Raw genomic sequence first — 576,716 nt, forward strand, 5'->3', positions numbered from 1 at the left:
CAAAAATATTTGTGGATGGAATGATAAGATATCTGGGATTTGATTCAAAATAATCCAGTGGGAGAGGACTGTCAGAGGGTAAAGATGAAACAAGATTGGCCTAACCAAGGGGTACACAGAGGTTAATTATATTAATCTCTTTACCTGTATATATGTTTGGAAGTTTCCATTATAGTAAACTTTTTAATAAAGGATAAAATAATCATTGCTTGAAATATAGCACAATATCTCTTATACAACAGATACCTTGAATAACATAATAATATAGTCACCTTAATTTTAAGAACAAATGGTCGTAAGCATGGCTTTGAATACAAACATAGCTATAGGTATCAAAATGACAGTACCTGAAGAAAAGGAATTCTCTCATGCTTAATTTAATCTCATTGTTCTCTTTGCCTGGAATTGGGAATAGAAACTGCTTCGCTGGCTGAATAAATCATAACTATCCCCAAATAGTCTTCATTACTGATTTCAATAAGCATACCCCTGCATTCTAAGAACAAGTAAAGGAAGTTTATAACCAAGTACTTCTTTTATAAGCATTCATTTTAACATATAAATCTTGATTATGTTAAGGTAGCTGAGCAGCAGGAAACCGGTGTTAAACTGATTTTCAGACTGGGTCTTCAAAACCTTTTTCTTTTCCGTCACCTAATTTTCCTGGGTTTTTATTGGGGGGGGCAAATTTTGGTATTAATAGATAAAACCTATTTAAGTTCTTTGCACCTAGTGATGTATATGACATCAATGAATGTTTAAACCAGAGAATAATTTCAGTGCTGATATGAAAATTAGGCCATTAAGACTAACCAATTTTTGTAGAAATTACAAGAAGGTGACATTAGCAATTAGAGTAGGATTACAGTTTAGACTGGAATAATATGTTAACGTGGGAAGACATTTCTGAACATTCTTACTAAGTGCTGGGGGGAATGAGAGCTAGGAGTTCCCCACACAATAAAACGTGAAGGACGGGTGCAAATTCTTAGAAAATAAAATTTGCTCTACCTCCCTCCCCCAGCCTTAGTTAAATCTTATCGTTTTGATTCTATTTATCCTAGCGTCTGCTGTGTCTCTAGATTTTCTGCTGTCTGTTATGGCATCCAAGTCAAAATGAAAGACAGGGGGTGTCCGGTTTAGGCAGACAGGAGATGAGAGATGTTCCTGAATCACTGGCTACACTCCACTGAATACACAAGAACCATACAGCCGATGTACGCAGGAACGGGACGAAAGTCGTGTTACCGCGGTGCCAGATCGCACCTGCGCGGGGCGTGCAAGCCACCGACAAGCGCCCAGGCTTGCAGCCTTCGACCACCTCGGGGGACTCCAGTCCGCCCGACCCACAGACGCCCTCCCTCCTTCTCTGCGAGGGTCCCCACCTGCACTCCAATTCCTGCCGGCCGGGACCTTCTAACCAGATGGTGACTGAGGGCTGGTCGTTCCTCAGTCCGGCGTCCCCCACCCCTCCCTCGCCTCTCCCCAGGCCGGTGGCGCCCAACAACCTGGGCACATCAGGGCCCCTTTCGCGCTGCCAGGATACAGTGCCCTCACGGGGCGCAAAGCAGAGCGCAGGGTCCAGATTCCGGATAGTAACTGTGGCTGGGCGGGGCTTCGCGGGGCAGGAGGGAGCCCACCTCCACCGCCAAGGGCGGGCGGCAGGGAGGAGGCAGCGGCTCTGGGCCTGCAGGCGGTCGGGGTTCGTGGTACCAACGACGCCTATGCGCAGGGGTGCCTGGGCTGCTGGCGACCACGAGTGGAAAGAGCGAAAGAGGGAGGAAAAACTCACTCTCAGGACTCTGCTGACTCCTTACGGGCGACCTTGGGTTAAGCGAAGTCCTCGAGTTTGGCGAGGGCCGGTACACTTGCCAGGGCCAGGCCGGTGCACTTGCCAGGGCCGGGCCGGCCGTGACCTTTCCGTCGCTCCGCTCAGGCGCTTCCTAGGGAAACGCAGAGCGGAGCCGGGGCGCTTGGGCTGCGGATATGACCGTGCGCGGCCTTGGCGTCCGAGTCTTGCGGAGAGAAACGCGCTTCCTGGCGCGCGAGGCTGGATCCGGGAGCCCGGATGTACGATCTGTGACCGCGGCCCTCTTCCTGCCTCAGCCTCGGCGACCCACTGGACGCCCAGGCATAAGAAGGTTGCTGACGCCCAGGGGGCTAGTGGTTGAGAAACCCGACAGAGCCCGGTGCCACCGCCCAAGGTCCTCGGGCGAGTTTCTTAATTTCTCTAAATCGCAAATTTCTTATCTGTGTAATGGAGATTCCATAGTGTCTTCTTCATTGGGTGCTGGGAGGGTTAAAGGGGAATCCATTGCCCCGCAGACAGGAAGCAGGAAATAAGGATTAGCCGCTATTGTTACTATTATTAGTGTTATTATTAGCGGGCTGGACCTGAGGGAGAGTCACTTTTCCTCGTTTCTCCTTCTGCCCTCGCCCGGCCTGTCTGCGCCTCCCAGCTCCTTCGCACTCCACTCGAGCCCTTTGGCTCCGCTACACAGGCAGCTCTGGACGCTTCCAGTCAACCCGTCCTCAGGAAGACTATCCCGAGGGTAGGAGACGACCCCGACCCTCCAGTCCTTTGCGTAACTCGGAAGCGCCGCGCACGCGGGGGTTTAATATGGACCAGCGTTCTTATCCAAGCCTGGGGCCGAGGCCAACCGCGAGGCGGACAGAAGCCCCGGACCCGGAAGGTGCCCTGACGCCCCTACTCCGACCCCCCGGGGCCTGGGAACCGGAGCTGCGACCTCGAGCTCGACGCGGTACAGGACGCGGCCCGACCTGCTCACCGTGCCGAGCACCACGCGCCCTCGGCCCATTCCCGCTGCCGGCCGCCCTGCCCCGGGGGCTGCGCCGCCACAAGGCCGGCCGGAACGCGCTAGCCCGGCCCCGTAGTAGCAGCGGCACCCGGCGCCGGTCCGTTCGGCGAGCCCCAGTGAAGGCCGGAGCTCTCCGCGCAGTCGCGGCGCTTCGTGCAGGTGGACCCGAGCGCCACGTGCGTTAGGAGAAGAACGTTTAATTTACTCTTCGACGGAATCGATATTTTTCTTGAAGATTGATCGTTCGATATGGTTTCATTCGGTAATAATTAGGACCTTAGGGGCCGGCTGGGGCCGGATTCCGGCCCGCAGTCACCCACGTTCGTGGCTCCGCTGGTCTGGCCTGGGGTCAAGGGAAGGAAGTAAACGGCGTCTCCTGCAGGGCGCGCGGGAGAGCCTCAGGGTCGGCTCTGGGCTCATCCACGGCTGTACCCGGCGCTCGGACGTTTGTTGATCGAATAAATGAACGAATGTAGGCCTGGAGTTTCCACACAAAGGGCAAGAGGAAATTGGAATGTGAACGGGTGTGTTGTTGGCGTGAAATAGGCTCCCTTTATATTCTCCCTTGTTTCCAAACTCTTAGGTGAGCCTCAACCCGCAGAATTTGCTGAAAGGATCTTAAAGCTGAGGTAATGAGGGCGAGACAGACTGAGTTCACGATTTGGCAAAGCCTAAGTAGGGAGAGGGGGATGAAGGGGGTTTGGAGGATCTCCTGCAAGCCCAGGATAGGGGCCGACGTAGTCAACCGGTGGTGCTTGCCCTACGGGCGAAGGCTGCAGGTGCAGAGCGAGGGCAATTGAATCGGAAGCTCGAGAATGGCGGCTACCAAGGGTTGGGCTTGGGAACTTTCCAGAACACTCTCGGAACGAACTACTGCAAGCCAGGAGTCAGTGGGGGTCGTAGGCAGAAGTTCCGAGTGATGGGATGGAGATGAGAAGCTGGAGTAAAAATGGGCCAATTAAACGGCTGTGAAAATGTGTGTCTCTATATGTTCCCTCCCTCCTGGAATGAGAAATTCAAAACTGGGGCTAAAGAGTAGATGAGGGGGCACGAGCCTCTTACACTCACGGTGGCGGGGGGAGGGACTTCCTCCAAACCCGTGCGGAATACAGTTCTTTTGAAACGTGAGCCCTGGTCAGGACTTTGAGAGCTGCAGGGTCTCTAGAAATTTGCGTTCTCTGGCGGGAGTATTTCTTGATGGACCTCTTCGTCTTGTTTGCCTCCCACCCAGTCATCTGAAACCGAATACAGTGAGACCTTTCTGGTTGCAAAGTTCAGACATTTTTTCGAAAGAGAGAGAAAGTTCTTTCAGTTCTAAAGAAAGGGAATAGAAGTTCCTAGAAGGTACCTGACCTGGGAGTTTTTTAAATTGCAAATGTCCGGGATCCGAGTGCTTCATTTGATATTCCCCTTTTCTCTGGGCCCTAGTTTTGACATTTCTAATTTTTTAAATTGCCTTTTATTTTTCCCGAATAAACTTTGGCCACCACATCTAAGATTCATGTCAAATCGCCCTTCAGCTTATTCAGGAGAAAAATCAACGCTTTAGAAAGATGGAAAGTAAATGGAGAATATATTTAGATGACCTCTAATTATTTTTCACTTATAGATTTCATACATACTAAATCCCATATTTTAAAAGCCAGAATTTTTTCAACTTCAAATATTCGGAAGTTTTAAAAAACATTTTGAAAATGGATTGTTTCTGACGTCTATAATGAATATGAATTGTAAAACAATTGTTTAACTGGGAGGAAAAAACTAAGTTTTAAAATAAGGTCCATTTAGAAGGCGAAGTAATATAAAATAAACAATGCTGTGTAATGATTTAGCCCTTTATTTAGTCCATATAGTTAGCTTTAATTTTAACACCTCTCCACGGAAGATGGCACATCAGACATACAGATCAGTAATAAATCCTCTGAAATTAAAATTCTGCTCATATTACACATTGATTTCAGGAAGACAAAAAGGGCACAAGGATTCTGCGCTGGATTTGGGAATAATACTTGCAGTTCCTAGGGAACGAAGATGGGGGAAACGTTATGCATTGGACGATTTATTTTCTTTGTTTTTCTTTTAATAACAGAACAAAATGCCCCACTCACGTTCATAGTTCCTCTGGAAATGTGCAAATCGGAAAAGCCTTGGAAGTCACGACTGGAGGCTGGAAAAGAAATGTTCGACGCTGACGCCATCGAACATTTACGTTCAGGTTGTCTTAAGGGAACAATAACCACTTTTCCTTTGTAAGTATTTCGCTGCGAACCGAAATTAGTGGTTGCTCCGCTGTAGGATGCAGGTACACACTCTTGGTCCCGGCTGTGGAAGGTGGAGTGCGCCAGGGCAGGCGGCGAGGAGATCGTGACCCCGGGTGGCTCCGCCCTCCAGGTTGGCTCCCTGTCCGCCCCAAGGAGTCGGGTCCAGGGCAGGTGTGGGTGCTATTCAAAAGGCCGGTGAGGTCCCCTCTCCGCCCGAAAGGGCGACCAGCGACGTCAGCCTAGAGCCCTCTACTCCAGGCTGACACCCCAGGAGCGCCGCTGTGGCGGACAGGTGCCGGCCCAGCAGAGCGCCCTTGCTGGGAGCGCAGCCGCTGGCAGAGTCCTGCTGCTGCTGCTGCTGCTGCTGCTGCTGCTGCTGCTGCTGCTGCTGCTGCTGCTGCTGCAAAATCGTCCGGGCAGCGGATGCGGCGGCGGCGGAGACGTGGAGCAAGGGGGCAGCGGCCTGAGGATGCAACAGGCACGACGGGCGCTGCAGCAGGTGGCGGTAACCCCACGGGGTCGGGGGCAGACTCTGAGCGGCGCCTGTACCAGCTCCCCGGACCCCTTGCAGGATACTCTCGATGCTGAAGGAGGTGCATCCGCCTGCCGGCCGCGACGCCGGCCCCTTGCCCTCCTCCCAAGGCTGGGAGCCTAGCGTGGGCTGCAGCGCCGGAAGGGCGCTGGGGGTCACCAGATCCGTGCCTTGCGCTTTCCTGGGCGCCACAGCGTAGGCCGGGGCAGAGAGTAGCAGGTAGCGGAGGGGATGAGGATGCAGCAGCGCGCACGGGCGGCTTCCGGGAGTGGAGGCGGGATAGGCCCCCGGGACAGGTTGCGGCGGGGCCGGGGGCCCGAGCAGCATGGCCGGGTAGGGGGTATGCAGGGCGGCGGGCGCAGCGGGCAGGGGGAAGGGGTGGTGCAGGTGGGCTCCCGGAGGCGGGTGGTGGCGCTTGAAGCGCTTCCTGCGCCGAAGGAAGCTGCCGTTGTCGAACATGTCCTGGGAGGCGGGGTCCAGGCTCCAGTAGTTGCCCTTGCCAGGGTGTCCCGGCTCCCGGGGGATTTTGACGAAGCAGTCGTTGAGCGAGAGGTTGTGGCGGATGCTGTTTTGCCAGGCGGGGAACTTGCGACGGTAGTAAGGGAAGCGGCCACTGATGAAGGCGCAGATGCCGCTGAGCGTGAGGCGCTTGTGTGGGCTCTGCAGAATGGCCATGGTGATGAGCGCGATGTATGAGTAGGGGGGCTTCGCCGGCTGCGGGGCGCCCGCAGAGGCCGCCGCAGACCCCATCGGTGCCCCGAACTTGGGGCCAAACTCGGAGGAGTCGCTTGGGCCGCCGCCGCCGCTCTCGGTGCGCTCTCCGGGAAGCGCACCCGCGCCCGCGCCCCGCCGCGCCTTCTGCGGCTCCGGCTGGTGCAGCGGCTCTAGGAGCCGCTGGCTTCCCTCGGGTTCCTCGTCTTCCTCTTCCTCCTCCTCTTCTTCATCTTCCTCCTCTCCCAGGATATCGATCGCACCGTCTTCCCTATCGGAGCCCCGGAGGCTGCGCGGAGGTGTGGAGCGAAGGCGCTCCGCTCTTGGCAAGTTCATGAAGGAGCAGGTCTTGCAGATGCCGGAGAGGTGGCGGCCGCTCACCTGGCTCTGGGTGGGCTGGGCTGGAAGCCTGTGTTAAGAGTGTTCCAAGAAGCAGAGACGCTCGAGGTTACCCTTTTAGGTGGTGTTCTTTTTCTTCTGCCGATTTCTCCTTTCCTACACCATCCGGCAAAGATGCACTTTGCCTTTTATTGAGGCTTCTTCTGAGTCCTTGTGTGGTGGACTCCCCCGTCCCCCTTTATACCCTTTCTTGCCCTACCTCAGAGCGCTCTTCCTTCCTCCCGACGCCGTCCAGTGATGAGGGTCCTTTGAGCACTACCCGACGCGGCAAGAGCCTTCAGCTGGCCCCCTCCTTAGCCAGCAAGGAAGGTGCTTCACTCCTCAGGCTCAGCCAGCCAATTGCGCCAGGAGTTGCATAGGCTCTGTTAACGCACTTTGAAAACCGCGCAGATGAAAAAGGGGGTAGGAAAGTATGTACCCGACAATCTAAGGCCACCTCCATATTCAGGCCTCTCTCCTGAGGATAAAAATAGGAGGTGGGAGAGGGCACTAAAATATACACGGTGTTTGGCTGTAAAAGAATGTGTAACAGTGAATATGTTTTTGTGTTTCATAGCTGGTTAGTTACCCACTTTCACTGGTGGATTGTGTCCTCCACTCAGAATGAGGAGCTGAAATATTTTTAATGTTCTTACTACATTCCGGAGCTCAGAGTGGAGTGTGAGAGGGTGTGGCCTCGTCCCTCCTACCGGACACCTCAGCTTCCCAAAATGCTTTTCCTGACCCAAGTTTTCAGAAAAGACTGCAATGTCCTGTCATGAGGTTGTGGAAGTTCAGGGTGGCGGGAAAGAAAGCAGGAGGGCTAGAGAGAAGTCCCCTTCCAGCAGTGATTCTCAACTTCTTTGAACACTTAACCTCAGTATGAAGTAAATTTTACACCACGATCTTGCAAAGACTTATATAACTAAAATGAGTTTCATAAAACAAGTGATCAGATATTCTTTCATTTCTTTTTTAATGGCCACGACCAACTAAACTGATTTTGCTGCATACCAACCAGTACAAACCCAGTATGAAATATCCTTTTCACAAAAATGGCCCAACAACTCCAAAGTATACACCCAGTCTGAGACTCCGTCTCTTTCTCTCTCTCCCTTCTTCCTTCTTAAAAAAAAAAGCCAACATTAAGCACTTTTTACTATAATAATAAATTCTAATCTTGAAACTTATAGGAGGCAAAAAAGGGCTGCAGTTTCAGCATCTTAAACTAATTCACCAGGTCATCATTCCTTTCTCACACTAGAGAACAAGATGACAGAGACGCTCTGTTTAAGTCACTTGACATCCTTGGAAGTAACATGATTTTTAGATTGGCTTCAGTTAAATTAGTTCAGAGAATAAAGTAGCAGTGCAGTGCAATATCATTTAATGTGTGTTATATCACTAGGTATCCTATGGTAAAATACTAACAGTATATACTCATAATTTAATACCTACTTGTGAAAAGAATTTGAGGTGGCATCTAATAAAAATTCAGCATAAAAATATTGTATTATGCCATTGACTGTTACATAGTATATCTTCTATTAGAGTTTGTAAAATGACAACAAATTTTCAGTGAGAAATCAGAAGCCAGCTAATATAACAAAAAATAGCTTAAAGGAGTTAGTTTCTTCAGGATAAAATTTTGAAAACAGCTTTCTTACAAGTCTTTTTTAAAGTCTTATCCTCTATTTCTGAGGTGTTTACCCTCTAAGGCTTCTCAGTTGTATGTAGTTTGTTGAAGTAGAACAAATAACAGAAGTTTTCGAGCCTAACAGATTTGTGTTTGAATCCCAAATTAACCAATTACTACTTGTGTGACCTATTAAACTAAGCTTCAGGAGGGCTGGGACAGGTGTCTTATTCAGCCTTAGATTCCCAGATGCCTCCTGCTCAACCCCCTGTAGGTAAGGCACATTTCTTCCATCAGCATAGGAATCCGATTACCTGGGAAAGGGAGCATTGTTAGTTTTCCTACAGTCAACTTCTATGGGGATTTGGGTTATTTAAAAATGAAAGGAGAAAAGTAAGGGCACTAAAAAAAAAAAAAAGGCAAAACCACCCCCAATGATGGAAGTATGTCAAAGAGGGCACTGGGAGACAAGAAAGAGCTGCCAATGGCCAAAGCTGGGGCAATCAGAGCATCAAAATATAGTATTAGATTATTAACCAAAGCATAAAATATTCATGTGTCTATACTGATAAAAAGTAGATGACTGAGTAAATTAATACATGGGGGAAAGAGGCAAATCTCCCTTGCAGAAAACTTCCAAATACATTATGTAGATATTCCACCCGCTAGGAGGTAGAGCATAACCCCCCAGTCTCTTACTGTGGGCAATGCACAAGGACTTCCTTCCAAAGAGAACCATATGAAGTGGGGGGAGGGGGAATAAGTTACCGTGGAGAAACCTGACAAAGGTTTCAGCCAGGTGTCAGGTAATCAATGTCAACATCAGCAGTCATAAATCAGGTTGATAGTATGTACCCTTGATATGAGGTGATAAAAATGGGAGACATGACTACCCATGTAGTCATGGTGGGGGGGTGGAGGAGGGTGGATGGATATGGGAATTCCCTTCTACTATCTGCTCTGCTCCATTTTTCTGTAAATGTAAAACTGTTCTGAAAATTCTATTTTATCAAAAAATTAAATGGGAGAAAAAGGGCCTAGTAGCCAAAAAGTAGAAACTCAAATGTCTATCAACTGATGAGCAGATGAACAAAATGTGGTAGATAAATAGAATTTTATTCAGCAATAAAAAGAAACAAAATGCTGATACATGCAACAACATGGACGAACCTTGAAAACATTATGGTGGGTGAAAGGAGTCCAAACAGGCAAATCTAGAGACAGAAAGCAGACAAGTAGCTGCTGGGGAACAGGGGCAGGGGGAAATGGGGATTAACTGCTAATGAATACAGAGTTCGAGAGCTATGAAAATGTTCTGGAATTACTGATAGATAGTGGTACTGGTTGCCACTACCTGTGGATATACTAAAGCCATGAATTGTATACTTTAAAGGGTAAATTTTTTTGCTAATTATATCTAAATAATATTAATATACAAAATATATCAATGTAAAAATAAATAGCTGTATCAAGGAAAACTAACTTGAGTTCTTTGGAGATACTCCATTATGGCAAGTAATTCCTTAAGGAAAAAAAAAGGGTGGGGGGACTCTTCCTGTCCCACCTGATTAATTCTTTAATGTTGTGTTACTTTTTGCTCATGAAACACTAAAACATTTAACATGGGGTCCGGTGCATAGTGGGCACTCAATAATATTTGGAGATTACTTCTTTCCTAACACTGAATAGGTTTTTTTTTCCTGAACAAATCTATCAGGGGGTCATAAATGCCATCCGTCCCACTTGGAAAAACCAACCTCTCTAAACTACTGTACAGTAAAGAGGATGTCTGATCTCTCTCCATTTTGCTCTGAAAGTTAAAGGCAATTCAGTTATCAACCAAGTTGATTCTAACTTTAAATAAGTTGATTCTAATATTAAGACTAATTCTGAGAAAAAAGTCTAGTTCTTCTTTCTCATCAAAGTAGGGCAAGTTGCTAGACATTCAAAGACAGAATTCACTTCTTTCAGTATCACCTCCACAATGTATGGCATTTCTAGAACTGGGAAAGTCCTTTCAAAGAAATCTTAAAATATAATTTTCCACCTACATTACTAATCCAAAGGAGACATTTATTCAATTTGTAGCAAGCAACCAAGCCCACAAATGTTTAAAAACCTTTTAGCTTTATTTTGTCGATAATTCCCTTCAAACTTCATAATCTATTAGGAATTAGAGACCCTTTCAATCCCTGGCCTTCCCTCACCCCCTGGGCTGACCCTTCCCACAGCTATCTTACACTCAGTACTAATGTTCTTGCCCCTTTCACTAAAAGCTGGAAAAGCCTAGGAAAGAATCATGTAAGAAGCTGTGCAGAAGCTTGAATGTATTATCAAGTCTTGCTGGAAAAGGAGAATTTACATTTACTGAAACTCTATAGTCAGGGTACTTTAAGTTTAATCCCTGAGAGATTTGCACCTGAACTTTATGAATAAGGAAGCAAAGGTTTAGAGAGACTTAGTCATTTATCCTATATATTACTCAGTAAACTATAAACTTACAGATGAACTATGCCTAAAACCTGATTATCATCATTACCATAATCATAATACCCTGAAAATTTTCTATGGTTAGCAGAATAATGGCCCATGTTATTTATTTGTTAGTGATTTCCATTATAAAAATAAAATCTTCTCTCGAGGATATCTATTGGAGGTTCCAAACCCCTCTGAAGTACAGGTTAAACTGGTAATGTCTCTGATCACTGAAAAATACTTCATTTTGGGAAAAATAAGAACGAAGAACAGGGTAATGCATATTTAAAAGAACTTATAAATAACATAAAAATACAGTAAAAAAAAAAATCTAAATTAAAATAGTGAGATGCCATTCCATCCAGAATGGCAAAGGTTAAAATGTGTTAGCTAGGTTTGGAAAAAAGGGTACTTTCATACACTCCTGTTTTACGGCAAGAAGGTACAGCCATTTGGGAAGGCAATTTATCAGTATCTGTTAAGAACTTTAAATGTGCATATCCTGAAAGCCAGTGATTCCACCCTTACATATCTCTTCCAGAGAAACATTCTCATATAGAAACAAAGAGGCGCACATAATGATGTTCACTGCAGCACTGTCTGCAATTTCAGAAACAGGAAACAACTAGTTCATCTGCCACGGTGATCACAACCACATCACTTGTCCAGCTCAAAGCCCTTCAGCCACTTCCCAGGGCTTTCAGAATAAACCAAATATTTTGCTCTGTCCTGTAAGCAAAAAGCCCGGCCCTGGCTCACAACTCCAATCCCACCTCCTACCCTGGCTTTCGAACCTTCCACCACACTTGCCTTCTTCCTGGTCTTCCAGCACACTATACGGGTTCCCACCTAAAGGCCCTCTCCACTGCTTGCTCCCTCTGTGTAGAATCTTCTCCCTGACTTTGCATCAATGACTCCTTTTAACTCTGTTCTCAACTTAAAAGCCACCTCTGGCAACCTGGATGAACCTTGAGGTTCATTATGCTAAGTGAAATAAGTTAGAGAAAGACAAATACTGTAGGATTTCACTCATCTGTGGAATATAAAAAACAAACTAACAAAACAAATAAATGAGCAAAACACAACACATGGATACAGAGAGCAGAGCAATGGTTACCAGAGGGGAAGGGGAAGGAGACTAAACTGTATGGAGAAGGATGGAAAGTAAATTTTTGGTGGTGAGCACACTGTAGTGTATACAGAAGTAAAAATATAATGTTGTACACATGAAACTTATATAATGTTAAAAGCTAACGTCACCTCAATAAGAAATAAAGTTTTTTAAAAAATGACAATTTTCACCAAATTGTACTACAGATTGAATTCAATTCAGTTAAAATCCTAGCAGCCTTTTTGAAGAAACTGACATGTTAATGATAAAATTTATATTGAAAACAAAAATACCTAAAATAGCTCTAACAACTCTGAAAAAGATAAACAAGATTGGAATATTTACACTACCTAATTTCAAAACTTACTCTAAGGCTAAAGTTATCAGGACAGTGTGGTAGTGCCATAAGGACAGACGAATGAAAATAATGTCCATGAAAACACACACACACACACACACACACACACACACACACACACACACACCACGTGATTTTCAGCAAAGGTGCAAAAAGCTCATTCAAAGGGCAAAAGAGTTTTCAAGACATAACGGTGGAACAATTAACTTGAAATGGATCATGATGCTACATGTTAAGAGCTAAAATTATTAAGTTCCTAAAAGAAAGCATAGGAAAGATCTTTGTGACATTGGGATTAGCAAAAAGTTCTAAAACAGCCCCAACCCACCAAAAACAAAAAAGCCACTTCTCCTCAGAAAGGCTTTTCATGCCCACTCATTCTAAACTCAGTTTTGATTTTTATCAGCCTTCTTCAGGCACCTCATATTTTCTCACTTATTTATATCCCTCCATTAGAATGTAAGCAATACAAACCTGGCTTTTAACCATCATGTGCAGTTTCAGCCCCAGCACTAATACTGGGCAAACTTGGAAGCTCTCAATGAAAGGTTTTTTTAAAGAAATGTATTCTATGCTATACTATGAATTTCTGTCCAGCAGTTAAAGACATATTTATATGCATTGTCATGGAAAGATCTAAGATTAATAGTTTTTTTTAAAGAGCAAACTGCATTATAATATGTAAAGAATGATTTTTTATTTAAAACACACATTATAAAAATCTTTCCTTGAGGATATTTATGGCAAGTTTGTAAGTTTCCCAAAGAAATTCCTTAAATGATAGCTTTATTATTGGAAAATAATTCACTTTGGGAAACAATGTAAACCATAATGTGTGCATAAGTGAAAAGAAACATCTAAAAGGATAGACATTAAACTGACAACACTGCTTGCCCAGAAGTGACAGTGACTCAAGGAGAAAGGTCAGGAGAGACTGACTTCATCTGTAATGCTTGTGTTTTACAACACAAATGTAGTCATGCAATACTTTTGTAAAGAAAAATATTTAAAGATTAATACATTATAAAGAAAAAAACCAAATATTTATCAGTTTAAAACAGATTTTTAAGAGTTTAGATTAATATTACTTCAAACATGTCTCCCACAACAGTACCATTAATTATAAGCCCTTTCTCATGGCCTAGAACAGATGAATTTAAATACTTATTATTTGCCAATGAACATTATGAAGTATTATCATGACTACATTAATTATAAAACAAATTGAAATTGTTAGGAAGGAGAAAACATTTATCTATGCTCTGTTGTGGGCCAAGAGCTGAGCTGGGTGTATTACAAACCTATTTAACCCTCACAACAAGCTTGAATGTTTGATATTATCACTGTCCACTTTAAAGTAAGAAAACTAATCTCAGAGAAATACTTTGCCCAAGATTATACAGCCAAGAAGCAGCAGAGCTGGAATTAAAGCCCTAGAATTAAAAGATCTGACTCAAAAATCAGCTGACTTTCTATCAGGCAATTGGCTGCCACAAAATAAGCGTATTCTCTCAACCACAAGTTAAGAGAATAGATTCAGGAGGCAAATGGATGAACATAGAGAAGTTATATTAAGAGTACAGGGCTTCCCTGGTGGCGCAGTCGTTGAGAGTCCGCCTGCCGATGCAGGAGACACGGGGTCGTGCCCCGGTCCGGGAAGATCCCACATGCCGCGGAGCGGCTGGGCCCGTGAGCCATGGCCGCTGAGCCTGCGCGTCCAGAGCCTGTGCTCCTCAACGGGAGAGGCCACAAAGGTGAAAGGCCCGCGTACCGCAAAAAAAAAAAAAAAAAAAAAAAAAAAAAAAGGTACAGAACACAGGGGACGGGAGATAGATAATCTAATCAATTAGCCTGCCTCCAACTACTGGAACCATTCAAGATACACAGATGTAATTTTGACTTAAAGTTCTGAAAAAATATTCCAAAAGCCATTCTGACAGCCTTCTGATATTTAACAACCATTAACTCTTCTTTAAATTCCATTTAATGCCTTTCTCTTACAATCTGAATATAGTTAAGCTGACCTGGCCTTTAGCAGGAAGAAGAGAAAGGTAATCCATTGTATACTTACACGCCTACCATTTATATAAAGATTGTTAAATTATCAAAAGTTAAATGCATTTACATCTGAAGTTTTATACCTTGTCACTTTTTAGTTTATATTGAAAAATAAAGAAGTTTAAAAAAAAAAGATGAATTTAATACCAGTAGTAAAATCTACTTTAAAACTAAAATCTACTCTAAAATTAAAAGCTCTACAATTGAAATCTTTGAAATATATTACAAAGTGAATGGCTGAAGTTCCATTACACTGACTACCAGTAAGGCTTAGAATCTGACTAAGAATAAGAGAAAGTTTCAGTTAATTTCTTTGATTTAGGTTTCTTCCACTTATAAGTCTCTACCACTGTAAACCCTTTATTTCCTTTAATAAAAATGGTGACATTGTTTTTAAAAATTTTTGTTATTAACAATAAAATTACATCCACGCAATCAGCTGAAGTTCTAAGGGAAAATAACAATGTTGAAGTAAGTTTTCCCATTATTATTATTATAACTTCCATGAGTGAGAAATTCAGCATATGTAAACTCCAAAGCCAATTCTACAAGATATGTTTATGAATCATCTGTCCACAAAAAAAAGTCAGAGGACAGTGTATTTTATTGTATGAATATCAAATGTTTTATAATACTGATTTACTATGTTGTATGTATTCTATAAAATAAATACTATTTTAAAGTTTACACTGGAATTCGTAAGAGAAGTAATGCAAAGAATAGATGCTTGAAATACATCCAATAGGAAACTTATTCCCAATTTTATCATCCAGTCCTTTTGGTGATGCTTCTAGTGTTATGGACAAACTTGATCTTCTTTGAAATGTGTTGTTCATTGATTTTCTGTTTCAGTCACAGTAGCTATAAATAGTTGTTTAAGAATATCCTTATCTAAATTCCTGCCTGCAAACAGAACAAAACATGGTATGAGTATATGATGCTTATTAAAATGACACAGTTTACCTATCAAGTCCAGATCATTAAATGCTTCATGATCTTCAGAAATTTATAAAAACAACAGTAATTAATGATTCCTTCCTTAACTTTCTAATTAAGTCCCTTAGAACCAAGTTGGCATTTGGATTAATCACTTTTCTAAAATTATTTGAAGAAGAGTAAAAGGCTTAACCAGTTCTTATGATGTTATCTCATAATTAAGACAAATACATTAACCACAAGCTTATTCAGATTTACAAAAGAGGTTCAGATTGGTTAGTACTGCTTACGTAGCACATTATATCCCTTTCTCTCTCTCTCTCTCTCTTTTGCTTTAGAAATTTAACTGTTTATAAGGGAAAAGAATCTGAAAAAAATAGATATATATGTATGTATAACTAAATCACTTTGCTGTACACCTGAAAATAACACAACATTGTAAATCAACTATACTTCAATTTTAAAAAAAGTTAACTTTGTCACTTACCAATAAAGACCAATCGATTTGTTCTCTCACTGTCATCTTCCCAGCTCACTGCTGTCTCCTCCAGATCATACAGCTCATGGACGCCCTGGACAATCACTTGTTGTGGTTTGTCTTTGATCGACACCAGCCCCTGCTCAGAGGAGAATGAGCAATCAGCCACAGTTTGAATTTAAAAGCAGAAATCGAGCATCAATGTTAATGGATTAATTACTCCCATTTCTTTTTAAAATACAAACTCATAAAGGAGATGCTGTTAAAATTACTTAATTCCAGTTATTTGTGCATTAAAGTGTTTCCTAAATCCTCCAATTTTTAAAAAAGGCTTCTGCACACATTTTTTTTAAAACAATCCCTATTTCTAATGCTAAAATTAATATATGTAATTAGGATGTTTATTCAGTGTTACCACAATGAAAACTGAAACAACCAAATGATAAAACATGTTATATCTCAAATTCTACCAATTATTCTACTTTTAAGGATTTTATACTTGTTTCACAGTTTTAGTGGGAAAATTTGAGCAGTTAAAGGATTTTGGTGATAATCTGTTTTTGAATGGGTTGTAATAAATGGAGTAGATAATGATGAAATAAAGGTAAAGAAAAACTATTATATTTATCTGAATAAAATTCATTTAACATTGCTTTGCAGAAATGAGGAACAAATTATCTGATGAACTGGCCTAGGGGATGAAATAATTTCTCTGAAATAATGTTTGTTATACATATTTATTATAAAAATAATATATATATTGAAAAATAGTCAAACCACTGTCATTCCCACCACATAATTTTTGATGTATTCATGTATTTGGGGTACATGTTCTTCCAGTTTTCTTTTCTTGTGCAGAGTTTTGTTTTCTGCTTTTCAAATCTGAGTTTTAATATGTAACAACAAACTCCATGGAGAGAATTACCTAAGCATCAATTTTATACTTGTATAAAGACTTTGAAGTTGTCAGCTGTTATTAGAGTTAACAGTTTAAACATGTTGATTATTTTCAGACTAGTATAATACTTTGTAACAGCAAAGAGAAGGTCTATGAAGAGAAAGGCTGTGGTGCCTCAGATGTCCCAGCGTTGCTGTGATGAGAGGAAGGCCAAAAGAAGAACCAAGGAGGACAGCTGCAGAACAACTGTCATACACGAAGGACAAATCCAGACTGGGATGGTGCAAGGTGAGCCACTGAACTCTATACAGAGGTCTCGTTGCTGCATTAGTATAAACGCCCAAATGATTGCTTTTCTAGGTAACCACCCCCCATTCAGTACTAGGGGATAAAAGCAGTTACAGAATGAAATATGATCTTCCAATTAGGATCACAGAATGTAGATGGGGACACAGTCATAAAGAAGCAGCAGGATCTGGCTTAGTTCCTCTGCGGGGGAACGACTGGGAAATAGATTCAGCTGTGCTGCTCTGCAGCACCAATCCCAGGTGGAACCAGCACAGGGAGTGAAGAAATCTAAACCAAAATAGTTTCCCGGTCACTGTACTGGCCCTAGGAAGTCGGCTGCTAGCCAGAGAATCTAGCTACTAACAGTAATGATAATAAACAGTAATAATAAAACCTTATGCACACTTCTGGAAACACAGGAGTAGACACTCAAATGACTGTTGATTCGTTAAGCACACAGCCTAGAACCCACTGCTCCCTGGAAAAAACACCTTTTGTAACATAATACCCAAATATCAAGTAATATGAAGGGATTTCCAAACAGAGCAAGAATTCTTCTAGTCCTCTGTAACACTGTCTCACAGTATAACAAATGTTTAGTGTCTGCTAAATTCATCAAGAAACGTAAGGTTCAGCTGCGGCAAGATTTCTAATATTACTCCTCTGTTAATGAAGCTCTCTTAGAAAAATCAACACAAGAAAACTTTCCACTAACCAAGCTGTGTGCCAAGGGGAGGAGAGTTTTAACAAGTCAAGCTCATTAGCTAGATAACCGCTCTGAGCACCTGGCAGTAGAGAGCAGGGGGTAACGTTTCAAAGCACACAGGTTGTTTTAGCTGCAACACTCAATGAAGCTGTGCAAATAAATCATGCTTTATGCAATGACTTCCAAAGCTGCTTTTCAGAAATGGAAATAAGGAAAAACAGACAAAGGTTATTTGGACTAAAACTAGTCCTTGTGTTTAAGACTAAACATGGTTTTGTGTAACAGCAAAGAAAGGGACTTTGTCCAAAAGTATAAAGCTGTAAGCTATGTACTGCACCTTTAGTCGTATGACCTCCATGCAGTCGTCATCCCTGTTTCTCACATTCTTTTCCCACAGAAGATTCTGTATCAAGTGACATATTTTAATAAGATCAACCACTGCTCATAGGAACAACTACATAGCAAAACAATTGATAAATCATTAATCAGTTAAAATTGCATTCACCTGAATATAGACATTTAGACTTTCTTCCTTTGCATTTCCTGGTACTTCGAATGTGACTGTAATAATACTCTGTAAATCAAGAGATAGTCAATAATGATTTTTTTATAGTAATGTCAAAATATTTTTTTAAATCACAAGTTTTAAGATGAAAAGTAAGGAAACATTCATGGGCATCTGTGTTGCCTTAACAACTATATTAGGTATATCTTTTTCACTATATTTGCTGATTTTTGGTATCAGCAACTCCATGTTCTATATTCTGCAGAGTTAGTCAATGGCTTAGTATTTACACAGAGAAACTCTTATGAAAGGATACTCATTGTTTAATTCATTCTTTACAAGATTCTCAGCACTAAGAGAGAGGGTAATACAGAGAGCGTATCAACTATGTACTGGACGAGGTACTTTTGCCTGGGTCACTTTATTTCATCTTTTCATTTACTCATGACAGCAATCCTGTGGATTAAAGATAACTATTTCCATTTTATAAATTGGGGAAGATGAGGCTTAGAAAAAATAAACTACGAAATGCAAACATTTTCTGGGAAAAATAAATATAAGTTAACAGATTCAGTTTCTCTCTGACCAAACACATACCAAGGGAAGAAGAGTTCCTAGAGATGAGAATGATAATATAATGTCATCTTTGGTTTTAGAAGGTTGACATCAACATTTATAGAATGTTAACTCTGAGATTTATTTTTCCTCCTGAGCTTGATAAACCTCTCACTGTCCACTCTAAGGAATCAGAAGCTTAAGATTTCCTCTAGCTGAGCACATAATTAAAATCCAAACCTCCGTTTGCCACAGTAACCCAAAATTTCAAAATTAATGATAAAAATACACAAGGGCTAAGCATAACACAATAAAAGCACAAACACCACCTTGGATAATAACATGCTGAAACCAAGCTTTAAAACAGGCAGGACGAACACACTAACGCACAGCTTTGCATAACTGTCCAGAACCACATATCTTAACAAATAATACTTAAAACTCCATACCAAAATGTAGAGCAAGTCATATAGCATATCAAAATATACAGCAAAACGTTGCCAAATGAAACATAATTTGTCAGTTTCAAAAGACAGTAGTAATTCAACTTTCAAAAATGCTTAAAATGTATTTTATTCAAGTTGGATAACTTGGCTTTTAACGTTGGGAATGTCTCAGTATAGGACTCAATATTGTCTTATTCTTAGCTTAAAGAATTTTGTATCAGGAATGATTTTCGCTTTTGGCAAGTTAGAGATACGACAATATCTCTAAGGGGTACAATTAACTGCAATGTGAAATTTTAAAAATGGTTTTAAAAATTAAGACAATGCATCCTGGGGCTCAAGGAGGGAGAGATACTTTTAGAACTAGATGTTTTTCTGTACCAATAAACTCTTCTCATATTAGACAAACCCTAAAGAAGACGAAACCCATAAATGCCCAGTGCAGAAGATAAGGGTCACAATGCATAGTTCACAACTGGCTCTACTAATAAGTATACATAGAATTCCACCTGGGTTTTCTCATCTACCTTACCACCTTCCAAACCCAGGTCCTCTTTATCAGGATGACCAAGAAAACCATGAAAAATAGAGAAATGCATTAAACATCACTCAGTGATAAAACTGTAATGACATACATAATATGTCCTAGGTATTACCCATTTCAGACTTCTTTTTGAACCTAAAAAATGTTTATTTTGAACCTAAAGTTAACTCTCCTTTCCCCAGACACAGAAAGAAGCAGAAACCTGAGGCAATAATTCAGAAAACTGAAGCAAAACAAGGTACTGCCCCTAAAATAAAATTTAGGAATAACTCCCAAATTTTTGTAGTTTGGTGTGTTTTTTCTTTAACCTACCAGGTTATTTCCCTCAGTTTTCTACTCTTTTACAAACAATACCTAATATGCAATAATTTCTATATATTTTTTCATCTGGAAAACTAAGCCCACTAACATGCTTGATCACAAAACCTCTGTCACCACACTCCACTCCTCTGCTCCTCTTTCCCTGTATCACCTCTGCTGTGATATCCTGCCATCAGGTACATAGCTAAATATTTGGTGTTTTCATCCAAATCAGTTTACCTTCTAAATTTCCCTATTTCTAGGTTCCTCTTGTCTATCTAGGCTTGTTTCCCATCACTTCTCTCTCTCCTTACTGCTCACCATCAGTTACTTAGGCTATTCATGCAAGCCTACCTGTGCTCGTTTTATACCATTTCCATTCTCACTGTAACCAGCATGGATCAGGCCCTAATCACAGGGTATCTGGACTTCTGCAATATCTTCCTGCTTGGTCTCCTGACTCCACACTCCAATCCAGCTCACCGGACACTGTCCAATAGCAGAGCATGAGTTCTCTTTGTCTGGCAAATCAAAGCCTAATACCTTAGGTCAGGATTCCAATACCAAGCATTCACCAGGACTTCTGCACTAGAATACTGCTCTTCTAGAGCACTGTCACTTTCCCACTTTTAAAGATCTGGATTGCTCTTTCCCTTATTTCTTCCAGTCTAAAAAAACACAAAAAACAAAAAACCTCCTAGTTTAAGGCTACTTTTTAGTGTATAAATCAGAATAGCAGTTACATCTTTGGAAGAAGAAGGGTTACCAACTGGGAAGGGACACAAGGGAACTCTCTTAACAGTTTTGGAAATCTTTATCTTGATCTGAGTGAGAATTACAGAGATATGTGTTCATGTGTACATATGGACAGCTATATAGGCACAAATGTAAGTAAAGATACATTGACTTGTACTCTAAAACCCTGTATGCTTTATGGTAAAAAAAAAAAAAAGAAAAACTATCTTTCATGAAGCTTCAGATCCACTAAACCAAATGAGACTGTTCATGCTTCTGAAACCCATAGTCCTTGATCTGCAATATTATATTATACTCTACCCTATGTTTATATATCTAAAGCAGGAAAGTGCATCAGAATCTCCTGCAGAGCTTTTTTTAAAAAAATAGACATGCCGTATTTACTGGTAAAATAACTTAATGTCTGGGATTTGCTTTAATACATACCAGCAAAGGTGATGGGTATTTGCAGGTTCATTATACTATTCCACTTTTATTTATGCTTGAAATTTTCCATTAAAAATTTTTTTAAAACACTCCAGCAAAAGAAATGTTAGGAAGATGGATAAAATAAAATCGGCAAAATGGTAAAAGCCATTGCAACTGGGGCATCTGCACAGGGGATTGATTCATTTTAATATTCTCTCTACTTTTGTATATCTTTGAAAATTTCCATAATAAAATGTTAAAAATATACATACACATTAATTTGCACATACCCAAGGTCTACTCCTGGAGATGTGAGAGATGGGGACCACTGAATGTCCAATATTTTTTAAAAGCCTACAAGTGATTCTGACCTACATCCCCATTTAAGAATCACAGCTTTTCATTCTTCACTGAGCACCCACCATATACCACATCCTGTGCTAAGCAATAAGGAATGTATATTTAGGAATTTATAGACTACCATAAGGGAAAAGCACTTCAACCCAAACTACAAGACATTATAAATGCCACGACAGGGGTACATTCAAGATACTGTGGGTATAGATAATGGCCATGATAAAGGTTCTTGAAGGTAAATACTACATATTCTTCATCTTCTACTCCTATGACTCCTAGTATGATGTCCTTCACCTAGAAGAATGTGATGTGCTTCAACTTCTTTATGACTAATACTGAGTATCATAAAGAATTTTTCTAAAAATTCTACCTCTAGGGACTTGTAACTTCTCATTCACTCATTTGAAAGATAAGTAAGATATACTGTGCTCACAGATTAGAAGAATTAATATTGTTAAAATGTCCATACCACCCAAAGCAATCTACAGATTCAATGCAATCCCTATCAAAATACCCTTGGCATTTTTTTTACAAAACTAGAACAAATGATCCTAAAATTTGTATAGAACCAGAAAAGACCCAAAAAGCCAAAGCAATCTTGAGAAAAAACAAAGAGGGAGGTATCACACGCCTTGATTTCAAACTATATTATAAAGCTATAGAAATCTAAACAGTATGGTACTGGCACATAAACAGACACACAGATCATTGAAATAGGATACAGAGCCCAGAAATAAACCCACACTCATATGGTCAATTAATCTATGACAAAGGAGGCAAGAATATACAATGAGGAAAAGACAGTCTCTTCAGTAAATGGTACTAGGAAAACAGGACAGCTACATGGAAAAGAATGAAACTAGACCACTTTCTTAAACCGTATAAAAAATAAACTTGAAATGGATTAAAGACTTAAATGTAAGAACTGAAACCAAAAAACTCCTAGAAGAAAACAGAAGCACTACACTCTTTGACATAGGTCTTAGCAATATTTTCTTGGATCTGTTTCCTCAGATAAGAGCAACTAAAGCAAAAATAAACTACTGTGACTACATCAAACCAAAAAGCTTTTGCACAGCAAATGAAACCATCAGTAAAATGAAAAGGCAACCTACTGAATGGGAGAAGATATTTGCAACTGATTTGTCTAATACATGATTAATATCCAAAATATACAAAGAAATCACACAATTCAGTATCACAAAAAACCCAAACAATCTGATTAAAAAATGGGCAGAAGATATGAACAGACATTTTTCCAAGACATACAGATGGCCAACAGACACATGAAAAGATGCTCAATATCACTAAGCATCAGGGAAAAGCAAATCAACCACAATGAGATATGACCTCACACCTGTCAAAGTGGCTATTCTCAAAAAGACAACAAATAATAAGTGTTGGTGGAGATGTAGAGAAAAGGGGACTCTCATGCACTGTTGGTAGGAATGAAAATTGGTACTGCCACTATGGAAAACAATAATGAAGCTTCCTCAAAAAATTAAAAATAGGACTACCATACAATCCAACAATTCCACTTCTGGGTATTTATCCAAAGAAAATGAAAACACTAAATTGAAAATATATATGCCCCCCAATGTTCATTGAAGCATTATGTATTTACAATAGCCAAGATATGGAAACAACCTAAGTGTTCACCGACTGATGAATGCATAAAGAAGATGTGGTATATGTGTTGTGTGTGTGTGTATGTGTGTGTGTGTGTGTGTGTGTGTGTATACACACAATGGATTATTACTCAGCCATAAAAAGACTGAAATCTTGCCATTTGTGACAGTATGGATGGGCCTAGAAGTATTATGCTAAGTAAAATAAATCACACAGAGAAAGACAAATATCTTATTATTTCACTTATATGTAGAAACTAAAAAGCACAACAAACAAGCATACATAGCAAAACAGAAACAGACTCATAGATAACAGAGAACAAACTGGTAGTTGCCAAAGGGAAGGGGCAGGGGAATAGGCAAAACAGGTGAAGGAGACTAAGAGATACAAAGTTCCAAACTGTAAAATAAATAAGTCACAGGGATGTAATGTACAGCAGAGGGAATACAGTCAATAATACTGAAGTAACTTTGTATGGTGACAGATGGTAACTAGACTTACATGGGGATCATTTCGTAATGTATAAAAATACTGAATCATTACGTTGTATACCTGAAACTAGTAATATCTTATTCTGTAATAACACTGTAGGTCAATTACACTTCAATAAAATAAATGAAGATGAATATTCTATTAAAAGTTTTGCAGAGAAAAATGCCACAAACATGGTAGTATAGTTTCCATAAATATGAGCCAAAATGAAGACAAATGAACAAGTATGCTATTATCTTGGCCCTATTACAATTAATGACTCAAAAAATAAGTAACAGTCTCAAGATAAAGGAGAGAATGCCAGGCACACTGCTCACTCATATGCCCCTTTTTCACCGTGTTTTAAGAAGTTACCCTTTTTTTTCCCCTTCGATTCCATATATATGTGTTAGCATACAGTATTTGTTTTCCTCTTTCTTCTTTTTTTTTTGCGGTACGCGGGCCTCTCACTGTTGCGGCCTCTCCCATTGCGGAGCACAGGCTCCGGACGGACAGGCTCAGCGGCCATGGCTCACGGGACTAGCCGCTCCACGGCATGTGGGATATTCCCGGACCGGGGCATGAACCCGTGTCCCCTGCATCGGCAGGCGGACTCTCAACCACTGCGCCACCAGGGAAGCCCTGTTTTCCTCTTTCTGACTTACTTCACTCTGTATGACAGACTCTAGGTCCATCCACCTCACTACAAATAACTCAATTTCGTTTCTTTTTATGGCTGAGTAATATTCCATTGTATATATGTGCCACATCTTCTTTATCCATTCATCTGTCGATGGACACTTAGGTTGCTTCCATGTCCTGGCTATTGTAAATAGAGCTGCAATGAACATTTTGGTACATGACTCTTTTTGAATTATGGTTTTCTCAGGGTATATGCCCAGTAGTGGGATTGCTGGGTCGTGAAGAACCTAGGGGTAAGACGGGAATAAAGACACAGACCTACTAGAGCATGGACTTGAGGATATGGGGAGGGGGAAGGGTAAGCTGTGACTAAGTGAGAGAGTGGCATGGACATATATACACTACCAAACGTAAAACAGATAGCTAGTGGGAAGGAGCTGCATAGCACAGGGAGATCAGCTAGGTGGTTTGTGACCACCTAGAGGGGTGGGATAGGGAGGGTGGGAGGGAGGGAGACGCAAGAGGGAAGAGATATGGGAACATATGTATAACTGATTCACTTTGTTATAAAGCAGAAACTAACACACTATTGTAAAGCAATTATACTCCAATAAAAATGTTAAAAAAAAAAAGTTACACTTAAGCTCCACCATCCACAACTTGCTTAAAAGAAAGATGGTTACAGTGAAAATATACTTTCTTTGTTCCCAGCATCTGCAATATCTACCTCAGGAATTATAGTTTTAGAGCATGAAAAACACCTTAAGGAGTTCAAATTTACAGTGCTACCTGAAGGTGAAATCAAAGTCAATTTTTATTTAAATTAGCCACGGATACTAGACTTTTCCTTAATCAGTTAGTTAAATATAGTTAAAAATAGGCTGCATAAAGAACCCCCAGGCTGCTTTTATATAGTAATTCCCTTCAGAAGAACTAATCAAAATATGTTGACTGACCTGTGGAATGGAGAAGCTAAAAAGCATGATTTTCTAAGATTCTAAGTAACTCTGGTTTGATGAACTCCTATTACGTATTAAGAAACTAGATTAGATGACCTCAAAAGCATTTAAATTCTGAAAACTGTCAAAATAGTTCAAAAATGCTTTATAAAAAAGAATTCTATTAAAACAATCCTAAACAGAACAATTTAGTTAAAGAGATACTTTAAAAACATTTTTTAAAGATTTTTTTACCTGATCAAGGTGAGGTTGCGTTGTTGGCACACTCTGAAGTTTTCTCTGCAAACTAAGAATAACTGATTATAAATTCAGAGCTCAATACACTTCTGATTTAACCTTATATATTACTGAGAGATACAAAGCTAAACAAAGGAGAGACTTTCCACAACTGAATCTATTACACAGCTCTAATTTTACATGCTGTTTACATATTCTAATAGACAAACACTGGCAGACTGTTTAAAAACTTTTCTTAAAAATGTATATACATTTACATACATATATATACACATAACAGAGATAAAAACTAACCTTTAGCAACACTATTTGGTGTGGTTAAATATGTTAAATAAATTTCTTTTTTATTTCCAAAAGATCTAATACAGGCCTAGGAAAATATACATAAGCATTTTACAATTGCTCAAAATTTCATCAACTCTCCACATGCTTCCTCAGATGAAAATAATGCTGAACCTAAAGAAAATTAGAAGGGTAAATTTTTCCTTTATCAATGTTTTCCCTTGAATATACCTACTTAAAAAAAAAAAAAAAAACAGTATCCGTAAATGTAAGCCTTCTATACAGTCAGTTACCAGTAGTTGAGAGAAAACAAAAGGTCAGAATCCTAAAAATGCATTGTTCTGATATGGAAAGAGCAAAAGATCAATATGCCATAGATTATAACTATAACAACTGCAGCATACCTTTAGAGACTGATGGGGGTAGGTCGGGAGGAGGAAAAGGACTTAAAACCTTGCAGATGTTTTGCCTTGAAGAACAGTGAGGGGTAAATTAGTAACAGCAAGTTTAGGAAAGAGAAAAGGCTTGTAGGAACTGTTGGAGGGAATGAGTCTCCTTGGGGGGTCTTAATAGGGAAAGTGTCAAATTAAATCCTTCCCAGCTGGTTGCTCAGGAAAGGATTCTCTTGTTGAGCATCTAAGCACAAAGAAAAGTTATGCAGAGGCGTTATCCAGAACAAGGCTTCACCTTAAACAGCTGCTTCTTTAAGTGTCACTAACGCACTAAGTGTGGAATGAAATGACCTTAGAAAATGTTTGAAAAATTCTATGTTCTTTCCCTGTGTTCAATATTTAATGTTGGACAGTGACTGCCTACAACTTCCACAGGGAAGGAAAAAGTTTTCCTCTACCTCTTGAGTCCCTGGCTGGGTCTGAAAATTAGACTGACGAAGATTAACAACAGAAAAGCATATACATTTATTTAATAAAGGTTTTATTTGACAAAGGAACCTTCATAGGGAAATGAAGACCTGAAGAAATGGTTAAACCTGAGTGTTTTTGTGCTAGGTTTGATGAAGAGTGAAAAGCCACAGAAAGATATGACAGGACAGAGGATGAGCCAAGTGTAGTAAACTAGGGGAAACTCAGAGAGGCCTATGCCTTCAGATTCCTCGTGTCTCCCTTTGTCTTCAGAGATAGGATGCTGTTTTCCTCTGGGTGGATAGAGGTTACCTTTCACATAAGGGTGTTATGACTCATCTTACTTCAGAGGAAATGGGAGAACATATTTGCAAATCATATATCTGATGAGGGGTTAATACCTAGATTATTTAAGAACACCTACAATTCAGCCACAACAACAAAAAAAACCAAATAATCCAACTAAAATATGGGGAAAGTACTTGAACAGACATTTCTCCAAAGATAATATACAAATGGCCAACAAGTAAATGAAAAGATGCACAATATCTAATTGTTAGAGAAATGCAAATCAAAACCACAGTGAGCTATCACCTCACATCCATTGGGACAGCTACTACCAAAAACAACAGAAAATGACAAGGATGTGGAAAAACTGGAACACTTGTGCACTGTTTGTGGGAATGTAAAATGGTGCAGCTGCTATGGAAAACAATATGGTGATTCCTCAAAATATTAAAAACAGAATTACCATATGATCCAGCAATCTCACTTCTGGGCATATATCCAGAAGAATTTAAAGCAGGATCTTGAAGAGAGATTTGCACACCCAACCCATGTTCATAGCAGAATTATTCACAATAGTCAAGAGGAAGAAGCAACCTAATGTCCATCAATGAATAAATGGATAAAGAAAAAATGGTATATACATAAAATGGAATATTATTTAGCCTTTAAAAAGACAATGTTGTCACATGCTACAAAATGGATGAAACTTGAGAACTATGTGAAATAAGCCAGTCATGATAAGACCAATAATGTACGATTTCACTTATTTGAGGTACCTAAATTAGTCAAATTCTTAGAAACAGATAACAGGATGGTGGTTCCCAGGGGCTGCAGGGAGGGGAACACCAGGAGTTGTGATCTGATTGGTATAGGGTTTCAGTTTTGCAAGATGAGAAAGTTCTGTAGATCCACTGCAAACAATGTGAATATACTTAACACTACTGAACTGTACACTTAAAAATGGGTAAGGATGATTAAAAAAGATATCGATGTCCAGGGAAAAACCATTTGTTCTTCTTTCCCTATCAAAAGGATCCTCTCTGGGGAAAGAGGCAGGAAACTGATCCATCACTACGGGAAAGGGAGTATCTGTGGGAACACACTGAACTAAAATTTTCTATGTATTTCATACATTTTCTCATGGAAAGAATTACACATAGTGGTTGGTAAAGAAATATTAACAATAAGTTTCTAAAGTTAACTACCATTTACACTATAATTTCTGTAGGAGAATACACGTGATTCCCGAACATACATTTAGCAAAACTTTCAAGAATGTAATCATTAGGAATGGTCATGTATGCCAAAGAAATGACAGGAAGCATAAATCAAATGTGCATCTGTGTAAATCATTCCTGTAACTCCTATAACTGTGAAATAAAAAGTACATTATAATAAAAGTGACCAAAATACAGGAAACATACCTTATTCCAGAGAGACTGTCAAAGGCATGAAGATCTAATATACTTGAGAGATCAACTCTATAAGAAAGAAAACCATTTTGAAGTGTTAATTTCTGTAAAGTATATTCAATTAATCAAAAAAAATCTCTATTCTGCTAGAAATGCAGACATAAATGTTAATCAGTATATACTATTTTGGGAAAAATAAAATGACAGGCAAGGAACAAAAAGCTGTTGTAAAAAAATTTTTATGGAATTTATAAAATTTTAAAAATTGAATAAATGGTTTAAGACCAAGGCAGAAAATTACTTGGTTATTGCTTCAATAAATTGTAGTGGTTTTTTTGGTTTGTTTTTACCTTCAATTATCTTTTCAATCCTGAAAATTTGAGCTTTTCAAACTATATTTTTATAACCAAAAAAAAATCAGTTAAAGAACTGAAAATTTTCAAAAGTAGCAGTTTATTACTCAAAAGATGAAATGAGGGAAATTGAACAAATGGAAATAACACAGTAGTATAGGTACATTGGAATTTCTGTATTTCTTTTACTCCACCTCCCTGCTTTCATGATACAACAGGTAGTATCATAAGAATATGAGGAGTCAAACAATCAATGTATAAATATTCACTCTAGGACCCTTATCTACATCTAAAGAATGTGGTTTGATTTTATTTCCTTCAGATGGGGTTGCATATAGACTGAAACTTCCCAGTTAGTGCTCTGTCTGAATAAACACTATTTCTATTATAATTATTTTGTGGTAATTAAGCCTAATTTATTAGGAAAGCAGAGATTAAAAATCAGAAGAGATTATATCACAATTAGCATTAGGTTTGGTTTAAATACATAAAAGTAAATTTATAAAGACTAGTGATTTGAGTTCCAAATTTTACGTCAGCCTATGAAACAGTAAAGGACAGTGATTTCTCCATAATCAAAGCTATAATGAAGGAATGTTTGAAGAAAATGACAACTATAATTAAGTCTCAAAATCATACTCCAGGGATTTGCCAAACATTTATTAAATTTTCTCACAAGGAAAACAAAACTTTGCAAATTCAAAACTTTTTCAAATACAAAAACATGTAAAAGCCATCCCCTTTAACTTAGGGCTGACCAGCTGTGTCTGCTTTGTTCATTCTCAACAGGCTGCCATATATTCATACTTGTGGCAATGATACTGTTAGATTGTGAACACCTCTCCTGGCACAAGGCAGACAAATTCCCATCTTATTAAAAGAAGAATACTCCAGAGTTCTATATTAACAGACTGTAACATTTCAAATTCTGGACATTCTAGATGAACAGAATTAGGAAAATAATCAAGCAAAGAAGTAAATGTTCCATAAGAAATTTTTGAATATCAATTTACATAAGAGACCAAAGCCTTAACATTAAACCTATTTCCTTTCACACCATCACAGTTGAGCAAATATTTATACTGACAGGTGCCAAGTGGATGAAGTTTTCCACCAAGTTTATCACCTTTAACTTAGGAATAGCTTAAAGTTTAAAAAGTTTATACATGCTAATTGTGTAAATATCAAAATTCAGGTCAACTGTGTGAATATCAAAAGTCAGTTTGAAACACAAGTTTCTAAATACACTACAGTTTTCACTGCAACAGTGTCCTTGAGAATACATATCATAGATTTAGAAATAATTCTGCTCTGTACCCAGATTCTTTTGATATTTTCAAAACAGATAGGATCAACAAAAGACCTATACAGGTTAAATTCTACAGAGAATAATAAAATATCAAAGTCTCTCACTGTATCTCACCAGATTCTCAATGGAGAATAAAAGAGGAAAAAGTCTAAGGTTCCAGATGAAAGTTGCCATGGACTTTAGTACCACCATCAAAAGTAAATTCCTTCACTCATCCAAGGCATATAACTAGAAAACTAATTTTCATGGCATCAAATTTTATTTAACTTCCCCCTTCAGAGAGAAAAACATCAGATCTTTTCCAAAACATTAACACAGAAAAAATAAATGGACTATTACCATCATGTAAAAACTGAATGGGAGAATGAAGCAAACAGAGGGGAAGGAAAAAAGTTCCAAAGCTCATCTTTTCTCCTAATTTCTTGAACTACCCATGCCAGGAGTATCTAATCTTTTCTCTATGAGGAGCTTTCAATTATCCATATGTCTAAAGACTGCTTTAAGTCGCTTAAGACCAAGGACAGGAGAATGAAAAAGGAAGAGGGCTCTGGCTGTCTCAGGGGAGGGGAGTTCAGCTACTACTCCAGAGATATAGTCGTCTTTTCAAAGTTCAGTGAGTCTCAGAAACAGGGGCCACCAGACCTACGAGTTGTTGATACCATCCAATAGTAAGTCTTGAACTGTAGAGCTAAATTTCCAAATGCCCTCCCTAGTGGCATCTCAAACTCAATGTTTACAAAACGGAACTAATCCCCTTTACCAAACCCACTGCTATCACTACCCTACCACCTCCCAAGAGTCATACTGCTTTTTTTTTTTTTTTTTTCTGGTACGCGGGCCTCACTGTTGTGGCCTCTCCCGTTGCGGAGCACAGGCTCTGGACGCGCAGGCTCAGCAGCCATGGCTCACGGGCCCAGCCGCTCCACGGCATGTGGGATCTTCCCGGACCAGGGCACGAACCCGTGTCCCCTGCATCGGCAGGCGGACTCTCAACCACTGCGCCACCAGGGAAGCCCTCATACTGCTTTTAAAATCCTTCATTAATTCCTTGCTGCCTACAGGAGAAAATCCAAACCACGTGTCATGGTGTTCAAGACCCTTTGTGGTAATTTCTCCATCTCCACAGTCATACCTCTTTTTCTCTCCACAATATAACACAATGTGTTCTAACCATTCTAAAATATTCACAGGTTCTGGAATACAAAATCTTCCTTATGTCAAGAAAGCCACTGCTACTCTTGTCCATCTGGAAAACTCTTATTCATTCTTCAAGATTCAAGTCAATGATAACCTTACCAGTCAAAATATTCTGACTCTTCATCAAGAAGAGTTGAATAGTTGTTCCTCTATCTTCCTGATCTTATAGGATCCTGTGCATTTAATGTTACTGTTATATTGATAATATTTAATATATTGATTTTTGCTTGTTTTCTTGCCTCTCCCAAATGAGTAATTTTAAAGGCAGAGTTTTTACCTATACATTGCTTAAATCCTCAACATTCCATGAAATGCCTAGCAACTAATAGAATGATCAGTAAACTGCTGAATTGATTAACTTATTATTGATCAACTGGACTTTGGTTTTCCTCTATCCAGTCCACTTAATCTCCAAGATTTAAAAAAAAAGTCTGGAAAAGATAAGAATGGCACTTCTTCTAATCTTCCACTCCTGAAGTCCATCAGAACTTCCATTTGCCTCAAAATCAACTTAAGTCTCACCAATGAGACCATACTATGCCATTCTTATTTCTTAACTTAAATACTCAAGGTAAGCCTTTTCTACACGTTTATAGCAGTTTTATGACTGTCATTTTACTATTGTAAGCGTTTGCCAAACACAAGATGCTTAAGAGATTAAAATTTTTTTAAGAAAGAAAATTAAAATTTTTTCTTTATTTAAGAAAGCTCCTAGATTCTCAGATGTACTGGCAAAAAAAACTGATTTACAATATTTGTAAATACAAACTGAACAAATGCTATTACAACAAAACCACAGCTATTTATGGGTATGATTTTTAAAAACTTAATTAAGCATTATGTGGTTGTCTTTGTGTCATTTTGTAAAAAGCAGAAAATTTAAGAAGAAAGAAAATGGTAACGCAACAGGAAGAAGACAGATACCAAGGAATGGCTCATGGTATGAGTTAGGTTATCACAGACCTTCTACACTGGAATTTGAAATGAAGGGAGCACATGTGGTATATGCTTATAGAGGACTTAACACTAAGGCATTCTTCTGCTACCTCTACCAGCAGAGTGGCTTCTGAGAATGCATGCCAAATTAATTCCCCAGCTGTTCACATGCATATAAGCAGCTGCTGCTGTTACTGCCTAACATTATGGTAGTCTGTCAGCACCTCTAATCTCTACCATGGCAAGACAAGCCACTCAACTAAGGCCTTTCCTGTACTTCCGAAGACAGAATCTCTGAATTGAGAACTGGGTGGCACTAGACTGCCAGCTGTGAGCCTCAGAGCTTCTAGCTGCATGTTGCTGGGTCTATCAGCTGCTAAGCCATTCTTGCTAAAAAATAAGGTTAATAAAAATACCTCTGTACAGAAATTTTCTGAAATCATGATAGCACTCAATGCAAAATAGAGTTCAATCTACAGAAATTCATTTTACAGATGTTTTAAGAACACATCTGTTTTATAAAGTAAGGCACATCTGTACGAACAAAATTAAAAAGAGAGAAGAACCTATAGGAAATCAAAATCAAAATATTTAAAAAGAATGCATCAGGAACTTAAATGTAAAGGTTCCATGTATTTTTACATGACATTATTTTTGCAACTATTAAACACTCAAAAAGTTTTTAAAATATTAAAAAGGCATCTAAATATCTCAAATTAAGATAAGATTCCTAATAGTATACTTTTTCAGATTTCTATATTAATTACTTCCTTGAGTGGTTCAAAATCCTATGTTTTCTTCCTCATTAAAGCAAAAGCACAGTTACAGTGTAATCATGGCTCTGAGGTCTTAGTTACAAGACCTCAGTTACAATATATTAACTAAATATGCCAAACTAATTTATAAAGAGCATTCAAAACAACCTTTTGGGCCTAATTTTTTTTTAATGCACATGTATCTTCCTTATATTAGAATCAAACATAGTTATCGATTACTTAATATTTATTAACTAAAATTATTTATTGTTAATATTAGTAACAGCTTTTAAAATTACCTTGATTTTTGTGTTTCTAAAATTTTTCCCAGTCCATTTGTTGATCTGAAATAAATATAAAAATGAGGAAAGTAAAAAAATGTTAACTTTTTAAAAAACCATTCTATCACATTATTTCTAAAACATGAAGTAAGCATATACAAATATATCCTAAAGCTAGAGAACAATAAAAAACAAACTTACATTTTTCATAGTTTAGTTTTTCCTTCTAATCATAAATCAGGTACATTCCACTTATGCATTAAAACATGATATGCAAAAATCTACTGCACAACTGAAAGATTGGGGGCTACTTTGTGATTTATATAAAGACCCTTCACTTTAGAAAAAATGATTTATAAAAGGCCAGTAATTCTAATATTCTTAAAATGAGTAGATAAACTTTTAACTGACACCTAATTGTCCTCAACACACACTGTGGAAATGGCTATACACACACTAGATATAAAAACCTAGTTACGAGTGGCTTTGACCCCAGCCTGTCCTCAGTATTCAGCCATACATCCAGTTTTGTTTTGTTTTGTTTTGTTTTGTTTTGTTTCTGCGGTACGCGGGCCTCTCACTGTTGTGGCCTCTCTCGTTGCGGAGCACAGCCTCCGGACGCGCAGGCTCAGCGGCCATGGCTCACGGGCCTAGCCGCTCCACGGCATGTGGGATCTTCCCGGACCAGGGCACGAACCCGTGTCCCCTGCATCGGCAGGTGGACTCTCAACAACTGCGACACCAGGGAAGCCCCACATCCAGTTTTTTAATAGAATACCTCTTCAGTTCTCTAGCTAGGATCTCTACCTACTCTGCCAGGCCTCCCCTTTCTGATACAAAGATAATGAAATACGGCTCCCTTTTGTATGGCGCCAAAAATACTTATTAAATCCTTTGCAGTAAACTGTACACCTCATCTATTTATATCATCAGTTCCATTGCCTTTAGGGTTACTTGATGAAGATATGTGCTATTTGTTCAAGTTTGTTCTCATGGGTAAGGCTTCCCAATGATTCTGAGGCAAGTCTCTCTATTAATTCACAAAACTCTTAATCTTCTCTTTTGAATATACTCTATAACCTGAAGGCTATTTCCTCTCAAACATGTTTATCTTCTTCCAACTCTTCAAATCTAATTCTGAGTAAGTCGCAAGTCTGAGGTACAATGGAGGGTAAAAAGCCCAAAGGGTCTGTAATTTATCAAAGTGCTTTGTCAAATTCTTTTCTGGTATTGCTATACAGTACAGGCTGGCAACAAGCTGGCTAATGTCAATACTGCTCGTATTAGAGATCCAGCTTACATAGTCAGTATGGGGATAGAAGTGCCCAGTAGTAACAATTTCTCTTTTTATGCCAAAAATGTTTGTGACATAGATTATGTTCCCCATTCTACAATCACAATGATGCATAGGATTTTGAAAAGAGAAACAAAATTTAGGAGACCAGTGTCAAAAGGGGTAAAAGAAATAATCTCCATTCACCACTTTCATCTTTCTAGACTTTTCAAAAATATCAACCATCTTTCTATTTCTTTCATTTTTTTATTCACTGTAATGGAAATTACTATATAAACTAAAAAAAAAATCTACAATCTAATAATGATAATAATAGCTAACAGAGCACTTACTATGTATCAGGCACTGTGTGAAGCTTACCAACAATGCCTCAAACCAAACGCAGATTCCAAAGTCCATGATTTTAAACATTATTCAATACTACACAGCACTACCTACCCTCCACATGGAGACATTCTTACAGCTTTTTATAGTAAAATCTAAGAGGATATTACTACTAAAATAACCCAAATAAGAAGAAAAATATGAATTCTTTCTTCTGCAATCATTAACCACTGCAGCCAAAATCCTAATGAGCTTTACCTTTACTGATTCAATTCATAACATATATTATATGAACTGGCACTGACAAACTCAAAATCTGATGTCAGCAGATTGTACGCACTGAAGATGACCAATAATAAAAGCTATCAAACGTTTCTCTGTAGATGGCTTTTATCAGTTTAGGTCTTACAAAATAATTAAAAGTCCCTGAACTCTAACCTCATTTGAAAAGTCCAAATGACTGTTGGATCTTTTAACACATATCTGAGTACCATTCATATTGTCCTATGTTGATCAGCCTCGGCCACGGACACTGAAGACATTAAAGCTAGCTAGAAAACAGGCATGGTTAGATGACAGTTAAGGAAGACCAAAGTCAATGAGGGTTCAGGGAAAAGTGAAACCACCTGAGACAGGGAAGACTTTGCAGGAAGGAGGGAGAAAGAGGTGGGAGGAAGGGATAAGTTCCAGAGAATGGCTAAAATAGCTTAAAAAAATAAAAGAAAAACAGAGAAAAAGAAGGAATTCAAGGACTGACAGAGTGAGAGTTGAGAATACATTAAGAGTAAAGAAAGGATTTGGTAAGATACCTCCATGAGAAAATAAGTAAACCGTCCTGGGTAAAGTTAGGGCACTTCATGTAGGGAAGGAGTCAAAGAGAAGACAGGAAAATGAGGAGGGAGTCAGAAGACCCTGAATATCAGTCATGAACTTTGAACTGTAGTTGACCATGGAACAACTTAGGGGTTAGAGGCACCAAGCCCCCTCACCATCGAAAATCCTCATACTGCTATCTCTGCCTCAAAAACAAAGGAATTGATAAATGACTTACCCAAGGGCAAGAAGCTGAAAGGGTTTGAACAGAATCAGGACTCAAACCCTAGTTCTTTTAATTCCACATATTATGATCTCTAATTGAACACAAACTTTTCCCCATACTTAGTTAACTTAAAGATCTGTACAATGAAAACACGGATACTATGTTTATTGGAAAAAAATGCACGTATAAGTGGACCTGGGCAGTTCAAACCCTGTGTTGATCAAGGTTCAACTGTATATTCTGTAAGCAATGGGGAACAATTTTATATACCACTATTTACATAACAGCCAATTAGGCAACAACAAAATATGTGATTCCCTAATGATACTTGAAGCAAGTCAACCTTGAACCTTAAATTTCTACAGGGCAATAATGGTAAAAATATTCCGTACAGCACATTTTGAATTTGTAGGTACTTAACAAACATTTCTAATTTTGTACCTAACAGTTGTTCTTAATTTGTTTAAATCCTCTTCTGAAACCAAGTCTGTTTTATTGAGGATGATGATATCCGCCAAAGCAACTTGCCTAAAGTAGCAAACAAATAACAGATGTCAAGAGAAATGTTAAGAAATTAAAAATAAATAAGAAACACCTCCTCAAGATCAATTAGCAGCTAAGAAGGATATAGTACTCTATGTAATGATTTAATTTACTCCTAAACTATTTATCATCCTTCAACTAGTAAGGATGAATTGTATTCATCACTATATAAACTCAGATTTCAAATTATTCATTCAAAAAATATTCACTAAGTTCTCTTACTTGCTACTCTGAAACTACAAAGATAAGCCTCAAAAAGTTTACAATCAAGGATAGTTTACAATTAGGATGATTTTCAACTCATGATTTTCTTTGTAAAAAAATGCATAAAATTCCGATATCCAATGTGGTACGAACAAAGACACTCTACTTATTAAAATATTCCACGTAATAATTACCATAATTTTCAAAGAAATACAAAGAACAAGTTCACTTAACAAGTTCACTTAACATTAATACTACATTGAACATTAATACTACAAGTTCACTTAACATTAATACTACATTGAACAGTTTTTTTACATTAACAAGTTCACTTAACATTAATACTACATTGAACAGTTTTTTTAAAAAAACTACACTTGGATCTTGAACAATTATCTTCATCACTACGAATATTTATTTTCTCTGTAAAACAGATAAACTACAGAAATTCAAGTTAAAGAATCCAGTTGACACGATGCTGGATAACAAAATAGCTTACTATAATTAGAAACTCTATTTTCTATTAACAGGAGTAGTAAAGCTGAGGATTCTTTAAAATTTCCTCAATTCTTCAGGAAAGTTTAATCACTAGACTATTTGTTCCCAATACTGGTTTTATGCTACCTGAAGGTATAGCTAATTATTTCAAAGAACAACCAAATTCTCAAAAATAAATCAACTTCAGTTCACTGAAAAGCGGGTTTCAACAGTATGTACATCACAATCCCATTTTTATTCAAGTAAATTTCGTAAGAATAAAGATTGAATGTGCACATCTCAAAATATAGACAGCTGCAATCTTCAAATTGGAGGGCTCCTATATTTAACTTTTTTTTGGCTTTTATAACATTTTGCTCTTTTCTATTTGGCTTATATTTTCTATAACAAACATTTTAATAAGGAAAAAGTTGCAAAAATATTTAAGTTCAGTCTAATGTGAATCATAGCTAAATATCAAATGAAGTGTTCAGGCAGGATTACAAAACAACAGAGTACCATATTCTAAAATGATAGGGAATCAATCACCTACTTGCAGTCTATTATTTATGTCAAGATCATCTGTAGCAAATCTTGGAGTGGAGGGAGACCTCCCTTTTAAACCCAAGAGCGTATTTAGTGACTGTTGTCTATCCCAAAACTCTTTTCCCATTAGCAAGAATATGCTTAGGGTAGGCAAACCAATTTAAATATTCATAAGTCTAAAGAGAACCCAATTAGGAACATACAGGTATTTAAACAAAAAATGTTCTAAATGCCAAATTGCAACTATTTCCATATTTATTCCTCTGTTGCTCTGAGTAACAGTGAACAGTTGAATCAACTGAATTACTGTTAAAGAAGACAGGAAGTGAATCAACTCTTTTTTTTTTTTTTTTTTTTTTTGCGGTACATGGGCCTCTCACTGCTGTGGCCCAGACCAGGGCACGAACCTGCATCGGCAGGCAGACTCTCAACCACTGCGCCACCAGGGAAGCCCTCAACTCTTTTTTAATAATCATTTTCAATCCCAAAGAAATTGTATGAGAACAAGAAAATATTTTTAAACGTGAACATCTTCCAAGTTCCTCACAAAAAACTCCTGTGCTCAGCACTCACTTTATGCTATAATATAGTTTTAAATAGAGAAAAGATCTTCCTTGACTATGTTTTTATGTTTCTCAGCTTGTTTTGTTTTTCATATCAATCATTTTCTTTTTCCATTTAGCCAGTAATCAATATATACTTTAAATAAATGAATACCTAGAAGCTTCATTGATAAGGCCATCAGGTTTTTCTTCTGCTAAATGCTAAATAAAAACAAAGTTTGAACAAAAGTTACTGTGGTGTAACACATAACCTAATGTCAACACAAAGGATTTTACTTTAGGGACTCCTTGCTTGCCTCTAATAAAAACTTCAACAAGTTCTATTACTGAATACCCAAATTCAGGACTAACTTTTCTATCTGAACGCATTTTCCTCCTCATTTGTAATTTTTTCCCTACAGTGAACCTGTGAGGTGTGAGGGCTTAAACTTTGTCCCCTGACCTCTTTCTTCTCGTAAATGGAAAATCCTCCAGATTTAAATAATGTCATAAAAACACAGCACATTATAGTTCAGATTCTAGGCAATTTCCTTTTTACAAAACTGTCTTTGTTCTAAATATTCATTATTACTTATTTTAAAAAAAGAGATAACCACTGAAATTGTACTTTTAAAAAGTCTACTAGACTTTCCTTCATCCTACCCCACCCCCCAGCCCCCACCGCAGAACCATACACACTATGAACTCATACTGGGCCCTTCCAATGCCCTAGAAACAAATTAGCTGTGGGAAGGACACAGCCCTTATACCCAGCATAAAGCAGGTTATCATTTTGAAACCCACACTTGAATGATTTGGCCTCTCTGGGCAACTGTTTAGTTTGCACCCTGCCAGAGTCAAGCTAGTGCCAAAAAATACTTTGATGTTGGCTTAGAAGCCCACGAGGTCATTTTGATCTCTCTGGAAGTAGTTATTATTTTTCCATAATCTTATTTATATCCCTAAAGTCACCAGTGTCATAAGGTTCTTCTCTGAAAAATGTTCCACCTTCATTACCTTAACCCTCAATAGATGTTTCCTGTCACAATAAAAAGCTGCCTACTGATGTCAGAGGCAATTTGATTATATAATACTTTTTGTATTTGAATTGAACTCCACAAATTATTAAATCCTTTTACAAACATTATCTCATTTAGCCTTCATAACGATTATGGGAAATGGCTATTCTCAATTTATAAAAAAGAAGCTAAATCTAACACTGTCACCATCATGGGATACCTTACCATAGGGTGATTTTTCAAATATGAAAATGGCCTCAACAGAAGGAAAATGAATATAATTTTTAAATCTTTGTGAAAGCTTTTTTTTTTTTTTTTTTGCAGTACGTGGGTCTCTCACTGTTGTGGCCTCTCCTATTGCGGAGCAAGGCTCCGGACAGGCAGGCTCAGCAGCCATGGCTCAGGGGCCCCGCCGCTCTGCAGCATGTGGGATCTTCCCAGACCAGGGCATGAACCCGTGTCCCCTGCATCGGCAGGCGGACTCTCAACCACTGCGCCACCAGGGAAGCCCTGAGAGCTTTTTATGTCATATAAAATCAGTCTTGCAAACAGCGTTACACAAATGTTAATAACTGCATAAAAGTATATGTATAAAGATTACCTAAAAGTTATATTCAAAATTATTTCATCAAATCAGTTTTACAATTCATGAAGAGGTAGATCATTAAGGTATCTGGATAGTTTGGGACCTAAGAGCAAGTTGGTAATCATTTTATTTAATAGTCTTGGTAAAATCCATAGAGAAAACCTTTTTTCTTCTAAAAGTTTGCCAAATTTTATTTTTGGGGAAGCTAGCCTAAACTAAAACTAGAGTAATGATGTACTGATCTCTACTTTAGGTACAACCTTATAAATTCAACCGCAGACCCACTCTAAAATTATGGAAATCACAGAACTTGAAGAATATTGTATTAAAAATTGTTTCTTATCAAAAGACCAAGTTTACTATTTTTGCTAATTACTGTCGGCCTGAGGCTATAACAAATCCTTTCATTACGTCCTCTAGAGAATAAGGGCTATTACCATCCCAGGAATAGTACCTGGCACCCAGGTTCAACAAATACTTATTGAATGAATTCTAGTTAACACCTCCTATTTGTTGACATAGATACATGGATGTTGTTATCTGAAAAGTTCTACATAATGTGCAGCAACAACTCCCTTTCTTTTCAGCAGTAAATCTGTTTAATAAAGATGTATTTTTAGCAAGGTATCTGTCTCTGAATGATCCTATAATATGGAAGTTCTTTTAAATTTTTGAAATATTTGCAAAATATTGTATTTTTGACTTTTTGGAAGATTTATTTATATATGAATTTGGGACTTTTTGGCTGTGAGCTGGAGGTGTATAAAAAGATATGGTAAGAAAATTAGAGATTTGTTTTTGAATATCCATACCTAAATGTAACTAATAAAATAGTATTAATATTTCACAAAGTAACTCATGTTTTTAATGCATCTAATCTAATCTCCAGAAGATTAGAAATTTTCACTCAAAGCTAACGGAGATGGACTAACATTTCATGACCTCTAGGAAGTCAAGAAGTATCAAATATAAAAATACGTTAAAAGTCCCCATAATAAAAACCTGCCAATAGGTACAACTCTATTAAGAATATGATATGTAATAAACATAAAAAAGCAGAAGAGATAAATGTCCCTGGTTCTATGCACATATGAAGGCTATACAAACATAAACAAACAATAAATGCACACTAACATTTATTTTCTCTGGATATCAGCCCATTTCCCTTATGCAACTTCTCACCTTCCCAAATCAAACTTTGCAAAAAGACTAAAACCAATGTTTGTTATTCAAAAGGACATTCTCCAGTAGCACATTATACACCATTAGTCATTAAGTCAGATGACTCCCAGTTACAAAGTGAAAAAATGGAAATTGTGACATTCTATTTTACCTGTACAGGCAATGAAGGAAAAATTTTTGCAAAATTTTTTTCAAAATAGTGTGTGTGTGTGTGTGTGTGTGTGTGTGTGTGTATGCATGTATCCCCAACGGATTCCTCATCTCTGCTTAGAGACTGTGGCTTTTGCTTATATATCAAGAAAAAGACCAGAAAAATTTTGGTACTAATTAATCCAACGTATCAAAAAGCTTAAGGTTCCACCCTCTAACTTAGCACAGCATAAGAAAGAAAGGAATCCTTTGAAATAACACCATCGTATGACACAACTTCATTAAGGGCTTTTCTGCAGAAACAGAAACAAGCTGGAAAGAAAGAAGAAAGGAAGAAAGAAAGAGAAAGAAAGAAAGAGAAAGAAAGAAAAGAAGAAAGAGGAAGGGAGGGAGGGAGGGAGGGAGGGAAGGAGGAAGGAAGGAAGGAAGGAAGGAAGGAAGGAAGGAAGGAAGGAAGGAAGAAAAAACACTGTTGTTGACCAAAGTGGAAAGAAATCTAGTGTCAAAGATGTCAGTGACATTTAAAAAAAAAAAAGCAGCAGCTATTTCTTTCCAATGGATTGGTTATAGATCTAACACTATTTTAGCTTTTAAGAAAAGATTATTGCATAATGTCAGTCTATTTATTTTCTTGTCTTTTCCAAGCCAAACTGTTTTCTGACTGAATTGTTTCAACAGCTTGTGCAATATAACAGAAGAACCAAAAAGAAACCTCTGACTTGACCTTTTCTGTGTAACTTCATTCATTGATTCTATTGCATTAAATGCTGTCACTTTTGTAGAACTGAAAAGGACAATGTCAGTAGCCTGGGTGTCAAGTCCTGAGAATAGAGAGCTGTCATTTGAAGTTGTCCAATTATTTGCCCATGATTAAAAAATGAATATTTCAGATCAATGGGTGACAATCCCATTAGAGTGATAGCCCATGATATCAATTACCACTTCAGTTTCAATTTGGCTGGCTGGCCACAAGGTACCATTTCTCAGCTCTACTTCTGATGGGCTGGCTCTGTGAAGCATGACACCCTTAAATTGCTGCCCATTATCCAAGTGTCATTACTTGTACTGACTCAGAATTCTCTGAATCACAAGCAGCTACTGAGGTCAAGCTTTGCAACCAGAGGAATTAGACAAGTTGGCAAATCCTTTATATAAAGGAAAAGTTATTTATTTGGCACCTGACTTAGAAAATCTAAAGTTTCCATTATCCTGACAGTATGTCAGTTGTGTAGGTATATTGATTTAATAATTTAAGATGTTTTATCAAGGTGGGAGGGGGTTAAACGTTTGCTGTGTCTGCATTATTCAGAATGTTGGTTTGGGTTTTTTTTGGCCTCTATCACACTCCTGGTAAATTCTATTTAACTCCTTTCCACATCCAAATATACATATAAAATTATTCCCATAATCATAAATACATAGAGTTTGATTTTGGGTCTGGTACTGTAAGTCTATCAAAAAAAAAAGATCCTACTATCCATCCTGAAGATATCCCAAATTTGGCAATAAATCTATATAGGAGATGGATTCAAACATGCCCTTTAATAAACATTCAGAGTGAAGAATTTGACTTTTTTTTTTTTGCTTCCTCTGTAAACATTTTGCTAGAAATATCATGATTTCAGAACAGTTGGAATATTTCTGAGTAAAAACTGTAATATCTGGGGTCTTTCTTTGGTTCTTAAGACTATTAATAAATTTTGACTTAAAAATCTAAAAAGGAATCATCTCCCAAACTTCTCAAATTAGGGTGCTCTATCCCTGAGGGAACTGAAGGGCCAATGAAGGGGTATTGGTAACCACTTGACAAGCTTGCCATACTAATTAAAGGTTTGGAAGAAAAACAAACTTGTTCAAATTAAGAAATTCAGATATATTGTCGGGTAGAATACAAAATGGACATGAATTTTTAAACATTAAATTTAAACTTCTAAGAAATGATTACTTTGGGCACTATTCATATCGCCAGACTGGGTCAGGAGATGGAGGATAATTTCACTCTCTTCTGCCTCTAGTAATTTTTCACTTGGAAAGTTGAGAAACACCACTTTACTTTATGCGGCAACATGCATTTTAAAATCTTACTAAGTGCATTTTGTGAACTGAAATTCATTTAAATGCATTTCAGGACCTTGCTAGTCGCAAAACATTCACAGCAAGATGCCTTTTAAAGGAGAGTTTCTCCTCCCTAAACCTACGCATAAATCCTGATTTCTTCAAAATATGGGAAAGCAATATATTTTTTAAAAACTCAATTATCTGCAGCTTGTGTCTGACAGCAGTTTAACAAGAAAAATAAGCTCTCATATGCTTTATCAAGCTCAATTTCCTCTATCAAACAGAAAAACTTATCAACATTGGGGCTGAATCCTAGTGAGGGGTTACACATACCCAAACTTTATCCTGTATTACCCTTATTACAAAATATTACACTTCAAACTTTTATCACATCAAGCCAGAGAAGCAGAAAATAAACATTTAACTTAGAAACACAAAATAATAATTAAAAGACACACACAAATTTCATCTATTGTTCAGGATACTTTAAAAAAAACTTTTTTTTTTTTTTTACCATAAGTATTTGCTTTATTATTCTTCATGCTTTTTAAACTTCCAAAATATGATATATTAAATTAAAAATGTAACTCACTGGCTTAAGACACACAGTTTCTGATAATATTACTGCCACTTTAAAAAGTACTATCTTTTATATTTACAGTAGAAAAATATTTTTGTTAAGGATATTTCAAACAGACACAAACATAGAAAAACTAATATAATCAAACCCCATATAACCAGCTCTTAACAATTAGTAACTCATAGCAATCTTTCAACTTACATTTAATCCATATTTTGAATCCACAACAGTTATGATACCTAAAAAGGAATAAATCTTTTAATCATCTTTATATTTAAGAATTAAAACTAGTCTATTTCAGTTCACAAATGTCACTCAATAAAATACTGGTTTTTTTCTCTTGCCAGCACAGCAATTTAATTCAATTCCATTAGTAAGCAGATGCATTTCAAACATGAACCTAGCACTATTTTAAGGCACTAGATGGGACATAATAAAAACAAATATTTAAAATTAAACAAACAAATAAAAAGGAAAATAAGATTTCTCTGGCCTTTAAAAAGCTTACAATCCAAAACATGAGACAAATTTCATAATATAAAGTGGAATGTGATAAATTACACAAGACAGCTTATCTTTATTTTCCCATAATCAAAATCGAGACTTTTCTTATTTAAATTATTGCTTAACAAATCTGAGGCATCTTAGAATATCTCTCACCAATCTAACTCACACAACTGTTTTATCTAAGGTGTACCTAAGTTTCCAAATGATCAATTCGTTTGGCAATCTCTGAATTTATATGCTAAATAGTTTTTTCGAAGGACAACAGCAGAATGAGTTTGATGACGCCTAAGGAATTTAACCAGCTACATTCCATATATATTAGGGCCAAATGATGAGGCCCAGCTTCAAACATTCTTAAAGTTCACCCCTTAGTCTATGAAAAATATGGTCTACAGAAAGGTGAAGAATCAGGTGTGGGGTGTTGCAGGGAACATATCTGCCTAATCCAGAAGGTTTCTAATGTGTCTTAAATGAAGTCTACGAATAAGATTGCCCAAAAGTGTTATGGTAAAGAGAGCAAGGGGTAGGGGGCTTTGTTTCATTCTTATTTTTAATGGAAAATGAAAGCAGAAATTTGATCCTCATACTATATATGTTATTTAAAATAAAAAGCTCTAATATATACTGAGCACATAAATTAAACAACAGGGAATATAGAAAATCTACATAGTATTTTAAAAGGAAAACCTTAATGGAAGCACTAAACTGGTAGTTGAGATTATGATTGATATATAGTTCTACTACTGTCTGGGGCTTCAGAATCAGTATGAACAAAGACTTATTTCATCATCAAACTAAACAAGCTTAAAAAGAGTACCAATACAAGGAATTAAAAGTATAATATGAATAAACAAAAATGATCTTAACCATAACATTAACATTTTACTTGAAAATTTTTTTTTAAATTAATTTCTAAACTTACCATCAAGATAAATATCAACCCCTAATTCAGCATCAACCCAAAACATAGAAGCTACAGCACCTGAAAATATATGATAATATTCATCAAATAAAAATATTTCTTCAAACTAGGAAACAAAATTCTATCCATAATGTTTTAATTTGCCCCAATGGAATTAGCAGGCAAACACATATATGAATTAAATATGGGTTTTCAATCTTCTTAAGGAAATTACAGTGATAGAACCATTTACTATTTTATACCCATTTCTTCCCCTCTCTCTACTTCAATAAACAAAAAAAACCCAACTCTTATTACATACAAACCCAATATCAAGCTTTCACCAATGCCATAATAATTTACCAATAAATAATATCAAATAATTTGGGCAGAATGGCTGTGCGCACACAGGTCTTATTTTTATTTTCTCCCTCCTGAATATAATAATCATACAGTTCACAAATAATTATCTCCCTAAAGTAAAGCAAAGCAAAACATAGATAAATCCAAAATCACTTGTCCAAAAATTTTTTTAATTTTTTAAAATTTACTTGTAAGTTTTACAGAAGAATAAAAGTAAAATTATACACTCTATGTCCTTACTAATAAATCCTTACACTATTTATTAGTACTGATATAAAATTTGGAAATTTTTTTTAATTGAGGGAAAATAATTTCTAAATAAGAAATTAAAACTTGTTTTTGACAAAAACTGGTTCAATACCAAACCACACACCCTGATTAGTATGCCACAACACAAGAAAAAAGAAAACTGACAGTAAAGAAAGAATTTGATTTTTCAAAACATCACAGGTCCAGTTAGTGACAGAGCTGTCTAAAAGGATGAGTCCTGGAGAAAAACAAGGATAACTGAACTCATTCCAATGTCTAAAGCTGTCCACCTACCATGATGAGATGTGGTCTCCCAAGCATCACTCTGTGTCAACAATGAAATACCTGTCAGCAGTTTACAGTGATTACTCATGCAGGATATAGCAAGGGCCACAAGATCTAATGGTTTCCTGATATGTATTGATTTTTTCCCCAAAACTTAATAGTTTTCCAATTTGACTGAAATAGGATTTGTGAGTAACAGGGGCTGAATCAATGCCTGTCCTTTTCAAGGAAATTACTTTACCATGACAATTATTTAGCTTAGAACTGGAGAGTGTCAGTCTTCTAAACAGGAAACAACTGAATTGTCAATAAGAATTTTCTTCACTTACTTGGCTAACAACATGATATTAATTAATGGAGAAAAGTAAATCTATTGTGAGTATCATTACCCCAAACAATAAGTTATTTTTTAAAAGTATAAATTTTTTTCACTCAGTAAAATTCCCAGCACTGTACATAAATCTTTTTTTAAATTCACTGATTTCTATTCGGAGAGCTTATAAGTGCGACAGTTAACATTTGCCTAGCATTAAGTTGAACTGTAAGAGTGTATTAGAGCTTTTATTCTAAATCTGATGTGTATCTTTGGCTTAATACTTACTTAACAGACTACAAAAGAAAGAACTACTTAAAATTTGGATGCAGGTGTTTAACACGGGGGAGTAAAGACGAGAGAATGAAGTTAATTAGTGATTCTAAACCCAGGGTAATTTTTCTCCCCAGGGAATATCTGGCAATGCCTGGAGAAATTTTTGGTCATCTAAACTACACGAATGCTACTGGCATGTAGTAGGTAGAAGCCAGGGATTCTCTTAAACATCCTACAATACACAAGACGGCCTCCTAAAATAAAGAATTATTCAACCCAAAATGTCATTTGTACCAAGGTTAAAAAACCCTGAGCTAAATTACAGAATCTCCCTTCTTCAAAACCTAACAAAACAAAAAATAAAAATAAACAAAATAAAATTTTGAAAGCCAAATTTTATCAGCAGCAACCAAATATACAACTTCCTGCCATAATTTCTGAATGATAGTAAAAATAAAAAACACAAAGTTCTATGTGATGTATGATAGTTGTTAATTCTACCCCAATACTCAACAAGAGGTTATAGATAAGTAGTTTACAAAATCCTAATATTTATCAGAAATAGCCTTCAAAATGGTGAGAAGTAGAACTGAGGGAGAAATAAGCAATACAGGAAAAAGCCAACAAAGAAACTTCAAGGGTAACATTTTCTAACCATCTCCACACTTTCAGGGGAGGGGGTCACTTTCTAGGGCTCAGAGCAAAATGAAGAGAGAAGTATGAAGCTCAAGGATGTCCCTGCAAAAGGTACGGGAAATATATTCATGAGTAGTTTGAGCTAATACAGGAGGGGAACACTTGGTATTGTAGGAGAGCAGAGCCTAAAAATCATATTGCCCATCTGGCTCTCGCAATCACTTCATTTCTCTCTGCTTCCCCATCCCCGCTCCCAGCTATACCCAGCTTTCAAACTAAGGCTCAAGAGAAAAACAAGTTTAGGTAACATGGACCTAATGTCATGAACACCACATCTAAGTAGACAGTTCTCTGAGCCTCCTACATCAAGCATAAACATGGTAACAAAAACTATGCACGTTACTACAGATTAAAAGAAGCAGAAAGCAGATAAAAGGAGGGATAGAATAAAATGAACAAATGAATGGGGAATACAGATGGCAAAGAACCTGTTCCGGAAGGAAACATAATTGAAGAAACCAAAGAAAATTCCTAAGGGCTTCTTTATAATAAGAAAGATAAAAACAATATAATCTTAATTAAAAACAAGCTCTAGGGAATTCCATGGCAGTCCAATGGTTAGGACTTGGCGCTTTCACTGCTGTGGCCCAGGTTCAATTCCTGGTCAGGGAACTAAGATCCTGCACGACGTGGCCAATAAATAAATAAATAATTTTTAAAAAGATGAAAAAGAAACAAGTAAAACTATTTTTTTAAAAAAAGGAAAGAGCTTAAAAAAAATTCTCCAAAGCAAAATAAAACAGAATAATATGAAAAGGTAGTTTATAATGCTGAAGAAATAAAACTTAGGGCCAATGTACCATTACTTAATCAATTAATTCATCAACAGACATTGGTGGAAACAATTACGGGCAAAAAGGAAGATTTGAGATGATTACAGTAAATGCAGAAGCAAAAGACATATCAAAACAATTACAAGATAATAAATATGGAGAACAAAAGAAAATTCAATATATGAAAAATTCGTGTCATAAAGAAGAGAACCCAATAATTTGACAGAAAAATTCTTCATGGTAATAAATAAGGAAAATATCCCTAAATGAAGCACTAACCCTACAGACTAAAGAGTATATTGTAATCCAGGAAAACATGATTATGAATGACACCTAGATGTATCTTGGTTATATTACTGAACTTTAAAAATAAAGAAAATGTTTTTCAGGCATTTTAAATGAAAAAGCAAGTCACTTTCAAGGAGGCAGGAAAAAAATCAGATTTTTCTATAGTAAAATTCATTGCTCCAATATAATAAAATGACCACAAAGTTCTAACATAAGTGTTCTCTGAGGATATTACCTCCTGCCAAGTTGTTTTTCAAGAATGAAAACCACAGGCAGACATTCTCAAACACTAAAGGAAACAACAGCATTGAAACTCAAAGAATAAAGCACTCACAAATCCTTCCCAATGAAAAGAGAAAAATACTGCACAAGGAAATCCAGCCAATCAAAAATACTATGAGATCATGATGCAACATTTTCAAAGTTCTGAAGGAAAGAAATTGTGATACGAAAATTTTATACCTAGCCAAGTAATCCTTCAACTATATATATAAAAAAAAAAGACAAGCATTCTCAAGCAATGAAGTATGCGAGATCTAAAGGAATACAGCACTGAAAGCTTGAAAAGATTACCTGACCATGAAATTCAGTCAATCAAGAGATTGATCAACTCAGGAATGGAGGAGCCATAGTGCTGGTAAAACAGTTTAAACACAGGACTAAACAAAGTATGACAGAATATAAATGTTAGAAACCTTGACAACATAGCAAAGAATACAATGAACCAAAACCAAATGGGAGAAGGCGGAAGTGTTTTAATTCCCTCATCCTTTATGCCAGAGAGTCAATAGGTACTACCCTGAAAATTTAAACATGTAATTTAAAAAATAACTTGTCCAATTTATGTTCTTTATAATTTTTTTTTCCTTAACTCATATCTCTTACAGTGAAGAAGCATTTATCTGACATTCAGCAATTCTTTCACTTCTTTTAAGTTCTCTTCTTTTAGGTTCAAGTAGAACTACATTAATAATTATTTAGAATAGCACAAAGAATGTGATCCTATTTTATAAAATTACTTCTGCATATTTACACATGGAGTGGGGTTTCCCAAACTTATGCATGTGTAAGAATCACCTGGGGGGCTTATTAAAACAGATTGCTGGGTCCCACCCTTAGAGATTCTGATTCCATAGATCTCAGATGAGGCCCAAGAATCTGTATTTTTCCCAAGCTACCAGCTGAGGCTGATGCTGTCATTCAACATACCACAGCAAGTAGCCCTGGCACAGAGAAATCCTTGGAATAAAATTTACCTGCTTGTATTTTACAGTAGTGAGATATAGGACAACATTTTTTTTAACTTTCTTCTTTGTATTTTCTTAGTTACTGTTCAAATTTTTTTTAATGATCAATGTTTCATTTCTACCCAAACAATAAAAATCATTATTCTAAAGAAAGAAGAAACATCAAACTGTTTATACCTACAAAAGCTTTTTGTACAAAAGCTTTCTCTGAGATTTTTATTTAATTTTTACTTCCTCTGAAAAGCTACACTGTGTTTTAGTAAATTCACCTACTCTCAAAATTACAAGAATTTTTCTCTATGCAGTGGCTACAATGAAAGAAACTGATATTTTCTATTTCAAAAAGAGGCACACAATATACTTTCCCATCTTACCAGATTTAAATTAATATTTAACATCAATGTAATGGTCCAAGTCCTATCATCAGTCAGACCTCTTGGAAATGTACGAAAATGTATGAAAAATTCATGCCTACTGTAAGGACCAAAAGAGCCTAACTCAATCCTAATCTGAAAATATAGGGACAATGTTATTACATAATACTTCAAAATAAAGTAACAATTGATTACATTTGAACCTTCAGTACACTCCAATATTTCTTTTAAACAATTATGACCCCTTCAATAAATTATTCCCAAACAATTCTTTAATACGGTTTTATGGTACAATGCCATAGACCCAGATCAAAAAACAAATAATGGTATGGGTCAGCCTTACAAAACTAAATGTTCTGCATACTTGGAATAAAGATGCTAAGGAACAGAAACCCATTGTTAGAAACAGGTAGACTTTGTGTAGCTTTCAACAGGGAAGTTTGGATGTAATTCCATTCAGAGGTAAAAATTTCATAATCATTATTAATTGCACACCAGAAAAATGGCTTGATTTAACTCTCTACCTTATGACAATATTTACAAATAAAATTATTTCAAGTTTAATAGTAGAAAAACAAAATGCTAACAATTAATTTAAAGGGAATAAGTATTTCTGGGATTTAACTCCAAAAGTCCTTAGATATCTCTAAATGACCCTCTATGAAAACTGGATTAAAAAGCAATCAGGGGCTTCCCTGGTGGTGCAGTGGTTGAGAGTCCACCTGCCAATGCAGGGGACACGGGTTCGTGCCCCGGTCCAGGAAGATCCCACATGCCGCGGAGCGGCTGGGCCCGTAAGCCATGGCCACTGAGCCTGTGCGTCCAGAGCCTGTGCTCTGCAACGGGAGAGGCCACAACAGTGAGAGGCCCACGTACAGGAAAAAAAAAAGCAATCAGAATTAAGATCTCTGTAGAGCAGAACCAACCAAATATATACTAGAGGTAGAATGTCTCCTTTTTCCCTACATTTTATTAGATTTTCCTTATATTTTTAACAACTTTTGTTCATGCCAATAACCCTAAATTAATCGATAGAACTTCAAATTTTATTAGCATGTTAAAATTACCAAACACTTTGATCATCATTCATCTGCCAAAGAAACATGACAACTCAGTATTTTTTCTCCTTTAAAGCAAAATTAACAAATTTTTAATCTAGAGTAAAGCTTTAATACTCATTTTAGATATTCCTCTAGTCCATTTTAAATGTTTAAGAACTATATTCTGGTTATTAATAATGACATTTCTTACCAGGATCTGCTAATCCAGTGGTCTCTAACAGTATGTAATCAAATTTCCCTTTCTTCTGCATCAAATTCTCAATAGCTTTAAGGCCACTGTCCCTGGAGAATGCCAAAAGATGATATACATTGATTGCCTGAATATTTTAAAGTGATCATCACAAACATTTAAAAATATATTTAGCAACCAGGGATAAAGATCTCTTTAGGCATGTGGAAATTTACCTCAGTCCCAAGTATTTACCAGTTTGGGGGAGGGGAGGGAAATGGATGCATATATGCTGACAGGTAACAAGAAGTCAGATACTTGATGAGTTAATACTTTAATTTTATTAAAATTAAAAGCAGAGGGAATTTTAATATACCTGACTAAAGTAAGTCAGAACCTGTTATTTTTATAGCTTTATGAAAGAAAAAAATCCATACAGAAAATGACAAAATTTAGGAATTACAGTAGCTTAATATAACAGCTAAAGGGACACTATAATTAAATACCTTTCAATTCTGTTCTGAATTAGAGTAGCAGGCTTTAATTTCCTTTTTTTCTTAATAATATCAAAAGTGCAAGAAAATATTTAATTTTAATTGTCTAAGAAAATCTGTTAAGTTTTAGCCTTGTTAATACACTTAACTCAAACACCTAAGATAGTAAATGATGTAGAAGAAATTTAATTCACTAGAATATACAAAATCAACCATATGGGTATTAATTTTCCTAATTTGGTCAACATTTGAGTGACTACTATGTGTCACTCCTTTTCTAAGAGCTGTTATATTGGTGAATAAAACACTGTCCTTGGAAACAACTATAACTGGTGGAACAGGATGTGAGGTTTTTCTCTTTTTTCATGGTCATTTATTTTTGTTTTTAGAGGTTGAATTCTTGGAAATAAGACCAATGACTTATTAAATTCAGAATAATCATTTTTTACACATTAAATGAGACTTTCATTCATCACAGGGATTATTAATTAAAACCTGACATCAAAAACAACAACAAAAACTCAATAAAAGGACCACAGCATTAGAGCAGATAGAAAAACAAGGCATCAAGAAATGCTTTAAGAAAATGCATACTAATAAGTCGTTTACTTGAAAATACAGTGAAGAAGATTATGTAGATTCAGTTAATTTACATAAGGAAATCAAAGCTAGAAATATAACCAATAAACATTTCCAGAAGCCAACAAGCACACAGTAAAAACATTCCTCACTTTACGGAACAGCAGAGGCAACCGTTTCTAAGTTCCAGCCATTCTTCATAGAGTTCTCCACCTTGGCTGACAGCTAAGGATTTCTCCAACGCACTTCCTAGAATGATTAACAAGAAGCACTCTTTAGATTATGTCCACTAGTCAACCAAAAACAAAGATGAGTATACTCAATAATGGAGCAGATTTCAAAGCAGACAATACATTTCGTAACTTTTATTCTTTCCTTCTATTCAGGCTGCCTCAATATTTTAAACTATACTACTCTAGATTATTTTAGCTTTTCTTTCTTTTAGAGAATTTAAACCCCTAAAGAGGCAAATGTAAAATCTACTTCCTCTTTAGGCCTCTTACTAGCCTGCTCCCATTTCCTAATAAAGTAGCTATTTTAAAGGCGTTCTTTCTTGTCCATGGCCAACTCTCTAGACAGACCAGTATGTTTATATATTGGTTTTTATATGCCCTTCAATCTCTTACCTATGTTTTCTTTTCATTCTTCCTCTAAATTGTTTCTGTGTCTACTAGACAGACTGTTCAGTATTCCCCATATGAGTTATACCCTTAGTTCATTTTGAGGAAGTTTTGCTTGGCCAGGGTACCAATGTTCTCATTTAAAAATTAAATTTTAATCAAATACACATACATTTCCTAGCAATGCTTACTTGAGAAAGGATAAGGTATATTTGAGAGCCTGAGATGCTTGTTATCAAATAAGAATTATTTAAAAGTCTTACTTTTCCTCCAGTAAAGAAACATACCCAAGCCAGGAAAGAGTTCTAAATATCCAGTAAAGCAAATGACCAACAACAATAACAAAAACCTGAATAATTTTTCACTTACATATATTTTTTGTTTATACTTCAGTTAGGCAATGATAAAGAGTTTTGAAAGGGGCTGCTACAGAATTCAGGGTGTAGAGAACATTAATAAAATGAAAAGGAAAGTATTACAAATGCTGTAAAGGACAAAGTTGTGAAAAAGGTCCAGAAAGAGTGAAGAAAGATAGTGAGAAATAATAATAAATGTAATCAGTGTCCAACAGAAAATCAGTTAACAAGAAGTTAGAATTAAAAACTATGATTAAAAAATCTTAGGATTTTTATTTTTGTCTAACAAGACTCTTTAGTTTACTGAAACTATCTTCGGTTTACTAAAACCAGAAATAAAGTTCAACTAACAGGCCTCCCATCCTGTTAATAATCCTAGCTCCTTTACCAATTTGTAACTGAAAAAAAAGTATAATTTAAGAAATACCCTAACTGAAGTTATATTTTTTGGCTAAACATGAGATTTATTAAAATTCACACTTCAGAAGAAAAGCTTATAAAAGAAATCAGAGAATTGTGTCTAACACTGCTGTATACATTTTTTTAAAACACAGTTCAATATTAAAGACAAAAAAACTGGAATGTTAAATATACACATTTTCACAGATAAAGGAAGTTGCTTGAGGATGGAGACCACATGTTTAACTTATTTTTTAAATCTTCTGCTTTAACTTTTGCAGAATAATAAACGTTCAACAAGATAAACTTATAAGCCTGAAGCATTTTCAAATATATTTCAAAAGCTGCAATTATACAATACAGTCAGTACAAAAGGACCTTCCTAGTTGGTACAAAAATCTTCCTGAAAGATATTCTTTCATATCCTTAGATTTTTACTTCTGGAGATATTTATTTTATGCAAAAATCTAATTTAATTCTGTTGGTATGAATTCTAAAGTTAAACAAAATAAAATTTTAAAGAAATTATCTTATTTCAGTATCTCGAATCCATACAAAATAAAGCTTAACATAAATGAATCTAATTTTTCCAAAACTATCTACAGCAATGTGTTCACATTATCATGTCTTGCCTTTTCATTTTAAAATATAGAATATCAATTCACCAGTTGAATTAACTGTCCAATAAATTCTTGCAGCATGGCATTTACTGAACTTTACTTACCTTCCCCGAATTCATTTAAAATCACTGCTATTCTTTTACTATGTTGTTCTGTCAAAATATAGTTCAGAAGTGTTGTCTTCCCAGCACCTATAAAATATGTTTTAAATAACAAAATTCAAAGACTAATTTTAGAGACACAAAAAAAGATATAAAGGGACTTCCCTGGTGGTCCAGTGGTAAAGAATCCGCCTTACAATGCAGGGGACGCAGGTTTGATCCCTGGTCAGGGAACTGACCCATATGCCGCGGGGCAACTAAGCCCGAGTGCCACAACTACTGAGCTTGCGGGCCTCAACTAGAGAGCCTGCGTGCTGCAAACTACAGAGCCCACGCGCCCTGGAGGCCACGCGCCACAACCAGAGAGAGAAAACCCGCACACCACAACTAGAGAGAAGCCAGAGCGCTGCAATGAAGAGCCCATGCACCGCAAAGAAAGATCCCGCGTGCCTCAACAAAGATCCCACATGCCACAACTAAGACCCGATGCAGCCAAAATAAATTAATAAATTAAAGTCTTAAAAAAAAAGATATAAAGAGTCTTAACACTCTTTAAAATTTGCATGCTATTCAAATATTATTTAACAGTGGTAAAAGAAGATTCTAGAGGAAAAGATTAAAGTATCCTTTGAAAACTATTAAAAATGCTTTATGCTAACATAAAATTTTATAAATATTTACAAATACTCCAACAAGGTGTGTCACATAGATTTCTTTGACCTCATATGACAAAAAAAATATACCTTCTATATAACTTACACAATTAATGTAAGGGCATCTAAATTTTCTATTAAATAAGGAATTATTGAAGTAAGGGCTCCTAAGGAATAAAGTACTTGTGTAGTTTATAAAACATAAAATATTTAAATCCCTTCACACGATGACAATGTTTCTTAGTCAAGAATATATGGTTTACTTCCCCAGAATTTACACATAAAGACCTTTCTTTTATTTTAACATTCACCATTAACCAGACACAAATTCAGAATATCTATATGGCTACTTTTAGTATGCTTAAAGCAATCTATAAAATTGATTACACACACACACACACACACACACACACACACAATGGAGAATGGACCTAGGAAATGTTAACAAAAGACACAATAATCAGTATTAGGAAAGAAAAGTTCATAAAGCTATGCTAACTCTATCCAGTAGGTGGCACATTATACCTAATACATTCAGCTCAAGCAGAAGAAAAACTTGTCTTGTGAACCATACATACCAAAGTCCATGGAGGAGAAAACAAACAAACAAAAAAACCCTAACTGCATGCACATACTAGTGCAGTTCAACTGTATAAATATGTCATTTATTTACCTATTTTTCTGCTGGTGCGCATTTGGGTTGTTTCTAGTGTTTTGCTATTACAAATAATGCTGCTAAGAACTTTTACAGGTAAGCTTGTACACATCTTCCGAAGTACATTTACAAGATTTCTAGGGTATAACTAGGAGGGATTTACTGAGTAATAGGGTATTAATATCTTCAACTTTTTTGGGTCACATTCGTATAAAGCTATCAAAGGGATGGAAGGCTTATATTTAGCGGGCTTTAGGAAGCTCAGTATCACTAAAGGTTGACATTTAGAATGGAAGGGACAGACCTTAAGGACACAGGGCAATGAGAAAATTCTTAAAACCAGTCCAAGTGTGAGACAGGTGCCCTGAGCATGAGTGCTGCACTAAGCAGTGGCAGTGAAATTGGAAAGGAAGGAGTGGATGTAGGAGACCTAACAGAATTACTAGGGCTTCATAATTAACCATATTATGAAGCAAAAGACGTTAAGACACAGTTCCGTACTCAAAAGTCTCCTATGGACCAGATTTTATACTGAGCCTTGGTGAAAAGTGCACAAGACACAGACAAACTCTCTCTACCTTCAGGAAGCTTAGAAACATTAAAGGAAGTGGGAGAAGGAGGGGAATTCAGAGCAATAAAGAAGCAATTATGTCATGGGATAACACATTCAATAGATATACAAGATGTCAGGGAGCACCTAAGAGGGACATCTAGCCAGAGGACTAACAGAAGAAAGTATTCCTGGGGCCAAGACACTTGGCACATTGTAGAAGTAAAAGTCGCTCGGTGTGGCTGGGCCACAGTTTCGCAGGCTAAAGAGGTGGTCAAGAACCAGATTGTAAAGCTCTTGTAATTCATGTTAAGGAATTTGAACTTTAACCCAAATAGAAACCACTGAAGGGTGTGACAAAGTCGATTGACATTCATAAAGATCATTAAGGCTCAAATACAGAGAATATATTAAAGGGCAGCATGACTCAAGACCAGTTAGGAAGCTTTTAGAATATTCCAGATGGTTGGGCTCACAGAAGCAACCATCATTCATGATGGGATGGTAACATGAAGTTTTAGACATGCTGAGTTTGACATGTCTGTGGGACATCAAAATAGAAACCAGCTGGGTATGAAGTTAAAAGGATGGACAGAGAGGGAAAAAAATAAACTTTAAAGGAGAAGCCAGAGAAGTAGGTGGAAAATCTGATGAAAAATGTGATGGAAACCAAGGGAACAAGAGTTCAAGAAAGAGAAAATGGTCAAGAATAAGTAAGGAAACTATCCCCTAGATTCAGCAACAAAGTTGCTGGCATTAGTCCTCACTCCTAAGCTTCAGACCATTATCTCCAATGCTCTTCTGATCTACCAGTGAGCAAAATGGGGAAAGACAGGAGGGCAAGTCTAAACTATACTGTTTCAGAAAAGAAATTTGCTCAACTTCACAGTAGAGCAGCCTCTGAATAACAGTGGGAAATTCCTTTATTAATAAATAAACTCCTTTATAAAATTAATCCTGAGTAAAAGTGAAAATAAACTTAGTCTACAAAGCAACAAAAGAGAAATGCCAGTGATTTAATTCCTATTTTTATATAAAAGGCCCTCAGGTGCACCAAGTTTGTACTTGTCTCCTGCAGCATCTAGAAGTGGTACTATTTTCCCCAGATCGTTTCACTTTATCTATATTTCTTAACTTTTTCCACACTTTTAATATGGTATTTATTCTAGCCCTTCTAGTTAACTGTAAAGTTTTAAAATAATACTTCTCAAACTTTTCCAGTAAAGTACCTCTAGTGTAAGGGCATAAACTGTCCTTCAGGAAATTGTACTATGTTTATAAAGCTATGAATTCAAGTGATCCCATGAACTCCTGAAAGTCCTCACTTTGAGAAATATAGCCTTTGAGAGCACAGTAATTTTATTCTTACTCTTTCTCCTACAGTACTTTACAAATAGACCTCAAAAAAAAAATGTTTGAGATAGGAGTACTTTACACGAAAGGCTGGAAGAGACTGGCTCGTGAGGAAGAGAACTATACTGAGGAATGGTCCTCCGGTGTCGGGCATTTTCAGAAAGGTCACACTTTAATTGGAACAGAGTTATACGGTAGGTATTTCTTGCCCCACTAAGCAGAAGAGAAAAGCAAAGTCAGACAGGTGACTGGAACTATTTCCGTTTTCAAGTGAGGCAGGTGAACTTTAGAAATACAAGGTAACTTGTTAGAGGTCACATGCATAATGAGGGGCGGGTCCGTGCTTCACACTGCAAAGCCAGAACTAGTTTCAAAAATGCGAGGCGAGGCTAATTTTCAATCTCACTTGATAAATGTGACCCTAACTTAGAGGGGTCTAAGCATAACCTCTGAGACAAAAAGCAACCCAGTCGGAGAGCAACTGACCCAGCCCCTACCTCAGAGACATTTGCTGTCGGCCAGAAGGCCCCGATGCCTAAGGAGAACAGGCACCGTCAGCCTCAAACCCACAGGACAACAGCGTTCACTGCATTTTCTGACCGGGACTGTTAGTTACCTAAATACCCGGTGATAATTGTGACTGGGATCTTAGCGCCGGGACCAGACGTTTCCTCCTTCTCCTCTCTTTGCTTCGTCTTAATGGGGACCAATTCAGGACAATCCTCCTCCGCCTGCTCCTCTTCCCCATCCGCAGAGCCAATACCATGAAACATCCTGGCAAACAGCACAGCACACCTCTACCTAAGAGAAACACCTGGAATCAAAACGCCGGCCCGCAGCTGCGCATGGTAAGCGCGCGGCGCGTGCTTGACGTCATCATGCCGCGACGCGTGGCGCCTCCTGATGCCGCCCACGGTTATCACCTGGTCTCCGGCTGAGGACCGCCTCCCCTCTTAGACACGCCCCCAGGAGAACTGGGCAGGTCCCTGGGGCGTGTTCTCTGAACCGGACCCGAGCGAGGCGGACTTGTTGAGCCCAGACCTTACGTCGTCTCTGTGTGCGCCTTTGTCCTTAAAAGCTAATGGCTGGTTGATGGTAGAGTTGAGTCCCGGGTGGTTGGAACCTGGAGTGAGTAGCCTGTCCTAAACAGCTCTCATGAGGAATAGGCTTTATCAACTTGACATTTCTTAGTATCATTAAAAATTTTTTTTAATTGATAGGAGAAAGAATGGGAAGCTGTTAACACTGCAAAGGTAATTGTAATTTTTCTGCCTGAACTAGTGAAACTTTTTTCTTTTTTATAATTGCAGATTTTACATGTATATCCAAATTTTTACTACGTACATGCATTATTTTTATTTATTTTGTCTTCTCATTTTTTTATTTGGACTCAGGTACCCTGAGTTCATTTATTATATTCTTTAGTGCATGACACTCTCATCAATAATCCATGGATAGTCTGGACAAAGAATGTCACCTGCCATATCAGTAAACAAAGGCTGTTGCAGCCATCAAGCCATTAGCCTCTGGAGCCAAACCAACAGTGCACCCTGAGGGGACTCAGGATGGAGAACAGGATATGGGCCCTAGATAGTTAAGGTGCATATCAAAGGAATGATTTCATTAAGCGCAGACTCTTTCATCTTCCCATACATAGAAGAGCACTAAATTCATTAACTTGAGATGTCTGGTTTTCTTTAATTAACAGTAATCTTTTGACGTTCTAACTACCTGGTTTGGGTTGTTTGGGTTTTTTGTTTGTTTTTTTGTTTGTTTTGCAAAAACTCCTAGATCCTGGCTCTTCCTTTACATCTTTGGAACAGTCCCTTAGAGCTGTCTGAGAGGCTGCTCCCAGGCTTAATTCCTCATGAATAAAACATAATTCTCAACTTTTAGTTTGTGTACTTTTTTTAGTCTACGGTAGTTCTCCTTTATATTTACATATATATTTATGTATATTTACAATGAACTCCTTTGACCTCACCTCTAACCCAAGAACATTACCAATAAGTTACACCTATTCATGTGGCTGTCTCCTATTCCAACCCTCTGCCTCTCCTCTGAGATAGTAAGCACTCTCATAGTGGTTGATCATAGGTGACTTACTTCCTCTTTTCTTTTTAGTTCTATCACTTATATATGTACTTAGACAATATGATGTTTAATTTTGCTTGTCTTTGAATTTCATAAAAAGAGTATCGTACAATATATAATCTCCTAGGGTTAGCTAATTTTCCAACTCCACTGTTGTATTATATTGTTATATGACTCTGCAGCAACTTATTTATCCATTTCCTGTCAATCATTTTCAGGTTTTGCTCCTATGAACAGCATTGAGTGACGCTTCAGCATTACTGCCTGAACAGAAGCTGTTACAGGTGTGACTTCCTTCTCTTACATACTTCTCAGGCAAGTTCTTGCAGATTCCCTTACATGACTCTGGCTGAACATTATACTAACATCTCTTATCTCTCACCAGGAACAACGTGTGCCCTTTAGCGGCTCAGTCAAGAGGATGGACAAGTACTGCTGTAACAGTGTGTAGCCTCAGTCAGGAGCAAGAAGAGTTTTATACAGTGGTCAAAAGTTAAAGGCACCCCAAATGTCCATCAGCTGATGAATGGATGAACAAAATATGGTATAATGGAAAAGTATCTCACAAGAAATAGAGTACTGATACCTGCTACAAGATGAATGAACCTCAAAAGCATTATGCTGAGTGAAAGAAGGCATTCACAGAACACCACATATTGTATGATTCCATTTACATGAAATGTCCAGAATAGGCCGATCTATAGAAACAAAGTAGATTATTTATTATCAGGGACTAGGGGACTGAAGACAGTGACTGTAAATGGGTACATTTGGGGGCTGACGAAAATGTTCTAAAACTGACTGTTGGTCATGGTAGCACAACTCTCTGAACACACTAAAAACCACTCAATTGTACACTTTAAATAGGTGTATTGTACGGTATGTGAATTTTATCCCAAAAGAGCTGCTATTTAAAAAAGCCTCCCAGGAGTTCCCTGGTGGTCCAGTGGTTAAGACTCCAAGCTTCCACTGCAGGGGTCCTAGGTTCAATCCCTGATCAGGGAACTAAGATAAATAAATAAAATAAATAAAAATTTGAAAAAAATAAAATAAGAGTCTCCTCTGTGCATCAAAATGTGGTGGTGACTGTGCATTTGCATAGAAGCACTGCCTTCAGGTCTTGCCTCCAGCAGTTTCAAGTTCTGGCCTTCTGAGTAGAGTTATCATTTGTGGTAATTTCCCAATTGAGACATACCTAGGTATGAGTATAAAGATTAGAGCTTAAAATTTTTCCTTTAGTCTTTTTCCGTAGTATTCTTCAGCAAGATGTCTATCCATGAATTCTATGGAGCTCTACCATTTTCTTTTCTGACTCTAGTAACTGGACAGAATTTAGGAAGCACGTGTCTGAAGAGGTGAGGGATTTGATTTATTTAGTTATATGGCTTTCAATCTCAGCTCTTCTTGCATGTCTGAGTATGACTGTTTTTACTTCTATCTTAACACAGGACACCAATTTTATCCATTCTATTCTGAGTGAGACGTTGTTGTTGTTGTTTTTATTTAATCCAAAATGCCTTTTAAAGTAAGTTTTTAAATGTCCTAAGTATAATATTATAGAATCTATCACAATCTCTTCTATTCTATTCTGCAATCTATTACAATCTATTCCAATGTAACTTTAAAATTTCCTCATTTTTGCGTTTTATTTAATCACAGTTGCTTTAGGGTAAAATGATAACAATAATAATAATGTGTGGATCCCTTACTAAGTGATAGGCATTATGTTAAACATATTAAATGCATTATCTCATTTAACTCTGCAAGATAAATGTTATTTTTATACCCATTTATAAGCAAGGAAACTGAGGCTTAGAAAAGTTAGATATCTTGCTCAAAGTTGTACATTCAGTAAATTCAGCCCTGCAGCTCCATGCAGATCTTCCTGACACTAAGTCCCATGCTCTTCTAAACCAGAGATCTGCAAACTTCTTCTGTAAAGGGCCAGGCAGTAAGTACTTTAGTCAACAAGAAAATTCAAGGATTTTATGTAGGTACTCATAAGAGAGAAAACAAATGTCCACACGTTTTGAAATTTGAGCCTCATATAATTTTCATGTCATGAAATATTATTCTTTTAATTTTTTTCAACCTACAAAAAATATAAAAATCACTCTGAGCTTGCAGGCTGTACAGAAAGAAGCAGCAAGCCATAGTTGGCCAACTACTGATCTAATATGCACTGCCTTGTTAAGCTGAATTTTGCAAAAACAGATCACCCTTGCTATTTTAAACTCAGTTTGTAAATCATTCACCATTGCAACCACTCCCCATCCTCAAAGGGTTAGGTACCATAGTATACTACCATACTAATATTCAGAGGAAGGTAGGTCTGAAACTGAGAAGTCTAAACTATTTCTCCAAGGACACTGATACCCAATTTAAAGAGCACCTGACTCTTTGCATTGTGGTAAGAGCCCTCTGTTGGCGCAGAGCTGGATTCCAGCAGCTCAGCTTTGTGGCAATAACCTTGCCATATGTCCTTTGGCATAATTCCCTGCTCATCCCTTTTGCCTCATTTTTCTCCTTTGAATAATTATGATAGTTGCCACAAGAAAAAGTAAGGACTGTAGCTACATCCAAATCAGAGGAAAGCTAAAAATAATGCCAACTTGGTATTGTTTTTTTCTCTCAATTTTGCAACTTCCTGCAAAGGAAAGAACAACACATCAGTGACCAGCAATAACTATTGGCTTAGAGAAAAGGAAACTGAGGGTTTCAAAATTAACCCAGTTCCTCTTATCTAGCTGTGGTTGGTAAATAAATAAATATTTCTTAAATGCTAATATTTATTGATTTATTTGCTATTTTTCATTAGGTGCACATGAACTTAGTGGGAATATCTCTGAAAGGCCAGAGGCCAGTGGTTTTTATTCTTGTAACTGCCTTAGTTAAGACAGAATAACAATATTCAAGTATCATATAGTCCTCTGTTAAGATATAAAACCATTTTATGCACATGAAATAATATTCCTTCCCCAAAATATTGAAGGTGACTGGCAGGTGAAATAAGTACATTTCTGTGTTTTTAGGGAGCGTGACTTTCATTTAAGGCTGTCAGTAATATTATTTGAATTCATTATCTTAGGCTGTTAAACTATGCTACTTATAAGGCTTAGTTTATAGTCCAGTCACTTTTAAATCAGCTTCCCACAAAATCTTTAAAAAAAAGAAAAGCACCATTCAAAGCCTGCAGGCTGGCCAACTTGAGTGGTGCACTATTCTCTCTAAAATATACTATCAGGCAAAGAGTGGGTGTCGAGCAAAACTAGAAAAATGTTGTGCAATGATTTATATTGTAATGGTTTAGGAGACAGTCTAAATAATATCCTCTTCTACTGTCGATAGAAATTTAGAAGTGACATTTGTGGCTTTATTTACGTTTCACTTTCTAACTTCTATGGTTTTAAAGAAGTGTATGCCAAAATCCATAGGCACCTGCTCATGATTGCTTAAATGTAAATAAAAGACACAGAAACAAAAGTGAAAGATCTCCGTTCTTCCTTCCTCTTACTAATCCTCCAAATTTCCTCAAAGACTGTTCAATTGCACTTAACTGAAATACTGTGCTATCAGCAAAGCCAGGGCTTCCTGGTTTCAAGACCAGTGTCTTTGGAGTCCCATAGCTCTGTCTCTCAATTAGGCATTATGACTTCACTTATGGAGGAAGATTCATGAACTTTCTTCAGATTGACTTACTTACTTTCCTCTTATTATTTTAATGTTTTTGTTCTGCCCTTGAGTCTCAGTGTAGGCTGGTCCAAATACATAGCAGCAAATATTTTCAAGCCACACAGCCACTTCCATATCTCTGTCTCAATCACATAATCTTTCTATGGGAACTTCCTTCACATCAGCACCCTTACTCCTTCTGCAAGCTACCTTTATTTTAGTGGTCCTTCCAAACTTATGTGCATAATAATTTGAAATTTCCTGAATTAGGTACTGTATGTTAGGTACACCCCCCTCTTCTTTAATAATAGCAGACCCCCTGAATTTTAAGCTAGGTACATGGCCTCTTAGGATAAAGATTACCCTTCCTAGTCTACCTTGCAACTAAGAATGGTCATGTGATGAAGTTCTGGCTCGTGGACTGGATGAGAAGTGGTGTGTGGCAGTTTTGTAGAACCTAGTGTCCTTCATTTCTTCTTTCTCTTGCTGCCTGGGATACAGAAGTGATGGCTGGAGCGATTCTTGGTTACTAAGAATGGGAGCCACACCCCAGAGATGTGGGAGCAGAGACCTGGAAGCAGCCCACACCCTGGCGTGGAGCTGCAGGACAGGAAAATGAACTTTCGTGCTGTTTAAATTTCTGTTCATGCTACTGAAACGAACTCTAACCAATAGAAGGTTTTACTTGTTTGTCTTTAAAATAATATAAATAACACCTGAATGTATTCTAATTAGAAAAAATTCAGACAGTGCATGTATATATGAGATTGTACTTATTTACAGGTGTGTGTATGATGACATTCATGCAGTATGTTTGAAAGGATACACATCACTGTACTAATAGACAGGGGCAATGGGGGAAGAGGAGAAATGGTTATATTTTATTTTTTAATACATCTTTGTATCATATTACTGGTTACAAAAGACAAAAGGCATCTATAATTTTTAACACAAATACTAAACATTTTTAAATAAATAAGAGATATATCAACAACCTTTTTATGGGAGGCAAAATTTTAAATAGCTATCAAACTCTTAATTTTATATGCCTTTTGACCTAGGAATTCTATGGCTAGAAATTTGTCCTACATATATACATATGTAGACATTTATGACATTTATAGTAGGTGTGTTGTAGGTAAAATGTTGGAAAAATCCTAACTATCCACCTGTAGGGGAGTAGCTAAATAAATTTGGCACATCCATACATTGGAATACTATGGTAAAGCTTTGCGTTGTATTTACATATGAAACTGCTAGAAGCATCTTTGTTTTGGACAGCCCCCAAGAAAAAGACAGAAAGAAGAGTCTGAATGAAGCTTTCTGAATAACAAGAGAATCTATACTATACACGATGGATTTGTTTCTGATCACAGGTGTGGTAAATTCATGTACAGCTTAATTGAACAAATTTAATCTCCCATAACACTTGTATTCTATAGATTAAATAACCAATTATGATTTCCTTTAACAAACATGTTTATAAGCTTTATGGTCATTACATGCTTTAAAGTTGAAGGTGACATTCCTAGGAGATTAAATAAAAACTTTGAAGCTAACAATTGACTCACCTGGAGAGCTATTTGCTCTTTTTCAGTAAACATTGAAGAGAAAAATTAATATAACAGGGATTAACATATACACACTACTATATATAAAACAGATAACCAACAAGGACTTATTGTGTAGCACAGAGAGCTATACTCAATATTTTGTAATAACCTATAAGGGAAAAGAGTCTGAAAAAGTATATATATATGACTGAATCACTTTACTATACACCTGATACTAACACAACATTGTAAATCAATGATACTTCAAAAAAATTAAAATTAATTTAAAATTAAAAAAGAAAGACCATACTCATAAGCACACATACGATAAATATGTCACAATAGCAATAGCGCACACATAGACCTTTGCCCTACCTGGCCAGTGCTCCTTGTTTCCTTGTTCATTGTGCTTCTGTGGTCACCAGAATACAAAACATTCACTTTATTATCTTAACTGAACAGAATAGTAACCAGATGAGTACTTTGAATTCTAAAAACTCTTGTGTCGATAAGATTCTGCCTTTCCAAGTTTTGCATCAAGTATCATTGTGACCCATAATTTCTCTTTTAATATTAAGCAAAGCAGAATCAAGTTTTTAGTTTAAAATGTTTTCTTTTGGGCTTCCCTGGTGGCGCAGTGGTTGAGAGTCCGCCTGCCAATGCAGGGGACACGGGTTCATGCCCCGGTCTGGGAAGATCCCACATGCCACAGAGCGGCTGGGCCCGTGAGCCATGGCCGCTGAGCCTGCGCGTCCGGAGCCTGTGCTCTGCAACGGGAGAGGCCACAACAGTGAGAGGTCCGCGTACCGAAAAAAAAAAAGTTTTCTTTCACTAGTACAAAAGTCACTAAAAAGATATATTCTTAAGAAGAAAAAGAAAAGTACAGAATAGTGCAGTTCCACTGGGAAGGGAAGAGCAGGAAAGAGAATGGTTAATATAATAATATTTAGTTTTAGTACTTCATTTAAAAATGTCTCTATCTCACCTTGTTTTCCTGCTTACCGCTTTCTGAGCAATGGGTAAAATTCTGGTCACTACTTCACCATTCATTTCTTATCAATCCATTGCCACTTTCCCAGCTGAAAGGTAAAACATCCTTTTAACCTTTAACTTTTCATTTTGAAACTACTTCAAAATAACTTACAAAAGTTACAAAAATAGTACAGAGATTCCCACATATACCCTTCATCCTGTTTCCCCTAATTTTAATATCTCACACAATCGCACCACAGTTATCAAAAGCAGGAAATTAACATTGACACAATGCTGTTAACTAATCTACAGACCTCATTCAAATGTTGCTCGCTGTCTTCTGTTTGCCCGCTAACATCTGTTTTCTGGACCGGGATCCAGCATACGATCTCACATTGCACTTAACTGTCACATGCCCTACCTTAATCAGGAGTATTTCTCTGTCTGTCATTCCTGAACTTGACAGTTTTGAAGAGTGTTTGTCAGTTATTTTGTAGAATGTCCCTCAACTTGGGGTTGTCATATGCTTCCTCAGGATTAAATTCAGGTTATGCATTTTGGGCAGGAGTACCACAAACCGATGGTATATTCTTCTCTGTGTATCACTTCAGAGGCATGTGATATCCATCCGTCCCTTTACTGGTGATCATTTAACTCTGATCATTTAAAAGTACTGTCTGCCAGGTTTCTCCACCATAAAGTTACTGTTTTCCCCATTGCAGTTAATAAGTATCTAGTGGGAGATACTTTGAGACTATGTAAATATCTTGTTTTTCATCATACTTGTACTTTAGCCCACTAATTTTATCATCCATTATTCTTTTTTTTAATTACAGCCTTTTTAGGGTATAATTTACCTAGCACAAAATTCACCCATTTTAAGTGTACAATTCAAGAGTTTTAATACATTTATCCAGTTGTACAACAATCGCCACAATCTAGTTTTAGAACGCTTCCATCATCCCCCAAAGTTCCTTTGTGTCTGTTTACAATCCGTCTTCTCTCCACCTTGGGCCCCAGGTAACCATTGATCTGCTTTGCGTCTTTGTTTATACAATACACTAATCTTTTTCTCATTATTCATTTGCTTGACTTTCTACCCTGTTCATCTGCATAGGAGCAGACATAGATAGTTTACGAATGAGAAAACTTCAATCTAACACATTGTTTGGTATTTGACACGGGACATTGATCAGCCTGAAAGTCAAGAGAAATGATGAATCATTCACTGACGTCAAACTAAAAATGGCCTTTGGAAATTCTATATATTAGTAGGAGCTGAATGATCCAGATGCTTTAGATCTTCAATTAATTCATAAGTTTTCTCAATTAAATTCCCTTTCTGAATATGCTAAGTCAAAGGCACAACATTTGATATCTTACAAGTGTTCAGTAATTCTGATTTTATCACATCAGCGTGACTTGGGAAAATTATTAAGGTCCGGAGGTTTTGTTTCTTCGTTTTGTTTTGTTTGGCTTTGGTTTCTTAGTGTTATAGGTCTTCACTCCTTGGTTTGCTGTTTAAAAGTGTTTTCATCAGAGCCAGTTTAACTAACTCGATGCAATATAATTTCAGGGCTAGTATGTCTTTCCCACACCCTCCAAGTGAGTATGAAAAAGCTTCATCATTTTAGAACTGCCAGCTTGAACTATATAGACCAAATGTAGCTCACAGTTGGGTTTTTTTTGGTATTAAGCAATGTTTAAAAAATCAGGACATTTCCATTTGTAAACATTTACGTATTTGGCTTTTCTCGAGAAATCCTTAAATCTTGTGATACAAGGCTCATGTTTCCATAGCTAGAGCTAAGCAGTAGCAGTCCACTTGAGGAACAGAGCACGTGTTCAGAGCACATGCTCTTCAGTTTGTCACATCCCACCAGTTCCTTATTCAAACTTACCAAGACTGCTTCCCTCAGTTAAGCTCCTTGCCCAACCCCGTTCGGCATTTGAGTTTGCAATCCTAGGTTGAAACCTGAACAATAATTGTTGGATTTTTTTTTAATTGAGCCAAAACAGACAGAATAAAGCTCACTAATCTTTTTTTTTTTTTTTTTTTGTGGTACGCGGGCCTCTCACCGCTGTGGCATCTCCCGTTGTGGAGCACAGGCTCCGGATGCGCAGGCTCAGCGGCCATGGCTCACGGGCCCAGCAGCTCCGCGGCATGTGGGATCTTCCCGGACCGGGGCACGAACCCGTGTCCCCTGCATCGGCAGGCGGACTCTCAACCACTGCGCCACCAGGGAAGCCCAAAGCTCACTAATCTTAAGTGTACAGATTAATGATTTTTTTTTCATATAACCACAGATATAGGAAAATTTAACTTTTTTTTCATCCTTCACCTACACCTACACCTAGTACAAACACTATTTCTATCTCCCCACACTTTCAATATGTTTATGATGGCTGAATTAATATTAATTTTAACATTGTTATGACTGTGTACATGATGTTCACAGTTGAGCCTCAGGGTGTCCTATGAATATATTTTTCTTTCTTACTCAATTTTTTGTTTTCCCTGAAATTAATAGCTTTTTTGTTTTTGTTCTTGTAGTTTTGTTTGTTTGCTTACTATTATGTACTTATCACTAATTTATCTCAAACTCTTAAACACTTTAAATATCCTTTTCATATGTTCAAAAGGATCAGGTATTCCTTTAATTTCACATTCTTTACAAAATCTATTCTGGGTTCATATGACACCTTGATCTTGGACTTCCAACCTCTAAAACTGTGAGAATAAATTTCTAAGCTACCTAGTCTGTTTTATCTTTTTATGGCAGACCTAGCAAATGAATACACCAGTGTTTTGAAATTGCACAATAATATACCTTGAAGTGCGTCTAATTTCATTTATTATCTAGGCACTCAGTAGCCCTTACAGTATGTAAATGCATGTCCTCTCCTTGAACTTTCTAGAATTATTTTATTGACGATTTCCTTTCTTTCATTTTTCTCTGTCTCTCTCTTTGTGGGACTGCTCTAATGCAGCTTTTGAACTTCTTATTCTGGTCCTATCACTTTTTTTTTTTTTTTTTTTTTTTTTAATTTTTCGGTACGCGGGCCTCTCACTGCCGTGGCCTCTCCCGTTGCCGAGCACAGGCTCCGGACGCGCAGGCCCAGCGGCCATGGCTCACGGGCCCAGCCGCTCCGCGGCATGTGGGATCTTCCCGGACCGGGGCACGAACCCGTGTCCCCTGCATCGGCAGGCGGACTCTCAACCACTGCGCCACCAGGGAAGCCCCTCACTTTTTTTTTTAAACTCTTATTTTCCACCCCTTTGTCTTTTTGCTCTACTTTCTGGGAGATTTGCTCAACTTTATCATTCAAACTTTCTTTGAATTTTTTATTCTGCTAATCCCCAGGTCCCTTTTTTTATTCCCTTAATGTTCCTTTAAAAAATAACATAATATTCTTGTTTCATGGGTTCAAAATCACCTCTTATCCCTCTGTGGATATTTATAATAGTTTTCTGATCCCATCATAGGCTTGGTTTCTTCCAGTTGCTTTTTTGTTTGTTTGTTTTGGTCTCTACCTTTCAAGTTGGTTCTCCTTAGGTGTCTGACAATCTTTGGTTGTCTACTCAAATTTAGGAATGAGATACTAAAAAAGCTTCTTGGAAGTTCTGACCCCATGGGTAAACCTTATTGACTGTCAGCTTCAGTTTTGAGTCATCTGGCTAGGTCATTTATTGGGGGCACTCTTGATGTCTTTCCTCTCAAGGTGGTCAGATGCCGGAGAGAAATTACCTCAGTGCTCTGAAATTAGAACAGAGGTAAAAGACTTGGGATTTTATTGGGTTGTAAATGTTTCTGTTTATGGTATTGAATCTCATCCCCAAATGTGCCAAGTGTTCCCTGAAAGTAATTCTATTTTACCATATGCAGCCTCTGACAGGCTGGGAGAGGGACAGTTATCTGGCTATACAGGGTTGAATAGAAGGTCTATGGATCTAACCACTTCTTAAACACACTTACAAACCAATCCCACTGTTTTTAACCCAAGCTTTATCCACATTTCCAGAGGTACTTGATATTCCCAGTCTTTTGGGAGGTCTTTGATGTAATCAGGTACTTCCTAGCTTTTTCCAAGGCAAGGTAAGGTATCATCTTTCTCAGGTCTATTAAATTGGATACCTCTTGTCTACATGGCTTCTAAATCCCCAAATCTTATTGTTCTTATCTTCCCTCCTAATCTCATTGTCATTGTAGATTTCTACCTTAAAAAGCAATTCCTTTACTGTCATTTTACTTGGGTTTCAAGTAAAAGCCAAAGTAAATGCATATATTCAATGGATCACCCCAAATCAGAAGTCAGTTTTGCATTTTTACAAGGGAACTAAAAGCTGGCTCAGGAGTGTTTGAAGACAAACAGGCCTGCTTTATAATTTTGCTACTGGCCATCCCCACATTCAGTGTATCTGGTTGACAACTGTATCCACAGAGCAGAAACTACAACTCTGACTCATGCTTTTATCTGAGCAGCCACAAGTTCATTCACTTTTATAGTTCACTTGTCAATTGAAAAGGAAACTCTAATTCTAGTAGCTTTAATTTTGGCCAAAGGAATCTTGCAAAATTTCAGATCTTCCTGGCTTTAGTCAAAAGTATTTATCTTCCCCCAACCCCTGGTTTTCTTCTGAAATAACACAGCGTCCAATTTTTGAGTGCTCAGTATGTGCTAGGCACTGGGCTAGCATGCATAATTATCCCATAAATGGGATAATTTACATGCATTATCCCATTTAATCGTCCCTACAACCCTGCAATGTCCACATTATTGTCCCCATTTTGCACAGTGGGAAATTGAGGCTCTGAAAAGTTAAAGGGTTTGTTCAGCTTCACACGTCTGTTAAGTGATGAAACTAGGGTTTAAATTCAAGTCAGCCTGAGTCCTGACCCCCTTTCGCTCCACTATGCTATCTTAATGATAATTTCTTTCTGGGATTCTTGCGGGTTCATTTTCATGTCCCCAGGTCATTTAATTATGTTCCCTTCTCCTTTTCCAATCCAATTCCCATACTATATGCCCTATGTCAGTGAATGGCATCCAGCTGCTTCTGTCTTTCCAAATGTCTAGACCACTCTTCTAACCTGTATCTGGCTACCTTCTTACCCACCTTACACATCACTTCCTTGGGAAAGATTTCATGACTTTCCAAGGATCAATTTGGTGTCTTTCGTATGCTTCTGTAACACATACAGAATCCTGTTTGCCTGATTAAAGCAGTGAGTATCCTGTCTAGAAATTATTTATTTACTTATCTATATCTCAACTCCACTAAACTATAGACTCCTAAGGACAGTGGCAACATCATCTTATTTGTGTGACATGTCTATAGCCTAGTGCAATGCCTGGCACATAGCAGGTGCTCATTAAATATCTTGTTGAATGAATGAATGAATAAACGAATGAAGTTATACATACACCTCAGTCTGAATGAAAAAAACATTTTCATTTAAAATAATGTTCTAATGAAATTTTAACATATGTCAAACAGGATTTCATAAAACACACACCTTTAACACTTTACATTTACTATTCAGAATACAGATAATATTTTAACTCCCACATTTAAAACTGTAGTGTGGATCCATGAAGTAAATGTTGACAAGTTTGCAAAATACTTTTTGAATTTCATTGTAGAATTTTAAAATATGAATTTTAATTTATATATAAATTAAATGTCATCTTATTCTCAGATAGAAATCTGTCATGCTTTGAAGTCTTCTGTTTTAATTGGGGGAAAAAATTCCATTATATAATGGTAAAGTAAAATGCAAGGAATAATCAGAAAAGCATTTATGATCTCCAGTTGTTACTGTGAATGGATCTGTTGTTATTTTTCTTGAGGCCTATGTGATAAACCTCTTATCATAATTCCTGAGGAAATAGAAATTCATACAACTGTTATCAGAATTTATGTAAAATGTTTCTCAGAAGATGTGATTTTCCAGCTTAGATATTCTATGATTCAAAATCAGCCAAATTAAAAGAGCAGATTGATGGGATAAAATACAAAGAATGGGGAGAAGCAATAACCTGTTTCCCTGAAAGAATATAACCTTTTACACAGTCTTTTAAAAATTGTAAAGGGGCTTCCCTGGTGGTGCAGTGGTTGAGAGTCCGCCTGCCGATGCAGGGGACATGGGTTCGTGCCCTGGTCCGGGAGGATCCCACATGCCGGAGCGGCTGGGCCCGTGAGCCATGGCCGCTGAGCCTGCGCTTCCGGAGCCTGTGCTCCACAATGGGAGAGGCCACAACAGTGAGAGGCCCGCATACCGCAAAAAAAAAAAAAATTGTAAACAATTCAACTGCTTTGTCATGGCACCCCATACAAATCTCTACAGTGATTTGAGAATCCACCTGTGGATTCTATTTAGAATCCGGGAAGGTCTAGGAAGCCACAGTCAACCTCTAAGCTACCCTTGAGGGAAAAGAGTCATTGACCAAATATTAACTGTCCAGATATATTCATAGCATGGCCACACAGTAATGAGAATGAATGGTCTCCAACTGAAGACAACAGTATGGATGAATCCACAAACAAAATGTTGACCAGGCAGAAAAGCTTCCATTTACACAAACTTCAAAAGCAGATAAAACTGATATATGGTGTTAATAGGATATTAGTTGCCCTTGTGAGAACTCAACTAGCAAAGGGTAAGATGGGGGCTTCTGGAAGCTAGTAATATTCTCTTTCTTGAGCTGGGTGATTATTACATGAATGTGTTTACTCTGTACATTTATTGCTGTGTACTTATCTCTACATCTATTATACATTGAAAAAATTACTAGCAAAATAAAGCATCATCTGTAGCATTTTCCAGTAATCTACTGCAGTCTCCAAGAGCTCCTAATCTAGGGAAGAGAATGCCCTGAACTATGGCCTTCCTAAATGTGGCTTAATGGCAGGATCTAAGACTATAGTAACAATATGCTGAAATGTAAGTTCCACTGGGATAAACAAATACAACAAATAAGATATTCCACAACCAGATCAGATGGTAATATGCAGAATTTACCAAGGAAATTCTGAGAACCATTTCCATGAATCTTGGATCCCACAGGATTTCTAAAGTGTTTTTGTTTGTTTGTTTGTTTTGTTTTTGAGAAGATTTTGCCAAGGAGAGTTCCCATTTCTGCCTGTGGGGACAGGAGACATAAATGAGGGAGGGCTGCAGCTTCCTTCCAAGGCTTCCAAGACATATTTTAGAGCTTGAAATGACAATTTTATTGCAGCTGGGAGACACACAAGTATGCTGCCTGATGCCTGACCAAGGATGTTAAAGTGGCCTGGGACACAAAGGTAGAGGTTGTGTTGGGATCAGCCAGGATTGTCAAGCCAAGGAGTTGATGAGCAGTTTCAATGAATCGGGTGTGGGCCACATGGAAAAGATCCAACCAAGGGTCATTTGGGGACCCATTAAGTAGGGTCACTTAGAGAGTGGAGGACCCTAGCAGCAGGAAATTGGAGGGGAGCTGCAAAGGAGTCACAAGTAAACAGGAGGCACAGAAATGAACAAACCAAGTAAAATGACTTACAGGAGAGAAGTCTCTAGGAAAACAATCTTCCAAAAGACCTAAAAAGATCCAAGGAAAGAGTCAGCTTTGAATAATAAGAGCTTTCTTATACTCACCATTCCTCCAACCCCAAGAGGTCAGAAACTAGCTAGTCAGCTGTGGTGGGAGAAGAAAAGAAAGGAAAAATAGTACAAAGTGGAGGGAAGAAGGCAACCATGCATGCTTCCCCTCCTTTGCCTCTGCAGGCTGCCAGGCTCAAGCATTCCCCAGCTGGGGGAATATTTGCCATTAAATTTAAGGTGGAGTTTTGATCAGTATCTTGGGCTGGACGTTCTGGTCTCAGACTTGAAACTATGTTTGCAACCAAGAACTTTGACCTAAGAGTAAGAGAATGGGACCTGTCCACATTCCCATATGGGATTGGCAAGGTTTATCCCTGCTGAATGCACTTTTGAAGAGGCAGTGGGAAACCATAATAAAGATGTGTTTTGTTTCCATTTATCAGTCATATATTCACTGGATGGGTTACATGGACATTTACATTAGTATACTCAGTTTTTATTTTTTTAATCTGTTTTTTTAATTTTTAATGAGGTATAGTTGGTGTACACTATTATATAAGTTTCAGGTGTACAACATAGTGATTCACAATTTTTAAAAGTGTACTGAATTTTTTAAAAGTTTATTGCTGAATGATGATCTGGTCCTGGACAGAGAACCGTGTCAGGATTCTAAATGCACGGTATGCCTGCTCATACAGGTTGCCTATACTAACTGACGTTTCTTCAAGCTATCCCTCTCAACTATGTTAAAATAAACCAAGCTAAAACTTCATCTGATAATGGTTTTTAATCTTATACCCTTTGAGGATATTTGCATTTTATTTGGTAAGTCTCAAGCAGCTTTGGTATATAACAGAATCATCTGGAGACCTTGGCAGACTTATAGAGGTCTATGCTTCATCCTATTTCAATGAGTCTGGGCCTCTGTGTTTGTTCTTAGCTCTCCAGGTAATTCTAATCTTCTCAAAGTTTGAGAACTTTTGTCTTGAAAGACATAAATTGTTAGTGGTTGGGACATAGGTTTGCGGGCATGGCAGATGTAGTACCTGAATTTAACATCTATATTCTGCATATTACTCTCCACCAGCACCGTGCTGCTACACTGTTATAAGAATTACAAAGATCACATGGTTGAATTGTACCATAGTATGGCATCCAATCTGTGGTCCTGCCCAGTCAGTGGTGTGCGAGGACCAGGGGACACTGAGTCAGGAAAATTTGGACAAAGAATCACCATGCAGCCTGCTTTTCCATCTTTTGAAAGTGTCCTGGTGCTTGTCATGCTACCTGAATCCTTATGGTAATATGTGGGGCTATAGGGTGGAGTGAAGTGACTGGGAGGATATTGAAGAACACTGAAATGGGAAAAAAGCATTTCAAAAATGCATATTGAATTCGGTCTCGTGTTGACAGTCACCCAGGGCCACCCAACAAAATTTCTAAAATTCTGTAAACTTGTCTGGTTTCCATTTTTCTCCAAATAGCTCAAGGTATTTAGAGAGATCATAGTTCCTTAAAGAGAGATAACCTACAATGATAACATATTACTCAAAAGAGTGGACACAAATCAACAAGAAAAACTCTAAGGCTTTAATAGGCAAGTGGGACAAGATACAAATAGACACACAAGAAAAATACAACTCTATAATGAAATAACATGGAAAAATATTCAACTCATTTAACTAATAAACACATAATTTAAAATTTATTTTTAGTTGAGTAAACTTGCACAAATTAAAAATGAATGCCAGTGTTAGTGAGCGTATAATGAAAGAGCCTCTTATACATTGCTTATAAGTTGCCACAAACTTACAAAAGCCAAAATTATGTTTGTAATTTTTATATCTTTAACTTTTTATTTTGAAATTTTTTCAAATTTACAGAGCAGAAACTTCTACATACTCTTCATCTAGATTGATTTAGTTAATTTATTATTATTTACAATTTTATTTTAGTATTATAAACATTATTATCATTATCATTGTCATCATCATTGATGACCATCTGAGAGTAAGCTGCAGACATCATACGATTCTGCCCTTTAGCATAAATACTTCAGTGTACATCTCCTAAGAATAAAGCTATTGTCTTTATTTTCTTATGCAACCACGGTGTAAGTATCAAATTTAGAAAATGGAATTTTGATACAGAGTCAAATACAGAGTCAGCTGGCACATCTTGCCAATTGCCTCAGTAATTTTGTTTATGGTGTTCTTTTCTTGATCCACCATCCACTCCAGCATCCCTCATTGCCCTTAGTTGCTCGGGCTGTTTTGTTGCTTTTAAGCTGTACCAGTTCCTCAGCCTTTCTTTGTCTTTCATGGCACTGACATTTTTTAAAAGATTGGCAATTGTTCAACAGAATGTCCCTCAATTTAAGTTTGTCTACTATTTCCTCATGATTACATGCAGGCATTTCTAGCATGAGATTATAACTTTGACCTAACAATTTCCACTTCTGGGACTCTATTATGAGGAAATAATAGTAAATATGTAAAAAACAATTTAAAAAACAATTTTAATGTTGTGTCTACATGAGATGATGGATGTCCTCCATCCCCTAAACCTGTTCTGGTAATCATTTTGTGATGAGTGTAAGTCAAATCATTATGTTGTACACCTTGAATGTATACAGTTCTGTATTCAATTATCTTGCAATAAAACTGGGGGAAAACCCCAATTTATATGGCTCCAGAGCAATACAAATGTCAAATAATAATAAAATCACAGCCCACATGTTCTGAGAGTACATACTCGATAACCAGCAGTATGTTCTGTCCTTTATGTGTTTCGTCTTATTTAATCTCAATGAAATGAGTCTGGCAGCCTCTGTTCACTGCCTATCCAACAACTACTCTCCCCTTTGTCCCTCTTCTGTTTTTGCAGCTCAAGAGAATGAATCAGAGTAATTCTAAGCCAAACATAATCACCCACTTCTGTTTCTAGATACTGTTTCCCTGCTTCCCATGCAGTCAAGGAGCAGCCTCTGAGCCATCTCTGGCTAGTGAGTTCTCAGGGCAGCTTTCCTGGAGGACTTCTGGGAAAGGCAGAGTTTCTCATGGAGAAAGCCTTAGCCTCTTTCTTTCTCTCTTCTTGGGGTGCTGGTGTGTGCTGTGGCTAATCGGAGTCCTGACCTCATGGCTACAAGTCCAGCTTGTAGTCATGAGGTCATAAGAGGGATGACTAACATGACCAATGGACTGAGTAGGGCAGAGTGGAGGGATAGAAAGAACCCGGGTGCTTGATGGTGTTGTTGAGTTACTGACCTAGTTCCTTCCTCCGGTTTACTAGGGTAATAAACTTAAAGATTAAACTACTTTTATTTAGACTTTTAGTAATTTTCTTCTGTAGACATTTCAAATAGTGATAATAATAGGAATAATTATATGTCACTTACTATGAGCGTTTTATATTATTTAATCTTTTTAACAATCCTGGAATTGGTACCACTATTAACCACATTTTACACATGAAAAATGTCAGCTGCAGCCTAGAATAGAAGCCCACCACTAAACCCCCCCAGGCGTGGATCAGAACCCAACTTTTCCCCCTGTAGGGACAGTGGAAACTAGGGGAAGGAGAAAGTGCAACATTTAGTGGATGCCTGGGAAATTGCCCAGACATGACAACAAACCAAGGGATGGGTAACTGATTCTCCAGGGAGAAGATGGTAGATTGATGGGAAAGTGGCTAAATAAAGAGGCAGTAACCATACACGTGTGGGGCACTCCAGTGAGGGGCAGAGGTAACCAGACCAGAGGACCAGCACCTGACTTTCTGTCCCCCATAAATCCTCCCTCTCTCCATGCAATATGACTTTGGGAAAATTGCCTAAATCCTGCTGTAAAGAGCAATTTATTTCTTCATTAGTGTCCAGTGTATGTGTGCTCAGGCTGAGGAAGACGGGGATGGCAATGCCAGATCTGGAGACATAATCCTTACCACCCTGTGTCTGTACTCTATGGGACAGTCCTTATCATGGATTGCCAGGTGGCAATGACCTTTATAGAAACAGCAGTCCCTTTTTGGTGGTTTTCACAGCCTTTGGGATAATGTCTGAATTCTGTAACAGGACCCTCACATTCAGGTCCCGCCCACCTTCCAAGCTTCATTTCTCGCCACTTCTCTCTGCACCGCTGGACTCCATCCTACTTTTGACTCCTGGGATGGGCACTGGTGTCTCCTGGCTCCCTGCCTTTGCATGTAGTGCTCCTTCTGCCTGGAATATCCTGAATGCACTCTTCTCTGCCTGGTGAATGCTTACTTGTCATTTAAGACCAGTTTCCATGTCACTGGGTCAGTAAAGTCATTCTTCCTCAGCGTCAATTTCTCTGCCAACACCCTGTCCACAAGAATAAATCATTTCCTGTCTGTGCTTCCTCACTCTCACAGAGTTCTGTGCAGGAAAACATTCCTGCATTGTCCCACGGAATAAGTCTCTTCTTTCCTTGGTAACGTGTACCTTGTACCTAGATTGTGAATTCTGGGAAGTCAGGGAACAAGTATTGTTAATGATTTTGCCCCTAGTATCATTTAGTTCAGAACCTGACATATGGGAACCACTTGGTAAATGTTTGGGGGATTAATGGAAGGCACATAAATGATAATGAGAGAATTTATTCATTCATTCATGAATTAATCCAAGGTCCTTCTAGGTATAAAATGCTATAGTATGAATATTCCTATTGAATATGAAATAGCATTGTACATTAGAATATGGCCTAACTCCTACATTTAAAATACTATACATAGTAAAGTAACCATATAAGATACATGTATATAATATGTGTGTATACAGTAGCACCCCGTTATCCAAAGGGGATATGTTCCAAGACCCTCAGCGGATGCCTGAAACTGTGGATAGTATTGAAGCATATACATACGATTTTTCCCAAACATACATCCCTGTGGTACAGTTTAATTTATAAATTAGGCCCAGTAAGAGATTAACAATGACTAACAATAAAATAGAACAGTTATAACAATATACTGTAATAAGTTATGTGAATGCAGTCTCTATCTCTCTCTAAATATCTTATTGCACAAATTCAATGCCTTTTCCATATTAATAAGCACATATCACATACCGTGGTCATAACTTTTGCAGTCTGAAGTGTGATAGCAAAACTAGTATGAATTTCTTTGTCCTTCTTCACAATTTCATGGAGAGAAGATTCATTCTTACCATAGATCTTAGCAAACTCAACATACAATATTTTTTCTTTCCTTATTAATTTAGGAACTTTCACCTTTTCCCTTAAAAGAAGCACTTTATAGCTTCTCTTTGGCATATCTGGATTCCAGGTCACTACTGTTGTACTTTGTGGCCATTATTAAGTGAAAAACATTGCTTGAACACAAGCACTGTGATACTGCATATATAACCAAGACGGTTTTATATATATGCATATATATAACTGACTACTGGGCAGATACACTGGACAAAGGGATGATTCATGTCTGTGGTGGGATGGAGCAGGACAGCGGGAGATTTCATCACGCTACTCAGAACAGTGTGCATTTTAAAACTTATGTTTATTTCTTGAATTTTTCATTTCATATTTTCAGACTGGTTGACCGAGGGTAACTGAAACCGTGGAAAGTGAAACCATGAATAAGGGGGACTAATATATACATATTAAGGGAAAGTTTCTTAGTTTTATTCTTTTCATATTTACAGATCTCTTATGACAATATGAGGAATGAAGTGGAGAAAATTAGAAACTCCAAATTCTAATATCTGAGCTATGGCTGGATTTAAATACTAGCAAACAAATCTTTCTATATCTGTCCTCAATTACAAGATGATAATAAAGAGATCTACTTGCTAGTAGTAACCTATGTGCTAGTTTGATTTCTCAACCCAAGACATAACTACAAAACAGTGCTGGAAGATATTCATAAAAAGGCACAACTGAAAAGCTCAAGAGAGTAAAAAAGGCTCTAACTTCCTTCTGAAAGACACATGAACTTGGCCACTCCCATTCAAGTTCAATTTAACAAATATTTATTGAGTGTCTGCTGTTTTTTCATTCATTTATTCAACAAGAACTTATTGAACACTTACTTTGTACCAGGCATTACTCTAGGTAATAGAGATAGAGAAAGGAATAAAACAAAAATCCCTGCACTCATGGAACTTATAGTCTAGAAGCATGAGCGATAATAAACTTGCAAATAAATAAAATATGTAGTATGTCAGATAGTGACAAGTGCTATGGAGAAAAACTATGCTATGAAAGTTGGAAAAGGAGCTAGGGAGGGTCAGGATTAGGGAAAGGGGCATTGCAATGTTAAGTAGATGGTCATGGAAGGTGACATTTGAGTGAAAGCTGATGGAGGTCGGCTTGCAAAATAAGGAAGGAAATGCACAAATGTCACCCTTTTCTCTATAGTCCTATGGACCTTGCATTCCACTAGGCTGTGTTTATTGGTAACGACCTATTTAACTAAACAAAGGGTGCTGTCAGACTGAATGAGACACTCCTTTAGGTAGAGGTGGAAACTGACAACTTGACTCAAACTTTAAAGGATGGGGAGAGACTGGATGTGACATCTGGTGGGGATGGCAGAAGAATGACATAAGCAAAGGAGGCCCCAGGCAGGAAGAACACCGATTTCTCTAGCTGAAGATCTTCCTTGCTTCAACAAAGAGGTAAGGGATAGAGTTACTTACATGACACGGAGAAGCCACTATAAGCCAGTTGGAGAAGGTCACACTTGGTCATAGAGGCTATAGGAAGCCACCAAAGTTAATTGAGCAGGGAAGTAACATGATGAAACGGTATTTTAGTAAAATTAATACAGTGGTAGAGTCAGACTGGATTGGAATAAGGAGAAGCTATAGGCAGGGAGCCATTTAAAATCTTATTTTTGTCATCCACACATTAATTTATAAGGGCTGGGTCAGAATGGAAGCAGTGAGAACAGTGATATTTATGAAGGAGTGATGTTTATATAGAATAAATGACAGGCCTTGTTAGCTGATTAGATCTGAAGGGTAAAGAAGAGGAAGAAGTAGAGCTGACACATTATAAAGAGAAGAGCAGATGGGGTCATTCTATGACTGAGAATTTTGTGGTCCAAACAGGGTGTGACTTGCTCAGGATCACATAGTTAGTGAAAACCTGAAGCCAGAACCCAGATTTCTTGCTTTCCCCTCCATTAAATGATTCCAAAGCTTTTAACTGGCAAGTGGGAAATAGTGCCACCAACAGAAATGAGTGATTATGGAGGGACAGCAAGCTTATACAACTGGGTAGAGGAGATGGAGAGTTTCGGTTTTATGTTTGTGGAGTTTGAAGATATTTAAGTGGAAATATCTGGGGGGTTGGAAATGCCCCGTACTAGTCTGTGATCTCGGGCCAGTCACTTAACCTCTCTGAGCCTTGGTTTCCCCAGCTGCAAAGTGAGGATAATGTTATTACTTAAGGGTTGTTATTAATTAATATTTGAAAAGGGCTTGATACAGGCCCTGGTACAAGGTAAGTGTTATTTGTCTGTTGTAAAAAATAAGTAAGATGCAATGTAAAGAAAGAGATTGGCTTTCTGAGGAGGTAAGAAGAAGAAGATATGGAGAAAACTACAGGAGAATTTGGGATAATTGATATAAGGTCTGTCATAGAAGGGAGGAATTTTATAAAGGTGAGAAACAAAATCAAATGACACAAAGATGCAGAGAAAGAGGAAGGTCTAGAGATGTCACATGGTGTGGAAAGAAGGAAGCCTTTCAGAGTGGGCTTTGGACAGAGTGGCAGTTAGGAAAGAAGCCCTAGAGGGAAATAGGAGGGAGTGAGAAATGAAGCAAGGCACTTAGCTATTTTTGAAGTTTGCCAGAGATCTGTGACTGTACCCAAGAGCAGATAGAATATTTAAAAATAGGCATTTGCCTAATTTAGTGGATAACACACTCATGGTGAATTACCAAAAGGCTGTTAAGGAAATCTGGAGTCATTTCTAACCATCATTTCTAACTAAGGAATTGATGGGATGGAGGATAATGATGCTGGCTTTACTTTCATAGTTACGTACCAAATGCTAAGGTGAATGAGTTGAATGCAGCATAAGCTGACATAAGATGGGAGATTTTAAGATTCCTCCCCCCCTCCCCCCCCACACAAAACTTTTCCTTAATTGCAAATTCTGAAAATTTGAGATACTCTCATTACATTTTATTTATGTTGTGTGGACAACAATATATTTTGCTCTGTATGAAAGTGTATGTCACCATCATTCAGAAACTAAGAGAAGCCCATTCGAAAGGCTGACTTAGTACACGGTAGACTGAAGATTCTAGTATAAAACAATTTTCTACAAATCATCTATTTGTTCCCAGTTTGAAGAGGTATTGAATTGTTCTCTTAGTATTTTTCTATGTACATCTTTGCTTATAAATTCCAGTGTGGTAAACATACCTGGGAGAATTTTGAAAGTCAGAAACTCCACATTTCAAAAAGTTTTCTTTTCTTTGGGTCTCGTTTCATAGTCTATGTAATGTCTCACTTATGACCTGTGTCTTATACTATGCTTAAAGCCATTGATACTTGAAGTGGGGAGGGGGAGGAGAGTTACCTAACCAGCTCTGAAGAATTACTAAACTACCTGAGCTAGCTGAAACCAGAGAAAGAAAGGCAGTCTATACTGTGTTCAAAGTTCGGTGCGAATTTTACACAGCACATCTCAATTCAGACTAACTATAATTTCAAGGGGTCCATAGCCACATGTGGGTAGTGGCTACCTACTGGACAGTAGTGCAGCTTTGAACCAAACGTATCTCGATTTCGTATTTTTTTTAAGGGTCAGTTGACAAACAGAGGCATTACATACGGAGTGCTCTAGCAGAGTAAAACTTAGAGCAAGTCGGTAAACACAGACTTTTCCACTCCAGTGAGCACTGGGACTTTTCTGATATTTTTCTTGAGTTTGGGGCTGGACTTCTTCATACACTTCTCGGTCTGAAGCTGAAATAAACAGGGTTGCAGCATATGCTTGAATCACAGCAAAGTGCTGTGCACTGTTTCTCCAGAGAAAAGCATTTATCTCCAGGTTTAAAAAAATTGTTTATTCCTTGCATGGACTCGTATTTATTTAAAGTCACCCCAATAAGGATGACGGACATACCGTTTGCGAAAGTTGGTATGTCTCCCGAAGTTCCCACCAACGTTTTTTTTTTCTTCTTCTTGTTAAATTTAAGCTGCCTGCTCCAGGGCATGGTGCGAACACTTAACAAGGCCTGGCGCAAAGAATTCCAGGGTTGGTTTCCCGACCTCGCGCCAGCTGTGCGGGGCGGGCGGAAGGCGCGCGTTCCCAGCTCTTGCCCACAGGCCTTTGGCAGCCTCGCAGCTTCGGGCAGATGGAGTTTCCGGCCTCGCTCAGTGGTCGCCGGGTCATCCGCCCGAGCTCCTTTCTGCCTGAGGTCAGGGCCCCGGGAAGAAGCGCGCCGGCGGTCCGAGCATCCGGAGGGCAATTCCGCGGTGGGTCCACACCCTCCTCGCGCTCCGCTCCCTGGGCGCCGGGCCGGGCGCCGGGTGGCAGGGCTGGCCGCCGCAGCTCTGAGGTTGGGCCCTCCCCCGGGGTGATTTCAGCGCTGAAGGTGGAAATGCGGAAGTTTCCAGCTGCGACTGACAGATGAGGCTCGCGTCCCGCTCGGCACGTGCTGCTGCAGCCCTGCGGCGCACCGGGCCCCCGCTGGGCGCCTCACGAGACCCTAGAGGCCGAAGAGCTGCCGGCACGCCATGGCCACGCTGCCGAGCGCAGAGCGCCGCGCGTTCGCGCTCAAGATCAACAGGTAAGAGGCGCCCCGCGGCGGACTCGCGGCCGCACCGCCCCAGCTGGTGGAGTGCGGCGCCTGGGCAGCTCCAAGGGGTGGGGGTGGAGGTTGCCGCCGCCAGAGTCCCAGGGAGTCCGCGGGGAGGGGTGGCGCCCGAGACACGGCGGGGGGCCCGGGGCCTCGAGGCGGCTGCGGTGGGGCCGTTGAGCGCGGGATGGCCCGAGGGCTGGGCTCAGCCAGCTCCTCCCCGAGAATCCCAGTCCCCCTGATGGTCCTGTCACCAGTGCCTCTTCCCGGAGCCACGTCCCCAGCCCCACCTCGCCCGCGCCGCCCTCGGGGTTGACAGGTGGCCGGGCCCGGGTAGTGGGAAGGACGCCCGGTTAGCAGTGCTGGGCACGCCACGGAGTTTCTCATAAACTGCGCCTTGCTTTGAGGCTGCTCCGAGAAGGGGCGAGAGAAGAAGTGGTTGAAATGAGGAGAGTTTTGCTTTGAGGCAGCTGCTTCAAGATTTCGGTTGTTCTGAGGAGGACGCTTTCCCCCCTCGTTTTATTTTTCCAGAAAAAAGTTTGGCTCCTACTGACATCGCTATTTTTATTCTCTGGTCCAAAGGAGCCATGAACTGGAAAAAGTGATTTTTTAAATTCTCCGTTTAAATAAACAAAAAGGAATGGCCTGTGGTTGACATTTTTACATTTCTAGCACTCCAGCAAAGAACTAAGGACATAGATCCAACCCACCATCCAATTCATAATGAAAATTGCACAAACTAAATGCAAGCACATCTACTGCTCTCACTAAAGGTGCTTTAACTGCAGTTTTTCCTCCACTGAAAACTGCCGAGAAGTGTTTGGAGACATTTTTGTCGTGCCCTGAGAAATCTAGACTGTCTGGTTAAAAGATAATATGAAATTCATCCTGAAGGGTCAACTTATTATTTTACTACCCTCATTGCTCTAGGATTAGTTAGTCTTCTTTTAGCTGAGCCTGTGAAAGGCTAGTTCCACAGTCCATTTTTGTGCTGCTAGACTGTGAAGAGGCTTCAGCCACGGGGAATTAGAAGCCTGGAATAATAAGGTGGTAAGGTCTTGCAGAGGGCATATTGAGCTTTACTGGCCTTTTTATTTCCACCTGTTGTGTAGCTGTGAGCAAACCATTTCTCTTACCTTACTATTTCTTCATCTTTAAAATGAGTTTAATTATTATTGTGTACTGTGTATTAATGTTGGAGGCCAAAAGGTAGTAGTCAAAAGGCATAAAGTATATCAGGGATTTCCCTATGGGGATTTTTTTCTGCAGCGGGTTTTGTGCCTGTTGCCATGCAGGAGGGGCAGTTCGTTTGGGGGCTGAGGGAAATCAAACTGAAGTTCCTGATGGATGTACCACTTGTCATAGCTGCTGCTCTTCTGTCTCGGTGCATTTCAGGTCAGGTGGTATGACTGACAGAAATATGTTAGAGCCTTGGGGTTGGGTGGAATTAATCTGAGGAGAGCAGTAGAACCTGCACTGATCCCTACAAGGCAGTCTTGAAAGCAGCAGTGGGGTTGGTGTAGCCTGGGGCTTCAGAATAAAGGCCCTTTCTGACTTACTTAAAATGGTATGGATGATCTTATTTGCAAAGCAGACATAGAGACACACAGAGAACAAATGTATGGGTACTGAGGGGTAAGTGGGAGGGTGGGAGGAATTGGGAGATTGGGATTGACACATATACACTGTTGATACTATGTATAAAATAGATAACGAACGAGGACATACTGTATAGCACAGGGAACTCTACTCAGTGCTCTGTGGTGACCTGGATGGGAAGGAAGTCCAAAAAAGGGGGAATATATGTGTATGTATGGCTGATTCATTTTGCTGTACAGTAGAAACTAACACAACATTGTAAAGCAGCTATACTCCAATAAAAATTAATTTAAAAAACCAATAATACCTGTGTAACCATGACAAATACTAGTCTGTTAATCCAATGAAACAAGATAATCAAAACTGAAATAAAAACAAAGATTCTAAAAAAAAAAAAAAAGAATAAAGGCCCTGGCTGGAATCACATCTGCTTACCGATTGGCTCTCTGCACCAGACTAACTGTGTGACACTGGGCATGCTATTTAACCTCTCTAAACTTTGAGTTTTTATATGTTGAATGGAGATATTCATCATATCAATACCTACCTTGTATGTTGAGAGGATTAAGTGAAATAATATATACAAAGTGCTTAGAGTGCCTGGCTCAGAATAAATGTTAAATAAATGCTAGCTGGCTTCATCCACATTACTATCAGCTTCATCATTGTTGTCATCATCTCCATTGCCACCAACTTGAAGATTCTAAGAAAGAAAGGTAGGAAGGAAAGCTGAAGCTGGAGAACTTCCTGTGCAGGGACCAATGGGCTGGGAACAATGATGCCAGTAGCAGGTTGGAGCCCCCTTGGGGCTGAAGTTCTTGCTCATATGTCTTCCATCTCTGTGCTGAGGATACCAGACACACCCAGTGGAACAGAATGCATGATGCAATCTGACCAAGAAAGGCCCCTCTCAAGTTAAATAAAATTTAAAATGTTCCCTAATCCTCAGGCAAAAATAAGGATTGGATATTCCTGTTTAAGGGGTTCTGTTTTCCCTTTGGAAGCATTTTGTGTACTGTGTAGAGAGTTATGCAGAAGAGCTTGGCAGAAATTATTGTTCAAAGGAATGGATTAATAAGGGCATACCTAGTATTAAGATAATATTAAAATGCACCATTTATTGATCATTTAGTATGTCCCAGACACTGTATTATGTGCTTAACAGATTATATTGTTAGATTCTTACAAAAACCCTATGAGACTCACCTGACGTCTCATACAGAAGAAGAAAATGAAGCTTGGAGATGTAGTTGCACAGGCCATGTAATTTGTTCAAGGCCATGCAAACATCAGACGCAGAGCTGGGATTACAAACTGCTCCAAAGACTGTTCTTAATTGGGCATGTGCTATTTTGATCCACATTTCTTAAGAATTTCCTTTAAAAGCAAGTAAGTAAGTAATTAAAAAAAAAAACCTTTCAGTAGCAGCATTGCAAATTGTTCTGATCAGTGTTTAACATGTAAACAAACTGTGATGTTTTGCAGTTTTGAAGTTGGGAAAGAAAATATTTTCCCTTGCATGCCTATGTACTATTCTTTTTTTTAAATAGATCAACTTAAAAAAGTCAGGCAATGTTGCAAATATGGCCATCAGTACATTCAGCATATTTTTCACCTTTCTACCCTGAATGATACAAACTATCATTAAAATATGTTTGTGGGGTTAAATCAATGTGCTTCCTATAAAGGAAATACTCATATCTGATATATTAAAAATTTTACTTGTAAAAAGCTGAGTTCTGCCCATACCAGCCTAAAGAAAGAGTGAGCAGACTACCTCACAGTAGGAAAAGAATGTTCCTCATTGTTCCCAAATTCTTTGGCTTCCTGCAAGCAGCATTGCCCAGTCTAGGGGCAGGACCAAAGTGAAGGAGGAACCTGGGAATGCCCACCAGTGCCCATTCCCCCATGATTGCCCTGGCTCTTTCATATTCTTATGAAACCTAAATTTCCATGTGTTGGAAATCATCATAGGATTTTTTTTTTGTTTCATTTTGAGCACCAAGTGTAATTGTATGATGTGATTGTATGATGTGTTACAGTTGAACATCTCTCTAGAACCCACAGCTTGGGGAGATACAAGAGAAAAGATCTACCACTGAATTTTTCTAAGCTGGAAGAGTAAAGTTTAATTTCTTATAAGTGTTAGATATTTGTCTTCGTTTCAGTTTAATTGTCACTAACTTCCTGTGCGCAAAGGAAAGACTACATCTGAATTAAGCAGTTCATAATTATGTTTGCATTGGGGAATTCAGGCACTGCTGCATTAAGTGTCATAATACATTCCTTGTATGAGCGCCAAGTCTTATCAACTACCTTTCTTTCTTAGTAGCGTTTAGGGCTTTCGTGTGTTATAAAAATTATTATTACTATTCTGAAAATTCATTAAACAAAATCTTAGTTTCTTTCAAACACAGGATATAGAACTAGATCAAATATTAAAGTAATGTAAGGACCTTGGGTAAAGAGAGGAAAAATGCACAATGTAGAAAAAATATTAATGATCCTCTGGACATTAAGGATTGAAAGGGGTAAATAATAATGACTTATGCTTGTATAATTCTTACTGTATGGCAGGTATGGGTCTATGCATATCATAACTCATTCACCCCTGTGATGTAGGAACAATTACTATCTCCATTTTACAGATGGAAAAACTGGGCACTAAGGACTTATGAAAATTGTCCAAAGTCACAAACAGCTAAGACCAGAGCTGTTATTCAAATGCAGGCAGGCTTGCTTCAGAATCCTCTCCCTAAACCACTATACACCATGCTACTGTCTCAGTTTTTTTTTTTTTGCGGTACGCGGGCCTCTCACTGTTGTGGCCTCTCCCGTTGCGGAGCACAGGCTCCGGATGCGCAGGCTCAGCGGCCATGGCTCACGGGCCCAGCCGCTCCGCAGCATGTGGGATCTTCCCAGACCAGGGCACGAACCCGCGTCCCCAATGTACAAAGTGACATTGACATTTACAGTGTAATGAGATCATAACATGACATTGTAAATCAAGTATTCTTCAATAAAAAAAGGACAATCCCAATAATTTTCGGCATAAAGACCAGAACAAGAAGGCGGCACTGAGCTGTTCCTGAGAAGTGTTTGCTAATTTTGTCTGCAAAAATGATGCAAGCATAAAATATATGTATTCATATGTCTAAATGCACGTCTGCAGTGAAACAGTGCTATTCTTTAGTAGTGATGGCAGAGCAGGATGTGGTTGCTTTCAGAAATTGCTTCATTCATCGGACGTGTTCTAGACCAAAAACCACGAGAAAAGGCTTCAGGCAATTGAACTCAGAATTTCGGTCTTTCACATTCAGAATCATTTTATTTTTGGATTCTTGGAAAAGCTCCACTTGAACTTCAGTCATCTAGTACAATAGAAAGAACCTTCTGCCAGGGTGAGCTTTTCAATTGGAGTTCTTTGAGCTCTGACAATTCACATGTACATGTAAAGTCAGTGTTTACTTCTGCATGGCAAAGAAAATATAATTATGTCATGTGGTTACCTAGGGAGAGAGGAAGAGTTCAGGGGACCAGGTCTCACATCTCCACTCCCCACACAGAGCTAGTGATGGAATGAGATGATGTTAAAAACACCTCAACCTTCCATCCTCTGTAACAGACAGGGATGTGAGTACTCAGACTTCTTGCTGGAGGAAGCTAAGAAAAAAGAGTGCTTAGTTCTTTTCAGTGGTAAACACCAGGTGCTTATTCATGTTTTGGTCAATAATCAGTGGCTAAAGCAACAGGAATGTGCTATTCCTTTTCCCAAGAATGTTCAGTCTAATTTATTACCAATCAGCAGCTATAAAGGTTCTCTAGGCTCTAGGAAATTACAACAGAGTTTATGCAGTTGTGGTTAAGTGTGGTCCCTGTGCTTCTAGAGTTTGCACTTTAGTAGTATAGTTTGCTATATTGACAACTTGGGGGTACGCAGAATAAAAACAGAATGATATCTCTGAAAGTATATAGGAAGGCCTCTGTATGCAGGGTGCGCTGAAATCAAACAAACTGGCAAAGTTGGCCTAGGGTATAAGACCATTATGTTATGTCCCACTGTGTTTAGATCAGATGCAGGATCAGAAAAGCAGAAATGGCAATGGCAGAACCAGTGTTTCATCCACATTCTGTTCTTTCATCCATGTTCATCATTAAAAGTAGGAAAGTACAGCAAGCAAAAATTTCTATTACCCATAAGTTATAGCTCTTAATATTTGGATGTACATCTTTCCACTTTTAGAAAAATGAGATCACATTGCACATGTTTTATGCTGTATTTTTTAAATTTAAAAATATGAACTCTCCATGTTCATCCATGTAGAGCTACATTATAATTTACATAGGCTGTATAAAATTGTGTTGATTAGATATACAGTGATTTATTGAATTAATTCTCTATGATTGGGCCTTAAGATAGTTTCTAATTTTTTTATAATAATGTACAAAGCTTGATGAACAGTTTTATGTATATATCTTTATGTGTTAGTGCAAATACTCCCTTAAAATTTCTAGAAGTGGCATTGCTTGCTTAAAGGAAAGAAACATTTTTCAAGCTTTTGCTGCACATGGCCAAGTTGCTTCCCAGAAAAGTTATACCTATTTACACGCCTGCCAGTGGCCCTACAAGTTCTCATTTCCTCACATTCACACCCCCGCCTGGTTTTATCATTCTTTTAAGACTGTATTAGAAATCTTGACCCCTTCTCTTCAATGTCTCTTACCTCTTCCTATTCAGCTTCTCTCCCAGATCCCTGTATGACCTCTGAAGTCATTCTTTAGGGATTAAAATAGTTATGCAATATAGACACTACCAGATGTAAAATCCTTATGGGGATATTTGGGGCTTGGTAAAACTGAATGGTTGGGCTGATTATCCCGTTTGATCAGGGAGATGTAGTTCCTCTATTGTACCACACCTCAAATGAGACAAACTGGGAAGAAAGGCCATGGATAGAAATGTTTTTCCCCAAATCTCTGCTTTGCCTTGTTGCTACACAGGGCAATACTCAGCACACAGCAGACATCTTCTTTGTTGGAACTGTTTGAGTTCTCCGTAGTCAGTTCTGTGCTGTGTCCTCTGAACACTCAAGAGAACTTGGGGTCTCATCAAGAAGTTACCCCCCTGAGGCCCTGGGTTGTTAGGGTTAGGGGTGCTTTTTGTCCTCATGCAGTAATTTACACCAGAATGGCCATCCCCTTTCCCTTTTGCTCGTAGAAAAACTTGGGTTCAAAGTCCACTAAAAATGCACTTTATCCTGCTATTTACCGGAAGCGTTGTTTCAAGGCAATGCTGGCCTTCTGTTCTCTATGGGGACAGGATTGCCTCTGGTTTGCTTTACCTACTGGTATTTTACTCTTTCATTCTAAATCACTACCTGTTCTCACAGTATCCCTTTAGAAGGGGTATCCAATTTGCCTATTTTTTAAAATTAACCTTTACTGGAATATAGTTGATTTACAATGTTGTGTTAGTTTCTGCTGTACAGCAAAGTGAATCAGTTATACGTATACATATATCCACCCTTTTCTGGATTCTTTTCTCATATAGGCCATTACAGAGTATTGGGTAGAGTTCCCTATGTTCTGCAATAGGTTATTATTAGTTATCTATTTTATATATAGTAGTGTGTATATGTCTCCAATTTGCCTATTGTATCTTGTTCTCTACCCAATAATTTCATTCAACTCACATGAATTTTTTGATTGCCTATGATTCTCTCTAGGCATTATGAGAAACAAAAAAAAAAAACCCAAACCCCCAAAACAACAAGTTTATGCCCCCAGAATTCAGCTGGAGTGAGCAGATTCACATAAGTGAACACAAGAGATGGTGTTTGGTTGCATGGCCAGGTGAGGGTTAAGGGCAGGAATGAAATGTTGACATAACTCAGAGGGGAAGGAAGGAGTAGCAGCCCTAGAGGGTGAGGGGGTGAGGCCTCAGCCAGGCCTGAAGGACAGGGAGGTGATTGACAGATGAAACTGGTATAGTGCGAAGAATGGGTTCGAGGGGGCTCCACGAGAGGGGTAAGGAGGCAGTTGCAGTCATTCCGACGTGAGGTGATGTCTGGGATTAGGCTGGCGTTAATGAGCATGGAAAGCAAAGGGTCTGCGTCAACAGATACTTCAAGGGGAATCAGCTGGACCTGAGAAACAACTAAATATTTATTCACTGGCTCATTTCATGCATATTGATTGTAGTCAACTATGTGCCTGGCAGTGTGTGTTCTAAGAGGTGAGGATAGAGCAGTGAATAAGCAGACAAGGTTCTTGTCCTGAAAGAAGTCATTTTTCCAATGGGAAGACAATAAAGAAATAAACCAGGAAATGAAAAGGAAATAGCAGGTAAGATATGGTGCTATGTATTTAGAGAATGTAAAAAGGGCCATGTCAGGTGTGTGGATACCTTAAGATGGAATGGTCAAGGAAGGCATCCCTAAGGAGATGAGCTCCGGCCAGGACCAGGCAGGGGAGTTAGTTAGCAAGTGCCATACCCAGGGCAAAAGTAAGGCTGATGTGTTGGAAGAAAAGAGAGCCAGTGTGTCTGGATAGAGTGAGTGAGGGGGGGGTGGGGGTGGGGGGTGGTAGAGATGAAGAGAAAAGTAGGCAGAAATGAAATCACAAAAAGAAACTTAGGGCTTCCCTGGTGGCACAGTGGTTGAGAGTCCGCCTGCCGATGCAGGTGACACGGGTTCGTGCCCCGGTCCGGGAAGATCCCGCATGCCACGGAGCGGCTGGGCCCGTGAGCCATGGCCGCTGAGCCTGCGCGTCCGGAGCCTGTGCTTCGCAACGGGAGAGGCCACGACAGTGAGAGGCCCGCGTACCGCAAAAAAAAAAAAAAAAAAAAAAAAAAAAAAAGTCCTTAGAAGCCGAGGAAAATGTTCAAATGTTATTCCAAGTGCAATGGGAAGGTTTTGAGAGCAGAGGCACGATGTGATTGACCTCTGTGTTTAGAGGATCACTCTGGCTCCACTATGGAGAAGAAATGAGCAGGAGCAAGGCCAGGTGAGAGGTAGTACAGGGTCCAGGGGCAAGGTGACTGTGGCAGGACTGGAGAGCCGAGAATAGAGGGAGAGAAGCCGCCAGCTCTGAGACATATTTTGGAAATTGGGCTGATGGATTAGATGTGGCATGGAGAACAATGAGAGAAAAAGAGGAATCAAAATGTCTCTCAGGTTAGAGTTATGTGTGGATGTTGATGCTTTTAACAGATAAGGGCTGGATGAAGAATAGGCTTTCAGGCTGAATCAGGAGTTTAATTGGGGACATACTAAGATGCATATTAGAAATTCAACTGGAATTACCTAGTACATAGATTTTTGTGTTTTTTTTTTTTTTTTTTTTTTTTTTTTTGCGGTACGTGGGCCTCTCATTGCTGCGGCATCTCCCGTTGCGGAGAACAGGCTCCGGACGCGCAGGCTCAGCGGCCATGGCTCACGGGCCCAGCCGCTCCGCGGCATGTGGGATCTTCCCGGACCGGGGCACGAACCCGTGTCCCCTGCATCGGCAGGCGGACTCTCAACAACTGCGACACCAGGGAAGCCCCGCCACTATGATTTTTGGATTATTTGTTAGCACAGCAAAACCAAGCCTACCCTGACTAGTACAGATGAGCATAAAATATACAACATTTCTAGTGGGCAGTTTGAGATACAAGCTTGCGGCTTAAATGATAGGTCAGGATGGAAAATATTGATTAGGAAGTCATCGATAAGATGGGGCCGGGAATGAAGAATGGACACATTTTCTAAGTAGGGACGTAGACTGGGAAGAGAAAAGGAATGGGCCTAGACGGTCACTGCTAGTTGGTGCAAGAGAAGAGCTATACGGAGAGGAGGAAGAATTTGACTAAGATGTGGCAGACTGGGGTGGTATCAGAAAAGGGAGGTAACAGGGCAGTTAAACAGGTCAGATGCAAAATTATGAGGACAAAGAAAGAGGCATCCGATTTGACTCGATGGTGATCAGTGTGAACCTCTGAGACAGCAGTTTTAGTGGAGCTGTGGGGAAGGAAGTCAGATTTCACAGGTTATGAAGGGAGTCAATGCAGAGGAAATGGAGGAAGTTGGTAGAGACCACTCCTTTCAAAAGTTTGGATCAAGCAGAGGAGAAGTGGGGCAGCGGTAACCAGAGGCTCTAACAAGGCTTTGACTTTCACACAAATATCACACGCAATGCTAACAGAGGATTCTTTCATCTCAGAGAGAAAGCATGCAGTTGTTGTTTTTTTCCCCCTATAAAATAAGTCTTACATGTGACTAAAGACATTTAAAATACCTGATACTGTCTAATATATCATAAATTTTGCTTGGCACTAACAGTAATTAAGATAGTCAACTTAGATATTTTCTTTCTGGGAGATTTTGAAACTCAGTGGCACTGTCATATAGTATCTTTAAGAACATGGTTATCCTTTCTGTTTTATTTTCTTTACATTTATCTTCATACGTTTGAAGTACAAAAATGATAGAAAGAGTACCAATATTAGCTACATGTTAAACAAACCACATGTTGTGCATTGAGTTGTGTCCCCTCGAAAAGATTCCTAAGTCTTTGTGAACGTCATCTTATTTTGTAAATAAGGTTTTTGCAAATGTAATCAAGTTAAGATGAGGTCACACTGGATTAGGGTGGACCCTAAATCCAATCACTGGTGTCCTTATGAGAAGAGACACAGAGCCACACAGAGAGGAGGCCATGTGAAGACAGGCAGAGAATGCAGTTATGTCACCACAAGCCAAGGAACACCAAGGTCTGCCAGCAACCACCAGAAGCTGGAAGAGCAAGGAAAGGTTCTTCCCTAGAGCCTTTAGAGGGAGCAGGTCCTGCTGACACCTTGATTTTGGACCTCTGGCTTCCAGAACAGCGTGAGAATAAATTTCTGTTGTTTTAGGCCACCAGGCTCATGACAATTTGTTATGGCATCCCTAGGAAACTAATAGAGTACCTCAAAGTTTATTCACTTAAAGCAACAGCAGTTCAGTGTTTCTCATGATTCTGTGGGTTGGCAGTTTGGGTTGGGCTCAGCAGTTTGGTTCTGCCGGTCCTGCTGTGGGCATCATGTGGCTGCAATTCCCTGGTGGCTGGACTGAAACTGGAGCATCTAAGATGGCCTTACTCACAAGTCCAGGGCCCTGGGGGGCTGGCTGTCTCTCTGCACATGGTCTCTTTTCCTTCAGAAGTCGGCTCCGTATTCCTTACATGGTAGAGGGGACATTCTAAGAGGATGAAGATGGAAGCTGCAAGGCTCCTTGAGGCTTAGTCTAGAGCTCCTACAACATTACTTACACCACATTCCTTGGTCAAAGCAAGTCGCAAGGCAACCCAGCTTCAAGGGGTAGGGAAGTAGACTAAGTTTCTTGATGGGAGGAGCTGCAAAATATTTGTCCATTTTAATCTATTACAGCCCCCAACAAAAAAAGTGATCATATCCCATTTCAAATTGTACATATTTAAGCCAAAGGTCTTGTCATTCTCTGTTCAGATCACAATACCCATTTCACTGGCAGAGAAACTGAGAACAGATTAAATCAACTCCTTCAAAGTTACCAATGAGTCATGCTTTGTGAGAGACTTTTTTGGCCCATGGAAGACAGCTATATATCCGCAAGAGCTAATCACAGTCCTGCCTGGAGGCAAGTGAATAAACAATAACTTCTTGGGTTTCTCTTAAATCCCATAATGACGTTGATGGAGCCCAGATTGCAGAGCTCTCTTGTCCAGAGATGAAGCAGCAGTTTGAGGATATCAGAGAAGGAAGGTGCTTGAAAATTGCTATGTGTCATTCAAAGGAGCAGGATTTGAGACTAAATTAAATGCCTAGGAAAAGGGCCAGTGAGCTCTTTATCCTCAAGAGTTACCAAATGGGCTTAGAAATTCAGTGACTGCTCTGGTCCAGTGTATGTTCTGGCCTGGGAACGATTAATGAGAGTAGAAGAAAAGAATGGTGCAGAGAAGCAGAGAGATCAACCTGTTAGGAAGGTATGTGCTGTGGTCTTTCTTAGAAGGTTCTCCCTTTTATGAGTTAGGATTGCTTTTAGCTGCTGCAAGGAACAGACAATCCCACTAAACAGTGGCTTAAATAAATCAGGGGTTTACTTAGTTTTCTTGAGTAGGAAGAATTCCGGTGGTTGGCAGTTTAGGCTTGGTGTGTTAGTCCAAAATACCACTGGAGACCCAGGTTCCTTGTGTCTTTGTGTTCCACCATCTTTAGCGTGTGGCTCTCATCCTCATAGTCAGAAGATGGCTCTTGAAATTATACGCATTGAAGGAATATTGAAGACAGAAAGAAGAGGAAAGGCCAAAGAGGCATGTCAGCTAACTTTGCTCTCTTTTCAGGAACTTTCCCAGAAACTCCCACAGTGACATTTGCTATATACCTCATTGATCAGATCTGTTACTCTACTTATAAGAGAGGTTGGCAAATGTAGTTTTTATTAGCCCGGCACATTGCCACCTCCAACAAAACTAGGGTTGAGTTAGAAGGAAGGGGATAATGTCTATTGATGAGCAACTTAATGGTCTTTGCCATTGCTCCCAGCAGTTGCTCTGGGGACAAATTAGTGACAGAACTTCCATTGTGGCAACATGGTGCTTCCATCCCATTAATACTTGCAGCACATTCAAGCTCATCTAATTCCAGGACCCTGGCCTAATGAGGAGGGATATCCAGGCTTATAGGTCTAGTATTAAATTAGCTGTTGTAACAAATAATCCCAAGACCTCGGTGGATTAACCCAACAAAATCTTATTTCATATTCATGTCACAGTCTGATGCAGGTCAGGTGGCTCTCCTCCAAGCAGTGACTCAGGGACCCAGGCTGCTTCCACCTTATGGCTCTGCCATCAGAAAAATTTTCAGGTTTTTCTGATAACATTCAGCTGTTGGCCAGGAGGAAAAGAGAGTGAAATATTGTGCCTCCAGTTCTTAAATACCTCAACTCAAAAGTGGTACACATCACTTCCACTCACATCCCATTGATAAGGACTACTTACATGTCTATTGATGTGCAAGGAAGGCTGGGGAAGAGAGTTCTTGTCCAGCAGCTACTTTCCAGCAACAAATCTTCACTGCAAAAGGGGAGCATGAATCTTTGGGGGTCAACTAGCCATCTCTGCTACAGGGTCCCAATCACAAAGGAGGAGCCATTAACAAAATATCAATAAATGTATGTGTAGGACTGGTTTGCTCTGTGTTTGGTGGATAGATAAAAGCCATTTAAGCAAATGCTGAAAGCACCTGAGATTCTAGGAGGAGATAATAAGAATACAAGGCATAATTATCCTTTTAAGGCAGGTGACTGATAGTTAAAAAAAATTTATTTTAAATCTAATTGCAGTCAAGGACACCAGAAGTGCTATGTACAGCTGTACACTTATTGGAAACTCTGCAGATTGACAAGGAGCCAAGTTGCTCAGCCATTTTTTTTTCCTGAGAACAATCAGTTTTAACACACTTTAGGAAAAACCACAAGATGAAGATATTTTTAAAGCTTTTGAGTGATTAACTTAGAATTAATATTTCACTTGACAGGAAATAAGATGTTTCAGATGTTAGAGAAAGAAGCATTCTAAAACTTTGTATTCCCACTGAGGAGTAACAATGTCATAGTCCAATCTCCCCTCTGTGACAGGAGAACTTTGATGAGAAGCTGAGTCACTTTACTTTTCGTGACTGGTTCCCTTTGGGTCGGTTGAATTCTCTTGTTTTTTTTGCCTTTTAATCGTTTTAATAATCTGTGAAATCAGTCTTCCTTATTCATGTTAACAGTTGTAGTAATAATAATAATAACAACAACCCACAGAGCTCTCACCACAGAGAGAAAACAGGTTAAACCTTTGAGTCAGGATAGGAGGAGGCAAACAAGTCAGATTCCTGTCTCAACCCCACTGATTCCCAACAGGAGCATTTTTCAGAAGTTCTTTAACTTCCCCGAGTCTTAGTTTGCTCATCTGTAAGACAGAAATATTAATAATACCAACATCAACAGGGTCAAATGAAATAGCATCTGTGAAAATGCCACATAAATCAGAGAGTACTGCATGCATTTTAATAAAACATCTGTAAAATGGGAATAGGTGCCGTGTTTCTGTGATCAGTCAATGAGGTGACATATGTCATACGCCTGGCACAGGGTCTCACACTTGGTCACACAGGGCCTCAGAAAAGAAAAATAAAACACATATGGACGAAGTAAAATACACTGGAAACGAGAGATGGAGAAATGTTAAAAACAGGAACAACAACATAAAATAAGGGTTCAACTCATTTACATGTACTTTTTCCCCAAAAAGTAACTCTTTATAGAAAATCTTGGAAGTTGTATAAGACTATAGAGGGAATTTGGTAGAGTCACTTAGGTAAAGCATGTCATGTGATCACCAGGAGTGTTTATATGAGAGATGGGAAAGAAATAAAATGTTGAAAAAACAGAACCATTGAGGAGAAGTGATTCATCCTGAAGAGTAGCAACGGCAGTTAGAGACTGGAGACCTACAGACATGCTTCCTATCCTTTCCTAAAATGAAAAATGGCTTTTTATTACAAAAGCTATATTTGTGAATTATGGAAAAAGCAGAAGTGCACATAGCAAACAATTCTTTTTTTTAAATTAATTAATTAATTAATTTTTTGGCTGCATTGGGTCTTCGTTGCTGCGTGCAGGCTTTCTCTAGCTGCGGTGAGCAGGGGGCTACTCTTCGCTGCGGTGCGTGGACTTCTCATTGCAGTGGCTTCTCTTGTTGCAGAGCACGGGCTCTAGGTGCACGGGCTCAGTATTTGTGGCTCAGAGGCTCTAGAGGGCAGGCTCAGTAGTTGGGGCTCGTGGGCTCAGTAGTTGTGGCTCGTGGGCTCTAGAGCGCAGGCTCAGCAGTTGTGGCGCACAGGCTTAGTTGCTCCGTGGCATGTGGGATATTCCCGGACCAGGGCTTGAACCCGTGTCCCCTGCATTGGCAGGCGGATTCTTAACCACTGCGCCACCAGGGAAGTCCCACAAACAATTCTTAAATGAAAATTATTTCTGGTTTTTTAATCTAAAGTTAATCACTTTTAATAGCTTGATATATATAGTTTTCAGATACACACAAATACATGCATCTTTTTTACGGAGTTGGAAGCATGCTTATATACTGCTTTTTTATTTAAAAATATATAATGAACAACTTTTCATGTCACTAAATATTTTTGCATTACACTTCTAAATGAATGCATAATATTCCATTGTGAGGCTAGTTCATAATTTATTTAACTAATTCTCTTTTGATCTACATTTATTTCAAGTTATTCACCACTAGAAACAGCACTTCACTAAATAAATTTATGCATTCAAATTTACTTACAACTTTAATTATTCCTCAGGATAAATGCTAGCAATCAAATCACAGACTCACAGGTATCCGTTTATATATATATATATATAGAGAGAGAGAGAGAGAGAGAGAAATATTTCCTTTATATTGTTGTCCTTCTGGAAGGTTTTGTGTGACATCTGTCTTTAAAATGAAGTTTAAAAATATTTGAAAAACATAGCATCCCTGAACTTCGCCTTAATTCGTGGGGAAAGTTATTGAAAGATGGTTTGTTTTCAAATAAGTATAACTGGTAAGGTCAGTCTTTTATATATGACATTAAAAAAAAATCAACCTCGAAAGATTGAACTGAAGCCATTATTATGGTTGAGTCAGTGAACCTGCAGGTAAATCTGATTTGGACGAATACTATTAATTCATTAGGTTTCCTTGTGGCCTCAGTTGTTAAAAATAAATGCTTTCCTGGATAATCTTAGTCCTATTTGAGGCTCTCCTCATAATAAATACCAACATTTCCAGCTATAACCAGGAATCTATAAACTGTCCCTTTTAAGGCAGTTAAATGTATATTTTCTCAAAGAGAGTAAAGTTATATAGAATGTAAGTTCACCTAGAAAAACTATTAATTTATTACTTACAAATTCTTTCTTATTGCCAGAGTTATGTACTATTTACATTTATCTATTTAATTTTCTATTGTGTCCCCTTATTAAGTCCTTAATAACTAATTCATTCATTCATCCATCCATTCATATGACAAATATTTGTTGAGCACTTACTATGTGCCAGACTCTATTTTAGACTTTGGGGCTGTTGAAAGACCCTACCCTCATAGAAGTTAGGTTCTAATGGTGGAAACAGATAATAAGTGCTCAGATCAATACATAATATAACGTCAGGTGGTGTTAATCACTGTTAAGAAGAATAACACAAGGTGAGGGTTTATGAAGACACTAAGTCATTTTGAAACGAACCTGAATATTTGAGTCACACCAGGCTCCAAATGCCCATTCTACCACTTCCTAACTAGTGTGAGCAAGCTACTTAACTTCTCTGGGCCTCAACTTCTTTATCTATTACAAAGAAAGATAATGTACTCTCCTCTAGGGTTGTTATGAGAATTAAATGAGACTATGCAGAAATTACCATATAGGTGTTTGATAAATGTTAATTTCTCTTTCCTCTTCTCCTTTGGAAAAGGAAAGTGATTTGGTATAAATAGTTGAATTCTCATTTGCGATTAAGAAATGAGCAAATTATTTATTCCATATTAAAGGAATTCTTTTGTTTTCTGAGCAAAGTTAAATAGCAACTGCTCCTCTGCAGTTTAAAAAAATTTTTTTAACATTTAAAAAAAATGTTTCGTTTTGTTTTCTGAGCAAACTTAAATAGCAGCTGCTCCTCTGCAGAGAAAGGCAGCCTGAGCCTTCATATCAAGTAGTCCTGATGATTCAGGTTTTCTTTTGCCTGAACACAGCTGTCCTGGGCTGCTACACACTCCCCGCACGGCCTTAGAAGAATTCATACATTTCAACTTTCTGGGTCTCAGTTTCTTCAAGATGGAGTTATAATAGATGATTTCTAAAATCCCTTTCAGAGTTAACATGACTTTGTTTGTTTATAAATGCTTCCCCCACTAGATCCACTCAAAAGGATGAATGCCAGGTCCCAGACTGTCCTTGAGAAGAAATTTGGGACCCAAGCCAATAACAAATGACAGCAACTTAACTATGACTTTTTCAAAATTCTGTTTTACTGAGAAGTAGACAGATCAACTGTATAATTTGTCTTCACTGACAGAGGAAGACTGTCAATGAGAAACTGAGAAATCAGTGGTATATTTCTTGTCACATCAGAAGGAAAGAGATAGACACAATATGATCAATGACTATTATTTTTAAAAATGAATTCTTGCATTTTTTGAGCACTTCTACCATGTCCTTCACATGTGTTACCTTATATAATTCTCATAACAGCCTAAAAGGTTCAAGGTGTTCTTATTATCCCAGGGATGTAGATTTGGAAACTGAGGCTGTGAGGTTATACAGTTTTCCCAAGGATATAAATAGTAAAGCTGTGGTGGAAACACAGGTCTAGCTGAGACCGAACCCATGTTCTTCACTGCTTGCTTCTTGTTACTGCCAAGCATTGCTGCCAGCAAGCCACCTTTCTTGCTGAAATAAGTTTTCATCGTGACATTGCCATGGAATTTGTCAAGATTATTTTTTCCACAAGCCATAATGTGTTTCGTTTCGCCTCAGACGAGTCAGAGGATTAACTTCCAAGAGAGACGGACTGTGTCCACTCCAAACACAACTAGAGGTAGCCTTACAGCATCTGAAAATCCTGTGCTGGTGTCTCTTCATCACAACTTGAATATGATTTTATGGACTTTTTTCTATCTTTCCATTAGAGTGGACCAAAACAGACTTGATTTTTTTTCTCTGAAATTAGCTATGAACAAAGGTGCATTTTCAAACTGAAGAGTCTTTTTTTTTTTCCTTCTCCATATTATCAAAACTAGAAACAGGGCTTCCCTGGTGGTGCAGTGGTTGAGGGTCCACCTGCCGATGCAGGGGACACAGGTTCGTACCCCGGTCCGGGAAGATCCCACGTGCCGTGGAGCGGCTGGGCCCGTGAGCCATGGCCGCTGAGCCTGCACGTCCAGAGCCTGTGCTCCGCAACAGGAGAGGCCACAACAGTGAGAGGCCCGTGTACCGCAAAAAAAAAACCACACACACACACAAAAAACAACTAGAAACAATCCACTAAAAGCACTGCCCAGACTCAGGGGCTTAATTAGCTCAGTGGTATAATAGATGAAACTTGAGTTTTAGATGGAGGAGAGAATGGGGTGTTGGGAGGTGTGGGGAGACCTCTTTATGTTTTGGTGTAACAAACACAGCTCCATTCACATCTGACCCCTTCAAACCAGTGCCCATTCCCATCCCCGAGTGCTGCTGACGTATGAACTGCACCACACCCACAGATGGAGAGTCAACTGCTGTGTTCATTCTCTGGGAAAATGTCATAGTGTGGAGAAAGACATGCCACCCTGGGGATCAGACTTGGGTTCTAGTCTCTACTACCAGTGAAATTCAAGTTTCAGATACAAAGAAGAAAGATCTGATTGATCCCCTGACAATTCAATATTTACTAGTTGATGCATGCTTTGTTTAATGTCAAGATTCTCAGGGTGCCCTAGTTTGAACAACAGCTGTGTTCCCAACTGCAGAGCTGTTTTTCTTTCTTCCCTACCCTTCCCCAGAGGCCTCAAGTGGCTCCAGATGAAATGGGGTGTGTGGAGGGAGCGGGGGAGGGGGATGGAGTTACTTCATTTATCTCATTGCCCAAATCTAGACGACTCTGACAGCAAAAGTATTTTCCATCTTACCCTCTGGAAGAGTTTGTCAGTGAAAGGGACTGCTTGGTCCACAGCCCCCCTTTTTCTCCACAACTCCATCATCCATCCTCAAAGATGATCTGTGGTACCTACTACTCCAAAATCTTAACTTGGTCTTTAATATTAGCTTTCAAAGTTTTTTCACCACCGTCCACAGATAGAAATACACGGGGGCTTCCCTAGTGGCCCAGTGGTTGAGAGTCCGCCTGCTGATGCAGGGGACATGGGTTTGTGCCCCGGTCCGGGAAGATCCCACATGCCGCGGAGCGGCTAGGCCTGTGAGCCATGGCCTCTGAGCCTGCGCATCCGGAGCCTGTGCTCCGCAACGGGAGAGGCCACAACAGCGAGAGGCCCGCGTACCACCAAAAAAAAAAAAAAAAAAAAAAGAAAGAAATACACAGTACATCACAATCTCCCCCTTTCATACACACAGAACACTCTCTTCTCCTTTCTAGCATTTGTAATCCTAAATTTGTATGATTATTTCGTGCCCCTGCCGCCCCACCTGCCCCTAGTAGACTGGAGGCTTCAGAAGGGTAGGTTTTGCTAACTTTCCAACGTTTAGAGCTTAGCATAACTCCTAGCATATAGTAGATGTTTAATAAATATTTATTAAAGAATTAATAAACTAATTTATGTGGCCAGCCATTCCCAGGTCTTCGGGGTTCCTCCACAGAATTCCATCACTCCTCTCAAGTCTAATGTTAGCTACTAGCTGTGGAGGTTTGAAGTTCAAAATTATTGGAGGTGCTTCCCCACCATAGCCCCTGAAGGCCCTACTCGTGTTTTCTTCCCAGTCCATCTATGGTCACTTATGACAGGTGGGCCAGTGAATTTTGAAGATGGCTGGCTGCTGCCTCACTGAGTTCTTGGGGGCAGGTGCATCCCTCCAAGGGAGCTGATGGAAGGGCTGTCCAGGGGCAGGGCAGACCTCTGGATCCAAGTCATAAGACACCTGGGTTTTCTGACTGCTGGCCATTTGTTTTGCCCACATCAGATTATCATTCTAGGTCACCCACCTTCTAAGGCTGCTTTGCTGATGGCTGACTTCAGGTCCTAGGCCCCTAAGGCCTCATTCAGCCTGCTGTGTACAGCGTAGTAGGCCATCCTTTGCTAACAGCATGGGTAATTTAGCCTTCCAGGGCACTTGCTTTTTTAAAAAAGGCAGCTCTCAAAGTATTTATAATGCATCTCTAATGATGAAATCATTAGGCATCTTGAAAAACAGTGAAGAAACTGAAGGGTTCTCTCCATAGGACCCCAGTGAGGCTGACCCTACCCTACTCCCTACCATAGGTTGGCTCCATTTGCTGTACTGCTGTGACTAAAGAAAGAAACTGATATCTTGAAGCATCTACTCCGTTGCAAAGTATCAGGCATTTGCCCAAATATCTCTGATACCTACACAATTCCAGGTCATTGGCAGAGAAGCCAATATTCGTTGGCTAGCACCAAGATGTGGATGTTAAAACTTCAAACTCACTAGACCAAGGGATATGGGACTTTGAGATGATTTTTCAGACAGTTTAGGCAAGCAAACAAAACAACTAAAAAGGGCACACAAAAAAATGTGGTTTTTTGACCTACTTTTTATCTGACAGAGGCAGGAGAGGCAGAGGAAATGGACTGTAGGAATACTTAAGGGATTCTTTCTTGTGGTGGAAGGAAGGACAAATATATATTTGAAACCTTTAGAATACACCTATAAAATGATTCCACTTTTCTAAGTGGTCTTGCTGTGGAATCCCAAGATTGTGGACATGTAATTCACAGGTAATTTACCAGGTTTAAAATAAGACCTTCAACAAGTCCAAGTAAGTTAGATAAACTAGATGGAGGTGCCACAGAAAAAAATGAAATTTACCAGTATTTTTTCTCTTTGAGCATTCAATTTAGTGTCTCCTAATTGGCATTGAAGATCACATGTGAATATTGAGTGTTTAAAAGGTTTTATATGACCTGAATATTTTCCTTTTGATGCTTAATAAAAATATTTTTATACTTACAACCAAAATAGAATATAATACTGCATAAATTGTCATTCACACCTGATGTATAGAAAGAAGTACATTTCCTTATTTATCATACTATTAATTTGAATTTGCTGTTTGTTTTATATTTTCTTTCTTCCTTTCTTCCTTTCTTTCTTTCTTTCTTTCTTTCTTTCTTTCTTTCTTTCTTTCTTTCTTTCTAACATCTTTATCGGGGTATAATTGCTTTACAATGGTATGTTAGTTTCTGCTTTATAACAAAGTAAATCAGCTACATATATACATATATCCCCATATCTCTTCCCTCTTGCGTCTCCCTCCCTCCCACCCTCCCTATCCCACCGCTTTAGGTGGTCACAAAGCTGATCTCCCTGTGCTATGCAGCTGCTTCCCACTAGCTATCGGTTTTACATTTGGTAGTGTATATATGTCCATGCCACTCTCTCACTTTGTCTCAGCTTACCCTTCCCCCTCCCCATGTCCTCAAGTCCATTCTCTAGTAAGTCTGCGTCTTTATTCCCGTTCTTCCTGACCATTTTTTTTTTTAGATTCCATATGTATGTGTTAGCATACGGTATTTGTTTTTCTCTTTCTGACTTACTTTACTCTGTATGACAGACTCTAGGTCCATCCACCTCACTACAAATAACTCAATTTCGTTTCTTTTTATGGCTGAGTAATATTCCATTGTATATATGTGCCACATCTTCTTTATCCATTCATCTGTCGATGGACACTTGGGTTGCTTCCATGTCCTGGCTATGCTGTTTGTTTTTTAATGTCTCTTTTTCAGCTGGAGAAACATTATGAATTGTTATTTTATGTCTTTTCACTGCTTCCACAATTTGAAAATTAATCAAATACGGCAAGTTAATGAGCCTGTAGAATTTACATGAATTTTCTAATCTTTTAATCAAGAAGGGTATTTTTTTAAAATTTATTTAATTAATTTATTTTTGGCTGCTTTGGTTCTTCGTTGCTACACGCGGGGTTTCTCTAGTTGCAGCGAGTGGGGGGCTACTCTTCGTTGCAGTGCATGGGCTTCTCATTGCGGTGACTTCTCTTGTTTTGGAGCTCAGGCTCTAGGCACATGGGCTTCAGTAGTTGTGGCACACGGGCTCAGTAATTGTGCCTTGTGGGCTCTAGAGCGCAGGCTCAGTAGTTACGGCGCGTGGGCTTAGTTGCTCCACGGCATGTGGGATCTTCCCAGACCAGGGCTTCAACCCGTGTCCCCTGCACTGGCAGGCGGATTCTTAACCACTGTGCCACCAGGGAAGCCCAAGAAGGGTATTTTTGACAGGAGATCTTTTATGGTGCCTATTTGTCATTTTTAAAATATTCAAATTTGTTTTATGGCAGAGAAATCGTTGTTTCAAAAGTGTGGCAGTCTCTGGGGAAATAAATATTTCCAAGCTTAACTTCTGTTGATAGTATTATTGTTTATAAATAAACTGAAATATTTCTAATTCCATTCTGTCGCCTCCATGTAAAGTATATTAAAAAGTTATTTTCTGTTCCTCTATAAATTAAAAAAAAAACAGAGTTGAACAAGCAATCTGTGCAAACTTTGTGTTGAAGTTCTTCTATACCTTCAAGAAAAAGAGTCTTGTGTTTGGTATAGTAATCTGGTGGGCTGGGGCCTCACGTGAGGTAGCTTTTCTGGGGGACACTGACACTGAGGTGTTACATGCTGCCACACTCACTCTCCCCTCTGGGCTTGTGTCCCTAGAGCCCCAGAAGGGAGCCCTTGGTTCTCTTGCTTGGCTATTTTTCCCCATGCTTTCCTTGACCTGTGCCTTTTATACAAAACACTGACATTGCCCCTTCTGTCATCTTATGGCCTGACTCATTTACTGACCAGATTTACTTGGTCAATTTTATATTTCTTCCTTTCAAAGAAATACCATTCACTTACATTGGGTGCTCTTTTTTCCCCCTTTTCTCTGATTCAGTTGTCAGGGCCTGGGGAAAATTGAGACATAAGTGATGTTGGTTTAGATTCTCCAGCTTCCTATTCCATCCGTCCCTGGCTCCACCCACTTCTAGCATGTTCTGAGATTCTGATCCAGACATGGTCTGCAAGGGCTCTCTCTATCTGTACCTGTCTTTCTTCTTCTCCCCCAGCCACCTTCAAAACCTCCCCTTACCTGATCCGTCCTTCAGTGTGAATTGGTTTGTAGCTGGTAAGCATGCAGTGGGTTATTGCTCATAGAGCTAGTTGCATTTCTACTGAGATAAAGTTATTACCAAATGCAGGGTCACTGCCTGGGGAAGCAGAACTAACTCTGGAAAATGGGACTTTCCAGAAACATCATAATCTTGTGGATGGGCATTTGTGGCCTGATACTGTTACTTCATTCTAAAGGACAGAATGAGGTGAGGGCAGAACTGAATGCAGTTTATACGTCCACTCTAGGCAGGTAGCAGGGAGGTCATGCCTTCCCAGGTTGGACCCAATGCCCCATCTTCTCATTTCTCTCTTTGTACCTGGTTGTGTTTGTAACTGTTGTCACTGCTGTATACACTTCTGTTACCTGGGACCTCACAGGATGGGGTGAAGCTGGAGGCAAAGGACTGCTGGGAAGTTGCCCAGGATCTTGGGCCAATGCCAGGAAATGGCAAGCTTTCATGTCCAGAAATAGCCCTATGGCATGACTTTTGGGGATAGAACTGTCTACACCAGAGTATTCACATCCCAAATTTGTCACGCTGAGTTTTACTCTCCGACAGTAGCCTCTTTAAAGCAGTACAGAGATAAGTCCCCATCCAAGTCTTAGCCTGCCTCTGACTGCCATCTCTTTTTCCAGGCAGGTAAATGAAAAAAGAGCAGTCAGTGATGTTTTATATACTGTCAGCACCAATCTGACAGCCTCAATAAACAACCCTTCAAAAACAATATATAACATCAAACCTTTCTTCTCTGTTCCTGGCTGGTTAGAGTGTATCACATCTGCCATGCCATTTTTGGCCTTTCTAAGTATATTCTGTTACTTTTAATTATAGCATCAAAACAATTCATAACACCCTGAAAGCTTGATAAAGTTGCCATTGGCCCAAAGGCCCTCTCTCTTATTTTAGAATATGGGCTTTGTAAGGAGAAGCCACAGCTTGTCATCATCTGATCTTCCTGACTGTATTCCACACGCTAAGGATCTTTTTAGTTGTCATTATGTCCTGACACAAGCATTTACCATATCTTTAGGAGCATGTGCGGTTCAAGATGAGAGGGCAAGAGAGGGCTGGGTTGTTTATTATTAAACTGACAGGAACCAGTCAAGGCTCATGCGCTACTGCTTTCAGTTGGGCAAAAGAGGATAAATTGATTGCTTTATAGAAATTCCTTTCTGCATTCTTTAGGGAAAAATTTTCCATGTGGGCCAAATGATCAAACTGGGCAATTTTGAGCTCAACAACTTTGACATTGGCTCTTGAAGGAATGAAACACTTAACTGATTTCCTCTGAGAAAAGACCATTTAGTATAATCTATCTGCTCTGCAGAAAATATTCCCAATAGACTCATCACAGCAGGACCCTCTAATACCACATAACATTGGGGTTTTCACTGCTGGGATTCTCCCCTGTTTTTCTTCAATTTAATGCTTCCCTGTATTTGAGGAATAAGATTTTCTTACCTGGATCAGCTGCTGATCCTTTTCCTCTCAATCCCAAATTTATTCAAGTACTACCAGTTGGGAATTAACAACATCTAAAGGACAGAAAGGGGGAGGAAAACCAGTTTAAAAAACTAAGGACATTTGGCTCGGAGGGTTTTCATGAAGGATGGAGAAGGTCAACAGTGTGTGATGCAACAGAAAGGTCAAGTTAGAACAGGACTGGAAAGAGGTCACTGGCTGTCCAGTGTATCAAGGGCAGCTTCAGCACGGAAGCCTGAGAGCACTGGATTAAGGATGGGAGGGGGTGGCGGAAGGGGAGGCTGGGTGGTCAGGGGAAGGGAAGAGATACGGAGCTTGAGGATGAAGGGAAGGTTTTCTTTTCTGATGGAACTGAGTTGAGCAAGTTTCTAGGAGGTAGTGAGGAGTCTGGAGATGGAGAGTGCTGGTTAAGATCGTATGTGAATCACTGATGAGGAAAGATCCTGAATAACATCTCTGTTCCAGGTACCTTTTCTGCCTTCTCCATTCCACATCCCCCCACAATATTTAGTGCATTAACAGACTTTGGATTTCAAAGGGCTTCACTTTTCATGTGTTTGAGATTTGTTCCTTGGTGAAACATGAAGAGACAAAACTCTACACAAAAAAAGAGAATCATAGTTGATGAAAAATCAGCCTTCAGTAGTTGATCTTAAATCTTTTACCATTGCTAAATGTATTTGAATTACCTTTGGAACGTATTCCAAGACTACTTACTGTGGAAGGATTAATGATGTCGGAGCTGGGTTCAAAGTCTCAATGACAAGCTAAAACCTGTTCTCTTCCGTAGTCAGGTGTAAGGTTTAATATCCCTTCTTCAGAAAGCTTTCACATGCTGGGCTTTCCATTGCTAAGCTGCTGGAACAGGAAAATGCCAGAAATTTAACTCTTAGAGCAATTATGTTATGCAAGTTTCTTAACCTTTGTTGGCCTCAGTTTTCTAATTTGTAAGGTGAAGATAATACCTATCTCATAGGGTTGTTGTGAGGATTAAGTGGGCTAATTAAAGCAGTTCCTGTCAAACAGTAAGCACTCAATAAGTGTGAGCTAGCCTTATAATTGTAGCGATTGTAAGCTTTTCTAGGTTACAAGGATTATGGATACTAATTACCTCTGGTAATGGTGAATGACCAAGTTACCTGTTAATAGTGAATTATTTTAAGGATACGACACAAAGTAAGGAGAACACGAAACTACTTAGCACATTAGGTCGGCAGATCCAAGGGAAATGTTTTTTTTTTTTCTCTTGCCAATACTTACAAACTGTAGATTACATATGAAAATTCAGATTTCCAGTAACACTAGGCATGTTACTCCAATGATGGCCTGGAGCAAAGTAGTCCCTCACTTCTCCAGATGGGTCTGCAATCTCAGGTTTGCCAAGGTTAGTGCCAATCCCTACTACTAGTTACGGGCCCAGGGCCTCCATGTAAGGCTGTTCAGGTTGCTCACTGCACAAGGCACCCAGCTATGGAGCCAAATAGGGGCTGAATTCCTACAACCTGCAAATGGCATTTCTTATAGCCTGACAGATTTGGGACTCAGGGTATCCCTCTTTCCTTCTTTTCTTTATCCACTCCTCCTTCCTCCTCTGCTAGAACCATTGACATCTTTTCATTTCATGGCTTCTGCTCACCTATGGCTTCTACTGCTTTACAATTTCTGCTTTTGGCGTCCTCTTTGTCTCTATACCTCTGCCGACACCACCATGTTTAGAAGGTCAACTAATTTGCCCCAAATCACACAATTAATAGGTGATGCAGCAGGATTTGTTCCAAGGTTATCATTTGTTAGAAAATGATTACTATATAAGTTAGCATCAGGATATTGAAGGTAAATTTCTTATTTGATTTTTTTTATTAAAAAAAATCCTGGGCTTCCCTGGTGGCGCAGTGGTTGAGAGTCCGCCTGCCGATGCAGGGGACACGGGTTTGTGCCGCGGTCTGGGAAGATCCCACATGCCGCGGAGCAACTGGGCCCGTAAGCCATGGCTGCTGGGCCTGCGCGTCCGGAGCCTGTGCTCTGCAACGGGAAGGCCACAACAGTGAGAGGCCTGCGTACTGCAAAAAAAAAAAAAAAAAAAAGGCATTTGAACACTTTCAGGAATTATAACTGCATACTCATGCTTTGAGCAAAGAGGGTTGGTGTGGCCAAGATTTTGAGATGTGTTCAAATGCAAGAGACTTTTTTTTTTTTGGCTGCGTTCGGTCTTTGTTGCTGTGCGCGGGCTTTCTCTAGTTGTGGCGAGCAGGGGTTACTCTTCTTTGTGGTGTACGGGCTCCTCATTGCGGTGGTTTCTCTTGATGCGGAGCACAGGCTCTAGGTGCACGGGCTTTAGTAGTTGTGGCACGCGGGCTCAGTAGTTGTGGCTCATGGGCTCTAGAGCGCAGGCTCAGTAGTTGTGGCGCACGAGCTTAGTTGCTCCGCGGCATGTGGGATCTTCCCGGACCAGGGCTTGAACCCGTGTCCCCTGCATTGGCAGGCAGATGCTTAACCACTGCGCCACCAGGGAAGCCGCAAGAGACTTTTAAAACACAAAGTGTTCTAGAACTGTAGGAAGTTAAAGCTAAGAGTTATTCCTTTGTCAAAGTTCAAAAATAAAGCTATTTTCAGGAAAATGCTTTTCCTTGTGTGTTTAATCACTGGGAACTGCATAGGAGAGCAGTTTAATAGGAACTGTGGCATCAACAGTAAGATACTTCTTAATGTAATAGCCAGACCCAGAGTAGAATTTGCAAACCCTTGGCAGACATAGGGGTGACTGAAGAAGAATTTGGTCATCAGGAATCTCAAGACATGCAATTCCATGCCATCACTTGGTGTGGATTGAGATTTCTGAGCAAGATCGTCCTTTTAAATGCTCATGGACTCTGCAGAAAATATGAGGCCAGAAAATGAATAATTCCCTACTCTTACTATTTGGTTACTGGCCAATATTCTGGCTTAGCTGAGTACATGCCTTCTGAAGCAGATCCTATAATTATGCAGCACTTACACTGCAGTCCATCCCACTTATGTGAGCCATATTAACTTTCTGTTATTTTTTTTTCCTGTAAAAAATCCTCCTTTTCCGTCGTTCCTCCTTTCTCTTTTCTCTTTCTTAACTTTTGTAATCTGAAGCCCTGAACTTGTTTACATAGAGTGAGGAGGAAAATACTTATGTAGGTTATCCTGGGAACCTTGACCTTACTGCCTTGTGGATAAAATCATTCCCCTGCTGGAGGAAGTGGGAAATTACAGATTGGACCACAGAGACACACATTCTCCTCCTAGTTCTGTCTGAGTGAGCACCAAGTATGAATTACTACCTGAGATTTAGTTGTTGGTCTAATAGCAAGCTAAGTTTCTCTGCAGGTTTTCCATTGGCTTTGAGGTCATGAGGCAGTCCTTCCTGTTCTCAAAGTGTGCCTAGAGGGACAGCATCTGAACCCCTGAGGCTGTTGAAAGTGCAGATTCTGGCGTTGCTCAGACTCATGAATCGGAATCTCTGGAGGTGGGGCCCAGACACCTGCACTGTTTACCAGTTTCCTAGCTGATTCTTTTTTTTTTTTTTTCCTAGCTGATTCTTATGTACACTTAAGTTTGAGGCTCACAGCTGGAAGAAAAAGGATTCCAGGACAGAGGCAGCAAAGGAGGTGTTCAGTTTGGTCAAGTTAGCCTTGTTTTTATGTTATTAACTTGAATACCAGAAGATTTTTTATTAAAGTTTTCTAAAAAAAGAAAAAAGTCTCAATACATGAAAGGAAAGATTGTCACATACGTGCCCAATTATAAATATTTTGCATAATTTTCTAGGCATCTAGACAGAATGTCTTTAGGTCATCCTTATTATTTTGAGACTCTTTGGACTGTTTTGATTTTAAGACAAGTAATAAGAAAGAATCATCAATTAACGGAGGAAGAAAGAAATTTATTTATATACAATCCTTACTTTTCCCATTTGTCTCTTTAAAAAAAGTTCATGTAACTTTACCATGCATGTCCTCTGGTCTCTTCTTACTTCTCAGTATTAAGAATATACCCAGTAGTATAAATTTTGCTATACTTTTATACAGTAATTATAGTATCATTGTTCTAATATTGCACATGGGGGAAATACCACATAAGAAACCTCTTCCCGGGAATTCCCTGGCCATCCAGTCGTTAGGACTCCATGATTCCTGGTTGGGGAACTAAGATCCTGCATGCCGCGTAGCGCGGCCAAAAAAAATAAAAGAAATCTCTTCCCCCCAAAATTAGATGACCTAGCGTTTTTAGCCAGTATTCTTGACTTAAAATACTTCTTGGTCCATAACTCAGGCTTTGAGATTTTGACAAAGCAAATACTCTAATAACTGTCATCTTAAATAACTGTTTAGTGCACAGAATATGCTCGCAGTTATTAAGAAGTAATTTTTTTTTGAGGGTGAATACGAATATTTATTTATTTATTTTTGTAATAACATTTTTTTTAACATCTTTATTGGAGTGTAATTGCTTTACAATGGTGTGTTAGTTTCTGCTTTCTAACGAAGCGAATCAGCTATACATATACATACATCCCCAATTAGGAAGTAATTTAAGGGACTTTTACTTCTGCATATATCACACTAACATGACCAAGACTTTAGTAAGGGATGAATAAAAACTTATTTTTCTAACTACATAGAAATTTTATTAAGGATACAGCCTCAGGATTTTTATGGCAAATAGTGGATGGAACACAAGAACGAGGCTCTTTCTACCCGAGGCCAGCAGGAAAGAATATTTGCAAATTGATAAAGGGCATGGTGGTTTCCTGGAATATGATGGCGGAAGACTGGGCCTTGCTTCCGGAATAGGATGACTGCTAAAGCTAAGTGAGTGTAAATATACCCATTCAGCAAGAAAAAAAAAAAACCTGGGAGAGGAAGACTTGACTTTTTAGGTCAGAACAGGCTCTGCATCAGAACTTGACCCAGTCACCCAATTCTTCTCTATTTCAGTGTCCTTTTCTGTAAAATGGGGGTATTACTTATCCCATGGGAGACGTGTTATGAGGATGGATTTGGCTTTATAGAATATGCACGATACTAGGAATTTATAGAGAAATAAAATTTAGAAGCCTCCTTTGCTTTCTGAGTGGCTAGATTTGCTTAGTTGAGATGAGACTGGTTGCCTTCCCTTTTTGAACAATTTCCCCTCATTTTGGCCATCTCCTCCCCTCCCATGAAGGCACCCAAAGATTCCCTTGCCTCAGACACCTACTGTCATGAAACCCATGAGCTGAAAAATCACTGAACAGGGCAATGCTTGGTACCCACTAATGGTGCAGAAGCTCAGGTATCACTGCACATTCAAATATCAGCTTCTTAAGGGCAGAGACTTTTGTCTGCTTCCCTCACTGTAGAACCTTGAACAGGTAGGTGCTCAATAAATATTTGTTGAAAGAATAAATCAATGTCGGACTTCCGGGCTTACATCTCATCTTTCCTTTCTACTCTTCTCAACTAAGAGATTCTCTTCATTCTGCATCTTTCCTCACCTTGCTCTTTCTCCAAAACATTCCCCCTTCTAGTCTCCACTGCCCCTAGATTCAGAGCTTTTTCCTAAAGTAAACAATAGTTCACTATTAATAGCTTAATAACTTAGAAATGGTGCAGTTTCTTTGGTTTAAGAAGCACTGTTCCCATCCTCCAATCTAAAATAATTTTTTTTTTTTGCGGTACGCGGGCGTCTCACTATTGTGGCCTCTCCCGTTGCCGAGCACAGGCTCCGGACGCACAGGCTCAGCGGCCTTGGCTCACGGGCCCAGCCGCTCCGCGGCATGTGGGATCTTCCCGGACAGGGGCACGAACCCGTATCCCCTGCATCGGCAGGCGGACTCTCAACCACTGCGCCACCAGAGAAGCCCTAAAGTAAAATTTGAGGAGATGGTTTGGGACTGGGGAAGAGGGACTGGGGAAGGTGATTATTTGGAGGTGCGTTAACAATTTGTATAAAGTGGCATGTTTTAGTTAAATCTGGCTATGTAGGAATTTAAGCATCATTAAATGAATGTCTGTTAGAATCTTGATCTTCAAATTAACCAGCTAGGCAGAGTTAGTTAGACTGAGGAAGGGTGATCAGATGGCAAATTCCAAAGTCTGAGGGAGGATGAGTACAAGGCAAGGGAAGGCTGGCAGGTAGAGCTGGGATTTGTCTGCTACAAGAGACCTGCGGTTCTCAGACCTGAGGGTGCATCAGAATCACCTGGAGGGCTTGTTAAAACACAGATTGCTGAGCCCCACCCCGGAGTTTAGGATTCAGTAGGTCTGATGAGGTCCAAGAATTTGCATTTCTAACAAATTCCCAGGGGAATGTTGTTGGTCTGGGGACCACACTTTGAGAACCATTGCAATGTAGGGCACAGAAGAAGATACAACCAATCTTACAGTCCATTTGTCCAGCACAGATTGAGGCTGTGTTCAAGGCAAACCAAAACTTTCTGTCTCAGTCACCTCAATAAATTAAACTAAATTCCACTTAATGTAGGAAACTCACAAAAATGGAGGGAGTTAAAATTGCCCCATTTTATCTTATGGTAAAAGGCATTTGAACTTCACAGCTGCAATTACCTTGGGTAGCAGAGGCCAGGGGGCTCTCAGGATCTTTCTGAAGGAACTGGGACAAATAACTTAGATAAATCACAGATCAGAGTGGAGAAATGAGGTGCTTTTTTAAACCAGTGGCACTCAAAAAGGTTTGTTGAGTTTAACTGAATCCAGATAGATCAGGAAGTGGATACAAGGGCTTAAACAAAGTGTACTGAGAACACAGTTTTATTTATAAATTGCAGGAGACTTAGAAACAAAATAATAATGGTGAAGGGGGCCCTCAAGAGACTCTTAAGATACTCAGATTCATTCTTGTGTGTCTCAGCAGAAGAATTTATATTACTCAGTAAGTTGACACATGGGAGGTTAAAAATGTGTGTGTGTGTACATGATTTGTTATAAGATTATGGCAACTACAGTACAGACACATTGGAAAAAGAAAAGAGAATAGACGGGAAAAACCTTTATTATCCTGCCTCTCTAACACAACTGTAAATAGTATTTCCTTCTAGTGGTTTTTCTTCTGTATATTTTTTAATAGTGCACTTAAATTTAAATACACTTTTTGAGCTTACATAATCATAGTGACTAAGAGCACAGTCTGCAGTCAGATAGCCTTGGTTTCAAATCCTGACTCCAGACGTTTCCAGCCCTGAGTTTTGCGTTTGTTAAATTTGAGAAGATAAATTCAGCTTAGAGTGTTGCTGTGTGGATTCAGTGGGATGGTATGCCTCAGTGCTCAGCACAGGGCCAGGCATCATGCAAACACTTGGTAAATAGTGGCACGGTTTTCTGTTCTCACTAAAAGGCTGTGTCAGCTTTCCACAGTCCTAATAACTGGGAAGTTTTTCTCAACATTTAGAACCGTATCTATTTTTATTTCATGAGTTTGGCAAAATTTTATTCCATAAATTCTTCTGTGGTTCAGACACTGCTTTGAGGATCTTTTATGAACAGCTTGTTGAGAGCCCTTATTACCTGGGTTTTCTCAAAGAGTAGAGTCATCAAAGAGGGCTCAAAGCTAAAACATAAGGATGACTGTGCTTGAACTGAGAGGTTGGTTCAGCTGCTCTTTAGCTAGGTTGTGTGGCTTCGCTCCAGGACCACAGATTCTGACCACACCATTGCAGGTACCACATACAGCCATCTAGGTGATGGGTTGCTAGGGAAATGGGTGAGAAACCGTAGGTGGAGAGGTATTGATCTCTCACTCCTACTGGAAAAACAACCCCTAGCTCAAACCTGGCTAAATTTACATCTGCAACCTGACCTATCATTTCTGCTCCAACCTGATTATCCAGCTGCCAACTTGACCTCCACTTGGAGTCCTTTTCCTTGGGACCACAAACTCAGTATATCTAGACCAAATCTTCAGCCTGATGGAAGGTAACCAACCATATAGTCCTGAGTTTTACAGTTGCCCTGTAAACGAAGGGATTAACTTTGTTAGATGACACCTTCCTGTCCACAAAAGGCAAAAAAGCTCCTCATTGAAGACCTTGGTTTTGTTTATCACATAAACAGATCTTGACTCTACAGGATAGTTGCAGATAACAATAGGCAGAATAGCCAATTCATTCATTAATTCCTTAAATTTGATGGAACCATTCTGTACGTTCTCTTATATTGCTGGCTAGAGAATTAATTGGTAAAATACTATGAAGGACAAACACACAAACCCTTTGACCCAGCAACTCCACTTCTAGGACTATATTCCACAGATATATTTATAAATGTATGAATTAACACGTGCAATTTACTGAATGTCATTTGTGTTGGTAAAAATATAGGAACAACACAGGAATGTAAATTGGTGTGGCCAATTCGGAACACAGTATGGAAGTCCCTCAAAAAATTTTTAAATGTTGCCATTTGCGACTACATAGATAGGTCTCGAGGGCATTATGTTAAGTGACATAAGTCAGAGAAAGACAAATACCATATGATCTCACCTATATGTGCAATCTAAACAAAACAAAACAAACCATAGATACAGAGACCAGATTGGTGATTGTCGGAGGCAGTGGGTGGGGAGTGAGCAAAACTGGTGAAGGGGGTCCAAAAGTACAAACTTCCAGTTATAAGATAAATAAGTCATGGGGATATAATGTACAGTATGCTGACTATAGTTAATAATGCTGTGTTGCATATTTGAACGTTTCTAAGAGAGTAGATCTTAAAAGTTCTCATCACAAGAAAAAACTTTTTGTAACTACGTATGTTGACAGATGTTAACTAGACTTACTGTGGTGATCATTTGGCAGTATATACAAATACTGAATCATCATGTTGTATACCCGAAACTAATATAGTTTTATATGTCAATTATACCTCAATTTAAAAAATTGGAAACAACAAAAATATGTAAAAGAGACTAGTTGAGAAATTATTGCCAATCTATATAATAGAATACATATGCAACTGTAGAAAGAATGAGGCATTCTTATGTCGTTACCTATTAAGTGAAAAAAGGCAAATGCAGATCACCAGTGGATGATAAACAGATGATGGATAAACAGATTGTGGACGGGATAAACAGATTGTGGTATGAATGGATAAATCATGAAGGATAAACAGATTGTGGTATATCCATACACAATGTAATACTCCATTAAAAAAAAGAATGAACTATTGGTCCACACTACAACATAGATGAATCTCAAGTATTGTGTTCTCATTTGTGTAAAGAAAATGGAGGAAAGAATATATACATGTATTTGTGTGTATACTCTATATGCACAAAAGGTACACAAGAAACTGTTATGTGGATTGTCTATGGGGAGGGCACCTGCATAACTGGCAGACAAAATTATGAGGGAGATACTTTACAGTGTTCTTTTTTAATACTTTTTATATTTAAAAATACAAAAATATTACATACTCAAAATAAAAATAGAATAGTTTATAACTATTGCTATGTCTAGGTATTATATATAATTTTTGTCTCTTTTTTTAGTTTTTAATCAGTTTTGAAAAATCCGTTTATTCAGCCTATGTGCAGAAACATAAAGGAGATGATGCTTAATTTTATGCCATTGGCAAAAATAAGCAAATATTTAGAAAGCTAGTTTGTTTTCACTGATTTCTAGTTTAATTCCACTCTGGTGTCAGACTACCTGCTCTATATGATTTCTGACCTTTGAAATTTGTTGAGATTTGCTTTATGGCCCAGGATGTGGTCAATTTTGGTAAATGGTTCACTGTGCACAAAAAGAATGTGTACTTTGTCATAAGATGTTGTGTTTTCTATATAAGTCAATTAGATCAAGTTTATCATGTTCGAATCCTATATATCTCTAATTTTTTTAATCTACATGTTCTATTGCTTACTGAATGAGGTATGTTAAAATCTTTCACTGTAATTGTGGATTTGATATTTCTCCTCTTCTACAGTTCTTGTTTTATACATTTTGAGCCTTTATTACTTGGTACATACATATTTATAATTGCTATATCTTTCTGGTGAATTGATCCTTGAACATTTAGGAAATGCCACCTTTGTAGTCATGTGTCTGCCTTAAAGTCCTTTTTGTCTGGTATTAGTATAGCTACACAAGCTTTCTCTTGGCTATTTTTGTATAACTTTTTCCCACGACTTTGTAAACAGTTCATCTAGGCATTTACCCAAGAGAAATGAAAGACTATGTCCATATAAAGACTTACACATGAATGTTCATAGCAGCTTTATTTGTAATAGCCAAAACCTGGAAATAACTCAAATGTGCATCAACAGGTGAATGGATAAACGAATTTTGGTATAGTTATGCAATGAAATACTTCTCTGTAATGAAAGGGAATGAACTACTGATATACACTACAGCATAGATGGATCTTAAAATAATTATGCTGGGTGAACGAAGCCAGACAAAAAAGAGATATATCGTCTGATTCCATTTATATAAAATTCTAGAAAATGCAAACTAGTCTATAGTGACCAAATGCAAATAGGTTACCTAGGGGGAGGGAGTGGGGAAGATTAAGAAGAAGCATGAGGAAACTGTGATTGCAGTGATAGTTTCATGGGTGTACATCTACATTAAACTTATAAATAGTACACCTTAAATATGTGCAGTATATCGCATGTCAAATATACCTCAGTAAATCTGTTAAAAATAAAGTATGACTCTTGTTAAGTAGCATATGGTTTTTCTTTTTAATTGACATATAGTTGATTTAAAATGTTGTGTTAGTTTCTGGTGTACAGCAAAGTGATTCAGTTTATATACTGTTGTTTATCTAGTTTATATATAGTAGTTTGTATCTGCTAATCCCAAACTCCTAATTTATCCCTCCCCAACTCCCTTTCCCCTTTGGTAAACATAAACCTGCTTTCTATGTCTGTGAGTCTGTTTCTGTTTTGTAAATAAGTTCATTTGTATCATATTTTAGATTCCACATGTGATATCATATATTTGCCTTTCTCTGTCTGGAGTACTTCACTAAGTATGATAATGTCTATCCATGTTGCTGCAAATGGCATTATTTCATTCTTTTTTATGGCTGAGTAATATACCATTGTATATATGTACCGCATCTTCTTTATCCATTCATCTGTCAGTGGACACTTAGGTTGCTTCCATGTCTTGGCTATTGTAAATAGTACTGCAGTGAACATTGTGGGGCATGTATCTTTTCTAATTAGAGTTTTCTCCTGATCTGTAGCTTATAGTTCTTTTTAATGTAATCTGATGGTGTTTGTCTTTTAATTGGAGAATTTAACCTAGTTATATTTAATGTAATCACTGATATAGTTGAATTATTTTTTCTTGAGCCTTTTCCTTCCTAAAACTTACATAACTTATCTCAAATATGAGGGTAATACAGCTTATCTACCTATTTCCCTAGGTTATTTTGAGGAGTAAGTGAGATCGTTATACATAAAAGTCTCAGTATGTTATAAATCATTACAGTTTTCAGTTTCTTTCTTGGTTTTCAGAAATGAGCAAGATGAATCCCAGGTAAAATTCTGAAGTAGATGTCCGTTTCTATTAAAAACAGAAAGGTTTATACTTAGGCAAATCACCTGGCACTGACGTAGCAACATTGCTATACTTTGAAACTGTGTATGACGTCCTATTTCTTTAACGTTTGATCTCCTTCACCCATTTCTTTCACCCCACACCCACCACTGGCAACCACTAACCTGTTCTCTGTATCTATGAACTTGATTGTTTTGTTTGTTTTAGATTCTACATATAAGGGAGATCCTGTGGTCTTTCTTAAGATTCTACATATAAGGGAGATCCTGTGGTCTTTTCTCCTCTTTCTTTCTGACTTATTTCATCTAGCATGATGCCCTTGAAATCTATCCATGTTGTCGCAAATGGCAAGATTTCATTCTTTTTATGGCTGAATAATATTCCTCTCTGTGTGTGTGTGTGTGTGTGTAATTTCTTTTTATTAAACAGCTTTATTGCAGTATAATTGCTTCACAATGTTGTTAGTTTCTGCTGTATAACAAAGTAAATGAGCTATGTGTATACATATATCCCCATATCCTCTCTCTTTTGCGTCTCCCTCCCATCCTCCCTCTCCCACCCCTCTAGGTGGTCACAGAGCACTGAGCTGATCTCCCTGGGCTATGCAGCTGCTTGCTGCTAGCTATCTGTTTTACATTTGGTAGTGTATATATGTCAATGCCACTCTCTCACTTTGTCCCAGCTTACCCTTCCCCCTCCCCGTGTCCTCAAGTCCATTATCTACGTCTGCGTCTTTATTCCTGTCCTGCTCCTAGATTCATGAGAACCTCTTTTTTTTTTTTAGATTCCATATATACATGTTAGCATACGGTATTTGTTTTTCTCTTTCTGACTTACTTCACTCTGTATGACAGACTCTAGGTCCATCCACCTCACTACAAATAACTCAATTTCATTTCTTTTTATGGCTGAGTAATATTCCATTGTATATATGTGCCACATCTTCTTTATCCATTCATCTGTCGATGGACACTTAGGTTGCTTCCATGTCCTGACTATTGTTAATAGTGCTGCATTGAACATTGTGATACATGTATCTTTTGAATTATGGTTTTCTCAGGGTATGTGCCCAGTAGTGGTATTGCTGGGTCATATGGTAGTTCTATTTTTAGTTTTTTAAGGCACCTCCATACTGTTCTCCATAGTGGCTGTATCAACTTACATTCCCACAAACAGTGCAAAAGGGTTCCCTTTTCTCCACACCCTCTCCAGCATTTATTGTTTGTAGATTTTTTGATGATGGCCATTCTGACTGGTGCAAGGTGATACCTCATTGTAGTTTTTATTTTTCTTCTTTTTTTTTTGGCTGTGTTGGGTCTTCGTTTCTGTGCAATGGCTTTCTCTAGTTGTGGCAAGCGGGGGCCACTCTTCATCGCAGTGCACGGGCCTCTCACTGTCGTGACCTCTCTGGTTGCGGAGCACAGGCTCCAGACGTGCAGGCTCAGTAGTTGTGGCTCATGGGCCTAGCTGCTCCGCGGCACGTGGGATCTTCCCAGACCAGGGCTCGAACCCATGTCCCCTGCATTAGCAGGCAGACCCTCAACCACTGCGCCACCAGGGAAGCCCCTAATTGTAGTTTTGATTTGCATTTCTCTAATGACTAGTGATGTTGAACATCCTTTCATGTGTTTGTTGGCAATCTGTATATCTTCTTTGGAGAAATGTTTACTTAGGTCTTCTGCCCATTTTTGGATTGGGTTGTTTGTTTTTTTGCTATTGAGCTGCATGAGCTGCTTGTATATTTTGGAGATTAATCCTTTGTCAGTTGCTTCGTTTGCAAATATTTTCTCCCATCCTGAGCTTTGTCTTTTCATCTTGTTTATGGTTTCCTTTGATGTGCAAAAGTTTTTAAGTTTCATTAGGTCCCATTTCTTTACTTTTGTTTTTATTTCCATTACTCTAGGAGGTGGGTCAAAAAGGATCTTGCTGTGATTTATGTCATAGAGTGTTCTGCCTGTGTTTTCTTCTAAGAGTTTTATAGTGTCTGGCCTTACATTTAGGTCTTTAATCCATTTTGAGTTTATTATTGTATATGGTGTTAGGGAGTGTTCTAATTTCATTCTTTTACATGTAGCTGTCCAGTTTTCCCAGAACCACTTATTGTAGAGGCTATCTTTTCTCCATTGTATATTCTTGCCTCTTTTATCAAAGATAAGGTGACCATAGGTGCATGGGTTTATCTCTGGACTTTCTATCCTGTCTCTTGATTGATATTTCTGTTTTTGTGCCAGTACCATACTGTCTTGATTACTGTAGCTTTGTAGTATATTCTGAATTCAGGGAGCCTGATTCCTCCGGCTCCGTTTTTCTTTCCCAAGATTGCTTTGGCTATTTGGAGTCTTCTGTGTTTCCCTACAAATTGTGAAATTTTTTATTCTAGTTCTGTGAAAAATGCCACTGGTTGTTTCATAGGGATTGCACTGAATCTGTAGATTGCTTTGGGTAGTATAGTCATTTTCACAACGTTGATTCTTCCAATCCAAGAACATGGTATATCTCTCCATCTGTGTGTAACATCTTTAATTTCCTTCATCAGTGTCTTATAGTTTTCAGCATACAGGCCTTTTGTCTCCTTAGGTAGGTTTATTCCTAAGTATTTTATTCTTTTTGTTGCAGTGGTAAATGGGAGTGTTCCCTTAATTTCCCTTTCAGATTTTTCATCATTAGTGTATAGGAATGCCAGAGATTTATGTACATTAATTTAGTATCCTGCTACTTTACCAGATTCATTGATTAGGTCTAGTAGTTTTCTGGTAGCGTCTTTAGGATTCTCTATGTATAGTATCATGTCGTCTGCAAACAGTGACAGCTTTACTTCTTCTTTTCCAATTTGGATTCCTTTTATTTCTTTTTCTTCTCTGATTGCCATGGCTGAAACATCCAAAACTATGTTGAATAATAGTGGTGAGAGTGGGCACCCTTGTCTTGTTCCTGATCTTAGAGGAAATGGTTTCAGTTTTTCACCACTGAGAACAATGTTGGCTGTGGGTTTGTCATATATAGCCTTTATTATGTTGATGTAGGTTCCCTCTATGCCCACTTTCTGGAGAGTTTTTATCGTAAATGGGTGTTGAATTTTGTCAAAAGATTTTTCTACATCTATTGAGATTATCATATGGTCTCTATCCTTCAATTTGTTAATATGGTGTATCACATTGATTGATTTGCATATATTGAAGAATCCTTGCATGCCTGGGATAAACCCCATTTGATCATGGTGTATGATCCTTTTAATGTGCTGTTGGATTCTGTTTGCTAGTATTTTGTTGAGGATTTTTGCATCTATGTTAATCAGTGATATTGGCTTGTAGTTTTCTTTTTTTGTGACATCTTTGTCTGGTTTTGGTATCAGGGTGATGGTGGCCTCGTAGAATGAGTTTGGGAGTGTTCCTCCCTCTGCTATGTTTTGGAAGAGTTTGAGAAGGATAGGTGTTAGCTCTTCTCTAAATGTTTGATAGAATTTGCCTGTGAAGCCAACTGGTCCTGAGCTTTTGTTTGTTGGAAGATTTTTAATCTCAGTTTCAGTTTCAATGCTTGTGACTGGTCTCTTTATTTTTTCTATTTCTTCCTGGTTCAGTCTCAGAAGGCTGTGCTTTTCTAAGAATTTGTCCATTTCTTCCAGGTTGTCTATTTTATTGACATAGAGTTGCTTGTAGTAATCTCACATGATCCTTTGTATTTCTGCTGTGTCAGTTGTTACTTCTCCTTTTTCATTTCTTATTCTGTTGGTTTGAGTCTTCTCCCTTTTTTTCTTGATGAGTCTGGCTAATGGTTTATCGATTTTGTTTATCTTCTCAAAGAACCAGCTTTTAGTTTTATTGATCTTTGCTATCGTTTCCTTCATTTCTTTTTCATTTATTTCTGATCTGATCTTTATGATTTCTTTCCTTCTGCTAACTTCGGGGGTTTTTTTGTTCTTCTTTCTCTAATTGCTTTAGGTGTAGGGTTAAGATGTTTATTTGAGATTTTTCTTGTTTCTTGAGGTAGGATTGTATTGCTATAAACTTCCCTCTTAGAACTGCTTTTGCTGCATCCCATAGGTTTTGGGCCGTCGTGTCTCTGTTGTCATTTGTTTCTGGGTATTTTTTGATTTCCTCTTTGATTTCTTCAGTGATCACTTCGTTCTTAAGTAGTGTATTGTTTAGCCTCCATGTATTTGTATTTTTTACAGATTTTTTCCTGTAATTGATATCTAGTGTCATAGCATTGTGGTTGGAAAAGATACTTGACATGACTTCAATTTTCTTAAATTTACCAAGACCTGATTTGTAACCCAAGATATGATCTATCCTGGAGAGTGTTCCATGAGCACCTGAGAAGAAAGTGTATTCTGTTGTTTTTGGATGGAATGTCCTATAAATATCAATTAAGTCCATCTTAATTGACTTTATTGTATCATTTAAAGCTTTGCTTCCTTATTTGGTTTCATTTTGGATGATCTGTCCATTGGTGAAAGTGGGGTGTTAAGTCCCCTACTATGATTGTGTTACTGTCGATTTCCCCTTTTATGTCTGTTAGCATTTGCCTTAAGTACTGAGGAGCTCCTATGTTGGGTGCATCTATATTTACAATTGTTATATTATCTTCTTGTATTGATCCCTTGATCATTATGTAGTGTCCTTCTTTGTCTCTTGTAATAGTCTTTATTTTAAAGTCTCTTTTGTCTGATATGATATAAGAATTGCTACTCTAGCTTTATTTTGATTTCATTTGAATGGAATATCTTTTTCCATCCCCTCACTTTCAGTGTATATGTGTCCCTAGGTCTGAAGTAGATCTCTTGCAGACAGCATATATACGGGTCTTGTTTTTGTATTCATTCAGGCAGTCTATGTCTTTTGGTTGGAGCATTTAATCCATTTATATTTAAGGTAATTATAGATATGTATGTGCCTATTACCATTTTCTTAATTGTTTTTGGTTTGTTTTTGTAGGTCTTTTCCTTCTCTTGTATTTCCTGCCTAGTAGAGTTCCTTTAGCATTTGCTGTAAAGCTGGTTTGGTGGTGCTGAATTCTCTTGCCTGTAAAGGTTTTAATATCTTCATCGAATCTGAACGAGATTCTTGCTGGGTAGAGCAATCTTGGTTGTAGGTTTTTCCCTTTCATCACTTTAAATATGTCCTGCCACTCTCTTCTGGCTTGCAGGGTTTCTGCTGAGAGATCAACTGTTAACCTTATGGGGATTCCCTTGTATGTTATTTGTCGCTTTTCCCTTGTTGCTTTTAATATTTTTTTTTGTATTTAATTTTTGATAGTTTGATTACTATGTGTCTTGGCTTGCTTCTTCTTGGATTTATCCTGTATGGGACTCTGCGCTTCCTGGATTTGATTAACTATTTCCTTTCCCATGTTAGGGAAGTTTTCAACTATAATCTTTTCAAATATTTTCTCAGACCCTTTCTTTTTCTCTTCTTCTGGGGCCCCTATAATTCGAATGTTGTCCCAGAGGTCTCTGAGACTGTCCTCAATTCTTTTCATTCTTTTTTCTTTATTCTCCTCTGTGGTAGTTATTTCCACTATTTTATTTTCCAGGTCATTTATCCGTTCTTCTGCCTCAGTTATTCTGATATTGATTCCTTCTAGAGAATTTTTAATTTCATTTATTGTGATGTTCATCATTGTTGTTTGTTTGCTCTTTAGTTCTTCTGGGTCCTTGTTAAATGTTTCTTGTATTTTCTCCATTCTATTTCCAAGATTGGGATATCTTTACTATCATTATGGTGAATTCTTTTTCAGGTAGACTGCCTATTTCCTCTTCATTTGTTTGGTCTGGTGGGTTTTTACCTTGCTCCTTCATCTACTGCATATTTCTCTGTCTTCTCATTTTGTTTAACTTACTGCGTTTGGGGTCTCCTTTTCGCAGGCTCTAGGTTCGTAGTTCCCCTTGTTTTTGGTGTCTGCCCCCAGTGGGTGAGGTTTGTTCAGTGTCTTGGGTAGGCTTTCTGGTGGAGGGGTCTGGTGCCTGTGTTCTGGTGGTTGGGGCTGGATCTTGACTTTCTGGTGGGCAGGACCGCATCTCGTGGTGTGTTTTGGGGTGTCTGTGAGCTTAGTATGATTTTAGGCAGTATGATTCTCTGCTAATTATACTGCTAATTAGGCAGTATAATTCTCTTGGTATGATTCTCTGCTAATGGGTGTGGCTGTGTTCCTGTCTTGCTCTTTGTTTGGCATGGGGTATCCAGCACTGGAGTTTGCAGGCCATTGGGTGGAGCTGGGTCTTAGCGTTGAGATGGAGATCTCTGGGAGAGCTGATGTTAATTGATATTACGTGGGGCTGGGAGGTCTCTGGTGGTCCAATGTCCTGAACTCGGCTCTCCGACCTCGGAGGCTCAGGCCTGACACCAGGCTGGAGCAGCAAGACCCTGGGCTGTGTGACTTAGGATAGTTGTTAAATAATTCTGCATTTCAGTTTTCTCACCTGAATAAAGAATATCTGATATGCTTTCAGGGTGCAGTTCTGGGTATCTGTATAATTGCTTTATCCATTCAGTTGTTGATAGGCACTTAGGTTGTTTCCATATCTTGGCTATTGTAAATAATGCTGTGGTGAAAATGGGGTTGCATATATCCTTTTGAAGTAGTGTTTTCATTTTCTTTGGATAAATATCCAGAAGTGGGATTGCTGGGTCATATGGAAGCTCCATTCATAATTTTTTGAGGAAACTCCATACTGCTTTCCATAGTGGCTGCACGAATTTTCATTCTTACCAACAGTGCACAAGGGTTCTCTTTTCTCCACATCCTTGACAACACTTGTTATTTGTTGTCTTTTTGATAACAGCCATTCTAACAGATGTGAGGTGCTATCTCATTGTGATTTTGATGTGCGTTTCCCTGATGACTAAGCCCGATGTTGAGCATCTTTTCATGTACCTTTCTTTTTTTTGGAAAATGTCTATTCAGATCTTCTGCCCATTTTAAAATCAGATTGTTTTTTTTTTGCTGTTGAGTTGTAGGAGTTCTTTATATATTTTTGGATATTAGCCCTTTATCAGGTATATGATTTGCAAATATTTCCTTCCATTCATCAGGTTGCCTTTTCATTTTGTTGATAGTTTCCTTTACTGTTCAAAGACTTTTTGGTTTGATGTAGTCCCACTTGTTTATTTTTGCTTTTGTTGCTTAGGCTTTTGGAGTCAGATTAAAAAAATCATTGCCAAGGCCTATGTCCAGGAGCTCATTACTTGTGTTTTCTTCAGAACTTTTATGGTTTCAGGTCCTGTGTTCAAGGCTTTATTTGAGTTTAAATGTATGCTTCTACTTTTTTTTTTTCTATTTTTCAATCTGTCTCTTCTTTCCATAGAGGTTACAATCCATACTTGACTTACTAAAATTCTAATATTAGTGTTTTTTATCATTTCATAGACAATGCAGGAACTTTAGAATATATGAACTCCATTTACCCCTCCCACCTTATATATAATTGTTGATGTGTATTTTAAGTCTATGTATATTTTAAATTCCACATTATTATCATTATTTTTTACAGTCATTATCATTTAGATTTACTCACATATTTACCCTTTTGATGCACTTCATTGCTTTCAGCACTTCTGTGCTTCCAACTGGGATCACTTTCCTTCTGCCTGAAGAACTCTCTTTACTATTTCTTTTAGTATGGCTCTGTTGGTAATAAATTCTCTCAGTTTTTGTTTATCTGATGAAATCTTTATCCTTTATTTATGAAGGATATTTTCACTGGGTAGAAAATTCTATATTGGTAGTTGTTTTCTTTCAACACTTTAAAGATTGACATTACATTGGTTTTGGACTTTACTTTTTCAGTTATTACTCTTACTATTCCACTTCCAAGGTAGTGTGTGTTTTCCCCAAATGTTTTTTAAGAGCATTAAAATTTCTCTTTGGGGAACTTCCCTGGTGGCACAGTCATTAAAGAATCCACCCGCCAATGCAGGAGACACGGGTTTGAGCCCTGGTCTGGGAAGACCCCACTTGCCACAGAGCAACTAAACCCATGCAGCACAACTACTGAGCCTGCACTCTAGAGCCTGCGAGCCAAACTACTGAACCCGCAGGCCACAACTAGTGAGCCCATGCACCACAACTACTGAAGCCCATGCACTCTAGGGCCCGTGTGCCACAACTACTGAACCTGCGTGCTGCAACTACTGAAGCCTGTGCACCTAGAGCCTGTGCTCTGCAACAAGAGAAGCCACCACAATGAGAAACCCACACACCACAATGAAGAGTAGCCTCCACTTGCTGCAAGTGGAGAAAGCCTGCACACAGCATAGAAGACCCAACACAGCCAAAAATAAATAAATAATAAGTAAATAAATTAGTTAATTAAAATTTCTCTTTGATTTTCAGCAGTTTTACTATGATGGGTCTAGGTTTGATTTTCTCTGTATTGATTCTTTTTTTTTTTAACATCTTTATTGGAGTATAATTGCTTTACAATGGTGTGTTAGTTTCTGCTTTATTCTGTATTGATTCTGACTGGTGTTTGTAGAGCTTTACAAACGTTGGTCTTGGTTATTTTTGTCAGCAAGTTTTCTTTAAATGTTACTTCTGCTCCTGTTATGTCTCTCTTCTTCTTTCGGGACTTCAGTTTACATATGTTAGATCTGTTTCTTTATGTCTCAACACATTTTTCTGGAGAACCCCTTTTTAACAACCAGTTACAAATAAAAAGCACTCAGTATTTACAGGTGTTCTTTTAGGTGATTATGCTGCCTCACTAGTAGGTGGTGATAATGGCAGGAGAAAAACTAACTTACAAGGTGATATCTGGGGGCTGTGGGGAGGAGATCCCTTAGAGAATCACTGAAGACACTGAGTAATCCTTCTCTGGGCTTGCTGCAGGAATCCTCAAACACTGCAGTCATCTAATAAATGCAGAGGAATTTTCCAAGTGAAAGGGATCTGGGCCTCCCCTGTAAGGGAGAAACAAGTTCCACAGCTTGTTAATAGGGGCAAACTTCTGTTTGTAGTCATGTTTCCACCTGTTGAATCATCTTTACAGAAGTTGTACATTTATGGCATGTCTGTTTATGAGAAGAGATGGAAAATATGAGAAACTCTAAAACTTGAAATATTTATTTTGAAACCTCAGCATGATGAACTTCTGAGGAATTCATTGCTCAAAACGTATGCATGTATGTATATGCAAGGATGGAGATAGATAGATATAGATATAGAAACAATAGATAATATTATTTATAGATATATAAATAATGTATAATATTATTAATACATATATAATATGATATATATATCTATAGCTGTATATTATATATTACATAACATTATATATTATATAAATGTAGATTTTGCCACAGAAATTCATTTTGTAGCCTTTTAAATTTAAAGATGTACTTCACTAAAAGTATCTGAGGGTGCATCTCAGAAAAAGCCTTAGATTATTTTTATATGGTCAACTCCAGGAACTACTCACTTTTGAGCCAGCTCTGTGTTTTCAGACGTTATCCATGCCCCAAACTGTGATCCAACCCTGTGTTTTTTACATCATTCAGAGCTAGTTTTTCTACATACATACAGCAAATTTTAAAAACTTTATTATTGTTTTTATACAGCACTGCCCTAAACTTATAATTCAGGAAGTTTGGGGGGTAACATTCTTTCACCATTTACTTGGTGTAAATCATTTCTAGTTCTGAACAGTGCCTCTTTGGCAGGGTTTAATTATACAGTGTGCTTGTGGCTACATCCATATATATGCTACCGACAAATGTCTCTAATTATTATTTGATACCAGCTGTGTACTTTACACTGTAGTTGTTGAGTGTTATATAGTCAGTTGTTAGTTACTAAGAGTAACTATATGTAAACTAAGAGTAAATTATACGTTTGCTTTTCTTTATTCCACTCCTTTCACTATTGTTTAAAACATGTCAGATTCAGGAAGACCCTAAACCTCTTTAAACCCTTATAGACAAGGTTTTTTTCTTGAATCAGTTTTAAAATCCTCCCAACCATTTTGGCTGCTGGCCATACCAGCATACAGTGTGAAAGAATTTTCTTTTAGGGATGACAGCCAGTGAGAAGCCTTCTGGGGCTGTTCGGTTTCCTAGCAGAGCTGCTGGTGTAGATGACGGTGCCGATCGTTCCACTTGGAGAGGCTTAAGCATCTTTGCCAGTCAGAGCTGGAAAGGTGCCCAGGAGATCGTATAGCCCAGCCCCTTCATTTTACATGTCATGAAACTAAAACCCAGCTTGGTTAACTGATGTACTTGAATTCAAAACAGCTGGCAAATGGCAACGCTCAGGGCTAGGTCACTGAGTTCACACTCTTTTTCTTTGCTCTTCTAGCTATGTCTGTTGTAAAGAAACAGGGCAGCCCAAATACTGCCCTATTAAAATGTAGGGTTAAAATACTTGAAGTAGGAGTATAGAAACCTAATGTCTAGATGTCATGAAATGGTTAAAAAAATGCTTGAAATGCATTTTTTTTTTCCAATCAGGCCTGTTTCTACTGATTTTTTTTTTTCCAAAATATGGTTCCAAAGTCCCCTTTTCCTGGAAGCCTCCTAAGCATTCTGAGACTGAGTTAGTAACTCCCTCCTCTTTGCTCACAAGGCACTGTGCACATTCCTGTGTATAATACATGCTTATCATGTTGTATTATAATTATTCAATTATCCATCTTCCCTCCGCCCTCCCACCTACTAGACTGAACTTCCAGGAGCAGCAGCAGTGTTTTCTTGGACTTCAAGTCCCTAGCACTTGGCAGAGAGTCTGGCACTGTGTGTGCCCTCAGTGTTCTTATGAATGAATGAATCAGCCAACCACTCTCTCATAGACTTGCCCCATCAGTGAATCTTATGCTTTCTTGGACATGAAAATCACCTGGAGGTGCTGGTTAAAAATGCATTTTTTCCAGGCCGCACCACAAGAGTGGGGCAGGGTCTAAGAATCTGCCTTTTTCCTAAGCAGCTGATGATTTGATGCAAATGACCCATAGTGCACACTTAGCAAGCTCTGCCCAATCATTAGTTCCACTGATAATTAGTTCCAGCTGTATACATCACAGCAACCTGTCCATCTGAATAAAAATAGAGAGCTTTGCTACCCACCCCATTCTACCATTCTGACCCCAGAGTAGGGGTATCGACATTTGCAGAAATAAAGAAGATAATATTTACAAAGCATTTCAGGTTATTAGAAGAAGGCTATCTTGGCTCATCAGGGAAATGTAATATAAATCTGGCATCATAAAAATTATCCTAGACATGTTGAATTTGATCTGAGACTCAAATGCAGAGGAAATAAAACCCCCATGTAATACCTGCATGGACACCACACCTATAGGAGCTCTTTCCCTGGTTGGGTTCTCTTATTTGTGTTCCATATCAGTAAATTGAATAGCTGATATTTACATAATTTTTAAAAATCCCCAGTAGTGCATCTATGCCTGCATGGCACTTTATAGGTACACACTACTTTTTTAAATGATGACTTTAAGCAACTTTAGAGGAGAAAGAGCTGAATTGGGTAGTTATTAAACTCCCTCTATATAACTACCAGAAACATTTCTGAACCTTCTGGTATATTTATTTATACATATATTGTTGCATATTTGTATTCAATTCCTCATATTACTTTTAACTTCTTTCTTTATGTACATTTCCATACAAATATTTAAATGGTAAAATCATGTTTCATGTATTTTATGCTGTTATGTACTTAGTGTTCTCCCTAATGTTGGATGCATTGGATTGCATTCAATTGCATTGGATTGCATTCAATTATCTGCTATCATATACAGAGTTCTTATGTTCATTTTTGTTCAAATTATATTTTTGTCTGTATAAATTCCATGGGGTATATTCCCATGAAAGAGTAACGACAGTTTTAGAGTTCTTGTCACATGTTACAGTATTATTTTCCAAAGACACGACACCAATATACAACCCCACAGGGGTTTTCCCACAGCTTGACCAACATGTAATTTTATCATTCCAGCCTGTTTTTGCTAGTTTAAATGTGCGTAGGGCCTCTCCAGAGCTATTTTATTTTGAAGTTCTTTAAGTGAATACAAAGCAATTCATTCCACGTGTGATGATTCAGTGTTTTCATTTTAAGGACAAACAATTCATCTCCTTATTTGACGGTTTTGAAGGGACAGGTTTAATTGCCTTTTGTAGGATTGATTCTGCAGGGATAGGAAGTAGGCTTGGGGCAGGCTTGACATGTCAGGGAAAAAGATGAGTTATATAGCTCTGAATCAGGAAGCTTATGTGAAGGGTTGAAACAGGAACTCCAGCTGTTTATGCAGGGCTGGGGAGCAGGAACATTCTGATGGCATTTGATAACAAACGTATTGCAGGGCTTCCCTGGTGGCGCAGTGGTTGGGAGTCCGCCTGCCGATGCAGGGGGCGCGGGCTCGTGCCCCGGTCCTGGAAGATCCCACGTGCCGCGGAGCGGCTGGGCCCTTGAGCCATGGCCGCTGAGCCTGCGCGTCCGGAGCCTGTGCTCCGCAACGGGAGAGGCCACAACAGTGAGAGGCCCGCGTACCGCAAAAAAAAAAAAAAAAAAAAAACACGTATTGCAGCTTTGTTAGACAGCCAACTGTACTTCAAAATGAAAGCAAGAACCTGTACCTCCTGCCGTTCTGTGATTCTCTCACGATGCCACTTCATGTTGGCGTGTTCACTTTCATGAACGTTTTCAGATATTCCCAATTCAGGTAGACCCCTCTGGTCTATGACAGGAAAGGCTTGAGAATGGCCAGAAAACTAAAACTCATTATTTGAGAGGCCCTGGGGGGAAGACCTGGAAGCAGAAATCACAGGAGCCGTCCGTCTTATCTGTGAAAAGTCAGCCCAGTCACAGAAAAGGACTTTGCTTGGATGTCTCTGCCCTTCGTGACTACGGTCACCTTCTGAAATAAGCAGATAAGTGATTGCTCTGCTGGCTTGGGTTCCTGTGATGCCAGAAACAAGATACAATGTGGTTTATGCAAGATGGGCCTTTTGTTTTGGATAGTTGCCTAGGCTGTTGATTTTTTTAGAAATGGTGACTGCCAAACTTGTAATGAAAATGAGCGTCCTGAGCACCGGGGATCAAAATCTGAAAGTTTTCCTCCATTCTTGGTCATGCTAAATTCTTGCCTTCACTCTTGTCTCTGTAGAATACTTACACACACACACACACACACACACACACACACAGCACACATTTATATCTCTATCAGCTTTATTTAGAAATAATTCAGGTACCACACAATTCACACATATACACAATTCAGTGTTTTTTTAGTATATTCACAAAGTTGTGCATGCATCAGAACAATTAATTCTAGAACATCTTCATTACCCCTAAAAGAAACCTCAGTCCCATTCCTCTATAGATTTGCTTATTCTGGACATTTCATATAAGCAATTATACAGCATGTGGTCTCTTGGTTTAGCTTCTTCGACTGAATGTAATGTTTTCAGGGTTCATCCATGCTGTGGTATGTATCAATACTTCTTTCACTTTTTTATTGCTGAATGTAGTCCATGTATGATATACCACATGTTGTTTATCCATTCATCAGGTGATGGACATTTAGGTTGTTTCCGCATTTTGGCTACCGTAAATAATGCTGCTATGAGCATTTATGTATAAGCTTTGTGTGGAAGTATGTTCTCCTTTTTCTTGGATATAAACCTAGGGGTGGGTTTGCTGGGATATATGGGAGCTCTATGTTTGCCTTTCTGAGGAACTGCCAGACTGTTTTCCAAAGCAGGTACACAATTTTACATTCCCACCAACAATGTATGACTGCTTCAATTTCTTCATGTCCTCACCAATACTCATTACTGCCCATCTTTTTTTTGGTTTATCCACCCTAGTGGTTGCGAAGTGGTAACTCATTGTGATTTTGATTTGCATTTCCTTGATGGATAATAGACGACTTACTCCTTATCCTAGTATTTTCTCATACTTTAAAAAAATAGAGAAAGAAAATACTTCGGGAAATGAAGGCGTACATTACTACGGGCTGCTGTAACTTCTCTGGGGGTTCACATCTCATTGCATCATAGTGTAAAGGGGCCACTGCTGACAAGAATGTGCTCCAGCCATTTTCTTCCTTTCTTATATCCATTCATCATTCAGGATCCTGGAAAGGAGAGAGAATTGTCTTAAGTTGGGCTATGTGCCCATCCCTTTGATTTGTGGTTATGCCTGTACAACATGAGTGTGCCAATCCTGAAAGGAGATTGAGGTGCTCTTGGGTTGGGAGAATGGATGCCACAGGTGCGGCCAGGACAGGTTTCCTGCCTCTTTCCTGCATGCACCACATTACTAAGATTGGGAGCCAAGCAGGTCATGTCAGAAACCTCATCATGCAGAAAAATTAATAATGATGCCCTAGCATACTTTATAATGGAGAAAACATAATAAGATTTACTTATAATATTTAAATATTTTATTTTAAGTTACAATTTTTAAAACGTGTATATCTCTTTGTTGGACATGCAGCATGTTTCAAATAGGGTCTCATTTGATCCTCAATAATGCCAGTTTCTAGTTATTTTCTATAGTGGCCTCATTGTGGTTTAAGTACACTTTTGTGAACTAGGCTAAGAATCCAGATACCAAAGACTGACTTAATGAGAAAATGTGTTCTGAGTTACAAACAAATTACCAAAAAGTGAGGGCACAAAAGTCAACCTGCTCATAATCGGGATATCACTTGTCGGTAACTCCTGCCAGCAGGTGTGCGTAGACAGTGAAGAGCGACTCTCCTCTGCTCGGTTCCCGGCTACAGGGATGTTGTCTGAGGGCTCAGCAGTGTCACTGCGGCTGACTCAAAGGGTCACTCAGTAGGAGTGGTTTGGAACGAATACAGTCCTTGGAATTCCAGGTAGCATCTCAGGTGCCTGTGGGGAGGTGGAAGTGTTCATTTAAAAGGTCGCTGGCATTTTCTGTGAAAGCAGGCAGCGACCATAAGGGCTCAGCTGCTTGAAAGGAGAGTGACTGGTTCAAGATGACGGCTTGGGGTTTAAAGGACTTTCATCAGAGGCCAGATGTCCTCATGTGGAGAAAATGCCTTTGAATGGCCTGGGAAGAAAGAGCCAAGTGCCCTGGATTTTTGTCTTGGGCTGCAAACTCTTCTTCCTCCTCATGCTGTCATCCTTCCAGTATTGGGCAAGAGCCATAACTGCAGGCGTCCTGGCTTCTGTGAACTTCTCAAGAGCGTATATTATCACCCGAAAGCTCTAGTGTCTACCCACAGGCCACTGAGGACATTTTAGTCAGTTCTGCCAGTCACCCGGCTAAGGAATAAGTTTCATAACATGCTATCAAAGATTGTATCTATAATTGTGATGATGTTTTAAAATTACCACTTCATTTAGATTTTTCTGTTTTAACCCAAGGTATTCTTCTGCGGAAATAAGGAAACAGTTTACCCTCCCACCAAACCTTGGCCAGTACCATCGACAAAGCATAAGTACCTCTGGCTTCCCCTCTCTTCAACTAGTAAGTATGAGTTACAGGTTTGCTTAGAGAATGGTCAAGGGCAGAAGTGCCCAGCATAATCTTTTGCTTCCTGAGTCTTAGGTTTTCCCACCGATCCCTTACAACACCAACCACCAGTTCCTGGCTCTGCACTGCTTTTTGACATCAATTCCCCTCTCTCCCTCCGTCCACTAGGGCTGGGAATACAAAATGGATCTCCAGGGACTATGATTCTGAAGTCTCTGGACTCAGTGGACTTCCGAGCTCTTTGATTTCACCCAAATTATGATTCATATTTTGGGGAGGGGAAGGATTAGCCTGGAAACTTAAAACCATTTGTAACATGCCTTTATTGGAAAAAAATGTATTCCCAAATCTGAAAAGTCAAGTTATGAACCTTAAGCTTTTTAAATAATTTTTTTGGAAGTGTAATTTACATACAATAAAATTTCACTCATTTGTAGGTGTTTGAGGCATTTGGCCAATTTATAGTTAACCTGTACTCAGACAAGATATAGAACTGTTTCTTTACCCTAAAAAAGCCCCGTCATGCCCCTTTGCAGTGGGTCTCCTCTCCCAACCCTCAGCCAGCAGCCCTAGGCAATCACCAATACACCTCTGTCATCATAATTTTGCCTTCTCTGGAACTTCATGTCCATGGAATCAGACAGTACAAACCTTCATTTTTAAAACACACTCCCCCTTTTAAGTTGAAGATTGCCTACATTTTTATATTAACGCCAATTGTTGAGTGTGTATACGTATGTTATGTTATTTGAGGACTAAATGCGAGGCGTGTGCCCAGTGGGTTAAATCTGACTTAAATGAGATAGTTTATAAAACCAGAAGTGAGTCTTCACTTCCTTTGTAAGAGAGCTGCAGCCTCCACTGTACTCACTTCCCCTCACAGCACAGCCCCACTTTCTTGCTCGTTCTCTTGGTTATCTTAAGGAGGTTAGGTTATTTTTTTCTTTCTCACTTATTACTTCAAAACCACTTCTGCTCTTAGAAATTTTGTAGCCTTCCACTCGGTTTCCTGTAGCCGCCATTTTGTCTCCTGTAACAGTTTCCACGCCGTGTAACTGTGTATCTTTTAAAGGTATGTTTACTGGAGTGATTTGTGGTTCTTTCAGTAGGATAATTTGTGTGTTGTGTCACTGATGAAATAGTAGTACTAAAAAATGTATAGCACCTTTTACTGCAAGAGGTAACTTTCGATGACAGTTCTTTAAAAAATCTACTTATGACTTCGGCGGCTTGTTCAACTGCCCTTTTTAGTTGTACTTTTCCTGTCTGTTTCAGATCACAGATTATAATAAAAGCACACCAAGGGCATAATGTCCGTGCTTTCAGATGTATTAGATATGCTTTAATCCAAGATAAATTAGATATGCTTTTTGGTTTCATGTGGTGCTGGTATAGATTTCATTGAAAACCAAAAAAAAATTTTTTTTAAATTTCTGACTCAAATTGTCTTTCAAAATATGCGAAATGCAGTTAAAAAGTGACTGGAGGGCTTCCCTGGTGGCGCAGTGGTTGAGAGTCTGCCTGCCGATGCAGGGGACAGGGGTTCGTGGCCCGGTCCGGGAAGATCCCACATGCCGCGGAGCGGCTGGGCCCGTGAGCCCTGGCCGCTGAGCCTGCGCGTCCGGAGCCTGCGCTCCGCAACGGGAGAGGCCACAACAGTGAGAGGCCCGCGTACAGCAAAAAAAAAAAAAAAAAAAAAAAAGTGACTGGATACATTTTAAAATCTTAAACAAGGTGCGGGAGGTGGGGTTTGGTGCTTTGCTTCTTTGTAAATTCAGACTGCAGCTTTCTGCAATAGTTGTCTTGAGAAATAGTGTGGACCTCACTATTAAGAGGCTTTAAGGAAGTTTAACTCAGAGGCTTTAACCCCTTAGCTACACACCAGCTGCAGCCTGAAATTTCTTCAGGAGAAATCTTTTTTATTTAAAGTCACAAATTTTAAAAATTGTTTCTTATTTTTGCAGGCGTTCTTTTGGTAGTTACGCTGCGTCATCAGGTTTTGACAAAAGTGAATTTGGATGAATTATTTCATTAGCTAGGTGGTAGAGTTAACGTGTGGCTTAACTTCTAATAGAATATGTCAAAGAAATAAGCAAAAATGTTTAACTATACATGAATCATGTGGTTCTGTCATAATTTCTACCCGGTTCTATTTGCAAATAAATAGCCTTTAAAATGTATTTCTCCTGGTTAATTCCAGTTTAGTCTTCTGAATATTTTCCCCCAGACCTCTACCCCAGCTTCAGCACAGTGTGCTGACCCTGCTTCTTCTAGTTAACTGCCTGAAGGGCAGGTGGCATATGAGGAAGCAAAAGTCTGCATTTGATTCCTCTTTTGTTTTTTAAATGCAAGGACTGCTCAGGAAATCCCAGCACCCTAATGTTTACCTGCTGGTCTTCTTGTAATGTCAGAATGAAGTGGCTGTTCTTTCCCTTGAGTCATCTTCCCGAATGAAGGTTCCTCCAACAAAAAATCATCCACTTACATGGTGATTTCCCTTTCCCTTAAAAAAAATATTTTGTTTCATAGAAAGATAATGGGACATTTCAGGAAGATTTATTTCTGGCAAGGCAGAGGAGTAGTTTATCACCTAAAGACTCTCACCCTGAAGCACCTTTAAAAAAACTTTTCTTAAATGAGAAGCCATAGACTGTTCGTTGTATGATTTTAGACAATGGGAAAATTTGATTAAGTGCATTTTGACCTTTATTTCCCTTACCTTTGTTTATAGAACCACCATTTCAACAACCCCACATGCTGATATAAATGTTTAATTTTTAAAAGTATTTAATTGGCACCACGTTATTTATTTATTTTAATTTAATTTTTATTTTATATTGGAGTAGAGTTGATTTACAATGCTGTGCTAGTTTCAGGTGTACAGCAAAGAGATTCCATTACATATATTCATTCTTTTTCAGATTCTTTTCCCATATAGGTTATTAAAGCATATTGAGTAGAGTTTCCTGTGGTATACAGTAGGTCCTTGTTGACTTTCTATTTTATAAGTAGTGTGTATCTGTTAATCCCAAACTCCTAATTTATCCCCCCACCCCCCTTCCCCTTTAGTAACCATAAGTTTGTTTCCGAAGTCTGTGAGTCTGTTTCTGATTTGTAAATAAGTTCATTTGTATCATTTTTTAAGATTCCACATCTAAGTGATATCATAGGATATTTGCCTTTCTCTGACTTACTTCACTTAGTATGGTAATCTCTGGGTCCATCCATGTCGCTGCAAATGGCATTATTTCATTCATTTCATGGCTGAATAGTGTTCCATTGTATATATGTACCACATCTTCTTTATCCATTCATCTGTTGATGGACATTTAAGTTGCTTCCATGTCTTGGTTATTGTAAATTGTGGTGCAATGAACATTGGGGTGCTTGTATCTTTTTGAAGTATAGTTTTCTCCAGATATATGCCCAGGAGTGGGATTGCTGGATCATATGGTAGTTCTATTTTTAGTTTCTTAAGGAACCTCCATACTGTTCTCCATAGTGGCTGCACCAATTTACATTCCCAACAACAGTGTAGGAGGGTTCCCTTTTCTCCACACCCTCTCCAGCATTTACTGTTTGTAGACGTTTTGATGATGGTCTTTCTGACCAATGTGAGGTGAAACCTCGTTGTAGTTTTGATTTGAATTTTTCTAATAATTAGCAATGTTGAACATCTTTTCATATGCTTTTTGGAAACTGGCACCAAGTGATTTAAAACCCAGTCAATTATACCTTGTTGTTGTTTTGCAAGAGGCTGGAACTTGCAGTCAGATGGATCTGGGGTGGAGCATCACTGTCACTTATTAGTTGCATAATTTGGGGCAAGTTAAGTAACCTTGATGAAGGCTTCAGTTTCTTCATGTGCACTACGGGCATAGTAATGCTACCCCTGTTAGGGTTAACATAGAATGATAAAATAGATGCTGTGTACATAGAGGCTAATGTTGCTGTCTGTTTATTTGGCACTGTGGAGACACTGTGGGAGATTTCAAGAAGATGAATAGGAGATGGTTTTGCCTCTTCAGGGCCTTATAATATATTTGGGAAGGCAGATAATACGGAGGATCCATGCTGGCTTTGGGTGTGGTGGGTGTTCAGAGGAGAGAAGATCCAAGATAAAATAGGAGGTAAAGGCTTAAAGGGGGAGGTTGAGAAGATTTAGAGGAAGGTTCTCAGACCTGGCTCTCATTAGAATCACCTGAGACCATTAGAAACATACCTGTGGCCTGTTGTAGAACAATTACATCAAAATCCCTAGAGTTGGGGTCCAGGTATCAGTATTTTAAAGTTCCATGGGACTTTAACATGTGGTCCAGGTTGAGGGTCATTTAAAGAACCTATGTGTTGATAGATAGAAGTAGTCCAAATAGGAGGAAGAACATAAGAAAAGTAAAGTTTCTTTTGTTGTCCTGGTTGCTCTGAATTTCAGAAAATGTAGTAAGCGAGGACTACTTGCTAATCCTGTGAATATATTTTTATGTAAATATAGCGGATTCTGTCATAAATCTGATAAATCGAGTGAGAGGAAGGTTGCGTTTGATTTTGTGGGTATGTGTGTGTGCACGTGCGTATGTGTGGTGTTACTGGGTTTTTGTTTTTTTAACCCTAATTGTAAATGTTAGCTGTGGCGATTGTGTAAACATGCATTTTCAAAGTAGATAAAATATTTGAAAATTTTGCATTTTTGAATATGAAGAGGATTCACCATTTAGAGTTGGTTTTATAAAACAAAATGCAATGATTACAGACTTGCCCTGGGTCTTTTTGACACTCCTAATACTGCCATCAGAGTCCTTTGTAGCCAGTGCCAAAGAGGGACTTGTGAATAGCATCACCTGTGCATCACCCATTGGCCTTGGAATTCTCCATTGCCACAGCTGTGTGAGTAGGTTGGCCAGACCCCCTCTGATGCCAGTCATCTATAAAGGCAAACAACTATATATTAGTTGTCTTCATTAAGATGAAACCGTAAAATAGTAAAACTATCTTTCTGATTATTCAAAGTAGAAAGGAGAGTAAAGCGTACAAAAGAAGAAAGGTAGGTCTTCTTTGCCCTAAGTTAGAAAGGATTTGAGATACTGTGTGCATGGTTAATAACTTAACTTACATTTTTATAGAGGAAAAGTGTTATTTTTAAAAGTGAGAAGAGAAAAACTTTGAAGTAAAATGGAAGGAATCAGCTGGATCATAACAGCTCTGGCTGAAAAGAAGGATATAGAAAGCCACATCCTGGATATAAATCAAAACACTATGGTTACACGACATGTTTGTATATAACAGTTACAGGGGAAAGAAAAAAGAAGGTCTCATACCTTGGAAAGCATTCTTTTTTGTTTCGTGTTTAAGCTTCTCTGCACTAAAACAACCTTTTTTTTTTTTTTTTTACCACTAAGGATGACCTAAATGGTGGATCACTCGATAAACGTGGTCTTTTTTGTTTTTCTTTTGTGCTTCATCTTTCAAAGAAGTTGGGCTATCTTTAGGTTTCATTGATTTCACTGGAGGGGACATGATGGAAAATGAAGATTTCATTACAATTTTCATGCAGATTCACAGTGGAAGGCAAAATGAAAGAGTGCCACCCTGCACGCAGAGCGTGAATTTCATTATTGTCACTGTAAAGCAGAGGAGTCAAGTCAGTCTTGGTAAGATTAGATTGATGTCCATCATGGCATGTCAGTGTCTTCCATGCAGTGGCGTCAGTGGAAGATTGCCATTGGTGGAAACAGGGAAGTATTCCTTAATCTAAGCCATGAAGTACTTTGAAATATTGAAGCCAGAGGAACTTTACTGCCTTCTGCTCTGTTTACTTAAAGATAGTAGAGAGCCAAGAGGATTGCTTTCCATATTCGTTTACTCAGGAAACATGTATTGGGTCTCACTCTGTGCCAGGAATTGCTCTAGGAGCTGGGGATACAGTAGTGAATGTAACAAAGTGTCTGTCTTCATGAGCTTACATTCTGGAATGAGAGACGTAGACAAATAAGTGAATGTAGACTCTCTCAAGGGGTAGTAAGTGCTTTGAAGAATGAAACGTGGATAGGGAATAGAGAGTGACACAGAAGAGAGCACTATATTTTAGACTGAGTGGTCTGTGGAGGCTTGGAGGTCTGGAAAGGAGACACTTGGGAAGAATTCTGAATGAACTTAACAGGTATTTGAAGGAAGAATATTCGATTTAGAAGGAACAGCAAGAGCAAAGTCCCCAGAGCAAGAGCATATGGCATGCTCCAGAAACAGGAAGGATGCAGACAGTGAGCTGAGCAGAGTGGGCAATAGGAGATGAGTTGGAAGAGGAATCAAGGCTGGGTCATCGGCCTCAGAGGCCATGGGAGAACTTTGTCTCTTACTTGGATTAAGATGGGAAGTCACCGGAAGCACAGACTCAGCACCATCAGAATTTTTATTATAAAGGTTGCTTATAGGGTTCTTTTTATAAAGATCACTCTGGCTGCTAAGTGAAGAATAGACCGGGGTTGGGAGGGCAGTTAGGAAATTGTCACAGTAACTCAACAAAACAATGGTGATGGTTTGGAATAGGGTGGTGGCAGTAGAAAAGGTGAGAAGCAGTTGGATTCTGGATATATTTCAGAAGTAAAGTGGATAGGATTTTCTGATAGATAATATGTAGGATGTAAGAAAAAGAGAGAAATCAACGTTGACTCCAAAAATTTTGCCCTGGGCAGCTGGTGGAGTGGAATCGCCACTTGCTGAGATGCACAGACCTGGAAAATACGGGAAGAGCAGATCGGCAGGAAAGTTAAGTAATTTTGAATTTGTGATGTTTGAGAGGCCTGTTAGATCACCAAGGTGCAATGCTGAGATGTAATTGGAAAAATCGACCTGAATTATCAGGGCAAAGGTTACAGATACATAGCTATAATTTTAAAAAGAAAGAAAAAGAAGGTATTTAAAGTCATGCGCATAGATGAGATCATATGGGAGTAAATTCAGATTGGGGAGAGAAGCTCTTTTAGGACTGAACCCTAGGGCTCTGCAAAGGAGAAGGAGAACCTAGGAAAACTCATGTCCCAAAGGTAGAGTGACCAAGTGTCTGTTCCAGTTTGTTGGACTGAGGGGTTTCCTGGTCCATGGACTTTCAGAGATTGGGACACACTAGGACAGTTGGTCCCTCTCCACGTGAAGAAAGTGTTTCAACAAGGAAAGAGTGATTAACTGTCCAGTGCTATAGATAAACCAGGAATGAGCGACAGCCACTGAATTTGGCAACATGGAAGTCGGGTGACGTTGACCAAGACTCGTCTCTCATGAACAGCCAAGTTGATTTGAGGACCACCCACCACAGGGAGAGACATGCATGAGGGTACAAGGCCAGGGCATTTGGAAGCATCATGCCTCTTCCCCTAGCCCCACCCAAAGCGGCATGAAGCTTCCCCAGTGTTGTAACAAAGGACCCAGGTCTTTTGTGATTACCTGTGTGATTTGGACCAGGTTATGTAACTTCTCTGTTTTTTGGTATCCTTATTTGTGAAATATTGTGCGGATTTGTTATTTTAATCATCTATCAGTGTGATGGCGGCATACTATGCTGTGCTAAGGCTACATAGATTAATTTTAAACAGACATGGTTCTGATGCTGTAGAAGTTTTCAGCTTCAAAACAAATTGAATCCTACCCCGCGTCAGGAGAACTAGCCCTTGATGTGCATTAGGGGACAAGGAAAAACTTGAACCCTCTTCATTAAAAATGAATATTTGTCTCTGAATAATTTAAGCTTTTAGAGTATTTATACTTTTTGTGTATTTCTAGTCTTCTATGGATCAGACATCTGAAGAAAATAGCTAGAAAGAAAGACTGCACGAATCTTCACTAGAGGAGTGTTGAAAATTGATTGAGGTCATTGACTATGTCTCCCTGGCCTAGTGCTGGACTGCTTAGGACCCCAGCGAGTATTTGTTGAATGAGTGAAAGTTGGTGTATTATTCTAGATTCAACCAGAGCCGTGGAACTGGTAGGAGATGCATCTTCATGTTTATTAAGGAATTGATTACAGGGAATTGGTTTCCCCACTGGTGGTGGCTAAGCAAGGCTGAAGTCCATGGGGCATTCAGGAAGGCAAGATCACAGCAAGCTGGAACTCCACGGGCATGAGCTGAAGCCTGGAGCCCTGAACTTCCAGAGAGCCTCCACTCTCTGTGAAAAGACATCCAACTGATTGAGTCAGGCCACCCAGGCTAATCTCCCTTTTGATTATCTTAAAGTCAACTGGTTAGAGACTTTAATTACATGGGTAATATCACTTCACACCTAACTTAGTGTTTGATTGTATCAGTAGGTGTGTGTATGCTACAGAATAGCTGCAGTCTCCCTTCTGTCCTCTAGTTCTGGCAAGAGAAAACCCCGGTAGCCAACCACGACTGGAGAATACTAGGAAGGGAATTTGGAAGAATGTAGCTCTGCTGAGCCAAGTTGACACATCACAAAGCCATCACAATCAAAGCCTGATTTAGGATAATTTGCAGTCTTAAGTTGTTTTGTTTTTAAAAATGGGTCTTTTGTGTTTGTTTTTATTTTGATTATTTAGGGTTTTTTCTTATATTATTTTAACAAATGATAGACATGATATGATAGTTCCTTGTATAAGATGACCTTGAAATTACTTTGGATCATACCATTTAAACTAGTCTTGAGTCTCCACTGACTAGGAGGCCACATATAACTCAGTAGCAGAGAAAACAGACATAGTAAATTTTCACATTTGGCTTTTATGCTCCCAAGAGCCCAAGGGACTGACCTCAGAACATCCCCCTCCGGCCCCATTCCCAAACTTCAGCCCCCAATGAAATGCAAAACCACTGTAAATCTCTTCAATATTTGTTTACCCCTAAATGTGTGTATGTGTTAATTCCTTAATAATAAAACCTACTCTTTTTTTTTTTTTCTTTTTTAAAACCTACTCTTGAGATTGACTTCAGATAGTTTAGAGAACAGAAATCTCTTTTGGTTCCTGGTTATTTGAATATGCAAGAGGAACAACTTGCTTGGAGGCCTAGGTAACAGTAGTTGGCCTCTCCACCCGCTTGCCAAGAGCAGGACCAGTTTACGTCTCTTTTGCAATGAACAGTTTCCTCCCTTGTTAGTTTCAGCATAGAAAGCGTAGTGGTGGCTCGTTATTACATGCCAGCTTATGTGTAGTGCTAGAATGATACTCAAGAATTCTATCATTATGGCTTATTCTTATCGTCTGTTCAGTCCTGAAGTAGATTCAGACCGTAAGAGTTTATGACTTTATGATCAACTGTGTTTATTGCTTTGGGCACATTGCCGCACAGTTAGTGCTCAGTGATGACACTGTATTCTTTGTCATAGCTCCACCCTCCAAAGATAGCATTATTTTGTATGTGAGAAGGTGGCAAGCTTCCCCGTCTCACAGTTGACTCAAGGTCTGGGCAAAGAGGCATGAGAGTAGCTTCCTATATTCATCTTTATCCCTAAGGGCCAACTCAGTGACTTGCATTTAGTAGATGTTCAGCAAGTAATTGAACTTGCTGATGAAGTTCAAAAACGGAGTCAGCTATCCTTTGCCCGCCCCCGGCTCGTCGACAGCCTGTCCTGTAGGTAACAGGTGCCAGTATCAGCCAGGTTTTTTTTATCCCTTGTGGCTTTGAATTTTAGGGACATGATAAGTATAATACTTTGCCTGGACCTAAATTTTTTTCTCTCTGATGATTTCACACAAATGCCATTTCTCTGTGGAAGCTTCTACCTGCTATTGGTTGGCCAAAAAGTTCCTTCGGGTTTTTTTTCCATTAAGATGTTACAGAAAAACCCAAAGGAACTTTTCGGCCAACCCAATAGTTATTAATGCTAGTGTCACATTGTTTCAAATGTGCTTCAATATAATTTTTCAGTATATTCTCTTCAATGCCTCTGCTCGAATAATTGATACTCTTCATGATAAATTTACGTTTAGTATCACTTTAATCAGTTAATTACTTCACTATTATTACTTTGAGAAGCCAATCTCATGAGAAATTCAGGGTGGAACTTGGGCGTGGTGGCAGATTGATTTATTTTACTCTCTTCTAAACACACTTACCACTGCCTTGTGTTTAATTATTTCTGGAAATCCAGATTCCCTGGAAAGCCTGCAAGAGAAAACAGAATTAGGAACCTGCCTAGGTTTGAATTCCAGATGGGCTACTTCCCAGCTATGTAAACATGGGCAAACTATTAGATCTCTAGCCTTCAAAGTCCTCATCTGTAAAATGAGGGTAATAAAAGAGTGTACTTTACAGAGTTCTGGTGAGGATTAAATGAGATACTGTCTAGAGTGACCTAGCACAGCTTCTTGGCACATCGTGCTCAACAGTTTTTAGTTCAAGGGTATAAACTTTACAGTAATAAGGTTGAGTATGCAAACAGTGCAGTCTCTTCATTTCGAGTTGAAGTCATTTCAGTCCCTGCCCCTGAACTCTGTGCCGTGTTGTGATAAGGAGTGGAAAGTCCGCTTTCTCCCTCGGGGTTGGTCTTATGTGAGTCTGCAGTAGATTGTTTTTTGTTCTGTGCATGGATAATGCCTGTTGTTCCCTCTGGCAGAGGTCAACAATGCCTTTTTGCAAACTGTCCCCACCTGGCTTCTGCATAGCCTGATCTGCAGTTCTCTGAGCCCCTGGTGGTCCCAGCTGCTTCATCTTGAGAGGCCCCTCTAAGGACTGTGGTCCTCTCCTCAGCTGACTTCCAGGTCCCCAGTCAGAACCCAGGGAAAGAAACTTCCTTGTCCTCAGTCACACTTTGTGGGAGCCTTGGGGAAGCAGGGGAGTGTCTGTGCTCTCTCCTACTGAAGAATGTCCTGCTGCCTTCTCTTCTGCCCCTTTTGGTCCTGCTGGCATAGGGCATTATGTAAGCCAGCCACTTCAAGAATCTCAGACAGGGAGGGCATGTTTGCTCACTTCTCAGCTTCGTCCTCACTCTTTCACGTGTCACTCAGGTCTCCACCACCACCAGGGACACAAAGGTGGGAGGAGACAGGGCAAGCCACACTTACCTTCTCTAATCTTCTTGCCTCTTCCATGGCACTTTTTTCCTCTTCTCTAACCTGGAGCCTTACATCTAGCCTGGTGTATGGTTTCAGGGTGATGAAAAACCGGTTTGGTCAGCATTTCCTTTAGATCTGTCCTTGTTTCAGAGCAAGGCAGTACAAGTCAAGAATCTGGGGTGTTTGTTGGAGTGATGACTCCAAATAGTCTGACATAAATGAACACCACAGAGCTGCTATTATTATTATTATTATTATTACTACTACCACTACTACACATGTCAACTTGATCTAAGTGATTCTTTTACTCCCTTAAGGCAGTGGTTTCCTAAGTCTAAGTGGACTTCACAAGCTAGAGAAAAATATTTGTTGAATTGCCAGCTTGCACCTGAGGAAAATTATTTTTTAAATTACCACCTACTTCTATCGTTTCTTTTATACCCTCACTATGGAAGGATATAATTGAAGAGACAAAATTTAAAAAGGCAATCCTTTCCAAGCAAGTACATTCAGCCTTATGAAAACTCAGCCAGTTGCCCTTAGTTTGCTCATTTAACTGCAGTCAGTGAAAATTCTTCCCAACCGGCACCAGGCAGTGCAGCAGCGTTTGGAAATCACTGCCTTGGAGTGTCCCAGCCACCCAGCCTGGTTCACTGTGGGCTGTGATTACGAATGAAGTGCCTTCAAGAATCAATGTATAGGATAACTCAGGCCAAAGAAAGCACTGTACCTAAATACTCAGACGGAAGGACTGTCGAGTTTGCCTGAATCTCTAGAAAATTGCCTCCGATTCGCCGCTTCACTGTATTTGGGTAAACGTGGCCTCAGAGAGCTTTTACGTGAGAAATTATAAAAATGCAGCAAGGCCTAGTGATCTCATTTTGGATCTTCTCAGGAATCCTCATCAAGATGCAATTAGGGCTTCCCCGGTGGTGCAGTGGTTGAGAGTCCGCCTGCCGATGCAGGGGACACGGGTTCGTGCCCCGGTCCGGGAAGATCCCACATGCTGTGGAGCGGCTGGGCCTGTGAGCCCTGGCCGCTGAGCCTGCGCTCCGCAACGGGAGAGGCCACAACAGTGAGAGGCCCGCATACCACACACACACACACACACACACACACACACAAAAAGAGGCAATTAAGCAGAGAAAAATTCTACCTTGGGGTGTGATTTTAATTACTCACTGTGTTCTGACTTGACTTTCCATGCTGTGTTTCTTTTCCTTTGCATATCACCACTTCTGTGTTTGACAGCTTCTCTAAAGACAGCCCCACTTAGTTGTACATGAGGAGCGAAGCACTTACTGGGAGGAGAGGGAGGACAGGGCACACATCTCCTGTCGCCTTAGTGCTTTTACCCTAAACCGTGTGGGAACCTCTTTTTCCTTTCCCTGCCCCCAGCCTCAGTTTTATGACCCGGTGGAGCCAGTGGACTTTGAAGGACTTCTGATGACACACCTGAACAGCCTGGATGTGGAGCTTGCCCAAGAGCTGGGAGACTTCTCCGAAGATGACTTGGACGTGGTGTTCACGCCGAAGGAATGTCGAACTTTGCAGCCCTCTTTGCCGGAGGAAGGGTAAATTGCTTTCTTAAAATGTGGATGGGATTATGATGCATGCCTGTTCTTGGTTAGGGAGAGATGCCCTAATTCTGGACTTCTCTTACAAGTAACATGACTCAGATCTATCAAGATGTGCAGGATGACTACTGTGGCACTGTCACCTACATGTAGATAGATTTTGAACTGGTTTGACCAGAGGCTTTGAAAAGCCATGTGGGGACTAAGCCAGTTAAAGGGCTGCAGTAGAACAAAATCGACTGCCTAAGAAGAGGTGAAGAGTGCAGGCTCTGGACCCAGACTGCCCGGGTCAGCTCAGTGACTGTGGGCGAGTCATGTGACCTCAGGAGGCCTCAGTTTTTCCATTTGTAAAAATAATAATCATTGAAATGCCTCCGTTCAGGAGCATTTTAATTCTTTCCATGTATGAGACTGGATCAAGTCACAAAAGTAAGTCCGATCCACATTTCTTGAGCATCTACTATGTGCTGAGAACTGGGATAAAAAGATGAATAAGGCAAAGTTCTTTCTTGTGAAGCAAGTCTTGTCAAGCGGAAAAACAATGGGCAAAGCTCTGTAGTGTGAATATGTGAATAGCTGCTTAGGGTTGAGTTTCTACAGTGGGTTAATCGATGTGTTCACAGGTGTCAGCATTAGCCCTCAGTATCAAATGATGGAATTATATTTAGATGAAACTCCTGTTATTTCCATAGTGTAACAAGCAATGTCTCTTTAGAGATTTAGGATGAACTTTATTTGCATTCATTTTCAAAACCAAAGATTCACATCCTCCTGAGATTTTCAACCTTCTCCTCTTCCCCAAAAAGTCCTGGAAATGAGATCATGAAACACAGCCCCTGCCCTCAGTATTCGGGGATATTCCAGTTCTATTTTGGATTTTATTTCATCACAGTTTAAGAAGGTTAGATGACAGTGATAGGGTATTATTTGACCCTTTGCTCTTTGTTTAGACAGTTCTCATTCATATAGAAGAGCTGACCATATGCTCTGCTCTAACATTTTGAAGATACTCACTCCCCAGAAAAGATCATGGTGATTCTTGGGAAACATCTTTCCCTGTTGTCAGTACATTTATTCAGATGTGACTTTCATATAGGTAACATCTATTATTGTGACCTTTGGTAGAGAATAATTTAATTTCTTTGTGTAAAATATATGGTTAATTGTCTTCAAATGAGATCAGAATCTTGGAAAATCCTGTTTAAAATAGGGCTTCCCTGGGCGCACAGTGGTTGAGAGTCCGCCTGCCAATGCAGGGGACACGGGTTCGTGCCCCGGTCTGGGAAGATCCCACATGCCACGGAGCGGCTGGGCCCGTGAGTCATGGCCCTGAGCCTGTGTGTCCGGAGCCTGTGCTCGGCAATGGGAGAGGCCACAACAGTGAGAGGCCCGCGTACCGCAAAAAAAAAATACTTACAGTAAGTTTACAGGTAGGAGGATTTTGATTTTTTTTTGAAATTTGATAGAAGAGGTAATTTTTTTCTTAACATCAGGTTTTTTTTGTTTTTTGCGATACGCAGGCCTCTCACTGTTGTGGCCTCTCCCGTTGCGGACGCGCAGGCTCAGCGGCCATGGCTCATGGGCCCAGCCGCTCCGCGACATGTGGGATCCTCCCGGACCGGGGCACGAACCCGTGTCCCCTGCATCAGCAGGCGGACTCTGAACCACTGCGCCACCAGGGAAGCCCTTAACATCAATTTTTGAGCATAATATTGCCTCGTCACCAGAATTGATAACTAACACATTATCTGTCTGATGGCTTTCAAATACCCTCTACTATTTCAATCGTTGCCCAAAAGTCTTGTGTATAATTAAAGCCCAGGAAAGTATCATCATCATCAGAGTAAACGACAGCTGACTCCTGTTGAACCCCAGTGCCTATCCGGGAACATGATATTGAGCTGTGATAGTGCAGTGGGTGTAAACCTGCGCTCCCAGGCGAGTGGCCTAGGGTCATTTCCCTGCTCTTCCACTTGCTCAGTGTCTTTGAGAAAGATCTTTTCATCTCATCCCTCTGCAAAATGAAAATAGTAATAGCATCTGTTCTATGGAGCTGATTGACATTAACTGAATTCATACCTGTAGAGGGATTTCATCAGTGCCTAGTGCAGAATGAATGGCACACAAGTGTGAACTATCACACGGAGGTCTTATTATGTGCCAGACGCTTTTCTAAGCACTTCACACACTTACTTCATCTTCATCACAGCTCTCCAAGGGAGCACTGCACGATTACTATCCCCACTTACAGTGAGGAAACTGAGGCACAGAAGGGTTGAGTGACTGGCCCAAGGTCTTATAAGGAATGGGGCTGGGATTTGAGTAGTCAGGGCCCAGGGACCACATGTCTGACTTCTACAGTATTCCATCTAAAACTAACAGCCAGTCCACAGGGTGGGTACTGTTCTTACCCTCTTTCTACAAACCAGAAAATTAAAACTTAGAGCACTTAGACCTATTTATCTGTAGTACCAACACATTTGGGAGAACAGCAAAAAAACCCAAAACAAACAAACAAACAAAAATAACCTTTGCTACTGCAGGGAAGTAGTGATTTCTAAATTTCCAGACTCCGAAGCACTCTAAGAGTTTCTCTCATGACACACTCTATGCAGTAGACAAGAGCTGCCCGAATTAATAATCACCAACCAAAGCCAGGGCCTGCCAGCTCCTCAAAGTACAACTCCTCTTCTTCATGGCTTTCGAAAAGGAAAACATGCATGTCCTAACAAGGTTACACGTGAGCAAAAAATATGCCCAGATTACCCCAGAAGAGACTGGTATTTATACTTATTCTTCTTGTTTTGTATGTGATTACAGCTAGTTCTACCTGTCTTGTGTCGGAATGCCTTCAGGGATAGATAATAATCTAATACGATTCTATGTAATAAAGAAAACCCACAAAGCATAAAATGCCAACGTTTGTCTCATCAAAGTAAAAATGTTACTGCCTCAGGAATACTTCAGACACTTGAGAGGATTGGATAACAATACCCTTGCCATTCTCAGTTGATACGGATTTGAAATCATCCTGCTGTCCTTGGTTACGATAAAGGATTGCTTTGTTGTGTTTACCTGGTAATAACTTTTTAATGTTGTTTTCCGCCTCATTAGGGTTGAACTGGACCCTCACGTCAGGGACTGCGTTCAGACCTATATTCGGGAGTGGCTAATTGTGAATCGGAAGTAAGTTCATTTTTTTCCCTCTTTACGTATATACTTACTTTATATCGTTACCTTTTTATAACTTTTTTTAAAAAAATTAATAAACTTTTTTTAGAACAGTTTAGGCTTACAAGAAAATTGATTAGAAAGAAGTACTGAGCGTTCTCATATACTACCTCCCACACACATTTCCCCCTATTATTAATGTATTGGGTTTTTTGGTGTGTGTGAGGTTTTTATGTCCTTGAATGACCATGAATATTGATTTTGGGGATTCCAAATAAATTTTAGCAAGTAGGCAAATTTGCAAATGCAAAACCCATGAATAATGAGCATTGAGTGTATCTTGTATCACTCTCCTGCTCAAACACCTTCTAAGGCTCTCTATTTCCTACTATATCAAATATAAACACCACCTGCTTGCCTTTCAAGGGCTTTAATAATCCGGCCCAACTCTATCTATTAAAACGTATTTCCCTTAACTCCTGGAGCCCCTTCCTTTCTCTGCGCCTGCGTCTCTTCCTCACTGTTGCACCACAGGACTGACTCAGTCCTCCCTCCACACCTTTGCTCTTGCTGTCTCCCCTCTGGGCATGCTCTCCCTTCTTTCATCTGTCTACCCAATCCTACCCGTGGATAAAAGATCATATCAAATTTCTTTTTTCTTCGTGCAGCTTTCTCTGACTAATATCCTTCCTTGGATGAGTCTTACTTAAGTGTGGAATATTTGGTACAATTGATGAGCCAGTGTTGATCCATTATTATTATTATTTATTTATTTTTTTTTTTTGCGGTACACGGGCCTCTCACTGATGTGGCCTCTCCCGTTGCGGAGCACAGGCTCTGGACGCACAGGCTCAGCGGCCATGGCTCATGGGCCCAGCCGCTCCGCGGCATGTGGGATCTTCCCGGACTGGGGCACGAACCCGTGTCCCCTGCATCAGCAGGCGGACTCTCAACCACTGCGCCACCAGGAAAGCCCAATCCATTATTATTAAACTAAAGTCCATAGTTTACAGTAGGGCTTATTTTTTGTGTTTACATTCTGTGGTTTTGACAAATGTAAAATGACGTTTATCTACCACTGGAGTGTCATACGGAATAGTTTCACTGCCCTAAAAATCCCCTCTGTGCCCTCTGGTCCTCCCTCCCTGGCAACCACTTATCTTTTTACTGTCTCCATAGTTTTGCCTTCTTTCTCTGTGTGTTTTTGTGGCTTGATAGCTCATTTCTTTCTTCGCTGAATAATATTCCACTGCATGGATTTACTATAGTTTGTTCATCCATTCACCTACTGAAGGAGAAAGTTACATTTTAAACACAAAGAATAGAGCCCTTTTATTTCTATTCTGATGAATTCCTGGGGGTGGGGGTGGGGATTAATGAATGGAAATTTGGCCTCAGATTCAAAGGGCACATTTAAACTTATGACCAAGAAATAAATTACTTGCTTGCCTTCTAGTCAAAAAGGCCCTTCTCTCCTGGGTTAATTAAATGTTCTATGACATTGTCCTGAGCTTTTTGTCTCCATGCCAATGACCTGGAGAGTACCCTCTAATGAGAAGCATCTACCCACACTGGAATTCGCAACCTGTATGTGTGTACGTGTTGGGGAGCTGTCTGGGGAGAGTCTGCAATCCGGGGCACACCCCAGTAGAGAAACATCAGAGAACCTGTGACAACACACAAGTAGTTTGAAATTCTGATATCCTCACCTCTCCTATACTCCAGTAAGAATTACCGTTCTGTGGGATAAATGATGAAAGACTTTGGAGGTTGGGTTTTATCCAGCTCCTGGAAGGGTACCATTTGAATTTGTGGTGATGTGTTTTGGAGTAATGTTAGTATGCATACTATTTTCAGTAACTGAGAAAGAGAAAGCTTCACTTGTATAAAGTAATTAAGAGAAAGTTAAACGCTAATCCATCATCTGTTCTAACTTGAATAGAAAACCAAGTTTGCCGGGCAGTCAAATAAGATTATACTTTGCTGGTAATAAATAGAAGATTTCAGAACAAGTTGTTCTCATGCTTTTAAATGTTATAATTAGAGGTACTTTCTGGATATGAAGGCTTGAAAGAAATCTGAGAAGGGGCAATAAATAGAAAGGTCCATTTTACTACACTTGGTTTTTATTTTCTATTTGGGACACTGCACTTTTTCATTCTTCATGGCAATTCCCATTGGAATTTTTTTTCTCTATCTTGAACAAACTTAAAGGACTCTTTTTAGAATACTCATTGTAAAAATTTTGGAGATCATAGCGAACCAAAAAGAGAAAACAAAAATCACTCCATTTCACTATAGACACATAACCACCATTAACATTTGATGTGTTGCCTTTGAATCATATTTCTTTGTATATATTTGCATAAAAATTAAGTCCGATTATGATATTGTTTGGCAGCATGCTTTTTCAGTCTTTACACTAAGTGGTAACTATCTCTTTGCTATTAAATATTATTCTTCAAGACAATTTTTAATGGTTGTATAATGTATTTATACAAAAATTTATTTAAACAATTTTAATGCTTAGATGATCCCCTGTTTTTCAGTGTTATACCCAGTATAGCAACATTCTTGTGTATAGTTATGGGTTTTTTCCCTTTGGAATAAATTCCTACAAGAGGAGTTTCTGTGTGTTTAAGTGTATGCACAAATTTAAGGATTTGGGAATAATATATCAGAAAGATTATTAGCAAGATATGCGTGAATCCTCAAGAATTTTGGATGTTATCTTTTAATAAATTTCCAATTTTATTTGTAAAATGGCTGTCTTTTATTTGCATTTTCTTTGTTTCAATTTGGTATCTTTTTTTCCATAAATTTATCGTCCATTTGTAAGTTTTCCTTGGTGCTCTGCTTATTCATTAAATTTGTGCATCTCTGTTACTGTATTTGTCTGATCTTGTTTATCTTTAGGGCTGCTTTCATTCGGTAAGGATATTAACCCTTTGTATGTCATATAATACAAATTCCTTACCCAGGATACTCTTTGTCTTTTAAATTTGTTTATAGTTTCTTAACATTCAAAATTATTTATTAGTAAAATCTATATTGACAGTTTTCCTTATGATTTATAGTTTTGCTGTCATGCTTAAAATTTAATCCATAAACCTAGTATTATTTACTAGGAATTTAGGATTAAAATGTTAAACTACACCATTAGCCACTTTGATTATTGCTTCCGTTCCCTTTTGTGTCTCCATTTGTTTTTATCTCTCCTGTAGGAACAGTGGTTTTTCATATATTTATTCTGTGCAAGTTTTGTATCTTTTTATTTTCACAAAACAAAGCAATGTCTGTTTTAACTTTATGTTTGGCAACATACTGAGGATGGGGATTGTCATTGGCGCCGTTATCTGCGCACTTGGGTAACAGACCAGCTTGTTTCCCAGAAATTAGCTAATGGACAGGTAGATGTGTGCAACGTCGAAACTCGTCAGTTTCTGGCAAACTTTGACTAGTGTTCAACTGAGGAAGCACCTTTTCCAACCCCACTGTTTGACCTTTTGGTACTCTAAATCTGATACTCTAACATAAAGGCTATAATTCCTATTGAACAGTCCTCCCAGGATCATTCTGCCCTCACGTGCATCCGTAGTATTTTATTTGTGGGGAGAATCCAATACACTCTTCCAGGTGCCCTTCATCTCCCAACCCTACATACATATTCAGCTAGTTGTTTTCTATGAGTTGTTTCTATATGGTTGCAGAGTGATGGTAGAAAGAGAAAGGCAAGGAAGGTAGTGGTTCTGGTGGTAGTTCATTTCAGTAAAACCAGGTGGAACCTGTGAATGGCTTCATAGATAAGCCACTACAATGAAGAAGGAGAATTTAGATTCCTGACTATTATAAACATGAACTGTTCGGGGACTGGCAGGAAGGAAAGTACATAGTGCTTCCCTCTGCATTGCCCTTTGGGGAGGCAAAGTATGGTACATCCTTCTCTTTCCAGCTGCATCTGATCCACAGAGATTCTGTCTAGACTTCGGCATTAAGTTATCTGTTTTGGTGAGTTTCCATTTTTTCTGTGTCTTCATAGGCCGGGAAGTTGGAGAAAGTCACAATAGTGGTTGCTGACCAGTTGTTAATTAGCAATTAATGAGCTCTCCTTTGAATTTGTTATTTTATGTGCTAAATAATGTAAGCTTGTTTTTTGCTTTTTTGTTTTTTTTGCGGTACGAGGGCCTCTCACTGTTGTGGCCTCTCCCGTTGCGGAGCACAGGCTCCAGACGCGCAGGCTCAGCGGCCATGGCTCACGGGCCTAGCCGCTCCACGGCATGTGGGATCTTCCCCGACCAGGGCACGAACCCGCGTCCCCTGCATCGGCATGCGGACTCTCAACCACTGCGCCACCAGGCAAGCCCTGAAGTTGGTTTTTGTTCTGTGCGGAAGACACCAGACTCATTGAGGTGGCTGAAGTCAGGGCTGCGCCCTTCTGTGTACTTGGCCAGAGGCAGCCCTGTTGAGGGAAGGAGTGAGGAACAAACATGTGTTTTGCATCAACTGCGGGTCTGGCCTGCCCTAGGCGCTGGGGATGCAGCTGTGAACAAGACAGAGGCAGCGCCCTTTACAGAGCTCAGGATCTAGGAGGGCAGAAAGCACTAGATAAGAGTTGGAAGGGGAGCACCCCGCAGCGCTGTAGACGTCTTTAATGAGATGGTTTAACTTGGTTGGGGGCATCAGGGAGGGTGTCCCCAGGGAATAATAATGATAATAAACAGCCTTTATTGTGAAAAAATGTGTATATGTATTTTTCATATTCTTTTCCATTATAGTTTATTATAGGATATTGAGTATAGTTAGCTGTGCAATACAGTAGGACCTCGTTGTTTATCTATTTTGTATAGAGTAGTTTGTATCTGCTAATCCCAAACTTCTAATTTATCCCTACCCCCCTCTTCCCCTTTGGTAACAATAAGTTTGTTTTCTATGTCTGTGAGTCTGTTTCTTCTGTAAATAAGTTCATTTGTATCACATTTTAGATTCCACATGTAGGTGATGTCATATGATATTTGTCTTTCTCTGTCTGACTTCACTTAGTGTGATAATCCTCTGGGTCCATCCATGTTGCTGCAAATGGCATTCTGTTCTTTTCTTGTTTGTTTTTTTGGCTGTGTTGGGTCTTCGTTGCTGCGCGTGGGCTTTCTCTAGTTGCGTTGAGCAGGGGCTGCTCTTCGTTGCAGTGTGGGGGCTTCTCATTGTGGTGGCTTCTCTTGTTGTGGAGCATGGGCTCTAAGCACACAGGCTTCAGTAGTTGTGGCGTGCGAGCTCAGTAGTTGCGGCTTGTGGGCTCTAGAGCGCAGGCTCAGTAGTTGTGGTACACGGGCTTAGTCGCTCTGCGGCATGTGGGATATTCCTGGGCAAGGGATCAAACCAGTGTCCCCTGCATTGGCAGGCGGATTCTTAACCACTCCGCCACCAGGGAATTCCCTTCATTCTTTTTTATGGCTGAATAATACTCCAGTGTGTGTGTGTGTGTGTGTGTGTGTGTGTGTGTACCGCATCTTCTTTATCCATTCATCTGTAGATGGAAGTTTAGGTTACTTCCATGTCTTGTCTATTGTAAATAGTGCTGTAATGAACATACAGGTGCATGTATCTTTTCGAGTTATGGTTTTGTCCAGATATATGCCCAGGAATGGGATTGCTGGATTGTGTGGTAGCTCTATTTTTAGTTTTTTAAGGACCCTCCGTACTGTTTTTCATAGCGGCTGCAGCAATTTATATTTCCACCAACAGTGTAGGAGGGTTTGGGGGGAGCTTTTCGAACAATTCCTCAGAAGAAATAACTATTTAAAATATTTACGAAAATGATTTTGGTTCCAGTTGCTCTAAGTGTGCAAATCATAGTGGTAAAAAAAAAAAAAAGTAGATCCACGTGTGACCAAACTTCATTTTATCTTATAATATTTATTCTCTACTTTCTAACAGAGGTCTTTGAGAGAGAGCCTCACATGGGCATTCATAAACTTGCTAGCTTCTCCAAAGTTATTCTCACCAATAGTCGTTAAGCAACATGTATGTGTATGCCAAATGGGTAAGCTTTTCTAGTGTATAAAATCCTTAGGGGGCTTTCCCTAAGGATTCAAATAAAAAGCTTCATGTGATCTACTGTCCTGGCCAAAAAAACCACCCAGCTCAAAGCAATGGAAAATATAGGCAAACATTAAGTTGCTTCCTAAGATTACACTACCCTAAATGACAACACACTGAATTAGTGAGTGTTTTTCCTGAGAAATCCAATTTTAAGGGGAAAAGTTCCCAAAGGAATTAACTAACGTTAATTTGTTCTAAGATGGAAAGAGAACAGTGAATTAAAACTCAAAATTCACACTTGCCCTTTGCCTTTCTTAGGATGGGTACACTCCAGAGGATGTTGATGTCACAGGTTCAGTGTCACATACTTCTTCATAAGGAAACCGGTGTGGGCCACAGGAATAAAAATCCAGAAACAACCTAGCTTAAGACCTTATGTGTGGTAGCCTTGGAGACCAGAACTATTTCTGGTCTTTAGCTTTCTTCCTTGTGTCATAAAATGCACTTATTTCCAAGAGTGTTTACTTACAAGTGAATCCCCACCCCCCTGCCAATTACAGCCATGTGCCTGCTTCCATTTTCCTCAAGTCACTTCTCTCTACGCCTCTTTCTCCATTGGGTATGGCATAGACATGAGCTGAATTCTAGGACATTTCCCCCAGCTTTAAGATTTTAAGATAAAGAGTTCATACACCATATCTGAAAACTTTTATATCAGATTTTCTCCTCAAAAGAAACTTAAATCTGGGAGAAATGAAACTTATTTGGTTATTGTTCTTTTGCTATTTTATGCAAATGGATGCTTTCTTTTTTGTCCTCCGTTTTGTTAGAATGTTTTCTGAAGTCATTTACCCAGACCACCCAAAGCCACTAACAAATGGGCATTTTAAAAAAAAATGAGTTACAGAATAGTGTTAAAAGTTGATCTCACAACATGTATACTCTAACCGTATATCTGTGTCACCCTCAGGATTTGGGGGATGGAAAGCATTAAGACTAAATGTATTCCATGGCTGTGGACTTGAAACCAGAGCAAAGTGTGTTCCCCTTCCTCATTCTAGATTTAGCATCTACTTCCCCATTTTGAAATCTCAGAAAGTTGCAAAGCTACCTTGTGACAGCAAGGGTAAAGCTGGCTGGAGAGGAGAGGCCAAGGGTTGGCAAGCATGTAAAGATGACTCATTTCAGCAGTGCCAGCCACAGAAGTCAGAAACCGCCATGGGGTGGGTAGTGAGACTGCTGGCTAAGTGCCATCAGCTACCAGAGTCCCAGCCTCCCTACCCGACCCGGACATCTGAGCCAAATAAAGCCATGCTCCTGTGGAGCCTATTTGCAGACAAGAGAGAGATGGGCAAGTAGCCAAATGGTAGAAAGACTGTTTCTCATGAAATAAACCCAACCTATTGCTTCTCCAGAGAACTGTGTTCCTTTTCTTCAAACACTACCGTTACCCATTTGGGGACAGTCCAAAGACAAACATATCTTGAGAGCGTTCTCTTTAGAGGCAGTGTCATGGAGTAGATAGAGTCTAGACTTGGGTCCAGATGCTGGCTCCTTATGTAATGTCTATGAGACCCTGGGCAAGTGACTTCATCTCTCTGAACCAGCATTTCCTCAAGTGTGAAAGGGGGGGAAATGTTGCTCATTTTGAAGGCTTATTGCGAAGACTGGAAAATAATACATGTTCCTCTTCTTCTTTTTCCTCTTCCCCTTCCTATACCCTTTTCTCTTTCTTTCCTCTCCCTTCTTGTACAATTTGGTGTGGAAGCCATCAGAACAAGTTGGCCATCCATAACTCAGGGTGGGGAGTAGCTGAAGAGGGCCAGAATGAGGAGTGGAAGGCCAAACACGCTGAGGAGGACACACGTTTAGAAGGGCCGCCTGGCATGGAGAAGCAGAACCTACATGGTGTGAGGGGGGTATCTGAGCCTGGGGCAGCCTGGCATGTGATAACAGAGCAGACATTCTGAGTAGAATGAGGGGGTGTTACATGGGGGAGAAGCCTACCACGAGGTGTCAGAGCCCAGGCAAGGGACAAGGATGTCCTTGTGGGAGGGTGGCCTGGCACTAAGTGTCAGTGCAGACTGAAGAAGACGTCGTGCCAGAGGGCAAGCCTGGTGCAGGGTGTCAGAGTCAGGATATAAGGAGGGCAACATGTGTGGGCATGGAGGGGTGCTGTTAGCAAGGGTTACATTAAGGGGATTAATCAAGTAAGTAAGTATATTAAGGACAGTAGGTGTTAGATTTTTCACTATCTGAGAAGGAAGTTAATATGGAAAGGAAGAAAACGAGAATGGATACTGTGATGTCAGATTGGGATTGCAAGGATCAACATGAACTCCTGGCTTTCAAAACACACACACACACACACACACACACACACACACACACACACACACACACACACACACGCTCCCTACCTAACTCTGTTCACTGAGAAGACATAGGAGGAGCAACACCTTAATAGCAATGAGCACACCCAACACCTACATCTTGGCTTCTAAGAACCATTTTCCACTAAAAAGAATCAGAGCTTCTTGGAGAAATGACTGATTCCAGGGTTGAGGAAAGGAAAGTATAAGATCAGCCTGAATATCTTGTGGCAGAAAGCAGGATGTGATCAGTGACTGCTGGGGACATGTAAAAAGTTGTAAGAGCCAGCTGAAGGGATTCACACTGGTCGAATTGAGGATAATTATAGCGCCAAAATAAATAATAGCAATGGATTAAGATATGTGGAATAAAATAGGAAACTGTGAATCCATATTGACACAAATCAAACTGAAAGCTTGATGAGGAATGGGGTATTTACAACAATCAAACCCAAATGGAGGGACTTTCTAAATAATAACTGGCCTATAATCTTAAGGTCATGAAAGTCAAGGGAACACTGAGGAACTGTTCCAGAGTGAATAAGAGTAAAGAAATGTGACATATAAATGCAATGCATGACTTTGGACTAGATCCTTTTGCTCTAAAAGGCATTTGGGGGACATTTGGTGAAAGCTGAAAGGGGTCAGAGGATTAGATGGTAATAATGTATCAGTGTTAATTTCCTGAAGGTGATGGTTGAATACTAATTACCATGGAGAATGTCCTTGTTTGTAGAAGTTACACACTGAAGTATTCAGGGATAATGGAGAATTAGGTCAGCAACTTACTCTCAGATAGTTTGAGAGGGGGAACGGTCTTTATACTATATTTGCAAGTTTTCTGTAAATTTGAGATTGTTTCAAAATAAAAGGAAAACAATATATGTTAGGTGCCTGGCATTGTAATAAAGACTGTTAGTGGGTCCCCTTCACTGTCCCATGCGTTTATCTTGCAGCTGCCATGAGTGTAGAAGCTATTGTGCCCAGAGACATTTGAGCAATTCTCTCTACCTCCCAGCCCCTTAACCTCCCACTTTGGATTGGTGGTGGTGACCAGTGCCTAACCGGCACAATAGCACTGGTGCAAGGGGTACCATAGTCCCACCTCTTGTCTCAGAGTGGGACAGTGGGACAACTTTGCAATGTGATCCTTCCAGAGCACCCTGTGTATCAGGCCAAGAATTTATCTGAGCTCTCATCCTTAGTTGACTCCTTCTGCTTCCCTATCTCTCTTACAGGCTTTTCTTCAAGAACACACAATCAAAAATCACATGCACCTGAGTCCCTGCCTCAGGCTCAGCTTCTAGGGAATCTCAACTAAGACAATCACACAGACAATCACTAAGACAATTACCAGTCCAAGAAATGATAGCTATATTATCATCAATGATAATACCATTAGATGCAATACCAGTGCATGTATTATAGATCTAGATACCCTTATTTTGCAGATATGTTGAATTTAAAATCTCCTAACATCCCTGTTTCTGCTAAACTATATAATAATTTCTATATGAGAAATTTACTTTCTACCAAAACCAAAAGTAGAACTCTGAAAAGTGCTCACTTTAGGATTTTCCACTAGTAGAATTCTTCCCCCAAACAATTAAACACGTGAATGATGCTGTGGTCCCGGTTAAACTTGCTGCATTTCACCCCTTCCAGGAAGTCTTGGTGGATATCCTTTCCCAGATGTGCTGCTAAAACTATGGTTTAGATTGGATTTGGGGATTCCAGTTTTCTAATATCTTAGTAGCAATGGTTCTCAATGAGGGTAATTAATGTTTCTGTTTTTAATTGTCTCAATGACTGGCGTGGGCTACTGCATTTCACACCCTGCAATGCATGGGGCATCACATACAATGAAGGATCATCCCCAATTCAACATTCAGCACAACTATCAAATGTCCTGCTGGACATTCAGGGTGGTGAAACACCAGTCTGTAAATATCTAAGCCAAGCCTCTATGCCATCTTACAAATATTTTTGCACTGAATTTTTCAGGAAAACAACTATCATGTAAATATAGGGGAAGTTAAACTTTGTGCTGATTAGAGCTCTACAAGAGTTTTCCCCCAATTTGGAAAATCACATTACTGACAGCAGTGCTGCTTTGTGGTGTTTGAGTCACCCATACAACACATCTGTTGCAGTCTGCTTTTGTAGGTGTTATATTTACAACGATTCTTCCTACAGGTGCAAACAGCTATTTCATTATGTCCTCTGGTGTAGTTGTGTCCAAGCATTTGCATATTTACATACATGCTATTTTAGGTATTATGTTTCTTTTATTTCTCATTTGTATAACAGCTGGGACATTTTATTGACTTCTAAAAACGAGAAAGTTGATGGGTTATAAAGGTGGCATTATAAAACATTCGTTACAGAGAAAGACAGTGTTGGATCTGACAGATTTGAGAACACTTGTGTGAGAGGGAAACGGTACAGATATTTGCTTGTTAGAGTTGCATTCGTTCTCCCATTCAACAAATGTTTAGAAAATATCTCCTGAGAATAAGGCACCAAAGAAGATGCAAAGAGGAATACACAGGAATCCTATCGCTAAAGGAGGCCCTGTCCTCAGCAAAGTCATAGTCTAGTGAGAGAGAGCACATATTTAGCAGGGGAGATAAAAATTTAGACAAGTAATTAGACTGTAACATAGAATATTATAAAAAGCTTCTAAGAGAAATACAAACAACATGCTTTGAAAATTCAGAGAAGGGAGCAGTTACTTCTGGCCAGGTTAGGGAAGGCTCGGTGCAAGTGCTGGCCTTTGAATTGGGCTTCCGTGGGAGTGGATTTATGGGGATGGGGAGTCTGCGTGTAAGAAGTCAAGAGTGGCACAGTGAATTCCACAGCTGGATTGCTCTTTGTCACTGCATAGGCTGATGAGGCTGGCTTGCTTTCCATACTTTCAGAAAGCAAATAGCTAAGCACCTTGACAGCCAGAGCAACAAATGCATGTCATAATAAGCAATTATTGATCAGGGAGACATTTTTATGGTGTTTTGGGAGTAACTGAATTATATGCACTGATGTGTTTGAATTTTAATTGTTTACCAGTTCACTGGGAGTAAAATATGGAGTAATAAAACAGATGATACCCCATTCCTTGATATCCCAGCTCTCCTTGAGCATGACCTTCCTTCAGAATTACCTTAATCACCCAGGATGAAAGACAAAGTCTAAGGGCTTTTATGTGCTGCTCAAAACACTCGTGAAATGTTTCACTGTCACTATGGGTAATACACCAAGAATAAATAGCATGTCAACAAGTTTAATTACTTCAGAGTTTTACTCTCCACCAAGACACCAAACACATTCTTAAGTTATTCTCTCTTTAGTTCATTAAAGAAAATTACAGAGAAAATAATGCTTATAGTATTTACCATCACCCAAAGGATGCCAGTAAACAGCAATACATACAAAATTGTCAAAATATGTGGAAATAGGGGCTTCCCTGGTGGCGCAGGGATTGAGAGTCCGCCTGCCAATGCAGGGGACACGGGTTCATGCCCCGGTCCGGGAAGTTCCCACATGCCGCAAGAGCGGCTGGGCCTGTGAGCCATGGCCGCTGAGCCTGTGCGTCCGGAGCCTGTGCTCCGCAACGGGAGAGGCCACAACAGTGAGAGGCCTGCATACCGCAAAAAAAAATAAAATAAAAATAAAATATGTGGAAATAAGATGAGATAAACAAGCAGCCGTGGCACCGTTCTATTCATTAGATTAACGGTCATTTGCAAAAGGCGTGAAGGGGAAAGTGCTATGATTTTTAGAGCAAGGACACAAAACTTTGTGCTATAGACATGAAAAAGATAAAATGGAATTCATTCAAGGCATCTTCCAGTCTAAGTAACAGAGGCAAACAGTTCAAGTCGGAAAATACAGTTCTCCCAAAAGGAGAACAGTACTTTGTGCTTCTGTGTAGTTTTAATCTTTCCCTACTAAGTTAAAATCTAAAACTTTCCTCTATCCTGCATGAGCGGCACTATTTGTCTGATTTAAAAGTCTCAATTATAGGATCTGAGTGGCACATGTCCTATAGAATTATGAGAGTGGGAGGGAACACAAGTGGCCATTACTCTACTCCTCTGCCCCCTAAGTGGGATTCAAAGCCATTATCACACATAGCAAGGACATAAAAGACTATTCCTAGGTATTATAGAGAAATGTAATATCAGCAAGGAGATAATTGAGGAATAAAAGAGCTAACTAAATCAGTGTTTGACTGTATGGTTATGGATGACAAAGACATGTCCATAGACCAAGGGGGGAAAGCAGAGGTGGGGGGGATGGTGGTGGTGGTGGGATGAATTGGGAGGTTGGGATTGACATATATACACTAATATGTATAAAATAGATAACTAATAAGAACCTGCTGTATAAAAAAAAAAAAAAAGACATCCATAGAAAGCAAAGCGGCTTCATTAAGCATGGTCCTCCAGAGGAAAGTAGTTTTTTCCCCTGTGATGCATTAAAATATATGAGATAGAGTTTGGGGTTCATTCCTCTGACATACTAAGATAAGTGCATTTTCTGAAGTCCTCAGAAAATCTTATTTCACTTGAAAGGAATATTTTGCATAGGTTGAATTGGAACTAGAATAGCCCTAAGGTATAATTCTTATGATTTTTCAAATCTTATCTTTATTCCATGAATACATACATTTTAGTGCCTAAGATGTGAAATCTATCCTGGACCATTGCATTAAAAGAAATCTTCAACAATACTGAGTTGTACCTTTTTTTATTTTTCCTTTGCTTATAATATCTTATTCATTGGTCTGATTTGGATTATTTGTCCACTGACAGGGACAGTTGGCTTATAATTGAGCCATATTCTCTAATACTGTTTACTAAACATCATTAAGTAGTGGCAGAAATTTACTGAATTATGGCCATAAGCCAAGAAATCTTCTAAGTATTTTACATATGAGAATTTATTTGTTGCATGCAGTAGAACTGATGACCTAGGTATTATTCTAATTCTTATTATCTTGATAAGGAAATTGAGGCACAAAGAAGTAGACTCATTTGCCTTAAGTCACACAGCTTGTAAGCTGTGGAGCCAGGACTTAAATCCATTCACTCCTGCTTCAGTGAGACCACCATCCTATAATAAACCGCAGCGAAGTATCAGCCCTTATGTTGAATGACTATTAAATGTACATACTATCCTAATTAATGCCAGGCATAATCCGAAACTGTCCATTGATTTGGAGGTAATTATAATTCATTCTTTTTAGACTGAAGTTCTGTGAGTTTTGACAAATGCATACAGTTGTGTAACCACTATTACAATCAAGATACAGAATGGTTCCATGCCCCACCCACCCCCCAAATTCCCCCAGGCCTCTTTGTGGTCAACCCCTGTCTCTACCCCCAGACCCTGGCAAGCCACTGATCTCTTTTCTGTCTCTAGAGCTTTTCCTTTTCCAGAATGTCATATCAATGGAATCATGCAGTTATCTTTTTATTTTTTTCCTGGCCTCTTTTACTTAGTATTGAATACTTGCTCTGTGCCACTGTGCATAACCCAACACTTCGCCCCTCCCAAAGAGTTATAAACTGTATCTGGATCATTGCTAGTAGCTCTCCTACATTTCCTGCTTTACCTGTCTTCCATCTGATCTGCCTAATAAATCCTAACCTCATTTCACGTCCCTTTACCAGCTCGCTCAGTGGTTTCCTAATAGTGTGGGAAATCAAACAAAACAGGTGCATGTTTGCGTGGTTGAGTCTGCAGCGTGTTTTCCAGGAGGCCTTTGAGTCATAAAAATGGGGAATACACATGTTGGTTTCTATAGTTATTATTTGACAGCGTATATCTGTTGCCTTTTTTGTGATGGTCTCACTTCTTTCTCCAGTGACAGTGCTAGACATCATATTAAACCCTTTCCATAGCAACACATTTCTTAAAATTGAAGTATAGTTGATTTACAATAGTGTGTTAGCTTCAAGTGCATAGCAAAGTGATTCCGTTATATATGTATATGTGTATATATATATATGTTTTCAGAATATTTTCCATTATAGGTTATTATAAGATATTAAGTATAGTTCCCTGTGCTATACAGTAAATCCTTGTTGCTTATTTGTTTTATTTTATTTTTTTTGAATTTTTGAATTTTTGATTTATTTTTTATACAGCAGGTTCTTATTAGTTATCTATTTTATACACATTAGTGTATATATGTCAATCCCAATGACTATACTACCCAAAGCAATCTGCAGATTCAATGCAATCCCTATCAAATTACCAGTGCAATTTTTACAGAACTAGAACAAAAAAATCTTAAAATTTGTGTGGAGACACTAAAGACCCCGAATAGCTAAAGCAGTCTTGAGGGAAAAAAATGGAGCTGGAGGAATCAGACTCCCTGACTTCAGACTATACCGCAAAGCTACAGTAATCAAGACAATATGGTACTGGCACAAAAACAGAAATATAGATCAATGGAACAGGATAGAAAGCCCGGAGATAAACCCACGCACCTATGGTCAACTAATCTGTGACAAAGGAGGCAAGGATATACAATGGAGAAAAAAGTCTCTTCAATAAGTGGTGCCGGGAAAACTGGACAGCTACATGTAAAAGAATGAAATTATCCCTAACACCATACACAAAAATAAGCTTATCTATTTTATGTGTAGTAGTTTGTATCTGTTAATCCCATACTCCTAATTCATGACCCCCCCCTTTCCGCTTTGGTAACCGTAACTTTGTTTTCTATGTCTGTGAGTCTGTTTCTGTTTTGTATAGATTCATTTGAATTATTTTTTAGAGTCTACATATAAGTGATATATAATATTTGCAACATTTTTTAAACACAAGTTTAATGGCGTGCATGGAGTGGGGACTGAGAATAGCAGCAAAGACTTTCGGTACATAAATCATTTATTTCTATTTTTTCTTAGCCGTGTCCTGCCTTTTTTATTCATTACTAAGAACATTGATTTGGAGATTAAATGTTTTCCTCTATTTTTATCTTCAAACGACCTTTATTCGCTGCGTCTGCCCTTCGCTAGATTTATTCCAGCCTCTTACACTAGGGTCATAGTTTAGCTTCAGCTTGGAGCCAAATGCCCCACAGCTGAAATGGCCGCACCGCTGAAGTGGCATTTTCCCAGGCCACTCCTGCCTTTAATAATGAGCCAGCCAGGAGGCAAGTTTGTATGTCATTACAACAGAGCCTTGTGTTAGGCCTGGTGCATAATTAGATGTGAAGAATTACAAATGGTCCTCTCTTTACAAGATCTTTCAGCACCATGTCTGCACTTAAGCCATTACTTTTATTTTAATCTAATGATTTTGCCTCTCTCTCTCTCCCTCTCCCTCCTTCCACACTCTCTCTTATTTAATAACAACAATGAAAGAAACCAAGGAAGTTCGGAGATTTGCGGCTTTAAAAAGACTGGATCCCGAAAAGATTTTCACAAGACGCTTCAGAAACAGATGTTTGAGTCGGAAACCTTGGAGTGCAGTGAACCCAGCTCTCAGGTATTTCCTATCAACAAACACGGTTGCCAGGTTACTGGACGTTCTTCCATGGCATGCTGTCGATCTTTTTTTAAACTAATAAAAAGGCTAGACTCATAGAATATTGGAATAGGAGGAATTCTACCATTTGAGTCAGTGATATTTTTTTTCAAACTTGTTTGTAGCTATAGACATTAGTGTTCAAATGAAAATAGATAAAAATGGAGGGGCTCTAACTGGGGAGGGGGGGAATTGGGCCCATCCCTATAATGATTCCTGCAGAGACTCAGAGGTGTCCCCAGGCCTAAGGCAGGCTGCAGCATGATTGGAAGCTCCACACTGAGGCAGACTGTCTATCACATACCAACTCTATAACCTCAGACAGGATAAGTCAACTCTCTGGGCTTCAGTTTCCTCTCCTGGAAAACAAGGATGATAAAAGTACCCAACTCATGAAGTTGTTTGAGTATTAAATGCGTTAATGTGTGTAAAGCATTTAAGACAATGCCAGCTCACACTTTGCACCCTATAAAAGTTGGCTACTGCTGCTGCTGCTGTTGTTATTATTATTATTACTATTACAGAGTAGTTACAGTTTAAAAGTCAGTGCTCTATACACCTGTGTTCATAGAGCATTATTCACAGTAGCCAAAAGGTGGAAACAGCCCAGTGTCCATGGGCAGATGAATGGATAAACTAAATGTGGCATATACATACAATGGAATACTATTCAGCCTTAAAAAGGGGGGAAATTCTGACACATACTACAACATGGGGATGAACCTTGAAGACATTATGCTGAGTGAAATAAGCCAGTTACAAAAGAACCAATACTGTATGATTCCATTTATATGAGGTACCTAGAATAGTCAGATTCATAGATATATAAAGGTAAAACGGTGGTTGCCAGGGGCTGGGGAGGGGTGGGAATGAGGAGTTATAGTTTAATGGGTATAGAGTTTCAGTTTTACAGAATGAAAAGAGTTCTGGAGAGTGGTTGCACAACAATGTGAATGTGTGAATGTAATGAACATTACTGAGCTGTACATTAAAAAATGATGAAATGGTAAATTTTATGTGACATATATACTTGACACAATTTTTAAAAGATTCTAAAAACCAGTGCCTCTGGTCCAATCTGTCCATTTTATAGGTAAGAAAAATAAAACAGAGAGGAAGAAATGTGTCCAAGTTTGCACAGGACTTCTTCTAAACCAGTATAGTTTTCAGCTTCCAGGTGCCCTCATAACACAAGCATCTCGCCATGCTGAATACGACTAGACGTTTTAAATAATACCTATTTTTCAGACTACAGTCAGGGTGACTACTTATCTCTGCAGAGGAATCCGCCATCAATTCCAGTGCTGAAGCTGGTGGGCTTACTGAGGAATGGGATATCTGTATGCTGTCCTCTGTGGGAAATTTCAGGGGTTTTTCATTGGTAATTTTGACTGAATTCAGCTTTCATCATGTAGGTGACCAACTAAATTCTTCCTTGTATCAGTCAGACAGAAGAAACACTAGGTATTTCCACAGAAGAAATTTAACATAGGGAAATGGTTAAACACATTTTGGAGGACTGCGAGAACCAAAAAGGAAAATTGAAGTCATACAGAAATTGTAACTACAAGAAACAGCGCGCCACCCTAAGCCTGGGGTCTATGGCAGTGGTTCTCAAACCTAAGCTTCATCAGAACCCCCTGAAGGGCTTGTCGGAACACAGATGGCTGGGCCCCACTCCAGAGTTTCTGATTCACTGGGTCTGGGCTTGAGAATTTGCATTTCTTTTTTTTTTTTTTTCGGTACATGGGCCTCTCACTGTTGTGGCCTCTCCCGCTGCGGAGCACAGGCTCCGGATGCGCAGGCTCAACAGCCATGGCTCATGGGCCCAGCCGCTCTGCGGCATGTGGGATCCTCCCGGACCGGGGCACGAACCCGTGTCCCCTGCATCGGCAGGCGGACTCTCAACCACTGCGCCACCAGGAAAGCCCGAGAATTTGCATTTCTAAATAGCATTTCCCAGGAGTTGCTGATACTGCTGGTCCCAGGACCATGGTTGAGAACCATGGGTCTAGTGGGAGGAGCTTGGAGTTATCAGAACCTAGCAGCTCAGAAGAGGGGCCTCAGAGCTAGGACTCAAATATCTGAGGAGGGGGCGCAGCCTAGTCAGTGGTGTCGTCAGAGGAGAGACCCCACAGGGGCTGGGAGTCTGGACTTAGACCTCCTGGGAGAAGGAATTGCCCAGTTGGTGCTGATACCTCCAAGGAAGGTAAGATGAGGGCTGTTCTGGAAGTGCCAGAGAAACGGAAGACTAGGACCAATGGCCACAACCAAGGTGAGAGAAACTGCAGGCAGAGAGGAAAGGGTCAGTCCCTTCTCCCTCCCCCAGCCATCCAGTCTCCCTGCAGTGCTCCCTGTTGGCAGAACCTAAAGGGAGAAGGAGCAAAGCAGAAATGTGATTTGCTGAGTTGCAGACCCAGCGCCACAGAGCAGAGCAGGAAAGGGTAAATTCTAAAGGTGAGTGTCCAGCGCAGCCGTAAAGCACACTCATTTCTTCAGCACACTAACACAGCACTCAAGTCATCGGCTGGGTTTCAAGTTATACAAGAGAGGTGTGGTTTTAAGCATCAGACTAATACTCATCATGGAGAGAGGCTCAGTCCAGCAACATCCTCCCTTTCGATCATTTGTTTTAAATTTATTTATTTTTGTCTGCGTTGGGTCTTCGTTGCTGCGCACGGGCTTTCTCCATTTGCGGTGAGCGGGAGCTACTCTTCGTTGCGGTGCGCGGGCTTCTCATTGCAGTGGCTTCTCTTGTTGTGGAGCACGGGCTCTAGGCGTGCGGGCTTCAGTAGTTGTGGCACGTGGGCTCAGTAGTTGTGGCTCACGGGCTCTAGAGCGCAGGCTCAGTAGTTGTGGCACACGGGCTTAGTTGCTCCGCGACATGTGGGATCTTCCCGGACCAGGGATCGAACCTGTGTCCCCTGCATTGGCAGGTGGATTCTTAACTGCTGCGCCACCAGGGAAGCCCTTTTCAATCATTTTTATGCACCTTATTGAGTGGAATTGCGAGGCCAAATGCCTGAATTTCATAAGTTAAATATATATATGATGTGAATCCATGATACACATAATATTTCATAAAAATTATATTATATACAATATTGTATAATTTCCTTTTTTATTAACAAGACAATATGCTATGATCATCTTTCTCTTCCAATGGCAGCACATTTTTCTGTTTTTTAATGGCTGCCTAATGTTCCACTGTATGAGAGTTCCAAAATCTCTTAATCTGAAAAGTTTCTTTTTGAGGGGGGCATTTAGGTTGTTTCTATTATTTTGTTATTACAGAGTTCCAGAGGTACTCTTGTCCTCACATCTTTGCTCACTTGTCCAGTTGTGGCCTTAGAATAAATTCTGAAGACAGATAATGACATCAATAGCTATCTATCTATCTCTCTGTCTACATCTTTACATCCTTTTAAAGAGTATTGGGAAATCCAATTCAGTTTCCCAAGCATCTTACAAATTCTAAGATGAACAAAAGTATTAATAATTAAAGTATTACCATTGATTATTGTTAACACATTCAGTTTAGATAAAATTTATGATCTAGGAGAGTAACACTTTTATGAGGTAGACAGATGTCACCAAAAATATGTATAATGGAGATATTGTACAGTAGTATGTCCATGTAATAGTACTTTGAGAATAACATTTTACTGTAAATTTTACAGGTGTTTATAACAGATCCATCTGTTATTCTTACAACATATTCTTGACTATGATTGTATGTTTTTTGCCAAGTCTGTAGTTAGGTATCCATTTCCCAATTTCCAGGACATTTATAGTGGAATGAAGTGGCCACTTTGTGACTGAAATAAGACAGTTTTTTTCAAACACACTGCAGCTGAGTGAATACTGCTGGAATAGCAAACACTCTTTTTTTTTTTTTTTTCCTGGTGTTTATTCCTGTAACTGTTACTACAGTCCTGTAGGAAAGTGTTCCCATGCCCACATCTCTGTCTTCGGAAACATACTATTCAGCTTTGGAGTTTATATAAAATTTAATTTGGAAGGCTTCTCACAGATCGTCTCATTTTCCAGTTTCGAAAGCCAAGCTCTGGAGTTGGGATTAGGATGAGGTCCCTTTATTCCCCAGTCCAGTCTCTGCTTTTTTTAAACACCTTATTCCAGTTCTGTTCTGGTTGAGCACAAGACATGAGTAGGGTTCATAAGAGGTTTGGCTCCCAATCTCCAGAAAAGAACATGCCCCAAACTAACAGCAATACAGAACTGTTTTCAAACTTTTCCTCAAGAACGGGTGTATCTACATCTGATGAGTTAATTACCTGCTTCCAGGCAGGAAGGATACATTTAATTTTAGGATACCCAGTCCAGGAAGCTATGATGTGATTCTTGTCAGAAATTCTTTGAGGTCCAACTCTGCAATCTCACATTGGAGCAGTCTTGAGACATTCCAGACCCTTTAGTTCTCATTTTAGACCCACGATCTCTCTCACCAAGACACGTCTTTTTTCACAGGCAGGCCCCTGCCACTTGAACGTGCTGTGCGATGTATCTGGGAAAGGCCCCATCACTGCCTGTGACTTTGACCTCCGCAGCCTGCAGCCTGATTTGCGGCTGAAAAACCTCGTGCAACAAGTGAGTGCCGAGGACTTTGAGAAGCAGAATGAGGAGGCCCGGAGGACCAATCGGCAGGCCGAGCTCTTTGCCCTTTACCCATCAGTGGATGAGGTGGGTGTGACCATCTTTATGCTGGAGAATTTCAGTGAAGACACAGGGAGCCTCCAGGAAAATATTATTGTTTGTCATTACTGTACAGTAATGTCAGGATGCTTACTTCTGTGATTTCTGGGCTGTTCTTTCCACTAAGGCAAGCCTGTGTAACAGCAGAGCAAATTATTGATCAATCATACAGACGAGGTTCCTTAATAACAAATAGGATTTTCATAGCGCTTTACAAAACACTTTCACTGATACTGTCTCATTTAATCCTCAAAACATTCCAAGGGTCTACATGCAGTCAGCCCACTCAGCCAGTCAAACCCTTGAGTTACTTGAAGGTGTGTTTTGCGGCTAATCTATCAATACATGTATTACTTACTCTTTGATGCTCGTTAGTGCTTTGTTAAGATTTTCTGGTTTTTGTTGGATGGTCTCTGTGAACAACCAGAGAGACCTGCTTTGAAAACATTCCAGTCGAAAATAATCATAGCCGTGGTCCCAGTGGATAGAACACCCCGATCTTGATTGTCTACTCTGTATAGTGGAGCTGACCTGAAACAACTCGATTTAGGCTTTGCCTGTGGTCGCTCCTGGGGGCACTTTGGATGGGATGGCAGATGACCGTTATTCAGGCCTGTTCAGGCTCCTTTATAAGAGGCTCATAGTCTCCCGTTCTGCATGTCAGAATATCTTCATTTCTGCGTCTTGCCAGAAACGGATTGCCACAATATATCTTTGCTGTCCAAATTTTATTAAAAGCTGAGTTGCGAGAAATAAGATTTAGGGAAATTTTGCATAAAAGATATGCCATCCTTCCATGCCTCTGTGTATTTGAAATGAGATCTTAGGATCAATCAAAACCATCAGGGAGCCTCATTCTCACACCTTGTGACTCCCCCACCCCTGTGAATTGTTTGCTTATCTGCCCTTCGATGAGCTTACTAGTGGTCAGCAAAAAGAGACAATAAGGGAAACAGCAGTTACTTGGTATGATATGTCCACTGTGCAAATATTATTGAGGATATTGACCTACTCATCATGCAGCACCTGCCTCAAAGAGGATCTAAAAAAAATGGTCCCTCAAGCCTTCAGACAAAGAAGAATTATGCTCCCACTGAGAAAACGTGTATGCTTAGAGATTGTCACATCTTGTAATCAGCTCCACAGAATTCGTTACTTGGAGTCAAATTTCTGTTCACCTCTACTAAATCTGGTGGCTTACTTATTGGTGTCCTGAATTTACTTCAGCTTTCTTTTTTTCTCATCCTTATTTTCCAACCAACTTGGTTTTCTCGTCTATTTGTTTTATGTGCAATGGCCTCAGATCCTTTTTTTTAATTGTCAGGGGCCTCGAATCCTCTTCTGAATGAGGCAGATTAAAAATAAATATGAATTATGTGGGCAGTGTTATCATCTCCATATTCAGATTACAAAGTAAGAATCAGAGAGGTTAAATAACTTGTTCAAGATACAGCAGGTAAATTGAATTATAGAATGGGGAATCCAAACCCATAAATAACCGTTTATGGCTACCTGGTATATTAGCACACCTAATGGAAATCCAAAGATGACATAAACAATCACATCTTGTAACTTTTCAGTTTCCATCTACAGCTTTAAAACTTCTTACCAAATTTGTCAAGAAATATTATATCTGACTGATATGACCTTCACTTGCGTTCTTCTTCCTCCCAATTCCATGATGGAGGTGCCAAAAGGTAATAAAGATCCCAAATGGACACCAGTAGAGAGAAAACAGTTAAAGGGTGAGGAGAAGGCTTCCAGTGAGACATCAGCTCATTAAAGTCTCCTTCATGAGATTAAATGGGAGGATATCCAGGCTTGATTACAAGGATGAATCATAGACTATTTTGAAGGAATTTTGTTTTATGGTCTTTAAACAATGCAGAAACTCAATTGAGACTAAAAGTTATGATCTAGCAGATGTCCTAATGGGGCCTGCCATACTAAGTGGAGAGGAATGCTTTGTGATTAGTGTATAGGTTATTTGGAAATTGCTAAGTCTAAAATGTTAGAGGGCTTCTCTACCAGCCCTTTAATGTGTTGGAGTTGCACACACAGAAATTGCATCTGTTCTTGTAACTTGTACTTTCTTCAGAGAAAGTCCTGTAGAAAAAAGGGTAACTTTCTGGCCTACCATGAAATGATTACAAGTGCTGAATTTTTTGACACCACATTAGTGAAATTATTTTATATTATTACTACTTTATTTCCCGATGAAAAAAAGTTGGAAGAGAGGTGAACTCTTACATCCAAATTATGACTGAGTATACAGGGGAGGCAAAAGTAGAATTCAGCCACCAAGCTTCCATGAGGTGAGTTTTTTCCCTGATTCACTCTGATTCTGTAAAAGGCATCCTGTGTGTTGATCAATAAGAAGGGTGCCACTATACTCCAAGTCGTAGAGGAGTTTGCATTGGACTCTTTTGGTTGCAAGTAATGGGACCCAAGTAAAAACCAATTTTGGAAAAAAGGTAGGGACTTATTGGCTCACATAATGAAATCACAAGTAGGCAGATGTAGAGTTGGCCTCAGGATCCTTGGGTCAGCTGATGGAAGAGCAACATCTCTCATATTATCCCTTTCTCTCTTACGATCTCTCGCGCTCTCTCTCGCTCTCGCTCTCTCTCTCTCTCTCTCTCTCTCTCTCTCTCGCTCTCAGATCTCTCTCTCTGCCTTTCTCGCTCTCTCTCTTTCTCCCTCTCTCGTTGTAAATATCTATCTGTTTCCTCCCAGGAAGAGGAAAACAACAGGTATCCAGTACAACTTCACATTTCCTCTTCTGCTTTATTGGCAATTCATTCTCATTTCAGATAACTGTAAAGGTGCAAGAAATTCATATGGATTAGAGTTAGGAAACATATGAATATGTAGACTTTGTTTGGAACCTGAATTCACAAAGTAACTGTAAAAAAAACTGAGGCAGCTGGGGAAGTTTGGAACTGACTACGTATTTCGTGACAATAGGAAATTATTTTTAATTTTTAAAAAGTAATAATAGTATTATGGTACGTGTTTTTAAAAAGTCCTTATCTTTTAGAGATCTGTACTGAAATATTCACAGATGAAAATATATGATATGTGGGGCCTTGCTTCTAAGCTTCCAACACTGAATGGGGTAGTAAGGTAGTAAGAGTATAGATGAAACCAAGTTGCCCATGAGTCGAAATTGTTAAAGCTAGGTGATAGGTAAATGTGGTTTGTTACATTCTTCTCTCTACCTTTGTATATGTTTACAATTTTCCAAGTGAAAAGCTTTTTAAAAAGGATCCCAAAGTTCTGAATCCAGACCAAAGTGGGTCTTGGAAACCCAGGAATGTCTTTACGGTGAGGTTGTTTTCCAATAAGGGGCCCCTTCCCTTTCAGATGTGTCTGTTCTGATCACCCTGAAAATTCTGTTCTGATGCCTACACTGAGCTGAAGTCTCTCAACTTCAGCTCAGTGTAGGCATCAGAACAGAATTTAAAAATTCTTCTGGTTGTTGTGGGGTATTTGGGATATCATTTATAGCCCAGGAAAATACAATTAGACATGGCTCTATTCGTTGTACCCTTGTGAGCTGCAGACCACTCCTCAGAGTTTGTATAGCTTACTACAAGAGCAAGAATTAAAGTTCTCAGGGAAACTGGCACTGTTGATCTTTGCATGCATGACTATACTTAAGATACTGTGATAGTTCACATATGAATTTTAAAAGTTACAACAGGAACTTGATACTTCCCTTTAAGTCCCTTGGTCCCTATGTAGTAAAATAGACAGACGTATCTCTTAAATTTATCATGACTAAGCTTCTCTATACTTAGAACTTTAGCAGTTCTAGCTGGACATGTCTATTTAGAACCTACAAATTCAACCCCAAATCTCTGTCATCTGTTTAAGAAAACAGTAAACCGAGAAAGACACTGTATTATAGTTTTAATGGTTTATAGCCTCAGGTGAACTGTTCTGACTCAGATCTCAAATCTGAAACTCACATATTTACTAGTAAAGCCTTTGGCAGGAGAAATATTCTGTGTCCTTAGAACCGGCCAAAAAAAAAAGTCAACAATAGGTGTAAGATTTTGCATTGCCATCTGGTGGATGTTACTAAGCCATATCCATGTTCACATTTCCTTCCTTCCTCCCTCGGTCTCTTTGTCTTAAATGCTTGGCTTTCTGAAAGCAGAAAATGTTTGCTGTAAATGCTGACTTTGAAGCATAGGGGTTGGATAATAATCTGTCTTGTAAAAGTCAATGTGTTATTCTGCAATTAGAAATAAAGCAAATGCAAGCTGTCTTGCATGGTGCCTAGCAGCCTTCCCTTCCCCGAGTTAACTTCAACTGGAACTCTTCATGGGAATTCACTACTGATTTCTTTTACAATGTGATTAACAATAGGAGGATGCTGTGGAAATACGTCCGGTACCAGACTGTCCTAAGGAACATCTGGGCAACAGAATATTGGTCAAGTTGCTGACCCTGAAGTAAGTATGAGCAGACACTAATCACTACATTGAGGTCTGTCTTGCCTTTCAAATACAGACTGTGTCTTTACCCTCAGAGCTTGAATCGGGGGGGACTCCCAACACACTTTTAACAGTGCCCTGTGAGGTAGTAGAAAGAGCAGAGTTTGAAGTCAGCTAGTCCCAGATTCTAATCCTGCCAAGCCTTTGACAGTCATTCTTCTATGACAGGGAAGGCAAAACACTAAGGTTAGGCACGTAGGTAATTAATTGAGTGAAGTGGCCTACATTAAGAAAAATAACAGTAAAAGCCACTGGCGTGCTGGAGTCCGCTCTAACTCCTGAGAGCTGATTGCATACTTCTCTTCCCAACTCTTTATTCACTGAAGTCACGTTGGTAGCTTGAAATTGGCCATGGTGAAATGGTGGAAATATTTACAACACTGAACTCAGAAAATGCTACAAATTAGAGCCTTTTTTTTTTTTTTAGAGGCTTGTTTGTTAAACATTTACCAGCACACCACTGTTAAAACACAATGAAAAATGCAACTAAAATTCAGTCTCAGTGCCAGTGGACAATATAGAGTAGTGGGGACTGCAGCAAACTATCTCAACGGGGCACCCACTACTAGCTAGGGCCAATTCTTGCCATCCAAGTAAACAAGCCCATTTTGGTCAATTGTCTGATGTTTTTTTTAAGAGAAGCTAGAAATCCAGATTTTTCTGCATAATTTCCTGACTTCTTAAATATTTTCTCATTTCCTTCTTAAGTACCACACATTTCAAAAAGAACATGTCTGAAATCTGGATTCATCTCATGGGCCGCATTTGCTTTAAAGCAATTGTTTCCATATTTTTTGATTGTATTTAGAAGTCACCCATCCTCTGCATGTGTGTATTCATTTTGTACTTGTTTATTAAATATTATATATATTATAAAACATACATAAATGAGGCATTTTGAAGGATGCACTCAATAAATAAAAATAAATGATAGTATTTTCTTCCTGCCTGCCAGTGGGTTGTCTTGCCTACCCCCTGGAGTGTTTGCCTGCCTCCCTTTCCTCTTTGCAGACTGCTGCTTTAGAGAATTAGTTCTTCCACTTCTTCCTAGGCTCTTTTGAAGATATTAAGTTGTGAATGCTCTACCGAGGCAAAAGTTCATAAGCATAACATTTTTTCATACCCTATTAGGAAGGTCATCCATCTCTTGACGTCAATTCATGGACCCCTTAGGCAGCACCTGGTTTGCAATTAGAGCCTTTGGATTCTGGATTCAGGACTATGTTTCAGCCCTGGGGACTGCTCTGGGATTTTGAGTTCTTGTAAATGAAGTAGTGAGACCAGATCTCAAAGTTCCCATGTGCCAGAAATTTCTGATTCTGTTGTGGAGCCTCCCGAATTCTCTGCTCAGAACACAAGCCAGCATGACTGCTTACACAGGTGTGGAGATCTCTTGATGTTGTAACACCCTCCTTAAGCCAGTTTTACCAGTAGGATGGGGGGAGGAGTTCGGACGTTTTGTCTTGTACACGGAGATGAGCGGCCAATAAGTGAGCTCTGTATCAAGCAACGGGTACGGAAAGGCAAACTCTAGCCCTTGTGAGCTGACCCGGAAGGGGAAACCTCCTAGCCCTTCAGCAGGAGGACTGAGTGGAAGTGGCTGATCGGTCCCCCTCTGCCTTCATTGTTCAGGAAATCCACCCTATTGTCTGAGGCACTCACCCACCCACCACAGGAAACTCATCCGATACAGCAACTATACCCTTTGGGATTGGAGGAATTCTTCCCTGTGATGCATGACACTAAGTCTCCTTGATGTTTTCCATAAATAAATGGTAGCTCTTCTCACAGGTGGGAACACATGGTCACTAAGATAGTCATGTAATATTATTAAAAAAACAAATTGAGTCACTTGGATTTCTCTTGATGAAAATTGTGAAGTGTAGTTTCTAGTTATTTTTCCCCCAAACTGCCAAAGCAGAAATTAAGTAGAATCGCAGTGTTTGCTCAACGTATACTTGACCTACTCCACCAGTATCTTAAATAGTATTCATACCAACATATGCCTGCAATAGGGGAGATGAACCAAAGAGATCATCCTGTCTTTCACTACTTTAAATAAACTGGATAAAAGAAAGCAAGTTCTTATAGGTAAACCTAGATTGTTTAAATATGAACAGTAAAAATTTAATGATAATGTTAAATTTTATTTGTGGTGAAATATGCATAATGTAAAATTTGCCATCACAACCATTTTGAGTGGTGTTTCAGTGGCATTAAGTACATTCACACTGGTGTACAACTGTCACCACCATCCATCTCCAGAACTCTTTTCACCTTCCCAAATTGGAATTTTGTACCCACTAAACAATAATTCCCATTTCTCTCTCCCACCATTCCCTCATAAAAGTGGAATTATATAACGCGTGTCCTTTTGTGACTGGTTTATTTCACTTATACAGTGTCTTCAACATTTTTCCATATGGTAGGATGTGTCAGAATTTCCTTTCTTTTCAAGACTGAATAATATGCCATTGTATGCATATACCACATTCTATTGATCCATTCATCCCTTGATGGACACCTGAGTTCGCTTCCACCTTTTGGCTACTGTGGATAATGGTGTTCCTTGACATTGTTTATAAAGCATATTCACACACATTATCTTTCACAATGCTTACAACAGTCCTAGGAAATGGGAAGAGCAGATGTCCTTTCATCGTGTTACAGATAAATAAATGCAACTGGGAAAAGTAAGTAACCTGATTAAGATCCCAGAGTTAGCAGGCAGTAGGAGAGGGAACAGAGCCCAGGTCTGTCTGACTCAGTGCCCTCCTTTGCCATCATGCCTTACTGCCTCATTTCCAAAAGTGCCATTTGACCGACTCACTCTTGTCTGTGGTTACCTCTGCCCAAATATTCTTCTTCAAAAGTCCTCTTTTTAGACAAAGCTATCCAGTGATAAGGCCATCCTCTCACATATGCCTTGAAACAAAATTTGACCTAATTTACCTGACTTCTGCCATAACGGTGATCCAGGGCCTGATTACTAGGGCTCTTAGCGGCAGGATCATGGATTGTTAACCTGGGAAATTTGGAAGGTGAACACCTCTGCTCCATGTGCATCCTATAGCGTGTGGCAGGATTATGCTTTGGGGATGCCCTCTCTTCAAACCCACCATTTCTGGGGGAATTGGCAATTAGGGCCGTATTTCCAGCTCTCATTGGATCCACACACCTCGGTGTTTATCAGCAGTGCTCAATCCCCTCCCTCCACCTCAGGTCAGCAGCTGCCCTGGCAGTGGAGTTAGGAAGGGCCAGATATTCACACACATCATAACCTAACCTAAAGAAAAGCAACTGAACTTTTTTTTTTGTACTAGCTGAAAAGCCCCAGCCCTTAAAATTGAATAATAGAGCTTTCTAGTCTAGCAGTAATCTGTAAACTGTAAACAAGACCTTTAGCTAAGACAGAGACTCAATCCTCTGAGAATACAGCAGCTACAATGGTAAGAAGCGCCGTACTGGATCAGACCAAGGATCTGTTCCACCCACTCTCTGTTGCAGGGTCACCAGCAAGCACTTTTGGGGAGAACGTACCATCCACCATGATCTCAAATGATTCGGAATTTTCCATGAACCTCCCATATTTCTCCATTAACATTCCAGTGTGATTCTCACATGCATAGAGCTACCCAAATACTTCTGAAAACAACTTACATTTTTAACCAGATTATATATCCAGGCACTTTCAGAAAATTCAGAATTATCTAAGTTAAAACTATGTGTTTTTCTCTCTTTCTCTGACAGGTTTGAGATTGAAATTGAGCCTCTGTTTGCCAGCATTGCCCTCTACGATGTTAAAGAAAGGAAAAAGGTAAGACAGCAAAAAATAGCCCAACCCTGAGGGCATTGCATGTTGTTCGTTGTCTTGGGGTTCATGTTTTTAAATCTCACTTCTATGTAGGAAAACCACATCAGATTTGAAAGCAAATGACCTTTGATATGTCCAGTTCTGTTGCCTTTGCAGTTTTTAAAGAAGTGACCTGGGAATTTATGTTCTTTGAAGAACCTTTACGAGAAAGTCGGCTGGAGGTGGTAGCCTGGCTGAGATAGAGAAGTGAAATAGTGACATATGGGGTTACACATAAAACAAAGCAATGTAAACATGGCTATAACAAGCCCAGCGCATGTAATGTTTCCTCAGTTTGGGAGTTTTTTGCATTGTGAGACAGGCTTATCATGAATGGAAGGCATCTTGTGCAATGAAAGTCTAAATTTGCCATCAGGTAGAGACCTCACCAAGTATATTGTGCTTTTAATTGAAAAGATTTCTCCATGAATATCTTAATGTTTTGTCGTTTTGTAACTCCTAGAGGAGGGCACAAATAGCAAAACCAGAGGAGACGTTTCTGCCCCTCTACCCATAACCATTCAGTAACTAAGGAAGTGTGTATATTTTGAATAAATATTAATGATCACTAAGATTTGTATTGGTCAGGGCAGGTAAACTGCTAAAACAAGGAGACCTCCCCCCCACACATTCAGTGGTTTAAAGCTGAATGGTTGAATGGTTTAAGTGGTTTAAATGGTTTACAGTGGTTTAAAGCTCAGATTTGCACAGGCAGAATCACCCGGAGGGCTTGTTAAAAGAGATGGTGGGCCCACCCCCAGAGTTTCTGATTCAGTAAATCTGCATGGGGCCTAAGAATTTGCATTTCGAACAGGTCCCCAGGTGATGCTGAAGCTGCTGGTCAGGGGGCCACATATGGAGAACCCTTGGCTAGAAGAAGGAGAATTTTCTGCCTTTGTCTCTTAACAATCCAGAGTAGGGAGGTGCGGGGTCAACAGTGGTCTCCTCCACTCAGGCATTCGGGAACCCAAGTGGCAGTGTGTCCTCCATACATCTTCAGTATGTGCCCTCCCCAGTCGCTCTTGTCACTGCCGCTCCGGCCCCCGGAAAAAGGGGGAAAGATGGTGGGGGTGTGGGGTGGTGTTGGAGCCTGGAAGTTAGACACATCATCACTTGTGCTCACAATTCACTGGAAAGAATCTAGTCACGTGCTCACTCCTAACTGCAGGGGAGGCTGGTAAGTGTAGTCTCTGCCCGGGAGCCGCTTCTTGGCTGTAAATCTATTAGTGGTGAAGGGGAAACCCAGCTCTACAGTGGTTCTTAAGTAACGCCGCACCGCTGAGCTCAGGAGCGTTCCTCGTGACATGCTGTTGCTCGAAATCTGTAATGGATACTCACTACCCGCAACATCGAAAGCAAACTCTTCAGCTTCCATGCCCGGCTTTCTTCAGGATGGCTCTCATCTGCTTTCTTTCCCTCGAGAGCCTAGGCAGAGTCAAGCCAGGCTCCTTGATGTGAACTAAAGTCACTCCCCGTGTTACAGCCTCTGAGATATCTGTGCTGCACTCTCTCCCTGGTACACAGTCCCCCTCCAGCTCTGCTTGGCGGAACCTTCTTCCAAGGCCTGTCTATCTCACATGCCTCCCCCATGGAAAGCACTCCCCATCCCTCCCAACTGGATGTGACCTCTCACCCTCGGGAACTTCCACAGCGCTTTTTTGTATGAGTGTGGTCACTTATATTTTGCTCTTACTGTAGTTAGTATGCATTTGCCTTTTCCCTCATTCTCGATTGTAAACTAATTGAGAGCCAAAGTAATGCCTTGCTTTTCTTCAATGCAGTACCTAGCACATCACTGAAATTCAGGGGATACTGGTGGGTTGATACAAATTTTAATGTTTCAAAGAACATCTCTCAAATGACTCAGAAATATCTAGAGACTGTGACAAAATACGTATCAAATTTTCCAGCAGCTGCTAGTCATAAACCATGTCTACGGTTATACTTATTTGTTTGGTGAAACCTGGTGGGTTTTTCTTTTCCACTTTTTTTTTTAACATGTTTAGACCATGAGAACAATAGGTATAACTCATTTTTCATTTTGCCACTCATTTACAGATCTCAGAAAATTTTCACTGTGACCTGAACTCTGACCAATTCAAAGGATTTCTGCGTGCTCACACGCCCTCTGTTGCCACGTCCAGTCAGGCAAGATCTGCGGTATTCTCAGTCACCTATCCATCCTCGGACATCTACCTAGTAGTCAAGGTAGTTCAACACAATCTGATTGGCACAGTCTGATGTTCTCATTGTTGCATTACTCCCAGCGCATGTTTAGAGTGAAAGAGGTATCAGAAAATATTACATGTCCTCTGTGAGATTCGCTTTGTTTCCCTCTCAACTTTACTCCTTTTCCTTTACGAGCAAATTGTGTTGGGTACTAGAATGACTATGGGTTTTGGAGTCAAACGGTCCTAGGTTTGAGTCCTGGCTTTGCAACTTAGTAGCTATATGACTTTGGGCAATTACCTGACCTTTCTGAGACTTAGTTTCTTCATCTGTAAAGTGGAGATCATAACACCTCCCTCAATGAGTAGTTGTGATTACAGAATGAAGTCTGGCATGTATAGACACCCTTCCTTCTAACAAGGAAAACACCCTCAGCTATCCAGCTCTGGGATGCTGCTGTGGAGAAGAATCTCAGATAGAGTCTCCTAATCATGTTCACATTTTTCTAAAGACCCAGAGTTAAATGTCCGAAAATCCAGGCTCTGACAGTTTGTGGTGTGGGTTATAGTGTCCAAGCTTCACTCTCCCTTATTCATCACCATCTCACAGACTGAGTATGTCTAGCGAGAGTCAAAATCTGTGGGCAGTTCTAAGTGGAAAGGCCTTTCATTCTAGATTGTACTCTTTGCTGATGTAAGAAAACCAGAGACTTTCTCTACACACCAACATGGCTGGTTAGAAGTTAACAGCAAACATTGAGTATTTTTCTACTTTAAGCCAAATAACTAGTCTCATTGACTCTTTACCCTCAAATTTAAAAAAAGTCCTGTTGTTTTAATTTCATGTACACCCAGCATTCTAGGATTGGGACATTTTCTAGTTAGCACAGTGTTTTATGTCCATAATCTCATTGATTCCCCCATGATCCCATGAGAGTAGCATACAGGTTCCAAAAACTTCAGGTGATGTGGAGGTCACTTAACAAGAGGCAGATGTCCTTCCATTCTAGCTCCCTTTACACCGTTTTACAAAAATTCTGAAAGGTCATTATAGCTTGAAGGGAACTTGTTGAAGTTTCTGGAAAACAGAGTTAAAATTCTATTGCTAAAAAGACACATCTCTTGTTGTCAAACTTAATGTGTGTCCTTTTCATTGCAACATTACTTAGACATACAGGAAAATTAGCCTAAAGTCCACTCTAGCAAACTGTAGCAGCCTGCAGTTACTTTTAAAATTCACTCCAGCCTGGGAAATCAAAGAAGCCAATACCAGTTCCATAGATCCAAATTTTATTTCCAATTCCAGTTCTCAGTGGATGACTTTATTTTGGGTAACCCATGGTAGTCTGCTAAATATCAGTGGTTACCTGTGGATGACTATTACTAAGTATATTCCAAAATTTTCAGATGTATAAATGCATTCATTTGGCAGTGATAAAGATTCTCTAAATTGTCTGGATAGAGTTAAGAAATTTAAATCTACTCAGTAAGACAGTCCCTGGTTTGCCTCTGATTTGTTTTTCTTTATTGTAATACCGCAGTTGTTGCTTCTTTCCCTCTAAATAGGGCTGAGGGTAGCCTCTTTACCTTAAAGAAATTCCCAGGCAATTCTGATATGCCCCTTTCCCCTGCCTGCCATGGTTACGAGGACTCAGGCATTTCTTTTACGTATCAGTGCTGAAGGACGACATAGTAGGCTCTCATAGCAGCCGGCAGCTCCTTCTCGCAAAGTACCTGAAGTTAGCCTTGTCCAACTCGGTGAAGGGAATCGTATCTGCTGATCTGGTCGAATCTGGATCCTCCTTCCAAATTCTGGAGATCCCTCTCCTGTGGGTTCCATGCTCTAGATGCAAAGTCATGGCATTCCCATTCTTCGCTTCAGGATTCTAATGAGAAGGTTCTTTATCTCAGTTCAAAGTTCATTTTAAAGACCACATTTCTGTCCACTGACCTCATGGAAAAATTAACTTCTTTCCAATTTGCTGTATAAACTCCCGACCATCAATTTCAGGAGGATAGGGACCAGGCCTGTCATGTTCACCACCTTGTCTCCCCAACAGCTACCCTACAGAAAGGACTCAACAAATGTTTTCTGAACAAATGAATAGGTGAATGATCGCTGACTAACAGGAAAATGGGTTAGTTTCTACCTCGAGTGTTACGTGTCCATGGCCTCAACCTGGTGCATCTCTCGGGAGGATCAGCCTCATCTTCAGGCTATGGCAGTGGGAAGGGGTTTTTAAGTTCCTCTGTGAGACGAGAGACTTAATGCTTGCAGTCTCCTTGAGACAGATGTTCGTTGAGCAGCCCCATGCCATTTCCTTTGAAACTCCATGAATCACCCTCCATCACTTGGGTATTTCTGGTTAAATACTTGGTGCCTAATTGACAGTGCCTGTTAAGAATGTGTGCCTTTTAGGATATGTTGACCCAAACTTCTTCTTCAAGGATTATCTCAACTATTAACACAGACTAATGGGACTAAATCCATTTGTTTTTCTCTTCCACATATAAGTTAAATTAAATTTTCTTTGAGCAGAGGGTTAGACAATTTTAAATTTCTGCTTTTTTTTCTCTTAAACGTGGTGCCTAGATTTATGGCCAGCCAGGTCCTTCACTTGCAGCAAGATGGAAGACGATGCTTGACAGTAGTAATTCATATTACCAGCCAGTTAGCAGAGTGAAAAGCTGTACCATCCTACTGCTTTCAAGTTCTTTTCCAAGTCTGTTAAATCCAGAGAAGCAGCCCTAATAGGAAATACAAGGGAGACAATTACAGATAATTTATTCTGTTCATTTATTCATTTTGTGGAAGGTTTTAGTCCCCAACCTGACTTTCACAGAGGTCATATCTCTTTTTTTACGTTGTAAGCAATAATAAACAAAATGAGCTATTAACATCCTACATATGTCTCGTGGGTTTTGTATTAAAAAATAACTTTTATTGTATTTTTTATTGTAGGCATAATACATGTTTATTGTTTAGAAACAGAAAATACACGTAAGCAATAGGAAGAAAATAAAGACAGTACATAATCCCACCATACAAAGATAACTACTATTAACATTTGCCGTGTATCTATCGTCCTTTTAATATGCCTTTATGATTTTTTTTACAAAACTGTGTAATACTCTTCGTACTAATTTTTTAAATCAAAAAACATATATTATGGACATCTGATGTCATCAGATATTGTCATAAGACACTATTTTGATGGTTGCATAGATTCCATTATACAAATGTAATTCACGTGCTTTGTTTTAATATTATTTTTGTTGGTAGATTGAAAAAGTCCTTCAGCAGGGAGAGATTGGAGACTGTGCAGAACCCTACATGGTTATCAAAGAAAGTGATGGTGGAAAGGTATGCTATTTTGAGTATTGCTAAATGGTAACATTTTAGAATAAGCAGGTATTTTTCAGAAGTCTCCCATAAAATAGTTAATGGAGTTTAGTCCATAATGTGTCCCCACATGAAGCACTAATAAATTATATTCAAACAAAATAAGGAAGGGAAACTTCATCGATGACAACTTTTTAAAGAAATAAACTATTAAACCCAGCAAACGATGATGTACACACCAATGTCTAATTACAAAACTTGACTAGGGCAAAAACGCGTCCTGTTGTCTTGGTTCTGAGGCCTGGGCTCGGTTGGGAGGGCCACAGACACCCCATGAAACTGAACAGTGCCACAGCTCCCCTAGCTTCCTCCACAGCATGGGCCACCACCCTTTCTGATTTGGATATTTGGACATTAGCTGAGACTGCTGTACCTCATAAATTTATTAGAACAACATAGGTACTGAGCCATGAAAAGGACATCTCTTCTCAGCACCCATTTGCAAAAGTTTCCAACATAATTTTTAAAACATGGCCTTTTTGGAATAAGACTTGCCTAACAGCATCCTACTGCAGACTCATAAATTTCAAGTAAGATTTATTGAACTCAAGATAACTTGCTTTTTTTAATCTACCTTTTATCCTGAACTTAGAATGATTACTTTGGAAGTGTTGTCAACCTAATAAGGAGATTGTTAGGAACCCTTATAGATCTTTCTGGAATCTTCCAAGACAACTGTGGAAAAACAGGCTCACTTAAGAGCGTGATAGATGATGTACAAAACTTTTCGTCCCAAGATTCTCTCATGCGAATCCAGTGTAGCTAGCACCTAAAAGAGGTACTTGTTGATTAGGTAGTATAACAAGCCCCAGTACTTTTGGGTTTTTTGTTTGCTTTGTTTGTTTAGCTGAAGGTATATTTAATAATTGAATGTAGGCTTTCTTTAATTTTTTAAATTCCTCCTTTTCTATTCTGTACTTCCTTATCAGTTGGACTTCTGGCCTGAGATGTGTTGTTTTTCTGCCTATTCCCTCTTTTTAATCAGTAGAGTAGGGATTTTGGAGATGGCTGTCATATCCATGGCAGAGGCAGTTGACTTGGTGCTGGTGCCATATTGGTTTTTTTTTAATATCTTTATTGGAGTATAATTGCTTTAAAATGTTGTATTAGTTTCTGCTGTACAACAAAATGAATCAGCTATATGTATACATATATCCCCATATCTCCTCCCACCCTCCCTATCCCACCCCTCTAGGTCATCACAAAGCATTGAGCTGATTTCCCTGTGCTACGCGGCAGCTTCCCACTAGCCATCCATTTTACATTTGGTAGTGCATATATGTCAATGCTACTCTGTCACTTCGTCCCAGCTTCCCCTATCCCCCTATGTCCTCAAGTCCATTCTCTACATCTGTGTCTTTATTCCTGCCCTACCACTGGGTTCACCAGTACCGTTTTCTTAGATTCCATATTTGTGCGTGAGCATACAGTATTTGTTTTTCTCTTTGTGACTTACTTCACTCTGTATGACACACTCTAGGTCCATCCACCTCATTACAAATAAGTCAATTTCGTTCCTTTTTACAGCTAAGTAATATTCCATTGACTATATGTGCCACATCTTCTTTATCCATTCATCTGTTGATGGACATTTAGGTTGGTTCCATGTCCTGGCTATTGTAAAGAGCGCTGCAATGAACATTGTGGTACATGTATCTTTTTGAATTATGGTTCTCTCAGGGTATACGCCCAGTAGTGGGATTGCTGGGTCGTATGGTAGTTCTATTTTTAGTGTTTTAAGGAACCTCCATACTGTTCTCCATAGTGGTTGTATCAATTTTCATTCCCACCAACAGTGCAGGAGGTTTCCCTTTTCTCCACACCCTCTCCAGCATTTATTGTTTGTAGATTTGGTGATGAGGGCCCTTCTGACTGGTGTGAGGTGATACCTCATTGTGGTTTTGATTTGCGTTTCTCTAATGAATAGTGATGTTGAGCATCTTTTCATGTGTTTGTTGGAAATCTGTATGTCTTCTTTGGAGAAATGTCCGTTTAGATCTTCTGCCCATTTTTTGACTGAATCGTTTTTTTGATATTGAGCTGCATGAGCTGCTTTGTATATTTTGGAGATTAATCCTTTGTCAATTGCTTCGTTTGCAAATATTTTCTCCCATTCTGAGGGTTGTCTTTTTCATCTTGTTTATGGTTTCCTTTGCTCTGCAAAAGCTTTTAAGTTTCATTAGGTCCCATTTGTTGATTTTTGATTTTATTTCCTTTACTCTAGGAGGTGGGTCTAAAAGGATCTTGCTGTGATTTATGTCATAGAGTGTTCTGCCTGTGTTTTCCTCTAAGAGTTTTATAGTGTCTGGCCTTCCATTTAGGTCTTTAATCCACTTGGAGTTTATTTTTGTGTATGGTGTTAGGAAGTGTTCTAATTTCATTCTTTTACATGTAGCTGTCCAGTTTTCCCAGCACCACTTATTGAAGAGGCTGTCTTTTCTCCACTGTATATTCTTGCCACCTTGTCAAAGATAAGGTGACTTTATGTGTGTGGGTTTATCTCTAGGCTTTCTATCCTGTTCCATTGATCTATATTTCTGTTTTTGTGCCAGTACAACAGTGTCTCAATTACTGTAGCTTTGTAGTATAGTCTGAAGTCAGGGAGACTGATTCCTCCAACTCTGTCTTTCTTTCTCAAGATTGCTTTGGCTATTCGGGGTCTTTTGTGTTTCCATACAAATTGTAAACTTTTTTGTTCTAGTTCTGTGAAATATGCCATTGGTAATTTGATAGGGATTGCATTGAATCTGTAGATTGCTTTGGGCAGTGTAGTCATTTTCACAATGTTGATTCTTCCAATCCAAGAACATGGTATATCTCTCCATCTGTTTGTATCTGATTTCTTTCATCAGTGTCTTATAGTTTTCTGCACAGGTCTTTTGCCTACTTAGGTAGGTTTATTCTGTTTGTTGCAGTGGTAAATGGGAGTGGTTCCTTAATTTCTCTTTCTGATTTTTTGTTGTTAGTGTATAGGAATGCAAGAGATTTCTGTGCATTAATTTTGTATCCTGCTACTTTACCAGATTCATTGATTAGGTCTAGTAGTTTTCTGGTGGCATCTTCAGGATTTTCTAAGTATAGAATCATGTCGTCTGCAAACAGTGACAGTTTTACTTCTTCTTTTCTGCTTTGGATTCCTTTTATTTCTTTTTCTTCTCTGATTGCCATGGCTAAAACTTCCAAAACTATCTTGAATAATAGTGGTGAGAATGGCCACCCTTGTCTTGTTCCTGATCTTAGAGGAAATGCTTTCAGTTTTTCACCATTGAGAATGATGTTGTGCCATATTGTTTGTTTCTGCTGTCTCTTTGCATTTTCCTCTAGAGTAAAGAAAAGATTGAAAAACTAAAACTTCAAGCTGAATCCTTCTGCCAACGTTTGGGGAAATACCGGATGCCCTTTGCCTGGGCTCCCATAAGCTTAGCAAGTTTCTTCAATGTCTCTACCCTCGACAGGGAGGTAACTGATGTGGAGTCCACGGTTGGTAAGCTTTTCAACTGTGGTGTGAAGGGAAGGGCTCCCCAATGTACCAACTCTGAGGTTAGCTACTGATTGGTGGGGGGTTGGGGGTGCAGTAAGGTGGGGGGAGTGGGCAGGAAGAAGGAGGTGAATAGAATGAAACATGATTAAGACTGGAATACAAATGCTTGATTGGACAGTGATCCCCAAGACAACTACAATGAACTTGGTGGAGTTTAAATATAGTAAGATTTTTGGTTGGAATTTTCTGTACAGTTTGGCACTTTAAAGAGTTAATTTTCAGTGGCCATCTCTTCTTAAAAGTAAAATTCTTGAAAATAACAAGAAAATATAATAATATAATAATATAGTTTGTAGTGTGTTCAACAAAGGCACCATGGTTGGCTCCTAAATATAAGAAAAGCAAGGGCTTCAAAATGAAAAACTCTGGTTTCTAGCAAAATTTCCAGTTCCTTTAAGTTTATTTTGCCAAGGGCAAATGAAAAAAGTGGATGCCAAAAGAATATTTAGTTACTGTTCTGATTTATTTAGCATATTTCTCTTTTTCATTACCTAACCCTTGATCTGAGTTATTAATTCCCTCAACAGTTTGGGTATGGAACTATCCAAGAGGGTTACAGAGTTTGCAAGAATATCACCCCTCACCTGTGGCAGAGTTTCTGTGTTTTTAAAATGTCTTTGTATCCAGCAAATATTTATGTCTCCAGTCACATTTCCTGGGAAGTTTTTCATGCATTCCTTAGCTCTGCCACTTCTGAAATGTTGCCTTTACCAGAGGAGTGGAGGAAAAGGTATTTTGTTATTGCTGCTGCTATCCTGGAGTTATTGATGCATAATTACCGGTCAGAACTCCCGGGTTATTGCTGATTTATCAAAAACAAATCTCAGGGCTTCCCTGGTGGCGCAGTGGTTGAGAGTCCGCCTGCCGACGCAGGGGACACGGGTTCGTGCTCCAGTCCGGGAAGATCCCACGTGCCGCGGAGCGGCTGGGCCCGTGAGCCATGGCCACTGAGCCTGCGCGTCCGGAGCCTGTGCTCCGCAACGGGAGAGGCTGCAACAGTGAGAGGCCTGCGTACCGCAAAAAAAGGAAAAAATCTCATTTTAGTGCATACCAACATTCACACCACAATATGTGTGTGTGGGTTTTTTTTAATGCTAATTTCTATGTAGACCCAGGTAGCCTTATTTGAAAGACTTCTGCATAGAGCTTAAAGGACACATAAACTAGGTAGTTAAGGCATAGAGCTTGCTGGGTCCTCAGTCATCTCTGGGTCAAGGAGAAATTAACCTGACTACAGAGGCTGATTTTTAAGAAGCAACCAAAAGATGTCGTGTATTATACTGAGGCAAGTTTAGGTGGCTCAGTGGTGGCAGGAAGTTCCAGTTCAGCATTATGACAAGAATTAAGGGTAAGAGAATGTTCAAAGACAGGGTTGAAATATTACAGTTCTATGCAGTTTGACCATTCACTACAGAACCCCTGAGGTTAGCAGTATAAAAGTAACAAAATCCTCACCTAAATCTCAAAAGGGGTAAGAAATAACTAAGCAGAGTATCAGGGTTCAGGTTTGGGTGTGACTCAGTTCTAATTACCATTAGGCAGGTTGGCCAAGGCAGAAACTCAGTTCTGCTGCCTGGTCCACACAGCAAGAGCAGAAGAAAGCTCAGATCCAGGATGGACTCAGGCTGACCTGTACGTAGCATGTTCGGGCCAGAATCCCAAATGCCTGCAGGGGCATTTGAGTACATGCCTCTCCCAATGGAATGTAAATATAAAAATAAAACAAAACTAAACACTGTTGACTAAATAAAGCTTATTATTTAGCCAGACCCTGCTCTGGCTGTAGTTCTGGACTCCTGCTCCTTGATCGCCACGTGGGAGGGCACTGTGGTTGCTCCTGGGCTCTCACTATGATCAGAGGAGGATTAGGGGCTCCAACGGGGGGGTCTAAGAACAGGGATCGGGGAGGGAAATTGTCATGCAAAACAAGAATGGCCGTGTTCAGTGTTCTCCTTCAGTGCACTTCAACATATCCTACGTATGGTAAAGTTAATAACTGCTATATATTCAAACAGAAAGGCAAACTTTAGAATGACAATTGTTTTCCTTAAAGGGAAAGGCTCTGTGAGTGAGCGGAAAACTTTGTCCCAATCTCGAAGACTTTCTGAAAGAGCCTTCTCCTTGGAGGAAAATGGGGTTGGATCCAACTTCAAGACCTTGACCATTAACAGCTTTTTCAAGCAGGTATCTCTTCCTGTTACAGTGTGTCTGGCTTTGTCCCCTCCCAATGGCATGAGTGCTGGAGCCCAGAGGGGGAGTATGTGTAGTGACTAAGAGAACAAGTTAGTCAACCTCACCGAGCCTCGGTTTCATCATCTACAAAACAGGGATCATGGCACTTGCTTGATGTGGCTTTTGGGAGGGTTCGATGACACGAGACGTGTAAAGCTCTTGTCAGAGTGCCTGGGATATAACAAGTGCTAAGTGAACGTTAGCCCTTTTAATTGAGAGAAGGACTGGTTCCCATTAACACAAACTATCCTATTTGAACTATCATGGCCAATTCATTTATTAGGCTATGAAAACAGTCTGGCTAAAATATCCACTTCCCCTTTGGCCTGGCGTTTCTTGGCCTAGGTGTTGTCCATCTCACCCCTTTTCCACGTGCGGGCTTTCCAGAGCTGCCTACTTCCTCACAGGGTGTGACCGTTACAGACGGTGCTCTTTATTAGCTCAGAAATCATTGAGACTACTTAGAGAATGAAGCATTTCCTAGCGTAATCAAATTCATAGAGACAGAAGGTGGAACGACAGAAAGTAGAATGGTGGTGGCTAGGGGCTGCAGGAAGGGGAGAATGGGGAGTTGTTTCATGCGTATAGAGTTTCAGTTTTGCAAACTGAAAGCATTCTGGAGATCGTTTGCCCAACAAAGTGAATGTACTTAACACTACTGAACTGTATACTCAAAAATGGTTAAGATGGTAAATTTTACGTGATATGTGTTTTACTACCAAAACAACCAACTTGACTTATACTTGGTTTGACTCTGTTTTGGAAAATTTTCTGCAGCTCAAGCAGTTCTCATGGGGCATGTCAAGGGGTTATGTTAACAAACTGAAATGCAGAAGAGATCCTAAGGGTTCTGTGTGCCATGCCTCATGATGGAGATGGCAGGGGACTGAAAGGGTTTCTATTTGGGAAATAACTCCTTCCAACTGCATTGCCTTGGGGAGCAAGGCCCTTGACTAAACAAGCCGAAGTTTTCTCATCTGTACTTAGGAATAGGACACACCTATCTACCTACCTACCTACCTACCTTCCTTACTGGGCTGCTGTAAGGATCAGAGCTCATGCACACGTATCCCTCAGCAGCATGCCTGTCCCACATACACACATGGAGTGTGTGTGCTTAGCCTTCTCAGTCAAGACAAATGTGAAGAATATGAGGACAGGACAAAGATGGAAAGCTGCTTTCTCCATCTTCAAATCTTTGAAGAAAACTTTTCTTCTGTTTTGTTTCAGGGAGTAAACAAGTATCAGTGGGTTTAAGTTATAGGGGGAGGACCTTTTGGCCTGGATTACTAATGGTCAAACAGCCTTCCTCAGGAAGGCAGTAAAATCCCCATCTCCAGGAGGGTTGAAGAGGCTGAGAGAGTCAGAGTGGTAGAGGAAGAATATTTGACAAGAGGTTGACTAAAAGATTTCAGAGTTGTTGCCTCGTATCTATGAAAGGCACGTTCCGATAATACTTAAAGGTAAAAATCTTCTGAGAAATCAATCTTTGGTCCCGACCCCAGGGGTGTATGGTGAATCTGCACTAACCCTGACTTCTCTCTTGGCAGGAGGGAGATCGCCTTAGTGATGAAGACTTATTCAAGTTTTTAGCTGACTACAAAAGATCTTCATCCCTACAGAGAAGAGTCAAGTCAGTTCCAGGTGTGGATGGCTTGTCTTTATCCTCTTTGTTGTGCCAAAGCCATTTGTGATCGGACACATTATTCATGTAACGCTGCAATTTCTTGTCAAGGGAGATGTAGGATTTTGTATTAGGAGTTAAGGTCTGGGTTTTTTTGGCCAACCTCTTAATGTTTTCTATTTTTATTAAAGGACTGATTCTGGAAATAAACATCATGCTTTATATTTGATTGCTCACTCAGAAAATCACATAATTGTTTGAAGAGAGGAGCCTCTTATATCGTATTGTATGGAACTCTTAACATGAGAAAACGTGAAGGTGCAATGCTTTGGTAGAAGGTGAGGGCGCACCCTCCTTATCCTCAGCTTAATAGCCCCTGAGGCACTTCTGCAGCCCCTGGGGTACCAGGGAACCTAGTTTGAAAACCACCAATTTTTAGTGCTTGTAATGAGAGAAGTTACTGAACTATATACTTATGGTGTGGTAGTTCTGGAAGGGACTTTAAAGATCCTCTAATGTGTTGTTACTCATTTTACAGTTTCTTGCTTTTTAAGTTCTAGAAACTAAATCTCAAAAATTGTCATGATATGCTTTTTCTCAAACTATGGGAAATTAACTGGGTATTCCAAAGTGCTTATACTCACACAACTTATCCTCATTTCCGTAAGAAATATAGTACAGCAGTCTTTCTTGACTCCCTCATATATGACGTCTTTACTAAGACAGTCCTATTTTCTTTCTTTAGGCTTGCTCAAACTGGAGATTTCTCTGGCTCCAGAGATGACCAGTTGCTGTCTGACTCCTGAAATGCTGCCAGTGAGACCCTTTCCTGAAAACCGGGGACGCCCACACAAAGAGATTTTGGAATTTCCAATCCGAGAAGTGTATGTCCCTCACACTGTGTACAGGTAAGAAACAAAAGCTCTTGGAAAATTATTGAACCAAAAATTTGAGCCTTGTTTGGGTAATGCTTTCATCATCCTTTGACCTATTTTGCTACTTCCTAAGTTTTGGGGAAAATGAAATATGACGTTTACAAAACTATAGATAATTACTTTTTAAGATCAATTTGTTCTCTCTTTTTTTTGCGGTACGCGAGCCTCTCACTATTGTGGCCTCTTCTGTTGCGGAGCACAGGCTCCGGACGCGCAGGCTCAGCGACCGTGGCTCACGGGCCCAGCCGCTCCGCGGCATGTGGGATCCTCCTGGACCGGGGCACGAACCCGTGTCCCCTGCATCGGCAGGCTGATTCTCAACCACAGCGCCACCAGGGAAGCCCTTAAGATCAATTTTTAAAGATGATTTATCTCATTTTTTTCACAAGAAAATGTTACTTCAGTCAAAACTGGAATGTAGAATTATAGTGGACATATTCCTTCTAGAAACAAAAAAATCCTCCTAGTCATTACCTTGGTTTTCCTGTGGGCAGAAGGACATATTAGGGAAAGAGCAATGACTAAAAGTGTTCTGGTTGTCTAAAAGGCAGGTTTTTAGCTCAAGACCAGCTCTGTCAATAGAATTTAGAGGAATGAAAGAAATGTTCTGTATGTGTGCTGCCCAATAAAATAGACACTAGCCACATGTGGCCCTTCAGCCTTTGAAATGTGGCTAGTACAGTGTAGGGACTGAAATTTTCATTTTATTTAACTTTAATTAATTTGAATTCAAATTCAGGTAGCTCTACGTGGCTGGTGGCTACCACATTGGCTAGCATGGAACTATACAGAAAAGACCTAAAAGGTTAGGTTGCCTCAGTTTCTTGGAGGTCCTTTGCATGGGGGCTCAGAGGGAGCTTGTCAACATCTGTCTGCCGAAAGCACTGCTGATCATATACTTTTATTTTTTATTTTGAGAAGATTTTTTTTAATGCAGAGAAGAAAGTTATAATAAGCACCTTTTCTCCAGCATCTAGAAATGACATTTTGTTGTTATGTGTGTGTGTGTGTGTATATAAATATATATATATATATACACACACACAAACAATCATACTGGTTAAGTTGAAGTCTCCTTTATCCCCAGTCTCCAATTACAGACCCCTACCCTGCCTCTCACATCACATTGTCATGAACTTACATAGTTCCTTTCTATTTTCCCTGGTTTTACACACACACACACACACACAGAGTCATGTATTATGAATCTGTGAACACTGAATGGTATTATTTTTATATTCATTTAAAATGTATGTAAATGGATTCATACTCTATGTATTATACTGTACTACTGTACTTTTCATCCAACAGTATGGTTTTTTTCTTTTTTGTTTGAGTATTATTGTGGACTCATGAATTTTATTGATTCAGTGTGTTACACTCAGTAGCAGTCATTATTCTTTTTTAGTTACTCAGATTTTCACAAATGTAACCAATGGGAATTCCTTGATAGCTTGTATTTTAGAAATATTGATTTATATAGAGCTTTGTCATTCTTTTAAACTGCTATTTAGTGTTCCTTTCTGTGAAGAGGCCATATTATATTTATCTATTTCCTATTTTTCTATTGATATTTATATTTTTTCAATGTTGGGCTTTTATAAACACTGTGCAGTGAGAATTTTTGTCTTTGTCTCTCTGTGCACATATGTGAAAGTTTCCCTAAGCAGTATGCCTAGAAATAAAATTATTGGGTCCCAGTGATATATATTTTCAGTTTTATTTATACCACCACTTATTTCCAAAATTGTGTCAGTTTGCAGTCCTTCCAGCAGTGTAGGAGAGTTCTGATTCCCCCAGATCCTCACTCATACTTTCCATTGTGATGTCTGGGTATGTGGGACTGAAATGGAAAGAATTTCAGAACTCACCTAATCTAAGTACCTCTACCCCTCACATTTTCAGATGTATAAAATTGAGACCCAGACAGGATAAGTGAGTGGTTTGTTGATGTCAAAACTGGCAGTGAGTAAAACAACAAGGTTTTACTGCGTAGCACAGGGAACTATATTCAATATCTTGTAATAAACTATAATGGAAAAGAATCATAGAAAAAGAATGTAGAATCTAAAAAATGGGAACTTATTTACAAAGCAGAAGTAGAGTCACAGATGTAGAAAACAAACTTATGGTTAACCAGAGGATTGGGGGAAGGGATAAATCTGGAGATTGGGATAGACATATACACACTACTATGTGTAAAATAGATAACTAATAAGAGCCTACTGTATAGCACAGTAAACTCTAATCAATACTCTGTAATGGCCTATATGGGAAAAGAATCTTAAAAAAAGAGTGGATCTATGTGTATGTATAACTGATTCAGTTTGCTGTATATCTGAAACTAACACATTGTAAATCAACTATACTCCAATAAATATTTAAAAAGAAAAAAGTATATAGATATATATACATGTATATATGTATAACCGAATCACTTTGCTGTATACCTGAAACTAACACAATATTGTAAATCAACTCTACTTCAATTTTTAAAAATGGCAGTGAGAATTACAACCAACCATTCCTACAGTTAGAAGTGCACCTCTTCCTTTCAAAATTGAAGTACACATGCATTTCCCCCATTTAATCCTTTCTGAAGCAGTTCTTGGTTTTCTCTTCTCATTCCTAAATACAAAGTCAGCCAAGTCTCCCTCCTGGATAAGTAAGCATTCCTAGGATGCAGTAGTTTCCATTCTCCATTCCCTAGAGGGAGATGAAGACATGAAAATGTTTGCTTATGGATGCTGTATATCTTTTTAGAAACCCTATCCTATAATTGGAAAAAAGAATGCTCTTGGTATTGGAATAAACTTGCACCAAATGCATTCTATAGTGATTCCACCTCCCCTAGCTTTTAATCACCCATGGGAGGCATTTACAACTCTCTCTACTCCTTGCTGCAAACATTATCCCTTAATTACATCACAGCGGGACTCAATGCGTTAGCGCACCTACTGGTTCAGAAATGTAGGAGTGCTGAGGAGGACAAGTTTGAACAGATTACTATGGACCCAACTTGGCATCATGAGAAACAGACCCACAAGTGCAAAGTGAATATTCTTTAGCTGTTCTGTACACTGTGGAAATGCCAAGGCCACCCCATTAAAAATCAGGTCTCTTAGGAATGATAGAAGACAACACTTCCCTCCAGCTTTGGTCTTCTGTCTTCTCTTGGCTCCCAGGCCACCATATTTTATAGCTTGTTTAAGGGAGGAGGGTTGTGGTGAACTTGGTTCAGAATCTTACTATGTGAAAATGTCAAGGAATTGAGAGAACATTTTGTCTAAATTTCTCATGCTGTTGTTAAATTTTCAAGTGTTTCGTCTCCAGGCCTCAAATGCTTTGTAGTGGTTTTGATTAGGTTGGTCTGGACAGTAACCCAGTCCTAGACTAATTCTCCCCTTTTCTCCACCACCACTCCCATTTCGCAAAACGGAAATGGAAGACTCAAGTCAGGTCCGAACCCCAGGTCAAATTGGGAAGTTGACTCAGTTTACCCTTGGTGACCTCATCTTCTCATTTTTGTCAAAACTTGTAACCTCTTGACTTTTCTGTCCTCTCCTCTCCAAATCAAAGTCTCCTTTCAAGCAAAGGTCTCTAAACCTCTTTACATTATGGTACCAATAACAGGTGAGGTCTAAAGTCTTATCTCTCCCAAGAATATTATTTCAGTAGGGACAGCAGTTCCTGTTTCTTTTAGAAAAGTTTTCCTTTGACTGAGTTGAATTCTGGACATCATTCTCAGGGTTTGGCATGTAGGGTAACTTTTCACGTTGACCTTGCTATTTCCATGTCTCTAATTCTGGCTGTATCCCTTTAAGGAAATCAAATAAATGGAAATTAAGATTTACAGAGCAGATAAATTTAGGGATAATTCTTTGCTTGATAGCAGACTCACCTCATAAATTTGAAATATGGCTTGACATAATAAATTGATCTACCTGGAACTTGTGGAGAATATATCTATTGGGCCAAGCAAGGAATACCTACAGTGACAAAGCCAGGGTTCAGATTTCCAATTTGCGTATCTTTCATATAAACTTCAGAGCTCCCTTGAGTGGAGGGAACTATTACATGGACGAATGGCAGGTGTTTTCTGGCCTTGAGTGTCAGTTGTGGCCAGAGTCGTGCTTTACAGGATTGTCATATGGGTGGGGTTTCAGTTTAATACCATATGAATAGCACTCAGGTTCTTTATCTCTCTTAAAGAGCAGCTGCTGTGGAGCCTCAGATAAAATTGGCCTGGGATAGGCTGAGCTGCCTTCCTGCCCTCAGTCTCTCCGTCCTCCGATCTCTTCAGGTGCCTCCTTTGACAGCCTTGCCCCTTCAGGTGCCCTCAGGTGGGGTCACTGTGTTGCCCACAGGGGCACCATTCATACTCTGTTCTCTGCGGATGCTGCCTCATGCCTCTACCTTAATTCAGCTCACTTTGAGGAGTGATCTAGATCGGTTATAAAAGAACTGGGCCTGGCTGAGGAAGTATCCCCATGAACCCATGAGAGTGTTGGTCCCTCATAAGACAAACACTCACTTTGAGGGAAGAGACGAACTTCTAGAGCCAGAAGTACTCCTTCTAGGAATGGCGAGCATCTCCCCAACCAGGGCCTCGGGCCTCTGCAGTGCTGTTGGCAGCCTCTGTGTGTGAGAGGCAGGGGGTCAGACAAGTACACCGAAGCAGACCCAGGCAAGAGCTATTTCAAAATCACAAGCAGAAGGACGGTCATTCCGAAAGCGGAGCAGAACAGCTGGAAAAATTAGGTCGATAAACAGGATTATCCGACTCTGAGTATGGCATTCCTTTCTCCATGCCCAGATTAAAAAAATACTGGTTGTTAGCCCAAGAACACGTTTGAACCAACTCCTGGCTGATTTTCCATGTGGCCCAGCAACTGGTAATGGAGACTCCAGCTGCCTTCTGGTGGAGGCAGAATGAAAACAATGCGGCCTGGGGCCAAGGTCCAGGGAGACCTTTAAGGGCGTTTTATCCTGTGGCAGTTACTGGAGTTTGCCCGGAGATCACAGGCGCTGAGGTTGTAATGAGCTTGTTAAGCTCCTTGCCGTCCCTGTAACTGGTGATTACATTAGAGAGATCCACATAAAGTGCGTTTTCATCTCTCATCCCAGCCCCCAATAGCCTCTGAGTTCGTTTTATCCAATTATCAGACTCGCCGTGGACGACTATGCTTGCCGTGAACAAGCATATCACTTAGAACATGATTTCTTTGATGGATAATTAGCTGTTTTCAGGCTGCCTCCTATTTAGCTGAATGTTCTCAGACCAGAAGTCTGCATTCTGGTCTAACAGGGAGGTGCCTTTCGTATCACAATGGCGTTTTGAGGAACACTGCCGGGCTTGCATCCTACAGGGGCAGAAAGCACGGCACAGGATAAATGTGCAAGCTGGTCTTGAATGACTGTCTGGAAGTTATAATTTAGTGAATAGCATTTCTAAGGAATAAACCAGAAATAATTCTGGGTGACGTGTTTAGGAAGGAGTCAGGGCATGGAGAATGGAAGGTATCCTTGAGAGGAACTTTCTTTTGTCCATTCTGAGCCCAGTTGTCTCTCCATCCAGAGTGGATCTGTTCAGTGTTGGGGGTGGGATGGGGGAGGGGAAGAAGGGTAGTGTGCCTCAGAGTTCATTGCAGAGCTTTGTAAAAATGCAAGGGTCCAGTCCTACCTGGAGACTCCCATTCAGGAGGCCTGGGGTAGGGTCTTAAGGGTACAACACGCTTCTTTGAGGATCAAAGCCTCTCCCTCCCTTTCATGGTCCCTCTTAATGAGTTCCTCTACTCATTGGAGTCATCCAAAGTCCACAGTGACGCAAGCCACGGGAAACTCAGGGGAAAGAGCCTTGCGACTTAATCCCTCTGACCTGGAAAGCAATCCTATCGTATGCCAGGATACCAGGTGAAATGGATACGGTGAAGAGCAAGTATTCAATACTTGTCTATCAGGAATCTACAACACCCAGAAAACTTCTCCATGTGAGGACGATGTTTTTTTAATGGCGTAATGCTCCTCAATGCTGTTAGTACTCCAGGCTTATTGCTAATTAATGGTCAGTAGTTTATGATGTGATTGACCCTGGTCTAAATCACCACAAAACAATGCCTTACTTAAATAACTATTCCAAATAATAACTCCCCATTCTTATTTGTTTCTTTGGTTGTTTGAATTTTATTTATTTTGGAATAGGTATCCTATTCTAATATTTCAATATTTTAAAAGTACGTAAGTGCACGGTGAAAATTCTCTCTACCATGCCTGACCTCCAACTGTAGATTCCCTTCCTTGGAGACAGTCTTAAAATATATATATATTTACACACACACACACACACACACACACACACACACATACATACATGCATTTTATTCTACAAATATTGAGTGCCTGCAACATGCCAGGCCCTTTTCTAGACACTGGAGAAATACTAGTGAACAAAACAGATGAAAGTCATGTATATTTCACAGCTCAATCCTATTTTTGACAATTGGAAACAGCCATTTTTTTCAGTTTCTTGTTTATCCTTCCAGAAATAAACTATGTTTGTACAAACCAGTACAACCTTGCACTTTTCCTTTCAGAGTGCAAGTATAGCCTAATCCTCACACTGTTCTGCACTTTGATTTCTCATTGAACACTATGTTATGGAGAGCATTTCTATATGAATACAGAGTGGCCTTGTGCTTTTTTACACCTGCACTGAATCTCATTATATGGCTGTATCATAATTCATTTAACCCCAGACTAATGAGCATCTAAGATGTTGCCAATCTTTTAACATTACAAAGGATGTTAAAATGAAGAATCTTATATAACCTTTCACACATGTACAAGCATGTGGTATAAATTCCTACTTTTCACCCTTTAAAGGAGTGTTTAAATAACTGTTGTAAGTATAAGACAGCCCTGAAGCTCAGTCATTGGTCTTCCTAGACTCAGTGAGCAGTTGTTTGTGGAACATGAAGCTTATTATAAACAAACACTTTATTTAGGAATAGCAATGACAGCCCAGGCAAAATCTAATCATTTAAATTGGCTGAGTAATGGAGACAAAGGCAAAGTGAGTTCCTGATGCCAAAATTACCCAGATAATTAAGCTCCTGTACTTGACTTTGCTCTGGCAAGTTGGCCTCAATAATAAATCAGGAACACAATCCTCACTTTCCTCCAAAATTCAGTCATCCTTCCTCTTTTTAGAAGAATGAAAAAACTCAGGAGGGAACAAGTTACCTAAAATTTCTTAGCAGCAAGGGCAGGTTTTGCGAAGCTCCCCTTCCAATACAACATTTAGCCACTTGAGGGCACAATTTGCTCATTTTCTAGATTCAGAAGCAGCTAGGTACCTTTCCGTTTCTAAGCAGATGGAGTCGTGATTTATTAAAGGCAAACATGCATTGTATTTTTTTGGCCTGAAGTGCAGGACCAAGAAAAACTGGGAAGGTATTCCAGTGTCCCAAGAGATCACTGTTGGCCCTTTTTGCAAAGGATTTTCTTTTACCCTGTCAGCTTCTGCCTTCTTTCATCAGTTAAGTCAGGAACTTAGAAATCTGTCACTTTGTTGAAAGACGTGGTGGAGAGGAGGATGGAGAAATGTATCCTGTGGTCTAGAGAGACAGCAAAATCTCGTTTTGGGGCTGTATTGCTCACGATACATTTTTACACATTCACCAAACCTGCCTCAAATACAAAAGTAAAAGAATGTGGTTTGGCAGTAATGAAATAGTGTTAAGGAGGTTCTGTGTACATTAAGTAAGTCACAACCCCTCACTAGTCTCTATTTTATACTCATTCCCTTTGAGTCCATCATGCTTTAGTGTTACTGCCTGTAAACAACTGTCCTAACCAAAAATCCTGCTCTGTCCACATATTGGGGGTGAATGTCATTTTTTCCCCCAGAGATCCTTTATGTAGATTTCAGCAGTAAGGTTCGTGAAGCATCCTGTTTTTACATGGGGTGGGACTGTAAGGTTGGTGGGGGCAGAAGCAACAGAGAAATGGTAATGAAAATGCGGCAAATCTGGGCCTGCATTTGATGATGATGATGAATAGTTTGCCTAGATTAGAAGGAGCTTCCTAACATTCAAAAAGCCTTCTTTCTTTGACTTCTCTACTTCTGTTAGTTTTTTAAATTGTTATTTTAAAATTAGTTCTTTGAAGTGGCTTTGTCTTCTGATGAGATATCCTTCGGGGAATTGTTCCCTCTTATTTCTTTGACCATTTAGGGGGAAAAACATCTTCTCTGCTTTTTAGCTTCTCATTCTTTGTTCTGACTTTACTGTATACTTTAAAGATCCAGTCTTCCCATGAAGTGTTTGGCCATCTCTAAAGGAGAGGTGTTTTAATAACTCTCCAGTAATGGGTGTCCTGTGGTTTTAAGGACTCAGATACGCTGCGCTTTGCCCCTCTCTGCTGAAGTCAGAATGCCCTGGGTCGAAATATTAGGTGCTGTGTCAGTCTTCCCAGGGCAAAAGTGGGTTTTGGGGTGAGGACAATGCAGGCTAGCCCAACAGCACAAAGTAAAATAGAACTAGGAGTGTGAGGGGTGGGGGGACTGAGGTTTGACTCAGTGTAAGAAGGTAATTTTTAAAAAGCCATGGCTTATCAGTCACATATCATGTACCTTTTATAATTAAAAAATGAATTTCATTTATCCACTGGCCTAAACTATAACTTCCCAAACTGTGCTGTTCCACCTCACTTGTTTAATGTTCTTTGTTTGACAACCTTCAAAATGTAAGCTGAGGGCTTCCCTGGTGGCGCAGTGGTTGAGAGTCCGCCTGCCGATGCGGGGGACACGGGTTCGTGCCCCGGTCCGGGAAGATCCCACATGCCGCGGAGCGGCTGGGCCCGTGAGCCATGGCCGCTGAGCCTGCGCGTCCGGAGCCTGTGCTTCGCAACGGTAGAGGCCACAACAGTAAGAGGCCCGCGTACCGCAAAAAAAAAAAAAAAAAAAAGAAATGTAAACTGAGATCCATGCAGTGGTTCAGAAATAGAAATATTACAGTTTAATAAAGATAAAAGTAGAGGAGCTCAATTTAATGGCTCCTTTTGATGATTTAAAAGAGATTTCATGCCTAGACTAATAATTATATATTTAGCAATAAGAACATCTCAAAGCCCATTTCTCATCTTTTCCTGGAGTTACATTTTTTTATTTTTATTTATTAATTTATTTAAAGGGAATACACTTTTTTATTGAAGTATAGGTGATTTACATATTATATTAGTTTCAGGCTCTGGGCACAAGAGTCCAGAGAGAGATACACTTCTTTTATATGCTCTCTAATGTCTTCTCCCAGAGTTGAGTTGAAACGAAACCAACTCTAGCACGAAAATCCAAAATCCCTATCCCAGCCAGCAGCCAACAAAGAGCTGCCTCTTTGTGTTTCTAGGTCAGGGAGAAGTAAAGTCCATAACAATGACTGTTACTCAACCTTCCAAATGGTCTGGGGATGGCATAGACCCTTGTGGACTTGTCACTCTGGTGTGAGTGTGGGCAGCGAGAACTCTTCCCTCTCCTCCTTCCTCACCCTCTGTCATAGAGCAGGATACCTGTCCTTTGTTTGTTTTTTTGTTTTTGGCCAACGTTACAGCACCCGGGATCTTAGTTCCCCGACCAGGGCTCGAACCCACGCCCCCTGCAGTGGAAGCACAGAGTCCTAACCACTGGACCACCAGGGAAGTCCCAGATACCTGTCCTTTGAAAATCTCACCAACTGAGCAATACTTGTCACCCTATGAATAAAGTTCGTGCAATCACCTAACGTATTTTTGAGCCCCGGCCGTGTGCCAGGCACAATGCTTGGTGCTGAGAGAGACAAAGAGGAGGACTGCCTCTCCTTGGAGGTAAACCCCAGTCCCCTGGAGACACTGGAACCCCTCACAATCACACTGATCTACAGAAAGACATGCATGCAACTTTGTCCTGCAGTCACTTGAGATCCTTGCAGGTTCTCCTGCCTCCAAAACCCAGACAAGCCTTCTCTCTCACCAAGTACCCAAAGCAGGCATATGTTTCTAGAAGTTGTTGGGGACATATGAACAATTTATTTCTTAGTAGGCCTGCTGTTTCCTCCAATTCCAATATTTTCTTCCCCAACCTGAACCAAGACATCTGCCAATATTAAAATCATCAGGAATGTTAAAGCAAGCATTTTAATCAATAGTATTGATTTATTCATTAGCTGTTTTTTGTTTTTTTTAATGGGTAGGGGACTAGTAAAAGTTCTGCCTCAAACCCAAAGAAAAAAGTCAGCTTCAGCAACAGCAAAACTTGGAAATTTTCTGGTATGTGTATGAGTTTTTGTCAGTTGGCAGATTTGTTTTAGGAAACTATTTGCAAAGCCTGGAAAAAATGTGCTCCCTCCGTCTCTCAAAAGAACATGCAGGTTGGTTCGTGTTAGTCCTTCACGTGACAATTCTGCCTGGTGGCCTTTTGAAAAACGTTGCCCAGATTTGGCATCAAAATGGTGTCTTTAAACTTGAATTTTAGGTCTTTCACAAAACCAAATATTGTTGAAATGCTTGAATATTTACCAAGCATATGTTTGGCAAAGCCAAATATGTTGAAATTATTGTTTTGTTTGGGGGAAACTTTCATTAAAATTTTGATGTTTTAAGGGAGGAAGAAGGTATTTGTGGTCGGTACTTTAAAGCATTCTTCTCCTCTTTTATCTGACCTGTCACAGCCTCTTTAAGAAACATTAATTCAGTGAATAGAATCAAAACTAGAACCAAAGAAAATTTAGTTATTCCTATACTTTTAAATTCTCAAGTTTTTATACTTAGTTGGTGATTGGATGGACTCCATAGAGGCTATTTTGATGTTGAGTATTTTCCTCTAGGTAGTCATGATATTATACTCCTTAGAGCAGGAATAATAACCCTGAGATACAGTTAAGAGGCAGAAATGTTACAGGCTAAAGGATTTTTAAAGGAATCACATGTTTAAATATCAGCAAATATGTAACATATACTTTTTTAAAATGTATATACTCGTATCAGTTACCTATTGTTGTGTAACCAAAACTTTGCAGCATGAAACAACAGTTGTTACCTCACAGATTATGTGGGTTATCCAGGTGTGGGCTGAGTGCCTCTGACTCAGGGCTCTCCAAAGGCCACATTCAAGATGTCAGCCAAGGCTGGGATCACCCCAAGGGTCAACGAGGGGAGAATTCACTTCCAAGCTCACTCCTGAAGTTGTTGACAGTGTTCAGTTCCTCTTTCGCTGTTAAACTAAGGGCCTTAGGTCCTCTCTAGCTGTTGGCAAGAGATCCCCTCGAATTCCTTGCTATATTGGTTTCTCTGTAGGGCAGCTCACAACATGGCAACTGGGGTCTTCAGAATAAGTGAGAAAGAGAGAAAGAGAGAGAGAGAGAGAGAGAGAGAGAGAGAAAGCAAGATAGCAGCCAGGGTCTTTTTGTAACCTAATCTTGCTGTATCCTATTGGGTAGAAATGAGTCACTAGGTCCAGCCCACACTTGAGGGGAGGGAATTACAGAGGGTGAGAACACCAGGAGGCAGCCATCATTGGGAGCTTTAGAAGCTGCTACCATAGTTCTTAACCAAGCTACCAAAAGTTGGGGCACTCCAGCTGTGTGAATTGGAAGGAGTGTGGGGAGGTGGGAAGGTGAGTGAGGGAGGGTGGATTACTTCCGCTGTTGCAGAGGACCAGGCTCCTTGTGGACAGTGTTCCCATCAGCCTGGTATATTTTTAGGACAATACACCTCTCCCTAATAGAAAATTAACAGCTTCTTGACAGGTCCTCTAAGGTGAGAAGAGTCCGTCCCTGCCCCTGCCCCCAGCCCAGCCCTCCTCACGAACCCACACTCCAAAGAAACAAGACTACCATGCGGGGGAACAGTTTTTTCACCTAGGTTAAAGGAGATTTCCCAAGTTTTCTTAGATTCATAGTAGTAGGAAAAAACCCTAAGCTGTACATATTAAGGAATGGGGTCTTTTATCCCATTGCCCAGCATGTAGCACCTTACCCACCCACTCCCCCCTTATACCCTATCATAGACTCACCTCATCTGTTCATCTGTATACATATATAAAACCTATATAAATCCTCTGAGTGAAATGCAGAATGTACTTGTGGAAGGGTGAGTTTTATAGGATGTCTGAAATGTATATTGCTAGAGTAGTTCCAATCTCTGCTCCTGTAAAATAAAATACATGCTTATTAAATATTTTCTAGTCATCCATAAAAACCCACTGAAAATAGGCTAATAAAGCAACTGAGAGCTTGACCTATTTAACAAATATCTGAGCCCTCCCTGAGTCAGAATCACAAAGAATATCCAAATAACTTAGACCTTAAAACCACATCATGGGTTCCATGATGGTAGCTGGGAGTTGAAAGAGCTGCAGTTATGCAGTGAATATTTTGACTGTGTTGTCAGTGTCAAGTTTAAGAAAGTTATAGAAAAAAAATTGTGGAATAAAAAGTCTGGATTTGGGTACTTTTCCAACTTTTCCCCTTACTTTGTCACTCTCCCTGACACCCTAGGCAACTGGGGAATCTTCCTCAAAGCAGTGCCTCATGGTTAACAATTACCAGGTCATCCTTTTTATTTCCTTTCACCACTCACACCTGACAGCCCCTAAATCTAACCTCTTTGTAAGAAGGAAAAAACTGGGTAAACTAATTCATACTAAGGTGGGAGTGAATGATATATAAACCACTTAATACATTCAATCTGCTAAGTAGAGTTTCAAAAGAATATATGGTAACATGAATATCTTAACTGGTAAAATTTCAGCCAGTTCAACAAAGTATCTTTAAAAAAAAAACATTTCAAGCAAGGTTAGAGATTTATTTTTTTCTTGAAGCAGTCAGTTTTCCCCAGCATGTTTCAAGTGCTTATGTATTTGTGATTCTTTTCTTTGGGAATCTGATCTAGATAAAGCCTAAGATCATAAACATCCCAACTTTCCCTTTGGGTCTTTTGCTATTGAAAACTAGCTGGACTTTTCCTAAACAAGTAAGTGGGTTTTAAGGAGAGCTAGAGTGCTTTCACTTGTTTCTAAAAGGTAACATCTTCTTTGCCCCAGCTTGAGGTCCTGCATTATTTCATAGGAATGCTGGCCTTTCAAGCTCTCACTTAAGAGGAGCTTTTTATCTATCTCATAAAAAGAAGGGATAGGGATTGATGTAACAGAAAAGGTACTCTGCAAATATAGGAGCTGTGAGCATTTAGTTAGTTCATGTTCAAAGACAGATTCTTAGTACTTATAATAGCTGTCCTATGTAAAGACACCGTATTTGATGTTCAAATTGTAGTTCATCAGTTGAGAAAGCGTAGAAACCATTTTCCCTGCAAAAGTCTTGAAAATGGTGTAATAACAAGTATTAGAGTTTGCTGTTTTTGTTTTTCTCTCTCTCATTTGATTTCTGTTTTTGAGTGCATTATTTTAACATAACAAGACTATGGAGAGAGCATATTGGGTCACTGTAGTGTTTCTAAACAACATGGTAACATTTTGTCTCTGGCTTCTTAACGGTGTTTGCTTTTTGTGGGGGCAGAGGGTAGAGGTCCGCAATGTTCAGGATACAGTACCAGCATTTATACAAAGCATTGTAGCCTAGCCCACAGAGCACAGAGGTTACTAAGGGTCAAGCTGCTGCTTGTGACAGCATCCCCGGTGCCTCCTTCCATTCTTGTGCCTCTTCGCAGGGCAGGCAGCCTTGTGCTGATCCTGACTGGTGTCCTAGAACAAGTCTCACATTCCGTTTTTCTTGCTCTGATTTCTGAAGATGGAATGTTCTCTTCACCCTACATGTTAGGTGTTTTCTTCCCATTTCCGTTTTTCACTGATTCCTTTGTGAGTTTGTGATTTGATCTAACCTTAAGTATTAGAAATAGGAATAAACACAAATAATGGCATGAGACCATGGAACGACAAGACAGGAGGTAGCAAATATTTTATTTTTATGCATTTATTTATAAACATTCCCATTCTAAGAAAAGAATGTGAGGCAGCTTATGGAGATTGTGTAACAAGGAATAAAATTTCTGGGCGAAAGGAAAATAAGGAGAAGGAAATCGGTATAAATCTGGGTAAGGTTAAGGTCCTCTACACTTTCTTACAAAGTCAGCTGCAAATTTGACTTTGAGCTTCCTAGCAACCAAAAACAAAAACAAAACAAAACAAAAAAACCCCTGAACTACAGGATTCATACATCTGTCAAATTAAAAAACAGACCAGTTCCCTTGGATCAGTGCTTGTCAAACTTGAACGTGCATTTGAATCACCTGGGGTATTGTTAAAATGCATGTTCTGATTCAGCAGGTCTGCAGTGCATCCAAACTGGCTCCCAGGTGATGCTGCTCCTCTCTGGATGTCCTCTGAGTAGCAAAGTCAGCTCATCCAAAAGCATTTACAAAACATGATCCCACTTAAATATGTAGCTAGGGGGCTTCCCTGGTGGCGCAGTGGTTGAGAATCCGCCTGCCGATGCAGGGGACGCGGGTTCGTGACCCGGTCCGGGAGGATCCCACATGCCACGGAGCGGCTGGGCCCGTGAGTCATGGCTGCTGAGCCTGCGCATCCGGAGCCTGTGCTCCGCAGCGGGAGAGGGCACAACAGTGAGAGGCCCGCGTACCGCAAAAAAAATAAAAAATAAAAAAAATAAAATATATAGCCACTTTAGGCTTGCAGCTTTCCTATTTCCAGAATATACCAAATATTAAACTCTGAGATTTCTAACTTCATTTGCATTTGATGTATTTAAAACACCAAAACTTCTGACACTGAGGGACAGTACTCACCCTCATCTTCTCAGTTATTTTAAACTTTGTTATTTTAAACTTAAAAAAAAAAACAACTTATAGTTTGCTTGGTGAAATCCTTTAGCCCTTGAACAATTTAATAAAAGACCACATCATGATAAAGTTCTGGTGAGTCTGATTGTTGACCAGAGAAACTGTTTACTGTTCTTAGAAGCAGCAGAGGTTATGGGCAGTGGGTCTAGTATGAGTTTCAGGGCACCCACATTTGAATTGCCCTGTGCCATTTGCCAGCTGTGTTACCTTGTGCAAGTTATGCAACCTCTCTGTGCCTCAGTTTTATCATCTGCCTAATGAGGCTAAATAGTAGTACCTGTCATTGGTACATTAGCTGTTATTAGAATGGTGCCTGCACATGGTAAAAAATAAATATTATTAGCTACTTTTACTATTACATTTAAAATAAATTTTCCTGGAAGTGAAATGTGACTGAAAAATAAAACCACCTCCTCAGCTTCTTACCATGCCTAGGTACCTCAAAATAGTATCTCTAGGTTTGCAATTTTCTTTGGAATGCTTGAGTAAAACACATCAGATAACTATAAGATATTACTGTTATTTGAATTTCATTCTGCTCAAATTGAAGTCTGTTGCTAAAAGGAAGTAAGAGACACCAACCTTTTCCTGTAGTTTTTGAATGAGGGCATCCCGTTCTTACAATTGGTTTTGCTACATTTCTGCTTCAGCAAAGAGTTCATCAGTTCTTTGGCTCTGTCTTTGTAAAAACGGCTGGAGAGGGAAGGTTTTAAAACACAAGGAAAGAAAAAGAAATTACTTTGAAATTGCCAAAATAGTTAGGTTGAGAGTGTTTGTTTAGAAACCTGGAGAGCTTTTTATATAGAAAGCTGTTTCAATTGTTTTGTATCAGGAGAGGTGGGTACTAATTTACTACCCTATCTACTTCAATCCAGTGCCTCTTGCTAGTGGCCTGCTATTAAACCAACATTTGCGTCTCTAGCTATAAGAAAACTAATAAAACAGAAAAACCAGTTTCTCTGGTATTTTATTCTTCCCCTCTCCCATATCAATAGCCAAGTTCCTTTTAAAACCTCCTTAAATCGACTTCCCTGGTGGCGCAGTGGTTAAGAATCCGCCTGCCAGTGCAGGGGACACGGGTTCGAGCCCTGGTCTGGGAAGATCCCACATGCCGCGGAGCAACTAAGCTCGTGTGCCACAACTACGGAGCCTGTGCTCTAGAACCTATGCTCTAGAGCCCGCGAGCCACAGCTACTGAGCCCATGCACCACAACTACTGAAGCCCATGCGCCTAAAGCCCGTGCTCTGCAACAAGAGAAGCCACCCAGTGAGAAGCAGAAGCCCGCGAACCGCAACGAAGAGTAGCCCCCGCTCGCCGCAACTAGAGAAAGCCCGCGTGCAGCAACAAAGACCCAAGGCAGCCAAATAAATAAAGAAATAAATTTTTAAAAAATTAAAAAAAAAAACCCTCCCTAAACCCGAAGTACCAGACCACATGTTAACTAAAGCATATTAAGATGCACCCACTTCCTTATTAATTACATATACCCTATGTATAATTTTATAGCAATCTGCAAAGTAGGGGGGAAATTTTTTCACCTGTAGGTTAAACTCAATAGAGTTACTGTTGACTAATTGACCAAATGTTGCATTTGGTAAGCATTTAATTTAAAATTCGTTAATTTTGATCTTGAGGTTTTACTTTTCATATTTTGGAGCTAATCATTTTTGAGGGTCTCAGGCATTTTTTTTTGGAATCCTGAGACGTTCATAGATCTTGGGCTCTGTGCCTGTCATCCTGAGAGAAAGAAAGAGCTCTGCCTGTAACCCAGGCCCGGCTCAGGGTGGGAAATCATCAAATGCTTGTGAACTTGTAAGGAAATGGATTTCAGTGATTAGATGAAACTGAAGGAGCGCCCCCGCAAAAAGAGCATTTTGCCTTTCTGAGAGGCCATGGGAGAGAGAAAAAGATGGTAGAGGCTGTATCAGAAAGACAGAAAGAGAGAAACTGAGGGATACTGAAAGAGACGCAGACACACACACACACACACACACACACACACACACGGATTAAAGACAGGGGGTGGGTGAGAGAGAGAGAGAGAGAGAGAGAGGAGAGAGAGAACGCCACCAAGAGATATACGAGAGACGTAGATAAATTGAAAGGTGGAGAGAGAAACCCACAGAAATTGATCCATTCTGTAAGTAATATGTTTTAAGATCTCACAGTCCTGCAGACTGTTTAAAGTTGCATTATAAAGTCCACTCAGCTGTTTTACAATTTTGATAGGAAGAGAATCTTCATTTGTGTCATATATTGCAGTTTACTAAGCACTTTTGGAGTATCATTGCATTTGAGACTTAACTCCAACCTTTCTATTACAGGTGAGGAAATTGACTTGTCCACCTTCTATTTGTAGAACATTTTGCAGTTTTTTAAAGGACATTCTCACCCGATTTCTTACCTGGTGAGGGTCACTAATCATACGTCTCCATACAAGCCCATCTTCCCTGGTATAAAAGAAGCTTAGGTTACAGGCGTTACTGATACTCAGAAGACAGTGAAGATAACCCAGGCCACAAGACCTGCAATTCTTTTTTTTCTCCTTTTTTTCTTTTTCTTTTTTTTAAACATGTATTTGGTATTATTACTTTGTTACAGGTTCTATAGTGAAGTAACAGAAAGAAAACCAAAATTGACCCCAATTCTTCTCAAAATCACATTACCTTTTTCATTTCCCCAGATCATCTTTTAGCCCTTATCCTTTATGCATATTCAACTTCTGAATATTTACGGCCCTTCCGTACAGAATGTTTTATATTCTAAATTTTCACTCCACATTATGCAATGAGTATAAGCCATTTAACTCACTTCAGTCTCACTTTCAAAGAGATACATAAGTAGCACAAGGATTGTCTGACCTGAACAGCTACAGTTGATCCCTTGGCTGTCTTTGGGATTTCCAAGGTCCTGTAATATTCTCAGAGTACAGAAGGCCAGGCTTCTGGCTTTATGGCCTGACTGAGTGGTTCTCTATGTACTCCTTGGCAGGTGTGGTAGTGAGTGACACAAATACGTTTTTATTCAAAACATGGTTTAGGTTGGCATTATCAGCCACAGAAGATACGTGAGTATTTGCATCCCAAAGGATTAATCTGTACCACTACTCTTTTTAACCAGGCTTTTGCACAGGAGAAATAAGCCCACCTTGATGCATCTTACCTTATGGCTTATTTCCCAATCTGTTAAAATCATGGTTAACTCAAATTATCAATAACGATCTACTCACCATGACGGCACCCATTACCCGAGTCAAAGAGAGCCCACCTGCCTTGAATAACACAGCTTCCCGCAGCTTCTGCTCTAGCAATTTCAGCTTCTCGTTGAAGTTCTCCCTGGGCTTCATCCCTGCAACCAGCCGATGGAGGCCTTCTGTCCTCTTGTCGGGCTGGGGCTGCTCAGCTCGCCTCTCAAGGCCTCCTTTCATCCTCTCCTGCTGACTGAGTTGTGTTACAAGCTCAGCTAAAGAGGTGTTCAGAGCAACCAGTTGTTTAATCAGGTGGCCAGGATGCTTTTTGCTCTAGCTTACTTGCTCCTTGAGCTCCATTCCGAGCTGGAGAAGCCTCTGGGAGAGAACACTGAACCCGTGACAGGGCAGCTTTTTTTTTTTTTTTTTTGGTCAGCAATATTTTTATTAATACGTATACTCACACTTTTTTAAAATTGAAGTATAGTTGATTTACAATATCGAGTTAGTTTCAGGTGTACAGCAATTCAGTTACACCTACACACACATATGTATATATATATATAAAATATATATACCTATAAGGGAAAATAATCTGAAATGTATATATACATAATATATATTATATATATAGTAGTGTTTATATGTTAATCCCAGCCTCCTAATTTATCCCTCCCCCCACCCCCTATCCTCTTTGGTAACCATAAGTTTGTTTTCTAGGTCTGTGAGTCTCTTTCTGTTTTGGAAATAAGTTCATTTGTATCTTTTTTTTTTTAGATTCCACATATAAGCGGTATCATGATATTTATCTTTGTCTGGCTTACTTCACTTAGTATGATAATCTCTAGGTCCATCCATGTTGCTTCAAATCACATTAATTCATTCTTTTTTATGGCTGAGTAGTATTCCATTCCATACATACATATATATAAATAAATATATATATATAATATATATACCCCACATTTTTATCCATTCATCTGTCGATGGACATTTAGGTTGCTTCCATGTCTTGGCTATTGTAAATAGTGCTGCATTGAACATTGGGGTGCATGTATCTTTTTTTTTTTTTTTTTTGCGGTACGGGGGCCTCTCACTGTTGTGGTCTCTCCCGTTGCGGAGCACAGGCTCCAGACGCACAGGCTCAGCGGCCATGGCTCACGGGCCCAGCCACTCCGGCATGTGGGATCCTCCTGGACCAGGGCACAAACCCACATCCCCTGCATCGGCAGGCGGACTCTCAACCACTGCGCCACCAGGGAAGACCGCATGTATCTTTTTGAAGTATGGTTTTCTCCAGATACTTGCCCAGGAGTGGGATTGCAGGATCATATGATAGCTCTCTTTTTAGATTTTTAAAGAACTTCCATGGTGTTCTCTACAGTGGCTATACCAATTTACATTCCTACCAAGAGTATAGGAGGGTTCCTTTTTCTCCACACCCCTTCCAGCATTTGTTATTTGTAAATTTTTGATGATGGCCATTCTGACCGGGGTGAGGTGATACCTCATTGTAGTTTTGATTTGCATTTCCCTAATAATTAGCGACTTGGAGCATCTTTTCATGGGCCTGTTGGCCATCTGTATGTCTTCTTTGGAGAAGTGTCTGTTTAGATCTTCTGCCCATTTTTTGATTGGGTTGTTTGTTTTTTTTGATGTTGAGTTGTATGAGCTGTTTGTATATTTTGGAGATAATTCCTTTGTCAGTTGTATTGTTTGCAAAGATTTTCTTCCATTCTGTAGGTTGTCTTTCTGTTTTGTAGGGCAGCTTTTCTCTTTGTTTCCTTGCAGTGGATAAAGAATAGGCTAAACTGAGGAGAAGCCAAACTGATGTTTTTGGCATTGTGGCTTTGAAAGATTTCAAGGTCCCTTGAGTTAACCTGTTTTCAGCAAAAGAAGTAGAGGATAGTCCCAAGACAGTAAAGAGCAGAGAGAGCTTGGTCAACAATTGGATCTAATAATGACCAAATTCTGCAAGTTAACCTCTAACTTCCTGGAGCTGCTCAATCCCAGCAGTTCAAAAATAAGTTGAGGGGCTGTTGCTGAATCAGTGGAAAGAATTTAAAATTTCTAAAATAATTTTTAATCAAGAGAAGCCATCTGAAGTGGCGTTGGAAAGAAAATTGTTGATGAATACCAAATGTCCTGTTCAATGTTGTGATGCATATGACTGAAGAGAAGCATTTTTGCCTGTATTTGGGGAAAGATGAGATTATACTAAATGAACTGCACTTACACTGGACCTGTAGTTACTGGAGAAACTTTCAAAGTAACTTTGCTTTAACAAGGGATTCCTATTTCAGTTACGGGTGAGCTTCTCAAAAATCATTAGATAATATAATTCTTAGGATTTTCCTCTAGCTAATATGACACTTAATTTACCATCTGTAAAACGTATGAGGCTGTTTCTCAGTTTGTTGATCATTACTCTTATCTGGTTGAGCCTCTGTGTATCACTGATCCTGCAGGTAGATCTTCCCTTCCAAGAGAAAACACTATTATTTTCTTATATTCATTTCTTAAAAATCATGCAGATTTAACAAAACATGTCACCTGGCATTCTTGCCAGTAAGAACTATGATGATCCTTGGGAAATGCATCTTCTTAAAAAAATTCTTAAGCAAAGTCATTTAATGTCTCTGGGAGCCGGCTTGTGGCCTGCAAAAAGGGATGTTGGACTAAATTCTTTGATGTTTCCTTCCTGCTCTGTACTGTGTGGAAAGTGCATTCAGTACGGGCAGAACACTGTATGCCCGTGGTGATGATGTTTGAATATAGGGGGTCAGCAAACCCTTTGGAAGCCGTGTGCAAAATTGTTGACCGGTGTTGGGGGGTGTGTGGGATAAGTCGGTGGTGCCCATGTGTTGGGATGGAGGAGAGGAGTGTGGTGACAGCTGACTTGCTTATCCATTCTGGCAGGGCTGCTACCATTGTGATCTACACAGACCCTTTCATCTGGCTCCTTCAAAGCATTTTTACAAACTGTAGCTCATTATTTCTTCAAGCACAGCATAAAGAAAGGTTGACTGGTGTCTTTTCAATTAACTCAAAGATGAAGAAACTGAACTATATAGAACTAAAAGGGATTCTCCCAGAAGTATACTGCATTGCAGAGGGGCAAGATAGAGAAAGTGTTCATCCCAGCTTCGTAACTGACAAAAAAGGAAAAAATCTTAGTGCTTATTTTTGGAGACTGCGTACATTATGGTACCCTCATAATATGGAAGATCATGCAGCCATTATACTCCCCTCTCTGCATGCAGCCTCTCTCATGCAGAGAGGGGAGTATACCCCACACAGATCCCCGCATCCCAACCGTGAACTGCCTTCTGCCATTGTTACTACGTCCGTGGCCTCTCCTGACAGCATCAGAGGTTCAACTCTGTCTGCCTGCCTTGAGACTGGGGTCCCTCAGTGTGACAGAGAAAGATTTGGAAAGCGGCACTGAGACATCCATGTTGTAGAGTCAGAACAGCACTGAACTGGACGCTGTGCCCAACTGGTGGCTAATTCACGGAGTGAACTATCACTTCACCTCTCAGGGCCTCAGTTTCTCATCTGCATGACCATCAGATGCAGGTCCCCTAGGCCATTCACTGGGACTTGTCCAGGGTTGTGGTTATTAGTGTTGTCACTCTTGATATTGTTGTAGCAAGGAAGATCCATGGGGTAAATTCACGGATTTATGCAAATACTGGTCCAGAAAGACCATTTGCGTACACGCACGCACATACACACATGCACACACACAGGATGGAGGATCATTCTGGTTATGACAATGCAGAGGTTAGAGTTGGTCAGCCTAGTCTTTCTCTTTTGGTTTTTCAGTTCCTGACTGCCCCAGACTTCATAAATCAGACTTTAAAATTTTCCTTCTCCTCCCTCGTACTTGAGTATTGACTTTTTACCCTTTTCCAATGGAACAAACCTTACATATGAGTATGGACCCAGTAGGTGGCACTGACTACATCTATTAAAGACAGGAAATTTGCCAGGTATAGTTGTATAGATCCATAATGCAAAATTCACATGTATAGCTCAGTGGTTCTCAGATGGGGGTGACTTTGCCCCACCTGGGGACATCTGGCAATATCTGGAGGCATTTTTAGTTGTCACAACTGAGTAGGGGGGAGATACTACTAACATCTAGTGGGTGGAGGCCAGGGATGCTGCTGAACAGCCTGCAGTGCACAGGACGGCCCCTCAACAAAGAACTGTCCAGTCCAAAATGTCAATAGTGCTGAGGCTGAAACCCTGGTATCAATTAATATGCAAATCCTTGTAAAGTATTATGAGAGCCTATATTCACAGAGGGAAAATCTGGTCACCTGGCCCTCCTTCTTGGTCACTGCTCTCCTGGTGTCTAGGTCACACAAAGGCTGTTTTGTCCTCTTGAAGCCTTTGGGGAGAATGTGTTACCTAGGACTTAGAATAGTGGACCAAGGGTGAGGAAGACAAGACATTTTCCCAGAGAACATGACACAGTTGAGTCAGCCTTTGGTGTACTGTTGACACTCAACTGTTAATAAGATCCAGAGAATTAAGGCAAGCTTGCCTCTGAGAGATGTCATGAATAACATAGTCTGAAAAGGCCATTCTTATTCTTTTATTTAATGGCAGTCTTATCTGAGGGGATATAACTTAGATAAGGTTAAGAGCATGGCTCTGGAACCAGAGTGCCTGACTTTAATTCTTGATTGCCATCCACTGACTGTATGTCATTTTTTCCCTCATTTGTGATGTGGGGATGATGCCATCAAAATAGTATCTACCTATAGAATAATTATGAGAATTAAACTAATAAATATGAAGTATTTGAAACATTGCCCAACTTAGGATAAGTACCTTATAAATATTAGTATCACTATTGTTTCTTTAAGTCAGGAATATGATTCAAAGTATATACATTCATTCTTTTATTCAACAAGTATGTTTTTTTTAGCACCTACTATGTCCCAGGCACTGTTCTAGCTGCTGAAGATACATCAGTGAATCAAAAACATCAGATAAAAATCCCTGCCTTCATGGAGCTTACCTTTGAGTGGATTATAGTAGTAATAATGCAAACAGAAAGAAAAAATATACAAAATTATAGTCAGCCTGGTACTTGTCCTATAGTTTTTGAATGGATGGATATATTATTCATAGTTTTGTATTGTGTTACGTAGCTAATTGGGCTTGGAAGTTTGAACTGTCATCTTATGTAAGAAAAGAAAGTTAGGGACTTCCCTGGTGGTCCAGTGGTAAAGAATCTGCCTTCCAATGCAGGGGACGCAGGTTCGATCCCCAGTCGGGGAACTAAGATCCCACATTGACGTGGGACACAGCCCGCGTGACACAACTACTGAGCCCATGCGCCTCAACTAGACATAGAAAATCTACACGCCACAACTAGAGAGAACCCCGTGCGCCGCGACAAAGAGCTGGCACGTCACAACAGAAGATCCCGCATGCCACAACTAAGACCCAAGGCAGCTGTAAAAAGAAAGTTAAACCAATACAGAAAGTCATGCCAATAAAAAATGGAAACTACTGGGACTTCCGTGGTGGTCCACTGGTTAAGACTCTGCGCTCCCACTGCAGGGGGCGCAGGTTCAATCCCTGGTCAGGGAACTAAGATCCTGCATGCCGCACAGCGTGGCCAAACTAAGATTAAAAAAAAAAAAAAATTGAACTACTACATAACATTAGAAAGGAGAAAGAGGAGAACTGAAATTAGGCCGCTGTCTATGGCCATGAGTTTTGTTTAAAATGAACTGAACATTTTGCCTTCTTATCTTTGTATCAGACATATAGTTACCGCTAGGCAGATTTGCACATTCCAAGACATTACGAGACTTTCTCAGCTGCAGCAGGCACCTCTGTCTGTGTAGCAAAACAGAGAACAATGTTGGTTATTATCAGATCACTGCAGCTGAAGAGGAAGAATCAACAGTAACTCACTCTCCAAAAGTAATTCGCTTCTGAAAGGAAAAACTCCTTCAGAACTGTCATCTCATGAGTGCAGGCTTTAGCATTCCCTGAAGAACTTGGTTAAAAGAAACTCTAGACCTTACTGATTGGTTCCTCATCTTTTGTTTTCCAGAAACCTTCTCTATGTCTACCCACAGAGGCTGAACTTTGCTAACAAACTAGCATCTGCCCGGAACATCACAATCAAGATCCAGTTTATGTGTGGAGAGGATGCCAGCAATGCTATGCCGGTAATGAGGGAGATAAACATTTGCCTCGAACCAGGGTGGGCTGAACTTCCCTTGCTGGTTCACACAGACAAAATCAAGGGCTGATCAGCGTCGAGTGTGTGTGTTGATTCAGGCCAGTACCACTGACCGTGTGCACGGGCCTTTGTGGCTGGTCCAGTATTGCTCCCAGGATGCTGATGGGGAAGCAGGGTCAGCCTAAATCGAAAGTCTCTTTCCCAACTTATGCCACAGTGAGCTGGGAAATTTAGAAATGCAGATCATTTTAGAAGACTGAAAAATATCATGAATTCTTTCCATGCCACCCTAACAGCATAAGAAGTAGAAAGACAGGCCCAAGGTGTCAGTCATGCTTGCTGTACTTTCAGATGTGCACTGCGGTACACATCTGCCTAAGCCCCAGTCCACATCTAAAGATAAATATAATAGAAAGTACTGCTTAGTCATAATAAACATACACCATCTCAACGCCTTCTAGGAATGGATCTTCATCCTGAGGTAAAATGTAAATCAAATAATAAATACATAATGCAGTGTTCCCTAAGGAACCCAAGATGCCAGAATTTGTATGTTTTTAACTGTCTGCCAACAAACGAGATGGTGGTTAGCTACTACTATTTTATTTAAGGTGTAGAATTCAGTTAATATACCTTTCTACTGAAGTCACTTTTTTCCGGTGCTTCCATTCTTCAAATATCCACTTTTTTTAAAAAAACATCTTTTTAATGTCCCACCTACCTTCCCAATGCAAGGCATCCTTTTGCAATGGTTGTGGGAAAGAAATCCTAGAGGAAGACTCCCCTGGTTCTCCCCACTCTCACCCCTGGCAGATCCATCAGGGCTGCCAGGTACAGCTGTGGTAGCCAAGGTCCCCAGCCAGGGATGAGTGGGGGCCAGACTCCAGCCTGTTCACCACTCACCAAGCCCTGGGACCTGGCATGGGCATTAGTGCATCTAGTAGGAAGGGCTGTTTTTTAATTTACCCAGAGGTGAGTCCATGTGTGAAGTCATGTGCCTTTAGGGCTGACCCAGGCCCAAAGAGGTGTCTTCTTCTAAACACCATAAACGTGTGGCCAGTGATGGTCCTGATGACCCAAGTGACCCGGCAAAAGAGCCTCGACCAGGGATCTCTCACAGAGGGCACAACTCTGTAATGTTGCCCTGTAGTATAGACCTCTGGGGAAGAGGCAGATCTAGAGAGCACTGGTTTTCTAGTCTCACAAGCCTATGGCCCTTGGTCACTGATGTAGCCACTGCGGTCTCCGTTTACCCTTCATGGCCAGTTCTTCTGCATCAGTTGGGCCGCTTATTAATTTACAAAATGCAGCTCTATGAGACCAGAACCTCCTACTGGGCTGATGGTCATTGATTTGATTTAACCAAATATCACAGTTAATTTGGCCCTTTCTGTACCGGTGAACAGGTCATCTTTGGAAGATCCAATGGGCCTGAATTTCTGCAGGAAGTTTACACGGCTGTGACATACCACAACAAGTAAGTATATTTCAGAGTTCTAAACATATGCCAAGATTGTTTTATTATCTCCTGGCTTTTCTGAATCCCCTAGGTAATTCCTTCTACCAGTATTTATAATTCAGGGACTAAGGGACAGAGGAAATCCATGCCAGTTCCCTGATTCTATGTTGGAGAACCACAAATTTTGCCATTAACTGTGATTGGGAGAAGAACATATCTTCAAGAACCTAATATTGTTTTGAGTTTTCTGGAGCCTTCTACTCTAGTGTGATATAGAGAGGTCTTATGGTGTTCCATAAAGAAATAAATTTCTTGCCTTGCTTTGAGGTACTGGAGGGGCCAGAAACAAAATCCAGGCCTCCTTGGTCTGTCTCCTTGTCTTCTATCCGTACCTGCACCACTGCCTACTTTAAGAAGATTTAAGTTGACCAAACGAGAAATGAAACACTCATTTTTATGTGGGTAAATTGAGTCAGAGAATAATGTCTAAACTGTTATTCACATTTCCAGGTAGGACATCTGTGGGTTTGATTCCGGCCTGATAACCTTGGCCCATTTAAGTATTGAATACTTCTCTGAACCCACCCTCTTGGACTGGAATGAGGATTAAATGAATAATGTATGTGAAGCCCTTAGTAAACCGCCTGGGACATCATAATTCAGTAAAATCAGATTCCCTTTCCTTCCTGCATCCTTCATTTGTTTCCCCCAAATCCTTTGATGAGTGCTGGCTGTGCACCAGTCCCTGTTCTTGGGGTAGAGATAGAAAAGGAGGTCACAGCAGGACTCCAAACCTCATCCTCTGTCCAAATTAAGTTGTTGGATTTTTCCATTGTGTGCAGGGATTTTTTTTTTTCTGGCAAAGCTTTTTGTTTGTGAGCAACCTTATATAAGTGAAGTGTATCCAGTGACATAAGCTTGGTCTCAGGACTTTAAGCTTAGGAGGAGACTGATGTAAAATGAAAAGTAAAACACCAAGCAGGCGAATTCTGAGGGGCAAAGGGTCCGTGGTGTTACAATTTACAGTCAGAGAAGCCATCATTCTTGCTAAAAGTTATTTGTGTCTAATGTGCTTTTGAAACAGGTCTCCTGACTTCTATGAAGAAGTGAAAATTAAGCTCCCTGCTAAGCTCACAGTAAATCACCACCTCCTGTTCACCTTCTACCATATCAGCTGTCAGCAGAAGCAAGGAAACTCCGTAGAAAGTCTCCTGGGATATTCAGTGAGTTGTTTTCAACTTGCAGATTCACTCTGCAGTTGTTGGGGCCTCCAAGGTTCCTGCAGAGATAAACAGCTAAATTCTATTCACTTGCTTTTTTCCTGTCAGAAGTAGCAAAATGTGCCAAACCAGATTGCAGCAAAGAGCAGAGATGACTTGACTTAGGAAATGACTATTTCAGGAATGAAAGGTAGTGGGTGAGAGATAGTGAAAGAATACTCTCATTACAATGTCCATTATTTCCAAATTTTATATATATGCTTCACATATAAAAATAGCTCTTTTTTCCCCAAGGGGAAAAGGTTATTTCTTTAAAATATATAAAAGGTAAAATAAGCATTGATGTTTTCCAGATATACACACACATTGGCTATAAAGAAAAATGCTACTGCTTTGGCTCCGAAAGCAGTGAATCATTGATATTACCATCTCAGGAGCTCTCAGGGAATTTAAAATCTAAGAACTTGACAGAAATTACTGCCCAAAAGAGCTCTGGTCAATATCTAATCATCATTTAGTTGCGTTTGATTACTGTGAGCTAGATAAATTGCCAGAATTATATGCTGTAATAAATCCCATTTTATTCTTTACATCATCTATTTCAGTGGCTGCCAATTCTCTTAAACGAACGTCTTCAAACTGGCTCCTACTGTCTCCCAGTTGCCTTGGAGAAGCTGCCACCCAACTACTCTATGCATTCTGCAGAGGTAACCAGCAAGCTGGCCATCACCTGGTTCCTGTCCAGCCATGGTCTTGGACCACCTTTCCAGAGCCACTTCCCATTCCTTTATACATGACTAAGGATGCTCAGCGTGTTTTGGGGAGCAGTCATCTGTCAGCACAGGGTGTTTTCTGAGAGCACGTTGTTCTGATAGGATGGGAGAAATAACTGGTTTTAAGACCTCATTAATTTAGATTGTCACCAATTCAGAATGTTGGGTAAATACAACCCATACCCAGGCAGCATTACCTTGTATTATCTATAACAAAGGGGTTTACAGAATGGGGTATTTTAAAAAGGAAGGCAGGGCTTCCCTGGTGGCGCAGTGGTTGAGAGTCTGCCTGCCGATGCAGGGGACACAGGTTCATGCCCCGGTCCGGGAAGATCCCACGTGCCGCGGAGCGGCTGGGCCCGTGAGCCATGGCCGCTGAGCCTGCGCATCCCGAGCCTGTGCTCCGCAACGGGAGAGGCCACGACAGTGAGACGCCCGCGTACTGCAAAAAAAAAAAAAAAAAAAAAAGGCAAATAGAGCTCACCTGTGATAACAACTGCTCTCAGCTCCCATCCTTACAAAAGGTTCCCATGCCAGATTCCACTGGTTTCTCCTCTGGGTCAATTGTCACAGTCCCCAGGTGGATATTGGGGCTTTTATTCCTCTAAAGAGGCCAATGTCAATATTCTCTCTCTCCTCCCGTTCCCTGTCCCGCCTTTTTGCCCATACAGTCTGCTGCAATCCACTAGTTTAAAGGGAGCCCGGTGAACCCTCCGTTCTGATTGCACCAGCACCAGCTCTCATGCTTCTCAGTCTGGTTGGTGTAGGTTTACATCAATAAGATTTATTTTGAAGCAAATACCAGACATCATATCATTTCATTTATAAATAGTTCAGTATTTTATCTTAAAGGATAGGGCTCCTTTTTTAACCATCACGATACCATTGTCATACCTTAAAAATTAATAATAGTTCCTTAATACCGTCATATATCCAGTGATCAAATTTCCAATTATCTCATTAATGTCATTTTTTTTTTTTTACAGTTGTTTGTTGCCTATGAGGATCCAAATAAGCTCTATACGTTGCTATTGCTTGACATGTCTTTTAAGGCTCTTAATCTATAGGTGCCCCTTCATCTCTTTTGTTTTCCTTGCATATTTCAAGTTGAATTTCCCAGGAATTTGAGTTTTGTTCCAAATTTTATAGTCAACTTTCTTTCCTATTCTGACTACCCACCCCCACTCCCCAGGCTATTCCATTTTCTATTTCCTTTTTTTTTTTTCCCCTGGAGAGAGAAGCTTCCTTTGCCCTGGGCCACAGGCATATGCCTGAATTTAGATCAAAACTATTCTCCTCAAAACCACCTAAGTGGTTTTGTGAGTATGTTCACAGATACTCCCTGTTACTTTTTATGATTTGGACACACAGCCCCTTGCTGGAGCCCTCAAAACCACCTTTTCAGCATCAGGCTGCACATTCTAATTTCCTAGAACACCCAGTAAACACACCTGGCTTTGGAGACAAACACATCTTGATCCAAAATCCAGATTCTGCCATGCCCTAGCTGTGTGAACATGGCTGAATTGCTTACCCTCTCTGAGTCTCAAAGAGGAAACCTAGCCCAGACCTGCCTGCAAGGTAGCTGTGAACATTGAATGAGATAATACATATCAAGCAACAAACTCGATGCTTAAGTAAATATTAGTTCCTTTTTCCTGCTCGCCCTAAGCTATCTTTATCAATATGCCCTCAGCTTCTCCTAATATGCTTTAGGGCTGCCCTGTCCAATATCGTTGCCACTAGCCACATGAGGCTATTTAAAATGTGGCTAGTCCAAACTGAGATGTGCTGTAAGTATAAAACACAAACTGGGTTTCAAAGACTTAGTAGCAGGAAAAAAATATATAAAATATCTTATTCATAGTTTTCTATTTTGATTACATGTTGAAACGATAATCTTTAGGCTATATTGGGTTCAATGAAGCATAGTATTAAAATTATGCTCACATTAAAAAAATTTTAATGTGGCTACTAGAAAATTTTAAATGACATAGATGGCTCACATTATATCTTTAGTGGTCAGTGTTGCTTTAGATTACTGCAAACTCCAGTGACCCCACAGGTCAGACTCATTAATAATGAGTACAAGGTCCTGGTGGAATTTGTTCACACTGGAGACTGTCTTCCCACCCAAGGTCATAGCTGCTCCTTTGCTCTGCACGTTGGTGCCATGCTGGGATGCAAGACCAACGTCTTCATATCTTCAGATTCTCAAAAGACGATAGAAAAGCAGGCTTTCATGTGAAATTTTCTGACATTCAAATGTTTGGCAACTAATTCGACAGTTTCTAACACTGGGCCAAACAGCACCTGTCTGTGGGCTGGATCCAGCTTTGGGCCCCAGTTTGTAACTCTGTCTGAGATAGTTCCAAAGGTCCCCACCCCGTGCACACATCCTACCCTTGCAAGTACAGTATGTTTCCTTCCATTAAAATGCAAGAGACACAAAACCCACGCTCACATGGCCAAGTCTGCCAAGGCCCTCCTTACTCAACACTGTAGGATGACAATTCCCTTGAGATTTTAAGGCAAGAAGTGGTCTCTGAGGACTACAGGGCTATTGATATATAAATATTATAAAAGTCATTTTGAGTAATTAAAGCAGGAGCCTAGAAGGACTGCTACTTGGAAACATTTTGTTAAAAGGGAACAAAACTGTAGTCTCTCAAAAGCATTAAAATTTCATGTCTTCTAAAGATATTCTACACTTTGTCCTGACATTCCTGATTAATGGAGAAATCATTAGGATATGACTTTATTTTATTCCTAGAATCAAGGATTACCAGTGCTGGATGGAAGCTTAAATTAGATAGATAACTCGATTCAAACCCCTTCTTTCAGCATGAGAAAATGAAGGCCCAGAAAGTTTCACTGACCTCTCAAAGTGAAAATAATTAATTTGGTGTAAAACTGAACTTGAACCCAGGGCTCCTAACTCTAAGGCCAGTTATATTAGTTTTCCAGGGAGATTTATATTTGTATAACCCTGACATCTACTGTCAAGTTGCTTTACTCTGCTTGTTAGTACTGAGAAAAGGGAATTGAATTGCTAATTTGTTTTCTTTTAACACAGAAAGTCCCTTTGCAGAATCCTCCCATTAAATGGGCTGAAGGACATAAGGGAGTATTCAATATTGAAGTGCAAGCTGTTTCTTCTGTTCACACCCAGGTAAGGAGTATCCAGGTCAAGTTTAAATCAGAACAGCAGGCTAATAATGAAGATGGGGTGCAGCAGAGAAACTTCTAAGGACAGTTCAATAAAAGATCAGTGAAGATCTTTGTGCCTGGATAAAACAACACCAAAAAACCCTTTTAGTTCTGTGTGGGAAATTGCAAGCCTGTTAGGTTTTATTTGTTGTTTTCATAGAAAGACCTTATAAAAATGTTGAAGCAGCTTGGCACCTGCACTGTTGGTTGAGAAGTTTCGTGGGGAGACGTCATTTAAACATTTTCCTGCTGTTGCTGTCTCATTTCCCTCTGTAATTCTGCCATTTCTCTTCCAGATTTTTTGTTGTTGTTGTTCTACTTTCTCTCCTTTTCCTGCCACTGTCTTGAGTTTTGCATCTGCTTAGACCCCTGTCTCGGCAATGTGTTTGCCTGGTATCCCTGCCTCTGCTTACAGAACGTGTCAGAGTCCAAATTAATTTTTCTTCAGCTAATAATTATTGAGAGGTTCTATTTTGTGCACAACACTCTACAAAGAAAGTCATAACCTGGTCTGAAACACCCGTGTCTTAGAACTTCTGCTCTGAAACACTGGGTAAGAGGTTTTGCCTAGAAGGAGCTATCTGATTGTGTTTATGAATCCACTGGTGAGCGTTGAGGGAATGAGACCCATGAGGCCTGCCATCTGCTTTCCCAGGACAACCACCTGGAGAAGTTCTTCACCCTCTGCCATTCCCTGGAAAGCCAGGTGACCTTCCCCATCCGCGTGCTGGACCAGAAGATCAGTGAAGCGGCTCTGGAGCATGAGCTGAAGCTCAGCATCATTTGCCTCAACTCCTCCCGCCTGGAGCCCCTTGTGCTCTTCCTGCACCTGGTGCTGGACAAGCTCTTCCAGCTGTTCGTGCAGCCCATGGTCATCGCTGGCCAGACAGGTAGGAGGCCTGGGGGCCTGGGAGGAGGCAGGCAGTGCCTTGTTTTATGAAACACGATTTTCCAGAAGTTCCGGGAGCAGGGCCAATGTGATCTTTCTGTTGAGGATGTGAGTCCAAGGGAAACCAAGTCCACTGCTATTTTTTTTTTTTTTTTGGAGATTCCCTGGATGTTTAAAAAAAAACAACATTAATATAGGATGCTTAAAATTATCGGGGTTTTTTTACATTAATGTGTTGAATGACTGAAGCCAATCCTTTAAATTCCATTCCTAGTAATTGATGGTTTTCTTTTACCTCGAAGATATTTTTTGTTGACTTGACCAACAAGGGAATCCAATGTTTTAAAGAAATAAGACAACCCATATTAAATGGAAGGAAAGGAACTGTCTAAATTGAAATTCAATGTGATCCCTTTCTTATTGAGATAAAATGCATATACCATAAAATTCACTAAAGTGTACAATTCAGTGGTTTTTAGTATATTCATGAGGTAATGCAACTGTCACTACTTTCTAATTCCAGACCATTTTCATCAGCCTCAAATGAAACCCCACACTCCTGAACAGTCACCCCATTCTCCCCTCCCCTCAGCACGCAGCAAACGCCCACCTTAAATGCTTACTTTTAACAAATGAACACTAAATACAATGTGTAAGACTTCCTTTGGAAATAATGTCATGTAGGGCCTGGGTCCAGTGGTTCTTCCATCTCCTGCAGGGGTAGACTGGCTGCTGTAGGGCATCTTTGTTTGACACTATTTTCAGCTGGGCTTGTATTAGTCTGTGCTCTCCAGCCCAGCAGATATCTTTGGGTACCATCCATGCTGCCAGTACTGTGCTTAGAGTTGTAGGTTTTGCAATAATAATCAAGAGCATATTGAACCTCAGAGGACTTATGATAAAATATAGCAAAGATCAGCAGCCCAGGACACAAGTCCTCAAATGGACCCAGCTGAATACTGTTGGGGTGATGGCGAAGACATCCATCTGGGAGGATGAGGAAGGCCCCCAGAAAGAAGCCTGCAACTGAGATGGCTTTAAAGTGGGGTTAGAGGGAAAGAAGCCAAAATGGGGACAGAGACTGGCAAAGGCAGAGGGCCAGAGTGTCTGGATCAGAAAAAAAGCAGTTCAGAAAAAAGTGTCAAAAACCACTTTCCTGGGAGTGTCAGAAATGGAGGAGATAACACTGTTGGGCCGTGGAATATGAGTAAGTTGGTGAGGAGGGAGAAATAACTTGTAGCCTAGGACACATGGGGGAGCTTTCAGAGCTAGGGAAGAGAGTGACCTCTGAATCCCTCAGTTTGCAGTGTATCCTGGGATGCCTCTGCTGTGGCTCCACAGATAAGGCGTCCTACATTGTCGGCTACCTTTTCACACGTGTAGCCGTTGCCTCTCCAGCTAGAGGCCTGTGCAGTGGCCATCTGTGCCCTCCCTGGGTTTCCTTCTACGCCCTCCACATATGTGGTGCACTGCTTTGTAGGCCCCAGCTATGGAGTGTAGACTTGTTCACTAGACAGAACGTTCATTCACACATTTTGAGCCAATATGTGGGACTCCGGGGTGTTGGGACAGGCAGAAGAGGTGGAGGCACTTGGTCTCCAAGCATTTATTCAGAACTTATCTGTGTCAGGCACCATGGAAGGCATGGTGGGGAGAGAAGAAAGTATGAGAAATGCACTTTGCTTCCAGCCTATCAGAGAGACAGAATTTCCCACTGGAAACAGCCCAGGAACCTTGTGATTTGGTGTCACTTAAGCCCTGTACTGAGTGGTGTCAGAGGCTTCATTGAGGAGGTGGGATGGTGCTTAGCATCGAAAGGTTAGTATGATTTTGTGGGTGGGAACAAGGAGGGCTTTCTAGGTGAGGACAGCAGCACGAGCAAAACTGCAGACGTGAGAAGCAGACGCGCAATGGGGACAGTATAAAGATTGCCTTATTTTAAGGAAGTTGAATTTGAGCAGAAGAGGGTACCAGGTGGGATAAGTAGGGTGGAGCCAGACTGTGGAGGGTTTGGAACTCCTCAGCAAGAGAGTGTACACGGTGAAGCATTGTTTGTACAGGTCCAGGGACTGACATGATACACATACGTTTTTAGATTAATCTGTACACCAAGAATCCATATTGTTCAACAGCCCATCTCAAACCATAGTGTGCGTAAGAATGACCTGGGCATCTTGTTAAAATGCAGATTCTGACTCAGTCGGTCCTGGGCGGGGCCTGAGATTCTGCATTTCTAATAAGATCCTAGGTGATACTGATGATGTCAGGACAGACCCCACTGAGTAGCACCACTTTACAGCGTGGTTTAGAGAGGGGAGGAGGTCTGGACAGGCTCGCATCTTCGTCCTGAAAAACCACAGTGCTGGCAGAAGGAGGAAATGTGAAGTCCTTTGCAGTAAGCAGAGCTGGCATGCTGGAGCTTACTAAAACCACTCACCCTGCCCCAGGGGGTTCAGCCTGGTTCAGCCGGTCAGCGGTCAGGACTCCTTGTCACTGCCCCAAAGAATGTTCCACCTCAGGCTCATTAAGGACTCACTGCAGGGCCGCCCATTTTTCTCTTGGTTCCTCAGCCAACTTCTCCCAGTTTGCCTTCGAGTCTGTGGTGGTCACCGCCAACAGTCTGCACAACAGCAAGGGCCTGGGCAAGGACCAGCATGGGAGGAACTGCCTGCTGGCCTCCTATGTGCACTACGTCTTCCGCCTGCCCGAGCCGCAGAGGGACGTACCCAAGTCAGGTAACGTCCCCCTGTCCCACCCCCACCCTGCCACCAGAGTATGGGAGCCTGGCGGGCAGCGCACCCTCACCCCCGCCCCACAGAATTCACAATAAAATTAAAAGCCCGAAAGTTAAATTTTTATCTTTCAGAATAAACAAAACTTACATGAATGCTGAAATTAAAAGTTCATGTCTCGGGCTTCCCTGGTGGCGCAGTGGTTGAGAGTCCACCTGCCGATGCAGGGGACGCGGGTTCGTTCCCTGGTCTGGGAGGATCCCACATGCTGCGGAGCGGCTGGGCCCATGAGCCATGGCCGCTGAGCCTGCGCGTCCAGAGCCCGTGCTCCGCAACGGGAGAGGCCACAGCAGTGAGAGGCCCGCGTACCACAAAAAAAAAAAAAAAAAAGTTCATGTCTAGATTTTTCTCTCTTGCTTTCTATCTGCCTTCCTCCCTATTTTTATATTCTAAACACTTTTTTTTCCTGCCTATTTGATAATCCCTCACTGATCTTCACCCAGTCGGTACTTTTTTTTTTAACATCTTTATTGGAGTATAATTGCTTTACAATGGTGTATTAGTTTCTGCTTTATAACAAAGTGAATCAGTTATACATATACATATGTTCCCATATCTCTTCCCTCTTGCGTCTCCCTCCTTCCCACCCCTCTAGGTGGTCACAAAGCACCGAGCTGATCTCCCTGTGCTATGCGACTGCTTCCCACTAGCTATCTATTTTACGTTTGGTAGTGTATATATGTCCATGCCACTCTCTCACTTTGTCGCAGCTTACCCTTCCCCCTCCCCATATCCTCAAGTCCATGCTCTAGTAGGTCTGTGTCTTTATTCCCGTCTTACCCCTAGGTTCTTCATAACATTTTCTTTTCCTTAGATTCCATATGTATGTGTTAGCATACGGTATTTGTTTTTCTCCTTCTGACTTACTTCACTCTGTATGACAGACTCTAGGTCTGTCCACCTCACTACAAAATTTACAAGCAGCTCATGCAGCTCAATAACAAAAAAACAAACAACTGAATCCAAAAATGGGCAGAAGACCTAAATAGACATTTCTCCAAAGAAGATGTACAGACTGCCAACAAACACATGAAAGAATGCTCAACATCATTAATCATTAGAGAAATGCAAATCAAAACTACAATGAGATATCATCTCATACTGGTCAGAATGGCCATCATCAAAAAATCTACAAACAGTAAATGCTGGAGAGGGTGTGGAGAAAAGGGAACCCTCTTGCATTGTTGGTGGGAATGTAAATTGATACAGCCACTATGGAGAACAGTATGGAGGTTCCTTAAAAAACTACAAATAGAAAGAACTACCATATGACCCAGCAATCCCACTACTGGGCATATTCCCTGAGAAAACCATAATTCAAAAAGAGTCATGTACCAAAATGTTCATTGCAGCTCTATTTACAATAGCCAGGACATGGAAGCAACCTAAGTGTCCATCAACAGATGAATGGATAAAGAAGATGTGGCACATATATACAATGGAATATTACTCAGCCATAAAAAGAAACGAAATTGATTCAGTTGCAAATCCCTTCTTTTAAAAGCTGGAGAAGTGACAACAGATGCCTAGGATTCTAGGATCATAATGATAAGGAAAATAATATATATTTGATAGCTGTGGTAAGCAGTGGCCCCTAAACTTTTCATTATGAAAAAATAAATCCCTTTTCTCATTTCCCCCAAACTAAACTTCTGAAATAATAATTCATTTCTCCAGTCTTTTTATAATAATCAACCAGAACGTCTGGTCAGCATGATATAAAAAGTAGCATCAATAAGTTAACAAAATTCCAGGCTCTGACAAAGGAACTTGGGCATACTTATTACTCCATGCAGCCTCATTTCAAGTAAACCTGTAATTTTAAATGTTTTTTAAAAATACTCATAATATTCATAGACTCACATAATCACCTTTGAACACATGTAAATACTCGAAGGTGAGAAACATTGCTATACAGTGTATACTTATTCTCATAAGATTCAGATGATTCCTTGGATTCTCAAATCTCAGAAATGCAAGACTTATAAAGCCGTCATCATTTAAATACTAAGAAATAAAAAATATCCACATTTCGAGCTTGTCTTCAGAAATCAGAACCTCGTGGGCTGTTTCCCCATGGCAAGAAGAAGCTGGAGATGAGGAGCAGCCCCTGTCTTTGGATGAGGCATGTGTTTCCAGTTTACCACAGTCCTCACCCCTCCCTACTGCCTCACACCCTATCTTTCCACCAAAACATTGCCTCCCTGGCCTCTCCTAGGCATTTGCTAATAAGACCCTAATTCCAAGACCTAATCTAGTGGGTTTCCACTCTACTATCTACCCCGTCCCTCCTCAGTTCCTTCTCAAGTCCAATAAGTGACTCTGATCTGCTTTCTGTTGACATGTCTATACCTGGTGGGGTGCAGGCAGCCCCACTTCCTTCCCAGACCCTCGCTACCACACATACGGACGCACGTCTGCTGCCGCTGTGAGTTCAAAGCTGATGCAGGCCCGAGTGATGAGCAGCAGTAACCCAGACCTCGTGGGGACACACTCTGCAGCAGACGAGGAGGTTAAGAACATCATGTCTTCAAAGGTGAGGAAGATGTCAAACCCTGGAAAGAGACATGGGCTTTTTTATTTTTAACTAACACTTGGAGAGACAACACGGAATCAACCACTGCTGCTGCCCACTGGCTTGGTCAAATGCTCAGCTTTCAAGTTATTAATATTCTTTTCTTTTGAAGTGACTGAGATCATTCTGATGCCAGGCAAGACTGGCATTTGAAGGTATGCGCGGAGTTAGTGAACTCTGGTGGGAAGTTTCTCGGGCATAGCTGGTTTAGCTCCGTGGAGTTGATGAATACCATGAATTTTATCTTCCAGGAAGAAAGTTTGGCTTTAACTGTTTTTGATGCCTAGAAAGACTGTTTTTTGTTTTATTTTTTAATAACTTGCCTTTTAGATTCATTAACATCCACAGATGGATTGATTATCCCACGTAAGGATCCCAAAGATCAAAGCCAAATTTATAAACAAAAACCGAGATCCTGGGAGGGTTGGTGACTCGCCCTAGATTGTTTCCCTCCATGAATTCTTTATGTTTTCTCATAAACTTTTCATTTTATAAAAGTTTTAGATTTATAGAATTATTGTCAATATATGACAGAAAATTTTTGTGTACTCAATGCATAGTTTCCCTGTTACTAACATTTTACATTAGAACGGCACATTTGTCACAATTAATGAACCAATATTGATATATTATTATTATTCACTGAAGTTTATATTTTATTCAGATTTCCTCAGTTGTTTCCTAATGTCTGTTTTCTGTTCTCGGATCCCACCCAGGATCCCACATTAGATTTTGTAGTGACGTTTCCTTAGCTCCTCTGGGTTGTGACAATTTCTTAGACTTTCCTTGTTTTTGAGGACTTTGACAGTTTTGAGGCATACTGGTCAGGTATTTTGTAAAACGTCTCTCGTTTGAAATTTGTAAAAATTGTGATATAATTCACATACCATAAAATTCACCCTTTTGAAGTGTATAATTCAGTGGTTTTTTCATATATGTACAAAGCTACCATGAATTCTTAATCTGAATTTTCTTTCCAGTTATCTGTGGCCTCAGGGTGGCTAAGCTTTTGGAATAATGTCATTTCCTCTAATGAAGATAAATCATACTCTCTAGGTTTTGACATCATTCCCCTAACACAAACCACCTACTTGAGACAGTACGTTGTGAGACAGGAAATCTGGAGACCAGGGTTGGGTCTCGATCTGATACCACCCAGGCCTGTGGTCATGGACAAGTCAATTCCTGCCCTGAGCCTTATTTTCCTCATCTCTGTAGAAGTTCTGAACACTGGATGAATGTAAGAATCATCTATAGATCCACTCCTAGAGATTCTGATGATCTATAGGTTGTATCATATGAAATTGTTGATATTCTATCCTTTTTGACTTACAGAATCAACCCAGGGATGTGCTGGAGCTGGTTCATACCAGTTTTTGAGAGCTGATTGTTAAATTTTCAGGAACTTTCTGAACAAGTTGTTAAACGCAGACATTATTAAAAATTAAATTATATAAACTAACAAATAAGTTATATGGAAAACAAAGGTAATCTAAATGCAGTGTTCTGGAGCAGAACAGGACATTAGTGGAAAAATTGGTGACATTCAAATAAAGTCTGTGGTTTAGTTAATAGTTAATGTGCCAATGTTAATTTCTTAGTTTTGACAAATGTACCATATTTATGTAAGATATTAACATTAAGAGGAACTTGGTGAAGCGTATCCAAGAACCACCTTTGCAACTTGTCCATAAATCTAAAATTATTCCCTTTTTAAGGGAGTACCCAAGCCTCATCCCTTCTTAATTACTTTACTACATTTTACTGTTATCTATGTTCTTGAGGTTATTTATGCCTACTGTACAGTGGTTTGCTACTGCACATCTCTTTGCAACACCATATTCGGTAACGTCATGTTAACTTGAAATCAGCTATGATGGAAGCATTCACAAGCACAGAAATCGGCAGGTTCTACCAATCAGCCCCTCCCCTCCGAGAGCTGGTTGTTAAGCATTTGCCGGCACAGCCTGGTTCAGTTTTGCATCTAAGTCCTCTTTAAGCAGGATCTTTGCGGATCGCCGAGGGGCGAAGTGGTCAGCAGCTGTTACCCACAGACTTGATTATTACGGTTTCCTTTAATGAAAGTGAAAATATTAAATTTTCTCTGTGGACTAGGTTAAGAATTTTTAAATTATTCTGTAGTGAGGGGAAAGAATTTTGTCTAACTAGAAGTATCAAGCATGATCTTCCTTTCAGAAGTGGTTTTTTGACAATTTATTAGAGTGTTTAGGAGACTGGGTAAAGTACCGTGCTAACCCACAGAGAGGCACTGTTCCCACACATTTTTTTTTCCTGCTCTTCCAATTAAGTCAGAGACTTAGAAAGTTGAAGGGACTGTTCAGCACCCGGTGGTTCTTAACTAGGATTTAACTATAGGTGGCTACACACCAACTAACAGTGAATATCTCAGGAGCAAGTAGAATTTGATGTAACTTTACCTTCTTTGCTTTGTTTTATGTTTATTTTTGGCAGTTGTTTTATCTTTGTAACCAGGAAAAAAAAAAGAAAGAAAAAGAAATATGTTAACAATGAATTCTAAGCTTGGGATTTCCAGGCCGTTGGCTCATCTTTCTGGGGACCACTGTTGGTTGACTGTTGAGTCATGGTTTGTGTATTTCAGATGGCTGATCGTAGCTGCATCCGGATGTCTTACTATTGCTCTGGCAATAATGATGCTCCAAGTTCAACAACAACCCCAAGGCCAGTCAGCAAAAAGGTACTGAACAGGCAGTGTGAGAATAATTTGCCCGGCCTCTCACTATGATTGAAAATAGATGCCATAAAGTACTCTCCTGTCTTGTTCCTGCCCTCCTAACACACGCACGCACACACACACACACACTTTTGCAGCCCTGTCCCAGGTGCCCCATTTTTTGACCACCTAATTACCTACTAAGTGGTTCTCCAGCTTACCATGCATCAGAAGTACCTGGGTGGCTTGTTAAAACTGACTGCTGGTCCTACCCCTAGAGTTTCTGATTCAATAGATCCGAAGTAGGGCCCAAGGATTTGTATTTCTGATAAGTTCCCAGCTGATGCCAACCCAGGAACCACACTTTGAGAACCTGAGAACTGCTGTATTAGCTTCTTTTTTGGTAAAAGGAGAGCTGGGGACAATTCATCCTCAAAAAGTGAATGGCAATAATTAGGTATCATTTATTTCAATACGATATCAGACATGAAAAGCCTTGTAATTCTTTCCAATCAGCCTTACCTCTGAGTTCAGAGACTTGACAAGCTGTTAAACTGCTCATCAGAAAGAACTCTTCATATTAAGAGGATTCTCCAGTTGTCACATCATGTGTGGTCCAAGGGGTGGAGGATAAAGAAACTGTCTGCCCCAAGTTTTCTCCTCCGCCAGGCACCCAAGAGTCTCACAATTTTAGTAGCTACTTAAGGTCTTGAGTGTCTTTCAAGACCCCTATTAAAATGTAAATATGCTGATTGGAAGGATAACACAGGAAGCTCTTTGCAACAGCTAACACCGCTGGGAAAGATGTGTTAAACAGGCATGGAGGGAATGAGCTTCAGCACAGCTCGCTTTGGACTGGCTGAGGGAAAGATCGGGCATGAGGAGGCCCTGGTAGGGTCCAGCGCCTGCAGACTTGGCAGCAATACGGGCTCCATTTGTCTGGAAGGAGGTACCAGGAGTTAATTCTAACAGGAGGAGTAAAAGAAGATGTCATGAGGTGCTGAAAATAAATATTTCACCTACTTTAAATCTTAGCTTTGGGCTTCGCAGGGACTGGTTACCAGTACCATTTTCCTTCTTAAAAACCATGATTTGCTTACAGCCTGGCTTGCTTCAGGCAGGGCCTGATTTCTTCTGGGCACATTTGCCTTGTTTTGATTTTGTTTCTGGTCATTTCAATGACTAGAAGAGAATCATTTCATTTCAGAGGGAGGTTTAACCAGTGTGTTTCCTTAATAGCTCAGCAAACTGGGTTTAGCTGCTTGGCTATTTTCTGTACCCTCCGGAGCAAGGTGTTCTTGTAATAATGTTGCCCGGTAAGCAACATAAATTACTTTAAGAAGCGGCTTATCCTCCTCTAATCTCCTCTTGCCTTAAGATTCTGACAGTCAAACTGACCTATTTTCCAGAGGTTACCTTTGAAGCTTGTGGAGCGTGTCTTCCCTACAATGGGAAGATCCTGGTGTAGCTGAGTTACATCAGGGCAAGCTTAGACCATCTGCTAGATTAACACGCAGCCCTGCACCTCTCCCAGGTGGGAGAGCTTCCCTCATGTCTCGCAACAGCACACAACTGTGTTCACGTGTATTGAGATTATAGAGGTTTGACTCGCCTGACAGAATGAAGTGGGACCAATGACAAGCTGAAACACTTCAGCATTCTCCATTCATCCCCATTAACCGTCAGGGGATGTAAATAGTTTGAATACCCAGACATCTGCACAGAGATTTTTCCATTTGTCTCCTTTCAGTTTAGCTGAGTAACTCTCCAATTTTACTGTACATAAGAATCAGTAAATTGTGTTGCATGCCTACTGTACACTGTGGGTAATTTAAAGGTTTGTCAAGGGTAAGCTTTGTTCTAATAAATTTTTGCTTTGGGTGTTGACTTTAAAACTTTATTTCCACATACGCCAGTACTCTAGGATGTGATATTAGGTTGTTCAAGTAGTTTCAGCTTTCTTACCCACTGAGGAATAAAAAATGAGTTCATCTGTATTTATTCTAGATTTTATGGTTGTAAAATGAATGGAATCCACAGAAAATGCCCAGACATCATTTCTGCCGTCAGTTAGGGTGACCAGCTATCCCAGTCTCTCCGGGACTTAGGGGGTCCTTGGGATGTAGGACTTTCCATTTTAAGACCAGGACGGTGTTGACTGAAAAGAACGCACATCCTAAACGTTGAGAATTATGTTTTATTCGGGGACATTACCGAGGACTATAGCCCAGGATACAGTCTCTCAGATATCTGAGGGACTGTTCCAAAGAGGTAAGGGAAGAGCTAGGATATATAGGGATTTTTGCTGAAAACAAACAAACAAACATGTAGTTGAACATCAAAAGATGTTCATGAAAAACAGACATCTCAAGTTAATGATTTTAGTGTTTTTTCTGTGTATGGGAAGATGCGAGAGTCTGAGCTCATTGAAATTATTCCTTAGATATGCATCTTAACTATCTAGGGCCAAGTATCCTGTTTTTGTTCATCCTGAATTCCCCTCAGGGTGCACCGTCTGGGTCTCAGTGGCTGATGGCTTGATGGTCTGGAAACATTTGTTGTTCACTGGAATAAGCAGGCAACATTGTTTACTGAAATGACAGGCGACATTGTTTTTGTCCACAACAGTCTCAGGCAAACTGAGATGAGTTGGTTGCCCCACCTTTAGTCTTAAACTTGTTCCCCAGATAAAGCAGGGAATGGGAAGGGTGCAAAAGGTGTAAAAAGATCACTGTCTGCTACATCTGCAGTCAGATGACTTGACAGGCAGTGTAGACATAAAGTGGAGCAACTGACCCTGGGACAAAGAAGTATAGAAGTTGGATGAGTTCAAGCTGCTACCCCTATGCCTTTTAATGCAGACAATCTACTGATGAACCCAAACCTCGTTCCCCACGAAGCCATAGCAGGATTATAAAAACAAAAATTGTTCCATCTAGAAGGGAGTTGAAATACCATCTAGACAGTGGTTCTTTGATTGAGGTCCCTGGACCAGCAGTGACAGCATCACCTGGGGACTTGTTAGAGATGCAGATTCTCAGGCCGCACCCCAGACCAACTGAATCTGAAACTCTGGAGGTGGGCTCAGCAATCTGTTCCTTAACAAGCTCTCCAAGGGATTCTGACGCACATTCAAGTTTGAGAACCACTGCTACCAACTGAGTTTATAGATGAGACCATTGAGGGTCAGGGGAGGAACAGCTTACACGTGGTCACACAGAGGGTTTACGGTGGGACCTGGAAGGAAAAGAACAGAGTCTCAGTTCCGACTGCTACCCAGGAATGCTTCCCCCATAGAATGTATTAGCTTCACTCCCCTGCCGAGGCCAGTCCTTCAAACCCAGCTGTCCAGTAAGGTTTAGAAGCCCCAGGTGCCCAGGTTTCCAGTGACTCAGAATGCTCTACTGCCTTTCCTTTTCAGGAAAGGATTAAAAATACACTCCTGCTGTGCCCCCTTCCTCCCTCGAAACTCCTGCCTGTGTTTGTGTGGCTCTGGGGATATGGGATCCACACAGCCTTCTCCTACCTACTGAAAAGGCCTTCCAGTCTCAGATTGTGTCAGCATTGACTCTGCCATCCACTGTGGTCTAAGACATCTAGGACACATACTAACAAGCTATTACAGTTGGGAAAAAAGAAAAGTGGGGTTGGCGAATAAAGCACCTAGTACAGACCATCATTATGTAAGTGTAATGTTTTTGTGTTTGTGTGTCCAGCATTTCCATGAGGAGCTTGCCCTGCAGATGGTGGTCAGCACTGGAATGGTGAAAGAAACAGTCTTCAAGTACTCCTGGTTCTTCTTTGAACTTCTGGTGAGATTCTTGCATGTTTATATCTGTGCTCGGTAGGGCACGAAAAGCAGACAGGCAGTGAGGTTTCCCATGGTAGGAACTGACATCTTATCTACTGAATTGCTCCTGCAGAAAACCTGGGATCATTCCTTCGGTTTTAACTCTCCCTCACCCTTTCATCCATCTTCCACCAAATCTTGCTGATTCCACCTTGAAAATCTACTTCCACCTGCCGCTTCTCACCAATCTTCACTGCTCCCTGCCTAGTCAAGCTGCCATCATGTCTGCATTCGCTTCCTCTTTGCCCACCTGCATTCATTTGTGCCCTCAGCCCATCCAATCTGCACAGGGCAACTCAAAATTAAGCAGATAATGACACTCCCCTCTTTAAAACCTTTCAGTGATTTCCAGTGTACTGGAAATAAAGCACACATTTTTCTCACGGCCTAAAAAGCCCCTGGATGGTTCTGTTTCCATTCATCTCTAACTTTATCTTAGACCCTATTCCCCCCCTCATTCAGCCACATTGTTTCCAGTTTGGTCCTTTGAAGATGCTGAGACCTTTTCAGCCTCAGAGCCTTCTTAAGATTCTTTCCCCTGTCCGTACCTTTCATGCCCCCCACATACATACACACTTCGGGAGTTCTTCTCTTTAGGTTTCAGCTTTAGTGTCACCACTTCTGAGAGTCCTTTTCTGACCACCTTCTACCATAATATATCTTCCACTCTATTCCTCTCCTTTTAAACACCCTCTTTATTTCCTTCCTAGCACTTATCACAATTTGTAATTGTTTTTCTCTTTTGCCTATTGGATTTCTAGGATTGGGGTCTATCTTCTTCATTATCTTATCTCTAGCCCCAGAACATGGCTTGACATCGTACAAGTGCCAACTAATATTTGTTGGGGGGAAAAAATGAGACTTGTAAAACTGTTTACCTGCAACTTCTATCTGTTCTCTAGCAGAAAAGCAAAAGGGACAGCATAGTCTTTAATTTAAAAATAAAGAGAATAATAGTAATACCTATTTTATACTAGAAGTGAAAGGATTTTGCCATAAAGCCACTAGAATAAGCATTTTGTCAATGTTGATAAATTGAGATGCATTGCGAAATGAGGTGAAATGAAAAAGGTGTGAAAGCACAGACACTAACTACATAAAAATGCACATGCAAACAATCCAGAGGATAGAGTGGACTGAGATTTAGTGATAGAATTAGCTTTATATTGACTGGGTTCTTTGCTCTGTGACACTGTTAAAGTGGATAATTTTTTTTGAGAGAGATGGTAGGATTTTCACCTGAGCTCTAGTTTATCTATGTAAGTTCAAGCCCAAGTAAAAGAGAACAATACTGAACAATAAGACATAGAGGACAAGAGGGTCAAAGGAAACAAAAATAAACATACATTGGGGAGGAAATGGGAAGTAGTGTGCAACAGAGTTAAAAAGAAGTGAGGCCCATGCCACAGAAGCACATCCAGGATGCAAATCCCTTAGAGTTTCACCAAGTTCCCACCCCTCGTTTGAGAAAGGTATTGCTAGCGAGATGTCTTTTCCAAACACAGTCCCAGATGCCTGCAGCAGAATCACCTAGGGTGCTTAGTGAGAATAAAGCAGATCTGGAGCCCCTGCCTAGAATACTGAGTGCAATGAGGAGGGGGAAGCCGGCACTGCATGAACCTGTCTGCCCAGGTGCCTTCCAAGCGTGCTGAAGATCCACTAGTCCACACCACCTCTGCTCTGTGAGGCCCGAACAGAGCTAAGGGTCTCTGTATGCAGCCAGCACCAGGAGTTTGCATTCTAAAAGCCAAGCTGATTCGGGTGGGTGGCTGCAGCTCACAAGTCTTGGAGCAACCGCGTTAGCAGTGAGACACGAGCTTTGCAATCTGGCAGGAAGAGGCTGGCCATAAACTCTGTCCTGAGGCAAGAGAAGGATCAAAACCACCACTGTGTGCCCAGTACATCCTGTTTCTGTGTACCCATCCCACCACCATCAAGTTTCTCCATAAAGAAGATTTACTCAGGTGGTAATCCGTCTATAGATAATTCATACAAATAATCTTCAACTGAGTTGATCTGCCATATTGCAAATTTTAAAAGACATGATGCAAAAACTCACTTTGACATTGTGGAATCTCTTAGAAGAGAGTCCCAAAGGAAAGCAGTATCTCAGTTCAAAGATGTTTCATGTCATTTACTCACACACATGCACACATATGCACACACTTCACCTAATCATTCTTAGATCTTATTTAGTAGCTCTGTATTATAAGCTCTATCGTGAGCAGTTATCCCCGGTGCAAACACAGGACCCTGAGGCTAAGGAGGGGTTTGCCCAGCCCTCTCAGCCAGGGAGGGGCAGGGCCTCAGTTCCGCAATGCTCTGGTCCAAATTCTGTTCCTCTGCCATTTTGCTTCTCCTTGGAAGCGTAACGTGACAAAACATTTTCTTAGCCTAACGTATTAACAACATGCAAAACCTTTGTATTCTGAAGTCAACTTGAATGGAGTGCTGCAATCACTGTCCCATTCTCAGTAGGCATGAACTCAGCATTGCTAGCCCTAAATGGCTCCTCGTGACATCTTAGAGCTCTCTTTCAAAGGCAAGTTTGCATTCTCTGCAAATGTAATGATACTCTGTCCTTATATAATACCAGTGACAGCTGGCATCCCCAAGGAAGGAAAAATAATAACACCTAAAATGTGTTGAGCATCTATATACATGCTAGGCACCCTTGTAAGCACTGTAAGCATCATCTGGTTGAATCCTCAGACGACCCTCAGGCAGCAGCTTTCCATCATCCCCAGTTTACAGATGGGGTTGGAGGAAGGGTGGAGGCCATAAGGAGAAGTCTCCAGGTCCGCCAAAGACTTCATCAGTACCACTTCAGTGCCCCTAACTGCAGGGATCTGAGAACCATGGAACAGGTGAAAATTGCTTTTGATCTTGCACATTTATTTACTAGGACTCAGTAGGCTCAGGGAAGAAAGCAAAAGCTAAAGCTGATAGCCCTCCTTCCTCTAGGAGTCCTTTATGGTAAACAGCTGCAGAAGCTGGAAAGAAGGTCCTACTGATACGAGTGCTTGGAGGGGGTTGGTCAACATGCAGATGACCCAGGGCTCTGCAGGTTATAACTAAGTCTGTCAGGGTCCTCGTGAGACAGCGTTGGCATTGCTCAAAAGGGTTAACTGGAAAACATTTATCAAAGGGACTTTGCCCAGGGTATGTGCCAGGTTACAGGAGCAGATAAGGGTTGGTGAGGCACCCTGGGAGCAGAAGGCGCTGGAAGCATTTCTCTCTCCTAGCTCTAAAGAAGCAAGGGTATGGAATAGTGTAACTGGGGGCAAGAGAAAGCTGAGGCAGAGAAGAGGGTCCACGTGACAAGGAGCTGGCATCTTAGAGAAACACTGCCACTGCCAGAAGCACGCTGCACGGGGATGAGGGCAGTGGAGTGGATGCGCACCTGGACCACTCTTCTCCCGCCCACTGGTCCCCTGATGGTGCCTCCCATTTGCCAGGTCCAACCAGAAGCCTAAGTTCAAGGAGTCCTGAATGATGTAGTCTATAGGGATCAGCTTCCCAGGGCTCAGAGATAGATGGAGAAGGACAAGAAAGGGAGCTGGAGTTTGCATCTGGAGGCAAATGGAGACTGTCAGCCCCAGCCAGAACTTTGCAAGGAAACCGATCTTGGACCCAGACAGGACGCCTAGTCCTCCACGCATTGCTTTTGCATTTGCCTTACAGATGCCTAGGAAGTTGTTGCAAAACCAAAACAGTTTTTTTCCCAAGAAGCTTGAGAAGAAAGGACGACAGCCTCCTTGGGCTTAGCCAACAACCTGGGCAATTTAACACCCTTTAGTTGTATTAATGCCCACGTGCTAATGAACAACCACTTTGGCATCAGAGCTGTTGAACACAATCCTTGGGCAGATTTCACACTTGCTAATGAATACATTCCCATGTTTCTAGAAACTGCTGAGCCAGACTTTGGGGATCCAGAGGTAAATGGTGACCCCGTTTACCCAGGACGTGAAGTTCTACACCAAGGGGTTCTTGGTATCCCAGCTTTGAATGGGTCACAGAGGCTGATGTGGAGGAAAATATTTTCCTGCCTTATCCCACCCTACAAATAACGGGCCCAGTCTCCACTACTATTTCCACTGGGTGTTCCTCTCTTGAGATGCAAAGAACATAGTAGTTGGCAAGTAGCTGACAGTCCGGCAAGAGGCCAGTGGTTGGAAGTATGGTATTGTGAGGATTATCTGTTTGTTTGTGGGATGGCCACACTCAGCAGGCAGGAGGCAAACACAAGAGTGAGTTCTAAAAGCCCGGTGCTGGGGTGGGTTAGGCAGCAGGGAATCAGGAGCAGGTAGCTCTAAACAGAGGGGCCTCGTCTTCCTCGGTCCTCTGTTAGGATCATAGTGAGAGAGGAGTTCTGTCAGACAAATATTGGGTCCAGTTCCCACCTCTCATTCAGGTCTTCCATCAAGTACATGTGACTCTGCGAGGTACAGACACTTTAGCGTGTCCTGAGCCAAGGGGGACTCTACTGTGAAGAGAAACTGTGGTTCTTACCCTGGGCTTCAGGATTTTATGTTCTTAGATCTTCCCCAAACTGGCGATGGCATTATCTGAACACAGAAAACACATTTACCTATCTGTATGTTTTCACTTCTTAACTTACCTCTTCTGTGTTTTGTTTTGTTTTGGTTAATCTCTGTTTATCTCAGTGCTAAAAGTATTGCCACCCCTGCATTCTCAGAAACAGAAGTCTGCGGTTAGCGCTCTTGGGAGTGAAAGTCATTTTCCCTCTTCTTCCAGCCCTGACCTAGTGGGTCACCGTCAGGCCAGTGTGGGTGGTTTAAGTTCCAGGGCCATTTCTTTATGCAGTGACTCTCAGACTAGTGTGGACACACTTATGGAAAGGGTAGGCACCTGCCCACAGCCTCTCCCAGCCTTTCCCATCAGACTGTTCTTCCTAGCTCTGAGCAGCTTCCAACAAGACGCAACCTCAGGCTGTACCAAAAGGGGGTGTATTGACCCATAATCTCCTGGCCCAGGAAGAAATCCAAAAAATAAGCACGATTTTGACTTAAAATTGTGGTAGGCATTGAGCTGGTATTGTACTAGTCATAATACAGAGAATCACTGATGGGTATACAGGTTTTTATTTAAACTACATATACATTAAATATGTATTTTAAATATATAATTATATCATATAAATGTATACATAGATATGTATCTTTAGCAAGCTAGTTGTATAAAACTCAGAACATAATTTCTCCTAGAGGTAATGTTCCAAGCAGTGGTTAAGTTTCCAGCTAGCACACTATAGAATTGTTTCTGGAAAAACTGTTCTCCTGTTCAACTGGAAACTTGACATAAGATTACCATTTCTGTCTTCTTCTCCTTGCTGTAGTTTCAGAGACAGAAATTACTTCAGTTCACATCAAAACCAGTCTCATAAACATTTCCTCTTTCTGGAATGTGTTGTGTGCCATGATAGGGTGGTGCCTCAGTGGCCCTAGGGGCCCAGTCTACGTCTGCCTTCCCAGTTGAGAGAAAGGGAGTCTTGTGACACCGCAGCTAAAGAATTAAGCTCCCTGGCTTTGTCAGCAGCAAGAAGGGAGCCCCTTGACTTGGGGTCAAGAAGGGGGCACCCTTCCCACCTCCTGCCACCATGGTAACCATCCGGGTGTCAGGAGCGTTTTTCAGATCAGAGCCTGCTTGGGCAACCACCAGCACAGATAGAGTGTTAGAAAGTCCATTGTTAATGAACTTTTCTTCCAGGCTTTTCCCCTTTTCCACAGTGTACAAGCAGGTCACCAGTTTCCACATTGACATTTCCCCTATCTTCTCTGCAGGTGAAAAGCATGGCCCAGTATGTACACAACATGGACAAACGGGACAATTTTCGGAGGACTCGTTTCTCCGACCGTTTCAAAGATGACATAACTACTATTGTTAATGTGGTCACCTCGGAGATTGCAGCCCTTTTAGTAAAACCTCAGAGGGTAACTGTGTCATTTTACTCTTTACTTTCTGAAATTTTTTACCTTGGGCATATGTTATTTTCATAATCAAAGAAAAATAAGCATCATCTTAAAACAGTAATTAAAATGTAACTAACATACTGCATAACAACTAAGTGCAGTATATTATACTGGACAGGACCCTGGGGTGGGGCTGGGGACTGCTAGCAAGAAATTACAATATGGAATTGCAATAGTTTAAATTATTGTATCAATGTAGCTACAAGAGATAATATTCTTATTCTTAGGAAATATACCCTGAAGTATTATGAGGTAAATGGGCATGATATTTGCAACCTACTCTCAAATGGTTCAGAAAAAAAATTGTATATGCAGAGAGAATGATAAAGCAAATGTAGCAAAATGTCAAGTATTGATGCGTCTAGTTAAAGGAGTTCTTTTTACTATTCTTGCACCTTTTCCTTAAGTTTGAAATTATTTCAAAGTAGAAAGTAAAAAAATATGTAAAATGAAATAAAACAAAATTCTAAAATTTGAAGCAGAATTTAAAATTCTAGGGGCTTCCCTGGTGGCGCAGTGGTTGAGAGTCCGCCTGCCGATGCAGGGGATGCTGGTTCGTGCCCCAGTCCGGGAGGATCCCACATGCCGCGGAGCGGCTGGGCCCGTGAGCCATGGCCACTGAGCCTGCGTGTCCAGAGCCTGTGCTCCACAACAGGAGAGGCCACAACAGTGAGGGGCCCGCGTACCGCAAAAAAAAAAAAAAAAAATTCTATAAAATTTGAAAAAAAAAAGAAAAAAAAAAATGGAAGCAGCAGTGATCATTATTAATACCTTTATCATTATGAAGAATTTGTATGCTACCATACAAATACTCAGGAGAAGAAATTTCCATTTGGTTATTTCTTATGGCAAATTTTGTGAGAGCGGCAATGGTGTCTCCATTTTGGCAGGCATGAAAAATTAGGCACAGTGAGGTTGATACATTTTCCAAAAGTCACACAGCTAGCAGCAAAGTCAAGACTGAAGATTCCAAGCCCAGAATATTCAGTCTCTTAAGGAGTGGTCCATGTGGAGGATGCTAAAAGCATGAGGACTTGCCACTCCATGGTAACTGTGGAAACTACCAAGTCTCCATCCATGCCAGTGGCTGGTCAGCTTGGCCTGAATTTGCAAACTGTACATGATAACAAGAGGGAAATATTTTAAAATCATATTTTCAATAGTGTCAGAGCACATTGATTTATACTTCTGAGAATAAAGGACATAAACATGAAAAAGTGAATCCCCAATTGCTCTGAAGTGCTATGAAAATCCCTCATAAATATGAGCACTGAGAAGTAATACAAACAAAACCATGGCCTCAATTCATGCAAGAGTTGACCATGTATGACTCTGACCTCTCTTAAGCTGAGAATGCTATCTAATTGGAGAAAAAAAAAAAAAAATCCTGGCTTCCCTGGTGGCGCAGTGGTTGAGAGTCCGCCTGCCGATGCAGGGGACACGGGTTTGTGCCCCAGTCCGGGAGGATCCCACATGCCGCAGAGCAGTTGGGCCCATGAGCCATGGCCGCTGAGCCTGCGCATCCGGAGCCTGTGCTCCGCAACGGGAGAGGCCACAACAGTGAGAGGCCCGCGTACCGCAAAAAAAAAAAAAAAAATCCTTAAGTAAAAACTGGTTCTTGTATCCTGATTAGATTTTCTGCAACAGTCCTTACAAATTGAGTCTATCTCATTGAAGATAGTGAATACATTTCAAGTTAGTTTTGCCAAAACAATAGTTATCAGAATTAAATAAATTATAGTAGAGCAATATAAAGAAATATAAGAAATATGAGAAACCAGAATGTGGGAAAATGTTCATAGTATAATGTTGAATGAATAAATTCAGGACCCTGTTGTAGATAGAGAATGAGCTCAATTATATACAAATAAATATGCACGTAGGAAAAGAAGCCTAGAAGGAAATGTATCTAAATATTAACAGTAGATAAGGAAATACTTCATTCAACACTCATGGCATCAATTAAGTTCTAAATTATATTTGCTATAGTTTTGCAGCGTTACCTGCTTTGCTCAGTATCTTCCAGAGGGACACTGGCTAAAAACATAGGACCTGCCTGTCCCAACTTTCCCATCAGAGACCTGGGAGTTTATGACCAGGGTTTACCACCAAATGATGTGGGTGTTTGTATGTTTGTTTTTAAGGAAATTGAACAGGCGGAAAAGATCAACATCAGCCTGGCTTTCTTCTTGTACGACCTCCTCTCACTCATGGATCGTGGCTTTGTGTTTAACCTCATCAAACATTATTGCAACCAGGTGAGTGTTCCCTCAGACCCAGCCCTGTTGTTCTGGTTCCTTCCCATCTGATGTGATGCTCATTGCCGTGGCATGCTCTTTTGTTCATTGCCAAGTTAGGCAACTTGACTCTTGTACATTCTGGGTTTTGTGGTATATTCTTCAAGTCATTTGTTTTGTGCCATGGACGTCTGTAGACACACTGGTTTGTGTGGATTCCTGAAGCATTTACCAACCCAGCACAGAAGAGCCGACAAGTTAATCTACGGGAATTGAAATGTGTTAGTGATATGAGTTGCTTTCTTCAATTTAACAGAAATTACATGACTGTAGCATTCAGTCTTTGACCAGGTATAGAACTGAAAATATGAGGTCTCTTTTCTCCTATCAGGGTAATTAATTAAATTGTAGTTGTGAAATTCTGACATTAAAGAACCCTGGTAAAATCAAAGAGACGGAATTTGACCTGGCACGAAGCAAATACTGTCCTCTGGTGTATCTGTAGAGGATTGGTTCCAGGACCCCTCCCCAGCTCCCCCAAGGATACCAAAATTCACAGATGCTCAAGTCCCTTCTATAAAATAGCATAGTATTGGCAAATAATTTACACACATCCTCCCACATACTTTAACTCATCTCTGGATTACTTATAATATCAAGTATAATGTAAATTCTATATAACTAGTCGCCAGTACAAATTCAAGGTTTGCTTTTTCAATTTTCTGGATTTTTTTTTTTCTGAATAGTTTTCAATTCTTAGTTGGTTGTATGCATGGATACAGAAACTGTGGATACAGAGGGCCGACCGTATTTTATAATCCAGGAGCATTTTATCAGTGCCCCAGATTTTTCAAATGGAATTCTTCTTTTGTTCTCTATCCTCCTCAAACTGTCCCAACAATAGAAATGTAAGTAGCAGTTATTACTGCTGCTGCTCCTTTCCTTCCATATTCCTACTTTAGGACCACCACCACTATCCTTGCCACTAACATCACTACCGGCCACCACTGTCTTCACTGCCACCAGTATCACCACCCACCACCTCCACCATCACCATCACTGTCACCACCCCTGGTTTCTTCCACCCCTGGACAAAGCACTGTGTTAAGCACTTTATAGAAATTGTATCATTTGATCCTTGCAAGGTGTCATTGTCAACATTTTGCAGATTATAAGGCTGAAATTTAGAGGAGTTATGTAACTTCTCCAGGGAAGAAAGAGCCATGGCTACCTAACTCGAGGTACAGTAGGTTAATTACTCTGCACCTTAGATAAGTCATTAATTTCTTATCTAGGAAATTAGTGACCTTAGATAAGTCATTACATTTCTATGGGTCTCATTTCCTCATCTATAAAATAAAAGGATCTCCTCTCCCCAGTAAAAAGACCATGACTATTCTAAAGAGACTCCTAATACGGAAGATGACTTGTAAAAAGCGAATCCTAAGGAAACATCAGAAGTCCCAGAGCACCAACATCTTGTGCAGCCTGACCTCCTGACCCTGCATTGATCTTCTGTCCCTATTCCACCAGATTGGAGTGGTGGAGGAATGTGCCATTTCTCTTTGCCATCCCCCTCGGGTGTTTAGGATGGCAGGTCACTGGATGAATTGCAAATATAAATTAATATGTTTTTCAAAACTTGAAGTTGAATATATGGAAAGGAGATACTGGAATACCACTATAAGCCCAGGGTTAGCCTCTGTTAAAGAAAAAATTTATGCATGACACGTGGTAATCTGTAAGGCAGACTTTATTCAGGACCATCGTGATAGGTGTAGGGACCACTGCACCACAGTTTTTCAGTAGGGGAGAGAGATTGTGTTCAACTCCGAATACAACAGGAAAAATGCCAATTTATAGCCAAGGAACAGGGTAGGAATAGTCAGTGGATGAAAAATTACTAAGAGGAAACATCAGGGGTAAAGGAAGAATTCTGGCCAAACTAACCTAACAGGATTTTGCTGAAGGCAGGCCAGGTGATCATATACCACCTGGGGGATGGTGAGGGATGAGGAATTTGGTCAGATCTCAAGAGTGATCAGATATCAAGGGTGAGGGATTCTGGCTAAACTGACTTAGCAAGATCCTTGTGAAAACTGGGCCATCGAGGCTACTGCTTTGGGTCCTGACCTTTGCAAAGGATGTTTTGGGAACTGCACTTTACTCTTTCCTAAACATTGCTAAAATTATTTTTGAAATTTCTGTCTTCATGGAAGTTTCAAGGGACCTATGAAAGATGGCCACAACGTGGTCTTCTTTCAAATGCAAATATCTTGTGCTTTCATAGAATATATAAACAGACCAATCACAAGCACTGAAATTGAAACTGTGATTAGAAATCTTCCAACAAACAAAAGCCCAGGACCAGATGGCTTCACAGGCAAATTCTATCAATCATTTAGAGAAGAGCTAACACCTATCCTTCTCAAACTCTTCCAAAATATAGCAGAGGGAGGAACACTCCCAAACTCATTCTAGGAGGCCACCATCACCCTGACACCAAAACCAGACAGAGATGTCACAAAAAAAGAAAACTACAGACCAATGTAACTGATGAACATAGATGCAAAAATCCTCAACAAAATTCTAGCAAACAGAATCCAGCAGCACATTAGAAGGATCATACACCATGATCAAGTGGAGTTTATCCCAGGAATGCAAGGATTCTTCAATATACGCAGATCAATCAATGTGATACACCATATTAACAAACTGAAGACTAAAAACCATATGATCATCTCAATAGATGCAGAAAAAGCTTTTGACAAAATTCAACACCCATTTATGATAAAAACCCTCCAGAAAGTAGGAATAGAGAGAACTTACCTCAACATAATAAAGGCCATGTATGACAAGGCCATATATGACAAACCCACAGTCAACATCATTCTCAATGGTGAAAAACTGAAACCATTTCCACTAAGATCAGGAATAAGACAAGGGTGCCCACTCTCACCACTATTATTCAACATAGTTTTGGAAATTTTAGCCACAGCAATCATAGAATAAAAAGAAATAAAAGGAATCCAAATTGGAAAAGAAGAAGTAAAACTGTCACTGTTTGCAGATGACATGATACTATACATAGAGAATCCTAAAGATGCTACCAGAAAACTACTAGAGCTAATCAATGAATTTGGTAAAGTAGCAGGATAGAAAATTAATGCACAGAAGTCTCTTGCATTCCTATACACTAATGATGAAAAATCTGAAAGTGAAATTAAGGAAACACTCCAATTTACCATAGCAACAAAATAAATAACACACCTAGGAATAAACCTACCTAAGGAGACAAAAGACCTGTATTCAGAAAACTATAAGACACTGATGAAAGAAATTATAGATGATACAAACAGAAGGAGAGATATACCATGTTCTTGGATTGGAAGAATCAACATTGTGAAAATGACTATACTGCCCAAAGCAATCTACAGATTCAGTGCAATCCCTCTCAAACTACCAATGTCATTTTTCACAGAACTAGAACAAAAAATTTCACAATTTGTATGGAAACACAAAAGACCCCGAATAGCCAAAGCAGTCTTGAGCAAGAAAAACATAGCTGTGGGAATCAGGCTCTCTGACTTCAGACTATACTACAAAGCTACAGTAATCAAGACAGTATGGTACTGGCACAAAAACAGAAATATAGATCAATGGATAGAAATAGGATAGAAAGCCCAGAGAGAAACCCATGCACATATGATCACATTATCTTTGATAAAGGAGGCAAGAATATACAATGGAGAAAAGATAGCCTCTTCAATAAGTGGTGCTGGAAAAACTGGACAGCTACATGTAAAAGAATAAAATTAGAGCACTCTCTAACACCATACACAAAAATAAACTCAAAATGGATTAAAGACCTAAATGTAAGGCCAGACACTATAAAATATAAAACTCTTAGAGGAAAGCATAGACAGAACACTCTATGACATAAATCACAGCAAGATCCTTTTTGACCCACCTCCTAGAGAAATGGAAATAAAAACAAAAATAAACAAATGGGACCTAATGAAAGTTAAAAGCTTTTGCACAGCAAAGGAAACCATAAACAAGACAAAAAGACAACCCTCAGAATGGGAGAAAATATTTGCAAACAAAGCAACTGACAAAGGATTAATCTCCAAAATATACAAGCAGCTTATACAGCTCAATATCAAAAAAACAAACAACCCAATGCAGAAATGTGCAGAAGACCTAAATAGACATTTCTCCAAAGAAGATATATAGATTGCCAACAAACACATGAAAGAATGCTCAACATCACTAGTCATTAGAGAAATGCAAATCAAAACTACAGTGAGGTATCATGTCATACCACTCAGAATGGCCATCATCAAAATATCTACAAACAATAAATGCTGGAGAGGGTGTGGAGAAAAGGGAACCCTCTTGCACTGTTGGTGGGATTGTAAATTGATACAGCCACTATGGAGAACAGTATGGAGGTTCCTCAAAAAACTAAAAATAGAACTACCATATGACCCAGCAATCCCACTGCTGGCAATACACCCTGAGAAAACCATAATTCAAAAAGAGTCATGTACCAAAATGTTCATTGCAGCTGTATTTACAATAGCCAGGACATGGAAGCAACCTAGGTGCCCATCAACAGATGAATGGATAAAGAAGATCTGGCACACATATACAATGGAATATTACTCAGCCATAAAAAGAAACGAAATTGAGTTATTTGTAGTGAGGTGGATGGACCTAGAGACTGTCATACAGAGTGAAGTAAGTCAGAAAGAGAAAAACAAATACTGTATGCTAACACATATATATGGAATCTAAAAAATAAAAAAAAAAAAAGGTCATGAAGAACCTAGGGGAAGGATGGGAGTAAAGATGCAGACCTACTAGGGAATGGACTTGAGGACACGGGGAGGGGGAAGGGTAAGCTGGGACAAAGTGAGAGAGTGGCATGGACATATATCCACTACCAAATAGAAAACAGATAGCTAGTGGGAAGCAGCCACATAGCACAGGGAGATCAGCTCGGCGCTTTATGTCCACCTAGAGGGGTGGGATAGGGAGGGTGGGAGGGAGATACAAGAGGGAGGAAATATGGGGATGTATGTATATGTATAGCTGATTCACTTTGTTATACAGCAGAAACTAACACACCATTGTAAAGCAATTATACTCCAATAAAGATGTTTAAAAAAAAGAATAATTTAAATAAAAGATCTAAAACAGGCTTATTCAAATGTTTAAAAAAAAAAAAATCTTGTGCTTTCAAATTCTGTTAGCTGGCTTGACCCAACAACTTTGTGAGTGGCCATTAAGTGATGGGCATAAGACCGAGTTGTAATCAGTTCAATTTGCTGGTGTTCCCATTGGTCCAAAATCAGCCAGTAATGCACATTGACAAGAGTACGGGTTCTGGTAAATGTTTTTACACAGAAGTCATATATTCTGTTTTTTTCTATAATACATAATGGTATTCATTTGTTTCCAGTAACTATCTAACTGCAGATTCTATAGGCAAAATGCCACAACACAATGGCTTTTCCTAAAATGACTGAAAATATGTGCTCATTTAAATTGTATAGTTTATAAAACTGCTCTTAAAGTGCATGAAGAGGAAGCATGGCCATGTGTAAGGATGAGATGCTTGGTTTCCTGTGCTGCAGCAGCAGAGTATTTATAATGATATATTGAGAGGTAGAAGGTCCATCAAGACCCTCCTTTCCTTGCTTTGCCTTAAGGGAAGCTGTCTCTGAGTCACAGCCCATAGAGTCTCGGTCCTTCAATTGTCAACCTACCTGAGGGAAGCAAGAGATCTCTTCCAGACTGTCACCTTTGCCAGCTTTTCATTGCTTATTTCAGGGTTGGTTTGTTTAAGGGAAGATTTTTCCTGGAAACTCTTCCAGCTTTCTCTTTCTTTCTCCTCCGCTTCCTCCTCTCCCACTCTGGGGCAAACTCCTTGGCTGTTATGCAGGGACTACATACTTAGATTCTAAGTAATTTGATGCCTTCATCTAGGGAACTGGTTTGAGAACTTCCCAGGGGGACCTTTAATTAGAAACCACAAAAGAACACTTGTGGCGTTGAAGTCATCCAGTCCTATTCCATTAGTTTTGTGTGACCCCATGTAGGGTCAACTCCTTTCATTTAGTTTCTCAGACACAGTGGGATTTTTGTGAAATTATATTGTGTTACACTGAAGACATACCTCCAGATTATTTTTAACACAGGCTTGCCACGGTCTTAGAGATTTGACAAGGGTGGGAGTCGTAAGCATCCTCATTTCAGACAGCTGTTAGACTAGAATCATTAAAGGGAACAGTAATGGATAAAAATTTACTGGGCCTCCCGGTAATGCAGAGTTTGACATCTGTTGCCCTGTCCCATTCGTTTTTATTCGATTGATTGCCTTAATCTGGGGAGAAAGGATATTTTTGTGTCTGTCAACCTCAACTCCATTCACCTTAAACACCTCTTTTCTCTCCTCATTTTTCTTCCCAGCTGTCAGCCAAGCTCAACAACCTTCCAATGCTCATTTCCATGAGGCTAGAGTTCCTGAGAATTCTCTGCAGCCACGAACATTACCTCAATCTGAACCTCTTCTTTATGAATACTGATACTGCTCCAGCGTCTCCCTGTCCCTCCATATCTTCCCAGGTAATCGGCTAACTGGAAAAATTGTTTAAGCTATTTCATTGAAATAGCTTAGTTTAGTCATTTATTCCTGTAAAGATTGGTCTTCTTAATTAGAAGAAAAATTGAGCTATTCAAGCCAGATCAGTTGATCCAGATGCACACAAGTATGCCCATAGTTGTGCCATCTGACTAATCATTTACAAGCTACGTGATTGTTTTCTTCCTAGGTCCAAGGATCCCTGCTGAGGTCAAGTAGAGCAAAAGGAATCCATGTGCACTACGAAAAATGTGTAATTCATAGAAAAGTCACAGATCTTCCTTTTGTCTGAAAGTCATCTTTCCACTGACAGTCTCCTTTGCTCACTTCCCTTTTCCTAAACCTCAACACCATAAAATTTAAGAAATGACAGCTTCCTTTATATTGATTCCCAAATGATCTAGTAGTGGTTTTTAACATGGATATTATATCTTTGAACGATCCTAGAACTTTCTGCTGTTTCTGCTTTAGAATGGAATTCGGCATGAGATGATTCCTCCTTGAATCATATTCCAGATAATTTGCTCTTGAAACACTGAAAAGATCTCATTGTAAACTAATCAATGTTCTGTTTTATAGAGAGTGTATTTCCAACAAGTCTTTTTCTTCATCAGCCCAGAAGAGTAACAGTTGTATTAAAATTTAGAGATGAGGCTTTGACTGACATGGCCAATCTTTTTTTGTAGAACAATATTTTGCAGGTTAAGTTTGGTGGGCCCCAGATTCTACAGGATGTTAAGAGGTATTATGCAAATACAGAATTCCAAAGACAAATCCATTTTGAAAACCCTGTGTTAACAGGTTTCTTTGCAGTAGGACATCCAAGTGTCTCTAACTTGTTCATATAGATTGTAAATGCCTGTGGGGTAGGAGAGGAAATGGGAGGCTGTGTATGATAAGCAGTGATTCCCAATATGACTGGACTCTGGAAATCTTTTTTTTCCTCCATCGATGATTCGGGGGACTAGTGTCCTCTAGAAAAACTTTAAAGAAATGCTGTTTAATAGTCACATTCCATTTATAGGGAGCAAATCAGTAGCTCAGAGCAGCAGGCAAGATTTCTTCTTCTTAGCTGTTCTTTCTGATGCATATTCCTTGAATACTAGCCCAAAGGAGAAGGCTCGTCTTAATAATTTTTTAAAACTCTTAGCTATTCATGCCAAATGACATGATCCAGATGTGCACTGCATGACCATCTTCCTGTGAACTGGGAAAGAGCTCACCGACAAGCAGCTGTTCCAGACGTGCCAGCTCTGCCCTGGGTCCTCTCCCACATTCCCCTTCTGACTGCCCCAGCCTCACCAAACTGGAAAGGCTTTCCAGAGACATTTTGGATTCTCCTAGTGACATATAAAGTATGACCCCAAGATAAGAACACAGGAATTGCCCAGGACTGGTCAATCTGACACTTCCCTGCCTGACGCTGCTTCTGGTTTCCAGGCCAGCAAACTTCAGAGAATGTATGTAAGCCATCTTCAGAAGTGTAACAGGAGCCTTAAATAAAGGGGGCAGTTGGTTACAGAGGAATCACCTGCTCACAGCCATAGCATTGGATAGAGTCCCCATTTCCCTGTCCAGATGTGATCCTAGGATTTCAGTCCTCTTTGCTGGGAACGCAGAGTGAACGCTCTAAGTCTCAGTTTCTTCATCTGTCACAGGGGGACACGAGTGGTACCTGCTTCACTGCATCGTGCCTACAGAGCCTGGCCATAGCATGTGCTCAATAAACACTAGCCATCATGATTTTAATTCCAGTTCTTGTCACTCATAGAACTGCTCCTTGCATTTCTGTAGAACTCCAGCTCCTGCTCCAGTTTCCAGGACCAGAAGATTGCCAACATGTTTGATCTGACACCAGAGTACCGCCAGCAGCACTTCCTCGCTGGGCTTCTCTTTACCGAGCTGGCCGCTGCCCTGGATGCCGAAGGGGAAGGGTATGTTTCAGACATTTATAATGGAACACAAAGGAAAAAAAAAGCTGCTCCTTAATAAAGTTTGCAGTTCAGCCTCTCTTGCTTGGCGAAAATCTCCACCATTCACCAGTTCCGAAGAGTAGAAGCAGACACGTTTAGAGAAAATGCTGCTATAGGAATGTGGAAAGGCACGGGGTAGGGAGAGAAACCATAAAATAGCTCTTTTCAACCTCCTATTCTTTGAGAGGAAGTTTCCAATTCTACTAGGTTTCCAGGGATGCTGATTCGTGAGCTCCTTAGAAGCAGGAGCACTGTTTTTAGTGCGTGCCTTGGGTGATGTGTGCACGCAGAGGCAGCAGCCAGGTGCCGTTTGGATCAGTGCTAACAAAGGAAGTGGCCACTGATGAGAAGGTAGTTGCCCCGTGTCCAGATTAGGTTTCTTGCAAAAAGACCTTCCCGGTCTAAGAGAGATGCCACAGGTCCAGGGCTTACACGTTCTTTCACTGCTTATACACCTGATCACCTGTAGGCACGTGGCAATATCTGGACTTGAAGTCAATGAACTGGGACTTCTGTTCTTTCCTTCTTTTCCTCTCCTCCATAAGCCCAAAGGATCAGACCTGACTGGACAGAAGCAGACAATGCCTTCCACAATACTACACGTTCCATTCAGCAATTACTGAATGCCTACCAAGGGGCAGACATAGTTGAGTGTTGGAATATATCAGAGATATTTCAATGCACAAAACAGACAAAATCCCTTGCCCCCAGAGAGCTCACCATTCAGGGGCTCAAATCCAAGGAGCCTTAGGATTGGAAAATAATTTAGGTTCAGCCCTTTTGGTGTTCACATGAGGCCCACAGAACTGAAGGAACTTGCCGAAAGTTACATAGCACAGCCAAGTCTAGAGCCATGGTCTTGAGAGTCCCTCCTCAGGGCCCACCCTCCTATACCACATCACCTCTGCCTGGGAACCTACTCCTACAATGCCTACGTTCTTCCTTCCTCTGCTAATAGAGGGCACTGGAATAGGGTACGCTGACTAACGGCAGCATGGCTGTATGTTATAGATTCTTGTCTGATTGGAAACTCTCAGGTTCTCTCGAAGTGCTTATAATTTTGTGGCAAAAACAGGACATCATTGTATGAAACAATTGCAGGAGCACAAGATTGTGTAACTTCAATAACAAATGTGTCCTAAGCGCTTTGCCCATCCTGATATTGCCTAAGTGAATGTAGGTCTCTGTCGCCCAGCAGGTCGTTGTGGGAAGTCTGATGTTCTTAGCTCAGAATTCTGCCTCCTTCCAGAAATTCAGGTGTCAAGTGTATCCTTAGAGAGCTTCATTTTCCAAGGCTTCAATTTCGTCTTCTCTCAACCCTAACTAAACTCCTCTCAGTTTTCTCAATAGAACTTTCTACTCTGTAGCTAACATAAATTTCCACAGCAACACAAAGTGCCCTGACAAATATGCTGAAAGGCGCTGAGAAGGAGGCTTATACACAAAGAAAATTGCCTTCATACACACACACGCACACGCACACACACACACACACACACACACACACACGCTTTGTCTTAATTGTCCTTTAATAGCATGGATTCACGTGATTTCTAAAAGTGCTCTTTAGTATTTACATAAACGGTACTTTCTATTTTCCATTTCTCTTCTAGTGAAATGTCTAAGGAAACAGCCTTTACATCTGTTTTGATTCCTCCTAAAATTGTTGCTGTTATTTTAAATACTAGCAACAGAGTAGAGTATGTTCAGAAGCCATGATGTGATTATGTTCAATCAGGTAGGTACATTCTTCACACGTGTACACACACACAAATACACACAAGGTACCTTTTCTACCCCCCCCCCAGAGGAAACTAATTAAGAGTGCCACTCCTTTGGCGACACAGTAATCCCTGATCGCGGTGTTGTCAGTTACTCTCCTGGAGAGTCATTAAAAATACCATCACGGACTTTACCATGTGGGTGAAAATCTCAGAAACATCTTATCCTTTGACAATATTTCCTTTTGATCAGTACTTCCTTTTGCTGCCAATGTAATTAGTAGACTCACCAACACCTGCCCATATGAGGCGCAAGGCCAGTGGGACACATCTCAGTACCTGAACTCCTGAAAAGGAGCCACAGGTCTAGTTTCTAATGGATCTCTCTGGAGCCCCCCTTACCTGGGGGTATCCACAAACATCCACATATCATTAAATCCGTAGTGGTTTTCCAGAATGTGGAAATTATCTAGCATCTTTGTGTTATGCTACCAAATGTTTAAAGAATTAATTCCAATCCTTCACACACTCTTCCAAAAAAATAGAAGAGGAGAGAACACGTCCCAGCTCATCCTATAAAAGCAGCATTACCCTGATGGCAAAAGCAGACAAAGACATCAGGAGAGAACCGCAGACAAATATGAATATTGATATAAATATCCTCAAAAAATACTGGCAGACTGCACCCAACAACATATAAAAAGGATTGTACACCATGGCTAGGTAGGATTTATCCCAGGAATGCAAGATTGGTTTAGCATCTGAAAATCAATTGATGCAATACATTATATGAGGAGAATAAAGGATAAAACCCACTCAGTCATCTCAATAGGTGAATAAATACTGAGTGAAGTAAGTCAGACAGAGAAAGAGAAATATCATATGATATCGCTTATATGCAAAATCTAAAAAGAAATGATACAAATGAACTTATTTACAAAACAGAAACAGACTCCCAGACTTAGAGAACCAACTTGTGGTTACTAGGGGGGAAGGGTTGGGGGAAGGGATAGCTGGGGAGTTTGGGATTGACATGTACACACTGCTATATTTAAAATGGATAACCAACAAGGACCTACTATATAGCACAGGGAACTCTGCTCAATATTATGTAACAACCTAAATGGGAAAAGAAGTTGAAAAAGAATAGACATACATGTATAAGTATAACTGAATCACTTTGCTGTACACCTGAAACTATCACAACATTGTTAATCAACTATACTCCAATATAAAATTAAAAGTTTGAAAAAAGCATTTGACAAAATCCGTTAACTCTTCCTGAAAAAAGACACTTCACACACCCTTTAGGAATATATGAGAATTTCCCCAACCTGATAAAGGCATCTGTGAAAAACCCACAGCTAACGTCATACTTACTGGTGAAAAACTGAATACTTTCTTTCTAAGGTCAGGAGCAAGACAATGTCCACTCTTGCTTCTTCTATTCAACATTGTACTGGAAGTTCTACTCAGAGAAGTTAGACAAAAAAATGAAATAAAAGGCATCCATATCAGAAAGGAAGAAGTAAAGCTATCTCTATTCACAGATGACATGATTTGTTTATAGAAAATCCTAAAGAACCCACTAAAAGAACTATTAAAGGTAATAAGCGACTCACGGACTTAGAGAATGAACTTATGGTTACCGGGGGGGAAGGGTGGGAGGGAGGGATAGACTGGGAGTTTGGGATTGACATGTACATACTGCTATATTTAAAATAACCAACAAGGACCTACTGTTAAAAAAAAAAAAGGTAATAAGTGAGTTCAGCAGGGTTGCAGGGTATAAGATCAATATACAAAAACTAACTGTATTTCTATACTCCTGAAATGAACAATATGAAATTAAAAGAAAAATTCCACTTAAAGTAGCATCAAAAGAGTAAAATTCTTAGGAATAAATTTAACAAAAGAAGTACAAGACTTGTACAATGAAAACTATAAAACACTTTAGAAAGAAATAGATCTAAATAAATTGAGAGGCATGACGTATTCATGGATCAGAAAATTTAATATTGTTAAGATGGCAATACTCCCTAAATTGATCTACAAATTCAATCCAATTCCTCTCAACATTCCAGCTGGCCCTTACAGAAATTGACAGGCTGATACTAAAATTCATGTGGAAATTCGAAGGACTCCAATATAGCCAAAACAATCTTGCAAAAGAAGAACAAAGTTGGAGGACTCACACGTCCCAATTTCAAAACTTACTACAAAGCAAAAGTAGTCAAGACTGTGTGGTTCTGACATAAAGATAGACCTGTGTAAATTAATGAAATTGAATTGAGTCTATAAATGAATCCTTACATTTATAGTCAACTGATTTTTCAACAAGAGTGCGAAAAAAATCAATGGCAAAAAAATAGTGTTTTCAACAAATGGTGCTGGGAAAACTGGATATCCACATCCAAAAGAATGAAGTTGGACCCCTATCTCACACCATATACAAAAGTTAACTCAAAATGGATGAAAGACCTAATTGTAAGTGTTAAAACTATAAAACTCTTAGATGAAATCTTAAGGGTAATCTTCATGAAATTTGATTAGGCAGTAGTTTCTTAGATCTGACATAAAAAATACACCCAGCAAAAGAGATAAGTTAGACTTCATTAAAATGGAAACGTCTATGCTTTATAGGACATCATTAAGAAAGTGAAAAGACACCAAACAGAATGGGAGAAAATATTTGCAAATCATAGATCTAATAAGGGATTTGTATCTAAAACATATTTTTAAAATCTTACAACTCAATAATAAAAGAACAGATAACTCAGTTTTTTAAAGGGCAAAGGATCAGAATAGACAGTTCTCCAACGAAGCTGTGACCAATAAGTACGTGAAAAGGTTTTCAACGTAATTAGCCATCAGGGAAATGTATATCAAAACTAGTTAAATACCCCTTCTGTCTTAGTTCCTTTCGGCTGCTATAACAAAAATATCATAGAATATTTTTAGAATAGGTGGCTTATAAACCACAGAAATTTATTTCTCACAGTTCTGGAGGCTGGGAAGTTCAAGATCAAGAGCTGGCAGATTCAGTGTCTTGTGAGGACCCACGCCCTAGTTCACAGATGGCCATCTTCTTGCTGTGTCACCCCATGGCAGAAGGGGGCAAGGGAGCTCTCTGGGGTCTCTTTTATAAAGGCACTAATCTCATTCATGAGGGCTCTGCTGTCATGACCTAAAGCCCTCCCAAAGGCCCCACCTCCAAACACCATCACATTAGGGCTTAGGTTTCAACATATGAATTTGGGAGGCAGGTCACAAACATTCAGTTCCTAGCACCTTCATACCCACTAGGATGGCTGTAATACAAAAGATAGATAATAACAAGTGTTGGCAAAGAGAAAATAGAACCTTCCTATACTGCTAGTGGGAATGTAAAGTGATGTAGCCACTGTTGAGAACAGTTTGGTGGTTCCTCTAAAGGTTAAATATAGAGTTACCAGATGATCCAGTAATTCCATCCTCAGGTAGATACCCAAGAGAAATAAAAAACCTATAACCACACAAAAACTTATACACAAATATTCATAGCAGCATTCATAATTCATAATAGCCCAAAAATAGAAACAACCCAAATGTCCATCAATTGATGAATGCATAAATAAAATGTGATCTGACTATGCAATGGAATATTATTCAACAATAAAAAGGAATGAAGTACTGATTCTACAACATGGTGAACTTTAAACATCATGCTAACAGCAGAGCCAGGACTAGAACACAGGCAGTTTGTCTCTGGATTCTGTAGGCCTCTACCCTGCTTTGCTTGGTTTTCACATCGTCACCCCATTGTTTAGGAGCATTCTGGTCAACCTCGCTTCACTCTAACCTTTGGCTTTTTGTGTGGTGCCAATAGGATCAGCAAAGTGCAAAGGAAAGCTGTCAGTGCCATCCACAGCCTGCTCAGTTCTCACGACCTGGACCCGCGTTGTGTCAAACCGGAGGTGAAGGTCAAAGTTGCTGCCCTCTACCTGCCTTTGGTTGGTATCATTTTGGATGCTTTGCCTCAGCTCTGTGACTTTACAGGTAACAATGCCTTCTGTTTCCTTCGTTTGATTGTTGGGAGCGCTTGCCAAATGCCCCACTAAAATGAGGTTTCTGTTACTAGCTCCAGTGTTGACATGCTTGTGTGAGCAATTCCCAACACCGACTTTTTTAACATGGGCCCCAATGAGTGTATTTTTTTTTAAGGCACATAGACCTGTATATGTTTTTCATTTAGAAATCGTTTGTTTATTCATTCACTCATTGGTCTGCTGGTATATGATGAACATTATAGACCATACACCACAAAGGATAAGATAATAACAGAATTATTTCTTTTGGAGATCCGTGCTCTAATGCCTTGAAATAAAGTTGTTCCTTTTTTCTCTTTTTTCTTTTATGAGCTTTGAAGGAAAGAAGCAGACTCAAATGAGTCTAAACACTTGTACCACGCAAAAAAAAAAAAAAGGCATTGTATCTGACACGCTTAGGAGATTCTGCCGCGGCAGAGGAATTTTGCTTTTGGCACTAAGAGGCTCATTCTAAGGTTGAAAGTCAGTATCTCCCACTTGGCCACAAGAGGAAAGGATAGATTGTCTGAAAGGCCTTTGTGTACCTCCTGGGTTTATTTGCATGTTGCTGTGTGGATTAGGGAATGTAGACAAACAAAACTACCCTCTCCCAAAAAAGGGCATCTTACCTGAGACCTTAGAAAGACAAGCCCATCTGCCTACCCTCCCCACAACACACACTCACACACACACAATTCTGGCCACTTCAGAGTGGTTCTTGCTTTTTCCTCAGCAAAGGGAAGTTCTTAAACATTACCTTGCTTGTTGTCTCAACTGAGGAAGGATCCCAAGGAACGCTTATTGAGCCCAGCATCCTTGGAAGCAGTCATGCTCGGAATCTTAGAACCATCCATGTTTTCTTGCTTCCTGCAAATGCAAAGTGTCCTATGTGACTAAGTTATTTCTAAAATCCTTGTGGTGACAATTCTTTAGCTCATAGAATGAGGAAAAAATGGGCAGGGAAATTACAGAAGCAAGCTTGGCACAAGAGATGAGCCAGCTGCAGGGTGAGGTGCGTGGAGCTTCCTGTAGCAGTGCCTGACTGGAGGGCAAATGGAGAACAGAGTTGTCTTCAAGATTTAAAGATGCGATTCAGAGCATAGCAGGTGACTTGCAGACCATTTCTAGGATTTTGCCTGGACCTTTCAAGAAAGTTTCACTTGTAGACCTGTGATTTGTTTGTTCCCAAAGCAGGGAATCACATTAGCATGCATTATCCTAAGCTTCCTTGTTGATTCGAATTTTCCAAATCAGTGACTTGGGATCAAAACTTTTCAGCACTTGGTCTTTGAGCCTTTTAAGTCTCAATGGTTTCTTTACGTGTGCACTGAACTTTATAGTCATGATGTAGCTGACAAGTGGGAAAACAGTATAAGTATTCTATTATTAGAGGTAATATAGTGCATCTGTTACATATGAAATCTTTCGATTGATACTAATAAGAATACAGTATATTTTTTTAAAAAGATACAACTGAATTCAAATTCCAGCCTATTTATTACTATATATGACCTTTGGAAAGTTCCTCAGCCTTTTAATGCCTTCCCTTCCGTTCCTCGGTTGTAAACATGTGATAACAATGCCTATATCTTAGGGTTGTGATAAAGATGAAATGAGAGAACTTCTATAAAAGCATTTTGGCAGCAAATGTTTCTATCCTCTCCTCGCCTTGTCTTGTAACCATGACCCTGTGCACATTTAGGGGAAATGAGAACGTATGCTCACATTAATCCTGATAAAGTTATCAGGTCTTGAATAATTGCCACATCTCTTCATTTCACCATTTGTTTAAAAACTCAACTGACTTAAAAACAACAGTGAATTATTATTTTTAAAAATTGAGTTCTGTTTTTATGTTTGGCAGGTGAAAATACTGTTGACACTAGTTTTTATGAAAAATTGAAAGTCAAAATACTATAATGTTGACAGGTCTAGTAAAATTACAGGTTTTTAATGGATCAGTCATACGTGTTTTAACACACTTTTCTCAAAACTGCTTAAACAAATATTAATACTTTCTGTGTGTATGATTCATAATGGTCTTAAAACGAGCCTTTTAAATGGTGGGTCCTTATTTTGTTTGCATACATGTAGACCTATGTATAAATATAGATACATCTATATTACATGGATACAATAAATTAACATTTATTTCAAACATTCAAATTTTAATAAATTATTGCTGAATTTGTGATAATAGCTTGTTATTCTATAAGGTACTATTTAATTCTGTAATTATAGGTTCCTTTCTATTTGATCATTATTTGAAATATACGAATGAAGTAAAAATATCATATTATAGAAAAGTGTTATGAAAGCTTTGAAATTTTTTTTCAGTTTGAAAAATTAACTTCTAGCCTAATCTTGTGCTGGACGTGTTCTCTCTTTTATTAGAATGCCTACTTTTTCCTATAGATGCTAAACAGGAATAAATAGATGATAAATAGATGCTGTTTTCCTGTAGCAGATAAATAATGCTAAATTTCAGGTTTAAAAAGACTGTGCTGACCTTAGTAACTAAGTATCAGTCACACATGGGGCAGTGGGTAGGGAACATAGGGTAATAGCATCTTTGGCTTGATGGCAAGAAAGATTTTTTTAAGACTTTGTTTTTTAGAGCAGTTTTGGGTTTATAGCAAAATTGAGAGGAAGGTCCAGAGGTTTCCCATACACCCCCTGCCTGCACACATGCACAGCCTCCCCATTACCAGCATCCCCCGCCAGAGGGGTGCATTTGTTACAATAGATAAACCTACACTGACACATCGTAATCACCCAAAATTCCTAATTTACATTAGGTTTCACTCCTGGTGTTGTACATTCTAAGGGTTTGGACAAATGTGTAATGATATGTATCCAGCATTGTAGTATCATACAAATTAGTTTCTCTGCCCTAAAATTCTTCTGTGCTCTGCCTATTCATCCCTCCCTTCCCCCAACCCCTGGCAACCACTGAACTTCTTACTGTCTCTATAGTCTTGCCTTTTCCAGAATGTCGTGTAGTTGGAATCACACAGTATGTAGCCTTTTCAGATGGGCTTCTTTCACTTATTAATATGCGTTTAAGTTTCCTCCTCACCTTTTCATGGCTTAATAGCTCATTTCTTTCTAGCACATTGTCCGGATGTGCCACAGTTTATTCATCCATTTACCTACTGAAGGACATCTTGGTTGCTTCCAAGTTGTGGCAATTATGAATAAAGCTGCTATAAGCAGCCATGTGCAGATTTTTGTGTGGACAGAAGTTTTCAAGTCCTTTGGGTAAATACCAAGGAACATGATTGCTGGATCATATGGTAAGACCAATAGTATTTTAATTGCAGCTGCAGATGCCCGCAGTGGAAAAAATCGTACCAATGGCTCAGATGAAGAGCAAGAAGGGACCAGTGCAATTAACCAGAATGTGGCACTAGCCATAGCTGGGAATTTTACTTTGAAGACAAGTGGAACAATGCTGTCTTCCCTGGTATGTTGGTGCACAATTTCTCCTGTTTATTTTTCATTTTGTGTCTTTTCCCATCCTTTAATGGGCTTGTTCCTAAATTCACCCACCAGAACCCAGCATAGAGCAGGCAGTGAGATTTCTGCCTCATTGCTTGACGCTAGAAGGAATCATTGTGAGGCTAGCAGTTGGAAAGGGAGATGGCACAGTTGAGGCAGCACACAGTCAGGCAGCGTTCTGGCAACAGCAAGAGACTCACAGATCAAATTCAGGCAGTTTCAATGGTGCCAAGTTCAAGGCTCAGAAAACCAAGAAAGGTGAACTTGGAAAACCTGAGATATTGCAAAGGAGATCAAACCTAGGCTCCCTCAGGTGGGAGGCTGGCACTGTGTTTATTCTATGCATATATTATTCATTCTGTGTCTGCCTTAAAAAAAAAGATTGAAGGAGGCCGGTCACTTGGTAGGGTGTGTCTTAAGCTTCTTCAGCTTTTCTAGGTCCCCAGAGAGCCTAAGCAGAGTTGTTTGGCTCTGTTCTTTTGCACAGACGCTATGGGCTTGAAGAGGGGCTCGTGCAGGAATACAACCTCTGATTCACTTGAGGTGGGATCTACCTCTGTTCCTTGCTGAGCTCTGACAATCCTTTCGTCAAGACAGTGCTGCATCCTCCAGCTTAATTTAACTTTGCATTTCAGTGTAGCGTTCATATCTGCAGAGAACTCAGCTCAGTTCTTTCCCGGGAAGGCAGCCTCTCAACCTAATTCTGCTTTGCTGGGTGACTTTCTTCTCTTCCCTCCAGCACTCCCCCATTCCCCACACACCCCCATGAGAGTTGAAGGACAGGAGGTAAAAAAAGAGAAAAGAAACACTGGAGAGTTGACATCAGTCATCCTACAGTTGAATAAATATGGTGTGCTTTATGACCTCCTCCACCTTCCTACCTTCTTACCAAAGTTAGCTGCCTGAGGTGGTGTGTGCCTTTTACATGGTTGTCTCCGACAGAGAAACTCAAAAGCCCAAGAACCTTCACCTCTTGGAAGTTATTTCCTATGAAGTTATAATATTGTGTGTATACTCAATACATCTAAAGATTTCACTTCTTGTGGCCAGACTCAGAAAAACTAAAGTAATTTCGTGAGCCCTATCATTCCCATCCAGACCTACCATTTCCCTCACATATGAACTAATACCTCACTGCAGCTTCACCACTACATTCCGTTGGATGTTAGCTGTGCCACGTGAATCACATATTGTGCTTTGTGTTGATTGGATGAGTGACAGAAAGTGTGCTCAGCACTCTGAAATGAACACTGCAGCCAAAGTATGAAAGCAAACAGCCTGAGCCCCTACACCTCCCCCCCCCAGGAGAGCAGAAATTGTGGTTAAAGTCCCATTACAGAGGCCTCCACTGAATTATGCACTTGATTAATCTGCTGAGCAGTTCACGACCCTTATACTTTGGACTCTGACAAAGAAGCTAAATCTGGAACAGTTAGGGTATTTCGGGAAACCAGCCAGGGTAGTTCTCTGCTATAAGTCCAACCCTGCAGTCGCCAGCTTGAAGGAGAAATATAATACTTGAAGATCTCACAGCTGGGAAGGCCCTGTGTTATCACTGAGATTGGGTTGGGGGAGGGCATGGTCAAGGTCCAGGGCAGACCACCAGACCACACTGCTCCTGAAACAGAGGGTGCCCTGGCTGAAAGCCTGGTTAGAATACTGCCCCGGGCCAGCCCCTTTGCAGAGCCGCCCAGCTCAAAGGAACATGGCCTCCCCGGCTGGAGGAGGGCAGAGCTCCCAGAAACATCCCCGTCAAGGTGAAGTACCGTTACTGTGTCTTAGGAAATAGCATCCCTTTCAATGTGTCTGCTGCTCGGCCTCTTGCCCTACTTCGATCTCCCAATCTGCCTGCTTTCAGCCCTACAAGCAGTACAACATGCTGAATGCCGACACGACCCGAAACCTCATGATTTGCTTCCTCTGGATCATGAAAAATGCCGATCAGAGCCTCCTTAGGAAGTGGATTGCTGACCTGCCATCAATGCAACTAAACAGGATTTTAGATCTCCTTTTCATCTGTGTCTCATGTTTTGAATACAAGGTATTGTTCAAGTTCTATCTTGTCTTGTCACTGTTCCCCTCTGTTTGGGCAGTGGGGGCATCCTTAACTTTGTCTTATTTCTGTATTAAAGTCCATAGCCTATTTGTATATCCATAACCTATGTAGCTATGATAATTCCACCGGCAAAGAATCTCTTCCTTCTGCAGAGAGAATCTCATTCCCGTTAACAGGATTTCAGCCTTTGGGGCGTGTCTGTGTAGCACATGTCCAAACTGGCTGATGTCACCATGAAGTGTTCTGTCTTTAGGATTCTCCCCATGAACCGAGATCTAACCAAACTTAATGTCCTTCTGCTTCTGTCCGATCCAGGGAAAACAGAGTTCTGACAAAGTCAGTACCCAAGTTCTGCAGAAGTCGAGGGATGTCAAGGCCAGGCTGGAAGAGGCTTTGCTCCGTGGGGAAGGGGCCAGAGGGGAGATGATGCGGCGCTGCCGGGCTCCAGGTGTGTTGGATCGGCCCTTCCCTGCTGTCAGCAGAGCTTTGTACCCTTTGTGGGAAGGAGTGTCCTCCCCACATGATGAGTAGACACCATCACTTTCTTAAGATGTTATGGTAATAGAGACAAGCAGCTTCTGGGATTCTGTGCAAGATGTATGTGATGTTAGCCCCATTCCTCTAAGGGAAAGCTCCTTTCCTGAGATCACAAGAACCCTGGAAATGTCCTCAAATGGCATCTTCTGTTTCAAACTTGGTGGTGGTAAAAGGTCCCGTCCAAGAATGTGAGTCATAGGATGAGATTAATGGTGTCTCCCTCAAGGCTGACACTTCCCCCCGGGATATTTGAATAGTCTATGTAGATAGTTCTACTGGATAGTTCTGGTTCCAAGATCATCTTCTCAAATCATGCAGGCCACTATTAGAATGGATCCAATCCTCGCAACGGTCTCAGAGTGTGCCAGTCCTTCAGGGATCTCACCACATTAGGAATGATCTCCAAAAAGCTGAGCTCTTCTCTGTAGGATAGAGTGAAGTGTTCAGGCACCCTCAGTCTTATTCACTGTGCTCAAGAAAAACAGAGTGACAGCTCCTTCTAGCAGTGGGACACCATGGTAGGGAACTTGGAAGGAGACGAGCTTTTTCAGTGGTGGTTGGACACCCTCTTTCAACACAAACACTCTCCTTTTCAATAATTCAGGGAGAACCCCCAATTTCACCGGAACCCTGCGTTCATGAGAAATGTGCTTGCTGACACTCCAGAAGGGCAGGTGTTCTTCTAAACTCTAGCCTGTCAATCAAAGAGCAGGTCAGCCCAGACTTGGCTGTGGGCTTCGTCTCCCACCAGCACCCAGCATGGATCCTAATTAGCCAGAGGAGTGATGCTGAGTCCTCTCAGTTGAGCTTGTTACGGAACTTCTGGTTATCTTGCTACTGCTAATCAAATTCCTGTCGTGCATTTCTTAACTCCTAGGGAATGACCGATTTCCAGGCCTAAATGAAAATTTGAGATGGAGGAAAGAGCAGACACATTGGCGGCAAGCTAATGAGAAGCTAGATAAGTAAGTCACTCAGCAACTTTGTACTACTTTTACCTAAAGTTCAAAACTATTTTTCCCAGGCTACTTGTATTACTGAAACAACTACATCCTTCCAAGGGTAAGAAAATGAAACATCATTATCTGTGTAAATTCAATTCATCCAGGGACCCGGGATAATCAAAGGTATAAAGAGTTATGATTTCCAGCCCTTAAACATTTATCACACTGATAAGCATTTAAAGAAAACTAATATTTAGCAATCTCAGCTAGCTTAAGAAAAGCCGCTGATGAGGCAGGACAGGGTACCCAGGACCACATCATTTCAATCCATATTTACACTCCAGAAATGTGTACAAAGATGTATATTCAGGGACATTTATGTCAGCATTACATAAAATTGTAAAAAAACTGGAACATTCTTAATGCTTAAGAATAGGGAAATATGTAATGAAATATTAGGTTGGCATTTAAATGTTTTCAAATCATTTTAATGATATGGGAAATGCTTATGATATAATGTTAAGTGAACAAAGCAGAACAGATACTTGTTTTTAGAGTACAATCTTAAACCTCCAGCTACACATAGTAAATACATTTTTAAAAGACTGGAGGGAAATTTACCAAAACATTAACCATGGTTTTCTTTGGGTGTTGAGAATATGTGTAAGTGATGTTTTCCTTTTTATACTTTGCTGTGTGTCCTACAACGGATCTGTATTATGATGTATTATCAGAAAACAATGCTAAAATGAAATGAAAGAAGAAAAATCCTGCTTGGATTGCAATATATGCTATATACGTATTGCTATAGGTGCAACAATTTGGACATATGAATGCTAAAATGAAATTGAATAGATAGCACATATCAGCTGCTCCTCTTAGCAACAGGTAGCCTAATGAATCCTAGGGTTCACTGGCAAAACATTATATGGCTAAAGACACCCCCCCCCCAAACACACACACTTGACAAGGCATAGGTAGGGTATCCCCATGGTGTATAAAGCGCCCATCATAAGGAGGGATGGGAGATGGGGCAGACTTGAGTAGCAGTGTTGTTTTGTAAATAAATATGTTACTATCTTGGTTGTTACCACAAGAATGAATCAATCTGGCTCACTTATGGGACTTTTGGGAGTCAAATTTATTTTAAAACATTAAGGAGGTAAATATTTTTATTGTATGTGTTACTTGCACAGCCCAGTTGTTGGTCTTATGAACAATATCCATTTGGTTTGGGTATTTTATGCTTGTTCTAAGTTCCCTGAACTGATTTATAAGATATTGGTTCTGAGAGTGCATAAGTTCTAGTTCAGGCAATGAAACCCGCCCCCTGCCCCCCCAAAATTAAAGAAATATTGTATGTAGTTAGTTGCCACAGAACTGCTTGGGTGGTTAGGCCATGAGGTTAAAAGAAGAGCCTAACAAAGCATGTTTGCCTGGGCTGTGTGAGTGGATGTTTGGGGAGACCTTTCCCTTTTGCTGCAGAAACAACACAATACTGAGACTTTCCATGCAGGGTGCACCAAACCGCTCCAGGTCAAGTCTCAGCCCTGAGCTACGGGATGGACTGCTCATAATCAGAGCTAATGATTCTCCTCTGATCATCTTCAGGGGTGATTTTTTTAAAAAGAGAAAACACAGTAAAATTGTAACTGCTAAATTAAGCTATTTGGAAAACTTCTGTAATTATAATAGTGGTGTCTTTCACCTTTTTTCTTTCGGATCACTTTTCAATTATTTTGGCTCTGTTTCTTTTAGAGCAGTCATTTTCAACCTGGGCTGTACATTAAAATCACCTGGGGAGCTTTCACAATCTCCCAGTGCCCAGGTGTACCCCAGGACAGTTAGCTTGGAATCTCTAGCAGCAGGACTCAGAAATCAGTATGTGGTGAAACTCCCTAGGTGTTTCTTGTGTAGTCAAATTTGAGAGCCATCGTTTTAAAAAAATGGCTTTTTAAAACTCAAACTAGTAGTGGTGATGGTTGCCCAACAAATATGAATGTACTTAACTGTACACTTAAAAATGCTTAAGGTGGTAAATTTTGTGTTATGTGTATTTTACCGCAATTGAAAAATTTGGAAAAAAAAATCCAGATTAGGTCACTCTAGATCTGCACTGTCCAGTACAATAGCCAAGGTAGTACTATAAGTGAAAAATACATGCCAGATTTTGAACATAGCACAAATAAAAAGAATGTAAAATATCTCATTAGTAAGTTTTATTGTGATTACACATGGACTATTTTTTGATATATTGGGTTAAATAAAATATATTAACATTAATTTCACCTGTTTCTTTTGGCTTTTTCTGGTGTGGCTACTACAAAATAGAAAATGACACATGTGGCCCCCATTATGTTTCTTTTGGATAGCTTTGCTCTAAATCTAAACCTCCAGTAAATTAATAAAAAGTAGCTTTTAAATTTCACTTATTTTACACAAATATTATCATTTGGAGAATGAGGGAAAAATGTAGAGCAGCTTGGGACCACAGAGCCTATCCTAAGCGTGAAAACATTTTTCTTTACTTAAAAAAAAATTTTTTTAACATCTTTATTGGAGTATAATTGCGTTACAATGGTGTGTTAGTTTCTGCTTTATAACAAAGTGAATCAGTTATACATATACATATGTACCCATATCTCTTCCCTCTTGCGTCTCCCTCCCTCCCACCCTCCCTATCCCACCCCTCCAGGCGGTCACAAAGAACCGAGCTGATCTCCCTGTGCTATGCGACTGCTTCCCACTAGCTATCTATTTCACGTTTGGTAGTGTATATATGTCCATGCCACTCTCTCACTTTGGCCCAGCTTACCCTTCCCCCTCCCCATGTCCTCAAGTCCATTCTCTAGTAGGTCTGCATCTTTATTCCCATCCTTCCCCTAGGTTCTTCAGGACCTTTTTTTTTTTTTTTAGATTCCATATATATGTGTTAGCATACGGTATTTGTTTTTCTCTTTCTGACTTACTTCACTCTGTATGACAGTCTCTAGGTCCATCCACCTCACTACAAATAACTCAATTTTGTTTCTTTTTATGGCTAATATCCCATTGTATATATGTGCCAGATCTTCTTTATCCATTCATCTGTCGATGGACACCTAGGTTGCTTCCATGTCCTGGCTATTGTAAATAGAGCTGCAATGAACATTGTGGTACATGACTCTTTTTGAATTATGGTTTTCTCAGGGTATATGCCCAGTAGTGGGATTGCTGGGTTGTATGGTAGTTCTATTTTTAGTCTTTTAAGGAACCTCCATGCTGTTCTCCGTAGTGAAAACATTTAAAACGCAGGGAAGGGACTTCCCTGGTGGCGCAGCCGATAAGAATCCGCTTGCCAATGCAGGGGACACAAGTTCAATCCCTTGTCTGGGAAGATCCCATGTGCCGAGGAGCAGCTAAGCCCGTGCACCACAACTACTGAGCCTGCGCTCTAGAGCCTGCGCGCCACAACTACTGAACCCACATGCCACAACTATTGAAGCCCGCATGCCTAGAGCCCATGCTCTGCAACAAGAGAAGCCACCACAACGAAAAGCCCGTGCACTGCAATGAAGAGTTGCCCCCGCTCGCCACTACTAGAGAAAGCCCACACAGAGCAGCAAAGACCCAACACAACCAAAAGTAAAAATTTAAATTAAATTAAAATAAATAAATAAAATTATGCAGGGAAATATTTATTCCGAGCCCTTGATGGTATGTAAGCCATAGCAATGCCCCCATCATTGGGTGAAGGGGACTCAAGCACAGCTAAGTGATTATCCTGGACCAAGAGTTTTGAGCTCATATCAGGATGCCCCAACCCCTATGGCAACATGTTGGCCACTGGGACATCTTGGGAAACTTAATTCTTCACACTTTCCTTTCCTGGCCACTATATTCAGGAGATACAAAATGTCTCTTTACATCTTCACTTGGATTTTATGAGAAAGGATAAATTAATGCATAAAATGTTCTGATTCTTTAAAAAGGAACCTAATAGAGAAGCAGCACCAGGTAATTTCCCATTCCCTCGTGGGTAATAATCACTGACGTCCAGCAGGATGTTAGATGGCCTGCCCCACAGGAATGCAACCTTGCTTCCCATTGGAAAAGGACAAAAGGCCCATACTTGACTGTGCAACCCCAAGGCAGTCTTTGGAAAGTCAAGACACTGACTCTTCCCTGACCCAGTTCTGAAACATCATCCTTTCCGAATCAAGCAGCATCGCGATTAGCCAAATTCACATCACACCCAGTCTCACCTCCTCTAGCTTGTTGCCGAGGCTTCTTGGCTCAGATCAGGAGATGGTTCTCATGGGTGAAACGCAAGAATGACCCTGAAGCTTTTTTTTTTTTTTTTTTTTGCGGTACACGGGCCTCTCACTGTTGTGGCCTCTCCCGTTGCAGAGCACAGGCTCCGGACGCGCAGGCTCAGCGGCCATGGCTCACGGGCCCAGCCACTCCGCAGCATGTGGGATCTTCCCGGACCGGGGCACGAACCCGTGTCCCCTGCATCGGCAGGCGGACTCTCAACCACTGCGCCACCAGGGAAGCCCGACCCTGAAGCTTTAAGCACCAATCTGATTGGCTGACCTAATTGCTAATAATAACCAATAATTGCTTTTTTACCCTTTTTGTTATTTTTTTAATTATCATTATTCATAATAGGGGGGATGGGGATGGCCTGGAGACTTTACCTAGAAAGCCTTTTTAACCAGACACCAATTACAGAAGGCACCTATATTCCTTAGTTACCAGTAACCGGCTGCTTTGTTTTCACTTCAAGATTGACTCTTCAGAAGATTTCTTTACACTTGGAATATAGATTACCATCATTGGGAAATGGCCAGATTTGATAGGCACTTTAATTTGACCTCTTTTTGTTTCTTAGAACAAAAGCAGAGTTAGATCAAGAAGCCTTGATCAGTGGCAATCTAGCTACCGAAGCAAATTTAATCATCCTGGATATGCAGGAAAACATTATCCAGGTGAGGACAACAAACAACTGATCTATTCAACGTGAATATGTTTACTAGAATTTAATAAGGAATTCTTTATAGAAAATTGTGAAAGAAATAAACGAGATATGAAATGCTTTTTGTTTAAATGAAATTGGGAAATTTACCATTTACAATAGTGTCCACCTTACAAATTCCAGAGATACTTACCAAACATCCTTCTGGATTTATTGACTTGAAGCTTGCTTGGAAAGAGTTAGATGCTTGAAAGACTGACTCTCATAGTTAAATCTGCCTGCGCATGTGCAAAGTTTATAATGTGGGTGGTGGGCTTACAGTTCAGTATCTAGAATAGGGGTGGTAGGGGTTTTTTTTGATAGGTCAACTCCATTTGAATTATAGTTGATGTCTGTATGGGAGCTAAGATTATGACTGGGCTAGGTAAAAGGAGTGCTAAGTGTGATTAATGATGTCTGTTTTGGACACAAATTAGTGAAGAAAAATCATTTGTACCATGAATTTGCCATCCCTGCTGTAGAAAAGTGTTATATCAATGTGAATTTTATAGTAATACAATCCACCATACTAATTTCATTTTCTAAGTGAATGCTTCCAGAAATTCTCAAGACATCTAGGTGATAATGGGTTTTTAGTTAACCTGAAAAATGAGTCCTTACATGTTTCCAATGAAAAATCATTTATTAGAGGGCTAGAAGAAGAAATATTGTCGAAACATATTTGAACTTAGTAATCCAACTTTTAAGTTATCTTTTAAAAAGTGATTATTGTACAAAAATAAAGACCAAAAGTATATGGTACCTTTGATAAATACTTGTTATCAAATACTTGGCATCGGGCTTCCCTGGTGGCACAGTGGTTGAGAGTCCGCCTGCCGATGCGGGGGACACAGGTTCGTGCCCTGGTCCAGGAAGATCCCACATGCTGCGGAGCAGCTGGGCCCGTGAGCCATGGCCGCTGAGCCTGCGCGTCTGGAGTCTGTGCTCTGCAACGGGAGAGGCCACAACAGTGAGAGGCCCGCGTACCGCAAAAAAAAAAAAAAAAATACTTGGCATCATGTTGATTATATCTTTATACAATACTGCTTTGAGTGCTATATTCTTAACCCCAGTCCTCAAAATATATTTACAGTTTTCAAAGGAAGCTGAAACTTATTTATCATTGATCTTGGGGACATTAGTCCTGCTGCAGCTGATAAATAAGCTTCTATTTAGAAACATCACTGCCACAAGCAGCCCCTAGTGTAATGGGAAGCCCACAATTGTGGTTTGAAAGCCCACAAGAAAAGCTGTGCCTTGTATACAAGGAAAGAACATTCCAAAAGCTGTTGCCCAGGATTGGGGGAAGGTGTACCTTATAACTTGGTTTAGCAGCCCAGAATTAGGCATAAATCCCAAATCAATTGGGAGTTTGGGAATAAAGTCATGTGGAAATAGGTCTTCAGCTCGCCTGGTAGTGGACGATATACGGGATGCATTCCCAAACCCTTAAGATCATAGACGGAGAGAGATGAAACATCAGCATCCCTGTGCTAATTGCCAAGAGCACCCACCTGTGTCTTCCCCCTCAGTTCATGGGCACAGCACAGGGATTCATTGATGCTGTTCTGTTCCCCCAGGCAAGCTTGGCTCTGGACTGTAAAGACAACCTGCTGGGAGGCGTGCTAAGGGTCCTGGTGAATTCTCTGAGCTGTGATCAGAGCACCACCTACCTGACTCACTGCTTTGCGACACTCCGTGCTCTCATTGCCAAGGTAAACATGGGACACTTGCTTTCTTACTCTTAATTAAGAGTTAAGATTCTCATCAATCTAGCTTCACATTTCTTGCTTCAGGTGCACCAAAACCCACAGACCACTGTGTTAAGTGACACTACGGTAAAAGTCTTAAGTCTCATTAGGAAGGAAGCAGATAACACTGCTTCTACAGGACTCACCATAAAGAGGAAAAACAGTGCCTCTCACACTAGAAATGTGGGCCCAACTATAGAAATTTGAAATGGCCACTCACTAAAGACATGAGAGTGGAAATCAGTTGAGCAACTTTGTTTTTCACCCTTTTTCTTTAGTACCTTATCAGAGTGAGATTCAATTCCTATACATGACTCCCATTCGTAAATCTTACAAAATATCATGTCATAAAATGCAGAAGGTTTAGAAATACATTTCTCATAGCCTGAAGAATATAGATTTTCCTGAGGTAAAACAGTCTATTGCAGATTCCTATCTCCCCCTTTATTGAAAATCTCGGTTGATGCCTTCTATCTGGGATTTTTTACATTTAGAAAGTGGAATCCCGGGACTTTCCCTGGCGGTCCAGTGGTTAAGACTCTGCGCTTCCACTGCAGGGGTGCGTGTTCGATCCCTGGTCGGGGAACTAAGATCTGCAAGCCGTGCAGCGTGGCCGTGGAGGGTGGGTGGGATAGAAAAAGAAAATAAAGTGGAATCCCTCTGCTCTCACCTGTCATTATCATTTGCTCTTTCTCAGTCACCAGTAATTTCCAGGGAACCCAGTAAACTCAGGCTAATTCCTTCAGAGTTGGGACTTCAGCAGGGAAGGCAGCCTGGCTAACCGTGCAGCTAATTACACAGCCCTGATCTTAGCTGAGCAGCTCATAATGAGATCTTAAGTCGACTCCGTTGCTTCACTTCATCTTCTGATTCAAGGAACTCATCATCTGTATGGAGCAGCGCATTAATTCTTGTGGACTTTTTGCTTGTCCAAGCAGCCATTTCCATATTTCAACAGGCATCCAGTCCAGAAAGCGTACGATCGTGCCAAGTGACGTCTTATGGCCCCTGTGTCTCTCCTAGTTCGGCGACTTGCTGTTTGAGGAGGAAGTGGATCAGTGCGCGGACCTGTGTCAGCGAGTGCTGCATCACTGCGGCAGCAGCATGGACGTCGCCCGGAGCCAAGCCTGCGCCACTCTCTACCTCCTCATGAGGTTCAGCTTTGGAGCCACCAGCGTAAGCGCCCAGGGCGACCCAGAATCAGCAGAGAGAGTCAATGCGAAGCCCTGGGGGAGGAAGAGTGTGCACTATTGCAGTTGACTTCTGCCACGTGGGAAGGAAACAGTTGGGCATGTAGATGGATAGCAGCTTTTGTTTGACTTTGCTTCTAGAAGTAAATTATTAAGATTGATGAATGCAGTGGTTTCCATCCGTGTGTTTCAATAAGAAATGAACAAATATGTGTAGATTCGAGGTTGTCATCTGTGGGAAAAAAAAAATACAACAGAATTAGGACTTCAGAAGAGTTTGTCCTGTTTCTAAAATCTGATTGGTACCAGAATGACCTGTGGAAGAGAATTTGCAATGATCGCTGTCATCCACACCTGAGTGTTAATTGAAGCTTAGCAGCCTTTGGAATTCAGCTTTATTACAGCACCGTCTTAGTTTGTCTAGATTTTAGTATGTTCTTTTGGAATTTACATCTGTAGTCACGTTAATGCGCGTGCTCAACTGATATGAAAAGATAACCTGGCCCATGGAAGAAAGGCAGGGCCCTCAGAATGTATTAGGTATAACTATTTAAAAGCCTTTAGGACATTCCTCAGAGGCCAGAGGCCCTTGGAATAGCCACAGTTTTCCATGGGCCTAGAAGGAAAGGAGAAACAAAGTTGCTGCGTACCCAGAATCCAGAAATCTCAGAAATCTTGCCCACATAGATCCTGTTCCTCTTTACAGTTTAAATAAAGTTCCAAGAAGAGGAATCTTGACACAAAGGGAGACATCCTGTGACCCAACTCTGTAGGAACCTTCCAGCCTTGCTGCACGGAGCTGGTCAGGTCCTCAATGAAAACTTAAAGGGAACGGACAGATTTATGTCAGGGCAATAGCCACTTAAACCAGTTAAACAACAGTATGAGTCTTGAACGAAGTATAGCTCATATTTCATTGGGAAAAAAAGGAAATGGTTGAGACTGGGTTAAAGAAACACCGGAGAGTTATTGGTATCTGGCTCTACTGCCTTCAATTATCTACTAGCTGAGTGCCTCTTATTTGTTCCATCATTATTTTTTCCTGACTCAGAACTTTGCAAGAGTAAAGATGCAAGTCACCATGTCTCTGGCATCTTTGGTGGGAAAAGCACCAGACTTTAATGAGGAGTACCTGAGAAGATCCTTGAGGACAATTTTGGCCTATGCGGAAGAGGACACAGACATGCAGACCACTCCCTTCCCCATGCAGGTAGACTGAAGAGCGTGCCTTGTCTGTGATCAGCCAGCTATAAACTCGTGTGTGTGTATGTATGTGTGTATATACACACACACATATACATACTTATACATGCATATATATGTGCATGTGTATATGTAGGTAATATATAATTCCATATAATATATAACATATATAGTTATGGATTATATAATTTTTGTGAAATATATATTATAATTATGTCATATGATACAGATAATTATATAACATATTATGATATATATTAGATGGAATCTAAGCTGAGGTCCTAAGCTGCCTCCTACTTGGTATAAAAAGGTCTGATGTTCTAGAGTACAGTTGAGGGCTTTCAGGTTGCAGATAACTGAAACTAGTTCAAACTAATTTAACCAAGAAGGTGTTGGAGAGGGAAGATAATATAACGATTCAGGACTAATTCATGGATCCCAAGGGCCAACTCACATCTGGGCCTCGGAAGTGCCTGGACCTGCAAAGGTGAGGTCAAAGAGGATCCAGTCTAGACTCCCCTCACCTGTGCTCTCTCCTGTCTTAGCGAAGCCTGTCCATGGCTGCCCCTTGGACTTTCAATGCATCCTAACTTGTTACCATGGACTCCAAAGCTGAGACTGTTTGGGGCGTACACTTTTTTTTGCAGGTGGAAGAACTTCTCTGCAATCTGAATAGCATCTTATACGACACAGTGAAAATGAGGGAATTTCAGGAAGATCCTGAGATGCTTATGGATCTCATGTACAGGTAAACTTTTCTGGTAAAATCAAAAGGGTGTCACTTGAGGATCTAGGGTTTGTCACTATGAAGTTCTTATGAATATAATGATCACAGGAAATGTGGGTACACTGTTTTGGCTGACAAAACACCATTCAGAGGGTGTTGATTCATGTACACGTTTTCAGAAAGATCTCCCTAATTTAAAGGGAGGTACTTATTTTTTGAAATTATTTTCTACTTACCATAGAATGAGAGAAAAGAACTATCACCTGTTACATGAATTATTTCTGAAATGTTTTTCCACTTACATTCAGACATACATGTAAGTTTTATTTAGAAATCATATTTTACTCTGTCATTTAAAATTTTGTCTTATAGTCCTTGTTTTAGGAGAAACTACTTACAGAGGCAAAATTGTTCTGATGCGATGTCATAAGCAGGATAGTACTTTTTTTTTTTTTTTTTTGGCTGCGTTGGGTCTTCGTTGCTGCACGCGGGCTTTCTCTAGTTGCGGCGAGCAGGGGCTACTCTTCGTTGCGGTGCACGGGCTTCTCATCACAGTGGCTTCTCTCCTTGCAGAGCACAGCCTCTAGGCACACGGGTTTCAGTAGTTGTGGCACGTGGGCTCTAGAGCGCAGGCTCAGTAGTTGCGGCGCACGGGCTTAGTTGCTCCGTGGCATGTGGGATCTTCCGGGACCAGGGCTCGAACCCGTGTCCCCTACATTGGCAGGTGGATCCTTAACCACTGCGCCACCAGGGAAGCCCAAGGATAGTGCTTCTGTCTTCTGTTATTTTTTTGCGAGAAAAGAAGAAAATTGCTAGAGCTCCATTCAAATAGACATCATTTTATCAGGGTTCCCCCCCCCATAAATCTTTAACTAAATCATAGCATTCTTGGCATCCTGCACAACCCAAACATGGAATGAAAAAAGCTGGACTGATAGATGTTTGCCTCTTCTCTCATTCATTGAACATGTAGGCAAAACTCTTAATGGGAAAAAAACTGGCCATGCACAACAGAAAAACACTGTCACTAACCGTTGTCCTTGAAACTTTCTCAACCCATCTTTAGAATTGCCAAGAGTTACCAGACATCTCCTGACCTGCGGCTGACCTGGCTCCAGAACATGGCGGAGAAGCACACCAAGGGGAAGTGCTACACAGAAGCTGCCATGTGCCTGGTGCACGCAGCTGCCTTAGTGGCTGAATATCTGAGCATGTTGGAGGACCACAGCTACCTGCCTGTGGGCAGCGTCAGCTTTCAGGTGGGGGGGACAAGTTTAGCTTTTCCTTTAGTGCAGTGGTTCTCAACTGGGGGCATTTGACAGTCTCTGAAGACATTTTAGGTTGTTACAACTGAGGGTGGGAAGGTGGGTGCTACTGACAGTTAATAGGTATAAACCAGGGACGCTGCTGAACACCCTACAATGCATAGGATAGCTCCCACCACAAAGAATTATCTGGCCCCAAACATCAATAATGCCAAGGTTGAAAAACCCTGCTTTAGTGTATTAAATTTGCCTCTTCTAATTGCTTTACCATCTTGGGTTTTTAAAAAAAAATTTTTTTTAATTTATTTATTTGTTTTTATTTTTGGCTGTGTTGGGTCTTTGTTGCTGCGTGCCGGCTTTCTCCAGTTGTGGTGAGCGGAGGCTACTCTTCGTTGCGGTGCACGGGCTTCTCATTGCAGTGGCTTCTCTTGTTGTGGAGCACGGGCTCTAGGCACGCGGGCTTCAGTAGTTGTGGCACGTGGGCTCAGTAGTTGTGGCTCACGGGCTGTAGAGCGCAGGCTCAGTAGTTGTGGTGCATGGGCTTAGTTGCTCTGCGGCACGTGGGATCCTCCCGGACCAGGGCTCGAACCCGTGTCCCCTGCATTGGCAGGCGGATTCCCAACCACTGCGCCATCAGGGAAGCCCCCCAAAAATTATTGTTTACAATAAATGTAGAGTCGATAGGCACTTTAGACATTCCCAAACACTTTCACGTCCATGATTTCATTTGGCCTTCCCCATAAACCAGTGAAACAGACAGAGAAGGTATTATTACTCCCACTTCACAGATAAACTGAGAGAGCAACTTTTCTAAGGTTATTTAAACCCTTTCTCAAAGACTTGTAGTTGGCACAGTATACTGACAACTGTGAAAGTATTTTTTCTAAATATTGGAGAAATTATTTCCCTCAGGGCCCATTCCTTTTATTACACTCCCTAACTCTGTAATATCCTCCTCGCTAATCTAAAATCAAGGAAGAACCAAATTGGGACTTCCCTGGTGGCGCAGTGGTTAAGAATCCGCCTGCCAATGCAGGGCACACGGGTTCGACCCCTGGTCCGGGAAGATCATGCCACAGAGCAACTAAGCCCGTGCACCACAACTACTGAGCCTGCATTCTCGAGCCCGCGAGCCACAACTGCTGAAGCCCGCGCACCTAAAGCCCATGCTCCGCAACCAGAGAAGCCACCACAATTAGAAGCACACTTCAACAAAGAGTAGCCCCCTCGCTACAACTAGAGAAAGCCCGCACGCAGCAATGAAGACCCAACGCAGCCAAAAACAAATAAATAAAATAAATAAATTTATTTTAAAAAAAAAGAAAGAACCAAATTGACCTGGGAAGGGAAAAAAAGGGCTGGATCAATACTGTCTTAGGATGAGCTGAATATTACCCATAGTTAGCAGAGGGAAATTGTCTGCTAGGCCCGAAAGTTGGTTCCGGCTGGGATGCTCAGTGGCCACTTGGACTGTTTTGGCTGAGTAGTTTAAAACAGTCTTTAGAGGAAACAGAAAATTTTACGAGTGCTTTTAGAGGCATAATCTGTACAAATGACAATCCCTGAAACCTGTAACCATATAGTACAGTAAGAAAGCCCTTTTCAAGCCAGACTCACAGAGTCATTTACAAGTGTTTGGATTATTCTTGTTTGAATTTTCATGACTGATTTTTATAAAAGGCTCTGTTCTCATTGTTGCTCTTCAACACAATTTTGTGATGCTGTGTGAACCAGAAAGAGAGGACAGTTCAAAGTAGCTTTCCCAGGCTTATAGAGTAAGGCACAAAAACTGTTGCTGGTAGAGCCAGGAGTTTCTGATTTCCTGAATACTGTTCACTAGGCAATCTGGGTATTGCCTCATACCGCTAATTCCTCCTTTCTTATGGTCTTCAGTAACAATAGTATTTATTCTATCATTTTATTCTCAGCAAACAAATTTTATTCTCAATTCAGGAATGTTCATTATAAAGCCAAAAATTTAATTCTTATCCAAACAGCATAAAAAATCATATCTGATTTTGAATCACATAAAAGTGAAGAAAGATATAAAAATCAATTTTAGACATATTTGCTTTTTTGTAAAATTTATTTTGGCCATACAATATTAGCAAGGATAAATATTATAAGTGCTACTCTTTCAATTACCAGAAATCTCTGGGTTTAACACTTAATGTGGAATTATATCAACCTCTTGTCTTGTTTCATTACTATTGCTTATAAATTCTTTTTAATTTGCCTATAGTAAGTCATGCCAAGGTGAGTAGAACAGTTCTTCTAGAAACAACAGAAAAACTCCACATTGTCCCTACACGGGAGCATATAGCTCTATTTTTTCATAGACCTTTATCCACGTATTCAGTCTTTTAGGTGATATTTATTGAGCACTTATTCTGTCCTCATGAACTTTACATTCCAGCCAGGGAGAGTGGCATCATACAGCGAATTCTTCCATTTCTTATTCAATTTCAATTGTGATAAATGCTGTAATAAAGAGGTACAAGATGCTGTGAGTGTTTAGCACGTGACTCAGCCTGGGGGTCATGGAACGCTCAGAAAGACGAGGAACGGGAGGGGGAAGCAGAAGGAACTGTGAAGAATGAGGTCTTCAGAATACACAGAACATGGTGAGTTAGGTGATCTCAGCTACAGAAGAGAAGCCAAATTACACTGACGCTTATGAGCCAATTCTCTTTTCTCTCAAATGAGACATACCAAATCTTTCTGGAAATGTGTGCTTGCAGGTGACAGAATACCTAACCCAGACGGACCTAAGGTAAAAATGGAATTTATCAGCTTGCATGAGAGAGATGAGTCCAGAGTAGCACCTGCCAAACTGGACCTAGGGGTCCAAACAATGTCATCAGACCTCGGTGTCATCATCACTTCCTGTCTCTGCTTTCTGTTATGTCAGCTTCATTCTTCACAGGCTTCCCACACTCACTGAGAGATATTTATGTTTACATATTCCCAGGTTCAAGTACAGGAGAATAGAGAAATGCCTCATATATAGCAGTTGCAGAGACAGTCTCAGTGCATCTTATTGGTTCTGACGGGGTCATATGCTCATCTCTGAACCAATCATAGTGGCCAGAGACATGGAATGCTGTGATTGGCTGAGCCAGAGCCAGAGTTGAGGACCACACGTGGAGTTATGGATGGTTTCTCAGGAGGCTATACTTTATAGAAGGATGAAGGAATTCTGGGCAGCATTAACTACAGATGTCTGGTGTTGATTTCTTAAATGCTGTGTGCTTTAGTTTTCAACCTTGTTCTGCTCCAGTAAAATTGAATTTTTTGAAAAGAATTATAAACTGGAGATAAATAAATCTGTGCAAGGAAAATAACTCTGAGGCCACAGAATTCCAAGGAACTGAGATCATTGAAATTCTATGCCCCAGAGTACAATATTTATTCCACAAATGTAGATATGGATACATTCTCACATAACTGCTGTTACTTTCACCTCCCTAATTCTGAAGCCGGGAAAGTCTGCCTGGAATCTTTTCCCTCTGATGACAGCTAATAAGGCTGCATAAGTGCAGATATATTCCTCTACATGTGGAAAATTGCATACAATACTAATAGCATTCGTTTCTTGGGTCATTAGATTCTTTCAACTGAATCTCTTGGACCTTTTACCATTTCCAATTCAGAAACATCATAATAGAAAGACCAGGTTTGAAAGAAAGGCTGGCCACAAAAGGTTCTGAAGGCCTCCTATATTCCTAAAACTACCTTATAATTTTGGATATGAAGGTACTCTCTCTTCCTTGTCTGCTAAGGATGAGTCACTTGATCTTGCGAGCCAGGCCTGCAAGAGGCAGACCGATTTTACTTCACTAGCCAACTCTGGTCCGTTGGTAGTGGCTGAATGGGGTACCATGCTGAGAAGAATTCTGAGACCATATCCAAGCTTCAGGGAAAAGAGTACTATAATTAATTAGTTCTGTCTGCCATGAGTGTAGTTATAAAAGGAATGGCAAATGTGCTACCTGTATGCAAGTCCTAAGCTACAAAGGTTTCCAGTTTCTTTTATGTTCCATATGCATTTCTTCTATGTCCATGAGACAGGTTGAAGAAAATGATTCTGACCTGTCAAAAGTATGAGAGTCACTGCCAGAGCCAGAACTGGGGTGAGGTGAGTGAGGCACATGAAGTGCAGAATTTAAGGAAGCACTCACTCTTGAGGTCAAGCAAGTTCAGGGTCACGACTTATAGGACGCTGAGAGTGAGTGTTCCCTAAATTTTGTTTTCACCTCGTTCACCCTAATCCTGGCCCTGATCACTGCATTCTCTATGAGACTCTAAACTCTATGGTTTATGTAAAAGAAAAGTGTGTAGAAAGGAGCGAAATGTTTGGGGGGGGAGAAAAAAAATAGTAACTGCTGCATTGCCATAAAGATTTCATAAAGAAAACCTTCTCATTTGCAATTGTCATATGATATTATGGCCATTCACCTAAAAGCCAAGTCAGTCATAGCAAGTACTTCAGAGGGTCACTCAGCTGGTGAAACAAGGAGTCTAGTTAACTGTTCATTGGCCTTTGGCTTTTAAAAACCACGACCCCTGCTGGACGTCCCTTAGGGTCCTTTCTCTAAAGCAACTCAACTATTGTTACATTGAGGTGAGTGTCCTTTCTGTATCTCCCAATAGTTAAAAAGAAAAGAAAATCTTGAGTTTCGAAGGCCAGTTGTTCTGTGCCTTCTTTCAAAATGAGTGGCAGCCAAAGGCTCTTCTGGGTGGAATTACAGACCTTGTATGATCAGGGATGGTGAGGACCTTGGAGCCAGGCTTCCTCCTCCGTATGTTATGGGTTCCTGTGGTGCCTTTGTTAGTCAGATTCCCCTGTTCTCCTGGCTCATACTGTGATCTCTTTCAGAATATTTCTTCCAACGTGCTGGAGGAGTCTGCGGTCTCTGATGACACCCTGTCGCCGGACGAGGACGGGGTGTGCTCTGGCCGGTACTTCACCGAGAGCGGCCTGGTGGGCCTCCTGGAGCAGGCGGCCGAGCTCTTCAGCACGGTCAGTGCACACAGCTGTCCGGGCTTCCACAGTCAGCCTGAACTCTGGCGTCGGTGCCCTGAGTGCCGGTCTTAACGTCCAGCCAGTCCCACTTCATGATGACACCACGTGCAGGGGCATGCAGGGCATGGAGGGCTTTGACATATGTAGATTGCCTCAGCTCTCAGGGAGGCGGGAAGGCCCTTCATCACTGTGGTATTCTGGTTTTCACTGCCTCAGCTCTCAGGGAAGCGGGAAGGCCCTTCGTCACTGCAGTATTCTGGTTTTCACTGCCTCAGCTCTCAGGGAGGTGGGAAGGCCCTTCATCACTGCAGTATTCTGGTTTTCACTGCACGCTCATTGGCTGGGCAGCAGTTTCACAGTATTATTTCCATTTAACAGAGGTGGAAACTAAGCCACAAAGAGGGAAATGGCTTGCCCAGGGTTACACAGTAAATCACGAGGCACGTTCTCACTCTCTTGTTTTCCCTCTCTCTGAGAGAGGGACTCAGCTGACAGCTGAGTAATCCTCAGGATCGTCACAGACCAGGGACAGCTCAGAGAAATGTGAGGGTGGAAGCCATGGAGACTCCCCACATTAACCTAATCTGGGTCTAAACACTCCTAATAAGAGAAAAATATATAGAGATTAAAAATATATAGATTAAGTCATTGAGATTCAGGGCAGGGAAGAAAGTATGTTGTTCATTTTCATAGTTTCCCTACTCCCTCAAATTTTTTTTTTAATAAATTTATTTATTTATTTTTGGCTGCACTGGGTCTCCGTTGCTGCGCGCGGGCTTTCTCTAGTTGCAGCGAGTGGGGGCTACTCTTCATTGTGGTGCGCGGGCTTCTCACTGCTGTGACTTCTCTTGTTGTGGAGCATGGGCTCTAGGCACGCGGGCTTCGGTAGTTGTGGCTCGCGGGCTCAGAAGTTGTGGCTCGTAGGCTCAGCGGCCATGGCTCACGGGCCCAGCAGCTCCGCGGCATGTGGGATCTTCCCGGACCAGGGCTCAAACCCACGTACCCTGCATTGGCAGGCGGGCTCTCAATCACTGCGCCACCAGGGAAGCCCTCCCTCAAATTTTAAGCCAAGCAAATATTTAATACTTCACTCTGTTTAGCTGATCCAGTTTTGTTTTCATCTTGATATTTTTCTTTCTGCTCTACTTTTCATTCCCAAGTTTCCATCCTACAATCTATGTATTTTAATTATTCTTTTGACTGTCTTCTCTTTTTCCAGCTTTCCCTTTCAGAATTCACATAAAGTCCAAGATACTCTTGTTTTTCCTGGAATTCTAGAAAACCAGGTAGTTAGACCCCTAACTCTTTTCAGGAATGCAATGAACATCTGGCTACAGGAGGACCCCTGGTGACATTTAAATACGCTAAAGCTGCCTTCCTGAATTGTTCTTAGTTCCTGCTGCCAGTCTCCTGTCCTATTTTTTTTCCCCAGGAAACCCCCTTTTCCAACTTAACATTATCAAATAGGACCATTTAGTGTGTCTAGTTCAGTTTGAATGCTACAGCCATCCCAGAGATGTTCAGACTTTATTCCTGCTCTATAAAATATTGTGGTGCCCCTAATAAATCCTTTCTCCAATGCCTAATGTACTCTGGTTGCTCTTTTAAGTTTCCAGTGGATTAAATTCTCTTTGATTTTTTCCTCCTCTTTCCAAGGGAGGACTGTACGAGACGGTCAATGAGGTCTACAAGCTGGTCATCCCCATCCTGGAAGCTCATCGAGACTTCCGGAAGCTGACCTCCACCCACGAAAAGCTGCAGAAGGCCTTTGACAGCATCATTAGCAAGGTAGCGGGGGCATCCTGGCTAACAGGTCCTATAATCTGGCGGCAGGTGACCCTGTCTCAGAGATGCTTAGCCCTCCTTCCTCTCTAGGGAGTGATTTACCTTAAGGACATCATTACTGTAGCTCTCTCCTATCACACGGAAGAGGGCTGAGAATAGACAGAGGACCGTGATTCAAACCGTGAAAGAAGGCAGCTTGAATTACTTTACAACCAGGAATGTGAAAATCTTCAATTCACTTAAGAGAAGTCCTAGAAATCTTTCATGGGATTTTTTTTTTTTGCCATTATTTCCCAAGTTTATTCCATAAACATTAAAAAAACTTTTTAAAGGAGTGAATTCTGTTTGTATTAGCCACAGGAATAGAATGCTTTATAACCCAACAAGAGAAGACTCCTGCCCTCTCATCTCAGTGGATCCTCATGAATTACATAACTAAGGAGAGGTTCTCTTATTTTGTTCATCAGGGTCATAAGAGAATGTTTGGAACCTACTTTCGAGTTGGTTTCTACGGATCCAGATTTGGGGACTTGGATGAGAAGGAATTCGTTTACAAAGAGCCTGCAATTACCAAGCTTCCTGAGATCTCTCATAGACTAGAGGTAAGCCAAGTGATTCCGGGCGATTGACATTGTGTGCTTTACACAGACAGGTTAGAGTGGGTCATTACCACAAAACCAAGAGTCATGGATTCCTCGTTGATCCATAGATAAAGTTTCCCCCGTTGCTTGTACAATATCAAGATATTAGGTGAGATCATGAGGTAAAGCAAGATAAGGATAGCTTTCCCCTAAGATTCTGTACATACTCTTCAAACTTTGTAAGTGTATATGGTGCATATTTATTTTCAGGAGCATCCACATTCAATCAATGTCATGTGCTTTCTTATAAACCTTTCCAAATTTTAGTAATAGTCGTTCAGCTTGAAGTTTATCATCTTGACTTTGAAGTCATTGGGCCAAATGATCAAATTACCCCTAGAAAATGCTGTGGTCATCCTTCTGGTGTCACCAGACAGCACTTCCCACTTCTGACACGGAGATGCTTGACTAGAGGCCCGCTGTGACCTGGAACCAATGAACTCTCCCTGCTGACCCAGGAGCACCCCTCTTTGGATAATCAGAGTCAGTGTCCCATTACATGGGCTGGCAGCCCCAATCCAACCTGCTGTTTATATTTGATCCGTAACACAGCAGAAGAGAGCAGCATGTTCTTGGAGGAAAGGCTGGAGAAAAGGAGAAACAACATAGAGAAAAGTGAGAAAAAAAGAAGCAGACGTTGAAAGGGCCAAGCACGAAGAGCTCAGGAGGAAAGTCAAGGGGTGCCCTCAAAACAAAACTGTCTCAGACCGAATAACTGGGCTCCCCTGAACTGCTGACAACAGCCAGAGATTCCCTTCTTTGCTTTCTTGCTATTGCTTTGAATTTATGCCCTTTCGTGGCTGTCAAACTTAAAACACTTTCATTGTCAAATTGCTCTATCCATGCCAAATGAGACAAGAGACTTTAATCCTTACTTGACCCAAAGAAGCCATGGCTCAGAGTGGTTGGGTGACTTGCCCAAAGTTGTTCAGCTCATGAGAGGAATTAGCAATTGACCCCAGGCCACTTGGTTCCCTAATATGTTTCCCCAGTTTAGTACTAGAAGCATATATTTTATCTTCCTGTGTGCTGTGGTTTGTCCCATTATGGGAAGCCTGGTGACCTCCAAAACCCTAGGGTACAAAAGGCAAGAAATAAATAGTTCCATGCCCCTGGAGCGTCTTTAGGAAATATGATGATGTTGGTTGAATTAGATGTCAAGCGTACAGTTTATAGGGAAGCATATATCAGTTTGCAATGCTGGACTTCCTTATGTTTTTATTTTTGTCTCAGGAAATGCTGAACTTGCCTCATTAGCTCAGAGGGACTTTCAGTAATCAAAGAGCATATTCTCCCTTACGCTTGTTCCAAACGTATTCCACTTCTGAGAGACAAAGAGTTGCAATATATTAAAATAACCTTTATAATCTGTTGGTTTCTCTTGCCTAGGGATTTTATAGTCAATGTTTTGGTGCAGAATTTGTGGAAGTGATAAAAGACTCTGCTCCTGTGGACAAAACCAAGTTGGACCCTAACAAGGTATGGGAAAATTGCAAAAAACAACCATCTGGCTCTGATTCCCTTTGTTCTACACCCAAAAACATAACATGACCTCCTCTGTCTGGACTCTTCAAGTCATTTCAATGCAGCCAAATATTTTTTGTCTACGGTTTAACTACTATTTGGTTAGGTCTTAAAGAAACAATACTCAAAGGCAGGGATCATCATAGGAGCTACCAGTTATTAAAGATCATCTGTGTGCCTGACACTACATTAGACCCTTTACGTACACCATTTCATTTCATCCTCCTAAAGCCCTTTGAAATAAGTGTTGTTATTCCTATTTTACGGATGAGAAAAGAAAGGGTAAGCAACTTTCCAAGATCATGCAAGTGTCAGAACCAGTATTCAAACTCAGGGTCTGTCATCCTCAAACCTGCACTTTTTTTTTAAAGATGATTCTTTTTTAAAAAAAAATTATTTAATTTATTTATTTTGGGCTGTGTCGGGTCTTCATTGCTGCGCACAGGCTTTCTCTAGTTGCAGTGAGCGGGGGCTACTCTTCATTGAAGTGCGCGGGCTTCTCATTGTGGAGGCTTTTCTTGTTGTGGAGCACGGGCTCTAGGCGCGCGGGCTTCGGTAGTTGTGGCTCGCAGGCTCTAGAGCACAGGCAGTTGTGGCCTACGGGCTTAGTTGCTCTGCGGCATGTGGGATCTTCCCGGACCAGGGCTGGAACCCGTGTCCCCTGCATTGGCAGGCGGATTCTTAACCACTGTGCCACCAGGGAAGTCCCAAACCTGCACTTTTAATCACTTCTCTTTATTGCCCTTCTATTAAAACCTTGAATCCTCAATTTAAAATATGTTGAAAAGATACAAACTTCTCACTGACAGCATTTGGTGGAGGCCTTCTTTTCAGCCAAGTGCAGGGTCATTGTGCTGTTGGAGGAATGATGAAAAGGGCTTGGACTTCAGTTTCCTCACTTTTCAAGTGAGGGTGTATTCTGTCTCACCCCCAGTTGGGTGTACTGCAATACAATTCTGATGCTCACCACCCAGAGTTAGGGTCAGACTCCACCAGTTACAGGCTCGTCCTGCGGAGATTGCCCTAACTTCAGACACCAGCCTCAAGTGGGACCCCAGGCTGCTTGCACTTCTGACCAGACAAATATAAATTTGTGGGTTCCCATAGCACCTTTCAGTAGATAAACCACTAGAATGCCTCCCAGAACTCAGAAAAGGGCTACACTGATGATTATAGTTTCATGATAAAGGGTACACAAGGGCAAGATCTGGGATGTATCCCAGAGTTTCTATGCCCTCTCCTTGTGGAGTCCAGGCATGTCACCCTCCTGGCATGTCAATGTGTTCACCAGCCAGGAAGGTCTACCAAGCCTTGGTGTCCAGGGTTTTTATTGGGGCCTCATTACATAGGCATGATTGATTAAATCATCAACTACATTACTGAACTCAATCTCCAGCCCCCTCCTACCCCAGCAGTCAGGCTGGCCCAGAGTCTCAGATCTCTAATCAGAAGTTCCTTCTTTTCGATGACCAGCCACCATCCTGAAGCCATCTAGGGACCCACCATGAATTACCTCATGAGAATAACAAAGACACTTCTATCACTCAGAAAATTCCAAGGGTTTTTGAAGCTCTGTGCCAGCAAAGAAGGACAAATACCAGACACTTTTTTTTTTTTTTTTGCGGTACGTGGGCCTCTCACTGTTGTGGCCTCTCCTGTTGCGGAGCACAGGCTCCGGACGCGCAGGCTCAGCAGCCATGCCTCACACGCCCAGCCGCTCCGTGGCATGTGGGATCTTCCCGGACCGGGGCACAAACCCGCGTCCCCTGCATCAGCAGGTGGACTCTCAACCACTGCGCCACCAGGGAAGCCCCGATACATTCTTTATTATACCACAGGTGATGCCTACCCACTCAGCCCAGCTCACAGACAGATATGCACATGAGAGAGCTTTCTAAGCTGCTGGAAATAATGCAAGTTCAAGGTATTTTTAAGGGCTGAGGGACAGAGGAGCAGTCATCATCTGGCAGGCCTATAAAATGAAGAGTTCAGACTCTTCTCTCAGTTCTGTCCTCCAAGATATTATGAAGATGATGCAAGTAGGGAGAAGTGTCCAAATCTAAGAGTTTGTTTTTCTACACATTTCAAAGGACTCACTCACTTCAGATACACTCCCTAATCTAGCCTGGAAGCAATAACTGTGGTAAGTAGCTGAGCTAAGCTTCACACAGAAATGTTTGACGTCTTTGAAAGACAGGATTGGCTGTGTGCCCACAGTGATCTGGGCACAGCACATGCCACATAGAGTTACCAGTGACATCCCTGATACGGTGCTCTTTTCCCCTCTGTTAAAACGCCCAAAGTTGGTTGTGAGAGTTTTAAATGAGAATCTGCAGCCAGAGTTACAACCAGATTTCATCACACTCAATAGTGATTTATGGTCTGAGATCAGTGACCTCATCCATCCATTTCAGTAGGTGGATATTGCAGTGACTATAATCATTGTTATTCTTTTTTTTTAAATAAATTTATTTATTTTTGGCTGAGTTGGGTCCTCGTTGCTGTGCGCGGGCTTTCTCTACTTGCGGCAAGCAGGGGCCACTCCCCGCTGCGGCGCACAGGCCTCTCACCGCGGTGCCTTCTACCCTTGCGGAGCACAGGCTCCAGGCTCACTGGCTTCCATAGTTGTGGCACATGGGCTCAGCCGCCGTGGCTCACGGGTTCTAGAGCACAGGCCCAGCAGGTGTGGTGCTCGGGCCCAGCCGCTCTGCGGCATGTGGGATCTTCCCGGACCGGGGCACGAACCCGTGTCCCCTGCACTGGCAGGTGGACCCTCAACCACTGCGCCACCAGGGAAGCCCAAGGCCTTCTTTCTAAATAAGTGCTCTTCTTCATAGTATGTGTGTGTGTGTTCGTGTGTATGTGTGTACGTATTTTTAATGAAATAGGTGCAGTAAAATTCGCTTTTCTGGTGTTTATTTCTATGAATTTTGGCAAGCACATGGAGCCACCACCAAAATCAGACGTAGAAAAGTTCCGTCACCGCACAACATTTCCCCATATGCCTCTTTGTAGTCATTCCCTCCCTCTGTTTTCAGCCCCTGGCAGTCACTAATCTGCATTCTGTCTTTGTAGTCTTGCTTTTTCCAGAATGCCACATAAATGGAGTGATACAGTAAATAAGTGGAATCATAGAGCCTTCTGAGTCTGGCTTCTTTCACTTGGCACAATACGTTTGCGATTCATCCATCTTGTAGGGGTCCATTCCTTTTTATTGCTGAGTAGTATTCTGCTGTAAGGATGTACCACCGTTTGTTTATCCATTCCCCACTTGAGGGGCATTTGGGTTGTTCCTGTTTTTTGTCTATTGTGAATAATGCTGCTATAGACATCTGTGTACAGGGTTTAGTGTAAACACAAGTCTTCATTTCTACTGGGCACCTGCACCAGAGTGGGATTGCTGGGTCGTATGGTCAGTATAATTTAACTATATAAGAAACTGCGACCTGTTTCCTAAGGTGGCTGTACCACCGTACATTCCCGCCATCAGTGTGTGAACACTCCAGCTGCTCCCCATCCTTCTCAGCCCTTGGTGTTGTCAGTTGCTTTAGTTTGGCCATTCTAATAAACCTGCAGTGGTCATAGTTGTTCTGAAAAGGAAAGCTTTGCTTCTTCTGAATAGCAGTTTGCAAACTCTCATACCAAGTTTCAGTTGGATCAGCAGCTCTGCTAGGAGGGGCAGCTTGTGGACCTGACTTCACACGGGTGCACTCCCGTCCCTTCTCCCAGTCCCGTCTCTCATATCCCTGGGGTGGAGAGGAAGGATGGCCGATGGCTGATGTCTCGCCTGATGCTTTCAGCTTCCGTGGCTTTTGTGAGCGCAGAGGGGTGGTGCTGCCCCTCTGTGTTCCGCGTGCCCCCCAGTGCATCCTGGGTGGACGTTTGCAGACCAGCTCATCCCTTACCTTTCCCCCCTCAGGCCTACATACAGATCACTTTTGTGGAGCCCTACTTTGACGAGTATGAGATGAAAGACAGGCTAACCTACTTTGAGAAGAATTTCGATCTGCGGAGGTTTATGTACACCACCCCCTTCACCCTGGAGGGCCGGCCTCGGGGAGAACTGCACGAGCAGTACCGGAGGAACACTGTCCTGACCACCATGCACGCCTTCCCCTACATCAAGACCAGGATCAGCGTCATCCAGAAGGAGGAGGTAACGGCACTGGAGGGAATGGGCTCTGGACAGAGGCCACCACCGAGGGAGTGGGCCTGGGTCATCTCCCAGGCTGACACACAAACCTCCTTCATGCTCCTTCATGGCAGACTCAGGTGCACATCTAAAAAGGGATGCCTTTGAAATATTATTTATGCTGGTTATCCTATCACTCTCATGGTGCCAGGGAATCCATTTAGGCAGCTACATGTTTTATAGCACACTTTATATTTAAGTATTTTCTACTTTAAAGTTATATCTTTAACATAAATCTATGTACGCAATTATAACACTTACTATGTCTTTATATGTTAATGTTAAATTTACATGAAATATCAAAGTTTACAATATTTTATTAGATTTTTATATATTTAAAAGCTTACGTGTGATTCAGGCAGCGTTCTGTTGTTCATTGTCAGAGGCAGGAACAGCAAGTGAGCAGCCCCAAGGAGTCTGTGTTGAGCTGGAAGAGGGCACCATGCCAGTCAGACAGGAGACCCGTTGTCTTCTAGTCCCAGCATCCTCCTGTGACGTTGCACAAGGCTCTTATTTTCATTCAGTTTCCTTATCTAAATGTTGATACAGGGAAGACCTCTTTCTTTTTTCTGGTTCCATGTGTAGCAGAAGTCTTCAAGTTCATTGTAATGGCACTGATGGAGAAGACCTCTCAAGCTACAAAACTGCTCAAAATTAGACATACTGTAAACATTTTACTTTACAATATATATATGTGCACTTATTTGTCATTCATTTTGTGTAGAGCCACAGCCTTGTCTGTGATTTAGGGTTGGCTGATCACGATTCAGCACTGTCTTTCTTGTATAAACCATATGCAATGTCTACCCATATGCAATGTCCAGGATGTTCAGTTTGGGTTTCTGTAAAGCAGAGTGAGAGCTTAAAGATCCTTGTTAAACAATATAAGAGCAGAATGCTTCTGGATTTTTATGATTTTTTTTTCCCCTAGCCTTTTACCATTGTCTTGTGCACACCTAATAAGACAGGAATCTTTTTTTGTTGTTTTTTTTTATCGCGGTATGCGGGCCTCTCAGTGTTGTGGCCCCTCCCGTTGTGGAGCACGGCTCTGGACGCACAGGCTCAGCGGCCATGGCTCACGGGCCCAGCCGCTCCGCGGCATGTGGGATCTTCCCGGACCGGGGCACGAACCCGTGTCCCCTGCATCGGCAGGCAGACTCTCAACCCCTGCGCCACCAGGGAAGCCCCAACAGGAATCTTTTATAGCAACTTGCTTTCATAACATCTTGCCCAAGCATTAGCTTGGTTTTCATAGAAACAACTCTTCTTCTTTCCACAGCCATAGTTCACCAGTTTATGCATTATTGAATTAGATTAGCTCATTAAAATAACAAGTGTAACAGGCATAAGCAAGTTGGTAAACAAACACTGATGAGTTGTGGTGAATACACACCTCCCTGGCAGGAGCATGGGGGCTGAGGTTACTGGAGAGCCACCCACCAGCTCAGGTGTTCAGCAGCCACATCAGAGAGTGGTTTTCACAGAGGGCAAAGGAAGCCAGAACTGATGACTCAGCTAAGGGAGGGTTTGCTTGGAAGGCATCTGCTGTATTTCTTACTGTTGTAGACTCTTGAGCACTAGGACATGTCAGCACAGCACAGAAATAAACTCACAGTCCCAGTAAGAGTCCTCACAATTTTTCTGGGCCATTTGGAGTTCCCTAAGAACCTCAGTGTGTTAGTTTGTTAGAGCTGTTGTAACCAAGTACCACAGACTGGGTGGCTTCAACAACAGAAATTTCTTGTTTTATAGTTCCAGAGGCCAGAAGTCAAAAATCAAGGTGTTGGCAGGGTTGGTTCCTTCTGAAAGACGTGAGGGAAGGATCTATTCCGGGCCTCTTTCCTTGGCTTGTAGATGGCTGCCTTCTCCCTGTGTTTCTTCATGTCATCTTCCCTCTGTGCATGTCCGTATGTCCAGATTTCCTCTTCTTGTAGGGACATATAGGTCATATTGGATGAGGGCCCATCCTAATGACCCCCTTTGAGCTTGGTTACCTCTATAAAGACCCTGTCTCAAATAAAGTCACATTCCGAGGTACTGGGGTTTAGGAATTAAATACTTGAATTTGGAGGGGACATGACTCCATCAATAAAATTCAGAAAAGGTCATACTCCAAGCCAACAGAACTTAGCAACTAGCAGATTGACACTTAAGAGAATTCTCTTTACTAAGAATTCACCTTCAGGGTGAGTTAGAAAAGGCACACATGATGCCAAAATCTTGTGTTATGGTGGAGAAGAAAATCTTGAATGCTGTGCTTCTAACAGCTTTCCCAATTATAAGTCAAGTAACTTCTTCCACAATAGGAAAGGAAACCTAACAGTGTAGAAAAAAACATGGATTTTGAATGTGGACATTATTGTGGTCAAAATCTGACCTCCCCACTTATGACCTGTGTCACTTACTTAACCTTACAAATCCTCTTTGACTGCAAGGTGGAGAGAATAGGAAGTTGTTTAAAGAAGTAAATCATAAATGCATGTAAAGTTCCTGGAACATAATAAGTACTCAAGAAATGTTAGGCTCTTTCGTCCTCTTAACCTGTCCTGATTATTCTAAATTTCTCTGAAAGCCTTCTTAGCTGCTGCTTCAAACCCAGTGTCCTCTTTGTCATAGCTCCAGGTTTGTCCGTGGCTTATAAGACCTGACAATGACTTTCCTACATTTATGTCTTACGTTCAGTTTGTTTTGACACCAATTGAAGTTGCCATTGAAGATATGAAGAAGAAGACCCTGCAGTTAGCAGTTGCCATTAACCAGGAGCCTCCTGATGCCAAGATGCTTCAGATGGTGCTGCAAGGCTCCGTCGGAGCTACTGTCAATCAGGTAAGCAAAACCAGCTGGTGGCAACTCCTCTGGTTCTTGTTATTTTGATTCGTGTTACTGTATGCCTGCACCCTCCTTTCTTGAGGTCAATGAGGAGTCTGATCAACATACAAATGATGTTCCTAAACTTAGACTGAACACTTGAGGAGGTCCCTTCTGCTTCATGTAACAACCCAAGGTAGACAAGAAATCCTAGAGATGAGTGGACCGTGTCTAAGGAGTAGCATTTTTTGGAGAAGTTGGGGCCAGTCCTGGCAATATGATCCAGATGGAGTGCTTAGTCATGCCCAATTTAGGCAGAGTTGTTGCAAGGCTTGAGATAAATCTGAGAAGGCCTGTAGGAGAGAAGGGAAAGGGTCTAGGACATTTCACCTGGGTCAGTCACCAGATGAAACCAGTATGCCAGGAGCGTTGCTAAGCAGGCGTGACCTGGAACCGGCTTCTTGGGCCACTTCAAAACAGACCGGATCTTCTCAGATCCATTAGAATTCTAACTCCGATCTCGGCATGGAACTAATCCGGCCTCAGATGGCGGGCATACTAGCTTAGTTCTCTCTGTCCAGTGTGCTTCCTTAATTTCAGAACTAGATCAGAACCTCCACACACAAAAACTCAATGAGTGCCATGACCCTTTCCTCATTCGGCACAACTGGACTCCCCAGCAAAAATCCTCTGTCCACATAATATCAAGGGGACAGAAATAGTATTTGTTACATTTCTATGATCAGAAAATATTAGGAGGCTTTTGCTTTTGTAAGTCCCAATCTTTTAATGAAAATGGAAGACTTTATAAGCCCACAACCATAGATTACACATGTACTATGCATATCTCTGACTCAAGCCAGCAATTACGCAAAAGGGTGCTTGCCACTAGGGCAACTAGACAAATGAATATGAATGGCTGGATCAAGAGAATCTCTATTTTCAGAAAAGCAACTCTAATCACATACCCTTTGATGTAGTATATTACCTTTCTACATGAAGGAAAATCTGTAATTAGTAGTATTTGATGAAGGAAATACATTTATACTTTTGAATATTCTCCTAAAACTGCAAACTCCTCCTAAGGGATCAGCATTTTCCTGAGAAGTTCAAGACCTTCCTTGATTTTTTGTTTTGGTCAAACTAACAAAATTAAATGTTCAAACTATGACCTCACTCCCAACATTTCCTCCCAAGTAATTTCGCTTTCTTTCCAACATCAGTAATGTTTTTCACTTTTCCCATCAGGGACCACTGGAAGTAGCCCAAGTATTTTTGGCTGAAATTCCAGCTGACCCAAAACTCTATCGACATCACAACAAGTTGAGATTATGCTTTAAAGAATTCATAATGCGGTAAGAGGGGAAATGGCTGGGATTTCAGTAGAGCAGTGGTTTTCAAATTGTGGTCCCCAGGCGAGCAGATTCAGCATCACTTGAGAAATTTGCTAGAGAGGAAAATTCTCAGATACCAGTCAGACCTACTGAGTAAGACTCTCCAGAGGTGGGACCCAGCAACCCGTATTTTAACAAGTCCTCCAGGGGATTCGGATGCGTGTTCAAGTTTGAGAAGCCTGCATAGAGCAACACTACTTGCACTAGTAGCTCACAAACTGTATGGTGCTTTCATATTTATCATCTCACATTGTAAAATAAATCTTCATTTTACAAAAGAGGAAATGGAGGTTCAGAGATGGGAAATGATTTTACTTAAGGTCACACAGCAAGTTAGTAGCAGAGCTGAGTTCAAACCAGGTCTTCTGAATCCAAGTAGCGAATACTTCCTTCAACGTGCTGACGTTCCACTGATGAATTAGAGCCTGAGAGGTTCTTGGTATTGGCAGTCTTTGTAGTTTCCCATATCATACAATAACTTATTTTTATAAATGTAGAAGACACTGCCTCAAATTGAGAGATAGAGGCGAGATTCTAAAACTAGAATTTTACAAAGGTATCAATCATCTCTACGGCAATTCCCACTGGCAGACAAGCGTCCTCTCTGCTCCTGAATTCTGCAGTAGAGCTGGCTCCAAGAGCAGCCTCTTCAGGCTGGATAGGAAGTGAATCTTGGGACAAGGTCTTGCAAGTTGCTGCAATGCACACAGGTATACTGGGACTCCAGTGGCCCTAAAAGGAATGATTATGAAGGATGTGGATGGCGCCTCACGCATAAGAGAGAAGGACATCAGAAGTACATGTACTAGTATTTCTTTTCACCCGGGGTCTTAGAGCAGCGTATAAAGTATAGGAATATCTTCACTTGGCAGGCGGGGATAAAGGAGGCTAAAAGTTAAAGTTTGCTAAATTCAGTGAAAACTCACCAGAATGCTAGTGTCAGGTGAGGTTCTCCTCCTTCACAGGCTTTGGTGAGACATATGTAAATTTGCTACGTATAAAGGAGACATTCTTTGTCCTGCGGTGAATCTCAGCTGCTTAGTAATAGGGGTGTGTGTGTGTGTGTGTGTGTATGTGTGCGTGCACACTATACATATGCACATACATACACATGCACAGACAGAAATTATATTTATTAATGTTTTGTATTTGAACTGTTTCCTGTATTTCATAACAATTTTGACATTATGCAAAATCTAGATATTCTTCAGTAAAGAGTGCATTTTCATAAAACAAAAGGCTAGAAAAGTGTTGGGGGAATTTTTAAAGATCAATTTACTTTCCACATATCTTCATATAAAATGAAGTTCTTGTGAAAGGCCCATGAAGGTGGCAGTGGCCCGGGCCTCTCTGGACCTCTGCAAGGACCTGTGAAGTGTTTAATGAGCACACACTAGGACCCAGGTATGATATTTGTTGTAGGAATACAGGAGCTGGGTATTCCTCTGCTCCTGACAATAGGACTTTTACCTGGCTAAATAACAAAGCAATGCAGCATGTTCTAAGAACTGTGGAGAGTACACAAAATATAGGGCTAAGAGTTCAGAAAAGAACGGTCAGTTGCAGTCTGCAGTGGCTAGGGAAAGCTTTGTGGGAAAACATCACTTAACCTCGTCTTGGGTATGTAGGTGGTAAGAAGCGGGCAGTGGGAAGACAGAGGCATTACTGGTAAAGGGACCAACAGTAGCACAAGACACAGAGGCAGGGCTGTCCTTGATACGTCTGGGCTCCTCTGAGTTGGCAAGAGCAGTGCATTCTGTGGGCATGCCAGCACAGGGAGGGGAGCCTGGGAAGACAGCACTATTGACAAGTGGGGCTCTGAATAGAATATAGATGTAAAAGGAAGCTTGCTAAGAGAAGTGATTTTTTAGTTAAAATGTCCTTATAAAATCCCTGTCGAGGGCTTCCCTGGTAGCGCAGTGGTTGAGAGTCCGCCTGCTGATGGCTGCAGACCTTCCCCCTGCTGGGTGGGCTGCCGCCCTGTTCTAAGAATGCCACAAGAATATCTGTCAGCGCTTCTCAAACTTCACTGTGCAAAACAAATGACCTGGGGATCTTGTCAAAATGCAGATTCTGATTCAGTAGTTCTGGGGTGGGCCTGAGACTCTACATTTCTAACAAGCTCCCAGGTGCTGCTGAAGCTGCCAGATGGGACCGATCTTTGAGCAGAGGCTGCAAAGCTGTAGAGGTTGCTTGATTGCCGCCATCTCACATTTTCTCCTCCCTGCCCCCTCCCCGAGGGCTTCACGCGTCAGGTCCTGCCTACTGTCACTCACCCTTTTTCCTCCCCTTTCCTCCCTTCACAGGAGGAAATGTGCCATTACTATTAACACCTTTGAACAACTATAGATGCCAGTTCATTCAGCAAACATTTATTGAGCCCATACTTTGTGCCAGGCACCCTGCTACCTGTGTGCAAAGATGAAATTCCAGTACAAATGAGACAAGGCTACAGGCAAAACAGTACTTCTGCTCACTACTTCATTGTCAAAGTTGAAGTACAGTGACTTTCATTCCACTTTATTTCACATGCATCAAAAGTAGTGGGTGAGGGCTTCCCTGGTGGCGCAGTGGTTGAGAGTCCACCTGCCGATGCAGGGCACACGGGTTCGTGCCCCAGTCCGGGAAGATCCCACATGCCGCGGAGCGGCTGGGCCCGTGAGCCATGGCCACTGAGCCTGCGCATCCGGAGCCTGTGCTCCACAATGGGAGAGGCCACAACAGTGAGAGGCCCGCATACCACAAAAAAAAAAAAAAAAAAGGTAGTGGGTGAGATTGTGGTGAAGGTTGCATAACTGTATTAATCTACTAAAACTAATCAAACTGTATTATTTACAAGGGTAAATGTGATGATCTGCAACTTATACCCTCAGTACAAGTAGTAGGTGAGGAAACCTTCCTTTCCTCCATTGCTTAATTGCTTCTCAAGTCCAATCAGCAAGTCACAGCTTTGTAATGAATAGAGGAATTGTTTGGTCAAGTTGTTTGCACCCCTGTGTTTTCTCCCTGGAACCCGCTATCAGCAGAGATGATGCAGGAATGGAAAATGTTTGGGTGTGAAACCGTTCCCGTTGTTGCCTTGAGTGAGCTCCAGCTTCTCAGCAGACTTGGGCTGTAGGTAGATAAGCCCAGGTTTCCAAGGTGAACATAAGTGAGCCTTCCAAGGCTGATTGCTAATAACGGAAATGTACACTTGCTGGGTACACTGTAGCTGGGTCCTGCCACTGGGCAGTGGCCTGTCTGACTCAGCTGTAGTGGGCCTGGATGAAGCCATAAAGAACCTGGCAGGCTGACCTGCTGCAGCTGACACCTGATCCAGCCAGTCCTGCAGCTCTTCAGATGGTTGCCAAGTTGGGGCCTGGATCCCCTTCTGAAACATCTCAGGGTTTCAGAAGCCAAGATGGAGAGGTACAACATACTGTTTCCCTCCTCTGCTCCCCAGAGCACCCAGACCATTTTAAACACTGTAATCTGTGCCAGTCTGTGGTTTTAAATTTTCCTCTTATATTTCTGTCTTAGTCAGCTTGGGCCACTATAGCAAAATACTACAGACTGAGTAGCTGAATAACAGACATTTATTTCTCGCAGTGCTGGAGGCTGGGAAGTCCAAGCTTAAAGTGCCCGCAGATTCAGTTCCTAGGGAGAGCCCTCTTGCTGGCTTGTAAATGGCCACCTTCTCACTGTATCTTCACCTGGTAGAGAGATGAAGAAGATAGCTCTCTGGTCTCTTTCTACAAGGGCACTAATCCCATCATGTGGGTCCCACTCTCATGGCCTAATTTAAACCTTCATTCTTCCTAAAGGCCCCACCTCCAAATCCCATCACATGGAAGTCACATGTGAATTTTGGGAGGGACACAAACCTTCATTCCATAACATGTGAACTTTCTCATTCTTATAAAGACTAAGTGATTTTTAAATTCATTTTTTATATTTAAAGAAAAGAGAACAGGACTCAATGGCACCAGGTCCAGGTTGCCTTTAAGGGACATAGTTTCAGATACATCAGTAGAGTTCCACCGCATAAATGGTCAAAGAGTCTTAACGGGAGTTAAGGTCTGTGAGGAGGAAGGAGAGGCCAAAGGAGAACCAACTGTGTGTAGTGTGGGTGGAAACAGAAGCAGTAGGTGAAAAGAGATCTGAGTATTTGGTGGGAAAACAAAACCTGAAACATTAGCTGACAAAACAAAGCCTGAAACATTACGAGAGGTTGCTCGAGAGCAGGTCCATAGCAGGGACATATGAAGGACTTCTGTCCCTTTTCCAGGTCACAGGGACCTGTCTTAGTGGGCCTAGGAGGCTGAGTGGAAAACTGAGAGCTGAGTGGAGCAGCACACACACACACACACACACACACACACACACACACACACGTGCACGTGGCTTCCCCCTCCCAGGCCTTCTGCAACCATTCCCAAGAGGAAAAATTCCATTTCAGTTACAGTGCTATCCTGTCCTCTTCTCTTAGCGCATCTCCATCCCCGGTTCTCTTGAACAAGGTCTCGATCCTCAGGGCTTGACAGTGCTCTCACTTCAGGGCCAGGGCACCGCGTGGGAGGGTGTCTGGGCTGACTGTGAAATCGAGAATAGTGTGCGATCGTTGGAACCACAGGCCTCTGTAACTCCTCAGGACAGAAGCCCAGGGCCCAAGGAGGCGGAAGACAGTGTAATGTGAGTCAGGTCCTAGAGACTAGCCTAGAGTCTGATCTAGGCGGACCCCACCCCCCGCTGGGTTCTGGAGTGTTCAGCAGGTCCGCAGAACCTGCTTCCAGGTGTCAGACTCGAGCCTGGACACCTTCCCAAGCCCGTAGTCCCAATCTCGCCCCCTTAGGAGGAGGAAGCAGGGCCACTGTGACTTCCCCGAGGCGGGGAGCCCCACCGGCCCCTCTGGGGCCGCCCAGAGGGAAGTAGAGGGGGCTCAGGGCGACAGCTGGAGGATCCAGCCACGGCTGCTCCTGTCTGCCCTGGGGTGCGCTCCCTGCCCCCGTGGTGCCCTGCTCCTTCGGCCTCAGGCGCCTCCCCACAGGCAGCAGCGGGGCACCCAGGACAGTGCTCCTGGTGGGCTGTCTCCCCCGCTTCGCTCCAGGAGAGGCAGGCCACGCCGCCTGCACAGCACTCCTCCCTCAGCCGCTTGGTCAGGTCCTCACACGCCCCACACCATTTCATCCTCATAAACCCACTTTATAGATGAAGGAAGTGCGGTTGAAGGAGACCACGATTAGCCCAAGGTCACACAGCAAGTAAGTGGCAGAACCAGGAATTAGACTAGCCTTCCACTGAGACCGGCTGCCCTTGGGATCTGGGGTTTGGTAGAGGTCGGGCTGGGAGGGAGGAAATGCAGGGGACAGTGCTGGAGGTGCCAGCCGAGGTGGCTCTGACCAGGGGACCCTCACATCCACTGCAGCCCTTCCTGTGGAAAGGCTAGATGTTCCTTTGGTGCCCTGCCCCCAAATAATCCTTCCTCAACTTCAAGGGCCTGGACCACATATATCACTCCAGTCACGGGAGGGGGTGGGGAGCCAATCCCTCAGTTTCTCCGGTATCTCTCCTCTCCCTCCGGCAGCTGTATTTTTTCACTGGACCTTAGCTGGAGACTTGCTAAAGTGTTACCAGGAAGAAGATGAGAAACGCCGAATACTACAAATTGGGACTCAGGAGAGAATAGTTCCAACTTGAGACCAAGGCCGTATGCCTTGGATTCTAGCTGGAAGGGTCAGGATCTTTCCTAGGCAGCATTTGTGGTGTTGGGGTTATGAGTGTGGGTTCTCGGGCCTAGTTGCCTGGCTTCACATATTCACTCTGGGACTTCCCTGGTAGCACAGTAGTTAGGAGTCAGCCTGCCACTGCAGGGGACACGCGTTTGATCCCTGGTCCGGGAAGATCCCACATGCCACAGAGCAACTGAGCCCATGTGCCACAACTACTGAGCCCGCGTGCCACAACTACTAAAGCCCGTGCGCCTAGAGCCTGTGCTCCGCAACAAGGGAAGCCACCACAATGAGAAGCCCGCGCACCGCAACAAAGAGTAGCCCCCGCTCGCTGCAACTAGAGAAAGCCCGTGTGCAGCAATGAAGACCCAACGCAGCCAAAGATAAAACAATAAGTGAATAAATAAATAATATCTACTCTGCCTTAACTAGCTGTGTGACCTTGGGCTAGTTACCCAACCTTAGTTTCCCCAACTGTAAAATGGGGATAAAATAGTAACTACCTCTTAAAGTTAGTATCAAAAGAGTCAATTCAGAGAGCTTAGAATAGGACTTGGCACATATGAAGTGATTGATGAATATAACATTATGGGGCAAATAGAAACCAGATTGATTTACATAGGAAAGAGACTTAATCTGATTTAAATATAGACATTGTCTGCCCATGACTTGTGTGCCTCTGTAAGGTTTGTAACATAACACACAGTGGGGCTGATGAGACATCAGCCTGGGAGCAACAGGATCCTGGATTTACATCCACCTTTCCTGTTCCCAAAGGTATATGACTCTGGACAGGGCACTTCATCTCTTTGCATCTTAGTTTCATCAACTATGAAAAAAAAGGGACTGGAATATAAAATCTCTGACATCCCATCATCATTCTTATGTAGAACAAATAGTTTCTGCACTCAGACTGGGTCTATCAGGAATAGTAACAATAATAATAACAATAAGTGTTCTAGGTTTTAGCTATGTAACAGTACGATTCTAAGCATTTTATATATTTAATTCATTTAATCTTTACAAAAATTTATGAGGTAGGCTATTTTCACCATCATGTCACAGGTGAAGAAACTAAGGCATGGAAAGCTTAAGTAACTTGCCTAATGTCACAAAGCCAATAAGTAGCAAAGCAGGATTCAGAGGTGAGCACTCCAGCTCCAGAGCCTGTTCTCTCTAGGAAGTACATTCAGTTGCCAGTAACAGAATGGAATTAAGAGTGGCTTAAATAAGATAGAAAATTATTTTTCTCTCATATGAAACAAGATCAGAGATAGGCATCCCAGAGCTGTGTGGTGGTCACTGGACCTTAGCTGGAGACCCTGGCTCTTTCCATTCTTTTGCTCTGCTATCCTGGTTATAGTATATCCATCCTCATAGTCACAGAATGGCTGCTAAGGCTCTGGCCATCACAACTACATCCTAGGCAGGTATCAGGAATAGAAATGAGGAAAGAGCAAAAGGCTACACCCCTTTAAAGAGCTTTCCTAGTGACTTCATCTTATAGCTCTTCAGCCATCCCTATTTATAAGGGAGGCTAGGGAATGTAATTTTCCAGGTGGGTATACCACCTGGAGTTCTGCTGCTAAGCAAGAGAGGGAATGGTTGTTGATGAAGCAACTAGCAATTTTTTGGCCATACTGAGGGACTGATATGTGAGCTGTGCTGAAGGAGCATCACAGAGAAGGGAGGGCAAGAGATGCAGAGGGTGAGGGCTGCATGACCACACTCTCTGTAGAAAAGACACCTTAGATAGAGGACTATGAAAGTTACCCCAGCAAAACCGGGAACCACGTTCTGGAAGCACAACTTCCCACCCTTTCTAGTCCCCATCAGTCTGGTTTCTGTAGGACTCTGCTGAAAAATCCCAGCACATCGACTGTAAGAAAATGCTTGTGTTCAGTGAACTTATCAACAAAGGGAGCAGCAAAGGAGGGGGCTGTCTGGAATGGTGGTGTCACTGAGTGAAAGTTGTACAGTTCAGCTGTTTGTGGACCTAATGAAAATGTTACAGATAGGACCATTTTTAAAAAATGATTTGCAATGTAGTTATATGATCCTGTATACATTTCCCAAGAGATGTGGCTCTTCTCTAGGAGGGAAACATAATGCATGGCTCTCTTTAGTTTATGGATTTAAATTAACATAGTGGAAGTTATTTTAACTTTAATAAGAAAATCTAGAGAATATAATCTAAATGGAAGGAAGAAATACAGAAAATGTCTATGAAACAACTTTATAAGGTATAAAATTTGTTAAAATTTAAAGTTAAAAAATTCGCTCCACCTATTAATATATTTCTTTTTAAAACACTATATAAAAATTTAAAAATTTTTTAAGTAATAATAAAAAAGAAAGAAAGAGCAACCAAACCAAAAAACCAAATCCACCAATGAACAAGAGCTAAAAACTATACTAAAAAAAAAAACCAAACAAAACACTATATATATTTATAGCTATTATGTCTTCTGATAACAAAGATCACAGAGAGTATAGTTGCTTCTTCCAAAGTTTGCGGAGTAGCCATCCCCAAGTTAGCGGTTCACTCCTGCAGGTCTCTTGTCTGCCAGTGTTATAAAACTGGTCCTTGAAGTCTCCTTGAAGAAACTGATTTCATTTTACACATTGTGGTAGCTCATAACTGTTAGTTTAAGAGGCAATAGAAAAATAATAAGGGGTGATGTAGATTTCTCAGGATTCAAAGGCTATATACCTCCCCTTCCTACCTCTTCCCTGAAACCTTGATATGTAACCTTTGGTATCCTACAGTTTGCTTCAATTAATGTCAAACTTAAAAGATAAGTGAAAATCCAGTTAAGGGCGTGGTTTTGGCTTCCAGGGTGAATTAAATCAATCCATTCTGGGCTTCCCTGGTGGCATAGTGGTTGAGAGTCCACCTGCCGATGCTGGGGACATGGGTTCGTGCCTCGGTCTGGGAAGATCCCACATGCCGCAGAGTGGCTGGGCCCGTGAGCCATGGCCGCTGAGCTTGTGCGTCCGGAGCCTGTGCTCCGCAACGGGAGAGGCCACAATAGTGAGAAGCCCGCGTACTGCCAAAAAAAAAAAAAAATATATATATATATATATATATATATGTAATTTGTAAGCACTTAAAACTTGTATGAAATGCAACCTCATTTTCTCCCCACCCTGATATTTGCATCTCAGATGCGGTGAAGCCGTAGAGAAAAACAAGCGTCTCATCACGGCAGAGCAGAGGGAGTACCAGATGGAACTCAAAAAGAACTACAACAAGCTGAGAGAGAACCTCAGGCCAATGATAGAGCGGAAAATTCCAGAACTCTACAAGCCGATATTCAGAGTTGACAGTCATAAGAGGTAAGAAGAGGGCAGGGGAGGCCTCTTCCCAGAGGATAAAGGATAGCGCTTGAGGCCCAGCAATCAGAACTGCAGAACCTCTGGGTGTGGGAGCGGGCCCTGGAATCAGAGAAGCCACCCAAGCGTGATCTGCTCTGCTTGCATCCCGCTGCCCTTGTGCCTTCTTGACCTCTCCGGGGCCCCTCCATGCGGCCTTCTGCCAGCCATCTTCCCAGGGCCGAATTACTGCCTGTTATTTCTTCCGGCACAGCGCGAAGGCATGGCCGCACTTTCCCATACTTACTTACTTTACTGAGTTCTCCATGATTGATGTACTTTTCTAGTGAGTGATTTTCCTCTTTAAAAGGCTAACTGATGTTTCTTACTTCTGTCCTCTCTCCCTCCTTAATTTCAGAGACTCCTTCCACAGATCTAGTTTCAGGAAATGTGAAACCCAGTTGTCACAGGGCAGCTAAGAAAAGCTATCTTCACGCATGAAGACTGGAGGCCCTGTGACCCTGGAGAAGGACCCGCTGGAACTTAAAACAGGACATTTGCCGCACAGGACATGCCACATGCTCCCTGGCCAGACAGCACTCTGGAAGCTTTGGGATCCAAGTGACCATGGGAATTACACCCAAATGGGGTCTGAGCAGATCTGGGGCATTTGGGGGATGGAGGTGGTGGAGGATGGTTAATCAGGGGTGCCTGTATATTTATTAAGCCATGTTTTTTCGCATAATTGTGCAAAACAAAGCATAAACAGCGTCTCCTGCTGAGTGGTCAGGAACTGATGACTTCCTCCCGCCTGTATTTGAATTTAACCTGAATTTAGATAAACCCAAATTGCCCAAGGGAAAATGGACAAGTTGTCCACCAACTATTCAGAGTGAACTTCTCTCCTCCTCTCTTTATGGGAAAGGAAGGTGACCTTGCTGGAGTACAAAACATTTCCAATAAAACTGTGAGGGGAGGCCTTACTAGAAATCCGAAGATCCTGAAGGCTGGAAGTGTGGGGATCAATTAATTATTTGTGAACTTGTTACCCTTTTGGTAACGGTGGACTTATTGTTGTATAGTTATTTTTGCTTTATTGTTCTGTTAGGTGGTTAATTTAACATGCATTTATAGAGGAGCACACTCGAAGCACTGAGTTAGGAGATAATGGTACTCTGAGTGACCTGCCCAAAGTTGCAGATGCTGCAGTTACTTAAATTGAACCAATTCTCCTCCAAAGCTTTGCGTTTTTTCTTATGCTCGCTCCTGCTTGCTCTTTTTCTCGTCCTCTCTGGGACCAAGTTTATTTTTATAAAAGGGTAATATTTCTACTTTCATTTCTGAACATTGTGCATGTGTACATCAACTAAAGAATATATTCAGCATTCTTTGGACAGTGTACTTTAGGAGAAAGAGGAACAAAGTTATTATTTGAGAATTAAATTATATATTTTTTAATATGACTGATTACCTTGACTGGTACTAAAAATGTAATAAGAATTGCAAGCAAAATGTTTCCCTTTGCAACTCGTGTTTTTTATTTCGACAACTCATGACTTTTGTAAAGCATTTCAGAGAAGAAGAAAGATGCATGATCATGGCCTTGGTCAAACAGTGCTATCCAGGGTCACCCCTCGTATATAATATTTAATCTTGGTGGTCATGAGAGAGAATTTAATTTGGATATCCGAGAACTTTTTGCTTACACCATCAGGTATGCATGAATTTATATTCTGAAAGAGGACTGTTTTGTTTTTAAATTACTAAAGCTTACTAGTTTAAGGGGCAAAGTTTTTGTTTTTTAGGCATTTGGGGCAGAACTCTTTCTAAAGTATATGATGTGTTTGTTTTCTTAAATGAGTACGCATGACATATTTTAATTCCATGTGTTGTTAAGTATCTTCTGTGTGGGAGACACTGGGTGAGACCAAGGTCAAACCACATTGTCACTGCCCTCCAAAGCCTCTTAGGTTAGTGAGGAAGAGCATCTGTATGGCTGTAGCCATAATACACAGCAGACTAGAACAGGCCCTGTGGAAGGTAACCTTTCCTGAGTGACTCCAGGGTGGCCATTATTATCAACACCTATTATATTTTGCCTTCAAACAATAAGCCTTAGGTGGTAAGTAATGTAGGCCTGGCTTTGAACTCTAAAAGCCCTAATAATCCTATGACCTAAAATATTCCGGATTAAATGTCCCCTGCTTGTAGATACGTGTTGTCACTTTTGATTTCAGTCTCTCTTATACCGCAGTGGGTACCACTTGCTTCACAAGTGCAAGGGCTGTGTCCACTGTTGCATTTCTATCCCCTAGCCCAGAACTCAACACACAGAAGACATTTAATAAGCATAAGCTGAATAATTAAATGAATGAATGAGTGTGAATAGGCCTGCTTCTAGACCAGCACTGTGCAGCAGAAATATAATACAAGCCACATATGTCACTTTAAATTTTCTAGTACACACATTAAAGAAAATTGGGAAAAGAAACAGGTGACAGTAATTTTAATAATACATTTCATTTAACCCAATATATACAAAATATTATCAATTCGACACGTAATTAATATGAAAAATTATTAATGAGGTATTTTACATTCTTTTTTTCATACTGTGTCTTCAAACTCTGTATGTATGTGTTTTATATTTAGAGATTTTACACTTTACACTTAATCTCAAGTCCAGCCACATTTCAGGTGTTCAATAGCCACATGTGGCTAGTGGCTACTGTATTGGATGGTACAATTCTAGAAGCTTCCAACTTTTATAACGTGATGCCTCTGATCTGTGGGCTCAGACTATAGATAACCAATGTAGGAAGAATACTGTCTAGAGTAAGAAAGAACTCTGACTGAGAGCGCATGGGCTCACCTAGAAGTGAAGCTGGTGGAGTTGGCAAGTGTGGACTGGTCAACACTGGTTTAGCTCATACTCTTTCTAGGCTAACCCTGGCTCTTTTCTCAATTCCAGATAGTTTAGTTGTTCTTTATGTAACAGTTATAAATGAAGTGGAGGCATTGCTGCACTTACATAAGTAACGGCATAAACAAAGAACTTGGGCACTGGTCCTCTGATTATGTATCCTAAATACGGGGTTAAGAAAGAAGCATTTCAAACATTGCTAAGAGTAAAGCACATGAGGCCTTTTGAATCCTGAAGACTGGAGAAACCTCTATGCCATGGTAGGCCTCTTGACTTTACTTTGGAAAACTCTTCAATGAAAGTTTATGGGAGAAATCTGATCAGCTTCTTGCCTCTTTTCCTTTAGCAAGGTCAAGGGTGCAACTGTCACCAGCTCTTAAGAATCTCATGAAAGTGAAAGATGAATATACTGCATAGACCTGTTTGGGTTTGTCTTGCCACACATTGTCTTAAACTCCATAATTCTATTCAGTAAGAAGTCCTTTCCATGACAATAGATTAGTTGTAAAACAAAAAACTTTTAGAGCTCTCACTGGTAATTGTGGTTTGCTAGTATGTTTTCAAACACAGGGAGCTTTTGTTTTGCTTTGAATGTATTTTTAAATGCTTGTTATCTCAAATGTTGTAAAGCTGCTATTGACTAAGTATCATTTAAAAAAAAAAAAAAAACTAAAACTAAAGGTTCTATTCTATTCCAGAATGCTGGGTATGTCCACAGTGTTTCCCAACCTTTTTCACATTCCGGGTATAAATGTTATCTATCAAGGCATACCAAATAGCCCTCAAACTCATTAGCTTAACACAACAATAAACAGTATCTCACCCAGTTCCTGTGGATTAGGATTAGTTTAGCTGGGCAGTCTGACTGAAGGTCTTGCATGAGGTTGCAATCAAGATATTGGCCAAAGCTGCCCTCATCTGAAGGCTTGACTGAAGCTGGAGGATTCTATTCCAAGGTGGCTCATTCATAACATTGGAAAGTTGGTGCTGGTCATTGATGGGAGGCCTCAGTTCTTCTGCTTGTGGACCTCAGCCCCTACTGCATGAGTGCTCACTGAATTCCCCTTTGATGAGCAGTTCAAGAGAAGCAAGGCAAAAGTGGCAGTGTCTTTTTATGACCTAGTCTCAGAAGTCATACTCTCTCTTTTCTGCCATATTCTATTTTTCAGAAGCAAGTCACTAAATTCAGTCCACATTCAAGGAGAGGAGAAGTAGGCTCTACCTTTGGAATGGAGGCGTGTTAAAGAATTTTTGAACACATTTTAAAATCACAATGGGGCACATTAAAATTTTGCATTTGTTGTCTCACTGGGATAAATGGACAAAGCTACTTGCTGCTAGAGATGACCAGCCCTGGCACTCTGGCTGCCCTGAGTCCCTCGCAAAGGCTAGGGCCATCAAGCTCAGGTATATCTATAAGCAAGCTCACAGGTGCACCACGGCACACCATTTGGGAAGCCTTAGCCTAAGGGGAGTTCTTAGCCGGCAATTTTTGGTAAGGAACAGAAAACCAAACTCAAATTAGTGTTTTCCAAGGGGGTAGTGGAGTTAATTGGTTCACGTAACAGATTAACCCAGAGGTAGAATTGGTTCCGACCCAGCTGCATTCAGGGCCTACCCACCATGTCATGGGCGCATTTTTCTTCTCTGCTTTCTCTTGTTCGGCTCCGTCCCCAGGCTTTCAACAGTGGTCCCTGGAAATTCCAGGCTCATCCGTCATGACAGAGGCAATCCTGAGCCTCACAACTTCATACCACCAAGCTCCACGAAGAAAAGAGAGTCTGTGTTCCAGAATTCCCAGGCAAATTCTTTGGGTTCACTCTGATTGGGATGGCTCAGGCTAAACAAAGTTCTCCCCTCTAAGGAGAAGCAGGATGAATATCAACTCAAACCACAGGGCTAGCGATAGAGGGGCCGGTGGTTCCCCAGGGAACCAGGAAGAATGGGAAAAAGAAGCGTAACAAACCACGGGGGCTCCTTGCAGAACATTGCTTTAAAGTAAATGCATTCAGAAGAAGGAACTTCTATGGAGATCAGGATTACAGTTTATTTCATATCATGTACACAACCATTGACCTGGAAGCATCTTCCCTAGAAGGAGAGACGAAAGGGATATACAGTACATGAAGGAGGACTTAGGGCTTATCCTGAAAGAGTGGGGACTGGGACAGATGGGAGTGGAAGGTTTTGCTGTACCAGTAATACATCCTCTGGAGTGTCTTGCCAAAAATGACACAAATGATCAGGCATCAGAACTCAGCTGGGAAGGGCGCTGGGAGAAAAGTGAGAGCAACAGGGAAATAGAATAAGTTATGGTAGGTTTGAGTGGAAAAAGTCAAGCATCAAAATTGTGTCTCTCATCATGGCATCCTTAGGGCCTGGGCCATAGTGGGCACTCAATGAATGTTTGTAAATGACCAAAGTACTGGATGAAGGTGGCCATCAGTGATGACTTCTGTCAGACTGTGCCTCTTCTGTATCTCTCGGCTAAAAGCACCTAACAGAGGACAGACAATTAAGGTCAACTAGCCCCGGAGGAATGGCCTTCTATTCCCTCTCGACTTTACCTATTATGAATGCATGGGCCAGAATTAAGAGGATTTTTCCCCCTTTTCTGCTCTTTTCCCTTGAATCACCCTAGACCTTAGCCTTAATAAGAATCACAGAGCCTGATTAAAAAGCTAAAGCTCTGATGGTCACTACGTTTTCTGCCATGGGATTACTGAAGGAAATGTAGCACAGCCTTGGGTGAAAACTGTTTGGAGAGCTGTGCACGTTCCTTATCCTTAAGGCCTTGATGCTGCAGCACATCTTGGGGGAGCAGTGCTCTCTCTGGAATGATGCTACTGAGTCCAACCCCGTTCCTGGTCTGATGATGATCTTTGTGGCATAAGCTTGGCAGCTAAATGGCTTTCACCTTTACTATTTTCCCCACACGTTTGGAAGATGGCAAATCACTGGTATCCAGGATAAGCGAGTGATTAGCAAGGTGGCAGAGCTCTAAAGGTTACAGCTGAGAAATCAGCTCTCTTGTCCCTTATCATTTCCTTTATGCAACAAGAGAACATGACATGGATGAACAAATTGTTCTGTTATCCAACAGGATTATCAGGGTAATTAGTAAGATTAAAAAAACAAACAAACAAAAAAGACTATGTGACTGCCAGAAGTTTCTAGACCAAGGATCAGAAGTCCTGGTTTCTTATTCTTCTATTGTGCTTTCTAGTCCTGCAACTGTGCCCAAGTCACTCTACCTCTCTGAGCTTCAGGTTTTTTCACTGCAGAATAGGGATGAGTTGCCCCATCTTCTCCCAACCTGCTGAGGAAATCCAATGAGACAATTACTGCATGGAGCATGTTTTGGAAACTCGAAAGTGCTGCCCCAAATGTAAGGAAACACTATTTACAATTGACACCTCCAGAAAGTTTAGCCAGAACCCCACACGTCGCATTCGCTGCCGGCAACATTTATCAAAAGCAGGCCAAAGGTGCAGGCAGGACAGAGGCCTGATTTATCAGAAAATAAATGCCTGGTCTATTCAACTTGCAGTGTCAATTTCCATGGTCTGGCCAAGGCCAAAAGCAAGGGCCTTCAGGGTAGAAGAAGAAAGGGAAACGGTGGAACGGAGAGGGCACACAGGGGCGCCTGGAAAGCCAATCTGACCTGGCTTCCCTTCTCCTCTAGCGCAGCGTGTCTCCAGTGCATTCCCCTAGAAGGTAAATACACGGATTCCAACAGCCCACCTGTGTCCCCCGCCTGTAAATGCTCCCGGAGGGTAGCAAAGCACACCGACTTCCACTTGAAAGAAAGCTACTGAGCGGCAAGTTTCCCTTATAGTAAGAAAGAAGAAAAAGAGGACTTGGCAGCCAGGACAGATCCGGAATAACTAAGCTGACGTTGCTCGTTGAGAAGCCCAGGCTCTGTCTGCCTGCTCCATCCACTCCATAGGCTCCAGCTTTGCAGCCGGGACGCGAATGTCTCCGGATGCATATCAAGCAAAAAGTTTCTAAAAAGGATTGCGTGGAACCCAGAAATTGATTAGGAAACTCAGTGGTCCTAACCCACCGATAACTGAACACAGGACGCCCCAGCAAACGTCCCAATTTAAAAGCGGCTTAGAGAAATCAAGCAACCCGCCACGCCCACATCCCCCCGGGTGCGGGGGAGGGTGGATAATGCGTGGTTAATGCGCCTGCGCGCGCGTTGAGTCGGGGGGGTGGTTTGTTGTTGTTGTAGTCAGGAGCGGAAAGGTGCTTCAGTCTGGCGGTGAGTAGCCGGAAGTTGGGAAAGGGAGATGCTGCACAGCGTCTAGGAGGGCTTCGGGGAGGCTCGGGGACCATTCGTCTCAGGAATTGTGAAGCTGCCTGATAATGGAGTCGAAGTGGGAAGCAAGTAAAGTAATATCATGGGAAATAGGCACAGTGCTAAAATCTCCTTCCTGGGTTCCCTGCAACTGGAGGAACCCAGAAGGTGCAGCTAAATGTGTATCTGGAGTGAAGAGTGAGAGGAAGTGGGGCGGGGGGTGTGTCTAGTAAAGTCTCCTGAGAGGAACCTCCGCCTGTGCCCAGGCTTGGTTTTCACCTGCCTGAACCCTGAATCTCACGGCAAGCCCACACAGTGGCGAGGGCAAGCCGGGCAGGCTTTCCTGCAGATGAGGAAACAAGACCCAGCCCCCTGCCCGGAGAGAACACCTCCACTCCAGTGGGGTCATCTGTGTGCACACAGCTATGGCTGCAGTTTGAAAGGGTCCCCGCCCTCCTTTATACCTGAGCTCCCACTTGGAACCTAGCTGCAAGCTAATCCCCGTCTCACTCTTGCTTCTTGAAACTTTCCTCCCTTTCCTGCCCATCTCTCATCGGCCCCTCACTCTTTGGTTTTATCTGAGTGTAAGACTGTCCGCTCCACTTGATTGGAAGTTCCTTGAGGCCAGGAGCTATCCTTTTTTATCAGTGGAGAGATTGACGATCCGGAAGTTCTTATCCAAGTAGACACTAGCCGTCCTGGGTAATTAAGACAGACCTGTTCATAGTTCTTGTGGTGATTCTTATCATGTAGACTAGACACCAGAAAATTTTAATTCTCCAACTAAATAATGCCAAGTTTACTGCTAACAAAGAGCTAGTCAAAGTCAGATTAATAAAGAAAAATATCATTTCTTCAAATAAAACTAGATTGTGTCGTCACTGGGAAATATGAACGTTCACGTGGCTGAAGTTGCTTGTGTTTTAGGTAATGAATGAAAATACTCTCCCACAGCTGTCACTGGCGGGAAACTGCACTGGGATCTGATCCCTCACCAATGTCTCTTTCACTCGCTAGATGGAACCTTGTCTTTCAGAGCCAACGAAACTGGGCATAGGAGAACCCCAGCACCAGCGGAGACTGTAAATGTTGGAGTTTACAAGAAAGCACCAAGAGAGGAACAAGGAAGGGCAGTATGTATGGGGGGAAGTAGGTGGGGTTTCCTGAGAAAGGGATGAGTACACTGGATGAGGGTGTGAAGGAAGGAACTGTAAGGGGCTGAAATGGGAGAGGTGGGGTGGGGATCACACTGAGGAGAGCTGTGTGAGAGAGATGGGGCTCTCGTGTAGGAATCCCTCCTTCTGAGAGCCTAAGTTGGCCATCTTCCCTGGAGTGGGATAGAGTCGACTCAGATGAAGTCACAATTTATGGTTCTTCATCACTCAGCCGTTCTGTGAGGCTAACTGACATTTTAGTAAGAGAATGCATTCTCCTAAACCTCCATTGTAGGTGGGTGTTGCCATCCAGCAAGAACCAGAACTGACCCTCTGGGCCCAAGGAACAATAAAAAGAAAGCTGATCCCCACACCCACCCCTTCCTTTGCTTCAATAAGAGGTAGCCAGGGGCTTCCCTGGTGGCGCAGTGGTTGGGAGTCCGCCTGCCGATGCAGGGGACACGGGTTCGCGCCCCGGTCCGGGAGGATCCCGCATGCCGCGGAGCGGCTGGGCCCGTGAGCCATGGCTGCTGAGCCTGCGCGTCCGGAGCCTGTGCTCCGCAACGGGAGAGGCCACAACAGTGAGAGCCCCGCATACCGCAAAAAAAAAAAAAAAGAGGTAGCCAAAAATGCCTTTATGTGACTGAGAAGAAGGGGCGCTGGTCCTCTAGGGCCAAATTATATCCCCATAGGCCCAGACATGGTCTTGCTCATAATTATTGGCCCTTCATAAATAGTTGATAAATAAAGACAAGCATTCCATCAGGTTATATGGCCCACCTTATCCACAGCCCCTTGTTGAGAGCCCATCCAGCCTACAGCCCCTGGAAGGGGCAGTTGTCTCTTCTGAGTGACCAAGTTCCTGCTCCCCACCCACCCACCCCGGCCCCCAGATCCCGGCTGACTCACCAAGGAAACCAACGTGATCCCTGAGAGGCAAGGCATAGCCTCAGGCTCTGAGTTTCTAACTCTCATTTCCACTTTCCTAAAGTGTGGCTACCCTTATTTCTGGGAGATTTCTGACTCTCTACTGTCAATCCCTCTTTCTATGAGGAAGCTTAGGTGGGTTTCTGCCTCTTAGCACCAAACGAGCTGTGTCAGGACCTGACTGTTCATGGGAATGCTGGAGGAAGGAAACGGCCGTAAGGTGGATGGCCGCAGAGACTTTACTCCTCCTCCCCTTGAGTCAGCATGGCCTTGTGAGTTGCTTTGGCCCGTGGAATGCAGTGACGTAGATACTGTGTGAGTCCTGGCCTAAGTCTTAAGAAGCTTTCCAGCTTCTTCTTTCACCCTCTTGGAGCTTGGAGCCTTTGGGGAAAGAGATGTGGCTACAAGTACTGGCTACATAATTTGCAGGACCCAGTGTAAAAATGAAAATGCAGGGTCTCTTATTTAAAAAGTATTAAGCGGGCTTCCCTGGTGGCGCAGTGGTTGGGAGTCCACCTGCCGATGCGGGGGTCGCGGGTTCGTGCCCCGGTCCAGGAGGGTCCCACATGCCGCGGAGCGGCTGGGCCCGTGGGCCATGGCCGCTGAACCTGCGCATCTGGAGCCTGTGCTCTGAAGCGGGAGAGGCCACAACAGTGAGAGGCCCGCGTACCTCAAAAAAAAAAAAAAAAAGTATTAAGAATTTCAAGGCAGTGGCAGTGGTAACAGAGCATTAAACCAAGCAGGCACCCTTCTAGGTATGGGGCCCTGTGTGACTACACATGTTGCACCCTATGAAGCTGGCCCTGCTAACCACTGTGCTGGAGTGGCCTCGTGGAAAGAGAGGACCCTGGCCAGGTCCTAGCTGTTCTAGCCATCCTAGCAAAGGTGCCTGATATGGGAGTGAAGCCATATTGGATATCTGAGACCAACTGAGCCTCCTGAGGGGATGCAGGAGTGCATTAGTGACTCCAGGTGAGCCCAACCCTGATGGCTGAACTGTAGCAAACACCTGGCTGTTATTCAAGTAAGTTAGCTAAAGCTCTCACGGCAAATGGGCATGCATAGTCCTTAGGGCCACTTCCTCAGGATGGTTTGTTATACGGTAATACGTACTGAAACAGGAAGAAAGAGAATTCACAGTGACTGAACACCTGCTGTGCTGCAGGTCCTATGCTGGTGTGTTTTGTGTGCGGGCTCACCTGATCCATAAAATAACCTGGGCTGTGATTCCTGTTGACAGGAGAAGCTACTGCAGTTCCATGGGCAAGGGATTGGCCCCCCTGCCTCACAGTCAGTAAATGACAGAGGCAGAATTTGAACCTGAGTCTCAGTAGTTCCAAGATCTGTATAATATCCCTACAATGAAACAAAGAAAGATCCAGGGAAAGTGTATGGACCTCAGAGACTTTGGGGTAGGGATCTGATGCAGACTTCCCCAAGTTTCCTCACAAATCCCACAGTTGAAATGTTAGGGAAATGATCACATGTGAAAGACCCCTAATGAGACACTATCACATCACAGCTCTATCTTTTTTTTTTTTTTTTTGCGGTATGCGGGCCTCTCACTGTTGTGGCCTCTTCCGTTGCGGAGCACAGGCTCCGGACACGCAGGTTCAGCGGCCATGGCTCACGGGCCCAGCCGCTCCGCGGCATGTGGGATCTTCCCGGACCGGGGCATGAACCCTGTGTCCCCTGCATCGGCAGGCAGACTCCCAACCACTGTGCCACCAAGGAAGCCCACAGCTCTATCTTTTACTGTAATTCTTATGGTCCTTGGTGAGCTTAGAAGTACCCTAAAATGAGGCTTACTCTGGTTTTCTGATAGGGATGATGCTAAGAAAATTTGATGTGGTTAGCTAGGGGTAGTCACCACTTATTTATATGTATATTATCCCCCAACAAACCTCAGGCATCTGTGGTCATCTGAGAATGATCTGGGAATGTGTCCAGACAATGAACTTATATCTGAAGGAACAAGAGTTAATTTCAACATTCAGTTAAGCTAGAGTTAATTAAGAAGCTGAAACAGTTGTCCCTATACGATGGCATCTAATAAAAAAAGACTTTATATTTATACTATTCACTGTTTTGAATTTTCTTTGCTGAGCCTTCTTGAGTGTCATCAAGGGGTGAGTGAGTGTGTAGGTAGGTGCCTGACTGTCTGTCTGCCTCTGGGTGGTGAACTCATCATGCTAGGTCAGCCATGACATCAAGATTAAATGCTAAGTCAGCCTTAAGTGACATAGAGACATTCCCTAGCACAGAGGAGAGCAGTGTGGGCTGGTTTTTATGAGTACAGCCCTACAATCAAAGACACTGAGGTTCAATTCCTAGTCCTGCCTCTTACTCAGTGATTGCAGTGGACTGAATTGTTTGTGACCCCCAAAATTCATATGTTGAAACCCTAACCCCTAATGTAATAATATTTGGAGGTGGGGCATTTGGGAGCTGATTAGATCATGAGGGTGAAGCTGTCACGAATGGGATTAGTATCCTTATAAAAGGGGCCCCAGAGAGCTCTCTCACTGTCTTTCAGTAGTGTGACGATACAGTGAGAATAGGCAGTCTGCAACCGGAAGAGAGTCTTCATCAAACATAGTCTGTCCTGAACCTTGATAGCAGAATTCTAGCCTCCAAATTGTGAGAAACCGATCTCTGTTGTGTATAAGCTACCCAGTCTATGGTACTTTGGTATAGTAGCCTGAATGGTCTAAGATAGAGATGTGGGGCACATTGATGAACTTTGTAAGCCTTAGTTCTCACCTGTCTAGAAAATGAGATGTGTGAGGACTAAATGAGATAAGATAACCCACGTGACACATTCAACAAGGTGCCAGGCCTGGAATGAGGGCTTCATATGTTTCAGCTGTTGTTTTATTTGCTGAGCAAAAGAAGGTAAATGGTCATTCTTTGACTCCTCCTTCCTTTTCCCCATGTCCTTTGTCTAAAAGTGTATGTGTGTAATTTTTGTCTTGCCCACACTCTCCATCATCTGCATTTTGTTGTCCCCCTTGCTGCCCTTCCCCCCTTTCTCTCTCTATCGCCACATTCTTTCAGCTTCCTCCCCTGAATTGGGGTTGAGCACAGGAGAGATCAGAGGAGGACAAAAGGTAGAGAGACATTGGTGTTCGGGTGACAATGCAGCACTCTGGGGCTGTCTAGACTTTCCCAACTCTGAGGATGTCATTTCCCCAGGATTCCTAATATTAGGAGAAACCTCAGCAACCATTTGGTGATTTCCAAACCCCTCATGTTATTTATTTTTCTTTTTTAATTTTTTTCTTTTCTATTTTATTTTGTTATTTTTGGCTGTGTCGGGTCTCTTGTGGCACGCTGGATCTTTGTTGCAACATGTGGTCTCTTCGTTGTGGTGTGTGGGCTTCTCTCTAGTTGTGACTCACAGGCTCCCGAGTGCGTGGGTTCTGTAGTTGTGGCACGTGGGCTCCAGAGCATGTGGGCTCCGTAGTTTGCAGCACACGGGCTCTCTAGCTGAAGCGTGTGGGCTCAGTAGTTGGCGCTCACGGGTTTAGTTGCCCCGCGGCCTGTGGGATCTTAGTTCCCCGACCAGGGGTCAAACCTGCATCCCCTGCATTGGAAGGCGAATTCTTTACCACTGGACCACCAGGGAAGTCCCCAAACCCCTCATTTTATGGATGAGGAAACTAAACCATAAAGAGGACCTTCCGTGGCCTCCCCGCATTGTAGGCCAAGCTTGAGCAATAGCCCAGGTCTCTCGGATTCCTAGCCTAAAGAAAAGGAGAAGGCCAACCGCATGTTCCCAACTCAACCAGGGGCTTCTGCCTTCCCAAAGTACTTCACCTACTTTCTTGCTCAGCTGTGGAAATATCAAATTGTACCAACATTTTGACCACGATGGACTTTCATCTGTATATACTAAGATGCTCATCTCCTGGGACATCAATAGAAATAATATTAATAAATAATAACTGTTGCCCTCCTTTTGAGAGCTTACTATTTTCTAAGCAGTGTGTTAAGGACCAACTTATTTAATGGATTTTTTTCTTTTTTGTCTTTTTAAGTTTTACATTTGCCATATTGGAGTAAATGCTTGACTTTTGAGCCAAAGTAAAGCAAAAGCAAAAAAGATAGAAATGTATTTTCTAAAGTTTTTTTCCTGCAAGTTAGCTCTGTTACATTGTACAAGCCACCTTTCTAAGCCCCAGTTTCTCATCTCTTCAGTGGAGATATGAACAGCTATAGGGTTATTGGCTGACACTGAGCATTCAATAAACAATAATTAGTATTATTCCATTTTGCAATTTGGGCAGGGGTGGTCAGGGAGTTTGGGTGATGGGTAAACAGGTAAAAGACATCATGGAAAGTCTGAAAAAAACGTAATAAGGATAATATATTTTAAATATATTATTCTCTTTTATACTCTGTGAATGACTTTTCCCCTGATCAATTGGTGGTATCTCTATGCCTTGGGGAGGTTTGAGATTCTTATAGCAGGAATGCAAAAAGAAAAAAATGTACACATCCAGCTTTTGACTTTCAAATTTCAGCTTCTATGAAAACAGTCTTTAGAAGTCAGAGGTTGTAGAAAAAGAAAAGGATTTTGTAAATTCCTATCACTCCCATTAACATATCAAAGGTCAGAAGGTCAGACCTGAGCTCAAAGCCAAGGGTACAGAGAACTGAGGTTTGACATAAGGGGTGTCCTTGCTGCACAGAAAAGATGGGTTGTTTTACCTTTCCAAACTAAGAGAGTGCTATCAGAAGACAAGACAGAGGTTGGAGGAGAAAAAATGACTTACGTGTATCCTGGCTTCTCCGTTCAAGGCTGAGATCATGGGTGGTAGATAGACTGAGGGAAAGGAGCCCTGAAAGGACAGGGAAACTGTGACCTGCTCCTCATGAGACTCAGCCAACGGACTGTCACACAAGTGGCCCCTGCCAGCACATACAAAGGAGGAGAATGAACGTACAGCATGGGCCTTTCAGCATTCAGAGAATGCCAAGACGCAACTTTCTCCAGGTGTCCCACGTTGGGGTCATCAGACACCAGTCGCCTCCACTGTGCTGCCAAGTTCGACCTCAGTGAGATCAAAGTCATAAACCTGGAGTGCACTGATGGGGACGTTGGTGTCACATCTGCCCTGGACCCCAAGAGTGGCCCCCTGGGTCTGTCTCCAAAAACTCTAGGTAAAGACATTGTCAAGGCAGCCGGTACCTGGAAGGGTCTGAGGATTACAGTGAAACTGACCATTCAGAACAGACAGTCCAGACCTTTTCTGCCTCTTCCCTGATCATCAAAGCCCTCAAGGGACCACAAGGGACAGAAAGAAGCAGAAGAACATTAAGCACAGTGGAAATAGTACTGCAGATGGAATTGTCAACATTGCCAGACAGATGTAGTACCTATCATTAGCCAAAGAGCTCTCTGGAACCATTAAGGAGATCCAGGGGCCTGTTGTGTTGATGGCCACCACACTCATGGCATCATAGATAAACCTCAACAGTGGTACAGTGGAATGCCCAGCTACTTAAGAGCTGCAAAGGGAGTTATTTCAATAAAGGATCATTCGACAACTAAAACAACACCACTACAGCATGGTTATCAGGCAGAGGGTCTGCATGAGTGCTTCTGGGCCTCTTCAGCCCCAGAGTGGCAGAAGAGGGACCAAGACATCTCCACACATCCTCCAGAATGTGGGTGCAGCTGAGTTGAGAGTTGGCTGCCATAGTAAGGGATGGGCTGGCTGACTAACCTAAGCCAGTGACCAGATGAGGGATGTGGCTGAGACACAGGGTGGTCTGCAGGGCCACCAAAGCCAAGGTAGGGGCAATGTCAACTGAAGAAAAACATACATCCTAAAAGTTGCATGTTATGCTTTATTCGGGGACCTTACTGAGGACTGTAGCCCAGGAGATGGCCTCTCAGATAGCTCTGAGGAACTACTCTGAAGAGGTAAGGGAGGAGCCAGGATATATAGGAGTTTTTGCTGAAACAAAACAAAACAAAACAAAAAAACATGTACTTGAACATTAAAAGATTACTGCTAATCACAAAAAAATGACATCTCACGTTAATGATGTTAGTGCTTTTCTAGGGGAAGATGGAAGAGTCTGGGCTCATGAAATTATTCCTTAGATATGCATCTTAACTATCTAGAACCAGTATCCTGTTTTTCTCCATCCTGAATTCCCCCCAGGGTGCGCCGTCAGGGCGGCTGAAGTGGCTGATGACTTGATGGCCTGGAAACATGTGTTGTTCACTGGAATAGCAGGCAACATTCTTTGTTTACTGAAATGACAGGCAACATTTTTTTGTCTGCAGCTGGGAGCAAGTCAGAAGGGAAGACCCTCCAGCTCTGACTGAGCTAGAAAGAGCCACAGTTTCTCCAAGCACAGAGGTCAGTAGTACAACCAGCCAGGTACCCAGAGACATTGCTAAAAACGTCAGCACCAACAGTCTTAGCTCAGGCTGCCGTAACAACAGACCACAGACGAGGTGGCTTGCACAGCAGATATTTATTTTCTCACAGTTCTAGAGTTGGGAAGAACCAGCTGATTGGGTTCTTGGTGAGAGCTCTCTTCCGGGCTTGTAGATGGCAAACTTCTCGCTGTGTATTCACATGGCCTTTCCTTGTTTTTGTGCATGCAGAGAGAGAGTGAATGAGTTCTCTCTTCTTTTTCTTATAAGGCCGCTAATCCCATGATTGGTGGGATTAGCCACACCCGTGGGACCTCAGCTAACCCTAATTACCTTTCAAAGGCTCCATGTCACATACCATCACATTGTGGGAGTTAGGTCTTCAACCTATGAATTTGGGATAGGGGGCACGAATATTCAGTCCATGACACCAACCCTGATAACAGGGGTACAAATCTAAAGCTCACTCTCTCCTGTTGCCTCAAGCACCTGCCTCTGCAATGAACTAAGGCACCATATTGGAAAGGAGGGCAGGAAACAATACAAGATTTGCCATTTACCTTAAAACAAAAACAAAGCAACTCTTTTAAACTAAAACCTTTTTCCTCTCCAAAGAGACTAAGATACAGTTAATGGTCAGTATGAAGGAAGTTGATGAGGGAGATTTGGTCAGTTGTAGAAAAACAATAAGCCACATTTAACTTTGCATACTGAACGTAGTTTGATAAATCACCCACAACTCTACCATGCTAAACATTCATTACATCTTTTTTTTTGTTTTTTTTGCGGTACGCAGGCCTCTCACTGTTGTGGCCTCTCCCGTTGCGGAGCACAGGCTCCGGATGCGCAGGCTCAGCGGCCATGGCTCACGGGCCCAGCCGCTCCGCGGCATGTGGGATCCTCCCGAACCCGTGTCCCCTGCATCGGCAGGCAGACTCTCAACCACTGCGCCACCAGGGAAGCCTCCATTACATTTTTAAGGTACTTCTTTTCCGCTTATTTTGCACGTGAATGATTAAATAACTGTAATGATATCATTCATATAATTTTATATGGTGCTGTTTGTAAAATTCATCAAAATCACTTTCCATGCTGTGGTGTGGTCCTCCTAATCATCAACGTTAATGAATGCATAAGCTGTTAGTTAAAACCCTTGCAGTTGCAAGTAACAGGAAGCCAACTCCAACTAGCGTAAGGAAAAGGAAAATTTAATGAGAAAATATTGGGATTGCTCACTGAACTGCAAGAACCAGGCAGCCCTGAGGACTTAAGTGTTAGGGGCCAGGGGCTTGATGTCACCAGAGTTCTCCGCTGTTCCTTCTCCTTCCAGAGTTCTCCACATGATGGGGGCCATGCCACCTGCAAATGTGGGACTCAATCATACAACTCTCCGCCAGAAAGGGAGGACAAAGTCTTTTCAACAGAAAAATCTCAGGGAAAACCTTTGACCTGGATTAGATCATGTGTGCATCGTGGACCAACCACTGTGATGAAAAAGAAGGGACACAGAGGCCCTTTCTGAGATTGATTTTCCACTCCTTTAGTGGGGAAAAGGGAGAAGGTGGAATCTGTTCATAGAAGAAGGGTAATTAATATCTCCAACACATAAATAATTTAAACAGCCTATTGTTTTAACATTTAGATTGTTTCTAATTATTTTCCTGTTTGAAATCTTCACTAGTTAAAATCATTTGCGTGTAGACGCCCTTTTCTTTGGGATTTTTTGCTTGCAAGAGAATGGAATTCATGTGTGCCAGGAGGCTAGACACACAAATACATTTCCATTGGCCACATTTTCCAAGTGGGAAGGAGAGGCTTAAGGTGATTCAGCTACTAAGTGATACTGACTTGAAAGCGTGCATCCTGATTAAGATCAATGGATCAGTACAAATTGCAAAGGACAGTACTTTCTAAAAGTATGTAAAGAAAGCTATACAGGATAAGACCATATTCGATTTTTGTGATGACTACAGTTGAAGGAAAAAGGAAAAATTCTAGTAGTCTTCCGTTTCCTCTAGTGTAGCAACTCTTTTCTTCCTGACCTTTGGCTTCCCACAAGGAAGTTCATGACGACATTGTTTTCAGAAGCCAATACCATGTCCTCCTGTCTCTACTTGCAAGAAAATAACTGGGCTTCCAGTAAGTGTAATTGGTGTTAACAGTGATTTATTATACACCTAGTTCTCCAGATGGCCCTTCATGTAGGAATTATTTTTCCTGAAAACAGAAAAATATGGAATTTCTTCCTGCTCATCAGGTTATAACAGGTCTACAAGCCACTCTGTCAAAAACTAGAACCAAAAATTTTGACAGAGTTCCCTTAAGACAGAGAGATACAGAAAAAAGCACATTCCATCTGGTAAATAATTGCTGGGGTTGCATTCCTGTGCATTCAGGCAGGAGCTAACCTCTGTGCAGCATGAGGCCTTGAAAACCTCTTGGCCTAACAGGGCCACAGGAGGTAAGATCTACTTAGATCTATCCCATCCTCAGATTGCAGCCTCCGGGGTGCTGGTGCAGCCTAGACTTTCAGCTCACCCACAATCATGAGCTAGACGTATGATTATTGAGAAAGTTCACTCTTAAGTACAAAAGTTTGGACAGACACACAAAGCCAGTATTCTGCAAGAGTGAAGAGGGATATTTGCCAAGGTCATTTTAAGGTGACCAGGGTTGCAGAGCAAAGTTAAATATAGTTCTAAGTTACCTGTCATCTTCCTGAAAAACAAGCTGGAAAATGTATCTAAAAGGCTATATCAGTCTGGTGATGGAATGCTTGGGAATGGGAAAAGCATTCAGCAGTGAACAGTGAGCTATCAAAAGGATTTAAAGTAGTTAATTTGTAGCAGGTTAATTTCAGGTGGCTACTCTAGTAATGATTTTTATTCAGGAAGAACTCTGGAAGCATAGGCAGGAGGGCCACATATGAGGGATGTTGTGGGCAAGAAGGTCCAAGAATTTGGGGATCTGGGCTCAGATTAGGGGTCACAGGCTCACATGCCTTTAAGGATCGGGCTGATAAATTGTGTGAAATGTTAAAGCATTGGCCTGGCCAAATAACACATATCTGTAGGGTTTAGCCTGTGGGTCAAGAGGACAGGTTGCTGCTCCTGGACTAAAAGATCTTTGAGCCTTCTTTGACTTCTGGGTTTTGTTTTATGTGGAAAGAATGCCCTTTTATCTATTAAGAGCCAAAAACTTGTGTTAACCTTTGTGGTAAGAGGAGGCGGGGTTGCCTAGTAGTATAAAACATGGTCTCCAACCTCTAGAACTCAAAAATATTTTAAAACAAGATATGCTCATACAAAGGCAACTAACAATTCCAGGCAAAATTACATAAAGTCCTATAGCCACTCGGGGGAAGTATTGCTAACTTTCATCTAGATTGGTCCTCCAAGAGGCACAGAATAGCCAAGGCTTGATTTGGGCATAAAAGGATAAACCACATTGAGATAATGGAAAGTAGAGTTGTTAGGTGGTGAGAACGATACCCCACCACCACCAAAAGAAAAGCCAAAAGGCAACCGGGCTTGGGGTGTAGAAGGGAGGTCCTTGGATCCTAGAAAAAGACCCCTATTCCGTTCTGAGGCTGGGTCCTGCTCCTCCTTACTGGGAGCTGAAGGTTTTTCCTGGGGCCCCAGTTCCCCTAGCTGGGCCCCACCACCTGCAGTCAGAGCCCTTAGAGCTCTCCTTCTATTGCCTGTTCCACACCCCAGCCCGACTGCCTGTTTGCAGACTGTCAACAGACTGCTAATCGGCCACCTGTAGGACAGTTCCCCCGATGCTAAACCAAGGCAAATGAGTTCAGAGGATAAGTCTAAAATCTTGACAATCAGAAGTGAGGAGGCAGAAATCCTTCTGAGAGTTTAAATTTGTCTTTGAAACTACTTAGTGTTTATAACATGCGCTTGGGGCTGTATTCTTTGCCATCCGTAACTAACAGTGACTAATTGCCCGCAAGGTGCCCAAATCTGTGCTGAGCTCAGTAGATGCACGCTGACACTTGCCTCCTCACAGCAACCTCTAAGGTGGAGTCCTTTGTTATCCCCTCTGCAGTGATGAGTAGACTGAGCCTCATAGGCTGCCCAAAGACATGCCCAAAGTCATCCAGTCAATGAGGGCACAGATTCCAACCCAAGACTTCTGTCTCCAGAAACTGGCTACAACTGTTAACCATTACACAATACAACTTCCTGTTCCTGTACCTGTCCTGTGGATGTGTCAACACACAGTCCACTGCCAGAGGCAGCTGCCAGGCCTGTCGTTTGATAGAAGCATCCCCCACTTCCCAAACAAAGCACCCATTTGATGTGGGAACTTGTATCACCTGCTCTCCAAATCATGCCACCTTCTCACCACATTAGAATCACCTGGGGCACTTAAAAAAATCCAACCACCACTGAGGCCTCAGCCGCAGCCCCTAGAGATTCAGATTTAATTGGTTTGGGTTTGAATCAGACATTGGTATCCTACAAGATTCCCCCCAGGTGATCCTAATGTGCTGGGAGGGTTGAGAACACAGGCAGTGAGTGAGATTGAGGGGCTTGGACGTGATTTCTGTCACCATGGATCAGTTATGTCACCTGGGTGAACCTTAGTTTTCTTACCAGTAAAATGGGGATTACAGAAGTCTGTACTTTATAGGATTGATACAGGATTAGGTTAGATGGAAAAAGTGGTATGCAATGAAGGTTAGGTCCCTGGTCCTACCCTTAAAAGCCTCATTGATCCAGAACGAGACTGAAGTTTATAGTTTCTCATGCAAACAGAAAAGGTATTCTTCCTGCTTTCCACTCAGACCTGCTAACACCACAGGGTAGAAGAGGGGCCTGGGCAGGCATTTCTGACAACTTGCTAGCTCTTTCCAAGGTGTAAAGGCAAATGCCTTTCAGAGCCAGACAGCTAACCTATAGGTGTGAAGTAACTCGTGTACCGCCATAAGGAGTGCTGAAATCAGGTGTGAATTGGACCTGCCCCATGAAGGTCATCGAATTCATTAAAACAACAAGACTAACAATATGCTGTTGGGCAAACAGATCCATCTGTTGCCATTTGCAGCTGGTGGGCTGTCAGTTTGCACCCCTAGGGGCTCCCCGCCGCTTCTGTACAGGTGAGCTGCCAGCAGCCACTTCCCCTTCCAAGGATTTCAAGGACACTGGCCGTGACAGTGAAGGGGACTGCAGACCACAGCCAGACTGGTTAGAAGCAGACAGGCAGCTAGTGGTTAAAAATGCCCGCCTTACAGACAGCCCCTACTCCAAGCCCAGCTCTCCTCCGACTACCTGTGAGGCCTAAATTCACTGCTCGGAGCCAGTTTGCTCACATCTAAATGTGGCTAAAATGATCTTCCCTTTGAGGTCGTTGTGAGGATTAAAAGAACAATGGATGTAGAGCGAGCGCTCAGCTCAGTGCCTCCACCCTGAGTGAAGGCTCCGGATGTGTCGGCTTTTGTTGGATTTTGCGGTTCTTCCAACAAAGTAAGAAGAGCCTCAAGCACTACCTGCCCCTGTGCCCTGGAAGATCACTTCAACTAGAGCCATCCAGTTCATTCTAATCCATTACCTCATCCCTCCTTTGGACCTACAGTCACAAGCACTGAGAATGAAGTCTGAAAGAGATAGTGAGAGGTGAGATAAAGGGTATAAAATGACACACAAAAAAAGAAGTGGAGGGTTTGTTTCTGGTTGTTCTCAGGGAGCATGGGGCAGGTGGCTCACCGAGTGGGGCACAGAGAAGTGACACAGGACTCCTCCCACATCTCCGGCTTTGCGGTGGGCCCCCGTGAGTGCTGGGCAGCGCTTGGTCAACATGGCAGGAAATGATGGATGTGTTTGAGCCTCGAGAGGAGGACTTTCTGGGTTTAACTGGGGACATCTCTTGTTTCCGAGAATGAGAATCTAGCATGTGTGGTTCACCCCACCTTGGCATTTGCCATGGAAAAGCCAAGAAAAACAAAAGTCAGGCCTCACAAGACAGGCATGTATCTGTGGTTTGGCTCATGACAGGCCCAAGTTTGAATTCAGAGAGGCCCTGAAAGCATGGACGGCTGCTAGATCAGCTTTGGTCCTTGGGCCTTAGGGAACAAAAGCCATTAACCCAGTTTTCAACTGGGAAACCATTCTCTCCATACTCTCAGTCCCTGTGCTTTGGATGAAACTGACTTTATCCCTATCTCCAGGGTGTGGGTGTGGTATTAGGGCAGGCCACCCTGAGCATCACATTCCTCTGACCTGGTGATAGGTTCAGAAATGGGCATGTGACCCTATCAGAGCCAGAGAGATACAAGGAAAATCTGTTTATATTAATATTGACTTTATTGAAGTATAACTTACATACCATAAAATTCACCCTTTGAAGAGTATAACGATTCAATGATTTTTAGTAAACTTACAGAGCAACCATCACAACAATCAAGTTTTAGAACATTTCCATAATCCCCAAAATATCTCATGCCCATCTGCAATCATAAGGAGACTTCATCTGAGGTGTTGGTAGAGGTTCCCACATTCCTTTGGGCTGGGCCTGTTTGCAGTACTGATGACCAGAGCCTGGAGCTACAAGGTGCCACATCACAAAGAACCGGAGAGTAAAGCGATCACTGCAGAAGGGAGAAATAAGAGATGTTGAGAGACTGGGGCCTGAGGTCACTGGTTGAAACTGATCAAGCCAAACATGAAGCCAGTCCTTCTCCTGGACTTTTCAGTCACATGAGCCAACAAGTTCCCTTTTGTCTTAAGCCAGTTTGACTTGGGGTTTTCCATCTTTTGCAACGGGAAGACTCAACTGACTCCAAAAATTATTGACCAGACTCTAATGACTAAAGTTGAAACCTTTATTAAGTGGATATTCAGATAGGAATGCCCACCTTCAGATCTGCTGTAATTCTAGAATTGTTTTACCTATGACCAAAGAGCCATTTTGCAGATGAAGATTCAGGCCTGCAAAGGTAAATTGCTTAACCAGGATACATACCAGAACCTGAACAAGTCCTTGACGCTGTGTAACTCTGAATTTCATCCTGTCTTTCTTCCTCAAATCATCACCATCATCATCATCATTGCATTACCTTTTTTTTTTTTTTTTTTTTTTTGCGGTACGCGAGCCTCTCACTGTTGTGGCCTCTCCCATTGAGGAACACAGGCTCCAGACACACAGGCTCAGCGGCCAAGGCTCACGGGCCTAGCCGCTCCGCGGCATGTGGGATCTTCCCAGACCGGGGCACGAACCCGTGTCCCCTGCATCAGCAGACAGACTCTCAACCACTGCGCCACCAGGGAAGCCCTGCATTACCTTTGTAAGATGTTTAACATGTATTCTAAGTATTGTGCAACTAATAAGTCACTTAATCTTCACAAGCACCCTATGGGTAGGTACTATTATTATTCCCATTTTATAGATGAGGAAACTGAGGTCTGAAGAGGTTAATTAACTTGTTCAAAGCCATACAGCTTGTGAGTGAGTAGCAGAAGCAGGATTTGAATGCAGCCACACTGGTGACAGAAGCCATGCTCTTAACCAGTGCACTATACTGTCTCTTGTAAATTAAAATTAACGTAACATCAGCTTTTAATCAGAGTTACATTGGTTTTTCATGCAGAGGCACTGCCTTTTTTTAACTTATATTTTATTTGTTATAAAAATAAAATGCAAACAAAGCACCCACATTTTTTCCGTATTTTATATGCTGTTCAATTATATAAAACAATTTTTTTTTCAAAAACTATCATTTATTTCTTTTTTTTTTTTATTAACATCTTTATTGGGGTACAATTGCTTTACAATGGTGTGTTAGTTTCTGCTTTATAACAAAGTGAATCAGTTATACATATACATATGTTCCCATATCTCTTCCCTCTTGCGTCTCCCTCCCTCCCACCCTCCCTATCCCACCCCTCCAGGCTGTCACAAAGCACCGAGCCAATATCCCTGTGCCATGCGGCTGCTTCCCGCTAGCTATCTACCTTCCTACGTTTGTTAGTGTGTATATGTCCATGACTCTCTCTCGCCCTGTCACAGCTCACCCTTCCCCCTCCCCATAACCTCAAGTCCGTTCTCTAGGAGGTCTGCGTCTTTATTCCTGCCTTACCCCTAGGTTCTTCATGACATTTTTTTTTTCTTAAATTCCATATATATGTGTTAGCATACGGTATTTGTCTTTTTCTTTCTGACTTACTTCACTCTGTATGACAGACTCTAGGTCTATCCACCTCATTACAAATAGCTCAATTTCATTTCTTTTTATGGCTGAGTAATATTCCATTGTGTATATGTGCCACATCTTCTTTATCCATTCATCCGATGATGGGCACTTAGGTTGTTTCCATCTCCGGGCTATTGTAAATAGAGCTGCAATGAACATTTTGGTACATGACTCTTTTTGAATTTCGGTTTTCTCAGGGTATATGCCCAGTAGTGGGATTGCTGGGTCATATGGTAGTTCTATTTGTAGTTTTTTAAGGAACCTCCATACTGTTCTCCATAGGGGCTGTATCAATTCACATTCCCACCAGCAGTGCAAGAGTGTTCCCTTTTCTCCACACCCTCTCCAGCATTTATTGTTTCTAGATTTTTTGATGATGGCCATTCTGACTGGTGTGAGATGATATCTCATTGTAGTTTTGATTTGCATTTCTCTAATGATTAATGATGTTGAGCATTATAAAACAATTTTTATCCACCTGATTTCAAGGAGCCATAAACTTTTGTGCTTCTTACAACTTTGTTCTGTGCTTCTCAATACATATTGCAAATAAGGATTAATTGTGGCAAAAGTCTTATTCTGAGGTCTTCTTGTGATGAAAAACTAAGTGCTCTGCTTTATTAATTTTAATTGGTATTTAATGATATAGTAATTGATATTTGATATCGTAATTTAACATGAAATATTACATTTCATATCAGTCAACTAACAAAAAAGTGAAAGACTTGGAATTTAACAGCCCACTTCTAGAAACAAAATATACACATGAAAAGTGACATAAACCTGTCTTCTCTGTTTTCTTGAAACCACATGAAACATGTAAAGTACTTCAAAAGCCCTGAAATGCTATATAAAGGTAACATACAATATTCTTTAACATTTTCACACACATTGTCTCAGTTGATCCTTACCTAACGCATGTGATCAGACAAGGATTATTGGTGAATAGGCATTGTTGTTTTTAACGCAGTGCCATGGAAGGCTTTTATTTTTACGTAGGAGAGTGAATTTATTTTTATGTAGGAGAGTGCCAGGATAAAGGTGGTCTTTTAGAGAATTCAGCCGGTAGATGCATATAGGAAGGTTGGGAGGAAGGGTGGGGATTGAAGGCATGAAGAGCAGTTTAGGAGGGTGCTCTTGCAGAAACCTCAGATGCATAGGGGGTCTGTACCAGTACTTGAGACTGATTTGGATCCCAGGGGCAACAGAACTTCGTTCCAAGTTTTAATACCATTGTTAAAATCAGTGAGTCATCAATAGGGCACTGGAGAGCATAACGGGAGTGGTAGGTAACTGGAAAACAATGGTATGCGTGTGCCGGAGGGTGGGAGTGAGGATAGGAGGAACTGATGGTGGAACCCGGGCGATTATCCTGGGCAAGTCTGATCAGTCTTCAAATGATGGAGGTGGGTTAGAGTCAGGCTTCTAAACCCTCAGCTAGTGATCCCTCATTGCAAAAGGCAGCCTGGTAACAGGAGGCTCGGGGCACAGATGTCAGTAGTTTTATTTTTCTAATTCTTGTGGAATTTACATTTTATTCCCTAATAAAGGGTGTGCCTGCCTTGGGGATTCATGCAAATTTCACAAGAAATCAACATCTTCCCCATCAAACCTAGGCCCCACTTTCCTAAGCTCTCATCTCCAGGTTTCTTCTTCTGTGGCCCAACATAATTTCATAGTCATAAGGAAATGGTCCAGTGTGGCCACTAACTCCCTATGAACTCAATACTAAACTAGTCATTCTGTTCCACGAACGCCTACAAGTATGGGGGCATTCTGGGGCACAGTTCCTGGGTAACTTGTGTGCATTTTGGTTGAGGTTTTTTTCTGCCATCACTGGTCTGCGCTCACACTGTCCAGTGTAGTGGGGATGTGGACCCTGAGAGGAGAGGAGGGCAGTGCTCTTGGGGAGAGAGAGGCTTTGGAGCAGGCAAGGAGGTTAGTGCCTCACCAGTAACAGCAGGCTTCTTCCGCCTTTGCTGCCCGTTCGTGCTGGAAGAGGAAGAAATGAAACAAGCTCAAGTCGTCATTCACCCTCAGATTATTTTATTCTTACTTGGAGAGAGAAAAACCTGCATTTGAGCCCAGCTTCTGGCCCCTTATGAGTTGTTTGAACTTGGATATGTGAACAGTTATGATAACATCTTTCCTGTCTCAATCCCAGGATTATTGGGAGGATGCATAAGTCAATGCATAGGAAAAATGCTGCACACAGTGTCCAGTGAAGCACCAATAAGCACAGCCACTTTCAGTTGGGGTCAGGATTCTCTATTACTGCTGTCTGTTGACATCTATCATCTTGGTGTTATGGTTTCAAGTGAGAGCCTCAAGCAGTACTAACTGTATTATTTTAAGGATGATGTAGCTTCTGGGACCATATTTTACTTTCTGAGGATTGTAATTTTAGGGATAACAGAATACTGAAAAGGGAGTATTCTGGAAAATTGAGGACATATGGGCAGCAGAGAGACATTTTTTAAAAAGTACTAGACTGGAAGTTAGGAGGCTTGATCCCTAGTCCCTCCTCTGTCAGTGATCTTGAACCACTGTGGCACCATTCTGGGCCTCTGTTCCCCTAATCTGTAAAATGAAGGTGCTTGACCCATTGTTTCGTAACTGGGATGAGTTGTGGAGTCACGGGGGAAGATCCCCAACGGTGGAGCTTTTGGTTTTTGTTTTGTTTCTTGCTGTGTTTCCAAAACTTAAAAATGTCATTGGCACAGGGTAGGTACTCAATCAACACATTTTTATTGAACAAATAAAACTTTTTGAAAATTCACAGGCCTGGATCCACTCTAGAATCCTTGCAGTATGGGTTAGAACCTGTGTATATATATTGAAAAAGCCGTCCAGATCATTTTGTCAAGCACTCCTGGCTACGAACCATGAAACTCAACAATCCCCAAGGTTCCTTCCACATAGTTGCCGGATTTAGCAAATAAAAATACAAGACATCCAGTTACATTTGAATTTTAGATAAACATGAAAAAAATTTTAGTGTAAGTGTACGCCCTGCAATATTTGGTTGTTACAACTTAGGCTCATGGTTAGGGCAAGAGAGTGGCACCTTGAAACTGGCCCAGATTTGGGAATCAGGCAGATAATCTTGGTTTGACTCTTTGCCCTGACTGTGTGATCTTAACAAATTGCTTAACTTCACTGGGCTTTATAACTATAGTATCTCTCCTGTAGAGTTGCTGCAAGTGTTAGAGATCATATAGGCATGATGGCTGGCACTTGGCGCGTATCTAATAAAGTTTAGCTGTTATTACTATAGTTGATAGGTTTAGTTGGTTTGAAGAAACAAAACTCAGTATCAATGAGACCTTTATTGAATATACTGTCAACTAGTAAATAGGCACTCTGAAATGACCAAGATTATAGTTCATAGTTCTAGAACTTCCTTGGTGGCACCGTGGTTAAGAATCCACCTGCCAATGCAGGGGATACAGGTTCGATCCCTGGTCCAGGAAGATGCCACATGCCCTGGAGCAAGTAAGCCTGTGCGCCACAACTACTGAGCCTGTGCCCTAGAGCCCACGAGCCACAACTGCTGAGCTCATGTGCCACAACTACTGAGCCTGTGTGCTGCAACTACTGAAGCCTGTGTGCCTAGAGCCCGTGCTGTGCAACAAGAGAAGCCACCGCAATGAGAAGCCCGCGCAACTCAATGAAGAGTAGCCCCCGCTCGCCACAACTAGAGAAAGCCTGCGCACAGTAATGAAGACCCAACGCAGCCAAAATAAATAAATAAATTTTAAAAATCATTCATTCAACTAATACTGAATTAAAAAAAAATAGTTCTAGGTAGACCTGGGAAAAGTTAGAATGAATGCTGACCTTCTATCAAACAATACCTCTTTGTCTGGGGGAACAAAACATACTAAAAATTAATAGATTATCCAGAATAAATAAAGGAAGGAAGTTCTTTCATTTCATTCATTATGAAATGTCATTTGCTTCGCTGACTTTTTCTAACGTCAAAGGTAAATATTTGCTCAGGTTTTATAGGGTCATTAGACAGAGGGATAGGCTATTACTTGGGCAGTGGAAATACTTCAATGCTAACCTAGCTTATCTGTCTTCTAGGTTAAAAGCATCTTCTGTTTCTAGAACTTCTTTGTTTCCAGAAACTTCTAACATATCTCCTCTGGTTAAAAATTAAACACACATGGCAATGAAAGTAAAATGTCCATTCAAAGAAAGCAGTTTTCTCTAGAAACATCTATCTGGACAAAATCTGTAGATAATTTCAAAATGAAATTTAAAGAGGTATGACTGGAAAGTAAATTGACTGTTACATTTTCAACTGAGCTACTCTGATATCAACTACACACTTTAAGTCTGCCAATTGTTATTTCATCATTTATCCAACACATATTTATTATTGAGCATATGCTAGGTACCAGATACTGTTGTGCTAGGAATCCTTACTGAACAAAACAGGGGTCAGTGAACATAATAGACCCCAATCCTTGCCTTTGAGGAGCTTGTATTCTGGGGTTGGGAGAGAAATATAAGCTTGCTCCATAAGTGAATTCTGTAGGCTGTAGATGGTGATAAGTGCCGTAGGAAAAGGAGAACGGGCAGGAAGATGGGACTAGGTGATAGGGGTGGAGTGGCAATTTAAACAGCATGGTAACAGTGGGCCTCTCTGGGAAGGCGACATTTGAGGAAAGGAGGTGATGGCAGGAGCCACAGTGCTCCAGGGATGAAAAGAGGAACGTCAAGCACAAAGGACCTGAAGGGGGAGTATGCCTGGAGTGCTCCAAGAATGGGCCAGGAGGCCAGTGTGGCTGGAGTGGAGAGAGGGAAAAGGGGAGGAGGAGGGAAGAGGACCAAGTAACTATTATCGTCTTAATCATGATTAGGGGCTCCATGAACCCAACTTCCAATTCTGAGTCTTAGTTTATCTACTCTGTGACTGCAGGGAAATCCTAAACTGCTTACCTGGAATGATGGTTCTTGTAAAGCATGGGTAGGTTAGGATTTATTTCACAGAACTGTGACTGGAGAAAATCAGTATAACTTGGTGGTGATGTATGTGCTTTAACTGATAGATCTGAGTTTATATTCTGGTTTCCTTACTTGCTAGATGTGTGCCCTAGGGCAAGTTACTTAACCTCTCTGTGCTTCACGTTCCATCTCTGCAAAATGAGGCAACTAAAAGTGGCTACTTTTGAGTTGTGAGGGTTATAGGAGAGGGTCCACATAAAATGCTTAGCACAGAGCTTGGCACATAAAATGTACTAAATAAATATCATGATTATTTCTTGAAAAGTATAATTAGGAGGATTAGGCATTTCAAAATATCTATTTCAGTGTACATTTGAAATGTATATTTAATAACCAAAACATGCTCTTGCACAAAAATGTCTTATTATTGTTATGAATCGTTGTGACAGCCAGCCTCCAAGATGATCCCCAACGATCCCTGTCTCTGAGTATTTACACCCTCGTATCGTCCCCTCTCACATTGTACCAGGGTTGGTCTATGGGACCAAAGAATATGGCAGAAGTGATGGCATGCCATTTTTGAGAATAGGTTATAAAACACATTGCAGCTGTGATCTTGATCTCTCTCTTTCTCTCCCTCTCTCAATCATCACTTGTTCTGGGGAACCAGCTGCCATGTCATGAGTAGCACTGTGGAGAGGCCCCCTCGGAGAGGCACCCCCTATGAGGTCCACATGACAAGGAACTGAGGCCTTTTGCCAACAACCATAAGAGTCAGACCCTTCTTGGAAGTGGACCCACCAGCCCTGGTCAAAACTTCAGATGACAAAAGCTCTCACTGGCATTTTGACTCTAACTTCATGAGATACCCTGAGTCAGAACCATCCAGCTAAGCAGATCCCAGATTACTGACCCTCAGAAACTCTGTGAGATGATAAACTTTTATACTCTCAAGCTTCTAAGTTTTGGGGTAATTTGTTTATGCAGCAACAAATAACTAACACTCTATGTGTGTGTGTATATTCAACAGTTAATTTAAATTTATATACATATATGCATATGTATATGTTTTAATTAACTTTTGAAAATATAGACTATATTGGATCTAATCCAATTTCTATCATTTTTCTATCACCTTTGGTCTTTAAATATCACCATTGATCCTTGGTAGTTTATAAGCATTTATTCAGTTATTTTTTACATACTTGTTATCAGTGCATACACTCCTTTTGTATTTGATTTTCCCCCTTAGAATCATTTCACATGTACCAACAGATTGCAACATTCTTAGCATTTTTACTGGCTATATAGCATTCCTCCCTGTGGCTTTGTCACATCATCTCAAACATTCCCTATTGCAGGACATTCGAGTTACTTTCAGTTTTTAAAATAATAACAAAATAATAGCTGGCACAATAAAAAATAGTGCCAATTAGCTGGGCAATGTAGTTAAACAGAGGTAGTTAACAATGTAGTTAACAGAGTTAAATGAGAGTTAAACAGACTAAGTCCCTGCTCTTAGGTACATAAAAGACAACACAGAGGGAGCATGCCCTCCTAAGGTACACACAGACTACAAGCAGATATTGGACACAAACGTTGGCTAAATAAGTGAGCTGCCCTTTAGGCTGGTCTACGATGGTGAGTACAAAGGAGCTGAGTCAACCTGTTTATGAAGATAATAATAATAATAGTCTTCTAGAATTCAGTGTTTCCTGCTGAAATATAGGAATGACATTAGACAATAAAACTTTTGCTCCAAGTCTCAAAGCAGAGTTTCAGAGAGGGTAGCCCTGAACGAAAGCCACTGTCCCCAGACTGTGTGTCTGTCTCCTCCCATTTCACCATTCTCCTCCCCTCCTTTGGCTGTGCTTTGTCAGGGTCTACAATTGTGACTGGAAGAAAGAAGTTGATTAAGCCCTTCTTTGCTGAAATCCAGCACGACAATATATGTACCAAGCCTCCTTTTGAACATAGCATTCATTAAAAGGCTCTTACGTAACCAGATCCTGTAAGAGAGGAGCCATCATTTCTCCAGCTTGGTTGGTTCTGGTGCTGAAGCTCTGACTTTACTCATGTTCCTTACAGGGTTTTGAGGACCACCGGGTAAGCAAGCCATCTTTAACATTTAAAAAATAATTTGTGATTGAAGGGAGCTACACTTAATATATTAAGAAACATTAAACATGACTAATTCTAAAACCTCATCAGGCTCATGCTCGTCAACTAGATTGATGGGCACGAACCTGATGAGGTTGTTTTATTTTTTTTCTGATGAGGTTTTAGGTGCAGCCCTGCCAGTGGCAGGGAGGGGGAATTAACACTTCTTTAAAGACAAGACTGAGGTTGTGTTGACATCAGCGTTCCTTATTAAGTTTCAGCTGTGATCATCCTCAACTGAATGTGGGGCAGCCTCCTTCCTTTCCCCTCCTCCCCACTCAGTGCCCCTACCACCCACGGAAGACTCCCCTCCCTGTCAGCTTCACTAAGAGAAACTTCGTTTTTATCTTCCGTTAAAAGTTTGTCTGATGAAAAGGCTCCAAGGCTCAAAAGACAGCTCAGTTGTTTGAAAACTCCTGGGTTAGAGAATGGTGCTATGAGGTCAAGGTCGAAAGGTCACTGGGTCGGGGTTTCCTTGCCAAAGGAGAAAAAGCTTCAGTGACAATGACTCAGCTCAAAGTTATCGCTAACATGGTTGCAAAAGCAAAACAAAACAATGTAATGCACATGCTGTCCTAGCTGGAATGATCAGTGCTGAGTTCTGGCTCTGCACTCCTGCAACGTGGGTTTGCATCCTATCTCCACCACTTAGCACTGTGGCTTTCTGCAGATATTTGAAACTCTTTAAAGCTCCATCTTCATTGCTCCAAACTGTGGATATAATCATGTCTACCTCACAGGAGAAGCAAGTTCTCAATAAGTGCTATCAATTACTAAAATTATATTGTTAATTATAATAATGCTTATATTATTATAAATATTATATAACTAAGCCTATTATTATAAGATTATAATAATACTTATTAATACTTACATCTTTCAAGTCAAAGTCTATTATATTACAGTTAATTTAGTGTATGTATTAACTCCCCTAAAGGTCAGGTGGTTTCTCGGGATTCTTCATCTTTGTGTCCTTTATAAAAATTAACTGAATGCTTTGGACACAGTAGACCCTCAATAAGTATTTGTTAAATAAATAAATGTTCTAAATATAGTGGGTCTGCAGGGATAGGCTTGTACACATAATCCCTCCACTTAGCATCCTAGGAGAATGTCATACACCTTTAAATGCTCTATAAATATTTTATAAGAGTAACAATGATGTAATGAAGATTATAATTATGAATAAAGATTACTCTTAGCTTAAATTTCCTGAAATAGGGTTAAGCCCTTCAGCAGCATATAAAACATATTCACACAGGGTTTCAGCCTAATGCAAACTGAACCCTAACTTACTTTGTTAAATAACTAAAGCAAATGAATTGCTGAGTCCTTTACCTTTCAAACAATCGTTTCCAGGAACCAGAAGTGTGGGGCTATAGATTGAAATAAATTAGGCCTTCTTTTTTTTCTAGATTTAGGTAATCATTATCTTCCGTGTTTTCTGACAACAGTCAGCAACTAGATTATTTTACATTCATTTCCTAAGCTTTGTGATGCTTCTAACTAAATGGCAAACCAGCTAGTGAAATGTGAGTTATGGGCTTTGGGATATAGAAAGTAGCAGAGCTGGCCCTATGGGCCATTCCCTTCTGCTTCTCTATCTTAGATTTCTCCAACCCGGGAAGCTGAAGCTCTCTTTTGGAAGAGGAAACCACAGAGCCACTGGCAGAAGGTAAGTCTTCCAGACTGTGAGTCGTAGACTAGCATTTTGTAATATTAATAAATGTTCCTTAAAAAGAAGATTCCTTAGCGGTAGTAAGACCTTGGGCAAGGGTGAGGGAACACACGGCTTCCCTTAATAAACTTCCAAGGTTGGCACTGGAAAAGGATCTGCAGGTGGTGGATCCAGCTGTCTCAACTGCACAGTCCCCCTGCCCCCCAGTTCACCTTCCCTTTGAGGGAGACTCCCTTGTGCTGTGCTCAGGTCTGCACCCACACTCTCTCTCTCTTACACACACAGACACATTCTTGCCACTTTGACTTCCCTTTGACACTCTGGCATGAAGACAGCTAAAACCCCTTCCCTCACATCTCTGTAAAAGATTTGAGAATGACAAAACTTAAAATCTCAATGATAACTATGGTATACATCCACTGTAAACAAAGAAACAAACAAAAAGGCGGGGGGGGGGGTGGTGGTGGAGGAGATGAAGAAGGGTAGAGTATTAGGAAGGAAATTGCTTCCAGGGCCTGCCCCAATTTTACCGGTCCCAAAGGTCTGGTACAACTTTGGTGGCCGCCTGCCTGTGTCTTCCTTGCTCTCTCCTGATTTCTCTCCTTGCTGCCATGTACCTTATTGGGCCTGAGTGTATGGGACACTCTCAAGGTGCCAGATTCTTACCTGCAGTATATCCAAGGCCCATTCTCGTGCAACTCACTCTGTGAGGTTTGATCCTTACTGTAACTTGATGAAGCAGGCACAGTAGGTATTCCTTCCATTTTACAGACAAGGCGCTTGAGGCTCAGGGAGGTTAAAGAGTTGGCTGCTGGTGTTTGCACACAAGTCCTAGTATATGACAGATGACTAATTGCATTACATGAAGGGCCGCAATGCAAATGGTCTGGTAGAATGTACCAGTGTAGATACTCTTTAACTGCAAAGTGTGTGTAACTTATGGTCATGTTCATTATTAATGTACTAGATTACCTTAACTGAATCCTGAGGGAATGGGCACAGGACAAATTGGTTTTGACAGGAAAGGAGGGAGAGGAAAAGGTTCTGAACATGGGGATGCTGCCAGTAAGACGGTCCTCGATATGACCACAAGTGTAGAGCACTGGGCCACATGATGCCATTGGGGGTGATGTCAAATAAATAAATAATGTGTGTTAAAAAGTGCCTGAAGGAAATTTGCTGTAATCTTAACAGTGGCTATATCTAGGTGATGGAGCCATAAGCAATTGTTATTTTTCTTTATTCTTTTTTATATTTTTCCAAAATCTTTTTCGTATAATGGTCATACATCACTTTTTTTTTTTTTTTTTTTTTTGCGCTACGCGGGCCTCTCACTGTTGTGGAGCACAGGCTCCGGACGAGCAGGCCCAGCGGCCATGGCCCACGGGCCCAGCCGCTCTGCAGCATGTGGGATCTTCCCGGACCGGGGCACGAACCCGTATCCCCTGCATCGGCAGGCAGACTCTCAACCACTGTGCCACCAGGGAAGCCCCTATACATCACTTTTATAGTCTAGAAAACTGTTAAGTGTTACTTATGTGTTAGCTTATGTTATTTTGTAAAAATATATGACTATAGGGACTGCCCTGGTGGTCCAGTGGTTAAGAATCTGCCTTCCAGTGTAGGGGATGTGGGTTCGATCCCTGGTCGGGGAACTAAGATCCCACATGCCGGGGGTTGGGGGGCGGGGAACTAAGCCTGAGCGCCGCAACTACTGAGCCTGTGTGCTCTGGAGCCGGCGCACCACAACTAGAGAGAAGCCCGAGTGCTGCAACGAAGAGCCCTCACACCACAATAAAAGATGCCACGTTCCGCAACTAAGACCTGACGCAGAGAAAAATAAATTAAAAAAAAAATATATATAGATGACTATCAAATGAAAAACATATGTGCTTCAAAGGACACTATCAAGAAAGTGAAAAAGACAAGCCACATAATGGGAGAAAATATTTACAAATATATACCACATAAAGGACTAGTATCACTTATCAGATATAAGTAAAGGTCTCTTATAAAGACCAACAATAAAAAGACACATAACCCAATTTTAAAATGGGCAAATTATTTGAATAGACATTTCTGCAAAGAAGATATACAAATGGCTGGTAAGGATATGAAAAGATGCTGAACATTATTAGCCATTAGGGAAATGCAAATTAAAACCATGGGCTACCACTTACTATCTATATATGAGATGACAATAACAACAGTCAGCAAGGATATGGAGAAATTAGAACCCTCATAATGGGAATGTAAAATATTACAGCCACTTTGGAAAAGTATATGAGTTCCTCAAAAAAGTAATCATAGAGTTACTGTATAGCCAAGAAGTTCTACTCCTAGACATACACCCAAGAGAAATGAACAGATGTGTTTACACAAACACTTGTACATGAATGTCTTAGCAGCATTATTCTTAAGAGCCAAGAAGTGGAAACAATCCAAAATGCCCATCAATGTATGAATAGATAAACGAAATGTGGTCTTATCCATACAGTAGAATATTATTCAGCTATAAAAAGGAATGAAGTACTGATACACACTACAACATGGATGAACCCTGCATATAAATGTTAAGTTTAAGAAGCCAAACCCAAAAGCTATATGTTACATGTTTCTATTTATATGAAATGTCCAGAATAGGCAAATTCGTGGAGACAGAAAGTAGATTAGTGGTTGTCTGGGGCTACGGCGGGGGGTGGGGTGGGGTGGCGGGGCTGGGGAGTGACTGTTAATGAGTATGGGGTTTCTTATCGTAATGATATGAAAGTGTTCTGGAATTAGATAGTGGTGATGGTTGCATAACTGAAAATATATTCAAAATCACTAAATTATACACTTTAAGAGTAAATTTATGCTATGTGAATTGTATCTCAGTGGGAAAATGACTAAAAATGAAGTAAAATTTCAAATATAAATCCACTAAAAATTCAGAATCTGCCACACTTTTGATTAGGTTTGTCTCCTTTTGAGGACCTACAAAATAAATGTGTACTGACTAAATGTAAGGAAGGAGAAATAAAGGATGGAGGGCACTTTGTGTATGCAGGAGCCCCCTTGGGAATAAGTATTCTTTTCATAGAATCATAGACATTTGTGGGAGGAGGGATTTTAAAGAAGATCCATTGAATCCATATAGCCTATTCTACAGATGAAGAAACTGAGGCCAAGAAGGAGGAAAGACTTTGTTTACTGTCACCCGGTGAGCTGGCAAAGGAATGAGGCTAAAAGTGAGATTTCCTGCCCCTGTGTATCTGTGAGCTGCCCTTTGCTTGTCTTCTTCACAGACAGGGGCCATCAGTTTCAGGATTTTGCAGGTGTGCTTTGCTGTGAACATGTAGGGATTTCACAGCCTCTTCTCCCCAGAGGCTAGCATCTTGTGAGGTTTGGTGACTCTTCACTGTAACCTATTTGCAAAAACACTGTGACTGCCTAAAGCCCCTCTGGGTGTGTGCTCTGCTGGAGAGCTCAGTAGGTGACCCCCTCCCCGCTCCCCGCTCCCCGCGCTTAAGAAAATCAGTGATTGGAGAGCTGGCATTACTGTTTCTTGTCTTGGGTCATATTTGTCGGTCCCCCCGTCCTTTTTATTCAAACCATCTTCAATTTGAAAGAAGCCTCAAGTCACAGCCTCACTTGCACCCACTTAGGTTGCTCTGAATCGAGTGTCTGACTTCCTAGCTCGGTTCTAAGCTCCCCAGGCAGGCACTGCGTCTTCTTTGGGGTCCCCCGAACACCTGCACCCTTCTGGACACGCATTCTCTCCTTTTCACCGAGGACTCCGTCCTGCATCCGAGCCGGCGCGAGCGCACAGAGGACACAAGGCCGGTCCACAGACTGTCCCGCTCAGGCACCTGCAGGAAACCAGATCCCTGAATGCTCCAGAGTCCCGCTCTCACCAGGGGCCTGGAAACAAACCGACACCCACTGAGCAATTTCTTAGTGGAGGGATGGGGCAGTAAATGGTGCTAGGCGGGGGTGTTAACCGTGCCAGCCTCCCGCGTCCAGGTACTCCTCTGGGCCAGAGATGATAGAATCGATCTGACGCAAGTCTCACTGGGGATGGATTTTTTTTTTCCCTCCCTCGGGGAAAGAAAGTAAACACGCGTAGGCAGCAGGAGCGTGCCGGGGCGGAGGGAGCTGCTCTGCTTGCTTCTCGCGGTGCCGAAGCCAGTGGGCCTGGGCGAGGCGGCGGAGGTGCGCGAAGGTGCCTCGTGGGCCTGGTGGAGTTGGAGCGGCGCGCAGGCGCACTGGAGTCTGCCCGCCGGCCGGCTCCGGGGTACAAAGAGAGTGCCGCCGAGAGTCGGGGTTCCTTGAGGTCTCGGGAGCCGCCTGGGGTTTCGCAGGCCTGAGCTGTGCCTCCGTCGCGCTCCGGGACGCAGCCACAGTCGTTTCCCACCCGGAGTCGGAGGCTTGTGGGTCTCCGACTATCTCGCTTTCGCGGTAGCAGCGGGTCCCAGGTGGTTCCAGTACGTTTCGGGGTTTAATTCTGGCGCTTGCGAGCTGGGCAGGCTCCGCCCTCCGCCGCCCCGCCCCGCCCCCTCCTCCGAGGTCCGGGAGCCGCGGGCGAGGAAAAGAGGGGCTGGCCGGGTGCCGCAGGTTGAGAGGAGCTACTGGAGGTGAGTGGAGCTGAGGGCTGCGCTGCGCCCCCTTTCTCTTGCGGGTCAGCGCGGGGGCTCGGGTCTCCGACCCCTGCCCCGGGCCGGTCTCCGCGCTCAGCCAGGCCAGCTTGGCGCGCGCCGGTGGCGGAGGGCAGCCCCCGCGGGCTCCCGCTCGCCCGGTTACCCTGGCGGCCTCAGGACGGGCCTAGGGACGGGGTCCGAGAGGTTGCTGCGGCCCCGCGGTCCGCCGTCTTCGGCGCACTGCGGCGGCGGGGCTCGAGGGTTTGGAAGGGGAGCGCGGCGCGCGCGGCTTTGGGGCAGCGGGAAAGTCCGGGCCGGGCTGAGAGGCGGGAGGGTGCGGGCGTCTCTCAGGCCGGGACGCACGGCCCTTGGGTGTCCCCGGGTCCTTTATTAGCCCGGGTAGGCTGAGAGAGCTCTCTGAGGCGTCTCCCCTGGAAGTTTTCGGCTCCGCTCCGCAGGAGGGAGTGGCGGTCGACCCCTTTCTTCCTCGGTCGCGGAGCGGCAGGTGGCCTCCGGTCGCCCTCAGCGGACTCCGAGATGGCTCCGGCCAGGGTTGAAGGGGCCGGGCGGTGGGGGAGGAGTTCGGGAGCTCTGGGCCTCCGGGGCCAGTCGAACCCGGCCGGGACAGCGTGGGCTTCTGGTGGTCGTGTCGAGGCAGGGTGCGAGCGCCCTTAAGCAGACTTGTTCCCTCAACGCCCCCCCTCTTCCAAGCCCCTTCCATGCCCACGGCAGTCTCCTCGCCTTGACCGTTCTTCTCCACCTGGGTTCGCGGGGAACTTTCAGAGGCAACTCTTCGCGGCGGGTCCTGCAAGTCAGCAAGAACTTGTGCTGCGCGGGGGTGACTTGATGAGGGCTTTGGCAAGTTAGCGTTAAAAACAATCTGTGGCGTCCCCCAGCGCCCGCTCTCTGCACATCGTCTCTACGGAGGTTCGTCGAATTAATGAAACACTATATCAAGACGGGAGCCGTGAGACTAACAAGGAAGGTTAATCATCCAGATCTATAGTTGTGCACTTTCTTGCCCCAGCTTCATCCCATCCACCTCTGAGCTGGATGGAAATCAGGGCCAGATTCCTCTTTTTTAATTCATGAGTGTATTCACCTTGCTTTTTAGGTGGTACTTAGCTGTCCATCTGCTAGTTGCTTCTTTCATCCAACTTTCTCTACAAAAAAGTTGGGCACTCCCACATGTTATTTATTTTAAAAGTTGAGATATGATAAACGTTCCATAAATTTACCCACTTAAAGAGTATAATTCGGTGGTTTTTTTTTATTGTATTCACAGTTGTGCAGTCGTCCCTACTGTCTAATTCCAGAACATTTTCATCACCCCCAAAAGTAACCTAGTGCCCATTAAGCAGTTATTCCCCATTTCCCCTTCCCCCAGCCTCTCACTCCCTCATTATAAAGTGAAGCTTTCCCAAGACAGAAATTGAATGAGAAAACTGAGATTATTAACTTCGGCCCTTTTTCAGTTAGTAGATTTGGGGAAAGGTGCTGCTGCTGAGCAATGGAAGAAAAATTAAGAATGGGCTGTCCTCTGGTGAGATTACAGTGTCTAAGGATGGAGGAGAAGCTGCCAGTAGAGGAATAATTGCCTCCTTTAAAAATACATAAGTTAGGGACTTCCTTGGTGGCGCAGTGGTTAAGAAGCCATCTGCCAATGCAGGGGACACGGGTTCGATGCTTGGTCCAGGAGGATCCCACATGCCGCAGAGCAGCTAAGCCCGTGTGCCACAACTACTGAGCCTGCGCTCTAGAGCCCGCGAGCAACAGCTACTGATCCCCACATGCTGCAACTACTGAAACCTGCACGCCTAGAGTCCGTGCTCTGCAACAAGAGAAGCCACAGCGATGAGAAGCCGCCGCTCGCCGCAACTAGAGAAAGCCCACACGCAGCGACGAAGATCCAACGCAACCAAAAAATAAATAAATGAATAAATAAGTTAATAATAAAAAATACACAAGTTAGGAATGCATTTTATCCCTGTAGGTAGGGCACGCCAGTGCTTTGGGGCACTTTCACACTTTAGATTTGCCAAGTCCACAAATCATTCCAGTTGAGGTTCTGCCTCAGCAAATGCGAGTTCTATTTTGTGTATGTGTTTTGGGGGGAGGTGTTAGTTTTGTTTTAAAGTATCCACTGTCCCCAAAGAAAGAAACCACAGATAAATGGCCACTAGAATGGATACATTCAAGACTTGGGTTCATTTCATGAGTATCAGCACCTGCTCTCAAATAGCCCTATGAGCTACTGTGCTCATGTATTAACCCTTGGTCTGAGGTGGAGGAGGAGGATGGGAAAGGGTCTAGTTGGAGGAAATTCAAGAAACTGGGGAAAGGAGCTGGAGAAAGGCTGAAAGGGGAGTACTTGTGGGAGCTGAGGTCTGTTAAAATGGAGAAGGGTGAGCAGATTCAGAAGCAGCAAAGGGGAATCTCAGAAATTTCGGACCCTTAAGCATTTTGTTGGACTATTTGTGCGCGCTCTGAAGATCACTTTTTTTTTTTTTTTTTTTTTTTTTTTTTTTTGCGGTACGCGGGCCTCTAACTGTTGTGGCCTCTCCCGTCGCGGAGCACAGGCTCCAGATGCTCAGGCTCAGCGGCCATGGCTCACAGGCCCAGCCGCTCCGCGGCATGTGGGATCTTCCCAGACCGGGGCACGAACCCGTGTCCCCTGCATCGGCAGGTGGACTCTTAACCACTGAGCCACCAGGAAAGCCCTGAAAATCACGTTTTAGTGAGCAGAGCTGAAGCTATCCAAATTACACAACAACCACTGTGCTGCTCTTCTGCCCTCCAATCAGGTGAAGTCAAGTTGGTTTCAAATGTTACAGGATAGTTTATGCCTGTTGCATGGGTGGCTTGGCTTAGCATCTTTTTTAAAAAAGTAATTTTAAAGTTGAACTATAACATACATATAAATCTTAAGTGTACAATTTGATGAATTTTCACAAAGTGAGCATAAACTTATAACCAGCACTGAAATCAGGAAACAGAGCATTGCCTTGCCTTTCTCCAGTCACACTGTCTCCCCAGAGGTTACCACTGTCCCAGCTATCGGTTAGTTTTGCCTGTCTTCATGGTCTGTATACACATGGGATCATACAGTATGTTTTCGTGGGGGGTTTTGTTTTCATTTTGGTTTGGTATCTGGCTTCCTTTAGTCAAAATTATGTTTGTGATATTCAGCCGTGTTGTTGCATGTGGCTGTATTTCGGCCATTATCATTGCTGTCCAATGTTTCATTGTGTGACTGTGCCACAGTTTATCCATTCTAGAGTTGATGGGCATCTGAGTAGTTTCCGAATTTTGTCTGTGGGGACTAGTGTGACTGTGAACATTCTACTACATGGCTTGATACACAGTACACATTTGTATAGGGGATGTAGTCAGGAGTAGAATTGTGCTTAACTCCTCTCCTCCCTCTTTCCTCTCAAATAAAATTCAGTGAAAATTCCTCTAAGGTGAAGGCTGCTCCACCAACTTTCATTTAGAATAAACCAATATCAATGAACTTTAATAAATAATAATTACATTTCTATTTTATGCAAGGCCCTGGTGGGGGGAATTCAGAGACTAAGACCCTCATATGGTTCATAGCAGATGGGGAGATGTAAGGATACAGAATTGAATAGGAGGCAGAAGGATGGAAATATCTGATATAAATGGCTCATTGGAAATGTAGGGGAAATTAACACCGAGTAGAGAGATCTGGTTGATGTTTAGGGAGATTGGGCCTTGAAGAATGTGTTCAGGTGGGGGTTAGAGTAAAAGACATTGCAGTTTAGGCCATGGCTGTTGAAGGAGCAAGGAAGTCCAGCAGTGCTTGACACATGATAGCATTGTCAGTCAGTCACATGCTTAGAGACCCAGGTGAATGGCAATTTGAGATTGTGCCCTTCATCCAGTGGTTCGTGATTATGAACCAGCCTGGTGATCTCTGTGGAAATGTTGTAGCTCTGAATCCAGACTGGCCTGTTTGAATCTAGGTGCTGCTGCTTGCTGTGTGACCTTTCATATAGTTACTGAACCTCTCTGTGTCTCAACTTACCATCTATAAAAAGGGGATAATAAAAAGCACTCCCCTGACAGGGTTATTATGAGGATTAAATGAGTTAAAACACATAGCACGTTGAGGATTGCCTGGTACACAGTAAGTGCTAAACATGTTTGCTGTTGTTTCTTTAATTTATAATTGTTTAAATTCTATAGTAATATTTGTACATAGTAAGAATAATGAAAATAACAAAGAAGGGTTTAAAATGAAAGCTAAAACCCATTACTCTTTTCTGATCCTAGCTCAACTATGTCTGTTTTTAGTACTTTTGGTTGTTATCATTGAACAAATTAACTTAAAAGTTAGTGGCTTGAACAACTGTTTCATGGTATTATGTGTCCTGTGGGTCAAGGATTCAGGCAGGGCTTGGCCGCTTCTCCTCCTTGTGGTGTTGACTGAGGTCTCTCTATTGCACACACCTGGTGAATGGGCTGGTCTGGAGGGTCCAGTAAGGCTTTGCTTCCGTGCCGTGCGCCTTGGCAGGGTTGGCTGACAGACTGGGCTCAGCATTAACTGTTGACTAGAGTGCCTACACATGGCAGCTTCAGCATGTTGGCCCAAGGTAGTTGCACTGCTTACATGGCCATCACCTTCCTCCAGGTATTAATCAGGGTCTGTAGAGAAACAGAAGAGTAGAATGTATATATGTTTATAGAAAGATTTATCATAAGGAATTGGCTCACACATTTGTGGAAGTCGGTGATTTCAAAGCCTGCAGCGTGGGCCAGTGGACTGGACACCCAGGAGAGCTGGTGTTACAGATGAAGACTAAAGGCAGTCTGCTGGAGAATTCCCCCTTGCTCCGGGAGGCCAATCTTTTTGCCCTATTCAGGCCTTCAGCTGATTGGATGAGGACCACATGTTATGGAGAGCAATCTGCTGTACCCAGAGTTTACCAATTAAAATGCTAATCTCATCCCAAAACACCCTCCAAGAGGACACACACAATTAACTTGAGCTATGAGTGCCTCAAGTGAAGGAGTTGGAAGCTTCTTGCCCTTTTATGACCCAGCCTCAGAAGTTACATAACTTCCTTTTCACCAAGCTCTGTTGATTGGGTCAGTCACAAAGCCTGCTCAGACTCAAGGGGAGAGGACATAGACTGGCCACTTGGTGGGAAGAGTGTCAAAGCATGTGCAGCCTTCTTTTTAAACCTGCCACAGTCTACACTTGTTTCACAAATTTGACAATAGCTCTTAACTCCCTGCTAAGGAAGAACTGGAATTTGTATTACCTCCCACCTCTCTTTTCTTCCTCTCCCCTTTGCCTCCCAATATTTATTAGATATTGTATTATTTTTATTTTATTAATTTTAGTTCTCTTTTCAGTTACCTTTATAATTGTTTTAAAATTATTTATTTGGCTGCATTGGTTCTTCGTTGCTGTGCGCCAGCTTTCTCTAGTTGCGATGAGTGGGGGCTACTCTTCGTTGCAGTGTGCAGTCTTCTCATTGCAGTAGCTTCTCTTGTTGTGGAGCACGGGCTCCAGGCACACAGGCTACAGTAGTTGCAGCCCCCGGGCTCATTAGTTGTGGCTCATGGGCTCTAGAGTGCAGGTTCAGTAGTTGTGGTGCACGGGCTTCGTTGCTCCACGGCATGTGGGATCTTCCAGGACCAGGGCTTGAACCCATGTCCCTTGCATTGGCAGGTGGATTCTTACCCACTGTGCTACCAGGGAAGTCCCTACCTTTATAATTTTAAATAACGTGTTCCACACTTGACAAGGCCATGGCAGGTGGAACGCTCATGTTTGTTGGAGTGTGTGTGTGTGTGTGTGTGTGTGTGTGTGTGTGTGTGTGTGTGTGTGTGTCTTTGGGAGGGGCAGTGAAGGAGAATAACAGAACTGTCTTCAGTGGGGGACATCTGACAATGAGGCTCTTACTAAAACACTGCAGCCACTAGGTGTGTGAATTGCCTTGAGCATGTACTCTGCGTGAGCAGAGCGGGTGACATAATCCAGCAGTTTTTATTTTCTCTCTTTGGCTTCTAAACTCAGGTGCTCGTTTGCCTTTTCCTTTCTTCAGTTTTGCATTTGAAGTATGAATGCTGGAAGCAAATGATATTCTCACTGATGAAGAAGCTTAAAACAGATATACTGTTGAGCTGGATATTTGTGTATGGATGTATACACCAGGAAAACCTGTCAGAAATAAGTATCCTTATGTTTCTTTTGTTACAGAAGCAATCAGTTAATTGGAGAGAGTTATATATTTCAGGAACCCTGTAGCTCTGTTCTAGGGTGATTTTTTTCCTTTTTTAAAAAATTCATTTAGGGAACTCCCTGGTGGTCCAGTGGTAGGACTTGGCGCTTTCACTGCTGGGGCCTGGGTTCAATCCCTGGTCAGGGAACTAAGATCCTGCAAGCCACTCGGCACAGCCAAAAAAAAAAAAAAAAAATTCATTTAGTTAATGGAATTGACCAATGGGGCATAGTTTAAGTCTCAGGAGACATACTAATACATTTTTATAATTATCTAATCCCCTGAGAAGCACACAAGAAGAACCTCTATTCTTGTTGGTTTACATTTATTGCATATTGCAGTTAAAACTCCTTTTGATATTTATTTTATCTAATTTTTGCCTTGATTAGAGGCAAGAATGTAAATTTGTTGATATTTGCATTACATTTTTGGCTACATTTGTTCAGATTTCTGTTGGTAATTCCGACTTGTTCACCCTTTGACCTTGGGGAAAATATGAAAAAATAATTAGGTAGAAATAGGTAGAAATCAAGCCTGAATTTATTCATCCTTCCTCCTTTCCTTCCTCTCCCTTCCTCTTCCCTTCTCCCTCTCTTTTGTATTATTCTTAACAGAACTGCTCTTTCCTCTAAAAAATACATGTTTAAGAGTAGCCCTTTTTAGGGGCTGGAATTGTCCCTATTATGTGATGTTATGACTCACTTTTCTATGAAATACTCCTTCATCTCCCTTCCCCAAAATAGAACCATAGACCCAAGCTGATCATCTTTGTATTATACCCCATTCCAGTCACTACTGTAGCCCAAAGGATATCCTTCTAATATCATTGATTACTTTTGTCAGATTTTTGAACTTTATAGAATCACAGAGTGTGTACTTTCTTGGGTCTGGCTTCTCTCACTCCATGTCCTATTTGTAAGATTGATCTGTTGTCTTATGTGGCTCTGGGTTGTTCATTTTCATTGCTTATTGTATTCCATTGTGTGAATGTACTACTGTTTATCCATCCTACTGGAGATGTGCATTGGGTTGTTTCCAGTTTTGGACCAATAATGAACAGTGTTGTTATAAACAATTTTGTGCATGTTTTCTCATGAACCTATGTATACATTTCTGTTGGATAAGTATCTAGGAGTGGAATTGCTGGGCCACACAGTTCACCTGTAGTGGGGACTGCCAGAATGGTTTTATTAATTTATGTTGCCAACAGTGGTATGTGAGTTCTAGTTGCTCTACATTCTTGTCAATGCTTGTTAGTGTCTGTTGTCTTATTTTAGCCATTCGAGTAAATGTGTGTTGTTGAATTCCCCAGATGACTAATGAAGATGAGCACCTCAAAGAGAGCTCGTATTCTTTTTGTTTTATGGCACAGTGAGATAGGAAAGGTAGGCCAGTTAAAGAATTCATTGAGACTTTATATCAGTTTCTTAACTAGTCTGGCTTTTCTGTTTTTCCATGCTGTATAATTCATTTCTTGTGAGTTTTTTTTCTTTTAATTGGTAGGAGACGCATCTCAAGAGATTTACTACTAATAAAAGTTTAAAGAGTGGAAATTCGTGAATAAACTTTACTGGTTCTGAGAATTAAAGTATTCAGTATATTTAAAGACTGAAATTTTGCTCATGCTGTCTTACTCTTTCAACTTTTCTAATTTGTTAAATCAATCTATTGATTTTTGCTATTCACTGTGAAATTGTTATAGGGGAATTTGCATGGGTCATGCTCTGTAGTTGGCCAGGAATTAGATTTCCACATGAAAATGTAAAAGAAGAGTTGAGTTCTTGGTGCATAATTTTTTTAAGATTTATTTTATATATATATATATTTATTTATTTAATTTATTTTTGGCTGCGTCGGGTCTTAGTTGCAGCACGTGGGATCTTGGTTGAGGCATGCGGGATCTTTCACTGAAGCGCATGGGCTTCTCTGTAGTGGCATGCGGATTTTCTCTTCTCTAGTTGTGGGGTGGGCTCCAGGGCGTATGGGCTCTGTAGTTTGCGGTACGTGGGCTCTAGTTGAGGTGCGCGAGCTCAGTAGTTGTGGCATGCAGGCTTAGTTGCCCTGCTGCATGTGGGATCTTAGTTCCCTGACCAGGGATTGAACCCACGTCCCCTGCATTGTGAGGTGGATTCCTTACCACTGGACCACCAGAGAAGCCCCTTGGTGCATAATTTTTTAAAGGAAAAACAGAGGTTGTCCACACAGGGATAAGCTGGATATTGTGAAGCTTCAGTGTCCATGCTGAAAGTTTTTGCCATTTCTTAGAAAATGAAATAAGTAGTTTTGATGAAACTTAACGGATGATTTGGTGGGCTTGAGTTTATTTTGATTTATTTTCTGTTGGCCTTTTGAAATTCATCCTTCTGCTTCTCTTTAGGACACCTGTTTTACCTTCTCAATTGTTTCTTCTTAAGGATTGTATGCTTCTTTAAGAATGCAACCTGGCTCTGTACTTCCTCAGTGAGTATGTTCTGTCTTCCCTTAAATATTTCTAGGGGTATTACTGACCGAGGGATAGACACTATTTAAACACTATTGGTCTTAAATACTTCTAAGGTATTTGTGGCTACTGTTTGGTTTCTTGGCAGCAAGATTAAATCCTGTGAGGCATAACCTGAAGGGTATTTGGAGAATCCAGGCTTCTGACCTTGAGGGCAGAATAAGACTTCTCTGTCTTCAGAGACGTCACCCTTTGCTCTCCTTTAGAATTATGACTCAGGAGTGGGAGGAGAGTTGGCTGAATCCTTATCATGGAGAGAAGGCTGGGAGAGAAATGATTGAGGTTTGCTTACTACACCTCAGAATTTCTCAGCCCTGGCAGGGTTTCAGTCACAATTGGGAGGAGCAACTCAAATAGTTCACTGTGATGAAAGTTTGTGTATATTTAATTTTTTTTTAATGTTGAGAGAATTCAAGGCTAGTTCTCTAATGAAAGTCATATGAACTTACTTGTGTTCTGATACGTTTTTATTTGGGGGAGGTTGGAAAGGGGAAAGTTGCAGCTGTCGACTGGGGTCTGAGAATCGTTCATCATGTTGAGAATGACAGCCATGTGGGAGGGGGACACAGTGTGGAGACACTGCCTTGAGGAACACAAGGGGCTTTTTGTGGAGTGGCCAAGTGGGAGGGGAGTGACTAAGTTACACTTTGTAGGCATTCAACAGTATTTGTTGAATGAATGTGTATACTTTCATCAGCGGCATACTAAGGCTGCCAGATCTGCATGAGGGTTATCAGTTCATCAGTTTTTATAGTGGTTTAGGTGCCCACTGAATGGTAACCTATCCTGCAGGCGATCAGGAATTTCATGCTTCCATCAGTTGAAGTTTAAACATTTTGGTTGTAAAGAGATTTGTCCTAACAAGATTTGACCCCAGCTGCCAGGTGTGTATGTGAGTCAGGTGTTGATTCTTAGCACTCTTCTTCACACACACCTTCTTCTGTATGTATGAACTTAGAGGCCTGAGAGTACTATAAGTTATCCTCCCCACATTCAGTAGACTCTGTTTTTTCCAGGAGAGTTTTAATCAGTTTTAGGCTAATAGAGAAAGAGAACTGTTTCTTTCATTTGTCTATTATAACCAACTTCAGGAAACAAAAGGCTACTCTTTGGAAACCAGGAAAAGCTAACTGGAAGGACTTGGTTTTTCTTTGGTGAAATCCCTTGTGCTCACATAGCTTTTTCACACCTTCTAGAGAACCAAAGTATCTCTCACTCAAAAATAGAGGGCTGCTATGTTTGGACTCATTTCTGCCTTTTGTTGGCAGTGGTGTGCCAGTGGTTCACCTGTCAAAGTCAAGAATGAGTAAGAAGTCCTTGAGGACTCTTAGCCAGCCCAGAAAGATTCAGTAAAGTACCTTTAGTACAATGGGAAAAAACTGTCACTTTCCTGCACTTTTCACCTTTGCCAGTAAAAGGAGGAAATACTGCTTTAAGGGCTTGAAGTTTATACAGTTTATTAATCATTTTCTTGGGAACTTTCTCTTTCAAAGAGAAGGTGTTGTAAACCTCTGGCATCACATCCAAGTTGACCAAATCACCTGCTTATCAGTTGACCTCATTTGAGTCCTGACTTCAAGCTGTTCGTCACATGTCAATGTATGTATTTTAGCCTAGGTCCCAGGTAGGGTTGTGAGTGCTGAATTCCTGGAAACTGCTATCATTCTAAGCATCTCCTTTTCTCTACTTGACCCTCAATGACCCAGGGCAGTTTTTCCGTTCCCATCTCTTCCCCATTTCCTAACCTTTATTTTTGGATGGGTTACATTGAAGGGACTTGATTCAGTAAGGGCAGTGGTTAGGAGCTTGGGCTGTAGGGTCTCAAGTCTACTGCTTCCTGCCAGGCATGTTTTTTGCTTTTGTTTGTTTGTTTTTGTTTTTTTTGCCTCTGTGTGTCTGAAAAGGAAGAGTAATATAATCATGCCATGGTGTTTACGTGTGTCTTGGTGTGGGGGGGAGGGAGGGAGAGAGAAGAGGGAGAAGAGAGGTAAGATAAAGGAAGGAACATTTAGGATATAGTATTTCCTGACTGTAAATCTCCCTGGCACCAAAAATCTCAAAAGAGCTATCTTGTTTGCTTATGGCCGGAGAAGCAGAGAAAGCGCCGTGATCGCAGGTGGCACACAGTAGATCAAAGAAGAACCCTGGGAGCAAGTAAGAAGGCAGAGGCAGACTCAGGGACCCGGGTCCAGTAGGAAACCCCAACTGCATGTAGCGCCACCGCTCTTCTCCCTTCTCTGCATGCTCTTCCACAGTTCTGGCTGAGCAGAATAACCTCTCTCTGCTTGTAACATGGGGATAATGAGAGGTGCCACACAGAGGAGCTGTGAGGATCAATGAGGTAATAGACGTGTGAGCCCTACCCAAGCTTCCTTGAAATCTGATCGTTGGAGAAGCCTGTTGCACCTTCTGCTGCCCCAGGCCAAGGAAACTTTCACAGGCTGTTGAGGATAATAGGATTCCTGGTAACTCTGGGGGGCTGTTGAGGTTGGGATATTTTTCTCGGGGGGTACTGGGATGGGGAGAAAAATGTTCTTGGTACCATAGGTTTGTGCTCTGAACATCTCTTCTGGAGAATACTCTGGACCGTTGATTGTGCTGAGCTATGCTGGAAGCATGCTGTGGGACTTTTAAGGGCTGGTGGTGCAAACTATTCACCATTTATAACAATGTATGGTATGAAAATACCTTTGATAAACTGTGGGCATACTACCTGGTGAGTTGGTGATTCCTTGTAGCTGAAGTTTTGGGGGAAGTGAGGATAGTAACACTGTATTTATAGTACAGGGCCTATGCAAAGGCTGGGTCCCATTCAGTTAACTAGTCAACTTTCCTTAAATCAGTGTATTTGTAGACCCTGAGAGTTGGATCTGTTTCTCACAGCAACATGTACTATTTTGTCTGTTCTCATGTTCACTAAAATAAAGAACTTCCGTTCAGCAGTACAAATTAAGAGTGCAAAGAAAGGCAAGTCACAAAGTAGAAGATATTTGTCATAACATATATCCAACAAGAAACTTGTCCAGAATATGTAAAGAACAGCTACAAATCAGTAAGAAAAACAAAAAATAATTTTTAAAATGAGCAAAAGGGCATTCAGTATCATCAGTCATCAGGAAAATGCAAATTAAAACTATTATAAAATACCAATACATACCCACCCAAATGGCTAATATTAAAAAAAAAATCCTGATAACCAAATGGAGATATAGAAAAGCTCAAACTCTCATACACTGCTGATAGATATGTAAATTGGTTTAACTACTTTGGAAAGCTATTTGTACTTACCCATAAAACTTAACAAACTTACATCCTATGATTCAGTAATTATACTCCTAGATATGTATACCCAACAGGAATGAGTGCATATGCGCACCAGAAACATTTACAAGCATTTCCGTTTCTATAATAGAATAATAGAAACATAATAGAAACAATCCAACTATCTATGATTGAGTAAATGAAGTGTGGTATGATTATGCAATGAAATACTACACAGCAGTAAAAACAAACTACTGATACACAGAACATGATGAATCTCATTATATTGAGTAAAAGAATTCAGAAATAAGTGTATATATAGTATGATTTCATTTATATGAAACTCAAAAAGAGGTAAAAATACTTGATGGTGACAGAAGTCAGAATAGGGCAGAAGTGGCACAGGGATGTATTTACTAGGAAGGGGCTTGGGGGCACTTCTGGGGCCTTGATGATGTTCTCTATCTTTGATCTAGGTGCTGCTGACTTGGATATGTTCATTTGTAAAAAAAAAAAAAAGATTCATCATGATATTTAAGATTTATGTACTTTACTGTATGTGTGTTTTTCTTTAATTTAAAAAGCTTATTAAGATCAAGCATTTAAAAATAAATAAGCCCCAAATTAAAACAAACTAATAAGGCTTATTGGCTGCATAAAAGAGAAGCTCATTTCAACTGGCTTAAACTAACATCAACAATAAGAAATTTGACCAAAACAAATAAACAAATGAACAACAACCAACCCAATAAGGATTTGTTGGAAGGAAGGAATCCAGTGGAAGCCCAAGGGCATGGTAGCCCAGCCAGTCTTCCTGGGAACTGGGGAGTTAGGGCTGGAAGTTATGGTTTCTTTTGGACACTCATGGTATCTTGTCTCTAGCATTTGCACCATTCTTTGGTGTTTCTCTACAGACCACCTTTCTCTGTTTCAGCTCACACGTGGTAGAAAGTGGAAGCACAGTCCTTGCTTATCATGACCTCCCATTTCAAGCCTAAGTTTTTTGTACCATGTGGTTATTAACTCTTTCTAGCCCTCTCTCATTCCCTGCTGATCAGCTTAGCCTGTGCCTCCGTTTTCCCTCTTAGAATGGGAACCATTGTGGTGTTCCAGTCAGCTGTGGTCAGAGAGTCTGGGATCAAATAGAAAACACAGGGCTTCCCTGGTGGCACAGTGGTTGAGAGTCCGCCTGCCGATGCAGGGGACGCGGTTTCGTGCCCCGGTCCGGGAAGATCCCACATGCCGGCTGGGCCCGTGAGCCATGGCCGCTGAGCCTGCGTGTCTGGAGCCTGTGCTCCGCGACGGGAGAGGCCACAACAGTGAGAGGCCCGCGTACCGCAAAAAAACCCAAAAAATAACACAGAGCAGCCAAGGCTAAGGATGGGTGGGTTTTTCTAAAAAGGGCATTGTATGTGGGAAGAAAACGGTTGCCATCCTACCACATGTTCTGCTGAACATCTGCTTCCTCCATCTTTTCAAACCACTATTTGGAGCAGGGAAAAGAGTCCCCAGGAAATTCTTTCTTCCCACCCAACCAAATCAGACTGTCATGGTCTGCCTCCAAACAGGATACCCCAGCAGCTTGGCCCTAATTTCTTGTGGAGCCTTCTCTACCACAAACTCGTCTTGCAGAAGGAGCTGTTGTTACCTTGTACTATTTTGCAATTATGGAATAATTTCCCAAATGCATGCTGATGTACACCTTCTGGATGTAGCTTTGTATCAACTATTTTTCCTAACTTGATTTGAACTTAGCAATGCAGACAGCTTTTCTGATTATCTATTATGGGTTTGCTAACCCTAGTGGAGGGAACCGTGGGCCCCCAGATTTAGGACTTTTGAAGGCAGAGCATAGCACTATCTCTTTCCTAGTCCCTTGGATAAGCTGCGGATTGTCTGTAAACCTTGACTTAGTGTATGCCTGAGTGGAGTTCTTTAGAATTGCTCTTGACCTTCCCCTGGGCACCTTCTCACTCTGCCTTGTTTTCACTGTTCCCTCCTAATTAAATAGACTCTTACAACAGCCTCTGGATATGACAACCTGTCAGCTTAGTCTTAGTAAGTGTTCTGAGTTTCTCTGGACTTCTAGCTTGCCAAGACCTCATCGCAAATTTGCAAGAGGTGGTGTTGAATATTTTTCCTTCAGAAATTAAGTTTTTAAGTGAATTCATGTATATTTTTTATCAGAGCAGCTATGAGAGGAGTATTAACTTTGGGCATTGTTTTTCTTCACCTTCTAGGAAAAAATTTGAGAGATCTAATAATTTTCCTGAAGTTCTGTTCTGATTGATCATTTGAAAGACTATTTGCATCATCAGATCTTATACCTGGTGAGTTAAGACTTCCAGGCAGGGGACTAATACTAAAAGTTGAAAATGAACCTAACCTAGACTTTTAAAAGAATGATTTCTACATCCCATAAAATCTCAGGCAGTTACATTTCCTTGTTTTGCTAGGAGACTGTTATGTCAGTTAGATTTGTAACCTTGTTTCTTGTTTTATCCCCACATCAGTTAGAGATTAATTAATTACATGCCAGTGGAAGGGTGAGCTGTTGAACCTTATCTTCTTTGAACCTACTATTGTTCTCAACAAGGTCTTCTAAAAGTCAGTCAAACAAGTAACTTAAGTTTTCCCCTTCCCCCTAAAGCACATATTTATAAAAGTAAAAACTTTAATTAGAAAAAGGCAGATGTTATTTTCAGTTTATTATATTCTTATGCAGATGGTTAGCATGAAAATTCACTGGCACTAAGACCTACACATTCATCCACCCTTATTAGGCTGCTCTGGGTATTAATTATTCCATTGAGCATTGAAACATTTTTTGAAACAAAACATTGGCTTCATTTCTCAGCTTAGACTAGATGATGCTCAGTGGATTAAAACAACATATTTTAATTTTTTGTTCACATTCCATGACAGCTATGGCTCTGCTCCAAGGGTCTTCTTTGCTCTAGATCAGGCTAAATGAGCCACCCAGTCTGGGACAGAATCTCATGGGGGTAAGAAAGGGTAAGAAAGGAAATGACCAATCCATTCATGGCTATTACTGCTTCTGCTTATATGATACTTCCACTCACATCCAGTTTGTTGAAGCAAGTCACATGGCTAAGCCTACTAACAGAAGAGTAGGAAAGTATGATTAATACTTCCATCTGGAGACTCTATAAGTCACATGGTATATGAGGTAAAATCCTCTTATGGGGAGGGCGGCAAATAATTGAAACAACAACATGATCTACCATAGTGGAAAACTATTTAATTCAAAGAAGTTTAATGGCTTGTATGCTGATTCAGAAACAGCTTTCGGAATTGATTAAATCTGTATTTCAGGGTTTATTTTGAAAACGTTATGCTTCAGAAATCTGCCTAGATATGGAAAACAGTGTCTGATTTTTGTACAGGACTGATTAATCTTTTATGAGCTGCAGAGCTGTACCCACAATTCGGTAACTTTCCACTCATGGTTTTTCAAGGGTCTAGATCTGTATTTTAATCAAGAAATGACTCTTCTTACTCTCTGGACTTTTATGTCTTGATTTTCCATGTGTTACTGCTATCTTATTGGTCATTGTCTTTTGTTTAATTGTCTGAATTTAATATGGTCTTGGCAGTCAATTAAAGGCAGACTGTCAAGAGAAGGGTAGAGATGGGGCCTTTTGGCAAAACTAAAATTTATTAGGGCCTAGTAAATATTCCCTGGTATTTTTCTTTCACAAGTGAAATTTCTGAGCTTTTGCTAATATTCTTACTGGGAAATTTCTTTCTTATTTAAAAAATACAAAATCAGAATCCTTTAAAGAAAGATGGCAGATTATAATTATACTTACGGAGAGATGTAGAACTTTAGTGCCTGGATTGGTTATTCACCATCTACATGGTGGAGAGATTCAGAACTCTGTCGGGGTGGGGGGAGCTTGGTCATTCCTCCATGTTTACCCTCACACCCTTTGTATAAACTTGGGGGCCATCTGTTTAGGCAAGAGAGTCTGGATAATTTTTATGAGAATGCTGAGATTTGTTCTGCAAGTGGACCCTTGATTGGTGACATTGAATGTTGCAATCTAGGTTCTTCCTGAGCACTTGCCTGCCCCAGCTGTTAATGAAAACAGAAATAGTGCTCATTCATGAAATTCTAAAGGATCTTACACACCATTTCCATCAGAATATTGGGTACTTGGAATGTTGTTGTACTTTCTTTAACTTCTGTTTTCTTTTAAGGAATTAGATGTATGATGTCTTCAGCTTACATTGTTGAGGGACAGTAAAGAGTTTAAGAAAACCCACAGGAGGGGCTTCCCTGGTGGTGCCGTGGTTAAGAATCCGCCTGCCAATGCAGGGGACACGGGTTCGAGCCCTGGTCTAGGAAGATCCCACATGCCACAGAGCAACTAAGCCCATGTGCCACAATTACTGAGCCTGCGCTCTAGACCCTGCGAGCCACAACTACCGAAGCCCGCATGCCTAGAGCCCGTGCTCTGCAACAAGAGAAGCCACTGCAGTGAGAAGCCTATGCACCACAACAAAGAGTGGCCCCCACTCGCCACAACTGGAGAAAGCCCGCGTACAGCAACGAAGACCCAATGCAGCCAAAAAAAAAATAAATTAATTTAAAACAAAAAGAAAACCCACAGGAAACTCTCACACATTGTGATCCCTTTTATGTCTCTCAGCAGCCTTTTAAAAAAATTATTATTATTATATTTAACATCTTTATTGGAGTATAATTGCTTTATCATGGTGTGTTAGTTCCTGCAGTATAACAAAGTGAATCAGCTATACATATACATATATCCCCATATCTCCTCTCTCTTGCGTTTCCCGCCCACTCTCCCTATCCCACGCCTGTAGGTGGTCACAAAGCACCAAGCTGATTTCCCTGTGCTATGTGGCTGCTTCCTACTAGCTGTCTATTTTACATTTGGTAGTGTATATATGTCCATGCCACTCTCTCACTTCATCCCAGCTTACCCTACCCCCCTCCCCATGTCCTCAAGTCCATTCTCAACGTCTCCGTCTTTATTCCTGTCCTGCCCCTAAGTTCTTCAGAACCATTTTTTTTTTTTTTTAGATTTCATGTATATGTGTTAGCATACAGTATTTGTTTTTCTCTTTCTGACTTACTTCACTCTGTAGGACAGACTCTAGGTCCATCCACCTCACTACAAATAACTCAATTTTGTTTCCTTTTATGGCTGAGTAATATTCCATTGTATGTATGTGCCACATCTTCTTTATCCATTCATCTGTCGATGGACACTTAGGTTGCTTCCATGTCCTGGCTATTGTAAATAGAGCTTCAGTGAACATTCTGGTACATGACTCTTTTTGAATTATGGTTTTCTCAGGGTATATGCCCAGTAGTGGGATTGTTGGGTCATATGGTAGTGCTATTTGTAGTTATTTAAAGAACCTCCATACTGTTCTCCATAGTGGCTGTATCAATTTACATTCCCACCAACAGTGCGAGAGGGTTCCCTTTTCTCCATACCCTCTCCAGCATTTATTGTTTGTGGATTTTTTGATGATGGCCATTCTGACTGGTGTGAGGTGATACCTCATTGTAGTTTTGATTTGCGCTTCTCTAATGATTAGTGATGTTGAGCATCCTTTCATGTGTTTGTTGGCCATCTGTATATCTTCTTTGGAGAAATGTCTATTTAGGTCTCCTGCCCATTTTTGGATTGGGTTGTTTGTTTTTCTGATATTGAGCTGCTTGTAAATTTTGGACATTAAGCCTTTTTCAGTTGCTTCGTTTGCAAATATTTCCTCCCATTCTGAGGGTTGTCTTTTTGTCTTGTTTATGGTTTCCTTGGCTGTGCAAAAGCTTTGAAGTTTCATTAGGTCCCCATTGTTTATTTTTGTTTTTATTTCCATTACTTTAGGAGGTGGGTCAAAAAGGATCTTGCTGTGATTTATGTCATAGAGTGTTCTGCCTGTGTTTTCCTCTAAGAGTTTTATAGTGTCTGGCCTTACATTTAGGTCTTTAATCCATTTTGAGTTTACTTTTGTGTATGGTGTAAGGGAATGTTCTAATTTCATTCTTTTACATGTAGCTGTCCAGTTTTCCCAGCACCACTTATTGAAGAGGCTGTCTTTTCTCCATTGTATATTCTTGCCTCCTTTATCAAAAATAAGGTGACCATATGTGCGTGGGTTTATCTCTGGGCTTTCTGTCTTGTTCCATTGATCTATATTTCTGTTTTTGTGCCAGTACCATACTGTCTTGATTACTGTAGCTTTGTAGTATAGTCTGAAGTCTGGGAGCCTGATTCCTCCAGCTCTGTTTTTCTTTTTCTTTCTCAGGATTGCTTTGACTATTCGGGGTCTTTTGTGTTTCTAGTTCTGTGAAAAATGCCGTTGGTAGTTTGATAGGGATTGCATTGAATCTGTAGATTGCTTTGGGTAATAGAGTCATTTTCACAGTGTTGGTTCTTCCAGTCCAAGAACATGGTATATCTCTCCATCTGTTTGTATCATCTATAATTTCTTTCATCAGTGTCTTACAGTTTTCTGCATACAGGCCTTTTGTCTCCTTAGGTAGGTGTATTCCTAGGTATTTTATTCTTTTTATTGCAATGGTAAATGGGAGTGTTTCCTTAATTTCACTTTCAGAATTTTCATCATTAGTGTATAGGAATGCAGGAGATTTCTGTGCATTAATTTTGTATCCTGCTACTTTACCAAATTCATTGATTAGCTCTAGTAGTTTTCTGGTGGCATCTTTAGGATTCTCTATGTATAGTATCATGTCGTCTGCAAACAGTGACAGTTTTACTTCTTCTTTTCCGATTTGGATTCCTTTTATTTCTTTTTCTTCTCTGATTGCTGTGGCTAAAGCTTCCAAAACTATGTTGAATAATAGTGGTGAGAGTGGACAACCTTGTCTTGTTCCTGATCTTAGAGGAAATGGTTTCAGTTTTTTACCATTGAGAACGATGTTGTCTGTGGGTTTGTCATATATAGCTTTTATTATGTTGAGGTAAGTTCCCTCTATGCCTACTTTCTAGAGGGTTTTTATCATAAATGGGTGTTTCCTTCTCTTGATAGATGGCAGAACCCCCAAACTGTGGCTGTCTCCACTCTCCTTTCTCTCACACTCCACCTCGAATCCATTAGCAAATCCTGTTGACCCTACCTTAGAAAAATATCCAGAATCTGTCACCTCTTCCTCCTTTCCCCCAACCCTCCCACACCTGGATTATTGCAGTAGCTTCATAACTGGTCTCCCTGCTTCTGCCCTTACAGTCCCTTCTCACCAGTGGTCCTTTAAAAACAAAAGTCAGATGTGACACTTCTCTGCTCAAACCCTCTCTTGACTTCCTGTTTATATAAGAGGAGAAGTTTTTACAGTGAACCCCTTGGCTTTCTTGACCTGGTTGTTCCCTTGTTAACTCTCTAATGTCCTCTCCTGTGCTTGCCTTGCTCCCGTGCTTGGCAGCACTGGCCCCTTGTTATTCCTTAGACGTGCCTGTGTGCTTCCTCTCAGGGTCTTTGCACGGAGTGCTCTTCTTATCTCCATGCTTGCTCACGCTGTGCCCTTGCTCACATGTCACCATCTCCGTGCCTCAACTGTCTGTCCAATAATATAATCTGCTTTCTCTTGATCCCCCTTGCCTAGCACTTCCTTTTCTTTTCCCCATAACATAATAACATATGTAATTTACCTACTATGATTATTGTCCATCTACTCCAGTAGAGTATGGGCTTCTCCAGGGCACGGACCTTTATCTGGTTTGTTGGCTGATGTATATCAAGCTCCTAGAACAGAGCCTGGAAAAGTAGAAGGCATTTAATAGATCTTTGTTGTTGAATAAACTACTGATGAGTATTTGCTGTGCCATTCAGAATCCCTCATAGGAGGAAGTGTATGTTTCAGTTCACTGTTAGAAAAACATTTACAGGGACTTCCTGGTGGTGCAGTGGTTAAGAATCCACCTGCCAGTGCAGGGGACACGGGTTTGATCCCTGGTCCAGGAAGATCCCACATGCCACAGAGCAACTAAGCCCGTGTGCCACAACTACTGAGCCTGCCTGCCACAACTACTGAAGCCCTCACGCCTAGAGCCTGTGCTCCATGACAAGAGAAGCCACCGCAATGAGAAGCTCATGCACAGCAATGAAGAGTAGCCCCCACTCGCCCCAGCTAGAGAAAGCCTGTGCGCGGCAACAAAGACCTAACGCAGCCCAAAATAAATAAATAAAATAAATTTATTTAAAAAGAAAAAGAAAAACATTTACAGTATTTCCCTGATAAAGTGGGACTTCTTTTCCTCAGTCATGAAAGTTGTGTACCTCATCGTATTTCCTTTTTTTATTTGCCGTATGCGGGCCTCTCACTGTTGTGGCCTCTCCCGTTGTGGAGCACAGGCTCCGGACGCGCAGGCTCAGCGGCCATGGCTCACGGGCCCAGCCGCTCTGCGGCATGTGGGATCTTCCCGGACCGGGGCACGAACCTGTGTCCCCTGCATCGGCAGGCAGACTCTCAACCACTGCGCCACCAGGGAAGCCCCGTATTTCCTTTTATGCTTTGGCTACCAGGATGCCAGGAACTAAGTTTCATGCTCAGCTTTCATAGTGATTCTGTGTTTCAGTATGTAGGTAAAATAATACGGTCATTCCCTTCCTTTCCTGTCTCCCCAGCCTTCATTTGCTGAAAGGTTGCTCTGTCGTTCTTCTTGTTTGTTTTTAGACAAGAACTATGCCTTTTATTATTAGACCCTTCAAGTAACCTTTAGGAGTGAGTGGTGTATAAGAATTCACAGAGAAGTCACAGTTTGTCCAAGAGATTTGTTTGTCTTAGCTTATAGCTGGTTTTCTTTTTAACTTTCAGCTAGGTCAGCACCATTGTTTCAGGTAGTATGCCACTTACTAGTTTGATCAGTGTTCTGAAACAGCACCTTTGGATATGCCATCTCTCTGTAGGCTTTTATTTGAATTACAAGTACATTTATACTTGTAAACTATTGATACTATTGTCTACCTCTTAGGCTAGTCAATTCCAAATTCTTGCTTCTTAAACCCAAGGACCTTAATTTCTAACAGAATGGGCTTTGAAAAATTTCTTGCCACAGTTCAATAAAAGGAACTGTTGGCTAAAACCAGAAAGGATTAAATTAACGGGAGGCTGTTCAGTCTGGATACATAACTAATGTCCTAGTGCATGCTTTTCAAATGGGAGTAATTTTAGGGGGTATCCAAAGCCATAGGCCTAAATGTCTTCCTGGAACTTCAGTTTTGCTTGAAAGATTTTGGAGAAAACCCTTTTCAGTTTGGGCAAGTTCTTTCACAAAGGTGCTTAGAAAAATCTGTGGAATTTCATTATTTATGAGTTGGCAAAATTTGAGTTAATGATTCTAATAAGTGGTGTACTTTCATTTAAGCAGGCATATGGTGATGTCAGTTAGCACTGTGACCTAGGAGAGTAAGCCTCAAAGGCTTGTGCCAGTTTCCCTGCTCCTGGGGCTGCTGCTTATGCATTAGAGCTGCAAATGGGGATTTCGCAGTGACTCCTTAGTAACCATGCAACTAGTTTTTTTTTTAACAAATTGAATTTGTCCCTCAGAGGATAAGTAGTTTCAGTTTGTTTTAAAAATCTGGTTACCCAAAGCCATTGGTTCTACAGATCACCTCAGTTTCCTATTCAAGTTGCGTTTAATCAAGTTCTGCCTCCAAACCCACACAAATCCCTAACTTCACCTCTCATGAGAATGAGGTACTGGAAAACACACCAGTACTGGGAATTCTAATTTTAATGAGAAAACCTGACAAATGCCGAACCTTCAAGGACTTTGGCCATCCTGGCATTGTGTCTGAGGTGCTTCTCCTAATGAATGGGTCAGCCAGATGATGTCTGTGTCCCCAACCCTCAGGTAGGAGTTGGTGGGCAGTACCAGCACCAGTAACTTAAAAACCATAGAGTGTTCTTAGATGGTATTTGAAATATGGATTTTATTGTATTGGCAGTGCAGATTCGCCCATCATTGATTCTCATGTGTAAAAAACCTTGAATATTGGCTCTATGAAAAATGTTAACATTTTGTATGTATGTGTTTGTATACTTTAAAAAGTCAAATTGTTCTATAAGGCCTGTAAGTGAAAATAGTACCTCTCTGCCCTACTTTCCTCTCCCTGATTCCTTTCCCTTAAAGGAAACTACTTAGAAATTTTTTTTTCTTCTAATGTTGTTGAGCCATAAGAAAATGCTGATATCTGACTGGCTTAGACTGTGAAAATGACAGTATTTTGAGAAAAATATGCTTGTTCTGTCATTTCTTGATTTTTTTAAAATCAGAGTTTGAATATTATTTCCTGTCTTCATACTGTGGAAGATGAGACTATAAAACTTAAAACTTCTCACATACACTCTTTTCTAAAATCCTCCTAATGTAAATATAGTTTTTTTAAATTGGATTAATATATAACATTTAGATTATAGTGAATGTGAAAATCATTCATAGCTGAGATGTGTAATTTAAATGACATTTCCTTCCTCATACACCTTTTTCTTTTCTTTTTTTTTTTTTTTTTGTGGTATGCGGGCCTCTCACCGTTGTGGCCTCTCCCGTTGCAGAGCACAGGCTCTGGACACATGGCCATGGCTCACGGCCCCAGCCGGCTCCACGGCATGTGGGATCTTCCCGGACCGGGGCACGAACCCGTGTGCCCTGCGTCGGCAGGCGGACTCGCAACCACTGCACCACCAGGGAAGCCCAATACACTTTTTTCTTACCCAGAGTTAAGAATTGCTTTTTTAGCTTTATGCACCTGTTACTGATTCACTCCAAATTGAAGCCTAACCTTCCTCTCTTTATGTTTAAAAACCTCAGGGTTGCCGTTTGAGCCTTTCCTCCTGAAGGCATCCCTTATGAAAGTGTGTCCATCACCCCAGAGATGCCCTTCATTTCTCTTTCCTGGATCCCGTGGTGTTTCCTTTCCTTGTTGTCTCTCTTGATCGCTTATCTCGATGGAGGGCATTAGCCAGCAGCTTCTGAGAAAGGGTGCATGGGAGATATATTTTCTTGAGGTTTGGCGTGTCTAAGTTGTACCCCAGACCCCCACTGCCATACTCTCTATAGTTTAGCTAAACATACAGTTCTAGGTTGGAAATCCTTTTTCTTCAGAACTTTGAGAATATTGCTTCCTAAAATTCCAGGCTTTTATGAAAGCTGGAACTTTTCCACCTTCTCTTTGAAAGCTTTTAGTATCTTTTATTTGTCCCAAGTAGTCTAACTGATCTATTTTCATTGATTTTTCTGGACACAGAGTGGCCTGGCCTTCCCTGTCTAGAAACTTAATGTTTTTCACTTATTGGAAAATTTCTTGAATTATCTTTGATAACTTTCTTTTCTCTTGATTGAATCCCTGTTTTCAATGTTGATCCTTCTGGAGCAATCCTCTGATTTTCTTACCGTTTCCCCTTCTCCTTTCTAGGTCTTTGTCTCTTTTTTTCAATTTTGGGTTGAATTCTTCAGCTTTACTCACAACCCTTTTACTGCATTAAAAAGTAATTTTCATTTTGAATTATGGTTTTCTCAGGGTATATGGCCAGTAGTGGGATTGCTGGGTCATGTGGCAGCTCTACTTTTAGTTTTTTTTATTTTTTATTTATTTTATTTTATTTATGTATTTTTTTGCGGTACGCGAGCCTCTCACTGTTGTGGCCCCTCCTGCTGCGGAGCACAGGCTGCGGAGCACAGGCTGCGGAGCGCATGCTCCGCGGCCATGGCTCACGGGCCCAGCCACGCCGGGGCACGAACCCGCGTCCCCTGCATCGGCAGGCGGACCCTTAACCACTGCGCCACCAGGGAAGCCCCTACTTTTAGTTTTTAAAGTAACCTCCATAATGTTCTCCAAAGTGGCTGTATGAATTTACATTCCCACCAACCGTGCAAGAGGGTTCCCTTTTCTCCACACCCTCTCCAGCATTTATTGTTTGTAGATTTTTTGATGAGGGCCATTCTGACCGGTGTGAGGTGAAACCTCATTGTAGGATGGACACATATACACTACTATGCGTAAAACAGATAGCTAGTGGGAACAAGCTGTAAAGCACAGGAAGCTCAGCTTGGTGCTCTGTGACATGCTAGATGGGTGGGATGGTGGGGGATGGGAAGGAGGTCCAAGAGGGAGGGGATATAGGTATACATATAGCTGATTCACTTCATTGTACAGCAGAAACTAACACAACATTGTAAAGCAATTATATTCCAATAATATATATATATATAGGAAATTTTTAAAAAGTAATTTTCATATGAATAATACATGGCTTGAATATAAAAGAGCAAAATAAAAAGCCTCTCAATTCCTGCCACTGGCCACCACATTCCCTCCTCAGAGGCAATCAGTGCCCTTCCTTCCAGAATTACTCTGTTTTTGTATAAAAAGCAAATGTGGGTATATTCTCATATTCTTCCCCCCTTTAAGATCACAAATTATAACATACTTTACATTTTGTTATGCACCTTGCTTTTTGATGTAATCATGTCTCAAGATTCCTCCATGTAGGTACAGTTTCTCCTATATTTTTATAATTTTAAACACAACAGCATAGTATTTCTTTTTACAGATACTCCCATGTTTTGTTCAGGCTATTATATTTCCTATTGATTTTGCTGTTTGCAACAATGGTGCAAGGGATAATTTTGTACAAACATTATTTTGCTCACATGTGACAAAATTCTGAATATGGAATTACCAAGTGAAAGGATATGTATTCATTTGTACTTGTAATAGATATTGCCCCAAATGTCTTCCATAAAAGCTGTGCTAATATATATAATTGTCACCAGCAAGGTATGAAAGTACATTTTTCTGCATCTTTGCCAACATGGTATGTTATGAAACTTCTTAATCTTTGGCAATCTGATAAGTGACAAATGGATCTCCTGTGGTTTTAATTTGCATTTGTCTTAGGAGGTTGAATATCTTTTCATGAGTCTATAAGAGCCAGTTGTACAATATTTACGTTTCTATTGTATCTTTTGCTATTGGGCTATTAGTTTTCAAGTTGTGTCACTTTATATATAAATGAAATAGGTCCCTTATCATTGGTAAGAATTGGAGTTGTTCCCACTTTATTATTGATGTTTTTTTACTTGGATTATGTTGCATTTCTCCATGTAGGTAAATTTACCAACTGCTTCTTTTAAGGCCTTTGAATTGAATTCCATAAAGGAAAAAAGATCTTCTCCACCCTAAAATATATATTTTTAATTGACCAGACCAGGTTTTCTTCTGGTACTTTTATAGTTTCCATTTTTATAATTAAATTATTAATCCATCTTAAATTTATTTTAGGAAGTAGGGATCTCAGTTTACTTTTTTCAGATGGCTGCTGGTTTTCCCAACCATTTATTAATAATTCATTTTTCTTTTTTGATTGGAAATGCCACCTTTATCATATATTAAATCCCATGTTTTTGTGTTCATTTCTGTTCTGTTGATCTGCTGAGCTATTCATATTTTAATTGTAACACTATTCTAATTGTTAAAAGTTTTCCAACATATTTTTGTAGTAGGGAAATTAGGTTTTTATTTTTTTGTTGATATTAATCATCAATTCTGCACTGACACTTAAAAATGAATTATGTAAATTTTAAAGGAAACCAATCAGAATTTTATATAATGCAAAAGAAGTACACCACCCTAGGTAAAGGTCATAGTTTTCTAACTCAAGGCTTGCTTTCTTTTTTCCAATGGGGGAAGACAAGATGCCCAAAGGAGGGTAAGTCGTACCTTTGGCATGAAGATTGGCTTACACATCAGAACATTTAGCCTTGAGGGAGGGGGGAAAAATGATTACATCGGTCAGCAATTGCACAGCAAAACTCTTTGAGAGTTGATGAGACTTTATTGTAGGAGCTCCAAGTCATTTGAGAAGCAACTCTTAGTTCATTCTCAGGTGATGAAAATACAGCATCAGTAGTCAACTGGAGTGCAAGCAGCATTGGTGATTTTCCTTCAGTGAAAAGCCTTTGTTCATCTGAGATGAAAAAAGAGACTCAGTGAACCGGAGACCATTTCATTCCGAACCATGACAGCTTGTTGGCATCTCTCCTCAGTGTAACTCCGAAATAGCCCATAAAGAGGAAAAAACAGTTGCCACTTCTGTGTGTGTGTGTGTGTGTGTGTGTGTGTGTGTGAGTGTGAGAGAGAGAGAGAGAGAGAGAGAGAGAGAGAGAGAGAGTGCCAGACTGTTACCATATTAATATTGAGACAACGAGAAAGAAAAGAACTTGTCTAGGTGGCTGCCTGAGCTATGGTGCCCCGAAACCATGCTCATGAGTGAGGCATTTCAGAAACTGTTTTAATGAGTTTAAAACATTAAGGAAGCACAGATACATTAGGGAGTAGACTTGTCTTAGCTCAGGCTGTTGTAACAAAATACTACAGACTGGGTGACTTAAACAACAGGTATTGCTCACAGGTCTGGAAGCTGGGGAATCCAAGCAAGGTGCCTCATGGTTGGGTGCTGGTGAGAGCCCACTTCCTGGCTTGTGGAAGACTGCCTTCTTGCTGTGTCCTCACGTATGGAGAGAGGAAGGGCTCTGGCCTCTTCCTCTTCTTACAGGGACACTAATCCCATCATGGGTGTTCCCCCCACATGACCGCATCTAAACCTAATTACCTCCCAAAGGTCCCACCTCCAGATGCAATCATATTGGAGAGTAGGGCTTCAACATATGAATTTGGAGGGGACACAAACATTCAGTCTATAACAAGACTGTAAAATGATGGGTGGGCTGTTCTGAGCCCCCGTGGTCAGTCCTCTCTTCAGAGGACTCTGAGGAAACTTCGGCTCCATTTAGACATTACAGCATATATAGATTGGAAAGTAATTTGAGAGTATTCATCTTTCTTTAGGAACTCTGGGACTAAAACTTGTGTTTAAAGTCTTCCCTGTAATGCCGAGAATAGGCCCAAGGTCTTTCAGTGGTTTGTTTTAAAAGGTGCTGTGGCCTCATTTCCCTTCGTAAGTGAGAGGTTTCAAAAAAGAAGCATTCACTTGAATGGTAGATAAGTTTTCTTGTTTGTTTTTACCGTATTTAAGTGTACAATCCAGTGGTATTAAGTCTCTTCACATTGCTGTGCAGCCATCTCCAGCATCCATCTCCAGAACGTTTTCATCTCCCCAAACAGAAACTCTGTACCCACTAAACACTAACTCCTCATTTCCCCCTCCCGTTCCTCCCTGACAACTACTATTCTGCTTTCCAATTGTTTCATTTTTATGTTTAGATATATAGCTGATACTCAGAAGCTAAACATTCCTTATTTGAAAGTCTTCACCAAGCTCCTTTGCTTGAGCATACAATTTGCTGGTTAAGCCTGGGATTAAAATGTAAAATGTCTTAATGTTTGGAACGTTAAGATGTTCCAAAACCAGTCTTAATCACTGGTTTTGGAACATCTTGGAAGTGGGTAAAACTGCCTGAGTTTATTATGAAGAAATGCACTTCCAGATTTCTATAGAGTAGATCAAAGATTTCCTTACCAACAGTAGCATCTCAATCAACTGTGCATATCTTCTCTCTTGGCCAGAAGACAAAACTGGCCATTGTGGTATAATAAACATTGTGTACACAGCTGCAGGAGGGAGCAGGGAGGTAGCTGTGATCAGAGACCGTAGGTAACTTTCTGAAGATGGTGGTGCATCTGGCACCATGTAGTTGCTGGTCAGAACAGTTTTGGAATTGGATTTTGTCCTGCAGTGATGGTGACTCTTTGAAGAGGAAGGCACTTTTGAATATTTGCATTGCTTTGAAGCCAGTGCCAAGGAGATGCTGTGACTTATTGCCAGTCAGAGGCAAAGGTGGGTGTGTAAGGTTTTCATAATGTAGGAACAAAGATGGTTGAAAAAAGGAGATAATCATTAATATTGTCAGTAAAATTTGTTGACCCCCCAGGGCAATTTGGAGGAGTCATAGCTGTTTTTAGAACCTGGGGCTAATCACTGTATATCAAAGATTAGTTAATCCTGGGTTGAGGGCATGAATTTGGGGTCAGAGTTTAGGTGTGCCGATTTGTGACTTCGGGCGTGTTCAACCTTGCTAAGCCTCAGTTTCTTCATCTGAAGAATGAACAAACACAGAAACAGTTTGTTACTCAGTTCTTTGTAAGGAACAGATGAAATAATGCACAATGCATTTAAAGTGGTATATGAAATCTCTTTTGCCTCTGAAAGAGACATAAAATGGAAAGTTTTATATATAAAGTTTATATATATTTTTATCCTTCAAAATACTTACGATCTTCCAGTCTAAATTATTTGACTTATTTGAATCCCAAATAGTTTTTCCTAGATCATGTTTGGATTTCTAGACTATCCTGGTTGAAGGCGAACACTGCCTACTAAGAAGTCAGGCATAGGGCTTCCCTGGTGGTGCAGTGGTTAAGAATCTGACTGCTAATGCAGGGGATGCGGGTTCGAGCCCTGGTCCGGGAGAATCCCACATGCTGCGGAGCAACAGGCCCAGGCACCACAACTACTGAGCCTGTGTTCTGGAGCCTGAGAGCCACAACTACTGAAGCAACTACTTGCCTAGAGCCCATACTCCACAAGAAGAGAAGCCACCGCAGTGAGAAGCCCGTGCACCGCAATGAAGAGTAGCCCCTGCTCACCACAGCTAGAGAAAGCCCACGTACAGCAACGAAGACCCAATGCAGCCCAAAATAAATAAATAAATATTTAAAAAAAAAAGTCAGGGATAACAGGTTGGTTTTTGGCACTGTCCATCAAAACTGGGGTGGCACTTCTAGAGTGAGTGAGGCAAAGGTCATGTGAACTTGGGACAGTTCCCACCCATTATGTTGTTTTCCTCTTCAAAAAGTAGTCTGGAATTTGTTTTCAGTAGCTAAGTTCATTATCTAACTGTCTCCAAGCCATACCTCCCTTCTCCAGCTTTATGAAAAGCAAAACAAAATCACTAGGCGCTCACATCATCCTTTCAGGAGGATCTGGAGATTGACTAGCTGACAATCCCAGAGTCTACAGATTTGGGTTCAGTTAAGGAGAAGAATATGCCACCCACTCCTTTTACCACTCTTTTTTATCCACAAGGGTTAGGAGAGGTTTGCAGCATGGGGAGCAGAAAAAGGGGTGGGCAGAAATAAGATCCAGCTTTGTTGTCATATGTACCCAAATAATACATCTGCCTTGATAACTGCCTATCTGGGTTTACTGGGAAAGGGCATGAATAATAATAGTGGGAGTATGAAGAATTAGCCTTTAGACCTACCCAGCTTGTGGAAATTCAGAAAATGGAATTCAGAAATGTACGTTTTTCCAGCTTGTAAATCCAAAAACAATGGGCTTGTTGGAAGAACTTTTGAAACTTGTTCTTTTTTGAAAGCATTATTGTGTTCAGTGGGTACATGTGCTTTGCTCATAAAAATGTGTGCCTTAATCACATTGCCAGCGAAGCTGTGGGTTTTACTGTCAACAAAGTAATGTAAGATGTGATATCTTTTCTGCAGGCACCAGATTTTCTTAAAGGAGGAAAATGCTGCTGTTAAGCAGAAAATGCTGTGTTGGCAGAAGTATATATCTTATAAACATACTAGTGGAGAATGATTTAATTCTTTGCCACTTGGTTTTATCGTAATCATTCCTAAGGTGATTTTCTTCCCCTCTTAGTTATGCAGTAGCCTGCTGGCTGACATTTAACTATTGACTGTTAATCTTGGGGAATGAACTACTGTAATTTACCGTCAAGGGTACAGAGACAGAAAGGATATTCAAATGCTTTTAGTGCCTTTTTACTTCCCGGTGATGTCTTATCCCAGAAACCTTATGAAAGCTCCAAAACTAAAAAAATTTGGCAATAGGAAAAAAAGGAAAACTTTTCTTAAGTAGAAAATTCTATGAGTTTCTGTAAAATTTTGCTATCTTACCCATATATGAATAACTGTGGTCTTTTAATTTTCGTTGTGTTTTATAATTCCATGGATGGTGATGGGTAGAGGCAGGGGAGAGGGGAAGCTGAGGTAGGAAGCCAGGCTGGGAAATTAAAAATGATGTCTTTCTTTGTGGGTACCCCCTTCACCCCCTCCTGCTGGCTTCTTGACCGTGGGACCCAGCCGCATCACTTCCTGTCCAAGTTGGCACTGGCGGTGGCACAGTATCTCTGCCCAGTGTTCTCAAACTGCAGCTGGCAAGTTTCCAGTAATAGAGTCACCCAGAGGAACAACTCAGCCTCCTTTTTGTCTCTCTGTGCCGCCTTGGGCAGCTTCCCCAGCCCCCAGTCTATCTGTCCCTTGCCTTTTGGAATAGCCCCATTGAGTCCCCAAACCTTGCCTTTGATTTGTAGAGTGCTGGCTTCCTGAACATCCAAGTTTGCTTCTGTTTTCTTCTTTTATGCTTAGGCCCTAAGTCTTCCCTAGGGAAGACTTTCCTGGGGGAGAAAGGAAGGATATATTCCTCTCCACTTATTTTTCCCTCTAGACTGGGTCAAAAAAATAGCTCACACTTTTGAGTGCCTACTCTGTACTCAGCACCGCACTGTGGACTTTCTGTGCATGACCTCATTTAATCCCCAGAATAGTCCTGCGAGATGGGTGCTACTGATAACATCATCTCTGTGTGCAGGTCAGAGAGGTTGTTTGCCCTGGGTCACATGGCTGGGAGGTAGCAGCATTCCAAGGACAGCCCCTTTGCTCATTGCCAAGTGAGACAGTCTGTACAGTGAGGCTGCTGTGTAGCAGAGGTGTTCCCAATTTGTCAGGGGCCTTCCCCCACTCTGGGGTTTTACTTTCTGAGCGCACAGTAGGCAGCATGGGAGAATGGTAGTGTGTGTGATTTCCTCTGCTCTTGACCATTTAGCTGTATTCTCTAAGGCAGTTTATGTTTTCTCTCCCATGTTTTTCACTTCCTTCTGAGTCCTCCCTAGCAATCCGTAACATCCATATGTCTATGAACAGGTCTGTCCAAGGCCATCTAGACTTTTTCTACCATCCTCCTCAGAAGTCTTCCAGGCTCCACTCACTGCCAAATTCTAAAGCCACTTCCATATTTCTTGGAATCTGTTATAGCAGCACCCCACTTCCAGGTACCAAAGTTTGTATTAGTTTTCTATCCCTGCTGTAACAAAATCCACAAATTTAATGCTTAAAACGACACAAATGTATTACCTTACAGTTCTGTAGGTCACAAGGTCAACGCAGGTCTCACATGGAATCAAATCAAGGGGTAGGTAGGGCTGGTTCTGGGAGAGAATCTGTTGTTTCCAACTCGTGGAGGCCACACCTACGTTCCTTGGCTCATGGCCCCCTCCTCCGTCTTCATAGCCACCATCAGTGAATTGCGTCCCTTTCACGCTTTGCATTTTTCCTGCTGCAACTTCTATCGTCCTGTCTCTCTCTGACCACAGCCAGAAAAGGCTCTCAGCTTTCAGGTACTCATGATTATATTGGACCCATCTGGATAACCCAGAGAGATCTCACTTCAAAGTTCCTTAACTATAATTGCACCTTCAAAGACCTTTTTGCCACATAATATAACATAGTCATAGGTTTGGAAACGAGGACTTGGACATCTTTGGGGGTGGGGTGCATTATTCTGCCTACCATACAAGGCAAGGTATGAACACATTACACAATTAACTCTCCTGTCTTAGTTTGCAGCCAGCATTCCTATAGGTCAAGCATGTGGTTTCTGATACAACAAGCATTTTATTCAGGGCTCATGAGTTCCTTCTGGCTGGCAGCATGCATCTAGCAGGACAGGTGTGAGATGAGCAAAAGTTGTTGGAAGACTGGAAGCTTCCTGCTTCCCTCTTTTAGGGAAAAGGAGGGATAGAAGCAAGGAGACCACTTGGGTTTTGACTGTCTTCCTTATTGTGAAATTAAGAACTAAAACTAAAACAACAAAAAGCCTTTCATAACGGAAATACTAGTACTGGTATGTAAAATTGACCCACCTCCTAAAAGGCTTTCTTCTTTGAAGACAAAGCTCAGCTGCATTGTAGTTTGAACCTCTAATCTTCCATGGGAAAATCGGACCCCTCTGAGGCATTGGGTGTGTTTCTGAGCAGGGTCCCCTTGGGGAGACGGGAAGCCCCCTCTCCGCTTGCCACCTGGAATTTGATGCCGCTTCCCCTCTCGCAGCTGCTCAGCCTGTAGGGCCCTCACAAGTTAAATCTTGTCTCAGGAAATAATTTGTTAGAAGATCAAAGCATGGATGGGATAAATTAATTTTTGAGCAAACCACAGGTCTGGGAGAATGTAAACATTGTCTCTTAAGTGCTACTAATGTCCTTTATGAAGGAGTAATTTGGGGGGTTCTTTTTTTTCTCCTAAGATTATAGTTCTGCATTTGATTGGTTCATGTCTTAATATATTGAAAAAGAGCTCTGAAGACTTGCACTTGAGGCAGATAAGGCCCTGAAGTAGCCAGTTATGTCTATGGATTTCAGCACCTATCTCATTTAGAGCAGTGGTTTTCAAGGGGTTTGGGGTGAGTGAATTTGCCCCATAGCGGGCATTTGGCAGTATCTGAACGTTTTTGATTTTCATGATTCAGGGGAATCTAGTGGGTAGAGGCCAGGGATGCTACTAGATACCCTACAATGTACAGGACAGCCCTCACTACAGACAGTTATTCAGCCCAAAATGTCAGTCGTGCTGAGGCTTGAGAGACCTTTAGAGGGATCGTTTTCTGTTTTTCACTGGTTTGGCTGTGTCTTTAGCACTGCACATAGACAATTTCTGTTAGGTTTCCAATCCTTTTAGTTTCTCCCTCAACACAGCCTCTTACCCCTAGTAGGCTCAGACACTTACCTATTGAGTTGATTTCTTCCCCTACCCTTGTTAAGGTAGTCCTCCTTTTTCGTCTCAGAGCAGAGCTTTTGGGGGCAGCACTGACAAGCAGATAGCGGCAAAGTCCGCATGGTAGGGAGAGTGGAAAGAACACAGCTTTGGACTTCTCTCAGCCTCTGCTTTCCCATCTGTAAAGTGGAGGTGACAATAGCACCCAATTTAGGGTGACTGAATTTAAGAAAGATGGTGTTACAGCATGTTTGACATGTAATACCGCTCAATAGATGTCTTCTTTTGAGGCATGTTCAAAGTCCAAGGAGCCTAGGACCTCTTTTTTTTTTTTAAGTTGCATATAAAGGAGAGGCACAAATTCTTAAGTATTCAGCATTGTTCTCAGCTCTCCAGAAAGGAGGAGAACTTAAAGCTTTTCAGTAAAGTTTACTCCATGATTGACAAAACAGTCTGAAAAGTACCTAAGAGGCATGTTTTGCCTCAGGCCAGAGCTATTTTAAAAACTAAAATGACAGAAACTAGTTTAAGTTGGAACATTCCTGACTTAATTATAGATACCTGTAAAGGTTCCTTTGGAACAGGTGGGTTTCTGCCATTGGGTACTATTTGGAAAAAGCTATTTCTTGCTCAGGTACTTGTTTTGAGAGTAAGCTTAGAACATAGGCTTAGGAGTAAGATTTTAAGAAAATTCTGTCTGTTCCAATCACAGCCTCATTTTCCCATTCGTAAAATGGGCATAATACTACTCCTCTCAGAAGATAGCCATAAGAATCAAATGAAGGCATGTTTGTAAGACATCTAGCTTCATAAATGATACCTGTTAAGGTTACAGGTTGAAAATTTTCCAGTTTTAAAAAGTCATGTAAGTAAGTGTGTTGAGAGGTAACAAGAAGTTAGTTTTTACCCAACCTATTTATTAGTATTTCTATCCAATTATATATTTGAGAAAATTGGACTCACTGCTCCTTTTATGGAGGCAGAGTCAGCACAGATCTCTGTGCCTTACAGTTCTCGTGCCACCAAAGAGTGACTGTTCCATGTTGTGCTGTCAGTGCCACCGGAAACTAGCAGGGAGCAGATTACAACACGATAAATCCAACTGATTTTACAAAGTTGTTGATGGTTGCAAAATTTGACATTTCTCTAGTTGATTTCTATGCCTGTCAGTTTGCCTCTCACCACCTTCAAAATCTAAGTCCAAATCTTTCTAGAAGGAGGCTACAGACTGTCTCTGCTTCATCCTGATAATTTCCCCATTTCACATCTCCTAACCACCTATTTTCTCAGGCTGCCTTTACTAGTTTGAATTTGTAGACCTATTGCTTAGTAAGTAGAACATTTCATGTTACGCTGTTTCCCCACCTTGATATTTTTCTCGAGGACTAGTTCTATTTCATATATTTATATGTATGTGTTGATATCTCTATAGCTTCTGGTGCAGAGAGGGGTATTCTGTAGTTTTGCTGCCTATATTCGCTTTTGATGATGAGCCATAACAGATTTGAGATTAGCAGTTAACAGAGGGACCAGCCAACACTGTATGGAGAACTAAGCAAGGTTGAAGCTGATGGGTGGTGAAAAGAGGAGAAGCAGCATGTTTAGTTGGGCAGTCAAGCAAATAAGCAGAGTAAGTGCTCTGATAGGGGAGTTACAGGCTATTATGGGCACGTAATACTGGGAACAGGGCTTCCCTGGTGGCGCAGTGTTTGAAGATCCACCTGCCAATGCAGCGGACGCGGGTTTGAGCCCTGGTCTGGGAAGATCCCACATGCCGCGGAGCAACTAAGCCCATGCGCCACAACTACTGAGCCTGCGCTCTGGAGCCCACGAGCCACAGCTACTGAGACCGCGTGCCGCAACTCCTGAAGCCTGTCCTCTGCAACAAGAGAAGCCACCGCAATGAGAAGCCTGTGCACTGCAACGAAGAGTAGACCCCTCTCGGCACAGCTAGAGAAAGCCTGTGCGCAGCAATGAAGACCCAATGCAGCCAAAGATTAATAAATTAATTAATTAATTTAAAAAAAACTGGGAACAGTAGTGGGAGGTGGGGTGTCAGAGAAGTTTGAGCTGAAACCTGTTGGTAGGTGGAATTAGCCGGGTGAAGCGGTAGATTTGGAGAGGCTACTCCAGTTAGAGGAGGAAGAGCATCCTGTGTTCAGAATCAAAGAGAGTTTAGCTTGTGATTTCAACTTGGAGGGTGCAGTTGGCTGGGGATGGGGTGTGGCATGGGGAGGAAGGTCATAAAGGGCCTGGTAGGCCATGTTAAGAAATTTGAAATTTTATCTCAAGGGTGGTAGGAAATCATTGTAGAGTTTTAAGCTGTTGAATGATGCAATTAGAAGTGCAGGTTGGAAAATTCCCTCCGGCTTGGGGGATGTGAGGGTGGCGGGAGAACTGAGGCAGCCTCAGTGATACCCAGGTGGGAGAAGCCTTAGTCTGGGCGAGGGCAGGGGCCAAGGGGCTAGAGCAAGGTGGACGGAGTGGAGGTTTAGGAGTAGGGGCTCTGAGCTGATTGAACGGGGAGGGAAGCGTGGAGCACAGTGCCCGGCTTTCTGGGAAGGCTGGCTGCTGCTAGGCGAGATGATTCCTGGGAGGTTTGTGCTGCGGGATGATGAGCTTATTAGGTTGAGTTCTAGGGTCTGCAGGACAGCAAAAGGGAGATGTCAGCTGGAAATCTGCGTTTAAAGCAGATTTAAGAGCACAGTGAGTTGAATTCTGTGAGTCTCCCCCATATGGATGGTCATTGCAGCTGTGAGGTAATAAGACCACCAAGTTGGGGTGGCGTTGTAGAGTGGGAGAAGAGGGCTGAGGGCTGAACCCTGAAGGGCAGCCTGCAAAGGAGACCAAGGAGGGATGGCCACCAAGGTTGGAGGAAGCCCTCAAGGGTGCATTTCAAGGAGGGAATAGTTACCAGTGTCTGATCCTGTGGCGCCCTGAGGATTGAGTTGTATCTGCTGGATTTGGCAGCAGGAGCAGTTTCAGAGGCTTGATGGCTGCTGGGCCCAGAGCAGAGGGTGGAAGAGTGGGTGGGAAGTGAGGAGGGAGAGGCAGCCTGGGTAGATGTAGTGCTTCTGTTGGCCTGGGTGCCTGGGTAGGTGTAGTGCTTCTGTTGGCCTGGGCGGAGCCTTTGAGGGCATTAGGAAAAGGTGTGCCCCCTGTGGGTGGAGACAGTCCGGGGGGTGTATGACTTGGTGAGTGGGCCATGGGTGGACTTTAGTTCCCATGTGCCGCCTTAGCTGGTGCCTGTGTTTAGTGTGCAAACTACACCCCCATCCCCCATTGCATGGTGGCCTAGGGTAGATCGGCAGTTCTCAATCCGGGGCAGTTTTGCCCCACCCCCAGGGCATGTTTGGCAACGTCTGAGGACATTTTTGGTTGTTACAACTGAACCAGGGAGGGTGGGTGCTACTATCACCCAGTAGGCAGAGGCCAGGGATGCTGCTAAACACCCTACGGTGCACAGGACGTCCACACCAGATGTCCACTGTGCAAAGGTTAAGAAACTTGGATGTAGATGAACCTTTCAAGATCTTTGTGAAGAGGAGGGTTGTGGGAGTGTGGTAGCTGAGGGTGGAGCTGAGAACAGTATCCTTATGTACTTCGGCACAGGCTCATTTGTGGCACTTTTCATCTTGCCTCCCCACCTCTGTACCATATAATTCTTATTCAGCAAGTTGCAGCTTTTCACCTGTTTTTTCTCCTTTAGCCATTTTCACTATCCACCCCTACCCTCCCAATAAAGACTAATGCGAGGTAACCTTGTGTCCTAATTTCTGTTTCTGGCCGTATCGTAAGACATCTGTATTTTAATACCATCGGTCAGGAAATTCTATTTTGGCAACCCAGAGACGGATGTTGCTTTGGCTAATCTAAAGTAGCCCATAATTCAGTGTCAGGTTGATAAGACTTTAATGCACGGTCAGTCAGCCCCTTGACTGTCAGGCTTGGAAAAAAGACAGGAAGTATTTCTTGTCTTTAGAAGCAAGCCTTGCTTCTGGCTTTGGGAAGAAAAGAGTACAAATGGTTCTCACCAGATAGGGTTGCAGCAGCTCTCCCAGCGTTTTGGGAACAAATCAAGTCATTATCTCGACCATGTCAAAACTGTGTTCCCAGACCAGTTGTTGTCTGAAACATTTGGGGCTGATGAGGAGAAGAATTAATTAGCAGCTCCCTCTCTTGGTGTCCTTTTTCAGCCTTCTCAGGTTGCAGCGTGAGAGTCCCTCAGACATGTGGGCTGCTTATTTGATAATCTGTGTTTTGCACGGTACAAAAGGTTGCTGGCGAAATATTGTGAGCCCCCCCTAACCTGGAGCTGCCAGTGTCCTGGGTCCAATGAACAGGGAAATCTACTGTAACGTGTTGTCAATGGGGAAGCACTTGAATTCACAGAACAGCCTTGGAGAGTCCTGGGTAAGTTGGACGAGCTAAGTTTTTTTTGCTTTTTCTGTTTTCAGGAATATTTTACCCTGCAACAGTGGGTAAATCTAAAGCCCTTGAAAGAATGAAGACAAGCTTAATATTAAGGTTTGTCAAAGAGTGTGCAAGACAGTGAGAATGTGTGGGTTAAGAACAGGAAGCATCTTAATTTTAAAATGGTGGTAGTGGAGGTGGATTAAAATGAGATATGCATGCTGAATGCAAGGTATGCCTCGGTTTTGGGCATATTGTTTCCGAATTAATTATTGTATATAGAGGCATATTTTAGGCCCCTTCCTATTAAATTGATTTTTCATATAATTTAAAAAGATAGGGCTGATGATAAAAATTCTCTTCCTGCATGGTGAGTGTCAATATACAAATGGTATAACGATGCCTTTTGTGTATCTGCATGTATAGCCCTAACCTAGTCTATAACGTCACAAAATAGTAAAGCACACTGTAACTTTTAAATTTCTGTAGTGGACCAGCCCATGCTGTGAAAGGGGAAAGTGGTGGTGGGCAGGAAATGGGAAGATTTAGGCTAAAGAATATTGATGTAAAATCTTATCCCCAATATGGCAAATTCATTGACCATATAGTTAAGAAACAGTTTGAGATTGCTTCACATTTAAAATTTTTCCTTAGTCAGGACTGTAGGAAATATTGATAAACATTTATCCTGTTTTTAAAGTTCTCCATACTATGAAATTCATAATCTATCTTTATAACTACAATAGCATGTGGTTATGTATAGTTGAGAAAACTATTTCTCATGTGTCTTTGGTTTTGCCATATTCTTTTATTAAGGTACTAAAAATTCGTTATGATGATTCCTTGAGGAAAGAATATTTTTTCTTTCAGTTTCTTGAGATATAATTGACACATGGCATTTTAGAAGTTTAAGGTGTACAGCATAATGATTTGACTTACATGTATCATGAAATGATGACCACAGTAAGTTTAGTGAACATCTGTCATCTCATATGGATGGATTAAAGAAAGAGGGAAAAAATGTATTTTTTCCTTGTGAGGAGAACTCTTAAGGTTTACTGTGTTAGCAACTTTCATATGTAACGTACAGCACTGTTCATTGTATTCATCATGATGTACATTACATCCCTCATTCTCATTTCTCTTACAACTGGAAATTTGTACCTTCTGACTGCCTTCATCTAATTTCCTCTCCCTTCCACCGGTAGCCACAAGTCTGATCTCTTTTTCTATGAATTTGTTTGATTTTGAAGTATAATTGACCTACATCACTATGCTTGTTCCTGATATACAGCATAGTGATTTGATACTTCTTTTTCAAAATGATCACCAGAAGCCTAATTATCTGTTACCATACAAAGATATTATGATATTATGTGCTATATTCACCACACTGTACATTTTACACCTGTGACTCATTTATTTTGTAACTGAAAATTTGTACCTCTTAATCTCCCTCCCCACTACCTCCCTCTGGCAAGCACGTTTGTTCTCTGTATCTATGACTGTTTCTGTTTAGTTAAGTTTGTTCATTTTTGTTTTTTAGATAAGTGAAATCATACAGTATTTGTCTTTCTCTGACTTATTTCATTTAGCATAATACCCTCTAGATCAATCCATGTTGTCGCAAATGGCAAGATTTCGTGTTTTTTTTGTTTTTTTTTTTATGGCTGAGCAATAGTCCATTGTATATATACACACTACGTCTTCTTTATCCATTCATCTATTGATGGGCACTTAGGTTGCTTCCATATCTTGGCTATCGTAAATAATGCTGCAGTGAACATAGGGGTGCATATATCTTTTCTATAATGTGTTTGTTTTCTTTGGATAAATACCCAACAGTGGAATTCCTGGATCATATGGTAGTTCTGTTTTTAATTTTTTGAGGAATCTCTGTAGTGTTTTCCATAGTGGTTGGGCTGCATCAGTTTACATTTCCACTAACAATGCGCAAGGGTTCCCTTTTCTCCACATCTTCGCCAACACTTATTATTTGTTGTCTTTTTGATAATAGCCATTTTGACAGGTGTGAGATGATAGCTCATTGTGGTTTTGATTTTCATTTCACTGATGATTAGTGTTGTTGAGCATCTTTCCACATGTCCGTTGGCCATCTGTATGTTTTCTTTGGAAAAAAGTCTATTTAGATCCTCTGCCTATTTTTTAATTGGGTTGTTTGTTGTTGTTGTTGTTTTATGTTGAGTTCTTTGTATATTTTGGACATTAACCCCTTGTCAGATATATTCTTGGCAAATATCTTCTCCCATTCAAATAGCCTTTTCATTTTATTGATAGTTTCCTTTGCCATGCAAAAGCTAAGTATCATGTAGTCTCACTTGTTTATTTTTGCTTTGTTTCCCTTGCCTGAGGAGATATATCCAAATAAATATTGCCAAGGCCGATGTCAAAGAGCAGATTGCCTGTGTTTTCTTTTACAGATTTTATGGTTTCAGGTCTTACATATAAGTCTTTAATGCATTTTGAGTTTATTTTTGTAGATGGTATGAGAAAGTAGTCCAATTTGATTCTTTTGCATGTAGCTGTCCAATTTTCCCAACACCATTTATTGAAGAGGCTGTCTTTTCCCCATTGTATATTCTTGGCTCCTTTGTTGTAGATTAATTGCCTATATAATTGTGCACTCATTTCTGGGCTCTTTTTTCTGTTTCATTGATCTACGTGTCTGTTTTTGTGCCAGTACCATACTGCTTTGATGACTGTAGCTTTGTAGTATAGTTTTAAATCAGGGAGTGTGATCTCTCCAGCTTTATGCTTAAGATTGTTTTGGCTATTTGGGGTCTTTTGTGTTTCCTTACAAAATATAGAATTATTTGTTCTAGTACTGTGAAAAATGCCATTGGTATTTTGATAGAGGAAAGTATTTTTATGGATAAATAAGGGAAGGTAATAAAGATAATCCTTATACCTTGATAATGTCAACAGTCTTTCTACCATATTGCAAGCCTCAGTGAAAATAATTAATAAAGGTTTTTTTTTTTTTGCTTCAGGCAACCAGCAGAAGATTCTCTGGGGAAGAATCCCAGCTCCTTCTTAGTGTTATTTAATTATTAACCCAGGAGGGCTTTCTAAAGCTTTGTCAATGATACATGGTGGATTCCTGCTTTTGTGATTACTCTAGGTGAACTTGGTACTTCCTAGGCTGTTATGCCCTCAGCAGCATGTATAGATGTCCCTGTTTGCTTTCTAGGACTACTGTCACAATAAATAGCAAAGATATTTGCCAAGGATGTTTGAAAAGAAAATGCAAAACAAACCTATATGTATTTGAACAAACAGATATTCATTACTTATGTGAAAAAATCCAGTAGGTGTAGTATGAGGAAATTTTTATAAACAAACATCCTCCACCAGCTGACTCACATGTATTTATATATTATATATACATTTGCATAAAAACAAACAGAATGGATATACTAAAATGTTAACAGTGGTAATTTGGAATTATAATTTAAAATTTCTTTCTGATTAGGATTTTTTAAAGTTTTATGATGAACATTTTATATTTATGCAATAAAAATAAAATGGGGGGAGGTAAGCGTAAATATATAAATGGCAGGAATTTTATAGTCTGGTTAAAAAACTATACATTGCATGAAATTATAGATGAGATTGTATAAATTGTGTAAAATTAATTTTTTATTTTAATTCCATTAATAATTCCAAAGAAGTTTCTTTTCTTTTTTCTTTAGAATTTTTTTTTTGTATTGCTTCCACAGGAAAACAGAGGGAAAGGAGGCATATGTGAATTTTTGGAGTTTCATCTTTTCTTCTGATTTTATTTCTTCTCTATTACTTCGATAGTTCTTCTTCCAGGCCTGTTCCACAGCCTTCTGGAGGGAGTGGAGAATGCCCCATTGAAACCGTTCTGCAAGATCTTCCCCCAGCTTCCTATAGTGGCTATGACTCTGGGCCACTTGTCTCCCCGACGCCCCACTCAGCCCTGTGGGAAAAGCATGCTTTACTTAGTACATGGTGATCATGCCTCATTCTGTGGCCAACTTAGTTCAGTTCAAAGTACTTCAGTTTATTAGTGAAGAGAATTACCAAGAAGTTATTTATGGCAGAATTGAACTAGACTGATAGAGGAAAGCCCTACAGTGTTTCAAGGCAGGCTCTGTTTCACGTTTAGCAGTTTCTCATTCCTTTAGAATAAAAGACTGTTTTTTTCCTTCCTTTTCCTATTACCACGCAAACAGCTGTCTCAAAACACAGCTTGAGATGGGGAGCAACCTGGCTTCCACAAGCCCCAGGCTGCATGCGGCAGTTTGACTTTTCTCTCTGCCCCAGCCACCTGGCTTGTTTGTTTGTTTCTTCTCCTTGTCCTCTGAGGCACAAGCGGCAGTGACTCCATGACATAGGAACTCGGAAGCTGGCGAATAAATCCCAGAGCAGGTGGCTGCCTGTTGTCTGTCTGGAGGAAGTGAACAGCGTTCTTCCTGGGACTGCATTCATCTTCTGATAGCTTCTAGAGGGCAGAACGATCCTTAATTGGGGTTGGGAGATTGCACACACAAAGTCCTGGGGTCAAGAGGTTCCCTAGGGAAAACCACCTTGGTGGGCTTTGGTCTTTTCCCTCCACAGTAATTGAGCCCTTTCGGAGCAAGGACTTGCTTTCTGATGTGGGCATGTCTGGAACATCATTGGTCTCAATACCACTGGATTAGATGAGGATTCCAACAGTTTCCTATGGGGGGGAAAAAAAAAAACACATTGCTGGTGGGATAAATAAGTAGACTTAATCTGTGGTAGGATCCCCCCTGAGGTTGTAATATGTAGTATCTTTTAGATAGTGGTAATTCTAAAGAGAAGCTCTGATCTTTAACTAGGTTTTATGATAGCCATTAGGGTGTTTATTACCAAAAATCACTCATTATTTAAAAACATGGTGCAAGCCACCCTTTCCTCCCCATATCTGTGCAGAAGCCTGAATGTGGATCTTCAACAATATATACCTTCAGGCTAAGCAGCAAGAAACAGATAAGCGACCTCCCACCCTGCCCCGACAGAAAGTAACCTGGACTCCTTTTAGGATTAAATCCTCTCAGAGGTGGGAGGCAATGGCTAGCAGCCTGAGGGGAGATACAAGCTCTCCACTCTAGGTCTTTGGGTTTATGGCAGGGAGGGGGTTAATTACTAAAAAAAAAAAAAAAAAAAAAAGACCTTGTAGTCTTCTCTCCCTAACCCTTCCATTTTATCCACTTTCTTTTTCCATCCTTTTCCTGAGCTGTCTTTTGATTTTCTTTAGCCCTTCTTCCTTTTCCCACACTCCAGAATAATCTGCCGTATGTTTAGCAGTTTCTCCAAAATAATGTAGCTCCAGGAGTCTTTACTTTAAATCTAGCCCTCTTTCTGCCATATCACCGTGTTTCACATCTTGAGAAAGTTGAGTGGGAGAGATTAAAGGAAAGCTGGAAAAGCGATGAGGGGCCAGAGAGGAGAGCAAAGTAGGAAACTGAAGGAAATAAAGGGACCTGACATGAATCGGGTGGCGGGTTCCTGATTGATACCACATGTACGGCTGTGTATAACCAACACTGTGGTGAGGAGACCAGGAGGCTTCTCTTCACCCCCCAGGGCTTTTCCCAGGTAAAATAAAGGCAGAAAGATAAGGGGAGACCACACTGACTAGATGGGAGATATAGTCCTTAACCATGATGCCATTTAATACCAGCTCCAGTATTCTAGATTATTTGGTATTATCAGCATGATTCCCAGAATTCTTTCTTGAATCTGAAGTTAGCTGTCTCTTTAAATGCAGAAGATCCAAAGTTGTTTCTCACCTTTTACTTGATGCTGCTTTTGGAAACCAGAAAGATATTGAAAGAGTTTACTTTCTCATCTGACAATATTGCATGTCTGAAAACCCAACTGATCCAAAAGTGTGTTTACCTCTTAACTCTACAGAATTAGATGGTCACTCTGATTTGTTGAAACAATGCCCAGAGAACTGTTTATAATGATCACTCTCACTTGTGCTCGGTGCTAGGGAGCAGACATAATCACTGCTTGCACAGATAGACTGACATTAAATAGAAAATTACAGAAGAACAATGAAGTTATAACTGTGAGAAGAGTTACCACAAAATAAGTAAAGGGAGCATATAAGGAGAGAATTTAGCCTATGCTGATAAGGCATACCTAATGGAATTGGCTGGGCAGAGGTTGGGAGCGGATGCTCTGAGGTAGGAATAACATATGCAAAGGCCCTGAGGTAGGAAGGGGTTTTAGCCTGCTTCAGGAACAGATTAGGATCCTTTGACTGCTGTAGGAGAATGGACAGGAAGAGGACAAAAGTAGAGACAGGAAGATCAATTAGGAAGCTCAGGGACTTGCCCAAGGTTAATTAGCTGGTGAATAGCTGAGCCAGGACTCAAACCCAGGTTTGTATGAAAATAAAGGCATCATCATTGTTTGTTAAATAATAATTGGTAATGATGTTCATGTCATCCCAGAACATATTTAAAAGATTCTTAGGTAACATTTCTTTTGACATGGATTATTGATCTTTTAATTATAATATAAAATGTGTTTTAATATTAAGTTATCAGCTGCAAAAAGCAAGGGGAGTACTCATTTGAATGAACCAGCAGAAACTTGGAATTTTGCCTGCCTTTTACTTTAGCCTTGCCAAAAATGTAATTTCTTTAATTCATTCTTAACTAATCTGCTCAAGCCTGTACTATGCCTTGGCTTTTTTCCCTATAACAGCTTAGGGATCTCAAAAGAAAATATTTTGAAAGGTCTTCTCTTGATCAGTGTATTTGCGTTTAGATATTGTGTACACTCCTTTTATTGCAGAATGAGCTGTTTTTCTATCATGGGATCCTTTGTTTGGAATGAAATGCTGTTGTAATTTTATCATCTTTATTTTAAAAAATCACTTATCAGGTGTTTATCTCTAGAAAGTGATTTAGATGTTTACATCCTCTTCTTTCTAGAGACTTAAGCATGTTCAGAAGTATTTAAAGTTGAATAGTTCTGTTAGCTAATAATGACAAAATTACTATAATACGTTGAGAGCTGCTTTGTGCCAGGCGATATGCTTTAAACATCTTTGATTCTCACTGCTTCCCTGTGATGAAGGTTGTACTATAATTTTCATTTTACATTTGGGGAAACTGAGGCTTAAAGCAACTAAGTGAGTTTTTCCAAGGGCACCCAGGTGGGAAGTGACAGCCTAGACCAACTCAGGCCCTTTCAGGCCCTTGCTCTTCAGCCGCATGCAGTTCTGGATTCAGTGTCAAGTTTGTTTTAGGCTGCAGTTGGGAGTCGGAACCAGAGTAATATAGGGAGTCGAGTAAATTTGAGCAGTGTAATGAAATATTTTCTTATAAACTATTGTGAAGATTTTGTTCCAGAGACCACATAAGAAAAAAATAGAAGCAAATTGCTAAATTTCACATTCATCACTCTTACCCTGAACTTTTGGTAAATTCAAAGCTTCCCTCCATTTGAATTTATTTTATAGGAATATTGGAAGATCAGTAGATTACTCTTAATGAGTATAATGGAAATTAAACCCAAGTGTAATAATGGTGGTCTCTGTGAATGATCACTTTAAAGATATCATTTATAGCAGTGGTTCTCAAACTTTAATGCTCGTCTGTATCTCCTAAGGACTGTATTAGAACTTGGATTGCTGGGCCCCATCCCTAGGCTGTCTGATTCAAGAGGTCTGGGACTGGTCTGAGACAAGTTCCCAGGTGATGCTGCTACTGCTGATCTGGGGACCACACTTTGAGAATCACTGGTATGGGGACAGTAATAATGCTCATGAAATTAGACGGGCCAGTAGCTTGTCCCTGAGAAGGCCATTTCCTAGTCTCAGACTATATCCACAACCCAAAGCAGAGTGGTATCCTGATGTCCACCAGGGTCAGGAGTGGTACAGTGACTGCATGGAGCCATTCCCACTCTTGGAAAAATGGTAGGTCATCTGCCTCTCCTCCTGCCAATACCATGTCATGACAACACATAACTTAGATGTGCCAGATGCACACATTGTGAACTCTGCAATGATTGAACTCTCCCATTGTGCTAGGTGTATGACATAATTGCCCACACTGCTAAATTAAATGAGTCAAATGAACAAACAAATCAGGATTCCAAAACCAATTAGATAAAATATTCTAATTTGTATATTATGGGGATTGTCCTTACTCTGGGATGTTTTGGTGCCAGAAGCTTTGCTGGATTTCTCCTTTCCTTGCAGTGACTGAGAATTAGCTGCAATAACCCAAAGAGTTTAAGATTCCTATTTGGCTGGAAATTAAATCACATAGGCTGTTTGGAAAGCCTTCAGAAATTCTTTCAGATTTGATGCGTCCAGACTTGTACTGGAATATAAAATATTTGATTTAACAAGATCTGTGGGTTCCCAGTGCATAACAGTTTTTGAAAATGTGTTTCTCAGAATACAATTAGGAAAAAATTCCTTTGAAATGCTAAAATTACCTTTTAGTGGTGATAAAAGATGCTGACAAGCCTTTCTAAAAAAAACCAAAACTTTTAACCTTCATGTTGCTATAATATCACTAATTTGTGTGTAGACAAATATCACTGGTCATATTTAAAGTAATCATTAAACTTTTTCAGAGCTATACTTAAGAAAACTACTTTTTAATCTTTCTACTCTAAGGAAAATATTACTTCAAGGTTGATGGCGGGAAGGGGGTGGCTAGGTTGCAATTCTTATTTCTTCTTGCTCTGGAGTCTTTTTTGGCTTAGTTTGGAGGAAGAAACCAAAAAGTTGCAACTGAATACAGAAGCATTTTTTTAAGTTTTATTTTAAGGAGGAGGGGAAATTTTGGAGCCATTTCTCATAATGAACCTCAAAAAAATCTTGAGATCTATTAGAACTTATTCTTTAGTTTATCTTGTTTAATTTTCTTATTTTTAAATTAAGAATGTATATTGCCCATATAAAAATTCTCTTGTTTGTGCATGTATGTATGTATCTGCTGCAGAGAGAGAAGTTCAGTGTGCATTTAGTAATTCCCAGCAAAGCATATGGGAACCTTAATGTCTTAATTGTGCTCTCCTCTGATTGAGTGTGGGTTGAGTCTTAGTCTCTAGGGTCAGCCAGGCCAGTTTTAGAGTCCCAGTGCTGCCAGTTACTAAATGTGACCCTAACAATATCATTCAACCATGAAGTCTGTTTCCACATCTGTGAAGTAGGTATAATCATATTATCAACTTCATGTTGTTGTAGGGTGTTTAGTAAGTAATCTGTGATGTTAGCTTTCATTCTCATAAATTGCACTACCATATTCATTTTCTTTTTGCAAGAAAAATAAAGTAAGGATTCTGAATATGTTGAGTGATCTGGATAAGAATGCAAGAGGTAGAAATAGTCAGTTGCACCAGTGTTATTTACCTTACATGGCATTTCATGCTTATTTGGTCTCTTTGATAAGATAAAATATAAATGTATACCCAAGATCACTTTAAAGTAATAGTATAATTATTAAGGTGCCATGATGTATAAAAAGGTACTTAGAAAACTAAGGTTTGGACAATGAAATAAATTATACACAGTGACTATAAGCTTTTCCTTTTTAATAGCTGTTTTTTCATTACTCCATTGATCCAAAGAGGGATTTTAAAATTTAATGTCCTTGTTCCATTAAGATAATTCAATCATTTATCCAATTACTTGACTTATTCAGCTTAAGTTTTTAGCCCCTCTGTTGCTTTCTCTTTGGCTGGTTCCCTGTTTCATGACTTTCTAGCACAGTTTTAGTTTTACTTGTTTATTTTTCTACTTTTGTGACCTAGGCTTTAAATTTAACTCTTTTCCTTGAAAGTGCTCTTCCTCTCTTTTTTCATGTCTTTTCACAAAGATGAATCCACTTTGTATTTCATATTTTACCCATTTTGTTTTAATATAAAAATATTTTAAAGTCTTATAAAATAAAATGGTTTGAATAGCCCTTCCAAAATGACATGGTGTTCTGGTTTGAGAAAGTGATCTTTGATAAAGAAAGGCGTATCAAATGTATGTCTGTTCCAACGTTGGGAGGGAAGCTAAGCAATGGAATGTCAGAAATCGGGATAGAAAAAGGCTCCCAAAAGCTGAAGACAAAATGAACAAATGTACAGCTAAGCTCTACTGAATGCAACTTTGTGATACCTGGGATAGGAGGGAAAAAAGTTGTGTGCCTGTGGGTTGGAGAGACCTGGGTCAATAGCAGCTCTTGTTAAAGAGATTTAAGATTTTAGCCAGCCATTTGACATTGTTGGCCATCTCCAATAGCATTAATGTCACAGCTCTCAGAACAAAGGAGATAATCATCCCATTGTTTTCTGCCTTGGTTGGGCTGCCTCTGAGGGCTTGCATTCAGTTCTGAGCTCCACATTTTCAGAGGGCAAACCAGGGAGGTAAATGGATGAGAAACATCTTTGAGAGATTCTCATCACTGTGTGGCTTGTCAGGTTATATCCTTAGGACAAATTCCCAGAAGTGGAATAGATGGGTCAAAGTTAGTCTTTTTTTTTTTTTTTTTTTTAAAGACTTTGGATACTTATTGCCAAATTGTCTTACCAAGTAGAACTGGACATGTTAAAGAAGTTGGATTACCCACCCCCAAGTCAGAGATGTTGTAGAAGGGATTTTGGCAATGGGTTGTATGTTGGACCATGATCTGAGATCCCTTCAAAAATACCATGAGAGTTTTTACATAGGACCAGATGATTATTTTATCTAGAGAGGTGATGTTTCAGTCTTATCATGTCAGTCATACTGTTGTAGCAAACTAATTGTTAAGAATCTGTAAGGAAAATATTGCAGAAGATTCCTGCAATCAAAAAGGACTGTAGAGAAAAGAAAAAAGTAAAGGGGGTTCTTTGGGCAGAAGGAAAGTGATCACAGATGGAAGTAGAAAGTTGCAGGAAGATGCAATAGAAAGGGTAAATATGTGAATAAGGTTAAAAGAGTACTGATTTGATAATTCAAAAATAAAAACACACACAGAGGCATATCTCAGACATATTGCAGGTTCAGTTCCAGACCACCACAATAAAGCAACTATTGCAGTAAAACAAGTCACACACACACACACACACACACACACACACACACACACGACTGTAGAAATTAATCAGTGAAGGGAGATGTAATTCAGGCTGCAACTCAGTCCTGAGTCTCCATGGCTGGTAACTGCTGGCAGATTAACCATTTTTAATAACTTAGGTAAGTCGGGCTTTTCCAAACTAAGTGAATTGCATTTTCTACACACTACCAGAGCTGGTTACTTCTGCTTCTGGAGCGGATGGGAACAGGTAAAAAGTTGCTCTAGATCATGTTCCTAATAGAGAGCTTAAAATGATTTAGCACATGTTTTATCCTCATCACCCAAAGCCTAACTCCAGTGAGATGAGGTAGTGTTTTGATACCATCAGGGCAGTGGATTCCAGCTGCACTGCTGGGGTAAGCAACTTGAACGCCTAAGCCTTAGTTTCTTAACCTGTAAAATGTGATGAATAATTACTGATTATCAATTCTTCTCAAAGAGTTATCATGAAGATTACATGAGATGATATATAGGATGGTACTTTATAATCTAAAATTCTATACAAATATTAGCTGTCACTATCACCTAATGGAACTATCAGCCTAAATCTTTCTAATGGATGAATCTTTCTAACCTTAATCAAAGAAGAAATGGGGGCTGATTTTTACTTTTGTCTTCTTAATGTTTGACTCATAGTTGCAACTCACTAAATATTTAGTGAATGAATGCAAGACAATATTTGTGAAATATAGGCTGAACTGGCATAGAGGAACATTTTTTTCCTTGAAAAGGTGTACTTCTCATCTTTGCGGAATAAGTACTATTATTCATATCTTACAAATGGGGAAAGTGAGATTCACTGATTCTCAAATCATTCTGACAGCCAGATGCTACAATTTCAGGTAATTTCTAATCACATGTAAAAGGGATTACAGCAAGTACTTTTTTGGTTGTTTAAGAGAAAAAATGAAACAAGTCTGTATAGTATAGTTCTGTTGTATAAAACCATTCAAAGCAAATTGATGAAATATTTTGTCAGACTTTATTTTTATTTATTGACCATTAATAGAAACTAATTTTATTTTATATATAGCCCTCACTGAAGTCTCTGTTGCCAGGAAACTACTTCTGTTATCCATGCCCCTAATATAGCAACTTTGTCTATGTTTCTATTCTTTGTGCATTGTGTTCAGTCTTAAACTGTGGATATTCCATTAACTGAGAATTCTGAATAGCCATTGTGTAACTGGAGTGATATTCTGTCTGTGTCAGTTCCATGCATTGTTTGGGAATGTGCTGTTTTATTTCTGATGGGACATCTCTCATTACCACTAATAATATGTTATGGAAAAGATAAGCATATGAATAAACCTCATAAGTGTGCATTGTTGAAACATATAATCTTTCATTTTAGGATTGCTTGATTATACATATATTTCTGTATTTTCAAATGAAAGTAAAACCACCAGTGTCTAATCCTTGGGCTTTAGGTGAGAAGTATCAGTGAAATTGAATCCAGAATTATCTGTTTATGAGTGCTTTGTTTGGGAGAAGTTCCCCCCACTCCCACTGCTTTTTTTCCCATCAGAATCTCAAATTCGTCTGTGGTCCAGAAAGGTTGAGGGACTCTGACCTAACAAATTCATTTCAGCCCTGGTAGCTTGTTTGATCTCTGGAAAGTGATATAAAACACCTAGACTGGTATGGGGTACTCATAGGTGCTAAACAGGTATATGTTGGAGACCTGATCAAAATAACAGGTTCTCTTCTTATCTATAACATCATGGTTGGTGAGGCCCTAGAGGACACAGTGTATGCTTTACTCATTCCTTGGCATCCTGACTTCTCACCTCTGTATCCCCATGTAATAAAATATGCACGTTCTGTGTCAGAGTAGAAGTCTTTTTTTGATTAGAATTCCCCATTCATACAAAATTGTTTCAGCATATGTCCTCCAAATAGACACTTATTTATAAATTATATACTTATGCATGTCTATATTGAGGATACATTGTTTTTGCTCAGATTGTTTTATGCTGATGATATAAAACACATAATAGCAATGTTAAAATAAGAAAGATGAAAAGCAGTGTTTTAAAATGCATTGATAACCTTGATGGCTTCATATTAAGTAATATCTAAAAAGGTACACCATATACTTACTTCTTCTCATTCCTACTTTTGGCCCCTTCGTGATCTGGGCTTGTACCCAGCTCTGGCTTTTCATGGCTCCCCTCCCCTCACTGGTAACTGCTTATTCTCTATGCTTAATTCAGATTCCTGAGAGTCAGACTCTCATTTAGCTAGTTCACCTAATCATGTCAGGTCAACTCATGTGAATCTCTTTGATAGCCTTATTTTTGGCTTCTCCTGGAAAGTCACTCTGTTCCCCACAGGTGGCTTGAGCAAGTGAGAGACAGAGTCACTGGGCACAAGTGTGGCTGCTCAGACAGCTTCAATGAAAAGGGGCCTGGTGAGGCTGGAATGGTGACTGGCCTCACCTTTACACAAATATGCCTGTAGGTCTAAAAGAGACACCAAAATCTGACTTCCTCTGTTTTTCCTTTGCAAATCCATGCCTATATCCTTTTGAAGAACACTAGGCATATTAGGCAAAGTTTTTGTAACTTAAGTAAACCAGAGAGCCGGAGACCATTTAATCCTGTAAAGTTCTTCCCCATCCATCCACCTATCCATCCACCTTTCCTGTCTCGTTACTACTGGGGAGAAAATGATAGCAGCTCCATCTTTAAGAATTAACCTGTAGTTCTTGGATTGGGAAATAATGGTTTCATGATTGCTTCCATTCAGCCTTATACAGACAGGAGTTTAAAGATTTCTTCTACAGAACACAACTCATTTCTTCTAAGTCCCTTCTGAGTAGGTTGGAGTCAACAAGAAAAATTTTTGCAGGATTTCCTAGTTTGGAAGTGCCATATAAATGAAGCCATGGTTGGGAATGTGAAACCTATTTATACCTGCATGGGAATGTTTTCTTTTGAAAAGCAGCATGCTGGGTCCCTTCCTTGCAGAACTTTAGGTCAGTGTTGCCCCATTTTAAAGCCTGTTTGCCATCTGGAGCAATGCATGAGCTTGTCAGAGTCAGACCTTCTCATCTGAGTCTGTTTCTGCATATGTTTTATAACTTTAAGTGGCCAAGTGTTATTGAATTTAGAGTCAATTTTTTAAACTGCATCAGAACTGTACAGTATAAACAAAGTTTATAGTCTCCAAAAAAGAGAGAGGAAGAGAGTACTAACATTTATTGAATGCCTAAGTTCAGCACTTTGTGTTCTCTGTTTCATTTAATCTTCATGCTCCCATCAGGTAACTATGATTGTTCCCACTTTGCAGAGGGAAACAAAGATCAGGAGTTAAGCAGTTTGACTAAAGTCACAAACTAGTCAGCTGTGAGGTAGAAGGTGACCCTGTATGAGGATAGCTTGCATTTCTTTTAACGAACTCTATGCCAGGTATGGTGATAAGTGTTTTAACATGCATTATCTTATTCACTTTCACCACATTTAAGCCTAAGAGGTTTAAAAATCAGTCTCTCAAGACTATTTTTAGATCAGGGACAAACACTATTAAAATGTTGATGTATTTTCCTTCCAGTCATTTGTACATATTTTTGTATAATCTCTTCAACTTCATTCCCATTTTCATGTAACATTATAAATGATGCATTTCCTCATAATAATATTTTCATAAATATGTTAAAGTCTATAGTAATTTAATAATAGTTTAAGTTTCTGATGCTTTGCTGTTATAATAGTGGGGCAGTGAATGTATTTGTGCCTAAATCTGTGGGTGGTTTTATTTTTAAACAGTTTCTTAGTGTGTATTCTTAGAAGCAAAATTATAGGGTCAGAAGTTAGAAACATTTATTTTTAAAACTTTTACTGCTTTCAAGGCCCTTGATACATTTTGCCCAACTGATTTTTAAAAAAATGAGACCACTGTCCACTGCCATTGCAGTGTGTGGGTGCCTGTCTCCCTGTGGACCTATAGCCCCTGGGGGAGGGAAACATGGTTCCAATGCTCCTCTCTCCAGCTGTGGTTCTCCATCCTGGATCCACTGCACTGTGGGGTGTTGGGAGGCTGGCAGGGCAGAGATCTCTTCTCAGTCTGCCTGACACCAAGCGTTTGCAACTGTTTGACGCACTCTCTGCCAGTCCTCCTGCTGTGCCTCCATTCTGTCCACTGCATTTTGCAAAGCATTGTCTTACTTATATCCACTCAGAATGGCACAGTACTTACCTTGTTTCTAATTGTATTCACTTTTACGTAGACTTACAAGAGATTTATCTCTTTGATTGGCATTTTTTTTTTTTTTGTGGTACACTGTTGTGGCCTCTCCCGTTGCGGAGCACAGGCTCCGGACGCGCAGGCTCAGCGGCCATGACTCACGGGCCCAGCCGCTCCGCGGCATGCGGGATCTTCCCGGACCGGGGCACGAACCCGTGTCCCCTGCATCAGTAGGCAGACTCTCAACCACTGCGCCACCAGGGACGCCCTCTTTGATTGGATTTTTAAACAAGCTTTGGATTTACCATTTCTGTTTTTTTCTGTTGTTTAATGCATTCATTGTTGCTGAAGTATTTTGTTTTGTCATAATTTTTTTCAAACAAATGAGTGTTTTTGCTCCTTTGGAGCTGTAGTCCACTTATTTTGATTACTTAGGGCTTGCATTTATCTCTGTGCTTGCCTTGACCAGATCCCATAAGATTTGATAATTAGGGCTTCTGTTTTTATTCATTTTATGCCTTTCCAATTCTAATTCATTTCGCTATTTTCAAAACAGTCTCATATTAGGATTTATATTTCTTTGAAACAATAATTATTTGGGAGAATAGTTTCTTTTTCTTCATGTATTGAGGTTTTGTTTAAATGCCTGTTATTTATTTCTGTGATGGTTTTGTTGTAATATGCTTAGAGTATGGCCTATCCTTGCTGCTTTGCAGAATGTATTGAATTTTTCATATATATACTTATATATCTATAAATATATGTGTGTGTATATGGGCATTTGGGAAAGATGTATCTCTGTAAAGTTAACTTAGACTTAATTTTAAAAATTTGTACTGTATCTTCCTTACCATGACAATATGATATCTTTAGCATGCCCTGAACATGAAGCCTGGGCTTGTTTTCTTATCACGGTTAACAGTTTTGGGATAACTGAGTCTTACTCTCTGGCTGCACTGTTGCCCAGTGGGCCCAACTGGGTGTACAGCCTGTGATATGGAAAGAAATCAAGACTCAGGTCCCTGGAAACCTAATCTATGACCTAGACCTTGTCCCTGAGGTACTCTGACTAGAAAGTTAATCTGTTAGAGGAACTTTCATCATCATAAAAGGCAGAAATAATTTTCTTAATGCTGTTGATAAAATCTGGGCACATCCTGCTTCACACTATTTATTATAGAAACTGAGCATTTGAGACTTACTTTCCTTTTTAAAAGCATCTGCCTCCGTTAACTTATATTAATTTTCATATATACTAAGCATTTGAACATTTGTTTTTTGGAAGTTATGGGAATATAGTCAATATATATGTATGAATTTAATAGTTATTTAAGACTCCTTGTATTAGTCCTTCATGAGACTTTGTAAATATGTTTAATGTCTGCATAATAGTTTAACAATAATTTAAGTTTCTGACTTTTTGCTGTTACAGTAGTAGGGCAATGAATGTATTTGTGCCTAAATCTGTGGGATTTTCTTGAACATTGTTTCCTTAGCGTATATTAGTAGAAGGGAAATGAATGGGTCAGAAATTACAAATGTGTGTGTGTGTATATATGTGAGTAAAATTACTGGAACCACATGAAAGACCCTTGATGCATTTTACCCAATTGCTTTCTTTTCAAAATGGAAAACTTTCCACTCCCACGGTGGCGTGTGAGCGCCTGTCTGCCTGGAGACCTAGCCCCAGGGTGGGATGGGTGGTCTGGGCCCCTCCACCCAGCTGTGGTGCTCCATTCCAGACCAACTCTGCTGCAGGGTGTTTTGTGTGACAGGGTGGTGTCATGTGTCTTCTCCACAAGAAAAGGCATTGTTACCAAGGCAAACAGTGACACTTGATACAGCTATGTACACACCAGAGCCAGAGAAAAGCTTCACCTGAGGGATTGTTGACAATTGCTAGAGGTTGTGCCAGTGCAGAAGTTACATAGTTTTCCTTTGGCAACACGTGTTAATGGGTTTGTTGTAATGTTGGAGCCCTACTTAAATGAAAATTCTGAACACTTACACTGGAAAAATATAAAATAAAAAACCTTAGTTGGGAATGCATTGCTTAAAATTTAGCAAATGAGATCACAAGTTGTTAAAGTAGGTTGCTTAAAAAAAGAAAAAGGTAAGGAAATAGCTATGATTTGCTTTTAAATAAAAAAAATATTTATAAGAACACATTTTTAACAAGAAACAAGGACCAAGATATGTTCTCTGGTCCCTGGGCACTTATAATCTCATGTAATTTTACATTTAGCGACTTAACACAGTTCTGTTTTTTTTGAATGGATGCCGAAATGCCATTGGAGCAGAGTCTCAGCTGAGAAACTTAGATACATAGAGATTAATTAAATGGAAATAATTTTGTTTAAAAGGCAGTGCATGGATTCTTCAGGGAAAAAGAAATATGGAAAATTTTATAGGAAAATGCTTAATAAGTATCTAGTAAAGATTCAGATTTTGTTCTTTAGCTTCTTGTCTCATAAAATTCAGTCCTAAATTCACCAAGCAATGTTCTTTCCAGTTTACCTTTGGGTCTATGTATGGAAGAACTTGGAATTTCAGTTAGCTTCGTAATTTCAGTTAGCTTTAACGAGAGGCTCAGAGTAGAGAGCTAGGAGGAGTTGCCTATAGGGGTTAGGCAGGGAGATTAATGGGGCTGTGCCCATCCACTTCTGCTCTGTGCTACCAGGATGTTTGCCAGGGTAACCTGGTTTGTCTTCATAGTGAAAGGAGTCATCTTATCCTACGGAAGTATGAATCACTGATGCTTCACCAGCAGCATCTTGCCTTGGTCCTTGGGCTGCAAATATTTGAAAGGCCCACCTCAGACCCACTCCTCCCTTGGGAAAGGTAACAGAAGTTCTATGCCTGTAACATCCCATAAAGGCTAAGGAGCAGAAGGAGGGTGAGTGGGCAGGCCGCCAGCTAGCTGTCTGTGCTGAAATACCAGAGCCTGGGCTCTGATAATTAATGAGGTTTGAGAGAACATTTCCTTGGCGTATTCTACTGCCTGACCCAGTTGACTGGGTCACTCTGGGGAAATGGGCCTCCATTCCAGCTCTTTCCTCCCAAGATTGCAGTCTGGCATTTATGTGATTGTTAGTATTGAAATGAACACCTGTACCATCCTATTCTCGACAGGAGGAAGCCTTTATATTTTGTGATTCTTTATTGAACGTACTCTCTTTTTTTAAGCATATATATTTTAAAAATTTGAAACCTGTGTATATTTGCTCTGTCATTATACACATAGTGGAACTTGATTGGAAAATAATTTTTTTTTCATGAGGAAGAATCAAAAGCATCTTCTCAGAGTATTCTGGATTTTGAGAAGGCTCACATTTGCTAGGCTTTATCTGTTTTCACGGATAAAGATTTCTTCTGTCTTTTCTGGTGAATGTGGGAAATCCAATACTTGTCTTAAATGTTACAAACTATTTCAGTTAAAGCCAACAGTATTATAAAAGACAAGGCAACAACTGATACTTGGTAACATCTTTAAAATTACATGTTAATAACTTTGAATCAGATTTACAATACTATGGATGTAGGTAGTCTCAATTTACATATGGAAAGTTAAAGCACAAGTTACTACAGTACTTGCCTGAGATGTCGCATGATTGATGACAGAATCTATATTCTTAGTCCTTTATGTAAGAAGAGACTTCTGTTTTTATATAATAAATTAATTGGGTAAGATAGTGTTCTAGTTAATAGCAAGGAATAAGTATAACAAATGGTTCTCAAAGTATGATCCTGAACCAGCATCGTTCGCATCATCTGAGAGCTTGTTAGATACTTAAATTTTTAGGGTTTGCCCCAGACCTCATGAATTAATCCCTGGAGGTGGGAGTCCTGCATTTTGTGTTTTTAAAAGGCCTTCCTCACACTTGCGATGCATTCTATAAAGTTTGAGAACCACTGGCTTCATGTAGTCTTTCCATAATTGTTTGTATAGTTTAAATGCTTGGGGTTGCTGAGGTGATGCACCTGAGGCAGGAAGCAGTGGGGCAGCCTCCCTAGCGGCCCCAGCACAGATGACCTTAGCAGGCCCTCAGAACCTGACTTTTCAAGGTACAGAGAGAAGGTAGGTCAGGAGATGGAAGAGGAACTAGTACTTGGGCTGCCTGTGCTATGCCAGGCACGAAGGTGGCCTTCCACGAGGTCTCTTGCATTCAGTCCTCACCCCAGTCATGTGTGTGCCGTAAGGATGTTCCTCATACTTCATTGGTACTTAACATCTTCTAGTTGTAATCTCATTGTCATCCATTTGCTTTGGTTCTTTGATGAGAGAGTTGATATTCCGTTTCATTTTGGGAGCTGTGCGTTGGCTCATAGGGCATGCAGTTTGGGTTTGAGAAATAGAAAGCTTCCTGCTAAACTTGGTGCTTCTTCCTGGAACAGCTGTTTTACTTCAGGCATGTCGGGAGAAGGGGAGGAAGGACTTTGTTTCTCTTGTAAAGTATTGTATTCCCTGTATCTAAGGTAAGGTGCTTGGTAAACAACTGTTGATACTGTACTTGGTTGTATCATCTCCTAAAGAGCTTGTGTCCCCTTCCAACTCACTTCTGTTTGTTTAAGGCAGTGGTTCTCAAATTGTCATCCCCCGTTTCAGCAGCAGCTGTCCCGCTCCAGACCTACTGAATCAGAAACTCTGAGGTGGGGCCAGTAATCTGTACTTTAATAAGCCCCCAAAGTGATTGCCATTTATGCTAACATTTGAGAACCGATCGTTTTAGGCAAGAGGCATAGGTGTTTGGTTTGTTAAGGTGGTACCTTCTCTTATAATTTTCCAGGAAAGGAAAGATGATTCACATTTAAACTTTGGGATTAAGGGCACACTGAAGATAATATGGCATCCTCCAAAGCAGCTGACCAAGAGCAGACTACCGATGGATACCTGCTCACACACCCTTCCCTTGCTCAGAGTCCCAGCGAGGGGGACTTCCTGCCACCTCATCCCCAGGTCACCCCCAGATGTGGTCCCTTCCTCCACAGAGAACTGAAAGACGAGAGAGAAGTGCTAGAGGGTATAGAGCTTTCCATCCTGGGGCTTACTGTTGAAAGGGCAGAACTGAGCCAAGTGGTAACCCCATCAGAGAGGAAATCACTTTCTGATCTGATCATTTAAAAAAAAAAATCAAACTTTTGCTTTCTTTGCTTTAAGTGGAAATGTTCTTCCTACTTTATGTATCTAGATACCAAGTAAGGAAGTTGCTTTGGATGACTGAATGCTCCTTATTCCTTATGCAGTCTCTTAAGTGTAACTTTTTGGGGTTTTTTTGGCCTGTGCCAAACAATGGAGGGTAAACAATTACATATATTAGCGATATAGTTTACATGGATAGCAGTTAGTCACATATTTCATTTCTGATTGATTAATCCTAAAAGAGAAAAGCGCTTTTCTTGAGCCCTCTATACAATACTTTAAAAATTTAATATACATATCTATTTTATTTTTTTCTCTAGGATTGTATCACAGTTTGAGGATATCTCATTGGTGATTTAAAAAATGCATCCATAAACAGCTAGGTTTATACACTGTCACAACATCGATGCAAGTTCTTAAGGAAAAATCAAGGGTGACAATGGAAAATAAAATACCCATTGCCAAGTAGGACCATTCTTTACCATTTCAAGAACTTGTGCTTGCATGTTTATGGGAGAAATTATTCCAGACCCTACCAGTTCTCTGTCAGAAAACATAATATTCTGACAACCGTTTTCTCCTACCTATGTGTAATATTTAACTTCTATTTGAAAATGTTGACCCAAGCTACTTGGGCTTGCATAGGCTTGATATCTTAAAATGCAAGGGGTGGGCACTGAGAGCAGAGCATATTCATAATTCCCGGAGTTTTACTATTATGTCTTGATTTAATAAAATGTCCGCAGCTGAAAGTAGCAGGAGAAATTGACTATACACAGGTTTGAATATGTTGTTTTTTTTTTGCGGTACGCGGGCCTCTCACTGTTGGTGGCCTCTCCCGTTGTGGAGCACAGGCTCCGGACGCGCAGGCTCAGTGGCCATGGCTCACGGGCCCAGCCACTCCGCGGCATGTGGGATCTTCCCAGACCGGGGCACGAACCCGTGTCCCCTGCATCGGCAGGCGGACTCTCAACCACTGTGCTACCAGGGAAGCCCTGAATATGTATTTTTTAATATATTCAGGTAGAGTATTCAGCCTGCTAGCCTAGGAGAATGGGTTTCAGTGAGGCAGAGTTTGGCAGGGAGGCACACAGAAATGGAGGGACGAGAGAGTCTAGCTAGTGGGGAGCTGTTTGTAGTTGAGGGCGTGAACTATGCTGTACATAGTGTGGGGTAGGGGGGGAGTCCTTCCCCGCTCCACACCCCACCCCGGGTCTACCTCCCTCTGATCTGATTCAGCACTCGCCCAGCACACCCCGTTATTAGCTTGATAACATGGTAACAGGGAAAGAATGGTATTCAGTTGGGAATCTTTGACTGCAAGGAATAAAACCAACTTAAGGAGCATTTTGTCAGGATACTGAAGTGCTCCAAAGAATCCAGGATCCTCAGAGACAACCTAGAATCAAACACGGGAAAGCGCAAGGAATTGGAAAGACTCTGTGTGTTGGCCCTGCTGCCCTCAGCTTTATCTTCACCTTTCTGCTGCAGACCAGCTCTGTCTGCGGAGCTGTTCCCAGGTGCACCTGCACCCAGAGCCTGGCTGGCAGCTCCTCAGCCCCCATTTCTAAGCCTCAGAGGAGGACAGATTTGCCCAGCCTGGATCTGAGGTCTTTAAGTGGTCCAGTGAGCCATGATGGGCGAGGTGTGTGTGCTCTGAGAGGTGGCATGGGAGGCCCACCTCTGACCCTGTGGCTGGCTCAGAAAATTCCAAAGAAGGGAGTAGTTTGCATAGAGGGGACAAAAGCCGTGTCATCCCCCCCACACATACCATTAACATGCTGCTGTGTGTTTATGCATTAGCCCCACTCTGGGGGAGTAATCATCTTTGGCTCCTAGAAAATCTGGATGTTAGACCTGAAAAACTTTGGGCCAGACTGAATCAGGGTCTTGAATTGTGGTGAATTTTCCAAAGTGACTCCACTGCATGAGGCCTTGTGGCTATCAGCCTCAGATGCCTCCAGAGACCCCTGTCTCTGTTAGTGCAGACCCTTTAAATAGCAGTGGTGATGAGCGAGGCTGGGTGTTCCTGGGGAAATGCCTGCATAACGCAAAAGCCTCTTGAGTCTCTGCTCTAAAAGCTTTCTTTATTCTGAATGACATTCTGACCCACTGATAGAAGCCAATGAACTAAACAAAACTAATTTTGCCAGAAAAATATGTAGGTTACTAGATCTTAACCCTTCTGCCTTCATTTGTTCGCTCAGTTGTTAATTTGAATTGGGAATGACTGTTAGTCCACAAACTGAGGAGTGCAAGAAATAGTGCATTTTCCTGAATCAAATTAGTTTTGACTGTAAGCTTCTGCTCCCCTGGGGTAGCAGGAAAGTAACCTTGGTCAGGCTTGGATCTCTTTCCTACACCATTCTCCCAGGGGGTCATGCCAAGGTTCCAGACTCTGACTACATGTCACGAGGGCAGGAAAGCGCCCTGGGTCATCTGTTCACATCGGTCCCTGCTGCTTCTGGGCCATTTTGAGGCTGGGGAGGATGCTTTGTCACAGCCAGGAGACCAAGCTCAGCATCTGGCCATTGTCTTGGGGCTCCGGCACACATCTGGGGGTGCTGCCAGGGAGCAGGTATGGCCTTCAGCTGCCCTGAGTCTCACACTCACTCTCCTCTAAGAATCTCCTCTTAGTATGTAGGGGGGTGGGGGTGGGAGGGTGTTTCTCTCTTCTCAAACCCTTTCCTCCTTAAGGAAGCCCAACCACAGCCTCCCTGAAGCAGGGAAGCCAGAACCCTCTCCCCACGTGCATGAGGAGAGTCCAGAGAGAAAACATCGAGGAAGCCTCCTAGCCAGTAACTCTCCAAGTGCTGGCTGCAGCAGGCGGTGTGCAGGGCTCTGCCTCCTGTGTGGTCACCCAGCAGCGGTCGCCTGTGGGCAGAGCCCCGCTTTGAGGCATCACCTGCTCTTCCTCGTGGCTGCTGATTTATGGGTGGCTGTACCTGCCCCTAACTGGCAGGAGTTTGAGGCATTTGTTGTTTGGATGTTTCCAAAGCCAGTTTGTAAACCTGTTTACTCCAGAAGAGTAGCCTTCAAACTCTTAAGCATTTCTATAAATCTTATTGAATTTATAAAAGTATGGGGGAAAGATTTCCTTTTCCCTTTTCTGGCAGTGGATAATTTAGTTCTGCTAATATTCCTGCCGAGAAACTTACCTACCTGGCCCACACACATGCACTTTTACTGTCAGAATTCTCAGTGACTAGACTAACTGTGAGTGCATCCAGTTTCAATGCTTCCTTTTGCCATTGTTTTAGATGCTACCTTGGCCACAGCACAACTAATGCATTAAAAAATAAAAACATTTTGGAAGTATATATTTAGCATTAAATCAAGGGGAGTGCTATAGAAGATGGCAAAGCTTGCACAAAGCATTAATAAAAAATATGTGGTCTTGGGCAATCAGCATATTACGTAGGAACTGTGAATGCCTCTTCATCTAGAATTTCAGTACAAGCTGTGCATAAAATATTTACACAGCACAGTGCTGCTTCACCCCTGACAAAAGCATAGGTTCGGGTGTACGCTGTTACTACAGACATCACTACGTGTAAGCAGCTGAAGCACCTTTAAGGGTATTTGGAATGTTAGAAAGTAAAGTGTCTGTCACGGGGTTCAGTTAATAGTGACTGATGAAGTGGCCTTGGTTCCTAAACAGAAATGTGTATCTTGTTGCCAGAATGGCACTTAATAGTAAAGGCACATCATAGAGGAGGGAGAAGAAGAGAGGTCACTAATGTGAAATTTAAAGGAATGGATGGTGTAGAAGCTAGTAACCTGGTTTACTGTTGGTGCAAGGGCTGGAGTAGTCCCCGCGATGACTTTTAAGAAAGAAGTGTTACTAAAAACACAGCTGAGAATAATTCGTTACCAAGCCTTTTTTAGGATCAATGCAGAGCTCATTTGTAAAATAAAAATCTGATTGTTACTTTACTAACTATGCATGCGTATTACATCTCATCTGTAAAAGAGGACTGATAACACCTGCCTAATGGGCTCATTGTAAGGATCAAAAGAATAAGGCACCTCAGTAAGTACTGAATAAGAAACAGCATTTTTAGTTTGTTTTTTGAGTTTTTGCTTGCTTTAACAATAATTACTTCCATTCATGACTTTACCTGTATTTTCTTTAATCCTCGAAGTAGACCAGTGAAGTAGTGGTATTTCCATTTTAGAGATAAAATTAAAAATTGGAACTATTTGCAACACGTGTCAAAGTTCATACATAGTATCCTTATGTAAGGATGCCTCTGTATCCTTGTGGTAGAGGTCCTTTCTGGCTCTAATAGGCTGGAATTGGTTGGGTTTGTTCTGATAGCCAAAGGTTCCTAATTAGTATACCATCTTCTTTGCATTATTAGGGTACCAAGTTAATAATATCCTTCATAGATGAAGAGATGCTACAAATGAATAATATGAACACTGTAGCAGAAAAACAAAGGGCATATACAATAAGTGCAGAAAAGTAAAAAAATGTTCAACCTCAGAGATAGGCTAATAAAAGTGAACTTTTGGAATCTATAAGATACGATAACTTAAAAATTAATACTACCCAGTTTTAGAGGGAATATGGAGAAATGTACCACTTATATACCACTCATATACCACTAGAGCACAAATTGGGTGAAACATCCTGTAGGACAAGCTGTCAACAATATCAAATGCATATTTTTTTCATACGTTTGACCCATGACTTTATCCCTAGCAAATACTTAATGGTGTATTTGAGGATATCCATCTCAGCTTTATCTACATAATCAAAAATTGGAAGTGACTTAAATGCTTCAGGGGGGTTTATTAAAATTGATTATTGTACATTCATTAAAAATAAAGGCATAGAAGGCTAATAAGTGACGCAACACTTCCATCAAAATAAAAATAAATGGGAAAAGTAGGTTACAAATAATGCCTAGAATTCACTTTTAGTAAAAATGACATATGCTTACACATTGGTTTATTATGTCTATGGATGTGTGATGCAAGCATACCAAAGTAGAAGGAAAAGTCAAAAATGCTAATGATGCTTATCATTCTTTTCTTTATTCATATTGGATTGTTGTAAACTTTTGGTAGAGAACAAGACTACTTTGAAGGAAGAAAAAACATTTAAAGTTATCTTTTGACAATGCGGATCTATTATGTAGGTTACCCAGAGGTAGTAATATGGTATCTGACCTGAATCTGGATTTTTGCTCTGTTGATCAGATACATTTCAGTGTCTATTTTCTTTTTCTTTGTTAAATAAATATCATTTACCTAGAGCAGGAAAATATAATTTAGATGTTCACACTTGATAGCATATAGCTGTTGAATGGTTCCGCAAGGTCACTTAGAGAACCAAAACCAGGCACACAAGGGTGATGTCAGGAGAGAGAGGTTGGAAGGGTTTCCATTAAATTATTTTCAGTAGTCAAGCTCTGTGCATATGGAAAGGCAAGGAGCAAGGGAATAATAGTGAGAGTTTTTATCAGGCTGGTAAGTAAACTTCAGGGTAGAGAAAGACCAGCATTTGGCTTGATAACCACAGTTCTTAACAGGAAAGTCTCAGCTTGTCTCCATTTGCCCTCCTGTCTTCTTTTCAGTCCCCTGCAGTCCACATCCTGGACCAGCCCTATGGAAAATTGTCCTCAGGGGTCACCAGTGACCTCCTTACTAATTGTTACATCCAGTGACACCTTGTTAGTTCCCATCCACAGCGCTTGAAGTCCCTTATCTTTCTTTGGGTTGATGTGCCTCTCCACCCCCATGGTTATCCTCCTGCCTCTGTAACCACTCTCGGTCTCCTTCATTGGTTCTTCTTCCTCCATCTCCCTGAACCTTCACTGTGTCTTCTACTGACTCCCCTTAGAACCTTTGTTTAGTCCTAGTGGTTCAACCGTCATCTTTTTTGAGGTAAAAAGTCTAGCAGCCAGTCTTTCCTTACTGTGAGTCATTCCTGCTGCTCCTTGGAGTTTGGTCATAAAATGGTTTTTGGAATTAGAATGTGTTGGCTTTGACTCAAAATCTACAGACATTGGAGGTACTTAGAAGTCATCTCTTGCTCTAGGAGAAGGCCCCTGGATTGTCTATGAATGGCCTACTTATTGATGATGGAATAATCTCCTTGTGTGAGCCTCTCCACACAAACAAAAATAGTGGAGTTAACAACCGAATCTTGGGTCAAGGCACAAAGGCTTATGAATTTCAAAGAGCATTTGTAGAGCTGATGCAAAAAATACCAGGTTTGTCAAAACTTTGATGTAGTCCGTGCCAAAATGACAAACTAAAAATAATCAGAATAGTCGCTTTCCAGCTGGAGAGCTAAGCTCAGTAAACTAGAAACAGTGGCCAGTACCATTGAGACACTGTGTGAGTTAAATTATCTGGAAGGTGGGATCGCCGAGTCTGTGAACTCGAGATAGGCCTTGACAGAGGGGTTAAGAAAAGCTGTATCTTGCACGGGGAATGATAGTTGCAAAATCAGGGTGTAGGAGTATGTGTTCTTTGGAACACAATAAGACGTACCTGACTAAGACAGAAGGTGTTCGTTGGAAGCCGGAGGAAGATAAGATAAAGTAGGGCCAGATTATGGAAGAGCCTGAAAGTCAGCAAAGGCGTTTACATTTAATGGAAGAGAAATGTATTACCACTGTGGAAATGGATGTAGGAGAACACTAGATTTGGAGATGAGAAGAACAAAGAACTTTAGAGCTGGAGGTATCCTGTATGGTGGGGTGGGAATGACTGATGTTTGTTGTACATGCTGTATGTCAGGTGCAAGATCTCATAGTTCTTATTTTAACAGCAACCTTAGAGGTAGATGATATCATTCGCATTTTATGTATAATAAATGAGCTCTGAGGAAATATAATTTGTCAGAGATTTTAGAGTGATTGGGCCAGGATTCAGCACATCTGACTTCAGAGCACAATGAGGATGGAGAACATTGATCAGTTCTTGATTTTACAGTTAAGAAAACTGAGACCCAGGAGACGGAACTACCCAAGGTTACCCACGTAATGGAATGAAAGCAATTGGATGGGTAGTGTTCTGCAGAGAGAGGCCAGGTTAGAGGCTGCTGTTGTACACAGGTGGGGGTACCAGAGAATTTGGTACTAGTGGAGACATAGGAGTGAAAAAAAAAGTAGAGAGCAGTAGGACGGACATTCAAGGGAAAGTGGCAGTGGACTGATGTTGGAATGGGCAATGATGGAGAAGGCTGATGTGAAAACAATCCCAAAATTTTAATCCAGGGAAACTGCCACTCACAAAGAAAATCCTCCGTGGAGCTAGTTTTCAGAGAAAGGCCATGTATTTCTTATGGGCTTGTCTGATTCTGAAATGACAAAGATACCAAATATAAAAATTGATGGTATTCATGAGCTGACTTATGTACATATTGATGGATACATGGAGAGCAGTAATGGAAGTGAAGGTGAAAGGATGTGAGGAACCAGCCCTTTTCTTTGAACTGGTGGTGAGACACCCTAGAGCTAATGAGTAACTTTTATCTAAAGCAAAGGAGACTCACGTTTGCATGATATCCTAGGTTCTTTTTTATTCTGGTCTGCACCTTCCACCCCCAACTGGAGAATGACTTAACCATAATAAATTGCATAGCTGTCTCTAGTAATTGATTCCCCCTCTCCTGTTGGAAAGGAGTATTGCCCCATCACATTTCCCTCAATGAGACTCTTTTTTTCTTTCAGGATGATTGTCACTGTACTGGATGGACTGCTGAGCTATTGAATTACTTCTGTCTTTTGACCACACTAGGAAATTGTCCATGGAGTTGAGATATTTATTGCAGTAATTTCTGGCCTTACATACTTAGGTAAGGTATACTTTTTTCCATATAACTATCATGAAGTTGTCATGCTTTTCTTCTTTAACTTTGCTTTTTAAGAGACATTAATCTGTTCTTTTCTTCTACCTTTTATGCTCTATTAATCACTTCAGAGTGCTCTTAATCTTCAAGTATATGAGTGCAGAAAAGACTTTTATATAATGAAATACGAGCAAGCTGTTTGAAGAATAAAGGGGGAAATGTATTACTCTTCAGATTAAATCAATAAAAGTACCCCATTTCCTTAAACAGAAGATGCATAGACTGGATTATACTAGAGAAAATAAATTGAAAGGAGTATTTATTATTAAGTCTACCTGAAAAAATGAAGATACTTAAGTATTAATATATTGCTGGCTTTATTCAAGTAAAGAAAATTTGGAAAATACAGGGAATTTAAAAGAAAAAAATGTGTTATTTCACTTCCAGAGATAACCAGTGTTAAAATTTTACTGCATTATTTATAATATTTGTTTCTACAAATATTTGTAATGGGGTGTGTGTGTCGTATGTGTTAACTTGCTATATTTTTGCAAATGAGAAACATTTATCACATGCTTGCTACATGCCAGGCTCTGTACCAGCTTTGTACCAACCCCTTTACATACATTAATTTATTAATTCTCACAACTCTATGAGGTTGGTGCTTTCTTATCCCCATCTGTACACAAGAAAACTGAAGCTCAGAAAAATTAAATAACTTGCCCATGCTCACATAGCTGGTAAACCCACTCAGAACTTGAACCAATCAGATGCCAAAGCCCATACCAACAGGCTTTTTTACATACTTCTTTTCCTTGACAATGTGCTTATACCTTTTTTCCTGAAGCATCATTTTACATGACTATATGGTGTTCACTTATGTGGGTATGCAATTGTTTCTCTACCCCATCTCCTTTTGTTGGACATTTATTTGTTTTTCTTGATTTAGTTTTAGAAACAGCATTGTAATAATATCTTTTGTGCACATCTATGATTATCTCTCTATGGCAGATTGCTGCGAGTGGCATTGCTGAGTCAGCCACAGTGTGGGAATGTATCCTTCAGTGTTCAATGCATTCTTCTAATTGCCTTCTCGAAAGGTTGTACCAGTTTGTATTCCCACTAGCAGAATATGGAAGTGCCTGATGACCCTAAGCCTTCAATGACATTGGTAGTTGGCAATTGAATAATTTTGTTTGCCTTCTTAAAAGAGTCCAGGTGTCCTTGGTCAGGTCCATCTTCTTGCCTCTAACCCTCTAGAGCCATAGCCTCCTGACTGGTTTCTGTGTCTCCACTGTAGACCTCATTTTGTCACTAAAGGAGCTGCAGGACAATGGATAAGAGCATGGGCTCTAGAGGTAGATGCCTGGGTTCAAATCATGGCAGTACTGCTCTGCCTTAGTTTCCCCATCAATAAAATGGAAATAATAATAAAGCCATTTCCTGTGGTGGTGCTAGGTGATAGTTGATATAAAGGATTCTAGAACAAGTGCATGACTCCTGGTATGTGCTCAGTAATTGTTGTCTACCGCTGTTGTCTTCCAGAAGTCCATGCTCATATAATTAAAAAACCATATCTTATATGCAGTTGACCCTTGAACCACATGGGTTTGAACTGCGCGGGTCCACTTATGCACAGATTTTTTTCAGTAGTAAATACTGCAGTACTACACGATCTGTGGCTGGTTGAATCTGTGGATGTGGAACTCTGGATATTGAGGAAGCCAGACATGGATGGAGGGCCGACTATAGATTTTTGACTGTGTGGAGGGTTGGCACCCCTAACTCCCACGTTGTTCAGGGGTCAGCTATACTTGTTTTAAATTAAATATGATTATTACCAAATTAGTAATTCACAGCAGAAACTACATGGTGTTATTATATGTTAACACCGTGAGCAGTCTGAAGGTCACGAATAACCATTCCTGTCTCTGTTGATGATGCAAGGTCAGGGTACCGAGGGGAGAGTAGTAACAGGAATAACTAAAGTGTTAAAGAGCTTTATAAGCTCACAGAGAGAGCACTTTCACATGCATTATCTCGCTTGATCCTCGCAACATAACTGTGAGGGAGGTGGAGCCAGGTATCATTAACCTCTTTTTACAGAGGAGGAAACTGACTTGGAGGAATTAAGTGACTTGTTCACTTGAGGTCATGGAAATGGTCACTGGCAGAGGTGAATGTGCACTCTAGGCCTTCCGACTGTAAATCCTTACTCTTGATACTTCGTGACATAACGATAGACTGAAGAGGTGCAGGTGTAGATACCGAGGTGTAGAAATGTACCAGAAAAGGAAGGAGCAAAGAGGGATGCCGCCTGGGAGGAGGAAGCAGATTTGGGATAAGGAACTTGGACATATTGAAAAGAAGGCAGGGACCCAGTGGGGAGGGAGGAGGGAACGAAAGAGGGAGAGGGAGGGAGTGGGATCAGAAAGAGAAGGGAAAACTGAAGAGGCCAGGACTGCAGGACCCATAGGGCTGGCTGAGGAGCTGGAGGGAGGGGGGCTCCTTCTTTGCAGCAAGCAGGGAGGAGGGAAGGAAGAGATGGAGGATAGAGACTCAGGTGCCTGGAGGTAGGAAGGAATATTTGAGAGGGCTGAAGACTTATGGCCTGAATATACCTCCTAAATAAAGAAGAAAGTATTCGTTGAGAATAAGAATGGTGGGTTTGGGGGTTTTGATTTGAGAAAGAGGAACTACTTAAGAGTAGCCAAGGTGTGAAGTGGGCCAGGGAATTAGTAAAGGGCCACCAAAGACCTTTGCAGCACAAGAGACAGGACCCAGATAATGTTTAGGCACCAACTTGGCAGATTCTAGGACCCCCAGCAACCCTGCTCTAGGGGTGCTGGGAATGTACACTTGCCAGACAAGGATGTTTCTTTGTGAGCAAAGGGTAAGACAGGCACTGGTTCGACATTAGGAAAGGTAAATTCCTCAGTTGCCTATGGAATGAGAGGAAATCACACTCTACAATAATCCTCTTGTTTCCAAATACCACAGTGGCTATCAGGCTGTGCTCTAGTCCTGGGGTACCCTTTGCTCAGAAGTTAAGTACTGCAGTGATAATATTTGTACACAGTTGTCCTTGGTGTAGGGTGTTTAATCAGTGGAGAAAGAAGAAGCACTAGTTCAGTTTTTGGTTCTGGAAACCTTGTTAGGACTGTGCTTATAGTCAGAAAGGTGAAGTAGGGAGATTAGATGGTTTCTTAATCTGTGAAATGAGGAGTTAGACTAGATAGATGCCTCCCAGTGTCCCTTTCTGCCACACCATTTTCTGATTCAACTTCAGTCTACACTGAGTCTTCTATCTATGACCTCCTTTACAAGACAGTTTAGCATTTCTATATTTTTATTTTATGGTGTCCTAGATATTTTTTTGCTTGGATACTTTGCTTAATATTAAAAGTAATGTATACTGACTGGTAGATAAATGAAAGATATATAGATAAAATAAAAGGACCTGTTGAAAATGCACAATCCTAGAGAGCCCAGAAATGAACCCACACACTTATGGTCAATTAATCTATGACAAAAGAGGCAAGAATATATAATGGAGAAAAGACAGTCTCTTCAATAAGTGGTGCTGAGAAAACTGGACAGCCACATGTAAAAGGATGAAATTAGAGTATTCTCTAACACCATATTAAAAAAAAATAAACTCAAAATGGCTTAAAGACCTAAATGTAAGATTGGATACTATAAAACTCCTAGAGGAAAACATAGAACACTCTTTGACATAAATCATGGCAGTATCTTTTTGGATCCATCTTCTAAAGTAAAGGAAATAAAAGCAAAAGTAAACAAATGGGACCTAATTAAACTTAAGCTTTTGCACAGCAAAGGAAACCATTGACAAAACAAAAAGACAACTTACTGAATAGGAGAAAATATTTGCAAATGCTATGACCTATAAGGGATTAATATCCAGCATATATAAACAGCTCATACAACTCAACATCAAAAAAACAACCTAATTAAAAAATGGGCAGAGGAACTGAATAGACATTTTCCCAAAGAGGAATGCAGTTGGCCATCAGGCACATGAAAAGATGCTCAACATTGGTAATCATCAGGGAAATGCAGATCAAAACCACAGTGAGGGCTTCCCTGGTGGCGCAGTGGTTGAGAGTCTGCCTGCTGATGCAGGGGACACAGGTTCATGCCCTGGTCCGGGAAGATCCCACATGCCGCGGAGCAGCTGGGCCCATGCGCCACAGCCGCTGAGCCTGCATGTCCAGAGCCTGTGCTCCGCAACGGGAGAGGCCACAACAGTGAGAGGCCTGTGTACTGCAAAAACAAAAAAAACAAAAAAAACCCACAGTGAGCTGTCACGTCACACCTGTCAGAATGACTGTCATCAAAAAGAAGACAAATAACAAATGTTGGCGAGGATGTGGAAAAATGGGAACCCTCTTACAGTGTTGATGGGAATGTAAGTTGATGCAGCCACTGTGGAAAACAGTATGGAAGTTTCTCAAAAAATAGAACTACCATATGACCCAGCAATTTCACTCCTGGGTATAGATCTGAAAAAAAAACCCAAAAAACACAAATTCGAAAAGATACTTGCACCCTAATGTTCATAGCAGCATTATTTACAATTGCCAAGATATGGAAGCAACCTATGTGTACATCAACAGATGAATGGGTAAAGAAGATGTGACATATATACACAGTGGAATACTACTCAGTCATAAAAAAGAATGAAATTTTGCCATTTGCAGCAACATGGATGGATTTGGAGGGCATTATGCTAAGTAAAATAAGTCAGGCAGGGAATGATAAATACTATATCACTTATATGTAGAATCTAAAAAATATACAACAACCTAGTGAATATAACAGAAAAGAAGCAGACTCACAGATAAAGAGAGCAAACTAGTGGTTACTGGTTGGGGGAGGAGGGGCAATATCGAGGTGGGGGAGTGGGAGGTACAAACTATTGGGTGTAATGTAGGCTACAAGGATGTATTGTACAACATGGAGAATATAGCCAATATTTTGTAATAACTGTAAATAGAGCGTAACCTTTAAAACTTGTATAAAAAATTAGAAAATAAAAATATTTTAAAACAGAAAGTGCACAGTCCTACCACCGTTACATCACTGCTGTTAATATTCTTCCAGAGGTTCTTCTATGTGTATATGCTTAAATAAGATTTTTAAATATAAATACGCAACCTACTTTTCTCAGTTGGTATGTTGTAAACTTCTCTCCATGTCACTATCATTGCTGCATAATTATTAAAGGTAGATAAAGAGTCTATTTTAGGAATGTATGTACTTAACAAATCTCCCTCTAGACACGTGTGTCAGTGCCTATGAGGATAACTATAATTTTGAGGCTACTCTTAATTATTCTTACTATAAAATCAGGAAAAAGGTCTCTGATCTATGTTACCTGAAAGACAACCAATTTACAATCCCACTGATATTATGCAAGGTTTTCTTTTCCCACACTCTTTTTAACATTAGATCATAGAATTTAAAAAACTTTATCCAGTTTTATGCACAGGTGAACATTTATCATATGTTTATAAGGCATTTGTATTTCTTCTTTTCTGAATATTGTGTTCATGTTCTTTTTTTAAAAAATTTATTTTTATTTATTTTTGGCAGTGTTGGGTCTTCGTTGCTGTGCGTGGGCTTTCTCTAGTTGCGGTGAGCGGGGGCTACTCTTCATTGCGGTGTGCGGGCTTCTCATTGCGGTGGCTTCTCTTGGTGCAGAGCACGGGCTCTAGGCACGCGGGCTTCAGTAGTTGTGGCTTGCAGGCTCAGTAGTTGTGGCTTGCGGGCTCTAGAGCACAAGCTCAGTAGTTGTGGCGCATGGGCTTAGTTGCTCCACGGCATGTGGGACCTTCCCCGGACCAGGGCTCGAACCCGTGTCCCCTGCATTGGCAGGCGGATTCTTAACCACTGCGCCACCAGGGAATTCCTGTACAGTGTTTTTAAAAGTAGGTAAATATTTAATTTTAGGTGATTGAATCTTTTTTCTATGGCTCCACATAGAGTAATTACGAAGCAAGAATGCCTTGGTATTATTCCCCGGAAGTCTGTTCTTCACATAACAGAATGATCTCTTTCAAGTATAATCACATCTTGGCACACCCCTGCCTGAGCTGGTCATGGCATTCTCCTTACCATGGCCTGCAAGGCCCGGCGTGATCCATCTTTGCCTGCTCTCTGACCTCACCTCTGTCACACTCGAACACTTTGTTCCAGCCCCACTGGCCTCCTTTGAATTCATGGAACCCGTCAGCCTCTTTCCTACTCCCAGGATTCTGCAGGCGCTATTCCTTTGCTTGGAACGTGTCTTGTGCGTGCGTGTGCACACACACACACTTGCGCTCGTGCACCTTTCTTATGGCTGACTCCTCGTCCAGAGAGCCAGTTCCCGAGAGAGTGCTCTGGGGCAGGCTGCTTGGGTTCCCCTGGCTTCCCTGTTCACTAGCTCTGCTTTCTTGGGCAAGTTACTTCACCTCTTCCCCACCTGTAATATGGGAATCATCATCGTAATAGTACCTAACTCACCTTGTTGAGAGGATTAAGGGGGTTAATTCATGCACAGCTCTTAGAAAACTATCCTTTTCACAGGGTGCACATGAGTGGTTCGCTGTTATCATACTCCTCGTTCTTCAGGCTTCACCCTAAATTTCACCTCAGACAGAGTGCCTTCCTGTTCAGCATTGGTCTTTCCCTCTAGTATTCTCTATCTCATAATCCTGGGGTTTTTCCTTTGAGCATGTATCAATATGTAATTATTTTTTATTTGTTTTCTATTTCCTATTTCCTCCTCTAGCCTCTGACTCCATAGGGACAGGGGTTGTGTCTGTGTGGTCCACAGCCAGGTCTGTAATGCTTAGTACATAGTGTTTGCAGAATGAATGAATGAATAGCAACATCTCTAACCACAAGATTGCATAGAAATCTACCTATATTCTCTAATTGTAGTTTTATGGCTTTGTTCCACATTTTAAAATATTTCATCTGTATGAAACTTAGTTTGAAGTATGACTTGAGATATGAATGAAAATTAATTTTTTCCCTAATGAGTAGCCAATTGCTCTTTTTGTAATTCTTTTAAAGAGAACTCCAACCCAAACTACAGTCCTTAGGGACTCTGATGTTGTTTTCTGTTTCTTTCATTTGTTTTTCTCTCCTTGGGTAGTCCTTTTGCAAAAAGTAAATGCAGAAACTGTTCATAGACTTGAGCCAAATTCCTCATGAGAATACTGGCCCAGTATCAGGAAAGATGCTCCTGGGGTCACCTACCATAGCCTAGCTTCCAAGAGGAAGGAAGACATAATGTTACCAATTTAGGGACTTGTGCTATTTGCTCAATATCTAATGTTGTGAAACCTGCTAGAAATTTTGACAATCTTGTTTTAGATATTGTGTCTGCCTTTTTAAAAAAAAAAAACTATTGAAACCTGAAAACTTCAACTTTCCAATGACTAAATTACTTTTCCTTAGCTGTCTGTTGCATTTAGATGAGGGACGAAATGCTTTGGCAGCACATGTATTTTGATTTTTGGTTTTGAAAGATTAGTCACCATTCTTTTCCATATTTTAGCTCTTGAAAGTAATTACAAAAATAATACATATCCATTGTCACATATTCAAGCCATAAAATGTGTACAGAAAAAAAAGACTCTTGCATCCCACCTTCTGATCCCACACCTTAATATAACCACTGCTGAGTTTATTGTATACCTTTTCAGCCTTTTTTATACTTAGTAAATATATTAGATCTTTACACACACACACACACGCACACACCCCACACACTCATATACTTGCATGCTTTTTCTGCACAATGTCTTAAAACCACTTTCTTATATACATCAGTGGGCTTTAAAAACACTTGAAGCCTTTGTTTTCTGGCTGGCAGCATCTTAGAGAAGTTACTCATTGATATTTTCCCAAGGCTTTGAACACCAAGCCTTGCTTAGTTTGTGGGAATCACTGGATGTAATCTTCCAGAGAGCAGGGGCTTGGGCACATTCATGAATGTAATATAATCTGATAATAATTTCCATCTCACTACAGAGGAAGAAATGGAGACTTATAAGGGAAGCCAGTAGAGTGGGAAAGGAGAAAATTATTCCAAGTTCATGAAGGTGAACATGTAGCTAAATGTTTCACTGGGTTATATAACAAGTAGTTTGATTTCCAGGGAAAAAGGATGGCAGATGGCGTGCTGTCAGGTTGCGAAATTTTTCACAACTTTCTCTCTCTTCATTCTCTTCTGCCCCACCCCTTTTTTTGGTCCATGAGAACAGAAGATAAATTTGGGGTGGAGTAGGGTAGAGAGCAGAGTGACTCACCAGGCTGTGCCCTTCACACTGGCATTCGAAAGCATGCAGTTGGCTGCCCCAGGTTCTGATCTATGACACTGCAGTCCAGAGAACTGTAAGGGTTTCTGTAAGTGATGGGGGTCTGGACTTAGGCAGAATTGCACTTGTCAGGGTTTTTCACAGTGCTCACCTTATTACTCTAGAGAGGCGAGTTTCATTGCTTAAGGGGACAATTTACAGCAATGGGCTTATCTCCTTGTTTTAGCTCTTTATGTTTTTCTGCCTCTTAATAAAATGTGAAGTCACAAAGCAATTAAATGGTGGTATAGTTTTCTGGCAGGAGGTGGAGAACGGCTAACCAGGGGAAAAGGCTAACATGATTGACAGAGGCTGACTGTAGATTTACATTGGGAATAACTCGTTCTTCAAAACTTTATTCACTTTCTTGTGGGAATTATGGGGTAAATCATACACCAGGAGGATGGATGATTAAAAATGTAGGAGTTATGATTTCTTTTTTGCCTTTGTAAGTCTCTAAATCCTCCACCTTAACATGGAGTTCTCATTTCAGGAACTCTTGATGAAATGATGGGAACCAGTCCTGCCAAGGATTAAAGAGAAGCAGAAACGCTTTAAAATCTTAAATTGTTAATAAGCTTGAGATTGTTTATAGTTTGTAAAATATCTTAAGATCCAACAAACTGAAGTAGAGAATTAATCAAATCTACAAGTGTAGATATTTTTGAATATTCACATATATTGAATGGGGTTTTAACTGTTAGTTTCTGTAATTTTCGAAATAGCATTAGTAATGTTTAATAATGACACTTAAAATGAGGAAAATTTGGAAAAAAATTGAACGTAAAATTCTGGAGAGTTAAGATTCCCTGTCACTCTTACTCCAGCCTCCTCTAACATATAAAAGAACTTCTTTTGATTTAGCCATGTTGTATTGATGATGATCTGTTTATTCCAATTAAGAGAATTGACAAAGATATAATAGTTCTTCATATCACCCTTTCTTGTTACAGAAACAGTTTGATTTTAAGAAGTTTTGAAAAGCTCCCTTTTGATTTGAAGTTCTCTTGTTTCCTAATAATCACAATGAAATGGCCAAAGCAAATAGCTTAAAGTAAAATGCAATTGTTGGTGCCTGTTGAGAAGGATTAACTGAGAGTTAATTTATGTGACCCAGAAAACAAGTAACTAAAAGGACAGTGCTTTTTCTGGTGTGAATTTCTATTGCTGTGAAAGCACTCTGGAGGGGACTTCCCACCACAAAAAGAAGAACCATCAAAGAATCAATTGTAAAGTGATTCTACTGCTGTTTAGGGTGTCTTTCCAAATATAATAGATTACTAGTGAGAAGATTTGTGCTGAGAGAATAGGAGAAATGCTAATTTTTAGAACTTGGTAAAATGGTAACAAGCAGCTTTTATACCAAATGAGTAAGTCTTTTGCAAGTTCCTCCCCAGGGTCCTGTGTATGAGCCATGGTTCAGTTTCCTCACCTGTAAAGGAGGGTGGGAATTCCTTAGATGTTCATTGCTGTAGATTAAGTTTGGAGAGAAAGGAGACTAAAGGCAACCAGGGCCATCTGTCCTCTCAGCCCTTATCCTAAAGCTGAACTAGGGTGTGTCTCAGGCAATGGATCATTTTGCTGCCTTGGGGACAGTGCTTACTTACAGTCCCTGGTTTTTAGTAGGTTTTCTTTTCCCCTGGTGACAGTCTTTTATCTAGAGTGTTCCACAGAGAGGCATCTGGATGCGGAAGATGCCCATCCACACTGGTATCAGTCTCACTCTTCTGGGGTAAAGTAACTCAGTGGCAGTTGGTGTTTTGGTCTTACCTACATATTATTAATTTTTTAAAAATAAATAAGTAACTTTATTTATTTATGGTTGCGTTGGGTCTTCATTGCTGCACGCGAGCTTTCTCTAGTTGTGGCGAGTCGGGGCTACTCTTCGTTGTGGTGCGGTGGCTTCTCTTGTTGCAGAGCACAGGTTCTAGGCATGCGGGCTTCAGTAGTTGCAGCATGCGGGCTCAGTAGTTGTGGCTCACAGGCTCTAGAGCGCAGGCTCAGTAGTTATGGCACACGGGCTGAGTTGCTCTGCGGCATGTGGGATCTTCCTGGACCAGGGCTTGAACCCGTGTCCCCTGCACTGGCAGGAGGATTCTTAACCACTGTGCCACCAGGGAAGTCCCTTACCTACCTATTGTTTTTAAAGTTGTATTTATCGTTAATGAGAGAAAACTCAAATGACAAAAAAATGAACAATTTAAAAATGAACAATTCAGTGGCATTTATTACATTCACAGTGTTGTTCAGCAGCCACCTCTGTCTAGTTTCAAAACACTTTCATTACCTCAAAAGATAACCCTATACCCATTAAGCAGTAACTCCCTGTTCCCTCCTACCACTGCCCCTGGCAACCACTTATATGCTTTCTGTCTCTATTAATTTACTGATTCTGGATATATCATGTAAATGGAACCATATAATATGTGACCTTTTGTGTCTGGCTTTCTTCACTTAGCATGTTTTTGAGGTTCATCCATGTTGTAGCAGGTCAACCATTTTATGGCTGAATAATGTATTCTATTGTACGGATATACCACAATTTGTTTATCCATTAATCCGTTGATGGACATTTGATTTCTTTCCACCTTTTGATTATTGTGAACAACACTGCTGCGAACATGGATGCATAAGTATTGGAGTCCATGTTTTCAATTTTTTGGGAGTATATACCTAGAGGTAGAATTGCTGGGTCATACGGTAATTCTATTTAACTTTTTGAGAAACTGCCCAACTGTTGTCCATAGCAGCGGAACCACTTATATTCCCACCAGCAATGCTTAAAGGTTCCAATTTCTCTACATCCTTGCCAACACTTATTTTTCCTTTTATTTTTCAGATTGTTCATTCTAGGTGTATAGAAACACTACTTATACATTATTTTACTTTTTAAAAATTTAAAGTTAAAAAAATAATCTCTTCTGGTTATTTTAAAAATTAGTTAAGAACCCCACTGTTTCTCCAGATATTTCCTACAGTGGCTCCTCTTAAGTTTGATATATATCCTTCTATATATTTTCTATACACATATGTTCAAATATGCTTTCCTTCTTTGGATAGACTCATATACTTTGTCTATGTCTTAACTTATTTTTACTTAATTATAGATTATGAATACTTTGTCAGTATATCTAGATTGACCTTATCCCTCTTAAATGCTGCTGAGTACCCTTTTGTACAAATGTACTGTTTAGTTTAAAATTTTTCTTTTAATGAGCATTTAGTGTGTTTTCAGTTTCTTCTGTTATAAACATTGCAACAGTTAACAATCTTGTACCTTTGTCAATATATACTTCTATGAGTATGTCTCTAAGGTAAATTCCTGTGAGTAAAATTGCTTAGGCAAAAAATGTGTGCATATTATCTTTTGATGGACAGTAAGAGATCTTGTTTTTGTTTTTAATAGCCTGTCTACTATGGGCATAGATGCTACCCACTGTTATCTAAGAACATCACAATGAGTAATTAAATGCTTGGAAAAAAAAGGAGAAAAGAAGGATGTGACTCACCCTTTTTATTCCCATATAATGTAGTAACATATGTAGTAATCAAAATAGAATGTTAAGTAATAAAATCCTTTTGGGTATGTTTGTGAGCTATGTAAACAAGATATTTTAAAATGCACCTTTAGTCTAATTTACTATTGTCAGGTGTGGAAGCAGCTAGTAGCACGGAGGCGCCTCTTGGGCTTTTCTCTCTCTTGCCTTTTGTATGCCCCACCCCACTCCTAACATATCTTTCATTATCCCCCCACCCATTGCTGGCAGTCATTTTTAGATAGCTTTGGATTTATGCCAAAAGGTCTTTTGCTTGTTGACAGATTCTGTGAATACCCAGTGTTTTCTTGTTTAGCACCATCCAAGAAAGACCAGTTTGGGAATTTGCTAACATGTTCTAAAGTTAAAGACGTTGTTTTGTTCAGGACTAACTGAAAAGCTTAGCTAAACTCCAGAAGGAAGACCATATTCATTTGGGGGGAAGGTCACGGTGATATTCTTTGTGTCTGAGTCTCATCTCGTACCTTTCTATGCTTGTCCATGGTTAACTCAATAAAGCAGAAGAAGATGCTTTCATAAAATACTCAGAGAAAACCAAATGGAAGTGAGGAATAAGGATACCACAGTTGCTTTCCTTATCCATCTGTTTTTTTAAACTTTTTATTTTGAAATAATTTTTGACTTGGAGAAAAGTTGCAAAAGATAGTACAGAGTTTATATATACCCTTCAACCAGATTCCCCTGATGTTAACATCTTACATAACCACAGTGTTCTTACCAGTATCAGGAAACTTAAATTGATACGATACTTTTAGCTCAACTACAGACCTTATTAACATTACATCCAGTTTTCTACTAATGTCCTTTTTCTGTTCCGGGATCCATATTGCATTTAGTTGTTCTGTCTCTTTAGATTCATATAATTTGTGACAGTACCTCAGTTTTTCCTCGTCTTTCGTGATCTTCCTACTTTTGAGCAGTACTGGTCAGTTACTTTGTTCAATAATTCTGAGGTTTTCTGATGTTTACTTTGAGGTTACGTATGGATTTTGGGGAAGAATACCACAAAAGTGATTGTGGTTTTTTGGTGAGTGGTTATCTGATGTCAGTTTCTCTTATTACTGGTGATGCTAACCTTAATAATTTGATTCAGGTAGTATCTCTTGTCACTATAAAATGATTATCATTCCCTTTGTAAGTAATAAATATCTTGTGGGGAGATACTTTGAGAGTATGCAGATATCCTGTTTCTCTGCAAGCTTTTGCCCACTGATTTAAGCATCCATTGGTAGACCTTGCCTACAGTAATTATTACTGTACTATTTGTGTAATAGTGATTTTATCTCCTTTGTTACTTGTACGCTTATTTATTTATTGGAATTCTCTAAGGAAGAGCTGTCCATGTGTATGCGTGTGTGTATATGTATCTCAGTATGGATTCATGGATAGATATTTTATTCTGTGGGTTATAATCCAATACTATAATTATTTTGTTGCTCAAATTCTTGCAGCTTTGGCCATTGGGGGTTCCTTCAGATTAGCCCTAACGTTCTTTTGACACGTTCCTAGACTTTTTTAAGCACTTCCTTACTTAGCGGCATCTGCAGATGTTACAGGTTCATCTTGTATTTTCCTGGCTCTGGAATCGATCAATCACTTCTTCAAGGAGCCTGGGTCCTTTTATTGGAGAATGGTGTTTAGAAAGCAATGTCTGTTAGGTGTGCACATTGCAACTGGGGTGTCATTGCATCTATATTCCATCAATTTTAAAGTAGACTCTTCCCTGTGAGCCTAGGTGTGTAGCAGGTCTGAAACTCACTCTTGTCACTGGTGGGTAGTAAATCATTTTAACGTAAAATCATTTTGATCACACCACTTAATGGTGGGTTGTTAAAATTACTGCACATAGGCCTGTAGACACGTAGGCATTTTGACTATAAATGGAATGGAAAAATACTTTTTGTGGAAAAATACTTTTACATTCAAAGGCTAGGGCTAGCATCTAGACATCCCTAATATTCTTTCATTAACCTTTCATGGATTTTTGACTCTCATTTTTAGTCTATTCCATATTTATATAACAACTTTTGGTCTTCTGTTAGTTATAGAAGATAAATACTACCCGAAGTATTCCTATTTAGAGTGTTTTACAATTCAATGTTTAGGTACAGGTTGATCATCCTGTAATAAAATAATTTCATTTTTTGCTTAATTATATGGCACAAAACTTTTGACACATTATTTGTGTCCTTATAACTTTACTTATGAAGTCTTACAGTCAGAGGACATTGATAAAATATTTTTATTAGTTATAAGCATTGAGGACCTCTTTTCCTTGGAGATCCAATGTAATTTCTTTTGACTGCTGCTTTTAATTCTTACAAAATAGTTCTTGCCTAGATGAGATTCCAGTGTGACTGCCTTTTTCCTCTGTAATTTTTTATATTTCTGTTATTATATCTCAGCTCTTTTGGCTAGCAGTTTCTGTGAAAACAAAGCATGAATTCAAGGCAGTTTCGTGTGTGATGATTGGCATATTGTAATGTTACAAATTGTATCATCTACAGTGATAATGATCTTCCTAAGTATTTTGCTCTGTTTTAAAACTCATTCTTGGGTCTTACCATGTATTTCTTACGTACAGAGAAAGTGTCTCTTGTTACTTGTTCAAGAAGAAGCAGGTTTATATCAGAATTTTAAAAGATGACTTTTTTCAGGGAAATTTTCCTCTTGGCTTTGGCATTTTGTAAGAAATTTTCATATTCTGGTACATGTTAATTTGGGGGTGGGGTTAGGTACAATACAGTACAATCCCTAGCTTGTAAATAAAGCCTGGTGTTGTAATGTTTTGAAAATACGCCTGGCTAGCTCTCCCATTTAAATGTGTAAATTATCTTTGCAGCAGTAAGTGAGCTTGAAGTAGCTTTGATAACTAATCATTGTATGATCACTCAGCCAAAAGAATTTACTAAGAATAGCTTGTGTGTCTTGCATCCGATTTAAAGGTTAATAGTGTAAAACTTGTTTCTGGTGCCTGTAACTCTACTTATGTGGAGAGACACCACGTTAACATTTAGTATTTCTTTTACTGTTAATAATTCCTACATCAGTCATCATCATCTTTACCTTTCCCTTGTCTAGGACAGAGAAATATTTTACTTATTATATTAGTATTAATGTGTTCTGTTTTTAATTAAAAAGAATAAATGCACTTGTTTAAATTTTTCTCTTTTAAAATTTCCAAAATTGTTTTAAACTTCCTGTGCTTGATTTTTGTTTCACCTGAAGTCGTGGTTGAGGTGGCGGGTGGAGTGCCAATGGCCCTTGATTTCAGCAAGAAGCCTTCTCATACTATGGAATCTTGACTTCAGGGTACCAGTTCATAGATGCATTAGTGTTTAGGGTAAAAGTTAGAGGTAATATAGTCAAAGCACTAAACAAGTATTGTTCTGATTATTCGGGTTTTTTATTCCATTTCTTTCTGGAGACATGGTAAATAATGACGATGATGCTAATAAAAATCATTTATTAAATGGTCACTATGTGCCAGACATTGTGCTGGGCAGTTTGTAAATACCATCTCATTTAATCCTAATAGAAACCTCCTAATTTTTCAGAAATGGAAACTAGTGCTTAGAAGGCTAAATGACTTATCCAAGATTGCACAGCTAATAAGCCAGAGAACTGTCTGAATTTTGTCTGAGTTCACTGCTCATTCCATACAATATATACTGTGGCTGCCTTCGTGTCAGTAAAGATGAGAATGCCTTTAGGATTGCCTTTCCTTCAAAGTATTTTTAAATTTTAAGATACTTCAAAGTATTTTTTAAATGATCTTTTAATGTTAGGATTTCTTTTTCTTTTGGCTTAGCTGTTGTCAGGCCTTTGGTTTCTAGATATAAAATACTAGATAGGAGGAAAGGTATATTGCTCCCAGATTGTACAATCATGCTTTTTCTTGAAGCTGAATATAACTTTTCTCTTAGACTTTTTCTTTCCTATGAGTAGACTGCAGCTTCAGGCTGGAAGAGTATTGGATTTAATGGCAGAGAAAGTGAAGCACTAAACACGACAGTGTGTAGACTATAAATATGAGTCAGTTGTGACTGCCTTGACCTTTGGTACGAATGCCCCTGGCTTCACCCTGCACCCAGCAATGCTGTACAGAGTTTGGATTCAGGAAGCCTGGCAAAATGATGCAACTGGGAACTTACCTTGGATAAATAAAAAACCCTGACTTCAGCCCCATGTACATTTATTCTTCCTAAATTGCTAAGGTGTGAGCTTCTGATGAGGCTGGGCTCATGATGAGATCTTCTTTTGGAAGAAGGTAGTCTTGAGAAAAGGAGGAGGATGGGTTTTTATCTGGCATACAATTAAAAACCTGCCTTATAGGTTCTGGACAAGTAGGGTCATAGGTGTTGGGCTTAATAAAAAGGTTTTGCTGTGATGGATGATTTGGGATGTAAAGGAGGTATCCAGCTTATATAGTCTGAAAGTTCTTTTCTTAGGCTAAGAAAAGAAATGGAGGATATCATAAACACAGCAATCACAAATAAATGCTAAAAGACTGTTTTTCTATTGGGTTTGTGTATAAAAATCACGTGACTTTCACGTGAGTGATGCTTATACTAGGAGATGGAAATTGTTAGAGCATTTTGTGTTTACTTATAAGTGCATCTGAGGTGGATAACAGAACGACCCAATTACAACTAATCTTTCAGAGAAAGTTACTCTTATTGTACTAATAAACTATTGAAGACACTGCCATGTTGGTAAGAAGAAGTTAGTCCTGGTCTGTTTTTTATTGGGGATGGGAAGTATCTTATTACTGCCGTGTATCTTAAGTGACACCTAAGGAAGTGACTAGAAAACGAAATAGCAGGAAAAAGATTGTTAAAATAGAATATGTGCCATTTGTAGACTCTTAAAAATTGGGGAAGAACTGGCATAAGCAGAACACACTGAAGTCCAATTTCCTGAAGTCAAATACGTGATGACATGGAGCATCTCTTGTCATTAGAATTTCCTTGTTTTATGGCATTTTGACTTGTGACCCAGTGCAGTGAGAAATTCAGGTGTACATGGAAGGAGAGTGAGTCCTGCCCTCCTTGCTGCCTGCAGGCCCTGGGAGGGGAAGGCCCCAGATTAAGGGCAGTGATAGAATGACGGAAACCCTCCCCCACACTCTTTTGATTCTCATCCTTTTTTTTTTGGTTTGTTTGCTCTCAGTGGCTTGGCCTAACACTGCTTCTCACTGAATCCCTTGCTCTTAACACACCCAGGGGTACAGAGGTCAGCTTCGAGTTAGCTTTTTGTATGACTTGGTTTGATGGTTTCAGGTAGGGTATGTTTCAAAGCCGGTATGGAATAGCAAGTAAAGCTTCTCTAAGTCTGTTGAGAATCTGGACTTGAAACAATGTTAAGTAAAGCACTTAAGAGGATTCCCAGCCATTGGTTACTGGGGATGCTTTTGATGATTTCTAAGGTGGTAAGGCTACTCTGGCTACATATTAAACGCAGGAGAATTTAAGACGAGTGTCATGTGATATAGTATGAATGTAAGCTAAAAAAAATGAGAATTAATGTCAAGGTTATTTAACTTCAAATTGCCTGGTAAATGTGCATTCAGAAAATTTAAAAAATTGGGCCACAGTTCATATTCTGTTTGTATATTTTTTCCACACAGCATTATTTTATATGAGTGTTTTCATAAATGGACAGAAGTCATATAATGGTCATTTTATTAGGAACATAATATCCTATTGTGTTACGTGCTATGGTTCTTGCTAAGCTGTCCCCCTGAGGTCAAATATTTAGTCTGTTTCTAGTTTTTCTCTATTATAAATACTAAGCACTGAAAAGGGCCATTCTTGCTATGGTCGTTGTTGAGCATATGCTGTATATGTTCATATACATGCATGACATCAGATGCTGTGGTGGATGATAAAAAGATGATTGAGGCACAGAGTGCTGTAGGAGACTGGAGGAATGAGGGATGCTTTCTGTCTAGTGTGATCAAGGAAGGCTCCATGGGAGAGTGGCATTTGATTCGGGGTCTTGAAGAATGAGTAGCAGTGAGAATGGCAAATATGGGAAAATTGAACTCCACGCAGTGAAGTAAGCAATTTCAGAGTATTGTGGCTGGAGTACGTCAGGTGCATCTGCTGAAGAGTCTAAAATACATTTCACCACAAAATATCATGCTATAAGGATGTGTCTTAAATATGTTTTAGAAAGAATATGTACTGTAAGTGTATGGTAAAAATATTGTCAAAGGGATGCTAGATATAGAAAGTATGTGACTAGAGGTTTAACTCCTCCTATTTGTCAATCACGTTTTGATCTTTCCTATCAGTGATTCTATAGGCCAGTCTTATGAGGGAGCTAATACCTGATTTACAAGTGATGAAAGGGAGGCATTTACAAGGTTGATGAAAGGGAGGCATTTAAGTATGCCAGTTTGCCTAAATACAAGAGGTTATCAATATCGTATGTACAAGCAAACTCTAGCTCATTCGTGCATGAATCAAGGATTTTTAGGTAGTTATTATGTGCTAGGTGGGTCAGTGCTGGAGTAAAGACATAGAAGATTCCATCTCCCAAATAAACTAATGGATTAATTGAAGAACCAAAATACACAATGACAACAATAAAAACAAAACCTCGACAGTATGTTAAGCCCTTTGAAGTTATGCATAGGGTACTGTGAAGGCACAGGAAAGGGGCATTTATCACTGGTGGGGGTGGGGCGAGAATCAGGGAAGGCTTCCTGGAGGAGGAAATGTCTACACTGGGTTTTAAAGAGTGGGAGGAAAACAAGTGAAGCCCTCCTGTGGTAGGCAAGGTGATCAGCCTGGGCAAAGGCACAAAGAAGTGAAAGAAAATAAACGCTAGGAAATATATATATATATATATATATATATGTGTGTGTGTGTGTGTGTGTATGTATGTATTTATATAATAAATATATATTATACACACACACACACCCCTATACCCCTTCTCTGCAGCTCGAGAGATGGGGAGACCAAAAAATGAATGGCTGTGAATGACATGCTGTAAAAATATTCTGAGTTTTAAAAAAAAAAGGGCACAATCAAATTTACCCAGGAAGTGAATGGGTTGGTCCAGGCTCACGAGGTTGAGCAGAGCTACAGGACTAAGAAGGGGATAGGGAAGGAGACCTCATAGGGAAGGAGACCTCCATGGTGGCCCACTCTTCCTTAGTGCTTTGGAATATGATGAAATGAATAGCAACTCAAGGAAGCCAGTGTACCCAGAATGCTGTGCAAATGTGGTTCTGTAAGTTGATGAATACTTGGTGAGAATTATTTTACTATGGGTTAGGCAGTGACCAGGATGGGAAAGAGAATGGTAGCAGGATGAATTTGTCTCCGTACTCCCTGTAGCATGTGGGGAGAGCACCAGGTCTGTGCTATGTTCTGGCCCTGTGTCCTGATTCCCTTCCCCCTAGAGTGGTGGAGGTTAGGCAATATTGACCACACAGTGTGTTCTGGGTCTGGGTTTCATTTCACCGTGCAGCCCATTTTACCAAATTAGGATGATTTGATAAAGGACCATAGGGGGAGAAAAACCACGGAGCTGTCCCCTACTTATAGCATTGAATGTTATGTAAAGTATATATAATTTATATATAATAAATAAAAATATTTTAAATTTAAAGTAAAATATGTAATATAAGTCACTGCACTCATATGACCACTGCAGTTGGAAAAGAGGACCAGAATTAATGAGCTCTTACATACATCTGTGGAGTATTCATCCACTCCACAGATATATACTGAGCCCCTACTGTGTGCCAGGCACTGTTCTCACTACTGTGTACGAGCAGAGAACAAAGACAAAGTCCCTATTCTCTTGGAGTGTATATTCTAGTGGATTTGGATGAGGTAAGACAGGCAACTGAGTTGTTTTAAAAACTAAGAAGAAACTGGTAAAGCATACTCATCCATTCATATTTTTTTTATTTATTTATCTATTTTGTTGTTTTTTTGGGGGTAGGAGCTTTTTAAAAAATTTTTATTGGAGTATAGTTGATTTACAATGTTGTGTTTCAGTTGTACAGCAAAGTCAATCAGTTACACATATACATATATCCATTCTTTTTTCTTTTAGATTCTTTTCCCATATAGGCCATTACAGTGTTGAGTAGAGTTCCCTGTGCTATACAGCAGGTTCTTATTAGTTATCTATTTTAGATATAGTAGTGTGTATATATCAATCCCAATCTCCCAATTTATCCCTCCACCACTGCTTACTCCTGGTAACCATAAGTTTGTTTTCTGGAATCTAAAAAAGGGGTACAAATGAACTTATTTACAAAACAGGAGTCAAAGATGTAGAAAACAAACTCAGATTTTTATTTTTAAGTGTTTTATCTTTAGGGAAAACTTTGGAGCTGGGACTTAAATTCCAGTTTATGAGTTTTCGTGGGTCATTCTTTAAAACTGGCTCTTAGACTGGTCATTAGTAAATGATACCCTCTTTCACCTTCCTTAATCCCTTTGCGTGCTGTTGGGTCATTCAGGACGGCACTAAGGTTAAATTTGGCATATCATAATCCACTTGCAAACAGATGGTTAAGTCTGCTAAACACAGGTTCAGTCGGTGCCTCTCCTGTGAGCTTGTTGGTTCTTGTGCAGATTCCTGCTTCCACCCAGTTCCAGAATCAGCTGCACGTACCTGCCTCACCCCAATCCAAGAGAGCCAGGCTTATTTTCTTCACCCAACCCAGAAGTAGAGTTCTAGAACATTTGCTTCCAGGGCTGGGAGAACCTCTGTAACTCCTTCTCCCTTTCCTTGTTCTCGTAACTTACTGTGCTGGGAGGGTCTATCATGGTCAGGTGGCAAGGACTTTTAGGCAAAGAAAAAACACTGGAACGGATGTGGTATTGAAATCAGGCTATCTCTGGGAAGCACCATAGCAACCCTCTTTCATGATTCTGCTACCCTTACCTAGTTGTCTATAGTATGTATCATTTGTTTTTCCTTTTGAAAATTTCCGTGTGTGTGTATGTGTGTGACTTACCTAATACCATGGGATCTTTCAAATAAAGAGTATAAAACTTTCAGAATTATAACATTAATGACTCATTTGATGTGTATCACATTCTACATGTCAATAAATAGACCAGTTCTCCTTTATTAATATCTGTGTATTCACTTAAAGACCTGAAAGAAATATTTTGGCTTTTTAAGAAATCTCTATTGAGCAGTGTTATATTAGAAAAATGTCATTGTCTTAGAGCATCTGAGATGAAGGTGGTTAACTTGAGTGTATTTGCCTGTGGAAACTATAAAGAGAGTTGAGGTTTACAAGGGTGGGCTAATCTGCAGTCTCTACTTCAGGAATAGTGCAGTCATCACCCAGGCTGATTTGGTCAGTCTGTCTTTCTTCAAACCAAGGGATTAAACAGACTTGACAAATTGTTCACAAAAGGTTGTCAGTTTTTAGGGTGTGGCCATTGAACCACACCTGAGAAGCCACCTAGATGAAGTCAACTCATATAAAGTTACTTATGAGCCTCCACCCCAGTTGATGATACAGATTGTCTCCAAGAGAGGTGAACTAAGCCAGTGTTAAGACTTTGAGTGGGGTAAGGCAGCGGTGCTAATACATAATGGATGCATTCATACACATCATTTCCATACAGCTTTTTCTTGGATGGAAGCATGGGAAATAACACATGAGCGCGCACTCACGCTTCTTGGTAGTTCTCTGGGTCACCGCTGGCCTCCTGCTCTTCTTCTTGCCCAGCTACCCATTGGGACTTGAGCTTTTGAAAGATCATTGAAAATCCTTATGTTCTGAGAGCCCAAAGGGAAGAAAACCTGACCCCTAAGGCTTTGGAAATTTGGTTGAAACAATAAAATTGTTTTAAAAAGACTGTCTACACAAAGCAGTTGGCTTTGACCAGAAAAAATTTACATGTTGCTAAACTGATCATTGTGGTATTACTGTGATGCCATTGCAGTATTTTAATTTAGAAAGTACTTTGATTGGTTTATGGCTTATGTGTTAAATGGATTTGTTTGTAAATTCTTGGGGAATTCCTTAAACTTCTGATTGCTACCTCAAAAAAAAAAAGTCCATTTTAAATAGATCCAGTAGACCTTGATCCTGCTGCCGTGTTTTATCTTTTAACCCATTGGTACATCCTTCATTTCCTTTAGTGAACTTCAGTAAAATTTAGGAATGCTATAAATTCCAATAAAGTTAACTCTAAGTAAAGGAGAGGTAGGTCAGTATCTTAATTTGGAACTATGGCAAAACCATTGTTTAGCAAGTATTTTATATTTCTTTATTAAAGAAAATCAACAAAATATTTTAGATTACATGTAAATTCTACCACTCTAACAATACATTTTCATCTCTCTTATATATATTTAGCTTACATTTTAGTTATGTGGTATACTTGGAATACTACTTTTACTTAAGTTGTCACAGTTTTCCACTCATTTACAAAGCCTTTACAATTATGATAATATTTAATCATATTAATGGACCACGATCTATAAACCATCTTTCTAAAGTTAAAAATGTAGATTGTGTGTAATTCTTTGCTACTTTAGACATCATTGCAGCAAAATCTTCAGGCCATAATAAATTATTTCTTTGGGATAAATTCACAAGAATAATGAGGTAAAAGGATGAACATGTTTTGATTTGGTTAAAGAGTTTATATTTATTAAAGACTTTTTAGATTATAAAAGTAATACATGATCATCCTAATAAATTTGAATGGTATAGAAATATGTAAAATATAAATTCTCTATGGGACCTCAGGCCCACTCTCCAAGTGACCCCTTAAGCAAAGGTTGTATAGAATGAGAAAAGATAGTTCTGATGAGTGGAATGATATGGAAGTAGTGATGGTGTACTACGTAGTTTAAAAATAAAGTACTGGTTTATTTGTATGATTTGAAAGATGGAATCTAAGCAGTTCCTTCTTCGGACAAGACATAGAAGTATCCACTGTTGGTCTACTATAGCAGCTGGTTTGACAAAGTGCAGTCTCCTGTATCAGGTAATGTTAAGTGATACCCTGCCCCCTTGACTCTGATCAAGAGGTGGCTGGAACCAGCAGGCCCCAGCTTTCCTGGGTTTAAGGGTCATTGAAGAATCCTTGTAGATAAAAGAGGAATTGTGTATTCCAGGCCCTGGATTGATGCCTAGGCCTGAAAAGCCAGGAGGGCCAGTGGAGACAGTTCAAGTATGCTAAGGGGAAAACGTGCTTTTGGCTGCAAGTTTGTGACCTGAGTATGTTTGATTTGATCTTCTAGACCCACCAGCAGAAATCAAGTTTGTGACCTTTCCCACTTTTCTGGGAATTGTGGCTGAGCAAAGGGAAAGAAGCCCGTACATAAGACCACTCTTTACAGAAGGGTTAATTTCTTCCATGAGCCCATAGAAGAATAATGCAGTGGTAGTCTTCCACTTGGTTGTTTCCTTGAATTATTTAGAATTATTTTTCTCTGAAAGATGTCTTCGGTGTCCTGTGTGTGCTCATTTTGCTACTCTAGCCTGAGTATAATTAGGTTACCTTATCACTCTGCCTGTCAGCTCTGTCTCCATCCTCACATCTGTAGGGAGGGTTGGCCTGACATGCATGGTGGTTTTTGGCCTTCGGGGGTGTTAGCTGTTAGTGCCCAGTGTTCCATTTGCTAGTATTGTTCCCAGTCCAAGCTTACTACCTGTAAAAACAATAGGCAAACTAAGGAATCTTTTAGTAAGTCACAGATAATTGTCACTGAATGGAGAGTCCTGCTTACTGGGCCAAGTTTCTCATAGACTCTGTACTTTAGTTTCCAGTTTGTAAAATTGGGTGTCTGGACTTATCTCCAAGATTCTGTCTGGGACATAGATGGGAAGAGGTAGAGGCCTCACGTGATGACTGAAATTGGAATAAAAATTATGAGACCCATTTCCCCTCTCTGTCATGCTTTTCAGACATATCTTAGCACTTGCTCCCTGCAAGGAAGCTGAATTCCAAACAAAGAAGCCACTGAGGAAGTTGTGCTTCACTTCGCTTTTTAATAAAAGTGTCTGTCTCATTAGATAGGAATATGTCTAAAGTTCAGAACCTCGGACACTAGTTTTCTGACCTTCAGATGATACCATCATTCAGTTTCCCTGGCATTTTTTGATAGTTTATCTTCCTAGCAATTTTTCAGTTACCTTCATCACCTTGACCATCAAGTTTCGTGTGCACTTGCCTGTATACATAAAAATTTGATGTTTTAAAATAAAACCTGTTTTCGCTTACATGATGAACAAACACAGTACCTGTAACACCTCCCACGCCAACCCACCCACAGTTCCTACACTCTTGACTTGCCAATCAGAAATTATTAGTTATTTTGTGCTTTTGGAAATTCTGGAGAAAATATGGAGCCAAGAATTGTCACTCTTGGGAATAGGATTAAGAATGTAATTTTTACAGTCTGTATTGTTTAGTAGATAATTAGGGGTGATAAGAAGGGGTGTTTTGACATGAAGTCTGAGATGCCCCAGTGATGTACTGTCACTTGGCATCATCATCTAAACAACACTGACTGAATGCAGTACCGCAGTATGTAGGCAGGACATATTAGATAAGCATAATGTGTGCTAAAGTGGTGATAAGGTACCTAGCATTGCCCTATGTGCGTCTGGAGGGAGAAGGGAAAGCCTTAGGGATTTCAGTGTTGTTGTCCTCATGCGTGCCTTTGAATAAGACTTTATTTTTTAAAAAACCTTTTATATGAAAAATTTTATAATTTGGAATACATGGATCACTTCTATAGGAATAGAACAAAGTTTAAAAGCAATGAGACCCAGTGGATTTGTCAGATGGAAAATGAAGAAGCAGTCCCTTCAGTTGAAGAAGCTGTAGGAATTTAACCTGAAATCCTAAGGGTGAATTTAACCTTCACCCTAAGATGATGATGTCTTAATGAGGCCATACTGGAATGTGAAGAAGACAGTGATTGTAAGTGAGAAATAACTCTGAATCCTAGTTTTGACCATCAGCTGTTCTTCTAGTGAGGCGTTAACAAGTGGAAAGTGGGGCTTCCCTGGTGGCACAGTGGTTGAGAGTCCACCTGCCAATGCAGGGGACACGGGTTCGTGCCCCGGTCTGGGAAGATCCCACATGCCGCGGAGCGGCTGGGCCTGTGAGCCATGGCCGCTGAGCCTGCACGTCCAGAGCCTGTGCTCCGCAACGGGAGAGGCCACAACAGTGAGAGGCCCGCGTACCGCAAAAAAAAAAACCAAAAAACAAAAAAATAACAAGTGGAAAGTGGACCCAAGAGTCACACAAGGCAGGAATCACCAAGGCCCATGACACTTGCCTTCCATATGCTTATGGTTACGTGACCAGGGTCCCAGTGGTGGTATCATACACACAACAAATGACAGGAATGGATTTTGTTTGTATGTATGCAGTCTTTCAGAAAGAAATTTAAGGTGGCTTAAAAGAGTATACAAAGTGAAATTAATGTGAGGATATTTGGGCAAAGGGAGATAGCCAGAAGAGGACATGAGGAGCAAAGCTAGACTGTGTATTGTGTAAGGTCTTGTAAGTATGCTGGAAATAGGCTGATTTGGGTCCATGCTCTCCAGCAGCCAAGGCAAGGAGAGAATTGTGACCAGATCCATAGCTCACAGGGTCTTTAAGGTTCAATAAACTAGTTACTCAAAAAAACTGCTAGTACTCACCACACAGGGACAAGTGGGCTGGGCTGTCAACAACGTGCTCATAGTTAAGTACAGCCATAGCCATAGCCAGTAAGTACAGTCATTGCTGGAGGAAAGATCAGGGCTTCCATGCTTTACAGGCAAGTAGAATTTGCTTATATGCCCCTATTCTGCTGATAATACAAAGAATAATACATAGACTGCAAACTTTTAGTACCTTTTTTCCCTCTTCTAAAATGTAAAATAATTGATACTTCAAATAAGATTAAAACAGGAGACTTACTATACTTCCTGAACTCTACGTGTGAGAAATAATGGGCCCATGAGTACTTACATTTTTGTCTTTCTGGTATAGAAAGGACTGTATTCACTAGATGGCAGTATCATCAGCCTTTTGGAAAGTTAAATGTGGTCTCGAATCTCTTAAGTACTGAAAATGCAGAAAAGTAGGAAAAATCATTTAACCGAACATGTGGGATCTCGTTTCTACACCTCACACGAAAGAGAGTTTTTCTGTTTCCTCTTTCCCTTTTCTTCCGGTCCAGGGAGAAGATGCTGTCCATAGTAGCTGCAGCTGCAAGCACGTCTGGGTGGCACTGGAGGGGCACTTTTCATAAGAAACGAACAGGCAGGAGTGACTGACAATGGTTCTGGACCAGCTATGGGATAGTAGTGAAACGATAGGGGGCAAAAATGTGTTTAATAAGTGAGGATAATTTTTAGACTCTCAGTATTTGCTCAATTATCATTTCTAGCATCAAAGCAGTATTACTTCTCTCAGGAAATGAGGAGATTTTATTTATTTTATTTATGTAAAAATTTTTTGTCCATTTCCCTCTTCGAGGAGAGACTACATTCTTTTTGAGAGCTTTTTTTTTTTAAGTGAAAAAGTTAGACTTCTTTAAAAATCATAATGTTATAAAAGTAACAGTATTTGGTTGAATTTTAGGGTTTTTCCAGTGTATCTTGGGTAGCCCTGGTCTTTGTCCTCTTCCTCTTGGCATTTTGTTAATAGCATTGCTGCTGGTGTCCTGAGTAAGACAGCTCTTCGTTGTGTGCGACTGTCCCATGTGCTGTAGGGTATTCCGCATCCCTGACCCTTGTCCACTAAATGCCAGAAGTGTCCCTCAGTCATTATGATGACCCATGACACAAATTCCCATGTACCTCCTTAAGGGGGCAAAGGAGGGGTGGTGGTATTGCCCAGGGTTGAAAACTGCTGGATTAGAGGTTTTGGTGTAAGTAAAGGAACTTGTGGAATGTACAGGGCATAATCTCTTAAACAGATGTACATTAATAAGTTCATATTTTAAAAAATCACAACCACAACCCTGTCACCTTAAACTTTTACTCATTTTCATTTATTAATGGGTTGTGATTCCAATTAATTCTACATAAACACAATTTTTACATAGTAAAAAATTGTGCATATATCATTTTGTTATACTTTTTGTATAATCTCATCATGTACTTTTTCTTGTACTCCTTACTGTCTTTCTATTTAATTTACACATCATCCAGATAGTTCATTCTCCTCCACCCTTTTCCCCCCTCCCCTTTTTAAAGTTACAACAATTATTTTTTCACAAGTGAGTTTTAGTATCATTTTCTTGAGAACTATAAAGTGTCTTTTGTTTGCATTTTAATTGAAAATATATACGTAAGTTGGGGATGAACTCTTTGCTATTTTTAGTCCTTCTGGCATCATATATTCTTCCTTTTTGCTAGACTTCCCCTTTTCCTCCCTTAAAAGTTTCATTGGGTGGGAGGAAGCCTTGCCTGTGTTGTGTTCTCCAACCCTTACTGATCCCACCTACCCCTGAGTTACGGTTTGTGTACCCGTGTACTATTAATTTTTGAATTGTGCTAGTTGAGAAGCAGAGGAGTAATCTTGTTTTCTTCCTATCTTCATTTTTCATCAACTAGGCTAATCCACTTGAGCTTAAGGCCTGGACCCTAGGATTCCTGTTTGTTCTTATGGTACCTAGCTCAAGGCCAGTCCATAGTATATCCTCCTGGTAGAGACTAGATTAGTTGGTATGTCCCAAATTACTTTCCTTCGTTGGTCATTGCATTAGTGCAGTTAAGACCAGCTTCTAGATATAGGTTGGGTCACCATAAAGTATGCCCAAGGCATTAGGAGCAAATTTTATATCTTCCCTTTGGTATCTAAAGACAGAAGATAGTGGTAGAGGGGATCCTGTGTGGCACCTGATCTAACAAAAGATCCATGGGTAATGAAAGAGGGAAGAGGAACAACAAATGCTGAATCCACCTGGAAGAATGCTGACCTACCCTGGTCCCTGGTATGCCAAGGTCCAGAGGTATGCCCGCTGATAACATATGCTCTCCACCTGAGTCGATGCCGTTTGCCCACCTAGCCAAGCCTCTGAAGGCACAAAAGCCTAAGGGAAGTCTCTGCTATTAAGGAGCAACAGGGACTCTTCTGCAATCATCATACTAGTGTTACCTCCCCACCCAGGATCAGCCTGGAACCAGACCCCTGACTGAAGCTGAATAAAGAAATGCTGCTTAATGCTAGAAGATACCAGTCCACAAAATGGAATTTCAAGGTTTGGGCACTTGCTTGGCTTACTAGGCTTTTAACTTTTATCCAATCCCTAGAACTACCTTATTACAAGATGTATCCATGGGGACTAAAGAGAAGCTGTCTTGGCAATTACTTCCTTCAGTGACTCTTCAGGGCCTAGTTGATACTCTTTCTTCTCACACTGGAGCAACTGGATTAAAGATGGCAGGTCTTATGCTGATTGTTACAGTAGACACTATAGATACTGATTAAATTGCTATCAAACTGTGTAACCCAGGTCTTTATTTTAATGTACAAAACCTTTATTTACTTGCCACTTCTCTAAACTGTCATTTAACCTAAAAGCTGCGTGTCTCCACACCCTCTAAAGAAATATTTGATTTAGATTCAGTTGATTCAACCTACCAAATTTCACCAGTGAATTTATGAATACTTCCTGTTATCTCTCCATCTACCCATCCGTCCATCCAAGCTTTTTAAAGTGCCCTAGGTAAGATACTTAATATCAGTCATGATAGTAATTATTCTTACATGATCCCAATCTCAGTGGCTTTCTCAACAAAGATTGATTTCTCAGTTGTTCTACATGTCCCTTGTGGGTCAGCTGCAGGTCTGCTCTGTGTTGCCCTTTATCTATTGATGGAGCAGTCTCAGTCTGCATCACTGCTGCTCTTCAGAGCAAAGGAGGATAAGAGAGCAAGTTGAAGTTCATGCTAGCTCTTCAAGCTTCCTCCTGGAAGTGATATGTGGTCACTGCCCAAAGCCAGTCACATGGCCACACAGGGGAGGAGGCATATAATTCCCCCTTGGAAAGGGACAGGAAATTCTGGTGAATAGTAATGTAATCTACCACCTGTCTAAAGATCTTAATATTCTGAAAGAGTAATTCTTGTTCAGCTTTCTAAAATATAGTACTATAAATGAATGGTGGGTCAGTCAGGTTGATTTTTGTTTTTTATTCTTGCAAGGAGTCTACTATTATGACTAATAAAGTATAATAAAGAGTTAATGATATGTTTGAACTATCTTTAAAATTATTTTACTGGGACCTAATTTATCAATTATCAGTGGCTTAATTTAACAATTTGTATTCAACAACTGTCACTTGTTGGCTTTGCTGTTAGATATTTATATTTCAAAACCAGACGTGTCTTTTGTCTTCAGAAGGAAAGTGGAGTCAGTTGGGGAAAAGTAAGAAGGAATGAGGGATGGCAAATGTCTAATATCCTGGGTTTTACTTTCTTATTAATTTTTTAGAAACGGCAGCCCATGCTCACCTGGGTGTATCTGTTTAGTCTGAGAAGTTTCGCTCTTGGCCAGAAGCCCGCCTGGCAGGAAGAGCCCAGTGTCACCTTTACAGCTACTCGATGGTGATAAGGAGCCAGCTACTCTTCTTTCGTCTGGCCGTGAGAAGAGACACTTGCAAAATGGGCTGGGAGGAAAAGTTGCTTCTCAGACTGAATTTTTCCCACTGTCAATTTAGGCAGATAGGGTGCTGCTCTGCACCTATCTTCTTTGGCATAAACTCAGATCAGCGGGCCAGTTCCTGACACACCTATACACACTTTGAATTGCTTGTTCTGTGTTCCTCTTTCCTGCTCAGGTTTCTCCCAGGGGTAGGCTTCAGCTAAGGCTTATCACTTTGGTCAAAAAGAAAACATATTTATAGGATGAAATAGCTCACGGAAAGAGGATGTGGGCAGAGTGGAGGAAGAAGTGAATCCTGGGTGTTGTCAGTCAGCAGTATTTATGGAACCACCCTCCGGATGCCACGCTTATGGTGGGCAGTTACCAAAGAAACACGTTTGGCCCACCTGCTTCCTGTTATCCACCCTGCACACAAGACTTCATCCTGAAGATTATTTCTACTAATACTACCCATGGAATTCAGCTTCCTTTGGATAAAGAACAATATTTCCAAGAATAAGTTAGGTCTAGATCTAGACCCCATGTGACGTAGAACTGAGGCATTCATTGAGAAAGGTATAGTGTTCTCAGTTCCAGATCACATTTTTAATGCAAGAAAGGGGTATTGTCTCATAGTCAAAATATTTATCAAGACATAATTTCTTTATAAGCAAAGACTGCAGTTTTTTTTTTTTAAGTTCACTTGTAGATACCTAATTCACTTCTTCACATCCATGAAATAATTTTTTAAATGATGATGAATAAGGGAGCTTGATCAGTTAAAAATCTCCAGCCACAACACTCAAATTTGTCACCTGGGAAGAGATGCTCTGATTCAGTAGGAGAGCCTTGTACACACTGGCTAGGGAGGGGACCTTTTCTCTTCTGGTTTCTAACATCTCATGTCTGTCCTGAGGTAGAATTGGTTCCACCCTATTATCCCAAGTACAATCTGCTGCTTCTAGTAGGTTGAACAAACTTACCTGCAACCTTAAAATGGAGACTAAACTTGTTGGAGGAGAGAAGTAGGGAATTAATGACTAAACTTTGCTTATTTGGGTAAGTTGTGAATTAAGAAAATGTTTTTAAATGTGGACTTAACATTTTCTGAACTAACATTCACTATCTGTTGGTGAAGATGCACAGCACCCTTAGGAGGAAAAAACTATAAGCCATAACTAAGTGTAAGCCACTCTTTTTAAAGAAGTGCGTACCGAGGTCATTTAAAAGCCCCCTTGTAGGGCTGAATCTTCATTTCTTTCTTCAGAGTCCATACTTGTCTTAAAGGAGTAGGGGAGGTTTAGGGGCCTGGGGTAGGTATCTTATGAATAGTTTTTATAAATGTTATTTTTCAAGCCATACAGTACTTAGAGGCATCTCGATGCTTAATCTTTTTTATCTAGTTGAGTGGAAGGTGGGGCAGGAGGGAACAGGTAGAATGAAATCAAAGCTGTGGCATCAGCAATGAGCTGGTATCCTAGCAACTTCTTCCTCAGGACAGATGCTAGACATGATTTACCCTTTGCATAGCATCAGATTTGGGTTGGCCCAGTTGCTTTAAACTTTGAAAATGTGTAATTATTTACACAAAGAAGAGCTGACATTGTCAGAATAACTAAATATGCCATTCTTCTAGAATCAAATGAGCTGCTGTGTAATCGTAATGGCTTTCCAGCATTCAGCTAGGGACAGAATGGATAAAGATATTTGATGAACCACAAGTAATCTTGCCTTCAAATTGTTAGGTACATACAGATTACAAAACACAGATGTCCTCAAGTTAGTGTTACTGTAATTTTCAGGGGATTTATATATAATATATTCCCGTACTTAAAATGTTAAAATTAATTAACATATTAGTTCTTTGTTATAATTTAAAAATACTTTAAAATCTAGATTTTCCTCCGGTGGGAGTGTTTCTCCAAGTACATTTAGCTAGTTTAAATTCTTTTGTTACATTCTCAGTTGTCTGGTTCAGGTCTAGGCAAGCCACAAGACTTCGTTCAGACTCTGGTGTCTTCTGAAATGCTCTTACTCTGTATTACTCAGTGTCATTAAACACATCCCATTCTTTTCCCACCCTTTCTTGGAAGAGGATATTAACTCTTAACAATCCATCACCTAAAACCTGATTTCGTGGGTCAATGTGAGCAACAGGTAATTCTTTGCAAGAAAAGCCAAAAAAAAAAAAAAAAATGTTGGTGTAGAGTAGAATTAGCAATATAAAGTTTGAAGGAATAAAAAGTAGCATTTCTTTTTTCAGTGACTACAGTCCTCTTTATCTAAATATGTGTCCCTCTTTATCTAAATATAAGGCACCAGTTTGCTAATTGAGTTGATCATATTCCAGATTGGAAAGTGGTAATGATTTGATTTATCAGAGTTAAGACTCTTGGGTCAACTTCTCTAATTTGTTTTCTCCCATCTGGCCTATGTAAACTTTCATTTAAGGGCTAAACTACTGAAATATTTTCAGAATGCTTGATACCAGAAATCTAAGGTATTTAATTGTCTCTCTGGTTTTCAGGCTCCTTTTCTGAAGTCCATTTTCACCCTTTGGGGAAACTGATGTATTTAGCTAAGAATTGTACTTTTGGGCCTCATCTGATAAGAGTAACTGAACAGGGCTTCCCTGGTGGCGCAGTGGTTGAGAGTCCGCCTGCCGATGCAGGGGACACGGGTTCATGCCCTGGTCCGGGAAGATCCCACATGCCGCGGAGCGGCTGTGCCCGTGAGCCATGGCTGCTGAGCCTGCGCGTCCGGAGCCTGTGCTCCGCAACGGGAGAGGCCACAACAGTGAGAGGCCCGCGTAACGCAAAAAAAAAAAAGAGTAACTGAACAATTGATGGCTATCAGATAACGTTAGTAGGGTAAATGGTTAATAAGTGCAATCAAAGATAAATTAATTTTGAACTCTTTCTATTAGCTCTGCCAAAATTAGAGCATTGTATGTGAGCTTTATGAAGCATCACTGACCATAGTAAACAAGTATGAGGAAAGTCCCCACGTGCACTCAAGACATGTTTGAGTGCCATACTGACTTGGCAAGTGTAGAGATTCTCAAGGCATCATGTCAAGAAACAATCTGAATCCACACAGGGTTTTCTAACCTCATGGCCCATTAACAAAAAAAAAAAAGAAAAGACTTAAAGCCTTAAACCTGAATCATTTCATACTGGTGAATCTACTTTGTTCTTAAATCTTCAAGGAACACAGATTCTGGGCAGTTAGAGATGAAAAGTCTGAAACTTCATGATCATCCATTTCTTCCTTTCCCATGACTAATAGACATTCCTCCGCCCCGCGCGCCTAGAGCCCATGCTCCACAACGAGAAGCCACTGCAAAGTGAAGCCCACGCACTGCAACGAAGAGTAGCCCCCCTCTCGCCTCAATTAGAGAAAGCCCGCGTGCGACAGCGAAGACCCAACGCAGCCAAAAATAAATAAATTAAATAATTAATTAACAAAACAAAACTTCCTCAATAAATCACCAAAGAGAGCCCGCCTCTAAGTACAAGAGGTGTACATCCAGACAGTCTTTGGTTTAAACCTTAGATCTTGATGTGGACTCTCGCTTTATGCCCTTGAGCAAACTATCTAACTTTTTCATTCCTTAATTTCTAAATTATAAAATGGCAGTGAAACCTAACATGAATGTCAAAGACATCGACATTTATAAGATGCTCTGGAGTCCGAAAGGTACTACTAAGGGTATACAGCTACTGGGATTGTTAATGTCCAGGGCAGACCCCTCAGCCCCCCAGGGTGTCCCCTCTTCAGTAGCAGATTCCTGCAGATTAGCCGTAAGAGCCAGGTTTCTTCCAGGAGGAAAAAGACCAGTACGGTCATGAGAAAGGTTTGTTAAGACATATTTTTAGTACATTTTCCCAAGTTCTTATCAAGTAGGGCCCCCAGATAGGAACCGGTAAGTATTTAGCTGTAAGCCAAACGTTGAGAATAGGAAACATTTAAATCTTTAAGAACTTGGGTCCAGCAAAAATGCTGGCTGACAGTCTGTCCTTGGTAAAATAAACCTTATATCGAAGTTTCCCAGAAAAATTGTTTATTTCTGGGAAAATGTCGGGCCTCCGTGTTTTTGTCTTTTTTCTTTTTAGCCACAGGAAACATGTGTGGATATGTGGATATGAAGACTCAAACACATGTTTGAGCCTGTGATAGTTACCCATTATTAAAAGTTCTATATTTCTATATACCTGCTTCTGCCCGGAATGTCTAGAAAAGACCAGAACTCAAAATTGTTTAGTCACTTTTTAAAAATTAGCATTTTGGACAGGTCTTTGCCTTTCCCTGATTTGTTAACTAAATAACCCCCACAGAAATATCCTGAAATAGAGATACTTAAACAAGTGTTCGGAATAAAACAAATGGAAAGAAGTTTCAGGCCTCCTTTGCCAAACGTGGACCCATGCTTTGAAATGATCAGTCTCCTGCGTGGGTTGGCTTGGGGGACACACTGTATATTTGAAGACAGAATTTGGCCCTCTTTCTAGACTGCTTATCTCTCCCATCACTCAGTTCATTTCCCAATTTCAGCCACTCTCCATTGTCCCAAATTATCATTTTCATCCTGAGCTCACCCTTAAGTTACTTCAGAAACTTCCTTACATTCCATTCAACTTTTTGAACCTCCCCTTTAATTTCTTGTATTCTCTGTGTGTACACCAGTATTTCCCAGTATCTTTTCTTTCCAACTTACTCTTTCTACTCTTCTGTGTAGTCAGTTTGTCTTTGTTCATTATTTATTTGATTTGTTCTCCCCTTAGCCCCCATCCCTTATTCCCAGCCGAAAAGTGGAGTGAGCAACAGAGAGTTCTTAACTACTGCCATCCTTAAATATCTAAAATCACAAAGTGTAAGAGACAGATTGTGCCTTAGATCATCCTGTCCTATTCCTCGTTTTATGGCCAGTTCCAGAGTCGTGTGGTAGATGAGGACAGAGCCTGGGTAAACCCAAGTCTCCCTTCCCTCCTGTTCTCCCTCATCCACAGCATCCGCTTAGAATACTCAAGACCACTCAGGGTGGAAAGGGAAGCCCTCATCTTTGACCTCCAGTTTCTTACTCCCAGCCTAGTACCTTCTCTCCCCTCCCAATTCAAGCATGTGCCTTGGCAAGGACCTCCTTTCCCTACTGATCCCTGTTAATAAGCTTGACCGGCAGATGCCAGGATATTGCAGGAGATCTAGACATTGGTCTCTTCTGCCAAAGATGCTCTTTGGTGATGCCAAGGGTCTTTTTGTCAGTAATGAACAACCCTCCCATTTTGAAGCTGCCCATCTTCTATCCTGTTTGAGTCCATTGTAAAGTTGCCTCCTGGAATCTGCCTTCAATCCACTGCGGTGAAAGGATCACGTCATCTCAGCTAATATTTTGGTTTTGTGGTAGGTGTGAGTTTCAGGGAGACCAAGGTGGATGCGTGGGATCTGTGTACTTGTTGAAGCATAAATACATCATGTTCTGGACTGGAGAGGGGGGAGTGTTTTGTCTTTTCCCCCCTTTCTCTTTTCAGCAGTGGTGTTTACCAGCCCTCAGGAATTTAGGGCCGAGTAGGGTTCAGGCCAGAGGTTAGCGGTGTTTATTTACTTACTTAATAAGGATTTATTAAGTGCTTGACTTAAGCACAGCCCTCTGCTAAATGAAAATTATATTAAAAAATGGAAATCACAGGATCTGACTAAAGGAGCATTTAGAATATTTATATCAAGAAAAATAAGTATAGTTGTTATTGGCACAGTGTTTTTCAATAGTATACAAAACACTTTTAAAATACAGTTGCTTGTTCCATTTCCTCAGTAATCCTAGAGATAGTATTTTCTGCATTTTATCGATAAGGAATTGAAACTGGGAAAGATACTGTCCTGGCTCTTGGAGCCAGAAAAACAAGTGGACAGAGGCTTAGCCCCAAGCCCAGCCTGCTTGTCAGGACCTGCTCCTGGCTTTGGAATCCTGGGTGCCCCGCCTATCTTCTGTGTGCTTTCATTCCCTGCATTTGGTTGCCTGTTGGATCCCTTTCTGTCTTTTTTGAACTTTGGTTTCTATCTTCCCCCTCTTCCTGGGTTTCGTTATTGTCAGCTCCAGACCCTGTATAACACCTGGGATGGGCCTCACAGTGAGTGAGAGTTCCTGTATTTCTGTTCCCCAATATACACATTTTTATGTATTAATGTATCTGAAATTGGGATGCATCTTATAGTTGCTATTGAGGTTCACGTCTTTTTGAGAGTTTGCCTCTGTCAGTCACCTGGGGCACTGCCGAACTGAGGCCAGGCATAAAAGTCCCTGCCTGAGGGTGTTTAGACCACACTGGTGGTGGGAATTCAGAATGCAAACCCACCCACCAAATCCTCGGGAGAGTCCCTCTTCCCTCCACCCAGTTCCAAGGTCTCATTGCCATCTCCTTCTGTGGCTTTTGGTGGCCCACGTTCACGTAGGGCTCCTCTGTCCAATTCCCCGATTTCTCAGTGGTACATAAAATACTGTCCGTCTTGTAATGGTGACATCTCAGACTTGATGAAATGTAGCCTTATGTGTTGAGAGTAGCTCTGGATGGCTGTTGGTGTTGCCTTGCTTAGCTGTTTTTGACTTCAGGGGAATTAGTGGGCGTTGCCTGCTCCCCAGCCCCCAGGTGAGGCGTGCTCACCTGCTCAGACAAAAGCCAGAGTGTATCACCATTCACTCTCCCTTCCCCCAGCCTTCCTGGCAGCTGCCTAACTTGGTTGCACACGTGCAACGGAAATACAGTGTTAATAAATATTTCTACATGTAATAGAGGAACAAGCCGTAAAAATAGTCATTTGTCATCTGCTCAGATGAGTTGCTAGGAAAAGCAGTGACATTTTATGATTGAGTAACTTAACTATCCTTGTGCCTCCTGTAAGGCATATCATAGACAAACAGATTATAAACATCCAGACACATGTCCTGAGAGAAAATGTATTGGGCTCTGAAGCAAATATAAATAACAAACACTACCTGATTCTTCTCCCTTCTCCCAGTGAAGGTCCAAAACAGCGCTACTCAATTCTCACTCAGTTACAGTGTGTCAGAGTTGCAATCTACAGTACAAACGTGATGAAGATACATCTCCTATGCCTGTATGCAGAGAATGGGTATAACAAAGTGGAGAGAACTGGGCTAAGGGACTCCCAAGGCTTATGTTGGAAAAGTGCAGTAAACAGCGGACAATAATAGTTTATCTACTCCATGCCCTCTATATGCCAGGCCCTGTACTAGGCACTTTGCATATATTAGCTCATTTCTTAGTGGAGTATGAGTGCTCCTTTTAAGAACAAAGGGGATAACGATAGGAATAAAGATAATTAATCAAAAGCGTAGACGAGTTTCAGGTGGAAGGTGAGTAAAGGGAAGCGAGAGAGGCTGCAGAAATCTTAGCCAAGACCTGGTTGTTCAAGGTTGTCTAACAAAAAGGCAGGGTCCGTGTGTGACTGGTTGGTGGGAACAGATATCTTGGTATAAGCAGTTCTAAGAGGATATGTATCTGTTGTTGCTGTTTCTGTTCAGTGTTAACATGTTTGCATCCCACCCACCCATCCACAAATATTTTCTTACTCCTTTGCTTTTGAGACAAAGGGCTTGAATTCACAAGTTGAGTTAAAAACAGGTTAAGTATACAGTACAGTTTACGTCCAGCAAACAGAATGATCTATGCAAGTTATACTGCCCACACAAAAGTGAAATGCTCTGTGGCCTCTTTAGCACTCCAGAATTCTTGGCGCTTCCTCCTGGGTAGCCTCACTGGGAGAGTCCCGTGGTCCCCACAGCATTCCACCCCAAGATTCAAGATCCTTTCCTCTCTCTCGGAGTACTGTCCTCTATACCTTTGAGTTCAACCGTCCCAACCCTGCTAGGCTCCATGTCTGTGCCTCCAGCCCAGACGTCCCTTCTGGTCCCTCACTGTTGTACACTTCCAGTATGGAACAACTCCTAAGACGTCTCCCTGCTTTCACATTCCTCCTCCACTCACCAAGTCATTTTCCTCATGTCAGCCAGAGTAGCAGTTCCGAAAAACTAACCTAATCCTGTGGCTTTGGAGCTCAGGTGACTTTCACTGACTTCCACTGCTTTTGAAATAAAGTACAAGCTCCTTAGCTTGGCATACAAAGCCCTTAGTCATCCAGCCCTTCCATATTTACTTTCCCACATCTCCCTCATACACACCCCATCCTTTGGTATCTTCTTGCCTTGGCATCTTCTGCATGTCTTCTTTGAAGTCTACACATCCTCCCCTTTAGGGCCAACATACTCATCTTTAAAATTCTTTTCAAGAGTGATGTCCTCTGATAACCCTTTGCCACATCCCAGTTTGGGTTATCTGCCATTCCTTTGTGTTTCTCTGCCTCTCAGTTCACATTAATAGGATAAGTGTTTAACATACAGTTAAATTACAGTATGTTATAATAATTTCCTTCCATCATTTTGTGTTCCATGAGTTCAAAGGCTATATCACTGATCCCTGTCTCCCTAGGACCAGCACCTTAATAGTCACTTAATAAAGATTTGAATGAAAAGGAGGGACACATGGACCTCAATTTAGGATGACTAGTCAGTCATTGGTCAAACCTTAGAAAATAGGATCAAACTTCTGTTGAAGTCAGATTTCATGTTTTCCTTTAACATCAGATATCAGCAGCCAGACTTTCTAGACTTTCTTGGCCAAAAATGTTACTGAAATTCCATACTGCAGCACTTTGATCTCTGGGGTGACACATCCACAGCATGTAATTATTTGTCTGGATAATTGTGCTTTCCCTGAGGTTCTAAGAGAAGAGGTTAAAGGAATCAATGGTTTAGTAATTGTATTGTTCATCTTAAAAGGAAAGTTGAATGGAAAATATTTTAAAACTGGTTAGAGAAGTTAATTATTGGGAGCATGGAGAAGATAATTGTTACATATACTGTAACTGGTACAGATGGAGGTTTCACGCAAAATAAAGCAGTTTGTAATTTTTTTTTTTTAACAACTTCTACTCTCAAATGCAGGTTTAGCAGAGCAGCCTTCAGGGCACAAAGCACATCCTTCCTTTCGGGTGGGATTTTTCATAATTCTGTAGCTGCACATTGACTGTCTCTGTAATGTGTGAGGAGGGTGAGGGATATTTCCATTCTTATGAGCTACCTTGAGGGTTTAACTTAGAATTGATTATCACAGGGAAGTTGCCTGGGTGCCTCATCAAAGAAGATAATGAAAGTGAGTGTTTTAGCGAAGCAAACAGGATGAGGCAAAAGAGACTTTTCTTTCCATGTGTTATGAGCTTCTATACCATTTTCTGCCCAGTCTTGACTTTTTTACACACTCATTTTTTTGTGTCCCATAAGAAAATAAGGGAGTGAAAAATTTTATGGGTATTAATAAGTAATAATACTTAACTACTCTTTTTCCTGCCATTCAGGTTACTACCAACAGTGCTAATTAATTAATTAATTATTTTAATTATTATGGAGCAATGTAAGCACTGAAGCTTACAATGTAAGCACCGCTCCTAATTAGTAAATTCTCTTTGCCCATGATGCAAAATCCATATTGCTGAACCTGGTCTAGGAGCCCCCAAGAATTCATTCCAACTCATCTTTCTAGTGTTAATGTTTGAATATGTTTTAGGTGCAAGTAAAACCCAAGAAAACCCCAAATCAAATTGCCTTACACAATAAGAAAAGTTAATCTTTTTTCATAACTTAAGAGAGCAGCTTTTGAGGTTGATTCACTGGCCCAATGATATCAGAGGCCCAGGTTGTTACTGTCCTTTCACTCTGCTATTCACCATCTGCTGGTGCATCCTCTGCATGGTGGCAGAATGGCTGCAGAAGTGGCAAGCATCACATCCGGACCAGGCACTGTGTATCTCTTTGAGGTTTGAGGGAACTTCTCAGAAGTGTCCTAGAGAATGTCTCCTTAAATCTCACTGACCAGAATTGAGTCACATGTCCTTTCCTAAACCAATCACTGCCAAGGGGAATGAGGTTACTATGGTAACCAACCTAGGTCGTGTTCAACCATCAGGACTACAGGCCTTCCCTATTTCTCACTATGGATGCCTCTTCCCCACCTCCACTGCCAGCTATCTTGACCTCCCTATGGTGGCCCTTACAAAGCCCGTGCCTGCCTGTCAGTAAACCTCCTCTCCTTCTCTCCAGACCCCTTCTCCCAAGTCCTCTGCTCCATGGAACTTTCCTTGCCCACCCTCTGTTCTGCTCGTTTGGCACCTTTGTGAAGGTCACATCTCTCTGACGGGATTTTGAGGTCCTTGGGCATGTCTGTGCTTCTCTCTGTTCCCTAGTGTACTTTTCAGAGAGCCATAGATCCTGACTTTATAAGTGCAAACCCTTTCCCCAACATGTTAAGACCGATATAACCCACAGAAGGAAATGTTGTTACATCTTTTTCATAATAAGCCCCTTTGGGACTAGAGCCAGTCCTTAAAATAGAATATTCATCCTTTCTATTATTAGAAGAGTAAAAATTCCATATTAGTTGAACAAGAAAAAGTAAAAATGGCATTCACAGTTTATTAATATTCTCTTCATCCATTCACTCACATCCCTTTTTATCCCTTTTATAAGGGATCATAAACTCAGTTTCTGTATGGTACATGGCGGCTTTAGATTTTCTTAGTTTGACTGTTTTTCTAATACTCCCAGACAGTGAATCAGTCCTCATTGTACATCAGAATTATTGGAGGAGCTTTTTAAAAATATGCATATCCAAGCATCATATTTAAGTGTCAATTGGTCTGGAATAGGGCCAAGTTTATTTTCATAAAATGAGATCTAGGAGTTTCCCAGGAGCCAGTGGACACTCTGCTCTTAGATATCCATATGCCAAACCCTTCTTGGTGAGAATTATCGGAATAATTTCAAACTTTTCGGGGTTCTTGTCCAGATGGTGGCCATGTCTTCTTCTTTCTTGTCTAACCATGCTAGGTAGATGCTTTTTTCTGTGTGTTTAGTATCCACTTCCCTCTTCCCTTTCTCCACCCGGATCATAAGCATGTCCTCACTTCCCTTCTGCTCCACAGCATTCAGGGCAGTAGTGAGGAAGTCGTGGAGCTCAGTCACTTTCCATCAAGAGAGTAGTTTTGTCCGGATCCTGAGCATTGCTTGTCAGCTTCATAACTCTGTTAGCCCGTATGGAATGTCCGCCTCCCTTTAGGCCCAGAAAGCCAACTGCTCTCTCAGAGCCTCTACTACGTCAATTCAGACATCCCCAGCCCTTCTCAAGTCCCCTGTTCAAAACTTTATACCTTTCAGGAATATTTTATCCAGTGCTTTGTTTCATCCAGTTATGTGTCCCTTTTGGACAATTTCTGCTTTATTCCACTTCTCTAACAACTCTTAATTTCAGTTTCATCAGAAAAAAGCTTAACTGGTAAATTGGAATAGTTGTGCTTCTCTCAACTCTGTTCTTTCTCAAGCCTGCTGTTCCCAAGTTTGTTTCCTTTAGACACTGCCAAATAATCTTACTACGTATAATCACTACACAACGATGATGTGAAAGTTTTTGTTTAAGACTTTGTTGAATGTTCATTTGTCCCTCTTGCCTTTCTTCATCTATTGATAATACTTTCTTTGTTTAGAACGTGGATGGTACCTGTTTCACCCATTTTGTATGTTTCAACATTCATTTGATTGTGACTAGTGATGACTGATACCTGATGTCATAAGTAGTATTTCCTACAGCAGTAGTTTATAACTGTAGAGTGCATCAGAATCACTAGGGGCGCTTATTCAAACACAGACTGCTGGGCCCTACTCCCAAGGATTTTTGATTCAACAAGTCTGGGGTGAGGCTTGAAAACTTGCATTTCTATTAAATTCCCAAGTGATGGTGATATTGCTTACCTGGGGGCTGTACTTTGAAAACCACTGCCCTGTGGGACCAAAAAACAAACCAGGAATGAGTGTATATGTTTTCAGGTTAAATATTTAATGTCAGAATGTTTAGAATTTTTATATGTGTTTTTCAGATACTTCTCTTAATAGTGGATACTCAGAGTATTTCATTTGGGATCCCCAATATATCATAGATTTTTAAAAGGAACTCTTTGGGCTTCCCTGGTGGCGCAGTGGTTGAGAGTCTGCCTGCCGATGCAGGGGACACAGGTTCGAGCCCCGGTCCGGGAGGATCCCACATGCCGTGGAGTGGCTGGGCCCATGAGCCATGGCTGCTGGGCGTGCGCGTCCGGAGCCTGTGTTCCGCAGTGGGAGAGGCCACAACGGTGAGAGGCCCGTGTACCACAAAAAAAAAAAAAAAGGAACTCTTTAATTGAGACAGGTGTGAAATTGCCGTAAGCATAAAGGAAGTTAATGGTTTTCATAACTGAAGTCCAGAGAACAGCTTTTGGGGGTGATGATTCAGTAGCCCAATGATATCATCAAAGACCTAGGTTCTTATTGTCATTAACTCTGCCATCCACCATATGTGGATGTGTCCTCAACTGGCTCTGCAAAATGGCTGCAGAAGTGCCAAACATCATATCCAGATCACATACAAATACACACTTTTATATCCTAGCTTATATAGCAGCAGTCGCTGTTGGGGAAACTGAAATTGAAGATCCAGAGGTTCTTATCAAAGATAGTGATTAAGAGACTTTGCTGGTGGCGCAGTGGTTAAGAATCTGCCTGCCAATGCAGGGGACATGGGTTTGAGCCCTGGTCCAGGAAGATCCCACATGCCACGGAGCAACTAAGCCTGTGTGCCACAACTACTGAGCCCGTGTGCCACAACTACTGAGCCTGCGCTCTAGAGCCTGCGAGCCACAACTTCTGAACCCGCGTGCCACAACTGCTGAAGCCCGCGTGCCACAACTACTGAAGCCTCCGCACTTAGAGCAAGAGAAGCCACTGCAATGAGAAGCCCGCACACCACAATGAAAAGTAGCCCCCACTCACTTCAACTAGAGAAAGCCTGCGCACAGCAACGAAGACCCAATGGAGCCAAAAATAAAATAAACAAATTTATTAAAAAAAAAATAGTGATTAAGGTATGAGTAGAGCAGTCATTGAGAGGCAAGTTAATTTAGCTGTGTGCTCTCCATCATTAGTGGTAGATTAAGACATTGCTCATACAAGAAGTGTACTGTTCTTTTTCACCTACACTATAATTATCTGAGGCTTTTCATCAACTTCTAAAACATCTTAATACTTTCAGGGTATATCATAGAATCTTGCAGTTCCAGGGATTCTTTTGGCAGACCAGTACCATGAAGAAAGATATCAGTCTTATCTCACTGTGTGGAATCCTGGCCTATCCAGCATGACGTGAAATGTAGACAAATACAACTTCTGTGTCAGGCGGGTTGCAGACAGGATTCAACTGAGTGAATGGGAGAGGCAAGGCAGGGCAGTGAGTTCACTCACGTAGGCCCCCTGATCCTGCTATTTTTCTTACCTACGGTGTTATCAATATAATGCCTCCTTGGCTGAAGTCTCACCTGCACCAAATTAGCCACCTCTGTTCTCTCCTCTTATACCTTCCTGAGGTTTTGCTCTCTGGACCACCGTATTGCATTTCCAGAAGCTAACTGTAGCTTGGCCCCCTCTGCTGTGTCAGGGATATCCTGATTTGTTCAGAATACGCATATCAATGGAGTCTCAGATAACTATTTCCTCACCATCGGTGCTCAAATTACATTGTTGGCACCAGCTCTGTAAAGTGTCCCAATGTGTCTTGTCAACTTGAGGCAGAATATTTGGCAAAGAATGAGTTAGTTTTCTGCTCCCAGGTTCTGGGCAAACAAAAAGTCGTCCATTCTTTGGAGAAAGACTGGCTTTGTTGTCTTCAACTTGTTGAGTTTGACTTCTGCCATTGAAGCACTTCGTTCCCTACAGTTCTCTTCTGAAGATCCCTCTGATCCTTGAATCCATGTGAGTGTTGAAATTTCCTTCTGACTCTTCCACAGAATGAGTCTTCTCTCTGCCATTCAGTTTGTGCCACTGCCAAGGTCAGAGAGCAAAGGGACATAACGAGGTCCGCAGTTTAGGAGCAGTTTACTCTTTTTAACCTAAGGTGGCACAGATGGATTTGATTACATTTATTTTTGTGTGTACTTTAATACATTCATCTAAACAAGGTTGATGACTTAGAAGCTTCATAAAATGAATAGTACATAAAAAAACATATCTCAGTCTGAGTGCTACATTCCTAAAGGCGCCCCATAAGAACACTCTAAAAGATGCACTTTTCCCCCAGAGATCTGATGCTAAACAGGTTGTTTCACCAGTCTTCAAAGGTCTTTCCAAGCTCTCATTTTGCTTTATCTAGGATTATATTCCACTCTATTTTACTTAAATATGTACCTCCATTTTAATTTTCTCTCATTGTTATCATTGGCAGTAATCAGTTCCTCAAGAACCCATCTTCTTTCCATATGCTGATCTTGGATGATTTTACCAAGCAGTGCCACACCCTTCTGCCTGTGTGTGTGTGTGTGTGTGTGTGTGTGTGTGTGTGTGTGTGTGTGTCTCTCTCTCTCTCTCTCTCTCTGTCTGTCTGTCTGTCAGCCTGCCTGCCTGCCTGTTTCAGGCTCTAGGTAATGTCTCCAGATCTCATTGTACATAGCTTCATTTTAGAGTAACTCCACACCTGAGTTAGGGACCCAAAAGCTCTCATCCCCAATCCTATGCTTTGTAAAATATTAGACTCTTGCCTGCTCGGCTTTGTCCTAAGTGCTCAGGCAGGTGAAGTCTGAATGGGAATCCTTTTTTTGGAACACGCATCAACATTTTAAAATGTCTGCCTGTGTTGCAGTGAAATTTTAAAAGAGGAGTGCTTGATTTTGATATCAGTTTTTAAATAGATGTAGCCAACAGCCATGTTGATAGCCCTAACCAATTTTTCATTTACCATCAATGATACTCCAAGCCTGAAAAACGTAGTCCTGTGTGGGAAAAAGCCATGTAATGGTGAGAAATTCAGCTGTAAGAAATGAGGTTCCCCATGAAAGTGATAATTAATACAATTAGATGTGTGCGGTGTGGTTAGAGGTAGTCTGGTCTTGTGTGTGTGTACTGTGTCTTTATCAGATAAACAAATGAAAATCCTTTACCTAATTGTTTCCTGCGTTAAAATCTGCCTTGTCACACGTTTACTTTGGTCATTGGAAGTAAAGAACATCCATCTTGGGCTTCCCTGGTGGCGCAGTGGTTGAGAGTCCGCCTGCCGATGCAGGGGACACGGGTTCGTGCCCCGGTCCGGGAGGATCCCACATGTGGAGCGGCTGGGCCGCTAAGCCTGCACGTCTGGAGCCTGTGCTCCGCAATGGGAGAGGCCACAACTGTGAGAGGCCCGCATGACGCAAAAAAAAAAAGAACATCCATCTTGGTAATCTGCTCGTTTTGTTAGTACTCTTTCCATCCTTTCCAAACCAGTATTGTTTTGTGAAACAGCTAATAAGATCATTACCACCACTATCATTAACACATAAATGGAGCAATGTACAGGGTGTTCTAAGCATTGGGATTCCAAAGAATTTTAAGGAAAATGGCTGTGCACCTAAGGAACTTTGAAGGAGGCATCCTCAAGCCACTGTTCTCTCCCACTACTTCACAGAAGTAGTGGGAGAGAACAGCCTTTCTCTGAGGATAACGTTCAAAGGTCCATTTCCTTATCCTCTCAAACCTGAAAAAATAGACATTATTTTCACAGTAACGTCTCTGAATTGACTTACATTTCAGCAAACTGAAAATTGGAGAGTGGAATTTAGTGGCAGGTCTGGTTTTGAACAAGTGTTTGATTTTACTGATCTCAGCAGTGCTTAAGCTTACTTTTGTAAATTTCCTACCCCTAATTCCTGGCTCTTGGGCACACTCCGCCACCAGAACTGAGAGATGGTCTGTGGCTCCATGAGTGACCAGCCAATAGAATGCTGTCTTTGAGGGGGAGAAAAATTCAAGCTAGACAAGAAGTTATGTGGCAGGTTAATTCTTATTTGAAATGTAATTGAATTTCTAAAGGCAAATTAATTTCTTTCTGTGTCCTTCACAGTAAATAGGTCCTTGTCACCATCTTTTTTTTTTTCTCTTCCCTCTGATGAGCTTCTACTGTGGATGGAAGAAATTTGGTATTTTGAGAGTTTTATTTCTGTGCCTTTTCTTGGCAGCCTTTTCCTCTTGTAAGCCAGTGTTGGAGTGATGGTGAGAGTAAGTATCCCTAGTGTTCTGGAAGATTTTTTTCATGCATGTTTACAACTGAGTAAATTTGTCATTTTTTCACCTACTTTTTAGCTCCATATTTAATACGTATGAGGCTTTTCATAAACAAAAAAAAAAAAAGGAAAGCCTATTTGGAAACATAAACATAGCAAAGCGAAAGTCATTTTAAAGTATCTGGTTAGATCACAATTTGAAAAGGTCTTATACTTTAAAACAAAAGTTTTAAACCATGGATCTGTTGAGAGGATGGTGACAGTCCTCCATTTCCATCTCCTTTTGAAATCGCATTTAGATTTGTGTGTCTCTGTGTGTGTACATATCTGCGTTTTCTGATGAAAAAGTCCATAGCTTTCACAGACTTTTCAAAGCCACTGCCTTTAAATATCTACTTGATAACTTTTACTGTAGTTGTTTTAAGATCTTCTCTTTGCTGTTTTCAAAACAACTCTCAATATTGGTTAACTCTTTAAATGCTTCTTTTTTGGCAGCATAAGATCCTTTCTGTAATACATTTTTTTGTTTGTTTATTGTCCACTCAAAATTTTGGTTCAAATTCTAGGGAGCTTCTCTCATGAGAATTCGATTTAAAAGCAAAGGATTTAGCATAAATTAACTAGGCTTAGTTTTGATTTGTTTTGTATGTGGGAAAATGTATATTTTAGTGCAGTCTGTGATGTGTAATTACATAAAGCACGTGTCGTTCTTTACCATGATTGCGTTGGTTTTTCTCCATTTGATGTCTGTGGTAAGGCCAGTCTTTTTAACCTCTGTAACAGAAGTGGAGTGGATCCTAGCCTGTTCGATCTGGAGACTGAAGTATATATTATCTTCTGGGAAAGTAGTTAAACATAGCACAGATTGTTTTTTTAACATCTTTATTGGAGTATAATTGGTTTACAATGGTGTGTTAGTTTCTGCTGTATGACAAAGTGAATCAGCTATATGTATACATATATCCCCATATCCCCTCCCTCTTGTGTCTCCCTCCCACACTCCCTATTCCACCCCTCTATGGGGACACAAAGCACCGAGTTGATCTCCTTGTAGCACAGATTTTTAATCAATGTGCACTCACTATGATTTCAGTCAAGATGATAAGTACCTATGATTTTTGTGTTTGTACTGCTGCTTTGAGAAGAAGTATTACCATTAACCTGGGTAAAAAGGACAACTCTGAAATTTTTAGGAGTTTAAGAATTAGGCCTTAAGTTAATAATCAGTGAAATAAGAGAGGTCACATTTTTTAAAAAGGAAATCTCTAATGTTTAAAAACTAATAATATACACATTGGTTTATGTAACAAAAACAAGATAAAGTATTAAATTATTTCGTGATTTGATCACAAATTCATTTTTGGCCTCAATGCTCTGACTTAATGCTTGTTGAAAAAAATTAAATATTTTTTTCAACAGGAGTTATTTTTAGAAAGTTTTCTTTTATTTTTAAATTTTTTGGCCTTGCAGTGTGGCATGCAGAATCTTAGTTCCGTGACAGTTATTGAACCTGTGCCCCCTGCAGTGGAAGCACAGAGTCTTAACCACTGGACCACAAGGGAAGTCCCCCTCAAACAGCACTTACTGAATGTTTACCACATGCTCAGTGTAGATTAGACTACGTGCAGGAATAACAAGAGAACCAAAGCACGATGGTAGATCCCTGGAGCTAACAGTTCAGGGCAGAGCAGCATCTAATACTGTCCCTTGACCCTTTGTTTTACTTTTATGTTTTTCTAAGTTTGTTTAGGATACCTAATTAGACAGTAATACACACCTTTGGAAAATATAAATATCACCAGGCATCATTTTAAAATATTTTTTAAATATTTGAAAATAAATGGTAGTAAAAATGTAGGTTGTATTCTCCATCAGAGACTATGCTATTCTGGATAGCTGAGCTTTCCCAATGGCACAGGATTTGTCCCTCTAATTATGTCTTCTCTGTCCCTCTCACTTGAACCATTTTGGTTTGAAAAATTTCTGAAATTGATTATATCCTTACAGACTTTTTTTTAAAATAATGCACAATTCCATTTATATGACATTCTGGGAAAGCCAAAACCATAGGAACTGAAAAACATCAGTTGTTGCCAGAGGATGGGGGGTGGAAGGAAGGGTTAAATGCAGATGGGTATAGAGGAGATTGTTGGAGTGATAGTATCCTATATCTTGATTGTGGCAGAGATTAAATAACTGCATGTTTGTCCAAACTTGCAAAGCTGTATACAGAAATTTAGAGTGAATTTTACTGTGTGTGAATTATACCTTAATTTTTTTCTAATGGAAAAACATAGCCATAGAACTTAGAGCATTTCTTACAGACTTTTTTAAACAATATATTGAACACAATTTAAGCTTCTTGTAGAAAGTTAGGTCTATCCTTGTAATAACAGCAATGTCCCTCAGGAAACATGCAGCTCATAGGGCTGTTTGCTCCCAACATTTCATTTTTTTAACATTATTTTAAAATCTCTTCCTGTGCTATAGGAATTTGCCTTTGAGTTACTATGACTTCTCAAGCAATCCCCATGATTTTATAATCTGACCAGGGCTATTGGGGAGAGGGGTGTACCCCAAACAACCAAATTTTTTTTTTTTTTTTCGGTACGCGGGCCTCTCACTGCTGTGGCCTCTCCCGCTGCGGAGCACAGGCTCCGGACGCGCAGGCTCAGCGGCCATGGCTCACGGGCCCAGCCACTCCGCGGCATGTGGGATCTTCCCGGACCGGGGCACGAACCCGTGTCCCCTGCATCGGCAGGCGGACTCTCACCACTGCGCCACCAGGGAAGCCCCAACCAAATTTAATAGAACCATATGCGAAAGAAGAATAAATTGCTCATGGGTTTGGGATTTCTATGTAAGCTAAGTTCATAGATACTATTTTTCTTGTAGTTTATTTATTTGGTTATTTTCTTTTCTCATTCGTTTTCCAAACAGAGTGGCTAGGCAACTAAGTTCTGGGTAGATATGTCACTATCGAATAATGATATTTTATGATATTTCTTGGCATTATAATAAGTATGCTGTATTGTACTTTTATTATATTGATAAAATATGAGAAATAAGCAATTACAGAAGCCTAAATTTAAGAAGACTATCATTTTATACCTCTGTTTTTTTTGTTTTTTTTTTGTTTGTTTGTTTTGTTTCTTTGCGGTATGTGGGCCTCTCACTGTTGTGGCCTTTCCCGTTGCGGAGCACAGGCTCTGGACGCGCAGGCTCAGCGACCATGGCTCACGGGCCCAGCCGCTCTGCGGCATGTGGGATCCTCCCGGACCGGGGCACGAACCCGTGTCTCCTGCATCGGCAGGCGGACCCTCAACCACTGCGCCACCAGGGAAGCCCCTATACCTCTGTTTTTTTCTCTGCCTTCCCATGAAATTTATTCACTCTATTATAATTGTTTATGTTTAGCACTGACCAGGTCTCAAACTAGTGAAAACTACAGAAAAAACAGTATAGTGTTTCTTGTTGTTTTGTTTTTTACATCTTTATTGGAGTATAATTGCTTTACAATGGTTTGTTAGTTTCTGCTTTATAACAAAGTGAATCAGGTGTACATATACATATGTCCCCATATCTCTTCCCTCTTGCGTCTCCCTCCCTCCCACCCTCCCTATCCCACCCCTCTAGGTGGTCACAAAGCACCGAGCTGATCTCCCTGTGCTATGCGGCTGCTTCCCACTAGCTATCTATTTTACGTTTGGTAGTGTATATATGTCCAAGCCACTCTCTCACTTTGTCACAGCTCACCCTTCCCCCTCCCTGTGTCCTTAAGTCCATGCTCTAGTAGGTCTGTGTCTTTATTCCCGTCTTACGCCTAGGTTCTTCATGACATTTTTTTCCCTTAGATTCCGTATATATGCAGTATAGTGTTTTAATGTCTATACTCTTTCCCCGTTAAATGTGTATTTACTCCCCACTCTTTTTTTTTTTTTTTAATCATTCCAGTTTGCTTTAAGGGAGTGGTTTTGAGGGGAAAACGAGTTGTGTGCACCCATGTGTCAAGTGAGGAGAAGCCCTGAAAGGGAAGTGTTAGGAGCAGAAGTTCTTGCCAGGGTCTCATGAAGTGTTCCAAGCTATGTTTTCCTCGTTGACTCAGAAGAACGAATAGTAAAGAAAGAACAAATAGTAAAGCACTGACCAACCTCACTTCTTTTGGCCCATACTTATATATAGCAGAGACATGAAACACCAGCCCCAATCCAAGACTTTCAGTGGGTAGTTTGGGGAAGGTGTTATTCACAGAGCTGATATTGAAGTCCAAGGAAATCAGGTGGAAAACTAAAGGATCTAGTTGCTCTAGTATCTTTCAACCTTCTGCTTTCATACACACCTTACTCAGCTCATCTGCTACCTATTAGAGACCACCATTTCTGCATGTTCCTTCTCCTTTAAGCTGTATTAGCTCTACTTAGTAGTAAATTCCTTGTTTCTTTCACCTTTATTTAGTAGGATCCTCTCAATATTTTTTTTAAAAATTCTGTATGTATATAGAAGATTTGCCTTCCCTGGGTCATAAAGTGAGACCATAGACACAGGAATAGAAATGTACCAATTCCTTTCTTATGGAATTCATTCACTCATTCAAAAAAGAGTTTTAATTAATTAAAAATAATTTTGAACACTGGCTGTCCTAGGCTCTGAGTGCTAGATACTTAGAAGACTAGGGTGACATAATCATTGCACTTGCAAAGCTAAAAGCCCAGTGGGGAAGAGCCGCACAGTAAGTGATGTTGCAGAGTCATGCACGCAGCTCACTTCTCTGAATGTTAGTCTCTTTATCTGTTACAGGGGAAGGTATCTTCCAAAGCTGTTTGGAAGCTTAGCTAAGATAATGCATGTGAAAACATTGTAAAATTGTTAAGCTGTGGACGTGTCTGTTGCCATGTTTGGTTTAAAATAGAAGCTGGGAGAATTTTAATCCTGAAACCATTTAGATAACCCAGTTATGAGACTGTGGGTAAAGTGAGAGAAACATGTGTCAGTGTCAAATGCAGTTCCCAGGAGAATGTTTGAGATTGTACTGTTAGGAGCCTTGCATTCTAGAAATTATTTTACTGGTGTTTATGCTAAGTGGTGATGACATTGGGAATAGCACAGCTGTGTTTGATATCACATGTTACTGTTAGCCTTAGCGTTCACAATGCATTTTTACTGTATCTTGTTAATAAGAATGTATTGAATGAACCTCGTGGCATTGGGCTATATGTTAAGACGTCTTTTTTTATAGTTGGTTTCTAGAGTGTCTTTATATCAGTCTCCCAGTGTTTCTGTTTATTGTTATTCCCTTCCCTCCCCTTTTTTCTATTAGTTCTTTAAAGGTAGGGGTATTATACATCCAAGTTTGCCTGGGACAGTCCTAGTGTATGTCAGTTTTCCCAACATCTCATCTATTTAGCATTGTAGTGTTCTCAAAGATATCCCAGTCTGAACCATAAGTTATATGGCCACCCAGGCTCAAGGCATAGAAGGAAATGAGGTGACAGCAAATTAGTGGAATTGTAAAGATCTGTGGTAACTGACCTTAGCCGCTGAACTGACTGATGGAATATGGATTTGGTCCAGTAATATCATGAAATTCAACTCAGAGATTTAAGTCCATGTATTGTGTCTGATTATCAGTTCACATCACAGCAGGGTTCTAATGAGCTGTTAAGACTAGAGCATGTGTTTGTTCACCCTGGCTCAGAACAGCAGCTTTGCCACTTGAAAGATTCTCACTCAAGCATGGTTTGTTGGAGCTTGAAGGCTGACATTCCTTCTAAAGTCCCCTCAAGGTTTTCATTCATTGTGAGCATATGCGTTATGATGGTATTGATCCTGTTTTTGACCATCATTCACCCACGGCAGCCAACCAAGGGGGTTGTAAAACATGTCTATCACCCCTTCCCCACCTGTATGGCTCTCATGGTGTGACTAAAGTGGATGAGTAAGACGCAGTTTATAGGGATGGGCCTACGTTGCAGCATCTCTGCCACAGCCTCCTCCCTTTTTAGAGTGAGAAGACTGGAGTGAAAGGTCTAAAAAATAGAATTCTGCAAGGAGGAAGGTGCCACATTGTGTGTCTGCTTACAATCCCTAGTACAATGGAATAAATCTTCTTGTCCCCTCCTGCCAGCGTTAATAAAGGTCAAGGGGAGATAGACAACAAGGACCTACTGTATAGCCCAGGGAACTATATTCACTATCTTGTAATAACCTATAATGGAAAAGAATCTGAAAAAGTACACCTGAAACTAATACAACATTGTAAGTCAACTATACTTCAATTTTTAAAAAAAGGTCAAGGGGTTACTTTACTGTTTTAGTATATGCAATCCCAGTATTTTCTTTCTTTCTTTCTTTCTTTTTTTTTTTTTTTTGCTGTACGCGGGCCTCTCACCGTTGTGGCCTCTCCCGTTGCGGAGCACAGGCTCCGGATGCGCAGGCTCAGCGGCCATGTCTCACAGGCCCAGCAGCTCCGCGGCATGTGGGATCTTCCCGGACCAGGGCACGAACCCGTGTCCCCTGCATCGGCAGGCGGACTCTCAACCACTGTGCCACCAGGGAAGCCCCCAGTATTTTCAAAACATGGCAGTTTGAGAAAGTTCACTGCAAATTTGCTTGTTTAAAAGCAAATGCAGAACTCTGCTGTTCTCTGTTGACAGCTGTATTAGAGTTTGGGGTTGTTCTCTGCACTCATGAGCCATGAAGAAAGGTGTGTGACTTAAATCTTGCAAAGTGAAGGTGGAAATACAGAAAATAAAGAAAAATCAATGGAATGGGCCCTTTTACTGCTGTCCCCATTTTACTTTCCAGAGAGGCAAAAGTGGTATAAAGATCTTCCTTGAAACAGTGCTTCTCACGCTTTAATGTGGGGCTCTTGTTGAAATGCAGATTCTGAGACAGTAGGTCTGGGCTGAGGGCCCAAGATTCTGCATTTGTGACCAGCTCCAGCGGATACTGGTACTGCTGGACCATGGGCCACTGCTTGTCTAGTGAGTTGTTGGAAAATGAGTGCCCTGATGGGTTCTGACTCTGGATTTCACTCTTGCACCACAGGCAAGTTATAGTGACAAAGACGTTAGAGTCTCTCCTCTGTCAGGAGTTGTGTGTTTTAGTGGGAGGTGAGAGCGAGAGGAACTGTCCAGACAGTTCCCTGTCTTTAAAAATCTTAAGGTATCCCCTACAGAGGCCCAACATTCCTGCTAATGAGAAGAATAAAGAAATATACATTCCATGGGCTTAGAATTCCAGTCATGGGCTCCCCCCGCCTTTTTCTTTTAATTAACTGGCTCCTTTTACATCTATTAAGGGTTATGAGGAAAGGAGTGGGGAGCAAAAGATTAAGAAAATAAATAGGAAATTCAGAAAAGGAAAGTTCCATTCCCTCCTGCTTCCATAGTAGGAAAAAAACTGTGATGTGCCTTCCTCTCCTCATACCTCTATATAAAGACACGGACCTCTGCTAACTAGTTTGTGTGACTGTATTCTGGCTATCAACCTCTGTTATTTCACAAAATGTCCTTCATCTACAAAAGAAGGAATTGGATTTAGGTGGTTTTCAGAGCCCTTTTGATTGTAATGCATAGCAACTAAGAGCTTTATGATCATATGGTACTGTATATAATATATACATATGTCTTTAACAGTATGGTTTTATTTCTATAAGGGCACCTCCAAAATAAGTTAGTATATATAAATTTTGTATTTTCCCCTATATTCCTGGTTCTTTCTTAAAAAAAAAACCAATCTACTTTGTTTCATAGCTTCAAAAAATTTTTTATGTTATGTGTAATTGGCTGTATTAATTTCTGCTCCACAATATTAATTTAAGGAATCTGGTCTCACAGTTCTAGCAAAGGCTAGAACTTTCTTCTGTGGTTTACCAGCATTCTCTCTAAGCATCTGCGTGTTTTGGGGGTGTGTGTACATTAGATACCTGTTCTGAGAGGATGAAGGAGTACTTGTTTCAGAAGGTACTTTGGGTCCAGCTGTGAGTAATCAACTAAGTGTGTTCTCTCAACACCATGACCTCTACAGTCTTAGGACAGAAGTCTGGGATTTATTCACATCTCTGTTCTCACTAATTGGTTACACATCAAGCCCCGTTATCATGTAGTAGGTCAAGAAGCACTCTCAGTCAGTCAGGGATTTCTCATCCTCAGACTTCTGGTTGAGAGAATTAATTTTTTCTATACATTTACCCCCAGAGACATTGTTACATACAGGAGTTGAGTTTTATAAACTATAAATTACTCTGAGCTGAGGATGAAGAATGAGCATAGAATCCCATGTTGAGCAACTAAAATTGCTGTATTAAATACAAACTTAGCGAAAACATATTGTTTACAGAGAGATTTTCAGTACGTTGTTTTGAGGGTGTGTGCGCTGTATTAAAAACAATAAACGTACATAGGCATGGAGTCCAGTTCCATTGGCCCTCCCACGTGGTTTTGGTGAGAGTTTAAATTGGCACCTTTCTGCAGGGCAACCTGACATTACCCATCAGAATGTACAGGCTCAGTCTTTTCCTCTCACAAATCCACTTCTTGGAATTGATCCACAGCAAATTATTGGATACGTACACAAAGCTGTATTTAAAAATATGTTTCTCAAAGAGTTTATAATAAAAAAAATTGGAAAGAATCTAAATACTCAAAAATAAAGGTCAGTGAAGTACCTAGGGGTAAGACGGGAAAAAAGACACAGTGCTTCTCATGCTTTAATGTGGGGCTCTTGTTGAAGGCATGGACTTGAGGATATGGGGACGGGGAAGGGTAAGCTGTGACAAAGTGAGACAGTGGCTTGGACATATATACACTACCAAACGTAAAATAGATAGCTAGTGGGAAGCAGCCGCATAGCACAGGGAGATCAGCTCGGTGCTTTGTGACCACCTAGAGGGGTGGGATAGGGAGGGAGGGAGACGCAAGAGGGAAGATATATGGGAACATATGTATATGTATAACTGATTCACTTTGTTATAAAGCAGAAGCTAACACACCATTGTAAAGCAATTATACTCCAATAAAGATGTTAAAAAAAACTAGGTCAAATAAAATATAGCACAAATATGAAAGGGGACACTATGCAGGTATCAAAAGGAGATATAGGTATTATCTTTAAAAGATGGTTATAGGGCTTCCCTGGTGGTGCAGTGGTTGAGAGTCTGCCTGCCGATGCAGGGGACACGGGTTTGTGCCCCGGTCCGGGAAGATCCCACATGCCGCGGAGCAGCTGGGCCCGTGAGCCATGGCCGCTGAGCCTGCGCATCCGGAGCCTGTGCTCCGCAACGGAAGAGGCCACAACAGTGAGAGGCCCGCGTACCGGCGCTGTATATACTTATACACATGTGTATATAAGCCCAGGGAAAAATTGGGAAGCTACATAGCAAAATGTTGATAGTAGTGGAATTATAGCTGATTTTTCACTTTCTCTCTTAAAAATTTATTTTTTTTAACTTTTTATTTTATATTGGAGTATAGTTGATTAACAGTGTTGTGTTAGTTTCAGGTGTACAGCAAAGTGATTCAGTTATACGTATATATGTATCTATTCTTTTTCAAATTCTTTTCCCATTTAAGTTGTTAACATAATCTTGAGCAGAGTTCCCTGTGCTATGCAGTAGGTCCTTGTTGGTTATCCATTTTAAATATAGCGTGTGTACATGTCAATTTCGTTGAAAATTTCATACTAGTACATTGAAGGGGGGAAAGATAATTTGGAAGGTTCAGAAAAAAAGCAGTCACCCTGGGAGCTGAGTTGGAGAAGAAACAGGAGCCCTGCTGTTTCAGCATCCCTTTTATGTTGACTGGTGGGAATTCTCTGACTGGTCATTGCTGTGCCAGGAGGAGCTTCAGAGACAGTGGGGGCCTGTGGGGCACGACCCCTGTCCTGCTGACCTATACACAAGGTTCCCTACGGCCTGACTTTATTTGGCAGTATCAGCCCCAGGGAGCCGTGTGTACCTGTTAGGCCCAGGATTTAGATGAACAGAATTACTGAATGTTTGTCAGGCCTGGAAGTGTCATTAGGGCTGAGCTAGTCCAGCTGCGAAGAATGGGAAGCCCCGTTTAAGTAACTTTCCCAGAGCCCCGGAGGTAGTTCCAGGTCAAGTTGAAATGAAAATGTGGTTCCCAGGTTCCTGGTCTTGGGCTGCTAGTTTGCTTCACCCCGAGTTCTGCTGTTGTGGATGAGCCCCCCAGTTCTCACAAGCAGCTTTAAAGGCCAGAAAGAAAGAGGTTTCCAGGTAAGGGAATGGATTTCCTCTCGTAACTTAGAACATTAAATTGTTAGCCCTTTCATCCAAATCTGTGTCCTGTGAAATATGTGGAAATTCAGAGGTTCCTGACTTACCTTGGGTCCCGGCCTCTTTGGGATAATTCATAAAGCAGCAGAACCTCTCCCTTGAACAATGTGGGTTTGCTAGAAACCACAGAACTTTGCATTTGGTTTGGGGGTTTCAAGAACCCTCTGAGACCTGTCACTCTGTTGTAAATATTCTTTGTCTTGTGTTCCCTAAGTTTGCAAGTAGTTCTCTTGCATTTGGACGTAATGAAACTGTGAACTGGTTTTCAAACCTTTGTGGTAAACATGTTTCTTGACAGAACAATAGTATGGGAAGAGAGAAAGAAAGGCTGGGAACTAGAAAGACCCAGATATCTCACCACATTAGCCACTTGTTTTCTTTGTTTCCTGTTGCTGTTGGATTGTTTTTCCAATTAAAGTAAAATGTTAGGATAGTTTAAAAAAATCCTACCACAGTAGCACAATGGCTTTCATTTCGGCAGTGCACTCCACTGTGTTGCTGTCCATGTGTATAATTTATGATTACACCCAAAGACTGTCTTCAATATATTCTTTCATGCTGTTCTTTGGAAGAGGACAGTCCCCTCCATAAGAAAGACACAGGCAAGGCCCAAGATGAGGCCAGAATTCCTTTGTACTTCTCACCGAAAACTAGGTGTTTGAATAAGAGCAGGTAGTTTCCACTTACAATATGTAAGAGTTTTGAAAATAGCCTAGTGCCATAGTTTTCAAATCAGCTGGAGGACTTGTGAACACGCTGACCACTGGGTCCACCTGAAGAGTTTCTGATTCGGTGGTCCAGGGTGGGGCCCAAGGATATACGTTTCTAGTCTCCAGGTGATGCTGGCACGACTGGTCCAGGGCCACACTTTGAGAAACAGTGACTTAGGGAGTAGAAGGCCTGTAAAGCAACGTGTTTTCTAAACTTTTCTGATAACAAGAATCACGTGGGGATCTGTGTGAAAAATACAAATTTTCAACTCTGTGCCAGACTCATTGAATCAGAATCTGTGGGGAAAGTCTTGGGATGCTGCATTATCAGATTTCGGGAAATAATGTTGCTATCAGGTAAACCCTGCAAATCACCATGGGACAGAAGAATTTACCTACTTCTCTGAGCCACAGTTTTCTCATCCATTGCATGCTTTGACCCTATGACCCACTTAGCCCCTAGACATGTATCTACCTGGCTTCATCCTCATTTTAAAATGAATTTTATGCCATCTTTACAAAGCATACATGTTTTTATTTCAGGTGCTAAATAAATTGTGTAAAGGAGACACCAGAATACCTGCCTTCTGAGAACTTCCTGAGGTTTTACTGAGTTCTCTTTTTGTAAAGATAGTCCCAGTCTGTGTGTGTGTGTGTGTGTGTGTGAGAGAGAGAGAGAGAGAGAGTGAGAGAGACAGAGACAGAGACAGAGACAGAGAAGGCTGGAAAGAGGGAAAAGGGGAAGGAGGGAAGGAAGAAAGAAATGTGCATTTCTGTCGAGTTCCCTGGTAGTGCAGCTGGACCAGGACCACACTTTGAGAATCACTGGAATCGGCCAATGACTCAAGCATAGCACATTGGCATCTCCTAAGGGAATCTTAAAAAATACTTCTGGGGCTTCCCTGGTGGCGCAGTGGTTGAGAGTCCGCCTGCCGATGCAGGGGACACGGGTTCGTGCCCCGGTCCGGGAAGATCCCACATGCCGCGGAGCGACAGGGCCCGTGAGCCATGACCTCTGAGCCTGCGCGTCCGGAGCCTGTGCTCCTCAATGGGAGAGGCCACAACGGTGAGAGGCCCGTGTACCGCAAAAAAAACAAAAACAAAAAACAAAAAACTTCTGCCTGGGCCCCAACCCCAGAGAGTAATTTAGTTGGTCTGTGGTTGGACCTGGACAGTAATTCCAATGATCGGCCAAGGTTGTGAACCGCTGCTATGGGTCCCTCAGGATAGAAGATAACCTGTTAAGAAGCATAAGCCCTGATGGGGAAACTAGGGCTAAGCCAGTGCCTCTCCCACTTCAGTGTGTGTACGAACCACCTGGGCTTCTTGTTAGGATGCACGTTCTGATTCAGTAGTCTATAGTGGGGCCCAAGATTCTACTTTTTTTTAACAAGTCACACAGATGCTGCTGCTGTTTACAGGGTACCATGCTTGGAGTAGCGAGGGGCTTAGAAGGTGTTAACCAACACATGTAAATGCCTATCAACCCAGACTTATTTTTTTATTTTTGTTTTTTGCGGTATGCGGGCCTCTCACTGTCGTGGCCTCTCCCGTTGCGGAGCACAGGCTCCGGACGCGCAGGCTCAGTGGCCATGGCTCACGGGCCCAGCCACTCCGGCATGTGGGATCCTCCCGGACCGGGGCACGAACCCGTGTCCCCTGCATCGGCAGGCGGACTCTCAACCACTGCACCACCAGGGAAGCCCCAAACTTAATTTTTTAAAAGAACAGCGTAGAACAAATAAAAGCACAGCTGTCAGACATTTGAAATTAGAAATAATAGCTATTTTGCCATTAATGAACATTCCTCTTCCCTTGATGGCTAGAAATTTTTGTTTTTGCTTCTCTTTACCCCCACCTGTAGTTTCAAACAAATGTTTGTGAATTAACATTGCTTCAATGTGATAGAAATGTACTAACAGGCCTTTGATCCCCCTCTGTCTGGATCTCACTGTTCATGGTCTTTCTGAGTTTGGGGATCTTGCTCTGTAGCGTCCTCATTGCCTCGGACCCTGCCCGTTAGGTGTTATCACCCAGGAGGCTAAATGTTCATTAATGCCCCAAGGCCCTCATCTCAGGAGCTGATTGCATTTGGCTCCGCAGCACTGCCAGATTGCAGGCTCTGTGAGTCTCCTTGGGACATGGCTTCAGACTATGTTTCTGGCTTGAGCCCAACCTTTCTGCCCCTGGGTGAGGGGTGAAGCCTTTTCTCTGGCAGGTTCCATGCTCTGGCACTTTTCCTAGCGTGGTGGAGTTGAGACATAGCTGTCAGAGCCTTTTAGAAGGGGGAACAGAGAAGCGGGGCAAGGAAGAAGCAGACCTCAGGTGAGGAAGAAGGAAGTTAAATCCTGCCTGTGGAGGAGGCTTCCCTTGGCCTGTTGCATTTCCCAGCTGGACATGGCAAAAGTGTTGGGTGATTGATTGATGGCTTTTGATTTGGCCCTCAGAGGATGCATCTATGGCCTCTGCCCATTTGAAATTGGTGGGAATGACCCCAAGGGTCCGCTGACAAGAGGACAAAGATCTCTCTCCTGGGCGTGGCCTGTCACTGGTCAGGCTGGCGCGTACTGCTATTATCCAGAGCATCCCTCAGTGGAATGGGACACCAGCAGGAAACAAGTGTTCTCAGTCATTTCCCATTTTTAAATGAAATCTACATAGCAGATAACAACTCCCCCACCCTGCGCCCTAGTGTTTGCCGCCTCGCACGTGTAGATGAACATGAGCTGGATTTTTGCACAGTCATGAAAGCAGTATGCTTGTCCCAGCTGGAAAGCCCGAGACGACAAAATAGCAGAAAATGTTCTGAGTCTTTATTAAAAGTATAAAAGCATAAATCAGATTTATTTCAGCTGAAGGAAGGCAGCATTCAAGACACTGGAATAGCTTGTATGGCATGTTAAGGGCAACTTGAACTTGACTGTGGCTGGGGCATAGGAGATGCTAGTTCTTTCTTTTTTTTTTTTTTTTTGCGGTACACAGGCCTCTGACTGCTGTGGCCTCTCCTGTTGAGGAGCGCAGGCTCACCGGCCATGGCTCACAGGCCCAGCCACTCCGCAGCATGTGGGATCTTCCCGGACCAGGGCACGAACCCGTGTCCCCTGCATCGGCAGGCGGACTCTCAACCACTGCGCCACCAGGGAAGCCCGCTAGTTCTTTTTAAATCGCTGGATTCGGTTTCTGGTTCCAGCTTTTCCTGTAACCATTTTCAGTTGAAGTGCATATGCTGTATTGATAACACAGTTTAACATTCTGGGAACTTTTGTCAGGCAGCAAATTATAAAGTACCTTGTGATCTAGGCACTTGACCAACTCTTGAGTTTCTCCTAAGTAAGAACTTGTATCTTCTGGGGAAAACACAAGAACATCTGGGAAGTTCCTGTTTAGCATGACTGAGCCTTTCTGCTCTAAAGAGTAGAAAATAAAATGTTTGTGGAAAGTCAAATTAAAGGACTGGTCTGAATAAACCATTCCTGCAAGATCCAGTGTCCTTTCACCATGATAATATAACTAAAGAAGCCCTGACCTACCTCTCCCTAAAGAAAGCCTAATAAGCAAACTACTTGAAAATAAGATCATTTATATTATGTTACTCGTTGGCTTTAAAACCTTCAATGACTTTACTTTGCAGTTAGAATAAAACTCATTTTCCTTACCATGGCCAGCAAGGTCCGGCAAATCTCATAATCTAGCCTCTGCTCACCTCTCCTCTCAGCCCAGTCTGCTCTCTTGCTCTCTGAATAAACTCAGTTGCTCAGCTGATAAAACTTTCCCTGCCCCAGAGCCTTTGGGCCATTCTTTTACAGAAAAAAAACTTTTAATTTTGATGAAGTCCACTTTATCAACTTTTGGTGTCACATCTAGAACTCTTCTCCAAACCCTAGGTCTGCAAGGGTTTGCAAGGGTCTTCTACATTTTCTTCTGAAAGCTTTATAGTTGTTTTGGTTTTACACTCAAAACTATGATTCACTTTGAATTAGTTTTTGTATATGGCGAAAGAGTAAGATGAAGCTTTGTTATTTTGCCTAAACATAGCAAATTGCTCTAGCACCATTTTTTTAAAAGACTTCCTTCCTTTATTGAGTTTATTGAGTTTCATATACCACTGGGGAAAAGCAGGTGAGAGCATTGTGTCAATCTGTTTATGGGCTCCATTCTGTTCTCTGGACCATTCTTATCTTTCATACACCCCCCAGCTAACTCCTACCCATCCCTCAGGTTTCACCTACAGTGTCATTTCCCTAGAGAAGCCTCTAAGGACCACCCATTTTCATCCATCTCCATACTCTCAACTTTAATCCTAAGAAGTTCAGCCTCTATTAGTCTCACTCTACACCTGTATTATACATTTCGCATAATTTGTTAAAAATTTGCTGGTATGTGTGTAATTCCTGCCTAAAAGCCCCCAAAAGTCAGGAACTGAGTCTATTTTGTTTACCATTTTAGTGCCCAGCAGTGTGCCTCTTATATACTGAATGCCCAATCAGTATTTTTTGAATAAGTGAATGGAGAAAGGTCAGGCATTCTGGGGGATGTTTTCTAAATCACTGGGTATCATTTTCTTTTCTTTTTAAAAAAATTTTTATTATTTATTTATTTATTTTTGGCTGCACTGGGTCTTTGTTGCTGCCCGCAGGGTTTCTCTAGTTGAGGCAGGCAGGGGCTACTCTTCATTGCGGTGCGTGGGCTTCTTATTGCAGTGGCTTCTCTTGTTGTGGAGCATGGGCTCTAGGCATGTGGACTTAAGTAGTTGTGGCATGTGGGCTCAGTAGTTGTGGCTCCCGGGCTCTAGAGCGCAGGCTCAGTAGTTGTGGTGCACGGGCTTAGTTGCTCCGCGGCATGTGGGATCTTCCTGGACCAGGGCTCAAACCCGTGTCCCCTGCATTGGCAGGCGGATTCCCAACCACTGCACCACCAGGGAAGCCCCTGGGTATCATTTCTTAAAATCAGAGGGCATTCCTGGCTCTTGGAGCCTTAGGACATACTTTTTCCCCAATTAACCCATCTTTTAAGTCAGTGATTTTGAGAACCTTTGGCCTACACTGGACTCAGCTGGAAGACTTGTTAACATACAAACTACTGGGGTCCACCCCCAAAGTTTCAATAGGTCTGGGGCAGCCTGAGAATTTGCATTTCGAAGAAGTTCCCAGAAGATCATGATGATGATGCTGGTCTGGGAACCACACTTTGAGACCTCCACTTTCTCGTCTCCTGCCTTTGCATGTGCTGTTCCTTCTGCCTAGAATGCCCTTCCACATTTCTTGCCCTAAAAAACACGCATTCATCCTTTAAGACTTAGGCCAAGTGATTTCTTCTGAATACATTTTTCAGCTACTCCCACCCTTTTTGGGCAAAGTAAGACCACCTTACTATGGATGGGAGTTGAACTGTGTATACACTGCTGTTTCAGTGCTTTCGCCTTTAATTGTGTCTCTTTCTGCTTCCAGCACTAGTGTGTGAGCTTCTGGGAATGGCATAATAATTTAGTTTATCTTATTTCTCTAAAATGGAAACAAAATAGTGGCTGGTACAAATTCTAGGATGATGTAGTCTTTAAAACACATTAACATAAAACATAATTAAAATATACATATAGTCAATATATTCAAAAGAAATAGCCTCAGGTGGTAACAATGGAACATTAGGATTGTGAGATAGTAAATGATTATTTTTTGCATGTTTTGTCTTTTCCGTATTTTGTCAAATTCTTTTTTTAATTAATTAATTTTATTTATTTATTTTTGGCTGCGTTGGGTCTTCGTTGCTGCACGCAGACTTTCTCTAGTTATGGCGAGCGGGGGCTACTTTAGTTGCAGTGTACGGGCTTCTCATTGCAGTGGCTTCTCTTGTTTCAGAGCATGGACTCTAGGCACGTGGGCTCAGTAGTTGTGGCTCACGAGCTCTAGAGCACATGCTCAGCAGTTGTGGCGTATGGACTTAGTTGCTCCGCAGCATGTGGGATCTTCCTGGACCAGGGCTCGAACCTGTGTCCCCTGCATTGGCAGGCAGATTCTTAACCACTGGGCCACCAGGGAAGCCTAGATTTTGTCAAATTCTTTATATTGCTTCTTTTTTTTTTTTTTTTTTTTTTGCGGTACGCGGGCCTCTCACTGTTGTGGCGTCTCCCGTTGCGGAGCACAGGCGGCCATGGCTCACGGGCCTAGCCGCTCCGCAGCATGTGGGATCTTCCCGGACCGGGGCATGAACCCGTGTCCCCTGCATCGGCAGGCAGACTCTCAACCACTGTGCCACCAGGGAAGCCCTATATTGCTTCTTTAATTTAGGAAAAATACTATATGCTATAAAAGACATTCTAGAACTTACACATCAAAATGGTTGTTTCCCCTTTCATAGTTGTCATTTTGAGCAGCAAGGTTCTTATTCCAGTTATGCTGCACTGATCCTGTCCATTTTTTAAACTCCTGCAGTGCCACTGAGAATCTCTCACCTGTCCTCAGTGGCGGAAAAAATTTTAAGTATACTTAATTTTTTGAAAGAGTCAAATGACATTCATGGCAAAGTCTAAGGAACAAGATTGATAACCAAGCTGATTAATATCATGTGGAGTCTGGAAGAGAGTATGACCAATAAGTGCTAAGATATACCCTGTGTGTCATATAAGTAGCTCCTCAAGCTCTTAAACATGTAATCTCAAAGAGTAAAGCTGGAAATACAATTGCTTTAAAACCAATATTACATAAAACTTTGAAACATAACTTTCTACCTAAAAGGGATTTGAACAGAGCATCATTGCAACAGGCATATACATCCCTTAGGTGACTCCTTGAAAGGGACCTTACTATGCGCATATACGTTGCTATTTGTTAAAGAAATAGTGCCCTCACTCTAAATCACTAATCACGGGCTGGAGCATGAGCGTAGGGCCGAATTGCTTAGCTTTAATTGTAGCTCTTTCACTTACCAGCTGTGTGACTTCAGCACATTTTAAACCTCCCAGTGCCTCAGCTTCCTATCTGTAAAATGGGAAGAGAGGATTTTTGTACTTCATAGGGTTGTTGTGAGGTTTAATTAAGGGAATAACCGTTAAGCGCTTTTAAAAGTGCTTTTAAAGGTAACGTCATTTTGCCAATTCCAAGATGCACATTTTTCACATTTTAACACTTGTGAAATGAGGATATGTCTTACAATTAATGTAATTTTAAGAAGCACTTTATTACCATTTAATTAGCAATATCTTTTTAAAAATCAAAGGTACTTAAAATAATGGTGCAGCTTGGAGTAGATGATGTTTTAGATTTCGATAACAGCGGTAAGAGGTTGATAAACACTGGCTGTCATCAGCATTGTCATCAGTGTTGTGGCTGTCATCATCATTATCTTGGTTCTAACCAAGGCAATGCCATTTGATTGGTTGGCAGTGCTGGCCTAGAGCGCACATCAAATTTCTGTTTCATTTATTTGTTTTCATTCATGTGTTCTTAGAAAAGGTCTAGTGCGCTCTTTTTCATATCTGTTTCATATTAAGCTAATGTATCTATGGGGTTAATTCGTGCAATGTCTGCATTATTCTCTGCACCATACTTGGAGAGCTGCTAAAATGTTCTTCAATGCAGATCAGTCTCTTAAAATAAACAGACAAGAAGACAAATTCTTTATTTTCTCTGTTGGTGTATTTTCCTAAATCTTTTTGAGGCACTTTTTCTTAGTGAGCAAAACCAAGCCACTGTTGTACCACTTAAGATTTACTGGTTTGCAGTCTTCTCTGACAGTGAAAAGAAGCAGTTTATTGATCTGTAACAGAATGGATCACAGCCAAATCTTTTCTGGTTTATACAATTCACTGACATAAGAATCTGCATATCATTAAGAAGACTGAGTCCTCACAATTTGAGGCCACCTGTCAGGCATGAACAATAACTGGGAAAAATCAATACACAATATAAAACTGTTGTTTCTGCACAGACGCTGCCGGGATCCACACCCAGTGACAGGCATGTTTTGTTATTTTACCAGTGATGTGCCTGTGATTCCTAATTTTAGGCTTCCTCCTCATTTTGATTTTATTGTTCAGTTTGGGGGAGGGTGGGAGAGACCAAATTCAATCTGAGATAAAAATCTTCTGCCAGGTTGAAAGAGGTTCAATAACAGGAGAGAACCTTGTACCAAAGTTTATGAAGCTTGACTAGGAAGATTCTGGGCACATGTCCATCCAAATACCTTGACACACACTTCATTCACCCATAACACAAGCAGCTTGTTTCTTCTGGCCTTCTGTTTGCCCTCAAGAATTTAAATGGTGGCATTTACAAGCCATTATGAAGCAAGAATACAAACACATAGGGCTAGATTGAGGCCGGTAAACAGTTTTGCTTAGGTTTTGTTGTTGCTTTTAGAAGTATAATTAGTTGAATAATTCCAGAAGCTGGACTTCTTTCTTTTGCCCCCTCGTCAACTCACTCATCCTTCTTCAGTTGGCCCAGTCCCCACCTTTTTTTCTTAACAAAGCTACTTTTGTCAGACATAATGCTCACTCTATCCCTAAAGTCTGCCTTTTGATTCAGCTAGCCCTGACTCTCCAAGTTCAATGCCATGGACCTGAACCAGTGCCTGTTTCCAACAGAATGTCAGGTGATTGCCACAGAGAGAGATGAGAGTCATCCTGCCCTCCTGGTGGGCTGCCAGACAGAAACTGGGGACCAGCAGGGAGCTGGGAGGCCTTCAGTGGGAGGCTGAGAATCAGGTCTCTGTGGGTAAGCTGAGCAGTAGTCACCATAGCTGGAAAAGCCATGCAAGGAGCACAGCTGTCAGAAGCAGCCTGTAGAAACCGGTCCTTTAGAGTTTGCACTGAGCTGCTTTCAGTAGTCAGCCTTGAACCATAGTGCAAACCCATTCAAACAGTGAAGAAAATTTCCCTAGCTAAGCAGCAAGAAATTCTCACCCTGTGTGATCAAAGCAATCAGCTGGTTCCTCTTCCTTCCTATTTGTTTATATTTCTAATCTCTTATGATCTCCATGACTGTGGCCTGATAGTTTTCTTTTGCATAGTGTTTTAAAATACTTTTTTCTTTCTTCAGTGCATTTTAAAGCAGATAAAACCAAGTTGACAGGAAGTATCTAATGTTTCTTTTTTAAATAATTGTTATTACAAAAGTAATGAAGGAGCTAAAATCATCCATAATTGCATCACTGAAGGGCAACCACAAAGAACATTTTGGCGTATTTACTTCTAATTATTTTAAATAGATGTGTAAATATGTACATATGTATTTTTAACAAAATAGGTTATGACAGAATAGCTTTTTTTAATCATTAAAAGCTCTTAAATGACATCAATGGCTGCATTAGAATCCAGGATAAATGGATATGTTATTTATTTTAGCATTCTGTTTTGAGAAGCTCATGTGGGTTTCTAAATTGACACTTTATTTCGCAGCTTGGAATTCATTAAGCTCAATTTCTTCGGATTTTGTTGGTTTAGAGTGAGAATTTGGACACAGTGGAAATGGAATATTTCTGTCTGTACCATTGTTTGCTTTCCTTGCCAACAATTTTTAAAATTAATTAATTTATTTTTGACTGTGTTGGGTCTTCGTGGCTTCGCGCGGGCTTTCTCTAGTTGCGGCGAGCGGGGGCTGCTCTTCATTGTGGTGCGCCCCAGCTTCTCATTGCGGTGGCTTCTCTTGTTGCGAAGCATGGGCTTTAGGCGCAAGGGCTTTAGTAGTTGCAGCTTGCCAGCTCTAGAGAGCGCAGGCTCAGTAGTTGTGGTGCACGGGCTTAATTGCTCCACGGCACGTGGGATCTTCCCGGACCAGGGCTCGAACCCGTGTCCCCTGCATTGGCAGGCGGATTCTTAACCACTGCGCCACCAGGGAAGCCCTTGCCAACATTTCTCAAAAGGCATTTTGAAGAAGCAAAGATTGGAGCAGTGGGGTTTTTTGTGTGTGTTTTGTTTTAAATTTTGTGATTGGAATATGTCTTGTAATCTCAGTTAACTTTTAAGCAGAAAATCGATATAAAATAAGAAATATGTTGCCTAACAAACCCTAAATGTTTCAAAACCACATGTCGTGCTGTGTCATTTGAAGTTTATCCAACAGGAAAATAGGAGATTTTGAAGTTTTTTTTTTTTTTTTTAAGACAGGGACTGCCTGGGTCAGATTTATGTTTTAAAAAGACTAGGTCAGTGAAAAACTTGAGCTATCAAGGAAGAATTCACATGAAGTTTAACCTTTTAAAAAAATGAGCATTTGGTGCAACAGCTGCTTTGGTTCAGTTGAGAAAATGAAACTATTGAACCAACATTTGGAAAGGAGGATAAGTGTCAAAATGAAAAATAGTTTGTGAAATGATACAGAATGATACGTATTTGTATTTGAAGGCCACCTTCCTTAAAAAGTCACGTTTCTGGAGAACATATTTTATCTCCCATAAGAGTACTGTGTCTAGAGACCTGCTTTCAGCACCTGTCCACGGGTGCATCTGTGGGTGTGTCACTCTCAACACCCAGTGGCCAGGTCCGGGGCAGTCACCACCTTGTTCCACAGGCTGTCTCTCCCCCCTTCCAATTTGCTCTCTCCATTAGCAGTCATCTTTGTAAACAGAAGTCTAAGATTTAGTGTTGTGCGTATTTTTAAATGACCCATTTTGATGGAGCTCTCTTTATTGTTTCAGGTTGAGTGCATTTGGGAACTTGATGCATAAAATTTGCATGACTCCTCACTCCTTTCTGTATCTGTCTTTGGATTCAAGCCAGCATGGCTCACACCACAAAGGTTAACGGCTGTGCCTCAGGTAACTCCATGTTCTGGAGTGTGTGTGTGTGTGTGTGTGTGTGTGTGTGTGTGTGTGTGTATTAGTGTGTGTCTTTGCTCAAACTAATTTATTTCTTTTTTAATAATGGGTAAATAATAAGTTGCCTAGATAACTAGGATTTCAAACAATTTCTGTCCATTGAAGTTTTTTGTTGTTGTTTTGTTTAATCTCTTAGAGAATTTGCTTTTATCTTTAGAGTCTTTATGTACAGAAATCAGCTAGGTAAATTATTACCTAAGTCAATTCTATTGGAGTGTTGAAAGATAAATGTAAAATACTGAATGCTGATGCAAGAATAATGTACACTCCTCTTGCGCTTCTTTATGAGGGATTGAACGATGAAAGAGGAAATGAGTTTGAATGCTTAAAACCAATTCCTAGTATCCACTCCCAAGCAGCTTTTGTTTGTTTAAAGTAACTTTCCCAGAGGGAATGTGCAGCAAACCAAATATATTATGAATCATAATATTGTATGTATTCTTATTATTGCTTTGGTTATGTTAGAGACCTATAGAGTTTGCATATCTATTTCAATATTGCTTATATAAGATTTTGGAGAAATTTATAGAACAAATGCTGAGAAAAGCCTCCTAAGAGACAGTATATGACAGAAGATGACAACCTGTCCAAAATGGTACTCTTAAGTGTTCATTCTTCTTTTGAGCTATCTGACAAATAGCAGAACGTGTGAGAGCAGTAACTGTGTATGTGGGAATTCTTGTGGAGCGCTTGAGTCCAAGGTCTTCGCTCTGCTGGCTCTGAGCACTGGGTAATGGAGAGAATGTGGGATTGGAATCGGGAGACCCATCTCCTGCATTAACCGTGAATTACGGGGCAGGACTATTTCTCCATGTGTAAGACATCAGTAAGTATACCCACCTGCAGGGTTAGAACCAATGAGAGCACCAGAAATGTGCACACAAGTGCCGTGTAAGTTGTAAAACAACAGCAGAAGGAGGAGACCTCTGAATTGGGCCCACCCAGCCCGTGTGTGGCTTTCTGTTTCAGCAATCCCAGCTGCAAGTATCCCCTCTGGAAAGATGCTCTAGCTTGCCCCAAACCAAACCCAAATAAACTCAATTGTTCATTATGGAACAACTGATCTTACTCTGTTCATTCTTTTTCCTGTCCTTTCTACTGCTCAGCTTCTCAGGACTATTATAGATTCTGCTCAGGACTGCTGTCATTAATAAAATATGAATGACAATACCTAACATTTAATGAGCACTTAGTGTTACCATGGTGCCCAAGATGTTTTGCCTGCATTACCATACTTAATAGTCATAGTAATCCTAGGAGAGTATGCTGTTATCATCACCACCACCACTGTCATCCCTATATGATGGCACAGAAAAGCTCAGTAACTTACCTAAGTGAAGAAAGGGAAGTCAAGGAAGGATTATAACTTGTTTCTCTAGTCGAATATTTGATAAGGGAAGAGATTGAAACATTGTGAAATTTCTTGAGACTTGTGGGCGGGTTTCAATCCCCCATGATGCTATGGTCTCCCTTCCCTCTCCTGCCCTCAGTTCTTCTCACACACTCAGAGGAAGGGGGCTCGAAGCTGTTGGTGCCTCGGAACGCTCTGGTATCTCTGGCAGAATCAATATATTCAAGGTTTTAGATACTTACCCCAAGTGACCCTAATTCCCTTTCCAACTTGACTTGTCCTGGAGCATCCCTTTTCCTTTGTTCCTGAAGTCTGATGATAGAGTTATAACCTTTCTTCCTCACCTGGTGTCCTGCCTAACAGGTCTGGGGACTGAGTCTGAAAGTGAAGAAAAGCTCTCTGATTTGTGACTTCTTGGGTGTCAGGGTATGAATTGTTATTGCACAAAGGTACCTGGACAAGGCAAGGGAAGGTTTTTGTTTATTCTAATCACCATGACCTCTGTAAGCCTGTAAGCAAATCTGATTAGAGGCTTAGTCATACACAATTACTTTAATTTTATATATGCATATATGTGTGTATGTACATACACAGGTACATATACATGTATATATTATGTATACATATACATACACATACATATATATGAAATTCATTAGAGAAAATTTTATAATACACAAGTTTAGTGTTTTCCAAAAACATAAAGCAAGAATTACTGGCAATACCACCACCCTAAAATAAATTTTTTGCTCATTTTCCATATGGCCTTTAAATTTTTTTTCTTAATTTAATTTATTTATTTTAAAAATTTTTATTGGAGTATAGTTGACTTACAGTGTTGTTAGTTTCTGCTGCACAGCAGAGTGAATCAGTTATACATACACATACATCAACTCTTTTTTTAGATTCTTTTCCCGTATAGGTCATTACAGAGTTCGAGTAGAGTTCCCTGTGCTCTACAATAGGTCCTTATTAGTTACCTATTTTATATCAATATATAATGGCACCTACAATATATAGTAGTGTGTATATGTCAATCCCAATCTACCAGTTTATCCCTCCCCCGCTTCCCCCCCCGGTAACCATAAGTTTGTTTTTTTTACATCCATGACTCTATTTGTGTTTCGTAAATAGTTCATTTGTACCATTATTTTTAGATTCCACATATAAGCGATATCATATGATATTTGTCTTTCTCTGTCTGACTTCACTCAGTATGACAATCTCTAGGTCCATCCATGTTGCTGCAAGTGGCATTATTTCCTTCTTTAAATTTTATGCATTTCACATAGTGGAGATTATAGTTATAAAAATCTTTATTTTACATTTTCTTTTCTCACTTTGTATTACAAAAGAAATACCTGCCCATTGTTAAAAAAAAAAAAAGCCAAACTCAAACAATGCAAAAGTGTTTGTGAGTTATAAATATACTTTTTGAAATGTAATTAACATAAGAACATTTACAAACCCAGATTAAGATGGGATAAAGAGAGCTTTATGGAAGCTAATGAAGGCTGGTTACTGATCTTTCCCATGAGAAAAAGTTACATTATTTGGATAGTTTAGTGGAAGTTTTAAATGTGGAGTAAATTATATGGTTTTCTTTCATTTTCCAAAAATAAAGTATAATATTAAATATGCTTTTTTAAACTGTACTTCCCCTAGATGTGTTATGCCCGAAAGGCATATCCCTCCCTACCCCTACCCCTGAAAAATCACTGCTTTGGGCTCCATAGACTATGAGGAGAAATCCTGTGTGACGGTGCAGTCAGAGCACTGGCAAAAGAAACACTTTCCACGGTCTTAGGAATAAAGCAGATGCAAAAGAAGACAGATGAGAAAAGTACCACCTAGTTAAACTGTGCCCTTGGCTGCAAAACACACCTGAAGACTGATCATCCCATGTTCACGTCCCTGTTTAGAGTTTAAACTGGGTAAGGGACCATTCCAAGTCCTTTTTATACTCTGACTTCCCCATTGAGTCCTTCAGTTAGATTGGGTAAAAGGTACTGATTTTTTTTTTTTTGAAATATAGTTGATTTACAGTGTTGTGTTAATTTCTGCTGTATAGCAAAGTGATTCAGTTATATATACATTCTTTTTTCATATTCTTTTCCATTATGGCTTATTACAGGATTTTTTTTTTAATATTTATTTATTTATTTTGGCTGTGCCGGGTCTTAGTTGCAGCATGCAGGATCTTCGTTGAGGCATGCGGGATCTTTAGTTGCGGCGTGCGGACTTCTTAGTTGCAGCATGCAGACTCTTAATTGCTGCATGTGGACTCTTAGTTGCAACATGCATGCAGGATCTAGTTTCCGGACCAGGGGTTGAACCCGGGCCCCCTGCATTGGGAGCGTGGAGTCTTACCCACTGAGCCACCAGGGAAGTCCCTATCACAAGATATTGAATATAGTTCTCTGTGCTATACTGTAGGACCTTGTTGTTTATCCATTCTATATGTAATAGCTTACATCCGCTGACCCCAACCTCCCACTCCATCCCTCCCCCCACCCCCTCCCCCTTATAAGAGCAGTTAGTTAATGCTGTAATTTGTAAATTTATTACTGTACATTTCAGACATACAAAATACGTAAAGTTTATATAACAAGCACCCATGTACATACCATCACAGCTTAAGACATAAACGTAACTAGTACATGGCAAATATTACTGAGCACCTACAATGTGCCAAACATCGTTCTGGGCCCTGGGAATAGAACAGTGAACAAAACAGGCAAAAATCCCTGCTTTCAGGAATCTTACATTCTAGTGGAAGTTGAAGTCTCCTTGTGGACAGAGTATCCAGATAAAATAGAGGTCATTCTTATACTATTAAAAGTATTCATTGTTTATCTGAAATTCAGATTTAACTGGGTGTCCTGTATTTTTATTTGCTAAACCTGGCAACCTTACCTGTGAACCCCTTCCAGATTGCATCTTCCTTCTTACTGGCAACCCCCTCATTATCAATTGTTTGTCATAGTTTTATCTCTTTTTCACCAGATCCTTTATCCTACTTCTATTGACTGGTCCAGTTTTGTTTTCATTAATTTAAAACATTTTATTATGGTATTATTAAGAGTACCCTAATGTCATTTGTTAATGTAATGACTTATGAACATCATAAATTGCTCATGGCTGACTGTTCTCTTTTTATATAGCCAAGTAGTAAGTAAATGGGGGTCATTGGTTGGGTAAATTGCTGTATTTCTGAAGAATTTAGAGATAGGGACAGTGTGCTTTTCCCCAAGTTTTTGCATCATGTTGTAAACTGAGTGTACTGATCGATGCCTCTGTAAACACTAATTAATGTTGTGAAACTTTAATTAGAACCTAGAATCTCTTTAGAAGCCAAATAACAAGTGGCTTATTTGTCAGATGAAGATAATAACACCTGTCCTACCTTCTTCACAGGATTGTTGTGAATAAAAAGTAAAACAATAACCGTAAAAACACAATGTAAAGTGCTGGTCAGATATCAGGAGAAATCACCATCCTTCTTGTTTTGCTATCTCTGTTATAAGTTCCTGATCTAATAAACACCGGCTCAGGTGCCATTGTGCCAGGCTCTGTTGGATGCTGTGATGCTGGGGAAAGAATTGAATTACTGTCCTTTGACAGTTAAATGAAATGGATAGATGAGCATTAGGGAGTGACTTTTTATGCTTGCCATCACCATTTTTATTTCTGTGAATACTTGCCTTTGCTAGTTTATTACAGTTTTTCCCTCTCTTGCTGTTCTCTTTCACAGCCCAAATACATGTGAATTTTTCCAGACAGATGCATACTTACTCATTTAATATACTTATTGAACTACATTAAACATTTGGTTGTCTTTTTTTTTTTTTTTTATTTGCAGTACACGGGCCTCTCACTGTTGTGGCCTCTCCCATTGCGGAGTACAGGCTCCGGACGCGCAGGCTCAGCGGCCATGGCTCACGGGCCCAGCCGCTCCGCGGCATGTGGGATCTTCCTGGACCGGGGCACGAACCCGTGTCCCCTACATCGGCAGGCGGACTCTCAACCACTGCGCCACCAGGGAAGCCCTGGTTGTCATTTTAAATTAATATAATAACTTTCATAAAATTTTGTTACCCTGGTTAGTTATTTGGCTCCAGGTTTTTTCTCCATGCTGATCTTAAATGAGGTACAAAGGCCACTGATAAGACCTGGCCAACCAGAGAGAGCCAAAGACTCATGGCCGAGCAGGCAGAAGGCTGCAGTGCAGTACAGCCCACTCTCCATTGTGTAAATATTTTTTCTGGGCAGGAAGATTTCTCAAACAGAACTCTGAGCCCACTGCGGTGAACCTGACAGCAGAGATTGCGTGCTGTTTGTCAAGTACAAGACAAGACCAATTTGCACTGACTGGTTTGGCTAGAGCCGACCTGGTGTTTTCTGAGACCGTCTGTAAAGAATGTCACAGAGCATGGCAGAGGTGGTGTGTTCATGGTGGTGAGTCTTAGACCTGACCTCTGTGTTTGTATTACTCCAAAGACAGAGAGTAAGCTGATTAGAAACTGGGGCTGCTTTAATTCATGGGTACCCTTCTTGACCTTCCAGGGTCTCCTGATACAATCTGCAAGAGGATTAAATGAGTGTTCCTATTTGTACTTTGCATTTTCCCCTAAGCGGCGTGTTCAGTGGTTATCAGAAGAGCTGAGAGGGTAACACAGAGTTGCCTAACATAAAAACATACGTAAGAGCTAGCCAGGATTTTGATTTCTCCTGTTCAATCTCCCTTCCTTATTTTCAGATGGCAAAACACGACTTGCCACCATGGCTAAGCCAGAAGTTGAATATGGGAAGTAATTTTCCTTTGTTTAAGGCATTCTGTTGACATTAAAAATCAGAAGTATAGTGTCTATGAAGATCCGATCAAGGGGAAACAGATCAAGGGGAAAGTATGTATTTAAGAAAACTACAAAAAACCCAAAAGTAGAATGATTACAAATAACACGTCCTTCCTGACAGGGGTTATTTTTTTTCTTCGTGTGACGTGTTTCATAGAGCCAAATTAACAAACGTATTCTAATACCATATATATATATATATATATATATATATAATATTTGTATATTTAGTATATCGTGCAGTTTCATCCTGTTATTTGATGTGTTTACTGATTGGATTTAATTAGATTATGCATTTCAACTTCAAATGAAACTTCGTTGTTAGTTATTTGAAGGCTAATTTCACACTGAAGTTTATAAATGAAATAATTTATTTTCTTATAGTGATGGTGTTTGGTAAGATAGTTATTTTTTTAAGTAAGAAGTATTTGCATTTGAATTTCATTACTGTTAAAATGCCAAGACCACCTACAAACAGGGACCCTGGGTTTTAGAATCGTGCTTGTCTGGTTAATCAGAACCCCAGAATTTGTCCCGCCCCCAAGAGGCTCTGAAGAGTCCCTCCCTTGTCAGGGCTTGCCTGTTTTATAAACTTTCAAGGCTTTGGTTTTAAGCTGTAGCTAGCTTCGCCTTAGAAGATTTTTGCTTCAAACCATGAGCGATTCATAATGGGTTAAGCATCAGATTTCAGCCAGGCGATTAGCTCTCCAGCTAAGCTGAGGAAGGATGACTTATCTCCCAGCAAGTACCAGCTGACTTGGGTGTAAGAAGGATAGAATCCAGGCTCTTTCTAGTCCTGAGTGCTGGGCAAAGTACCTTTCAGTTGTCGATTGCTGCCATGATACACCGTGGGTGCCAACAAAAAAGAAAAAACACAAAATAAAAGCCCAACAGGGAGATTGGCTATGTTAAGAACTTGAGCTGTTGCTATCATTAGGAGACTGCATAGTGAGGCAAAGGATTACAACAGCCCTTCCTACAAGGACTTGAATATTTTGTGCCCTGCTCACCCGCAGACTTCCCATCGTGAGTATTGACATTTGTTTCTGATTATACACTTCCCCTCTTTCTGGAAGAACTTTGGGTGGGCTAGTTGAGCCCATTAGCTTCCTTCTTCCTGTGTCCCGGATAATTCCTGTTCATCTCCTTGGTGCAATTTCTGAGAAAGGTTTGAATGGGTTTGGAGGAAAATCGGTGACTAAAGCTCACAGTTTCTGCTTTGGGGACCTTTTCTATAAAAGGCTCTTTGATCTGGCATGAAAAATAGTTAGCATAGTTCTTAAATTCACAGAGATAATGAATTCTTGCTGTTTTCTGGCAACATATTTTAAAATGGCATTGAGTAGACTTCTCTAATAAAAAACCTCAAATAAGACCCAACCAGGAAATCAGACTTGGTAAGATTCATTCATACAGTTGTAGAAGTTCTAAGTCAAAAAAAAAATCATGATTCTATCTTTCCTCCCTTGGCTGCCTTATTAGAGATATTTTTGGAGTGTACTCTATTCCATATGCTATTCATGTTTTAAAGGATAAAGCCTGGCTCTGCTTTTGGGTTGCAGTTCATTATGAAGCCTGAAAACAAGAGAAGTGTTTAAAATATGCAGCCACTTACATATACAGCATTAGTGATCTCAGCTGGCAGTTCTATATGGACAAGTGATCTCACAGCTTAAAAATAAGTATGTAGCTATATTGAGGATTTTTAAAAATAGTGACCAGATTTCTAATCCTCGTAGTTCTTGGAGCAAGCCATGGCTGAAAATTCAGATTGAATAATATTCTATAACATTCAGAAGGCTTTTCTAACCAACAGAATGAAAAGCAGAACTACAGACATGAGGGAGAACTGGACCAAGAGAAAAAAATTATTGGATTCATGGGATTTTTGTTCTTATCCTGAAATTTAAATCTTTGTACTCTTACTTTGTCTTGTTTGTGACAAGCCAGATTTGAGTGGTTCGTGACATTTCTACCGGCTGGATCAGAGGTTGTGGACATGGCTACATTTCATCATATAAACCTTTATTTAAAGGAGCTGGTGCTAGAGTAATAGTTTATGGAAGCAATTTGCTATTAATAGTCACAAGTACTAAATTTATTTTAGCTCCTTTTTCTGTGATTTTATTAATTGGAACAGTTCTCTCTCCAAGGGATCTTTTGCATTTTGGACATGATCTCTGTTGGATAGAATCAAGTGATAGTCATGGGATTTTCTGAATTTGATCTCACAGTATCTGGTTTAGTTGATAAATTCCATCAGCTTTGCAAACATTGATTCAACTTGTCCTGCCAAATTTTCCCTTCCCTGTCCACTTTCCGAGTGCCTTTTTCTTGCATCAACTATCTATTAGGCAAAGGCATTTCGAGTGTTTCTGTACAGCAGGCACATTTAAGAGTCTCCTGAAAGGGGACTTCTGTCGTGGCGCAGTGGTTAACAATCCGCCTGCCAATGCAGGGGACACGGGTTCGAGCCCTCATCCGGGAAGATCCCACATGCCTCAGAGCAACTAAGCCCGTGCGCCACAACTACTGAGCCTGCACACCACAACTACTGATCCCGCGAGCTACGACTACTGAAGCCCACGCGTCTAGAGCCCGTGCTCCGCAACAAGAGAAGCCACCGCAATAAGAAGCCCGCGCACCGCAACGAAGAGTAGCCCCTGCTCACCGCAACTAGAGAAAGCCCGTGAGCAGCAATGAAGACCCAACACAGCCACAAATAAAAAAACGTCTCCTGAAATAAAGGGGGAGAATATGCCAAGATTAGAAATATAACAGAGGGAGAGAGAGGTGACATTTCTAATAATTCATAAGCCCAACTGCTTAATCTCTTTAAATCGTTAGTCATGTGCATCAGTTCTTACATTCCTAACTAAAACAGAAAAAAGTTCACTCTTCCTCTGCTCTCAGTATTCCCCTCATGTAAGACAGCGTACCCAGCAAGTGACGGCTGGTTTATTGCCTTTTCCCTAGCATTTCAGATTGATTGACGGGGATTTTTTATTCAAATCAGGGCCACCCCATGGCAGTGTTTTTTGAGGCAGCCCATTTGGCATGTTCCCTCCAACTGTGAGGACAAAGCCTGATTTGTCTTCCCATGACCTGGCAGAGGAGGTGGAAGTACCTGCTGGCTTCATGCAGCATGTCCCCTAGCCAGTATTCCACCTCTTCACGTAGTGAGTCAGCCCGATGGTATACTGACTTCTATAGCACAGCAGGGCGGAGACCTGGAAGTCCACAAGCCGGTCGGGGAGGAGGGAATGGTTTGCGTGTCAAACCATTCCAGCAATGCAGCTTACAGGGAAAAATTGCAAAATACTGAAGCCCTTTGCCGCCAGATTTTTCCATTAGCACCACACTTTACACAGTTTTCAAATCTGCCTCAGGGACAGCTGTTTGGCAATGTGAGGGGAAAAGGTCACGTCACATCATAAGCTCTGTGGTTGGTTACCTGTCAGCCTGTCCTGTGAGGAATCTCAGCAGGCCCTGAGCAATGCCTTCTCAACGCTCATTCATCACACACACACACAAGGAGCCGTGGATTCTCCAAAGGGGGTGCTCGGAAATTATTTGAGAACTGGAAGACAGTGCTGGAACTTACACCACCTCAGGATACTGATTTTAAATGAAGAAATCCAAGACAGAAAAGCTTCCGGAAAGGTAAAGAGGGCTTAGAGCTGGGGGCGTTTCCTCTGGGACGTTATCCCTCGGTTTTCTGTCCTCTGGACAGAAAAAGGAGGCTTTCCAAATAGTGGTAAATTTAAGTGAGGGTATAGTTTTTGGACTACCAGAAAGAATGATACAAAACTCAGTAGAAACAATTCAGTTCAGTGAGCTCATTCATTCAGTAGCTCACTTTTAAAAGACTGCACAGAAATTTACTAGGCAGAGGGCACCTGTTTCCCTTCTTTGTGGAAGGACCAACCCTGAGGTTCTGTGAAAGTGGGTCTGTCTCTGCCTTATTCTCACTACTTTTTGATTTTGTTTTGTTAAGGATGGCTTGCAAGATTAAGGGTCATTGAGCTTTCTATACTTTTGTTATTTTCTCTGTCTCTCCAAACATTTTAGCTTTCATTAACTTTAATCTCTGTTTTCTGCTCTTTATTCTGAGCCTTTGTTTTGGGCCTTATTTTGACAGAAATCATAGTCTATTTCTGTTTCTTCAGTCATAATGCCTGCAAAAATCACAGTTGGCTTTCCCAGTTCTCCGTGGCTCCAGGTAGTAACAGACCTGCTCTGTCCAAAGAGGTGTGAAAGAAGCAGGGGCTTCTCCACCACCCCAGCTGCTGCTCCCCCACTCCTACCTGCCCTGTAGGCTTTGCGCAAAGCGCTGTTCTCTTTACTTGGATGTCTTTCCTGTATCTGTTTATGTGAGCCCTTCTTATGCTTCAAGTCCTGCTTCCTCTCTTACCTCTTCCAACACGTGTTCTCAGATACTCCCAGTGGGAATTTGCCCACTCCTCTTCTTTATTCCTGGAGAGCTTTGTATTCTGTTAAATAGTTGCCATCACTTGCTTTTATGTAAGCGTTGTAGTTGTGTGTCTCATTAATCTGTAATCTCTGAGGTCTTAAGAGGCAGGATTCATGTCGTCTTCATCTTGGTATGCCCATTGTGGCTTGTGTAGTACCCAGCATAGCCAACAGGCTCAGTGTTCAACCAACAAATGTTTGCAGCCCACCTCCTTGGTGCTGCCTTAACGCTGGGCATCTAATACAGAGCAAGACGCAGGCACAGTGCCTGCTTAGGAATCTGTGGGGTTGAATTGAGCCCTACCAGTTGCCAATCTTAAATTGTCATACTCTTGGCAATTTTCTCCCAGCCTGTTCACCTGGATATTTCCCCTGCATGAACAGGTGGCTTTCACTCTGTCACACATACTTGGATTCTTCCTCCTCGTACCTCACATCTAAGTGGAAGTTGTAGCGTATACTTTCTCTCCATCACGTGCTCTAAGGTGGGCTTAAAATGGTGTTGTCTGTTAAATGCCTTGAGTTCCAGGGAGAGGAGACCAGGTACGATGTGGTTATCCAGAGAGGAGTATTATTGGAGGCCATTTGGAAAGCTCTTTCTAGCTCCCATGGCCTCTTTGCTCCTTTCCCAGCTTGTTAACAATCCAAGCAGAGAGAGGTGGGGGAGCTCCAGTCAGTTCCTCTTGCTTATTATCTAGTCTGGTTTGGTGGACTGGTTGAACCTGTGGATGAGAACCTGAGCTGGTGACCTCTAAGGTGGGAGTATGGCCATTGGTCTACCTTCCTTCTCACCCACGGTTTTTTGGGGAAGGTCTCTACAGATCTATCACCCCTTTTAGATGGGAGGAAATAAACTGTCCTTACTGCTTCATCATTTACAGCCTTTATAGTCTCTTTGGTAATCTCAGTTAAAGTTTTAAATCCTTTAGTTTCATGCCCCAGTTCCTTTTGTCATTTGGCTTTTTTAAATGTTGATTTCAAATCTCAGATGAAAATATATTGTGAGAAAGTCTTTAGTTTAAACTTAATGAAAGTAATAATCATGAGTCAACCCAGACCATGAAAAAAACCCAACCCGCAGAAATTCAGTGTGACTCCAGTGTTAAACCTTAAATGTGTTTGGGGGAATGCACTTTGCTGAGTAAGGTTGAACGAAGACAGAGGATTCTTTTCTGGCCTTTCAAGATGGGCCCATCATCCACAGCATCCTCTTCCTGATTTCAGTTTCCCAGCTGGAACCTCACACCTCCGCTGGGGCACACCCTTTTGGTGTTGGTCGTGGCCTCTTCTTGGAAAATCTCCCTGATGTTCAGTTTTAGGCGCAGATCCTTCTAATCCAGGCAGGTAAAGAGGAGTGCTCTTCCAGCACCCAATGCTGTCCGCACCTAACAGGATGGGAAAGAACTGTAAGCCCTTGCTGGACCTGTCCTGTCCTTCTAATCCCCTTCAAGTCCTGTCAGCCTCCTTGGGCTATGAGGGAGGTTGGTAGAGAAGGAGCCCTGGTGGTGAGAAAGGGAACTGTGCCCACTTTTCTCTGTCACTGCAGTTCCCTTAGACACCCAGGTTTTGGTGTCATATCCCATCTCAAGTCTGAGAGGAGAAGCATGGGTGACGTAGCGTGATAAGGTATTTGAATTCTTTAAGGGTTGAGGGGAAGTCTCAACACAGATCCTTCATGAGCATGACAGCAGAGCATCTTGCTTTCAACCTGTCTCTTTTCAGGATGCAGACTTACAGGTAGGGTTTTTGCTATCAAGATTACCTGCAAGAGAAATGGTGGTAGGGATCCTAGGCTGTTGTTTTGGTTGTTGTCTTTGTCTTCAATTTGTTTCAACAAGGACTCTAGCAATTTTAAATGAGAAGAAAAAAAAGTTGGCCACCTGGAAAATGGGAAAAGGAAAGGGATGGAAACAGGAATGAAACTGCATCCCAAATGAATACCGTGAAGTCCTTGCTTGGTGTCATACCGAGACCTGGGAGCGTGTTCAGTTTGACCAACCCAAGGTTTTGTTTTAATTTGAATTAATTGCCAGGATTTTTTACATTAGATAATTTCATATAAAAATACCAATTTCTAAAAATAAATAAACCAATTTCTGCAGCTTATCTTGAAAAATCAAAAGATCTGGATCACTGGATGTGTACTTCCACAGGGCCACAGTCATCTGGAGAGGACAGGTGCCTTCTGGTCGCCCCCAAATCCCTCTGAACCCCTTCCTTTCCATCATTAACCTGGACTCTGAAGGTAGTTGAACTTGTGATCTGAACCTTGAGCCTACTTGAATTGCTTAAGGGGCTGCCCCCAGTTTGGCTGTCAGCTTCCTTGAAGCCAAGGTGAAGAACACACTTAAGAGTTGCAGAGTTTGCTTGGTTTAGAGCCGAGGTTCTCATCCCTCGCTGTGGCAGAGACTCATCTGGGAAGCTTCTAAAGATGCTGATGCCCCTGTCCCCACCACAAGAGATTCTGATTCATTGGGGGTGGGGATGGGGGGACGAGTCAGCAGAACTGTGGCTACTGATATGCTTGGTTGCCATCTCAAAGTCCTGCAGCCACCGTCCAGGGAAGAAGGACCGTTGGGGCACTGTCTGCCAGCCTGGTGTCACAGAAGCCTTTGCCTACAGTCCATTTCCCCTCTCACAAGGAGTCACCTTTCCTGGCTACTCCCCACCTGTCTGAGGAAAGGTCTTGAGCACATCTTCATTTTCCCAGATCTCATTTGGTGGCTTCTTCTGTACATAAATTAAAGAAGAGTAGAGGCAGAGAGGTGTGTCTTTCTCCCGACAGTGGGAACCGTTGTGACTGACGCTCTCCAGTCAGAGGAAGCTCCTATTTTTAATTCTTCTTCCATCCCAACTTTTGTCATCCTTGATAAAGGACTAGACGTTTACTTGCATACAGTGACTTTTTCTGTGAGACCTTGCCTTCATAGAAGCACACAGACAAAATAACAACCTTCAACCTTTTTGTAGAATAAACTATATTCATATTTATAAAATAAAAATTTAGCAGATTTTTTTTTCCAGGATTAAGGAACACTACATTCAGATGCTTTCCTCAGTTTAATTCTTAAGAACGAGTCTTTTGATATTGATACTTAGTTTGGAATATAATAATGTGACTAAATAATACCAGAATATTCTCAGAAGTACAGAGGAGAAAATTTCTCTCTTAAAAGCAAATGATAAAACAAGCCTAAGGGGCTTCGCTGGTGGTGCAGTGGTTGAGAGTCCGCCTGCCGATGCAGGGAACACGGGTTCGTGCCCTGGTCTGGGAAGATCCCACATGCCGTGGAGCGGCTAGACCTGTGAGCCATGGCCGCTGAGCCTGCGCATCCGGGGCCTGTTCTCCGCAACGGGAGAGGCCACAACAGTGAGAGGCCCGCGTACCGCAAAAAAAAAAAAAAAAAAAAAAAAGCCTAAGGAAGTTTTTTGAATGATGGATGTTTTCTAAAACTGGATTGTGGGGATGGATGCATAACGATATACATTAACTAAAACTCATCAAACTGTACACTTAAAACGGGTGAATTTTATGGTACATAAATATCTCAAAAAAGTTGAAAGTCCAAAAACAAGGAAAAAATTGATCTAACTCAAATCTCTTATCTAATGTGGTGTCGTTGGGTAAAATAACTTGGAAGTTTTTGGATCCTATATTTCAAAGTATCTGGCACTTGAAGCTTTGTTCTTTATTAGTTTGTTATTTCTCTTTGAATCAGTTTATTGGCGTAAAACAAGCCCAAATGAATTTCACGTCATCTTAAAAAGTTTGATCTTTGTAGCTTCACGCAGGAAAATGTCTGTTTCAAAGATAGTCACTTTTAAAGCACTCAGCCACGAGAATATGAGTGGAGTGAGGTAGGGTGTGTGCCAGCACTAAGATGGACCAGTTAGACTCTGCAAATCCAGGGGTTCTTGTAAAACTCTGCCTCTCTCCACATAGCTGTCCCATTTTGAATTTTACAAAACAGGCCATTTAGAGTCATCCTTAATCTTTGTTAATCTCTGTTTTACTGTTTAGAACTAGCTTTTCTTACTTGCCCTGTAGAAGAGATCAATTAAACTTTATTCCACTAGAGTCAGTCACATTTACCCAATATACTTAGGCACAAGTGAAGAATAGATTTAAAAGAACCCTTTTTTCCCTCTTTTTTTTTTGGTGGTGAATTTAAACCATTAGAGGGACATCTCATTCTTAGTAAACGTTTAAAACAGAAACAAAATGTCGCTCAAAAATATTATCCCCCTAAACCAGAATGCATTTGTTTGGGAACTAATTCTGTGTCTTTGAAAGTCACATGATCTAATTGGAATAAAATGTTTAAGGAACTATGAAAAAAAAAAGGGTTGGGTCTGTGGTTTACAAATGGGAGTGTTTTTAGCCTTCAGATTACATGTTGCATTAAATAAGAATAAACCAAGAAAAGAAATCACTCGCCTCAAGCCCAGCCTGGGTTCAGCATAACACTGAATCATTTCCTTCATAGAACAGCCCTGCGCTATGGCTCAGATTGTGACAGGGAACTTTTCTCAGCACTGGAGGGTTTGGGGGAGGGACTAAGTCAGCAGGAAGAATGACACATTTGCCGCCTTTCAGTCTGTGTTCTTCCTAGAATTAGCAGATTTATAGCTGTATTTCTAGGTTAGCACTTCATGTGTCTGAAGGATATGAGCATAGTTTGTTTGAAAAATTGGAAGGGGCATGTGAGAGGTCTGTCTTTACCTCTGGGTTAAGATCGTTGCTAGCAGTTTCGTTCATTGGTAGTTTTTGCTGTCTCACTGACGCCGAGAGTCCTGGAATTAAACCCCGTGGCCAGCAGGCTGTTAGTTGGTCAGGAAATTCCAAATGGGTATAAATAAATGCTCTGCAGCAGCTCCTGGGCTCTTTGCCTGCTAACGTGTGCAGGCCCTTTAATGCTGAGGGAAGTGGGCCTGAGACTTGGCTTCCTGCTTGCTGAAAATTACAGTTATTTTGTTTCTGGGTGGGTAAGTAAGAAAGCACAAAAAAAGAAAAATAGAGGAGAGTGTGACATTTGGATGGGGGTTGGTGAAATATAAACTCAAGCTCTGTATGTTATAAAAAATATTTGCTTTTCTTACAGGCTGGAAAGAATAACTCAGTCCTGGATTTTTGGTTCAGTGACACTTTCAGCTTTAGCCCGTGGCTCTAACATAAAGATGTCATTGTCGTGGGAGTGTGAGGTTGTATGTATATGTTAAGGTCTGAGTTGTTGAGTTTATGGCTTACTTAAATCACAGAATTTCCTTTCTTGTTAGTAAATCCGTTTTTGGTCATTTGTTTTGAGCTCTGTTTTTCTAATAGGGAGCTGCTCAGTGTGCCTTAAAGCCGGTTTCTTTTTCTTATGTAAATACTGTAAAACAAAATAAGGGCTGGGATTCATATAATTACTTTAGCCCCACCCCCCAGAAAAGAAAAAAAAAAACTGTAATGCTTTGTTAGAAAAGCCTTTCTGTCCCGAAGTCCTAGCTTGTGCTGCTTCTCTGCTTTTCACAGAATTACTCTTTGGCACATTTCCTGTGTATGCTTAGAGCAACGTGTTATTTTTTTTTTTTTGGTTTTGGTTTTTTGTTTTTGCGGTACGCGGGCCTCTCACTGTTGTGGCCTCTCCCGTTGCGGAGCACAGGCTCCGGACGCGCAGGTCCAGAGGCCATGACTCATGGGCCCAGCCGCTCTGCACCATGTGGGATCTTCCCGGACCGGGGCACGAACCCGTGTCCCCTGCATCGGCAGGCAGACTCTCAACCACTGCGCCACCAGGGAAGCCCTCAACTTGTTATTTTTGAAGAAAGTTTGGAAAACAGCATTTAGTCCCCAAGCTATGTCCCATCTGTGCGTGCATGACAAATTTAGGCTCTAGTTCATCAGTAAGTCTTTAAATTAGACAGTGGACATTAGAAGGCAGCTCTGCTGAGGCTGGTGAGAACAAGTACTGAAATGCCCATGGTATCTTGACTATTACGAGACAGATTTTGGGTAGAGTCGCTGCATCTTCTAGTTGGCACTGAACACTGGAGAAGAGGGCCATTATGTGACCCTCCCGGCCTCTGTAATGTCACGTCCTCCTTACTACAATGTGTCCTTTATTAACACATTGCCCATTCCATTCCCAGGAACTGTAACCCTTTCCACTTTCTTCCCTCTCACTGCTCACCTGCAGCCTGGCTTCTGGACTTCTAAGGCCTGCCCAGGATAGGACTGATGATACAGCAAAAGGAAGCTGCATTTGGGGATTGTTAAGTTGTGCCCCTTGTTACCATGCAGCTGGAAAGTGCTGCCCAATGGAGTGGGCAGAGAGCAAGGCCCCGGGCTCTGTATGAGTTCCTCTAGTCTGACAACTGCTCTAATTAATTTCTTCCTTCACTTGCTCACATAGCATGCGATGTTATGGAATTTTGTGTGAAGTATAGTGAAAGGGTCATGGTCTGGAAGCAACCTTTGGAAATCATCGAGTTCCACCAGTCCCCTCATTTTATGCGTACAAACCTTGTCACTGAGTGTGCAATTCCAGACCCTTGTTGCCCATTGCTTGTCTGTGAACTAGGAAGTATTTATGGCTCCTGTACTTGTTTTATGAAAAAATTATACCGCCCCCCGCCCCCAAGTTTAGGCAAGCCATTCTGGATGACTGCATGGAAATGCAGTCAGTGGTTCTAAAGCACACGTCTCTGCACAGTGTGTTAAAGAATGCTCTACTCTTATGACTTCAGTACAGATAGAAGAATGAGATTGTTGATAAAAATTAGTGCCTGCCTTTGTCCTCTTATTGTGAGAAGAAAATATCTTAACTTGGTCGTAATATACTTTTAAAGATTGGGGAAGTTTTTCCACTTTTACTTCTTATTTTACTTCCTTCCTATGCATAATTGATGCTGGACTAGGGCTCCCTGTATACCTAACCAGCACCCATACTCCACTCCCCTGAGCCCTAGTGTGCACACACATACACATGAACATCCTCTGCAGGGCCCAGCCAGCATCTCCCTCAGCCAGCAGAAACCAATTCAGATGTTTAGCAAACTCGATTTTGAAAAGCATCACAAATACCTCAAACCCTAGCTTTGTGGGGGTAGGGGGAGAAAAAGCAGGGTGGAGGGAGAGGAGTTCTGGACTATCTGGATGCCAGGGCTATGTGCTTCACCAAACAACAGAGGGTGGTCCAATAATAGTAAATAATAATAGTAGTCTGCCGACATAGCTCTAAGTACTCCACAGAAACACTGAAGCAGGTCTCTTATTTTCCCAGTTATACAGCTGGAACAGAATCTGACTTGCCAATGGCTGGAAAGTGGCAGTGGCAGGATTCGAACCCAGGCAGTCTGGTGCCAGAGTGCCTGATTTTAATCACTACAGCTCTTCCTCCACCATACTTAATTAACTGGTACATGCCTAGACATGGGGTTTTTCGTTTCACCGAATACCGAGCATGCTGTGTGCCAAGCACCACGCTGTGCACTGAAAGATAGAAAAGTACTACTTGGCTTCTGCCCCACAGCACGCCTGCAGTCTGCTGGGGGAAGACAGGCATGCGCCTGGCAGTCACAACACAGGTCAGTACGCATTAGCAAAGAGTGCTAGGAGAATGGAGGGAAGAAGGTGACCAGTTCTTTCCAGGACAGAGCAGTTAGGGATAAGGGAAGACTCTACAAAGGATGGGATATTTGGGTTGGGCCCCTAAGGGGAAAGCAGCTAATTCTGACAGATGGAAGAAGCTGGGGAAGGGCATGCCAGGTAGAGGGAACAGAGTGAGCAAAGGCAGATAGGCTTAAATTTGCTTGATTGGTTGAGATTCGGAGTTGGGGTGGTGGGCGGAGGGAGGAAACTGGGAAGTGCTGGATTGGGGCAAAATTGTTGAAGACTTTTAATGCAACAGAAAGGAACTTTTGGACTTTATTTTCTATAATGGGGCTTCTGGCAACCAATCTGCAAAATTAATATTTGAGGAGCTCTATAAGTTTCCAGGGATACCTCAAACAAATGTAAAATTCCTCAAAGAATATGTAATATAGGAGAGCAGAGACATTAGGCTTGATAAAAAACAGGCCACTTAATGTGCATATGAGCAAGCAGCAGAGTGTTGGCTGTGCTCCCTGGTGACTCACACTGACTGCTCTCATGTACCCCAGAGATACTGGAGGCACAAGTAGAGGAGGTTATTATCATCTCTATCTAGGTAATTTATTTTGAAATGATTTCAAACTTAGAGAAAATTTATAAAAGAGCTCTCATGCATCCTTCATCCAGATTCAGATTCCCCAGTGGTTAATATTTTGCCACATCTGCTCTGTCTCTTTTTGCATGTATGTATGTGCTTGTGTGTGTGTGTGTATGTGTATAAAGACATGCATTTGTCATATCTCTTTAATCGCCTTCGATCTGAAACAGTTCTTAGCCTTTCCTTTCTTTGATGACCTTGACAGATTTAAAAAAATATATATGGAATCTAAAAAGAAAAAATGGTACTGATGAACCTAGTTTCAGGGCAGGAATAAAGATGCAGACATAGAGGATAGACTTGAGGACACGGGGTGGGAGTGGGAAGCTGGGGCAAAGTGAGAGAGTGGCGTGGACCTATATACACCACCAAATGTTAAATAGATAGTGGGAAGCAGCCGCATAGCACAGGGAGATCAGCTTGGTGCTTTGCGATGACCTAGAGGGATGGGATAGGGAGGGTGGGAGGGAGACTCAAGAGGGAGGGGATTTCTGTGCATTAATTTTGTATCCTGCTACTTTACCAAATTCATTGATTAGCTCTAGTAGTTTTCTGGTAGCATCTTTAGGATTCTCTATGTATAGTATCATGTCGTCTGCAAACAGTGACAGCTTTACTTCTTCTTTTCCGATTTGGATTCCTTTTATTTCTTTTTCTTCTCTGATTGCTGTGGCTAAAACTTCCAAAACTATGTTGAATAAGAGTGGTGAGAGTGGGCAACCTTGTCTTGTTCCTGATCTTAGTGGAAATGGTTTCAGTCTTTCGCCACTGAGGACAATGTTGGCTGTGGGTTTGTCATATATGGCCTTTATTATGTTGAGGAAAGTTCCCTCTATGCCGACTTTCTGCAGGTTTTTTTCAATCATAAATGGGTGTTGAATTTTGTCTAAAGCTTTCTCTGCATCTATTGAGATGATCGTATGGTTTTTCTCCTTCAATTTGTTAATATGGTGTATCACATTGATTGATTTGTGTATATTGAAGAATCCTTGCATTCCTGGAATAAACCCAACTTGATCATGGTGTATGAATGGGAGAAAATATTTGCAAATGAAGCAACTGACAAAGGATTAATCTCCAAAATTTACAAGCAGCTCATGCAGCTCAGTAACAAAAAAACAACCCAATCCAAAAATGGGCAGAAGACCTAAATAGACATTTCTCCAAAGAAGATATACAGATTGCCAACAAACACATAAAAGAATGCTCAACATCATTAATCATTAGAGAAATGCAAATCAAAACTACAATGAGATATCATCTTATACCAGTCAGAATGGCCATCATCAAAAAATCTAGAAACAATAGATGCTGGAGAGGGTGTGGAGAAAAGAGAACGGTCTTGCACTGCTGGTGGGAATGTGAATTAGTACAGCCACTATGGAGAACAGTATGGAGGTTCCTTAAAAAACTACAGATAGAACTACCATATGACCCAGCGATCCCACTACTGGGCATATACCCTGAGAAAACCATAATTCAAAAAGAGTAATGTACCACAATGTTCATTGCAGCTCTATTTACAATAGCCAGGACATGGAAGCAACCTAGGTGTCCATCGACAGATGAATGGGTAAAGAAGATGTGGCACATATATACAATGGAATATTACTCAGCCATAAAAAGAAACGAAATTGAGTTATTTGTAGTGAGGTGGATGGACCTAGAGCCTGTCATACAGAGTGAAGTAAGTCAGAAAGAGAAAAACAAATACCGTATGTTAACATATATATGGAATCTAAGAGAAAAAAAATAAAGGTCATGAAGTACCTAGGGGTAAGATGGGAGTAAAGACACAGACCTACTAGAGAATGGACTTGAGGATATGGGGAGGGGGAAGGGTAAGCTGTGACAAAGAGAGAGTGTGGCATGGACATATATACACTACCAAACGTAAGGTATATAGCTAGTGGGAAGCAGCCGCATAGCACAGGGAGATCAGCTCGGTGCTTTGTGACCACCTAGAGGGGTGGGATAGGGAGGGTGGGAGGGAGGGAGACACAAGAGGGAAGAGGTATGGGAACATATGTATATGTATAACTGATTCACTTTGTTATAAAGCAGAAACTAACACACCATTGTAAAGCAATTATACTCCAATAAAGATGTTTAAAAAAAAAAAGAGGGAGGGGATATGGGGACATATGTATGCATATGGCTGATTCACTTTGGTGTACAACAGAAACTAACACAGTATTGTGAAGCAATTATACTCCAATAAAGATCTAGTAAAAAAATAAAATAAAAATAGAGACCTGGGAATTCCCTGGCGGTCCAGTGATGAGGACTCCGCGCTTCAACTGCCGGTGGCCTGGGTTCGATCCCTGGTCAGGGAACTAAGATCCTACAAGCCACATGGTGCAGCCTAAAAAAAAAAGAGAGACCTGTCCTTCTGTAGGATGTCTTTCAGGTAGGATCCATGAACATTTCCAGATTCAGGCATGCCTTCCGGGTGGAAACCTAACAGAAATGAAACTGTGCTCTTCTCAGAATATGACCTCAGGGGCACGTGTTGGTAGCCTTGATCACCGGGTCCACGTGGTTCTTGGTCAGCTTTCTGCACCATACCATCACCATTTTTCTCTTTGTGATTGACACGTATTTTGTGGGAGGCGTTCTGAGGCCACACCAATATCCTGTTCTTCAGTAGGAAATCTCTACACACTAGACTTAGCAGCCGTTGATGATTCCTGCCTGAGTCAGCTACTGTTAATAATCGTTGTTAAATGGTGATTTTCTGTTTCCAGGATTCTTTATTTATTGAACTATAAATTGGCACTGTATTATATATTACAGCATTATGGACTCACAGATACCTGATTTATTCAGTGGATTGAAATCTGCTACTATCATTAATCATATTATTTTGATGCCCAAATTATCCCAGATTTGGACAGTGGAACCTAAGAGAGTTTTGGAGCCAGCTAGACCCCTGACACTTAAATAGCTCATCTGATGTGTGCTGACACTTGAGGTTAATAACTAGTAGGTAGCACCTGTTATCTGAGTTCTAAAGGTTGTATGCACCTCAGGCAACAGGGGTCACCTGCAGCAAGGTCCTTGTCAGGCTGGTAGACAGAGCACTCAGGTGACTAGAGGCAAGCCGATCTGAAGTTCAGCTTGTCAGAGACCATGTAGTAGGTAGAAGTCTTGAATTTTCAGAGTGTATTGCTTACATTCTCCCAGACCCTCTCCTTTGTCTTTAGCCTTCCCTTGGGTAACTCAGGCCCTGGTCAGCGTGGGCAGAGAAGTAGGGGCTGGGGCTCGGAGCACACTATGGGTTGGCAATAGCATGCCACCCATTCTTCCCTCTCTCCTCCACGAAGACACTTGCTGGCTGCCAGGGTCAACATTGTCTTTGCTACACAGAGATTTTCAGTGCCTGCTGTGCCCATTCGAGTTTCAAATATGGAGCAAGTTTGTGCTCTGCATCTCAACATGCTAAATCGGAGCCTGCATTCCCTGAAATACCCTCTCTTCTTTCTTCCTGCCCTCACTCACGCCACCCCTGTTCCTCCCAGATTAGATTTATCATACTTCTCAAAAGGAAATCCCATCATTTTTCTCTACAGTGAGTCATCCATTGGTTTAAAGAAAAATATTTTCTTTTTTATTAGCAGAATGAGGTCATAGATAGAGCCCCAGAGGATGAGTACAAAGACTGATCCCTGTCTCTAGCTCTGCCCAGAGGAGCTGAGACTTGTCAGGCCTTCTCAGTTTCCTCTTGAATAGTTTAGGGGGGAAGATGTGGGCCACAGGCTGCCGCCAAATGCAGGCAGGCTCTAAGTTCTGGTGGTTTTAACACTATGGCTAGCACTTATCTAGTTGAGTAAGTAAAACTCACACATTGAAAGGAATTTGTAATACCACAAGAAAAATTCACAGGGACTTGAACAGTCCATGGAAAACCTAATGGAGGCCGCCGAAGAGAATTTTAATACATACTCTAGCATCTAGCCAGATCAGCCTTGCTAAGATGCAAATCTCATCATTTCACTCCCGTGTTTAGACCCTTCAGCAGCTACCTGATGCGCTTGAGAACCACAGACCTGACTCCCAGGGCCCTGTGTGATTGGGGCTTGGTCCCTTCTCTGCCTGGGTTCGTGTTTTCTTTATCATGCAAAGCTCTTTTCAGTTCCTAAAAGTGGCAGGTTTCACATATGCCTAGAATTTCTCTGCCTAGAATTTCTGCCATCCCAGTCTCCCTGCCACCTGCCCTTAGCCCAGTGGACTCCTCAAATACAGCACCCTGGCAGAACACTCCCTGCGCTCAGCCCAGGTGGGATCCCTGCTCTGCCCTGGCATAATCCTGTCTTCTACTCTCACAGCACTTACCACAGTTGCTTTTATATATGCATCCTTTGTCTGTCTCCTATAGTTCACAAGTTCTACCCAGGTAGGCTCTCTGTCCATTTTGATTTGCCCCTAGCAGTGTTTGCCACATGGTAGGTTCGTAATAAATACTTACTGAATGAAAGAATAAATCCATCTTTCAGTCTGACAGTTGCATCTTCCCCAGGTCAAATTCCCTCTCTGGGGTGTGTGAACAGGTAGACCTGGAATGTGGGACCAGTATGAAGAGGAGTAGTGACGGGAGACAGTGGAAGAATGTGCAGGTTAATGTCTGTGGGGACAGGTTACAAAAGCAGAGATAAGATCAGCTGTGAGGAAATCTGACTATTTAGGGGGAGAAGCCAGAAGGAGTTATGAAGTGTTTCGGATTATGAGAAAAAAAACACATTATAACTTAGCCACGTCAACAAACCAAGCCTGTAAAATTGAGTTATGCTACGTACGACGTGTCAGTTGGCCTGGTATTTCGCATGAACTCTGGCATGCACTTTGCTTTTCTTCATGTTGTCATTTTATTTGAACAAAGCATTTGGGTAGCTGTTTAAAACAGCTGCAACCTGAGAAGAAGTCTAGGTGAAATCAGGTAGGTAGTATAAACTCCATGGAACAGGGATTCAGGCTTTATAGAACAGGCCCTAACATCTAATAGGTGCTCATCATTTGAATGAATGATTGGATGGATTTGTTAGCTAGGAGGGGAAAAGAGCAGATATAAAAATAACTCTTTGGTAAATGAAAAAAACAAGAGAAACTCTCATCTGCCATACATTCTTGGAAAACAGAATGAGGAACACTTACATTGTTATTCTTTTCTTTGTGTGTTCTCTAACAAATGGTATCTCTCAATAGATTTGGTACGAGAAGCTCCTTGGGTCTCCGTCTTAACGCTGACAGTGTCATCAGGAGAGCTTTCCAGTTAAACCTGTCCAGAAGGACCTGTTCCACTTCACTGTCTTCTTCTTCCCCTGCTCCATGCCGGGAAAAGTTGATTCGCTAGCTCAATTACTTTCATACTCTGAGTAACTTCATGAGAACTTCTCTCTCTTAAAGTTCATCTCTGAGTTGATCCTACTGCTTTTCTCTCCTGCCTTTCAGCCTTAGCTGATGTTGAATCTTTTTGACTGCTTCAGACAGCAGGACGCTTACCCTCTGCTGCTTTTAAGTATGGGAATCTGTGTTTAATTATGTGCTTCTAGGGGATTGCTCAGCTCTTAAGGCAAAAACTTCATGCTTCATGTGAGAGGGGGCAATACGGTAATGGGACTTAGCAGAGTTCTTCAGTTTCAATAGTCAGGTAGACTATCTATCTGGTGAAGAAAAACACATAGTGTGTGGAAGTCTTGGCACATAGGTGCAATTATTTTTCACGGCACCATTAGTCAGTAATTGGGCCTAGAGTTTGCAGCAGTGAAACCAGAACAAAGAAGTCATTGTATCCTAATTAATAGATAGAGTAATAATATCAAAGTTTTGTCCATTTAAAAGTTCACCGGGACACGTTATTTCAGAAACCTCCAGTGTTTTTTTGCTCATAGTAAAGATGGCTCACTGTGATAGTGTATGTAGAAAAGTATTTAGTGGTTTCTGGCTCAGAAATGGCATTTTTATTACCCTGTCACTTAAGCATGATGGTGTGGTTCCACTGAGAAAAGGAAGACTTGGAGACCGCAGCTTACATGGCCAGATTCTCAATTGCTGTATGTGAATTTTTACTCTGCTCACTGCCTTTAGCATAGGCACTCTAGGCCTCAACACCACAGTCTGCACTCAGTATCCACAGGGGATTGATTCCAGGATCCCTCAGGGATACCAAAATCCGTGGATGCTCAAGTCCCTTATATAAATAATGACGTAGTACAGTTGACCCTCTGTATCTGTGGGTTCCACAGATAAAGAGGGCCCATTGTATTGACATTTTGGACTGGATAATTCTTTGTTGGGAAAGGTAGGACCCTCCTGAGCATTGTAGGATGTTTAGCAGCGTTCCTGGCGTCTACCTACTAGATGCCAGTAGCACCACTTCTTCTAGTTGTGGCAAGCAAAAATGTCTCCAGAATTTGCTAAATATCCCCTGGGGGCAAAATCACCCACAGTTGAGAAACACTACTAGCAGGTTAGTACTCCCAGACTAATTTTCCTCTAATCTTCTACCTCCTGGCCAGTACATTACTTTTTATGTCTTCCCAAACCAAATACTTGGATATTAAGTTTAATTTCCTTGAAAAGTTAGAACCATATAATGCTTTATGAATCTGAATGAAATGACTTTGAAATATCCATATCTCCATTGCACTTTGTTAATGCAGAAAAATTGCAAGGAAAATTTCAAATTGTTCTTGAGTCTATACACTTGCCCTTGTCACAGAGCGCTAGTTTTACAGGTAGCAAACGTATAAATAAAGAGTAGAATTAACCATCAGTTTGTTGATTTTAGCTTTTCTCTGAACACATGGGAATTTGGTCTGGACTTGGGGAGTTGTCTCTAGTTGGTGCTCTCACATTTGGTGTTTGGTTACCCCAAATTGCTAACTGTACAAACTGGGTTGGGGAAGAGAAGAGGGAAGAGGGACTCTGACCCTTGGTGTCTAGGAAGTTGGTCGACCCAGAGATGATGGCAACCTGAGAAGCCAGGTGGACCACTGTTAGAAGCCCATCCACTTAGCCTGGCACACAGATATAAATTCTGGTGGTTCCGCCTCTTCGCTTCACTTCTGCCTTGCCTTTTATTTATTTATTTTTCTATGCACTACCTACCCCCCTCCCACTAGACTGTGAGCCTTGTGAGAACAAGGGCCTTGTCTCCTTTGTTCATACTGTGTCCCCAGCTCCTACAATAATAGTACCTGGAAAATAGTAATAAGAGAGAGAGGTGTTACCAAAATTGTTTTTCTTTAATCAATATTGATTATAAATATAAGTTAAATATATGAGTCATTTTTTTATTTGGTCCTCACGTCACGCTTGGGTACTATAACATTTTAACTGGTTCCCTTGAATTTAATCTCTTTCCCTATCTCAGTTTAATCCACACACAGCTATGAAGACCATCCTTGTTGAGCCTTTTAGCCCCCTAGCACAAGGCCCGGTATGCAGTCTATCAGTGACTAAATGGATGAGATTCCCCTGCTCCGGGACCCCGTGTGGTGTCCTCTTCTGTACTTGGTCACCCCCCTCTCTTCTAGCCTCGTCTTTCCTTGAGCTGCCTGGCTCTTCTCCACCACCTACCTGTCTTTCCTTTTTACTCTGTCATCACTTACCTTGTCTTCAGAACTCATCTCCTGGTTCACTCCATTCTGTTTTGATCATTTATTCATATATCATCAGATTGTGCTTGTTGATAATATACTTTTGTAACTGACCTAACTTAGTGTTATGTTTAGGGTGTTTGGCATTTATCTCACAGCTAGACTGTACCTCAGTTTATTTCTTATAAATCCTTCCTCCTACTCTTTCCATTGAATAGGACCATTTTCTGCACCCAATTAAGCTTTCAATAAATGCTATATAATGAGGGTGGAGGTGGTGCCAGGAGCAGTCTCTACCACTGGATTTCCAGACATTCAGAAAATTCTTGTAAACACCAGGGACAGCTCTCTGATTCCAGACTATTTCGTTAGAAGCTGTTACTTTCCGGATTCCAGTTGCAGATAACAGCCAGTGGTTTTTGGCTTTGTATAAGCAGGCATAGCTCTGTTAGTCCAAAAAGGCTTTTTAGGAAGTTAAGAGTCTCCTTTATAACCCATTCAGAGATTTTTGTTTTTAACTGTTGTTTTTACACATCCTTAATTATTCTTGAATTTATCAAATTTTTTGTGATGAAAATGTTTTAATGTAACATGTCCCCCAGTTTATCATTAAACATTTTTCTTTTCAAGATCTGGTCTTAATTTTTTTTTTTTTTTTTTTTTTTTGTGAGAGGGAGAAGACACAGGAGAGAGTACTGTATCCATTAGAGTTCAGTTTAGCTCTAAGTAACAGAGACCCCAAACAAACAATAGCTAAACAAAATAAAAGTTTATCTTTCACATAAATGTGTAGAGGTAGGCTTTCCAGGAGTAGTGTAGTGCTCTGATCCACAAAGCTCTTAGAGACCCAGGTTCCTTCTAGCACCTTGTTCCTCCAACCATAAGTATGATCTCATAGTCCAAGATAGCAGTGCTATTGTTCCAGTCATCACCTCTGCATTCCAGGCCGCAGGATGGAGGAAGGAACAAAGAGAAAGGCTGTCAAAGAACAATTCCTGTGTCTTTTAGGGGAGGCTTTTGGGAGTTGCTACATGACATATCTGCTTATGGCCATACTAACAGCAAAGGAGGCTAGGGAAATACAGTGTTTATATTTGACCAACTGAACAAAGAGAGTCCTATTAGTGTAGAAGAACGAGGTAACACATACTGAGGAACATCTAGTTATCTTTGCTATGGTTGCCCCATACATCCCTCTGTCAAATGAGCTTTCTTGGAGTTTATTTAAATACATTCCTCTTGCTTCAAAACAGTGACTTCTTGTAATCATATTTTTTTAGAAGATAAATGCCTATGTGTTGTAAAAATTTGTAAGAACAATGTTAAAATCACCATGATTCCACAACCTAAAGATAATCACTGAAACAGCATCATGTAAGAAATGTCCTTAACACTAATATAGAACAAGCAACTTCAGAGTACAGAGTATTTAGATGTTTTTCTAAATCTTTCTAAAGGTTCTCTGCTATACTGTATATGCATTTATTCCTTCAGTAAACATTATAAAACATCTTAGTCCCCAGCATCTTGTTAATTCATGTGTGTGGTTGGAAGGGAAAGCAAAGAAAGAACTTTTAAAAATTAAATTTGTTGCTCTAAAGATACTTACAGTCTAGTACTGAGAGACAAGACAAACATATATGAAAAAGTTGGTAAATCAATCAGGGCATATAAGTGCTGTATTTGTGTTAATGTATGTAAAGGTACACTAGAAAGCAGAAGATAAAATAATCATGACACTAGGTGTCTTTATTTAATGGTAGAATAATTTGTACCGTGGACAACTGTTTGGAAAAATGACACCTTGAGAATATATCATGCTTTTTAGTTGCTGGAGAATGAAATTTGGATTACAAGTCCTTAGAACAGTCTGATCAAGCTTAACATGGTTAAATTCTAACCTTTCCTGATTCCCAGATATAGAAGTCTGAAGTTCATTTAGAGATAATTCAGCATGACCTGTGCCTTTTGTGAACTTCAGAAATAACTAAAGATGGGCCAGTTGAATTTCGCTAAAAAATGGGATGTGCTTTTTTTTTTTTTTAAATCCTGACGTTAGTGCATTTAAAAACAAAAGTTTTTGAGGAGAAATCAATGAAAATTAACCTTTCCTAATGAAAATGCCTAAGTGGGAACATTAACGATGTTAAAAAGACATACACAGAAAAACCTAAGCGCTATACCAAAATACTAACAATTGCCACTAGATGGTGAGATATGAGTGACTTTTTTTACTTTAGATGGTCCGTACATAACATTCTCTTTTTGTATTCCTCATCGCGTTTTTTTTGTAGTATAATTGCTTTACAATATTGTAGTAGTGTACAATATTATATATAGGTGTACAGCATAGTGATTTTTTTTAACAAGCAAAGTGGCTTTTAAAAAGTTATTTTATTTTATTTATTTTATTTTCTAAGAAACCTTCACTCGTGGCAAAGGCACAGTGGAGATGACTGTTAAAGGATAACTCCTTGATCCCTGTCCTGAGCCGAGGGCTGGGAAGCTTTCCGCCCGCCCGCTCTGGAACCCATGCCGCGGCGGGTGCTCTCGGAACCCACAGAGAACAGTGGGGCCCATTGTGCCTCCGGCTTCCTCAGGTGGCCCAGGGCCGAGGCCGCCGGTTTCCACACCAGAACACACACTCTTTCATGAAGAAGGGACCTGTGCGGCAAAGACAGAGCCTCTCTGTGGAGACATTGAAACTGCTGGCTTTCTTTTGACTCCTGGCAAAACTGGCCAGAAGAACACACGTTTTCAAAAGCTCCGGGCTTCCTGTTTGCATTCAGAAAGCGGGGGCCGCCGAGTAGCTGAGGGCGCCCGGGGGTGGGGTCGGCGAGCTGCTGCGACCTCATTGGTGAGGACCCGGCCTATGGCGTGTGCGCCCGGCCCGCCGGCCGAGTTCCCCCAGTGTCCACCCTCCTGCGCTGACGGGGTGGAGAGCCTGGGCCCCCGAGCTGGAGTGCGGGCGGCGGGCCGGCGGGAGCGCAGCGGGCGCCCGGTAGGTGTGCGGCCAGCGGGCGGGCGACAGGGCCTCCCCCGGGGCGCAGTCCCCGCGGCCCGGGAGCGGGGCGGGCGGCAGCGGGCACCTGGCCGGGAGGGTCTAGGCCGGCCCAGCTTAGAATCAACGCGTGCCGTGAGATCTGTCTGACACCCAAGCCTGCCGTTTTTCTTTGCTGATGGAATTTCAGACAGCACTGGAAACAGGTCTGGCTGCATACTTTGAGTGAGCATGTTGTCCTTTGTGGAGTTAAAAAGGAAAGAAGACATGTTCTGTTAGCCTGAGCACAAGTTTCCGGGCGCAGAGCTCCCCATCAGCTTACCCTTCCTTAGGCTAGAAAATGATTGGTGTTGAACACCTCTTTCAAATAGAATCCTTTTTCCACGTGGTTTAAAACTGAAATCTAATGGCCAGATTCTAACAGCCAGAACAATTTAATGTTGTTTTAAATGAGGACACGAAGAGAACATAACCTTTTTATTCCTCTGCTTGGCATTTTTCTTTTCTGTACTTTTCTTTCCAGCGTTTCAGAGGGAAGCGGGGGAGTGGAGGTAAAAGGTTTACTCAGAGCTCTCACTCTGTCGGGTGTCACATTCAGCACTGTCAAGGGTGGGAAGGACAGGCCAGCAGTCTCCAAATTGCTGGAAGTACCTGGACCTTGACAGCAGTTAGGTGGACTTTTACACCCAAGGAGAGGGGCAGGGGTACAGATGGCTTGCATTTTTACTCATCACTTTGGGATCCTTCCCATAACTCTCAAATGCAGATCGTGGTATTATGACTCTAGGAAAACACATTACTTAATCCTGCAATTTAAACAAAAATGGCCTTGGTTTTCAGTTTGAAATGCATAGCTCAGGTCAGCAGCAAGGTCTGTGCCTTGAAAGATTCCTGTTTCCTTTTCTAAATGGTTTAGCCAGAAGTAGCATTTATCAAATGCCACACGATCCAGTGTTTGGAGTATAGTTTTGCCCTTATTTTCATTCTCCTTTGAATCTGTTTGGATCCATCACAAATGCAAAACAAGGTATTCTTGGAATAGTGAATGTTTTGTCCAAAAGAAGTCAAAGAGGAAAACACGTTTGGGGTTTGGTTTTGTTTTTAAATGGGAAGACACACAACATAGGTGAAGTGAAGTCTGTCCTCCAACTGTTCTTGCCCCCATGCTGCTGGAGTTAATCACTCAGTGTCCCCTGTGTCCCCGCTTTCTCTGCAAGGAAGGTGTCAAGGCAAATTGGGACCTTGTGGGGGTGGTCAGCCACCGGGGTACGCTGGCCACCAGTTAGAAAGGCTGTATGGTCTGCAAAAGAGCAGTAGGTGGGAGAACTCAGGTCCAGGCTTCCTGGATCTGAACTGACTTGATCTGTTACTTTAAGACTTCTCACTTTTTTGTGCCTCAGAGTACACTTTATAAAGTAGGCGTCATAACGACTGCTGTCTATACTTCAAAGGGACTGTAGACGGCAAAAGAAATGATCAACTTGAAAGTGCTTTCCAGTCTTTTTAATGCATTCTTTTTTAAAAAAATCAAGTATTTAGTAAGGACTTACTGTGTGCCTGGCTCTTAAAAATCATTTTCTCATTACATTCTTTTAACAACCTTATGATTTAAATACTTGTTTGCATTTTTACTCAGGGGGAAACTGAAGTTCTGAGAAGTTTGTTAACTCTCTCACCCAGTTGATAAGCTGTAGATTCAGGGTTAGAGCATAGATTTGTCAACTCTTAAATCATACTAGTTTACCACACTGCAATATACGACACATGTTAGTTTTTACCATTATGAGTATTACATGGCGTTATAATATTCTCTTCTTTCTCTCTTAGGAAAAGCAGATGATGTTCTGAATGGAGATCATGACAGGGGACAAAAAGGTCCTTATTTTGTGGAGACCCCCTATGGTTATCAACTAGACTTAGATTTCCTCAAATACGTAGATGACATACAGAAAGGAAACACCATCAAGAAAGTGAACATCCAGAAGAGGCGGAAGCCATCTGTGCCACGCCCAGAAACCAGGGCCGCACCTGGCCATCAAGGTGTGTGGACTTCCACCGAGTCCCTCTCATCCTCCAGCAGTGATGGCAACAAGCAGTTAGCCCAAAGTGAAGTTACATCAGCTCCAGTCCCAAGGCCACCTGCCCCTCTGGAGACCTCACCCACTTTTCTTACCATCCCAGAAAGCCGACAGCTGCCACCACCATCCCCGCAACTCCCAAAGCACAACCTTCATGTCACCAAGACACTGATGGAGACCCGGAGAAGACTCGAACAGGAGAGAGTCACCATGCAGGTGGCACCTGGTGAGTTCCGAAGGCCCAGGCTGGCCAGTTTTGGAGGCGTGGACTCCACGAGCTCCCTCTCCTCATTTATGGGTTCTGGAAACCACAATCACGCCATGCAGCAGCATCAGAATGGATACCAAGGCAACGGGGATTATGGTGGCTATGCCCCAGCTGCTGCCACCACCTCTTCCATGGGGAGTTCCATCCGCCACAGCCCTCTGAGCTCAGGGATCTCCACTCCAGTGACCAACGTGAGCCCCATGCACCTGCAGCACATCCGTGAGCAGATGGCCATTGCCCTGAAACGCCTGAAAGAGCTAGAAGAGCAGGTGCGAACCATCCCTGTGCTCCAGGTGAAGATCTCTGTCTTGCAAGAGGAGAAAAGGCAGTTGGCTTCACAGTTGAAAGACCACAGAGCTGCATCCCAGAACGATGTCTGTGGTGTGAGAAAGAGGTCCTACAGTGCTGGGAATGCATCCCAGCTGGAACACCTCTCCAGGACCCAGAGAAGTGGCGGGGAATTATACATTGACTATGAGGAGGGAGAAATGGAGGGGGCGGAGCAGAGCACCCAGAGGATAAAGGAATTCCGGCAGCTCACAGCAAACATGCAGGCCCTGGAGCAGAAGATCCAGGACAGCAGCTGTGAGGCCTCCTCAGAGCTCAGGGAGAACGGGCAGTGTCGGCGTCGAGAGTGCCAGTCTGTGGCTGTGGGTGCTGATGAGAACATGGACAGCATTGTCGTGCACCACAGGGGCGCCAGGTCCTGTAAGGATGTTGCTGTAGGCACGGTCACCGCGACGAAGAATTCTGGGGTCAGTGTGACAGAAGCCATGCTTGGAGTGACTACCGAAGCTGACAAAGAAATTGAGCTGCAACAGCAGACCATAGAAGCCTTAAAGGAAAAGATCTATCGCCTGGAAGTACAGCTTAAAGAAACCACCCATGACCGGGAGATGACTAAGCTCAAGCAAGAGCTGCAAGCTGCTGGCTCGAGAAAAAAAGTTGACAAAGCTATGATGGCCCAGCCGCTTGTTTTCAGCAAGGTGGTGGAGGCAGTGATACCCACAAGAGACCAAATAGCTGGCAGTCACGTGGACGTGGTTGACACCTGTGTCGGGACCTGTGTGCAGACAAATAGCGTAGGCATCTCCTGCCAGCCCGATCGTGAGAATAAAATGGTGGGGCCTGAGCTGCCCATGAATTGGTGGATTGTTAAGGAAAGGGTGGAAATGCACGACCGATGTACTGGGCGGTCTGTGGGGACGTGTGACAAGAGCGTGGGTGTGGACATCAGCGTCTGTGAAACAGGCAGCAACACGGAGGAGTCTGTGAGCGACCTGACACTCCTCAAGACCAACCTGAATCTCAAAGAAGTCCGCTCCATCGGCTGCGGAGATTGCTCTGTCGATGTGATCGTCTGCTCCCCAAGGGAGTGCATCTCCCGGAGTGTGAACACGGAGGCCGTCAGCCAGGTGGAAGCTGCTGTCATGGCAGTGCCTCGAACCACGAGCCAGCACAGCAGCACGGTTCTAGAACAGGTGTCCCAGTTCACCAACACCGAGACAGCTACCCTCACAGAGTCCTGCACCAACACTTCCCTCAGCACCATGGACAAGCACACCAGCACCCGGACTGTGGAGATGCGGACTGTGGCGGTCGGAGAAGGCCGCGTCAAGGACGTCAGCTCCGCTAAGATGCGGTCCGTCGGAGTTGGAACGGTGCTCTCCGGTGCCTCTGGGTTCGACAGGCCATCCTCTGTGAAGACCAAAGAGTCAGGCGTGGGGCACATCAGTATTAACGACAACTGTCTGGTTGGTCTGAAAATGAGGACCATAGCTTGTGGCCCTCCACAGTTGACAGTGGGGCCGAACGGCAGCCGGAGGAGTGTAGGGGTTGGGGACGAGCCCGTAGGAGAGTTCGTGGAGAGCCCCCAGCCCCAGGCTCCGTCCAGAATGGTGACAGGCTTGGATCACTACATTGAGCGTGTCCAGAAGCTGCTGGCAGAGCAGCAGGCGCTGCTGGCTGAGAACTACAGTGAACTGGCAGAAGCTTTTGGGGAACCTCACTCACAGATTGGCTCCCTCAACTCCCAGCTCATCAACGCCTTATCGTCAATCAACTCTGTCGTGAAGTCCGCAAGTGCTGAAGAGCTGAGGCCTGACTTCCTGAAAACCAGCCTGGGTAAGGTCACAGGTAGGTGGTGCTCCTGAGGGTTCTGGGAGTGAGAGAGGATGGGGGACAGTGGAAATCCAGGAGGTAGGGATTTTTTTTTTTTTGCCTGGCGGAGCTATTTTTTGGAATCATGGAGAAAGCTTCAGAATGGTAATGGGTAGAATGAAAACCAAGAATCTAAATCCATAAGCAGCTCTGCTGATTCTCATTATCTGATGGTTTCATTAAGGCTAGAAGAAGAAAAGCATACTAGTGTTGGCTGGCTTAGGGGCTGTCTTGGGGGGCTGCTGGTTTGCTAGATGTCTTTCCGTTAGGTACTTGCTCATTTTATACAGGATGGCCTGAAAAAAGTCCTGCCCTGTTTGTATCCGCAATTACCAGTGTATGATCAATGAAAAACTACTGGTATGAAGTGTTTTTAATTAAAACTTTTTATGAGGGGACAGAGATTCCATTAATTCATGTATCAGTTCAACGAATAATGATTACATACCTGCTTTGTTTCAAACATAGGTATAGGCTCTTGTTTTCATGGTGCTTACATTTCCAGTTGGGGGCACAGGCAATAAACAATATACCTAAACATGTCAGGAGGTGGTACGTGCTATGAAGGAAGGAACTCCACTTAGAGGAACAGTGAGTGGTGGCGGAGAGGTGAGGGCAGTTGGAGATGGCGTGGTCCAGGAAGGCCTCTCTGACAAGGAGCCCCTGAGCCAGAACCCTGAGACAAGGGAGGCCTTTCCCACTGTTCATTTTGTTAGGTGCTTACATTTTTGTCTTTCTCATACTTTCCCTTATTCATTGGGATTCCTGCTCACCCCGGCTTTTCTTTTTTCTTTTAATAAATTTATTTATTTATTTTTGGGTGCATTGGGTCTTCTTTGCTGTGCGTGGGCGCTCTCTAGTTGCGGTGAGCGGGGGCTGCTCTTCGTTGCAGTGCGTGGGCTTCTCGTTGCGGTGGCTTCTCTTGTTGCACAGCATGGGCTCTAGGTGTGCGGGCTTCGGTAGTTGTGGCACGTGGGCTTCAGTAGTTGTGTCTCACAGGTTCTAGAGCGCAGGCTCAGTAGTTGTGGCGCATGGGCCTAGTTGCTTCGCGGCATGTGGGGTCTTCCCGGACCACAGCTCGAATCCGTGTCCCCTGCATTGACAGGTGGATTCTTAACTACCGCGCCACCAGGGAAGGCCCTGGCTCTTCTTTGAATTGAAGCTAATAATGGAGAAATTACCCTGGAAGATTTGGTGACATGCTATTTCCCTGTGAGCCTCACTAAAATAAGTTCCCCTGTTGTCAGCTGCATGTGGTTCTAATTGTACATATTATCATCCTACCACTGGGTTCCATTCCTGGCTCTCGAGCTGTCACAAAGCAGTATGACCTGGGGAAGGAAAGTCATCCTTCTTTATACTTCCTTGTGAAATGGGCAGTCAAAGGGCATCCATCCTGTATGGTTGTCAGTGTGTTCATCACTGACCCCCAGTGAGCACAGGGTGGCCTTTGTCGTCCTGGGGGGGGTGCTGCTAGCACGTCCAGTGTGGTTTCTTTTGTTGATGTGCCAAAGTGTAGCTGAGGTTTGGGAAGTACTAAAGAAACACACTCTACTCTGGCCCGGTGCTACACAAAAAATGAATTAAAGTGCTTCACATGATTGGTGTAGTGTGCATTAAATTTAATTTTATGTGGAAACGTGCAGTAGAGACTTAAATGTAACTTAATAAACAAAGAGTTCAAATTCTTTGTTTCCCTCTATAACCAAAAGAGCAATGGTTAAAATAGACTGAAATAGATTATTTTTATATCTTCTGAGGTTTCACTTCCAAACCTGAATTAGTTTTTAGTAGCTGTGCTGTGGACCAGATAGCTTATTGTGGAAGAAAACTGAACATGACAGTGACAGCTGATGTATGACATATTTTTGCCTTTTGGAGTTAAAGGAGTCTAATAAATTTACAGGGAGTCATTTTAGAGTCAAGAGATTAAAATGATGTTTGAACCGAAGCAAGGTCTTAAGTAACTAATAATATGTCTGTTTCTACTTCTTTTTAAAAATCATGATGTCAGATGTTGAAGTCAAAATGAAACTCTTAAATACCTCCAGACACACATGGTACAGTGCATCATCCGTTGTAAGAGCATTTTCCTGCCAGCCTTCCTCCCTCCTCCCGAAACTGGGGTTTCTATTTCACATTCCTGCCAGAAATATTCAGGTGAATCGTTGGGGTAATCTGCCTGGCACCCAGAGCATCAAGACCCAGGGAGGAGGTTTTGTCTGGCTGTGTTACAGTGTTTTTTGGTCTATTTCCAGTCACACTGACATTCCAGACATCACTATTTCGATCTGACCCTACACATGAACACCTGATTAATCAGCTAAAATGCAGGAGACCTACAACATTTGTGAACAAAAGTATAAATATTCTTCAGAGAACTTACTTGATCATAGTGGCAGCTCCCTCTCAGAGCATGCAAGAACAACTTTAAATTATTTCTGTAATTCCCATCACATTTGTATTTTGCTTTAAAGTTCTAATGAAGGAATTAGGTTAGGAACTCAATCCAGAGAATTACATTTTTGTTATCTCGTGTGTGTTGTATGGGCTGGAAATGAAAGCAGTTCAGTGTAGTAGAGATCTCAACGTCTGCAGGCTGTGAAGAGTGAAGGTGTGTCAAATGTACTCCAGCTTATTGTTCACACCGAACACTACAGAATATTGCTCACATACAGTCTAGAATACATTTCTTGACCTTGGGGAAGATGGCGGAAGAGTAAGATGCAGAGATCACCTTCCTCCCCACAGATACACTAGAATACCTTTCTGTACCAAAAGGAAAATGGAGTATAGAAAGGTAGTCATCTCAAACTTTCTTCCCCAAATCAAATGATAAGAAGTTTGAGTTTGACATCGCCAAAAAGAGCATATAAATGATCACTTATGTGAACCTAGTACTTTAGTTTAAAGAATTTAAGTTTGGGCTCCAAAGCCAGGTATTCTGGGTTCGAGTTCCTTCTCGGCACTAGGACAGGTTGTCTTTGTTCCCCTACAGGGTTGAAATGAAGATTTAGTGTGTCAGTGTGAGTAAAGCATTTGGGATAGTCTGCACCACAGAGGATAAATGCTGGCTCTCATTGTTAACTGTTTTCTGTACTTCCAGAAATGGAAATGTAGATCTAGAACAAACTGCCAAACAAATGCGCTACAAATAGTCTTTTGTGTTTAATGCAAATTATTGTCTTCGTAATTCTGGCTGGCCATCGCCTTCCCCCACCCCCCAATGGTTACACCTCCCCAGCTAACAATTTTATCAAGCTAAGGAAGTATATCGATAACAATGGGAAAACACAAAATGAGTAGAATAAATTTTCAATTCAGATTCTTTCAGAATCTATGTCAAAGCTCAAAATGAAGCCTAAAATTAAATTAGGTGTATATTAGTACCAAACCCAGAGAATTCTCTTCAGTTTTCCTAGGGTTGAAGATTTGAGGGTATTGCTTTTTAGTATGCAAAAGAGCATTATTTTTATCAGCAAAATAATAATGCCTAACACTCCTATTCAATTTCTTGAAGTTATAACTGGAGTATGTGCTCATAACACATTAACAGTTCAGAAGAGCATAAAATACTGAGAGCCTCCCACATGCTCTCATGGGGTAACCCCTTGTGTGTTTGGTGTGTACAAGTGTGCAGGTCTGTATTTTAGACACATTCTGTTTTGACAGCATTTGAATCGTACATATTCTCCTATGTCATTTTTCACGTGAAACATCACAAACATTTTTTCAGGATTTAAGAGACAATGTCACAGTTTTGATGCAGCTGGAATTTGGTGGTAATCAAAGATGATCTGTAAAGTACTTTTAATTACTAGTAGTATGAGTTTCATGTATTTAATATTTTCTTTCATGGAATTAAAAGGTTAAGAGGAAATAAGTTTTTCAGAAACCTCAGGGAAAAAAATGTTTATTCTTTCTGTAAATCAGTTGGGTTGTTTTGGTTTGAGGAGTGGGTTACTTTTTTTTTTCCTTTTCCTTTTTCCCTCTGGAGAGAGGACAAGGAGAGAGAAAATTCTAGACAAATGACTTGCAGTTACAAATACTTGAAAAATATGTAACTGTCTCTGAGCAAATAACAAACAGAACTATCTAAAACAGTGGAACTTAACTGCCTGTCACATGATTTATAGAAAATTCATCTCTCATACCGGAATAAAAGAACTGCTTTTTAAATCAGCTTCCATATTTGCACTCTTAGTTATCTTGGGCTTGCTAAAAAAATGTATGAACTTGAAGTCATTCCCATAACTGTGAAAGCAATTTTGTAGACAGAGATCTGAGCCAAAGCAAAAGCAGGGAAAATTAAGTCATTACAAAATACCATTTCTAGTTAGTTTTCTTACTTCAAATCATATACCATTTACTTGTCCCAGCACCTTTCTTTAAAATCACAATTTTCTTTTAGTAAATGCTACAAGCATTGAATAATCCAAACCAAATGTTTCTGGATGTGTGGTTCCTGTTCCTGCGGTGTGTGGTAGCATGATGTGAAAGTCCATTGACCAGGAGGTCAGAGGGCTGACATCTGGTTCTGGCTGCCCAAGAACTTGCAATAACACTTCAGGGGCGTTTGGGCTGCCGTGTCCTCCTGTGTCACGAGAGGGTAGGATTAGATTTTTCTTGCTTGGGCCCTTTCAGCAGAATTATTCTGTAAAAGTAGCTCTTCACCAGGCTGCCCGTCAGATTCATCTGAAGAACTTTTTCCCCCCAAATTCATGAGTTTTCTGCTGCAACCCACTGCTACCACCAGCCACTCAATAGGCACACTTGAGCCCTATTTCAGGGAAATGCTGTTGGAATAAACAGCCTTAAAGGGAGTCTTATTAATCTGGGCTCCATAGCTTCATAAATAGTTTTGTGTTTGGAATTTTTGTGAAGAAAGTGTATGATTTTTTATTTTAAACTTTTTTTTTTTTTTGCGGTTTGCGGGCCTCTCACTGTCATGGCCTCTCCCGCTGCGGAGCACAGGCTCCAGACGCGCAGGCTCAGCGGCCACGGCTCACGGGCCCAGCCGCTCCGCGGCATGTGGGATCCTCCCGGACTGGGGCACGAACCCGCGTCCCCTGCATCTGCAGGCGGACCCTCAACCACTGCGCCACCAGGGAGGCCCCGAAAATGCATGATTTTTATCAGATTCTCAGAAGGGATAGTTGACCCTCAGAGACTGAAATTACAGATCTAGGACATCTGTTACAGACCTTGGTTAAAAGCACTTCAGCCCTGAGGAAAATCTTTTACAAAGATTTAAAATCTACCACCTTTGTGAGCCCTTCAGTTGACACTTGTTTGAAAATCTTCTTCTTTTAAACTGATGCCTTATCGTTTTAAATGGGTATTAGTGAAATGTATGCACTCTGGAAAAAGATGCATGTTTACTTTGACACTTCTACTCTGAATGAATCTGTAAAGTATATCGTTCATTTCTGGCTAACGCATGGAGATTGGTGTTTTTTAAGAACAGAAGTGGCTTTAAGTTCCTGGATGTCCAGTCATAAACGATGAAAGAATTGTTGGTATTGGGTGATGGTTACAACTGTTTGTTCTTCCTCCAATCAGCGAGGCGTTTGTATCTCAGTAAAGATGTTTAAAGTCTGCTCTGTTCCCATCTCTATTCAGGTCAATTGATAGCTATGCATTCAGTGTCAACTATATGCAAAGTGTGGTACTAAAGCAGAGAGAGAGAGAGAAAGTGGTCAGAGCCTGGAACTTGCAATCCAGTTGGGAAGCCAAGACACATATACCAGAAATATGAATGATAACCTATGAGGGGTATATGTTAGCCACCAAATAATGTGAAAATAAAAGTGCTTGAAGAATTCAGCTGCGGTTAAGCTCTCTGAGGTTTAGGGAAGAGATGAGTTTAGTGTGGAGAGGACGACGACGTTAGCTGCATCTGGAGGAACACAGAGCACATCTTGTTTAACCCAACAGTTAATGCAGCCTGTCAGCGTGGGTTTTCTGGGTCAGGTCTTGGGTTGGTGTGTAATTAAATGTGGGTGGCGTTGTGGTGAGGGAGAATCTGATTCTTAATCCACTCAGCATTTTAATTTCTAAGTACCCACTTTTAGATACGTTCATGAGAGCTCTCTGGTATGTTCTCAGGAAAATATTAAAGTGGCCCTAGAAATTATTACACTGCGGCTCTTATCATTTAGTGGCTTTATGTTGGTGGCCACACGCGTTGGTATTCAGGCAGAGTTCTGAGCGATGAGCCTGCAAACAGAAAGGGATTGTCCTTTCTCCTCCATCAAAGCTACATACTTTCCCCTTACAGGTAATGTGTACCAAATAAAGAAGGTGATACTTCATTAATAATCTCTGTTGTCTATTCCCCAAACCAACATGTGGGCTGAAAAGGGTGAATTTGTGCTCAAGCCCTTTTCCTTATGGAAAAACTAGAAGTGTTATTTTAGACCTCTTTGAATTCTTAATTACACTTCGGGAAAATGCCTAAATCATTGAACGGCCTCCATTATGACTCAGAAATTTCAGTCCTACCTTTTTGACAAGTAAGCTAGATGTTCTTTAAAAGTCAAATCAGAATGTTTAAATGAAAATTTGGCACAATAACATGGTCAATTAGTTGGCGGCACTGTTCATAATTGTGCTTTTAGAAGGCACTTGGCATTATAAATAAAAATATGAGTCAGCGTGCCAGAAGAATTGCAGTATGTGAGCAGGGCAACTTTTAAGATCCATTTAAATATATTTTAAATATCAATTTTCTAACAGATTTAGAAACAGATTTCTATATACCAACAACTAATACCCATTCCAGGTGGATAAATATCACAGAGGAAACTGGAGAAGGTGATCTCTTTAAAAACTTCTCCATCTCTAGTTTTCATTGATTTTTAAAAAAATATCAGGTACTTTGCTTTAACTTTTCTAAAGTCAAAAACGTAAAAAAAGTTTTCCTTTTGAGTTACTTATTTTTCATTACAGTTTGCCTTAGCTAGTAGTATAGTTATCCATGTATTAAATGCTAAGCGTACTTTAGAATTAGAATTAATACTTCAAGGATGCTTTTATTTTCCAGAACACTGAGATTTCTGTCGTTTGCTGTCTTTTAGTTATCACTAATCTGGTCAAGTCATAAAATGAAGCTCATGCTTTATTGGCATTTATGGCCATTATAAGTTTGAGTTAACGACCGAAGACCACACAGTTGCCCACTCCCTGTTCACTAACTCCCCAGTGGTGCCTTCGAAACTTGCGCCCTGGGGGGAATTTTGAGCAGCTAGGCCATAGTACCAGACTTAGGAAGGTGTTTGGTGATTATTCCTGTTGTTTTACCCTTATTGTTTGCATAGCATTTACTGTTGCTCATGGACTTCTACCATTAGTGGTCCAGGGCTGCTAACTAAACCAACAATAATTCCTAATAATTCACATGGTCCAAGTTGATGGAGTGAAACCGGAGGGAAGTCTAAACTCTTGTTTTTGGCAGTCAAGTTTTACACTGTTTTCAGCAAATTTTTGATTGGTTAATTTAATTCACTGGTTCTCAATCCTAGCTGTACATTAGAATCGTTTGCAGAGCTTTTAAAAACTGCTCATACTTGGGCCCACCTGCAGATATTTCATTGTATCTGTATTTTTAAAAGCTTTGCCCCCAGCTCAGGTGACTCTAAAGGGCAGCCAGGGTTGAGACCATTGAATTTTGTTGGCCACTTTATTTTTGGCTTTCTTGGCTGCACTCTTCCTGTGTTTTACTGAAACACAGCAGTCATTTGTCAGTCTTAGGCTGGTGCGTGTGTCATCTTATGTGTGCCCGCTAGCCACAATGGGTCTTTATCAAGTTCAGACAATTGTTTCTGGGTCACTCAAGAGAGCCAGAGTTTCAACACCATCTAAAAAACATTTTCTGGCAATAAAGGTGACAAATTTCCTCTGATCCAGCTAATGAGAACTAGTTTAACGCTTAGCGTTGTTCTTTGCCTTGCTAGTTAGACTTAACAGAATCCCTGTGACTTTCCATTGAATTACACAGGCATTTATTTAAGGCTTTCCATTGTCCAGCACTGTTCAGAGCACTGAAGAGGACCCCAGGTATGAACGTAGCGTGGAGGGACTCAGGGACTTCCATTCTCACAGAGCGAACACTTGTGAGACCAAGGAAACGGAGGGCAGGGTATATTCTGGTCTGGACAGTAAGTGCTGCAGAACAGTGAGGGGAAAAGGTCTTTGTGGAATGGTATCATAGGAGGACTAGAGGAAATAGAAATGGTGCCAAAGCCTTGAAAAGAGTATGGGTAGAATTCTGCTGGTAAAGAAAGCTGAAATTCTAGGCTGGTAGGACAGTCTAGTAAGGAAGGGCACAGAGGAGGGAGTCATTAAGTCAGCAGACCACTCTGAATGAGTAGAGGGTAGGAGTTGTTGAGCAGTTAAACTACCCCAGGAAAGAAGAAGCTGTCCATGTTCACTGTGAAGGATCCTCAGATGCCTGCTTGAGAGGGTGGACCTTGATTGGAGAAGCTTTAAAAAGCCCTAGTTTATAAAACTAAGATCTGGAGGAGTATTTGCCTCCAGTGGGAAAATTATCTGGAAAAGGGCAGCAGGTGGGAAGTGTGGATTTACTGGGTTCTTAGAAACGTTCTATTTCTGAATTAGGGAGGTGCTAACACAGGCATGTACATTTCCGAAAATTCATCAAACTCTACACTGAAATTCTGTGCATTTTACTGTATATAAATTATACCTCAATTTAAAAATATTTTTTAAAGCTGTGTTTAGAAGGAAAGAGAACCTATGGATTAAAAGACTTAAAAACCATAGCAGCCAGTGGAAATATAGGACTGAGGTTCTGATTCAAGCACTCTATAAAAAAAATTTTAAGAGATCATTGGAGAAATGTGAATACTGACCAGATATGTGATCATTTTAAATTCTCTTTTTTTAGATTTGATAGTTTTAGCTTTATACTTACTTTTTGAGAACTGTGTTAGGAATATATACTAAAATATTTATGAATGAAAGTGGTAGGGTCTTCAGCTTGTGCTTCAGAGGAATCCAGTTTGAGTGGTTGGAGGAGGTGTCGATGAGCCCAGATAGCTGATCATTATTGAAACTAGTGCTGGGGACAGAGGGGTTTATTATACTGTTGTCTACTTTTGTGGCTGTTTAAGGTTTCAATAACAATAAAAACTATTTATGTATTTGCATTTTAAAAATCATTGTTGGTCCTTGAATGGAGAAGTGGTTAGTGAGTGTTTCTCTAGGAAGTATTCTGGTACTTGAGGATTAACATACTGAGAGTCTTTGGAGGTTACTGCAGTAATTTCAAAGTAATGATGAATGAAGTTGGAAAAGGAGGAATGAAGACAAATGCCCTGCTTTGTTTACTTCAAGTAAGACAAAGGAACTTGAGACATTTCTTATTTGCTGTTAGGGGGACACATCAGGTCGTGGGGGCAACTGAGTATTATTTGGAGGACTACAGTTAGTGCTGTCTGTGTGTGCTGAGGAGGGAGGTGGATTTGTGAAGGAATCACCAGGGAGCACCCCGTGCCTCCGGCGCTAGAGGAGGGAGCATTGCGAGTGGACAAAGTACCATTTGCAGAATTAGGAAATGTCAGCCACACTAAAAATTCTGTGATATACTGTGTGTGTGTGTGTGTGTAAATTACGTAATAATAATCCAATTTTTCTGCTTCACCAGTAAACAAATATTTTTTAAAATATAGTTTAATTTTTTTTTTTTTAGAAATTTATTTATTTTTTATTTGTTTATTTTTGGCTGCGTTGGGTCTTTGTTGCCACGCAGGAACTTTCTCTAGTTGTGGCAAGCGGGGGCTACTCTTTGTTGCGGTGTGGGCTTCTCATTGCGGTGGCTTCTCTTGTTGAGGAGCACGGCCTCTAGGCATGCGGGCTTCAGTAGTTGCGGCACGCAGGCTGAGTCATTGTGGCTCGCGGGCTCTAGAACGCAGGCTCCGTAGTTGTGGTGCACAGTCTTAGTTGCTCTGCAGCATGTGGAATCTTCCCGGACCAGGGATCGAACCCGTGTCCCTTGCACTGGCAGGTGGATTCTTAACCTCTGTGCCACCAGGGAAGTCCAGTAAACAAATATTAAGTACCTAACATATGTAAAAGCAACCTAGAAGATGTGGTGAGAGAAACAAAGTTGATTAGAACCATGTGGCACCCTCAAAATATTTACAGACAAGAAGGGAGTCTAAGACAATCACGCGAATCAACTACTACATTGTATTATAGATCTTATAAGAGAGTCTGAAAGATGGGCCATGAGAGTTCAGAGAAAGGAGAGTTAATTTCCGGTAGGGAGATGAGGGAAGGCTCGGAAGAGGAAGCGATGGGAAGGTTGGCCATGTGAGGGAGGGTGGGGAAGGAACATCACCAGGTAGAAGAAAATAAGCTAAGGCAGGTGTGCTCTTAGGAGAGTAAGAGACCCCACTTTCTACACTGGGAGGAGTTCCATCTACTGGGGTGCAGTTCGCACCCCAGAAAGGACCACAGGTATAGTGGGAAATAAACTTGGAGCGGTAAGTTGGTGCCGAGTGGCAGATGGTGTAGAATCTGGCTAAATAGTATGGACTACGTTTCCTGAGTGGTGGGGAGCTTTTTAGGTTTCGTTTTAGCTGGAGTTAGGATGGGATTTGAGCTGAGTGGGAGTTCTACTCTGCAGCAGTGCGGGAGAGGGGGAAATGTGAAGGAAAGGGGACAGTCAGGATGCTACACTGGTGGCCCAGGCCAAAGTTAGGTGGTAGCACCAGAACAGAGAGAAGAGAGGCACTGTGGAGTTGGACCGATCCAGATGTGGTCATAAAGGGAAGGGATCACGGTCAAGAAGGCCTTGGGGGTTTGATTTTGGATGGCTTGGCTATTAATGCCAATTATGCAAAAAGAAAACATCAGAAAAGCACTTGAGAAAAGGATGAGTTGCAATAATTTTTTATACCATTTAGCCCATTTTATTTGGTCCTAGCATCACACACTTCTACAACCTTCTCCTTCCTGACAGGCAGTAATTTGGAATACACCTGTAAGTGTGGAAGTCTTCAGTCAGGCGGGCCATTAAACTCCCAGACATCCCGGCATGAGCAAGAGGTGGGGACCACAGAAGGGAAGCCCATCAGCAGCCAGGATACCTTCCCCACTCAGGAAAGCACGCTGTCTCCAGTGAACCTGACAGACGACCAGATAGCCGCTGGCCTCTATGGTAACTTTCCTCACTTACGGCCCCTCTCGGCATCAGGGTTCTAGGACCAGAGTTGTCAGCATTCCAGTCTAATGCCCGTGTGCCTTATAAATTGACCTGGAAGAATGATTACACAGTTGTTAGGAAGGTAGGCCTAGATTATCTTTAAGATTATCAAAGAAAGCCATGCAGTCCCCTTAAGAAAACTCATCTGATGTTGCAAATTACAAAATATTTTAAACAGCATTTCACTCTTTCATAGTTTGGCAGGTATAAATTTTTTTCCAGGTTATCTCAACTGAAAAAAACCCCCACTAATAATCCCTATCTTAGTGCCTAGATGGTTTCTGAGGATCAAGTGAGACGTGACATCACTTTATAAACAGTAAAGCCTGATACAGATGCTAGTTGTCACTGCTTTTGTTACGTCTGGAAGGACGAATGGTTTTTTTTTCCACTTAAAGAACATTATTAATGGAACTTTGAAGTATTTTCTTTGCATGCACACAATTTTCCAGTGGATTTTGGGCAAGTTTCTCATATATACATGCCAAGATCTATATTAACATGAATAAAAAAATAAATGTACATGAAGAAAGCGTACCTATTCACTTAACTTGTATGGGTATGAGTTGTATTAATTTTGATCACCATGATTCACTTTTCCACAGTATGTACAAATAATGAAAGTACACTGAAGTCCATCATGAAGAAGAAAGATGCCAACAAAGATTCAAATGGAGCGAAAAAGAATCTTCAGTTTGTTGGCATTAATGGAGGGTAAGGAAAGATGGTGGTACTAGTGTTTATACGCGGTCTGTCTGTTTCCTTTGCCTCCTGCCTACTCAAGTCATATTTAAAGGTGCCTGGTCTGGAATGCTACCACATCTGGGTGACGGAAGATTCCCTCCTCAGAAAGGTGCATTTGGGCTTCTCTTCTCTCTTCTTGCTATCTTTAAGGATATTTCACTCTTGAAAGGATACGTGATGAAGCTGAGTAACTTACATCTTCTCACCTCTGATCTGAAACAAACAGTCTTCAACAAAAGCAACAGGCAGCAGGTTCCCTGTTGGACAGCGTGTACTTAACTGTATCAGAACTGAGCAACAACCAGAGACTGAGAACATCACTCCATGGTCCAGGGATAGTCATCCACTCCTTCAGAATGGGTTGTTTTGCTTAGCTCTCCATGTTTACAGACAAAATAGTAGGGCCTTTCACCTGAAGAGTAACCTCGCCATGCCATCACTTCTTTGCTTTCTAAATAGAATGTGTTTTAGTTGTTTATTCCTTCTCCTTTAATTGGCCCAGATCAATAGTTAAGCCTGTTTGTCCTCCTACAGTTGAATCAAAGCAATTAATCTATTAATCCATTCATGGCCTTGACAAGAAAGCAATAGTGCAGAGTTAGTTGAGATAATATTTATAGTAGTGCATACCACAAAGATATAACAGTGCTGTCTGTTTTCCAAATCTTTAATGTTTTATTGGGTAATATGTCCCACAGTTTGGAGAGTGTGTACCAGAGAAACTATTGGTAACTTACATAATATGTTCACCTTGGACACTGGGAAAATTAATGGTACAAAATAAGAAGAATGAAAGGGGGAAAGAAAAGGAACAGCAAAGATGAAAACCTACAGACCTGGTTTCCATAAAATGAATTTCCTTTGATTTATATTAAGCCAGAGGTGCTATATATATATATATATATATATATACATTTTTTTTTTCCTGCAAGTGGTGTGTGATACCACTTGGCAACCTAGGTTATTCCTTGTTAAGTGAGAACCCATTCAAAACCACCAGACTTCTAAATAGACCTTACTCCGCACTTCTAAGTACAGGGTCTAAAACCACTGATGAAATTTCTGGAGTCAGTTAGCAGGTTTCCCTTCATAAACATTTCTGTCACTGGGTCTTTATGGGCACACCTTGCATCTCCTGAACTCCCAATTGCCACCTAGGTATGAAACCACTTCAAGTGATGATTCCAGCTCAGATGAAAGCTCTTCTTCCGAGTCAGATGACGAGTGTGATGTCCCCGAGTATCCTCCTGAGGAAGTGGAGGACGAAGAGGAGGACCAAGACACTCGGGGGATGGCAGAAGGCCACCACGCAGTTAATGTGGAAGGTCTCACGTCCAGCAGGGTGGAAGATGAAATGCAGGTTCCAGAATGTGAACCTGAGAAGGTGGAAATCAGAGAGAGGTGTGGTACACTCCCCCCCCTCCCCTCACCCTTCCCATGTTTGATGTACTTTGGCAGTAGGATTGGCCGATGAGGAGACTGTGCAGTTGAATCTATGAGTTTGGTCTTTCCACTCGCCAAAGGAGGGCTGAACTTTACCTGTGCTTCAGAGGTGTGTACCTCTTGTCATGATGCTAATAAATACAAGTGCAAAAATGATAACTGCTAGATCTCTTATAGTAGCAGAGAGAAGGGCTTGATATCTGTTCACCTTTGTTTCTTTAACTTTTTGCTATCTAATATTACATGTGGAGTCACCATCCGTGTAATTGTTAAGCACCACTAAAGCTTCTGTTGTTTGAACAACCCACCGTATACTTAAAGGTATATTAGAATTTTTTGTGACCAACACATTTCACATTTTTAAGTTTCAGATTTTATCATTAGCCATTTATCCTCATACAGGTGTCAGTACTGTTATTACAGGATCACTGTGTGTGAGAGGAACAGTTTTTGGCCTCAACCAAAGATCACATTTACCATAAAGATGATGTAATCAGTCACATGCCCATATTTTGTTGCTCATTGAGTGATTGGGAACACCACAAGAATGAGTTTGGGAATGTCGTAAACAGCAGCTGAAATATCAAATAAACACTCTGGTTGGCTGAAACACGTACCCAAAAGTGTAGACAATTTTAAAGACTTAGCAAATATGGAATTGATGCTTATAAAACAGGAGAGAGTAGAACAGTTGGAAATTTCCATATGGTTTTTCACCATGTGAAGTGTAACTAGAACATTTCAGAAAACTTATCTCTAATTTGGCAAATGAATGTTTAACTGCGTTAACACAAGGTAAGTGTCTTTAGTTTATATTTCCAAGTATTTTCAAATGGCTCAATAACTTGACATCTGTTGGTTTTTTTCTGAACAGCTTTATTGAGGTATAATTTATATACCATATGTCATCTGACTTTTAAGTTTATATTTTCATGTGGGTTAAACAAACACTTCCTGAGTCACCAAATGTGATTTCAGATGTGTGGTCCACTGGTCAGCATAATGGGTAGGTGGTAATTCAGACCTCTTCAACCCCTCAAGAGTAGAAATATTTTTAAGAATTTGAACAAAAGGAGCAATAAATATCCAAGTGTTATTCCATAATGTCACACAGGCCAGAGTGGCGAAGCCGAAAGCTACCCTCATGAAAAGATCCGAGCTCTGGCTGGAGGCCTTGGCTCTGTGTGGTAACGTCAGTCCTCGGACGCCTAGACTCCACCAGGCAAGCAGTAGCGGCACCACAACCTGCCAGGGTTGACTTGGGGCCTCCGGTCTTTTAAAGGGTTATAGAGTTTCAGGTAAAAATGCGTTTCCTTTTGTGGCCAGTCATGAGCTCTCTTTCTTTTATTTTTTCCCCTTTTAGATATGAACTAAGTGAAAAGATGTTGTCTGCATGCAACTTACTGAAAAATAACATAAATGACCCCAAAGCTTTGACCAGCAAGGATATGGTGAGTCTGACCTACAGACACTGTCCCCAGTCTGTACAAAGTGCCTGAGTGGACACCACAGATGAGGCCTCTCTAGCCTGCCCCTGAGCTGTTGTTGCCTGCATGCTTTTCCCGCAGACTATTCCTAGTGTGTGTGGGCAGAGTGAATATCCCGCTGCCCTGCTCACCAGACCACCCTGTGAACGTTTCCCTCAGGCCTGATTTCAGATCTCCTTTCTCCACCCTGTACTTTGCTTGGGAGCTGAGCATCTGCGAGGCATATAGTTGCACATGGAAAGGAGGGCTAATTTCAGTCATTCGTCACCTTTCTGCCTGTTCTGTTGCTTACAGAACTTGTGATCTAGGGAGCAGAATCCCAGAATTTTTTAAGTTAGCCTTTGTTTTTAAGAGAAACCTATCTGGACCGAGGTCAGCATTCCTTTCAGTTATGAAACTGCATATTATGTTCTGATGTGGAATGCAGGCAGTCACTGTTTTTAAACCTAGAAATAACTGCACTTATCTTCTCGCAGCTTGAGATTCAGAAGCAAAGAGGTTGGTGGTTGCCTTAGGGAGCACGAATAGCATAACATAGGACAGATAAATGTATCCGTGGCAGTGGTGAATCTGATATCCTTTACAAGTGTTGCTCTCCCATGCATTGGTGACATTTAGATGTGTGGCTTCTTTCATAGGTTAGACCAGCCTTCTGGTTGACAGCTCTATTCAGTGCATTGAGAAAGTGTAGCATCTCATGTTATTTTAGATAGTAATGTGCATTTGAATCTTTGCATATTAGCAGTAGATTTAATATGAAAGTTTTATGCTAAATAACTTAAGTCCGCAGCCGGTGAGAAAGTTGTTTCATAGGTCTCACGGGTTTATAGAATTATGAAACCAAAATGTTAAGCCTAGAAGGGATTTATGGAATTATCGAACGCTGGAAAGGCAAATAGTCTTCCTCATACAACAAACACAATCTGAAGAAGAATTGGTGATGGCTGGCACAGGCTTGAGAAGCACATGGGTGCGTGTGTCTACGAGGCCACTCTATTCTGCTCCATCCTGCTTTAACTGAGGCCCTAAAGATTACGAGTCTTGCCTGGAGCGTCAACTGCTAGTTAATGCTGGGACTAGATTATACATATCTTAAGTACTGGTCCATGTTTTGTTTATCCCAGCTAAAGCATATTACCTTATTATATGGCATCTTTTTTTTTTAAATTATGGTATCTTCTCCTATTTGTTTATATTGCTATAGAAACTTAAATTTATCATCAGAGCCAGCTGAATCTTGACATTCAAATACTGTGCTGAAAAAGGAGCATGGCAATGATGTTTATAGAAGGAAGTACTAGACGAAGTCCCTGGCCTGGCCATGGATCTATATGTTGAACTCCATCAGTATAGACTAAGTGCCTGTCTATGCCTTGGTCACAAATAGTAAAACCAGGAAAAGTCACTGCAGTGTTAATGTTTCCTACTAGGTTTAACCTGAACTTAAAACTGGTGCTTTCAGACCCCAGATTTTATAGCTTTAATACACTTTTTCTTTCACCCTCCCCAAAATACTAGGTTATGTGGTCCTCAGGGAGGACTTTACATTTTTGTAGCCCCAATTGTCAAGCATTTTGTCGGGCATATACTCCAGGATTGCTACATTTTTTTTGTTGATTGGATATTCATTCAGTAAAGAAGTGTTTAAAGTGCTGTGCTGTGAAAAGTCTTGGACATGTGAATGATCACAATGCCAGGGCCATGTAACCATGTCAGGACACTGAATATGTAGCTGTAACTGAGTTCGACACCCAGACGCCATAATTTCCCTTTCTTCTGTGTGAGGCATCCAAAAAATGAAATCTGAATATGTGAAAGAGTGAGCAGAAGAAAAGAAAAATTAAGTGAATTATTTCCTGGCCAGGACCCTTTTCCTCCAGTGACCCAAACTATGATTGAATTGGATACACCTGAGTAATTAGTAGCAGGAAGATAAAGAGATGGGTGTGTTCTGTAATCCCAGTTCCACCTTTTCTATAGAAAGAAGACTACATGGGTTCTGGTGCTTTTGACATAAGCTTTCCATCTTTCTTGATTTATTTTTAAACTTTTAAAGAACAAGCAAAGCACAAATGAATGATAAACTCATATGAAAGAGGGCCCATGGAAAAAGCATTGTGGTTTTCCCCATCTCCAGCACTGGCTCTGCCCAGTCTACATTGAACTTCATGTCCAAGTTTGACTTGATTTTCCGTGAAACAAATGCCACATTCATGTGTCTACAGCCTAAGGGAAAGCAAGTGGGGCTGATGACCAGATACAGATGATCCTAATGGGAAAAAGTAATTTGTTTCAGACTTGCTTTTTATTCCCTTTCTGTGGTTGAACATTTGTATTTGGGGTGGAGTAGGAATTGGGTTGCCTGCACGGTTATGGTCTCCCAGCCTAGTGCTGTGGAGATGCTGAAGGAGTTGAAGTTGGTCTGGACAGGAAGGAGGCAGCATAATTGTGTTAAGTAATTTCTCCTGTCCTGATTACTATGAAAATCATTTGCAAGGCCAGCATACCTACATAATATTAATAGTTCAATAATAAATGGAGCCTGGCCTAAGTGGTTTACATGTGTTGCCTCATTTGTCCTCATCACAAACACTGTGAAGGAAAGGTATTTTTACTATCCCCATTTTGCAGATGAGGAAACTGAGGCACAGAATAAGTATCTTCCCCAGCGTCGAACAGCTCGTCAGTAGCAGAGTCAGAATTTGAGCCTTGGTGGTATAATTCTTGCACAGTGCCATAGGCCTGTTTTATAGAAGTTACAATATGTGTGTGTGTTAAAATCAGGAAGGATACTTCAGTTTGGAATTTGAGGCTTCTCTGAGAGCTCTGGGTTTCATTAGTTGTTTTTTGAGAGCAAATTCTATTTGCACACACTTTTGACTATAAAAGGCCTGGTTTCTTAGGCTTTCAGCTAGGTCTCAGAAATGTCTAAAAATAGAAGAACTAATGGCCGATGGCTCGGTGTTTTGGCAGCGGTTCTGTCTGAACACTCTCCAGCACGAGTGGTTCCGCGTGTCCAGTCAGAAGTCAGCCATCCCAGCCATGGTGGGGGACTACATAGCCGCTTTTGAGGCCATCTCCCCAGACGTCCTGCGTCACATCATCAACATGGCAGACGGGAACGGCAACACCGCCCTCCATTACAGTGTGTCCCACTCCAACTTCGAGATTGTGAAGCTGCTCTTGGACGCTGGTACGTTGGTTGTCCCTGTCTCTTCTCTGACAGACTCGGGCTGTGACTCATTTAGAAGGAGCTGGTTGATCCAGCTGATCCCCAGTTCTGTGACCATCCTAAAAAGCCTTTTCATTGCTTTCCCCTGTGATGTGGCAAGAATCGTTCTTGAGTCATTCATGGGAGGCTTGAGGTTTAAACAAGACGGGGTGACACAGACTCCAGATCTGTTTTGAAAGGAGGTGTTGAGGGTGTTCTTGCTGCAGTTTAGCTGTGTTCAGATGAGTTGTATCCCTGGTAACACACATGACTCGTGTTCCTGCCTGAGCTGAATCACGCAGGCTTGGTGGGTTCACTGTCAAGAGGCAGAATGCTGCGCCTGGGGCCAGAGTCAAAGCTTTAGTGTTTGTGAGCTGCTCTCTTTGTCCTTGTTCCATGCCCCGCTCCAGCCGCCTTGCAGAGCTGTGCAGTTAGTCAAGATGGGGGCCAGGCAAAGCCACTGTAACAGATTGTGGTAGAATCAACACCATTCCCGCCAAAATACACCCTGTTCCTGGGGAATCAGCATAGAGAAAAGAAAATGCTGTTCTTACATCTGAACCACAGTAACGAGAGCAGTGAAAATTTTTGTCTGTAGTTGGAATTTGCCATTCCAGAATATAGCCAGTGGATGTATTAAACATGGAGTGAGGCGGTGGCACATAGAAGGGTCCCCTTGCGACACAGTGAGCTTTCAACTTTTTGTTCAAAGGGAACAGCCCTGTGATACATTGAGTCTCTAAATCACTTTTATTTATTTTTGAAATACATATTTTTACTTCTAGTATAACTGATACAGAATTCACAGTACCTCAGTCTAATTAATGAGAACACAATGTGAACATCTGATTTAGAATATGCAATACAATTGTCCAATTTTCCCATTCTGCTTCTTGACCCAACTGTCCAATTTTTTTCTACTCTGTTTTGGGGATGTTGGATTAAGGCACAGAAGAAACCAAACAGATTTATCTTTTTTTTCTCTTCTAAGTTTGCTTGTCCCCAGTTTAGGGGCCATGTTAGGATAAAACTGTTTCCAGCTTAAAGGAAGGAATTCCAAGCCTCCTTCCTTTCAGACTTGCCAGACTATAAACAGAGCTGGTGATACTGTCAGCCAGAGTTACTGTTTAAACAGAGAAGTGGATGATATCCAGGAAAGCTAAGAACAAGATTTCAGGATTGCCCCTGAAAGTAACAGTTCAATCCACCCTTAGAAAATTTGCATGGACAAGATATTTTGGTAAATTAAACTATTTTAATTCCATTGTTGGATGGCTTTGGTTAATCACTTTTCTGGATTTACTTCACTTTTTACTGCTCACCATTATAGACTGAGATTGTGGCTTCATAAAGCATGTTTGTGAATCTAGGATACTAGCAGCAACAGAGAAGAGGCGAACGCCAAAGAAACTGAGGAGCCTCAAAGACCATGTCTGCTCACCCGCTTCTCCATCAGACAACCCTTTTCTTTTCTTTTTCCTTTTCTATGTTAAAAAATACGCACTACTATTGGGCTTCCCTGGTCGCGCAGTGGTTGAGAGTCCGCCTGCTGATGCAGGGGACACGGGTTCGTGACCCAGTCTGGGAGGATCCCACATGCCGCGGAGCGGCTGGGCCTGTGAGCCATGGCCGCTGAGCCTGCACGTCCGGAGCCTGTGCTCTGCAACGGGAGAGGCCACAACAGTGAGAGGCCCGCGTACTGCAAAAAAAGAAAAAAAAAAAAGCACTACTGTAAATGCCCTTATGTCCCTAGTGTGCTGTTGTTTTTAGAACTCAAGAACGTTTTCACGGTACCTTCTCTTCTCACTCCCAGTGATGGAAACACCCTAAGCATTTTAATTATATCTGGTCACACATAAAAAGCTTCTTTCCATTCCTTTCATTTTATTAGAAAGTGCTGAAGGAATTTTAAAAGGCCTGGAGGATAATTTAGGCCCTGAAGACTCCTTAAGAATTATAGGACTAGAAAAGGTCTAGGTTATTGGATCTGGGAGTCCCTGACAGTCTCTAAGGGACTTAACTGCAGTTGCTGTCAGACCACGATTCCTAGAGCTGGGTGTCGTGTGATTGGAATTCTGCTTCCAAGGACCCCAGATGAGTCAGAGCAGCAAACTCAGGGTCTCAGAGTGAACAGAGGTTTATGAGTGGGGAATGCCATATTCAGTGTTCCCTATGTGAGCGTTTACAAATCCTTCTGTCCCTTGTAGCTCTCACCGCCTTCTTCACTCCAAAATGGTGATTTTCTAGACGCAGATTAGTATCTAGATCCCACGTTATTGTTTATTCTTCAAAGCAACCATTACTTAGAACAGCCTCCTAGACCTCCAGGCTGTTGCAGTTCAACCACCAGTTGCAAACAAGAGGTGCTGTGAGAGCTTGCTGTCATTTGTCATGAAATAGAAAAAAATTTTTTTCTTTGGTTTGGTATGAAACACCTCTCACATTTCCTTCTGAGTCACTCCGGGACTTTGACTACCTAAGGCCATTTCACTGGGCTTTTCTAAACTCCATACCTTTAGTTCATGGGGACAACTGACGCTTTTAGGAGATGGCTCCTCCCTAAAGAGACTCGTGTCTTTGCAGATGTATGTAACGTGGATCACCAGAACAAGGCGGGGTATACCCCCATCATGCTGGCAGCCCTTGCCGCTGTGGAAGCAGAGAAGGACATGCGAGTTGTGGAGGAACTCTTTGCCTGTGGGGACGTGAACGCCAAAGCCAGCCAGGTGAACGCGCTTGCTTCCAGGGTTTGTGCTGGCTGATGCAGCTCTGACCTGCCCGGGTGCCCCTGCCGTGCTCTCGCCACTCAGCACAGCCCATGCGGCTGCCCGGTGGTCCTTATGACCAAATACACCGAGGAAACCCTGGCTTAACTTCACATTGGAAACTTCTCCCTCCATTACCTTGCGTTCTCTCTGGAGTAGTATGCATGTGGACCATGGGTCAGCCTGCCAGTAAGTGACTAGGGATCCCCACCATGTACCTGGTGACCACTGTTTCCTGACTGTCTCCATGTTATAGCATCTTCATGCCCAGCACAGAGCGCCTCTCATCCAGATGTGTTCACAGTTGCCTTGTGACCATCTTCTGCAGTTTCCAGCTCCTAGCTGTCATAAGACAGATCCTCCAAGCTAAAGGGAAAAATTAACTCATTACTTTATGGTCTTACTTATTAGCTCATAGCTCACGAGAAACTAGTTTTTCCAATGCCTTTCCACCACTGGGCCCCAAGTAATTCCATGTCCATGTTTTCCCCTTTCATCACTCTCCCTCCTCCCCTTCCCCCGGCACAGCCCCACTGCAGGTCACACGCTGCCAGCCCAGCATGTGCTTCTGAAGTCCGCTGTCATTTCTTCCCACAGGCAGGACAAACAGCCCTCATGCTGGCCGTCAGTCATGGGCGGATAGACATGGTGAAGGGCCTGCTGGCCTGTGGGGCTGACGTCAACATTCAGGACGACGAGGGCTCCACCGCCCTGATGTGTGCCAGCGAGCACGGGCACGTGGAGATCGTCAAGCTGCTGCTGGCCCAGCCAGGCTGCAATGGCCACCTGGAGGACAATGTAAGCTGTCTCCAGTGGTCCTGCAGGCCCCTGGCCTGGACACAGTTGCGGGGGGTGGGGGTGGGGTTCTGTGAGTGTTGCTTGACCAGGGGAGAGAACAAATCCTCCTTTATTCTCCTCAGGGATTTGCGTTGCCATCCAGGCCACTTCCCTTCACGGCCCAGCGTGGTAGCATTTACCGTTTGCAAACTAATACTCCCATTAACTAAAGGCAAAGGCAGAAAGATAAATAGGCCTCACCCCAAACATTTATAAAAGGAAGAAGGTGATGGGCATGTACGAGAACCAGTATACTGAAGTGGAATAAACAGATTTACAATACAGAATCAAATGTAGTAGGCAGTGTAGGCAACTAATGGGTACACTACGAAGAGAGGACCAGGCCCCCGGTCCATTTGGAAACCCTTCACCAGGGCCCATCAGAGTAAATAATTTGTGACATTTTATCAGCTAGGGAATCCGGACCATCTTGGCTTCTTTTCAGCCCATCTTCGCACTCCTCCTTGGGCTGTTCCCATCATCGTCACTCTCATCTCCTTCCTCTCCCCGTTCCCAAGCTGTCCCATTCCCAGATAACCCCTTGACTGGAAAACATTCCAAGGAAACCTGCTGCTCTGGATGTCTCCAGACCAAAGGGGAGGAGTACCGATAGGTCACAGCACAGGAACTAACATTTAGGTGGCGACGTGGTTCAAAGGTCCAAAGGTCCCAGAGGTCTGGCTGGGTTGCTTCTGTTTTTGAAAGTTTATCTCTGTGGAGCACAGGTTTGGACCAGAGCTTGCATCAGCCCCAAACCCTACTAAAAAGGCTAGAGGGAAAACATCCCCCTTTGCACTAAACTTGAGATCCTCGTGGGCTCACGCCAACAGGAAGAGCAAATCAGTGCAGGTATTTACTGGCAGGAAAGACTGACTGGTTTCTGCAGTTGCAGTGACCTCCCCAGGAGCACGTGAGCTGCGGTTGCACCAGATTCCCTTTACTTCCACTGCAGCAGAGGGCCAGTTTCCAACTTCTCTTTCCTTAAGAACAGTCTGTGTTTCGTGTGCCTTGTTTTTGTTTGTTTGCTTTTACTTCTACTCTTAGCAAAGAACAGCTGGTAGATCTAATAATAAGAGGCCATTGCACCACAGTAACTTCCAGAAATCCTGGTTCCCTCTGCCTGTTGTCTACTTCCTTATCCTTAAAGGAATGGGAGGGCATCCAGCTGGCCTCCAGAAGAAAAGTAACTCCCAGAATTCAGAGTGGGACGGAGGACCATAAGGTTCAAACCACACACAAATTGTTTCCAGCTGCTGGTGACCAGAAGGGCATCCTTATTCCAAGACTAGACAGACAATAAGTTGTGCTGTTTTTTGTCTTTTTTGTTACTACTTTTGATTGAGGTAGAGTTGATGTCCAGGATGCTGTTTTTGTCTTGATGCATCTTCATGTCCATCTAAGTTCCTGCATCTTAATGGAAAGCAAACATTTAACTGAACATTTTTCTTTCCCATATTTAGTGTTTCCCCTCGTATTTCCATAAGATACATTTCTGCAAGGCAGCAGGATGTGGTGCTTACATGTAGATGTGACTCAGAGCATTCTCCAGGGGTGGCTAGGGCTGTAGGATCGGCTCCCTCCGCAAGAGGAAAGTTAAGAGATCCTTGGCAGACTGCAGGGCGTCAAAACAGACACCACGCTACTTGACCGTTCGTTTGTAATTATAAGGGGAAAAAAAAACCCCACTAAATTATGTTTCTACCCCCTACCTTCACCTCCTGCCCGCTGCTGGTGGGCAGCCTGCTTTTGTTGAGTCTCCATGGTGTGCAGACCTACACACTAAGTACCACGAGGCAACAACAAAGGCAATAATGGGGTGATTCTTGTCTGAGGCCAGGGTAGGGGGCTGTGCCTCTGTCATCCTTGTATCCTTCAGGGCTAGCACCTAGAGGTCCAGAAAAGTTTCCTAAAAGACTGAACAGATGGCTAGATTGGGGAACCTTATCTAATTGAAAGAGTTTTGTGTTGTTACCCTTTGGGCTACCTGGAAGTTTGAGAAATCCAGCCTAGCTTGCTCTTTTCATCTCCTCTTAAGGATGGCAGCACCGCGCTCTCAATAGCCCTGGAGGCAGGACACAAGGACATCGCCGTTCTGCTGTATGCCCACGTCAACTTCGCGAAAGCCCAGTCTCCGGTCAGTGTTGTGCACTTGGCATTTGTAAACAGGCTAAAAGCCACCAGACTAGTGGGCCCCCTTCCTCGGGGAGTTGACAGGAGATACAGGTTTTATAATGATTCTGAAAATCAAGGTTTTAGTCCAGAACTGAAGAATTCATCAATTTTGCCCCACCCAGAAGGCCAGGAGTGCTAATGGTTAGCACAGCACAGGCTGGATGCCTGCTTGTCCTCACGCCCTCACAGGAAGAGTTTATTCTGGACAGAATTATCCAAATGGCACATCTTGAGCCCATAAATACATATCGCCGTCCTGGCATTTTTCTTAAAGCAGACAGGGAGCTGCAGCCTGTGGTCCCAGAGCTCACTCTGAGAGGGAAGTTGACTTCCCAGGACAACTGGACGTGGCACTGCCAAGCCCGCTGGCCCCAGAGCTGCGCCCGCTAGTGGACTGTGTGCTGTGTTCCAGCTCTCCTCGCTCTGGCTTATAGGTGGTGCTCAGCTGTGGCTGACAGAGTTCCTGTGTCACAGAGGACACATCTACCTGAGGTCACTAATTAACCCCCAGTTTTTTTCCTTTCCTGGTCTCTAGGGCACCCCTAGGCTTGGAAGGAAGACATCTCCTGGTCCCACCCACCGAGGTTCCTTTGATTGATTATGTGCAAATACCGTCCATTTACATGCCACCACTAAGCTGCTAATTGTTCCTGTTGGGCTGACAGATACTGAATGTATTTTGTGCCTGAGCTCACCAGCAAACAGAACGCATAAAGCCAAGGGCTGAAGGCTGGAGCTGCCACAGTGGAAGCTGAGCCAGCAGGAGCTTGCTGGCCAGGCACACACGCCTCCCTTCTGGCCATCTTCCGTCTGTGTAGGGCACACTTGCTGTTGAGTCTCTGCTCCGTTATGTACAGTTGTAGGACATAGTAACCTGATCTGAGTGGGCAACTTTTGTTCCTTCTCTCCACCCCCTACCAGTGCTGAGAAGTATCAGGTTCTCACTGGAATGGTGTTTTTAAACTTTCCCACAAGTATTTATATTTACCAAACGTGGAACCATTGGAAAGCTCTTTGAAAATTCCATTCCAGGATGGTTTTGTTGATTTTTCTTTTGTCTTTATTATTTTAAAGTAAGGAAGTTGAGATGACTTTGATCATCGGTGAATTGGGCCTGGGCTGGTTTCTGGTTTAAAAATAAAAGTTGAAACTCTCAAAAAGTTTAAAACTTAACAAAAGGAAGTCTTTTCAGTTGGTTTTACCTAGGTCGATGCATTACATGACGTTTTATTTAAAGGGTGTCTATATAAAATTGATGCAGTATTTTCAACTTTTATATTCCATAGTAATTAAAGACCTGAAGAACGACATGAAACATTACCATATTTTATTAATAATTGCACAACTCTGTATCTAATGATAAAATTTGAATTGTGTTAGAGAAATTGGCTATATATTTGCCTCTAGAGAAGCATAGCATAGTTCTCCACATATTTATGGATTCTTTTATCCCATGCCACATTTGCTTTGGTCTTGTATGTATTTAAATGTTTGAAGTGCCTTAGACTCTTGCCATATTTTCAAAATAAAATTTCATTAAGCTCTTTTGCTTGTCCCTGCTTCATCTCTGACAGCCGTCTGCCCCGATCCTATTGACTTACAGCAGTGGCAGCAAAAGCTGATGGATGGAGCGCATGGGTAGGGTGAGTGCCCAGTCCACTGGTCCAGGGCTCCGACAAGAGGAGACGTCTTCTGAGAGAACTACTCTGTTTCCAGCTCTGCTCATTACTCAGGTTGCACGTCATGAGTCTGAAATTTAAGACCTAATTAGGCAAACAGTTCATCAGACAGGTAACCTCCAAGTTAACTCCTGAGCTAAATAACTCTTCTCAGGTGCAGAAGCACTGGTCCTTGACTCTAATTTGGGGGCAGCTGCTGGGTGACTGGTTGAAGCCGGAAGTGATGAGAAAGGAAAGATGAAGCCAGACAGACTTTTTTTTAAATTAATTTTTATTGGAGTATAGTTGCTTTATAGTATTGTGTTAGTTTCTGCTGTACAGCAAAGTGAATCAGTTATATGTATACAGATATCCCCTCTTTTTTAGATTTCCTTCCCATTTAGGTCACCAAAGGGCATTAAGTAGAGTTCCCTGTGCTATACAGTAGGTTCTCATTAGTTATCCAGTTTATACATAGTAGTGTATATGTGTCAATCCCAATCTCCCATTTATCCCACCCCACTCCCAGAGAGACTTTTCTTTTTTTTTTTTTTTTTTTGCGGTACGCGGGCCTCTCACTGCTGTGACCTCTCCCGCTGCGGGGCACAGGCTCCGGATGCGCAGGCTCAGCGGCCATGGCTCACGGGCCCAGCCGCTCCGCGGCATGTGGGATCTTCCCGGACCGGGGCACGAACCCTGTGTCCCCTGCATCGGCAGGCGGACTCTCAACCACTGCGCCACCAGGGAAGCCCCCGGAGAGACTTTTTTATTTCAGCGTGCTGTTGGCCCAACAGCACCTGTTTTCAAGTCCTTTTTAAAAAGTAAAGGGGATTGATTCCTTCTCATTTAAAATGAAGAAGCATGGCAGCCAAAATGCAAACCAGGTGTTTTGGCACAGTTGCTGGTGGTGAACTTTAACCTGGGCCGTTTGTGAGAGCCAGGTGCATTGGAGAAATATCACTGAGGCTTTTCTTAAGCCTCTCTTTCCTTTCTTCCTCTCCTTCCTTCTTTCATTTATTCACTCATTATTGAGTTTGAGAAAGAGGCCAGAGAATAGATTTTTCCAAGAGATGTGTCATCACAGTGCTGGCTCAGGAACTCCTGTTTCAGGGGCTCAGAGGTTTGCATCTTTAGAGAACCTGGAACTGTGAAAAGAGTGCTGGCAATTCAGGCCAACCTTGGGTGGTAACAGATGCTCTCCCAGTACGGTTCCAGGGCCTCTGGGGCAGAGGGGCCATCCTCCTTCATGACCCATCAAAGTGAGGTCACAGCTACCTGGAGTCATGAGTGTCTCTTTCCCTCCCAGAGCAGATCTGCTAGTTCTGGGATCTGGGCTAAATTTCAGTTCAGATAGTTATGCAAACCCAAGTTCCTTCAGACCTGAAATAGCACAGTAAATTAAAGCAGAAGAGTTTGTGTTTGAAGAAAAGTGGGGCTGTGAGTTTTCTGCCCCTTAACGAAATGCACGCCTTTTCAGCAAGGAGGGCTGTATCTCAGGTGGTTTGCAGTCCTGGGAATTTTCTTTGTTCCATTTGAGAAAAGAAGGCATTCATATCATCCATGCATGAGAAAATGAATCCCTACATCTGCGTGGTGCATTTCGGATTTCTTGTGCTAAGTTTTGCAAAAGAAAATAAGTGCTCGTTTTATTGTGGAATGAGGAATTTAAGGAGCTAACTTCTGGATAGCACATGCTGGCTTGTGCCTTGTTTGCTCTGCTAACTCTGGGCACTTAGAATGCTTTTTATCTTGGGATCTTGGCACACTATAAAAACCAGTCTGACTCTCCCCATCGATACAGCTGTGATTTATTGAGGCACAAGTCCTTAAAGGGATTTGTGGTAGGAGGCTTGGGCAAGGTCCCCAAATGAGGCCGGCATAGGGCTGGAGACTCCTGAGTTTATTTTCCAGCTTAAGTGAAGAGAAGGCTAAACCTTTAAGTGACAGAGAGCCAATTTCCCAGACACCCTTGCCCTGGAAATTTGGAAGCTGAAGGCCAGAATCCTCCCTGAGACAAAAGGAATAGAGCAGTGGGAACCTTGAGACTTCAGTGTTAAAGAAAGTAAAACTGACCATTTGTCCTGCTACCATTATGACTAAATGGACTAAATCCTGTATTTACCCTGGGGGAGGGGGCCTTGCTCTTGGCAGTAGTCCCCCAAATACATGAAGTGTTGGGTCCTTAGCTGTAAGCTGCCAATACGCTAATGAGAAGAAGAGTGTTATCCCAGACTTTTGTAATACTGAAATGCTGCGGATACGTAACAGCCCTTGCAGATAGAATCAGGTAAGAAAACTGCTGTTTTTTCCCTCAAAGGAAATAACATTTCTAATGAGTCCTTTCGGGGTGCGCGGAGCCTGCTGCAAGTAGAGATAGTTTTGTTTTTGTGAGGCTTTTGTGTGAGCGATCCTCTTCACAGCATGGGTAAGAATTTCATGAGGGAGCTGCTGAAAATGCAAATTCTCAGCCCCACCCTGAGGATTCTGATTCTTAAGGTCTGGGAATCTGCATTGTTAACAAGCATCCTGGGTGTTTCTTAATGTGGCCTTTGGTCCACACAGAGAATGTCATTATTCCTGAATTACGAGATGCCATTCCTAAGTTCTTTTCCAAACAAGTTAGGTGGGGTGGGGAGAGCTACGACGAAAGAGGAAACATGACATTTAATCATTTATCTTTGCGTGTGTATAGTCTTTGTGTGGCATTTTTCCGTGTTCAGTGACGTTTCTGCATCTCCTGGAGTGGTCATTTCCAGAAGGCCAGGAGTCAGGGCTGCCCTGGATCCATTTTCTGTGTTTACGGGACAGAAGGAGGAGTGGGCGGCTCCGTACGTGAGTGACAGCAGTTAAGCAGGCAGCCGGTTCTTGGAGTATTTTCCTAAGTTAATCTTTTCCTTCCCCACTTCCTCGTGAAGCAAGACTATTACCGCACAGGAAGAAGAAGGTCATGGCCTGTTGCTTTGGCTTTGGAATAAGGACCATTTTCTGTTTTCTTTTTTACTGAAAGCACAATTCTTTCTGAGCCCTGGGCCTTAGCCGGAGACTATTTGGTGCTACTTTCTGCCATAAGGAAATTACTAATCATACGTTTACTCTGTAGTTACTCAGCATGGCTGTAATTTAGAAGCCAACTGATCATAAAAATATATTTAAAGTACATTCTGTTAAAGACGATCACCGCAAAGGGATGTCGCTGAACCGCTGGTCGCAGTGTTCCCGAGCTTACACACACTTGCCCTCCCTCCCCCCCAGAGTCATGGCTCTTTCCCATGGGGAGGAGTTGGGAGGTCACATCAGCTCTTTAAGGGTGAAAGATGGGGTTAGTCAGCACTTGTATTGGTGTCCCTGAGATACCTGGGGGCCCGAGTTCTGGCTTTTGTAGAGAAGCTGGAAAGCAAAGTACCATGTTTTACGGGTGCATGCTTGTACAGATATGTCTGATTTTGAGGATTTTGAGGACATTTGGGGGAAGAGCTGGCATTTAGGAAACCAGCTGCCCCACTGCCTCTCCATTAAGACCTTTGATGATTTCACAGGCAAGGAAATGGAAAAAATCTCCTTAATTTTCAGATAGTGGAAGCTGTGTAAGAAATCTTCCTAAGACCAAATGGCAATCTTGTATCTTGGACAAAATAAGTTTCACACTTGTTCCCTATTCCCTAACCCAGAAAGATCCACTTAGCCCAGCCCTAGAGCTACTTGGAAGGGTGAGGCTGCATGATGGGGAAGAAGGGAAAACACCTGAACTGCAGGTGGGCAGGCGCTGCTTTGCCCAGTGGTATCAGGCAGCTCAACGCTGGAAAGGGTGGCTGTCGGGAACCGCATGCCAGCAGGGCGGGCCACTTATTTTTCACGTGTCAGGCAGCAGAGATTCCGGCCCTGATTCCATCTGCTCTGTTACGAAATACTGAATGTGCTTAAATAAACAGATAATAAAGACAATACTCATTAATTAGAGTGAGTCCCTGAGAGTTCAGAGAGTTCACCCCCCGACGCACCCCAGAAGAGCCAGCCCCCTGACAGGAAGCTTAGTAAGATCGGCGTTCGTGCTTGGGTTTGTAACACCTGCCAGGGCTGAGAAGTTCCAGTCCCTGGCTGATAAATCCTAGTTGAGTGAGTGAGTGTGAAATGAATGAGCGTTGGAAGTTAGGGGAGGGTTCCCATTAGGAACAGGAGGAGATGCCTGGGAGGGAACCTGAGCGGGGCTGGGCACCCCTGACAGCAATCCCTCTCCCAGCCTTGACGTAGCTGCCCTGTTATGATCATTCATCAGGCTGTATACTCATGATCTGTGCACTTGCCTGTGGGTATTTTAACTTCAATATTTTTTCATTTAAAAAACTGAAAACGTTTGTGGAAAAGGTGTCAGTTTTGTTGATCTGAAGGTCAGTAGGAACAAAGAGAGAGTGAATGTAAGACCGAGAGCTCTCGGCCCTGCCAGTTCTTTAATGTAAATACACAGCTTTGCACACGACGAGTATTGTGGCCCAAGCATAACCTGGAATAGGAATCATTCAGGTTGTCTTCAGATCCTCCAGTTGTTTTTATGGGTACTGCCCGTCCACTTTTGAAGTTAGGCTTGACCATGTGACTTGCTTTGCCTATGAAACACTAGTGGAAGTGACATGACATGTGTCCATTCCAGATGGGAGCTTTCAAAGCCAGTGTACAGTTCACCAGGTCCTCTTCCCCCTTCATGGTGATCATGGAACCAAGTGTTGAGATGGAAGTCATCCTGGCTCCCCGAGGGACTGCATGGAATAGGGTTCCACTGCCGACCTGTGTTACAGGTGTGTTATGTACGATACAATAAACCTTTATTACATTGGGTTAGGGAAGTTAGGCTGTGGTTTGTGACCACAGCATAACTTAGATTTTCTATATTGATATAGAAATTGCTTCCAGGAAGTGATGCTGCTGTAACCAAAGGGCTTAGTAGCTGATGTGTTGACAGCAAGGTTACTGTCATTGGAGAATCAGTCACAGAACACAGGAAACTATTTGAATGGCTCTTTCTTAGTTTTCCCAAGAATGAGAAGTACCAGTGCCATCCTAGATGCACAGGAGAGAAGGTAATCCACTGCCTAGATGCCTTTGGGTACTAAGGACTAAATCTCTTTGGGAAGGAAAGCCCTTTCTTGTGTGTCTTGAAAGGCAGATTGCATCTTATAAACTTGTAGTTCTCACACTTGAGCATGCATCAGAATCCCCAGGACGGATGGTGACGACACATTGCTGGGCCCTACCGAGAGTTTCTGAGGCAGTATGTCTTGGAAGAGGCCCATGAATTGGCATTTCCAGCAAGTTCCCAGGTGATGCTGTTGCCACTGGCCTGGAGACCACGCTTTTGAGAACCACTGTGCAAGGGAAGGAGTATTATAAGTGGACTTCCCCTTATCTCAACCACAAGTACCTGCTGATGGGACTCCTAAGTGTCTGTAACTCTCTAATCTTTGTGGGGTTTTCTTTGTTTGTTTGTTTGCGGTTTCCAGTGACTAAGCCTTACAGTTAAGCTGCTCCCTGTGGAACTTGTGCTCCCCAATTTAATAACTGAATTTTGCAAAGCTGTTACTGTCTAGTGGCAACTCTTTCTTTCTACAGCTTGTATAATAATATCAAGTGTTTATAAATCCTGTATTCATCCAGAGTTGGGTTTTAGAATTTGGTCAGAGGACTTCACTTGAATCACAGCAGTCTTGTAAGAAAAAATGACCCACACATTACGCTTAGAAAGAAATCTTTATTTATGTTAATGCCACTGAGTGTCTCTTTGTGTTGGCTCACTCCCTCATGAATGCTCCTTGAAAAATCACTGTCTCCTCCCAAAACCCCAGTGAGGCATGGAAGAGCGGGTGTGCCGTGTTGTCACCTCTCAGCTGCTGCCTCTGAATTCCAGCTCTGTGTTCTTCTTCTGCCATGAGGCAGAGGCATACAATGGTTTCCCTTTACAGAGCCAGGACAGTGGTCATCTAGACACTCATGCCATGGTCTGAGAGACAGTGGCAGTGCTTAGCTTCTCTCATTTCAGTGTGGATCAGAAGCACAGATAAGAATCTGGCAAAGCAAATTAATGAATCCAAGTCTGCTGTGCTCTAGCAATTGCAGGATTATTGGCCTCCTGTGATGGGGGTCCCGAAACTCTGACACATGAAGATAAGTAGAAGTACTCTCTTCTACCTTTTAAAATATTACACAGACTAGAAACATATAGCAGGGCTTTTAAGATAGACACCAGACTTCTGACTATTTGGTTACACACTTGGTCATATATTCTGACAGTGACTGAGTGAGGCTTATGGAGGAACTCCATTAGTATTCTTCGGTCATTCAAGGCCTGCCATCAATCAGCGTCAGCAAGTGTACTTTCTGAAAGTGAGTCTTGTCTCTCAGAGATTAATTTATAGATGGGGGAGGATATAAACAAGTTGCCCCCTTTGCCGTGAAACACTGATTTCTCCTCCCTCTTCTTACTCATCTCAATTCAGTCTCTGACCCCAGAGCTATGGACATGCACTAGGTGCCTTTATAGGCAGGGAGATCCTTCAGGTTGGTTCCTGGTCCAGTGGGCCCCTGTGGCCTTCCTTCACAGGCACTGCCACTACCCACCAATAAGTCTTACAAAGATGACTTTTCAGTGATCTGTACATATGCTGGCCTCTACATGTAGATGCCAAAATAAGAAATACTAACTGCTACAAACATCCCACCCCATCTGGGTAGCAAAGTCCCATATTATCCAAAGTCTATGGAAATGTAGATAGGTGTCACTCTTCTTGTCTTTGCTGCTCCACCTCTGTTCATTGGAGGCCTAATGAAGAATGACTTTTCACTTCTCGTGCTCATTCTCTGGCTTCTACCAAGATTTAAATGCATCTAGAGTTGAAGACCAGTGGAGGATATTTACCGTGGGGTAATCAGTGCAAGTGAAGAAGCAATCTACAGGAACTCATTTTATTTGAAGGTGAAAGTTGCTTCTAATAATTCTTCAAGGGGTGTATCATTCTCTCATTCCTAAGTTGTCGTGTCAGTTATTTATGGCAACTATAATGCTGTGTAACACACAGCTCTCAGAGCCTCAGTGGCATACAACAAGAAGCAGTTACTGCTCACATATCCAGGCAGATGGTTCTGCCGACCTTGGCCAGTCTCACTCACTGCGGTCAGCGGATCAAGACTGGCTTTGGCCAGGCAGCTGAGGCAATTCAGGTCTGTTGCACATGCCTCTGATCTTCCAGCTGGATAGCCCAAGCTTGTTCTCATGGCTGCAACAAAGATGCAAGAAGAACACGTGGACAGGGCTCCTTGAGGCTTAGGCTCAGAACTGGCACGTCATCATTTCCATGGCATTCTTTCAGGCCAAGAAATTCACAAGGCCAGCCCAGATTCAAGGAGATCGGGAAACAAGTCCTGCCTCTTCTGTGACATGAACCGAAAAGCCACATGTCAGAGTGTTTGGCTGTCGACAGAAGTAAAGGATTTGGAGCCATAAAATGCAATAAATCTTTCACAGTGAGATCCTCCCGCAGTAATAGTTCTGGCCAGGATTTGGGGGTTGCTTAAGAGACGTACTTCTATTACCCTCCTTTTAAATACCTGCGGTAAAGGGTGGAGATAGTCAATCAGGTCTTCTCTTGAGGCCTTATGTAAGTCCTCAGCATACCATTATCACTATCATGATTGTCGCCACAGGGGAGCTCCTAACTAGACTTACTTGCCGCAGAGCATCCAGTGACTGTGAACTTCAGCCGCGGACAGATAACGGTAGCTTGTTGGAAATCATGCTGGGGGTGAGGGGGTGGCCTAAAAGCAGCTGGAAGAGAAGAGTGTTGTCATATAAGAGTCTTGGGAGGGCTTCCCTGGTGGCGCAGTGGTTGAGAGTCCACCTGCCGATGCAGGGGACACGGGTTTGTGCCCCGGTCCATGAGCCATGGCCGCTGAGCCTGCGCGTCCGGAGCCTGTGCTCCGCAATGGGAGAGGCCACAACAGTGAGAGGCCCACGTACCGAAAAAAAAAAAAAAAAAAAGAGTCTTGGGAGCCAGTTGTAAGTATTTTTGAGAAGGATCAGGGTTGGGCACAATTGAGGGAGCAGCTAGTTATCTCCAGTCTGTTCTTACTGGGGAGCCTACACCAGAAAGCAGGACGGGGAGTTTGATCTCCACAGCCTCTGGCTTCCTCCTGGTACAATCAGAGAGGTGACTAGCGTCAGTCATGTTGGAGTCCTTAAGCGCTTAGCTGGCGAGCTTTATTTTCACCACAGGCCTTGGCTACTTCCCGTGGCCAACAGGAAACGGCTCCATAATCATTTCTGAACTCTTGTCCATGGGATTGCTCTGAGGCAGTCTTAACCAAGTAAGTCCGGCTCAGTCTCTGGGCACTTACTAAAAGGCATGGCCCTTACCCCTAGATAGCTGATCCCAGCCTAATGTGTCACGTGGAGCGTGGATGTGGGTTGTACCACGCCGGGGGTGTGAATGTTGAGGTTGGGAGTGAGGCCATTGGCAGAGACCAGCGCTTTACCACTTGCTAAAGAAGTGAAAGGAAGTCCTCATTGCTTAACGGTATATTAACCCTCTGGCTTGCTCTGGATATATGCTGTCTACTGAATCTACTCAAAATACCGAGGCATTCATTCCTGGTCCCACTGGAAAGGTGGAGCAGACTGCAGTCATCACCGTAACAGTGCTTCTCACACTTGACTGTAGAAGAACAAGGATAAGAACTATGTTAACTATCAAATACAGTGAGAGCCACTGAAGATGATGCGGTTCACCAGCCTGAGGCCTGACCCTCCCGGCGCTCCCAGAGGAAGGCTGAAACAGCTGTTGGCCCCTGGCTTCAGACAGACACAGGAGCTGTGCTGGAGCTGAGGTGGATGTCTTCTCGCACCTGCATCAGGGAGGGAGCCCAGGCCAGGCCGGCTGTCCTCACTGCAGCTGGCTTCACATGCCGTGGAGATTTTTCTCTGTGCGTGGGTTCCAGGATCGCCAGGGCCAGGCTGTGCTGTTTCTGCTACTTCCCTTCTAGGGACCCCACTTTCCTCACAACCAAAATGGCAAGCAGAACCAGTCTCGTTTGCTGAGGCTATGAGGCGGGTGCCTGGCACAGTGTACAGTTTCGAACCTGCCCAGTGTGACAGATTCTACAAGGCGTTCACACGAGGCGGTCGGTGACACATCTGAAGGGCAGTTACGCGGAAAGGGAAGGGAGGAGCTCTGTGCTGCCCCAGGAGGAAGGGCGTCTGAGTACTAAGCCAGAACTCCAAAAACCAGCACCCCACACGTTTAAACGGCACCCCCAGGAGAGAGGGAAAAGTTCATTCAATTAAATCGACAAAACAGGTGTTTGTTCAACTAAATAAGGCCTGAACGAGCACTGCTGGTCCTTCTTTGAGGGGGCTTGTTAAGGGGTATGAGAGCTCATGTAGGCATCCTGAGATCCCCGCCAAGGCTGAGACTGCTTCCTCCACTTCCTCCGAACAACCTGGCCTGTCAGCTCCCCCTAGAGGCCAGTGCTGGACACACCCAAGCAGGAGCCAGTCTCCTAAGTGTGTTTTTCAAGCAAGTCATGGGTTCCAAAATCAATGTAACCACAGGCACTTTTTTAAAATTTTAATTTGTTTATTTATGGCTGTGTTGGGGTCTTCGTTTCTGTGCGAGGGCCTTCACCAGTTGTGGCAAGTGGGGGGGCCACTCTTCATTGCGGTGCGCGGGCCTCTCACTGTTGTGGCCTCTCCCCTTGCGGAGCACAGGCTCCGGACGCGCAGGCTCAGCGGCCATGGCTCACGGGCCCAGTTGCTCTGCGGCATGTGGGATCTTCCCAGACCAGGGCTGGAACCCGTGTCCCCTGCATTGGCAGGTAGATTCTCAACGACTGCGCCACCAGGGAAGCCCCTACAAGCACTTTTTAAAGTCAAATAAATCAGAAATCTCAGGTTGTACCACGTATAGTAATGGTAACTATTATTTCATGAACTTTACATATGTGTGTGTGTGTGTGTGTGTGTGTGTGTGTGTGTGTGTGTGTGCTGGGTCACAAGGTAAGCTGTATTTGTTAGTTGGTAGAGTAGAAGTTTAAAAAGTTTTCAAACATGGTGCAACCAGGTCCTCCATAGTTGTGGTTCCTCATGGCAAGGAACACTGGGAGGAATCATCCTCAAACACCCATTTTGACTCATTCTGAGTCAGGGACTTGTGGGTAGGGAGGGGGTAGCACAAAAGCTGGAGAGGGCACAGTCCTTCCTCATTGAGGAGATAATAACATAGGTGACAAGTAAAAAACAAGCAAGTTATGGTGCAACAGGCGCTTGAGAAAGTAGAACCAAGGGGAGGTAGGAAGCCTGGGAAGATTTGTCCAGAGCTGTATCGTGAAGAAAACAAAGGGCATGAAAGTGTTAGAGGAAAAGGGATGTTTACCTCGTAGCAGGCTGTAGCTGGAAGCCTGGACTCATGTCATCACCACCTTATTTTTTTCCTGGTAACCCATATTTATAGCCTCATGGACTATAAAAGTTTCAAAGTTTAATAGCACGTGTCTGACTCCTTCAAAGTCAGCTTACTTCTCCCTCTCTTGATTTTTTTTATTGTGGTAAAATACACATGACATGAAGTTTTCCATTTAACTATTTTTAAGTGTACGATTCAGTGGCGTTAAGTTCATTCATGATGTTGAATAATCAGCCCCATCATCCATTACTAAAATGTTTCATCACCCGAAACAGAAACTGTAACCATTGAGAAACAGCTACTCATTTCCTATTCACCCTCCCCCTGGTTGCCTCAGTTCTACTTTCTGTCTCTGAATTTGCCTTTCTAGATATCTCATATTAGTGAAATCATGTAATATTTGTCTGTTTGTGGTGGTACATTTATACTTGGAAAAGCAGGTGTGGTACATTTCACGTAACATAATGTCTTCAAGGTTCATCCATGTTGTAGCCTGTGTTAGAACTTCATTCCTGTTTATGGCTGAATAATGGTCCATTGTATGTGATATTTTATTCATTCATTCATCTGTTGATGGACACTTGGGTTGTTAGCATCTCATTTTCAGTGAAGGAACTGAAGCTCTGAGTGGCTCAGGGTCACCCCATTACTTAGTGGGAAGCCTGATCAGGGAGACCGGGGCTTCTGTCTCCCAGGCCAAGACTGTTTATCACTACTCCAAGCTACTGAGCATGACACCCTTTTACTTCACATTCTGCTCTGGTTTCAAATAGTGAAAAATAACAACAAACCCTTATATAGCGCTTAACTACATACCAGGCACTGTTCTGACTGCTTTATGCATGTTAACTCGTTTTCTCCTCACCGTAGACCTGAGAGGTAGTTGTACAACATTACTTTATGCTCTTTACAGATGAGGAAACAGCCTATAGAGATTAAGGAACTTGCGCAATATCACACAGCTATTAGGTGACAAAGCCAGGCCAGGAACCAGTGTAGCTCCAGAGTCCCTGCACTTAATCACTGTACCACACTGCCCCCCTTGTAGAGAGAAAAGCAGTCTTCACCGAAGCCGCATATCCCAGTGGGATTATATTTCTAGTGTTAGAGACTCGATTCCAGAGAAGAAATCAATCAAGGTGCCCTTTATCTGAGATTAATTTAGTAAGAAAGTTTATCCCAGAGAAAAGACTGCAAGTTGAGTTACACCTGCCTTTTACACAATGTCCGTGGCTCCATACTCTGCCTGGGTCTCGTGGGACAGAGTCTCTTTCCCTGACCAGGATGATCTGGGAACTACAGAGCAAATGAAAATCCTTCAGGCCGAGAACTGGTTTCCTAAAACATCCTAGACTCTGCTTATTTAAAGGCACAGAAGTCTGATTCTGGGGATGCCCTGGCTACTGAGAGCGCAGTTAGTTTGCCATGTGCCTCTGAGTGTCACTCTCCAGCCTACCACCACCACTCGAGCTAGGGTCAGGCCAGTAATCTGCAGACCCCAGAAGAGTCACACAAGTACCTGACAGCCCTGCCCAGGTATATTTGTCATGTGACTCGTTGACTAGGAAGATGGAAACTTCTAGAAAGAAAACCAAAGAGAACGCATAGCTGCTTTCTCCAAGCCTGTTACACTTGGAAAAGCAAGTGATGAAGAAATCACTCCCATCCTAAGGAGGAGGAAAATTGGAGGGAGTCCTGCTGTCTCCAGTAAAACAAACAAGGATGCTTAACTTCCAGGCACTGCTGAGAAGATGTATTATTAGAAAGTCTGAGCCCCAAGGGACTCTGTGTCTGTCTTTGCAGTGTGGCTGTCTACGTTCTCTAGGTTGTGGTCTCAGCCAGGAAGTGGAAGAACTTCAGCTGACGGGCCAACAAGAACAGAACTTACCTGCCACAGCACATGGGGCTGTAGCTTTGGTAAGACTCCATCCAGGTGCCCTCCCAAGGCAACCAGTGGCTGGCTTCTGCCATTTCCTTTGGGGAAGCTACAAATTGCTAAGCAGCAAGGAAGGGCCAAAGGCACTGCTATTTTATGTCTGGCCATTTTGAACATTTTCTCTTCAACCTTACCCGCACGCCAGTTTTAACCACCTTCTTCTATATCAGAAGTCAGGTGATACAGTCAAGGAGGGGGAACTGTTTTTCTTGGCCCAGATTGGAGACTACAGCTCCAGAACTGTTCTCTGGAGCTCAATAAAACACCTTCCACCCCCGGCTCTGTAAATAACTCCTGTGATCCCCCTCTTGCCCAGAAGTCTTCACAGATGGGCACCCTTGGGTTCTAATGAAGCCGAAGACCCTGTCCAGAGCTGGAGCAAGAAGGAATCCATGGCAGTAGGAAACCAGCAAAACCTGCAGGCTACAGCCCGCTACCAGAAGCGGGCAGACCCCAGAAAAGTCACACAAGCGCCCACCCCTCCCGCCCTAGTTACAGTCAGGTCACGTAACCCGTTGACCAGGAGGAGAGAAACCTCAAGGACAAAAGCCAAAGAGAACCCACAGCTGCTTTGTCCAAGCCTCTTGGAACAGCAAATGATGAGGAAATCATATGAGATCATGCTTGTGAAAGCATTTTGTAAACTTGCACAGGTGCTCTAGAAACGTTAGCTGTTTTGCTAAAGGTAAGGGAATTTTTTCTTGAGACCAGGTGGTTTTTCATCATTCCAGGTTTCACTCCCAGAGCACACAGGCACTCACACAGAAACAGCATCTTCAGAGTTACCCCAGGAGCATGGACAACAGCTGGGTGGGTGGGAACGGATCAAGCTGTGGATGTCCATGTTCAGATTGGATTGTCCACTGCAGCACTGAACCCAGGCACGCTGCTCTGATGGAGAAGAGCAAGAAGGTTTTTCTGAGGAATCTGCAACCTGTCTTTGTTGGGCGTGAGGGCGAGGGAATTAGGATCTGCTGTGAGGCAGCGCCGGGGCTTCATTCACTCCAGTGTTTCTTTCAGTGTTGGACTCACTGACTCCATCACTCCTCCGGGCTGCCCTGTAGCATGTTCAGGGCTCATTCCCATGTATTTCACACTCCCTTCCTCTGAAACAGATCCCTCACCTGTGCTTCCATAAATAGCAGCTGATGTCTGTCAGCTCCCTCCTGTGAGCCTGGTACTGTGCTGAGCACATCACATGCATCACCTCATCAAATCCCATTAGCTAGGGCTTCCCTGGTGGCACAGTGGTTGAGAGTCCACCTGCCGATGCAGGGGACACGGGTTCGTGCCCCAGTCCGGGAAGATCCCACATGCCGCGGAGCGGCTGGGCCCGTGAGCTATGGCCGCTGAGCCTGTGTGTCCGGAGCCTGTGCTCCACAACGGGAGAGACTACAACAGTGAGAGGCCCGCATACCAAAAAAAAAAAAAAAAAAAAATCCCATTAGCTAGGTGGTCACCAAGCCCACCCATCCTACCTTCCTCACAGCTCTGTGTCCCTCCCCTTCTCCCACCACTAGTCCCTTAGTTCAGGGCATCACCACCACTCCTGGCTTGCCGCGAGGCTGTCTGAATTGGTCTGCCCACCGCCAGCCTTGTCCCTCTGCAGTGTGGTCCTGTTATTCCCTGTTTAAAGCCACTGGATGGCTCCCTCACTTCCTGCTTGGTCTGGCTTGATGAAAGGGCCTCAGTAATTTGGGTTCAGCCCCATCACATTCCCCCCACACCCTCCAACTGAGCCAAACCAAACCGCCACAGGGGTTCCTAAACTTAAGCCCTCATGCCATCTACTTTCTTACTCATAACCTCTCTCCAATGTGTCCAACAAAGAGCTGAGGCTCCTTGAGTTCTCTCACTTCTGAACATCAAACGCTGGTCTCTGTTTCAAGGAAATGTGTCTGCATGATGCACAGAAGCGTGGCCCCAACAAGGGGTGTAATGTGTGGCGTTGTCCACAGCAGGACAATACACTCCTAATATATCTATTCATCTGGAGGGAAGGAAAATGGTCAATGTGGAGACTTAATCCAGCTTAGTTAAGGGATTCAACACAGGCAAACATCGGCCTCCCTCACTGGTTCTGAGTTACGGGGCAGGAAGGTGTTTCACTTTCCCAGTCCCTCTTCTCCATTCTGTGGCTGACAGCTTCAGTCCCTCCATTCTCACTAGACCAGAAGTTTGCCTCTTGCTCTGCTGAGTATTTCTTTTCACTAATGAAGCTTAAATGACCAGTAATGTTAGCACACAAAGTAGAATGCTTCAGACTTCATTGTGGCTCATGCTTTGAAAGCATGAGAAAGGCAAAATGGTTTTGTCTTGTAGGTTACCAGACATACCATACTTCATGCCGAGTAAGGTGAGGGCCCAAAGAGGGCTCTCTGGACCAACTAAACTAGATCTAGCTCTTGCTTTAACTTCATTCACTCTGTGTGCAGTATCAAGAGATGAGCCTATTGTTGCCTGTAGTTGTAGAAACACAACAAAATTTTGTCTTTGTACTAACATTCTAGAGTACTATAAAATTAGAATAAAACATCATCAAAGTAAAGTTCTTTCCTATAAAATGAGGTTATATACCTTTCCTGTTCTACAATTAGAAAGATATTTTTCACTCCAGTAAAAATAAGGAGCAGAGAATTTATAAACAGGTCTAATTTCTTTCAAAAACTAAGTGGGAATTAAAATACTGTTTAGTGATAAACTCTTGCAGTGTTTCATCTAAATGACAATACTCTTTTTTTAAAAAAGCAAATTTAATTGAATCTTGACCTCCTACAGTGTTCAACACATGTCACTACTCTCATTTTTTTCTCTCCACATTTGTTTTTTATTCTTCAGTTCTCCCTCTATTTCCTGTAGTGAATTATGAAATATTTATAGTTTGGGTATTTATTTAATAGTTGTACATATTCTTTTCCTAATGTAAAAGAATAAAGGGTTTGTGGCAGTACACATCCTTTCTTAGTTTAAGAGAATGCAGGAAGCAAGAAGCAAGACCCATGCCCAGCCCAGGCCAGGGGACCTGTATGTCCTGTGGTTCTCTGCCACCTTGTGTCTGCATCTGGATACTGCACTGTCCTCAGTATCGTCTGAGAAGGATGGAGACCACCCTCCCTTCTGCCATGTGGCCACTACCGTCACCCACCACCATCACCGTACATCTGTTCCCCAGAGGAACCTCAGTTCTGTGGGATGGGAGAACAGGTGCTCCCAGGCTCCAGGAGGAAAATGCAAGAGCTCTGCAATCAGACCTCACTTAGACTCCTGCTTTCCCCTTCACAGCAGAGACTGTGGACAAGTCAGTTCACCTTTTTGAGCCTTAGTTTCTACATCTATAGAATGTAGGTGATAATATACACCTGCCTCCTGACTTGTGGCTACTGAACTTCTAGCAAGCCAAATGGATGTAATGCTGTAAAGATTAAATGAAAAATTATAAAATTCCTACAGATCATAGACCAATGAATACTTCTGGAACAAATGAAAGAATGAGTAAATAGGTGATGGACAGACCTGGGAAGAAGCTTGAAGCCATCAGTCCAACTTCCTTCCTGATGCTTAAGTCCCCTCTTCTGAGGAACCCAGTGAGATGAGGAATAAGTATGCTAGTTGCTAAGGGTGAGGATGTTTTTCTGACAGTTGCTCTTGGAGTCCCACTTCCAAATTCCTAAAGACGAGAAACTGATTGGCCTAGCTGGGTTGGGGGCCTGCCCCTGGTCCGGGCAGTTGGCCAGGGGTCTGCTATGTTAGTTAAGGGATACCAAGAAGGGGTGGGTCCTTGTGAGCTGGGTTGACGTTCTGGGGTGTGTTTACTAAACCACAGGCGAGCCTGAGCCAAGTAGCAGTGGCAGCAGGACATTTGTGGGGAAAACCCTCCTGAGACCCAGAGGTAGGTCTTAGAAGCGAAGCACTGTGAGAGTTAAGAAAGCCCACATGGCTAGACTTCATACCGTGACCTTCTAGAAAGCCAGATTGGTGTAGATTGATTTATCTCATCCATCTGCTTCTAAAGAATCAACTGATGCCAGTATCGCTTTTATTCCTACTTCAAATATACAAAAATGGAAACCCAGAGACGTTAGATTTCTTGCTTGATGTTACAGAAACAGTTTTTTCTAAGCCAGAATCTAATTTCTCCACTTTCTGGTCGAGGTTTCTTCCATCACAGCACCATAGCCCCAGGCAAAGGACAGGCTCCAGAGGAAACTTGGTTTTTCTGGGAAGGGCAACCCCCAGGAGGACCTAATGAGCTGGACAGAAGGCATCATTTTCTAGACAGAGCCCTCAGAGACAATGAGTATGTATTTCCACGCTCTTTAATCCTTGATGACCCCTCTCCTATTTGAGATAAGGATTCAGGGGTCTTTTTGAAAAAAAAAATAATTGGTCCTATCTTTCCTATTAGCTGTATTGAACACATTTCAACTTTAGGAAACAATTAGAACAGAGCCTAACTTAAGACATTCTTTTTGTAGAGAAATTAATGCCTCTTAGTCTTTATAAATAATCTTTTTCTCTGTTGTTTTTCAAAGTTTTGAAATATTTTTCAGGTAGTACATGGTCACAGAAACTCTATGTGCACTGTAAATTATTAGCAGAAAGTTAGTGAGGCAGACAGACTCTGTGGCTGCCCCCGTCATCTCTGCTTCCTGATGTTCGTGCCTCTGTGATGTCCCTTTCCCTGCAAGTGGGTGGCACCTGTGACTTGCTTCCACCCATACAAGGGCAAAGGTGATAAGGATGTCATCTCTGTGATGATGTTCCATAAGATTATAATGCCTGCCTTGCAAAGAGACTCACTTCCTGGTAGGCTTTGAGGAAGTACGTGATCATGTTGGGAAGACCCACAGGGCAAGGAGCTGAGGGTGGTGTCTGGCTGACAGCCCCCAGGAAAGTGAGGCCTTCGGTCTGACAACCTACCAGAAACTGAATACTCCCGACAGCCATGTGAGCAAGGAGGTGGTTCCTTCCCCACGCATGCCCCGGATGAGACCATAGCCCCAGGCATCATCTTGATTACAGCTTTGCAGCAGACACAGCTGAGCTGTGCCTGGACTCCGGACCTCCAGAAACGGTGACATAATAGATGTGTGTTGTTTTAAGCCACTGAGTTTGTAGTGATATTGTTATGTAGCAGCAGACAACTAATACAACCTGATAATACAGATATGAAAAAACTTATGTCCTTACTATCCAGAGATTACCATTGTTAACGACTTCATGTGTATCCTCCTGGGTAAACTGAATACATTTTCATTGAAAAATCATAATTAAACAGAAGCAAATAGGTCAAAAAAGGGAAGTCCCTCCTCTGCTTCTTTACCTTGTCCCCCTCCCCAACTTCCCTGGGAAAACCACTGCTAGCAATTTTGTGTGTTTCTCTCTCTCTCTTTCAACATCCATAGAATTATATATTATGTATTCATATGTAATAAAACTGCAATATGTAGTATACATATATAGAATACACTTTATAGAAGTATATTGTACATATTTTTAAATAGAAATGCACATGCATAGTTAAAAAAAAAAGACTGGGGATTATTTTATGTTATTCTGTACCAGTTTCTCAAGTGAAAAAACTGGGACTCACCTTTTCCCTTACTCCCCACATCCAAGTCACCAGTAAATTCCACTGTTTCCATCTCTGAATATAACCCAAGTCTGCCTCATTGCTTGTCACTTCTCAACACTGTTTCCGAAGGCCAAGCTACCATCTCCTCTGGGTCTTCTCCTAAGTGGCCCCTGCTACAGCCTTGCCCGCTGAGCTTCCTCTCCACACCACAGCCAGAGCAACTCTGTTAAAACCTGAGTCAGATCCTGTCACCTCTCTGCTCAGAACCCACCAGTGGCTCCCATCCCACATGGAATAAAAATTTCAGCCCTCCCTTCTCCTACCATACCTTCACCCCTGCTGGATAACTTAAGAAGGGTCAAAGAAGGACCAAAGTTCAGAATGAGTGGTGAGATTGGAGGATGTGAAGGGGGGAAAAAAGTGAAACTTTTATCTTAAAACAAAATTTCAAACATGTCCAACCTACTGTTTCTTTTCTAGTTCTCTGTATCCTAAACAAATACCAGTATCGCACTGTGGTTGGACCTGGGCACATTTGCTCTTTATTAACGTTTGAGGTTCTGAGTACAGCTGCGTACAAAGTGGCACATTGCTGAAAGACCCATCTTCCACCAGGATATCTGACCACTCTCTCTTCCTCCACACTAGCCCCGATGTGTCATTCCCATCCCTGAGGATCTTTTTTAATCCCTTAAGAATGATTTATTCAGACCCACCAAGAATTTCTTTATCAGGAGGGTCATGCCCACAGTGTGGACAATTCCCGCTGTCTCAGGGTGGAATGTCCTTGGTAAGACTACAGTCAGTGTTTCCTGGATTAGAACCCTTCCCTGGCATCCACAGCCTGGAAAATGAAGTCCAGTCTACTGATCTTGCACTCACGGCCGTCCGTCTTCTGATCCCACCCACCTCTCCAGCCTTGTCCTTTCCTGCTCACTCACCGCTCTCCTACCCCTGTTTCCCCTCGGAGCCTTTGCACATGTGGCCATTCTCTCTCATTTTTGCATGTCTAAATCCTACTTATTCCCCCCAAACCATTCACATCTTAAGCTAAATATTCATCAGTCTATCAGCATCCATTGGTGAGCCCCAGGGATAAGGTAACCCCTGTGTCCCTGAGCACTTTCTCTTCCGTCTATAATCACTTTGAGTTATTCCTGCAACAGCTTATCCCTTTTTGCTATTAGCCACAATGCTGTACTGATTGGCTATGTTCTCTGAAATATTTTCCTTAATTAAGATCATTATAAAAAAAAAATCCATTCCAGTCCCCTCCTCCATATTCCACAGGATGCAGACTCTTCTCCGCCAGGGAGTAACCATATTGTAAATGCTGTCAGCCAAGAGAGCTCGCACTGCGCAGTGAGACGAAAGTGCTTTGCAGTGTACGTTACTTACTCTGTTGAAGCCTCTCTTTCTGCCAATTACTTGTGTGTGGTGCCTATCATGGCTGAGAAACTATTTGCAAGTATAGCACTGGACCCGCCAGAGAGAGAAGCAGAAGAAGATGTTAAAGTGCAAATTTGACTGTGACTCTAGGTAACTATATGGGAATGGTTGAGAGAGCAGAGGAAAAAAATCAACAGGCAATTACAGATTCGTGGAATGGCTTTGACATTGTTAAGAACATTGTAAATTTCGCTGCAGTCCAGAAACACTAACCAGCCACTAGAGGGGTGGCAGGTGACAGCAATCATGACTGGGAGCTTATCAATTGTTTGTGGACAAAGCCCTACCAATGTGCATGGCTGAGTTTGCATCTCCTTAGGGATGAGGCCATGTGGACCACTCATAGGCTGATTAAAACAGCACTCGTATATCGAGGAATGCATCCTTTATGCAAAACAGTAGTACGTGTATAATACTTTCATTTCTATTATCTTGTTTTATTTTCCTTTATCAAATTGTAAGTGTCTTAAAATCTGAATATGTTCTAGATTTACGTACTGCTTTGAACATGGTAGACACTGAGAAAGAGTTCTTTCAACAACTGAATTTCAACAACTGAATTTCAACAACTAAAATACCTAGATTGGGTACCTTGCTCTGGATACAGAAGGTGCTTGCAAAACAGTTTTCTTTAAAAGTTTTCTCTTACCCACCAAGGATAACTCCCACAGCTTCTTGTATTATAGCTCTTGTCACAATATAGTATACATATTGTCTTCTTGTCTGTCTTTTCCGCTGTCCTGATTGGGCAGAGCTGTAGATCAGTCAGGGTCTCAGCAGGAAACAGATGCCACACCCAAACTGGTAAACTCCAGAAAGAGTTGATAAGGGACAATTTACCAAGTTAGAGGCTGGGTATTGGGAAACCACAGGGAATGCTCTAGCATCCAGAGCTAGTAAAGCCAGAGGAGTCATGTGCCAGGGCCTCTTTCACTTGAGATACATGGACAGCCTGACACGCTCATGGGCAGGGGATCAATACCCCTACCTCACTCCCCTCCCATTCTCCAGTCTCTGCCAGGGCTCCCTATTGGCTGAACCAATGCCAGAGGATGAGGAGCCCATGGGTGTGGTCCACAGAATCGCCCTTCTGGGCAGAGACCAGGGTAGAGAGGGTGAAGAGTGGATCTGGCTGGGCAAATGGGACATATCAAGACAGTGTGCGTCCTATATAATATTTATGTCCGTTGGGCCTAGAACAACCCTCACTGAAGATTTACATCCCTAGTGCCCAGGAAAATCCTTGATACTAGGGCAGAAATTATAGTTATATTTCAACGATATAGTCAGGCACTAGAGATATAAACATAAATGTCAATAACCATTTGGCTGGAAGCAGAGCACAAAAGATAAATTAGAGATGAAGGAAGAAAACTTTTCTGAGACAGGCGTGTCTGGTTAACGGAAGGGTGCATGTTTGCAGGGGTTCAAACCTCCTCCTGGGGACCGAGTCAGGTGCCCCAAAGGTGAGGGTTGGTTCAGGTGACTCCGGAAGAATATTTAACTCACCATTTTTTCTTTTAAATAGCAGTACGAGTAAAGTCCATCTTCAACTGTCCATGGGTATCAAGGTAGAATGAGTTTCTCCAGATCCTGCACACTTAGCTAGTTAATAGCAGTATCTGTCAGGATAGAATCAGTTATGCTATACCAATAAACTACATAAAAATTTCAGAGGCTTCTTGTGGGTATATACTCACAGAGATAGTTGTATACTCGTGTTCATAGCAGCATGACTCGCAATTGCCAAAGGAAGAAGCAACCCAAATGTCCATCAGTGGATAAACAGATAAACAAAATGTGGCATACAGATACAGTGGAATATTATTCAGCCTTAAAAAGGAAGAAAATGCTATCATGTGCTACAACATGGATGAACCTGGAGGATTCACACAAATTTTGTGTGATACTACTTTTATGAGGTACCTAGCGTAGTCATATGTATAGGTGCATAAAGTTAAATGGTGGTTGTCAAGGGCAGGGGGAAGGGGAGGCTGAGGTATTGTTGTTTCATGGGTAGAGAGTTTCCGTTTTACAAGATGAAAAGAGTTCTGGAGGTTGGTGGCACAAATGTGAGTATATTTAACACTACTGAACTATACACTTCAAAATGGTTAAGATGGTAAATTTTATGTGTATATATTTTACCGCAATTAAGAAAAATTTTTAATTAAAATGATTAAGTGACTTTGGGCTTCCCTGGTGGCGCAGTGGTTGAGAGTCCACCTGCCGCTGCAGGGGACACGGGTTCGTGCCCTGGTCCGAGAAGATCCCACATGCCGCGGAGCGGCTGGGCCAGTGAGCCATGGCCGCTGAGCCTGCGCGTCCGGAGCCTGTGCTCCGCAACGGGAGAGGCCACAACAGTGAGGGGACCGTGTACCGCAAAAAAAAAAGAAGTATGTCTAGAAAAAAATCATGGCCATGGCTCCTGGCACGAGTAGCTGAGTAGACTCAAATAGATAAAAAGTTGACCATGGTTTTAGAAGAACCCTAGCCTGGCCTAAAAAGGCCTGTGACTTCTTGAGATTTTAAATGATCTTTGGTTTCCTCAGCCACCTTTGGGCAACAAGCAGGCCGAGAAAGCTGTTCATCCCCGACGAGGTCGTTTACTAAGTAAATCCTAGATTTACTTAATTCTAAGTTATCCTATTCAGATAATACTAAGGAAAGTGATGAAAAGCAAAGTAGAGCCAATGGCCATAGAGAACACAGACAAGGGAACTAAATACCTCCAGGGAGCTGAATCAGGGCCGATTCAAGAAACATACCCTCCCTGCGGGAGTGGAGAAGTGGAGGCCTCTCAGAGAGTCTGCCCACCTTTGGTGTGTTTCAGAACTGCTGTGGACCCGTCACTGCTGTGTATCTCCTATTTCTCTCTTTCCCAGCGGGAGTGTTTAGCCATTGCATATTGGGGGAGGGGGAAGAGACACGAATAGCTCATTTTCTAGTTCACTGGTTTCCAGGTCAAGAGGAGTCATACTCCAGATTGATGAGACTGCACCTCATTCATTAAAGTAGAAACTGTCATGAGATCCTGAACTTTGAGCTTGATACTGAAAATGGATGGGACTCCAGGCCTCTAAGGGGACTTGAGAGAGGGATGAGTAGGTTTTATGTACAGGAGGAGGGTGAACGGAATGCGGGGTTACCGGACGGGTAGACTGTTGCAGTCTTTAGTGATGCTCACCAAGTATCCTCATTCTCTCCTACTCTGGGCACACAGTAAGGGGGCACTTCCTGCCCACGCTGTAGTTAGAAGAGACTGAGAGAGACTAATTCAGTTCTTTGCCTTTTGTTTTCACTGGCACACATGCGTACCAAGAAAGTGGCCTGTGGATCAGCACCTTATTTTTTATTTTATTTTTTTTTGGCCACGCTGCGTGGCTGTGGGATGTTAGATCCCTGACCAGGGATTGAATGCAGGCCCACGGCAGTGAAAGTGCTGAATCCTAACCACTGGACACCAAGGAACTCCTGGATCAGCATTTTAGAAACTAAAAATATAGTTTTTGATTAAATGTTCAAAAAAGAAGAGGTAAACAGAAAGAGATTATTGGTGTAATAAAGGCTTGGAGCAGACAGGAGAGGATATTAAGAGAACGGGGGCCAGAGTTGGCACCAAACAGGAAGAGAGCCACTGTGGCCTCCATGGTTGGTGACAGACTGAAGGCTGGTGGCCTGAGATGTTTTGGTTCATTTGTCTCCTCAGTATTGCTGACTCCAGCCCATCACTGACTCGCCAGCAACTAGCATGCAGATTATAGAGCGATTACAGCAACAGCTAAGGGCGTTCTTGGGCATGACCTTAAGGCTAAGACTTCATGTTTTCCATAACACATGTCTGGTTCCACTAACTCGCTAACTCCAATCTAGCCAGGAATCCCAGACCTGACAGCCTTTCCTAGACCAAAAGTTCCATTAGAAAAATCCACTGGCCAGCACTCAGATTTAATAGATGATGTCGATCCAAACTGTGACAAAAACATTTTATAAGATTTTATAGGAAATCATTTTGAAGCCATTTTAGTCGGGTGGGGAAGGAGGGAGGAAGAGGGAATTATGATAACTTAAGACGGTGGTGACAGCTCCACGGTCACCAGGGATCCCAAAGGAATCTGTCAGGCCACCACCTTGACCCAGAAAGGCAATAACACTCTCTTCAAGGCCACCCTGCTGCTTCCTTTGGGCAGGCGCCCTGGTTTTCAAGGCGCCATGGAATTCAAAGAGAAAAGGTCTTTGTAATCCAAGAGCCAGAGACCTTAGCGGAGCCCAGAACGAGGCAGCTGGCCTTCTGGATAGGTGCTCTTCTTCCTTTCCAGTAAAATGTATCAGCTCAGAGGGTAAGCCTGACGTGAGTCTCGAAAAACAGGAAGTGCTTGGCTTTTCATCTTTGAGTTTCTCCAGTCACACTCTTGTCGAGTCTGTCTCCTCATCTCTGAATCTCTCTATCCCTGCCACACCTGCCTCTCAAGCGTACTTTCAGAAGCTGATCTTATTCCAAAGGTGATGCCACCACTGAGCAGTACTCATCAGCTGTGTGGCAGCAAATAAATGAATGCGCAGACACCTCGAGATGCTGGTGACCAGCAAGGCTGCCATGGTAGGGGCGCTGGCTCTGTGGCCCGTGCATATACCCTGCAGGCCAGGGCACAGGGCCTAACGTGGGACGCCAGATGTGGCTGGTCCCCTCGGCTCCACACTGCGGGGTGCTGGCTTTTCACAGGCTTTCTGTTGATGAGCACTTTGCGCAGTGGAGGAGCCTCATGGCACAGTGCTACTCTGACGCCTGTGAGTCACGGGAAAAGCAGCTGCTCGGGCTGCCACAGCTGCTGAAAGAGATTTCTGAGTCCAAGAGTGATTGATGCATTTTCTTTTTTATTTCTTTTTTAATTTAATTTAATTTATTTATTTATCTTGGCCACGTGGCATGTGGGATCTTAGTTCCCCAACCAGGGATCAAACCGGCACCCCCAGAAGTAGAAATGCAGAGTCTTAACCACTGGACCGCCAGGGGAAGTCCCAATGCATTTTCTTTTTTTAAAAAAATTAATTAATTAATTAATTAATTAATTGGCTGCATTGGGTCTTCGTTGCTGTGCGTGGGCTCTCTCTAGTTGTGTAGGGCGGGGGCCACTCTTTGCTGCGGTACACGGGCTTCTCACTACGGTGGCTTCTCTCTGTTGCGGAGCACAGGCTCTAGGCACGTGGGCTGCAGTAGTTGTGGCTCGCGGGCTCTAGAGCGCAGGCTCAGTAGTTGTGGTGCACGGGCTTAGTTGCTCTGTGGCATGTGGGATCTTCCTGGACCAGGGATTGAACCCGTGTCCCCTGCATTGGCAGGCGGATTCTTAACCACTGCGCCACCAGGGAAGTCCTCCAATGCATTTTATATTGTCCTTAATCTTCTCTCATGCCTAGTAACCTGATAAGGCATCAGCTACAGACAATTTTTCAAAACTCTAAAGTCTTGTTCTCCTAATCTCACTTATGTTAAAATTCCAAGGAAGCAGGAGGATTTCCCTGAAGGCAGGGAATAAGCCCCAATATGGTGTGGTCTCTGCAAAGTGCCTTTATTAGTTTGCTAGGGCTGCCTTAACAAATGACCACTAACTGGATGCCTTAAAACAAAAGAAATTTATTCTCTCACTCTTCTGGAGGCTACAAGTCCAAAATCAAGGTGTCGTTGAGGCCATGCTCTCTCTGAAGGCTCTAGGGGAGGATCCTTCCCCATCTCTTCTGGCTTCTGGTGGTTGCCAGCAATCCCTGGATTTCCTTGGCCTGTAGACATGTCACTCCAATCTTTGCCTCTGTCTTCACATGGTCATCTTCCCTCTGCATCTGTGTCATCACAAGGTATTCTCTCTGTGTGTTGGTGTCCACATTTCCCTCTTCTTATAAGGACACCAGTCATTGAATTAGGGATCTCCCTAACCCAATATGACCTCACTTAATTAATTACACCCACAAAGACCCTCTTTCCAAATAAGGTCACATTCTGAGGTTTTGGGTGAACATAAATTTGTGGTGGGGGGGAGCTATTAGTCAACCCAGGACAGTGACAAAACACAGGAATGGAAGTCTTTCTGTCTGGGAGTTGGGGGCATGTTCCAGTGTGGCTAGTGAGTCCCCTCTGTCAAGCATACCTTTACCTTAGCTTCTGGTCTGTGACTAGGTAGCAATAATAGTTGAGCACTTACTCTGGGCCAGGCCTTAAATACTTTTACATGCTCCTTACATTGCTGCAAAAATCCCAAGAGGCCACACTCCCACCATCTTCATTTGACTGACAAGAACACTAAAGGAGCTGAGAGGGTAAGTGAACTGCAGGCAGAACCCCACAGACGCACCAGACCACCTCTGCCCCTGTATCTTTAACCGTATCAGAGCCTTTACGTCTGGACAGGGTTTGCTTTTGTCTGTTTATTTTGCTTTTTGTGGTTCTTGGAAATGTAAAACTATGATACAGGGAGAAATACTATATCAAAGTCTGTATTTTTTTAAATAATAAAAGTGAAATTAACCAAAAGTGAAAAGTGAATTAACCAAGATAATTCAAACAACCATCTAGCAATGAGAAAACAAAAGCTACTTATGAACGACAGTCAAATCTCTTTAAATTGGCCACACACAGCTAATTTAAACCAAGTCCCAGAGTTAGATACCTTAGGGCTCTGAGTTGGACACCATGTCAAGAAGGCAGTAGATGGACCTTCTCCTTGACTGTGAGAGCAGCCAGTCTCCACGTTCAGGAGCAACCTAGAGGAAGCAACAATGCTGTTGGCCCAAATGACATCCTCTCTAACTGAGCATCTGAAATGAATCTTCCATGGGTTGCCTCCCTCCCAGCTGTGCCTGGTGCGTTTGCTCGGGCTATCTCTGGAGAGGCTAAACAACAGACACTGTAGAGGACCCACATTTACCAACATCACCTCTCACTGCCAGGTAAGCCATAGCTTCCCACCGCACCCTAGTGTCCTCGGCACTGCGGCCCTGGGGCCACCCAAACTACTTAGTCATTCGTTCCACAATATTTATTGAGGGCCCACTAGACGCTAGGTAGGGAAGGCATGTAGATGTCATGGTGACGAGATGCACAAGTCACTCTCCTCATTCCAGCGGGGAGACAGGCATTAAACAAATTGATGAGCTCATTTCAGAGAGTGAGAAGTACTGAGAAGATAGTAAGGCAGGGTGATGTGATGGGCAGTGGCTTCTAGTGGGCTTCATGAGTTTGGGGCACTCAAGGAGAGCCTCTTTAAGGAGATGGTGTTTGAACTGAGAGCGGAATCACGAGAAGGTAAGTCTTTTTCAGGTTGAGGCAGGCTGAAGAAACAGGAAACTGAGTTCATCCATCCTCCCAGCCAACCTAGACCCCGGGGTCTGGCAGATCCCGCCAAGAAGGCGAACTTCTGCTGTCGGTATTCAGTGCCCTGATATGCCTTTCAATCAGTGCTGTTGTAGCAGTGTCATTTAATAGGACAAGTGTAAATTCAATATAACTATTTATTTACTAAGATCTTTCTTTGATTGTAAACAAAGGTGTGCAAATAGTTGGATCTAATTTTGTTAACTCTTTAGCCTTGGGAGGCAAAGCACTCTGTCAAGGGAGTGGAGTTGTTTCCTTTAGGAACAGCTTCTATTTCAAATTACAATTAAATAATGGGAGCTAGGAAGGAAAATATTCTCTTTAAACCAAAGACCACTTCTGTCATTCTTCTGTAACAGTTACAGTGAGCCCAGACTGTCCCCGAGTTAAGGCTCCCCGAACCCGGGAAAAGTCTGGATTCCAGGCAATGGCTGGGGTGGAGTTCCCAGAACTGGGGTTCCTGTGGGGTGTTGTCTATCTTATGGTAGGGTAGGACTGGGTGACCAGCCTCAGCAGTTCTCGTTTTCTACCCCCTCTGCTGTAAAAGGCTGGCTAATGTGTAGAGTCTTTGGGTATCCATAAAGGGACATCAGGTTGATGGCAGATACAGAGGTTGGCTCTCCCAGCATCCATTCCGGTCACCTCTAGCTTACTCCCGCGCTAGAGATAGTCTGGAAAGCTAAATTACATTTCTTGGTGTCCTTTGCAGCTAGGGTGCTAGAATGTAATGTGGTTCTCCCTAGAGGATCTCTTACAGGAGTTCCTGACTTAGCAGTGAGCAACGTGAGGCAGCAGCCATGTGCAAGGGAACGAGTTCTCCTTGTAAACACACTAGCAGATGCATCTGGTTCTTCTGGGGCTGCCGCAGCAGTTGCAGGCATCCAGTTCCCAATTTCACAAGTGCCAAAGAAAGGGAAGCAGCAGCCATGGTACTTCTGTTCGAAACATAGTAAGTCAGTGGTTTTCAAACTTCACTGTACATCAGAATCACCTGGAAAACTGGTTAAAACACGGATTGCTGGGCCTCATTCCCAGAGTTTCTTCAGTGGGTCTGGGAGGAGGTCTGAGAATTTGCATTTCTACCAAATGCCCAGGTGATGCCGATGCTACTGGTCTGGGAACACACTTTGAGAAGCACCCTTTTAAGAGCTGATTCCTCATTTCTCCTGGCTGTAATGGTCCTAAGTATAACTTCCAAGCCTGTGTGGCGTTCCAGGAGATTCTGTGAATCAGTTAACACCCTTTGGTAAACTCCTTTCTGCATGATCTAGCTTAAGTGGACTCTGTTGTCTGCAACTAAGAACCCCAATCCATATAAGGTCCTTGGTCTTACCTACCAATGCTCTAAACATTCTTGTCATTTTCTGCAAATCCTCCTCTCTCCTCAGTTGGGATCTCCATGTCAATTCTCTATCCTTGGCTCTATTTCTTATAGAAGTCACATGACTCATGCTGACACAAACCCTGTCCTACCAGATGTTCTTCTGTTTCACGATCATATCTAAATAACTCCTCCTTGTTCTACAGTGTTCTGCATCTCCCACCTTCTCCAAAAATAATCAAATGTTCGTTCACTGAAGAGCGAGGTTAGGGTCTATTGCCTCAAAGGCAAAAATATCTTGAAATTAGCACTGAAGTAGTCCCAGAGAAGAAAAAGTATATAAGAAAGTCTTTTTATCTGCCACAGGAAAAAAAAAAAGCCAGATGCCATATGTCTGCTTCATACTCAGTTTTTTTTTAAATCAATTAATGAATTAATTTTGGGCTGCATTGGGTCTCCGTTGCTTCTCTGTTGCTTCAGACTTTCTCTAGTTGCGGCAAGTGGAGGCTACTCTTCTTTGCAGTACGCGGGCTTCTCATTGTAGTGGCTTCTCTTGTTGCAGAGCATGGGCTCTAGGTGCGCTGGCTTCAGTAGTTGTGGAACGCAGGCTCAGTAGTTGTGGCTTGTGGGCTCTAGAGCACAGGTTCAGTAGTTGTGGCACACGGGCTTAGTTGCTCCGTGGCATGTGGGATCTTCCCCAACCAGGGCTCGAACCCGTGTCCCCTGCATTGGCAGGTGGATTTTTAACCACTATGCCACCAGGGGAGTCCCACACTCAGTTTTTTAATATTTGATCTTTTTTGGTAAAGTATCTTAATGTGAAATTTAAAATAAGAACAACCTAAAAGAGCCCTCTTTGAAGAGTATAAGAGTGGATAAGATTGATAAAATGGCATCTTGCTAGACACGTCTATTTAAAAATTGGTTAAAAGATATTATTTACCCAATGAACCATAAGGGCTCAGGGGAAAAAAAGAAACCCAATCACAATAACAGTCTCTCAGGTAAATGCCCCTTCAGACAGTTTTTTAAATGTGTATCATTTATTTGATAAAGCATAGCAGCCTATCCAGAGAGGAGTTATGGTCTGCTGCATAAATAGGCATTTGGACAGCTTTAAAAATGCATACTCTTTACACCCAAATGCCGAGCAAAAATCACAAAGGAAAGTGGTTATTATGAGCAAAGAGCAACCACTTTTCAAAACCAAGAGGTGATCCAGCCAAACGGTGTATTTAAACTTTTCTTCTCTAAGAGCTACATAAACATCTACTTATTTACTTACTTAAATGACCACTAGTCACTTCTGGGGCTGGATGGAGAGACTTCCCAGTAAGAGTGAACGGACCCTCCCTGAGCTTTAGGCTTTCTCAGCTTTCTCACCTTGTCTGCTCCCCAGAATCACCCATCCTAGAGAGGCCTGGACACACAGTGTTCTAAATGCTCCCCAGGCGATTCTGATGTACAGTCAGGATTGAGAACCTCCAGGCTGGATAAAGAATCTGAAGCCCAGAGAGGCCAAGCGACTTGCCCAAGATCACACAGTAAGCCTAGGGTAGTACACAGGTATCTGGATCCTAGGTTTCACTCTTATTCCTCATATTTTCTCCTTTCCTTTCAGAGTTGTCTTTTTGGTTTACTTTTAATATGATTTCATGCTTTCTTTCACTACATCTACTTTTAAAGTATGTAAGTTGTATGCAGTAGTTATACAATTACATTAGCAAACATTTAGAAAACACAAGGGGAAAAATATATTTCCATTCCCCGAATACCAGTTCAATTAGTACTTTTGTACTAATTGTACTTGATTCCCTTAGATCCTACTTTTTCTCTATATATTTTTCCTATTTGTAAAAACAAGTTTATGTTTTTGTATATTCTTAAATTTTATACTCTAAGCAGTCTATTTTACTATAAAATCTCTGTTGGCTTTATGTTAATTTTAAAAGTGATAGATGTTCACTGAATGTAAACATGCAAATGATGGAAAATGGAAGGCCCTAAAACCTTCCCATCCCATTCCAGTTTCTAGAGGAAATCTCTTTTTCTTTCTATACATATTCTGAAATGGGATTGTATGATGTGTGCAGTTCTGTAATATGTTCTTTTTTTTTTTTTTTTCCTTTTTCTACTTAGCAGAATGCTTTGGGCATCTTTCCACATCAGTAAATACTGATCTACCTCATTCATACTACTCCACTGAATGTATAGTCCATAATGCAGTTAACCAATGTCATACAAAATATTTAAAAGCCTTTTCTATCAAAAACAAACACACAAACAACTAACCGAACGCATCTCTGGGCTTCCTAGTCCAGGCTGCCCCTCCAGGGGCACCTCCCCGATGCCAGCATCCCAGTGCACACACTGTTCTCTGAAGATAGAGGGCTGGGGAGGAATCCTGTCATTGACTCCCCGACCCGTGGTAAAAAATGCAGCCCACAAGGAGTGACACTGATAATTTGCCTCATATCCAAGGCAACTCAGGGAACAGGGAGGCCAGGCCCAGGGTGCACCTGATCTAAATGTGCTTTCAGAAATCCCCAGAGCTGCCATAATTCAAGGACTTCAGGGCTCCCATGCAGACTAACCTTTCTTTCTCAGGTCCCTCCTCCTGCTGGCAGCTCAGGGATGGGAGGCAAAGTGAAAATAGAGCCATTCAGCTCCAGCAACACAGGTGTCTCGGGTTTTGTTTTTAAACATCCAGGAAGGAAAGGAAATAGAAATTCATTGCCCAAAAGTGTAATGTTTACAGAAAGCAATTCAGCAACCTAGCCTTTTTAAGGCTCTTGAACCTTTGACCCAGAGCTGCTACTCCTAGGCAACCTAGCCTAATAAAATGATCAGATTCGTACAGAAATACGAAGAGCTCAGGCCCTGGAGGCAAAACACTGGGCTTGGAATCTGAATTTACTCTTACTACCTCTCAGTGCCTGTTCTGTCATCTTTTACGCACAAGTAATACCTGTACCACCTCAGTGGGCTCTTGTGAAGAGGAAGTGAATTAACCAACATAAGCCGTTTAGAAAAGGACCTAGAAAGTTTTGTAAATGCTGGTTATTATCACTTGTAACAGCAAAGATTGATGGGGAACTGGTTAAATAAATAAGGGAATACTATGTAGCCATGAAAAATCACCATGAGCAAATCCACATAACATAATGTTAATTGAGAAAGACAGAATAAAGTACAACTTTATATGAAGTATGATATCAATTGCATAAAAGTGCAGCAAAAGATAAGATATGTCAGGACTGTAAGATTATGTGTATTTTTATGTTTTCATATTAATGATTTATGATCAGGAATAGGTTTTTTTAAAATAAAAAGCATCTTGGGGATATATATAGTATATTAGTATGGTTTGAAATATATATATATTATATTAGTATACTAATCCAGTTAGAGGGCTGGGGGTTGTCTGCTCTCTGGGTCTGTCCAGTGTGTGTGGCCCTCCTCCACCACTGCTCCCCGCAGTCTTCTCATTTCACTCTTCTCTCCCTTACATGGCTTCCTTTCAAAATAGGATTCTATGAACTTATTCAGGCACAAGTTAACTCTAAAAGACCGTTAATGCTTAAAGTGTTATGCTTCCCACGAGAATATGTTTTACCAGGGAACAAAGAAAAGGAATGAAATCCCTAACAGTGGGATTTTAGGCCACATCAACACAATGGAGGAGGGACTTCCCTGGTGGTGCAGTGGTTAGGAATCCGCCTGCCATACAGGGGACATGGGTTCGAGCCCTCGTCTGGGAAGATCGCACATGCCGCGGAGCAACTAAGCCCGTGCGCCACAACTACTGAGCCTGCACTCTAGAGCCCGCAAGCTGCAACTACTGAAGCCCGTGCGCCTAACGCCCGTGCTCTGCAACGAGAGAAGCCACCGCAATGAGAAACCCGCGCACCGCAATGAAGAGTAGCCCCCGCTCGCCGCAACTAGAGAAAGCCTGCATGCAGCAATGAAGACCCAACACAGCCAAAAATAAATAAATAAATAAATAAATAAATAAAAAGACAATGGAGGAAGCTATTGTGTAAGCAGAAAGGAAATAGTTTCCTGATGCCCCCTGAAATCAAATCCTGTTGATTCATGAGGCTGGCTCAGCTCAAAACCACAGACAGTTCAAAGTGGAAAATCCTTATCTCTGAGACCTTGATCAAATAAGCAGAAATGGAAAAACCAAGTTGGGGGCAGTATAGAGCGGAGCTATAGAAAGGGCTGATTCACCATGGGGAGACTTTTACTATTTTAAATACAATACAGGTCTTTAATGAGCCTTTATGGTGTCAGGAAGGAGTCCCAGGGTATTATGCCAGCTCCTTAGTAATAGCAAGAAAAACACCAGTGACCTCCAAGAACTAGACATGTCTGACTTCCTGCCCACCACAGGTGGAAGGAAGGAAAAATGAACGCCCTTCCCAAGTTCAGAGGGCACTGTACTGGGAAAAAGAAATGATTAGAATTTACATTGTCTGAGCCCAGGTTTGTAACAAAGAAATTGCTTCATAATTTAAAAATTATTCATTCCTGCCTATGCTGTGGCCTCATCCCAGGAAGTAGCAAGTCAACTGTATCCAATGAGGGATTAAAGATAATAAATAAAAGAGTAGCAATTAATTGTGCATCCTCATTTAAGAGGCTGGGCTGCCTGGGTCATGCTTGAGTGGCTTATCAAATTTAGCTCTATTATGACTGTCTTGTATTTCAATTGACGTTTGTGCTCACGTCTGAAGGCACTTGTACCGTGAGGCTTTTCACATATAAAAGAACTTAAATGTATAGATTGTTATAGGATTCTATCATTCTTACAGCATGAGGGAAAAGTGTTGAAAATGGCAGTTTAATGAGTCATGCAAAGTGGCTCGGAATTCAAAGTCCTGATTCAATTATCTTTCCCCCTCCAAAGGCCATTCGAGGCAGAGTAATATGGTTGTTTTCTAAATGCCATGGTTCTGACTTGCCTTTTTGTAATTCTTGGTAATTTCCTTGCTTATTGAAAAGCAAAGACATTCTAAGAGCCAAAACCTGGGACCAAATTCTGATAACCAGAATCATTTTTGGAGCCCAAAAACAACCACAAAAAAGCCCAAGGCGAGGAAATGGGCATGGGGGCTTCAGATGCAGTGCTCACAGTGAATCCCACCCCTTCCTGAACTATTGCCAGAGCAGGAGGTGTCAGTGGGTGCAGGAAGGGTCCTTGCTGAAATGCAGGAAACATTCCCTCTTTTCCAGACAGGTTGGTGTCCTTGGCCGGAGACCTCTGAAGGTGCCCTCAACAGCCCAAACAGGCAATGGCTTCCCTGCTTGGATGACAAATCTAATTTTAACAGTGCTCTAATTCTTTCCTTTGCTGCCCTCCGTGTTTTCATCTCCAGGCCATAATTTTATATACCTGCCAGCTCAAGTAAATAGTCTTTAATAGGACAAAGGCTTTGAAAGGTTATACTGTACTTGATTTTGTGCTGAGACTTTATACTTTCATGTTGAGTCCTCAGGAGAGATTTTGTCATGTAAGCCAAGCAGCAGTCTCCCCTGTGGGTCACCTCCTTGTAGTGGTTGGGAAGGGAAGAGTGGTTAGGTCGGCTCCTTTAAACCATGCCTTCATCCAGACGTGAGTGGACCACAGGGAGATGAATGTCCTCCTTGCTGTCCACCTCTTGTCTCCCTCTGTAATGTCACTGTACCGGGTGATGCAGTGACAGGCTGGGGACAACCAAAGGAAAAGACAACTTAGGAGAGAAGGATTTAAAATTGAACAGGGGGACTTCTCTGGCAGTCCAGTCGTGAGGACTCCGCGCTTGCACTGCAGGGGCCACGGATTTGATCCCTGGTCAGGGAACTAAGATCCCACATGCCACACAGTCGGCCAGGTAAATGAATAAATGAATAAATAAATAAATAAAATAGAACAGGAATATGACTTTTCCCATTAAAGAAAGGAATAACTCAAGAAAGAAAAGGAACAAAAATTCAAAATCATTATCATGCACTGTACTACATAGAAGTCAAGTGAGAACATGAAAAACCTGTCAAAATACAAAGAATTAACCAGGAGCTTAAATTCAGTCTCTACCTTCATCCAACAGCATTAGATGGGGTGGCGTGACTTGTCTATAATACACCATGGTTGGATCAGGTCAGACCATTTGAGGTCTCAGAAACCCCCCAGGCTTTAATAGTTGGATTTTAGGAAATCTGTAATTTTTTGTTTGGCAATTTGTAACACTCAGGTCCACAGCCACAAATTGGTTTCATATTAATATTATGTATTTGTGGGCTTAGTAAGAGTTCTTATACATTTTCAAAGGCACAATTACATTATTTTTGGACTTCCAAACTCATTAGATAACCAGCAGTCATGAGTATTTGTATTACTTTGCTGGGCTGCATATAAACTACAACAAAGTGGGTGGCTCAAAGAGCAGAACTGTATTGTCTCATAGTTCTGGAGGCTGGAAGTCCAACATCAAGAGAGGACACACAGAGGCAGGCTTGGCTCCTTCTGAGGGCTGTGAGGGAAGGGTCTGTCCCATTTACTTACCTTCTGGTGGTTTTCTGGAGATCCTTGCTGTTCTTTGGTTTATAGAAGTATCACCTGATCTCTGCCTTCGTCTTCATACAGCATCCTCCTTGTGTGCATCTGTATCCTAATTTCCCTTTTTGATAAGGACACCAGTCATATTGGACTAGGGGCCCACCCTACTCCAATGTGACCTCATCTTAACTAATTACACCTGCAATGACCCCACTTCCAAAGAAGGCCACATTTAGAGGCAGTGAGGGTTAGGAATTCAACACATGAATTCTTGAGGGATACAATTCAACTTATAGTAGATATCTTTGCTCTATTTTGAGGACATGTGGCTGGATAGCTCATTGCAATCTGTCATTATGAACCCGGTCTTTGTTCAACACAAAGCTGACTTATAAATAAAGAAAAATAATGTTGGATTTGTTTTTTAAAAAAAACCTCTAAATACTAACTAGCTGAGTGACCTTGAGTGAATCCTTTAATCTCTTTGGATTCTGCTTCCTTATCTTTAAAAAATGAGGAGTTTGGGATAAGCTTTAAAGTATTAGAAATCCAGTATTAGAAATCCAAGCCCAAACAGCACAGAGGAGAATTTATAATTTGTATTAACAGTAAAATGCAAAATATAGTTTTACAGTGGGCTTATGGTCAGATAATAAAGGTATGTCCAAAAAATTTAAAATAGGTGCTATGCAGCTGCTAATACAAGCAGACCTGCTTCTGCAAGTGTTGTGTGCACACAATTATTCGGTGAGTGATCCTAAGTATACAAAAAATTCTGGCTCCCGTGATGGACACACTTGTTCCCCTGGGCCCTTAGGCATAGCTACCGTGTCAACCAAGCAGCCCCATGATGACCATGGTCAGGAATAACAAATATATCAAAGCTAATAATAAATGTGCAGGTCACCTCTGGAGATGGGGGTCAGCTCTCTCACAGGGTGCAAATACTTAGATGATTGCTAAAAATCAGGTTCTTTCTTACAGGTCACATAGTAAGCTCTCTAATAAAATGGTTCTCTAAAACAATCATGTCCACAGGACCATAAAAATAGCGGCATCTGTAGCAGCATTATTTTAAATCATATAACAAAACATGGGCAGACGAGAAAAAGAGCTCTTTACTCTTTCCTTCTATTTTTAAGCAAAGCACTGCTAGATTTCCTTGGTTTCCAATGCTGAGTACAGATCAAAGCTCACTAGCTTCAAAATGTTATTCTTCCTGATTCTGTGATAATGGTGTTCCTGATTTTAGCCTTTTTTGAATACATATAATCCCAGATGGGGAGAGTTGAGAGACTAGAGTACTATGAATGTCTTGCTTAGCTCCCTCATCACTAATCTTGGCCTTAAAATGACAGAATTGTCTAAGCTTGCTTCTCTTTTACCTCATTAAAATGTAAACACACTGTCTGCAAATGAACTTCCTTAAGAGAAGCGAGAAAGTCTGTCTTAACTAATTCAAATCAATAAGAACTGGAACCAATAACAATCAAGCAACTTGTTTAAAAGAAGATACTTTTGCATTAAGTACGTATTGCCACCTGGGGATATTTATTAAGAGGATGCCTTTCATAGGGAAAAGAGTTAAGTAAATTATTAAAGATCAACTTGATGGAATTTTAGTATTGATTTTAAATTATGGTTTTGAAGTCTATGTAATGACACGAGGAAAAGTATATTAATAACGTCACAGGGAAAAATCAGGATGATAAATGTGTTCTTACAAATGCATATACAATGATGACGAGAATAAAGTCCCATGTGCTTGCCCAGGCCTGCATGATCTGGCCCCCAGCCTGGCTCTCTGACCACATCTCCTCTTTCTGCCCTGGTCCTGTGCTGTGTGCTACAGCCACCCAGCACCTCTTTTGGTTCCTCATACCTCAGTTTGTTTGCACCACAGGGCCTTTGCACATGCTCTTTTCCTGGAATGCTCCTTTCTGTCTCTTCACATGCTAGCTCCTTCCTGGCAATTCAAGTCATGGCTCAACATCACCTTCTTGTGAGGCTTTTCCTGAACACTTAATCTAATGAAGAGACCTCATGTCTCCTTATCATCTTGTTCCATTTTCTCCATAGTGCAGGTGATGGACTGAAGTTATCCTCAGTTATTCATTAATTATTTTTCTTTTTACTCTATGATATCAGGAGTTTTGCTTACTGTTTACAATTAGTTCCCCAGATCCCAGGATAGAAGTTGGTCAGGTAATGTCTATTCTATGAATGAATAAAAATATGCATAAGAAAAAGGAAGGCAATACATCAGATTGCCAGCACTTTCAAAAAAAGTACTGGGGTTAAGGGTGATTTTTTTCCCCTACTTTTCTACATTTTTAATGTTTTCTCTAATGTTATTCTATTTTATAATGAAAAAAGAAAAAAATTATTTGCCTTCCAAAATGCCCACATGAAATGTAAAAAGGACCATCCATTGTATACTCCAAAGTATGATGAATTCATAATTTGTTCCCTTAGTAAACCAACTCCATAGATCCCAAAGAAAATAAGAACACTTGCATCTGCTTTTGGAAAATTTAGATCTAACTCACAGAGAAACTGATCACATGAAATCATTCAAGAGCATTCTATTTTCTATCTTTCTTCTGGAAAACTGTATAATGAAAATTGTGTTTAGAAAGTTTGCCTCAACGTAAATCAACCTTTCTGTTTATGCTGTAGGCTCATACTTGCATTCAGCTTTCTGGAAAGTGCTTAGTTATTGCATCAGTCATACGTAGCTTGTCTTAATTAAAAAAAAAATCTAACCTCACTAAATAAAGATCATATAAAACTTCCAATCACTATTCTGGTGAAATGGGCAGCATATATTTGGTAAAATGGATGGTAGGTGCACATAGAAATGTCTGGAAACCATGAATTTTGACCAGAAATTTTTGAGGGAGAGGGGATAAGAAAAAAATAACGTATTTGAATTGTTCAGTAGGTCTTCTATTAAGGATTTTCCTGGTTCTGTAGTTAAATAATAGGGGGAAGGTTTAAGGAAAGAAAGGAATCCTCAGATCTCAAAAACAATGATGAATAGAAGTTCCTCCTAATGAATGGCCTGTTTATGCCACCTACTGGATTCTTGGTGCACTGCTTAGTCATGTCCTGATTTCAAGGCCCGTTGAGTCTTGTCCTCTGACCATCTATGAATCCTCTAATCTTTTAAATCCCCAGTTAGACTTCCTTACTTCTTTACAGGCCTGAGACTGTCAACTGATGTTCACTGGATATGAGTTCTGGCTCTATTAGTGAGAAGGACCTTCTGAAAATGGACTCTTCTGAAAGAACCTGCTCAAGGCTTCTGCTCTGCAAATTCGTATGGGAAGCATCGCAGGTGCAACCCGTCCTGCTGAGTCCTTGTCAGCAAGACAGCTCACTTCACCTTGTGTTGTAAGGGCAGGTGTGTCTGTCTCCCCCTAGCGTGTGGTCCCTGGGGCACACTGTTTCTTCCCACCTGGAGTGCGATAAGCATAGTGCTAATTGAAGCAGAGTTTGTTCAGTGATATGCTCATGTAATCCTCGCGACAACCCTGGGAGTAGATACTATTATCTCTATTTCATAGACAAGGAAACTAAGGCGCGGAAAGGTTAAGTAACTTGTCCAAGGCCACCAAGGGAAGAAGTGGCAGGCAATCAGCTCCATGGCCTGTGCCCGTCTTTGCTATTCTATCAGCCACTCCATGGACACTGAGGTGTCTTGTCTGCTTCATTTGTGAAACTGGCCCTGTGTTGACCTGTGCTGGGGTTAGCACTGCCCTCCAGGCCACCGTCTTCTCTTCCTCACTCCACTCTGTGCCTGGGATTCTGGCCTCTATGGACTTTCCTCTACATCTCTTCAGAGATGACATTGCCCCAGAGTAGCTTTCCCCAAACACCTTGTGCAAAATATCACTGCTCCATTTTCTAGATTCTTCCCTCCCTTCGTTTTCTTCTTAGCATGACTTCCTGAAATTATCTCATGTATGTAGTTTGATTGTCTCCTGCTGGCCTCCTCAGTAGAAGGTGCTTCTTCTACCGTCTGCCTCCAGTTTGGGTGTGGTCAACGGGAGGCACTCACACAACCTGGGAGAGTAGAAGGGCGAGGAGTATTTCTTCCCTCGGTTTGCGCCCTGTTGGGTGGAGGCGCTGGCTTTGGGTCTCTGCCAGGAGGCCCTCTCCAAAGCTGCAGCAAATCTCTTTGGTTCCCAGGACCATTCCTCTCTGTGCCCCTTCAGGCCAGGGTGGCAATGGCTCCCTGCTTATGTCAGCCCTGCGGTGCTGCACCATCCCATACTGGCTTCTCTTAACCCTCCTCACACGTCTGTAAACTGTCCTTTTCTTCAGTTCTCCATTCCCCACCTGAGGGTGCCATCCACTTCCTGTCGGTACCCTGACTAATTCAGCCTCCATCACCTTCTCCACCCACTGAAATTCTTCCCACCCGCAGAATCCACCATTCAGTCTTGTGAGTTAAGGCTTTATGTCTCCAGGTGTCCTTGTTAACGGGCAAACGCTAGGAATCCCAACCAATAATGGCCGTTTATCGGATTGCTTCCCAGCCCTGACCCGGGATAAATAAGTTTTGAAGTGAGGAAGAGGAACAAGGGAGCTGGGAAGAGCAGGGGGAGAGAAGGGGAAAGGGAGATGACATGGTCCTAAGACAAGCTCTGCCCAGGTCCTAAGGACAAATTCAGAGAAGGCTGTCCACTGCAGTGGTTACAGCCAGGCGCTGGAGGAGACGAAGATGGGTAGGAGTCACAGCTCTCTACTTAAAAGCTAGGAGACTTAAACTTCCAGAGCCTCTTTTTTTTTTTTTTTTTTTTTTGCGGTACGCGGGTGTCTCACTGTTGTGGCCTCTCCCGTTGCGGAGCGCAGGCTCCGGATGCGCAGGCTCAGCGGCCATGGCTCACGGGCCAGCCGCTCCGCGGCATGTGGGATCTTCCTGGACTGGGTCACGAACCCATGTCCCCTGCATCGGCAGGCAGACTCTCAACCGCTGCGCCACCAGGGAAGCCCTCCAGAGCCTCTTTATTTATAAAAGGTGAGTAGTAGTAGTATCTGCTTCATAAGGTTGTTATGAGGATTAGATGAATAATTCAAGGAAAACTGGCTGCAAACTGATGCAGCATCAGCCCAGTGTTCTGTTAACATTAGCAGTTATGGACTCTATTACGGAAGCATTTGGTGTTCCCAGTGGTTTGTGAGGCTTAGCTGAAACCATTTACTTAGTGATCAGTGAGCTACGGGAAGTCCACTGAGGGGAGGTAAGTGCTGTCTGGAAAGCAGAGAGCTCTGGAGTCAGGAAGTCCTGGATTCAAATCTTGATCTTGTCAATTCACAGTTACCTGACCTTGGGCAAGTTTTACTTAAACTTTGTGTCTCAGTTTCCTCATCCGTGAAATGGAGGTGATTATACCTACCTCACAGCATTACTATGAGGGTTAAATGATAGCAGAATGACTATCACATGAATGACTATCACATGAGGTAGGTGATTATACCTACCTCACAGCTTGTGGGATCTTAGTTCCCCAACCAGGGATTGAACTCGGGCCCTCAGCAGTGAAAGCACAGAGTCATAACCACTGGACCCCTGGGTAATTCCAGGAGAAATAGATTTATTTTAAGGAAGTGGCTAAGGTAACTATGGGGTTGGTGAGTCTGAAATCTGTAGGGCAGGCCAGCAGACTGGCACTTCCACAGGATTTCTTTTTTTATTTTTTTAATTAATTAATTTTTATTTTTGGCTTTGTTGGGTCTTTGTTTCTGTGCGAGGGCTTTCTCTAGTTGTGGCGAGCGGGGGCCACTCTTCACTGCGGTGCGCGGGCCTCTCACTGTCATGGCCTTTCTTGTTGCGGAGCACAGGCTCCAGACGCACAGGCTCAGTCAGTAGTTGTGGCTCACGGGCCCAGTTGCTCTGTGGCATGTGGGATCTTCCCAGACCAGGGCTCGAACCTGTATCCCCTGCATTGGCAGGCAGATTCTCAACCACTGCGCCACCAGGGAAGCCCCCACAGGATTCCTATGTTACAGACTTTAGGCAGAATGCCTTCTTTTTTTTTTTTTTACTATTTATTTATTTTTAATTAATTTTTTTTGGCTGCGTTGGGTCTTTGTTGCTGTGCGTGGGCTTTCTCTAGCTGCAGCAAACGTGGGCTACTCTTCGTTGCAGTGTGCAGGCTTCTCATTGTGGTGGCTTCTCTTGTTGCGGAGCATGGGCTCTAGGTGTGTGGGCTTCAGTAGTTGCAGCATGTGTGCTCAGTAGTTGCAGCACACAGGCCCTAGAGTTTGTGGGCTTGAGTAGTTGTGGCATGTGGGCTCAGTAGTTGTGGTGCGCGGGCTCTAGGGCACGTGGGCTTTAGTAGTTGTGGCACAGGGGCTCAGTAGTTGTGGCACACGGGCTTAGTTGCTCCATGGCATGTGGGATCTTCCCGGACCAGGGCTAGAACCCGTGTCCCCTGCATTGGCAGGCAAATTCTTAACCCCCGCACCACCAGGGAAGTCCCTTTAATATTTATTTAATTATTTTATTTATTTGGCTGTGCCGGGTCTCAGTTACAGTACTGGGAATCTTTAGTGGCAGCACGCGGGCTCTAGTTCCCTTACCAGGGATTGAACCCCGGCCCCCAGCATTGGGACCATGGAGTCTTAACCACTGGACCACAAGGGAAGTCCCAGAATGCCTTCTGAGGGAAACCTGTTTGCTTTTATGGCCCTCAACTGACTGGATGAGTCCCATCTACGTTAAGGAGAGTAATCTGAAATTTACAATCAGTTGTGATTATAATTAATCACAGCTACAAAAGACTTTCATAGCAACGTATAGACTAGTGTTGGACCAAGCAACTGGGCACCATAGCCTAGCCAAGTTGACACAAAATTAACCAGCACAGTGACCATTTCAGTTCCATTCAGTACAAGCCTTTAAAGACCATAGGATGACATATCTCTATGATGTGTGTGTGTGTGTGTGTGTGTGTGTGTGTGTGTGTGTGTGTGTGTTTTCTCTGCTTCTCATTTAGATAATGAATTCTCAATAGGAGGAGAGATGAAAATTGGTCCTTGGGGGACAAAAAAATCATAGATATTACAATGGTCTGTGGCCCTCCAAAGTCAAACCCTATCTGACAAAATCTTATTCCTTAGGATTTAATTTCTTTCATTAGGAAGAAATGAAATGAAATTATGTATTATACATTTCATATTATAGAATTTAACTTTATTTAGGCTTAATTAACTGGTTTAAATATATTAAAATATTTTCCTGGTGAGTGATAATGAACAAAAAAGGTGAACACTGTTGTAGATCATTCGGCAGAACATGTTTAAACAACTCTAGCAAGGAAAGGAAGGGCATAAGAACGGTGCTTTTTGTTGCTGTTCCAGCTTTAATTTTTGAGTGATAAGAGGAGTTCGTGTTCTTTGATTTAGCCAATCTTTAAAAAAATGTGGCCATTCAGTTGTAGTAACTCAATATTAAAAGTAATTTCCATAGAAATTTGTCCTGTTGTCAATAGCTGGGGCACTAAGGCAGCATTACTCAATTTCTGACAGCAAAACCTGCACATTCCACAGCGGTGCCTTCGTTTACGTCGCACAGAAGAACCTTATTACAGGTCTGATGAAACAAGTTATATTTACGATGATGACTTACAGTTAAATCTACAGCCAGGACCTCTTCCTCCTGAGCCTCTGTCCTCTTCAAAACGCCATTTATTTTGAGAAACCACTGGTTATTTCTGTTGAGCATCAGATGAGCTGCCAGGCTGCTGCCTAAAATAGAACTGCTTGTTTCTGGGGACCTTTCAAAGTTTCCTTTAAATGTGAGCTACTTAAATAACCAGAGCACAGCGTGCAGCTCCATCCCTCTTTAAACTGTGTGACTTGGGCAGGTAACTTGACAACTCAGAGACTTGGTTCCTTCATTGTTTCATGTATACTTGTATATATGTATCTATATAATGTAAATATAGTGTGTGTATATATAGTTGATATATAACATTGTATTAGTTTCAGGTGTATAACAATGATTTAATATTTCTATTTATAGCAATGTATATTTCTATATGTTGCAAACCGATCAGTACAATAAGTCTAGTTAACATCCATCACCAAACATATTCACACAATTTTTTTCTTGTGATGAAAACTTTTAAGATCTATTCTCTTAGCAACTTTCAAATGAACAATACAGTATTGTTAACTATAGTCTCCATGCTGTACATTACCTCCCCACGACTTACTTATTTATAGCTGGTAGCTTGTACTTTTCAACCCCCTTCTCCTCTTTTTCCCACCCTGCCACCCCCTGTCTCTGGCATCCACTAGCTTGGGTTTTTTTGTTTGCTTTGTTGGTTGGTTAGTTTGTTGTTGTTTAGATTCCACATATAAGTGAGATCATGTGGTATTTGTCTTTCTCTGTCTGATGTATTTCACTTAGCATAATGTCCTCAAGGTCCATCCATGTTGTTGCAGATAGCAAGGTTTCC

At 41.4% G+C, this 576,716-nt stretch overlaps 4 protein-coding genes, 1 long non-coding RNA gene and 1 pseudogene across 16 annotated transcripts; 4 read left to right on the top strand and 2 right to left on the bottom strand.

Annotated features, from left to right (window-relative positions):
- Window positions 1-5,264: 5,264 nt before the first annotated feature.
- Window positions 5,265-6,659, bottom strand: LOC309964036 (forkhead box protein D4-like 1; the record flags this gene model as incomplete). Its single annotated transcript, XM_082842666.1, has 1 exon — window positions 5,265-6,659. The coding sequence occupies one exon, from the start codon at window positions 6,657-6,659 to the stop codon at window positions 5,265-5,267; it is 1,395 nt and encodes a 464-aa protein (XP_082698792.1).
- A 6,335-nt stretch (window positions 6,660-12,994) lies between these two features.
- On the top strand, window positions 12,995-15,243 carry LOC309963537. Its single transcript, XR_014326295.1, has 2 exons — window positions 12,995-13,858; window positions 14,088-15,243. It is a non-coding gene; the product is annotated as an uncharacterized lncRNA (long non-coding RNA).
- Window positions 14,535-58,406, bottom strand: LOC309963536 (zinc-regulated GTPase metalloprotein activator 1A). Of its 2 annotated transcripts, XM_082841976.1 has the most exons (15): window positions 58,170-58,406; window positions 54,346-54,432; window positions 52,399-52,495; window positions 51,195-51,286; window positions 45,101-45,160; window positions 43,873-43,910; window positions 38,272-38,318; window positions 36,226-36,312; window positions 33,146-33,190; window positions 28,309-28,365; window positions 25,452-25,503; window positions 18,151-18,219; window positions 17,983-18,048; window positions 15,763-15,892; window positions 14,539-15,242 (listed from the first exon to the last, which is right to left on the bottom strand). In XM_082841976.1, exons 1-15 carry the CDS (start codon window positions 58,324-58,326, stop codon window positions 15,172-15,174), a joined length of 1,155 nt encoding a protein of 384 aa, XP_082698102.1. In that variant the 5' UTR covers window positions 58,327-58,406; the 3' UTR covers window positions 14,539-15,171. The 2 variants fall into 2 exon arrangements, with proteins under 2 accessions (XP_082698103.1, XP_082698102.1); XM_082841977.1 differs by lacking the exon at window positions 17,983-18,048 and having other exon boundaries at window positions 14,535-15,242.
- A 24,438-nt stretch (window positions 58,407-82,844) lies between these two features.
- Window positions 82,845-306,344, top strand: DOCK8 (dedicator of cytokinesis 8). Of its 4 annotated transcripts, none has more exons than XM_082841971.1 (48): window positions 82,845-83,217; window positions 134,065-134,167; window positions 146,574-146,749; window positions 149,867-149,938; window positions 165,711-165,834; window positions 170,362-170,574; window positions 174,964-175,049; window positions 178,842-178,908; window positions 181,003-181,152; window positions 184,396-184,476; window positions 187,840-187,999; window positions 190,110-190,240; window positions 191,839-191,932; window positions 192,658-192,820; window positions 216,965-217,082; window positions 218,503-218,573; window positions 219,640-219,778; window positions 220,381-220,482; window positions 223,625-223,720; window positions 224,414-224,648; window positions 227,218-227,382; window positions 229,806-229,975; window positions 232,635-232,730; window positions 236,423-236,518; window positions 242,364-242,513; window positions 244,697-244,810; window positions 251,267-251,422; window positions 253,233-253,372; window positions 259,001-259,170; window positions 262,523-262,665; window positions 264,559-264,741; window positions 265,072-265,204; window positions 266,171-266,258; window positions 271,111-271,207; window positions 272,814-272,948; window positions 274,008-274,160; window positions 275,226-275,384; window positions 276,025-276,125; window positions 277,171-277,363; window positions 282,249-282,392; window positions 284,052-284,183; window positions 284,648-284,782; window positions 286,211-286,300; window positions 290,265-290,501; window positions 293,220-293,363; window positions 294,594-294,700; window positions 303,616-303,786; window positions 304,181-306,344. In XM_082841971.1, the coding sequence occupies exons 1-48, from the start codon at window positions 83,165-83,167 to the stop codon at window positions 304,239-304,241; spliced, it is 6,297 nt and encodes a 2,098-aa protein (XP_082698097.1). In that variant the 5' UTR covers window positions 82,845-83,164; the 3' UTR covers window positions 304,242-306,344. The 4 variants fall into 4 exon arrangements, with proteins under 4 accessions (XP_082698097.1, XP_082698098.1, XP_082698100.1 ...); XM_082841972.1 differs by lacking the exon at window positions 82,845-83,217 and adding an exon at window positions 91,080-91,170; XM_082841973.1 differs by lacking the exons at window positions 82,845-83,217; window positions 134,065-134,167 and adding an exon at window positions 135,185-135,245.
- An 11,677-nt stretch (window positions 306,345-318,021) lies between these two features.
- Window positions 318,022-318,580, top strand: LOC309963802 (large ribosomal subunit protein uL11-like; annotated as a pseudogene). The gene has a single exon. The product of its transcript is annotated as a large ribosomal subunit protein uL11-like (transcript).
- A 22,430-nt stretch (window positions 318,581-341,010) lies between these two features.
- On the top strand, window positions 341,011-533,494 carry KANK1 (KN motif and ankyrin repeat domains 1). 7 transcript variants are annotated; one of them, XM_082843040.1, is made up of 13 exons: window positions 341,011-341,076; window positions 406,398-406,522; window positions 473,870-473,989; window positions 505,390-508,044; window positions 519,056-519,253; window positions 519,904-520,012; window positions 521,201-521,443; window positions 522,849-522,936; window positions 525,946-526,165; window positions 528,767-528,909; window positions 529,546-529,746; window positions 531,821-531,919; window positions 532,493-533,494. In XM_082843040.1, the coding sequence occupies exons 3-13, from the start codon at window positions 473,953-473,955 to the stop codon at window positions 532,553-532,555; spliced, it is 4,056 nt and encodes a 1,351-aa protein (XP_082699166.1). In that variant the 5' UTR covers window positions 341,011-341,076; window positions 406,398-406,522; window positions 473,870-473,952; the 3' UTR covers window positions 532,556-533,494. The 7 variants fall into 7 exon arrangements, with proteins under 7 accessions (XP_082699166.1, XP_082699167.1, XP_082699163.1 ...); XM_082843038.1 differs by lacking the exon at window positions 532,493-533,494 and adding an exon at window positions 378,327-378,396 and having other exon boundaries at window positions 341,052-341,076; window positions 531,821-532,483; XM_082843041.1 differs by lacking the exon at window positions 521,201-521,443.
- The last annotated feature ends 43,222 nt before the right edge of the window (window positions 533,495-576,716 follow it).

Source organism: Leucopleurus acutus (genome assembly GCF_964270905.1).
Source record: "Leucopleurus acutus genome assembly, chromosome: 7".
Classification (NCBI taxonomy): Eukaryota; Metazoa; Chordata; class Mammalia; order Artiodactyla; family Delphinidae; genus Leucopleurus; species Leucopleurus acutus.

Bases quoted from the DNA above. Each gene is read 5' to 3' on its own strand.
- DOCK8 (XM_082841971.1), top strand. From the start codon at position 83,165: ATGGCCACGCTGCCGAGCGCAGAGCGCCGCGCGTTCGCGCTCAAGATC. The intron at 227,383-229,805 runs GTAACGTCCCCC...GGTGGGGTGCAG, and splicing joins GAGGGACGTACCCAAGTCAG to GCAGCCCCACTTCCTTCCCA. The intron at 262,666-264,558 runs GTATGTTGGTGC...GCCTGCTTTCAG, and splicing joins GAACAATGCTGTCTTCCCTG to CCCTACAAGCAGTACAACAT.
- LOC309963536 (XM_082841976.1), bottom strand. From the start codon at position 58,326: ATGTTTCATGGTATTGGCTCTGCGGATGGGGAAGAGGAGCAGGCGGAG. The intron at 45,161-51,194 runs GTAAGAAATGTC...ATATATTTTCAG, and splicing joins CACTGGATTAGCAGATCCTG to GTGCTGTAGCTTCTATGTTT. The intron at 43,911-45,100 runs GTAAGTTTAGAA...ATTCCTTTTTAG, and splicing joins GGTTGATATTTATCTTGATG to GTATCATAACTGTTGTGGAT.
- KANK1 (XM_082843037.1), top strand. From the start codon at position 473,953: ATGGCTCACACCACAAAGGTTAACGGCTGTGCCTCAG. The intron at 521,444-522,848 runs GTGTGGTACACT...TTCCCCTTTTAG, and splicing joins AAGGTGGAAATCAGAGAGAG to ATATGAACTAAGTGAAAAGA. The intron at 526,166-528,766 runs GTACGTTGGTTG...GTGTCTTTGCAG, and splicing joins GAAGCTGCTCTTGGACGCTG to ATGTATGTAACGTGGATCAC.